This window comes from Accipiter gentilis, chromosome 8 (assembly GCF_929443795.1).
Source record: "Accipiter gentilis chromosome 8, bAccGen1.1, whole genome shotgun sequence".
In the NCBI taxonomy this organism is placed as follows: domain Eukaryota; kingdom Metazoa; phylum Chordata; class Aves; order Accipitriformes; family Accipitridae; genus Astur; species Astur gentilis.
Window position 1 is genome coordinate 20,450,418 of NC_064887.1, and position 520,433 is coordinate 20,970,850.

At 40.9% G+C, this 520,433-nt stretch overlaps 2 protein-coding genes across 7 annotated transcripts; both read left to right on the plus strand.

The window, feature by feature from the left end:
* Positions 1–5,319: 5,319 nt before the first annotated feature.
* RWDD3 (RWD domain containing 3) lies at positions 5,320–377,325 on the plus strand. Of its 2 annotated transcripts, XR_007506891.1 has the most exons (5): positions 5,320–5,630; positions 11,496–11,980; positions 12,697–12,812; positions 12,911–14,551; positions 377,315–377,325. XR_007506891.1 is itself a non-coding variant. In XM_049807330.1 (4 exons), the coding sequence occupies exons 1-4, from the start codon at positions 5,546–5,548 to the stop codon at positions 13,062–13,064; spliced, it is 840 nt and encodes a 279-aa protein (XP_049663287.1). In that variant the 5' UTR covers positions 5,320–5,545; the 3' UTR covers positions 13,065–18,552. The 2 variants fall into 2 exon arrangements, 1 of the variants encoding a protein (XP_049663287.1); XM_049807330.1 differs by lacking the exon at positions 377,315–377,325 and having other exon boundaries at positions 12,911–18,552.
* Positions 377,326–388,659: 11,334 nt separating this feature from the next.
* Positions 388,660–441,921, plus strand: PTBP2 (polypyrimidine tract binding protein 2). Of its 5 annotated transcripts, none has more exons than XM_049807323.1 (14): positions 388,660–388,908; positions 390,564–390,594; positions 404,013–404,088; positions 416,279–416,451; positions 416,873–417,016; positions 420,530–420,694; positions 420,771–420,881; positions 431,058–431,253; positions 438,575–438,729; positions 440,182–440,215; positions 440,654–440,746; positions 441,118–441,334; positions 441,435–441,512; positions 441,661–441,921. In XM_049807323.1, exons 1-14 carry the CDS (start codon positions 388,694–388,696, stop codon positions 441,791–441,793), a joined length of 1,821 nt encoding a protein of 606 aa, XP_049663280.1. In that variant the 5' UTR covers positions 388,660–388,693; the 3' UTR covers positions 441,794–441,921. The 5 variants fall into 5 exon arrangements, with proteins under 5 accessions (XP_049663280.1, XP_049663281.1, XP_049663282.1 ...); XM_049807324.1 differs by having other exon boundaries at positions 441,664–441,921; XM_049807325.1 differs by having other exon boundaries at positions 388,661–388,908; positions 438,590–438,729.
* Positions 441,922–520,433: the final 78,512 nt, after the last annotated feature.

Consider the following 520,433-nt stretch of genomic DNA (forward strand, 5'->3'; position numbering starts at 1 on the left):
AAGCATGATGTTGGCAGTTCACTGTTTCTCGGAAGATGGGTGTCAGAGTGATTAGAATTCTAATGTAAACTTGAAAACCAGTAATTTAAATTGATGTTTTTTACCCTTTGGGAGGATATTTTAACTGTAAAACTATTCTTTAGGTAAGATTAAAGGTGATGTATGTGTATGCATAAACACACCCATTTATATCCTTTCTTTGTAAGTATAGAATGGTACAGAGAGTTCATGAAGCTCAAAAAAGGGAAGTATCATCCTGATCAGGGCCTTTCAGGGAATTCAGCAGGTTCACCATCAGTTTCCCAATCCTAGTCAGGCTGAAACAGAAGAAACAGAACGTTGGAACCCAGCATCTCCAACCAGGTTAACCTTGTGCAGATGCAAAAGGGAAAATGTGGACACTGTCACTAAAGCAGGGCCACTTTTAAAATCAGTTGTGTATGTAGGTATCTAAAGTTCACCTGTGTTCTGCTTTACTGTGTTGAAGCCCTGCTTGACCTATTGTGTTTGACTTTTGCAGTTAAAACAAGTTAGGAGAGCTCTTCTGGTCTGCAGCTGAAGGTGCATTCTTCAAGGATATTGCGGTGCTCAGAATCTGCAGTCTCTGTGACTGATGGAAAAGGACTCTGGCATAACACTCCAGCTGTAGGCAGGTCTTGGGTCATGCATATGTAGTCAGGAGTGGTACTGATCTTTATTACCTGGAGCCGGAGACTATTCTGCATTCAAATACCTGGTTTTGGCCTCTTGCCATTGCATCGCTTCAGGCAGCCAGTAACTACCCTGCAGTTGGGGCGCCTGGCACCATGCTGCCAGTCTAGAGGGGCACAAAACGTGGCTGCTGTGCCTAGAACCCTTCCTACTTAGTAACGTTGGCCCAGCTCTCTGCTGTTCTGCAGTATGTCCTGTTAGTATCTGGCCAACATGAGTAACCTGTAATTAGGGAGTAATTCACAGGCTTGTCCTTTCCAGGATGCCTGGAGTTCCTGGCCATGTTGAGTCATCCTATGACATCTTGCCCTTGTACTAGCAGACAGTTTGGAAAGGGGAGCTGTAGCTCTTCTGTCGCCATTTATTTATTTATTTCCCTCTCCCCTAGAAACAACTTTGCTCCTCCCTTTCGTATTATGCTGGTGGTCCTAGCTTCAATCTCTAAGAATTTTTCAGCTAAGCCCTAGAATTTCTGCCCTACTTTGCTGTAGAAGAAAGAGACTGTATTACTGGTAAGAAGGTATTTGTGTCCATTGTTGATTATTGTTATTTTTTACTGCCAAAGCAAAGTGCTCTGGATTACCATTTTTTAATTATGAGGTGAAAGAGGTATGCTAGTTTAGTGTGAAATGGGACAACAATGCTGTCTAATGTTTGCATAATGTATTTACTATCAGGACTTTAATGTGCTCTGTAAATAATTATTTAAAGTCTAAAATACGATGATGAATGTTGTTCTGCCTCCAAAAGGTGTGAGAGTGGCAAAGGATCTCTCCATTCTCTGAAAATGATCATAAATAGTCTGTCATCTTATGCAGTCCCATTTTGTTCATTCAGCTCTTGTGTCAAAGTGGGGGGGAATAATAGCTAATGTGCCAGAATTCAAAAGATGGAGGCACAGACACTGAGGTTGCTGTAGCTTAGCTGCTAAAAATGAACTGGTAAACTAAGGAGCACTGCTTAATTTTTGGACTCTTAACTACTGTTGTGTTCTTTATAGAGCGTAGAGATGCCCCTTCCAAAAACACCACTCCTTTGCTTTTTAAAGAGATTTGTCCCCAACATTTACTAAATTAAATGACACTTTAATCCTTTGTCTCCCTTTGCTTACACCTGCTGGAAAATCCGTGTAGTAAGGTTCCACAAGCAGATGTACTTCATGTGGAAGCTGAACTTACTTTGAGGAAAGAATATACTACTCATAATGCTAGTTGTGCTTATGTCTTCAGTATCACACCCTTCCCTACCCACAAGTATGTTTACATAGGTTCTTTTTAAAAATACACAGCATTGCTTGTTTTCTACAGATTTTTAGTAGGCAACTTCATGCGTTTTCACTCTCACTATTTATTATTCTATCTCCCTTTCTACAAGGTAAATTGCAGGCAAAGATCTATGTGCAGTGAATCAAGTAAGTATTGATTTTCTCAGCAGTGTTAGTAATAATAGGAACCTACGGTCATACCAGATATGACATTTTGTAAAAAGCATCCTTTTTAGTTTGCATTAGATGGTTAATCACTTTTATGTGCATTTCCTTCAAGAAAAAATGGCTTGCCAAACTCCTAGAGAAAGAATCTTAAATTATTCTATGAATGCGACAGTTGCATCTATTTGGTCTTACTACTTGTACATCAAATTGTATAGAAACTTGTGGGCAGAGTAGTAGTCTTGAGTCCAAACCTAAACATGTGGCCGTGAGCATGTGTGAAATGATGCATTATTTACCAGTGAACCAGTGATTCCAATGGCATCTACTCACAAGACATGTCTGTGTATTTGCAGCATGGGTACATATTTTTATGACTGGAGTCTGAATGAATCCAATTTTCAAAGGATAATGAAAATTTATTGGAAGTATTGGGATTATTATTAGGCCTCATTAAAAAAAAATTAAAGAATAGATGGTTTCCTTTGCTGACATTCAGTTTGGACCATGGCCTCTCTTACAAAATAGAAACCATCACATTTATTTTCAACATATTATGGCAACCCCCCCAACTATTAAAGACTAAATAATGTTTTTTGTTTTCCAATGTTTTGCCAATTTTGTGGTAACTACAGAGTGGTTTAGCTATTTTTCTAACATGCTGCTGCTCTTGCCTCCAGCTTCTGGAGACTGTGACCCCATAAACCTCCTGTCTATAGAGACAGCTAATGCTTTAATTGATCATTAGTAGACTTTCAAAATGAGTTTCCATCTGCCAAAAGATTAAGTGTCTTAGGGAATTGACTTAGAGCAGTTTGATGCATGGAGGATAAATGCAAGTGCCTTTAAAATGCACTGCTAGACCACAAATCCTTGAAAAAGTTGCTTCTAAAATACTTAAAAGGAAAAGTACTATAAAAGATTTTTCCTCTGATTTGTTTTTTCTCAAATTAGAGAAGGCTTTTTTATATATCAATGAGAATTCATTAGCTCATTTTCAAAAATCAAAGAACAAAACCTCATGAAAATGTTGAATTTAACCTTAGAACAAACCATGCAAATTTTGGCAGTTTTAATTTGCAATGTAAATTTTTGGTTAAATGAATTTATTCCAACTTTAAAAAACACTTGCTTTGGGCCAAAAAAAATGATGAAAACTTTTTTACCAGCTGTACTTGAGAATACTGAGAAAACATCTTCATGTTTTATCACAATTTTTCATAATTATGGGGTTGCTTCTCCTGTTTTCTTTAACTTTTGCCTTTTAGCTTATTTGGAGTGATTTTTACAGGTTTTCATGTTTCTTTCTCTCTGCCATTTTGTACAAGCCACTTTTGGGAAAAATTCTACCATTGTGATAACACTTAAAGTTGTTACTACGGAAATAATGGTTTCTTTCTGAGGTATCTGAAAAATCAGTGCTATTTAACGCAGTTAAGAACAGTTCAAGCTGGTAAGAATACCATTCTGGCTGCAATAGGGCTGTCAATGTTGTAGCGGAAAATATAGGAACCGCTGCTGTCCTACAGCAGTGCAGAAAGATGGATGTGATTTGTGTTGCATAGGTTAGCCATTGCACTTAGCTGCGGTTATGGGTTCCTCGTTAGTGTTTGTCTTGTGACCCCAAAATGGGCAACTGCAGTGATTTTTAGACTCTTCCTAGTGGTCCTTTAATGCCTTCTAGAGTACATGCTTTTAGGATGGCTTACAGTTGCGGTAGCTGGGACCGCAGGGTGGCTGGCACGGAAAGGACGGTAAAAAGATGTAGATGGATGTTCCAAATTGTCTCGTCTCCCCCCCCAAATGTCTGTCTACTCTTCCCTTATTGGCCACTCAGGTTAGAGGAAAACAGGTCTAAATGCACAGTTTTATATATAATCACTAGTGGTTGTCGACAAAACACCTAATTGATTTGGGCCATAATTATAGTGAACGGAAAGCAAAGGATACTACTTTTGCAGATGACACTGGGAAGATTAATCTTACATATGTATGAAAGGTTGCATTCTGTTTGCCTTGTCAGGCAAAGTGGAAAATACTGGTATTGTCAGTGGCATATCGATTTATGACAGGATGCTGGAGCTGGTTTAATATAGGCTGACTGTAAAAAGCAAGATTTTTTTTGAACTTTGCCACATGTTGATGGGAAAGCATCCCTTTAGAGAAATGAATATGGCTAATGTTATTCTATCAAACACTGCAATGTTTGAAGAAGTAAAAAAAAAAAAAAAAAAAAAAAAAAAAAGGAAAATAAGATCTTGACTTCCAGTTTAATAATAATGGAATATAAAGGCCAGATTGTAACTGTAGAAGTTCATTTCAAATTTAAATATTTAGCATTTTCGCTAGTCTGTGAATACAAGAAAATTTATTACATTAAGATGGAATTTAGATCTTTGACATGAAGCTGATATTTTCATAGTGTGAAAAATATCAAGCTGACATTATACTGTCTCATTTGATGACTTCCAAATGTCAGAGTGCAGTAACTTATTCATAGGGACCTCAATGTCTTGCGATAGTGTCAATTTAAAAGACATTTACATCGACTTTTTTATTTAAACATATAAAATGGAATATGCAAAGTGGATGAGGAGAAGGGGGAAAGACCAGGGGCAAGAAAGTTCTTAACAATAGAATGAAGCACTTTTAAGGCTAATTTCTAGTGAAGCCTTGTGACAGCTGCATGGACTACTACCTGGCAGTACTTCTGACAGCTCACATCTTCTTCCCCTTCACGTTATTTCCCTCATTCCCAGCTCAGGAATTCTTGTTATTTCAACAGAATTTAGGGGATTAAAACCAGCAGGATATGCTTTCCTGAAAAAGTAAACAACCCATCCCTTGCTTTTAAAAGCGATTTTGTAATAATGGCAGATATTGTTTCCTCTGAGATGATTATACCTGGGAGTTAATGATACCACTGGCTGTCGACGACCTCAGTCAGATGGCTGTTCCCAGGATTACGAAGCCACAAAAAAGCATGCACTTATCTTCTAGTAAAACCTTCTGTATGAGTGTGTGTGGCTGAGCTTCACTTGTTTGTCTGCGCCCCGGGGACGATCAGGTTACTCGTTTCTGTGGGCCAGACTGCCGTGCAAAGTTGTATACCTAGGAAGAGGGAGGGGGGCAGAGCGGGCCGCCATTTTGTTCGGCGCCGAGGGAGAGAGGCTCCCGCCACCGCCTCTGCTGCTGCCCCTTGCCGCTCGCTACCTCGGAAACTGCCGGGCTGCTCGCCACCGCGCCTGCCGGAGCCGAGCGGCAGCGCTGGGCGAGGCCGCCGCAGGGCCGGGAGGACCCCGCCGCCAGCGGAACCCTCCCTGAGGCGCGGGCCGGGGCGGCGGCGGCAGGCGGCGACGGCAGGGGGCGCCGCCGCCGCCCCGTCCCGAGCCCGCAGCCGCAGCCATGTTGGAGCTGGCGCTGGAGGAGCTCTCGGCTCTCGCCGCCATCTACTGCGAGCCGGACGCCTGCGAGGTGCTGGCGGTCTCAGGTGAAGGCGCCCGCGCTCCTCTGCCGAGAGCCGCGGGTCGCTCCGCTCGGCGGGGTCTCGCCGCGCTGCCTGAGCGAGACCCGGCGCGGCGGCGCCGCCTCAGACGGGGGTCTTCCCGCTGCCCCGCACCGGCGGCGCGGTCGTGCCCCGGGCGTGCTACCCCCGGCCCGGCCCGGCCCGGCCCCGAGAGGAGGCGCTCCGGGGCCGCTCACGGTGGGGCTCTGCCGCCAGCGGGGCAGTCACGGACTTAATCGTTTGCTATTATCGGCAGCGCTAAAGATGGGTGCCTTCTCGCCTGTCGCTGGCCTGCCGCATGTCTTTGGTGCTGGCCACAGCAGGGGACAAACCGTAGCGGGTCTTACTCGTTTATAATTAGTGACGTTCTTAATTACAGCTGTTTGCAGTGCGTGCAGAAACTTGCAGTAGGTAAAGGGCAGCAGTGGGAATGGACTGGCTGCGATTTAGGTAAATAAGCAGTTGCGTCTCATATGTGTAACAAGACCAGGTGTTTATCCTGTAATATTTAACAGGGGTGCAGCTGTTGCTATGCATGAGAAGCCTTGGGTCATCTCTGTCTTCTGGGTGTATGGTAATCATCTGGGCCTTGTGATGTGCCGAATGGTCTCCAGCTTCAGCAATATGTGTATTGGCTGTAGGTTTTGCAGGGTACCAAGACTGATCTTTCATGTTTGCTGCGAGTGGGAAGGTGAGAAGATTTGTAGTGCTTGCTCCCATCAGCTGCTGCATGCTGTAGGCTAGGAACACAGTAAGTGTAGACATCTTTTCTCCATGTTTTCTGTACCAGCTATGGTGGCTGCTGATAAGAACATAATTTTAAGAGATGACCTTTATTATTCTGTGCCGTCACAGTGCTGTGAAGACGCTCCTTCAGCAAGGGAGAATAAATCTCAGTAGTTCTGGTGTACAACAGCAGTTACTATAAGGCTTAAAGAAAGTGTCAGGTGGGATATGCAAGTGTTGCATGCCTCTTCAGATCTAGAGCGTAAGTAAATTTTGCTTAGTGCCTACCACAGATGTGACAACTCTCCTATCTATTTGTTGGAAATACATATATGCACACACAAACACACAGAATATGCATATATTCTGTATCACTTAACTGTTCCCTGGTGTCTTGGGAGCTATTGCAGCGTGCTGCCCAGCTCCCCAGTGAAGTGACAGACAGCAAGCAGCTTCCTGCTGTTTGGACTGCAGTAAGGTCCTGGAGAATGCTATTAAAAATGGATCTAGTGGCCTGCCATCAGATTTTGTCTGGCTATGTATTCAGCCCAAAATAACTGGGATTGATGAGGAAACGCTTTTAACTGTGAGGGTGACCGAGCACTGGAACAGGTTGCCCAGAAAGGTGGTGGAGTCTCCGTCCTTGGAGATATTCAGAAGCCGTCTGGACATTGCCCTGGGCAGCCTGCTGTAGGTGACCCTGCTTGAGCAGGGAGGTTGGACAAGATGACCTCCAGAGGTCCCTGCCAACCTCAACTATTCTGTGATTCTGTGAAAATAACTTTGTGCTGCTTTGGTGTGAAATTACACATGGCTGCTCTTGAGTGACTCGATTTAGCTAAAAAGTTACTAAGAAATTAATTGAATAAACCTCAGATTTTTATTTGAAAATAGTTGTTGAAATAGATTTGCACAGAACAGCAAGTGGTTATTTGAAAAGAGGACTTTGTATGTAGACAGCCTCAGAGGGATGAAGACATTGGTGTCTGCGTGGAGCACAATTAACTGTGGTAATCTAAAAGCAGAATTGTTTTGTGTCTAGATCTGCATGACACACCCTTTGCTCCAGTGTAGGCAGGTAATTCTACCATTTTATTTTTTTGATTGGTGTTTAGAGTTGTATTTTTAAAATACTACTTATGAAGCGTTTCAGCTGAGTTTTATTTTCTTAAAGTCAAAAAGTTCAGGAATGTTATTTCAGGCATAGCTTGAAAATACAGGATCCAGGCTTAACAGATGTTTATTTTGAAAAATGTGAATTTATCTGAACATTGCATATGCATGTCTGTTCCTCCAAATCTGTTAGAGAATTATTCGCACATCCTTCTGTGCTTCCCATACAGAAAAATGATTTTGTGTTTATAAGTTACCGGGATGTAAAAGGCTTAAAAAGCTTCCTGGAACATAAAGTGAAGCACCACAAGAGAACAATGGGAACAGGCTGTTACATTTATATTGATGTTGTGTGACCTTGCAGGGCCTTTAGCCAGGCTATGTTCATGATATGTTAGGATCATGCATATCTACTTGATTTCCATCGTTTTCTGCTGGAATTGAAAAGATTATTTACAACAATGATTATTGGTAGTTTTCTTACTTTGGGAAATTACTTCTCTTTTATGTTGGAGCTACAGAATCCCTTAGTTTGTATACAATTAACTTTTGCTGTATTCATTAGCTTACATTTGCTTTATCTCTTCAAACCATATAAATTATCTTTGACAAATGGTGCACAGAAGTAACTTCCAGTAGGACTGTTATGTTATGCATTAAGAGTGATTTGCGCGTAGATCCACAGGATCAAAAAGGAGGCCATTGGGGATTTATGGTTTTGAGGAATGTAAGAAAATGCTTTTGCAGGTATCTTGGTATGCTAAAAACTTTGGCTTTCTGGAATTTAACAATGAAGTGTTCAGAATGTAAAATATGTTTTTATCAAAACCAATGTGTTGATGAATTTAAATGAACTAATTACAGCATATCTTTTTTACCTTACATATCTATTTACAAAGGTTAGTGTTACAGATAGAAATCCATAATTTACTTGTTAATCTGTTCTCTTCTGGTTTGCTCACCAAGCATGCTATAAAAATATATTTATATATTCTAAGCTTGTACATTAGTAGGTGCCATTTTCTGAATTTAAAAATAGACTGCATGTGTTGCATAAAATGCCTTTGGGCAGGAGAGGAGGGGGATATCTGGTTGACGTGGAACATAAGAAAAAATCTGAAGTATGCTAGAGCTAAATATACTGATAAGCATGCAGCTAGGGGGGAAAATGAGTTAAAATGTATTGGGTTTAGTCTCATTAGCACATTAAATGCCAGCAGAATGGTCATACCCAACCTTTTATTTCAGAAATAATCACCATTTTGCTATGAAGACAACTCAGACCTTGTAGTGTGTGCAAACAAAGGAAATATTTCTTTAGAGCATCGTTATGCAGGGCAACGGTGGTTTGCTCTTTGTTCTGCCAGCTGTCTGCAGCGCTGGTGCAGAAAATGGACGCTGGAATGTTTAAATAAACTTTAGACACTGTAGCCCCACAAATGTTTTGAACCAATTCTCCTTTTTAGAAGTAAGTCTGAAGCAGATGTAAATAAGCACAGCTGGGCTTTTCACAATGGCTCAGGGTGAGACACCTTGGGATGCGAGGCTGCGCCGCTTCCTTCGGATTAGTTCATCATCACAGGGATAGGTGTGAGATTGTTGCAGGCTTAAGAATATGATCACTGCAGCAGGAGGCCCTTGCCGAAGGGACAAAGTTGGCCTGTCTGTTTATCCTGCAGTTACTTCTGAGTTGGTGAGATCTGTTATGACAAGCTAGTGAAAAAAAACTTAGGAGGATTATCAGAAAGGTAAGATGTTTTTCTGTTGCTGTAATTAAGCTGGCAACAGAGTAGCATTCTTCAACTCATTTGTAAGCTGTGCATTTTTAAATTTCTTGACAACATAGTTTAAAATAAAGTGATTCACAGGCAGGAATATATTAACTTTAATAGGCTTCAGCCAAACACAGCTTGCTTGCAGCTGGCCGCGTACCTGGTGGGGGCTGCCCTGTGTAAGAGGCAGCTGGAGTGAGATGGGTCGGCAGGCACTGTCTGCATGCGGTGCAATGCTCAGGTGTGTGCGGAGGCCCTCCATGGCAGCCAAGAGAATGCTGGGGGCCCCAGGAGGTGCAGTGCAGGCCTTTTCTTCTTGTGTGTGTGGTTGTGTACCAAGCCTAGTGTAATGGCAGAGGAGCTATTGTTGCTGGTGCCCAGTAAGAAACGTTTGTCAGGGCAGCAGAAGACAGAGATTGGAACAGGGAGGCTTGAGGTCCTCCTGTGTAGCTACTGCCCGTGAGCGAGGGCTGTGTGCTGCCAGATGGACGCTGTGGAGACTGGAGTCTCCTCCAAGGCTGGTGCATTTCTGAGGAATAAAATTGCCTTAAAAATAGTCTTGAACCTTTCATACTGTCTTAGACGACTGGAGACCAACTTACGTTGGCAGGGAACGAAGTTTGATACGTAGTGTCTGTAGGTATGGGCATGGTTGGGTGTAATTTCATTTAATTCACTGGATTTGCATTCACTACTGTCAGCACTGGATTTGACTATGTTTAGGTAGTGATGGTTTGTAGATGATTGGAGACTTCTTTATAGTAATGCTAGCATTTGATTATTGGGTCTGGGAGGTTTGCCTATTCTATTTTGTGACTGTCCTGAGCCAGAGAGTTCTTCGTATGACCCAGGAAGGAGGTTTGGAAACAAGCCCTTGCTTGGCTAAGCTCTCAAAAGTGCTTCTGTCTGTCCAGGTCACTTTTAGGTTCTTTCACTTACTTAGTAGGGTTCAAATATAAAATCATAGAAAGCACTGAGGTTGGTTAGCAGCATCAACAATACTAATCAAAGATAATTCAACTGACTGTCATGTAAAGGAAGATGAGATAAGGTGGGGGGAGAAGGCGGCAAGTCACTTCAAAAGAGCTCCTCTGAAACTCAGCTCTGTTCTAATCTGCCTTTTAAATCTGGCTTCTGCCCTCATAGTATGAATCAACCTGACATTTTAGCAATTTTTTAAAGAAAAGGTGTGAAGTGTTTAGAACACGTCAAAAGGGTGAAGCAGAGACCATCTGAAGAAGATCATCTTTTATCTGATACCCTCTTTCTTCATGGAGCAAAAGTAGGTTAGGTCTTTGTCCTCACTTTTCACTTTATTAAGTTTTGTATTGTTTTTCTGTGAAACATGTTTTAGTCAGAAAGGTTTTACTGCAGGAATTACTGTACATAACTTTCATATTCATATTATGTCGTTTGTCAGGAGGATATGGTCTTCTGCCCTTCCTGCTGCATACTGTATCTATCCTTTTCACTCTGAAAATAATTCAGTTCTAAAGTAGACCAACAACAGGTTTTGAGTAGATATGCAGATATATACAGATACATTTATATAAGTATATGCATGTATATATAAGTATGTAACACCTAGGGGCAGATGTACAACAGAGATGTTTTCATTATGTCAATCCAACTTGTAAATGTAGAGAATTTGGCAGAAAAGAATTAAACGTATTTTCTCTGAAAGTTGTAGGGGACAAAGAATCTGACTTTTTTCTTTCCAAGTCTCTCTTTAATGTGGAACTGCTTTTGAATGGTTGTCTTAAAAAATACTCAGTACAGTACAAGTCTGTTTGCCTCGTGCTGGTTAGAAGTCTTACAGATTTCTCTAGGAGCAAAGTTAGGGCAGTGCTGAGTCCATCCAGAAAAGTCTCTATGTTCAGTTGTACTTGCTGCTGCTGTTGAGCTGTAGAAGCTGACTTACCTGTTTTTAAGAGAGACAATTCTTTTTTACTGGCTTGTCTAGACTCTGAAAGAGCCAAAAGGTGTGAATACTTTTTAGAATGTGTTAATAACTTTCCTTCTAGTATGATATGGAAGTGTTTCATTTCAAGATTCCCTGCAAGTATAGCTTGAGCCATTGGTTGCAACCCCCCCATTCTGCAAAAACCCCACACCCCTTATTTTATATAGAATGGCAGTCATTTGAGTTGAATTGTTAAAGAAAATAACATGACTTAATAATATATATGTATTTCAACTTCAAACAAACTATTAATGTTTATTTTTTGATACTTTCCAGAGACTCATGGAATCACATTTAGAATTCAAATCAGTGTGAAGGAACTGCTGGATACAGATGTACTTTTAAAGCTGTTATTTCATTTACCAGTCAATTATCCATCAACTCTACCAGATATTTCTGTTAACTCAGACCAGCTTACAAGGGCCCAGTGTATGGACGTGAAAGATAAATTACTTGAACAAGCAAAGAAGCATCTTTCTGAACCCATGGTACATGATCTGATTCTTTGGATACAGCAGCATCTTAAATATGTCATTAAGCAGTCAGCAACAGTTTGCAAGGAAAAAACTGCTTTGTCAAAAGGAACAAGTACAGAGGATGGTATCTGGATGCTCTTCTTGCATTTAGATCACATGAGAGCAAAGGCAAAGTACGTCAAAACTGTGGAAAAATGGGCTTCAGATCTAAGGCTGACTGGAAGACTGATGTTCATGGGCAAGATAATACTGATTCTTCTTCAGGGTGACAGGAGCAACATTAAGGTGCAGAAACAATCAATGTTGACTAGTTCTATTGATTTACCACTGAAACCTATGTGTCTGAATATTTTGTGTGTGTTTTTATAAGATTAACAATTTTAGAAGCAGATTGATCATTAGGAGGGTAGGAAGGCCCAACAACTTTATTCTGTATTTAAGAAAAATAAGGTATTCTATGAGAAAGAAACCAGTGATACCTGTAGACCTGTGGCCTGTATTGCTTGGCTTCCCACTGTAATTATACCCTTGCATTCCCTGTGTTTCATGACTGTAATATGCCTAGGTTCAGTCTCCTGTATTTCCCAAATGCCCCAGAAAACAGAAATTTTGTGATGAGAAATTAGTAACAGACATATTTCTAGTTCATTACTGTCTCTTTCCTTGACTTAGGCAACATGGTGCTTCAAGTGCACATCCAGGTTTTGAACTTCTTGTCTGTACTTATGAACTCCCAGTACATTAGGCAGGTTTTTGTGGTGATATTGGAGGAGAATGTTTAGGCTTTTCAAACTCATGTTCTCTAGATCACTTAAGACTGTGCTTAACTTCAAGCTGATGAATAGAAACAGTTGTGCACTTTCTGGGATGGGATGGGCACTTTCAAAGTTAGATTGCTATGTTCTGAAAGAAATGTCTATGTTTCATATGGATTTTTGCATTTTACTAAACTTCAAAGATACTAGGTGACATTTAATATTTTGTTCTTTTTTGTCATTCAGGAATACTTAATTCTTCAGAAAACTTCTAAGGTAGATGTGGACTCAAGCGGAAAGAAATGCAAAGAGAAAATGATTAGTGTACTGTGTGAGACAAAAGTACAGTCACAGCATAAAAGGTATAATTTAGTACTGTTGTGGATAGAAAAGTAACAGAATTGATAATTACATTCTGACAAATCTAGGCATATTCATGAGTTTCCTTTTTACAATGTAGGTTTCAGACATTTGAAGTCAAAGAATATTCAACACTAGATGAGCTACAAAAGGAATTTGAAACTGCAGGACTTACAACTCTTTTCTCTGAGTTTGTGCCTCCTGTCTTAAAATTAAAAGAAAACACTGGACCCTTTGACCAAAGCAGTAGTTGACTGCAGATGCTGATGGAAGATGAAAGGATGGATTTGGCAAACAACATTAAAGCTTTTCTACAAAAAATCCCAGAAGTAGCCATCCTCTTGCAAGAAGGAGAAGGCAATTCATACATTAAGAATTGATAATGTTTTGACATTTATGTATCGATAACTTTTTCCAAGGAATGCAGAGTTAATTGCGATAATTGCATGGCAAGCATGAGAGATTGGGAAGACTTCATGTTAAAATAATAGTCTTCTAGTTAGACTGTTTTGCAATGCCTGTTTTTCAGTGTTTTGGTTTTTACCTCTCATGGTAGTGGTTTTTCATAATGGCCTGCTAGAAAGCATGATTAATTTTGTGTTGAAAGCTTATATGAAGGTATTTCTATAAAAAGCATAGCAAACAGAGTTGAATGTTTGAGTGCAGCATATACTTAATATCCCTTAGGTGTTCATCTTCTAACTTTTTCTTCTCCATTTATTTGACTATAAATGCTAGACTGTTGATTTAAAGAAAAAGCTCATGTCACTTGGGGCCTGAAAAAACTTAGAAGTGTCTTTTTGAATGTTAGTTTTTATTCTAAAATGTATAAAAACACCCAAGTGGAGAATTTAAATTGATTAAAAAGCTAAGGTAAAGCCATTCGTAATACTTTCTTTGATAGTTTACAGATTCCTTTTTGCACTTTATCCGGTTTTACTGTCTGTGCATCTTTAGATATCTTGATTCAATTAAACTGCCAGAGCAGTATATATACAGACTTCAGTCCTCTGTCTCTCAAGACTTCTGTCAAAGTCTTCTGTCATTTGAGAAGCTGGTAAGTTATAACTCCCTATTAAAAATTCCTGACTTTTAGCATTATTTTTTTTTGATTGGTCAGTGGCCTTGGCCAGCCTATAAATTTTATTTTAATCACTAGTCTGTGTTTTACTTCAGTATAATGTTACAAATTATATACATCATTTTTACAAATTCAGTTGTGCAAGTTCTGTTTGCCTAGGGAGAATTGGATACTTATTTCTTACAATTATTAATGTCCTTTGGTTTCTATTTTACCTGATACCGTTCTCTAGCAAGACTAGATAAATTGTCCAGTAGTAAAAATTTTGAATTAATGAGTTTCTCAGTAACTAGCAATGCCATTTCAATTGGTTTTAGCTTGTAGCTAAACATGGGCTTTGCTGCTCTCTAAAACTCACTCCCAGAAGCCAAATGTATTAGGTATTCTTTGTTAACCAAATACATTTGATCAACTCAGTGTAAATTAATTTATCTCCTTTGTACTGGAGGAAGGCTGGTACAATTTGGTTAGTTCCCACAGTGTGGTTTGGCAAATGATTATGTAAGACATTTGGATTTCCAGGTTCATACTCAGACCATGACATCATACCTCTTTCTTTATGTATAATAGAAAAGCAACTAAAGCAAACTATTAAGATTTTTAGGTTTTACTATTTGAGATATCAAATGCATAACCAGTTGTAGACTGAGTGTTTTTTAAGTTTTTAAGGAGTTTGGTAATTTTCGTAATATGGAGTGTCTCAAATACATATGTTGCATGTTATTTTATGCACTGAGGCTTATTTAATAAGACAGTAGCAAAAGCTCTTCTTAATAAGTCTTTCATGTGTAGCACATATAGTACTTCAGGCACAGTAGAAAACAGTGGGTTAAACAGGTTTTACAAATCAGTTTTATATTATTTTGAAATGGCTTCCTGAGAGAAGGGAAAACTACCCTTCTGTCATTTTAAGTATGTGGAGATGAATTTTTACTTTTATAAAGAAGAATAAAACACAAGTACCTTTAAAATATTAAAATAACATGTATTTTAAATTACAGTTTTCAGAATTCAGCTATTCTCAGTTAAAGTACCTATGTTGAAAATTGTGTGTCAGTGGAGTATAAAGTCTTGAAAAGATGCAGAGGCTCTCTCCTTATACTATGCGATAGATCTGACAAGTATCAAAACCAAGAAGAGTCCTATGCATGTACAGTGTAAGAAAACGTAATCAGTATCTCTCTGCATATTTAAATGCTGTAACGTTTTACCAGAAGGATTTTATGTCCTCAGCCACATCTTTACTTTAAAATGCTCCACTTTTCTGGAAAGAGGATTGTAAGGTACTTCAGCACAACCTGTATCACAATCATGGCCATTAAAATCTGTCTGGGGCCTTATTCAACATGCATATAAATCAGTTGTATATGCTTTCTGTGGATTTTGGGAATTGGGTTGAATAGCGTACCTAATCATGTGATCTCAAATTGCATGTGATTGCAAAAATAATTGAGGCATACAGTTGTTGTGGTCATCTTTCTTGCAAGATAGATGCAGGCTCTCCAGTTGTTAAGGAACGGGGGCCTCTTTCCCTGAAGCTTCTCTGCAATGACATCCTTCACCTCCTGAGAGCCGTGAGGAGGCTGGGAACTGAATAGGTGTAGTAGCCGGATTTTCTGCATCTCCCTGTTCTGATTGTTTAAATTCGGGAGAAATAGTGAAACAATATTTTCATTTTCCTTTAACTTCAGTTCCCCCTCTCCACTTTCCTGAATCTATTGCAAACTTCTTTTTTTTTCCCCAGTTCCTGGCTCAGAACCAAAGAGGAGCACACCGAGGAAAGGCAGCTGCATAAGAAAAGCCATTTTGTAGGGTCAGTGGTTGCCAGTTGCACTTGGATATAAATTCATGTATTTTCTTGAATATTATTGCCTGGTGCCTTCTTGATTAACTAGTCGGTCAAAGCTAGCATTCTGCAACAGCCAATTTGGAAAACATAAAAACAGTTAAAGAGCAAATGACAGGTGGGTAAGTTGCAGCTCACTTCTGATTTGTGCTCATCTTGCCAAATGAAGTTGTAAGAAGCTAGGTGATTTCTATATTTCAGGAGTTGTAGAAAGCAGTTTATACAATGGATTTTTATCATAGTTGAATTTTCTACTTTACATTGGACAAATCAACAAGGTCAGTGTAGGAAAGGACTGTAGTTCTTTTGCTTGGTTTGATGTGCTTCAGGAGAATTACAAATCTGATCAGTTTGATATTGTTCAGACAGCAGAGAACATGAAAACTGATGTCAGTCTGATTCTGTCAAAGCAAATGCTTTTGCCTACCCATCAGTCAGTCACTTATTTTGAAAGGTAGGAGGATATCTTGTGTTCAGACAAGTAAACAATATTTTTAAAGGTTGTTCTTTTGGAAGGATGTTGCAGCTGTCTGTTACCTGATGGTTTGTTTGCATTTATTGTAAAAAGAGATGGGCAAGCCTGTGAGCCCCTGGAGCACAAAAGTCATTGAAATCCATACTGCGGTGCATGTTCTGCCCTGTAAGGGAACTGAAGCAGGGAAACAAAGTCAAAACTCCTGAGAATTATTAAAGAATGCATATCAGTGTCTAAAAAGTTAGTGAAGTGTATATAGCTATCAGAATCAGACAATTCAGTTGCAAGGAAAAAGAAGTCCACAAATTAAAAATGGCTTAACAAATAAGAAGCTAGTTTTCTTGTGGATATTGTATTATAAATAGTTTTTTTTGAACAGCGTGGTTAGTAAAGCCTCATTTCCTGTGGGCTTTCTTGTTTCTAAACAATTGCAGATGTGAAGCCTTTCTTGCAGAAGAGACATTCAATGGTGGTGCTCTCCCAGGCAGGTTCCCCAGTGGCCGATACTGATTGTGCTCTCTGCATAAATCACTGAATTATCAGTAGCATTTTTCTTCTCTGCTACCTGTTTTCATCAAAGTTGTAGGAACTTGGTTTCTTTCAGGCTGTTAACCTCTCATTTTAATTGAAATCAGTTGAATTCAAAAGGTCTAGAAGAATTTTGTAGTATAAATATGCATGCTTCCGTATGGACAGCACAGTCCCATAACCGTAGTTTCCTTTGAAGATCAGGCTAAAATGAAAGTTGTTGCCATAGGACTGACTACTTGAAGAACCAAGGTTTTAGGACAAAACTGAGGTTTGATTGGTCTTTCTGAATCCCTTGGCTTATTAAGTGTGAAGAAAACAAAAAATGGGTTAAGAGAGAAAGAAAGATACATAGAAACAGGAACAAACCCCCAAACCCAACATCAGCCCTATTTGCACAGTTGTTTTTGCATGAATACATGGCATCCAGAGCATCCATTCTCATCCTGAAGAGATGTGCTCAATGTGCACAAGGGTTGCTGAACCGCAGTTGAATTAATGTGTCGGGTGGGCATCTGCCAGTCTCTAGAAGAGATGGCACTGGCTGTGTTGGTCAGGTTTGTTGGTGAACGGCATGCGTTCACTTTTTCTGCTTCTTTCATATGATTCATGAGTGTTATATGTCTGCATTTTCTGTGGTATGAGAAGAAGAATGGTCTGGTCATCTGAGGAATGCTTCCTTCTCATTACCCTTTGTGCAGCAAGTGTAAACCGAAGTAAGCAAAAGGGCAACATGAGATCCAGGTAATTTTTCCCATTACATGTAACATCAGGTCTTTCTACATATGTATGCTACTACTACTGCAGAGTGGTGATGTCTGTGGAAACAAGGACAATGGAGTGCTAAGCAATTAAGTTACTCAGTTCTGTAAGAAATCAACCTTTCTACAGTTTTGGTTTTTTAGAATTGTTACTGACCGCCATTGTGACCAAGGTCCTTAGATAAAAAGGTCTTGGCAGAGGAAGGCACAGGAATGAAACTCCCTTCTTTTCTGTATTAATCTTTCAAAGCATTATCTATAGCATTAACATGTACTATTTGTATTTAAGAGTTTTTATTATTGTCTCTTGGAAAGAAACCTGTATGAGCAGCGCATACTATGAAGTAGCCTACCATTCCGGAGAATAGCATGACTTCAGTGGAAGTAATGCAAAGTTTCAGAGGAGGGAAATACTTTTAATGGTGACATCATCAGCATTGGGAATTCACCAGCTTTTATTACTTACTCAATCTCATTAAAATTATAATTCTTGCATCCTGTCCCCCACCATTTGTTATTTGCTGTTACAGGGAGGATGAGACACTATAAGAACTCATAAATGAAAATCCTTGACACAATCAATTAAAAAAAAATGGAAGTATGTTTGATTGTTTTGTGAATAAAGCTAATTTTTGCAGTTTTGTAATTCTGTTTCATTTTCCTATAATAAGACTATTTGTCACTTATTTCTGTGTGAATGATCCACAAAAACACTGACATTAGTATAAATTACACACATAAGTACTGTAATGAGCCTAAAGAAACTTCATAGGGGCAAAATACTTTGTTTACATTGCTTCTTTTAAAAACAGTTTAATAAACCCTACATATGAATGATTTAAAACCTAGTGTCCCTTGATTTGTTCACTTTTATCTGTGAAAATACAAACATAATCGTGTTATAGTTCATTTGAAATAAGATGATGAAATGTTGCACAGACTGTATTTCTGCCAGAGTTTGAGACTGAAATTGCTTATATTATGAAATAGAGCAATTGCTGGAATCAATTTTCATATATCTTATAGGAGGATTAAGCATTATCATCCTGTCTTTTTGTGGATAACACATGCAACACCGGCAGCACTCTGTTCTGGTTTTATATTTTATATGTATACTTAATTTTATGTTATTTTATGCAAGAGTTATGATTGTTTATATGCTTAATTATAGACATAAATGGAACTTGAAATATAAATATGCTAATTGCATTTTGCAGTTATTGTTCTGTGCTATTTTCAGATATTGGCTTTTATATGAATATTAGTTCGTGTTCTCTAACCTCAAAGCATTAACCTGCAGTGAAGAAAACTCTTCAGAGTGACAGAAAAATTTGCCTAAAAGACGCATTAATTTAAGGAATTCTTTGAACTCTAAAAATGAATCCCTTAATATTTTCAGTTAATTATGCATTCAGGTGGTTTAATTTTATGCTAATAAGGTAACAACCATTACACTTTTGATTTTCTTTGTGTTTCTTAATGTAATACAAGTAATCTGTTTGTATCCTGCATTAGAACATAGCTGGTGATAGAATTGGGGCTGATATTTTATTAGCGTTTCCCATTGTAAGTATCTATGATTCATTATATGTATGCGTTGTTATCTATTATAACTTGAATGCAGAGAGTCATTTTAGGATGAAACTTGATACAAAAGATCTCTGCATGAGAACAATAACTCTACTTTGTGCTTCTTTACCTATTGTCACCTTTTACATTCCTGCAAATAAGAAGTGAAGACCGATTTCTATGGGAAGTAGTCAAATGATCACAGTTTTCTTGAGCTGAACTTAACAGGCCAACTCACTGGGTTACACTAGATCTTCATACCTGCTGGTTGGAGGCCTTTTGGCAACACCTAACTGCTCCATTGAAGCAATTAGCTGGATATTTCTTGAAATTTATGTAGAGAATTGAGGGAGCTAATTTCACCTGTGCAGAAAATGAATGGTTGACTACTGCTCGATCTGAGCGTTACATCAGGAGAGCAGCCTGGTACTCCTTTTATGTTAGTGCCACAGGGGCTAATAACCTAAAGTTTACACTTGCGCTAGTCACAGAGAAGGCTGCAAAGCAAAATCAGTGCCGTGGTTTTAAGACTGAAAGTGCTAAAATCAAAGTACCTTTACTGTTCTTGGGATGCACGTAGAAAAAAATCAACGCAAAATGGTTTTGTTGGTCTCTGATCGATCACTAATCTGTGGTAATATACAGAGGCAGGGTACATTTTTATGGGAGTTGATGCTATGAGTACCTTTCAGTGAAGATAATATAAAAAGCGGTTCTTTTTTAAAGTAAAATAACTGAGTTGTGAGAACACTGTCCACGTGAGATGCTAAAGAGAAGCTGAGCTGTATGGATAGAACTGTGCCAGAGGCTGATTTTTATTTGGTAGAACTGGAGGTGTTAGAAAGGAACAGACGGGAATAAAAACACTGGTGATGTGTCTCTCAGAGAAGCCAAAAGAAACTTTTTTTGGATGGATTACTCTCTGGAAAGAAGTTTGGGAATATGAGCAAAGAAATTGCTACTGTATCCAAGCTTCAAGTAGAAATGCCTGAAATAAATACGCAGCTTCATTGTCATTTTCTCTTTTTAGCAGAAACGGCATGTAGAACTGAGAACAAGTAATGGAGGTGTTCACAGGTATAGAGATGACTCACCTCACGCAAGAGCTGTAGGCTGTCTGCAAAGGAATTGGAGCAGTTCTTAGAAATTTTCTGCCAATGACCCAGGGATGACAGAGGCTTTGTTGAGGCAACAACCTCCAAAAGTCTCATAAGGCTGGGAAACCAGGCTGTCGTACCTCTGGGTGGTTGGGAAGATTGATGGAAGAGGTGACCAGCAGTTCCCAGGAGCAGATTATCTGCAAAATATGGGTGTTTTGGAAAGCAAGGACTAAGAGGGTTGACAAATCACTTTCAGAAAAAAATATGTCCGCTTATATGTGGAATTGGAGAACGCAGGTAAGTGTTTAATTTTTATGAGACTTTTTCTGCATTGATACTATAAAGACCTGGTGTGGAGATGTTAGATGGTCTGTGCTCAAATAGTGCATAATGTCTTGGGAGGCTGATATATTTCAGTTCCACATCAATTACAAAGATCATTTTGGATGATAATGGTGGTCAGTGGCATTACAAGATTTAAGTGCTGCAAACCTATTCTGGGTCAAGGATTTGCGATGGGATTAAGAGCCACCGTTTAAGTATGGGTTAGACGAGGCACATTTTGAGATACTGGTACAGCGAAGGAGGACTTCAAAGGTTACCTTTGCATTGACAGGCAGCCAAATGCTGGAAACTCAGCTGGGTGTGAGGGTGTCAGAGTTTCTGGGCTGTATGGTACCTGGAGAGTGCCTGGAGCTTGACAGAGCGCATGTCTTTCCTGTCAGCCATGTACTTTTTTTTTTTTTTTACTTAAAGGCAGCTGCAGTAAGGGAGCTGGAAGCTGCTCGCTATGAATTGTTATTTACTTCCTATAATACTAATTATTAAAAGATGCTACAGGTTTCCTTCAGACTAATTTTGAAGAATCAGGGGAGTGCTTTTTAAAACAAATAAAGGAACAGTGATAAAACCTCAGGAGAAGCTGTTCATTTACATACTGGTGCTGTGAAAGAAAATTATCATAAGGAGGACAATCATAAAGCAGCGAGGGAATGTAGACATGTCCCCAAACCAGTCTGTAGTTGCCATCTCTCTGAGCTCCTGGCAGAAGCTGACGTTGGTGCTCAGCAGAGGAGAACAGGTATCTACGCAGTAGTGCCTGTTGCTGGCACTAAAGAGCTCTTTGTGGGGGGAGACTGGGGACAGCTAAAGGCAAAGGCAGAGCTTGGGAGTACAGGCAGCACGCTGACGATTTTTAAGGTCTCAGCTTTTAAACAACCATGGAAGCTTAGCTACTCAGTGTGTAACAGTCTTTGTAATATCCCCAGGAGCTCTGGTACTGGCTCAGAAATACTTATTTAACTGATCAAATCTATTGGAAAAGGCAATGAAATTGCAACCATGTAATCGGTTCCAAAGGGAGACGGTGATTGTAGAAACAGAAGTTGTTCAGTACTGGGGAGCACTGGTTTTGCAAGCTGGACAGTTGGAATGCTCTCGATAGCTGGGACAACAAAAAGCTAATCACTGGGCTTTTTTGCATAGTTATTAGTAATAGGTATGTAAAAAAGGGAAATAATTGATTCTTACTCATGTAGTTCATGGCTTTTTTTCTAGAAATTCATTGCTAAGTTGAAACAAATGAGTTGTGGATAATTGTTCAGCAGCAAACTAAAAAGTTTTCCTGCCTTTAGGTAGAATGCGAGATTGAAAGTCCTAGAGAAATTGTAGCTGTTAGGTTTCCTATCGATCTGAAGTAGGAATGGGTTACAGCTCACTGAAAATTTCTTAACAGCAAATATTAAAAGCGGAGCAACTAATGTTACAAAAATTCACCTGCTGTGGAATAAACTACCACAGAGAAAGATGGGTGTGTAACTCTTGTTACTCAGTATTTTGCAGGGACTCTTAGGAGTAGCAGCAAGGGGGTCTAAGATTTTTCTGGATAGAAATAAAGATTTTTTTTTCTTCTTTTTTTTTTTTTTTTTTCTTAGCCAGGAGCAAGAGATTCTATTTATGCCATTTTCCAATAGCAGAAGGAAAAGGGATGTACTTCTGGAAGCATACCATCAAGGGGTAACAGAACTTTTACCAAGTCTGTAGGTCTTGTTCTTCTGAGTTTAAAAAACATAAGTTTAAAAAACAAATAAAACCCAAAACACACACACATGGAAATACCAAAGTCTTTCTAAAGGATTCTGTTTCTTTATCCTGAACAGAAGATTTTTTTTGTTGTGTAACAGACTTATTTTTGTGGTGGCCAGTAGCAAGCAAGAGAGGAAGCAGAGGCCTGGGAAAAGATTACTTTCATGGCAAACATAGCTTGTGGCAATCTGACGCGACAGCTCTTAGGTTGTGCACAGACGTATTTGAGAGACTACTGTCTGCACAGTTAAGAAGTGGGGTTTTTTTGTTTTGTTTCCTATTAAAGCCAGAGGGGGTGCTGGAACCCGCCAAACCCTTTGAACAAGAACCAGTACGTGAACAAATAACCTGCAGTAAACCTCAGGTTGTCCCTCCAGGTCAAACATGATGTGAGTTGTTCTAAAATGTAGTAATTTCCTTTTGGATGCAAAGTAAAAAGGGTGGACTTTCCACTGAAGAACAGGAAACTGAAGCTCCGCAGAAACAGGAAGCTTTGGCAGTTCTGGAAAATTATTGCACAGTGTGGTAAAAATCAGAAACGTTCCTTGGTTAGCGGACTGCTCTTTGTTTTGTCCGTTTTGTTTCACAGCCCCTTTTGTACTGAACGAAGGCAGGAGAGCAACGAAAAGGGCTTGTGTAGCGATTGGCTTGTGACGGCAGCGTCCTAAGGTTTTCAGTGATGAAGTGTCATTCCCCTGGAAAACAATAGCTGGCAGTGGTAACGCCACTGCTTCCCACGGTTGTGGTCAGGACAGACTGGGTGTCGCTTCAGTTGCTCCATTTGCCAGTACTGACCTGAAGAGGAGAGCAAAGGTTTGCTTGTTCAAGGAATGGGTTTGTGCTGAAAGCAGTGGTCTTCCTTGCTTTCTCCTGTGGTCTGTGTAGGTGCAGGCACTGTCTGAGGGAGCACCAGGTGGGCGTGATTTCAGTCTGGCTGGCCCCAGAACTGAGAAAGCAACTCTGGCAGCGGGGGCTGGAAGAAGTGGGAAAGCGATGTGCTTTTTGTCCAGGCAAAGGTGGCAGAGGCTGTTCCTGGCAGCAGCTGTCCCTGGCCAGCCTTGTGACAGGCACAGGGGGTTAGGTGGGCATCAGAGCTGGTTTTAGGCTGCATGAGAACTGACACTGACAGTGCCTCTGGGGACACCTGACTGTCACACCACATACATTATATGCCACATTATCCCATTAACTATCAGAGTTGTTGAACAGGTTGTTTTTATATATGGGCAATTCTTGCCCTGACGCTAGGGACCATCTTGCTGTCGTAAGGATGGGAAGACCTTAATTCCAGAGCTCTGTGCTGCAGAACACCATCCTTTTGTGTTTTTACAGTGAACTACCTTTCTATTCGTAAAGGTTAAGAAAATGACGAAATAGTGAAAGTCAACTACAGAGTAAAATACCGACAGTTACGGGATGCAGACTGTGAATCTGTGAGAATCCATCCACTGTCACTTACATAAATGGAACCATAATTGTTTGTTCCTCTTCAGAAATGTAGTTTATGGAGTCTATATAAAGGCAAATTCTTTAGTGCAGTGCAAAGAAAATTCTTTTTCCTATCTGAAACCAATTTAATATTAACTGATGAAACCATTAGAAGATACTGAGACCAATATGAATCCCTTCAGTGGAACACATGATGTGGAGGAGTGGCTTATCTCACAAAAAGCCTGCCTCCATTTTGGAGGTAATGGGTTTTTTATTTTTTCGCTTGCTTAATCATAGAGGAAGAGAAAGGGATAGATCTGCTAGAATACTCTCCTTATCGCCTTTCCAGCCTATGCTCTCGTGGAGAGGAGTAGCTGAGAGTTGAAAGGGGCAAAATCCTGACTATTGTGCTTTCCCTGAGATAAGGAATATTTTAGAGTCCCTTGTCTCGTGCATGAAACCTGGTAAGAGGCAGTTATATTAACATATGGAAGAGTTTTTGGGAAAAACAGATCTTAGCCTCAGGAGTCTGCTTTTGACTCTTGGTTTGTCTGGGTGTTCTATATGTCTTTGAAAATGAATGCTAAAAGGGGGACTATGAGCCACGGGCTGAGATTGCTGCAGTGACCTCAAGAGGTGAAAGCACCAGTGAAAAGGTCTATTTTAAATGTTTAAGGAATTAATAATTGCTAAAAAGTGCAGATTACTAGAAGAACAAGCATCTCATATGCCATGTTACAGACAGATCCAGCACTCATGGGAGGCATTTGTGACAACAGTCTTTCAGTGGGTGACATTTATGTATACGATAGAGAGACAAGACCTCTTTATGTAAAATTTACAATGACCTGTCTAATGTCATCAGGGTTTTTTAGGCTTAAAAAATTCCTTCTCTCATAAAATTAACTCCACGTGTTTGGCAGTCCACTTTTGGGGGTTGCAGAGGACAGCCCCACAGGTGCATGTGACAGTGGATGCACCGGGAGGCTGCGGGGCTGGGGACCCGAGGCGGGACGGGGCAAGATGCTGCTCTCTGTGGGCACGTGGGAGCCGAAAGGGCTGTTTGCAACGGCCGCCGCTGCTGTTGGACTGAGCCTGGCAAAAGAGATGGAGGGGAAAAAGTGTCGTTACCCTTGCTTTTTCTGAAAGCTTATTTGGGAGTTGGGAAGGAGCTTCTATATCGCTTTTTAGTGATACAAGGCCAGGAAAGAATTACAAAGTAGAGAAGAAATAGAGTGGAGATACCGAACGAGGGAGAAGGAAAGAGTCATTAGACTAGAAACCGATGCTAAAACCAGTGTGTGGGAATGGAGCAGAGTGTGCCAGACAGAGCGCAACGTGTGAAAGCAGAAAGCGTGGATGGAGACCACTAGCTGCAGTGAGGCTTTGCATGGGTGCTGCCCCCCCCCCCCCCCCCCCCCTCCTCGGCTGCCCTGCGCCTGGGGGCTGCAGGGCATCACGCCTGCCTCCCACCCGCCCTGCGGGTAGGAGCCCCGCTCACTGACCTGCAGGCCCTGCTTCTTGTGTTTCCACGCAGAGACATCTCCTGCATAGGCAGCTTCCCCTGGTGCGGCTCGGCTCAGCTGGGCTCGGCTCTGCTCTGCACGCGTCCTCACCTCTTCCCCGGCCTCCTCTTGGAACAACGTCGCCTGGTCTGAGCCTGCCGCTTGGTCTCCCAACCTTTGTAAGCCCCAGGTGTAGGCCCTTGGCTGCTTGGAACCCTTGTTGGAGTAGGTGGCTTCTATGTGATGGAGATCAAGAGAAAACAGTATGGTTGGACTTTTATTAAACTGGGAATTTCCACTGGTGGTGAGAATTCTAGTGAGAGATTTGTGGCATTGTTCACCCATAACGCTTTCAGGTTTACAATGTAGGAATTGATAATCACTTTTAGTAGAAAGCCACAAACACCGTGTCTCTTGAAAGCAGCGAGATTCTTCAGTCCCTCAAAACCTCCCAGCAAACTAAACCCAGCAATCACTAGATGTGTCCAATCTGAATTAATTTTAATAAGAGGAACTCTATACGCTAGAGTTTTTGCTGGGTGATAAATGGACAAGGCTTTGGATTCGGCCATCACCTGACATGCTTACCTTCAAAAAGAAGTATTGTGTTTTAGAATATTGTAAGTGGCACCTGTGTGGGGGTTTGAAGGAAAAATCCTGACACACTGTCTCTGTAGGACGCAAGTTTTTGTCCAAACTTTGGCGAACATAGAGAAGAGGATATGTACAGGGAGGCTACATTTTGCCGAGCAACACTGAAAAGACAACTTTGTGTATGGGCTTGAGAAATCCACAGAAGTGAGTAGATGGCTCTGGGGAAGCGGTGGCCCCACAGGATCTCTGACCACACACTTTGGCTGGCTGCCATCCCTCTGGATCCCCTTTATCCTGTTTAATATGGCGGTAGTAGGTACAAGAGAAGCTTTATGGTGAGGATGTGTGCTCCCCCTGCTCTCCCCAAACTTTGCCTTCTCGCTGAGCCTGCTCTGTCCCTGATTTAATCCAGAATAAGCTGCATTTTGCTAAGAAGTGCACTAACCCATTCAGATACGGTCTTGGATCTGGCAGGCTGCAGCACATCAGGGTATTTTGATAAGCATCATGTCTCCTTGGAAACTACTACTTAGCAGTAACTTGACGCTACATTTGGAGTGTTATGATTAATTTAAGCCTTGCTTCTGCAAAGACACATGGTACAGGCCTCCTTCCTCCTACAGAAGTGAGGAGTCTTGTTGAGCTTATCAGAACAGCTCGCATGTTTGAAAGTGTCCCTGTGGGGTTTAGGAGTTCTTCTCTGAATCTCTTCAGGCTCTGCTTTAAGCTCGTTGGTTATAAATCTCACTTGTTATCCTTAGGTATATTTTTAGGACTCTGTTGTCTAATTTGATATTTTAAAAACACTTCTAAAAAGTCTACCTCTACAGTTATGAATAAATATAAAGCTCCTTCTGAGGCCATTAAATAGTATTTTAATTAGGCTGGCAAAATTGCTTTTGGCTTGTCTTTAAAGTCTTTAGTATCTTATTTCTATTAGCAAAATGGTAATCAACGTTAAATTCTAAAATGTAACCAAAGTAGGTCATATTTTTATTAACTGGAGATAGATAATGAATGTGCCCTATATAAAGATTTGGATTAAATCTTCTGAGATGCTGAGGATAGTGTTTTAATTAAGGTAATCCTTATTTGCATCTAACAAACACTATTGCTGCTTAGAAATTTAAGACCTTAGTGATGCATATTAGTGCATTACCTCAACGAATCTAATAGAGATTTAATACTTGTATTTGAAGTAGCAATCTGTCATAAATTAAGAGCATTTGCATAATAAATTTAAACCGTGTTATTCTTTGCAGAGTTTTATATAAATAAGGAACACATTCAAAATTAAAATTTTGTAATTGTTATAGTGCTACAAAGGTGTACTTTGTTGCTGTTAAACTAGTCCATGTTTACACCTCCTTGTAATATAGAGAAGTACAGCTATTGCAGCAGTGTACTAAGCTTCTCCTTAACCCCGAAGTATTTTGGGACACTTGGCGTAGAGAATTGGGACTGTGTATACCATCCCACCGAATGCTAAAGTGGGGTTTACAAATAATGCTCTAAAAACTTGATAGAAGAGTTACTAATCTCCGTTGTAAGATGTTATGAGTCCAATGTTTGAAGTAGAGATTTGGCCCAGGATACTGTCAAAAGGACTGTACTTGATACAGTACATTATAGTCTATCAGTATAGATGTGTACACAAAGGCAGTACTCAGCTGATTTTAATGAGAACTTAGAAGTGTTAAGTAATTTTTATGTATTAAATGACATAACGGGAGGTTTTTAGAAGACTTTATCATTCCTTTGGTTTCTAGGTTGCATTACCTAATTTTTGAGTTCTGCCACTGTACCAATCCATGGGAGTAACAACTGCAAAGTGAAGCAGACAGACAGACAACTTCTCATGCACCGCTTTGCTCTTGATGTGCGCTGTGAAGCCAGGGTTAGCTGGAGCTTGAGTAAGAGTTCTTGTAATACCCTTCACTGAGTTATGAGAAATGCTGATTTTTGAACTCAGCAAAAACTTATCCTGAGAAATACCGTTCAGGGTGCATGGGGATCCTGTCTGCCTCAACACTTGTTCCCTGAAAGCAGCTGACGGGATGCCTGTGGACCAAGTATAAGGAATGGGCAACATCTGCAGAGAGACTCTTCCCTGATCCGTGTCCTTTTGGCTTTTACTTGCACTGGCTTCTGCTGAGGAGACCATATATCAGTTAGAATCGATGATGTACAGGGACTTTCTGGCCACGCTTGCTGGACGTCGTCCACAGAGCCCCACTCCCCACAGGGAGGGAAGGATGTGACAGCAAATCTGCTGTCTTCTTCCATTAAAAGCTCTCTCTATGCTGGCGTTACTCTCATTGTGCCAGATCTTCTTTCCGTTTCACATGGTGGGATGCACAGAACAGAGTCAAAGCAGCTTTGGGTGTGCTTTGTCGAGTTATATGGGTAGGGATTTCCCTACCTCGTTTAATTCTGCTCTTCCCCATGGGGGAAAACCGTACTGATATGCAAGTTTTAATTTTTGTTTGCATAATCTAACCCTGCTGCTCCATTGGGAACCATGCTGCACAATTCTCTTTTCTTGGGCATTTATGGCCATCAGAAACAGTGTCTTTCTTGCTCACAAACAAAAAAGCAAATCAATGGGAAGATCATAAAGATTATCTTTATTAGCTTCCTCTCAGCATAACCCCACAACCACATAAAACAACATTGTCCTAGAAATTAATGTTCTATAAATTAGCATAAATGAATGCTTCCGTTAGGAGTTTCATGTTACATGCAGTCAAGTAACATTAAATACTTTATTTATGTTAAAGTCACTGAATATAAAATATTCTTGCTATCTGTAGATGGCAACTATTACAGTAGTCATAGATGAATCTCTCTTTTGGGATGGACAACTTTGCTGTCCTATCTTAGCTTGATATTCTGTTTTGTGGTTTAGTGAAGAATATGAAGGGAAACCAGGATTATGTAGCACAACAGACCAGGCTTGTTCAGCCTCTTCACTAACCGTTAGTGTTCACTCTTTGTTATAAGTGTTGTCCTTTAAATTGGTAATTGATATATAAATTTTACACTCATTTACACTGTTTGCTTTTGGCATCATTAGGTGGCAAATTACAATCTTTCCTAAGTTTGTTATACTTTGGATGCTGGTTGCAATGATTCTGCCTTTCTTCTCTTTTTATTTTAGCATTCCTTAGATTGATGCTGAAAATTGCATGTTATTTTTTCTTCCTTTGTAAACCCATGTCACAGAAGTAGAAAGACCTCAGCTATTGAGATCAAAGGTTGCTAAATTTTGCTGGATAGCATGGCATGAAGTTCGGCCATGATGAATGGTGCTAGGACTTGAAATAAGAGTAGCAAGTCTAAGAGCATGAGTCACTGTACTAGGTCTTCATGTCTGCAGAAAATTTGTGTGAACTGCTGGCTGAAAGCATTGACAATTTTCCATTAGTAATGAATTACAGTAGTAATTTCATTAATTTCTTCACCTCAGTCAGGATATGTTAGTGTAAGTTGCTTAACCAAGCATCAGAGGAGCCATTGCAGTTAACCTTTAGTCCTTTGCTGTGTAACCAGGACCAGTTAAGAAGTAAATTAGCGTAACATCCCTTTTAAAAAAAATTACTTTAGATAAGCAGCGGACATAATTTTTGCCTGTTTTTAATTTAATAGCAGGTTTATGGTTTTATGCAAAACCATTCACATTACATCTGACCCTCTGGGAGCTGGGTTTTTTCATCTGTGTAATTTGGTGCCTTTTATAATCTGCTGTCTGTTAAATCCAGCACAGGCTTGATTAATGAATTGTGATGAACCAATGCATTAATTTACAGGTTTGGTCTAATACCCTAAAAGGCTACATCAGTGCTTCCAGTTATTAATTCTAATAAACTTGAGAGAAAAAGCAACGTGAGGAGGGGTAAGGGAAGGTAATATGTGGTAAGTCTTGTCTTTATTCAAGCATTTATGTCTGCAGCTGCTTTTCTTACAAGAGAACTGCAAAAGCCCTTGAAAACAAACAACATCAAATCAAGAACAGCTTAATAGTGTTTAAAAATATTGTAAAAGTTCTGAAGCTGTCTGTGTTCCATAGTCAAATCCTTCTTCACTGCTGAAAGTCCTTATTCAATGTAGCTTTTCATGCTGTATTTTTAAATACTGTGTAACATAGTTTTGAAGTCCCTTGCTGTTAAATCTGTGGCAGAAACACAATCTTAAATATGAATTTGTCTGAATAGTCATTCCAGAACCCTGGCAGGTAATAGGTAGGTATGCATATAAGGAGGCATATACATGAGAAAGGTGGGTATTTGACATTGACAAAATTTGCTGTGATGAGCAACTCATTCCTAAGATGCTATTGAGGTTTTTAAGATGATCCTTTTGAAGACTTTAAATAAATCTACAAGCAAAATTGGAAAATTTTATTTTATTTAATTTTTTTTAAAAACCTTCATGTGTCTATTGCATGTAATGACTCAGAAAAGTAGAGTATATTCTGTTAAGTCTCAAAAAAGCTGGTACATTGAGGAAAGGGAATAGTAATTGATTTATTTATTTTTTATTGAGAAAGTAGGGTTTGGGAAGGGGAGAGTAATATGGTGTGAAGATTTTAGGTTGGTGTAAAAAAAGTGTGAAATTTTGTCTTTGATGCTGAGCCTTTAGATCTTGAAAACATCTTAAAACAGCATAGTTCAAAGAAGGGACTGTGTGTCCTCTCTCCTTGGGTATTAGCTCACAATACTAGAGCTCAGACTTCTTCAAATTACAATTCCATCCTTGCCTTGTTCTGATAAATATAATCTAAGAATTATTATTTTAGACATTGATGTATCCATCTTTCTGTCTATTAAAATATAGCATGACGTTTAAAGCCCATTTTAGCAATCATGCCTCAGGCATTTTCTTTCTAGTGGGGCACAGGAATTTTCACTTGTCCTTGAGATAAATGACACTGGTATAGAATTGGCATCTCTAAGTCTTGCTTCAGCATCTATGGCACCAAAGTATTGCTGGAAATGTTGGAATGAGATGGAGAAATTAACACTGTTTAGGCTGAGCAAAATAATTTCCCCCTGCTTCTGTTGCTTCTTTCATTTCCTTACTGCTAGGAAGAGAATAATCTCTGCTACATCTTGGCTATTTTAATAGGATTCAGAACACATGATCACATTAGATACTGTACCTGAGGCAATCTGTGTTTAGACTGGTGATAATTACATGCAAAAGTCATTCAACAATGAGGCAATTAATGCTGATGAACTGTAATAAAGTCAGCTGTCAGCAATAGATATTGCTGGCAAGTTTCCTAATCCTATATTTATAATACTTTGAAATTCCCTTATGTTCTATTCTAGAATGCATTTCTGTTTAATGGTTTTAAAAAAACCCCAAGAAGTTTACTACCAGAAAATATTGCCAGCAACATATTTATACATGACACAAATATGAACAAAGAGGTCAGAAGTCAGCCTACTTATCAGATTTACTCCAGCAATTGGTGTTTACCAAAGAAGATGATAGACAGAACAAGGCAAATCCTCTAACTCTCTCAGCAGAGGAGAGGGAAAGCATAGAAGCAAAGGAATGCAGGCTTACACTTCCCCTCATTGTTGATTAACAAGCATTAAATTATGCTTAATGTCAGTTGTAGGCAGGTCATTGTAATGTGGTGTCAGTGTAAATTAGAAGATCAAGCCAGTTGGTGTCTTGGATTTGCAAAATTCTGGAATCTGAGTACTTTGCTGCAGAGACTTACTTTTGTGAATTTCTTAGTTATCCTAATTGGTTATATGGCCAGATTAATTTTCTCATGGGAAAATTCCATTATAAAACCATTATTCTGTAGAACAGAAAGCAGACAGTGACTCCCAAGCTTTTTTGCCTTTCCACAGGCAACTGTGAAGTTGCAAGGGGTGGGTTGGTGGGAGGAATAAAGTGTCCTCCCCATGAAAATTTATTGAACATTACAAAGGCAGTGGAGAGCTGTGCACCTTTTCCTGTGGATCAGTTGCAGTGACTTGGTGGACTACAGTCCAGGAACCACTCCTCTGACATGAGGTAGATGGAAAATAGGAAAGAAACTAGTACAGGGTAGAGACGTGATAGCTAACAAGAGTACGTATCCCTCTGTGAAATGATGTATAAAGTCTAAATGTGGGAATAGCTTTAAAATGGCATAAATAACATTTATCTCTTTGCTAATCATGTGTCATTATAGAGCTGTTGTGCGTTAGGCTTAGGGCAAGAGCTTGCTCTGGATCTCCTGGAAGAGCTGTGCTGGCAGGAGCACTGAAAACCAGCATTTCAGGGAAGGACCCCTTTTGTCAGAAGATTTCTCCCTTTGTTTAGGAATGCAGTGGGCAACACCAGTGAGGTGTTTTCTTCTTTGTATGTTTTCTTATTAAATATAAAGGCATTCTCTTTCACGCCACAATGGCCGAAAGGAGTATCTGTGTACATCTGTGCATTCTCCTTCCTTTCCCTGTTGGCTGTGGTTAGAGCCCTTGCCTGGGTGCACTGGTGGTCTAAACCAACATGTCTCTTCTTAGACTCTTCTTTTACCTGCCTGTAGCAAAAACAGCGTTGGCCATCCCACAGGGCAGTGAGCAGCTATTTAATACAGGTTCAGTAGCTGAAACTACATGGTATATTCTATTTTAGCTGTTATACTATGTTAATCACTAAAAAACATGCACAGCCGAGGAAAATCTGGTTATGATAGTTGAAAGTGAGTTGTGGTGAGTGTTAAGGTTACGAATGATGGTTCATGTGTACAAGACCCTGGTTTCAGTTAGAAAAACTCCAGTATTCGGGATGAGGTTAAGTTTCTAGGGTGAGGTTAGAGATGAATCACAGATGGATTTTGGCTTTTGGCTTTAACGTCTACTAATCTTTTTCCAGCAGCTGACAGAAAGATCGTATTGAACTAGATAAACTGTACAAAATTCCTGCTGTTTTAACCTGAAATCATATGATAGAAAGGTTGAGAGTTGGAAATGAAAAATGTAATGGAAAATGTTCCTCATGAAGTGTTGAAGGCAACCTGCAGCAGAGCCCCAGCAGGAGACAGGTGAGAGTCAGAAGGGGCTCACCTGGGTCTCTCTGAGCATGGAAAAATTCTGTTTTGGCCTGTCTGCTGTTGGCTGCTTGTGTCCTTCAGGAGTGGAAGGGAGAGGGGAAACTGAAATAAGGACCCTTATGTCAGTGGGGAGATGGGGGCCTTGACACAGGGAGACAGAAAGGCGAAGGCATTGGGGAGTCAGGGGAGAGGCAGTGATGAAGGAAGAAGTTAATGCTGTGAAAGAAAAACGAGTGTGTGTGTGTGTGACCTCTTTCCCTCTCTGCAGTGAAGCAGGTAACAGCAACATGGTGTGGCTTTTACTTGCTAGTTAGATCTGTAAAGTATTTAAACATCTGTTACACTATGTAATAACTCCTTAAATTGCTCAGGCACTTATGGTATAAGGCAATGATGCAAACTGCATAAACAGGCTTGTCTCTAATGTCAAATGTAGGGCATTCTCCACTCTTTGCTGGGAGAAACGGTCTTTTCCAGTGATTGAGTGGCTTATTCTGCCTATTGAGCAGGTTTGTGCACCGGCCTTTCTTCCTATGTTACATCAGTACGAGAGAAAAACTTTTAAAAAGGAGAAGGTGAACAAATGTCCAAATTAGGATGTTATGACCTGGATGGGTGGATGACTAAGTGGATAAAAACCTGGTTGGGTGGTGGGTCTCCCCCTGCATATCACAAGTGGAGTATCAGGAGTCTATCTGGGGACGTGGCCTGCTTGACATCCCTGTCAGTGAGCTGGGGAGGTGGTGGACTGTGCTCTCATCAAGTCTGCAGGTGTCACCAAACTGGGGGAGGGATGCCAATCAACACACTCAGGGGCTGGGCTGCTCGTGAGGGAGACCCAGCCAGGCTGGAGGAGGGGGCTGCCAGGGATCTCATGAAAATTCAGTAGGAACGAATGCAAAGTCCTGCCCCAGGGAAGAAGAACAACCCCAGGGGTTCCCCTGGGATGGACTGGGTGGGGGCAGCTCTGCAGAACAGCACCTGGGGTCTGGTGAACAGCTCACTGAATGTCAGCCAGCAGCGTGCCCCAGCAATAACGAAGGCCGACAGCATCCTGGGCTTTGTTAAGGGGGACAAGGCCAGGAACTTGAGGGAAGTGATTATCCCCTTCTTCTTGGCACTTTTGAGACCATGTCTAGATACTGCATCAAGTTTTGAGCCTCTGGTACAGGCAAGACGTCCTTAAACTGGACTGAGTTCAGCAAAGGGCCACCAAGATGGTTGGGGCTGGATCCCTGTGAGGAGAGGCTGAGGGAAGGGGGCTTGCTCAGCCTGGGGAGGGGACAGCTTTTGAGGGCACCTACCAGCAACCTGCCAGTGCCTGCGAGGAGTTTATGGAGGAGACGGAGCCAGGCCCTTCACGCTGGTGGTGCGTGGTGCGAGGGTGGTAAGCTGAAACAAGAGAGGCTTAGGCTGACACGAGGAGGGACTTTCCCCATGGAAAGTCCAGCAGTGCAGCAGGGGCCCAGGGAGGTTGTGCAGTCTCCATCCTTGGAGGTTTTCAAGACAGAACTGGACAAAGCCCTGAGTCACCTGGTCTGGTCTCATGGCTGACCCTGTCCTGGGCAGAGGCTGGACAGGATGGACTCCTGTGGTCCCTTCCAACCTGAATTGTCTGACAGGCCTATGAAATAAGGGTGAGGGAAAAAAGAAGAGTTGATTGAAATACATTGCTCAGAAATTTAGTGGTGGACATCCTAATGCTGAGGCTCTTAAACATTTAAGTTTCAGATTTTCTGTGGACTCCCTAGACCAGGATCTGTTTGCCCAGTGTAGGCTTTTTAGATTATATTTAACGATTTGTGTTTGTTCTGGTTGGCTAATTCCTGAAAATAACACTGTGGGCTAATTTAGCTGCTTTTGCTCAGGAGAGCCCAGTTCTGCTCACTTCTCCTAGTGCTGGAATGATCCTGGAGAGATTCGTAACTTCAGATGGGGATCTTAGAGGTGAGTCTTTTCTTTATTTTGGGGTTTTATTTTTGTTATTTTTTAAAAAAATTGATTTTGCCCACTTGTTTTTGAAAAATGTTTAGTCTAAGCTGGGGTGCATCTTAAATACTATGCAGCTACACGGAAATATTCAAGAATACTCTGGAAAATGCAGGGCCACCCTTTTTGTATAGGAAGAAGCAAGCAAAGCTGTGAAGCCAGTTGTAAAATTCAGCTGCTGGTGCCACCTGAGCTCCATGAATGAGCAAAAGCAATTCCTTTCCTACGTGCAAGAATGAGTCATGCGTTCTGCTAGAGTTCATGATTTAGGCAGATGTGCTTTGCCTCACATTTTCAGCTGGTACAGCAGCTCCCGCAGTCAGCTCCTGCGGCTCCGCGGCAGCACAGGACCTGCTCGTGCTGTCCTAACCCAGTGATGTGTCTAGCACTTACAAACAGCATCCAGCTCTGTAAGAAGGAAGAAGGATTAGGAGAGGAGATGTTGTGTAGTGGTTCGGTTTGTCCTCATGAGGAGGTTATTGGAAGACACGTAGGTCCAAGGGGTTGCTGTGAGGTGGCTTGAGGTCCTGAGCTGCCCACTGTGCTTGCACAGCCACTTGGCACCAAGAGGCAGCTCCTGTGCTTCGTGTTCGGTGTGTCCAGACCTCTGTGTTTTGGGGACTACAAGGACGTAGGAGAGATCATGTAGAGACCCCACGTGCAGGAGCCTGATGACCCCCTGACTGGGGTTTAGCACAAACCCCTCGAGTCTCTGTACAGGAGCCCAGTGCCTGCGAGGGCTCCATCCCCCGGGGCTCCTGCGGTGCCTTTTGATGTCAGGAAAGTAGCAATTATTAATCATTAGTTAGGGCTGAGTTTATTCACACTGTTTGCTTTCCTCACATTCCTTCCTTCCTTTCTTGTTCAAATAAAGTGACATTTAGTAGAAACTTACAAAGGAGCTTTTTATCCCCCTTTCAGTGGTTTATTTGATTTCACTGATCTCTCTAAATCATAATCAAACTGATTTTTGTAACCAGAAACTGTCTGATCTTACCACTTTCATTTTCCTGCGTCCTGGAAGAACAACGGTTCAGGCTTGCAGAGCTCCGCCGTCTCCGTTAGGACTAAATTTGGGCCCAGGCCGCGGAGCACCTGGAGCTTTCCTGCCGGGTGGGCACGTCCCGGTGCGGGCGTGGGGAGGGCGCCGGCGGCAGCAGCTCCTCCCCTGGGTAGGGGCAGGTAGCCGCTTGCACGGGCCTTTCACCCCACCCCCCGTGAGGCTTGGCACTTCGGGGCTCCTCCTGGGGTCTTCGTTAAACAAGAGGTTCGTTGCCTAAAACGGGGGTCCCCGTTAGACCCCAAGTCTCATAGATGCCCTTTTATGCGGAGCAAGGGGCACGATTGGAAGAAGTTTTTAAGAGGACGTTCGGAAGAGGATTCCCCCTTCGTGTACAGCAGCCTGTCTGTTAAATCGTCTTTCTAAGGATAACGACATTTCGATGAGACGGAGCGAGGTTTCGGGACGTTACCCGCTTACTTTTTTCGCCTGTCCGAGTGCCGGAAGGAGAAAAATCGGGTAAGAGTACAAAGAGAAGCCGGTCGGGGCCGGACTTCGGGAGGGCTACCCCCAGCGACGGGCTGCCCGGAGAGCAGGAGGGTGGTTTGCGGCGTCTACAACAGAGACACGTACTACCCAAACGTGAAAACAAAACCCCAGCCCCCGGAGAGGCCATTACCGCCGGCTGTTCGGCGCCGGGGCAGCCCCTTTGCCGGGGGAAGAGGGCGGTCAGCGCCGCCTTCCCCGCGCTCCGCTAGGGGGTGCTCGTGCACCGCGGCGGCGGCCGGCCCCGGCCCCGCCCCCCGGCCCCGCCCCCCCCCCCCGGCCCCGCCCCCGGCCGGCCGCTCCCGCCACCACCCCCCGCGCCTCCCCCCGCCAGCCAGTGTGATGCGGGTTGTAATTAATTCCCCATGCCGCTCGGGGCAAATCTTTATTTATTTATTTATTTTCCCCTCTCGCCAAGACCTTAATACGGAAAGTTTCGGTCCAAACCCGCTCGCTTACCGGGAAGGCTTGGCTGTGATTCAGCCTTAGCGAAAATCTGACGGTAACGTGCTTGCAGGGGATAACTAACGCGTCTCCCTTTCTTAAGGCGGTACCGGTCAGATTTTTATCTCGGCTACACATTAAAGACAGTGGCGTGGTGCCTGAGTATTCCCCTTCCCAGGCTCTAGGACTGTGGGCTTCCTTCTGCTTATTTCCTGTAAAATACTGACTTGAAAACGTACGGTTTTAACAATGAAACTCTTCTAAAATGCCCTAAAAATGCCTTTAGCAATGCCACCGTGCAAAAGGTTGATCCGTGACAGAGACCAACGTTAGCGGTAGGCTTTGATTCACTGCAGAAGTGTGTAAGATAATATGGCATCGAGTGACGCCATTTTTGTTTTCACAAGGCTAATATCCCACTTGTTACAGTCAACGAGTTAACACCAGAGATATAGTAGATTGGAATAAGCAAAAGGCAAGGCTGTCCAGATTTCAGTGGAATTTATAAAGAAAATCTGGTGTCGAGTAAAACTCCATTTCACGTTTTGTGAAAATGAAGTCACAGTAGTTACAATGTTTTGATAAAATGTTTCACCTAAGTAACTGGTGTCATGGCAGGTTTATTCTGTTTGTTTCTGTTGCTCCTCAAGTCTCTCTCCCTCCCTCCCTCTCTCTCTCTCTCTCTCCCCCCCCCAAACTTTTGCAATAGCTGCAGTGGGAAGAGCACACTCATGGAGTTTTGGGGAAAAGGAGTTTGTCCTGGTTTTATTTTAGTTCTGAATAGGCTTCAGGAGGTTTGTTAGTAACTGTGCTGAAAGCATGTTTGTAGCTGTGTAATAATTGCGTGCTCTGTTGTCAAAAACCTTAACAAACCTTTAACTGAGTCTAATTAAAGCAGCCTTTGATAATGGCAATAATAAAGGATTACTTTAATTTACACTGTAATGAAAGGATTGCGCCATTAAATGTTACAGGAAATAGTGGAACTACTTTTCCAGAGTAGATAGAAATTGCATGCTGTGCTTTTATGATCTCGGTGAAGACCAAGTGATCCTCTTTCATGCCACCAGCAAGAACTTCAGAAATGAGGTAGTTTCTCCCTCTTCTGAGAGATGGACCTGTGTAGTCCAGTTATCCTGTTTGGTGTTTCCAGTGTGTGTTTCTTCTGTAAACCTTGCGCGTATGCCCCAAAAGCCAATCATTTTAACGCAGATCGAGTCTGATAGATTTTGTGGTGTCTGAACACCAAGCTTTGGGCTGGAAACATTATAGGTTTTTGTTTGTTTGTTTGTTTTTTTTTGTTTCCCCTTGGAGTTTCTTTAGCTGTACTTTGTTTCTTGGCGTCTTGTCCATTAAGCCAGGATTGTTCCAGAGGCATGAAATGACAGCTTCTTTTTTGGAGCACAATTCTAGATACCAATAGGATTGCCCTTCTCAAGTAAACAGGTTGCCATCCTGTGAATAATGGCATGGTATGATAGACATGTCAGCAGGACATATGGCTTTACACTGCAGGTTAATCACCAGAGAGCCTCATGTCACTTTGCTTTTCTGCTGCAGGTTCTGGTTTTATTTTCATAGTTTACTGAATTTTGTATTTATTTTCATGGTACCCTGGATGGAGCCTGAGTTTTGTGTTTCTGAGAGGGGAATGCAGAAAAGAAAAGTAAGCAACATATCCCACATTACTTCCTAAGGTAAATTAGAGCCTTGAAGTTAAGTTATATTTAATTTCCTAAACTTCAAGTGTTCCAGTGAATGAACACATGAAGTGGCTGAAATATGACTTATTTACACATTGTAATACTCCTTAATTGAGAAGCTGTTAGAAGGACTAAAACTATATATGTTTAAATTTTGAGAAGCAAGAATAAGATAAGAATCAGCAACCTCAGAGTGGGATATAAAATGCTGCTGCTGCTGCAGCTGGGACTCATGCTGAGTCTGTGTATGGTAAAGAAAACACCATAATAACAACATTTAAAAAAAAAGGATAAGCAACTAAACTGTGGATTCCAGGTGCACTTTTCAGTTCTACCTAACTCTTCGTAACTTTACAACAAAAGATTCAGAAATTGGAGCCAATTACCATAATATGTGGTGGTTTGGTGGGAGCATGTTCTACATCAGACAGTTAAAAGGTTTTATTGCTATTAGGAGCTTGTTAATGCCCTTGATAATGTCTCTAGTTGCTTTGTAATGTCTCTTGTTGAAGTATAGAATTCTTTTATCTTCTTATTACATTATGCAGAAACTTGAATTGAAACGATATTTGCAGGAACATTTAAAGTACTGCATCAATCAGTTTCAAAGAAGAGAAAATGTTCTCAGAATAGCTTATAAAAGGATAACTGTCAGTTTTATTTTGGATGAACAAAGAAACCAATGTAAAAAGCACTTTATTGTAAAAGCACACTGTGCAATTCAATAAATATTCCATATAAATATAAAGGAAAAGAAAGTTCATAATTATCTGATGACTTGAATGTAATTTAAGTAATACTTCCAGAATATAGCAAGCAGTGAAGCACCTTCTTCTTTCCTGTGTATTCCTATCCCCAGATCAAGTCCTCAGTAGGAGATAGCTTAAATCATCTTGTTAATGATTTGAATGGATAAAGTACAGTTATAATTTAACATTTTCTTCCAGGAATGTAAAGCTCCTCACAAACCACCTCACTGCATGAGAAAAATAGCAGCAGCACCTTCCCTCACTGTTCTTGGTGTTTTGGTTTTTTTTTTTTTTTCCTTCCCCAAACATGATGTCTTGTTATTTGTTTTCCCTTTAGCATTTCTTACCTGCTTTAGCACAAGGTTATTTGAGTATTTATACATTTGGATTATAAACCTTCTGTATGACTTGAGTATAAAACACTTGCACGTGGTCGTATTATTCAGGAAAACAGTTGCAAATAGTATGCTCCCTGAACCAGTAGTAGCTTGCTAGACCACACAAAATATGGCATGTTGCAAATCCCGTCTTGTAGGCTGTAAACCAGAAGCAGCTCTCCCCCCTTCTTTATTTTCTAAAAAAAGAAAAAAAAAAAAAAGAAGAAAAAAAAAAAGAGAAAATGCCGAAGACTGCACATAGAGGGTTGTAAACGCTCTGCTCATGCAGCAAACACTTCCCAGAGAAATGTGACTGTGTTTTGCCCTTTGGATCTGTTGTCTTTTCAAAATCCAGTGTTCACCCCTTCGCTTCAACAGAGCAGAATATTTCTAGTTTAATAATTGTATGTTTATTTCTGGAGAGTTTACTAAGGCAAAGAAGTAATTGATTTGAAATTTTTTTATTTTATTTTGGTAACAATTCTATGCACAAAGGATTTCTAACTTATTTTTTGTAATTCTGAAATGTACACCTGCATTATTAAACTATTTATTTTTCACTTCTAAAACTTTGAAAAGAGCATTTGTTTTCATTTAATAATCATATCAAAGTAAATCCACCTTGTTCGTGCCTTGTTCTCAGTCCTCAGCTTCAACCTAGGCGTGTTTTTAAACTTGCAGGTAATTTTTAAACTTACATGCTATTAAAAAAACCCCACCCCTATGGGTTTTAAGGACTTATAATAGTGGCTCCAGTGGCTGCTATAATTGATCAATGAAGTCATAATATTCACAAGGTATTTAAGTTGAAATTGTATTTCCATGGTACATTTTTCTACACAGGACATCCCTCCTTTAACTGCTTCCCTTTATTTCTGTGGCCGTGCAGGAGCGCCGAAGCATGGGGTGCCTAATGGCCTTTGCTCCCCAGCACGCCCCACCTCCTGCCCCATCGCTCCCCTTTTCTCTCTGGGCAGACAGCTGCCTGTCTTGGCACAGGTGTAACTACAGTACCCCCAAAAGGAGTGTATTTAGTAACACTTCAAGCAACTTCTGGAGAGGAACCTTCGTAAGTTACTGAACCCTTGAGAAAGCAATAATTTACAATGAGCGAGTGGGTGGGGTGCATGCATCTGTGTACTCTGCCTGGGAAAATAAAGGTGGTTCCCATGGCAACCACCACATGCTATGTACATAACATGCATTACTGGCGAGGTGGGGGCTTCATGCGAGGCGAGCCCTCCTTGGCCCTTGCCTTGTGGGGTCTGCCCCTTCTTACCGCTGCACGGCCAGGCTGGCGTGCATTTCCATCCCTGCCGCGCTCCTACGCTGCTCTTCCCAACGAGCACAGTCTCTCCCTTAAAGCATGCAAAAACCAGCCCTGTGTTAGAAACCCCAAACACCCAAGGTAAACAAACATCATGGTTTTAAAAAAAAAACCTGCACAGAAATTGCAACCAAGCCCATGAGAATCTTGGGATCTTCCTATCAGGAGGCACTGTTCTTCCAGAGCGTCAGCTCTTTCCTCATTTGGGAAAGTATATTTGCCTCAAATTTATTTGTCTTTTAACCTTAGTTATTAACGAAGCAGACTTTGCTAGCCTGACAGCAGCGCAAGGGGAAAGCGGGGGAAGAGCGGTGCTTTCTCCAGGAGCGTGCATCTGAAACCTGGCTCAAGAAATACATTGAAAGCACGCAGAAAAAGCAGCTTACACTTTATCTAGCATCTGTTCCAAAACGTAGGTTACTATGACTAGTGTGATGTAGACTGCTTTCATTTTGCAGGGGGTACCTGGTAACTAGACCCAATGCCGTTTCAGAGCAGGACTTTGGTTCGGGCTGTTGCTGAACTCTGCTTTCCACCTAAAGGCGTGAGAGGGGTGAAATACAGACTGGCCTTGGGGAGACAGTGGTCAGGGGTTTCTAATCCAGTATGGTTTAAAGAGAAGAGACCTGTGGCACGTAAGGAATTACACAAATGTATGTAAAATTGTTGCTGGTTGAGCTGGAATGCCTCTTGTAACATGTAAGGCTTTAAATAACTCTGAAAAGAAGAAAGGAGGGGGAATCTGGCTTTCCTAGACAGGAGCATTTTCAGATATGAACTGGGAGGAGGAGTAGAAGTTATGAATAGATATGACAAAGGCAACAACAAGATAGACATTTGCATAAAGCACAGAAAGTTGATCTATAGGAGAAAACACATAGGCTTGGGTGCCAGTAGTGTGAACCATAAAGAACCTTAAAACTGAGAGGTGTTTCTTGTTCTACGATATGACAAAAAAAAAAAAAAAAAAAAAAAAAAAAAAAAAGTATGTAGCAGTAGCACCCACAAAACCCAGCCAAGAATGAGAAACATGAGTGGTTGTTCCCCAGCGTGCCAATTTCTAAATCAAAGTGGAGGGGAGCTTGAGGAGGTAAACCACCAGACTGAGGAGCCTTGCCCGGTGTTTATGCTGGCTGCTAATAATACTCCTACAGGTGTGACCCGACTTATGGTACATAACCTCTGGCCCAGGTATCAAGCATTGCATCGCTATGACAGAACAGGGTTCAGTTCAGATTGCAGCAGAAGAGAAGTGATGTCTTAGCAGAAGAATTGAGTGGGAAGTGACAGCTCTTGCTGTAAAAAAAGTGGAGAGTGTCTAAGAGTTAAAATAGATTTTTGTCTGAAATGCCCATGTAGCTTCAATAGCTCCGCGGGAGTTTTAGGATTACAAATGACAGCAAAATTTGTGCCATTCTGCATAACTGTATTCTCTACAAAGAAAGTTTCCTACATCTCCTAGCAAAGATGGTACTTTCATTAGAAGGAAAATAATTTTAAAAAGACATCTCTTTGTGCCAAGGATTAGAAAGGTCTAACAAGGAGTTCTAAAAAAATAATGAAGCATTTACATTGAATCCTTTGGTTTTACAGGTAGAATAATGACACAAAAATAAAAGAAAATTTTAATTGGTGAGGGGAAGGGGAAACATCTTAGTTCCTGACTTGTCACTATGTTCATCCTCTCTTGTAGCTCCCACCATTTTCACTGGCAATATACAGAACTATATTTGTCTTTCCCAGGGTTCAGCTCTGTTAAAAACAATCCCGTTTTATCTCTCTGCTAATGTCAGATTTCAGCCTTCCTTAATATCGGCCTCCAATCGACAAGGATGAACCCAGAATATCTTGGTTTGGCAATGGTTTCAATCCTTTGTAATTTTATTAATTTAAATTTAGTCGCAGGCAGCACACTTAAGAAATGCCATCTCTTTTTGCCCCATTGCAGCCTAGAAGCTCTCTGTGATCACTCAGTTGTCATAGCTGGAGAGCATGAACCCTCTGTGCTCAGCTTACAGTTCCGACTGCCATGTATGGACATTTCTAATTACTTTGGAGGTGCTCCATTTTGTAGTGCATGCATAATTAGTTAGTTATTTACATTTTATTTTAGCATCTTTTCTAGCCGGTGCGCTAATGAAATCCTGGTGTGACATCAGAACCTTCCTGTTGAAGTGGGTTTTCCCTTCAGGGATCAGCCACCCTTTTAAATTAATGAGCCGCTTTACAGAAATGGCTTCATAATTGTATGTGCCGTGTCTGCAAGGAAATTTATAAATGGCTTGACTGTCTTCTTAGGGTCTGATCCAAAATCTGTTGAAATTAAAAGGAAATCCCCCACTAATATTGCATGCTCTGGGTCATCTCCTACGTGGATTTTTTATTCCACAGGTTTACAATAGCTCAGTAAGGGAAAAGGGTCCTTCAGCCTTCACATGCATGAGCAGAAGTACAGGTGGGAAGGAAAGGATGGATATAAGAAAGCTAGTTAGCACTGGAGCCCCCAAAAGTATAAGATGGGCTATAGGTAAGAATTAGTAACATCATATTATTAACAAACTTGTTTTTCATTTGAAGACTGAGAAGTATATAGGAAATACAATTAGTCTCCCACACAAGTGAGCTGCTTTTGAGGCATTGTTTTGCTGAAAATTTTGAATTGTAACTTCTTTTTGTTAGAGAATCTGTGATAACATTAGCAAAACTTTAAGCAACATGTCTCTCTCTGCTCACATCCAGCACATCCTGGATTTTTTAAGTGTAATTGAACAAAAAAAAAAGAAAGAAAAAACCAAAAAAACAGCAAGAGACAGAGAAAAGGTGTTGCTTAGCAACAGCCTCATTCAAATTATCAGAAATTGGTATACTTGCTGGAATTTGGAAGACATCTCAGGGAGCTTGCCAGTTACACGGGCTAAGGAGAGAAAGCAGCCAATGTCCAAAATGGAGCAGGAAACCTCTGCTGGGAAACCTCTGCTGCGATCAGTTTAAGCATGTATGCTTGATTCAACTTGGTTTGAAATACACTTCTGGTTGCCTAGGTTAAGCGCATTTGGGCCTCCTTGTATGCCCTTGATCATCGTTTCAGTAATGGAGGACTTATTCTGTGGCAGGTAAACTTGGATAGTTTCTTTGTGGTGTTTGTAGACATGTATATTTTCCTTCATTTTTAGGTATGCTTATCTTCTTTCTCCTCAGCCTGGTTTACCTGACAAGCAAGCTTGTCCTGAAGACAGCACTTTCCCTTTGGTAGAGTGGGAGGACCTGCCAGGTGATGTGTTTGCAGCACCAATTTCTGCCTTGCGTTTTCTTGCCTGAATTCCCCTTTGAGAGTCCAGCTCAGTGCGGAAAAAGAACAAAACCGCAAATGCATGTACCTGTCTGTCAGGGTGGAGGAGTATCTGGAAACAAGTAGGGGAGAGAAGGGGGGCTTGAGAGTGATGATTCGCAAGTGAAATCCTGCACATGCCATTTTCTTTTTCTCCTAGGAGAGGCAGCCCTTGTGCTGCAGGCCTGGGAGAACAACCTTGTTGCTTGGTAGGCTGTCCACAAGGCACAGTGTGTGTCTCATGGTGTTTTGGCCACGAGCTACAGCCTTAGATGTTGTTTTGTCTCCATGTGATGCTGTCACTGCTTTGTGCACTAGTAGGTTGACCACCTCACTTTTGGGCTGCCGTGTGATCGTTGTTTTGTGACTTGGATTTTTTTTTTTTTAAACCTTTTGAAGTTCCCTCCCTTTCTCTCTGCGGTGTATGAGGAAGGAGAGAGAAGTGACTCAGTAATTCCTCTCCATGTAGTCTTGATTTGCTGTTCAGCAGCCTGGGGAAGGATCTCCAGCCGCCACGTGTCCTTAGGTTGGGCAGGATGAAGACAACCTGTGAGACTGGCACTCCAGATACCTGGACTTCAGGAGAAGAACCCTTGAGGACGTGCATTATCCTGGTGTCATGGGCTAATTAAGATTCTTCTCGTTTCCCCAGTATCACTAGGGGTTTCTTTAATATCAATGTATGTAGTATTTGTAAGACTGGTTGCCCTTCTCTCTGGAACCTGATGGGTGGATTTCTGTGTGCTGCAAGAGCCGGAGCATGTTGCCTCTTTGTGGCAGCATCGCCTTAAGTATATATGCTCTCTAGTACCATACAAGGAAGGAACTGCAGGAGTCTGAATGAAACACCACCTCTATTTTGAAATGGACCATTGCTTCATTCCTGCCAGTCTTGTTGCTTTTTGGGAATGGCTGCCTTTCCCACACAGCTCCAAGTAAAAAGGCACGCAAAGGAAAAATTAGCAAGTTTTCCTTTGCACATCATGAGGGAAGAGCTCCGAGAGAGGAAAAGTCAGCAGGGCTCACAGGCACTAAGAAGGAAACTAGTTAAAATTCTACAGCTCCTTCACTTTGTAGGGGGAGAATCCCACCCCTGTGTGGATTGACTTGCCAATTCATTTGCAGGAACAACTGTAAAATGCAAATATTTATGAATCACTGTATATGTTGTAATCTTATTTCCAAAACAAACATTGCTTTGTACTGTGGCTCCTAAGTGCTGTGAGTTGAGACATTTTCCAGCATCTATCCCATTTCGAGCAATAAGCTGCAGGGAATAAATGCTGCTAGTCAGACCAAGGGGTGATGCAGCGACTCCTGGAGCATTATGTGCTCCTGGCAAGTTGTTGTCTCCACTCAACAAGTGTACAAAATATTCAAATTAGACTTAAAACTGGGGTTTCTTTCTATTTCATTTTTGTTTAGGCAAATGTCATAGCCAAACAGGTGGTAACATTCTTGTTAAATGTGGCTTGTAAGCCCTGGCCGGGGTCTTTGCGCAGGCTGCTCTCTGTCTTGCAGGCAGGAGCCTCCCTGCCAGTGGCCACTGGTATGGCTTTTGTCCTGAGGCTGGGTGTGGGAGACTGTCCTGGTTTCAGCTGGGATGGAGTTAATTTTCTCCCTAGTAGCTGGTATAATGTGTTTTGGATTTAGTATGAGAATAATGTTGATAACCCAGGGATGTTTTCGTTACTGCTGAGCAGTGCTCGCACAGATCAGGGCCTTTTCTGCTTCTCCCCCCGCCCCGTCCCCAGCGAGCAGGCTGGGGGGGCACAAGAAGCTGGGGGTGGACACAGCTGGGACAGCTGATCCCAACTGACCAAAGGGATATTCCGGACCATGTGACGTCATGCTCAGCACATACAGCGGGGGGAAGAAGAAGGAAGTGGGGGGAGGGGGGGGACGTTTGGAGTTATGGCATCCGTCTTCCCAAGTAACCATTACTTAGCGTGATGGAGCCCTGCTTTCCTGGAGGCGGCCGAACACCTGCCTGCCAACGGGAAGTGGTGGATGAATTCCTTGTTTTGTTTTCTTGTGTGCGCAGCTTTTGCTTTACCTATTACACTGTCTTTATCTCAATCCACAAATTTTCTCACTTTTACCCTTCCGATTCTCTCCCCCATCCCACCAGAGGGGAGTGGGCGAGTGGCTGTGTGGGGCTTAGTTGCCGGCTGGGGTTAAACCACGACGGAGATGCCAGGCATCTCTCCTGTCTGCTGAGAGAGCTCGAGGTGGAAATAGCTGAGAGGGGAAGAGAAGATGGGAAGAAGACTGAGGGGACTGTGGAGGTTTAGGATTTCATCTCCTGTGCGGTGAGCCCCCAGGATGGGGAATAGAGCACTTTGCGTGCTCGGTGGTTTTAGGAAGGCATGGGCTTGTAGTCAGGATGGGCTGGATCCCTGCCAAGTGGGTGCTCGTGCCGGTGTGAGGTGGTACCTGGCTCGTTGGTGATGGTGGCAGGGCAAGCCCCTGATGCCACCGCCACTGCCCATCACACCCCTTGCTGGCAAACCATCCCACCGTGTGGCACTGAACAGGGGACTCTCCCCATTACTGGGTGTATTGGAAAACCTTGTGAGGAAAAAATCAGTCGTACTGATTTTGAGAAAAAGCAACTTGTGATCAGATATATTGGCAACCAGCAGGAAATAAAGCTGCTGCCATAAAATTATACAATGAATATCGCTTTGCCAGATGAATTCTAGTGCCTTGTCTTGATTATATTTCTCCCTACAAGAGAAAATATTGAGGCTTTTTAAAAGGGTAGCCTGGCTGCAAGGAGCTGCTTTATTTCTGCAGCAGTCAGTAATATGTTTGTATATAAATACTAATGGTTTGCGTGAAACCTGAGTATTTCAGGAGCTGGGTTAGTTACGAAGATTAAGACCAGCCCTGATAGACATGTACAAAGTCCTTTATCAAAATACAACACAAAAATAAGAGAGAGTAAATCAAAGTGTATGGAGGAAGCAGATTTTTTCATTGTGGAAAATATCTCAAGCATTAATCACTAGCTTCCTTTTGCTGGATAGATGCAAACATGACAAAGGAGGTTATTTCCTTCCAAATCACGGTGCACAGTGTTTTTTAAATAGAAAACTCATCCCTGTGCAGAAGGCCACCACAGTAGATGCTGGCCTCTGAGCTGAAGATTATTATGTGCTTCTTAATTTGTCTCTATTTATAATTAAGGTCATCACATAGAGTTTGAATAAATCAGGGTATAAATGCATTATTAGAATGAAGTTATATAATATGCGTGTGCCTCTAATACTATTATGTTATATGTCTGCTATATACAGCTGCATGACACAGTGTATTTATTAAAAATCTACCATTTGTATATTCCTATAATGGCAGATCTTTTCTCAACTGCTTGTGAGCCTGGGGGTATGCAGCATCCGTTTATCATTGTACTCTGATGAAACACTGATAAAAATGAAAATGCTGCAAAGAAATGTGGACCTACAGTAATATGGGAAGCTACAATTTCAGGGGCTAATACACTTCTGTATCTCATAAATTGACTTATGCCTTTGCTTATTTTCAAAGAGCTCCTCTGTAAAATAGCAAAGAATATGTAGTCTGTACGCATGGTAAGGCAGAGATAACACAAATAGCAAAAAAAAAAAAAAAAAAAAGTAAGTAAATTGAATGCAATATTATGTATTTAAGATGGAAGGAAACAATTTGAAGGAAAAAGCCCTTGGTTGATAATATACCTACTCAGCTTGTACCCAATGCTTTGCAATACTCTTACAAAAATGGTGTTTACTTGATTATAAAATCATGGGAGTGAAAACCAGGAAAGTCTGGTAATGTCTTTGGCAGAAGAGGTTTAGATCTCTTTCCTCTGCGATCCTGAGTGTTCTCACTTTTTGTTCAGATCAAGCGCTTGGAGACAGAGTAGCAGAGACTGAAAACTCCTCACTGTCTTTAAAAGCTCAGAAAATCCTGTGGCGCAGGCTGGGTGAAGGACTTGGAGCTTGGCCATTCCCATTTGAAATGACTCTGTGGATCAAGTGTGACTCAAAGCATGCTGTCCTGTGTCACCTCTTGTTGCAAGAGGCTCTGCACATCTACGTGCAAAGCGCTTTTTGGGTAACTGGCCCTGCCAGCTGCTGTGTGCCCCATCTCACGTTGGCACTCGGGGTGGTGCAGCGTTGGACCGTATGTCGGTCTGCATTGTACCTGGAGGGGCTCTGGTGGCCTCTCTCTCTTCTCAGGCTGGTTTTGGCTGCTCTCATATATTTCGCCAGGAAGTCAGACTGCTTTAGGAATAAATAAAAGTTTGGATTACAAAGTCCAGCCATTGTCAGAAAAGATGATGAGGGGCAATAAATTGTTGAAAGCTGGAGCTTTTCAAACCTTTCTTGGTTTTCGTTTTTGTGGAAAGCAATAAATACTTCCTTCTAGTTTTGGAAAAAGTGGTAAAAATCTGTTAAAAAAATTTTTTTTAATGAAAGATTATGAAATGGACTGCAAAGACATTCTTTATTTTATTGGATTATATTTCTAACAATTTAGCTTTTGGGAAAAAGACTAAACACAATAAGGTTGTTGCTGTTTTGAGCAGTCTTATAGCAAATAAATAAACAGAAGGCAACTATCTTCCCACATTACAATCATCAATGTTTTTCTTGGAGTATAGAAAATGCAATGAGGAGAAGTTTGATTGTGAGTTATTGGAGGGAATAATCCACACGCAAAACAGAGCATGCATGTGCTTTCTGAAACATGATGGCTGTTACTGCTTGCTGAGAATGTGATTTATTGTCAAATACTGTAGCATCCCTTTGCTTTTATCAGGTCTGACAACTTCACAGGTGTGGGTACAAAGACAGACCTAAAAACGGTTGGTTATGTAATACAGAAAATAGACCAATTTCTGTGACACAGTCCAAAATCTTTTTATTCAGCTATCATGTGGTGTCTCTTTTCTTCTTTTTTTTTTTTTTTTTCTTTTTTTCCTTAAGCCAGACTGCTGAATGATGAGAGCTGGGTTTGTGCTTCATCATTTTCTCTCACGGGAGCAGGGAAGCACAATGCGTTTTATTTCATGTTATTAGCTGGGCTATCGCTGGGTTGCTTTGTGATTGCAGGTCTTTTCCTCTTGCCTCATCGTTTTCTGTCATAATGGAAAAAGCACGGTGGTGATGAAGGAAGCAACCAGCCATCAGGATGGGATGTAAAGGCAGTAAATTATGGTAGGGCAGGAGGATCTGTAAAGATCCCTTGCTCCCTTTTGCAGATATCTCTATTATTCTACTGGTCCTTGGAGGTGATATGAGAAGGGAGTAAAATTTTAAATAGAAAGGACTGTCAGTGGTTGCAGCACATTATTGCACATGCATGCATGAGTGAGAATACTCCTCTCTTCATACCAATATTCAGTGCCATATATCATCCTGCCTTGCAAGGTCTTATGTACCTATGCAGGAGTACTGGAGTATGCTGAACCTACTGCAAGGAACGAAGATTTCTGAGAACTGCTGTGGTGGTCCATATGCTGCCAAAGGGATGGCTTGGAGTAAGCTTTGTTTGAAAATGCATATTCCTAGCAAAAAAAAAATCTGGAAAGTCTTAAAATTAGGGGTGTATTAATGAATGAAAGGGGAGATTCACCTCCTCTGTACATATGAGATGTGAGTACATTGTACAGCTGGAACCAGAAGCAGGTAAAGTCCTTCTATCAGTATTTGCCCCCATCACTCCACAGTTGGCAATGTTTTGTAATGGCTACTGGGCTTGTATTCTGCATTCTAAACCAGAAAGGCAAAAATATAGATTGCCCAAACCTTCATAAGGCTTCTGATTTATAAAAACTGCCTGAATATTGCCTGTGTTCAGGATAGCACCTAAGAAAGTGGTTATTTTGAACTTGTCCATGATTGCTTTCCTGAACAGAGATGCTTCCCTGAAGCAGGCCAAGGCAGTGCAGAACTGGTCACAGACAGCTATAAGATGGTTTGTTTTTTGTATTTTTTTTTAGCTTAAAATACTTTGTGCGGCTAAAACTTTTCTGAGTTTCTGGACTAAAACAGCCAATGTGTATCTTTGCAGGACTTAGACTACCCGAGTATATCACTGTTTTAAAAGCTATTTTTTGACAAGACCTTGTGGAATGGGAGTAATAGACTCAAAATTATTGTGCTGTGTAGCTGCAATTAAATCATAGTGCCTGGCCTGTGCTGTTATCTGTCCAGAGGTGGGCATAGTGGGTCAGGGTGGAAGAGAAATCCTAACCAATAGTAGAGAAATGCAAATATTCTGGTCCAGAGGAATGTGTCCATAAACAAATATTTCCTAATGGAGTTCATGAAACAATTGGTTCTGAACTGGTGAAGGGTAAAATTGAGCCTTTATGCTTAGTTTTCCTGGGACTAATTGTCACAGCAGCTAAGAACTGAAATGAAGTATTGGTAACTACACAGCTTGTAAAACCCCTCGCTGGGATAAAACACCTATTGTTTGCATGGGAGTGTAATTATGCTGTATGTACCTAGATGTATTTGCCTGTAGCACCATCAGTAAGAGGTGATGCTCTGTTGACTTTTGGGAAGTTAGCCACTTTCAGGGACAAAATACAGGATGGAAAAGTATATAAAGAGAAAAGGCTCAGCATAGGCTTCGGTGACAACCCATTGACTCAAAGCAAGAGAACAGAAGGTCAATCCCTCTGACAGGGCTTCAAAAAATAGTACTGAAGGACCATGCCAAAGAGTAGTACTGCTGTGCTGTATTTAATGTGACAATTAAAAGATAAGTTGTTTGAAGATTGAGAATCCAAGGAACATCAAATCAAGAAGGAAAGAATTGGTCCAGAACAGCAAAATATGATGAGCCATGCTACAAAAGAAACAAAAGGCATTTTTAAATGAGCACCAAAAGCAAGAACTGCCATTCCAAAAACATATTATTGAAGCTGGTTACTGGCAGCACAGCATACCATTTTCCAGCATTGTGTAAGCTTTTAAAGAGCAATACAGTACTCCGGATCATAGGCTAAAATAATTTTTTATTGTATCCTCTGGTGCTAACTTCTTTTGTGCTTGACTTTTGAAACTGCCTGCAAGTAGCTTCTCAAGTTAATCTTTTGTCCTCTGAATTGCTGAAACGGACACCCCAGCCAACCAAAATATTATTTAATTATTCCCTAGATTTTCCATTAATTCCCTAAAGCACACTAGAAGAAATATTCATATTGTCTCCGTATTTCTTTGTACTCAGTAGACTTTAGTAAAGAACCGGCTGTTGCAACCAACCCCCACACTAATCACTCTGTGGATGGATGGGCAGCCTTTAGGTAGATTTTTAATTTTTGGATTTTATACCTTTCTTGCACTGGCTAGAGCATCTTCTGGGGGAGGTTATGGATTTTCTCCTCATTAAACCAGTCCATAGCCTGCATATCTCTGCGTATCCTAATTGTCATTAATATCTGAGCAGTGACCCTGTTCTAAAATGACATACTGTGTTTCATTTCCCTGCCTTCTTTTAAACAGCAGTGACTCTATTTGCACTTAATGTAGAAACTTGGACTTAATTGTTTAAGAGGTTGGGATTGGGCTGAAGAAGGAAGTAGGATACTCTGGTGTTTTAGGAGTGTTGAAAAGCCAAATCATGATTTGGACCTTAAAGTGGAAGTGCCTTCTTATCTGTAAGTAGACCATGACTCCTACAGAGGATGGAGTGGTATCCATCAGATTTGCAACAGATTTATGGTTAGGTTATCAGAAGGGAAAAGAAGAAATATGTCTGAAAAAATAGTGACTGAGCATGCCTTAAAACATTAATCGCTTATACTTAAGAGAGATATAAGCCCCATTTAAGTATGCTTTTCTTCTGAAAAGCAGCTGTCATCTTCTAACAGCTTTCTAACAGATGACCAGAACATAATAACCATTCAATGTTATTATATACTATGCTCAGCTCCTCAAATTTTATTTTTAATTTTTTTTCTGAATGATGCAAAATCTATCAGTCATCCACCAGTGGGAAATTTTGTCAGTGACTTGGAGGAAGGTTGCTCCCCATGCTAGTGCACCACTAGTGCAATTTTCTTCAAACCAATGCTTTTAGGAAATGCCAAAGATTTCAGTCTTAATTTTGTAGATGCCATTTCAGTCACATTTGTGTTTTTCCAACTGTCATTCAGGAACTCTTTTGTGCTAATTGTTAAGCACTTCATACATGTGGTTATAGATTGAAGGATTTTGTTGATTGAGCTCTCTGTATATTCTTCTCTGTCTATGGTCAAAGGCAAATGCCTTCCCAGATTAAGAAAGGAAGAAGAAAGGAGAGAGGCTGGGCCAGTGAGGAACTGGGGAAATAGGAAATACAATGATCTTGTAACACTACAGCCTTTTTCACTTCCAAATGGAAATTAATTTCCTAGTGCAATGAGTATTGTGGTTTCCTGGTTTGGGTGAGCACCGTCCCTTGCTGTGCGCCTGGACCATGCCCCGGTGCAGGATGTGATGGCTGGTGGGTGGTGGGGGTGGCTCTGCCACATCGGTCCCCGGTGAGGAGCCTGAGGGCAGCCCTGCTCGCCTCCGCTCCAGAGGTCTTCACCTTGGTGCCTGGCATTTTTCCCCGGCGTTTTTTGCTTAAACATTCTCAGCCAGGCAACAAAACTGGGATAGTAAGTGGAGCGTTTGTGATGGATACTGAATGCATGAAATGTTTCCTTGTGGGATGGGAGCCTCTGTGTCTGCAAGAACAGCACTTTGAAGAAGCAAAGAAAACTCTTACTGATATTTCTCTCTTTAATACATTAGAAGTTGTGTCGTAAGTACAACTCAAAAGAAGTTTTTAATGGCCTTAGAAAAGGCAGACTAAGAAAGAAGACTAACAGAGATACCCTCATAGTAGTAAATCTTGTGTTTTTCTGATCGGCACTACCCACGTCCTGTAATGTCTGGCAGATCCAATCTTTTCATTTAGCTGACCAATAGAAATATGTGTCACCATAAGCCATTTAGACTGAAATGAAAAAAATCCACCACCCTTTTGAGTTAAAATCATTCTTCAAAGTACAATTTCAAAATTTTGTATAGCCTAAAGCAAGTCTCATTGCTTGATCAGACTCAGTGAAGAGTGGCTGGGGCAGTTTGCCTGGCCCAGAAATGGAAACTGATGCTGTGAGAGTTCAGAGTGTCTGTCTCCAGCAAAAGGAGGACATAATTCTGAAGGCATAGAGTTTTGCTACCTCCATAAATACTTATGCTTACTCTGAGGGTGTGAATTAAGAAAGCAGGTGTTACCTTTTTTCTTCTTCCCCCTAAAGAATGAGGAGGCTGTTTGAAAAAGCAGAGACTTTAGGTGTGACAGTACAGTTAGGCTAGGAATACTGACGATTGATTTTATAAAAGTTAATTCTTCTTCCTTTCAAGGACTGGAGGTTGTATACAAGGGCATGAGAATATATTGACTGGCTGGGAATGAATGCAGGGTTTAAGGAGTATGAGGTGCTTTGTGACACATGTCATTTCTGGAAAAATGAGCCATCCAGAGAAACAGTTTGTCTGCCCCGATGTGCCAAAGAACTTTATATATTGGCAACAGTGATGGAGTGAGAGTGCAGCAAAAGCTAAGCATTGCAAAGGACTTGAATTTTCATGAGGGACATAAGCAAAAGACAGTCAACACTGTCTGAAACACAGACCCTAGAAACTGTGCTAATGTACTGAGTCTAAGAAGCATGCTGGGGTAGGTACTGTAACGCAGGTGTACCAATAACTAAGTAAAGAATGGTTACAACCCACTCAGTTACATAAACGACCAAAAAGGAAGCTTAGGAAGATACAGAAGGCTGTTGGTTGTTCTCCTTTTTCTTTTTTTTTTTTTTTTTTTCTTTTCTTGTAACTAGTCGTTTATTATCAAAAGAATTTTTCCTCTAGAAAGATTAGAATTTTAGCTGCCTGAGGTCCTATGTCTTACAAGGGGTCTTTTGAAACTAACCTTTTTAGTTCTATTATCTGCAAGTTTGGGAACCATTTCCACCTGATGGTGACTTGGGTTGCCTCCTTCTTAAGGTTGCAAATCTTCCATATCTTCTCAGCACTTTAAACATTGAAGCAGAAAGAGATTTTTGCTAGTCTACCTGCTCTGCAAACAGTTATCTTTGATATGCTTAGACTGCCTTTGATCTCATGTCCTGGAACTGGTCTTTCTTTCCTGTTCAGGAGTAGAACAACATATACTTAAGCTCAACCTCAGACTGAGAGACGGCCAACGGCTCTATCTGTTTGGACAGCTTTCAAAATATCCGCTTATAAGGGTAATTCTGCTGAAATTTCTTCTAACTCACAGACATAAGTCTGTTATTCTTGCCTTTGTTCTGGTAGGGTGGAGGCATGGAGGTGAGTGTGGTTGCAATGGATGTAATTTCTGTGGTTGTTTATTATTTTGTTGAGAGAAAGGTATGCATGCGTTCATTGCAGCAAAGAGAAGAACATAGAGAAAGAGAATACTGCAGGGGTTAAAATAAAGCACCGGAAAAACAAATGCAAAAAAAACCCCCCACCCAACCCCCAAATCCCTAGCATCAGAGAACCTTCAAGTTATGACTCTAGTTTTCAGCACAGTTTTGTAGACCATTTCTTATGTGATGTTTCATTTTAAGCCATCCAGTCTCTCTTAATTTCCACATGGACTGACTGAATGCAGCAGTTACTACGATCAGTGGTTTTCAGGCTTTTAACTGGACTCTCACCCTGTGTGCCCCTGTTAGTGCTTTTTTTTTTTTTGCATCTGACTTCAACAATAGGGAATCTGATATCTGTTCTTTTTTCCTGTTGAGCAAAGGCTTCTGTTTTGAATCATTCTTTAATGTGCAACTGGTTAAAAGAAAATAAAAAATATGGTGGTAGCATCTCCCCTGCTGTGATACATATGGAATAGCACTGGACATCATAACAGGGTGCACGTCTGCTTCTATACTGGTACTGTAGGACTAGTGGGATGTGGCTAATTTGGAAGCCACAACAGATGAAAGCCTGATATTAGAGGTTAAATCTCTAAATGTTTATTCTCCATTCCATACTACAATATAAAAAATGTACTCCACTCAGGAAGCAAAACATGCATGCAAAGTTTGAATCTCAAAGTTAATGTTTTTGGCATTATTTTCCTAATTCAGGAGCCAATAGTCCTTTTATTAAATATGCACAGTGGCTACGCTTTTTTATTTTTTGAAGAACAACACATTACTTTTCTGAATACAGAGGTAATCAAAATTCAGTCAAGTGGGATGACTCTGTGAGTTCTGACATCAAAGGGCAATACATTTGATTGATATCAGTCAGATGGCAATATTGTTTGAAGAAATGTAGTCAGAAGACTGGCAATTTAAAGGCTGTAAAAAGTTAGGGGAGATATGAGTGCAGTGTTCCATACTGATTTCCAGTGTACAAGACTGTGTATTAGAGAATTGGCAGTAACATTGCAATCTTGTCTCTCAGACACATGCATTGTTTGAAAGGATGGAGAGGAAGAAAATCAAGCTCCTACTTTTCAGGCAAGACAGTCAGTGGGGCATTAAAGATACAGTACTAAATAATTCTTCTGTCATTGTGTTCCTTGCTGCATGAGACTGGGGTTTGCATTTTTCTTGAAATATATAGAGCACATAATATTACTGGGCATTAATAAGCAATGAACAACATTTTCTTCTTTGTCGTACGTTTATTTGTAGGATAGTATTGATTCCACCGTCTGCATACAGAGAACAAAATCTCTGTTACGTCTTTCTGACAAATATCAAACATCAGCCGTACACATACAGTTGGTTTTACTGTATTTCCCAGTCTTGCTTTTTGCCTTTGTTTCTTAATATAATTAATGCAACAATGTCCTTTTACTGTAAATGGTTCCTTTGCTGAATATGTCACACAGTCATTACTCCCTGCAGGGTTAAAAACAATGCAGAAAGCTACCTATGGGATTAGAACATTGCCAGCAAAGCAAAGTGAAAAGAAATAATCACAATTACTAAAAACCAATTTCTACTGCTGGCAAACAGCACCAAAATTGCATCAAAATGATTATAAAAATAAATTAGTTGCACAATAAAACATTATGATAAAAAGTTGTCAGAATAGCCATAGAATATCGCAAGACTTCAACGTTAAGGTAAAAAGATTAAAGGCTATCAAATAAAAGCTCAATACTATTTGATATATAAATGCCAAACTAGTCATAAAGACTAACTTGAAGTATACTGGTCTGGGAGGAATAAGCAAAGAAATTATCAAAGAATTTCACATATCAAGGTTGTTTTTAGAATAAAGTAATTATTACTGGTAGTAGAGACATGCCTAGAAATCCTGGCTTTCAATGTGGGCCTCACTATGCCAGGCATTGAGCAAGTGTGAGGTAAAGAGGTGACTTCCAAAACAAAATTTAAAATGTGAAAGATGGATGTAGTTGAGCCAGCATAGGTTCAGCATGGTCTCAGCATGGGTGGTTTCTTTCTTTTTTCTTCTTGAAGGAAGTAAATCAAAGCAGTTTTAAGGAAAGTAGAGATATTTATGGGCAGCTGCCACTTGAGCATGAGGAACAGTTAGAAGGAAGCAGTATATCTTTGGAAATGTAACAAGTGGAAGACAGGGAGTCTTAAAAAATACCCCACTTCCATATTTTTTACTTATCAGCTTGCTTGATCAATATTTTTTTTTTTTGTATCATGAAAGGTGAGATTGGGCTCAGTGTCAAAATGATGCTAATTTACAGAATCACCAGATCACAGAGTGGTTGAGATGGGAAGGGATGTCTGGAGCCCATCCAGTCCAACCCCCTGCTCAGAGCAGGGTCAGCTACAGCAGGTTGCTCCAGTCTGTGACCAGCTGGGTTTTGAAGATCTCCAGGGATGGAGACTCCACAGCCTCTCTGGTCAGCCTGTTTATGTTTAATCATTCGCACTGTAAAAATATATTTTTTTCTTATGTTTAAGTGAAATTCATTCTGTTTCAGCTTGTGCCTGTTGCCACTCATCCTTCTGCTGGGCACTACTAAGAAGAGTCTGGCTCTGTTGTCTAGGCAGTATCTTTGGGCCTGATCCTGTGAGAACTGAAGAGTAAGGGCTAGTCATCTTTATTTTCAGCGAACTCAGTTGATGTTGAAAACTGTGAAAAACTCAGGAGTGTTGTTTTTATTGTCATTTTCTTCCTTGCTGGGGAAAGCTGCAAACCCAAGAGTGGTTTCCGTTCCTCTTTCTGTGTCACTTTATCATCCCCATTTCCTCACTTGAGGTCTGCAGAGGGGGGCTGTTATTTTGAATATCAGCATTTGCCACTGAGGACAGTGTCACTTTAGAAGCTCGGGCCTGGCATGGTTTGAGCCTGGACCAGAGAGGAGGGTCTGGAGTCAGCCAGACACCGCAGCGTTTTTGGAGACGGCTGGAGGGGGCTTGGCAGGTGACGGGTGCTGTGTTTCTTTTGGATGTTGCTGCCACTCGGGGTGAGAGGGACAAGGGGAGCAAGGTCCTTTACAGAGTGGGAGCCAGCCAGGCTCGTGGTCCGGGGCTGGGAGGCCGGCACTGACGCTTGCAGCATCCCCTTGCCGCTGGCTCCCTCCAAACACAAAAGGGATGGGAATAACTCTGTGTAGCTCCCTGCTTCGCAGGCCAGGCACTAATCCACTCCTACTGAGCAATTCAGGTCTTTACACTCTAAGTACATGTCACTTTGTATAAAAGGCTCATTGCACCAAAGCTGTCAGTGGAACAAAAATAACGATCATACACAATGAGTAACTTCTGAGGGTGGTTAGGGGTCACACTGTATTTTGTTGCTGTTGAAGAAAAGATAATCTTTCTTGGAGGTAACTTTACCATTTCTGGCTCTCAAATATTAAGCTGTGCAATCTCGCCACTCATGTAATTTAGGGGTATTTTCTTTGTAAGTGAATGGAAACTTTAGCTTGGATTTTCAATCAGGCAAAATGACTGGCATTGCTGTGAAAAGAGATTTGTTAGGATGTAAAAACCAGAAACTTAAGAGGATGGTAACACTGTATACCTCATTAGTGTTCTGTCTTTCAATTCCAATTAAGTTCTAGTAAACCTGTTAACCTAAAGTTTTTGTTATCTCTTTCTTTTTTGTTTTACCAAAAAAGAAAAAAAAAAAAAAAAGAAAAAGAAAAAAGGAGTTTGGAAACTCCTTTGGATATCTCAGCATAGTTTTGTTGCCAACAAGCTGGGGGATGTAGGCTGACATGCATTCTGTTTCTAATAGCACACACACTGTTTCTTTATTTAGAGCCTCTTTACCAGTATCAATTAAACCCCAGTTAAATTTGACACATCTTAACCTTGCGTTGGATCCAATTCATTGCTACAGCAGAACCCATATGGCACTGAGACAGTTGCAGGCATCAATTCATTGCTTATGTAGAGTTACTGGCTAAATGCCAAGCAGTAATCACTGCTTTTTGTTAATAGACATGTTTGCTTTTGCAGTCGTTTCTATACACAGTGCTCTAGATTAATTAGAACAAAATCTGTCATCCATCTAAGAAACAACCAGAACTCTTGGGGTTTTTTTGCCTCAGATTTAAAGAGAAATGAGTACTGGCAACCAAAGGTGGTGGTGGTGGGAGAGTTACTTTGTCTATTCTAGAATAACCTATTTTGTTTATTGAACACACATGTATCTGCCATTTTACTTAAATAAATAAAAGAGAATGAGGGGAAATTGCTGGTAATCTAAAATACATATACAACTTGAGGAAGTAATCGCAGAAAGACTAATTGTGATTTTTTTTTTTAAAAAAACAAAACACTGAAGTTTGAGGAAGAGCAAAACAATTACTCTTAAAGAAGTCACAATTCTATCTGTTTTCTGCAATTAAATGACACTTTTTACCTGAAGAGACATCCGAATTATGGAAGTGCACATGGATGTGGTCTTGCAGAATCATGAAAGATCTCTGATATTTGGGTTATTGAGCCTTCCTTTTACAGCTGCCTGCTTACAGTTTGAAATAACATCAGCTCTGGTAGGCAGGTATGTAAAAAAAAAATAAAAAATATTGCATTACTGGTGTCGCATTTTAGAGAAATTTTAACTTGTGATTATACAGTTTTGTCCTCCCACCCCCAGCTTGATGCCTGAATAATTAAAACAGATGGGGGAACTAGTGGATATTGAAGTCTTCTGGTTAAATCATTAGCATTTTAAGGTCATGTTACATTATATCCAGATCTGTTGTGGTGGTGGATACATACGTGGTAACCTATGCTAAGCCTGGAATGCGCTCAGGAGTATTTTATGGTGGTGAAATAGGGGAATACTTTTAAGCTGCTGCATTATGCAATAGAAATACCATAATATTTTTCACTACAGTTTCTTATATTGGTGCCTACTATCATCAAAGTAGTTTAAGAAACCCTTTTGGGGCACGTTATTTAATCAGCTTTGTAGTTTTTTATCTCCATAAAAACACTTTTGTGGTGTTTTCTTCAGGTTAACACGCATTTACAAAAAATTATTTTGGTTAACCTGATTTGGAAGCAAGGCTTTCTGGTCTCCAGTTCTTCCATTCATAAATGTGTCACATAGGACCAGATTAAAAATCCACTGGGGCTTTCCATTTGATTCATTAGGATTTGGATGGTGTCCACTGTCCTGATTAAAGACCTCAGACTACTGATTGTCAAACTACTGCTTGCTTGGCTGTTACTTGCTAATGCTTTGCGACCCAATGTTAAAAGGAAGCGACCTAAACATATTCAGTAGTCAACAATTCATGGTAATCTCCAGTTTTCATTTAAAGTAGCAATGCTATTTATAAGCTTTGAGGTATTTCTGTTTACTTAAGTCATTTAATGTGATTTATACCTTAGCAGAGGATCCTGTTAAGAGACACCCTTAACTCTTCCTCAGTATTCCTGATTTATGCTCTGTATATGTTACGTAAGAAAATGTGTGTACATACATATATATGTATATATACTATATAATTTCTCTTTGCATGAAAGGACAGTAAAAATACCTCTATTTTCTGGAAGTTATAATCTCTTTCAAAACTTTTTCCTAATGTTGAGCTAATGTTTTAGTATTCCAGTGCTGTCGGTCCATTGTTCGGAAGTACAGCTTTATCAGCAGAATGTGTGGCAGATGGTTTACATTTGCATTAGCCTTCTGGAAAAGGAATCAGCTCCCACCAACATAAGCTTCGGCTTTTCTTTTCAAAATTTACAACAAATTTGTCAGAATGGCATTTTTAGAGGAAAAAAAATCCCAATCTGACTGTCTCTGCGTTCCCTTTTTGAAGAGGAAAAATGAGTCCTGTTCTAATGCCCTCATCTGCACATATATCTTCCATCCCCTCCCCCAGTGTTTGTTAAAATGATTTAAGTATTTCATTATGCAAAATGACTTTTATAAAAAGACCTTCCTTTTTGCCCCACAGTCATTCTTAATTTCGTTTGTCACTTGTTATAGAGTGGAGTTATGTGAAGCTAGGATATATTATTTGTTCTAGTCTGTATTGGATAATTTATTACATTAAGAAACCAATAATTTTCAAATATAATCAGATGTAAGTTTTTAATAAGATTCATCCTCCCATTCACACTTGCTTAATTTAAGGATATTAAATCTGCTCAGGAATGAGCTGCCTCTCAAAGCCTCATGTGCCTATTAAAGGATTTTATTCCTGATGTGTTAATAGGATTTAATTATATTAGTCCGAGGGTCCAGAGACACACCACAATTGTTAAACTTGATAAACCAGACAAATACATGCTAAAAGAGTGATGGCCAGCTCCTTAAAAAAAAAAAAACAATTACAAGGGGTTAATATTTTAATATTTTTGCTATTTAACTATAGGTTTGCATAATGCTGAAATTTTAAATCTTGAATGTTTATCACACTGTAAATACTTTTTTCTCAAAAAAAAAAAAAAAAAGAAATCAAGGCTAATTCAGAAATTAATAAGGCTTTCTAATGAGTGTTTATCTTTGGTTTTTATTTCTGATTCCCAGAGATTAATTTAGATAAACTTTCAGTTTTTCTCTTCTTATGGCATCCTCTTGTCAGGTACAGAAAAAAGCTGCTGCAAGTCATTCTGGAAATTCAGCATGTTAAACACTGTCTCGCTCTCTTTGTTTCCTGTGGCTAATTAGGTTAATGGCATAGTGACAGAAACAGAAAACAATGGCTTGGGACATTTTGCAGAGACGTGGTTAGGGAGAGGGAGAGAAAAGAAAGGCGCAAACTCCTGTAGTCTGTAAATCTTGTCAAGATCTCCTTCGGCAGCACTGGCATCGATCAGGAGTGCTGGCTCTTGTCAAGCTCACCCGAATGCTAAACGTACAGGAGTCAGCACTTCTGATGGCTGCAGATCTGGAGAGATGGAGGGAATGACAGGGTTTGCAGAGAATCACAGGGAAAGAGAAAAAATTAGCAATACGCCATCCGGTTGGACATTTTGCTTCCAAAATTAGATTGACGCGTGTTATGGCACGTTTCCACTGGTAATCACAGACACTCAACATGTATTTCAAGAAGATTTAGGCCCCAAGTTTTTCTCTCACTTGCGCAGAGCTAGACTTTGGACCTCTCAAAACATGGTGTAGGCTGCGTTTGTTTGGAGAAGCTAAACATGCAAAGTAGGCATTCATTTAAAAAAAAGTAACTTTCTGGCACTTTTCCTTGCCATGATAGCCTTGGAAATGTAAACTGATATAAACTGTTTTTTGGGTTAGAAAGGAAATAGAAGCAGAGTTCTGCTTCGCCCAGCGAGCGGTTGGTGAAGGAAGCCATAAGGCATCCTGTTGGCTTTCCACCGGTCCCCCAGCCTGCCTGAGCTACCAAGGCAAAGCCAAGGGCTGGAGAGCTGATGCTGTGCCCCGAGAGCGGGAAGGAGAGGAACAGGCTTGCTCCGGGGTGGAGAGAGCGAGCGTGGGGTCTACGCATAAGATGACCCCATTCTCAGCAGTCTTGTGCCTCTAAATGAATGAGCTTTTTGAAAATCTTATGACTCTAGGGACTCCAGCTTGTGACTGAAAATACCAAGGACTGGCTGTGGTGGGAAAGCGATGGGCCGAGCACCAGCTGAGGCCAGCCTTGTTAAAGCTCTGGGCTAGGCTGCCTTTGAACCACCTACTTCAGACTTTAGTGCCAGCCGATGTAGGAACCGACCATGAGGTCTGCGTCCAAACCTTCAGTGAGGAACTGAGGGGAGCTGTAACCCGGGGCTGCCAGACCTTGGCTTCCTGCAGACAGTGCAGGCAAATAAGCATCTATAACAGGTAGTCCGAATAACAGGCAAATAATTGTGGTGGTCTTTTAATACCTAAGGCGGGTTCTGCTTTTTTGTATACTTGTAAAGCCTTGGCTAGCCACGTCGTTCCTAATTTATACTGGCTATGAATAGCTTTTTAAGACAACATTGTGTCTTTCATGCTTATAGTTTGAAAAACTCCTGATAAAATTACTCATTCAGGCTTGCTATCTACTGTTTGAGCAGTATTATTGATCACTTTGTATGTCTGCATTGACATATATAAACAGCTGTGTATCTTTATTAAAGACAAAAGGTATCCTGCTCAAAGATGAGAGGATGTAAACATGCAACTTGTCACCATTTATACATATATTCACTTTTTTCTTTGCCTGCAGTACTGTGTGAGAAGGTCTTTCCTAATTTAACTTGGGATTTATAGCTCCGTAGTGCTTTTTTCCAGTTAGGTGCCCATATTTTTTTTCACATGAATCTCCCAGGCATTTAAAGGGGTGTTAGCTGCCTTGTGTTGCCAGTAGAACCAGAAGCCGAAACGGTAGCTGCCAGTGGGGATTAGCCAAGTGTGCTTTTGTTGTATCAGATACCAGGAGCAGGAACACAGCTGCCTGCCAGGTCAGGCGAGGTAATCGCCCCGCTCTGCCTCCCCAGTGCTCCCTGGGTATTGTTGCTCTGTTTATAAGTTATAAAAATTGAAATGACATAGGAATTGCGATCCTGTGAAAAATACTGAGATTTTAAAATTCAACTCTGTTCTTCCCCCAAAGTTTCAAGACTTTGCACTGAAGCAGGAAGAATGGTCACCCGGCAGAGATTGCTGCACCCAGGGGTCACGGGGCTTGTCTGGGACATTGGGGCCATGCCTCGTGGACTCAAAATGCCAGAGAAATGCTCATGTGGAAGAAAGGTCTGAAATCACATATCAGGGCTGTAAGCAATGCCAAGGAATTCAAACATAAAAGTTTAATTGCAAAGAAACACAGGAGAAGTGAGAGTAAGAGGATGTATTTCACACAGACTCCCAAAGGAGAACTGATTTACAGTTCGAAAAATAATAGCAGGGCTGAAAAAAAAAAAATCAATGTTCTTGGGCAGATACAATGCACTCTCAGTAGAGACAAGGATTAGACTATTATATGGGCAGAAATAGATTACCATGCACGCTGAACTATGAAAGTGGGATGAGTTTCATAGCATGACGTGCAAGTTCCCTGGTGAAGGCCTGAAAGGGAGTAGAGAGAAGAAACCTTTGCCCAGGGACATTTGTGATGAGATATTATAGCCCAAGAGCAAAGATATCTGCAGCTTGGAGGAGGCGGGGGGAAAGATACAACCTCCCCATCCCCAAACAAATGTCCCATCCTTGCAAATTGTAGCATGGCTTGGGAAACACCAGCAGCTTGATCTGCGCTGCTGGTGGAGGCTGTTGGCAAACACTGCAGTCTTTAATACAGCTTTGAATTTACACTGCATATCCTTTTAATATTCACTGATGCTCCTCTCTAGTTCCTCATACGTGTGGTTTGGTGGGGAGAAGTATGTATTTGCACTTGAGATGCCATTCTTATTCTCATGACCTGTATCACACGCTTTACCTCTCGTATTAGACTGTCAAGATCATTTTACCTGCCTCTCATCCTTTCAGTGCTTCCTTTTAATTTGCTTGTCAGGCTCCTGCATGTCTTTGGGTCTTTCGAAGTCTCTTCATCCTGACTTCTGAGTAGGACGTTACTGGAGTACAATAGGAAATTCACATTTCAACTACTTTTCTCTACATCTCTCCTTGCCCTTCCCTGCAGCCATTCAGCCTGTCTGGCATGTTTCCTAGATGATGCCCTCCTCTTTCATAATGCAGTCTTCCCCACCCCCCCCCCCCCCCCCCCCCCGGCCCCGAGTAACTTCAGCTGCTGTTTGGATTCTGTTCCATGTTTTTCTTCAAAATGGAAACCATCTGGTGCTCTGTTTGGCATGTTTCCCACGGAATTTGGGAAGGAGCAGGCACAGCGATGGTGCCCCGCATACAGTCCTGCCAGGTGCCTGGTTGGGGCTGAGCAGCGGTTGCCGTTTCTGCCTCCTCCTCACACGATGTTTGCCACTGGCGAGTCTTGGTGTCTGTTGCAGGTGCTCCTGAATTCTCATCCTTACTTCTCCTTTTCCTGCAGGCTTAAATTGGTGCTGAGGAAAAGGTCACATTAATAACAAAAGTATTAATTTCTGTGAGACCAGAATAGTTCGCTTCAGTGCTACCAGGCACTGTTTCGTCTTGCTTGTGTGGTTCATGAACTACATGGTAATTTTCTTTATATTTAATTACCTTCAAATGTCTCCTGTGCTTCAGGGTACAAGCCATCTTCTGACTAATTGGGTTTTTTTCTCCGAACAGGCTATTCCCTATAAGTCTATGAAGGGTTTCTTGTACTTTCCTTTGAAGCATGTGGTAACTGGCCTCTGCCAGCAGTAAATGGATTGCTGGACACTCTGCTCCCAAAGTTCCTCTGTTATTAAATCCACAAATTTACACAAAGCAAAGTTAATAAGTGTAGCTGATTGAGCAGGCTTGGATCAAATCTTTGGCATGCAGATGTAATGGAGTGCTTATTGGGTAAGCTATTGTGCTTAAAAGAAAATAAATATATTTTATCTTAAGACAATTACCCATTCTTTTGTGATAACTGTGCGCTACATATTAACTTCTCCTGATCCAGGCTTTGTCAGACAAGTGTCCCATGTCGTTATGTAGAAACTGTGCAGGCATCAGAATTTCGTCCTCGGTACTGCTTGGTCAGTGATTAAATCAGTGTATGCTGCATGGGAAAAGCACCACAGCAATGCTAAATATTATTATTGATTATGTATATAGCAGTCAATACAAACATATTGTGTTTCGACTGCAAAAATGATCATCTTAATTAGCTAACGATTTTTAGCCCGATTTCTCAACAAAATGAGACATTATGCGATTGCTCTTTCTGTCTGACTGTTCTCCCTCTCCTGCATCCCTGTCACTTCTGGACCTGTTGGGTTCAGTCAGTGTCAGCCTGGTTTGACTGAGGGTGGAGATTTCAAAGGCATCAAGTCCTTATGTGTTCAAATAGGGCATCTGAAAACCCTCCTGACACACTGGTGAGGGCAGTGCTGTGTTAAACCAGATTAGACACTGGAGCTGCCTGCAGGCACTCAACTTGGGAAGAGATGTGTGCAGGGGCGAGGTTTCACTGATGCTGTTACTCACCGAACAATTTAGAGGATTTTATCAAAACTTTCAGCTTTGGCATTAGGAAGAGATGGTGTGTCCTCTGCTCTCTGTTAAGCATCTGAAATGTTGAGATTGTGCAGAGCTGAATCGTGGTTACCACTTGCTCAAAAGCTAAACTTCGTATTTTTTTCTCTGCTTTGTAGATCAGGTTATCCATTTCAATAAATGAACCAAACACTTCTACTAGGCTGGTAGAGTCACTCTTTCAAAAGAAGAAGAGCCATTTAATGCACCAAATGTTTTATAATCTAAATGACAGAAAGCCGCCTCCCTGTGCAGGACTTCTCTTCAGGACAGATCGTGCCGGGCTTCCTCAGCTGGCGGTCGCTTTCTGCCAGCAACTACGTCTCCAAAGCCTTTGTACAGACATACAACCAACTCATTTTCCGAAGTTGGGTCATGTCCAAGCATATGAGATTCTTCAAGCGTGAAATTCCACTTGACCCTATTAAGGCTTTCTCAGCATCAGATATGTACACCGCAGAGTGGATAATGTTCATAACTCATTTCACATTACCCCTGGGTAGTGCCAGTGGAGAAATCCTGTCTCGTCTAATGCAATCAAAGCTGTGAATATGAGGAAATCGAAACATCTGGCCAGGTTTCTGTGCTATGCCCCAGGAGGTGTAACATGAGCGATTCAGGTCAGAAAGAGGGGGGACAAAGGCATCTCTCCAGGGATGTGTGTGCTGCAGAGGACAGATGTCCCAGCAACGTTGCCAGCAGCACCAGGGTGCATTGGCTGGGCAGGTCACCTCATCTAATTTCTTGTACCTGCGCTGAAGTTCAAAGGTGCAACTGCAGTTCATGTAAACTTGTCTAAGCTTAACCCGGGAGTAGGGGATCTGAGCACAAATAACCGTGATGCTGTAGGCAGGTGGAGCTTGTCTGGGCTAGCCGCATGAATATTTGAATCCACTCAAACGGTATGGTGGTACAGAGGGGTAAAGCGCACAGATTGGGGTGGGTACTGGATACTGAGGTAGACCCAAGGGTAGGGGCTCGTTCTCTGCCTCCTGCATTTGCTGGGGGTGTGGGTAGGATCACAGCCACGTGGAGCCTGTGCAGCCAGTGCTGGTACAGGACCCAGCTCCTCTTGCAGCTTAGTGTGTGCACGTGTGGGGACGTCTGTCCAGAAGGTCATCCTCAGTGTAGACAAAAAAAGCCATTGCCTTGGGCAGCTGTTTTCTTTCTGTGGCAAAACAGCTGTGGCCTTGTGCCTCCTTTGCCTGTGCCAAGGGGTGGCTGAGGGTTGCAGCTGTGGGCAGGGGTATCCTGGTGCTTGTCCCCAAGCCCTTTCATCACTCTGTGGTGGGACAGCAGTGAGCCCAGTCTCCAAGGCTGTCCCCCGTCTCCATCTGCAGTCCTCTCCTTCCCTCTTCCCACGGCAGGCACAGCCAGGCTTCAGCTCCACAACGACAGGGCGTGAAATAGGATTTTGTGTGCACACCAGGTGCCTTGAGCCAGCACAGACCTATCCAAGGGGACTCCAGTCTTTCCCATCATGGTCCCCTGGGTCAGGAGAATCCCTCCCCTCGATTGTATGTCCCTTAGAAGCTGCTGAGATTTATAATTTCATTTTCTCCACATTTCACATTTTCTCCATCTTAAGATCAGCTTAAAAGAGAGACAATTTTTCTGGTTATTATTGTTTTGAGGGCAGAGGTGTTATCTCAGGAGGATATCTGGGGAATTTAGTCTTTCAAAGTTTTTGGTACTTTTACAGGCTAAGGGTACAAAATAGCTTTAATGGGAGTTACCTACAAAAAGATCCCAGTATCAAACGGAGAAGACAGTTTGTATGGCTCTGTGACAAATTCAGCTACTAAAGAAATATAATTAATTTAAGCATAAAACTTAGAATTAAGAAGGTACATGTGTGTAAACAAAAGTCAGCTATGAAATCCAAGGCTTTGTTGAATGTTATCTCTGAAGGAAATGAAAGAAGGCCTATGTCTTCCTGCCTCCTTGTCCCTCTTTGCAGGCTACTTGAATTCAGAATTAACCTCTGGTCAGGAGCCTCATATATAGTCATATCTCTTCTACAGTCCTGGACTTAGTCTAGAGGCTACTAGGCTGATGTACTCCTTATGCTCCAGCAGTCTGCTGATGCTGGGAAGAAGACACCATGAAGACATGTTTAAATTCTTTCAGAAACTATTTTCATTATGCTTAAAAAATTGTTATGCTTTTATTTAATGCCTAAACTCTAAGCTTGGTCTTGGCCCCTCAGCTTTGCAGTGCTGGGGGGCACCACAGGTGGGAGAGTCTCCAGGCTGGTTTCTCACTAAAGGAAACAGTTATTTTGTTGGAAGGCTCCAGGACATGCTGCCTGTCCCTGTCAGGGATGCTTTTACAGTGGTGTTTTTGCCTATGCTGGACAATTCTGCTCATGCTCTTGTGGATTTTGTCCTTTATTTTCATAAATATTTTCAGATCTTTGATTAAAATTGCTGTATACAAGATGCAGAGTATTATCCTTCCATGGTTGTTTTTCTTAAAACACAAGGCATTGCTCTCTGCCTGCAGACCCTAAAACCTTAGGCACTGTCGTGTTCTTCCCCATAATTATGTATTTTTGCCAGAGTTTCAACTATTGTGAAAGAAGCAGTTCCTTCTGAAACCATTGAAACTTACTGTATGCCTGGAAAAGGAGGGGAGAGAGGGGAGAGAATGGTGATATCAGACTTCAGTTTTTAAAACCAATAACATTTTTATTGTGTGTCTTCTAAAGTGATGCTCTAGCATCATCATCAGTCTCGGACTGATGAATTGATGACTGGATATTTCTAGACTTACATCTTCTAGCTCAGTGAGTTTTGGCACGGAAGAGACCACAAACTTGGTCTTGCACAAGAGTCATGATGGACAAAGTAGAAAAGAAATAGTTTGTAAAACTCTCCCTCCCCCAAGTTTCGGGGAATAAGACTTTTACCATTACTGTTCAGCAGAAGTCACATTAGCTTAGCTGTATGTGATGGCTCAGCTATATTGCCTTAATTAAAGCAGCTAAATGTTTATTCACAAGTGCCAGTGTGCCTGTGATATGTGTTTGGAAAGAATAAAAACTGTTTTTTTCATAGAGGATGCTTTTTTTGAAGGATGTTTATAGCCCCCTCCTCAGGTATACTTCCTTTCTGAACACATCCAATTTTTTCAGTTATCACTGGCCGTTCGCCATGATGATTGATAACAACGCAAAACCAAATAGTTATTTAACCATTAAAAAAAAAGCTCCTTTCAAAACAAGCCTTGAAGAATGACTCACTTTGTATGAGTAGGGAGTAGGATCTTACCGGGCTGTCTAAACCAAAATTAACCTGCTTCCTGCTGTGTCAGGGAGGACATAATGGATGGCTCTCAGGGCTGGCAGGTTACTCCTGCCTGTCTGCCCAAAGTTACTCCTCTGAATCTGGGCCAAGCTGACATAACTCGAAAGTTACCCTCAGGCAACATTCAGGACCATATTTGATGATTTTTGGGCTCAGTCCTACTCTCTCTGGGCATATGTTCACACAACAGAAATATGCTCCCCTTCCCTGACTTGACACTAACTGCTCAGGCAAGAAGTGAAGGATTCTGACTCTGATTTAAGCACATACTTGAAGCCATCACTCTTAAGCACAAAAATCAGAGGCAGGTAACATATACTTAGCTACACTGTAAGTGCAGAAGTATACTTTAAACATGTGCTGAGGTGCTGTCCTGAGAAAGGATACTCAGGCTGCAACCTGTCATTTCTTACTTAGAGCTCACATGTTGAAAATGATGAGACAATATGTGGGAACATCCACGGCATCCATGACTTTTCCACGGCATAGGGAATGATAAGAAATCCAGGGTCATCAGTAAGGCACTTTCTGGAACTAGTAACGTTCCCTTTTATCCTCATTGTATCTCCTGGGGGATTTCTCTTGTTTCCCCTCCCCTTAAGTTAGGTAGCTGGAGCCTTGGGACCTCCACATGAAGTCTGGAAACTTTTTTTCTGTGTTTTTCTTTAAAGCCTCCAAAATTTACAAACAGAAGACTAACCCTGCAAAGACAACTAGTCAGCCCCATGCTACATGATCACTAGCTCCAGCACAGAGGGGTGAGTACAGGAACCCATGACTGGAGAAATGGGTTTCAAATTTATTTATTTTTTATTAATGTTTTAACTTTGACTTTCACTGTTTGTCTTTAGACTGTCTGTAGTTTTTGACATGTACATTTGGCTGTCCCAAAACGCATGTGACTTCTTGAGTGCTCTTTAAGAGGGATGCGTTTTTGTTAGTGACTATCTCCTTAATCTTCTGCTCTACAGTCTTCTTCAGTGGGGATGTTCTATTTTCTTTCAAGTTGCTAGGAGAAATGCCAGCAGCGTAGGTCCAAAGGGCAAATCCTTGGGGTCCTCCCTACAAGTACATCTGCTTTGTGACAATTTTTCAACTACAATTATTTAGTTCAAATTACTAAGTGTTTACTGTGTTGATCTTGTATCATTTGATCTCCTTTAGCGTTGTAATGAAAAGTCATATAACAAAAAAAAAAGAGAGAGAAATAAACCCCGAGAAAAGACAAGTGATGCACAATGCAATTGCTCACCACCTGCTGACCGATGCCCAAGCAGTGATCTGCCCCTCCCAGCCAGCTCCCCCCAGTTTATATACTGAGCATGACGGTCTATGGTATGAAACATGCCTTTGGCTAGTTCGGGTCAGCTGTCCTGGCTGTGCTCCCTCCCAGCTTCTTGTGTACCTGGCAGAGCATGGGAAACTGAAAAATCCTTGACTTAGGATAAGTACTACTTACGAACAACTAAAACAGTGTGTTACCAACATTGTTCTCACACTAAATCCAAAACACACTGTACCAGTCTCTAAGAAGATAACTAGCTCTATCTCAGCTGAAACCAGGATACCTTCTCACTGAAACATGTATTTTTCTTAAGAAAGGTAACAACTGCTTGAAAAGATCTATTTTTTCCATGAAACCATATTGTTTGACATCACACCACCTTTCATCACTTTTTTTAGCTGCGTCCTGTATGAGCCGCTTCATTATTGTCCCCTGGTTTCATGTTGGGCTGAGAGGTCTATCATTATCTGGGTCATCTCATTTGTCCCTGTTAAATATTGATGCTAAATATTTAATATTAAATATTGATACTAATGGGTGAAATGCAGATTGATGACTGTACCAGATTCCTGGCCCTAAAGCAGGCCAGACAGGTTCGTGGCCCTGGATGGGGGGCTCCTGGCAAAGAGCCAGGCACCTGCGCAGCTGAAGAAGACGTGGGCTTGAAAGAAGGCCTGCCTCCAGTGTATGAAGCCCCTCTGCCATTTTTAACCATTCCAATCGCATGCTCACTTTTTGTTTTGACAGGGTCTGAAAACTATTTAGGAGTCATAACAACAGCATCATTACTCCCAGGTGAGTTCGTGGTTGTCTGCAGCGTTTCATGGTTTCAGGCACTCTTACTGAAATCCGAAGCACAAGGCAGACTCCCTTCTGATCAGCATCCCTGGGTGATAAGTGTAGGGCTATTCATCAACGGCATTAGGAGACATCTCGCAAGTGAAGCAGCTGTAGTTACATCTGTTTGGAAAGTGAAATCAGATCCCATAGGTACTATACATGGATGAAAAATAGACAAGGGGTTTGTTCTAAGGTTTCCTCCTTTTGTATTTCCAAGGGTGTGTGTGTGAAGCATCCAGCATCACCAAACAGGTGCTCTTTACTGCCTTGACCCGTTTCTATTCGTACATTTTTACTCTGATTGCTCTTTCAGGGGCTATCCTACTTGTTAGCCGAATTAAGGTAGACCCAAATTGGAAGGTCTGCTATCGCCAGGTTGACCTATATCAGCAGTTGTATTACTCTAATTTCTTCACATGACCTCTTGCTCTTGCATGACAGCTTTCTAGTACGTGGATGTTTTGTAGTGAAAAGGTGCTGAGAGAGGAAGAAAAAAATTGCCACTCACCCAGAATGTGAATCATGAAAAGCTTTCCCAGAGCTGTCCATTCTTAATTTCCTGTGGTCAGTCTGTTAGCAGCATTGCTGGTGAAAAGCCAATATGATCTGTGTTGCTGTTTCAAAACAAATGCCTCTTTATCCGGTAAGGTTATGTGTTCCTTCAGCTTTCCAGGCAATTCTACCAGGAAAGAAAAAAAAAATCAAATGGCATTCTTCTCCTCTCTTTTTGCTTTCATATTATTTTCCTCACTGTTGGAAACAGAAATGCTAAAAAAAAATGCTTAAGGCTTAAAAAATAATAGTAGTAATAATATTATATAGAGATATCTTGTCTGTAAATCAGTGGTGACAGTTAACCTGGGGTCCAAGCAAAAAAAATGTGCAAATGGCTTTATTGAAAATCAATGTGCATTTGTAAGTGAAGATTGTTTTTTAAATCCTTTGTGTTATTGCTGGTTTTATAGTGATGACACTTGCAGGTAATGCTACAGCTTTGTTTCCCAGAGTTAGTCTTAAAGTGCTAGAGCAGGTAACTGAATTTCCTCCCCATTACCTTTTCCCAGCTGCCCAAACTGGCATTGTGCTCTGGTAACAGGAAGCCACGTGGCAAATGCTTTTGTAGTTTACAATACTTCCTATGGTGCAGACAAGTTAGCAAATACAAGTAGGACATCATTCACTGCGCATAGCTAGCAATCACCTCCCCATGCCCGGTGGAGTATTGCCCTAGAGGAGGACATAACGTAAAGCAGGAGGGTAAGAAGAAACCTGGCATTTGGCTTTCCTGCTCGGGATGCTTGCTCTATATCCATGCACGTAGCACTTCTGGCAGCAAGTTTTCCAGCAGCAGTTTAAGATATTGGTGTCTCTGGTGGTTTGCTCTCTACACCGAAGAAAACCACACTTGTACCTCAGCCTGTCCAGTGAATGTAGCTTATATTGATGTCAAAGGTAGATTTGCATTAAAACCCTGAGTTTGAGGAGGGTCAGCTGAGATTTTGGCATATGAACTTTCCTGTGACTCCCTTGCAGAGCCGGCAGCCTCCCACAGAGGTGTGGCAGCAAGCAGGTGGAGGAGGCAATCCTGTTAAACCAGTACAGCTGTGTGCTGGGGCACCAGTCCCAGCTGAAAGGCCTATTGGCTCCAGGTGTCAGAAGAGCAATTTAGGGATCCCTCAGCTGAGTGGCTCTGCTGAGGTTACAGGGTGTTTGTAGTGCTGTAGTGCTTCAGGCTGGACAGTCTAAGAAAAAGTAGGTTGCTGATTTTTCTTAATTCAGTTTTATATTTGTGTATGTCAGCTTTCTGGCAATTTCTACTTCTGTTTGTGTTGGCTTCTGGCATCCCCTTACCAAAATGTGTCCAGGCCCAGGGTCAGAACAGGAAGAATGTCTGTTACTGTGCTGTGGTCTAAATCTGATGGTCTGACTTCTAATTTTTCATAATGTGCTGCTTCTGCTTTCCATTCCTTGTCCAAAACTACCCCCCCCCCCCCCCCCCCCCCCCCGCTTCTCCATGAGTCTCTCATTAGACTTACCTATTTCATTTTTAGTTTATGCAATCTGGTGGACTTTCAAGGTTGTTTTTCTCAATCAAGATCTCTCCTGTATTGTTATTCCATCCATGTGTACACTATAAACTTTAGGTGGCCTTTCCCTATGCTCATCTATCAGCTACATGTGGATCTCTGGAAATGCTAAATCACTGAGTTGCTATAATCATGTCTGTGTGCTCTGCACAGTTGTTGGTGCTAAGGTGCATTTTTAGAAACTGAGTAATAGAAGTTGAGTAAAAAAATGTTTCATCTAGGGAGTGTGGTAATAGTCTGTCAAGAAAAAGGACTACCCTAACCTTTCTAAAAAATATGAGAAGACCATCTGACTGGAGACTAAAACAGGGAATGCTGCTCTTACTGGATTTTTTTGCCTGATCATCTAAGCCGTTTCACATATATGCCATACACTTACATTCATTATACTTTCACATCTTGGTATGTATGTATTAGTTCATCTGTGGCTTTTTTTCCTTTTAGTCTTTACCATTCTGCATTAAGATTGTACTTAAGTACAAGCTTGTAAAATAAGTCAAAACACCCGTTTCACTACTTTAAGTACAGCACAATGTATTTTCCAGACAGGAGTCCTAGCTAATGTTTTTCAGTTTTTCTTACAAGGTATGTTCATAGGTTATGCATTGTGCATAGAAATGCTATCTTAAGTTATGACCTATTGGCTTGTTAAAACAAGATGGAATTAAAAAGAAAAGCAAAACATTTGTTATGATAAAATCAACTTGTGTTATCCTTGGTCACTTTACCTGAGTAATTTTATAGATAAAGTGGTAGCGCTCTGTGGGCATAGTGAAGGGTTTCTGTAGAATTTCTGAGAATGGTAAAAAACATTACTCTTCACCTAATACGTGAAACATAAAATACATTCTCAAAGCAGGCTATTGTTAATTATGTTCTGTGTTCAATGTGTTGACTGAAAAGCCCCTATCACCTATGCTGCTGTATAAAGAAAGGATTCTGTATGATGGATCCTTTAGCTTCAGAAACCTTTCTATTAGCAAAGGCAATCCCTTTGAAAAGACAAGGGAATGAGAGAGAAAACGAAATGAAAGATACTACTTCAAATGATATGTTTGAATTCTATTCTAGCTGCTTACAAAACACCAGTTTTCCAAAAGGAAAAAAGTTAGAAAAAGCTTTCATGCTCTGCTGTTGGATATACCACAGCTCATTAGCACCTCTTCTCAAAGAGGAATGAATTAAGGACAGCTGACTTGGATACCACAATGATGAACATGATGTAGAAAACCAGGGAAGGAGAAACCTACCAAAACATGGTGAACTTTACCTCAGAAGTCCTTCAGGGCATACACAAAATGAGATGGAAAGCTTCATGTAATATAAGTATTTTTAGTGCAGCAGGAGGAAAAAATGTTATTTCTCACTCAATTAATGTACTGGAATGAACCAGTGCTAAGGGTTCAGCTGATGGTACTGTAGCTACTGCTTCACCAAACTATGAACCTTTTGAAAGCTCCTTTGTGGTAAAGATATTGAGTCCCATCTGATAATCAGCAGGCTTTTGGATATATCTGTTCTACATGATGCAATTACTTGAGCTAGCTGTAAATTGGGTAGATAAAATACCAGAAATTGTTGAGCTGCAAAAACATGGCATATGTGGAGAACTACTTAATCCCATTGGGCAAACAAAATAGCGCTGCTTTTATGCAAGTTAGCTGCTGTCTAGACATACCTGTAGCCTCCTAAACCACTTAGTACTTCTGAAAGTTTTACCACTACACTCATCAGTCATTTTATATGCTTTAGAAAGCCATGCAATGACTGTTTAATTATGCAAAGTGAAGGTATAATTAAATTTCACTGGAACTGTGGGGATTTGAATATGATGAAATAAAATGGGTTTAGTTTTACAGGCTCAGTGTGCCACAGAGGAATTGCAAAGCCTTTTGATTTTCTTTTTCCATATCTGTAATTCTCTCTGGGGGAACGGAGAGTTTGGGCCCAAGGTGGCTTTCCGTCTTTGTGACAGGCAGTGTAGATGTACATGCGTAAAAGTTAGATGTTGCCAAGCACAACTCAAAGATGAGATTTGTTTTTCTCCAGGAAAGCTGCCAGCACTGTTAATACGTACATCTGGAAGTTCTTGAAACCTGGTAATGAGGGCAGTGGTAAAAGCCAAATAAAGAGTTAAAATAAGCAGATCTATAACACAACTTTCAAAAATAGTAGCATGAAACTGGGCGCCTAGGCATGTGGCCTGAGTGAATACTGCCTCTTCACAACCTGAAGAGCTGCAAGCTCAGCTGTTCTGGAAAACCAGGCTGCTTGCTGAAAAATGGATGCAAAAGATTGGCTTTTCCCTGATATTTGGAGCTTTTAATCTTCCTCCTTCAGCCTTCTAACAGCAGAGCTGGCTAAGTACCTTCTGCATACCATTGGGTATGGTCCTCCCTCCATATTTTCTTCCATTCTGTTTCCTGACTTCACCTGTGGGCAGGCTTTTTGGGAAACATGCTTGTTTTGTGTTTATCCTTTCAAAGATCTATCTGAGCACCACTGTGTGATGATGGACCATCCTCTGAGAGAGCTGGCTCCTGAAGTCTTGGTAGTTTTGACCATCTTGTTAGTTAATAGCTGCGGTGTATAAACCATTTACTGACTTACCTAGCTTGAGCCCAGATCAAATGATCGCATATGGATATACTCAGCAGCTTATTCTACGCTTAATAATTATAAATTTTTCTTTAAAAGAACAAGATTCACCAGGGACAGGTGAAATTGAAATATAGTTGCAAAGGAAAAAGATATTTTTTTGAGACAAATTAATTGTTTCCATACATTCTAAAGCTTTTGAGGTAGCTGACTGTGTCTCTTCAGGTTTCTTGTCATCTTTGTAGACTATAAAGTAAGAGGAAATACTGAAACAGAAGTAGTATGAGGTTACAAGCAAACCAAGTACTTTTAAAGGATGTGTTAGACGTGCTTGCCATACTCCTGCATAAAACTGAAATTATAACATGAGAGGGAGGGACAGAAACCAGCAATGTCAAACCAAGCAAACAAAAAAACCCCAGTAAAATGAAACAGTTCCTTTCAGAAAACACAGGTGCTTCTTTATTCTAGACTTTTTTTGTCAACATCCTTGCAGTGGGGAAAGGAGGAAATCCTAATGGGTTCATCTGAATTTAGTATTTGATACTGTAGTCCTACTCCTGTGTCGTGGTTTAACCCCAGCCAGCAGCTAAGCACCATGCAGCTGCTCACTCGCCGCCCTCCCTGCCCCTCCCCCCAAGTGGGATGGGGAAGAAAATTGGGAAAAGCAGTAAAACTCATGAGTTGAGATAAGAATGCTTTAATAGAACAGAGAAGAAGAAACTAATAATGATAACATTAATAAAATGACAACAGTAATAATAAAAGGATTGGAATGTACAAGTGATGCACAGTGCAATTGCTCACCAACTGCTGACTGACCGATGCCCAGTTCGTTCCCGAGCGGCGATCCCTCCCAGCCCCACTTCCCCCAGTTTATATACTGGGCATGGTATGGCATGCTGGGCACGTGGTATGGAATACCCTGTTGGCCAGTTTGGGTCAGCTGTCCTGGCTGTGTCGCCTCCCAACTTCTTGTGCCCCTCCAGCCTTCCTACTGGCTGGGCACGAGAAGCTGAAAAATCCTTGACTTAGTCTAAACACTACTTAGCAACAACTGAAAACATCAGTGTGTTATCAACATTCTTCACATACTGAATTCAAAACATAGCACTGTACCAGCTACTAGGAAGACAATTAACTATCCCAGCTGAAACCAGGACACCTGTCTTAAACTTCTGTATACCCACACACCTTCTTTCATAACTGCCTTAGGTTTTTTTTTTTTTTTGCTCTTTGTGTGAATATCTTGAATATATCTTGAATAACTGCTGAATTGAACATTTTAAACGATTTCTGTCACCTTGCCAGTGCTACCTGGTTCTTTCACCTTTTCAAAAATGTGAAGTTATGAGATAACTTGAGCTAGCATGTATAATAAAACTGGTGATATTTTTCTGCCATATGATTAAACTTTGAACAAAACTCTTTGGGACTTGTGTATGCATGAGCTATAATTCCTGCAGGGATTTTATGGCCAAGCTTGCATATGAATAAATTGATTTGTTTTCAGAAGTGCTGAATGGGTAGATAGCAAGACTTCCCACCCGGCTCTTGCTTGTCCTTTTTGTTTTTTGTTTGTTTTTTTTTTGTTTGTTTGTTTGCTTTTTTTTCCTTTTAAATATTATTTTTCTTTAGAATGCAGAGCACGTCCTTGTTAATGTTTTCATCTCTATGTGGGAAAGTTCACCAAGGGTGACCTTATAAAAGAATCATCTTTCATTTCTATGAAAAGAGCTTGTCTACCAAGGAAATTGCTTGGCTTGAAGAGTTGTGATTGTATTTAAGTAAGTTTATATTTAACTGAGATTCTACGGGAGAATTAAAAAAAAAAAAAAAGAAAATAAATACAAGCTATTAAAACTGTAATAAAAATGGTTTGTCAGCAACTGGTGTTTTTTCATACTGCCAAATATCTGTTTGGTACACTGTTGTCCATCTGTGTAGGTCTGTTGCTCTTGAAGTTTCCTAGTAAAATGAACAGGATGTTTTTCCCCCTGAAATTGGTATTCTGATGAAATCTGCAGACCGGCATAGTTCCAGCAACCATGTTTTGCTTGCAGTGGGTGGGTGGGGGTAGTGTTACAACACATGAAAGGGGAAAGAGGGTTTGTGATAGCACTGCCTACAGGGAGAGATGAGAAAGGAACTCTTTAGTACTGAAGAAGTGTGCCAGAGGTGGAGAGGACCTGAACTTTTTATGTTTTTCATTAGAAGTGTCTTACAGGGAGGAAGCCAAAATCAGCAGTAGGCAGGGTACCTGCTCTTTTCCATCCTCTCTGAAGGAGGAGGAAAAATCAGTGATAAGCTCCAGTAAGTACATAGGCTTTATAGCCTATGAACCAAGATGTTCAATGACATGAAAGCACATCTCTATGAAGTTAGAATGCGTTTCTGGTTTGGTCTGTGGTTACCACTGAAGGCTTTATACTAATACTGTTATTGGGGGCAGCTGCATTATAGCACTACTTACTTATTTATTCACTGTAGTGACAGTTACATTTCATGTAGCAGCTGCTGAAGCCAAGACTATTCAGCAAGGGCAAAATGTGATAATACTTCAATGAGGTTTTCTTCTGCAATATTAAGTTTTAATTTTTTGTACAGGAACAAATATTTTTCTACTGCTATGTTCAACTTTTGTCTGTAGTATTATCAAAGAAGTTCAGTAGCCACTAGCTAGGAAAGTCAAATTCACATTATTGCACTTGCCTTTCTTGTATGTGTGTCTGTTCTAGATACATAACCAGCTTTGTAAAACCTAAATGCATGAAAGTCACCATTACGATAGAAACAGCCCACCCCATGTTCTGAACACTTTCAGCTCTTCTTAATTACTTTTAGTGTAATGAGGGCTTACCCTCTGGTCAGGGGGAAGAGAAAACCCTAGCGTAGTATACAAATGATTTAGGAAACTCTTGACACATTCAGAAAACGATATCTGCTCTGGAAGGCTTATTGATTGCTTCTAAATTTTAGCCAAGCATTTGATGGGGAAAGGGCAAACTCTACCTTGGAGGATACCAGTGAGATGCTCTGGTTAGTGCAAGTGTGACCAGGATGTCTGCAGCTTTAGGGTCTTTATTCTGCTGTTATTCGCCCAAGGTTTTTGGTGTAGTCATTTCTGTTTTGCTGGAAACTAGATCAGGCGTATCTGTGGGTTGTTGGTTTTTTTTGTGGGTGTGTGGTTTTTTTCTTAGGTTGTTTGTTATTCATGGGTTTTTGCTTTGGTTTTGGTGGTAATAACTTGTGCTGCTGTAACTGAAAATCTTGGGCTTGGGTCCTGCTGGCAGCCATGCTCTCATGAGTGGATCCAATATATTTGGTCACCAGTGTAAAAATACGTCTTTGCCTGGGCCGCATTCAGCCTGGCTGGGGGAGTTTGTAATGAAGTGACCACACATGTGCTTGTGAAGCCTTGTGGTGGCTGGCTCCAGACAGACCTGCTCCCTGGTTGTGGCAAAACTAATGGTACCATGGGCCAGTGTGCTTTTAGGAACAGACTCCAGATTAGAGCGTAGACAATTAATTGTGTTCTCCGCATCTGTGTGAGGGGTTTGGCTACTGCCCAGCAATGAATGACATTTACAGGAAAAGGTTGTTTGGCCCACTTCTGTGAACGACATGTCACATCCTTCACTTTAAAGCTGATATTAACCGCTCTATTTGTATTATACACTTATTTTCCTCTCTGTCCTTTCTGAGGACAGTTTCCAAAACTTCTGGTGAGCTACCAGCAGTAGACTCTGTAGACACTGAGCACCTTTTTGAAGATGACAGATGCTGTACGTATAATCAAATCCTGCCCTAAGTTGCTACCAAACACTTTTCAGGCTTGCTCACTGTTGAGCCACAGCACCTCTAAGACAAAATACCTTCATTTCGGGATTTGCTGACCTTCATAAAGGAGGCAGAGTTGATACTTGCATTTTACATGTCAAAGGTCCATGAAAAGCAGTGATGTTTTGTCTTCAGCACATATGACATCCATAGGACACCAGTAAAGTGACCAGAGTAAATACTAATGTGCTGTCTAAAGATGTTGCCCTCTCGTGTCTCATTTTGCATGAGCTATTACGTAGCTGTAGTGATGGGGAAAAAAAGGTGCTGTATTTAACTGTATTTTTAATATACATTAGTAACAGACATGTTTTATGTGTTTAGCTGTAATTAACACTACCATATTTATATTATGTAGCTTTCTGTAAATGTTTATTTTTGTACAACAGACTTATACTCACAGAACTGGTTGGAAATTTTTCAACAAAACAAATGTCAGAAAGTGGCAATTTGTTGAAACCAAAACTTTCTTGGGGAATGTGACATTTTCTATGAAAAACTTTTTTCCAGAAAAGCTTTGACATGCCTTCAGTGTGGTTTCTGGTCTGAGGAAGAAGGAGACTGCTACCCTGGGCTGTGGGAAACTGAAAACACTGATACAGAATGTGTCCTGCGTGGCAGAGCAGGGAGTCTATCCTGGTGAATCTCATCTCTTTGGCTCAGTTCCATCCCAATAGGGAATGTAGAAATCTTAAGTCTCAAGCAGATCCCATGTGAGTCTAATCACAGCAAAATTTTAAGTTTCTGCAAATGGTAAAAACCCCATTTGAACTGTTGCTGGTTTTGTGGGATAGCTGGCACTGACTACGGCAAGCAGAGCTCATGGGCAGTGCTGAGCACTTGCAACTTGTCTCTGACTGCATGGAGAGGTCCTAGCTCCTCCTTCATCTCAGCTGCACTTTGGAAACCAGACCCAGCCTCTGTACAGACCTACTCCCTGCTGGGATGGTACAGGGATAATTCTGTATGAGAGGGCTTCCTCTGGGTGGGGTGTCAGGGTGGAATAAATAATGCTGCCTTTTGCCAGTCTCTTTGAAGATACCTGGGGAAAAGCCCCTTCTCCCCCCGAAACCTCATGCTCATTTAATTCCTTTTGAACTTTGGATAGCAAAGATAAAATGCTGGGCCTGGTTGTCCTTGCTCACACTGGTCACAAAGAGCATAAATTCACAGGAGCTGGTTGAGAAGTTTGCCAAGCCTGTTTCTCTACCTAAAGGGTTATAGCGTGAAGGGTGCTAAAACATCTTTCTTTGCTCCCCAGCTTGTGACCTGTAAAAGGCAGCTGCCTCTGCTGATTGCTGGCAGGTCCCAAAGAAGGGTTGCATTCAGGCGAGGGTGGGACAGACTCACAAAGACGCTCATGAGTAAAAATGCAAGTCTGCATCAAGTAAAACAAGCTCATGCTTGCAGGAAGTTAGTGTTGTTACCATCTCAGATACATGTGTTTTTAATGATAGTGTTCTGAGATTCAGATATAGTTGAATTGACATGAACTGGACAATGAATGTGATATAAGCTGTCTTGCATTTACTGGACAATAAAAGCATACGTGTGGGTAGATACTGTAGAGTAGTAAATGTGCTGTAAATCCACACTTAACCTCTCAGGTGGAACCTGTTTGTGGAGCCATATCTAAGGGTTGTTGGGAGTTAGAATAATATTAGTTGTTCTTTTCATAAATCCACAGCATTTGTAGGGCTCTGAGCTTGCTGTATAGTTTTTTCACAATTGCTATCTATCATTAAAGTTTTCTGTTTCTCGCCTCATACAAACCAGGGTGCATTCTTTTCATACAGTATTGAATTACACATCCATGAGCATCATAGAAAACTTTTTGTCCCCCCAATATTTGGTGGCAATTCTGTGCATTTTCAATCCTTAGGTCTCTTTAAAATATTAACTAATCCCTAGCCCATCATTTATAGGTTACTGTAATCTGCAATTTGCAGAAGTTAAAATTGAGGCAGAGAGGTTAACTTGCTGCAGATGTGTCCTAGTTTCAGCTGGGATAGAGTTAACTGTCTTCCTAGTAGCTCGTACAGTGCTATGTTTTGAGTTCAGTATGTGAAGAATGTTGATAACACTGATGTTTTCAGTTGTTGCTCAGTAGTGTTTAGACTAAGTCAAGGATTTTTCAGCTTCCCATGTCCAGCCAGCAAGAAAGCTGGAGGGGCACAAGAAGTTGGGATGGGACACAGCCAGGGCAGCTGACCCAAACTGGCCAACGGGGTATTCCATACCATGGGACGTCCCATCTAGCACATAAACTGGGTGGAGTGGGGGCAGGGGATCGCGGCTCAGGGACTGGCTGGGTGTCGGTCGGCGGGTGGTGAGCAATTGCACTGTGCATCATTTGTACATTCCCATCCTTTTATTATTACTGTTGTCATTTTATTAGTGTTACCATTATCATTATTAGTTTCTTCTTTTCTGTTCTATTAAACCATTCTTATCTCAACCCACGGGTTTTGCTTCTTTTTCCCGATTTTCTCCCCCATCCCACTGGGTGGGGGGCAAGCGAGTGAGTGGCTGCGTGGTGCTTAGTTGCTGACTGGGGTTAAACCATGACAAGATGTCAGTGATATAGCAGTAAAGCATGAATTAATCATTGCAAGCATTCTTGTAGAACCACTAGTGCAGAATCCTGTTAGGTATCTGAAGCGTGGGGCTTTCTGGCTCCCAAATCTCTAAGTTGCACCACTAATCTTTGTATCTTTCCCTCTGTGTTTTTCCTGTGTCACTGATGATGACTGTTCATCAAGAGTGATGTATGCTAAGCTGTTATTTATGTTCCCATACTGTCAGCATATAAAAACTACTGATGTTGAAAGATGTGGGGACACCTTTTGCTCCCTCTCTCCTTCCTTTCTGCTAGCCTCGTTGCAAATTATCAATTTTGAAAGAAGTCATGAGGAAAGAAGAGAGAATGCATGACTGAAGAAAACTTCAGATGCTAGAAACCTGATAAGCTTCTAATGTCCTTTTGCTTCCTGGCAGGCTGTACAGGACCAGAAACCTGTTTTGAACACACTATTTCTGATTTTGTGAAATGCTGTTGGCTGAGAAAAAGACTGTTGAGGCCAAAATATTGGTTATAAGCTATGCTTAATCTCTATTTTTGTTCTGGCTGGTGGTGTCCAGAAAAGTGACTGTCTCATGTGGATCCTTGGTGTTCTGTGCAGAATTATAGAGAAATGCAACTCCATTCTCGGCACACCAGAACGGCAAGCAGGGATTCTCTCACACGCTTGCCGTCACAGATCAGGCCCTCTCTGTACCAGCAGATTGACGAGCTCTCTAATAATGCTTTCCATGTCAGAACTAAAACATGGTAGGGAAGAACGTGAAGAAACCTTCATAAATCTGTCTGGCTCAAGAAAAATAGATAGTTGACCTTGGGTTCTGACCATTTTCCTTCAGTGAAATTACGCTCGCAAGAAAAATTGAATCAGGTTTTATTTCCCTTTATAACATCTCCATGCCCCTACTGCAACTTCCACAACTTCTAAGAGAAGTGGGATCTTGCCTATGGAGTATTGCAAGTGTTACAAAGGTTCAGGCTGGCACCACACTGAGCGGTTAGAGAGCATTTCTCTCCAACTCTACAAAGAGGAAAGAAATACAAAAATCCAGTTGGAATTGGTGTCATTATTGGGGAGTGGAAGGGTTTAAGGCTTATAGTTAATAACAACAAGCTATGTTCATCTGCCATTTGTGAAAGCAAAGTCCTTGGAAAAGAAAGATGGCTGTTGGAAGAGTTGCCACAATAATGTCTCAAAATACATGTTGAAAATATTTTTATGTCCAGAAAAAGGGTCTGAATCAACTTTCTGCTTTCTTTTATTTGAAATCAATAACGAAAACTGGTTTTGCTTGGCAGGTTCCACGAAAGAAAGAGTACTGCCATCCATTGAAACACCAGAAATATTTTTCTCATATCTCTTTCTCCAGACCCTTTAAATATGTTTGGGTCTGCATTGGGCCTACGCAGCATGAAGCACTATACTTAGCATTTTCAAGGGATCTATGACTTATGTGTAATGTTGGCTGGGCTACAACATCATTCAATCCTGTTTCGGTTGTGTTTCTTGACTGTGAGCTGGTGTTACAGCTGGTGAAGGGAAGTTCAGGTACTCCAAATGCATTGCTCTCTATGGTCCATGTGGTCAGCTTTTTGGGAAGGCAGGGCTGTGAACTGGATCGTGGTGTCAAGCCCATTTTGTGCAAGCTGCTGAAGGTTCACGCAAGATACTTGGGTGTTATTCTCCAGTAACAGATCTTAATGGGTACCCTAGAGCCAGGAGGCTTTTATCCTGTTCTCCCCCTCCCACCAGCTTTCCCTGCCCAGTAAGGATCCTCCGCTTTTGCCTCCCTCCTCTGCTTCTGCAGAGCTGAGCCCTGGTGCCTCGGGAATGGTGGTACGCAGCTTTTGGCAATGCAGCTCTTCCAAAGGTGAGCACCAGACTGACTGGAAAGTGCTGAATTGCATGCACCCAGCAATTCTTGGCAGTTTGCTTTAACATTTCATGACAAAGGATATTAGTGAATTATTTAAAATTATTTTGTGGCTCTTGGCTGTTTTTCTTGTTTTTTTTTTTTTTTTTTTTCTTTCTTTTTTCTTGTATTCCTAGTCAGTTGCTCAGTCTAGCAAGGTGGTTGGCCACAAAACCCTCACATACTGATAACTATAGATGGCAATGGTAGCCTGACTGACTGAGGTGTAAATCATGTAGATAAAAAAAAGTTGCTACCAAGCACATGTGGCTTTCACAGCATGTGCCAAGAACTCCCGGAGATGGAGAAGATGCAAGGGAAAGAAGAGAGGGAACATAATATTATCCTTATCGAACAAGATCGAACACTTCTGTTTATTCCTAGAGATATGTAGGATTACATTTAGGACTCTTATGAGAAGCAACTGCTAAAGTCAATCCCACTTTCACCTAGAAAATGGACAGACTGTCCCTTGGTGATAAAGACCCTCTGACAGGTATCAAAGCAAGTGAAGCTTCCTGTGTCACACTTTGTGGAAAATAAAATTGGACTCATTCTATCAATCTCCTTCTTTAACCCTCTTTGTTTTGTGTGGTGGTGGTTTTTTTTTGTTTGTTTGTTTTTTTTTTTTTTTTTTCTGCTGCACACCCCAGAGGATGTGATTGTTATTGGATATATTTGTTTGCCATGTCAGTTGAGTGAAAAGTTTTACTCTGATGTTGTGGCTTGTTTCAAGCCCCTGGTAGTGCTGCGTTCAGCTGAGGCTTCCTTCTGAGCCTGTGGGTGTGTGCGTGCACACGTGCAGAAACTGCCCGTGGTTGCCAGGCACAGTAAAAGCTCACTGTTATTCCTGTCTCATCTCCATGACAGATTTATTTTCCTCTGCACAGTTATGGTGACTCTTGCTCGTGTTCTGTCCTTCTCGGTGGCACTGACTGCCCCCTCTGAGGCTGGTCTAACGCAGGCAGTGCCCTACTCATTGGGTTACAAAACGGGCCAGGAAAATCTCCTTTGATGCTGGTCAGAGGATGCTGTTGGATTCCTTGGCTTTGTTCCCCTGCTGAATAGTGGCTTGCAATTCTTGACCTCTTCTCCAAGGCCCCACTTAGCTGCTCCAGAGCATGCCAGCCTTGTCTGGGTTGCAGCATCTCCTGCAGCCATCAGTACGTCTCCCAGTGCGTGGGTGCCTTGCACCGTGCTCTGCTGCTCCTCTGCTTGCTGGAGCTCCTTGGGGAACTGTGTGACTTGCAAGGCCTCCAGGAGACTTCCAAGTTCAGTTTCCTGTATTCTAGAGTTATGTATTTATGAGAAAGTAAGTAAACATGCCGTGAAATGCTGCTGTGTTCACGTGTGGTCTTAGTGGCTTGTCTGATGTTTTCCTTCCTCCCTGCCGTTGTGTCCAAAATGTTTCCAGTCTCTCTTCAGACTGTGTCCTGCCTGGCCCCCATCCTGGGGTGGCAGGACACCCATGGGTGTAGCGAATGTGTTGTATTTACTTGGTGAAATTCTCTGGCTGTGGGTCTTGCTGGGGCATTTTTCCCAAGGTTATCCCAGAGTGATGGGGGGAATCCTGGCACTTGCTGGAAAGGGAGATAAAATAAAAGTGAGGCAGTAACAATGGCTGGTTAACTGGGCTGTCTTACAGGCAGTCGCTTGATTTTGTCCCCAGTGAACCAAAATGTAGGCTCAGGACTAGGTCTTTCAAACGCTTATGTACAAGATCTTAAAATGGAGCCAAACGCCCTTCTAAATAGGGCTCCCTGGCTTCCAATTTAAAGAATAGCTGAGCTCTGGGAGTCTGTCACAACACAACCCAGGGCTGGTTACTGCGGTCTGATATCAAAACCTACTGAAGCTTTCCTTTCTTAAAAACCAACCTTTGGGATCTGTCACAGCCGCTTTTGGCCAAACTGAAGACGTGCTGGTGGTCGGGATAGAAGCACAGTCAGCTGCAGAAGGGACTGTGAAGTGACCGGGTACCCAGCTTAAAGCACTAGATAAAAATGAAACTGCTTGAAGAATTTAGAAGGAAAAGAGACTTGACTCTGTGTGTTCACTGATTCTTTGAAATAAACCCAACTCAAATCAGCTTTGCAGTTTCAAACCACTCATTTAGCTCTGTACCTAGTCATTTAATGCTTGCTCGTGCATTAGATGCACAATAGTGTTACAAATGATTCTAGCCCTGTTAGCAAATACACGCATATAGTCCCAAGAAAGCCCCTTCTCTGATAATTTTAGCTTTATTTTGCTCTTTCTGGATCCTACAGTGTCCAATAAGATCTAGATTGTTTAAATCAAGCTACTTGGTATTTGTCTGTCACTTTATTAACACAAGTTCTTCCCCAAAAGTGCTGCCTACACATCCTGAAATAACAAGGGCAGTGCCTGGGCCACCTGGTCCTGCAAACAGTAAATAACAACCCAGGAAATGGAATTGATTCCTGCTCAGTGAAGAGGAGTGAAGGAGTTAAAACTTCTCAAAAATGGACTGTAGATGGAACTGAACTGTGCCGGTGCCGAGCCTCTGAGATCTATTAGTTTTGACAACCTCAGTTATTCTGGTGCTTCTCATCATCTGTAAAGTTAACAAGGGCTGATAAGAGATGATGAGGCACCACATGGGTTTGTATTTCAGAACTCATAAATATCTCACAATAGCATTTTTCTTACAATCAGATACATTAATTTGTCGACTGTAGATGTTGCTGAATATTCACTTGGTGCAGAGATTTAACAAAGGCACTGCAAGGATAAACATTTTTAAATCAGCAGATAGAAGCCATGGGTTGTGCTGTGTGCTCAGCTGTTACATGTTTTCAAATGCATGTTCTAATTTTACTGAAATTGTTGATTTTTCAAGGAAGAAAGCAGGTCAAAAAATATATTATGATTCATAGGCAACCCCCTCCTCCAGCTGTATTTTTATCCCTTTTTGGTGTGACTGCGTAATTTCATACTAGTGAGTCGGATACCCGAGGGTGAATTTAATTTGAAACAAACCTTACTCTTGGCAGAACAATTTTTACGAGGGGATCAAACAATGTAACATGCAATTTTCTCATGCTGCATGTCACCTGGAGATGCCTGCAACTCAAATTGAGTAAAGGTGCTCTCTGAAGCAAAAAAATTCTATGCAATGTAGCGTGGACAAACTCTCCAAAGTAGCAGTTATTCTTTTTCCTGCTATAATAAGATGGAGCACACAAATATCACTTGATTAACAGCTGCAGTATTAATTTCCCTTTTTGCTTGCTTGACTCACAGCAAGAATCATGTCAATGCAGCAGAGAAGCAATTAAATTGATTTTAATCTTTGTCAGAGAAGATAACATGCCTCTTTCTCTTCTCATTTAAATAATTAAAGTTTCAGCAGGTATTATTTCTGGCTTTAAAGAAATTGGTATCTTAATGTAATAGAATCCTTGTAATTATACACTTAATGGGTCTTAATAAGTTAATCATGGTTTTTCATTTAAAATGTTTTTTTTAGTTATTAAACTTTTATTTGCTTTGATGGTTATGCTTTTAAGAGGGTAGAAAAATATTAAAAAAATAAAGTTCTAAAAAAAGCCTCACAGCTTTTTTTTTTCACATGCCTACATGGCCTTTCAAATTCATTTTCATTGCAATAGTCAGATTTCAACACGTGCTTTAAAAATTCTTATCCAGTGAAGCTTTCTGTTATGCTACAGTTAATTATTTTGTTGAAAAAGCTTCATATAACGAGGAAAAACAAATATTCTTTTATCTTTGTTGTAGTGCAAACTCCAATTCAGCTGGAGTACAGCAAATATTTCTTTGTCCTCTTTGATCCAAGCTGTTAGGCAGTATTTGGGGTCTTCCAGGTTATTCCCATTAGGCGGAAAAATGGCTGGTGGAGTCAGGTATGCCTTTGATGTGATGCTCTGTGTTTACCCAGAAAGCACGTAAAGCTTCTCTCCCTGTACCCAGTGAGGAGACGCTATCTTGCCTTGCAGTCCTAAACTTGCCTGTTCAGGCAGCACTTTACCCCAAAATCTTTCTCTTGGTAGTGACTTGATATGGCAAACTATGTTTATTTCTTTTGTTTTGAATTCCACCCCCCCACCCCCCACCCCACCCCCCCTTCGCTTACAGCAGGATTGCCAGCAGTCTTATGTTACTTGTTCTGGTTTTCTGGCTGGGAGAGTCTTAACCCTTCTTGCTGAGAAAAAAACTGAGTTGACAGCAGACCATGTTTCTCTGGAGCATGCATGGATACTCTCCACTTTGTAATGACCCACTGCACGCAGGAGAAGCCCCAGTGAAAATCTCGTTTGCCTTTTAAAGGTGACAGGTGCCCCAATCTGTCTGGGGAGACCCGTGGCTCTTGGGCTGGGTGCCAGGAGTCCCCTGGTCCTTCCAGGGGCTAGAGCCAGCCTGAGGAGCTGCGAGCAGCTTGTACTTCCCCAGGGCAGGTGACTCATTGGTGCGGAGCCAACTTCTGCTTTGGAGTTGCAACCCGCATCTCTTGTGGTTCCTCTTCTAGAGGTGAGGCAAGGGGAAAGGCAAAAATATCAAGGATGAACTACTTCGCAAGGTTTAGTACAAAGGACTCTAGAAATATTTGGGAAAGTGAAGACAGTTCCATCAGGAAATCTTTACGTTTTGAGAATTAAAACAATACAAAAAGAAACAGTGACAAGTCACGTGAAGCTTCATTTAAAAAAATTGTGAACGTCTGCTTGTGCAACTAATATACTTTGTATTCTATAAGCAGAGATTGAAAACTCCTGTCCCTACTGTATGAATTACCAGAAGTTAACAAATCATGAAATTAATGTTTTCCCAGACAGTGGATTTGGTCATGTTCTCTGAGAATTCCCACTTGCTCAGTGACCTCAGTGGAAAATATTTGGTTTGTGATTAGCATCGTTCAACTTTCTGAGTTTTTACTGAAATCAGTTTTACCCTAATTTTTTTAAAGGGAATTTTTTTGTTTTCCAAGTATAAATTATGGTAGTGATGAGCAACACCACACATAAGCAGCAGGGAGCACACCAGCATCTGATTTATGTGCATGCTCAAGAGCAGCATTGTATTTCTCTTATTTATTACTGTATCATTAGTGTTCTTGTTATGTTTTGGGTTTTTTTCTTTGTTAAGAAAAGTACTTCATATTTGCTCTTTACTTTGAATAGATATAAAATCTCTTCTAAAATACCTTGCTAGCACTGCTGTGATTTGGAAGCTGTATTAAAGTGACAGATTTCTTTTTCCTTGGATATCATTACAGGCAATGCTCAACTGAATTTGGGCAGGGGCATAGACTTAACAGACAGTAAAACTACATAAGTGATGCTTGTGGGGCTTGTGTGTATCCCTCCACCCCAAGATACTCAAGTGGTTCAAAAAACCAGCAGGGAAAGCAGAGAAAGGCACTTGTTTGCAGTCTTTCTCAGCCTGGTTCAAGTAAAGTTACTGCAACGTGATTGCTGGACTCTCAAGATTTACATTGCTTTGCTTGGGAAAGGCCTTCATGTATCTTTTGAGCTCTAGATATGGCTGTGTCTGTTCTTAGGTATGCATGGTCCAGTGATACAAATATATTTTCATAAAGCAAACACGTAAGTAAAGTCTGCTGCTCTCTTTCATCTCCAGTTTATGAAAGGAACTGGCAGGTTGGATGCAGGAACTCGTGAAGGAAGAATTCCTCTTTTCTGTGCACAGATAACTTACATGTGCAAGAGCCTATTGCTCCACAGCTCGGGCAACACCTCTGTGTTCTGCATAGGTGCAAAAATGCTCACAATTGAACTTAAAATCTGTTTCATGGTGTCTAATATGACCAATTAACTCGGTCTTGTCTCATTTATATCGTTGTGCCATATGGTGTGTGTACAGGCAGAGATTTAGTCGAGGCAGAAATTTTATGGAAGAGAATTGCAAATGGGGAAGGGAGGGAGAAACAGGGTGGTTAATCAACAGAGATGGGGTTCTTGATGAATACACAGTGTTTACCCTAAATAGTGAAAAGATACGTAACAGATGCTGAATTCTTTAGCACACTTGGCAGCATAACACGTTTGATATCAACAGAACTATGAACAATGTAAGTGATGTAGCATAAAGGAAGGGATACTCTTTAACTAAGAACCAAGTTGGAAAGGATATTGCTTGTTGCCTTGCCTACCAAGTCATTACTGTGAGTGTTACAGGCAGTCTGCAGATAAAAGATAATACTGTCTGAATGGACCGACATTAGCAATTATTGTCTATATTTTGCTCTTTGTTTTTCTTCTTTCAAAATCTCTGCTCAAAATATGATTGCAATTGCTTTCCTGGTATAAGTTTTTGTAGGACAAATCTACTGTGCCATGTATTCCCAATTGCATTTGTAGTTTTTGATCAGAAATATAGAGATATAAACTTTTATCTGAGTGAATTTGGAGACATTGTTTTAAGAACAATCTGTCTTGGTCATCCAGGGCTCTTAAATGTCAGCCAGCGGATATTTACCACTAGTAGTACAGTGCAGGAATTGTTTAACGTGTTTAGGCAGTGCCTCTGAACTCTGTTCTTTTTTTGTGATGAACACAATTGTGAAGGCTTTCAATTTTACTAAAAAACATGTTGCAGGCTGAGATTTCCTTATTTGTATAGTTCTTTCAGTGCCTTCCTACATGCAGGACAAATCCAGAAGCCCCCAAACCAGGAACCTGAATTCTTGCTTTCAGTCAAAATTTCCGTAAGTCTAACATAAAATGATTTCTGTAATGAAAATCACATGGTAGCAGACATCACTGATAGATGGTTTTGTAGTATTTGATGAGGTACAATTAAGAACCAATTTGGTAGAAACCCTTCACCCTCCACATAAGGCAGTCATATAAAATATTATAGTCAGCAAAAATCTGCAGCAAATGCCTTTAATGGCTTTCTTTTATGAAAAAATTTACAAACTCGCATATCATATATAGTAAACCCCCAAATCTGCATCACTGGGTGTATGCGTGTGTGTTAATAATGCCCTCAGTAACCATGTGTGACACACACTGTTATCAGAATGCAAAAGATTTTCAATCTTCTTTGTCAGTTTGCTTATTTGAATATTTTATCTAGAAGTCAGTGATTTAAGTCAGCTGTTTTTTCTCCGGAATAAAGCTGTACTACACCTTACAGCTTATCTGTAGTTGAGCTGAACAGCCTCTGCAGAAAGACAGATTTTTTTAATTTTTTTTTCAAAAGCAAATTCAGATGTCCTGTTAGTAGCATAGGTTAAAACCATTTCTCAATCATAGATGCAATAATTTCAGTCTAATAGCAGTATCTTACCTTGCCTGCATCTACCCCCTCAACCTCTCTTCAACTAGTTTTAAGATATAGTTCGAGAGGTTGATAGGTTTTAGAAAAAGGCTTATATGGTATGACTGCCTGATGACATGAGAGCACACTTGATGATCCAGGCAGTTCTTGCCCATCCTACCTTCCCAGTACACTGAAGTTTGAGGTAAATCACGTCTGGTCAAGCAACGCAGCTCACAGCAAGGTGGCCTTTGCTGAAAGCATGCCTGGGCTGGGCAACAGCTCCACAGGTCTCCATTCCAGTGCACTGTGCGACTCAGGGCATGTGCTTCTTTCCATGTTAAATATTGAAGCATGTCTCGTGGGTTCCTAATGTGCTATGCCAAGTAGCTAAGATGGAGCACTTGGGAGCTTAAAAAAACCCTAAAAAATTAATGGGTTGATATTTCGGGTGTATTTACCTTTTGTGACCTGCAGGATGCTAACAGCTTGTATGAGAGGGAAACTGGAATTCCAGGTCTCCATGAGGCTTGGTTTTCAGTGTCTTAGGCCACTGGCAGTTCCAAACACTTCAGTGGAAAAGGTAGCACTAGTAGTACTAATAGTATGAACGTAGTTTATGGTACACTTAATTTGTGTGTTCCAGACTGAGCATGGCTGCCTTACTTTTGCCCACCTTGTGAAATGGCCTGTTCTCAATACTATGAATAGAAAGTGTTTAAAGCAGCAGTGGGAGGATGTAATGTGGTAATAGTTGTGACAGAGGGCAGACATCTGTTAAAAAAGGCAGAACTGTGGTTGTGGTGCAGAGGCCTTTAGGGCACAGTGGTTACAGTAATGGTAAGTTGTGAGCCTCTGGGGAAGAAGTAGAGAACATGTACTGAGAGTTAGTCTGGCTTTTCTTTGCTTTTATGTATTTGTGTTAAGTTTTACTAAGTCACTCTCTTCTTTGCCTTATTTCAAGATTTTATTTTTTTTGTCCTGCAGTGCTTTGGTTGGGTGCTAGGCAGAATAAAAGTGTGGGCCCTTCTTGGGAAAGGGCATATTAGTTGCATAGGACACTTTTTTGCATGCAGGACTGCATGCAATGGGTCCTTACAATCCAGGAGCTGCACACACAATGTGATCCACCAACTTTTGTCTTGTGTGGCCTGTGGAGAGAGTAATGGTTTATTCCATGGCTATGTGACATTCTTGTTCCTATGAACTTGACCCTCACTTACATGTTTACCTTCTGACATGGGACCTCATCAGCATCTGGCCAGTTCTGGTCCTGCTTTCCATTTGAAATGCTTAGCTGTTCATATTGGCTTCTGTTTCCTTGCCTCATACATACTTGGGATCCAGTAGCCACTTCTCCTCATTTCGGGTCTCCCAAGGACTCCACAGCAGCCACTCTCCGTGGACAGGACTCAGCAATTCTATCACTTTGACTCCCCAGATAGTCCTAGACTCTCCCCAGGCATGCTGCTTGATCTGACAAACACATGCTTGCCTTATAGCTTTGGTTACACCTCTTCGAGGAGAACAGATCAATAAAGGAGAGAAAACCCCTTTATCAAATGAATTTCTCATTCACAAAGCTTAAATGAGAATGGGGAATTTGCTGGTTTGTGGAAATGTGGTCGAGAGTGCGAGCCCTGCTCTGGTTTTACCTTCTTGTGAGTCCTTAGTTTGGTGCATTTCTTCTAGCTTTCCTGTTGTGATGATAGTGGTAAAATGACTTCTCTTTCACAGTGTGTGCATGTAAAACAACTCTTATTTCACTCTGTGCTTCTTCACTTCTGCAGGGCAATTTTCATGTACCATCTCCTGATCTGTTTGTACCGTGACAGCAACAGAGTCCTAACTGCCTGAGAGTTCATCAAGAACTGTCCAGCGGGTGACTCTCTGCTCCTCCACAGCAAAAGGTAAACCATAACTGACAATCGGCAAATAAAAGGAAATTCTGGATTTGCCAGGTACAACCCAAATGCTATTGCAGTAACTTCTGCAGGCTCGTTTTATATGTCACTTTGTCCACTTTAAAATGTGTTGCCTTCTTATATCATTGGGAGCACTGTGTGATAAAAAATGTTCTTGAAGGTTGAAAAGACAGCTGTATAGGTGCACCTGGCTGACCTCTCTCATTCCATTCATTATATTTAATGTCATATTGTGTCATCTTTTATTCATCTCTTCACTAGTTAAATTTTTCCTCCTTTTTAATTGCTCATTATAAAGAGGACTTTCCAAACTTGTAGTACTTTTTGTTGCACCTCTGTGAACCTATTCTATTTTTGCTTTGTGGGTTTTTTCCTTAAATAATTGACCATGAAAGACTATGGTATCAAGATGAGGAAAAATGATATAATAGCTCCAGTCTTATTCTCTCTTATACAACCTAATGTTTATCACTAACGTTAGGAAATGCATCTTCAGAATTCATGATTTCTCCAGGAAAAAGAGAAAAGAAAGCAGGAGTTGGGGCATGCAGATACTAAGGAATAACTTCAACAGAGATAATATTCTTTCTCGCCTTGCTGTCTTTTTAGCTAATTGACATGTTTGCTGTTCCCTGTGGTTTTTGCTGTATGGCTAATACAAGTGAGCCCATTTCTGAGATTTAGCAGGTCACAGGTGAGAAAACATGGGTTAGCCTGAGCTTTCTTCTCAGTCTTGCTGTCTCCTACAGCATGATGTGGGCTGTACCCGACACTCCCTTTATCGCCAAAACTATTCTTGCTCAGTGTTTTGTTAAGGGGAGCTCCCATGCAAGGAGGCAGAGGTCTCACTTCCCACTGACTTCTGCTTGATGGATTCTTGATCAACACACTGAATGAATTATTGAGAAACAATAGTGGTGTGCAAGCAAAGTGCCCAAAATAAAAGCATTTCATCTTTCTATAAATATGACTTCAACATTTCTAGTTTTGGAAGTCTAATTTAAAAATAATTCAGTGCTTTACTGTTTAATTCTCTTGTGTTGTTGATCTGGGAGATTTCAAATCTATAATAAAAATAAGGTAATAAAAGCAGACAATGACTTTGGTTATGTATTGTGTATCGTAAATATTTGTGTCTCTGACTGGTTTCATTTTAGCCGGCTGAGGAAATACAACTTGCTGAAGGCGGTTACCTTTGTTCGAAGCCAACTGAGACAGCGCCAGCACTTAGTAATTACAGCCATACAGTTTCCAGGAGACTCCTTCTTCACCAGACCTGTCGTCTCATGTCCCCATTTGTAACACTGTTCATTATATTCAACCTGCTGCCGTCACTCCAGAGCTTTCAAAAGGTATTCTGTGGGCTATCGTGCTGCAGGACAGGGATAATGAAATAGTTAGACGTGACTTGTATTATAATCGGCTCACCTAACTTTCATTTGGCTTGAAAAGTAGACTTAATAAAAGCAAGAGTGAAAGGCATTTTATGTTTTTAATAAGGAGTCTCATATGGTATAACCTGCTGTTTTTCATTGTGTCTCTCTTCTCATGGTTTCCTTTTGAGGCACCTGACAGAAGAAGAGCAGTGAATGTCTCTTAATCTTAAAGCTTTTTGAAAAACTACAGTGGTAATCAACACTACTGATCGGTGATTTCCAACTGCAGTAAGAGTGACTTTAAGTTTTCACATCTACATCTTAGATTTTAAATGGATAATTATTTGTTTCCTGGTGAAGATAGTCCTTTTCATCAAAACCAAAACCAAAATATCTACACACCCCAGAACAAAACATTTGTTTAATCCCTTATTAGCAAATTTGTTTTCAATATTTAATGATAAGCTTGTAAAAATCCCTCTATGCTTGTAGTGTCTCAAGTTGGACTGCAAAGGAGCTAAAGGAGTTTGTGCTGCTCTGTCCTGTAGCAGGACAGAGCCACGTTCCACATAAAGCTTTAGAAATTCATGGAAGTGTAATGAATGGAGGCAAGATCAAGCAATGAAACCTGAGACCTGGGTGTGACAAGAGCACTGAAAAATAACTTCCTAATGTAAACGAGAACTCCTTATTTATTGTAGTGCTGTAACCTTTTTTTGACTAGACAGTCATTGCTAAAGGTGATCCCTGTAGCGTAGTTCCAGGGAAGCCCCGTTCTTGCTGCTGCAGACCTGGATCAGCATGTGCGCCACAGCACAGGTGAGAGGCGGGAGGCAGGTCTGGGGGCAGGATAAATTGAAGGTGAGGTGGGGAGGCAGCCTCTGTAGGAACTTCTAAATAGAAACCTGATTTCTGAAGTCATGTGCATAACAGTAACAGCCCAGTTATGAGGAAGAAAAACCCTGTTCCCCAAAATGGGCAGCTGTGCTTTCAGTAGAATAGGTTCAATAAATGCAGACGTGACTGATGTGATTGCATGAAATGGTAGCTGGCTGAAAAATATGTGGCTCGCTGTAAAAAGTGGATGTACTGCTGGTCAGTGGTGGAAAGCACTTTGAGGAGTGGGCAGCTAGTTACCTTTCCCTTTGATTAAGGACATCTGTGCTTTGGTGCACACCACCTCCCAGTTCTGTTGCCACTTGTTCCGGATGCAAAACCGGAGAGGCACCACCAAAAATACTACTTTCCAACTCTGACTGTTAAATGATGGTATTCATTTTTCTCCTTGTCACATAGAGAGTCATGTTTCCTGTAAACTTCAGACATATTTCGCACCTTCTTCTAAGGTTTGCCCTAAAGTCTACCTAAAAGCTGAAACTGATGGAGCGCTCTGCTGCTCGTAATATTAGTTGCTTTAAGTAGATGGTAGTGTTACTAACTACTGCCTTGTTTTGACAGTTCTTGATGGATTGGTTCAAGTACTCGTGTCAGTACCTTGTTATGTAACTGTCTCTTCACCTCTGCAAGAAGTATGCAGGTGATGGCTGGATTTCTAGCCTGTTTACCTTTGGGCAAGGTGTATGTATGGAGGACAAGGATCTTTGTGATCATGGAAGAAGATCTTGCCTTCATAGGTTTATAAATACCCAGAGAAGGACTGGAAACATCTGGTAATGGCTTTAGACCAGAGCTAGCCAAAAATATTTAATAAAAAAACTTAAGAAATATTTTAATTTATTGCTTAAGAGAGGACCTGGAACAAAAGCCTTGATCGTGGTCTGTGGAACCACACTGGCCTCTTTTAGTTCCCACCCAACCTCTCCCCCTGAACACCTATGACCTGTCATCCCTTCCCCACTCATAGCTGCCAAGATTTCCTAAACTCCTTTCAGCTGCACTCACACCTGACTACCCGCTGACCTCTCATAATCCTCTGTTGCTCCTTCCTGCCACTCACAACCTGTTCTGCAGCCCCAGCAAAATCAGACTTTCCCTTCCCTGCTGAAAAGCCTTGAGCTGGCTCAGAGTCAGTCCTTAGGAACTCAGTGGAGTCCAGCCATGCCTCAACAGCCCTTTAACCACTGCCACTTGCTTTGACATCTCATTCTCAACTTTGCAATTGTCATGGTTGCAGCAGGTAATGGTCTGTTTTGAATTCGTTTAGCCAAGCGGTGCTTGTGTAGTGTGAAAGGGAATGCTGCCTCACTGCATTAAATGATCCAGCTATTTGGAGAAGTATCTATCTTTCTTTCTAATTACAGAAAATTTTCACAGCCAAAAGTACTGCTGGAACTTTCTATTGGTGATGGTCATATCTCTGTGGTGTTGTGTACCCCTATGTTGGAAAAGGACAGAATCGTGTTAGACTAAATCTTTGGTCTACAGGGAAATGACCTACTGCTTCATACCCTGTGTAGGAGGACTGCTGGACACTGAAGTGGACATACGTCACTCTATTTATGGGTTACTCTGAGGTCTGAGTTACTTATAGGAAAACTAATGTTCCTTGGAAATGTCAGTTGGAACTTTTCATTTTAATAACATGCCTGGTTGAATTCAAAACCGGCATTTTATATTGACACTGTGCATGAACTGACATGTCATTATACACATGCTAATCTAGATTTATAAAATAATAAAATCATTGTGGTTTAAATTCCCACAAAATATTGATGGAAAAAGTGTTATACACTTATGGGAGTAGCTTAGTTGCTAATGTGTTTGCCATTTTTTACTGACCTTATTGTGAATGCAACCTTGCTGCAGGCTCCTGCAAATTGGAGCTCTGCTACAGTATTTCTGTTCAGTTAATACCTGCAGAACCACATACTTACTGGAAGAGCACTCTATTCTTCCTCCCTCGCTTCTGGAATACATTAACCTAATAATCAAAATAACAGTCTAGAATAATACATCTTTATTGATGTATTTCTTGATTCTACTCTGTGGTAAGAGGCATAGTGACTTCATTCAGGCAGTGTATGACATTGACAATTTCTCTCCATTTCAGTGTTCATCTATCTGAAGGAAAAATAGCCTGAATCAAGAGGAAAAAGTTTTCCTTTATTTGCTATGTTAAGGGAACATGGAGGTTGCAAAGGCATGCTTTCAGTAGGGGGAGGAGATTCCAGGATTAATGTGGTCAGTAGCGTGTTTTAGGACTTTCATACTCATGCATTACGATACTGCCTTTTGTTACAATTTGCACACTGTTTCAGTTGTACAGTAATGCTAATAATGTCACTTCAAAATGGTTTTCAGCTGTGAGAGAGATAGGTCTTTCAGGGAATACTAAAAACAGAAATCTGATTTTTGTATTTCCTAAGCTAGAGAGGGTGGAATGATTGGAGGAAGACAACAGGGGTGGTATTCATTTGGAAAAAGGTGGGCTCTTTTTGGTGGTATGACATTACTTATCTCCCAGAGGTAAGAACTTCAAACTGGGAATGAGGTTACTTCATGGCAGATCCTCCACTGTAAAGCAATTAAAAATTTGAAAAGAAATTAAAGAGCTGCATGGAATTATTGTCCAACTTGAAAAAAAGAGCAAAAAAGTGATTGACCTTTACTTGAGGTCAGTTGTTCTTTGTATCTTTATTTGACTATGGTATTTGGTAATTTTAGGTTAAGCATGTCTCTGAGTTTTATAGAGTTGAATTACAATTTTATTGTTGTGGAAACTTTTTTTTTATTAATGTACTGAAACAATCATACTAAAACTGTATCTATGACTGAGTGTCAAAGTCTTGATTATGTGCTTAAATAAAGACCACATTTTCAGAAGGGGCTGCACACTCGGAGATTCCCCCAACTATTGACTTTGTGCTGTTTCTTCTTCCTCTGTTACCTGAACTGTAGCTTGGGTCCCTCCTGGAGGAGGTTTCCTTTGTATTGGGTACACACAGCATGATGCTGGTGAGTTGTGTGTATTTGAGAGAAAAATAATAGAGAGAAATGGCTGTCTGGAAAAATGACTTCTAATTTTGTCCTGAATTTCCAAACTTTATGTAATTTCTGTGCAGGGAATTTCTACTTTTGTGTTTCAATGCAACAAAGTGGGATGACAGCTAGAGAAATTTTTGTAAAGGTAATTTATTAGGCATTTACATGGAAAAAAGGAGCAACAATTTAATAGAAATATGCCTCTGAGTGGGTGAAGTCATTTTGCCCTAAAATGATTGTGTCAGATCAAGGGCTGTGAAGAAATACAGATGAGCCGATCAAAGTTATCTTGGGCAGTATGTATCAGGGTCATTAAAGCCAACCTTCAGATACAGTAAAGAATTCATTTTCTAACATAGTAAGGACAGAAAGTGAAAGAGGAACTGAAAGTATGACATTTGTCTCTGAATTTAAAAAGGACGCAGAAATTGGAGAACAGCACTGAGGTGCTAAGGGAGGCACAGGGAGCTTGTAATGATCTTGTCGCTTGTATTCCACCATCATGTGCAGTTCTTCCCTTCCTGCAGAGATTCCTATGAAATTTCCCATATCTATTCTGTTCTAATAAACCTGCTTGTAATTAGTTGGACCCGAGTTAGTTTCTGAGATTCACTTTGGAAAGAAAAATAGAACTAGCTGTTCTCAAGTAAAATGAACCTGATATTTGCCTGCAGAAGGGGCTGAACTAGGATAAAAGTCCAATAATTTGAGATTTGGGAAAAAATAGAGATTATTAGACTTTAAAGAAACAGGAGCAAATTAACTCATTTCTCTGGGCTGGTCAATATAAGTACTGCAATTCATACAAAAGCTAGTGGTTTACATTTATTGGTGAGAACAGAAAAATATAGTGTTGGGTTAGTAACATGCACTGAGTTCAGAAGTATTAGAATATACACTGAGAGTTGAAAGTCAAAGGCATTTTGATTCAATAAGTCATTTATAAATAGCATTGAAATAAAATAATGATATTTTAGGAATAAATGTTATGCATTTTGAAGAGGTAACTTTTAAAAATAGTTCAATAGTTTTCACGTGATTAATTGCTTTAGACTTGAAACCTAATGGATATTTTTTCCTCCCTCTTTAGAAATGTCAAAGGGAGACATATTATGAACAATAAAGAAATAGCAAGACAGACTGTGTTTCTCTAATTCTTTCCAGAATTATGTATAATTTTACTAATGTTATTGTTCTCCACCCGCCCACCCCCTCTTTTTTATAGAGGTACATGGATTAATGTGCTAAAATGGAAATTTAATTTAGGGCTAAGCAAACTATTTCCATGGAAATAACAACATTGTTGATGTCCTTTGGTTTGGGAAGTGTTCCAGAAAATGCAATCCATCAATTTTTCATCAGTCTAGACACAGGCCAGAAATAATGATGATTTTTGCAAATGAGTGCAGTATTAATAGGAACCTTTGTACTTGGATTTTCATGATTTTGAGCAGCTGCAGTTTATGGGTGTGTGTATGTGTATATCTATATATGCACAACACGTGGATACAAATTTCTTAAAATTCAGATTTTTTTTACCACTTCAGTTTTTCTTAAATACCGTAAATGTTCATCAAGCCTGAAATTTTCTTTGAACAGCTTTTAGTCTGCAAACTGTTCAGCGTCATTTGTAGTCAGCCATTTAGCTAGTTCCACTTAAGTAAAAAGTAAGCAGCACTGACTGTATAAATGTATATGGTCTTGCATGAGACTAATGGCTCTCTTGATTACTCACAAGCAAAATTCTAAATAAATTTAAACATTTGAAGAGTTAAGGATAAAGTAGTATCACACTCAAAGTTAAAATTTGTGGTCTATTTCCATGGTGTTGTGTGCACTCATACTGGGTTTCACCGGTGGATGCATGCTGATGGTGCTGGTAGAGCTGAGAAATTATACCACATCTTGGGTAGAAGCATGTTAGTGTTCAGTATGCTTCTGCCTGGTTCTCTTGGGTACTTCCAAATGGCAAAACCAACATGGGAAATGTAAATGCACCATAATCTGGTGTAATCATTTGTACTTATTTATTGATAAAAATATTCAAAATACTGTTTTGCCATAAGTGCTGGCATTATTTCACATTGTCTACACTAATACATACAAAACTTACGGACCAAAGACCGTTGTTAAACTTTTTTGTTTTTTTTAAACATAAGAAAAGGTAAATGTCAGTGTATATAAAATGCTATTTACAAAGCCTTTATAAATTACAGTCTTTACCGATGAGGCATATTCGCACTGCTGCTCGATTTATTTACCCAGGAGACCAATTTATTTTGCTACCTCAGTGCTAACGGTTTCCATTGACATCCAGGTCTGCTCTGACCAAGCAACTGTGACAAGTTGTTTATTGAACTGTAAACGGGCACTGTCTGATTCTATACAATGGCTTTATCTAATTATGAAACTTCATGCATCATTTTAGTCCAGTGTTGTTGGTTATACAAACAAGATTTTAATGTTATTGAAAAATTAATTTAAGTCTGGATACACTGTATCACAGTGAAAGATATTCTGCACTGCAACTTTATAGACTGGTAGCTCGCACCTGATGTGAACTGACTATAATGTTCTGACTTCAGTTAGTTGGGCATTATGAATACCTGAGGGCAAAAGAGAGAAGCGTCTTATAAGAACATATAAAGGAGATGGAATAACTGAACAAAATCTATTGCTTATGCTTTAAATGAATCTGATGTTATCAAAATGAACTCTTAAAAAACACTGATAGAAGAAATAGACATGTACTTATGGAAAGGAAAATTGGATCCTCAAGAAGTTGTTAACTTTCTGGCTTGGAGAAATAGCAGCGAAAACTGTATAGACCTACTTCAAAAAAACTCTGCCATTCTCCCCATTGCTTTGTCAGAAGATAATTAAGTGCAATCAAAGCTTTTGTCTTCAGTTGTCAGTAAGTCAGCTTCCCTGAGAGCTTTATCCAATAATGACAGAAAGAATTCAGAGGGTTTACTCCCCTTTGTTGGTGTATTTTATTTTTATTTTTGATTTGGCAAAAGGAAACTAACCCCAACTTAATGAACAGTTTTGATACTGCAAGGCATATATAAAGGAAAAAAAGGTGGGGTAGGGGGCGGGCGGGGAAAAGAGGGGACTATATGCATCTGTTAAAGAACTGAAAAAGACTAATGTGTTAATGTTCTAGTAACATACATGAAACATTTGTGAGTGAGGACAAATCCGCTTTCCAGTGAGAACTTGCAGAAACAGTGCTGTTTGTAAACAGAATTCACTTAATTCATTTTTATCAGTGAAAACTTTTTGGATTGCTTTTTGAGGCATTGCTTAATGATCTTGTATAATTGGTTTCACATGTTGAATCCCTATTGGTACTTTCACTATGACTTTCTTATGAAATATGAAACTCTTTAAATTTTAATGGTGAATTAATATTAATTTAATCAAATATTTTAATATTAAATCTATTAATATTTCATCTTCTACATGGCTATGCAGATTTTCAAAAGCCATTCCAGTCACAAACTACTCAGTTATTACAAAGACTATTTAAAAATCTTTTACTCGCATGATTCCTGTGCGGTAGTCAGGCTGCCGGGGTTGTTGGTTATTTTTATTCAGCCTCTAAAGTGAATGCAAATGAGATGTGGGACACAGAGAAGCTAAAGAAAGCTTACCAAGTCTGACGGAGCCTGTAGTTTCTTTGTGCCTGGCTAGAATATGCTTAAAGAGAGCCCTGCGTGATTCTGGAGGTTAAGCTCGGTTCGCAGCAGGGTTTAGACTCGTATCAAGTCTGGCATGCTTAGGCACCGGCGGGCTGTCAGCGACAAGGGGCTGCGAGGAGATGGACTGCCACCGGTCGGGTCTAAATGAGCCAGTTGCAGAGAGCTGATAAAACCAGAGATTTACTGAAGGAGACAGGCCTGCACTAAAACAAGCTCCTCTCTCTGAAACCCTGTCTGTCGCTTTAATCAGTCATCTCCCCCCGTCGGGCACAGTTGGCGGAGAGGCTGGAGTGGTGCAGGAGATGCAGCTGAGAGGTGGCAGGGGGTGGTGGCTGGGCCAGCGTGGGGCGGCCTCCCTGCTGCCCACAGGGCTCTGGTGGCCAGGGGCTGTGCCATGGCGCAGCGCTGGGGGTGTCTTGGAGCCCAGGTGTGGTCCAAGGGGTGACAGGCAGTGCTAAATCAAGACTCTTTTCCAGGTGATCCGTGCCTTTTCCTGTGTTTTTAATACAGCCTCCTGACTGTGCTTTTTCAGTAGCGGGAACAGTCTTCTGGACAAGAAGACATGGGCAGCAGAGGTTACAGACCTGTCCTGCTGTAAAAGATGTAGTCGGGTATCTTACCGGATTCTTCCTCTTCACCAAAAATAAGTTTAAAAAATGCAAAAGTACTGGCTCAAGGTAGTAAACTTACAGTGGAGATGTTGCACGTTGAATGCTATGTGTGCCATTAGCCTAGGACTGGATCCCTGATGGCAGGGTGCAGCTGCCTGTTTGGTGTCATGAGCAACATACCCTCACTGCTTAGAGGGAGGCAGAGGAAATCAGTGTTGCTTTATTTAATTTTAAATAAATTTAATTTAATTTTTACAGAAATGTGTAAGATGCCATGCTCATTTCACCAAGATGTCAAAAGCCAAGGCAGCAGCAGAAATAGAAGTAAAGAAAAAAAATAAAAAGGAAAAAAGACATTGACCCAAGGTCACAAAACATAGCTGCCACTTGGTCACAGACAGAGCACTGATGCTGCTTGGCTTCTTAGATGAACTTCACAGAACACAGGGTCCTCTTTTCCCTAGGAGCTCATGGGAATAAGTTGGTAAGTTCTGCAAAGCTTGCTTTCTGGGTATATTGGCTTTGTGTGGCAAAGTTTTGGTAGGGAGGGTGGGGGTTACAGGGGTGGCTTCTGTGAGAAGCTGCTGGAAGCTTCCCCTGTGTTCGAGAGAGAGCGAGCCCATACCAGCCGGCTCTAAGATGGACCCGCTGCCGGCCAAGGCCGAGCCAATCAGTGATAGTGGTAATGCCTCTGTGATAACATTTTTAAGAAGGAAAAAAAAAGTTAGGACAGACGGAAACGGCAGCTGGAGAGAGGAGTGAGAACATGTAAGAGAAACAGCCCTGCGGACACCAAGGTCAGTGAAGAAGGAGGGGGAGGAGATTCCCCTGCAGCCCGTGGTGAAGACCCTGGTGAGGCAGGCTGTCCCCCTGCAGTCCATGGACGTCCACGGTGAAGCAGATCTCCACCTGCAGCCCGGGGAGGACCCCACACCGGAGCAGGTGGGTTCCCGAAGGAGGCTGTGACCCTGTGGGAACCCCACGCTGGAGCAGGCTCCTGGCAGGACCTGTGGATCTGTGGTGAGGAGCCCACGGAGCAGGTTTTCTGGCAGGACTCGTGACCCCATGGGGGACCCATGCTGGAGAAGTTCATGAAGAACTGCAGCCTGTGGGAAGGACCCACGTTGGAGAAGTTCGTGGAGGACTGTCTCCCGTGGGTGGGACCCCACGCTGGAGCAGGGGAAGAGTGTGATCAGCCCTCCCCCTAAGGAGGATGAAGCAGCAGAAAATAACGTGTGATGACCATAAACCCCATCCCTGTCCCCCTGTGCCGCTGGGGGGGTTTGGTAGAGAATCTGGGAGTGAAGTTGTGCCTGGGAAGAAGGGAGGGGTGGAGGGAAGGTGTTCTGAGACTTGGTTTTATTTCTCATTACCCTACTCTGGTTGATTTGTAATAAATTGAGTTAATTTTCTCCAAGCTGAGTCTGTTTTGCCCGTGACGGTAATTGGTGAATGATCTCTCCTGTCCTTATCTCGACCCACAAGCTCTTCGTTATATTTTCTCTCCTCTGTCCAGCTGAGGAGTGGGAGTAATAGAACGGCTTTGGTGGGCATGTGGCATCCAGACAGGGTCAACCCACCACACTGGGAGCACTGAGGGTGCGTTGATGAGCAGATGCTTCTCCTTCTTGAAAACTGACCCCTGGGATCAAGCAGGCAAAGGAGCAGTTAAATCAGGGAATGGAGGAGGCGGAAAGGCGGAAGTAAATGGTAAATAGAAGTAAATAGTTTACACCACTCCTTAGCAGCATCTATGGCTGCTCCACCGTTGAAAGGGCTGCTGTCTGTGCCCTCTCCTGGCACCTGGATGAGCATGTAAAAACTTTGTTGGCAATGGTGTGTTGTCTCCTGTTCTCCGCCGACGTTGGCACAGCTACAGCTAATGGGCTGTGCAGCCTGGAAGAGGGGAGCTCTTGGGGAAATTCAGATCTAGACTAGAACTGGAAGGAGGAAATGGTCTGAAAACAGAGCCCTGCTAGCATCCTCTCTGCCTCAGTCTTTTTGCATAAGGCACAAAGGTCCTGTTTATCTAAGGGTTGTGACAAGCTTTGGCACTCTTCTGTTCACTGTGAAGCTTGAACAGCTTGTACTGTTCTGGAACAAAATATCATTCAGCTTCAGCACAATAGACTGTGCTTCCCATCTTGTTGGGCAACACATCCTGAGGCCAAGGTATGGCCAGAATGACCCGTATGTTGTTCTTTTTGCTTCGAATTGCTACAATTTCTCGTATGCGTGCAGAGGCTTCAGTGGGTACCAAATACTGCTGCTGGTTTCTCCCATCACCTGAATAATGCTAGGAAGGAGCACTCACCCATTGCTACATCAGGTCTCTGGGATTTTAAGGAGCCTAGAGAGTGACTGTAAAGGCTGAGCTTGTTGGTTCAGATTTCACTAGCAATAAAAGCCATGCTATAAATTCAGCTGAGGGACAGTCCTTGAGTCCTCAGTGACTTGAACAACTGGCAGTCAGATTTGATTTGCAGCAAGTTATCTAAGCAGGTGTAAATGATGAGAGGAAAAGCAGAAACTTAGGGTTGTGTCTGCACAGGAGCTGGGGCTCGTGCTTCTGAAGCATTGTAGAGCAGCAGTAGCTCAGGGCATCATGTTTGCTGGGGAAGGGATGGGTGAGAATTACAGTTGGCTCTAGGGGCTAAGCTCAAGGTTCGCGGTAGGGAATGAACTGTGGGGATGAATAGGGCAGGACTGTGGGTAACTGTCCCCAAGAGCTGAGGCTGCAGCCTTGCTACAGTAAGGTGACCGTTATAATATAATGAAATAAAGTCATATACAGCAGATTTTGCTGAAACAATGGGCATTCCTGAAGAGCTACCAATGTTACAGAATTATCAGAGAGAACTTGAGCAAAGGGAGAGATGGTGGGAATTGATGTTTGGGTGGAAAGAAATCCAGTTTGGGTAGGAGATGTGAAAATGTCCTGACAAAGAAAATGCCATGCAAATATACACACACACACACACACACACATATACATATATATATATTTACACCCGTATTATCTGATATTTGCAAACTCTGCTTGGGATTTCTCATAGGAATGATGTCATTTTAGACCCTGAGCTGAAGGCAGAGCTGAAACATGTTTTACACAGTTAACGTTGGAGTTAAACCTCATTGAAGGTGCTGGGTGTGATGTTGAAGATAACTACCTTGAAGACAAATCTGCTGCTTTGGGGAATCCCCAGGTGAAGCACCAGCCACCCAAAAGGCTGCCCAGCTGTTGAGCTTTGCAGTGTCAGGTTTCATTGAGCTGAATGGAAATGTGGGAAATCAGAGTTACTTTAGATACCCACGTCTGTGATAACCAAAAGAAGGGACACAGGACCAGCAACAGGCAAAGTAGCTCTCATTGAGTGTCTAGCAAGAGGAAGAGAGGGGCTGGTGGTAGAATGTTGGCTTGGAAGAGGCTTGGGATGACAAGCAAAGGAAACAAATGGGCTCTGCCTGATGCCTTCTGTGCTCAGAAAGCAGGGCAACGTCTGTGCTCATGATAAAACAGCTGCAGCAATGAAAGACAGGCCTTAGGTTTTCTCTCAGCAGAAGCAGCATGCAACAGGCCAGTTGCTGGATAGCAGCTCTAGATGAAACACTGGCTACGGGTGGTGTCAAAATGGGTAATGTGTTTATGTTTTCATCCTTACTGAGTTCACCTCTTCCATCTCTATTATTTCTCTTCCCATATGGAGCTGTTGCTGTAAATACATATCTGAATTCTGTAATAACATACTGAAGCAGCAATCAAGCAGTGAATACTGATATAGTAAGGAATATTCAGAGTAAGGGTTTTTTTTGGTCAAGTTTGGAAATTTCAGTTTCTTATTCTCTGTACTTTACATTTAGAAATTAAAATCTACAGGGACATAGAGACATAATGACAAATTGTGAAAATGCATACAAAATAGCTTTGACCCTAGAAGCCCCCAAACTGCAGCAGACAGACGTACTTGCCAGAGCCAGAAGTAGTCTGTTGAATCATACAAGCACTATAAAGTTAACTAAAGCACTAATTAAGTGTGGTTGTCTTAAAAGAAGAATTCATACTTCATCTTGGCAAGTTGCCCATAAGTAAAAAGATAGATCTGTCACAGTCTTGCAGACTGCAGTAATTAAGGTTTAAAATACTTCCTGGTCTAAAACAAGGATAGTTCAGACAGAGCTAACTGTTTAAACAACGTCCCTTATGAACTGACATTGCTCTTCTATTTCCGACTGACACGTTTTAAATTTATTTTTTTTTTGCTATTGGCTTCTGTGCAAAATGTACAGAAAAACGGAAATTACAAAATACTCATCAATACTTTTTTTATAGAAGCTGAGGGGCTAGGAAACAACTCTATGGAGTAACCAGAACATTCTGTGTGTAGGTAGTACAGAAAGTAGAAAATTAAATTTTGTACCTCAGAGTAGTTAAGGAAAAAGGTTATGTGTCTGGAGGTTTTGTTCTTTTCTGTCTGTGAACATGTGATTCTATTGATGTTAATTGGATCCAAACATCTTCAGACTTTAAGGATTTAAAATTTATTTCCAAATCTTGTGTCTCAGTTTGCATCCAAACCTGCAAGTTCTGGAGGAGAGAGATCTCCATCAGTGCTTCAGTCAAATTGCTTTAAGATTTTGATTAGCGAGTAAATACAAAATGAAAGGTCAAGTTGATTGCACATGCCTTTGACTTAAATAGGATAAACACATTGTGTGTGTGTGATCTCCCAGTATAATTTTGGATAATGTGTTGTCTTTTTAGATCTCTCAACTCACACAATCTATTTTCCTTTCAGAAAGGTCAGTCTAGTTTTAAGGATGCAAGGTATTCAGGGCCCAAGATTGTGAACCTTTTTGTAGTGCCCTATTATTCTGTGTTACATTTCTGGTGTAATCTAATACTTGTCTCGGAAAAGTCTGCCCTCTGGCACAGTCGTTCCACTGTCATAAGAGTTTAGTTTTCTGTGATCTCGGTGGTATTTAACAATAAGGTCTGAACTGCATGTTTAGCAGAAGCTGTGGGAACATGGATGTCAAGTCCATTAATCATGGATAAAAAAATAAAAATCTCCAGGCTGGACTGTCAGCCAAGGATTAGCTGTGCCCCACTGCAAAACCTATTCAAACAACCCACCGATTAGGTCAGCTTGTCCTTCTGCCCTAAGATTTTTTTAGCTGAAACTGGCAGTTACAGCTATAATCCTTACAGTACTCAAGACTGTGTATAGATACGTGGTCAGAAGACCACAGGCTACTCCTGTGTAGTGTTTACTTCACCCATGTCAGGCTGACACAACTGCATAAAATCGATAAAAAATGGCATGTTCTGAGGAGCGGATGAATGCATGAGTTGGAAGTGTTTCAGCAACACTTTGATAGCAGCTTATGAGCATGTTTCTGTAACTCAGCAATTAATTTTCAGTCTGACTTTATTTGGAAGGTAAATATTAGCTGTATATGTTAATTAAAAGGTATGTAAGACCAAATTATTAACATGTTTTTAAAAATTGTCTCATATACTGAAAAGATTAATTTTTTGCAGTGATGATGTGACTTGATAAAAACATGTCCAAGGGGCACACAAGGAAATTGAGCACACGCTACAGAAATTTTGACTGGTTTTGATGCTTTGGTTTGGCTAACGAAAACAAGCAGTGTCTCTTTTGGTGGTGCTTGGTGAACTATCTCTGTCTTTTGAGTGATATTGTGCTGGTGATTTGTGGTGGATGAGTTGGGGTGATTTTTATTTTTTATCTGGTTAAAGAGGGCACAAAGGTGTCTCGCAGTCCTCTGTTGTGGAAGAAAGTTTTGTTTTCCTCTACTGCAGCTCTCAATCAATGTGGCTGTTCTGCATGGTTAACAACATAGCTCCAGAATCCTATTACTATGCAAAGTAATTTCAAATTATTTTGCAAATAAATTGCTCAGACTCTGTTGGATTTCCTGACTTTCTGGAGTTATCTTGAATTCTCAGAACCATTTGGCCCCATTCATTTTCATTTGCAGAATTATCTGTAATATGGAAATTAGTGCTAATTATTTCTCTAGCCACTATTGTCATCACTAGCCAAACCTGACACATTAAATCTGTGTCTTATTAGCAATTCCGATATAGAGTCACTTGTTCCGCACGGTGCTGTGATCTGCGTCTCTGGCACCTTCACTGGCCGTCTTACTCCAGGCTGCCCAGAAGGTCAGTGGGAAGGCAGAGCTGGGTGGGATATTCTCACGCCAGTGTTAGATGCAGTAACATGCTCTCGCTGGCTGGCGTCTGCCTGGGCTTCCAGGGGCTTCTCAAGGTGCTTGCCTCAAACCATATGGCATTAATTACTTCACATCCAGGCCTGGCAGTTTGTCCCCTCCACCAGCTGCGTGGGTAGCTGGAGCCAGCTCCAACAAGCTCTGTGGGTATTTAATCTTGCTGGCTTGGACTGGGGTGTCAGATAAGGGATGTGGGAGAAGTGCCCAAGTAGTAGCTCTCTGCACCGCCTTTTGAATGCATGCTGAGAAGGGCTTTCATTCACATTTGGTATAAAGTATTTTTAAGGTGTGCTCTTGATTTTGTAGTTTGACGCATTAAGATTTATATTTAAAATTTAATTATACATTTATTAAAAGGTTGAGGCAGAGCATGAAAACGTAAAATGAGACTCGATATTAAATGTCAAATTAGGGTTTGCTTTAGGGTCTGCAAAATTTGGTGTACCTAGAATATGGCTTTAAAATGTATAGCAGCCTTAATGAGTTCTCAATATACCTGTATTTCTGAAGCTTTTGAGAAAGGAAATAATTTTTCTTTTTTTGTTAGATAACGAATAATAGGCCAAGCAGAGCAAATTCTGAAATTTGATATTTTTTCAAAGAACCATATATATAGCAAAATGATGACAATGGAACTTGTTTATTAAACTAATGTAGTGATTTTATCACTTCATTCTTGGTATCTTAGTACCTGATATTAGCCTGGTATGGTTGCCATGGTAACTGAACACACTGTTCCTTTCATTTGACCTTAAGTTCAAGCCCTGCTGTTGCAGCAGAAATGCCAAGAACACCTCCACTTTTATTAAAAAAAAACCACAAAACTATTGAATACATGCAAAGAGAAAAATGGGCAAAAAGAAAGGACAATCTGACATTATATTGTGAAACCCAAAAGGAGAAGAGTCTGCTTTCAACTGGAGGACCAAGAAATAAACAACTGTTAGTATACATATGTTCATATCATGTTCTGTCCTTAAATTCAGCTGTGTTTGGATTGATTTGCTCCAACACCATTATATTTACTATTCACTGTAGAAGCGCCCACCCTTTAAAAATTTGCTCTTAGTTATTTGCTTTGAAAACCTGTTGGATTTGCTCTCATAAGAGCAGTGTTGACCTGCTCAGTTCCATATACTGACCAACTGCCAAGGCAGAAAATGGCTGAAGAGGTCAGAAAAGATTCAAATTAGGGTCTGGCCAGAGGAGAGCTCCTGCTGGCTGGTATTTGGGGACTTGTGTGTCATTTCTACCTAACTTGGTCAACCCATATGGCTTTAGGGTCAATGACTTTTTGAGGCTCTGATCCACATGATGCAAATGGAGTCCATTTGGTCTTGGATGGAGCCCTGAAAATGGGGAAATTCTTCAATATTGCTGGAGGAGATGCCCTTTCCTGAGGCCAGCTAGTGGGGTGGGCTGGAAGTAGCTCCTGGGGTGATGGGGTGGAATGGGGACAAGTGTGGGGCAGGAGGGAAGCAGAGGCAATCCTAAAGAGAGACCAGGAGACCATTTGAGGTCTTGGTCAATAGCATGAAGGAGACTTTTCCCAGGGATTCGGTGGGGACTGGGCAGAACTTGCTGTGAACTGGGAAGTGATTTGAAGCTTCTGGGCCTCAGAACAAGCCAGGAGGCAGGGACAGAGTGGGAAGACTGGAGGAGGGATGGTTTGTAGACTTCTGACCAGCCTTGCTCAAAAACCTGCATTTTTTCCTTCTGCAGAGCCGTGTGGTTGTAGTTTATTGCCCAGAGCAGCAGTGGGAGCTGGGTTTGTGCTTGCTTTAAAGACACAAGGGCAGTCCCTCTTTCAGGCTCAGGATGATGCGTGCTTGCGTTGCGCTTTGCTCCTGTGTCATGAGTCGCTCTTGTGCTGTACTGTCGTAAAGACATGCTCAGAGCTCCTGAGCTGTTCCTCCCGCTCACTGGTTCCCAGCTGCGGTTTCACACCTTGCAGTGCTACCCTCCCTGCCCTTTGGCGTGCAGGCTGCCTGGGGTGAGCAGTGTGGGGCACCAGCCTAGGCGAGAGCTCCTGGACTCCTCTGTCCAGAGGCCAGAGCAGTGGCAGGTCCCTGCCATGTTCAGGAGGGGAGACTTACAGAGCGCTGTGGCTGATTTCTTTTCCACTTTTAGAGGTGGTTTGTTCTGACTCTAACTTAAGGTTAGTGAGAAAGTTTGTTTCTCAAATCTGGGACAGATTCTTCTTTTCTGAAGGCCAGATTACTAGCGGCACAGCTGGCTGTCATTTCTTAATGTTTCCTACAGTTTACTCTAGTAAGAAAAGGTGTGAAGGAGCAGAAATTTTTAGGATATTAGAAATATGATATTGGAAAGAATGGAAATTACGAGAAAGAGTAAGAGCAAGGATATATGGGCACCAAATAAAGGATAACAAAGGACGGTGCTGCTAGTAACAGGTGTAAAAGGGAACAAGATAAGGGTTTATGAGTACATAGGAAATGAGAAAATGGTTAAAAAAAAAATAAATTTCTATTCTGCTGCCTAATGGGAAAGAGAACAAATAATGCCTGACAAGGAAAATGATGAAATGCTTAATCGTTACTGTGCTTCAATTTTTAGTAAAAGAGATAATAGTTACAGGCTGTTTAATGCAATAAATCAATGGGAAGGAGAGATGAGAAGGTAGGAAAGACTGTCTCAAAGCGTACTCTGAAAATCAGAGTGTGCTCAGATCAGTGGAGTTTGAAAACACATGTTGTGCTGAAGGAAGCAGCAATGTTATTGCAATCTTTGGAGAGATTATGGACACAAAATAAATGTACGATGCTGTGGAAAGAGGAAAACACATGTACTTTTCTGCCTTTGTCTCTGTGTGCTGTGCTGCTTTCAGTTTGTAATTTTTTTGCAACTTCAAGGAAGATGTCCGCTTCTTAAGCTCTCAGTGATCTAAACTGATCTAGGTTTCCAAGAAGTGACTAAGCTATCAGTTTATAACCTCAAACTTTCAATTTAAGAACCATGACAATGTCTTAAAAAAAAAAAAAAAAAAAGCTCAAGACTCAAGCAGACCTAAAAATTAAGATCTTGGTACTGTACACAGCATGGGTGGTTATGCTGCCTGACTGTCCAGAGACTGTGCTTTGCCAAACCACTCAGCAGCTGCTGTTTTTCATTATTTATTGCTGCTGAACCTCAGTAGGGAGCGTTTCTGAATGATGAGTGTCGTTGTCCATGCTGCAGCACTCGCCACGCATCTGCACAAGCTGCGTGGCATAATACTGCCCGTGTCAGTGACTGTTTGACCAAAGCAAGGTGGGTGGCTGGTTGTGTCTTTAGTGTTGAGGAACAGCACTGTGGGAGCTCCTTCCAGCCGTGTAATACTGTCCTGACCTGGGATGTTACCTGTTGACTGAGGACTGTGAAGATTAAAAGAAATATGGGAGAATTTAAGAAGTCTGTAAGCAGTGGTCATTTGGGATTGGTGTAAAACTCTTGTAATATCCAAAAAATTGCATCAGGACTGGATGCTGGGAGTAAGTATGAGTTGAATGCTAAGCTAAGCCTTTGGTCCTTGAGAATGCTAATGCATGGTTGCACTAGGAGCCAAAAAGCCAGAAAGGGCATGCTGGGGGCAGCACAGGCTTGGCTGATCCACTAGGGCTGGCAAGCTGGGAGTCAAGGACGAGCATGGCAGGCACCCCTGGAATGATACCTGTCCTGCAGTGCCCTCATACAGTGCATAGGGCTGGCCCAGGACAGTGATCAGGGTCAGACACACAGCAGTGATTGCCAGGCAAGTCCATGGTGATGAAGCAGCTCTGATGTCCAGAACAGATAAATCCTATGGTAATGGAGAAATGTAATCTAGGTGAGCTTTCAAGGTCCTTGACAGCCCTAAGGTTTAGTGGTTCAATTTTTGTGCGGCTGTAGACTACAACCACAGACCCCTGTGGGTGTGTGGTTGGTTTTCCTTTTTGAGACTTACAGCTATGTTGGAGAATAATCAAAAGCTGAGAGTTACTAGCTTATTGTTGCATTTCCTCAGAACAAAATGATAGGGAGAATTCTGCATTCCTGGAGAATTATCATTGCCTTCAAAATGTAAAGTGTGCATACAAATTAGTTTGCAAATATCATTCTAACATCAGTAATTTTCAGTTGAAGAAAATGTGAACAAAGTATAAATAAGCTAATTGTTAGTGTTCTTCCCAACACAAATGATGCCTTGTGAATTCTGATCTTATCAGAAATAGATTTAAAAAACCGCTAACACATAAGAAGCATAAACACGTGAGTTATTCTGTGCTGTTGTAATAGTAGATCAGCTTAGGCTAATTTGCCATATACTGTGCTCTTTGGTAAACCCAAAACATCCTACTGAAGAACTTAGTGTTCCTTTCTGTTAGTATCATGGCCATGATACAAGCTTGTGTTTTATTTTACAGTAGCAAAAAAAGAGAATACAATCTGAACGCCAGTGTCAAACAAAAAGGCTTTGCCCAAGGTTGGATGTTTTTAATGTTTCTTTTAAAGGTGCTCAACTTATCTCTTTCTCTCTAAAAGTGAGCCACAGATCTCATCCAATGACTTGTACTTGCTTAACCCCTCCCAAACAGGATGCAGTTTCTAGTCCTTGGTGTGTAGCTTTGGGGTTGTGGGATTTTGGGGCTGAAGCCCATGAAGGGCCCTGGGCACGCAGTGTGCAGACAACTGGAAATCCTCTTTGTTTCATCAAATAATGTACAGCAGAAAAACCCCAAATCAAAACAAACTGTCCCCTTCTCCTCCAACACTTTTGTGTTTGTTTTACAGTTCAGGAGTCTGGCACAACCCCACTGCTCTTTCAGAAGTGCCTTAAAGAGTTACTTGTGCCCTTTGCTTGTGTACAGCACAATCCTGACCCTGCAGGTACCCAAACTGCCAGAATTGGAAGTTTCAACTTTTTTGGTCTACCTATCACAGCCTGGATATAATCGTGAAATGTCTGCCCTCAAAATGCTTGACAATCTATTACTTTTAGGATAGTTTAGCAAAGGTTGTAAGTGTCCCATTTATCACTTTCCAAAGTTTAAGTAAATACAGTTTTGTAAAAGGTGTATTGTGGTGTTAGATCTTCCTTTGAAGAAAGGTTTCTGTTGGGAACTCAAGATAATGTTCTCTCTCTCTCTTTTTTAAAAGTCCTGAACTGTAATCTAATGTAATTTTTGGTTGTCAGTTGAGGGAAAAGATAACTTTGAAATAGATAATGAAGATATAGTTGACCCTGAACAAAAAGTTAAGCTGTTTAATAATATCGTTTATATTATTAGATAAGCTTTTAAACTTGGTTAAGCTGAATAATTTAGAATGCATATTTCTTCCTCTTAGTGATTTTTGTCTATTGGAAGGTGGTTTTTCTTTCATTTTTTCCTAATGCTGGATTGCTGCAGCAATTGATGATCTTGATTCTGTCAGACTTAACCGAAGTGTCTTTAGTGTTCGAACAAGAAGAATCCCTTAAGGTAGTTTTAATTGAAACAGCTGTTAAAAAGGGAGAAAAAAATGTCCTTAGAAATGTTATCTAAATGACCATTTCCTTAAGAATAAAAAAATCAAATTAAAATCCTTTATTAGTAAAGATGGCAAATTTAATTTTTATTCTTATTTTGTTTTTTATTTGAATGTTATTAATTTAGAATCTTCTTGCACTAGCAATATTCTGTGTTACTACTTCCCTCGTATTCAAATGCTTACGACCACTATACTTTACGTTTCTTATTTAGATTATTTTTTTGTTTTTATTTAATGTAACATTGTCATATAAACCATAAACTCTCCTGGTGTAACTCAATGAGGAGACCATTTGACCTAGAAGATACTATTGCCTTTAGTGATAGCATACTATATGGCTGCTAGGACTAATGCATCATTAAAAAGCATCTGAAGAATGAAGTAAGAACTGAGAAAGAATATTTCAAAATGCTTCCAAAAATAGTATTTCCAGTGTGATTTCTGTAACTGTTTTTACAGGAAAAACTGCTTTCAATCTAGCTTAGATTTTTTTTTTCTTTTTTTTGTAGTATCAGTATTCTGGGCAAAGAGAATCTCAAGAGTGTCATGTTTAGGATGGCTTCAGCTAAGATTTCTAATGCCCTTGGTCACTCCTCTGTGTGATACAGGCAAAGGTAACAGAGCAGCCTGTGACATTTGATAATAGTACTCCCTTCTAAACAGCCTGCGCAAGGAAATTAGAATATTGTCAAATTTCATTAAGCATAAAAAGGCCATATTTGTCACGATATATTTCATATTATCCATTTATTCTTGTTAAAGGTAATCCATATAATAGCATGTTATGCTTAGGTACGTCTTTAAGTGAACTACATTGAAGATACAGTCCTCTGGATTCAGAGCGACTTGTGTGTTCTTCCAGTTACAACTAGTAGAAGAGCTGAACAAGAATTACATGAAGTATTTAAGCATAACTTGTCTTGTTAAACAAGAACTGGAAATTCAGACTTGTTCATTCTCAACGTGACTCTTTCAAGGTGTGTGTAGGCAGGGCATATCAAGTTCAGTTTTTCATGTCTTTGCTGTGAAATCAGGAAAACTTTATTTCAACCCAGCTTTAACTCTAGTTCCTGTGTTAGTCCGAATGAAAATGAAATGAAATCTTGGTGCTGTGGTACTTGTCCTTGGTACAAATAAATTCTGGAGTGATCAGTGACTGCTTTTTAGAGGGTCTGTGTTTTACAGAGTTCTAATATTTATGGTAAAAGTCAATTATTCATTAAAATGACCGTTTACATCTCAATTAATTTTTCATTTATGCAATGTGAACTAGTGACAGAGCCCAGGCTCTCCAACACCGTATGGATGGGCCACGTGTACTGGCACTGATCATCAGCTGCTCTGTTAGATCCTTGGAGCAGTTTCAGTGTTGTAGGGAAGTGTGAGGTGTGATTACCAAAACCACATTGGTTTTTCCATTTCATTCTCATCTAGTTATCTGATCACTCAGTGGGCTGACAGTATATCAGGTGATGGACTGGAATTAATAATACACCCTGAGGGGGGGGGATACCAGGTTGTACACCTCAGTGTTTGGGTTTTTTATTTTTCAGAGAGAAGGGTATAAACAGAAAAAATTCCCAAGTGAAAAAGCCATGTGTGTTTGACATTACAGATGGGTCTCTGGCATGAGGAGGTTGGCTAGTGCAGTGTGCTGGGATTCAGATGAACTCTGCTCAAATTGTGGCTTTTTCATAGAGATCTTATTTTTTTATTGCTGTGACTGTTTCTGCCAACATGACTGTTACAAGGATAACTATGCATATAGTTGAGTCAAGATTTTTTTGTATTTTTTTTTATTTGACTAAAAGAGAGCTGTACTGTTAAATCCTGGTGGTTTGGGGATGACTTATAGTTTTACTACTTTAGCTAGTGGGGGTACAAATTAGTCTTCTACTTTTCATCTGCTTATTTTTCCAGAACAGCCAGTGTGAGATGTAGAGTATCTCTCTCTGTGATGTCTCCTTCCTGCTGAAATCCTTAATGTTTTTAGGCTTTTTTTTTTTTTTTAAAGATCATAGCTCTGTGCAGTGGTTCATATCCAAGGCTGTGCCCGTGTGGGTAAAGGCTCAGGCTGAGGCAGCGTGGTGCCCCTGCCCATACCCAAGCCTCTGTCCTGCTGCCTTCAAGCTCCCCAGACTCCATTATGGCTCATGCCTTCCCTGGCTTCAGGCTGCATCTTCTGGGGCACCTGGGATTGCTGGGTCAGATCAGCCCCTGGGTGTAAGCTGCTCCTTGTAGTGCCCTTGAATTTTGGCATGGAAGGGAGAGCCTGCAGGGGTGGGCACCTCTGACCATCCCCTGGGGCATGGGTTGGGTGCCTCTCTGTCCAGCTCACAGCCCACACGGGAAGCAGTGCACTTGTGGGAGCCTTTAAAAGGGGAGAAAGTAGGGATTTAATTGGGGAGGGTGATCCCTGCTACAGCTCTTGATTATCAGTGGCCATTGTGCTACTGTCCTAAAAATAATGAGTAATAGGATGGTGCTGTAGTGATGGTACCACATCTGGTGGGTATCATATTGGACAGGAGTTTCTTTCTGAACTCTCTTGTTCATCATTTTGTTGAAATGTGCTTTATTAAAGGAATATATTGCAATTTTCTTTCAGCATTGAAGATTCTCTTAAATTCTAGAGAAGCCACTGTAAGTTGTGCCAGGAACTTTAGTATAGCTGTTAAGTTGGTGGCAGCTGTCAGCCTCACAGTTTGGGAACTTTTTCTGATGGAGTACAAACCTTGAAAGTGTTCTGCATGCACAGCTCAAAATATTAACTCTGCTCCTAGGAAAGTGTAGACAACGATGGTGAAGTTGCCAGCTGTCATTTTATTTCAGTATTTATTTATTTATTTATTATTTATAAAGTTACCCTATTGTCATCACACAAGTGTAGCAGTGGGTGGAATGGTAGCTCGTTTTTAGCTGCTGATTGGTGTCAGGGCTACATCTGGAGTTTTAAAATAGTCTGCCCAGTGTTGATGGAAAGATTTTTACCCATCACAATAATCTGACATGCTTTAAACATGGTTTGTATTTTCTGTCATGTCACATCTGTAAGAACAGATCCTAGGTTATTGTATCACAATTAGGCAGGTTGTGGCCATTAGATTACCTTTTTGAGATCTACCATGGGTGTAATGTGGAATTTTGCTCTTAAGACTAATAAAAATCAATGATTCCATTATTACCAACACCATTTGCATTTTCTATGCCTCAAAAAGTCTCAAGATGAGAATTCTGTAATAAAAATTAGAGGTTAGAGGTTTGGGGAAATGAAGGAAATGCTAAAATAACAATAATGTAATGGCAGAGGAGTTTAAAAGCCTCCTTTCTTAAGGAAATGAGGCTTGTATGACTGCACTGTTAGCATGTCTTAATAACTTCTGAGGTTGCTGGCCGACTTAGCAAAATTTGACAGGTGGAGAGAGATCTCAAAGGTGTTGAGTTTCTAGAAGTTTTGTAAGAATAATGGTCTGGAGAGAAAAGAGAGAGATATATTTGTACCCCAGCTGTGGGAAGAGCTGCAGGGTAAGCCCAGTTATATGATTACAGCTCAGAGAACTGGCAGAAAGGAGCCCTGCTAAAACTACATTTGAACAAGTTTTCCCCCGATTTTGCTCTCTTATTTCATGTCTTTGAGGAATAACTCAAGACAAGGGGCAGCAGGGAAGCAGATTGTGTGCAGCAAAGATGTCCGGTAAGGGGGAGAGGATGCTATAAGCCAATCTCAAATTCAGGAACATGGTGCTGAACATTTTAGCATGAGTTTTGACTGATGCCTCACCTGTTGCATCAGTTTTGGTACAATTTTGAGCTTGTGTGATTCACCCTGCTCATTCCCAGTGGGTCAGATTGGACTGGGTTGTGAAAATGCCTCTGTGATGGAAAGCTTTTTTTTTTTAATAGGAATCATTGCACTATAGTCTGGAGTGCTCTCTGCAGTGTTGCTTGTTGCTGAAGGTGCTGTGGCGCTGGGCTGTGCTGCCCACCTCTGCCACTACTTCTTTCCTGAGCAGTGCTACCTGAAAGTGCCAGATTCTGCCGCAGGGGCTGGCTGGGAAAGTTCAGCTTTCCACTTCTGTATGAAAACCTATCAGGTAGTTTATTACCCTTAATTTTCCTCTCTTGCTTGCTTTTATTAAAATAGGAATCATGAAATGACTACCACAGTGCATTTCATAAGTCTCGGCTCCTTAATAGATCCCCATGTAATTTTGATACACATACTCTTGGGTCTGGCAACTATAAAACAACTGCTATAGCTTTCACTGTGGCAGCTTTTCTGCAGAATCTGTTTCATAAAATGGCCCGTTAAAGGTCTTCAGATATTTCCTTATTGTTGCAGGCTTCCAGGGTACCACCCTGAATGGCTTATTATACTTCTGCTCTTTCTTACGTTCCTTAAAGTGTGTATTTTTTTTTATTAGGTCTTGTTCCTCAAGGACAGACTCACTGTAGTAGGCTTGTTACAATTTTAATAGACTTTCCTGTCACTTAGTCTTGTACATGGGCCATGGAACTTCAGGAATCTGAGACTTAATGTTATTTAAAAAGTGCCTCCTGCTTCTTCTCTAATTAATTGCAATCAGAAAGGCTAGTTGGTGGACACATGGTGTCGCAGCTTCTGTGAAATACTGCCTGATGGCTATAAACATTGCCATATGTTCTCTGTGAAATATTGCCATAATCACTGGTAACAGGAACAGCTGATAGGAGATGAAGGATTGGTTCTCTTCTCCTTTTTTGGCTTTACTTTCAAGTCTGGGAAGCACTTACTGATCACCTTAGTGGTTTTTTTTAGTTGCTGCTACCTATAGTGGGCTTATTTTCTTCTGAAATGTTATTTCAATACTTTTATCTTTCATGTTACAGCGGCCAGCAGTTGCTTTGCATACCATGTCCATTTGCTAAAACCACTACTTAATCAAAGTAGGCAGTTAAAGGGAGTTTTTTTTCTTCAAATTAAACAGATAATTTTGTTATAAAGCGAAATAGTTAAAAAATTAATAAGAACTCTCAAAACCTTGACAGTCAATGAACTACAAGTTTTGGCATAATGAGAATATTTCCATTCTTCACCGTAACATAGGTAGAAGGACAATTTTGGGGCTGAGCTGTTTATCAGCTCTTGCTTGTTAAAAAGTGAAAAGACTTCAAAGGTGTGATCTTAATTAATGTTAGATTTTTTTTTCAGCCTTTCATCATAAAAGGGGTGGTTGTTGCAGTTTGTGGTAATATCCAACAGTGTTAGCACATAACATTATTTCCTCTGCTGATACAACTTCATTACACTACAGCAGTAACCTAGTAAGAAATATCATCTTTTAATAAAACAATGTATTTCAGACTGCTCACCAGCATTTCCAAAAAGCTTTCCTTTGCATGTTTTGCCCCTGATGATAAGTTTTTAACACTTTGGCCTCCATTATAAGGAGACCATTCATTAGAAGCAGCAATCTTCCAATTAATTCAACACATCTAGAAGCCTCAAAAGACTGCTTCCACAATGAGTGTGATTCAATAAGAGAAAGGCAGTACATTAAGCATGTAAAGTGTTTTTGTGTCTCTTGTTAGAAGCATAGGGCTCTCATGGAGGTAAGCAAACAGGATTGATTCTGCTCCTTTTATTTGAATTGGTTTCTTTTAAGCATTGCTTTTCTGTCTCAAATTACTAATTCTAATAGGGTACTTGCTAGCTCTGAGAAAAATTTTGTTTTATTAAAGCAACAAATGGTTTTACATGCCCCTCTATACTTTGGGAGTTGTGGGCTATTGAAGCAAGTTCTGTCTTACATGCACAACTCAGGCTATCAAACTGTACACAGGTGATTGATCTCTTTAATAAAACCCTGTTCTTTAGTAAGGAAAGAGTGATAAAGATAAACAAATGTACTTGTTTGTCCAGTGCTTTGGAGATTACAGTAACATGAGGACATCAAGAATGCCATTTTAATGAATAAGGTAGATGAAATACATCAATTCAGACTTCATTTTAAGCATGTCTGGAAACCAATACGCTTTAAGTTAATTTGATTCATGCTTTTCATTCATTTGTAGCACCACATGCATTTTAACAGAAAATGTTTCATACTTAAGCAAAGATCTGGCAGGTAGGAGATTCTGGCACTTTCTGCATGAAGATTGAGCAAGTGAGGAACAACAACTGCGTATCCCCACTCCTATGACTCGTTGTGGCTCTGGTCCCTGCTGTGTTTTGAAGGACATGTCACAAGCATGCCCAAGGGGGGCTGGCTGTGGAGCCATGTGGTGTGAGGGTTAGCTGGAAAGCTGCTCTGAAAATATAGGGCTATGCAGATCACTACAACCCTAATGCCAAAAATTCTCTGCTGTGCATGTATCAGGTCTGATTGTTCATTCATACTGACATTTTTCAGTAATAACTCTGCTGATGTCAACAGTTACACTGAGTTGTTTGGTTTTTGGTTTTGGTTTTTTTTTTTTTTTTTTTTTTTTTTTTTTTTAAGAGAAATGAGAGAGGGGGAATCAAGCCCTCATTTCTTCTACTAAAAAGCATTCTTTCCATGGCAACCCCTGTTTCCATGGTACATGCTGTATTGCCCTTCAGAGAAGCTTTATGAAGAGACACATATACACACACATGCTGTCATGTGAATGTGGTCACATTTTATAGCACTTTAAAGGAAAACTACAGTAAATTGTCATTTTTTTTTTTTAAGTTGCAGTGTTTTTTTCGTTATACAATGTGATGAAGGATTATTATTGCCACTGCTTGGCAGTGGCATGGGAATGCAATAAAACACAGTTCTTCCTACTGTTGTTTGAAGAATATCCTTCTAACTGCTGTGTTTACCAGTACCTTAAGATCAGTGTTTTCTAAAGTCTCTTTGAGTGTAAGTTGGCATACAAAGTAATCAAACTCCTTTTACAACTTTAAAAATAAATATATAATAATGGTTTTCTACTTAGGTTCAGCATGGGAAATAATAAAGATGTTAGCAAATTCAAAGGCTTAGCTTTCATTCTAAGAAGAAAAAGTGAACCCACAAAAATTGGTAGCTTCTTCTTCATAATGACACCTACTAGAAGCTACTTTTGATTGTTTAAAATTACATAATTTACAAAAGCAAGACACTGTACCTTAATTTTTTACCATAAAGATGCAGCTGCAAAACTATTAAAAGTTATTTCATGAGAATGTTCGTTATAATCACCATTTTAGACTCTTCTATCTACTGTCATTATGAGAAGTAAGGGTCTCTGATATGAAGTACAGTATCAGTCTTTCTCCAGATAGGTTAATGCATCTTGGAAGTATATGTTAAGGTGACATATACAGCAATGTATCAAAACTTCTCAGAGTTTTGGAGAGCTGCTTCATGTGCTGTAGTCATCTGGGACTGCCTGCCGCCTGACAAGTTTCTACAGCTACATTTTTGAATGTTCAGTGTCTGCTTTTCAACTATTCTGTTACAAGCCTTGATCAGAAGATCCACAGAAAGTGGAGTAAACCTAAAAGTATATGTAGTTTCAAAGAAGATAGCTGCCTCATATCAGAAGTTGTTCATTTCAAAGTTAACCCTGATAAAATCCTTGCAATAAAGTCAGAGCAAATCCTCTATGCAAGAAGAAACTTTGTCTGCGCCCTGAGCGTGCAAAGGTGGGATAGTTCTTTTCAGACATCTGCCCTGGTGCTTGTTTCCCTCACTTGGTCACTGAAGTTACCATTAGGGAAGTAATATTTGAGTTGATATGGGAAACAAACAACATTAAAAAGCTTGAAAAGAGTCTTAGGATTCACCGCATGAGCGAAGGAATGCAGCTAACAGTACCTCTGATGGTGTGGTTGGTAAAGTTGAAGTAAGCTCATGAAACATATCAGGAGCTTATTCTGAGGACCTACATGTTACCTTTAAAGTTTAGTATACTAGTTAGCAGACTGAGAGCTTATATACAAATTAGAGGCTTTTATTTTACTTTCAGATGTGATGGCTGTCCTTTCATCAGGAACAGGGTCCTTTAGCAGACGTTCCGTTGACAGTTTTTGGTGAGAATTTTGCTTTACTTATAAATTAATATATATTTTTTTAATATAATAAAAAGTGCCATTTTAATGAACAGTTTATTCCCTTTTACAATATGTCCATAAAACTCTGTGTTGGTGTTTGTGAAAATGCTGGGGAAACAAGGAAGGATTAAGACAAGATTTTTTTTAAATTTTTTTTTAAATCACTGAATATGTCTACAGTTGTACTCTTTGCAGTATGACTCTGCAGTGGCATGGTGCACAAATAAACCATGGAAGTCTGTGATAATGCCCTTAAACATAATGCCGTGTTAAATTTTAGTTTTGGTTTTGCAAAATCTAGGCTGACTGTCATGACTGATCAAAGGAGAGTAGATCATACTAATAGTCCTCACTGCTGGTAATGTTGAAGTCAGATGCATAACAAGCAATGAGTTACACCATCACGAACACAGACACACACAGCCAGGCAGACAAACTGACTCTCAACCACTGCTTCCTGTGTAACCTTTTGACTCTTTTTTTTTTTCTTCACATCTCTCAAAACTATGAAGTCAACAGCACTAAAATGCTACAGGCATAAATACAGCATCTGTGCCAACTCCAGGCACATTCATTTTCACCAGGTAATGTTGAAGTCAGATGCATGACAAGCAATGCTCCTACCCAGCTCCCCAGAAGGAGAAAAATTATTTTGCTTCACTTTTTCATTTTTTTAGTGCTGTACAGCCCTCTCTTGTGAACAAAGTATTTGCCTGCTGCATGCCACCCTGGGATGGATCAACTGGCACCAAAGCAATGTGTTAATGTTGATAACCACAGGGTCACTGCTGAGGCAATTCGGGGCAGGGCACAGGGAAGAGCTGTTGAGCAGCAGCCAGGCTGGGAGACTGCTGAGCCTCGCGTTCCTCAGGATCTTGCTGTAACAGAGTGCAGTATGATTTGGATAGTGGATAGCTTAGTAAAATTGCATGACACCGTTATGGCTGCTCCTCTTCGGAGGGCTGCGCAGGTCAGTAACCCAGGCCTCCTGCCTGAAGCATACAGGCCAGGGTGGCTGGCCTCCCACAAAATGCTTGAATGCCACGATGAAGCCATCGCTTCCTCACTGCTCTCTGGGGACCCCTCTGTGCCCGCAGGGATGTGAAGAACCTGACAAGGTCTCGTCCTGCCTCTGAAACCCGGGATGGCCCTGCGTGGTGGGCCTGCTGCCTGGGGCTGCAGCTGGCTCCTGGCCTGCGCCTGTGTTAGAAGGCCAGGGTGTACTTGCCAGATTTAGACAGACCCTGACATTCGCCACGGGTTGTGAGTGACAGAGCTCAGGATTTCTGGGCAGAAGTATTTAAAATACCTGTAGTACTTGTGGAGAACAATCTTCCCCCCTCCTTCCTTTTCTGGTAAGAGGGGATTTACGGTGGGAGTGTGTATTGGTTTTGTTTGGCAAGGTTTTGGTAGCGGGGGGGGTGTTACAGGGGTGGCTTCTGTGAGAAGCTGCTGGAAGCTTCCCCTGTGTTCGAGAGAGAGCGAGCCCATACTAGCCGGCTCTAAGACGGACCCGCCGCTGGCCAAGGCCGAGCCAATCAGTGATAGTGGTAACGCCTCTGTGATAACATTTTTAAGAAGGAAAAAAAAGTTGGGACGGAGAGAAACTGCCGCCGGAGTGAGGAGTGAGAACATGTAAGAGAAACAAGCCTGCGGACACCAAGGTCAGTGAAGAAGGAGGGGGAGGAGATGCTCCAGGCGCCGGAGCGAAGATTTCCCTGCAGCCTGTGGTGAAGACCCTGGTGAGGCAGGCTGTCCCCCTGCAGCCCAGGGAGGTCCACGGTGGAGCAGATCTCCACCTGTAGCCCGTGGAGGACCCCACGCCGGAGCAGGTGGGTTCCCGAAGGAGGCTGTGACCCCGTGGGAACCCCGCGCTGGAGCAGGCTCCTGGCAGGACCTGCGGATCTGTGGAGAGAGGAGCCCACGGAGCAGGTTTTCTGGCAGGACTTGTGACCCCGTGGGGGACCCGCGCTGGAGCAGTGTGCTCCTGAAGGACTGCACACCGTGGAATGGACCCATGCTGGAGCAGTTCGTGAAGAACTGCAGCCCGTGGGAATGGCCCACGTTGGAGGAGTTCGTGGAGGACTGTCTCCCGTGGGTGGGACCCCACGCTGGAGCAGGGGAAGAGTGTGATCAGCCCTCGTCCTGAGGAGGTGAAGCGGCAGAAAATAACGTGTGATGACCATAAACCCCATCCCTGTCCCCCTGTGCCGCTGGGGGGGCTTGGTGGTGAAATCCGGGAGAGTAGTTGTGCCCGGGAAGAAGGGAGGGGTGGTGGGAAGGTGTTCTGAGATTTCATTTTATTTCTCATTACCTTGCTCTGGTTGATTTGTAATAAATTGAGTTAATTTTGCAAACTGAGTCTGTTTTGCCCGTGACGGTAATAGTGAATGATCTCTCCTGTCCTTATCTCGACCCGCGAGCCTTTTGTTATATTTTCTCTCCCCTATCCAGTTGAGGATGGGGGAGTGATAGAACGGCTTTGGTGGGCACCTGGTGTTTAGCCAGGGTCAACCTATCACAGAGTGGAGAGCACCTGTGCCCTGGGGCCCGTCTCCTGCTCTGGCTGCTGGTGGGCCCGGCCCCAGGAGACAGCTGGGCTGGGCTGGGTGCCCAGGGTGGGCCTTCCTGGCTCTGTGAGACCCCGTGGAGGCCACCTCAGTCCCTGCATCTAGTCTGGGACCACCTCCATCCCCTTGCTTCCCTCTTCACTCGTAGTGATTTTTAAAAATCGCAGAGCTTGGAAGTTAGGCAACAGAAGACCTCTTGCCGGTACCGTAGGTACCTGAGGAACATTATGCTTTTCACTTCAAGGTAAGCTTTCACCAAGTAGACACAGAACTCCTCAAGACCGTAACTAAATCCTTGTTTAGTGTAACTAAGGTGATAAACACTATTCAAGTAGCTTGTTATAAGAGCAGTACCTGCGTGCAGGTGTGTGTCTTTTTCAGCTGAGCAGGTGTGAGGACTGGCCAGGGTCTCTGCCCTGCTCCACCCTGGGCCCACTGGTGGCAAACCTGCCCTGCTGTGGCTGCCTGCCATGGCAGTGGGGGATTGCGTATGGGAAAGCGGCCTCTCTTGCTTCAGCAGCAGCATGGTTCGCAGTAGCAGCGCATTCAATTCCGTGTGGTAATAGTGCCCTAATAACAACCGAAAATATGTTTTATGGTGGATGTTGCTAACTAAATGCTTATCCCATATATAGGAATTAAAATAATTGGAAATTCTTATAGCCTGGATCCAGTTGAAACTGCTGGAGGATACCTTGATATTGAAGGTTAAAATCAATAGAGTATGTTTTGGTTATTTTTCAGATGTCTGTTGTATGTTTAATATAGTATATTTGTGTTGTGGCCTCTCATTCCTGTAAATCTGAGGTCTCTCCTTCTTGAGTGAATGAGGAGATAAGCAATTGAATTTGAAAGATACTTTATGCAACAGAAAAGCAATTTGGTTTTTGGTTATCAAAGGGCAAGAAGCAAACTAGTAATTGAATGCTCAATATTTATAACCCTTATGTTGCCAGACTGCCCTGTGCCTCCGAGGACCTCTGGTTTTGGCCATGCTTCCAGGGCCCTGTGCTTGACTGGGTAGCCGTTCCCCAGCTGAGCAAGCCGCTGTGGTGTTGGGGTGGCTCTTGGCATCAGTTATTGCTGTTATTTATATAGCATCATAAACCTGTGTTGAAAGTCATTGGTAGCTGGTGAAAATGAATGTGCCTGGAGTTGGCACAGATGCTGTATTTATGCCTGTAGCATTTTAGTGCTGTTGACTTCATAGTCTTGAGATGTGAAAAAAAAAAAAAAAAAGAGTCAAAAGGTTACACAGGAAGCAGTGGTTGAGAGTCAGTTTGTCTGCCTGGCTGTGTGTGTCTGTGTTCATGATGGTGTAACTCAGCCATGGTCTTCAGTAGCATCTTTCTTCCAAGAAGGCTGCGATTAACAGTTATTAACTGATTATATATAAAATGTAATTATAGGTGTTTTGTACCTTAAGCATAGCTTTTTATTAAAAAAACCCAAAACCCACAACAAACAACTTGATGTTAAGAATCCTGGAATTGAGGAAATAATAAAAGTAGTAGCTGGATATGCAGATGTTCATAGTGAGTATAACAGGGACTGCAATAACAGGAAAGGCTTTTTAAGAGAGACTAATCTGAGAAAGAAAATAACATAATTGTTAGCAGTATAGCTTCACCCTGGCAGTGGTCAGGAGCAAAGGAAGGTATGTCTTGCTCAGGAACCTAAGAATTTTCTCTTTGTCCTTTGCATGTGGACTGGAGCTGTGGGTGTTTTGAAGGCACTGTCTCATGAGGGTGGCAGAAGCCTGGCAGCTGGCAGGGGCCAAAACTGTGCCCTGGTTGTGTTCATTGTGACAGTGAAGGGACACTGCTGTCTTCAAGTTTTAAACTTTTTTTTATTTTTTAAACAAAAGCAAAAATTAGAGAAAACATGTTTTGTCACTTTATTTTGATCCTGCAATAGCACTTCCCAAAGTCTATATTATTCTTATCAGTAGTTATTTCTTGACTGCAAAATTACAAAAATTGAAAGCAAAATAAGAAATGAAACTATTTCTAAGAAGCAGAATGACACTAGATTTGTGGACTTTTTAAAACAGGATTAAAAAAAAGAATTCTCTCATGAACTGTGTATTTTCAATAAAAGACAGTTTTTCACATCAGATTCCCTTTTAATTAAAGGATAGCTTTCAAAGTGGTAGCAACAAGTGCTACTCATTGCTCTTTTATCCACTGTCAGTAAGAATGATGTGTAAGTGAAAAATTTTTAACGCAAGTCAGAACTGCTCAGCCACACTATGGTATTAATCTCTTGAAATCAGTTGCCTCCATGACACTTCAGATTTGCTTGAAGATAAAGAAGTTGTTTGAAAAAATATTTTTATTTCTGTAGTGGTGATCAGTGTTCAGTTAGAGCTGACAAATATGGAAATCACACTTTTCTGTACAGCCAGTTTACATAGTAGTCTAAGCTCAAGTTCATCTTAGCCTGGGCTGTTGAATTAGTGGAGTTTTATCTCTGTAAGGAGTGTTTAATTTTATTTCAGTCTTTTATTCTAAGAGAAATAATAGGTTGTTTTATATTTCCTTCTCAAAATTCTTCATAGGCTTTAGCAAAATACTGAGAGAAAAATAAAAATTAAACTCCTAGAAATAAATCTCAGTGCACAAGAGCAAATTTGAAATTGAGATCCGCAGAGTCAATGGAAGCTGTGTGCATTGCACTTCAAGTAAATTGCTCATAAGAGATTTCTGTGACAGGTTCAGTTTGATGGTTCTGTGTATTTCATTATGTTATTACTGCTTCTTTCTGATGATCTTATTTTTCTAATGGATACTAGAAAAATGTAAGTACAATAATATGTACTAAATGTACTGGCTGTTATAAAAATAACCAATTTCTAGATCTAGTTATGAATATTATTTTACAGGTGTTGTTAATATGTGAAGGTACAGGAACCGGAGTTGTGCCAGAGGGCTCTTAGGATGTGTCTGCAGTGAACTATACAGCTGTAAGGTGGGAACGGTAGTGCTGGAGCAGGTGTTACAGAGATGTAGGCTCCTGTTTGCTAAACAACGTTTACTGGTATCGCCTCAGCTTACAGCTCTGAACTAGTTAATGGGGCAGATTCCCTCAGTGCTCTACAGCAAAGGTTTTGGGTATTTTTCAAAGAAAATGAATGCACTTTGCTTATCCTTTGTCAATGGTAGTTACAAATAGAACTACAATTTCATGTAATAGCTATAAACCATTACTCTAATGGTTTGACAAATACCTGTGAGGATAGACTGCAATATTTCATCTGAGAAAGGACTGAATATTAAATAAATGTAACCTCCCATTGGGTCCTGCTTTAACCTCCTACTGGTTTTGGAAGGCGAATTTAAGAGCTGAAAGCATTTTAGATTAAATGTTAGGGGAGAGGTTCAGTAAGACCTAGACAGCAGATTAGCACTTTGTGCTCGTAATAACAATCCTTTCCCTCTTCCCATTATCACTTCAAACACATCATTGCAAAGTGCAGAATTTAACTTGAGTCAGGTGTACAGTTGGCTTGTAGTGATCATCTAATAGTTATCGTAATGGACAATTAATGGTATTTTTTTCTCTTATTTATTTTTTTTCTGTACTTCTAATGACATATAGGACTGACAATAGGGATTTCCCTATTAACTCGGTAAGATGAGCTTTTGAATCTAGTCCCTGAGCCCAGTACCTCAGAGAGGAGGTTCTCAAGTCATGACCTATTTTGCTTTAAAAGTTACAAATAACAACGTTGTATAAAATGTTTAACTTAAGACCATTAATGCAAGGAGAGCAGGAGACGACTACTCAATCCAAAGGAAATGTGCCCTATAATTCTTCTTTTTATGGAAAAATACTTGTGGCATTAGTTGATCTCAGTTGAGGAAATGAGATAAAGCCAGCGTGGAATATTTTTGTTCTACTGTGATAAGAAAAGAATGAATTGCTGACTGTAGTAAGAGTAATTTTTTAAAGAATTGTAGTGATATAGTATGGAAATACTTGCATACATATGGAGAGAGAATTTAGAATAATTCCAGATCATTTTAGTAACAGTAATAGCAAAACAGCTATCGGATTATCAAGGCCTTTAATTATAAGGGGGAAATGAGAAAAATATTAGAAGCTGCATGTAATGTCTGTTTTCATTCTATATGTTTATTTTTTTTACAAGAGAAAGCTATTTTGAAAGGATTTGATTATTCAGGCTGTTATTATTACAGCAGACAGCAAATCAAAAGGCAGTTTGTCTTTCTAGAAAAATGATGGTTATCAATTATGTCATATGGAACAATTTAAAAAAATATTTTAAAGTTGTTCAGGAGCCTTTTTGCAATCAGAGTTCAGTAAGTATTGAAATGAACTGATAAGCCAAACTGATAAGCAAATCTCTTCTGCTGAAACAAAATTGCTACTGTCAAAGTACCTGTTCATTTGCTAAAACCTCTGTTTTTAGTTGCTCTCTCGATTCATTGCAACACCTGGCTTGCACCCAGGTGACAACTCGTAGGAGTTAGTTGATTTCTAAAATGCTTTGATAGAAACAAACGGACCTAGTTAGCAGCTAAGAAACAAATTACACCCTGCCTCTGGGTGAGGGATGTATAGCTATAGAGCAGCACGAAGAGTTTCTCCCTGTTGAACTATCCTGGATCAATCAGGTAGCCAGCTTGTTCTGCAGATGGATCAGCAGTCAGAACAGCATGGTTCTGGTCCCTAGGTGTTTTGGTGGGTTTTTGTCCTTGAGTTGAGCCAGAAGCCAATCTTTGGTAAGAAGAGAAAGCAATAATGAGTCATTCACAGATGTCTCAAACACAATTAGAAGCTAAATGTCTTCATACTGTAGCAATAATAACATAGGAATAAGAGGTGAAGGCCATCAACGCAGTCAAATGCAAAAAAACCTCCCACCTTTTTTTTTTTTTTCTTTTTTTTTTTTTTTCCTTAAGTGCAACCATGATGGTCTAAATGCTTTCTTGCAGCCATAATATTCTGGTCTCAGCAAGGAGTGCATAATTTGACAGATGGATGTTGCTGAGGAGAAGGAGTGCAGAATGCAGGCAGGGTTGTGCTGATTCGGTGCTGAATATTAGTTAAATTGGAATAGTGTAATCACGACTGGTTTCACATAGCCTGACCTTGCCCATTCAGTGTTTTTTCTTTGTTCTTCTGGGCCACTTCATTTCAGTCCCCCATTTTCCCCAGTAAGTGATATAGCCCCAGAGAGCTTCTCTCTGTGTGCGTCTTCCAATTGTGAACAAGGCAGCAGGCCTCTAGCAAGGCTGCAGATGAAGCCTCTGCCATGGCAGCAGCCCCTGCTCTGCTGAGGAGGATGCAAGTACTGGGGAAGAAAGCAGCTGTTAGAAAAGAGTGACCAGGTCTCTCAGATGTGACTGTTGTCAGCTGACACTGCAGTGTCTTCTTCCAATGAGGTGCTCCTGTAGCAGGGGCATCATCAGGGGCAGGAAAATCAGGGGCTGAAGTGGGAGCATGGCTGATTTTCAGAGGTACACTGAACAAGTCTGTAAGGGTCAAAGAAGAGCGCAGTGTAAGAAGGAAGGGTGTCCTCTCAGAGCACCTTCGCTGCCAGTTAACAAGCAGTATGAAGAGATGGAGGAAAGGAAAAACTTACAAGTGCTGCCCTACCAGCTTTAAGGCCTAAAATGTAAGATGAGGGAATTGGACTATTTGGTGTGAAGTGATAACCTTGAAAAAACAGGCCTGTTGGAAGGAGGATAATCAACGCTGCCAGGCTATATCAGCTTTATAGGAAAGATGAGAGGGACATAGTTAGGGGAGTGGTGCCATACATGAAGCATTTTATGAAGTGCAACAGCATAAAAATATTATGGTAGAAGAGCAGGCCTGTGGAACCCCTGTGGGCAGAAATCCTGTGCTCTAATAAAAACATAGTGCTAAGATTGTGTTACCAGCCCCCTGCTCAGACCCATAATAGTGCTCAGGAAATGTGAAATAAGAGTAGAGAAGCTGCAAATTCAGGACAGGCAGCAACAGTAGGAGGTTTCAACAGGGGCCCTGTAGAGACTGGATCGGTGCCTCATCAGGATGGGAGACGGAGATGATGTGTCCAGACGTGCGAAGTGGCTGCTTCCCAGAGCACCTGGTGCATCCAGAAAGATGCTATTCTGGATGTGGTCTGGAGTGGTGCACTGGAACTTCTTGATAACTAGTGACCATCATAAGATTAGGTTGAACTCTGTAGCTGAAGAGAGCAGAATAAATACATGCAGCATGTGGTCATTTCATTTCAAGTGTAGGGTCTGCAACACAATGAGGCAATTGGGCAACAAACCCTTAAAGAATTAGTCCAAAAAGGCTATGAGCAGCCTGCAGGCTATTAAAATTACAATTATTCCAATAAAGTTGTTAGAAGCCCCCAAATATGTTCCACAATAAAAAAAGAAAACAAAGTCATCCTCAGGAGCCTACCTCTCTTGATAGAAATGTCAGGGGAAGGTACGGTAGCAAAATGGCTAGCTGCTAGAAAAGGGAAAGCCTGCTCAAATGAGAAGAGGAAAGTCCTTAATACCTGGCAGGTCAAGCACAAACAGGAAATTAAAAATCTCATAAAGAATTAGAAAAGTGTCTTCCAAGGGATGCTCAAGCTGTTGGCAAAAAATTCCTAAGTATATCAAACCCAGGAAATCAGTGGGACCACTTGACAACAGCAGTGTAACTGAGGGCACTTGGAGAAAAGGCTGGGGCAGAGATGCTTAGTGAATTCTTTGTGTTGGTCTTTACTGCTGAAGATGCTGGGGAGATCTTTCACATAAGTTATTGTTGTGTGTGTGGCGTGGTGGTGGTGTAATGTGGTTTTTTGGGGTTTTTTTTTGTTTGTTTTTTTGTAGCAGGTGGGTCAGAGGAGCTAAATCAGTTTTAAGTTACTATCTAGGACCTGTGCTGCTGCTGCCTCACCAGTGCATTGCCAGGGGCTGCAATTTAAGGAACTGGTGGGTTGTCAGTGTGAGTCCTGTCCATAAAAAAGGCTCTAGAGGGGAACCCGGGAGCTACAGACCAGCGTGTCTGACCTCCATCCCTGGTGAGATGGTAGCATCCCTTTTAAAGAATAACAATATTCAATGCGTGGCTAAACTTAAGTGCAAGGTCCTGCACCTGCGTCAGGGCAACCCCCGGTATCAATACAAGCTTGGGGGATGAAGGGATTGAGAGCATCCCTGCAGAGCAGGACTTTGGGTTACTGATGGACGAAAAACTGGACATGAGGCAGCAATATGCGCTTGCAGCCCTGAAAGCCAACCATATCCTGGGCTGCATAAAAAGAAGCATGGCCAGCAGGTTGAGGGAGGTGTTTCTGCCTCTCTACTCTGCACTGGTGAGACCCCACCTGGAGTACTGCATCGAGCACTGGAGTCCTCAGCAGAGGAAAGACAGGGACCTGTTGGAGTGCCTCCAGAGGAGGGTCACAAAAATGATCAGAAGGATGGAACACCCCTCCTGTGAAGAAAGGCTGAGAGAGTTGGGATTGTTTAGCCTGCAGAAGAGAAGGCTCTGGGAGACCTTATTGTAGCCTTTTGATGTTTAAAGGGGGCTTATGAGAAAGATGGGGACAGACTTTTTAGTAGGGCCTGTAGCGGCAGGACAAGGGTTAATGGTTTAAACTAAAAGAGGGTAGATTCAAATTAGTCATAAGGAAGAAATTTTTTTACGATGAGAGTGGTGAAAAACTGGAACAGGTTGCCCAGAGAGGTGCCCCATCCCTGGAAACATTCAAGGTCAGGTTGGATGGGGTTGTGAGCAACCTGATCTGGTTGAAGATAACCCCGTTCATTGCAGGGGGGTTGGACTAGATGACCTTTAAAGGTCCCTTCTGACCCAAACTATTCTATGATTCTATGATCTGTTGGGGAAAATCTAGTGCCACTGTGGAGAAGGGAAGTCCAACCACAGTGCTCTGCTGTGAGGGTATTGTGGATGTGTGGATACAGGAGATAAAGTGCACATAGCTTACTGCATTGTCAAAAAGCCAGTGAGAGGCTTCCACTTCAAAGGTTATTAAAGAAATAAAGTTAGCACAGGAGAAGTGGACAGTAGAAAAGCTGGATATAGAACTGTTTACACCAAATTTTGCAGTGCTAAAACAAGGAGGCTCTTGTTGAAAGTAGGAGTCAATAACTTAAAAGGAGGAGAAAATAAGTATTGCATTGTAAAGCAGCGAACTTCTGGAACTTGCTGTTGCAGAAAGTTATAGAAGCAGGCATTTTTGAAGACAGTTTGTGTGGTTTCTTGGACAACATGTCCATAAATAGATACGAAAGGACTAGGCAGGAATGTGTCTGCTGCCACCACTAACCCAGCAACTGTGGCTGCTGGGGGAGCATTTGGGACTCCTGTGCTCCCCCGACTAACACTCCACTTGGATACTGAGTGCTGGGCTAGCTGCACCTCTGCTCTGACCCATTAGAGCATTTTAGATGTTTATTTATCAAGGTACCATTGGTTATCAAACTAAGAAGTCAGCTGAGCTGAGTGCATGTTTCTGCGCTGTGCAGGGCGCAGAATTTAGGCTAACTTTGACCTTCTCCAGCGTAACTTAGCCTGCTCAGGCTGAGTAAAGCTGAATTATCCAGCTTTTGCTGTAGGCTGAGAATGAACTCTGTCACTCACCAGGGCTCACCTGACACACAGTCACTTGGTGACTTTGATCATATGTTTAAATTCCAGTGTTTTGTCAGCACTGTTTCTGAGGAAGGTCTTTCTGTTGCAGTGCAGCGTATTTTCATGCTCATTGAGCTGTTTGACTGGGTTGCCAGTAGTGCTGAGAGGCAAGTAAGGAATAGCTTTTTCCTGGTGTTTGTAGCAATGTTAGCCAGAAGTTCATTTCTCAAAAGCAATACTATTGAAATCTTTATGCAAGGAAGAGATTTGTTGTAGATTCCTCTTACTTGGCCTTTGCTGCCTTCTGAGCATCACCTGAATCCAGAACAGAATTGGTCTTACGTATGACTTGCAAATATCTGTCCTTTGTCTATGACCTTTCTGTTTGTGAAGTACAGTTCCTTCACACAACTACTTGAGCCTTGGCTATAACTTTATTCAGCTGCTTTCACTCAGCACAGTTGAGGACTATTCTTTTGCTCAAATTCCACCATTTCCTGTTAACTTGCTTTCTTGCAGCAACATAAGTTTCTTCTCTGAGCTTTCTTTCCTCTGCACCACAGAAGCACTCTGTGAAGTGCTCCCAGGATGTTGCAGCCCTTGCCCTTGAGCAGCAGAAACTGTCTGTATGAAGGAGGTCCACAGGGGATTTTAACTGGAAACACCACAATGCCATTATCATAATTTCTTTTGAGGCTTTTGAAGTTCAGAATGAGGACAGAGTATCTGGTCCCTCAGTTGAAGGAACTATGTCTGTTGAAACATAAAGTGGGAATGGGAATATCAAAGTAGGTCTCTAGTTTGTCTTTTTGTCCTCTGTGTGTGTGTTAATCAACTAACAAATGGAGAAACAAAATATGAATTTGTACTACTGTACCTGCAAACTTAAGAGAGAAGTACATTTCCTGCAGGTTTCTTCCTAGAATGATTTCTCGAGCACCAGGGTGTCTTAAAAAAAAATTATTAAAAAAAAAATATTGTAGCTAATTTTATGTTCTTTTCAGAAATCAAACTGTTGCAAATGAAAGTAGCTATTTGTGTTCTTTCATTGGGACTGTGGTGCACAGGGTGCATAAACTTAGTTGCAGAAACATTGCTACACAAATACCATTAAATATTGACCACAAATATATAAGTTTATCGCTAGAAAGACTGCTTTTCATTCACCACTTCTGTTGAAGTTATTTTCTGCCTTTTTCTCCCTTAGACAGCGATGTGATTTGTTTATAATGTTATGTGTGGGTCCCTAAACCACATGACTGAGCAAATAGTTAAAGCAAAATTTACATTTACTAGTTATAAGTTCAAAATAGAGAAAGCTGTTTCTTTTACTAATGTAAGTATCTGTAAAGCTCCTAGACAAATCACCAATAGTAAGTCTATACTCTTCCCTGGCTATTAGAATAGGTCTTTTCTCTGGCAAAATAAATATAAGTAGTTTGTTTTTTTTTTTCCCAGACCCTGACTCTCACTGATTCACCTGACTTTTAAATGTGAGGATATCCGTGGAACTGGTTTCTTTATGACTGTGGCTGTATAACTCTTTCTCTTGCATGAGGTCTTCCTACCATGAGGTACAAGTCAAAATCTTGGCTCTACTAAAGTGAAATTCAAGTCTGATTTAAAAAAACCCCAACAATAAAAAACAAACAAAAACCAAACACAGTGTCCTCTGGAATGTTTCAAACAAAGTTACATTTCCTTAAAAATATATTAATTGTCTTTCTCTCAAGATTTTGTGCAAAAAGGCACACTATATGGAAAATTAGGATAGATGGATTCTGAATGCTTATAAGACCTTTATATTACCTCTGGCATTCCAGCGAACTTATGTGAAACATAACTAAAATTGCACTTTGATTGTGGTTGGTAAGAGGCCAAAAGCACATGTAATCCAGGACTGCTGAGGGCAGGCAGTGCTGGCGCGATGTCTATAATGGTTGCATTGCCATTAGATCTGTCTGGTACCTTTGAGGCTCTTTGCAAGACACTTTGTAAAAGAGAAAGTAGATAGAGAGTATTGAGAGTTAGTATGGCCATTTTCCTGGGTGTCCAATAGCCTTATAGTCATCAAAATAAGTAATATGTTTTGAAATAAAATAATGAATACCTACAGGTTCCAAAATTACTCTGTGTTAATGGTTATCTTCATCAATTAAACTTACTGGTCTGAAAAGCGTTATTGATTATTTTGATGTTTTGTCTCGGCACAAAAAAAAGGAAAGGAAAAAACCCATTTGTCTAATTTTCTTTGGTGACGATTTTCATGACCATCTATAGTGTGAAGAATGCTAAAAGAAAGTTTTACCAGTCTTTGTTTCTCCACGAACTTATTTGCTCATGTAGTATTGCATAAATGGGCCTGGTTCCTCTGTGCAGGAAAGCCTTATGAGATCATTTTAGGGAAATTTAATTATTCCTTGAGCTAGAAACTCTCTGATGCTGCTCAGCTGAGGGAAGCATGCATGCATCTTGTGTACCATTACAATCACTTTTTAATTGCTGTGTTTATTAAATTAGAGGTCTGTGTGACCTGAAGATAAAATAATGTATTATATGTACTTAGTACCTGTATGGGTTATTTCAACTTCATTATTTACTTGCCCGACTTTATCTTTCTTTTAGAATATTGGGTAGTTCTGATCCTTTTTCCCCACTTCTCTTGTTCTTTCCTTTTTCCCATTTTGTTAGGTGATCCAGTCACAAAGTGGATTTGGGTAGAGATAAGGGGAGGATGTGGGTTGGCTGCTTCTTGTGCTTAGTTAGCTGTGTCACTGACTTTGGAGATAGGCAAAAGCACCAATCTTGATGACTGAAATTTATCCAGTTCATGACTTCTGGTCCACAGACCACTGCCAAGATTGTTTGTTGTCTTGTGCGCAGGACCGTAGAGTTACTTGTAGGATAATTGTGACTAAAGCTGCAGGAGGTATTTGTAGGCCAGACCTAGATGTCCAGATGTTTGTGCGGAGACATGTTTGGTAAATGGTGGATCTGTTACTTCACCTGTGGTAGCTTAGTGATTCATCATGTGCCTTTTTCTTACCTTTTACTTTATACCATGTCACCATCTTGAGCTCTTGGTTCCTTCCTGTGCAGGAGAATGCTGTAGGTTGCATTGTGATGTTAAACACAACATTTTTCTGAGCACTGTTAACATTGGTTGGGATTTCTCACATAACCCTCTGTAAATCTGAATTAATGAATTCTTTCATAAATTTTAGTTACCTGATTCTTTGCTTTCACAATTTTTCCCCGTTTCCTACTTTTATTGCCATATACTTGGCAAGGATGGGGGCGGGGGGGAGGTGACTGTTTCATCTAGTTCATCATTTAGAAACTCATTCTGAGAAATAAAAAAGATACGCAGTTGATTTCTTGGGTTAACTGTATGGTAACTGTATGGCACTGACAACTATATGTCCCTTTCAGGAAATGATTAATATGCTTAAAATCATGTGGTTTAGACTTCTAGGTTTTTCTAACTCCTATCTATCTTTGGGGAATATATAAGAGAAAGTTAGGAATATGGATTAATTTGGCTGCCTCTTTATTAGTGCATTTGAGAAGGACTTGACAAAGTTTTCTCCTGTATCTGTTTATGGAATGCGTTCTTTGGGGTAGGGGCTCTGCCAAATGATGACCTACACTGAACATGTGCTCCTGTTATGCCATCCCTATTAGAACTGAATTCTCAGGTATTTCCCCACCATCAATTCCCCTGTACTTACCCATCTGGTATATAAAAATCTCTTCCACTCCCTGACAGTAGACCCAAGTAGAGCAACCCAAACCCCAGCTCTGCTGTGCTGTGATTGCAGGGAGGCAGCTGCTGACCTAGGTAAGAGCATGCTCAAGTTCTCCCCACCAGGAGAGAGGTGCAAGAACTTACAAGAAACACCGTGACTTACACATCCGCTCTGTAATTTCTGCCATTTCTCCTTCCCAAATGCAAGGCTGCCCTTCAAGAAGCCATTTATCGCTTCCTTTTGAACAACAATCCTGTGCCATTGTAGTTGTGAATAGTGCCTGGCCCCTGCTCAGTCTTTGAGAAGAGCTACTTTAAAAATGATACCTGCTTGTTGCGTTCATCTTTCACTACAGCAGTGACCCTACTTATACCTCCATCTTCTTACAGTTTATTTTCAAAATCTTTGATCTTCTTTGGTGCATTTGTTGGAGGAATGTCAGTCTGCAGACTCACATCATATAAGATGTATCAATTGACAGATGAAGATATGGAGCAAGACTAGTGCTAGCTTGTTCTTTTAACTCAGGGTTAATTGATTATCCTGAAGAGTCTACAGCTTGGAAGGGCTTAGCTGAGTGGCAGGGACTGTAGCCAGTGTTTGCCCTTATGCCTTCTGCCCTTGCTCCCTATACCTTCATATAATCCAACAGGAGGTTTGCTCTTCATAGAAATGGACAAACAGATGAAGCTTTAAATATTGGAAGCAACATTCAAGTAAACTGTTGTTAATATACAGTCCATTGAGAAAGGGAATAGAAAGGGCGAAAGGTTATGAAATAACATCTGTGTATGTCTTTTCTCCTGCTGGTCTCTTGCTTGTTGGCCCTTTAGTCTTTTGTTCAGTCTTAACTTGGTAATGAGCTGAGGAGATAAGAGTTCACTTGGCTGTAGCTGGCAAAAGTTGGTGTGTCTTATATAAATTGTGTATACATAGAACTGAAATGACAGCATACTTCTCTGTTAAGGAATACCATTATATGGTATGAGAGACTGTATCTGTATATGTTTTATGCTAATGACATGATTAAAATCTCTGTCAAAGTTGTATATTGAAGTCTACTTTAAAAATATTTACAATTATCAAAGGAAGAAGTAAAATTCACTTTTGGTAAGATAGTGAGATACTTTTTGCATTAAAATATGCAATGAACATGGTTAACTTCCTGTGCTATTAGAAGTAAAGAAATTAGAATGTTAAGATTTACACATACTTGCTGTTGTTGCACAGAATTAAATCAGATTAAGGAGTGGAGGGGTTTGTACTACTTTGATTATTATTGGGTTTTTTCTAAGTCTTTTCAGGACACAGCACGTGCTAGTTACAAATCTGTGAGCCCAGAACTGAAGGCAGAGCATGACCACCTCCATTGTGGATGATTAGTGTAAATGGCTTACAGCCACTTCACATGCTCAGTAAGAACAAAACCCCAAATATTTCAACATTCATAAATGGCTTTTTGGTAGTCATCCAATTTTAATGAGATGGGACAAAACTCTTCTCACTACCAAATAATAATTGCCTGGCCTATAGTTGAATGAAATGGATATTAAGGGGCCATAAAAAAAAAAAAAAAAGAGTTTACAGGAAGAATCTTGCTACATAGAATAAGCAAATTATTAATGGAATTAAGTAGCTTTTTCTTCTCTTTAGGTTAGTTAATAGTCCCATGTCTATGAGAATCCAAACCTTTTACGTTATAGTTTATTTCATTTCTTCTGTTAACCCTCTGAGCTTTGCCATACAGATGCAGGGTGCAGAGCTATAATGACTACTGGTTTTGCTATTTGTTAGGCACTGACAGTATATTTAGATGGTACACTCTTTCTCTTCTCAGTGCTACATGGACAGTCTTTGCTTACTTTCCAGGAATTGCTTTCTATCAGTAGCTAAGTGCCTTTTGTGTCTGGTTATTCACTTTTATATGGATATATTTTGTCAGAAAGAAAGAAAACTGTGAACAAATTACTTATATTTAATCTTTGTAGATGTGGTTCCTTTCTCCCATCCTTTGAATATTGCCCTAAAACCATCTGATACACTTAAATCCACACTTATGTGATTGTTTTAGAATTAGTATTTGCTGTTAAGGCTAGCTCTGAGGGAGATAGTAGTCTTCCTGTAGATGATCTTGTTGAAACTCTTCACATTGCACCATGGATTATTTGGAGTATAGGCACTAAGTTTCATACCAATGATTTTAGCAGCTCCTATTGCACTACTGATTCTAGCAATTCAATGAAACTGCATAATACAGGTTTTTTCCTAACTGTTTCTACCCATTATAATATCCACATTCCTAAACAAACCTTCATGATGGAGCAGATACTCTTTAAGACCCTCTTCCTATTCAAAAGTCTGAATCAAAACCAGCTTGTCATATTGACTAGGAGATAAATTTGATGTTGCCTGGTCCATCTCCCTATACAGACACATTCTGACACAGTGTATTTGAGTGCTAATAATGACATTAGAAGATGTTGGAAAGAGATCTAATTCAGCATGCAGAAGTGACTTTGCTGTCATCTCCTATTTTCTGCACAATTGACAGCAGATACTTGGGGCTGAATTTTTCTTTCAGGTCAGATTTCCAAGGCATGAGGCTGTCTGTTAGAAACAGATAAGACCAAAACCAATACCAAAGTACTTGTTGGAAGTGTCAGCAGTGCTGAGAATTTAAAAAGGGCGTTTCAGTTTTCTGTTTACGACATGACACAACAATATATTTCACTAGCAATGAAATCCAACCAACAACCCCATGTCAGTTTTTGAAATTTCTTACCAGGAAAATTTTGTAAGAGTAGTCTTATCTGGGAAGAATAAAAATTTTTTTCAACTAACGTATGCATTTTGTTACACTGTCTAGCCAATATAGTCTAAAATTCTTTAAAGAAATCAAAGTAGGTATAAACACCCTCATGATTCAAAATGGGAAGTTACATTTCAAATTTTCATTGACAGATAAATAAAATTTATATCTGTACCTCATTTTTAGTGTGCAAGACACTCAAAAAGAGTAGGAAAAATGTTATCTGAGCTAAAAACAAAACCACCCCTCCCCCTTCAAATGATGCTGTAGATATTCCATACACAGTCAGTTCTCAAACAGCCCATTTCATATCCCGTCTTTTCCTTTCAGAAAAAAACCAGCTAGGCTACTTCTAGCTTTCTGTTGGTGTAAGTTACTATCAAAATTAGCACTGCAAAACTTTGCTCAAAGGGCATCTACGAAGAACTTCTAAACAACCTGCTTCTATGCAGCCACCCCAACAGCTGTGGTAAAGCACAGTGCTGTCATGATCTGAGGCTTCCTTATCTGCAGGTTATGAATGCTGAGCAGTATCAGGACTCTGCCAACCTGTCAGCTCCATTCCTGATTCACAGTCTTTTCTGTTTGCTGATGTCTTTTGCCTTCCCTTTTCAAAGTAGGTTAAACTTCCCAAAGTCATAGCATTAGCCTGGCAGCAGTGGGTTTTCTAATGAATGTTGTTCTTTATTCTTGTATGCAGAGGAAAAGTGATGTAGACTGAATGGTTTTGAAATTTGTTTTTCCAATGGCATAGAAGTGTATGTTTCAAAAAGCCCAAAATACTGTTGTCATCAAAAAAAAAATCTGTCTGGCCTTGTATCAGGTCTCTGTCTGGGAATGGATGATACCTAAGAAACAGAAAATAATTGTTCAGGAGTATAGGAGTACTTCTCTGGTAAATGTTATAAGAACCCCGCCCAAAGATTTGTAGCTCAGGACTTCCTCAGTCAGAAGGACATCTTTACATTTAACAATAAATTTTCTCCAGACACTTCCTAGCCTAGACAAATCTTTATCACCTAATTCCAAGGGCAGTGGTTTCCATCAGTTTAATTATTCAATGGATGAAGTGACACCTCTCTTGATATTACCAGTTTCTCTTTTTGACCCTCATTCTTGTGTTGGAAGAGAAGGTGAGCAGTGATTTCTCACTCGCTGTCTCTGTCACCTGTCACTGTATACACATCTATCACAACCTCTCTTGTCTTCACCCAGGCTGAGGCATCGTGATCTATCTCATTATCTTGCAGACAGAATTTGTTTCATATCTTTTGTCTTTCCTCTTACCCCTTCTAGCTGAAGCACATGGCAAACTGGAACTGCATAAAAGTATTTAAGTAGCATCAATATTATATTTTTATACACATGTACTATGATATTCTCTTTTCTATTCTCTGTTTCTTTCCTAAAAATTTCTAACATGGCTTTTTGACTGCTACAGGAATTCTGGAATAGTCCTGGAATATTGACAGTGTTATTCAGTATAACCCCAAAGTCTCTATTCTGATTGGTGATGGTCAGCTCAGACCCCATCATTATATATGGAAAGTTCTTTCCCTCCTCCCACCCCTCCTGCCCCATGAGTATCATTTCACATTTTTCTTACTTTGAATTTAACCTGGCTTTGTATCTAGCACCCAGTCACTTTGCATCATAAGTTTCTTTTGCAGTGTTTTGTTGTTTCTAAGTTATTTGGGGTTGTAAGGAAAAGAACACTTCCAGCAAATGCATTCACATCCCTAGTCACTTTCTTTCCAGACAGTTTATGCAAATTTTGTGTTTCACAAGCTTGAGCACACATCCCTGTAAAACCCCACTGGAGATCAATCTGTAAATTGTTGCACTTCGTCCTTGAAAACAAAAGGAGCATCATCTGTCTGTTCACCTCTGCCACGTGCCTTCTAAAAAGCTGGCTTGTAAATCAAGTTGTTTGCAACATTAGCAGAATTTGGAAAAAGCATGTGTTTAAATTGCACTGGGATGTCAGGTGTAAATTATGCCCTGCAGTGTGAGGACAGGACCCTGCAAGAAGACAGTTGGAGGATAAGTTCTCACACTGAAAGACACTGTAGGTACAGGATTCATACTCTGGCAATATGGCAAGAAGTGTCTCAGCTGAAGGATGTGGTTTAATTGGTATAAGAGATTAATTTCACAACTTGATCTTGTGACTACAATCTGAAGAATGACCAGCTGTGCATTGGGCCAGATGCTGTTGGCATTAGTTCAGCTTCTGTTACTTTAGGAATTCACTGTGTGAAACTAGATCTTTGTTCTCTGGAAAAGACATCCTAATTTGAATTTCCTTATCCTAATTAATTGCCCTAATTAATTTTAATAGTTTAATATCAATCCCACTTCTTTATTAAAAACTGTAGTGGAAATATTTCAAAACGAATTTTGAAAGATTTGGAGTGAAGAGTGTTTTTTTTGTTGTTGGTTTTTTTTGTGGTTTTTTTTTTTTTTTTTTTTTTTTTTTTTAAATCAAAGCCGTAAGGAGTGGGAATGTACAAGAACTATGGTCTGATGTAGCAAAGTTTTGTTTCTCCTCTGTTCTTTCCCTGCCAGGGTGGGCTTTGAAAAATGCTGAAATTATTTTGAGATTTTAATAAACAATTCAGGAAATTGGAAGTTTTCATTTTGACGGTTTCAAGATGAAGTGTTTTAACTTTAATATCAAAAATAATTTTTCAGCTTGAAACATCTTTTAAAAAGAGGCAAAAAGCAATCGCTTGTGGGGATGACTGGTCTTGATCATGGGTGATGTCCTGTTGGATTATCAATGTGGGGAAGGTAGCTTGGCTACTGCTGAAAATACATTTGCTCTAAACAAATATAGAAAGCTTCTGGTTTTGGGTTGTAATGAAATATTTTTCATAATCATCTAATAGAAGTAAGAAGGTGACAGGAAAAACATTATACAGAGTTCAACAGTATCCAGATCAACTGTTCTGCAAGTTGCTGACCACATAAGGAGAGGAGTGCCCCAAAACAGGAGGGATGGGAGGACTTACCTCTCACTCTGTGCTTGTCAACAGATCTCAGACAGCCCCAGATTAGAGCAAATCCGCCTGCTGATGGTTTTCAAATATAAGACCTGAAGCTGACTTATTCATAATATGCATATCTTTATCCATCTTTAAGTAAAGGTGTTTTGAGGTCTGTAATAAATTGTGAACAAGTGACACCATGGGTTGTGGTGGATGTAGAACCAGATACTCAAGAGCAATATAGCATGTGGACATCTATTCAAATAGAAAATTTACCCACATGAAATAAATATTTACTCTGTAGCTGTAAAATTTATTATGGGAACAGTGAAGTGTTTTTTTACTAGACCAGTATTTTGAGCTAGTAAACAATTACCATCTACTCAAATGGCACCGATAGATCAAAGATCAAAATAGCTAATTCCATGCTGGGATATCATTTTACAACCCTATAAATTTCAAATATATTCTTTGGGCAGAAAGCATAAGCATGTTGAATATTTTTTCATTTGATGGTAAAGAATAGAAATAGTTAAGAAATAGTTTTCTCATAAACATGGAGTATGTGACCAGGCTACTCCCTGAATAGTTAAAATGAAGTGCACAGGGTATGGCAAAGATGAGGTAATAAATTGTGGGAATGTATTCTTTTAGTATATTTTTGTACCTAATAAAACTTCATTTCTTTTGCAAGCATGTATTTACAGTTTTTTTGCTACTGTTACCTTGCTTGTAAAAAATTTTGCACCATACTGTGCAAAGCAAGTAACACAATAGCCAATGATCAGACTTGCAGTAAAAATAAAATAGTAATAACTTTTCATACAACTGTGGTGAGCTGGGTCTACCTCTGTCTGTGTTCAGGCTGGTCTCAATCCACGTCCAAGGTTCCAGGCAGAGCAGCCAGTTCCAAAACCTGATTATTCAGCATGCTGAGGAACAAACTCCTAATTGCTCAGGCTGGTTGAAAGTGGCTTGTCCTGTGTCTGGGACCTGACTTGCCTTTAACTTGCCTGCCTACCCTGTTCCTTGCCTGTGCCTGCAAATCAGCATCACGGCTGTGCCGCTGCTGCTCAGGAGGTGACATGGGCTCTTTGGTCCTTCCTGGGTTGCCTCTTACCAGCTAAACAGCTGAGCTTAACAGCAATGGATGTTGCCAGTGCTCCACAGCAAAGATTCATCTGCCATGGTACTTAAGGTTAGTCTTCTGCCTATGTGACTGTCACCAGAGCAGTTGCCTTAGTGAGGGGAGGGAAAATGCTCTCAGTGTCTCTCAGTTTAATGAAGTGCTGGGATTCAGCTGCTTCCTGTTTCTTTCTGTATGAATATTCCCATCTGTTTGCAGCAGAAAAAATGAAGCCACATTCTTTTCCTTCCTATTTAAGCCCTTAGAGCAGTCATTGTCTTTTTGGGAGGTGCCTTCTATAGTACTTAAATTTTAAGTTAGTCGAGGAACCAGAGCTGGTGTTGAACTGTTGCCCATATTGGCGGTGGTGTGTTCATGAGTTTGGCGGATCATTTTCCTGTTAGGAAGCAGAGACAGTGACAGAAGATGCAAGCTCCTGCCTTCTGTGTATACGGAGCAGCTATGTGCAGCACATGTGTATGTACGTTCATTGCCCTGAATTCAGCCTCCTTGTGGGTCGCAGGTGAGTGGGGCAGCCCTGTTTCCTTGGTCTCCTGTTGCCTATCCTTACCAGTACTGATTGTGATCTTGCAACTGAGCAGCTTCAGGGCATGTTGAGTTAGTACATTGGTCTAATGGAAAGCTGATCAAAGCTTAGATGCATGTTCTGTGGGATGAACAAACAGATCTGACTCGTGATTCAGCTATGGGATCTTGTGGCTTGTACTCAAGAGGATAGATGAGAGCACAAGTTGAAGGGAGCAAGCCCCAGTGAGGTCAATTTATGCATGAAAATACCTTGTGATTATAAAATGTCTTACAACATCTTACTTTGCTTTTAGTTGTGGGGTTGTTTTGGGTTTTTTGGTTTTTTTTCTATCCCTGAGTGGACCTGCATTTCTGTGAATAGTCAAAAACGATGTTTAACTAGTAATGCAGAAATGAATTTTACAGTTGAATATATCTGCTTGCAAATGCTTCTCCTCTGCTTTCTCTGTGGTTAAACTAGAAAAGTTTCATAATGTATGTGAAGCATGAATCTAGATGAGTTAAACAGATTTTATTTTATTTCTGATTATATTCACTGTGTGATCAGTCCTGTGTTTAAGGTGCTTGTTGCAATATGTTAGCTTTCCTCAAGGAATCTGTAACGCTCATCTCCTCCCAAGCGAGATGTTGGAGGACATACTTTTCCTACTCAAATGTGTTTGGTTTAATCCCAGTGGTCCTTAAAGTTCCCCTGATCCTCATGTGTCAGGTTGCTGTTAGGTTGCAGTGTCTGGGGAGAAGGCGGCTGCAAGAAGAAACAGAGGAGTTGAACTGGCTTTGTGGGATAGTGATCCTCAAACTGAGGGACATGCCTGCTCCCTGACAAGTCCTGAGATAAGTCTGTTCCAGCATCAAGCTAGCTGGGCAAAATTGTGCATGCATGGCCCCAGGCACACCCTCAACCCTCTTCACTGCCTTAGGGTGGGACCTGCCTCTCCAGGTGCCGAACATCCTGTGCCCCTCCAGCACCTGACACAGGGTAGGAGCCAGCGGGGTTAGCTGCTGCCCTTCACCTTGGGGACTGAAGTTACTGTCCACTTTCTACAGGAGTGGGAGGCTGTGGATGCATCCTCTCTTCTCTCTCTTCCCTCTCTTTCCTTCCTGCACACTCCTTGCTCCCATGTGGGAAATGCTGGGGAGGGCCGAGGGTTTTGGGCACTGCTTTTGTGTTGGAAGACATGTTGACAAGCTGTGACAAAGCTGTGTTGTTCAGAGTTTCCTGTGTAACCTTTGAGAGTTACCATGGGGAGTTACTGCTGGTCTTTGTACTTTGATGCCTAGATGCCTGTTATATGGATGTCCTAAACTTTCTGTCTATAATAAGGCTATCAATTCTTTTGATATTTTGTTGTTTGTTTTTTTTTTTTTTACGAGACTATTATGACTTGGACTGCTTTTCTCATGACTCATGAGAATGGCAAGTGGTAACCCACTAATATTGCTGCCCACAAGGGTTTGTAATTTTAGAAGTAATCACTTCGTGCCTGATGTAAATTTTGTAATGAGAAATACTAGATTTATGACTGCAGGATTTCTCACAGACTGTTTTATTGCTTAGAGGAATTGCTTTCTCTGTTGGGAAAATCCATCATTAGACGTCTGCCTTGAATGTTTTGTGGACCGTTTATGCTTGGAGAATGCTAATGCAATCATTGAAACAATAACGATGATTTGAGATAGTATAATTGTTCCCCTTTCCTTCACTCCAGACACAGAATGAGCTGCCAGTCAACTTAGGCGTATGTTCATAAGGGGACTGTGCAGCCAGAACGTGAGCAATTGCAATGTCTGGTCATTGGGTTCTTGCCCCACTTTGTAGGTTTATTGAACTTTTCTGAAATAGGTAACTGATTTCCTTATATAGTAGCTGAGAAGAGTTGTTTGAAAGAGTGCAAGATATACCACCTCTGTCATGGTGATGATAGCAATTGATTTTGAGGCAAGCCTTTACTGCTGCATTTTTGTGTGGAACCTGTCTAGGTAAAAATACTGCCTGCCTCTGGGACTGACACCCTCAGCCAAGATGTTGGGGGAAGAAACTCTGTTTGTAGTTCCTAATGAAGCTCAGGCCTCAAAGATGTGAATTTCTCAGACCTGCTGGGGTTGAGGTGTTTCTAGGCATGCCTGCTGGATGTGGAAGTTTTGGGGCCTACCTAGATTTGTGATTAAAATCTTAATATCTCCAGTGTTAGCTGACATGGGTTTTGAGGACTACGGTTCTGGTTTGAAGTATAAAATTATGGGTACCTAATACCTAAAGCTATTGTGGATCTGTGGCTGGGGTTTACTGTGGGCATGTGTTCTCCAGTGATTTTTGAAGCAGCTCCTACCAGTGTGGCTCTGCTCTGTGGTGCGGGGCAGTGGGCACTGCCCAGGGACCCTGTGGGTCCTCAGGCTGGTTCTGAGCAAGTGGTGCATGAACATGGCAGAAGGGTACTTGGTTTATTCAGCTCTTTCCATTACTCCTATGTAATGATGAACTAGTAGGCTAGCCTTGGACCACTAGACAATAGCTGCATGAATTTTACTGTTATTGCAGCTAAAGAAGAAGTTGCTGTTATGTACAGTTTTATTTTCTGTTTATTTGCTCTTTCGCTGAGAGCAGAGTGTGTGTATGCTTTTATATTTAAGTGAAGATAACTGCTAAGCTTTCTATTTTAATTTAGTGTAATTTTGCCAGCTCTATGCCAACAGCATATCTCAGCAGAGAAACTGCTTCAATCGGCAAGGCCTTTCCTTCATGGGTCTGTGTCTATAAAAAGAAACATAATGAGAGAAAGATCTTAGAAACATCATTGTTTGAAACACCACCATGGAACCTCTAGTGCCTGAATTTCTCAAAGATATTTTTCCTACATGTACTCCAGCGGTGCTGCAGGCATCTGCTTCATGGAACACTAACAGCAGGGCAGAGAGGGAGGTGGGAGCCCTTCCCTGTCCGAGTCACTCACCTAGGCCTTTTGCACCCTGCTATATCTTGTTTTGGCCCAATGCCCGCTTTTAAGGACTCGACTGAAGCCCTTGTGTCACTTCACTGCTTCCATGAAGCTGCATTGTTGTGTGGATTAGCATTTCTTTTCATTTCCTACTTTCTGTGTGCAATAGGTGTACTCTCGGTGGAAACACATGCTACTGGAGAATCACCTGTGATGTATTGGAGTTTTAAATCTTTGTCTGATTTGGCATATTTTTGCTTTTTAATGTAATTCATTTCTGCACTGCTGATCTTATTCTTTATTGAAACAGCATATTTGTGCATGATTCAAGTTCGTTTCTGGAAACCAGTTTCAATAACTTTCATTTATTTAAACTATTAAAATAGTTTAAAATACAGAGAAGAGCACCACTCTCGCTTTCCATTCAAATTGCTGCTCTAACCATTGAAATAGGCTTGAAATAAAGTATCTTGGGTTCTGCTTGACCTGATTCAATGTAACTGTTAAAAAGTAGAATTACTGTAAAGAAAGTCAGAAGCATTCCATATTTGGCTCAGGCTATTGAAATAGGAACGGTATGAGTTTGCCACAGCTATTAATATGTTATTAATCCAGGATATATTATATATTGCTTTTAAGTCTTATCTGAAGAACTGGATATCCTTTTGTAAAGTGTTCTTTTGCTTTTTCTATACGCTGATATTTTGTAGATGAGCCATTGCTCAATATGTAAGGTCTAAATGGCTCTTCTTATTTGATCAAGTACCATGTTATTGAATGAGTTACAAAGAGACTATATCCTCTGCACATTAAGTTTGAGTCTGGTGCTTATTCCAAAATCCAGACTTTTCAGATGCTAAATATGTGCTATATCTTGCAAGCTAAAAATGGTAGACTCTTGACAGTTTTGGGCTGTTGAGGCTGAATGACTCGTATGTCCACCCCTCTCTTGTCCATATGGTTTCTGTGTTAGGCCCTAGTTCTCTGTGGTGTTAAATATCCCTGTAGATCCAGATGGCTAGAAAGCAGTAATGCCATTATATTATTTATTTTCTGAATCAGGGCTCTTGTTATTTTGACGTTGGCTATAAAATGTCATTGTAGAAATAATAGTTCTTAACATGGTGATAGTTTATTTTGTGTCTTTGATTTGTTGCAGAAGCTTTCATCACTTATTTTTAAGTTGTTAATATGTGTGCTATAACCTCAGGTTTCTTAAGATTACTTCTAGCTTTCTTTTTTTGTAGGTGGGTTTTCAGATGCGCAAAAGGCAGTTCCTAAATAATCTACAGGAACAATCGTTTCTGTGATATCTCCTTGCTTCCATATAAGCATTTAATTCAAGGGTTTTTTTTTAGTTCATTTCTCCTCTTCTGATGATAATCTTGTAAGACAATTGCACCAAAACTAAAGAATTGAACCCTCTTCTCTGCTTTTAGGAATGTTCTCTCTCTTTCTGTCTTCTAGAAATTTATTTTTTTTTTAAGTTTTATTCTGTGCCTGAGTTATAAATTTGTGTTAACAGCATGTTGCTGAGAACTTTATTTCCATGGTCTAGTCACACTGAGATAATTAAACCCAAAAATGTCCACTTCTGCTTTTCTGCATTCAGTTTAGAGTCAAGCTGGCAGCGAAGGCACAGTCTAGTCCTTCGCCCTGTCCAGCGTTCAGCTTCCCATTCATCAAGATTAATAATAATCAAAGAGCTCACTTACAGAGGGAGGAAGGTATTGTCATTAAAATGTTGGATTGTGTCTTAAGAGGTCTAGTTTTTCTCCTTACTGTCACTGCATCTAATTGACTTTGGATTAATCAAATTATTTCTAGGCTACATCTGGTGCATGATGATGTAACAGAGCCCTCACCTGTTTAAACAGATAAGCCCTCTGAAATAGGGAACATTAAAAAAAAAGTTAGTGGGGTGCCAAGAAAAATGATCTTATTTTGGCAGGAATGCAGCTACCTTTTAAAAAAAAAAAAAAGCTAACAAACATGGATACTGGAACTATTCATAAAAAGAGGTCAGGACAAGCAAACATACTATTTTCATTTTTTCAAAAATGTTTAAAATATAAAAAGTGAGAAGTATGTAAATTAGATTGTTCCCCAAAGAGGTTATTAAATACAAGTGTCACTTGTTTTTATTTGGTTAAGTTATTCATAAAATTGGCTGCATATCTATCTATGTGAACTTTACTGAAAAAGCATGAGAACTCTGTAAACTATTCCCTAGGTTGCTGCTTTTCCATAAATTTTGTGGCTTCTGCATATGCGGGGGAAAATATTAATTTGAGCCACATCTCACTTCATATACCAATTCCAGAATGAAGAAGAAAAACTTGTAGCTGAATAGAAAAAATAGTTCTATCATAATGCAGGAAAATTCAGTAGAACCACCACTAGAAAGAATATAAATGTATAAATGATGCATAAAGGCTGTAGGCAAATTAAAAAAATAAATAAATGGAAATAGTTACTATGTACCTTTCAGGTTTTGGTTATGGCCTTTTCTGTGAATTGGTAATTATGTTGCAGTGATTGGTAATATTGCAAGTTTTTTACTAGTACATTTTTAATTGTATCTGAACTATAAGGAAATGAATACAGAGATGTTAGAGCTGGAGAACAGAAACTTGAAACTGTTGTAGAATGAAATAAGGCTTGGATTCAGCTTACAAGCTAAACTGCTTTTGAAAAAGTAGTATGGTGGTCAGTCAAAACATGTTAATGATTAGCATGTAATAGAGAGAAATACATTACAACATTAAATCTACATGTGCTGTTTTATTTGGAAACTGGTGGAAAATTTTTTAAAAAACAACAGCCCACTAACAAATGAATGTTTGGTCACACTTTTGCTTTCTGTCTCCAAACAAAGTCGGGATTTCAGCCACATCCTCATGGTTGTGTGAGGGTTGCAGAGCAGTTGTGGGGAATGGAGATTAGGTCTCTTGGTCTAAGTAGGTTGTTCTTTCTTCTTTTGAAATGGTGTGTAACTGAAAAGGAGTTGTATATACCTGTTAGTTAAGATGCTTTCAGTAATCTTCATGATTAAAATATAAACCTATTTTGCTATCAACCATCTTGCCCTTCGCTAGTGCTCACTTGGAGAAGTTGGATTCTCTTTTGTTTGTTAATTCCTGTGGCTGCTCAGCAAGAGAGCAGCGTAATGTGGAGATGGCGGGGGTGGGGGTGGGGCACGGGGGGGGTGGGGCGGGGGGGAAGTGGGACACGAATTTGCAAGTTTGGCCTGAAGACGTTATGTTTCTCGATACATGAGTCCTAATGTTTCTTGTCCCTTTTCCAACTTGCTTGTCTTTGTGGCTGCTGCCATGCTCTCCGCAACCTTAAGAAGGAGGTTGGACAGCAGAGATCTTTAGCATCACAGGCACATTTCTCAAAGGCACTGTCTCTGTTTAAGGCTAAATTGTGCATATTTATCCTTATCTGAAAAGGATCATTAGATTATGCCCCATGCTCATATGAAATTGATAGTAACATGTGCAATGAGCCTGTCCTCTCTTTTATGACATTACAGGCTCAAGTATTTTACACATAAATAGGGCAAGATATGAACCAGAGTGCATACTTCTTTGAGCTGGGAGACATGCACCATAAATCAAGATAGGTGTGCATAATTACAAGATATCAGAACAAGTCCCAAGGCTATTTTTAGCACTGTAAAATGTTAGATAGACCTGCTTTCCTACAGAAATTATCCTCATTTCTCTACTCCTAGGTAGCAGTTTTGTTGGCCAGATTACTTGACATGATAGCAGTGTGATAAACAGCAACTGCAAGAGTATACTGTGTTTAATTGCACAATCAGAGTTTAAAACGTCTTCTGATTAAATTGTACAAAGCCTCTGAACTAACTGTCTGAAAACGTCTTCAGGGTTGAGCCCTTTCTCAGCTAACGTTTGGATGTGAAAATCAAAGGTTTGGCTTTTCTACTGGTGTGCAGTATTTTGGGAAGGTAACTTGACCTGGATGAATCATAGAATCATTTACATTGGAAAAGATCTTTAAGATCATCAAGTCCAACCAGTAACCTAGCACTGCCAAGTCCCCCACTAAACCATGTCCCTAAGTGCCACATCTATATGTCTTTTAAATACCTCCAGGGATGGTGACTGAACCACTTCCCTGGGTAGCCTGTTCCAGTGCCTGACAACCCTTTTGGTGAAGAAATTTTTCCTGATATCCAATCTAAACCTTCTCTGGTGCAACTTAAGGCCATTTCCTCTTGTCCTATCACTTGTTACTTGGGAGAAGAGACTGACACCCACCTCACTTACAACCTCCTTTCAAGTAGTTGTAGAGAGCAATAAGGTCTCCCTTTTAGCTTCCTTTACCCTCCTTCAGCCCCAATTCCCTCAGCCGCTCCCCATTAAGACTTGTGCTCTAGACCCTCCACCAACCTCGTTGCCCCTCTTTGGACACACAATGACTGGCTTTGGAAATGGAAAGAATAATAACATCATTGCTGTGCTTGAGTATCTATATTTTTAGAAGTGTTTGGCTATTAGAAATTTAATTTGTATATGTGAAGTGTTTGAAAGGATTTGACAGGAGAGAGGAAGGATTTGTTTTAAGTTTAAAGGATAATTTTTGTCTTTTTGTTAATGTAGGTGTGAATATGAATTTGATCATAATAATACCTCATGTGATTTTGAGGTAATTTTTTTCTTTTTCTCTGTTCCCGGGATGGCCTTTGCATCCATGCATTTTGGGGACACATCAGGCTTCTCCATGCACCTTGTACTTGTGTCAATACTGAGCATTGGCTGTACCTTCTTGGCTGCCACAGCTCAGGATCAGCTTGATAAAAAACCCTCAAAGAATACCTAGTGCTCAGGTTCACTGGGTGACAGGGACTGTTTGACACAGGCAGTGCCTTCGGCACAGTTCTCATTTTGATGCCTGTAAAACAGCAAAAAAAGCCAAACAAACAAAACAGAGGAGTGAGCTGAATAGCAACGTCCCATCTGTTTGTATTGTCCACCTGGGCAGCCACTGTCTGAGGTGGCAGGAAGAAGGAGGGTGGAAAACAAAACACCACTAAAATGAAAAAGGGTGAGAAGTACCTCAATGGTAAGAAAAGCTGTGCTTTTTTTTTTTTTTTTTTTCTTCTTTTTTTCATGTAACAGAAGCTTCTGTGCAGCCTGAGAGTGTATTCCCCATTGCAGCAGAGTTCAGGCTTAGGAGTATAGTTAGAGCTTTTATGTGATTATTGTTCCTGAGAGCAGATTTTAAACCTGCAGTTTAGTCAGCATTGACGCTTACATCAAAACAGAAGGCAGTATGTTTATATTTTTTTCCTGCATTACCTAGCACTAAATTTCTAACCCTACCCCCAATGTAATAAATCTGGGTTCAATTCTCCCTGGCTTGTTTAACTGTTATTTTTAACAGTCCTGTGCCACCCCCCTGTGCTATTTGCACAAAGCCAAGACAGGATTCTTACAAGACCTTAAAAGTTGTTATCCCATGTAATTTTGTAAGAGACTAACAAGATTCCTTGAGCTCTCCTGTGTGTGTTGTTCCTGTCTCAGTGTAAAAAGAAGCACCTTGGAGAGCAGGATGCCTTCAAATTGGTGAGGCAGGTGCAGTGGTAAGAGGGGATGGGAGAACAGAGGCACTGAGCTGTTTTCTCTTTCCTTGGGGATGATAGGAGAGGGGCATGTAAGATAATAGGTATGAGAGATCTTATTTCATCCCCTTCATGAAGAGTGTCTATACGAAAAAAGGCTGGCTTGCTCTTGCAATGGAACTCTCCACTGCTACTGCAACATCTGTAATCTTCTCAATGAGTTTCTGAATATGAATTACTTGTCATCCTTTTTTCTGATGGTGAAAACATAAATGTCTTTTAACGTGTTTCTAAAGTTCAAAAGGAAAGACCTCTGTGCTCATTTAATTATCTGAAAGCCTCTTATTCTGATATACTTCTACCTTTTGTGGAGCAACTAGCTGTCATTTAGCTTGATTTAGCCAATTTACTTATATCAATTAATTGGATAGTGAGCCACAGGCAAGCTTTTGGTATCTTAAAACTATTATCCTCATTTCATCATTTACTGCAAGAGAAACTAGAATATAAAATTTCCTCAAATGTTCTAAAACATATGTCTATTTTAACAAACTGAAATTACCACAACTTTATTTGTCCTCCCTGTTCTATGTTACCCTCAAATCAATTTTTACATTGTTCTTCACTTATTTGAACCATGTTAAGGACATTCTCATGTCTTAAAATTGTGAGACCACTCATGATGCCTGAACATTTGCACCTATTGTTTAGTTTGTGTAGCTTCCACCAGTAGTTCTGTGTGTGTTTATTTGGTACATATTTTAAAGGTTAATCATTAAGCTAGTTTGCTATTCCTTGATCTAACAGATGAGAAAAGTCAAATTCATGATATTCAGTTGACTGCTAGAGATGGCTGGGTAACTTCTTTTTGTGGCTTTGTAAACCATTTGTAACACGGCTTAAAATATTTTGAGAGAAAAGGTGCTACACCAACTAATGGGAACATTAAGCAGTATGTGTTCCTAAAACAGACCTTATCCACCACTTAAAAATAAATGCAAAAAAAAAAAAAAAATTCTTTGCAAAGTATTAAACATTTAACAGCCTTAAAAATATATTTTTAATAACTGAGTGGCTCATTCCCCTAACAAAATAGGCTTTTGTATTAATTTTTGGAAGATGTTAATTTTTATGCAATGGTAATATTCCTCTTCAGATTTTCACATATGCTGGTAATAACATCAAAATACCTTTAAAATTCAGCTTATGAAGCATTCAGGGAACTTTTTTATTAAATCTCGTACTTGTAGGTTTATTATTGATTGAATTACTGTTTGACTTGTATCTGCCTTTTAGTTTTATCCTCCCACGTAGGTATATCAGTCAGTTCAGTCATACTAAGCCCTACTGAAGAGGATACAGCTTTCAGCAGCAGTCCAGGGTTTCTGGACTTTTCACAGTGTGGATGGGCTCCCAGGGTTCCTGGAATACAAGTCCTTTGTGTCTTGGAGATATCTCATCTGTGAGCAGATGATGTCAGAATATATGTGTCATATTATATACTGTGATTAATTTTTAGGAGCCTGAAACATCATGCTTGCTGTGCAGAAGTGCATTTATGACTTTTGAGTCTGTCCACACAAACAGGTCTGTTTTTAATGTACAATTCCAGTGTATGCCTGGAGTAATTAAACACATATATCTAAAGAAGGTAGGTTTTCTTTTTTTCAGTCATACACCTTCTATCAGGAAAAGTATAGCAGTGAGAAATTTTATATTAGTCCTAAGTTAGACCTTGAAAATTAAGGGTGAGTGTTTTAAAGTTTTAATATGCATTTCCCAACAATCAGTATTTTCTTTTTGAAAGGATTAATGAAACTCTTTAAAGCTGCATTTTGTGATGGCCTGAAGCATATTACTGAGGGCTCATTATCTTGTCAAAGCTTGTAAAATACGGACCCTGCAGGAGTGACGTTGTTACTCAGTGAGTTAATATAGAGTTAGTCTTTTTGCCTGGTGCTAGGAGGAAAAATGCTACAGTAGATACAGACAGAGGTGAAAAAGTGGGACTCTGTGAGACTCTACTCACCATACTGGTTCTAAATTTGCTTTGGACAAATTGGATTTGTTGCTCTTCAGTTTTCCTTCTGAAAACTCTCCTGTGACTTTATTGTCACCTGAAGTATTTATTGACTGAGAAGTGCTTGAATTTCAGTGATGGATATGGTGATCCTGATAAACACTTTGAGGCCTTTGTGATGCAATATGCTGTGTAAGTGTTTGTGTCATTTTATGATGGAGTGGGCAGAAGCTTATTTAAATAAAAAGTAGAATAAAAATCCCATAGTTTCAGCAGCCATTAGTTTCATTAAAGCCAGTACAAAGATAAGAGTTAAATGATTTGTGGATATATACAAATGCCTCAAAGTAGAAAAGTAACACAGAATCCAATGCTATTATTGCTGGGAGAAGTGCCAGCATTCTCATTACTTTTAATGACTTCCAAACTGGGCCCTTAGTGACTGATGAGGTAAGCAATTTCGGATGGGAAATGTGATATCCTCAGTGCTGGAAGGTGCTGAATGCCCTCAGTTGTTAGGGGCCATGGCTGTACTCAGGATACTGTGAGAGGCAGCAGACAAATTGTAGGTCATAGGCTACCATGGCCACTTCTTTAGAAGGGGTAAGAGAAAAAGGGAGTTTTTGCTAGGTTTTTTAATAAAATAAAACAATGTAGATGATAAAAATTGTATGTGATGACAGCTCCTGGACAAACATTCATCACAGCAGAAAGGTAGGTAGTAAAGAATACATCTGCAGCTCTTTGGATTTTATCCCAACATTAAAAAAAACCCCAAAATAAAGTCACTCCCCCCCTTCAATAACTGTTCCTGTTTATTAAAAAAGATAAGCATCTTATGAAGATCTGGAAGTCATTAATAATGAAGTGACAAGTGTGAGAGGTGCCTACCTTGGAAGCAGGTGGCCTGTGGTTCCCATATGCCTGACGTCCCCCTTGCTGCACTGCTGAATGTGCTGGGGGGCTGTGTCCCTCAGAAATCTCACCAGCACTCATCTTGTCTGCTGATGGGGAGGAAGTGCTCAGGTGTCTCCTACTGTGTAGGAGGGAGTTTGCAGAACCAGCTTCTCCGAGAGGGCTTGGGGAAGAATCCCAATTTGAAATACCCCCGACTGCCCGTGGGGCTGCTTGGCCTTCTCGGCATTAAGCAATACGCGAGTCAGGAGTATTGAACAGTAAATCAGGGGGATAGCAAATACTGGAAGTGTTTCAATGGTGGAAAAAGGATTTCTGCAGGACCCGGGCTCCTGGTTTTCACTCTTCCTGGCACATATTTTTCTGTATTTTGAACAGCAGGCCAGGCAGCCCCCTGGTCACACCTGACCCAGGCAGAGAGCCCTACTCGCCCGCCAGCTAGTGTGGGGACAGGGCTTCCCCTACCCTCCCTCCTGGCTGGGCATGTCTGTGTAGAAATGATTCCTATTGTGCCCAGTACGTTAAATATTAAAATATTTTCATCTTTTTAATGTTGCTGATCAGGACTCCAGGCAATGAAAAATATTGCTTGGTGCAGTGCAGGAAAGTTGCATAGTGCCACTCATGTGATGATGAAATGTCTGCTTTGGAAGTTAAAATTACAGGAAAAATGACCCAGCGATAGCAGACAAACCCACAAATTTGGCAGATTTAAAGCAAACACAAAGCAATATATTTTTATGGGTTTTTTTTATGCAAGAGATTAAATGGTGGAACTTGCTGCCCTGTGATACTTGGGAAGCTAAAAATATAAACAGATTGCAAAGATATTAGATAAATTCATGTAAAATTGGTTGACTGACGGCTATTAAAAATGACGGTTGACACGCAGCCCCCATCTTAGGAAACCCATAAATCACTGGTTGCTCAAATTTGGGGAAATAAACCAGAGGAAAGTTTGTGCTCTGTGCCTCTCTTCTTGTCCTTGGACTTCCATTACTGACCACCACAGAGACAGTGCACAGTGTTTGTGTTGCCCTGGAGTCAATGTTGTATGTCTGCTTCTATGTGCAAAGATTATCTGCAGAGTCAAACATAGAGGTGAGAAGTTATTATCTCTCACTTATATTTCAGCTGGGAACCTTGCAGTTATTGCTAATGTTAATCCAAGCCAGGTGTGCGATAGTGGTCCTGCTCATCTTCAGGCACCTCAGATGTGGTCCCCCTCCAGACAGGGCAAATAACATTGCTCTGCAGTCTTAAAAGTAGCCTCTGCAGCTAAGACATCTGCACAGAGAGTTATGGCTAGTAGAAATTTAGGTGAGCACTCTACTGTATAAATTTTCACTACCCTCAGGTATAAGTTACTTTAGACACATAGTAATATCCATACTGAAAATGCTCCCTTGAAGTAAATAATTAAATGAGGATTACAATTATGAGCCACAAAGTGACAGAGGTGACAGGCTTACCTTAAGTAGGACAATTAAATTGTAAATTAAAATCAAACTTCTCTTCTCCATGAAATTAGAATATTACGTAAGGTAATTACCTAAGAGTAATAGGTTAGGTTTGTATACTGCATCAATAAATCCTTTCAGAGATCTCTAGAAAACAGATTTTCTACCCTGTTGTTTTGCTTGTTTTTTAAAATATTTCCTAATCCAAATGGAAACAAAAGCCCAAAGTACATTTTCAGTGTTCTTTGGCAAAATCAGTATTTTATGGGAGAAGTTTTGTTTAAGTAATATTTTCCCCTGGCAAATTCTTTTATTTTTTCTTTTAGTGTACTAGAGATATTGAACCCTGCAGGACTGTTTGCTGCTGGAGAGATGCTTGTATGCCTGAGCAGGGCTTGGTTACGGACCTGTTCAATGTTAGAAAGTGCCATCTTTACAGCTTCTCACTTGCTGTGAGAGCAACAAACAATTCTTGTAATTGGCACCTTTGCACATGCTCAAAGATTATTTAATACCAAATTACTTAATTCATTATTTTATATATTTTACATTGGAATTTTTAAAATTCTTGTGAGAGTTAAAAGACAAGATTTGTTTTACTCTGTTTTGAAATAACAAATTTATTCTCCAGATAAGAAGTGACCCTAGATCTTGGCAGTCCCTAAATCAAGGAGTTATGAGCTATGCAAAATGTTCTCTAAATGGTGCAAACATAATTTTTTTCCTCTGTAGTTTTAAGTTTTTTTAAGCAGGACAATGTTGTAGAAAATACTAGTAGTAAAAAAATTTTGGAAAAAAACCCTGGTGTTCTAGTTCAAATTAAAAAGACCCTTTCTGAACAAAATATGCTGATTTTTAGAAAAAAAAAAAGGTTTATTTTCCAAGAAAACTGTGTTTGAAAAACACTGTAAACTAATGCTTCAGCTAGAAATGAGAAAAATAGGATTGTTGTGTCAAAACAGTGAATAGAATGAAGTATAAATTAGCTTTAGATGAAGTGGATTTTTTAAAAATAAATTTCAGGAGTTCTGTAGGCAGACTTAGGAGCTTTGAGCACCTCTAGTGGTAACTTCAGGGGCCCTTCTGGAGTTACAGAAGTTTTTGGCTTTGTCCAAGGGTGTAAGGCAATATGCGTTATGGGGTGCAGTTAGGGCCACTGTTGTATGTTAATGGCAAGACTTAGCAAATCCTTACTTGGATTAATAGTCCTTCCTTATATAAGCAGTCTGATTTAGTTCATGAATTATTTCTGTGAGAATGTTCTGAACATGTAAAGGATCTATGCACTTAAGTCCTCAAGAGGTAACTGGCACGTAACCTCACTATTTGTGGTCATCGCAAAGTCTGGCCAAGCTGGGCAGTGCCTTCTTGGGAAGGATCCGTTGCTGTGGCTTGCTGATATCTCAACAGCTTTGCTGATGTTGTTTATCACAAATGTAGAGCTGCTTAGATTTTTTTTTTTTATGATATGCTACACTTGCATGGTGTGGGGTTTTTTATTTAAAGTTTTATTAAAGTAAATAATCAGAAATTCTGAAATTATTAAAAAATAAATTAGATTCTGATTAAAGTAACTCTATATCCTTTGATAATCTGACAATTTGAATCATGCCAGCCTGCTAAATCAGAGCATCAAAACATCACAAAATGTTTTTCATGTTTTACTAGGTCCTTTTATGCTGTAATTTTTAATCTCTGCTTCTAATTTTACATTTTACCCTATTTATTAAGAAGGCAAACAAGAAACTAATTTTGACAGCTTTGTTACTCTCAATTCAGAGAAAAAGGAACAGATTTTTTCATGTTTGAATGTACGATCTTAAAGCCTGGAATAATTTAAATCTCTTTTTAGATACTGTACTCCGTTTAGTAAAATATTTAGTGCTATTATGATAGTGTAAACCATTAAACTACAATTAGACTAACACAGCACACAGACTAACAGTTCTGTTGGAACACAACAGTGATGCATGATTGCCCCGTTAGGATTGGAAGTCTTGAAGCACTGAGGTTATTAAAAAAAATTAATCACTGTTACAGTCTTTGTTTTGTTAGATTGTAATAAAAAGATCTTATTTATGGATATAGCTACTACTGTGTCAATGTCCTAAAGAAGTATTTAAAAAAAAAAATCCTAGTAAGGACTTTTTGGGTTATGATTATGAGGTCCTTTGCCTTACTGCAGCTGCACCTGGAAATCCAGAACTTCATCTGTACTTTCCCAAAAGCATTATTTAGGCAGGTTGTACTGAGGCATGTTTCAGGACTTAAATGGGGCTGTTTTTACAGGTATTTATGAGAGCAGTGTTTTAAAGGTTGCAAAAAATTTTAAGTCATATTGCTGTCTAAATATGCTTTTTCAAAAATACCCAAATGTACAGCCAATATATTCACATAATTTCAAAGACAAGTATAGATGAAAGGTAGGATGAAATATTTTCTTTTTTACTACCTTGTTTAGCTTTTAAAGCATTTGATAAGAGAGTTTATATACACACTCAGGTTTTCACAGCAACAGGCGAATAAGAAGCATTTTGAAAATAAAAAGGAGACTCTAAAATTTTAAAAAATGGGATCAGGCACTTAGCTGCATTAACACTGGTAATAACATCTAACTAGTAAAAAAGAAAACTGATTTTATTTCAAATTGCTGGCATTCCTTTACATTTGTGCATGTGGGTGTCAGTAGTGTATCTGCCTGTGCTTAATATAATCAGAGCAGAGACTGCAAAATCACTGAACTAGTCACCACTGAGCTAATTTCTGGGGACTAAAAACTGCAGGTATTTGAAGATAATTCTCTCTCCAACAATCCATATACTGAAAAATAAAGCAGAAAAAAATCAGTCTCAGCTGACAAATTCATCTGAGAAACTCCTTTAAAAGTTTAGAAAGAATTAATTTCTAAAGGTGGAAAGAAAGTCTGGGTTTTCAGCTGAAAATTATTTGTGTGTACTTTAAAAGTAGAACGAGAATGAATTCTGCCTATGGTGACACGAGTGATCCTGGGTTTACCTTGGTTTTTCAGGGATTAATACACAGCTAGCTGGGTGACCAGCTGGTGCAAGGGCTAAGCCATCCTCTGTGCACCCGCACTGCAGGAACGCACCTATTGCAGAAGGGTTTGGAAAGAGCTAAGAGAAGCAGAGATCAGAGGGAATGTGAAAAGTGAAAAAGACAGGAAGATTGAAAGAGTAAAGAACAAGTAGGAAAAAGGGACTGCATATGATACAGGCAGAAACAGTGATGTTCCTTACCCTAAGTGATGCCTTGTCATGAGCAGTGGATGAAGAAAAGTTTTAGACTTTTGACAATTATCAGGTATAGTTAGACAGTGCTGTCCATGGTAGGTGGTTGCTCATTTCTCTTAGTTTGGTTGACTTGTCTTTCACATTCAAAAGTAGTTTATGTCAGTGAAAATAAGCTTTAAACTTAGACTGATTAAATGTTGTTTAACTTGCATTCTCTGAAATATGTGTAAAACATATAGGACATCAACTGTCTGCATCTGCAATTAAACCCACACTTTAGTTTATGATAAAATTATATTTTTGATTAATACTGAATAGGGATTTAAAAATGTGTGGGCATAATTGTTAAAACACTGTATTAGTGAGAAAGGGGTGCATTTTAATGCAGAATTACCAAATATGACTCAAGGATAGGAGGTATCGCTTTAGAGAAATGATACAATTTAAATAAGACACTTGAAAATAACACGTTAAGATGCCTTTAATGTTATGAATTGTTTGAATTGTGTCTGTTAGCTCGATAGGAGTATGTTAGAAGTTAGTTTGTATGAGGTAAGGGACAAAAGTGACCTGGACCCTATTTAAGGGTGCTCTGGCATGGAGGGTTCTTTGAAGTAATGCAGAAATGAGCATGAGCCTCTGGCATTCAGGGTCACATCCCAGTCCCTGGATTGGACCAGCAGCTGGCCGCATCCACCAAGCACCTGTGGGCTTGGGACTCTGCTGACTGCCATAGAAGTCAGCCCTATGGCTGTTAATCTGCTCCAGTAACACCAGTTTCTTAATGTCTGCAGAGTGCAGGATTCTTGATTCTGGTTCTGCAGATCATGTGAGGCTGGGGGGGGGGGGGGTGTGGAAATAATTGGAAATATGGGAATGGCAGTATTGAAGGAACCTACTTCAGAGAGCTGGAAAAGCTTCAATCTCTTCCTCCATAAATTCTATTTAAAGAATCCCAGGCAGAGTACCTCAGTGTACACAACACACAGACTTGTGTTGTGCTCTGTGCATTTTAGAGACAAGTTGGATGTTACCTTCCCCTTTATTTGGGATGCTTTCTAACAAGACTTACCTGCCCTTGTGCAATTGTCTCTTAACTAGATAATCTGGAAGAACTGCTGTACAAAATGAAAGAACAAAAATGCTGTATAAAATTCTTTAAGTTGTGTATTAGCAAATGAATATAAAAGAGTCTGGTCTGGCATTTAGGGCAAATCTGGTTCCTTCCTTGTACCATATAGAAACACTGATAACAACTTTAAGTGAAGCTTGGAGTGAGTATGCACTTTGGCAAGTGACTCTAGCTGTCTGTGCCTTGCTTTTGGCTGCATCCTCTGGCTGTTGTCCACAGTGGCTGTTGCTGGGTTTTGAAGCTCTTTTCTCAACTGGCTTGTTACGTTTTGCTGTTTAAAATGAGCTCTGGCTTTGAATGCTGTAGCTCTCTGAAGCTTGATCTTTTGTGGCAGTCTTGCAGGGGTTTTTTTTGCCAGTTTTTTTCTAGAGGAATGAGGTGGATACGGCCACACTGGTGTCTCCAGGGCACTCGCAAACTGTTGAATGCATTGCTGCACTTCAACCACATTTAATGACGTGGGACAGAGCTTCAAAGATACCAAGTTTCTTGCAGTACAGCTACATAAATACAGCATAACTGCTCACCTTTAACTGAATGTTAGAGAGATGTTACACATGCCTGATGGGGAAATCTTTGTTGAGACAACAGAAAAACTCAGAGGAGACAAAGCCATAGGCAGCCCAGCTGTTAGTGGTGCTGCTGAGGAGCTGCTGGCTACCCCCATGCCACCGGTGCTTGTCCTTGGCTGAGCTGCAGGTCAGGCTGGTGCCTCTCACCTGCCTCTGCCCTGCTGCTGCAGACTCTTGCAGCACCCACACTGTGGCCCGGTGTCTCGGGCAGAAGTTAGTGCCCATCCTGTGCATCCTTCCCAAACGCAGCTGGGGAGATGGCACTTGCTGCTCTGGGGCGTGCACTGACCTGGCCTTAGGGCCACAGCAGGGTCTAGAAACTTGTCATTTATCTGATGCACCTCTGTGCTCCTGTCCATACGTGTGGTATCCTTCTCAGGCTGTGCACCACACATCTATCTCCTGTGTCCCTGGGGTACCCCCAAGTGCTTTGCTGGTGCCTTGTACTAGCAGAGCTAATCTTAACACTGTCTTTCTTGATTCCAGATTAACGCAGTTGGTTAGGATTTTTAAGTACTTTGACTTGTTTTTTCTCAAATACCAGCTGTCAGAAGCACACATAGGTCTCATGAAACAGGTGCAGTTTTTGAACTGATTTAAATGAAGAAGGGAGAGACATTTGGTAAATATTAATTGGCAGGCTCTCTGAGTAAGGAGAGCAGACAAAATGGAAAAAATGAGTTTGGGAGTGGCTCACAAATGGGATTTATTTTTTTTATTTTTATTTATTAATTTATTTATTTATTTTTAAGAAAAAGGAAAGGGGCTGCAGATATAATTTGATTCTGTTTCTGTGGAGCCCTTCATGAGGTTATATCCCTTTGACTCATTAAGTGGATGGGAGCATTCATTAACTAATTGTGTGGCACCTCATAGTTGTTATCTTTTTCATCAGTGATGTTCTTGGTTTTGATTCCTTCTATGTCTTCTAATATTTGAAAGAAGTAGTAAAAATGCTAACACAGGAAATAAACATGGAGATTTTTTATCTCCAAGTAACATATGTTACAGAAAGCTTACCTGAGAAGTATTGAGCATGAAGTGAATACAGGAGTCCCAGCCCATTTTAAATGCTACCTTGGTTTTATGACAACTACATTACAGTCTCCCAATCTGTGGACGTAACTTACAAGAAATATTTGTGGACGGAAGTAAAGTAAGGAAAATGTCCTATTATTCCCTGATGATGCTGAAGTCTAAAAAAATATTATTGCCTGTATGAACAAACAGAGAAAATGTTTACACTAGCTGGTACATTATTACACATTATCCCATGCAATTTTTGTTTGTTACTGATTGCAATAGGAACTTTGACATTGGAAAGAAGAACTCTTTGTGTCCAGACAGCAAGAAGGATATGGATTGCATCAGCCTCTTTCCTCCTTGTGACTTTTCGTCATTTGTGGACTAAATCCTCTGGTATTTGTGTGCTCAGAGTTTCACATGGAGCACTTCAACAGAATGCACCTGCTTTGGGGAGTGGAAGGAATGGTGCACTTTTAGCAAGTGTCCTTGAGGCAGAGAACAACAGGAAGGCACATTGCTGTGCATCCTCCTTTATTTATGCATATGGAGTGCAAGGTAACCCACGCTGGGGTCTGCTGTGGGAGAAGGTGCAGCAGCATCATGGAGCTCTGAAGTTCAATAAAAACAATGAAGGACATGCAGCTTCTCTGTACCTGCTCTGCTTAATGTCGACTCTGGTTTTTACAGTGCATGGATGCTCAGTCATCCTGGGATTTAGTGAAGAACATGGAAAACAAGTGTATTTGCTGTACCGACTTCCTGCTGATAGTCTGGAAATGGAGCAAGTTGGAGGGAAATGTAGCTTTTTTGGATCATTAAAAATCCATTTTCATTAAAAGCCAAGTACTGCAGTGACATACGTATTTATACATTCATCCCCTGTCTATCTATGCCTTACAGATAGAGTGAAAAGAAAGCCTTTTCATAACAGTTTTAAAGCCTAAATGAAAGAAAAGTGTTCTATTTACCTTGAATTACTTACATGGCGTACTTGTTTGTTTTTTTTCACACTGTATTGGATGGCAATTACTCTGCATTCTTTCTTTACCAGCAGTTCCTTTTGTCCTATATATCTATCATTTGTTTTTATCTATATCTTCCACCTATCTATCTATTTCCTCTTTGTGCTTAGAGTTGGTTGCAAATTATATTTGCGATGCAGGGAGCTTTCAATCTGACTGTCTTGATATTATTTTATGCAACCGTGACTACTGTAAAAATTGGCTTTACTGCCTCTTTTGTGTTATTGATTCAAGCCCATTTCAGAATTAACTTGTTTGGAATGATCTGGCAATGTTGTGTGCCCCAGGTTCTCTCAGGAAAAATTCATATCTCATAACTAAATGCAATAAAATGTTCAAGTATATCTAAACACAGTTATATTTTGAATTTAGATGAAAACCTTATGGATTCAATCAAATATACAAGGCATGTGTGAGTTTTAGTTCTAGGCTCACAAGTACTGTATTGCAGAAAAAAAAGTATTTGGATACCAACTTTTTCCTAGAGGTCTGTCCCTTATGTATGCTTTATGAAATGCCTAATCTCATCATTCATGTTTCCATCCTGAATTGGATGGACATAATTTTGACATTTTGACTGTAGCACTGTATCTGTAATTTGAGATTATTGCCTTAATTCATTTAGGGATTTGGTCTTTCAAATCTTAGTGTTACATTTGTCCTCATAGTTAGATAGAAATATTTGTGTACTGACAGTCACTGCGAAGTGATCTACAAAAATAAATCTTCCCTCATTAATGGCTTGATGGGTTGATTTTGAACTTTCTGTTACAAGCAGAGAAAATTAAATGCTAGTATAAAGAAGGAAATTTATAATATGAATTAACTGTAACATTAAGATGCTCAGGTGTTAGAAATTGTTCACTGACATTAGATGCCAGTCCCAAATATCTTTGCCTGACCCAGGTGCACCCTGAAAAGCTCATGTATGATTAGAATTTTTCTCAGGTACTTAAAAGTGTGAGGTACACTTTGAATGACCCAATAATTTTAGCCTTTCTATTTTACAGCCATCCAGACTCCTCTGCCTAAGTGCCCACCATGAAGACAGCATCTCCTGAGATGCAGGTTTCAGGTGTGGCAGCATGCCTTGGGCTGGTGACAGACGACAGGGAGCCTACTGGGACCTGTGCAGCCCTGACCCACCTCCCTCCTGCTGCTCACTGCCCAAGGCCCCAGGGGTGGCCTGGGCTACACTTCACTCTAGGAACAGATCGGGGGTTTTTGGCTCGTGGAAAAAAGCTGTATGCCAGCTAGCCTTTAAAATGTTTTGGCAGTCATGGATCTGGAATACAAATTCTTCCTTTTTGTTTCCCTTTATAGCTTTTTTCCTGACTGGTCTCTCTTAGTTCTTTACTAATCTTTTTATTGTCTTTCAGAGTACAGAGCCTTTCTTGAGTGTGAATATTAAATGTGTGGAGAGAAAAAAGCTACCCAGCGTGAGTACAAAACAGATATATGTATATCCTGAGATGAGTGCATTATGGATAAAGTACTATTATCATTCTTCCCACATTCACGTTTCTGTCTACTTATGAGATATATACGTGTTCCTTGTTAGCAATGATGTTATAATGCAAAAGCTAAAGTTTTCATATCGGAGGAAACATATATTGTTAAATGAGCTGAGAACATTCTCCCAAGGGTTAGCATTTCTCTTGTATGTGTGAAATCCTACTGAAATAAATGGCCCTATTATTTTAATTGGATCTTTTGGTATTAGAACATCTTTCTTTGTACTGCAGTAAAGAACCTTCTTTTTCTTCTTTCCCTGAAAATGTGAAATGAACAAACACAGGCGATGCATTAAAACATTTATGACTTCAGTGGTAGAAGACTATACCAATATACATAGATGCACATACGCATATATAAATTAGATTCATATTTTATGATGTATCCCTCCATTCTTTCTGAAAATATACAAATAGGGTTTCTACTTCTAAAATAGATATGATTAAAACTTTGCCTTATCCTTTTGACTGATACCTTTTTTACAACACTAATAATGACCAAGGCACTTAAAAAAACAAGAAAAAAGCTACTGTTCTTTAATCAGAACATAGTAGAAATTTTTCAAAAAGGATTGTATCCGTTTAATAAGTGACTTAATATATGGGCTCTAATACTCCTAACAGTTGTGACTAGACTTCAGTTCTTCAAATACTTGGACTATGTGCTTAATTTGCTCCTATGTGTGAGGGATTATACAATATAATAGATTAAACTTCTATAGACCATTCTAATCTGTTTTGTAGAAGATCACAGACATGAGGAACTCTGTTTATCACTTTGTGATCAAAAGCACAATACAGCAGAAAATTTTCTGTGAACATAGGCTTGAAAACTAATTTGTTGGTATGTTTGTTTCCTCTCTTTTCTGCAGCTGTTCAATTACAAACTGTTACTGCTGGTCAGAAAACCAAGTATCTATTCTCTAGGGTAGGTACATTGTACTCCAATGTTTGAAGATTTGGTTTCTTTTATAATTGGAATAAAATATTGATTTTTTTTTTTAAAAGGAATTCTCTAACTCCTCCAACTGAGTACTAGCTGAACATGCTCATGTATGTATGCACTGCCTGTTTAATACATGGATACAGTAATGATATAAACCTGAAAACAAAATTAATTGCAATTACAGAGCTTTGAGGGGAAAAATGCTTGTAGACCAACTAGTTAACAAAACCTGGATAATGGCCCTTTTAGAAGTCACCAAATATTGCTGTTCAGCCCTCCATTGAGGGAGGATCCTGTGGCCATGCATGGGACTAAGAACACTCAGCTGAGCTTTGGCAGCTCTAATGTGAGATGGGGGTCTTTACAGGCACCAGCTTCTCCCATGCACAGCTTGCGGAGCGATGCTGGCTTCAGTTATTATCATCACATGCACATGTAACTGAATATCTACTGGTCATCTGTTTATTACCTAGGAGAAGAAAATACAGCTGCAGTGACAAGCACTGAATTGTTTCGTTTGGAGTATTTCTCCCCTCGGTGGAAATGATGGATTTTGTTTTTCATCTCTTCATACAGAATGACCTGCTTTTTGACCAAATTAAGGAGATACCTTGCTACTTACAAACCAAGTAGGTCAGAATTGCTGTAGTGCAAATTGTAGTAGCTTTCTGGGAATTAGTGCTGGTTTCCCAATTTGCTTCACCAACAACCTGTTTGAGTGCGTGCAGACCTCCTGTTGGGTGCTGCTTTCACTGGGTGCCAAGGTCTGCCCAGCTTGAGCCCACCACTGCGGGGCTGTGCTGCCAAAGCATGGGGTGCCTCACGGTGCCTGAGCCTTGGCACAGAGTGTCAGAGCAAAGAGCATCTTGCAGCTGTTTCCATAACAACACACTTGTTAGAAAATAAATATTTGTTCCACTTTCACAATTGTCATTTTGCTAAGATTTAATTGATATTAATGTTTTTCCCCTCTTTGCATTTGAGACCATTTTAGAAATAACCCAGAAGTGTTTATGGGGCAATGCAGCATCTGAGACCATTGCAGCTGTCTGTGCCCTACCATGGATTCAGGCTGGTGAGGAGCAGAAGGTGGTAAAAAGCTCTCTGGTTTTGGTTAAAAGGTGGATCAGATCCTAATCTGCTCTGTAGAGCAGTCTGGGGAACAGTTGTGTTGGTGGGTCTGGGAGCAGCAAGGGGTATGACTGGTGGGAGAGCAGGGCAGGAAGGGGCTGTGGGATGGGGACACCTTCAGGTGGCCTTTCACTGACATCCTCTGCCACCAAATCCAGCTCTCGGGCATCCTCCAAACTCTTACTGCCACCCCAAATAGTGTAGTGACCCATGTCAATCCTCACAAATTGAATCCCAGTGGGAAAGGCACTGTGGTAGTCCTGTAACGGTGAGTGTATGCTTGGTTATATTTTTATAGCTTTGGGTGATTTTGGAATGGATAATAATGGATAAATGTGTAAAGGATGGTTATATATTTCTTGTAGTACCTGCTCACTTCAGTATTTAAAGACTGTGAATTCTGATTTTTAAGAAATCAGTTGCTTCAAATTCCTGGAATTCAACCAGTGAGTGATACAGTCATTCAGATATATAAATATTTTTGGAATATTTGTAATTAGTTTTTTAATAGGGAAAGTTTTCTTGTGGGAAGAAATTTTTGGCTACTTTCTACTGGTTTTCCATCTGAGGTGTAAGCCTGTGTGGATAGAAGCTTGTAGAAAGCAGGCCAGAAGTTCAGCCATGACAGCATTAGCTAGCAACTGTGGTAACTACTCTCATGCAGCATATTACTAGCTCAGCCATATTTTCTTATCTTGATCTACTCTGCTAGAAGGACACGCTGATATCACCCAAAGCCCAAATGTGTTTTCCTGCTCTGTTTGGATTCTTTTATATTGTGCCCACTGGTATGGCATCTGTGTGCCATAAACACCACGACTAGCATCTGTCATTTGTCATGATAAGTGAAACAAATGTTTGTCACCAATACAAATAAGGGACCAAACACAACACAGTTACCAACACAAGACCTTTTGACAGAGCTGAGTGCTGTTGCAGTTGTTATTGCATACCATTCAAAGCAGGGATTACTGAAGTGTTTTTGAGTCCTTGTTTAACTGTGGTTCACCTTTCAGCGTTATGAAAAGTCTTTTATCTATCAGCTGTTAATCCAGAGTGACACAGTACAAGAGCAGCTCTAGAGCAAAACTTCAGCCCTAGGAAACCAGGTATAGTTGAGCTGACCCTTGCTGCTAAACAGGCAGTAGTATTACACCACTGGTTTAAGGGAAGAAAAATGTGTAAACTGGAGAAAGAATTAGTGAAGGTAGAAAAATAGGCCCATTTTAAAGAGGTGGGGCTTTATAGTCTGTGTGTTTACATTGAATAGGTCATTTATGTAAAGATCAAAGGAAAAGATTCTGTCTCTTTTTTGTTCTGTCTGTCTTTTTCATTCTTTCCATTTTTCATCCTGGAAGTAAGTTTAATGCCAGGGAGTGGGTGTTCTTATTTCATTGAAACACTGTAGATCTTGCAAAAGACAGAGGAATTTGGCTGGAGGAGAACAGATCTTTGTCTTTGGTAGTCTTGTTGTTTATACTATACAAATACTTTCTGAAGATGGCCTGAGACATTCTTGTAATTTGATATACACAATAAGCTAAGTGAATACTGACTGACCGAAGAAGGTGAATGAAAATGGCACAGATCAATTTGATAATGATTAATTTGCTTAATGTCAGTCTTATGCTTTTACATTTGTTCATAGAGAATTTTTCAATTACCTTAGGGTTCCTGCAAGAACTAAGATTACAGAAGATGTATTCGAATTGATGAACTGCCTAACATGCATGGGGACCATCTTTTGCTCTTGTTTCTGCATATCATATGTTTAAGTATAGGTTGAGCCTGTAACAAACTCAAAAGCTGTGCTTGATCTGGGGGGTCTTTTAGTATACCATTAGAATAAACCTGAAGAATGCTATATGATTAGAGTGGTAAATCAATATCTTGATATAATATATTGAGATGACATAACGTTAATTGTGCTAGAACCTAAACATGGCTTCTTTAGCATCCAATGGTGCTATCAACTGAAAAAATGAGTTCTTTATTTAATAATTAGCCTGCTATATTTGTATTGCTAGTCTAACCGCTAGAGAGAAAATAGGCCATATACCTAAGCTAGTAGATGTTCTTGAATATTGACTTCAATATTGATGTAGTCGGAGGTTGGGATTTTTTGTGTTTTTTTTTTATATTTGTGTTTTAATTTAACAAATTAGGAAGAAAAGAATGTTGGCATCCTTTCAGGACTTATTGTGAACATGAAGCATGGAGTCAAATAAGAGTATCAATAAAGGGTGATGAGTGCCTGATGGGCAACAGAATAGTGATGGGAGCTGAAGGGCAGTACAATTTACTTTGCAAAATGAAGTGGACATAAGGGAAATAATGAATTCTAGCAGTAAGGTGTTTGAGATTTGAGACCACATTTAAAATCTGTCCTGCAAATATGCTCCTTCCAAAAAGTCTTTGAAAAATTACTGATGTTATATTCTTAGACCAGTTGCAGATATCATACTTTTTGTGCTTTACATATATCCATGCTGGATTTTTCCTTGGGGCAGAATCTGTGTCTTTATCTGCCTTTTGATCAAGTATGTTGAAAGCTCAAATTATGCATAGTGTAGGGGATGGATAAGGTCAGAACAGGAGGAGAGAGCTATTATAGTAGGGTGCATATTGAATCAAGCCACACCATGCATGGAGATAGAAAATAAGCCCTAAAACATAGGAGTATAATCTTGAGGAAGGGCCTCTCTGGTTTATCGCATCCAGCACCTGGGCCACACAGCATCTCGGGCTGAGAGCATCGGGTAAGCCTCTACCCCACTCCTCCATGAGCTCCAAAATGTGCACCTGCAGTGCACCTGGGCCCTGCCACCCTGCCGCATGTATTGCTGGTGGTGCAGAAGTACCTTAAAATCCTCACAGCAAATCTGGAGAACTTCAGCTGGCTAAAGACCACCTGGTTGAAGAAGGACTGGAGGAGCACCCAGGGGAACCACAGGAGCCACAGGTATTGTAATACTGGGAGTCTGAATGGGGGCCAGTCATTGAGCTGCACTGGGGTCTCTCAAGGTCACTCACGTAGCTGTGTTTAACTTCTCCTGGGGAGCATGGGGACTTGCTGCCCATCTGCTGGTATGGCCAAGTGTACCTTGCAGGATGCAAGTACACCCTGGAGGATGCACCCTGGCCAGTCCTGCAGAAGCTGCTCGTGAGAGTAGAGCTTGCGGGAGGTGGTTGTGTTGGGTGTCATCTGCTGGCTGGGCTCTCCTGGCTCTGGCCAGGCACAAATTCATTGTTTTCTGCCAGTTTAGGGACCAGGAGCTCAGAGGACAGACAAAGGCACAGGGTGGTTAGGTATGCACCCCAGCAGAGCAGGTAATGGGCAGCAGGACAGCTGAGACCTGCCTTACCAAAAACTGAAATGCAAGGAGGGATCTCAGCCCTGTGGATATGTACAATCTACATCTCAAGCAGCGATTGAGTTCTGCTGTTGTCAAAGTGGATTAAATATTGGGCCAGACAGATTGATGAACTCTCAGTACATGTTTTAAAGTGAAATTGTTGAAACTTTTTGGTAAAGCACACAAGGCTGGCTTGCCTTGGCTCTTCAACAGTGATGCACAGCTGAATTGTCTTGTTAGGGAATATCTAGTCTGAATGTTTTTCTTTCAAAGGCTCTTTATTTGGCTTCTGATTTTTAGTTCTGTCTACTTGTTTAATGAATTTTGTTATTCTTTTCATCTAATATCTGGATCGGTGACATTGGCATGGAAAAGAAGTGGAGACAGAAAATAAGATCACTTAAACATGTATAAATGACCTAGAGAGGCAATTTGGGAGAGTTATATTCCTGAAATATTACATAAATATCCTATATCACATAGTGAGGGCTTTGCTCTTGGCTGAAAAGGGAACAGGATGGATTCCTGATGTCGTGGCTTAAGCCCAGCCGGCAACAAAGCACCATGAGGCCGCTTGCTTGCTCCCTGCCTCTGCCAGGTGAGACATAGAGGAGAAAATGTAAAGAAAAGCTCGTGGGTCGAGACAAGGAGGGATCGCTCACCAATTACGGTCACAGGCAAAAGCAGACTCAACTTGGGGAAAAAACAAAATCAGTTTAATTTACTACCAGTCAAATCAAAACAGGATAATGGGAAGTAAAACCAAATCTTAAAAACACCTTCCCCCATCCCTCCCTTTTTCCCAGGCACAGCTTCACTCCCGGATTCTCTACCTACCCCCCTGCCAGCGGCGCAGGGGGACAGGGAATGGGGATTGCGGTCAGTTCATCACACGTTGTCTCTGCCGCTCCTTCCCCCTCAGCGGCAGGACTCCTCACACTCTTCCCCTGCTCCAGTGTGGGGTCCCTCCCATGGGAGACAGTCCTCCATGAACTTCTCGAGAGTGGGTCCTTCCCACGGGCTGCAGTTCTTCACAAACTGCTCCAGCATGGGTCCTTTCTGTGGGCTGCAGTCCTTCAGGCACAGACTGCTCCAGTGTGGGCTTCCCCATAGAGTCACAGCCATCTTCGAGGGCATCCACCTGCTCCGGTGTGGGGTCCTCCCTGGGCTGCAGGCAGGCCTTGGCTCTCCTGCTGCCCTCCATGTGCTGGGGGGGACAGCCTGCCACCTTCACCACGGGCTGCGGGGGCATCCCCTCCTCCCCCACTCCTCCTTCCTCACTGACCTTGTTGTCTCTGTAGGTGTTTCTCTTGCATCCCACGCCCCTCTCCACCGCAGGTTTCCCCTTCTTAAGTACGTTATCCCAGAGGCTGATTGGGTCAGCCTTGGCCAGCGGCAGGTCTGACTTGGAGCCAGAGAAGCTTCTAGCAGCTTCTCACAGAAGCCATCCCTGTAGCCCCTCCCTCACTACCAAACCCCCGCCACACAACCCCAAAACACCTGAGCACAGGGTTTTGACTAAGCTGAGCTGTTCATGGTTCTTGATAAACTGCTGAGGAAAAGGTGGGACGTCTGCTCCCCCAGGCCTTCTCCGTACCCAGAGCTGACCTGGCAGAAGCTTTGTATGTTTTCACTAAAATTCCTGGATGAAAAAAATTCTGCACATGACACACGTGCAGCTGAGAGGGCTGTGGAGAAATGTGAGGGAGGCAATTCTGCAGGAGAGCACTGCTTTTTCAGGAAACCTGTCTCTGCTCCGCCTGGGATGTTGTGGGCTGCCAAAGCATAATGGCAGTGCAGGGGAGGTGGTTTCACTTTCTGTGGAAATAGATGAATAAATATTGTACTTTTTTTTTTTTTTTTTTTTTTTTTTAAGCAGTATGTTGGCTATGTGAATATGTGTTAGATCTATATAGCCCATTCAGTTTCCCTTACTGCAAGTACACTTTGGAAAACTAATAGAGAGTAAATAAAGCAGCAGCTCCCAGAAAAAGATTAGAAGAAAAAAAGAGATCCTTTAATGCAAAACATTAATGCTAATTGTATTTGAAAAATGCATTAGATGTATTTACATATTTATGTAATGTGAAAAACAAAGAGGGTTTTTTGTGAATCCTTCTTTTGGGTCTATACTTTCTTTTGGTTTGTTTTCCTCTTAACTTTCAAAATAATAAGTAACTACTTTCAAATGGGGGCTCTAAACGGTGCTAGATTTGGGCTTGTCCAAGCTTATTCGAGAACATGAAATTTCTGTTTACTTTTGCTGATTTGAATTTCTGAATGCAGGATTCTCAGTCTTCTACTTGAAATCTCCTCTTAAAATCAAGCCCTCTGTAAAATAATTTCATTTTTATGCTCAGCATTTGTGCTTAGAAGCATGTCCCAACCTACCACAGACATAGTTAAGATAATAATTTAAATTTAATGAGCCAGACTTTCTCCCCCAAAGCAGAAGGATACTACTATCAGGTTTATATTTTGTGATATGGACATGACTTGTTTTTAACTTGAAAGTGCCTGCTTACAAAGATCCCGTATCTTATTCACTAGTAATTTTGTTCCATTGTGCAGCATCATTTTCTTCTTTCTTCCTTCTTTCCAACCCCTTTTCTCCTTCTTCCTCTTCTTTCTTTGTTCTACACCCTTTTTATATTTTGTATAGATTTCCCTCCCCTCTGACATTTTTACCATTTTAAAACGTAAAATAAGGCCTCTCTTCTCCTTCTGCAGCTGTGACCCCATCTCCTGCTGTACCAAATTGACACTTCTGCGAGCAGTGGCTCTAGTCAGTCACTCGAAGGCTGCTGCTTTCACAAGTGTTGATTTAGTGCAGCAGGGGATGATATGCCAGCTGTAAAACTCAGACAAAAATAATAATAATAAAAAACGCCTATGAAAAGTCTTATAATAAGAGGGAAAAATAGAGGGTTGGGGAGAAAAGGTAGGAAGGAGAGGAAGGTAGGAAGGGCCCAGGCAGCGGGAGGAAGAGCAGCAGAGGTCCCTGTGGGCTGCTGGGGTACCTGGCTGCCCAAGGGGCAGCGGGATGGATAGGAGGGCAGCCCATGAGCAAATGCTTCTCCTCCTGCCCACTCTCACTGCTTACACGAAACTCCTGTGACTGACAGGGCAGAGTGGCACTGCCTCAGTGAGCTAAGGTTTTGTTTCTACCAAACTGGAGAGTTATTTTGGGATAAAATCATGGTGGCAGGGCATGGAGATTTAAAATATGACTAAGGGAGTGAGGGGAACCTGTGCTCTAGACTTACTTAATGTTTGCAAACGCAACTTTTGGACAACAATATATTTGATATTTTCATTCTTAAGTTATATATTTTATGGTCCATGGGTGTTCAGGCTGAATTTCTTTCAAATATACTAATAGGGTATTGTTATTTAAAGCACATAAATGGAGAGTTCCTTCTAAACCAGCCCTGATTTGCCCTCAGTAATGTTCCTAGAGGAAATATTTTACAACTTATTGATGTTGAAGTATTTAATAAGAAGTTGTATTTCTTCTGTAGAACTAATAGGATTCCTTAAAGCTTCTGATGGGCTAACATTTTCTAATGCAGTCTCCAAGTAATGTCTGTTCATCCCTATTGATTTATTTTTGCTGAGTTCCTCAGCTATTTTCATAAGGGAAGCAAAGCCCTAGCTTTCCATTCACTCATGGATTGTGTGGCATGTGCCAGTAATGTCCGCTCAGAAACCATGTCCAGTGTGGCCATGGTGATATGGTGATGTAGCACATCTGCTCTGCACAAGGTCTGTGCCCTCCGCTGGTGCTGCTGGGCAGCATCAGGCTGCACACTGCTGGCTCCACTGCAGCGGGAATCTCCCCTCCTGTGCAGGACAGCAGCTGCAGCAAACAGCGTAGGCTTGTCCTGCCTTCTTTACTGCCTTGCTGCTGCACAAAAGGCAAACTGTACTGAGAGGGCTCAAGCTGCTGTATTAAGACTGGCTCTTACCATACCTTTTATATCTGTTGCTGTTGGAGCAGCCCTTCAGCAGTCACAAAAAAAAAAAAAATATTCCTTTTTGGTTCAAAATGGAATGGTCCTGAAGTTTTGTTTTGGCAAGAAAAAGTTGAAAAAAAATTATTGTAAGTTGTATTTACTGAGTACTTTTTTTGTTTTGTTTTCATTCTCAGCCACTGACGCAGCAAAACAATTATTTCCGTGGCCCTGATATTTAACTATCCATCAGTGATCTGGAGTAGTGAATGAAATACACTATCTGCTAAATATTAATACTGGTAGTGAAATAAATGTTTGATAAGACAGGATGATTTCAAGATGGACATGTAGAACATAATTCAGAGTATACTTCCCAAAGTAAGTTCAGCATCTTTTTTTATTGTGTACAAGTCAATATGACAGACTATAATATTCATTAACACTGTCAGGTGGGTTATACTAAATAGGAATTAGTGCAGGAAGATGCGTGGTTTTGACCAGTGGTCAAGATAGTAGCTCTGCACTAACGTAGCCTGTCCTTGTCAGTGGAGGCTTGAAAGGTGCTAATACATGTGTAACAAACATTATCGTTTGTTTAAATTTCATTATGCGTGATATCTCCAGGTTTGTGTTTGAGACTGGAAATTTTCACAGACTCTTGGGAAGCCCTGTTCTTATAAGTTTATTTCAGACCATAAGTTTGTGTTGTCTTTAAATTAATGGGAAATAAGGACATACTTAAAATTAAGCATGTACTTGAAAACTGATGGATGGAGGTCATATTTGGCAGGTCTGGGGAAAAATTTCCATTGTCTGAAAAGCATCTGCTTTTCAGCATTAAAAAAAGATGCTTTGTAATAGGCTTTCACAATGATCACCTTTATAATCTTGTTGTTCCTCATATTAATTGAAGAAGCTCCTTTCTGATAACCTTTGGCTGCTCAGGATGTGTTCCCAAAGCATCAAAGGCTGAAGAAACTTAGAAAGAGAAAAGACATAATAGATCATTTGGTCCATTTTTCTGCCAATGTAGGATTATTTGATAGAGTATATTTTTTAGAGTTATGTCAACTCTAGTTTTTAAAATCCCAAGTGAAAGCTTCCATATGTCTCCTTGGGAGACTATTTCACAGGCTAATACATCTCACTGTCAGGAAGATTTTCCCAATACTCTATTGAGCTTAAGATTTTTCTTTCCATTATTTCTAGTTATATCCTTTTCCCTTGATGGCTTTACACACTTCAAATATTTATAGATTATTATATTTTTCCCTTAAGAAGTTGTTCTTGAAACTTTCTTCAGTTTATCAATATCTTTTTGGTTTTGAAAAATCCACCTAAGATGATCTAGGCTAAGAACTACAGTTGCTATCAAACCATACTACAGTCAGATGATCACTACAGCATTTTTCTTCAGGTCCTCTTTCTCAGGGTCCAACAAACATAGGAGATTCTAGCTAAGAGAAATCTGATAAGTAGAATATTTTCATCAGTGATTTGAGAAAGGTCCTTTTCTTACTGCTTCTTGATGCACAGCTTTTCTGACCATTGTGAATGAGGACCCGCGGCTGCTACTTGGTTCTTAATCTCCCATGTCTTGGTGCACTGCTCCACAGAAAGCCTGCATCCTTCTTAGTCCTTGTATTTCTGCAGCTCACACAAAATCCACTTTGTTCTTGTTAAGTGCAACTGCTGTGGTCAAGGCTCAGCATATTTCCAGGGAAAGAGAAGGCAAGAGAAAGAGGGCGATGCTCTACTCTAGTCCGAGGTCTTCTTTGGATGTCCTGAGTTGAGTTTTAGCTCCTTATTTAGGAGAAACTAAAATATGTCCAAGGGGCAAATGAAGAGAGCTTTAACAAGTTCTCAGGTGGACTTACTAGTGTGGACCAGTCCCACGTTTGCAGAGTTCAGGGTTGTGAAAGGGGGGGCCAGCCCATGCCAGCTCCAAGCGTAGGCAAGCCGGTGCATTACTGGCACTGAGAGAGGCTCTGCTTCTCTGTGCGTCCTTCCTGTGCCACAGAAGGGAAGCAATAGCAGTCTCCTGCTGTGTGCTGATGGATACTGGTGCTACATAGATCACCTACTGCAGGCAGCTGTGAAAATTTACTTTCTTTTTAATGCAACTTAGATTGTTATTATTAGTGATGAGTGTTAGGTCTGGCTTGCAGAAAAGGGAAAGAAACTGAAATGGCTTACATGGTATTCAGCTGTCATTTCTAGCTTGGTTTTCTAAGGAAATGCTCTCTGTCTGTCAAACTTCTCTAATTACTTTTGAACACAATGGACATTTTCACAGCTGAGTCCAGTAGTGGTAGAAGTCCTAAAGATACCAGCATCCCACAATGGCCCTGCGTGGTGGCTTTGAAATCAGCTGGGGCACTTTTGGGGGTTCTGGCTGCTGACAAGGATGGTGTGCACCTGAGGGCATCATGGCTGGGTAGCACTGGAGCAGCCCAGAATGGTTTTGGAGAGACAGTGTGGGGAAGGAGGAGGAGGGCATGGTGGGGAGTTTGGGCACTTGTGGGTGAGTGACAAGGCAGAAAGTAGTGTTTTTCTGCTCAGAGAACTTGAGCCTTTCCCAAGGATTTTTCAGACTGTTAGACACCCAGTACTTGTCTAATTGTTCTCCCAGAATCAATAGTTAAACTTACATTGATTTCTGCTGTCACACAATGCTTAGGATTCCAGCTGTATTGCTGAACTTGAGATCTCCACGTTTCACAGAGGCTTACCTGCCACAGCTGTCTACCGCCTTCTGAAGTTTTGAGCACAGAGTTTCCCCAAGAAGTGTGCAGGGTGGAAATGCCACTCTGCATGCCTTCGTAGCCTTTGTAGGTGGTACTACCTACCAGGCTGCTTTTTCTCCATCTGTTTCACAGGTAAAGCCTGGCCCTGGCATGCTTATTCCCAGGTTTGTGTCTCTCAGAATGGCAGCTTTCTGCTATCCTCTTCCTTTTGAATATTCCAAAGCATTTTCCCTAGACCTTTTAGCTGACATTTGCCTAAGAGAATTTTTATTTTATTCCTTTTTGTGTGTCTAATTTCTAGACACTGCTATGTGTACCTTCCCCTTTACTTATGCTTGCAATATTTCCTCATTCACATCTTCAGCAGCTCTTTACAATGAGATTTACTGCATAATACAGACAATTTAGTGCCTTTATTTCTATATTTAATCTTAAGGTTATTACTTTCAACTGTATTTCTAAAACATGTATAAAGAACAATGTTTACTAGCAAGTTTCCCTTAGCTTCTTTTCATTGAGAAATGGAATAAAAAGAGTAATGATATTGCACTTCTGCTGACTACTCTGCTTGACTGATTCACAGTGTATTTGCTCTTCACATGTTGTAAGAGTTAAAAAAAAAAAGTGTCAAACTTTTTTGGCACCCAGCTACAGTAGATCCTGTTAGAAGAAACATATGGCCTCACACTAACAGTGTTAAAGCACTGCTAAAGTATTGCCTGCATGACATTGACAAATTTCCTCCAGGCTTTTTGTTTTCTGTGCTATTAAGCATTCAAAGTCCAGTATTTCATTACCACTGATGATACGGAAAGCCTTATTGACATTCTATCCATCTGTTCATAACATGCATTATTAAATGTGAAGCAACTAGTAGGTAGGAGTGCACTTGCCAGCTGTACAATGAATTCTCAGCAGTTTGGTGCCCTCTATAAATTTTCTAGTATTCTGCCAGTTTCTCAACATAATTTGCAACAGGGTTTTTTTTTTTTTTGGTGCTGCACATTGAACAGAGAAAAGTTGCTTCAAAAGAATTCTCTGTTATCCTTAATGTGCAATCTTTAGATATAGTTTCAAAAAGCCCAGGAGTCTTTTAATATACAAGGACTGTCTCTGATATCAGGTCTTGCTAACCACAGTTTCATTTTGTGGTTTGGTTTTGGTTTTTTTTGTTTTGTTTTGTTTTGTTTTTTTTCCCAGGAGCAAATCTGCTGCATTACCTATGAACAGGACAATAGGGCCCCAGTGAGTCACCCTATTCATATATTTTTGGAACCCAGAGGAATTGGTTTGACTATTTACAGATTATAACAGTTGGTAGTTGAATGTTTTATTTTCATTCCCAGTTGGTACAATATGTTCACAGCTGATGCTAATGGCTTGCCCATTTGATATCACATATGGTCCACTATTTGGGCCTCCTAAAGCTTTCTTTTGTGGTCAGGCTGCTTTAAAACTCTCATATATTTCAGTTTGTTCTGTCTGCTGGGAAGGTGACTATGAAACTCTGAAACTTAGCAGCTGTAGAGAAAATAAACAATTCTGTTGATAAAGATTCAAAGAATTTGGGTCAAAATGTCCAAGAAAGAATATTTTAATATCAAATGGAATACAAAAAAATGCCTTAGTAGATCACCTGAAATTTTAAAAGAAATGTGCTTTTGTCTTTCTTTGTCTTTGAAGCTGTGATTGAGTTACCGATCAGTGTTTCAGCACCACTGAGTGTCATCAGGACTGCTTTCAGTGGGTGTTGAGTTGCACTGGAAAACAATTTATGAAGAATTTGTATAGCTCAAATAATTATTTATATTTTTATTTGGATATTACTTTTCTCGTAATGTTTTGTGAAAGGAGAAGACCTGAAAAAGCACAGTAATTTTTCCTTTAGTTTTTAGAATAAAAGCATAGAAAAAGTGAACTAAACCAATATGAGAACAAAAATTAAAATTACAAGTCTGTCTGAAGTTCTTATCCTATGATACACAAGTGTTGATACTGACTCTAAAACCTAACTGATAAAGCCACAATCTCATAAAAAAGATTATTTCCAAAACTATTGCATTACCCTCTGAGAGCTGAAACTCTCATTTATTCATAGGAGCAGATAATAATAGCTCTAATTCCCTGAGAAGTGGACATTGTATGATAATTGAGCAGGCTAGTACATTAATTGTCCTCCACTTCACCTCTAGATGTTTAACTCCTTATCTAGTCAACCAGCAAACAATAATACTCGCTTATTTGTGCCTTACTGCTCAAATAATTTTTCTAACTGGGTAATTTATTTGAAATAAAGCAGAATAAGCGTATTCATGTGGAAGGGGCCTTGAAATCATGTTAGATTAACATATTAAATGACATTTGTTGGTAGGATAAGGGGTTTATGGCTGTATTTTTCAGCCATACAACTTTAGCTGAATAACATTGATGTGATTTTGCAGGCAGGAGTATTTCTGTAACTAATGGGACAGATTTAGCAGTTCCTACCACATGGCTACTGCTTTCTTATGGCCTCTTTGTTCTCTCTCACTGATGCTTGTTAGGAGAACAGGTAAGTGTGTGTTGGAAATGGTGTGTGTGCCTGCTACATCTGTCTCCTGTTGCTGGACAGAATGAGGCAACTGGTGATAGGAGAGAGGCTCTGGCTTGTTTAGTTTAAGACGAAAATGTGCAGGATGCTGGTTTAGAGTCAGCCCCTGGAAGGAGATTGAAATGGAGCTGAAGTAGGAGGCTTTTTCAAGTGAATAAAGTCAGTATTCATCCTGGAGCACTACAAAGGAAACTAATGTTTTCTCTTCAGGCGAAAAAACCACCCTAAAACCAAAACAACAAGACCCAATGTTTTTGCAAGTGAAACTAGTAGATAAGAAGTAAAATTCTGCCCTCTACTATAAGCAGTCTCAGGGTCTCAGAAAATGACAGTAACACTTTAGCATGCTAAGAAGTTCACCTAACTTGAAACATCTTAAAAAAAGACTGAGGAGATCAAATTGTTAATTAATAATCTCAGCAAAGGACTGGGTGCCTGATGATGTGGTACAAAGCATTTGTTAGGCAAGACTTGGTTGAAATTTGGATAACTGACAGTGCCTAAGAGAGCTTAAGAAGTTAGCAACGTTACCTCTTGCAACTTATTAGATAGAAATGGAAGATTTTGCAGGAAAATTTTGGACTCATTGGACACAAATTAAATTATATTCAGGAAAGCATGTATTTCTCATAAATAGCAGAACTAAGTTTTAAGAACTAGAAACAATACTGTTGAAACATTGTTTTCTTGGTCTTACATAAATAAATCACAAGCCCACAAGCCTCCAGGAGCAATAACTTGTGCTTTGGCTTGTGGGTGTCTAGCAAAACCTGGGTATTGCAATGCAAAAGTGCTCTTAACTTGGGTATCTTATGAACATGAGCATGTTCCCAGGGGTCCATACGCATCGTATTTGGGGTGGCTAAGCCTGGTTTGAGGGCACTGTGGTAGTCTTGGCATGGTGCTGCAGCTGCACCAGCAGCACTTGTACACAGCTAGCTATGGAAGAGCAGCGGGGTAGTGTGGTGGCAGCCCTACTGCTCGTTGTGGAGGTAGTGTATCATGTGCCCTCTCTGACACCATACCACTATGTCTGGAGGCAGTCACAGTATGTCCCCTGGGCGCTGATCAGCCTCTCCTTCCTTCTGCTGCATTGCCTCTGGCCTCACTGCAGCCTTGGGGCAATTGCTGCAAAGTGCAGGTTGCTCATGCAAAGGGGGTTTTGCAATGTATTGTCTGTGCCAAGGGGATCCTGTTAGAAAGAAGAGTGACACTGACTATAGTGTTTGACTAATGAGACACTAATCTAGTGGTGAGTGCTTAATAACATTCACTCTTAAGATTTTGAAGCAGCTGAGGACCTGTGATGTTAAAGTTGACACCAAAGCTGTGTGGGTTGACAGACCTATAATGGAAGAGCATAACTGAGAAGAAACCTCTTGCCTCTGTATATTAATGCCGTAGGCTTGGATTATAAACCTGAACCCATATTTTATGAGAGAGAAAACGGGGACATCAATTGGGTGTTGTCTTACAGTGCATTTATAAATTATGCTTTTTGCTTCCATACAAGTTTGTTTTACCCAATTAAAAATCAAGTCACTCTGCTCCAGGCAGGCTCCTCTGTATAAGTCATCAGAGTTATCCTCACAGTTAAATGACTGGTATTTTGGATCACTCCTCAAGCATTACATATAATTTTAAAATCCCCATTGTTAATCTTACTTTATGAGAAGGAAAGTTTTGCTGATCTATTTTTATTTATGTCTGTCTACTACAGGCTTTGTAGTACCATTTAACCAATTTTAGGAACATATGCGAGGACAAGGTCATTTCTGATTGGTACTTGGAGAATTATGTGTTTCCTGGTGGATTTTTTTTTCTCATTTGTTAATAATAATGATTATTATTTTACCACCTAAAACGTGAGTCCTCCAGCAGAAGCTTCTTCCCTTTCTCTCTGGGACAATGCAGCAGGGCTGAGTGGCAGCGTTAGTCATTGCCCTGCCATCAGGAGCTCCTTCCAAGCACAGCAGCTGCCAAAACACCTGAGCTCCAACACTGACGCTTCTGCAGGCAGCTTGTGCTTCTTGTGCCTCCTCAGTGGGGTAGCTGTTACCCACTCCAGAACAACGCTGAAGCTGTAGGTCACACCCCTCAAACAGCCATCAAAATACTGACCTCACTCTCTGCCCAACAAATTCTTTCCTTCCCAAAGCAACAAAGATCTTTGCAGCTCTCCACTAAATATACTTTCTCCTTCTTGTTTCACCAGAGGAAGGACCTGAGTCTGGGGCTTGCTGAGGAGGAGAAGACCAGGTAGAAACAGTTTGCTCAGCTGCCATCAGCACACTGTGGAAGGTGAGGGGTGGGATGAACTTGATGAAGGCAGCCTCATCTTGGGAAACGGTCGATTAGAAAAATAGCATCAAATTGTAGTTTATCAGCTCTAGATAAATTTTGGGGAGTCCTCTCTCCTGAATGGGATTAAATTAGGTGTAGTGTTAATGCAGAGTCTTCTGCAACAATGTAAATGAGTTGTTAGCATGGCACTTCATTGCAATAATAATTCAAAGCTACTAGCAGGCTTGATGGGTCTGCAATAAATGTTTTATTATTTAGGAAAAATACACTCTACAAGTTGCAATGTGCCATGCTCATTCATGCTGTAAATCAACAAAGATCAGCAGACTGAATAGGAAAATGAAAAGCTTATTTAGGAACTGACACAAGCTTTCAGATGAGCAGGGATGGCTGAAGTTAACTGCATTCATTTTTCTTTGCTTGTCACAGTTGCCACTTGAATTTCACTGCTAAAGATTGTGGGTAGTTTTTCTTTATGAAATTATATCTACGGAAACAGTATTTGCATTTATATAGGCTTAGTTATAATAAAGTTAAACCTAACACACCCCCTTGCCTCCGCAAACAAACAAACCGACCAGCCAACCAGAAATCTCAATGTTAAAATAATATTTATCCCTCAGTTTTCATATATCTGCATATGATTCAGCTAAATGGTTCCCACTGGCTGCTTTAAAGGCCTGAAGCTGGTGACCAGGTGAAATGCAGGAGTGCAGAGCTATGGCCACCCCTCCAACTTCAGCTGTCCTGTAAGGCTACCTCTGTCCTCACATGGGTAAAACCAGAGTTTTCTTTAAAAATGTGCTTGATGAATGGTGAGTGAAGACGCAGATTGGGTGGAAGGGATGGGAGACTGGGAAATAACGTGGTCCTCATGGCGTGGTGGTGAAGTGCCTGAAATTGGGTTCACCACCATCCTTTCTTGTCTCCCCCAACACCTGAAGACCCTTGCTTGAAGTTTGCAGAATGGAAAATGCAGGTGCTGAATGCTGAGCATTGGCTTGTCCTGAAAACTGTACGTGTTCGAACATGGTGTAAAACCCTTTGCAAACTCTGTACATTGATGACCTTAGAGACATGGGACTACTTTGGCTGATCCTATCAGGGGAAGGAGGAGCCAGGACAAGAAGACAAGTGAGTCAAGATAATGCATCCCATGCCTATGTAGGCTTGAAAAGGACAAGGTTTTCTAAGCCACCTTCTAAAATGAATTTTTTTTTTTTTCAACCCCCAGAAAGGAGAGAAGACAACATGAAAATATTTTTTAAAGCATTTGCCTGATGATGCCACTCCCCTGGTCATGGGTCTCCAAAGGAAGAGCTGCTTTGTGCGTGGCAATTTAGCTGGACCTGCCTGATGAGGATGGCAGCAGGGACTGGGCGTAGGAGGATGATGTGCCTGGACCAGACTGGGACAGAGCAGAGCCTGCTCTGACAAGTGTGCACAAGCCTCTGACCACAACACCATCCTAAGAAAGCTGCTGATGGATGGAGGAAATGGCAGGAGAAAAGCCAGCAGGTCTCTGTTCAGGTTTGTGCCCACTGGTATGTGTGTGTATTTCAATGTGTATTTGTATGAATGTGAACACTCATGTGTGTACATATACAAACACAGAGTAATTTTTGGTTCTCTGTAGTCTGTCTGCCAATGAATGGTTGTTTTCACAGTACTCTTGGTTGTGGAGTTACTTAGCCGGCTACAAGATTCACTGACTGTCTCAAGTATCCATTTTCATTAGGTCAGTTTGCATCACTTAAATATACCATGTTTTTGTTGCAGTGTGCTGTGTGCCTGTAGGAGCGGAGCTTGATCTTGTGGCCAGCAAACCCGCCTCTGTGCTGGGAAGGCTGCTGAGACTAGGGCTTGCAAATGATGAAAATACAACAGTTTTGCTGCAGGGGGTTGCTCCACTGACTTGGTCTTGAACCTGGCATTGGGCTGTTCAGATGGCATCTCTGGTGTAAGCATCCTGCAGCTAGAAGCAATCTCCTTGAGGCAGGTTGTCTATGCTCCAGTGAGTGATCCTGCATTGGATATGTTCCTCCAGCCCCCGGGGAGTACTGGCAAGGTCCTGCTGATGATGCTGGCTGCTGCTGGGATCCCATGAACTCCTGTGGCTGGGCAAAGCTGAGGCCTGGGCATCATGTCCTGCTGAGGAGGCTTCAGGAGCATTACCCTGAATTTTCTCACTTTCTTGAGTTTTAAAACCTGTACTTTAACTTTTCAACCACAGAAATATTTTAAGGATATATGTGATGTGTGAGAATCCCTTGGGAGTGTTGTATTACCTGCCCCAAACTATTTAACTTATTTTGTCACCAGGAAAGTGAAATGACTACCCATTTGGAAATGTAATAATAAGCACTTTTTTTATGAGAATAGTATCTGCAAAAAAATTAATTTGGAGAGCTGTCTTAGACTTACTTCAAATAGAATTATCTGAAGCTTTTGTCATCATGATCATTTAAAAAAAGGCAAGCATAAGTCAAAGACTCTAAAATGTCACTGAGGTAGTCCATAGTGTAGGTTTTGAGTTTGTTTCACAGAAAAAAAGTTTTGCTTCTTAAGCCAGCACTTATATGGCTAAGGAAAGTCCAGTTCAGGTGACTGAATTGTAAGTGTCATAAAATAGAGAAGGCAAAGGACATTTAATTATAGCTGTGCTGCCAGGCACCAATATAACAAAAAAAAAATGTTCACCTACAACAGAAAGTACTGCCTAATACATTTGGTGTAATAAAGATACAATATATGGTCTAAACACACACTTCTAAATAGTTAAAAAGCTGTATCATCTGATTTTCATGAAGTTGTTTTCCAGTTATCAACACAGTTTAAGAAAAAGTAATATCTTTTTTTAATATTGAGACCTTCAACTTTGTTCACAGGTTGAAGAAAAAGCATCATGCATTATGACAAAAATGTTGCCGAAGAAAATGGATTCATGACCCAGAAGAACGTATAATTGATGCGTGTAGTTGTCTGGATGGTAGAATAACAATAGCAACCATTAGAGATGAGAGCTGGAACTAGTCAGGCAGTGAGGCAGGATGTATTTTATAGGTCATCTGGGCTCCATTCAGATCTACAGGTTGCTATTCCTTCTCCATACTTGAAAGCATTTAATGGATTATTACAAAAGGAAAAGGATGGTATGCAATAATGGTTTAAATTGAAGCTCTGTATATATATCACCACTGTGTGACTTCTAAATGAATGTTTCATTTTTAAAATTCTCCCATGACATACTTGAAAGTTTGCCAGAGCATCAAGGAATTAAAACAATGAATTGACCAGCAGCAAGAGTAAAGGACACTGAATAGCACAGTAGATACAGTTTTTCATGGCATGGACAATAACAAATAAGAAAAATTCACCAAGGAAGACTTTTCCAAAGCAAGGCACATGAACTGTTTTTGTTCTGTGCTGTTTCATAATATTAAATTAAGAAAAAAAGAGGATTTTGGAAACAGACTTAACTGTCAAACAATCAAAGCCAAAAGCGCATAATACTGAAGTCAAATTCAGAATCCCTGCTTGCCTGCAAAATGCTTCTTTCATATAAAAATTGATACAAGTTAAAGGGTAGAGAATCTTTTCTGCTTTGTTTCACATGAACATAAAAGTTTTATTCCTGCTTTTAATGGGTAGTACTTTACAAATGTAATGGAACATAATTTTACCAGGTTTCCCTAAGGGAAAGTCATGGCATGATTACATAGGCAGTCCCATCTCATTTAGTATAATGCTTACAATATACATGCAAATATAGTTAGGCAACTCAAGTTAGAGTTAGATTGAATGGCATTCAGATAATCATAGAGCAGTGCAGATGCTGAAGAAAATTTTGCAGGAGAAATATGCATTGCATGACTGCTCCCTTGCAGCCACACATGCCCTCAAGTAATGTTTCTCTGGGATGCAGAAGATTCAAGCTGCGCCAGACAGAAGCACCTGGCACGTGTACATTTGGCGGTTGAGGCTGAACATCTTAGCTTGGCCCCATTGATAGCACATCCCAGCAAGCAGTGAGAGAGATGGATCAAAGGGCATGGGAACCCCTGTGGCTTGCAGTGTCCCCAGCAGCCTGGAGAAGGAGCCAGCCATCCCCCTTACAGGCAGAGCTCTTGCACTGTCCCTCGGGATACCCGGCTACGGGGTGGTGGGACATAGAGGGTCTCTGTGGGCATGGAAGGATATTCAAGCCAGGTCAGATAGAAGCACAGGGTAACAGAGCTGGGATTTTCAGGCCGACAGAGTTTGCTTTCCAAACTCCTTGCACAGGGAATTTTGCAGCTAGGGCTTAAATAAATCTTTAAGTTATAAATAATAAAGTAATGATTTAACACAGTGCAGTGGAAACTGCAATTCCAGCACACTCGGTGTAAAAAGCAAGTAAAAACTTGTGTTATAAGCTAGTATGAAAGGTCTTATATTTGTGAGAGTTGTAGGGGTGCTCTTTCTGGGGTGGCTTGTGCATTGATGAGGGAGAGACCTGTAAAAACAACGATCTGAATTTCCTGTTTTTTTGTAGGGGGTGATTAAGCAATTTTAAAACATTCTACTAGCACGTGTGAGGGTAGCATATTCCCTAGTTCATGAACAATACATAGTCTTTTGCTTCCAGTTTAATTGTTTTTGCTGAATTCACGCCAGACTCTCTTCTCAGACCTGGCTCCTCTTTAACCTGATATAGATCACTGTACCATCATGGAGATCAGAGAAACTATCCCAAGTTTTCATTTGTTAAGTGGTGTAAAACTCTAGTCTACATGAACCTAGCCTTGACACTGGTTGTTCGGCGATGCATGAAGGAGGCAATCGTAACCCACTTGGAGTCAAAGCAACAGCAGCTTCTAGAGCTCTCCTGCAGGACCACTGGCAGCAGAGCTGCTGCCTCTGCACTGGGCGCTCAGAGCTGCTGCCGTAGCTGACATCTGGATTGCAGGTGTGAGGCCAGCAGTGGGCCTGGCAGCTACTGCCCTGTTTGGGTAGGCAGATCCTTTCTTGTTCTTTTTGGGAAGGTCGAGGAATAACAAAGAAATAATAAAAAATGAAGTACAGAAGGGCAACATCTGTCTACGTTAGAGTTCTCTTAAATTTTCCCACTGTCAATGTTAGTAGCTCAGATCTGTAGGGAATAGCAATAGATAGGTTAGCGCAAAATCTGTATTACAGATATATACCTATATCTGCTGTGGAGAAAACTGGATGAAGACAATATTGTAAAAACGAGTTGCTTTTTTTTTTGTATCGTAGTTAGTGCTCTCTGTTCCCTGACACATTTTAAGTCAAACTGCTTTTTAGCGCTTAAAAGGAATATTTGTTTAATATGCTTTTGCTTTATTTTCTTTGCATTTCTATTTGCCACATCTCAATTACCTGCTAATACTCAGGAACGTGAATTATATCAATTTCTTTTTAGTCAAGTGTAAAATTTAGTATTCGGATAAACTAACACCTGAGTCAGTTTCAGATGAGAAAGTGTTTGCTCTTTCTTGTTCATTAGTTAGTATTTCATCTGTGAGCCTGGGATGGGTAAATTTCAGAGTGCATCTTATTTAACCTCTAAAAAAGTATCCTCTCTTCAGTGACAAGAGGTACCCCCGGGCTCTGCCTGTCCAGCTCGGGTTTCTAGAGGAAAAAGTTGCCAGATGCTTTCCATCACAACCTTGTCCCACAAGACTGCCTTGTTTGTTTGTCTTTTCATGTCTAAGGAGATGTTTTCAGATAGGATGTAACACTGAATTCAAGTTTTGTTTCTTTGTTTGTTTGCTTTTCAACATTAGCAATAGTTTAGTATGAGCAGTGAAGTCGGTGATCCTGTCAGGTGTCCCAGTCTCTGCAGCTGTTGCTGCCATTTTCCTCTGCAGTACAAAGGGATGGCTCTAGTTCTGATATTTGCAAAACAGCTTTAGCTGTTTTTTACAGGACATCTGTAAACCAAGTAAACTGGTAATGTGATTTAATATCAGCCAGAAATACAGTAGGGGGGATTTTTGTTTAACCAAGGCTTGTTCCAATTGTAGGAAAAACTCAGACAAAGGAAACATGAACTGAGTGCACCAAACCTAGAGTGCTTTAAGCTCCTCTGTGGATGATCTAATTCAAAAGGAAAATGGCCTTAGTTCATGGTAGCTTAATCCTCTTTTACAGTAAAGTCAGACCACTTTACCTCTCAGTGAGTATATCCACGCAGGAATTTAATGCATTTTAACTTACACGCATTATCATCATGGGTTTAGTTGATTTATCTTAACTTTCCTGAATGATCTTTTGTAGAAAAACCCATAGACATAGATAAATGGTACAAGCTTTTTTCAAAGCATAGTCATGTAGTCATGTCCTTAATCTGATACAGGTTTTATGTAACCGTGGTAAGCGATAAGTGAGAACTGCTTTGTAAGTTGTTCATATACATCCTGATCCCACAGAGTAATAAAGTTAATTCTTTATTTGTGACTGCACAGCCCAGAAATACTTGGAAAGCATCAGCATAAGTGCTTGGCATCTGCTTGCATGCTGGGCACTGCAACGCCAGTGACTCGTCACACACAGTTCCAAATTCTGGAATTTTGGGGCCAAGGCTCAACAAAAATAATTCCTGTGATAACTCTTAGTTCAGCCTGTCCTCTGTGCTTTTTTGCAGGCCAAAGGTAAAATGATACTAATCTCTTTGGAGGAACTTTGCCTAACATGGTTATAATATTAGCAGAATGCTGGAAACGTCTCTCAACTTCTCTGGAAAGCTTCGATCTATACATGATGGGAAGAAAGGGAGGAGTAAACACTGACTAGACCTTTTTCCAGCCTGACTTTGGAACAGTATTCTTTGAGGGAATGATGTTTTTAATGCCAAACAAATGGTAAAGACCAACAGGACAAGATAGTGCTGGAGGCATGCAATGCTGCACAATGTCAGCAGAAACCAAGATTATGAAAGTCTACTTGTGAACAAATTGGAGCACCACCGACCACCAGGGCTGTCCCAAGGCAGAGTCCTTGCTGCTGCTTGGCTGATTCAACTGGCCACCTAGGCAAATGGAATGGAAGATGTCATCAGCATGATGCTTGCCTCCTGGATGGTAGGTACCAGCTGTCTCAGGCTGCCATTGATAGCTCTGTGAAGCTGCTGTGATCAGGAAGCCCCACAGCCACTTCTTGGCCTTCCGTAACAGGTGTTAGTGTTCAGCAAAAAAAAGCAGAGTTATGCTTAGATGATGTTAGGCTGGTGAGTCTCCATCGGCTGTTAGTGCAGGATGCTCCAGAAAGGCTGAGTACAGTGGACTTTTCCTCTCTGTGGCTAAAGCAATCCCTTACTAGAAAGCTAGGAAGGAGGAGGCCGATATTCAGAAACAGTGGTTGCATGAGAAATGCTGAAGTGACTGCTGTTTTCCTGGTTGCTGTTCCCAGCAGAGGGGAAGCATGGGCTGTGTAGGTAGCATTGAAAGATTTACACTGCTATGTAACCACTACTGCTGCAGCACGTTGCCTTTTATCTAAGCTCCTCTTGTTGTCACATGACAGGAGCTGCAGCAAGCGCTAGGAGCAGAGTTTCCCAGTACACCACAAGAAGAGTAAGGAATTCTTTGCAGATTGTTTAAAACTTTCTTTCTTGTTTCTGTAGCCTTGTTTGAGCAGTTTACTTCATAGTAACTTTGGCCTGAAGCTGAGGGCACTAATAAAGCTGTTATATAAAAGCATTATTGGTATTTGTGGCATTAAGCTTGTATTTGAGGAGTTAAAGTTTGCCCTGTCTTATGTTGTTTTTTATTTTAGCAGTGTTTGTGTACCATGCCTTTTTGAGTTAATGCATAACAACTCAAGTTGGCTAAAAGTGTATGGCATTAATGAAACTGTGAGCCACATAAAAGACTAAATTGCTTTTTCTCTTTCTGTAATTGCCACTACAATAAAAGCTGCCTTTACTGTAAAATTTTTCAGGGTTAACCCCTGCAGAGCTCCCAGCTTGATGAGGGAGAAGTGTGATTAGAGGTGTGTAGAAGGGGGAGAACAGCTGACAAATAGTAATTAGGGGTGCTCAAAGGCTGTAGGCAGCAGAAGGCAAAAGCTGCAACCGTGTCTTCCAGTTCCCAGATGAATTCGCAGTGTAATGAGTGAGGGTCAGCAGTGGTCCCTCAGCAGAGCTTCTCTGGCAACCCGGCCCTGCTTGCATCCTTTTCAGCAACCATGCTGAACATGGCAGAGAGTGACGGGAAGGGGATGGAGTGGATAGTTGTGGCCGCAAGTCAGAAGAAAAAGGGAATGGAGGTTTTTGTATTCTCTATTGTCTCTGTTTTGAACAATAGCATAAATATTTTGGAGTGAGAGGGCAGGTGGGACAGTCCCCTTACATGTGTGACGTGTGTGTGGGCAGGGGTTTCAGCCAGCAGAGCAAGGGAAGGATTTGGTAGATGTGCAGTATTTCCTACGGGATAGGCATGCCTCCACCCCAGTAACTATGCCATCCTTATATTAATCCTAAATATAAACAAATCTCCTTTTACAGAAGCATTCATCAATGTGTGCTTAAGTATTAGATGATTTACTGCATACCAAACATTGGTAACGTAATACATTGCTGAAAGTTAAAAAGAGCATCCACCAAAGGTATACAGGCATTGAATTGGTTTTCCAAATCTACTTTTGATTTTAAAATGGAATAAAATGATTCATCATTATAATCTGAGGGACTGTCTTTGTTAGAGAGATTGAGCATACTCTTTGCAGTATTCACATGGTCAAACAATGCAAATGTGGTGATGCACACTGGTGATGAATGCTTGCCCTGCTTTCAGGATCCTATATGATTTGCTCTGTTTTGTTGTTTTGTTGTTTTCTTCCTATTAGAACAGAAAGTAATTTTGAGAACGTGGACAATAGAAGATTTAAAAAAAAGTCTTCAATACAATTTCATCTGGAAAAAAGTTTAGAGTATGTAACCTGCCGTGTTAGAAAAGGTTGCTAATTATCTGAATTTCACTGTGGTTTAATTAGCAGCATCTACAGTAGAATGTGGGAGGTAGTGCTTATCACTTGCCAAGGAAAACGTTGTCTTTCAGAGGAGGGTAAGTGATGTCAACCAAAACATAGCCTGATTTTAGATCTTCAGTAACACTGCCTTTAAAGTCTTTTGATGGGCAGAGGTGATTGGGCCTTAAACAATTAAGAAAGTGGAGAACAGAGGTACTAGTGCCCTAACTATCTCCAGCCCAGAGCCTAGGCAGGTCTGTGAGCCACCAGCATCCTTGGTGCTTGCTGTGAAAGGAGATGGCTCTCACTGTAAGAGGCTCTCGGGGTGCAGCTGGATAGGGCACATTGCACCCAACAACTCCTTACAATTAGAGGAGAAATTAAAACAAGTGGGAGTGTCAGTTCAGGTGTATCAGACTAACAACTAACACTTTGCTATCTGTGAACCAGATGCATGTTAGCAGATGCAAAATGTTTCTCATAGAGAGTGCTCTGTCTTGCTGTTATGCTTTCTTTGTTGTCCTTGTTAGCTGCTTTAATAAATGCAGTCTGTAATTCTCTTTGAAAGTATCTTATAGCTAAGGGAGCTGGGCACAGGTAGTGGTCATTCGTTATGGACAGCTCTGCCCATAGCAGCTGGAAGCATGGAAATGCTAGAATCATCTTAATGAGGTGATGGGTCTGAGCTGGAAGTCACTGGGGTCAGCAGGAAGGTGACATTTAATGTTCACCACATCAAACAAAACAAGGTTGAATCCTTACCTTAGGTTAGACTTGGTAAAGTTTCTGTAATCTAACACAATTTTCTTGGCTATTCTATGTGTTTCCAAACATTTTTACTCTTCCTCCAGAGGCCGAGGTGCAGAAAGCTGGTAGCCAGGGTAGGCACAGTTTGCTGAGATATGTAGTAGTTAGTATTTTAGCAATTATTTCACATTCACAAAGGTGTTCTGGGCTCTTTCTGTTTAGAAATGGCAAGAAGTGTACTTAATGTATTTCTGCTTTGGAATGGAGGAGAGTAAAATGGGACATTCATCTTCCATAAAGAGTGTCATGGTTTAACCCCAGCCAGCAACTAAGCACCACGCAGCCGCTCACTCATCCCCCCGCCCCCCATCCAGTGGGATGAGGGAGAAAATCGGGAAAAAAGAAGTAAAACTCTTGGGTTGAGATAAGAACGGTTTAATAGAACAGAAAAGAAGAAACTAATAATGATAACACTAATAAAATGACAACAGTAGTAATAAAAGGATTGGAATGTACAAATGATGCGCAGGGCAGTTTCTCACCACCCGCCGACCAACACCCAGCTAGTCCCCGAGCGGCGATTCCCTGCCCCCCCATTCCCAGTTCCTATACTAGATGGGACATCCCATGGTATGGAATACACCGTTGGCCAGTTTGGGTCAGGTGCCCTGGTTGTGTCCTGTGCCAACTTCTTGTGCCCTGGCTGGGCATGAGAAGCTGAAATATCCTTGACTATAGTCTAAACAATACTGAGCAACAACTGAAAACATCAGTGTTATCAACATTCTTTGCATACTGAACTCAAAACATAGCACTGTACCAGCTACTAGGAAGTTAACTCTATCCCAGCTGAAACCAGGACAAAGAGGATTACAGACTAAAAGATATTTTGGACGTCTTTGTGGTGGTGTCCACAATGATTTTGAATGGATTAGGTGAAGCAGAAAAGATAAAAAAGCTGATCTGCAGATCATAAGTAAATTATTTTGCACTCATTCAATCCATGAATGCTAAGCCAAAAAAAAAAAGGCTTTCTATTCATTATTTTGATTTTTGTGATAAGCACAAAACTTTTATTTATGTAGTGATACTGCATAGTCTTTTTGTAGTCCAGTTTATTTTTCCATAGTGTAGGCATCCTGCACATAGGTACCAGTATTATGGTAGGCTTTATCCAGGGCACCAGATGGGTCTGTGGAAATGGTGTGAGTGAGACTCAATGAGCCCTATACACCAAAATTAATTCCTTCAGGCAATCAAGGAGATACAGAAACACCATTATCACAGGATGAACATTTTTTCAGAAAAACTGTCTGTTATGACATTCTGATCTGCAAAGCAGATTTACAAAACAAACTGAAGAGAAAACCTGCAAATGAAAATTTCTTGTTCTAGGAGATACTAAAGAGTAGGAACCCAACAGAGAGGGGTTGGTTTATGACATTTTGTAATTTTCATTCCCCTCCTGCTAACTTTTTACTCTTGTCCAACTATCTTTGTTTCTCTCATTGTTGTCCCATGGGAGTGAGTGACCCCTGTATGGCTCCCCATACTGGGGCCACTTGCTGCTCCAGAGGTGCTAGTTGTCCTATCCTCTCATATAATCTAATTGATAATATAATAACTTCAGCCCAGAGCATATCTTTACCACATGCTTTTACTGCAGTTTGCAGTCTTATTCAGACTTAAAGAATGGCTTATTTGCCTGTGTATTTTTTCCCCTCAACTCTAGTAGCTAGTCTCAAAAAATTCATTACTTCTCCCCGTAAACCTTGGCTCTCTAGCCTCCATATGTGTTCCTTGGGGGCAGCAAGCAAGCAAGCAACCTTGTCAAGCCTGGAGTTTCCTTGTAGGAGCAAACTCTAGCCATTGGATTATAGATATAATAATTTAACTGCTTCTCTGACCCCATTCCACCCAATTTGAATATGCATTGGACTTGAGAATGGAAGCAGAAGGATTCCCAAGATTTTCCAGTCTGACGCTGGTTCGAATGACCCTGTCCTGCCTGCACATCCAGAAGTCCCAGCAGGGAATAACTTGAGAGCTTTGACCATGTTTTAGTGGGAGGCTACAAGGGGCATCGGAGTCCTGTTCGGAGGCAGGAACCCCAATGCCAGTTGGGGCAGGAGTCTCACTGTGGCAGTGCCAGCGATGCCCCAGGGAGGCCAGAGTCATATGAGGGGACGGAGACAGTTCATGCAGTGCTGGTGCCTAGTGCTTACCCCAGTGTCTCACCTGCAGGCAGTCAGTGGCAGAGAGGATTAGAGCAGGGCCATGCCCATTACTGTCCCCAGGGTCGCCATTTATGAGTAGTGTGGCTTTGCATTTGCATTTATTGCGGGGCATGGGGCACCTGCCATATCTGTGTTTGTGGGCATGATTCGCTCATGGGAAGTTTGCTGTGGTATCATTTGCACAGCTCTTAGCCTATGGGTGGAAATACTTGTGGCGGTTTTCCCCTTACATAAATTGCATTGACTATTTCTAACTAGTCAGCCTTGGCAGGTGAAAAATCCCTGAGCAGTTTCTTAAACCAGACAATAAAATACAATGCAGGAAAACAAATCAGTGGGTCGGACCCCATGCTAGTGCAACCTTTTGGGTCATTCAAAGCAGTCAGACCTTATCATACTGAAACTGGTGGTTTGGAAAGTGCTTAATCCATCCGTATTTTTTGAAAGTGGCTTCATGAACTGGTTGCCTTTAATTTCTGACAAGAGATATTGATGTAAGAGATTGGTAAAGTTTATGATTCATGGAGATACTTGCTTCACTCACTTGTAATTCCTAGTGCAAGTGAGTAGTCAGCCTGCGCTCAGCTGAGAAAGAAACAGCAGTGTACAAAGTAAGTAGAGCAGATTAATTAAATTGGCCGTTCTTGTTAACTCTTTCTGGTAATATAAAGGCTAGTAACACTGCATAAGATTAAAAGGTGACAAGTAAAAGGATACAATGCATCATTATCTCTCATTGCCCCCATGAGTTGTTATGGGACAGTCTAGACTCATACTTGGTTAATTCAAAATGTAATTAGACATTTATATAAGTAAGTGTTCATTATGTTAAGAAGCATTAAAACATGGTTATAAACACTATTCCTCAAGTCACACGAGGTAGTTTGGACTGTTACTCTTTGGTGGATGGTTTTCTTTGTGGGTTTTCTAACAATATCTTTGGAGTATTTGGTGCTGCCAGATGCAAGAGGGCCAGCAGAGAGCCCCCAGCAGTGCAGCACAGTCCCCACCTTCCTGTGCAAGGGGCAATCCTGACACCTAGCTCTGCTGCTGCTGTTTAACATCTCCCCACATTTATGTCTGTTATGTAAAATTCAGGAGTATGTTCCTAGTTCCCCAAGTTTGCAGATTCGCACTTCTCACGGAAATGCTTCTTGTCACCTGAAGCTGATGAGAAAAGCTGATTTAGGGCACTGGGGAAACCTTGTCCTCACTCCCAGCTGCAGTGAGGATGCTCTGCATTCAGCTGGCGCTGTGTGCCTTTGCTCATGCTGGCCCTGTTGAACTGTGGGGTGAAAGACAGGTGTGGAGAGGCTGAATTTCACACCTACTGATCGCAAGGAAAGAGAAAAAAACGTAAAGGAAGGTGTCATTGGTACAAGATGATCCCCTGGTTCAGAGCTGGGCAGTTTTGCTGTCTCAGCTCCTTGCTGTGGGGGGTACTGTGTATCAGTACTGAAACTTGACACTTTCCAGCCTCCCTCCTGCCGGGGTCTGCACAGCAGCTCCCTACCTGGCTTTCTGCACTGCTGGGACCAGGAGGCTTGAGCAGGTTCAGTGCCAGGTCTGGCTGCAGCTGGCAGGGGGGCACAACCAGGCCCCTGCCCCAGTCCGGCTGAACTTGGGAGCAGGGCCTTGCATCAGGTGTGCTCCAGTTTTACTGGGCTGCTGGAGTTTCTGCTTCTGCTCTGAGATGCACTTTTCTCCCCGAGCCCTGACACTGCCTGCGCAGGGGCTGTCACAAGCACCTCGTTCAATCATCACTGTACAGATGGCTTTGCCCCCTTGTAGAGTGTGCTATGAAGTAGTGCAGGATGTAATTAAAAGCTCAGGAATCAGCTTTTTTTAAAGCTAAGTGTTCTGCCGTTTCCCAGGTAGTGGCTAACGTAGCGCAGGCAGTGCCACATACAGGCATGCACTTCTGGGGCGTAATTTTCATCTGCTCGGGGTCTGGCCTTGCAAATTTTAAATACAGGAAACCTCTCAGATGAAGAAAGACCTTGTCATGACAGAGTCCTCAGAAGGGTGGGTGTGTTTGTGGAGAGCAGAGGCAAGCCTTGCTGCACGATCAGGCTGGGTGTAAAAGTCGGTGGCTGGCAGGCGGCGGTCACTGGTAGGGACTGCCACAGAGCTGGGAAGGAGATCAGGTATGGAGCAGAAATAGCAGCCGGGATCAATACATCACGTGGCTTAACCAGCAGCGTGGGCCAAGACAAGCCAATATTTAAGCCATGATGGACAAACAGCAGGGCCCGTGACAAAGGGAGGAGTAGGAAAGCATGGAGATGTGGAGGCGGTGAGGGGGAGACAGCAGCAGAGAGCAGCATGGAGCTGCGCTGGTGCGGCCGGCAAGTGCCTGACATAGGGCCAGGCCTGCGAGGAAAGCGTCGGTCGTGGGCAGTAGCTGTGCGGTTTTTCTGTGCAGGGAGCATTCTGCTATGGATACGGGCACATTTCATCACTGGGCAGTATGTTAGTGAGGATCCTCGTTTTGACTTGGAGCGTGCAGGGCAGCATTTCAGTTCTGTGAGGTGTGCGTTAATCGCTGCACTCAAACTTGCCATTCCCACAATACAGTACAAGGGCAGTGTGTGTGCCGCAAGGTTTGCGATGGAGCTGCCTCCTGCCTTGCCTCATGTCTCTTTGATGTCTGCTTTCGTTTGGATGCATCATGCTGCTGATCTACTTTGTTGGGTTTTAACCTAACCGAAGGAAAGCCTTCAAGCGCTGCTTAAAAAGAATAAAATTATAGTTGTACTTCAGGGAGCAAAAGTGATCTCTTTTGGCATTATGCTGTTAGCGCAAATGCATGTGTGTGGTTTATCCTAATTAAAAAAATACGGCAGACATAAGCCAGAGAGATGTCTGTAAATGACACAATCTGGTCCTGTCTTTGTTTATCACTATCATAATGCATTGCTGGCCTCCTAAAATTATTAGCCTTTGTTACTTGCTGTCAGCCACAGGCTCTTGCTTGTGGAACTAAAAGGTGTGCAATAGTAAAGCAGAATGTGAGTATTTCAATGTGGGATCACTGTTTCACTTAGTTATGCTCGATCCTTCTTTATTGCTTTTTTTTGGATTTATTTTCTGTCTGATTGTTTAGCCGGAAGGACATGCTTTTTCTAGCCTGTAGTTGAAATGCAGAATTCTGGAGTAGCGTGCAGAATTTTCCCTTTCTTGGAGTGAATTAAAGGGTTATCTGCTACATAAGGCCATCCCTATCAAATTAACACTGGTCATTTCCCCATGTGTATCAAGTAAGTTTTCAGATCAAACCAGACCTCTGAAGGGATATACACTGGTGCATTAAAGAAAGATGCTGCGATATTCTGTATCAAAAAGGTTAAACTCATCGGATTCTATGTAAACACTCATTTTACCCCAGCTAACCTGTAAAGATTTCATTTTGCTTCATTTATCTTCTCCCTTACCCTATGCTAAACCATCCCCAGCTTCGATGAAAGAATCATGTCTCCATTCATTTCCTATCTTGCTGAATTGCCTTCACATTTCCTATCATCTGCACATAATCCTATTCTCTCCATTATTGTCTTAATACCAAGTACAGCACAAGATAATGGATAGGCACTGTAATAACAGTGTGGCCTGTAGGAGCCCCTCGAGGGAAATATCTTTGACGCTGGTAGAATATTAATGCATCCCAGGTCCCTGATCTTCCTCTTTCACTTCATCTCCTGTTTTCTAAACTACATAATGACTTTCATATACATGACAAAAGCATTAGAACAGAAAAAGACTCATTGATGAGCAGCAGGGCTGTGTGATATTAGGAAGCACTACTCTCAGTTCTTTGTACAATTTTTGACCACCATCAGAGACAGTGTATGCAGGTAATTTCTGATTTGAATAGATACAGGCATAAAGAAGCGTTATTGTACTCTGTTAATCCGAATGCCCATCACAGGCACTGCATGAAAATAAATTAAAATGTAATTCTTCAATAATGTAACTGTCTACAGGATGATTTTCAGCAGATTAAAAACAAACAACTTGATATCACTTAGAAAGGCTAGTGGATTGTTTTTGAGAAGCTTAATCATCAGCAGATTATGAATGGAACAGTAAATCAAAGCAGAGTATGTTAAACAACGTAGATTGTGTTGTAGCGGCAATTTACTGTACATAATTTTTTAATAAAAGGGGAAAAATGATTTTTGTGAGTGAAAACATTGAATCCTGTGAGAATTTAGCTGCTATTATTGAAAAGGGAATGTTAAAGATGCTATTTTTGTCATGTAGGAGCAATAACCTTTCATCCCTCTTACAAGAAACTGAAGTTTGGTCCCTTTAGGACTGCCTTTAAGCATAACTCCTTTTCTCATTTTTCTTTCCTTGTGTGACAAACTCTATCTTTTGCTATCATATTTTGGAAATGTATTCCTAATTCATCACCCCCCCCCCCCCCCCCCCAACCCAGGGTGTACACCCTGGTGAAGGGGAGAACGCCCCAAACTTCCCTTTTGTGCCAGAAGGAGCTCACAAAATTCAAGCTTTGGGTCTTTGCTTTTAAACCCGGAGATCTGCTGAGAGACACCCCTCTCTGCTTGTCTTCAAGCTCTGGTTTTAGCTGTTCCTGGTGCTGGGTTTCAGGTGAAACCGCAGGTTGAGTACTCCAAAGCAGCCCTGCCTCTCCATGTCTGCTGCCAGCTGCTGTAGGAACAGAGCAGCTACTGACCATCAATCATTACAGATAATATCTGAGGAGAAAGGGAGAAATTATTTCAAATCAAGGGAACTAAGTTAGGAGCAGGAGGTGAACAGCAGTCTGGTGCTGGCAGCGTGCTTGAGAGGAGAGAGACTAAAGTCTGGGAAAATCAAGGGTGAGAGCTAATATATAAAAGTCCCGATAGAATGTGCTTTTGAGATTAAAAAAAATTTTAAAAGTACTTGAAAATTAATTACATATTAAATCAAAGATTAAGAAAATCCTTACAAAATGCACAGGTATGCTGTGCTTTAAGAGCACGACTGTTTTCCCTTGTTTCCTGCTAAGTAAATGCTAAGAAGCAACTTCCAACTTCAGTGCTCAATCCTGACCCAGACTTGTGAGGAGCTCCGGGGAGTCCAAGGAAATGTCAGGGCAAGTGACTGAAGCCATACTAAAAGAAATCTGTCCCGAGAGGAAAAGAGGAGACAGTCTGTCTATTCCTGGGCCTACTTTTGTTTTATTTATGCTCTAATTTTATTTTCAGATAATTTATTTGATTGATTTCACTGCTTTTAATGTTATTTCTTCTGTTTTGAACTTATGTGGTACCATGAAATATTCTAATATTGAATTATGCTGCTTCTGCATTTTAAACTGTGCTCAGCAGGGTGGAAAAAAAATACATGTGAATCTAAGAGACATTGCACTGTACATCAGAAAGCTGAAGTTGTCCCTTTGAAACCTGGTAAAAACTATGTTAGCAAGTTCTGTTGCTATCATAAATGCAATGCCTTTTCTTTCACATGTGTTTACTTGCCAAGAGAAAAAATGACATCCTGTGTGACACTGGTAGTGTGGGATCCCAGTTTATGAGACTGTAAACAAGAAGAGGTGAGAAAGAACTTAGTTCGTTACTTTGAGAATTCACTTAAAAATTGTTACAGCCTAAATTTAGGTCTGGAATCAAAATATTAAGTTGTTTTTTTCACTTCCTCTTCAAAAATGAGTCTGGCTTATGGCTTTTGTTATTCTTCCATAGCTGTCCTAAAATGAGGAGAGCAATTAATTTAAAATCATATTCTAAAAACCAGACCTTGCAAAGTCTTCTGCAGCCTAGTCACCAGCATTCAGGGAGCTGCAGCCCTGGGGCAACTGCTCTCAGCAGGCTCTGGGAAAGGTCCCTGTGAGCCTGACAAACCAAAGTCCAGTTTACATGCAGAGACTTTACTGCTTTGCTTGTACTTACTGCCTTTACTGTGTCTGTCACACTGCTATGATTTTTGGTGTAATGTAGTAAGGGAGGAATTATTACTAACGTGATGACAAGAGGAAAATCAAAGACCCCTAGCAAAGGCTTAAGACCCAGTGTTGTTGGTTTTGCATGGGCTCAGAGCAGAAGGCAAGCAGCTTTGCTTCCACCCCCACCCTCCCCCCCCGCCCTTTTTTTTTTTTTTCCCTTCCCAGTACTGGAAGCCCAAGGACATCACAGTCCCAATCCTCAAAGGAGCTGTATCTTGTACCTTGGATCAACCTTATCAAATGAAGAAAGACTTTGAAGATGGTCAGACTACCTTATAAGAAAGATAAAAACGAATGTATTTGTTTTCAGGCTTGGTTGTACATCAAGCCAAGCCAAGCCAGGCAGGACAGGAGTATGCAGCTGCCTGGGATTCATCCAGGGCACAAGAGCCGTTTCAGACCACCTGAGTGGGTCCTGCCAGAGACTTGGAGCTGGGTGGTCATGCCTTGGGAGACTGTTGAATTGTGTTTAAAGGAAAATACACGCTATCTTCCAAGGGGTTGAATGAACAGGTTTCAATTAAAATCCCTATTTTCAAATGTATTTCCTACCATGTGTATTAATTAGGTCCCTGCGGTTTGTTCCACTGTCGGGTTGTAAGGCTGAAGGTGGTGGGTTTTTAACTGCTCACAGTTACTGTCTTCTGCTTGTGGGGCCTTTTGTCAGAGGAAAGCGTGCCATATGTGCCTTTCAGACACCAACCCCCCCCCCCCCCGCCATTCAGTTGGCTCCTGTTTGTTGTTTCTGACTTACTAAATGCTGCTAATTATTGCTATTTTTTCCCCCCTCTTACTTATAATCACCTTCAGGTTTTTGACTAGGGAAAAACTACTGTCTTTGCAGGGGTGAAGTACAACTTTGATGTCTTTGGTACACTGTGCTCTTCCTGTAACCTTTGGCATACAGCAAAATTATCTTCTAAATTGACTTCTAACAATTAAGGTCAATTTTATCATTCAAATACAGTTTTATGAAACAAGATGAACTCCGCTTATGACCCTTATGTCATTTTTTTGTTAAAAAAAAATCCGAATTATATAGTTGAACTTTGAAGGTTAATTTAAATATTATACCTTGTTTTACAGCTTATCCCTCTTCTTTTTAAAAATATATTGCCAGCAAGAAATCTAAATAAACCATTATAAGCCATTTTCTCTATTCTATATAGCTGTATTTCAACTCTTAAGAAAAAAGTGCCCTCCATTACAGTATCTTTGATACTATCATTTTTCATATTTTAAGGGATACTGTGTACTGCGTGAGGTACATTTGAAAGGATTTTATTTGTGATAGCAGTTCATGTTGTTTCTAATCTTAATCCAGGCATCACTAATTTCATGTTTGCAAGTAAACATGATAATGAATGAGAATACTCCTAGAATTGTAATTGGGGTTGCTCTTTTGTATTCTGAGTTTCAAATCTGTGTGTAATTGTCAGTGCCCTATAGAAATGTTAATTATCTTGAATAATCCTGTTTGCCTTGATCAGGCTGGAGCAGGCCTAATCAGCAAGAAGGTATCACCCAAGAAAGTTAGAAAGGAATATGGCATTAAAACAATGCAAAGAAACACAAAGGTACAGTTGCAGCTAGGTTGGGGAATGCTATGGGTCTGGAGAAAAAAGAAGCACAGGCTGAAAAAGTGGAGTGGGTTTTGTTAGGCAGAAATGGAGGAGACCGCTTAAAAGAGTATAATTTGAAGCAGCTGCATATAATTTGGAGAGCTGGGGCCACAGAATAATGTCGCCTCTCTGCCCTGGGACGTGAAGGGGTAAACGTTTATTCCTCTGCATGCACACAGGCATTTTGTGATGGTGCAGAAAGGAAGAAACATAACTGACTGTGCTTTTGGCATGATTGCTCCTTGAGTGCTGTGTATACTTCTCGGTACTGTGATAACTAGTAGAAAGCAGTGGGCAGAGGAGGAGGGCGCAGCAAGCAGGGGTGAGGAGCTGCACTTGCTCTGATGGTGCTGTTCAGAAAACTGCATTTGCTACCGGGTGCATTGCTGTTTACGCAGTTTCCTTTGGCTTATTCCTTCCTGTTGTAAGTAGAGAGAGAAGTTGCTGCAGTATCTCCCATGGCATTTGTTAATAGCAACCAGACTACTTTTAGACATGGTGACTGCAAGTAAGAGTAGGGTGACTGCAGTGCAGGTGAGTCAGTATATTCGGACAGTCTATCTGGAACATGTTGGTGCACCAGGCTCTGTTATGTGTGGGACACGCGAGCATATGCTTGGTGAGTGGGATATGCGATCAAGCATGGTGTAGGCTCCTACTCAAAATGGCAATTCTCAGTCGAACTGCAAATTAGAAGTCAATGCACAAAACCTAGACTTGTCATAGCAGTAAAAAAGAGCAGTCTGGATAATCACACTCATCTGTTCGCAGATGGGGAGGGGGACTGGGTGACCTGATATCTCAACTATGGAGTCTTCTGAGCTGCCTTGAAATGGAGGGGGCAGTCAGTGAATTTGGGGAATAATAAACTCTGAATATTATAATCCTCTGAAATCGTAGGGAACAGGATGCTTGTTTGAAGTTTGAATCAACATTTGTAAAACTTCGAATCAGTACATTCATGGTGACATGGACAGCAAACCCCATACTGCACTGAGAAAAGAAAAATTACTGCTCTAGAGCACAAAAATGGCTCTGGTTTATAATTACTTTTTTTGCGTTAATGTAATTTTTTGTTAGTTGCTGCATAATAGAAAGCTTTGCTTGCGTCATATTCAAATTCGGCCTGCAAAGGCATGGATTTTTGTAGGAAGATCTTATGTAATTAAATTTAGAAAATTGCTGAATAATTTCTAATGTTTAATAATTAATCTATGGTTTATCAGGCATGCTTGCCAACTAGTATTTTCCCTCTTTGTAACCCAGGATCAACAAATAACACAGTTTTGGTTCTTTGGGATTTCTATGTTATTCTTCATATGAAGTTTACCATTACCATATCCTGGATGGTACAGATTACATATTAGTTTTCAACCACTTTACTGTGGGGTCTCCTACTTTATCATCCACTTTACTTGCTGGAGACAGCGTCTTGGACAGAAAACTGGAAGCAGAGACATTTCTAGTGAATTCAAGCAAACCGAAACTCTGCTGTGTAGCAGCGCTGGGCCCATTTCAAGGACTTCAGCAGGTACCTGCTGTTATCAGGGGCTCTACTTCAGTGAGCTCATTTCTGCTATTGCTCTATCAGCATCCTGTTTCCTCGAAAATGCGGGGTGACTGAAAGCTCTCCCCTCAGACACTGATGCAGGAACATTAATTACTGTGGTGCCTTCTAATTTCAAAACTGGAAGACTATAGTTTTCTCCTTAATGGTCTTCCAGATTCTACTATGTGGAGATTAAAGTGAATTAAAAAACTCTGCAAGAAATCTTTTACGGACACCAATTTTGCACTCGTATTAAGCCTGTTCTCAAATCACTCCCCTGACTCCCTCCTGATAAAGTCTCACATTTTTTTCAAAATGTGACTGATCTCATTAAAAGGTGTTAACACCTCTTTAATCCCGTCATCAAATTAATCCCGTTGATACTGTTAGTATCTTTGGAATGAAATATAGAGAAAAATAAAACTGTAAATTGGCCTTTTCAGATTTTCAGTGCAGCTAAACTGACATGCTGAATTTTACCAGCCCTCATGCTGTCAAGAGATGCCCTAAAAAAGGTCTTAGCCCTGATTATCTGTTGGAACAATGGCTGTGTGTCTAATTTTAGACAGCTGCAAGCGGGGTGACTCTCTGTGAAGAAGCAGGACATTTTGTGCTGCATTCCCTGCTCAGGAATGTGAACTCTTCTCTGCCTGCTTAAAGCCCTGCTGTTTACAAGCCTGAGATCTTCTTGTAAACACATGCTTCCACACTGTGCCCTTGAACGGCTTCAGCATTTAGCACTGTCCTCTTCACAAACACCAGCACTATATCCTTGCCTCTCTCAGCACTCAGTGCCCTGCTGTTCGCACCTCATAAAGTTAATTCCATATTTTTATGTAAAAGCTGTGGTGTCTGACTGTAGCTTGTGTACTGCTGCCCTCTCCCAAGAATGCTTCATGTTGTCACATACAGTTTTCCTGGATAATGTTTTCTTTTCTCAGAAATTCAGAATATAAATATTCACTTAGAGCACATCTCCTAAATCAGTGATGTACTGCCGATGGGAGTTAAGCTTTCATAAAAATACCATTGTCAGGCAAGGTTTTGTACAGCATCTATGAATTAGACAGGGAAAACTTTGAAACTGTGGATAATTTTTTATCTATGTATCCCTGATGATTGAATTGCACACCTGTAACTAAGAATACTTCTTGTAACACTGCTTTTAAGTGGGAAAGTTACTGAATATAGCAAAAGAACTCACCCCAAAACCTTAACTTAAGAAGTTGAATGTAGATTTGGAAGACGGGATATGTAAAATGCCTAATTAACAATAAAGAAAACACCTGTGTTGAGGTTTCAAAACACAAATGAACATTGTGTGTGGAGATAAAGCATTCCCAAAGGCAAATGCTGCAAGAGAATTATTCTCAGCATTTTCTATTCGTTTTCATTACCTTTATTTTAAAATCGTCTCTTCTAAAATATATACATTTCAGGCAGTATCTGCAGCATGCTGCTATGTATAGTGCCACAACATACCAGGGCAGGCTCTGCTCTGCTCTACTCTCTTCCAGGTGACATTCTTCGCACCGTTTTAATTGCGCTGTCCACCTAATGGAAGTGATGACAGAGTAGATGTTGTTCGTGTCTCTTAGCTACCTATTCATTGTCTTCTGTTGTGGTTCTTTAACTTCTAGAGCGTATTCTGGGCATTGCTGATATGCAACCATCTGGTAGCTCTTGAATTTATGGAATCTGCCAGGGGGACATGTGCTGACATTCAAAAAGAGAGTAAAAGACTGTTAGCCAAAATATTCCCCCCTTTTTTTAATAGATAATATTTGGCTTGTACTTGGCACACCAGAAAGTTCTTCTTTAGAAGTAAAAATCAAATTAAAAAGATGTTATAAAATCTTCTGTAATTCATCAAGCTGTGCTCTAGCTGCTGGTTGACCTGTTTTTATATGGATATTCCTACCACCAAACAGAAACAGTAACCTTTGCATGCAGTAAAACCTCTGTACTACAAATTGGTGGTGCAAACACTTGAGTTGTGCATAAAATAAGCTACACCTATTATCTACTTACCTTTCTGTAAGAAGGTTTTAAACACATCCCATTAAGGTTTCCATCAAAGGGAGCCCTGCAGTGGGTGCTTATAGCTCCTATGTAGGACAAGGCATCTCCCCACATGCAGCTGCCTCAGCAGGTCTGTTCTCCTTTCCAGCTGTCAGCAACCCCCAGTCAACCACAAAAGGTTTGCCTTTAGTATTTGATCAGCAGACAATGAACATATTGGAAGGGTTTTCTTTTACCATGCATAAGGCACTAAAGGAAACTGTTTTGTCTAATTTCATATATGTATTTACTTTATTAATTTTCTACTTCTCTTTAGTGGTGCAGCAAGCAAAACCTACATTTCCATGTAGAAGGCCTCTAAAGTCAAACCCTCCACCACTGACATCAAAATGAATTTGTCTGAGGTTTGTAATGGAAGCACAAGAAGAGCCTTCCCCTTAGTTATCTCTTCTGCTGGTATCTCTTATGGATACTAGAAAACAGTTGTGAAATCTTCCGTTTAGCGCTGAATTATTTTACAGGTTTGTGACTGGGTTACTTGAGTTTTCATGAAATTCCTAGAAAGCAGGTTCTGAACTTTTTAAGATTAAATTAGCTTAATTAAGACTAAGAGAAAATGTATAGCAAACTGTCATGCATTAGATAGGTGTACTGTTTACAAATGTCTTGTTGTAACCTACATGCATGCCTACACTGTGAAAGCTACTGTGATTTTAATGATACTGAGGTTTTAAGTATCAACCTAAAATCATTGGACAAAATCATAGGAGCTTGTTTTTAATTCTTTCCATAATGGTTCTTGCCAACAGAACACAACACTTCAGCTAAAATGAAATGTAGTCTAAAGGCTGTTCAGGAGGTAGCAGGACAATGCCATGTGTGGAGCCATTTCCCTTTCAGAAAGCTTTAACAAGGATACGGCACCTCTGGGTAAGCAATAGTTTGTGTATGATGTGACCATGTTATATTGTGGCCAGGTACTGAAAGAAATCGCTGCTTTCTGCTAAAAATAGTAATCGAACAAATCCATGCTGGGCCCTTGGTCGAGGTGGATTTTCCTACCTGGGCTTGCAGCAGAGCGTGATGCGCTGAAGCTGAACTTACAGCATTGGTGGTGGGAAGGCAGTGGTGTGGGGTTCGAATGACCTGATGAATCTGGGCAGAGAGGGAAGGGTTCTCTTTGGTAACCGGACTCTGTGTGCCAGTCCAGCGAGCTGGGAAGAACACATCAGAGGGTACATGGATTGTAGGAGAGTAACACAGGTTTTACAGCTTCTGCAGTGTCTCCTACTGACCTCCAGTAACTTATGGACTGGAGTATATTGCTGCAAGCTTGTCAGTACAGTATTAAGATGAAGAAAGAGTAAATAATTTATCTGAAGAGTATAACAAGGTCATGTTAAATGCTTTGGCAGACCGGTGCTGGGTAGGATGGCATCGTGGTGGGTGGGCAGAGGCAGCTGCCCTGGCGCTGTGCGGGGCTGTGCAGCCCTGAGGGGCCACCTGCCCTGTGGGGCATAGGGCCATTACCCCATGGGCAGCCACGAGATTGAGTTTCTCCGTTGCTTTTACACTGTTCTCTGGTGCAGTTTGATTTGCAAGTCTGATTGTGGAAAAAATATTTCTTTTAAATAGCCACTTTATTCTCCATTTGCCTTATATTTTGGTTTAAAACAGGCAGAAACCTTAGTAAAGTATATTGAATACAGTGCCTTCTGCTGAGACAGCACATGTGTAACTGAAACCGTGAGGGTCTTCCTGTTCCATAAGATTACAAACACAAACTTCTTGCTGGTATACCACTCCTGTAAAGAATAGCATGTCTGAATTAAAAAGGAGCACTTTAGGAATGCTGGACTGACACATCTGACCCCACGCAGAATTACAGACTTGCTGTAAGTACTGGCTGGGAATTTTTGACAGATTTAATTCAGCTGGAAGTAAGCATACCCTTGAATAATGACAGAGGCTGATGTCCTCAGCACTTAGTATTATCATTGTAAAACCACTTCTATCTATATCTCTATAGGCAAACAAATATTTGAATTATCCATCAAATGTATTTTTAGTGTAGGCAAGATGTTACAGGTTTTTCCCCAGCTCATACGTAAAATGTTAATTTTCAAACTTTTTTTTGCTGTGTTTTTTTTATGGAGAGCCAGTGGTCAGCAAGAAGAATGAAAGACTCCATGGTGACTTCTTTTATAACAACTTTTTGCAATGTTCTTTGTGATATCTTGGTGCAATTAATAATAAATTAACAACACAAGTTAGTGGCGATCACAGTGAGAACCTAGGGGAAAACAATGAAAGGCTCCCATTTTAATTTAAACAATGCAAACCCACATTTGTATCGTTAGCATCTCTGGTAGAATATTGTAGGTATGATGTGATAACTGCTAAAAGAAGCACAGTTAATCCACACACAAGTATTAGCTCCTGCCAACACAGGACATTTAAAACATGCATGAAAAAGGACAAAAGTATTTTATAGTGTGATAGTCAAAAAGACACCTTATGGTGCGTGTCAATGTTATTGTAGCTATTTGGGGTGCTAAAGGTGATAAAATACTATGCATTAATGTGTAGGATAGTGATTTTTTTACAAAGTCAATTTTTTTTATACCAGTCTTCACCTTTTAAATGGCAAGGGGAAAGGCTGTCTGTTTTACTTGTGAGCATAGACATGCCAAAATCTCAAAGTATGCGTGTTGATGGAGCTGTGCAAATGAGGATATATTGGCCAGAGTAAGTGGAGGAAACTCCAGATTCCTAATAGACTCAGGATTTTTTTGCTTTTACTTCCCCTTCAGGTAACTTGTTGGCAAATCCTACATAGCACCAAAGGCAAAAAAGATACTTTTTTTAATTCCTGGGAGAAGCAAGATAAGATTTCTGTGACATCTGTGGCACGGGCACCCAGTGGCTAAGAAGCTGCACCCTTGAGGTGCTGCACTCGCTGACTGCAGGGAAACAAGGCAGAGGTCATCCAAAAGGAAATACCCTTTTCCGGGACTTGATGCAATCCAATGCTGAGGCTGTCAGTGAAGTACATTGGGGTTGCAATGGGATATACAATTCAGGATATTACTGATACAGAGTTGCACCCAGTGTGCAAACCATTGGGTGCTGAGGTAACTTGTCTGCTGAAGATGCTTCTGTCAAGCCAGGATGTTGTTCAAGGCATAGAAAATATCATTTAAAATGTGCTAAAGGTAGATGGCATGCAAGTGAATTGTAATGAGTTGAGGTGAATATGAGATAAACTACTCTTAGCCTTTGACAATACTCTGTACCACTTCAATTCTTGGAGAAAATGATAAGCTTCTGATAATAAGAAAACCAGAAGAAAACACAAGCCTATCTTCATCTGCTTCCATCTCTTTAGCTCACAGAAGTGAATGCTGTACAGGAGCTGGAGCAGAGGGTAAAGGAGGATTGAGGTGGGAAGAATTGTGGTTATACTGAGAATAGGGGATATGATCAAGTAAAATAATCAAGATTAAAGAAAGAATACTTTATATAAGCTTAAGGGGAAGAACTTGGTATGTTGCAAAACAAAAGAAGAATAAATAATTGTTAACCTATAGCTCCTCCTGGAATTATATACATATAATATAAATACAAAATAAATAAAATGTATTAGTCTTTTCAGTGAGGCTGCAGCAAGACTATTGCCAAGGGATGAGCTGCCAGAATAATAATGAAGAGTGTTGCTATAAATTCTCCTAAAACAAAGAGGATTTTTTTGTTTTTAAGAGGAATTTTACTAGTGTGATACTACTAAGGAAGTTTTGAGCAGAACTGTTGTTTTAAAACAATCATTGCAGGTTAACATAAGCATGTTGAAGGAAGAATAGGCAATTGTGGTGTAGTGGTTAGATGTGAACTACTGCTAATATTCAAGATGAATGCTAGCAGGAATACCAGGGTAAGTAGAGGAGCATTAACAGTTTCATCTCACTGGTTTCCAGCTTTTGGAAGGAATGTGCAAGGGCAGGAGGAGAAAGCAGTACTACAGAAAAAAAACCCCAAAAATAACTTCATGAAAATGATACCAAGAGATGTGTAGAACCCAGAAAGACCTAAAGGGCCTATTCCTAATCAGTAACACCTTCAAGATACAAATAGTGCAAAAGACAAAGGGATTATTCACCATATGAGACGGAGACAAGAATGAGGGCCTGAGGCAAATGCAAAAAAAAGTTTAGGATAAATATTAAGCAGAGTTCTCAATAGTATGGTTTGCTCCTGAAACTGTGGCTGTGCTCTGTACTGTGCAATGTTTTGATAAAATGCAAAATTCACTCTTGAATGCATTTGGAAAAAAGATCGTGTCACAGCAATACACTGAGGTTCTCCATCATCCTGTGCTTGAACTCTGCTCGGAGATTACATATGCAGGATAACATTTCTCCTTAAAGGACAGGGAGGAAAGCTTATCCCTTTCCAGTGAAGAGCAGGATCATTTTTGGGAGATGCAGTTGCCTATGGCATATTAAATACACAGCTCAAGTTTGGAATAACATATTTTTTATGCAAAGTTTGGGGAACAAACCTGCTGTGGTGATGGGCTTTGTGGAGGGTGTGGTGCACCTGGTGGAGGTTATGAGACTTCTGCTGAAATGCATTGGAAAGGTACAGTGCTGTGTTAGGCAAAAAGGTTAAGCATAACCTGGAATTTGCAGGCTTAAATGATAGGCAAAATGAGTAGAAAGGGAATTCTTCTTTTGCTTCTAACCTGTTAGTTTCAGTGTCTTCAGAGAAATCCTTTCCTGGGCTAAGATCATCCAAGCTGTTTCATTCATACAAGAATTTAGTGGTTGTACACGTGGTGTGCAGAGTGGAAGAGACTTCTAAGAATAAAAAAAAATCAGTTTTTTAGCTAATATCAGCAGACGCTGATCTACATCATGTGACTTTCTGTAACCTGATGTAGCAGTCTGTGTTTAGGGTCACGGAACAAGGATCTGTCCTGGAGGAATTGCTCTTTTTTCCACAATGAAGACAGTGGACAAGTTAGGAAAAATATTGCTCACTATTGGTAGGGTATTTTCTAGTTCCTCTCTTATATATCACCTATTGGGGATGGAAGTCGCCATACGGCACTTCTGTGGTGGTATGTGGAGGGAAGCAGGCAGGAGTGAGGGGGGAGTGGTCCCTGTCCAGTATGGCTTTTATCCTGTAGAGTGTCAGCCTCTGCAGTGGTTTTACAGGAGCTCTGCTTTATGTCACAGTGTAGGGAGTTGCCAGGAGAGGGGGACAAATGGGGGAAAACGAGGTTTGGTTTATAAGGCAGGCTTACCCCTTGAGTGAGGAGCATTGGTGGTGTATCAGTGACTGTACCAGTCTTTTAGGTACACAAGATTTGGCTGTAGGGCTGTACATCTTCAATCGCGTGTTAAAGATTAAGGTGTATCAGTGACTGTACCAGTCTTTTAGGTACACAAGATTTGGCTGTAGGGCTGTACATCTTCAATCGCGTGTTAAAGATTAAGGAAAGGCTCCGATAGCCTGAACTGCCAGTCTCCCTGCATGTATTCCTGTGAGCACTGGCTTGTGCCACAGGTTCGGGTGATGTTTCTTGTTCAACACAACCATTGGCTTCTTGGAGCATCCGTCTTTTGCTCACACCATGATTAAATCATACAGGGAGAACATGTGTTTCTCAAATCTCCCTGCAGCCCTTTGGATATGACTGTGTTTTAAGTTTGACAAGGGGAGGCGAGGGTGCACATGAAAGTGTGCGGTTCTGGGTTTGTTCTTTTTGGTGCTTTCATATTGCAAAGATCAATAATTTACCTCCTGTCAGGTGAAACCAGAAGATTAGTTGCATTAATTTTTGAATGCTTGCATAGTGTGTGTAAATGGATCTTACCTTGCTGAAGTCCTATTTGCAGCCCTGCCATGCTTTGGTGGCAGGGGAGCTACACTGAGCTGTGCTGGCTGAATGTATGGCTTATAAAGCACTATATGGGAATAAAAATTGCTGTTACAACAGGAGGCAGGGAAGAAGGGGAAAGAATCATCAACAAACTGGTGGGTTGATGGGGCTGTGCACTGTTTTGGTTTAGGATGCTTATTACACTGGATTTTTCACTCAAGGTAATGTTTTGTTGTTGTTTGTTTTCTTCTCAGATACACCCTCTGCTCTTGGTTTAGCTCATCACCTATATGTACAGCACAGAGCTTTAGAGTGATTCCCAGTGTTCTTCAAAAGGCCAGTCAGCCCCTACCCAGCTTTGCATGATTGCCAGTGCTTCCTATAAACGACAGGGCTACAGAAATGCTGTGCTAATGATCTGGTGGGATACCTTTTTGGCTGAACCTGAAGCAAGTTTTGCTGCTCGTCCTGAGCACCTTGGTGCAGCAGCACTGTGGTGGCTGAGGTACTGTGTGGCTCTGACCCCGTTGGCACCTGGCAGGTCCTGGCCCCCCTCCTGCTCCTGCCACAGTGCCCAACATGGGGACATGGTCTCAGGGGCCTGCAACTCCTCCCAGCTGGCTGCCTGGCTCTCTGCATTATGGGTTTGGGCTCTGAGGGCACTGAGGAGCAGTCGCTGTGGGAGGGGAGTGATGCCTGCCCAGCAACATCCTTGGGCAGTGCGGAGGTTCCTCAGATAGGCATTTTGCTCCACTACCTCTTTGCAAGTACTGTGCCTGGTAGATATTATAGTGCTACCTAAAATGTTGCTTACTTACATTATTCTGAAAAAATGCTGGTAATAATCACCTACCAGCAGGCAGCGGTTCCCTCTGTGTTCAGATGCATCAATTGCCTGCTGCAGCACTGCTCTCCTCGACGGCTCAGGGTCTGCCTTAGGCCCATGGCGGTGCTCTCTGTGCTACTGTGAATAAAGGTAATTCTCTGATCACATCTCTCATTTGTGCATTGATTTTGAACTAATGATGTGTTTGTGTGTGCATACCTAGGGAAAAAACCCACGTATTATGTACTAGAATTCCTCCTCCGTTTTGGACTGTGTAGCTCAGGGCTGTCGTGGAGGTGCTGCATGTAGCACTGCTGCTGTGCCTGGATTTTTATGAAGTCCTTGGAAAGATTTAATTAAAACTGTTTTCTAGATTTCCTTTTCTGTAGAAACAGCCTTGCATAGGCTCTACCCATGGGGTATTGTTTATCCAATTTAAGGTATTTAAATGCAGAATATTATTCTGGTGTATTTATTCTGTGGAAACCTAGACACAATTTTTTTCCCAAGCAGTTTGCCATTATGTGGAACAGAGGCAGTCCACATTCTGCAACTGCTATGAGAGATGAGATTGAAGCGAGTTTTTGTTTTGAAGTGAGTTTGACTCTCTCCTGTGTTTTGTCAAAAGCCTGCAGGTAACTTGGCCTCACTGTGTCTGAACATCATAAGTATTTCTTGTAGTTCTATTAAAACACTTCCATACATATCACTGTCATATATCTTATTCTGTATTTAACCAACTACATTCTTTTCCTTGATTTTTTCTCTCCAGTTCTGGTCACTGTACTTCTATTCAGTTTGTCCATACAAGCTATTTACTCAACTTTGCTTGCTTGCTTGCAGGATTTGCTTATAAATTGAATATTGTGATGTTCCCAGGTGCAACATGAGGGCACATCTCTTGCACTGCCATTGCACCGGCAGTCAGATTCCCCAGGTTCCTCAGTGTGCAAATCAGAGTTGACAATTCAACCAGACCGTGAAGTTACCTGTGCTGGCGCTGTAATGAAAACACCCACTGCTCTCCTGTGCTGGAAATCCCCTTGTCAGACTCGGTTACCCACAGCTCTTTTCCCCATACGTCATCACGGTTTTGCAGCCTCCTCTGCTTCAGGGAACCTCTCACCACAAACACAGTTGGCTTTTCTTACTGCAAATTGAGCCTCAGCAAATTTCTGCATGATCAATTCTGTTCACCCACAGGATATGACCAGCCCTTTTCCTCTGACCCCGATCAATGTCTTCTCCTTTTGACTTGCTCCTACTTTCTGCCCTACACTTTATTTATGCAGTCATATTCCCAGGTCATTCCATGCCCTATTCTAAGAGATCAGGTTTGCACCTCTGCTGCACAGGATGTCTCCAAAGTCAGAGGCATTTTCTTGAATGAAATTCAGTCCTTATGCCTTTGTAGGCCCTTTCCCATGCCAGAAGCTCACCCAGCTCAGGCACTCTTGGCTTGATCCAGCCTATTCCTGTCTCCCTCAGACTCTTTCCGCTCTTGCCAAGCCCCAGCCCTTGGAGGGCTCTGTCATTCCTGAATCTCCTTCCAGCCTCCTCAGGCAGGTGTGCAGGTCCCACGGAGGACTCGGGTGTGGGGCCATGCTGGCTGCAACACAGTTCCTTACCCGGCTCTGCCCTCCTCACGGGGAAGCAACCAGAGCAACTGCTGGTATGTATCCAATTTTGAACTTGTGTGATTTTGAGTTGCATTGTATGAAACCATACAATATCTCCTAATGCTTACAGTATAATTTCCCCCCGTTAGTTTTCATTTTCTAGTATGGTGCTAGTTCTGTATTGTAATTCATTTTATGTACACTTCATCATATTTGTCAGTAAATCTCCAGCAGACACAAAGCAGTGGGGTGTATTTGCAGCACTACAGCTACCAGGGCTTGGCAAAATAGCAGTGCAAAAATCATTTGCATTAGAGCTAATAAAGACAGCTGGAACAGACCCCAAAATATGTTCAATAAACCAATAAGAGTGACTGCTGATTATACTCCTACTTTAGTGAAAGTAACTGGTTTTCATTCAATGTTTAGAGTACCCTAAGTGTGTAGCGTAGTATTTTACCCACAGTTTAAATCTAATATAATGGTCAATGCCTGCCTTTAAATGCTGACAGTTTGCTAACAATTTCCGGTCTCATGCCTCATGCATTTTATTTCCTCCATATAAGGGTAGGGTGAATGTCTCACCATGTAGTTTGCTGTAACTCCTGATAAATGCTGATACTTCTATTGTAATCATTATAGCTATCACTTTGGGGAATAAAGGTGTGTTGGGTCTGCCCCCCAATTCCTGTATTCAAGGTGTTCCAGAAATATTCTGGAGGAGTAGAGAGATCATACTTAGGAGAACAATTACAGGAATTAACCAATTAATAGAATTATTTGAAAATCTAGATGCTAACATACTGCAGTAGATTCCCTCTCCATTTCCCCCTAGCAAGTTCAGCTTATCTATCCCATGGAAATGATCTATCTAAAACAGAAGTGTCAGACCTTGAGACAATAATATCCTACCAAATCTGCATGTCTTCAAAATATGTGCTTATTCTGAAGCATGCACATATTTGCTTTCATAAAAGAACATGCCTGGTTTTTTCCTTGTTTGATGCATGCCAGCGATTTTTATGAAGAGGATAACTGATAGATGTTCTTAACAATAATAACAAATAACATCTCTTTCCCACAATGCTTGACAAGGCAAGGATTCTCTACAGGATTATTACAGGAAAAAATAACAAGCAGAATTTGCCTGTACCCTGTGCCATAAGTGAAACAACAGATCAGTCCATACTAAGTTCATTTAGCCATATTTTACATCTTCTAGAACTGGAATTGTGTAGCCTACAAAACAATTTATATTTTATCTGTACCATCTAATTAATTAAATGGCCCCAGAGTACCAGACTCACAAATCTCGTTAATAGCTGAATACTGAAATAAAGGCTGTTCACCCCTACTAGAATAATATTTGCATATCTCCACCTGCGATGGGTAATAAGTACCTGCCACAAATCAGAATTATGAATTTTGTACGCCTAACAAAACCGCAGGGGAAATTATACCTCAGACATTCCATAATAATTGCAGCTAAGCTGTTTAGTGCCATCCACTTATTCTGCCTGAAGTGTTTAAAGCAGCAACAGTTGTAAATGAATTCAGGCACGCATTCAAGAGAAAATGTTTTAAAAAGTTTTTCTATCTTGCCATATGTAATTATCTTTATAGAAATGTTCAGCTACAAGTTATAACATGCTCACATTTAAAATTGCAAATTAAAAAGTAAGTTCCTCCAATTAAAGTACATTTTATAAGACCTTTTTTTTTAAGTTTACTATGATGATACAGGAAACAGCTTGGGCCATGTTTATTCCATTGGTCTCCCAGAATCAGTAATCCAGTCTATAAACAACCGCAGCAAGGGGTCTGCTTTTACAGTGCTTCTTTCCCCAGTAGCATGTGATTCCTGGGGGAAAGTTAACTGTTAAGGCTTGGACAGAAATAAACTGCAATGTAGATAGTCTTTCATAGGCCAGGGAATTGGGACATTAAAGTAGGCAGCACGAGTTGCCTCCGGTTTGTTTATTTTCATGAAGGGAATGGAAACTGCATATGGAGCAGAGCTGGGAAGGAAGAGCAGTGAGATGCTGGTGGTCCCAGCTTCTGAATGGGAGTATAAAGGAATGATAACACCCGAGTTTACGCTTTATATAGTGATTTGACTTCCAGAGAACCCCAAAGCTCTTTATAAGCATGGGTCCTCCTCAGTCACCCACATTAGGACAACTTGAAGAAGCAGACCGTCCTTTCCTTTGGGAATATGGGGTGCTCCATGAATAGGGTACGAACACATCCACCGTGTGTGTATCTGCGGCTTGTGGCACTATGTAACAGTTCCCAGTTTATCAACAGAAGCTCAGAGACTGTGGCACAGGCAGTGCTTTTGAAGCCATAGCAGTGCAGGGCGCGCATTCCATCTCTGTCTCCAGATGAAGATATGGAGACACGGGACAGCACCTGTTCCTATGAAATCCCTGGTCCCAGCCTGCCTCTCTGCAGGAGCTGGTGGGGACAGGTCTTTGTTACTACAAACATGAGGCATTAGGTAGGACTGGTGACAGTCCTGCTGTCTCTCGTGATGTGAATGCATGAATTGTTATGTTACAGATTTTAGAGACGGCAAAGACCAACAAAAATAACTCCTCCTTCACCCTGGTTCTCACTGAGCACTTTGTGTTTTATGAAGAGCTAGGTTTCCCCTCTCCACAGCAGAGGAGAACAGAGCCGAAACTGCAGTCTGAATGGTATTTGTGATCACTGAAATCAGCTCATCTTTTTAAAGCTAGTCTTCTGATTTTGGGGACCTTTCTCTTGGTAATGCATAGCATCGGCAAGCCTGGGAATAAACATTTAGGCTGGGTGTGACAGTACACTGGAGGGTAGGGAGACACAGAGAAACCCCATTTCCGTCAGATGAGAAGGGCAGAGCCAGCCCAGAAGAGGGCATGGAGTGGTGGTGGGAAGATCAAGGTGTCCCTGAGGAAACTGTGTCCTGGAGAGGGGCTGGCAGTTTGGGTAAGCATTCATATGCACATATTTGTACAGACAACCAAACATTTCAGGGCTAGGTTTAAGCTATTATAACACCAGCCGCTGTAGCCTTATAACACAAGAATATAACCTGGCTATAACACTTACTGCCCCTCCAGAAGAGGAGCAGGAGAAGCTAGGAGAGGATCACTCCTGGAGAGGTGGTAGTACCCTCTGCTGAGCCCTGCCAGTGTGAGCAGCCCCCAGGGAAGGAGACCCCGCGGCACTGCAGCTCCTGTGCCTATAAACATCTGCATCTGTATGCTGTGAGGGTAGCAGTCATTTTTGCTGGTGTTCTAGTAAAGGATTAAAAAATAATTAGGATTTATATATGTTCAAAAGGAAGGGGCACAGTGCAGTGAGTCACAAGGAGGTGATTAAGTCAGGTTGTCTGGCTCTGCCTAGACTGACAGCAGTGAGTCTGAGGGTTTAGGAAAATATCTGATAGCCTATTACCATGATGAAGTGTAGCTTAAAACTACATTTTATATTTTAGAGGACTAACAGACAAGGTCCCTATGGATTTTTTTTTTTTTCATATTATATAAAATGGTTTTAGAAGCTGAACCATAATCTCTCACTAACTTACACATTAGCCCAGGGCAATAAAGATGTTTTTATTGGAGGCAGATTTCATGAAAAGTTGTTCAGTTTTATCTCTGAATATTGTACTATGCTGAAGGCATTTAAGTATCCTGTTGGGACACTCTGTCCTGGAAAGCAGTTACTCTCAAAAGTACAGTGAGGTCATTGGAAAAGCACTCCTTTCTGCCAGAGAGCTGCAGGATCCTGCCTTTTCCCCTCTGCTCATCTCCCACTTTTTTGCCTTAGATACAAACAGAGGCCAAGCCACACTTTCAGACTGCAATCCGTGCTTGCCCTCTGATGGATCCGGATCCAGATCCGGCACTGGCAGCTGAACATGGCTGAAAGGGAGGTCCTGGTCTTCCTGCCTGCTTCCTTGAGTCTTGCCAAGTCCTTCTTCCTCTGTCAGCGGTGCAAGATCCTGCCTCTCTCCAGCAAGGTTGCAGGTCTGCTCTTCAATTCACACTTCTTACCTGGGCCATTCCCCAAAACAGCAGGCTGGTTCCCTGCCATAAGTTTCCACTTTTCCTGTCTTGGCTGGAAGCAGTTAAAATGCTTGCCCCAGCTCCCATCATCTTATCTTGTTTTTTCACAACATCCTTTTCTCTAATCTTGACAAAGGCAGCACTAGTTACCGCTACCCATCCAGAGCATCATGGCACCCACCCCTACCCTAATAGCTCATGCTGGCCAGGCTGCCTCTCTGTATGCATCCCTCCCTACTAATTCCCTTGATTTCACAGATAGCATAACTTGCTTGTCATCAGGCCTCTTCCACCCATCACTTGGTATCAGCCTGCGACTGTCTCTTGGCACTTGCTGTCATTACAGGATAGTTACATTTTCTATCAAGCCCTTCGTGCCTTCTCCTTCTATTCCTATGCTTTCTCTCCCTTCAGTTGGCAGCGGTGCCTCATAAATATCCATAAGCCTGGCTTCTAGCTGTTATTCAGCACTGCGTGTTTGTCTCTGTGGCTTCTACATTTGGAGGACTATTGGCAGTTCAGGGGTCCTCTCTGCATCTTGGGCAGTCTCTGCTCCCCCACAGAGAGTCCACCTCTCTTCTGGATTTTGCTGTCCCATTCAGTTCTTGTAGAAGCTCAAATACATAAAAAAGGTGGGAGAGTATCCGCTCTAAAGCCAAGAGTCTAGACTAGACTGCTAGTGGCTAATAGCATCAGAAAATGCTCATTGTACTGCTATGTAAATGCAGCAGTGTATGGCCTTAGCAGCAGTGTTACTCGGGTGTAGTCCCCTCCAGCTGTATTTGTATCAGCTTGCCTCTGTCTAGAAGGCAGATGAGGAGTTGGCGTTAGTAGTTTCTTTCCATAAACTATTATGCAGAGGATAATCTCTGATTGATGAGGTCATGCCCTGCTACCTTACAAAGAAACACATGTGCCTCTCCTAGATTTAAACCTAAGGCCATACTTGGCAATCAGTCAGCAGTTCCTCATTGATTATGACTGGCAGGGATTTTTATTATGCTTATTTTCCATTTTATTTCCTTCGTTTATCTAAATCTACCAAATATTTCTGTTTAATCTTTCAATCTATAAAAAGTACAGATTTCATCTTATACGATGCTTTAGTATGTATGATAAAAAGACAGTTTTCCCTTTACCTTGCACTTTCCATTCATATTGTAATTTCTTGTTCAAGCTTAAGCAGTCCACATTTCATTAAAAGAACCCGCACTATTCATATTTCTTTCATCCCTATAAGATGGTAAAAGCAATGTTGCTTTGATGAAATTTGGCAGGTAAGAGGATCTAGTTGAATCATCTCAAACCCCTGGAGTTTTGGGCCTCCAGCTATTATGGTAGAGCAGCTATGAGTATTCAAAAATTGGTCCTTTGTTTGCACTGAATTTCCAAGCCATCTGTAGCACACAAAAGCCACAGCTCTCTTTATAGTTCAGAATGAATATTTAAAAGTTCAGTTTTAGATTTTATTTGTAGCACTTCAGATCTCTCTATCCCATCTGTCTTGTGTCTCAGAGCAGTTGCATTAAACTGTACTTGGCAAAGTCAGAACTTGGTCTTAGAATTGAAGGTAAATCCTGGTTCCTTTTCATTTGGTACTGGAGAGTAGGCACACGCGTGATCAGGATACGCACAGAGGACTGATAACATATGGTTTTATTTATTCACATGCTGTAAATTATTATTAGAATATTAACAAGCAGCTGCAAATATCAGGTCATCGAGCCTGAACCTTGCTGTATGCTCTTGTAGTGTGGCAGAAGAAAGCAGACATCTGCACGAGTGCTGCTGGCTCTGGATGGCTGTAACGTGACAGAGGAGTGTGGCACCCTGGAGTGGCTGTCAGCACCCATCCCAACCTGGGCTTCCCCAAGTTGGGAAGCCATCCTTGGACCCATGTGCTGAGCCTCCGCTTTCACAGCGTGGCTGGGAAGTGACAGGTGCCGTCAGGGAAAGGGAAGGTGTGAGGACATGTTGTGCTGAGAGGGGACTCGTGCCGGCTGCTGTGGAGGAGGCCATAGGGAAAGGGGGTAGAACTGCTCACTTCAGACAGCGTTGGTGTATGCATTCACATTCATATATACATGCCTGCCTATTTCATGGAAAATGTAGCAAGAAACAACAGAACTTCTTTAAATTATAGGAAAATAACTCTTTGTGGTAGTCACCCCATTAGAGTATCATCATCTGCTTGAATCAGATTCAGTATTTTGTACCTAAATCTTAGCTGCATATGTCAACAATGTGCAATGTTTTTTTCTCTTCTGTGTTCTCTTCAGATACCTGAAGTCACCTATTCTGAGTCAGTGGTATGAAAAGAGAAGCACCATATCTTTCATAAAAAGTGAGAACCACCTACCTCTCGTTAAGACATTCTTCAGTTCTGGTATATCATTCATCCTTCATTTTCATTCTATGCCCTGTCCTGAGTTGCAGTGGGGTGTTTGTTAGACTCTTGAGGTGTAAATGAATCACTTCCCTCAATGGAGCTGTTTTCTTTAATAATTTTTTTATATATAGAAATATATAAATACATAGGTTTATATATATATGTGTGTGTATATATATGTGTGTCTTGCCATTCCTTTTTGGAAAAAAATGAGCAAAATAGGTACGCTAATACGTTCCACTACGAAAAACTTCTCTACCTCAACAAGATCTTAAATATAACAAACATGTTCCAATTCATCACGTAGAATCTGTCCTAATGGCTGTGTTGTCTTCATATGAAATGAATGAAGTCTATGATATCTCGAACTGAGGTCCTGGGATTAACTGAAAAACTGGAGCTTATAAAACCAGCAGTTTATTTTCTTAAGAGTAAATTATATATCGTCATCTCAGTAGTTAAACTTGGAAGGGTAAGAATTATCCAGGTTATTGTACTGTTACGGTTTAATATAATGAAAAATAGTTATTTTAAAATACAGGCAATTCTGCAGTAGTTAATAGTAATTTAAAGTAGATTCTTATAGTTATTTAAATAAATCTTTAAAGGCAGCTGTGTACAAGTCTAGTAGGTGTGTGTTTTCATCGTTTCTCACTCAGGTCTTCCACGAGGCCAGATTCTTGCTTTTCCAGAGATGAGGATTTTATATAATATTTTAACTAACTTTTGCACTAATCTTTGCAGGTTTATGTCACTTTAAAGAACAAATGGAGTAATGAAAAAAGTGATATGTTTTAACTAAATTGAATAAACTGTGGGGAATTAACTGTTGCTTCTGGTAAGCTGTCTCTGACACAGAGCTGTGAACCTTACTGGGAGTCATAGCAGAGCACTTCAAGGCTGCATTCCCATGAAGAGAAGGGCTGTTTTTACAGTGGTGGGTTGTCTCTTTTCCTAATGAAAAGCCGCCTAACTTTCTGGCTTTGCATTTCCTTACATGTTCCTGTATGAGGTTTTTTTCTCTCTTAGGCTTTAAAATAATGATCTTCTCTTTACCACAGGCCTCTGTCACCTACTGCTAGTGCTCCCCGGAGATTCAATGGTCACAAAAGTGAACGGTGTTTTTGGGTGCATATGGCATCTGACACTTGAGTCCATGCACTGCCCATGCAACCATTCCCACCACTTCAAACGAGCAGCCTAAAATAAGTAAGTATGACAATTTGACTCCAAATGTTGTTCTGATTATTTATTATTTGGGGAACTTTAATCTGTTATTGCTTAATGAGAGACCGAAAAACATAGATAAGTAAAATCGTATAATGTGCCTAAAGCACTTCTTGCTGAGACCAGCTCAGCTCACCCGGCTGCAGCAGTGTCAGGTAGATGAGAAGAGCAGATGCCACACACTTACGTACTGTTTGGGGCTGGGAAAGGGACTGTGCTAGAGGTGAGGAAGGAAACATTTGCTAAAGGCATTTATTGATGGTAAATTGTTTCTTGTCTAAAGGTGTCTATTCTACAAAAGCTCCACCTCACTGTACTTTTGTATGGAAATGGGGAGTAAGCTTTGATCTTCATATTGCAAAATCTAAGCTAGAAAGACTTTAGAGGAAAGGTGAAAAAAGAATAGTTCAACTGTTAGTTCCCTTCCTTTGGGAAATGAGTGGGTTGAAAGAAAGAATTTATGGAGGATGGGAATGAAAGCTCTTCCAGCTGATGGCCTGAGTAAATTTGTTAAAGACAAAATTTGTGGAGTGTAGTTTTCTAATACATGGCTAGCCACGTTTAACTAAACATCAGGTTTTTGCAAAATTCTTCAAGTCCCGGAAACAGTCAAATGAAAGAAAAATATTGCTAGTTTCCCGGTAATAAAATCTCTAAGTGGAAAACATGATGGAGCCTCAGACCAAGTCTAATGAAGGAAACACGCTCAAACCCAAAGACAACAACAAAAAAGTCTTTCTCTGGGGAGCTCTATACCCTTTAGGCTCCAGCTGTCCTACCTTGCCCTGTTGGAAAGGCCTGAGCTCCCTGGTGAGCAGCCAGTGCTCTGGCAGCATCTGGCAGCCTTTGGTCTGACTAATAATACTTAGAAGTCTCTAGGGCTGCCTGTAGTCTCAGGAAATATATATATTTTTTCATTTATTCTTTTATAAAACCTTTGTTCCTTCTACAGAGATGCATGGCTGGTCCGCTGTAAATCTTTGTTCTAGACGTTATTTTAATACTTTTGCTTTGTGTGTATAAAAAACTGCGTATTTCTTATACTTTGCCCATCTTTATCTTCAGCAGAGAAGCTCCTTCTACAGCAGTCAGCAGGTGGGATGGCTGTTTCTGCCTGGCTGCAGCCTGCCCGTTTGCGCAGCAGTCCGTGTCTGTTCACCTTCTACTGCTCCATAGAGCATTTAAATATCAAGATGGGTTTGGCTGCAGTACAGGATTTCCAAAACCAGGAACCTGGAGTTAGGTACCAAAGTGCATACAAAAATACTGAATGCATTGAAGTTTTGACTGGTCTCAAAAAAGCTTCCTCACAGTCTGAATTTCACTGGATGGTTATTTTTCAGGCATCTCAAGCATTGATTTAGGAACCTAGTTTTTTAAATCCAGTCTTTTGGATCTGGCCCTGCAGTCCTATACGTACACAGTGGGACTCCAAGCTGTAGTGTCCTTAAGCAGAAAGATGTTGGAATAGGGCTCTTCTCATCCACGTGTGTGTATGCTCCCCTCTTCTGCCATACATGCCAGCAACATGCAGACAAATAGCAGTGTTTTGCATCGCATTCATGCTGGCTGATGGCATAATCCAGCTGCTTCAGCGTAAATCAAAAAAGATTTTGAAAATGTGCAGGTACCAAGTGCTGACAGAAAAAGCGTTTAAAAATACAGCGACTGTAAGATCCTAAGAGAAGATCCAACCTGAATTTTTCAGTTAATCCCACCCGTTTTGTCCTCTCCTCCAAAAAGTAAGACCTGTGGCTGGGGGTTGGACAAGATGTGGCTGCTGCATGTCTGGGGTAAGAAAGCAAGGATGTTTCTCTGAGGGCTTTCTGAAATCATTACCTGGCGTAATTATTCTTTTAACATGTAGTAGTGTAACCTAGGGACCAGTTTCTTTAGGATAGCTAATTCTGAAATATTCTGCATATTTTTAATTGTCAAATAAGTTGCATTTAATATCAAGCAGTATGACCAGTTAGGGCAAGAGGATGAAGGTGGCTATCTGTTAAATCCCAAACCCAATGAGGTAGCTGTTTTCCTGCCCAGTCTTCAGCACCATGGTGGTTCAAGGAGGAGGGCTATGGAGAGTGAGGCAGAACATATTTTGGCCATTTCAGCAGCCTGGGCTTTCTCCTGCAAAGGAGGGGACTTCCCTGCCGCCAGCTTGAGTAACCTGCTCCTGTGGAAGAGGATGTGCAGGAGTGCTGGTCCAGCTGGGCCATGGTTACACAGTAGAGTTGAGCTCAAATGCTGGTTTTCAGTGTTTTGTCAGGCTGGCACACACTCACCCCAAGTCTGTAATTGCACTTCCAAGCCTGGTGTGGTCTGTGCCAAGAGCTGGAAGTGAAAAAGCTAAAATAGAGAGAGCAAGGGGAAGGATGAATCCCCTCACTCCAGATTATTGGTGTATTTATTTTTTTAACCATTTGTGAATGGGCAGGGCAGGTCAGAAACACCCTTCTGTGCAGAGCTGCGCACAGCTTGAGCAACAGCCCGAGTCCCACCTCGGCTTGGTGCTGCCAGCCTGCCTGTTATCCTTGTCCTGTGTTAGAAAGTTTTAAAGGTCATCTCAAAATGAAGAGAACAAGAAGTATAGTGACAAAGAGGTACGTTTGACGTCACAGCATTAAGGTGCAAAGTAACTAGAGGATTTTTTTAATTTTTATTTTTTACTAAATTTTCCCTTTTATAGCATGACCACCGTTTGGTGCCCCGTAGCTGCAGTTCGAATGAATATTCACGTAAATTTTGAAAAAGAATAAATGATAGACAATGGGGGATTTGTTGGTTGTGATTATGATTAACGCTGAAAACAAGAACATGCACCTCAAACCACATGTGTGATTTTCATAGGCCAGTTTATGAAATTGCAGAGAAGGAGGATATTCAAATAGTTACTCATTTTTGTTAACCCAAAGAGATTTTAGACCACATATTCGCTGAAATTCCAGAATTCCGTCAAGCTGCATGTATGCACTTTTTAGTCCTTAAACTAGTAAGATGTCATTAAAACATTAATTGACACAGCCACCGTCTACTTTAGCTAGACCTTCAACATTACTGATTCAGGTCTTCCTGCATTTGCATGCAGCACCTCAGCTATGTAGCTTTAATGCTGTTCTCTGTTTTGTTCTGCTGTCAGGTATTCAGCTCTAGTGTCTTCTTCACTGAAGAATTTCTATATTACAGCTCTGAATACAATCTGTTTTGTATGCTCATGAACTAGCTCTAGGACTTGAAAAAAACCTATTTTATATTCTACACTGGTTAATTTTTCATTTCTCTGGCACCTTGGTGAAAAGTAGTCAACACAGTTAACAATATACATTGTGCAACAATAAATATTTTATTGGATATATAATCTGCACAATTTACAAGTTTGATTTTTCTCTGGGAGTCTGAATAAATCTATAATTTTGAATATTCGGTGAAAACACATTTTTTATAGTATATTACTCTATAATCACTATGAAATGTATGATCGGCTTTTTAATGGGAGCTATAGACATTACCTTCATTTTTTTCCCTAACATTGCTAAACTCTAATAAAGCTATTTTATGGGGAGGGTAGTCTGGAGCAAGAAATATGGAGGTTTCATCCTGGGAACAGTATATAATTCATGTGCTAGTAAATTATAGTGTATTCCTTGCACAAGATAACTTTAAGGAGGTTTTTAAAAATGTGTGTGTCTAAATACTTGTACATCAAATTCATATATAAACTAGATATATATTTCTTTAGTTTTGTTGTGTTTTCTGGTTTATTCCATTGGAATGAATAGATTTCTTTATTTATGTCTAGCTTGTGGTTCCTATCCTTGTCTTAAGCCCATTGTAATAAAGGAAAAAATTCTGTTCTTTTCTACTCCAGCATTTCCACTCTACACCTACAGTTTTATGTTTCTGTTCATGGTTTCATATACAGGAATGTAGGGCTGGAGATCATTTGCTTTCTTTATATATTAATAGATTAGGCTTTTACTGTTGCCCATACCTAGGAACTGTACTTGATCCAGGAGACAAAAAGATAAATTACTCCATATGCAGGACTATTGAACTCCTATCACTATATTGTGATATATTCATTCTCCTTTAATATATTTATCCTCACTCTGTGCCTGTGAGATAGGGAGGCTAAGTCATACTTATCTCAAAGATGGGGGGATTAAGCCACAAAAACCCCCTAAGCAACTTGACTAAGGCTGCACAGGATGTTTGTAGCAGAATAGTGAATGATCATAGCTTTGAGTAGTGATGTTAAGTATGGGATCACTCACCCTCTGTTCCAAGGCTTCAGCTCTTGCCTCCGAAGCTATGCTTTCACTTTGCTTAAATAAGACTCCATTTAAAATAAACCAACAGTTGTAAATGCAAGTATTGTAGCCTGCAAGCCAACCAAGGGATTTTAAATACTACATTACTGGGTATGCAATTCCCCATCATTTTCCCCTGGTACTTTTGATTTTTTGGAACTATTGACCAAGTCTCTTGATGGACCACAGCAACATTAGTGCCTATTTGAATATAAACAAGATTATGAAAAGAAGATGTTGCAGCTGATGATTGTGGATGCGTTACAAGCACGTAGAGAGAAAAATATTTTCATGTCATCCAAAGGATGAGCAAAAAAAAAAGGAGAAAATGAACAATGCATATCAGAGAAAAGTTACCCAGCATAGCTGGCTGCATTTAGGTTGGTGAATACATTCCAGAGAGGGGAAATGGAAGCTCAGGTGCTCAAACAGTTTGAAATTAGACTGGTGAATGTGTTCAGAAAACAATTTGTGAGTAAAGCAGGTCTGTTCTGATTCTAATGTTTGTTTCTGTGAAAGAAACTCATATTTGGTAATGCATTTGTTCCAAGACTGGTAACCTAAATGTTGCTGCATGTTTGCAAAATTGTGCTGTAGGTGCACGGATTAGCTCAAGGTTTAGAATTCCCTCAGGTAACAGGAACTATCAGTTGTTTCTCCCAGATGAAGATGAATGTGTTTACTGTTGACAAAATAGTCTTCCTTATTCTTGTAATGGAGAACTCTAATACTGCTTCTTTTAAATGTCATCCGCCTTCCCAATATCTTTCTTTTCCACCTTATCTGCTCTCAAAAACTCAAGATGAAGTAACCTTACTGAACACAAACAGTTCTTGAAGTTTCATTAACCTCCTCTTGCCTCTTTGTGTGTGCTTAGTGACTAGAAGATCTTTACAACCACTTTAAAAGTGATTATTGTTCTGACAGTATCCTCTGTGAGGGTTGCTGTCCTGCCATTGAACTGAATGGGCTGTGCACAGGACATTATCCTGTGTTTTAGCTAGGAACAGTAAACCACAGATAAAGGAATTCAATCATCTCGCTATGCTAAGTAGTACAATTTCTTTGATTTTAGACCTATGGATCATTGTGTAAAACTCCTTCTGCGATTTCTTCTTCCTTTGCTATCACTTTTTTCATCTCCCATCATCCTTTCCTGGTTCTTCCTTTCCCTTGTTTAAAGATATGGCTGTCACTGAGCTGCCCCTCGCTTATCATCAGCAAACCCACCTTTCAGAAAGATCTACCTTTTTTCCATGTCTGAAGTCAGTAAGAGTTAGCCTTGTCATCCTTTATGAGAGCCCCATCATTGACTATAACCCCATGGTTGACTGCTGTGTTATGCAGAACAAGGCAGGCTGCAAGGATGTCAGATGCAGTATTGAGTCTGTGCTTTGACAATTGGAAAAGACACTGAGAATGAGATTTCACAATCCCAGAAGACCTTCGAGTGATCAATGAATTCTGAGTAAGTGAACTAGTAAGTGAACTTCTGCTGGTATAAGGGCAAAATCAAATTAGATCCATCAGCTGTTTCTGTCCTGGATAGCCACTGTCGCCTTGAAATTATACAATAAAAAAGTAACTAAATCTGATGTATAAGACAGGGGATCAATGATGTGTTAGAATAAATGCAATGTAGCAGTAAATCAACCACCTAAAATACAAACCATATTCTAAAAATCTTGCCAATAAAGAGACATTTTCTATTTACAAAATTCATGAAAATTAGGACTCAGCAGACTAGGGAATAAATCTTGTTCAAAGTTCGGTTAGTAAACTAGTAATGTTACAAGTCTGAGCTTTGATACACTAATACGATACAGGCTCATCACATTACAAGGCGGCATTCTGATGTGAAAATGCTTGTCTCATTATTAATAATTGACAGAGCACATGATGTTATTCACTACAGGAGCCTATTAACTGAGCATTGGTAGCAGGATACAGTTGCAACGAATAGCCTGTCTTTAAACATAAAGAAAAAGACATTGACTAACCTGTGTAGTTTCCTTTCAGATCTTGGGACAGCATCCACCTGCCACAATGGGAGTAGATTTCTGTGCTCAGTCTGGAGAACACCTTCTCAAAGTCTGTACCAGACTTTGGGGCTTCTCCACTGTCCCAGATTTTGCATTTAAGGGGGGAATTACTGCAGTTAGGACTGAAGCGGAGCCACTGAATATAACTAGCATGTATTAACTTGTGTTAAGGTATTGCAGAGAACGCTCACCAAGGACCAAAGCTGCATGTGTTGATGTTCACTGAGGTAGCACTTTCTTCCCCCTCCGCCTGACGTGCTGATGATGGGGGTCATGAAAGAGGCAGCTGAGTAGGGTGTGGTGATAACTATGGTTTGAGAGAGTTGAAGTCATAATCCATCACTCAGATCTGAATTATCAGCTTCACCCATGTCTTAAGTTATTACGTAGAGAGGTAAGAACGAGAATTCCCCCCCCCCCCCCCCCCAAGAGAAAGAAAAGATATTCACAACTTATAGGTCTAAGGTCCTTAATTGGTTCACAATCAATCTGCAATTGTTCTTGGTTCTTCAGGGACAAGAAAGCCTAAAATATCCTGGTTTATCATTAAAATTATCAGATTTATAGAACAAGTATTTTGTAATCAGTATAGCCTGTTCTCCCAAGTGGCAGACAATATTGATGACATGTCTGCAAAAGGGGGGTTTGATGGTACCAAACTGCTGAATAGTAGCAAGGGTACCGATATCAGTGAAACGGAGCATTCTGTGCTAGGAGGGAACTTGGGAAGGAAGGGTTGTGATCTTTTCAGTTCAGCAGGGAGGGAGGGTGGAGTGGGGTGGTGGTGGTGGTGGTGGCAATGTTGTTTTCCTCATTCAGGTTAATCTTATTTATAAACTATTAACTTTATATCAGTTAACTGGCAAGATGAAACTTTTTCCTAATAATAAAGTGGCAAGAGACTTGTAGACATACTGAGTTACAGCATCTATGGCACCTCATTATGATGTAGCAAATGGTCCCTAGACACTAGAGCATATTCAGACCAAACCTATTATTCTTCACTTCTGTTCTTAATTAGCAACTAAAAGATAAATAATTTTGCTGTCATTGCAGCATAATAACAATCAGGGCAAGGAAATGCCCAGTGAGCCTTGCCCTAAATCCTGTAGCCCTAAATGTTCAAACAAACACTCCCTCCCCTCCTTACTTTGATTTATTAACTTGAGATGAATGATTTGACTGTCAAAATCTGTCAGTGCCATGCAATGAAAATAAAATTGGTGGCAGTGCCCCATGTGTGAAGCCACTCATGGTATCTAGCCTTAGACATTAGCACTGAAGCTCCAATCCTAGCCTGCTCCCCACCCCCATTCATTAGCTTTCTAAATCCTCCTGTCTTTGTGGAATCACTGCAGCAAGTTAAAAATGATATATGTAATGAAAAACCCTGTCTGCCTAGTGCAGAGAGGGCGGAGAAAAAAACTGTGCTTAGCAGTCGCTGCTGTGCTGATTCCAGCAACGATTAGCACAGACTTTGTTAGGGAAGCTCACCAAAAGCAGAATATTAAGGCACAAAAGGGAAACTCATTGTTTCTAAAGATTTGTGTCTGCCTGGCTGGTTTTGTTTCCTCTTTGAGTGCTATGACCAAATGCACTTAGAGAATTCAGTGGGAAAGAAATGCAGACATCCTTGAGGCTTTGTTATAGTTTGGGGCTATTTTCAATATTGTGCTATAAATACGTCATTATCTTTTCAGTATGGGTACCTGAAGAGCAAGAAACCATACAGATTCTGTTTCAAGTGCAGGCAGAGGCAAAGGGAATGGCACTGTGTCATCTTGTGATACGGTTCAACTCAGTAAATGATGGGTATGGGAAAATAGCAACAGATAAATATTTCTGAGGTTTTGTGAACTATGTACATACAACAATATACTGGTTATTTAAAAAATGTTTCATACTCTTCTGCATGACACACAAAAGATTTGATTTTTCAGAAGCACTGGATTTCACAGCACTAATCTAAGTCAATGACAGTGTGGGCGTTTGGCATCTCTGATGCCAAGCTATAATTGTACTTGATAAGCCAGGGTAAGGAACCTAGATGTTTAAAAATCTTGTGCATAATAGAGAACTCAAGCACATCCTGCCTCGTAATGTGAAACAAAATCTCTCTCATAACTATACAACAGTGGCTATTTTCCTGGTGGGAATGTAAATTTATTATAGTCCAGATGTAGCATAAGGTAAGAGGCCAACAATGCAGCTTTAGGGCTTGAAGCTCTATGGCCATCACTTTGGTTCCCATGGACCTACATACAGGATGTTTTGGGTTGGACACAGAAGGTTTGAGATATTTACATTCACACATACACCACCATTGTTCTTCCTTCAGGTGTCTGCACAAAATTTTGTCTGTTTCTGAAGCTCTTTTGTGTCACTGGACTGTAGAGTATGTCTTGGAGCCTGATCTATTCTTGACTGCTGGACTTTATAGTCAGATTGTGTTGTTAAAGATGCTTTTTAATTGACTTGGTATTTGTCCCACATACAGCATATAATCAAACTGTTGTTTGTATCCTGGTATACCTTGAGGTGCCCATGGAGATAAAAGCTTGTTTAACGCCCAACATGCTGGAAACTTGTATTGTGAAGAAGTCCTTGCCCTGAAGTGTTTTATATTTTCATCTAATGCAATGTGAAAAACAGAAGGAAGGAAAATGGAAAGCATGGGGAAGTGAAATGAGTTGCCCAAGTTCTGGCAGCTGGTTTCCAGCTTGTAATCCAGTCCCTGAGCAATGAATCACACTGCTTACCAAAGGCCAATTTGTGAAGGAATGAACTCCTCCTGGGAAGCAACAGGCTCATACATGCCTATTGACTTCCCTGCCAGATCTTCCCTGTCTTGGCTCTGTGCTGCACTTTACCACTCGGCACAATGTCCAAAAATGTTCACAGCATAGCTCAGAGGTAGCAGCAGACTTGGAAAAGAGCCAGAGATGACCGTTCTCTCTCTCTCTCTCTCTCTCTCTCTCGTGTGTGTGTGTGTGTGTGTGTGTGTTCTGGATGCATGCATACAAACTCCTTGGGATGGCAGAATATTAGAAACAGCTACAACTACATTTGATTAATGTCTTTCTCAAAATCTACTTTGAAAAACAGCCTCAGGTATTAAAATGATAGACACGTAGTGCTAATCAAAATGACGCATATTTTTACGATGCAAGAACTCTGGGCTAACTGTGCTGAGTCTAGAAGTGCTTGTTTTTTCTCATACTCCTGGATATGCTTTTACTTCTGCAGTCTTAGCATCGGACATCCTGAACACATTGGGCTCTCGTTAGGGTTTATGGTCAGATATTACTGAAGAACAGATGGCTTCTCCTTTCGGATTGAGCAAATATGGAGATATTTTTACTTTTAAGTTCTATGTGGTTTAAAGCTACTGTGATGCTTAATAGAGATTCCTTTAAAAAGATTCATTCCTGTCAAAGTAATAAGTGTAAGGATCCACTATCTGTGCTGTTTGCCTTCTTTCCCAATATGATTTCTTCATTGCATATATTAGATACTGAAATTTTTTTTTGAGTGAAAACATCAAAAATGTGTTTATGCCAAATGCTCTCAAGTTCTGAATCCTATGTTCTGTGGACCGTAGGATGTGCTGCTCTGCCATCTTTTACCTTTCTCCCCCTGACAATTTTATTTAAAAATAGCCAGAGAGAAACAGATGACAGCCTAACAAAAAGTCCACACTGTGTACCATGTCCCCTGCTCCAGCCCTGAGCCTGTTGTTCTAGCAACTCCTTTGCTTTCCCCTTTGATTCGCACAAATCTACCTTCAGATTTTTTCAAACATTGCAGTGCATTAAACACTACAGCAGATGGTGCTTTTTGACGATGCCTTTCTACACGAAGCAACATTTTGCAGTGTATGCTGCATTATCAAAAAATCAAACATGTAATTATGCAAATATGTATGCCTTTATAATAATCAAGTTTTATTGTAAATGGTTGATGCACATCAATTTGATCCTGTAGTGCTGCTTTAAGTGCAGTTTAAGTGGCTTTTCAGTGTACCCAGAGGCAACACAAATGCATCTCTGGAATATTAATAAAATCCTGAATCTTTGAGACACCAACTGGTACAGCATTGCTTATACTGATTGAAATTAAATGCTAATCCTTTCCTTTATTTAAAAAAAAAAATCCCCTTTGTTATTTAAAACACTGATATTAGTAGGATATGAAGGGCCATTTTATTTTAAATTGTATTGTAATGTAGTTGTTAAAATAATGCCTAATCATACTATATTCAGATTCCACAATGTAAATTTGATGAGACGAGAATCCAATCATTTTACAGCCATGAATACAGAGATGTATGTTAATATGTCCAGTTTTTCTAATTCTGTAAATTTATTAAGGAATTATCTGTTTTCAGGTTTCAATCCTGAATGCTAGAGCTTCCAAGTAACCGACTCCTAAATGCTCGCTAGAGATGGTTTTGCTTGTGAAATTCAATAAGATAAATACGCATGGAAAAAAAAATCAGCGAGGATTTTGACATCTATAATGAAGTGTAAACTTTATTACTGATCTGATCCTGGCTTTTATACATTGGTTAACTTCATTGGTCTAATGACAGCCATCTCTCTGAATGTACACATACACATTCTGCTGCAGTTCGAGTTAGCAGATGGGCTGTGGATACAGATAAACCAAGACTGTAAATTATGTTTTGCCTGTTTGTTCTTCCTGTTCTGAAAGGCAGGGCACAAAAGGAGGAGATTGCATTGCTCATGGAGAAAAGGCAGTAGCTATACCATGTCCCCCTTACCAGTTCCAATAGGCTGGATATTTATTTTGTAGGGTCACTATAAACAGAGGCTCTGGTAACCTGAACCCAGATTGAGAAGGTGAAGAAATGTGTGCGCTTCTGTCCTTGTGCTGCCTGGGCTTTCCCAAAAACTAATTTCCTGTAAACTTCATGAAGCTTCATATGTTGGGCTTTCACTTTGTAAAATTTTTGCCTTCTTTTTGGATCCCTGTTTTCAATTTACCTTCTTCACCATCTTTCTGCCTTGCTATTTTTGTTTCACGCTGCTATTTCTTGTCTCTCTGCCCTTTGTCCTCTGCCTCCTTGCACCGCTATTTTTTAGCTTCCTCTCTGTGTTGTGTGTTACCCCCTCCACTTTTCCTCCTCACAGATTTTGCCTCCTCTGTCAGCCTTCTGCTCCTCAGATTTTTTTTCCAAATGTTTCTCTCAGTTTCCCCATTTGGCTTCTGAGTACTTCCACACACGTGTATTTCCTCGCTCCAGTTCTGCTTTCCACATTCCCCTTCCAGGTTTTGCTCTGTCTGATTCTGTGTTTATCTTTTTTATTTTCTCCCTGCTTTTCTCAATTCAGATTAGTTTAAAATATTGCAGAAAAAGCTGCTCTTATGAAATTTCATCCAGATTGCTCTTGGAGCAGCTGCTGTCCTGGCATTTCCAATACTGAGTCAAACCTGAGCTTAGGGGATAGGAGGTCCTTAAAGGATCAAAACTCAGCTTCAGAATACTACCCAAGATATTGGCAAGCAGAATATGAATATAAAACCACAGCCGATAGTATCTGAAACCTCTTCCCACAGTTTTGACATGATCTAGTATTTTAAGGGTGGTGTTTGGTGGTTGTGGGTTTTTTTATTATTATTATTATTTTTATTTTTATTTTTTTTTACACCCTGAAGAAAGGGATTTCTCTCTCCTTATTTAGCTTTCTTGTGACACGGACGCAGGGAAGAGACATCATGCATCTTGACAAGGCACTAGGGCCCCTAAAATTTTCAGAACAATTTTGCTTATTTTCTTAACATATAAAACTACGTAAGTACTAATTTTTGAAAAGCTATCGCAAGAAAATTCTGGGTCAATAAACTGCCTTCTCTTACTCAGACAGCACGTTACTTACAGTAATCAGAGATGCTGAAAAACAACGGAGAGATTTTTCTGAACTGAAAAAAAGCTCTCCAGGAACTTCAAATTAAGAGAAGCATTTTCATGACAATTATAAAAATGAAATATATAAAGAAACAAATTTATAAAAGTAAACCACTATTGCTTTCGGGTGTTGCAACTTTAATTCTCATGTATGCAAACCTGAAAGTAAAACTGATTAGCAACAAAAATGAAACGTGCTGACTTGCCATTTTTATGTGTGAATGCTGTGAACTTGCTTTATTTTTTACACTGTATTTTGCCTCATTATCTTAAATGACATTTATGGTAAAGTTACTTGTTTTTTAAAAAGTATGCCTTCTAACCAATAATACCCCTTTAAATATAAATCCTGTATATCTCTAGCACTGAACCAAAGAAGCTGCCTGAGTTAACTTGTTTGATTATTCACAGAAGAAGCCATCCGGATTTTTGAAGCTCAGTGAGCAAATGGTTTTTATCAGTTCCATAAATCTGTTTGTATATGAAAAATCTATAAGTACTATTACATTTTGATTACATTTAATATTCAGAAACCAAACAATACCCCGCTCTGCTTCTGATTTTTATTTCACTGGCACAGCATTTCAAGCTTAATTTAAACACAATAATAACAAAACCTACATGCAAAGCCTTGATTTCATTTGCAAAGCCAGCTAGATAGCCACACACTTTGGGAGATTTTTTCTTAAAGGTTCTATGTCAGGGAATGCTTCAGACATGCTTTGGCTGAGTCTTATGTGGGGCAAAGCCTTAATTAGAAGATCATAGTATTTTAATGTGATTTTGCACTATTTAAAAAAACAAAATAGAGATCAAACTATAATTTTGTAATTGGCAGTTTAAAATATGTCACTGAAGATCTGTAGAGTTGTAAGAAAATTTTTTAAAAAATCTGAAAAAATATTCTTAATGGGTAAGGTTTGAGAGAGATATATATATTTACAAAATATTAAATGATAGGTAATATTCTGTCTTTAAAGAAAAGATTGAAACTCATGGTCAATTAATACAGTATTTCATAAGATGTTTGAATTTCCAGGCTGCACTGGTCACATACCAGTGAATAAACCATGAAGAAAATAAAGCTCAGTCATTGCCTGGTGTTCTGTTCTATATATGCAAACATCTGATTACTGATATGGCTAGCAATTTGATAGAAATTCTCATGCAAGCAAAGATGCTTGGTTCAGGCACAAGTGATTTTACTTCTAGCTTATATCCAGTGGTGTACAGGCTGTCCATATCTCTTGGTTTACTTTCAAGTGTGTTTCCAGACTTTATCCTCTATTCTACCTACTCTGGTGGTCTATATTAGACTGCCATCACATCTCAGTTACAAATCTTGAAAAGAGTGTGAGCAAGGTTTTAATAGGGTTAGAGATTGCAGAGCCAAAAGCCTTAAACCCCTTAAAAGCCACCATCCCCTGTTTGGCTTCATGCAAAATCAGCTCTTAACTTTACACTGATGGTATCTGGTAGTTCACCAGTGAATACTCCTCAATAGTTCAGTTGCTGAATTCCTCACAAGATCTTCAAACGAACATCCATTTTCATGATAATTTCTTCTGGTGGGCTGAAATTCTTTAGCTCTGACCATTTATGAATATGTTTACTTTTTTGGGGATAACTCATCTGAATGCAAAGCCTAAGCTGTGTCAGTGCAGGTGTTTTTATGTGAAGGTGGCAGGCTTAATGACTGCACTGAAAAGAAATCTACTGTTTTAATACTTTCTAGAGAAAAAAAAGGTAAAGACAGACACTGTTTATGTTTTATTTTTTTAATGAATCCTACTGACTCCCACCCTTTACCATTTCCCTCTTTATATTTCTCCAAAGAGAAATTTAAGTGTTAAATTTAACAGAGATTGAAATTAAGAGAAATTGAATTTTTTTCCATGGAGAAATTTAAGTGCAGGAATACATTGTTTTGTACTGATTACTTTTATTCTGATTTTTTATACATGATTTACAGGTGCAGTGTAAAAAGGATTTTGTCATTATAATGTTCTCTGTGAAAACATGAATAAAACCATTTTTTCCTCAAGCAGCTTTCTGGTAAATTCATCTACCAGCAGAAGCCCCGGTGCCATCCTCCGCTGTGTGTTTGTCCACCTGGCAGCACGACGTAAAGGTCTGGAGCCCTGCTCTAAGTCCCAGATGTGAAAGCTGTCCTTGCAAGGCAGACCCAGGCTCAGCGCACTCCTTTCTAACCTTGGAGGCTCCAGCTTGGCTCAGCCCCTGCAGTATGGGCAGAAGGACGACTTCTCCTGGGCTTCAGAAGTCGGTCAGCACCCTTCAGGTGGTACAACAAGGGCTTTGGCACTCTGAATTGGTAAAAAGGCACAAAATAAAGCTTTTGTGAACGTTTTAACTATGCCACTGGGTTTTTCTCCCCCTGATTTTATCATTTGGTTTATCCCTCCTTTCCTCCTGGGGAGGTAATAGAGGACTGTATCTTATGATTTATGGGAGCAGTTGCAACCACTCCAAACACCTCAACTAATGAGTAAACCAAATTTGTAGGAACTAGTTAAATAGTCCTGAAACAACTTCTGCTCCGGCTGTGTTCAGGAATAAGCGTGCTTTGTTAGTAGGATATTAATCCTGCAATTTCCTTGTAAGAGCGAACTTCTGAGATCTGTGAATTCCTGCTGAGAGACATGGAACTTACCATGATATTCTGCCCGCATGGAGAATACCATAGCATCTGGTCTTGTTTTCTTTAATTGTGATTAGAGCAATGTTTCTTGAGAATTGTTCAATGAAATAGTTTTTCAAAAGAAAATCATTGAAACCAAACTTCCTCCCACATGTATCCCAGAAGAGCCAGCTGCCCAGTGGTTGGTGTAATGGCTAACAGTGTAATCCAGACACAGTTACTCCAATCACAGATGGATGGCTCTGCCGTAGGATTCCTAGCTACTGAGGGATAGGCCTGTCTTGCTTTTGGTGTAAAGCTTCAGAAAGCTGACTTTTCTTCTCAATATATCTCTGAAAGTATTGAAATATCTTATGGAACAGAATTCCTGTTTTCAGACTAGTCCTGTGTTTGAAGTCTGGATTTTCTTCTGACCCTGAAACTCTGATGAAATTTCTAAATGTGTTGGTTGCTATGTGCTTAAAAAATGTAGGCTGAATTTCAGGGACATTTCCACTGCCACTTTGTTCAAGAAGGATTTATGCTTCTGGGAAGTAGTCCTACAACAATTCTTTGGCAGACTCTCACTTTGCATATTCAGGTTTTAACTTTGAATTTGGCAGGAGACCTGTTTTGTCCTGTTTCCAAATGAAATGAGACCTGTGTGGCTGAGCTGCTTTTCTTTGCTCCTCTTTTCCAGTGCCTTCCCTGAAATAATTGCTGAGCCAGTTGACCAATTTCAATCAAGTTTCATGGAAAGAGAGAGCTGTAAGAGACATGAAGTTTAGGAAGAAAACAGGTGCTTGAGTATGTCTGAGGGACCCAAATTAGTGCTTTCAGTAGGGAAAAGTGATCCAAAAGCCAGGAGCCAACTCACCAGTCAGCCCCTAGGCTTTGCACCAGCCTCAGCAGAGGCTGTTACCTGCCTCAGTGGAGAGGTCAGGGAGGGATCCTTTGGGAACTGACACCTCAAGGACACAGGAGGCACGGGGGACAATACCACAGCAAAGTGTTTGTCAGGGGATTTACAGTGAGATATTGCTCAGGAGCAACTTGTTAGCTTGTGCTTGGGTCTTTGCAGTGTGACGGCAGCCAAGTAATAGACTTTACAAAAGGACCAAAGAACATACCTACCTTGGGGTGGCTAAGTTAGCCAGAACTGACAATCAAATGTTAAATAATTAAATTGTTTTAGCTATTAATTGTAAGTGAATGTTGTTTTTAATTGCATTTTAATAATGCCATGCCCTTTATAACCAAAATTAATGTTTTCTGTCTCTCTGTTTTTGAAGTACATGTCAGTTTAATTAAACTATTAATGGTAGATAGATTTTTAAGTACTTTATATTCTTCATTAAATTGTATCTGTTCAACAAGCATAAACAGGAAAATAGACTCAGTTAGAAGCAGATTCACGTTCTGCCTGATAAATCATTCATCATCAGATAAGATGATGAGGCATGCTTGTTTTTCTGTAGGCTCACAATGATAAACAAATCCACTTTTATATTATAATATTTATTGAGTTCATAGAGAAATAAACAAGACTGTTCACTTTTAATATTAACAACAGGCCTGAAAGCTGCTGTTTGCATTTATGACTGGTCAGTGAATGGAAAGCAGTATCTTGATGGTCTGAGGGTCAATGTTAGTTCATTTTGTCTGAGGTGCTTGTTAGCAGAATATTTCTCTGGTCTAAGATACAGTGCTTTCAGGGCGATTCAACTGCAGTAATGATGAATATTTCTACTGTTCCTGCAGTGTTACCTAATCGTGTGTGGAAAGAATTAAAATATCTTTTGATTTGGCAGAAATGATATATTTATAAAGCAAATGGTGAGTAAGTCTCAGTCCTTGTAGGAGCCATTGCAGGAAGGCTGATGAAAACAATTCTTTTTAAGATTGTACAAGACAGAATTATAGCAAGGTCATTTTGTCTCTGGTGGTAAAGTCTGCAAATCCTAATGGGCTGTTAATGGGCTAACAGGCAGATATTAGGAAACACTGCAGCAACTGCTCGTGATACATTCCTGTGCATATTATACAGGCAGACAAAGATGTAACTGGTTATAATAGAGACAACAACGTCCTTCCTTTGTGCGGCAGATCAATCAATAGCCAGGCATGTGATCTTGTTCACTATTATGTTAGTAATGAAACCTTCTTGTGATGTGACAACTGTGGAATAACATTTGGTCACAAAGCTGGTGTTAACAAGCACAACTGGCACTCTGGTAATTAGACTGATTTCTGGTCTACTTTCACAGATTGTCGATAAATGCAGTAAACAACAGGCTGCTTTCTTTCAGAACGAGTTATATGAAGTCGTCATCCATTTGGCGGTATGTACTGTACTCCCCTTCATTTTTTTTATCAGACTGACAAGGTGGCCTTGTGCATATATTTCTTTATAAAATCATGTTTCACAATAGAAACTTTGTGTGCATTGTTCAATCACCTAAATAACCTCAGCCTTTTTTCTCTTGGGAAGAATGCTAATTTCTCAGTTATGTGTAGGCACTTAGATGGAGATGTTTTTCCTCATATTTCCAATGTTGTCCTCTCTGATAACGCTGTGTCTGCTGTGGACAGCCATTAATATTGTTTAAGGATAAACTGAAATCTTAAAAGCCATAGATTATCCTTGTTTTTAAAGGCCAAGAATATAGATCGCATACAATTGTAGTATAATTTGTTACATTAAAAAAAAAAAACTAAATTCAGCCATGGGTGTGCTGCTAGCTTTTCCATCACCAGTTTAGGACTGTTATGTCAAATCTCATTGTCTGTGTTTTGCTCTTCCTATAGTCCCACAACAGTGGAAAGCTGAACTGTAGTTTGGTCTTTTCACCCGCATGGCAAAGTAAGAGGGAGCAAGAACTCCTTCCCTAGGTCCTGTACCTCCTCCAAGCCCATAGCCTGGCTCCGCACATAGCAAAATGTGTGAGGTCTGTAGTTCTGCCTCCTCCCCTTCCAAAGCAGATAAATTGAGTCAACTGGGATATGTCTGGGGGAGCTGCTCAATTTATTTTGCATTGACTACATGGCAAAGCTTAAGCTGGAGGCAGTGTAATGTGGACGCTATAAACCAGCACGAGTTTCTACGCTTGCTGTCCTTTCACAAGGACATTCAGAAACTGGAAACAGTGGGTAGGGGATGGTGAGTGGTGGCAGTGTCATGGCGTGTCTGGGCACTGGTGCTACCTGGCACTTTGCTCAGATCTGCTGAAGTTCAGCTCCATGCTGATCTCAAGGATCCTTACTTATACAGTTTGACTGAGAAGGGTTTCTTTCTCATGCGGAGCCATGTTTTGACCACTTGCTGTATGTAACTAAGTACACTTTATAAGATCAAGAGAGCAGTGAGCATCTCTTCATGGCTGCCGTCGATGGTTGCCAGATTGGAATTCCCTGTGCAAATCAGTGAAAAGCAGTAGGGAGGAGTGTTTTACAGTAGGTACCTAATTTTATGCAGGATTAAGGCAGGAAGATGCCTCATTAGCAGTCAGTGAACATAAAAACTAAATCCATGCTCATAAACCAGGGAGAGGGTTTGGACAAGTTCACTCAGCCATAGGTATCAAGAAGTTAGAGGTTATAAATAGCAGTGAATGCAGAATACTAATCTGAATGGTTGGAAACGAAGATCAGAGGTGTCTGTCACTGTTCCTTTCAGAGCACTCTCTGTTCTGGCAAACTGCTGAGAAAGACCAATGAGGCTCCATATAATGCCTGTCGGTTTGTACTGCTGAAAAGCCTACAGGCTCCTAGGGAAGGAGGACTATGAAAAGTAAGATAGGAATTTGTGGGGTTTTGTCTGATAGGGCAGAACAATGCATAAGAAGGGATTAGCAAGAGGTCTGTGGGTGTACCAAAATGCCATGTGCTCAGGGAAGAGGCAGGGTAAGGATCTCTTCTCTGACGTGTGGCTGGCTGAAGATGGTGGTACGATTTCGAGTGAGACCTTACGTCACACAATCCCAGCTTGGTTGGGAAGTGACTGCAGGAGGGCTTAGGTCCAACATCCTGCTGAAAGTAGGGTCAGTGGTGAGGCCAGACCAGGTTGCTCAGAGTTTCGTCCGGTCTACTCTTGTGAAACTCCAAGGATGGAGATGACACAGACTCCCCGGGACCCTGCTCTACTGCTGGTCCCCTGCCAAGAAATCACACTTAAAGTATAAATGTGTCTTTTCACCAGTTTCTTCAGTTCCAGTGTGATTCTGTTTGGAGCCAGTGCTTCTCAGAGCTACACATAGTTTTCTATGGCTAAACCTATTGATAAAACACTCAAATCTGCTGCCAATGCAGCACTGAGACTGCATTCACCTGTCAATGGGAGCCCATAAACAATGAATCTTTTTTGCTGCACAAAGTCTGAAAATAAAGTCTTAGCTGCTAGAAGAGACTGGGTTGAAGCACCACTAGCTGGAGAAGATAATAAGGATGATCACGTTACTTAAAAAAGAGGTGGTTGGTCAGAGCATGTGTTAAAGCATCACGTTTGGAGAAACAACCTATGCACTTGGAAGGTAGCTGAAGAAACGAGACAAGGAGATGTTTTGCCATTTGTATGATTTAAGCTCTGCTGTTTTGAGGAGGTTTTACCACAAAAATGACTGTCAAAGAATGGCAGTGTAGAGTGTTTCCAGCTTCATGGCTGGAAGATCTTAGCCATAGCTACATGTATTTAGACCTTCCCAGAGCACTGTCTGTAGAAAAGTTTTTTGTCAGGAAGGAGCACAGTGTTCTTCCTTCTTAAGGGTATATTTCACTTCTAAATCAATTTCTTTGGTAAGATTGAATAAATTCTAGTTCGCTAGCTTTGATTTTTAAAGAAATGGAAGGAACAGAGCACAGCTAGTGACAGAGAAGTTGCCTTGGCATTTTGTGTTTATTTGCCATCAGTTACTTCCATATTAAATTGTTCCATTTACAAGCTAGTATAATTTTTTTTTTTTCTAAGTGTCTGCTGCTCCGTCTAGTTGTGGAAAATGAAGCTCAATTGTTTATGACCTGCACTGTACTTCATCACTAACCTTCAGCAAGTGTACAAGTTCTGGAATGAGAATAAAGCTTCACTAGTGGTGGCACAGCATGAGGCAAAGTATAATGCATACTACTGTGGCACACCTGTGCTGGCTTTCCCTTGCTTATTGTGATAAAAAGTTTGCTTTGTTAGCAGGCAAAATAGGTATAGCTTAAAGGGCCAGTTTCCTCTGATTGTTGTATCTGGTTCCCATTAACATTAATGAGTAAAATGGACATGTGTTGACAAGAAAGCAGACACTTGAGGAAGCAGATAAGTGCAGGAACAAGATGACATTTTTATAGTCACTTTTCTGACTATTAACAACTCTTGAACAGCCATATAATTGAACTTTTAGACTCTCAAAATATAAAGATTGCATAATGTGTTTGTATTGCTTAATAACTGGCAAAAATCTAGGGAGGAAGGCCAGGTCTGATCTTGACCTTTGAGAGAATAAGGTGCCAACTTCTCCCCAGCCTGTGCTTAGGCCTGTCCTCAGTAAAACCCCTCTTGACACCCTTCCCACACTCTTAATGATCATCTTCCAGTTTTCATCTTCCCTGTGGAAATGATTACTTAAAAATTCATTAAGAAGGAAGCTTTGTCACCGTCTAGAGACCTCAGATTTTTTGCACATTTTCAGTCTGGTTTTGAAGGTAGTAGATGCATGAAAGAAGATGGGGGGAGAAGGATGTCAATCACTGGTTTTCTTCTGGCAATGGACAGAGGTGGTGTGACTCTTTGGGATCTCCAGCAGCCTTTCATGTTGCAGGCCATACAGTCTGGACCTACTGTCGGGGAAGGTGGACTGTGATGGCTGGAGGGAAGGGATCAGCTCTCACTGAAATGACAAGGGTGGCAAGCATTTCCCCAGTGTTCAGTTTAGGTAAAGACACTTAATTCTCTAGGTGTCTTCCTTCACACGTACGATATATCTGTCTTTCCAATTTCTCACCAAGAGTTAGATCCTGAACTTCTAACTTGACTGGATAAGGCAACTAGCCAGAAGAAATAAGGGATCAGCTGAGGAGGTTTCTAAACTAGGTTTACTGGGGAGCCTCAGGCTCCTTCTGGCTTTTCAGGCTGCAGCAGTAGCCAAGAACATTTATTCCCATTTCCACTTGGCAAAGAAGATTTTTTTCCTCCCCTCCCCCCCCCCCCCCCCCATTTTCTTTCAGATATGGGCTTCATTGCAGTTACTTCTTTTCTATCTTTCCCAAATTAAATTACTTTTTGGATACCTTTAACTAATGCTCTGAGTGTCCATTTAAAACAGCTAGACACAGATATGATGTATAACAGCTTTTTGGTTCAGTGGCGAAACTGAACCCAACCCAGTTGAATCAGACAGTGTATTTTTATTCTACATCCAAAGCAAAAAGTTTAAATATTTGATGATTTTTTCCCCTTTTTTAGTAAGTATTTTTTTCAGTCATAACACATTTTCATTTCATAGTGGTAAAGTTATTTTTAGAAAATAAAACACTTTGGAATCTCACTTTTAAAATGCTAAAAAATGTTTCAACATTTGAAAAAAAAAAATCCTTTCTACTTTTTCAGCTAAACCTATGTCCTGTGCTGAGCCCATTAACAGGAATTGTCTCCATTCTCCCATAACTCAGTTTGTCAGTAAAGGCAGCCCTGCACAGTGAGGGGGGCACATAGCCCTGCCTGGCGATGGTGGTCAGTGCCAGACACTGCCGTAAGTGCTGTCAGTGGTCTGCTCTGTCCTACACATGTTACTGCTGTGCTCCACAGACTCGCTAAATTGATTTCAATCATTTTCTAGGCTCACCTCAATGTTCTGCATTTGTATCTATGAAGAGCCTGTGATTACAGTCTAGGCAGGGCATGATTAAAGAAGAGGTACTTATGCCCCCAGCTCCTCCAGTGATTTTATTAGACTCTAACTTCTTTATTGAAAAACTTATCTGTAAAGAAAACCTTAGTTAGGCATACCTAATGCCAGTGGTGTCTGCATAAATATGTAGCCAGCCTGAATCAGAGTACCAGAGAGGGCTGATGGCCCCGAGAGCATTCGTGGCGTGTCGAACCTAAGGCTGTGCTGGCAGGAGGACTGCAACCTGAGCAGGCAGGGATGACCACCGCCACCACTGCCCTTCAGGGAGGAATGCCACCACACTGCGGTGCCTAGCGTGGGGCCACATGCTGCTGCTCTCTGAAGCCATGTGATGTGGCCCTCCTCCACAGCCCATGTGTGACTCTTGCCTAGGGACGTTGCAGCCTACCTTCCTGCTTCCCAGCTGAGTTTCACTAACTTCTGGGTAATTTCAAAGCCTGGTTACTTTTTCAGTGTTTCTGCTGGGGAGATGGCTTCCTGACACATTTGAGATCGTTTGTCATTTGGAAACGTTGAGCCAATTTAGTTAATGTTTTAATTTTTGTTGGATTTATAATTGTTGTCATGTGTCAAGAGGTCAGTTTAGACAGCCGGGTAAACTGGAAAAGCTAGCTACAAATCCGATCAAGTGAATATCCTTTTGTTTCAATGGCTTTTCCTCTCCTTGTTTCAAGCCCAGAAGGAGGCCTTAAAGTTGATGAGAAGATAAATTCAATTATACTTAAAGCCGACTTTGGCTCTTAGCTCTCATACTACCTTTCCCCATTTTTGCCATCTATCCTATTCCAATCGTTTAAATTTGCCCCAATAGTAGTTTGCCTATTAGCTTTGCTAATGAATTTACTAGTGCAAAATACCACTTGCAGGGCTGTCCTAAACATAATGAATGTAATTATTTAGCACAAAACCAGGGCAGCATCTTTTTCTCTCTTGACAAGAATAATTCTTTATTCTCTCATTAGCTATGTGCCTTGGTCTCAGTAAAGTAGTTATTGACCTGCTCATTTAAGGAGCTTCACTCTAAATGCTTCTTCCCTTATTTAACTCAGACAAGTTCCTATAATTTCCCCTCACCATGCAGTGCTAGCCGGTAAAATGTAACCATTGTTCATTTGTTGTGAAGAGAGCTGGAAGACAGAAAGCTATTCTTAGATGGATGCTCAGCCTCCTGAGCCCTGCTTGCTTGTCCCTAGTTATAATGGATACAAAACTGTATGGGGCTTAGTAGACATCATGTAAACTCTATAGGAAATCTGAGCCAATGAATCATGGAGACAGACCCCTACTGAGCATTGTGTATCTGAATAGACTGCAAATAGATAGAAAAGCAGCTTAAGCAAGTGGCTTTCATATGACAAGAATGCATAAATTAGAAATGAATCGAGAGTATCTGATGTTTTAAGGCAGTTGGATTTTTACTTTCTGTACCGTTTCCCTGTTGTAAGAAACCACTAATTACTCAGACTATGCTGAAGACTGATGCAGGGTTTTTGCATGTGCATAGTTCTTGTTGCTCTTCAAGCGTTCTCTGCAGGATTGTGCTGGCTCAGCCTGGCGGTGCCGTCCCACCCTGTCTCCCCAGCAGCTGTACAGCTACCCTGTCCTGTCTGGCAGTATCTGCTGGGGCATCCTTGGAGACTCCCGCCTGGAGCATGACACAGAAACCCGGGGAAAGCAGGACTCCAACGGTGTCAGGGCTTTACAGGTTCACCTCCCAGCCAGGGCACACAGGTCCCCAGCCCCAGCCAGGAGCACAGCACCAGTTGAACTGGGATTATCCCACGGTGGAAGCAGCAGCCTCACATCTCACCCTTGCAGTACTCAGCGCTGGGCAGCAGTCGGTTGCCTCCTGCTCTCCTTGGGCCACTCAGTATGCAGGACTCCATCTCATTCCCACCCTGACCATCAGTGAGCAGAAGGGACCACAGCATTTCCAGGCAGCCTTCTCCTGGAGTCAGCCATTGCCTGACCAAAGGGGACATCCCAGGGGCGCTGAGGAGCAGAATCTGCTCAGTCTGGATCCAAGCTGTCCTGAGTCAAAAGGTGAGCTGTGGGTGGAGAGGCTCAGCTGCAGGATGATGGCCATGTAATGGAGACAAGGATGAGGAGAGGATAAAATCCCAAGACCTAGCCTTTTCCCAGCCTCATGGTAACAGCCTCATCCCAGAACGGATTTTTTGCTCAGGGATTCAGCAGGCTCCTCTGAGAGGGATACTTCCTCGCTGCATCCATGGTCTGCAGGTGGAGAACGGGCAGCACTGACAAACCACATCTGCTGCTGATCACACACTACCACCCTCTGCTCAGTGACAGCAAGCCAACCACCCAAGGAGCAGCTACCGTCTCCCCAGCTTTCTCTGCAGCAGCATCGCAGATCAAAGGCCAGGAGCAGTAAGTTTTTGTCCTTCCCCTGCCTTTCCAGCTGAGGCCCAGTGAATCGTCTGTGCCGCACCTCTGGAGTACTCTGTCTCCCTCTGCAGCCCTGTGTGACCCCTGTGGTGTGCAACTGGCCGGGGGCGCAGAGGGCCTTCTGCCAGCAGCAGCTCCAATGTCGCACAGGGGAGTGGAGGATGTTGATGGAGTTGGCAGAGACAGGGCAGCCTGAGGAAGGGCTGGCAGTTCTGGTGCAAGCTCAGCTGCCGACTGTGAAAGGGGTTGCCCTTTGAGGCAGTACCATGTTGGCTGTAACTGCCCTCACACCTCCTGCACACAGTGAGCTGGCTGCACAGGCAGGGTAATGGGACTCTCAGGTCTTGGAGAGTGTGGTTAGGTGCTCGCATCTGCAGGAGAAGGGCTGAAGCTGGCACCCACTGTGGCTTCAGCAGCAGCAGCAATCATCTCTGTTCTGGGGCAGCTGATGTGGTGGTGGGTCTGGGAACGAAGTGCTACTGGGTTCAAGGGCTGGCAAATGTGGCTCCATGTAGTGGCTGACCGTAGTTTTGTTGCTTGCTTTTTGATTGTTTTCTGGCTTTTTCCAGTGCCTTTTTTTTGTTAACTTTGCCATTTTCTAAGATGAAATATCCTGTGTATAATTGTTCACAGATTGTGATAATAGACTGCGGGCAGATGGCCCATAGTCTGTGGTCCAGCAATCGTATGAGAGACAGATAGCAGCCCTCAGTCATGTTTATAAATACTGGTGGTGCAGAGCTGCTGTTTCTTGTGGCCCAGTATGGGCTACATCACCTCCTGCTGTTATGATCTAGGTTTTTCACCGAGTCATTTGTGCCAGAAGTCCACAAGAGGTCCCTGGCTATATATAATCTGTATGGCCTCTGATGGGCCTCCAGATGGGCCTTGGGAGCAGCAACACCTTGCCTTTGGGGAGGCAAAGGGGGTCTGTGTCTTTTCAGGTGGAAAGAAGTGACATCTGAGTGACTTGCCTAATAACGAAGGGGAGGGGAACAGCCAGGGCAGCTGAGACACCCTGTTTGGGGACCTGAAGCCCTGCAGTGAGTGCAGGCTGGGAAAAGAAGGGGCTGTGCCTGTGGGCAACCTTTCAGGCTCAGTGTCCCACAGACACCTCGCCTCGTCCAGCACCTCTGCTGATGGTATTGCAAAAGCCTGTGCCATGCCTACCATTGCCCCATCTGAAACGCAGTTCAGCTTCATGGGAAGTGCTCATTAGGTCCTGCCGTTTCCAGTCCCTGTGGTCTGGGGAGCTGCTCCGGGGCAGCAGTCAGGAGCATGAACCACCCTGTGTACGCCTGGCTGTGCTGTGTCTGTATTGTGCTAACTGTGATAAATCCATGGAAATCTGGCTTGCACAGTGTAATATAAAAAAAAACCATCAGATTTTGGTTTAGAAGTGAATATGAGTTCCAAACTTACCCACTGCAGAAAGTCAGTGCAAAGTATTCATATTTAAGAAGGGAAAAAAAGGCACTGTGTTTTAGCTTCCTGGTTTTCTCAAAATTGTTCTTAAAAATCTGATTTTTTTAATAGAAAAGCTTTTAGGGTAAGTATTTGATATGAGGCAGCTTACTTTCAAGGTGTTTTTCCATTTCTTCTAGGTAGATTCAGAAAATTAAATGCTTTATTTTAAGCTAGCATTTGTCTGTTTGAATGTAATTGTGCTGCAAAAACTTAACAATAAACACTTTCACCTTAGGGAAAGCTGGTTAACATTTTCATTGCATTTTTATGTTTGAAAAATAATGCTTTAATATATCTTTTTCTTGGCTGTAATTCCTACTCTCCTTATAAGAGTAACTTGGCTTGACAGTGCATGAATTCTAAGATACAAATGAGACAAATTAGGAAGAACAGTGGAGAAGTGGCAGTGGAGAACGGGCAGCAGGACAAGGTTGTATGACTAAAAAGTATTGTTCAGAACAGTCTTCAGCCTGAGATTTAGAAGGATGTGTACCTTAATTCTGTTCAAAACTGTTTAATTAAAGGTTTAATTAAAGGGGCTTATTGGTGTGTGTGACTCCAGGACCAGGTCTCAGTTCCCTAGTCATGACTCATGGAGCTGCCCACCATTGTGAGGGTCTGCAAAAGATGGGAGATCTGCAAATGTAAAAATGGTGTGCCAGGCACTGAACTGGTCCCTGATGCTCTGCAGTATCTGAAAAAAGTTTTCTTCAGGTCTTGATGAGGACATTGCAGAGAGTTCTCACTAATTCTTGACTTCTGTACCTCAAAAGGCAGAATTAGCTGTGGATAGCAGCATTTTCCTAATGGCCCCAAGTTTCACTTGTAATGGCAACAGCTGCTACAAAGGTAGTACACATGTAATACAAACCCTTCCCAGTCCTCAGTAGAGTGAGTGTTGATCTGCGACATCATGTTTTTCCAGTTGGTCGGTCCATTTCTAGCTCTGATAGCTCTCTTTGCAAACCTCATCAATTATTTCATGTGAAACATGAGTAAGGAAAAGACAACAGGGTGATTACAGTCACTTAATTCTACTTACAGATCTTTCTATTTCTTAATAGTCACTGTTTTTCTATGAAAAATGGCTTGGCACTGAAACATTAGAGTGTAAATTGCAAGAGAAAGATTAATATGTCTCCTAGCTTGGCAAGTTTTGCCATTATATCATTAGTACTGAGACTTTAAGTTTAGCTTGTTTTTAGAGGTTTGATATAACTCAGAGAAATTTGAGGCTAGTTTGATTTGATGCGCACAATCATATTGGCTCTTTTCTTCTACTATTAGACTGGTCTTTAATGTAGGTTTAGTTAGATTTATTTATTGGTGTTTTAAAAGAATCGACTGTGTATCAAGTGATTGTTTATAATATACTTAAAGCACTCCCACAATTAAGTAATTGCTAAAATGAGGAGCAGGGCAAAACATGATGCGTGTGTGTTAGGAAACAGCACTGAATTACAAGTTCTGCCTGTGCAAGACAGAAATGTGACAAAGCTAAGAGGAAAATATATTCCCTGAGATTTATATTTGAAAATGTGAACATAAAGGATGAAGGGTCTAGTATGATTTTTACTTTTAGAGAGAATGTCCTTTTGAGGGTTAAGGTGCAAGCTGTTTCTTCATCTCTAGCAGTGGGCTTTGCCTCCCACCCACTAAGAGAAGAAAGTGCCCTTTGACACTGAAGACCTTTGGTGAAGTTACCTTTTTGAGTTGCTCTTCAGGAAGCCTCTTCTTGTTCCAGCCTGTGAGACTCTCAGGTAGTCTCATCAGAGCTGTTATTTCCAGCCTCATTGTCCACTTGTGGTATGGTACCTGAGCTGGGACCCTCCTGTACAGTGGAGAGCACAGAGACATGTGTGACCCATCACAGACATTGTACTATTTAGCAGAGAGTGGAAAAGAAGACAAAAAGCCCTGTGATCACAAAGGCTTGTGCTATGTGATAACCTTGAATCTGTGATTTATATTTCTTCTCTGCAGATACATATTTGTACCTAAACCCACCTTTTTCAAGCTCCTCTCATGAGACTGATCATTTCTTGGCATCCCAAGAGAAGGGGGTCACTGGTGTTTGGAGGAGGGGCTGAAGTAGCAGCATTATACAAAACATAAACACGTCAAGAGTCAGTAAATGAAAGCGATGTACTTTGCTCCAATACTCATCAAACAGAAAGAAGAATCTGTCTCAGCATGCTGTAGGATGATCATTAATTTTTAATAGTGTTAATGTTTATTAGTGACAGATGATTGACTTTAAGTGCCTTATGAATAATAAATAAATTATGTGGATTTTGGGCATCTGCCTTAGATTTGTATGCAAAGCCAGTGGGACTAACCTTCACAGTTTCAGAGGAGTGTAGCTTCGATTCCTCAACATATGCCATAACACAGGCTTTAAGACTTCTCAGGTTTTAGCTCTGATAAACCTGGAAGGCCCTTCTGGCCCCTTTCTTAGGGCACATCGATTGCTTGGGGGCCTTAGGGTGAGAGGGGAGCTCACTGCAGCTCTTTTGGCTAAGGCAGGACTGCTGGAAGGTGCATTATTCACTCTGAGGCTCTGCTGGATTTCATAACACTTAAACACCTGTGTCCATCAAACAGAACACACAGGATCGCAGCTAGAGCTGCTCTTGACTTTGTAATTTCATTGACTGACAGTTTAATATCTATTTATTTTCACATCTGACTCCAGTAGAGACAGGCTGGCATCCTGAATGTCAGGATATTATGCTGACAACTGTGTTTTTTCATTACTATAGAAGAAAAAAAAAAAAAAGGATTCTTCATAAGTAAAGAGGTTCTTTTCAAGCACTGCAATTGTAATAAAGACCAAATTACACTTCATATAAATTTGGTAGTAACCAGGTATAGGTTATGTGTACATATTTATATAGGAACAAGGGCATACAGTTTTGAACTTTCTAGTAATCTGTCTCTTCTATACTATGAAATGCCATGTAATTATATTGTTTAAATAGCTGGAACAACTGCCTTTACCATGGACTCTCATAAGCAGCCTGTATTTGCTTAAATTAAGTGTTTAAAATTGGCCTCTTATTTTGATCCAATTTTGTTTGCTTTCTAAACAGAAACAAGTGGCTTATCCCATCTAAATTCTGCAATATTGAAACTACTTAAGAGAACCTTTCAAGAAGAGAAAAGAGAAATATGTGTCGGCGAGGCTATGCTGGTATTTAGAGAAAAGAGGGTAAAACTGCTTCCATATTGGGCACCGGCCAAATGGCTGATAACTCCGTAATAATGTTCTCCAGATGTTAGGCAGTTAAACCAGACCAAAATGGCTGTTGCTAACTTACTGTCATTCAGCGCTTACTATATAAACAGAAAATTTGTATTTAATTCCACTTTAGTTCAATGGATTGTGATTAAAATTGTAATTACCCTGATTCAGAGAACTTTTTAGACCAGAGTCTTTTGGGTTTTCTCAGAGTGTAGCACTATACGTGAGCCCTGATTACATGGAGCATCTGACTGGGAACTGCTCTGTAATCACATGCCCTAGCATTCCCTGAACTACTGGGTGTTATGGCAGCGAAAAAGAGACACAACTGCACTCTCTAAAACATTTCAAGACACTGAAATTGAATTCCATCTTATGCAGGAAAAAAAAAAAATTGCTCTCAAAATTCACAGCTTTTAATGGGTCATCAGGTGACATGAAATCACCCGAACTTGTTTGATTTCTCATCAGCCATGTTAATTACTGTCATTAATGCAAGGCCTTGCTTATAATTTTTGAAGCATTTTTGTTATGACTAACAAATAAGTGCCTTATCTCAGTTTCAGGGTGTAGTCAGAGCATCACAGTGTTGCACGCATGTGGCCAGGGGACGTGGCACTCTGCTGCCAGGACACGGGGCATCCTGCTCCCCGTTTGGGCATGCAGACGCTACCGCAGCAGTGCCCCTTTACTGTACTACGTCTGGCCCCCCTCACCCAGCCCTGGCTTGATCTGTGCACCCATCCTCAACCTGGTTGGCTGCTCCTGAGCTCTCGGTTAGAGGGCTGTGGGCTGAGCTGTTTTTACAGGTGGAAATCTAGGCTCTTCCTCTCCCTGGGAGGCACTTCGGTGCCTGTGGTGGGTTTCTGCATTGCACTTTCAGGAATAATTGCACAGCCTGCACCCTAGGAGAGCCTTGGGTATCACTCATCCCTTTGGGAATCCACCCAAGAGTGACGGCACTCCTCGCCTTTCCCCAGTAGGCACCTAGGATTAGCCACCTTGCTGCTGTTAGCCACCTAAGTATCTTCAAAAAACAGTCCTGTGGCGGATGTTGGGGGTTTTGCTATTGCCATACTATACAAATACAGATGCAAGCAGACCCCTCTTGGTGGTCAAAGGTAAAGAGAAACACAGTGTTTGCGCTTGTTTGAGTACATAACCAGCAGGGCAAGATTTTGCGTGCTAAATGCAAAAACAGATGTCTGTGTGGTGAATCAAAGGGGCAATATTTTAAGCCCTGGTAAGAGCTTGGTGCTCTCCTTGCATTTACAGCAGTGTCAGGAGTATAGCAAGGACAAATGGGAATCTTGCTTGCTCATAATGTTCCTATTTATATACACATAAAATAGAACAGGGTTTTAAAAGCTAATGCAGTTTTCTATTATAACGATACCCTTAATAACAACATGGTTTCACAGCAGAGATATAAACAAATATAATAGAAAATGAGATAATGCCGTAAAACAGCTGCATTATTTTTGGAATTTGAAGGACACTTGCCAGAAAGCATTTACCAACTTATGCAATCCACATCAAATGAAATACAAACTTACCTTCTGCTGTTGCCTGGATATAACATATTTACTGTACATTTCTCTTATCACTGTGGGTTTCTAACATAATTAGTTGTTTCTGTTGTCAAGTGTATAATATCTGACCTAGAATTTACCAGAACTCGCTAAACAAATGTTGAAATCAGAAAAGAGAAAATACTTTTTTTTAATTCACTGGAAGATGCAAAACTGATAAATAGTGTGTGTTTCCACAGCAGAGCTATACACCAGCTAGATATGTTATGATTATCTCAAGCATTTTATTGAAATCTTCTGTTTATATTTTGCATATGCTTTGTTGCTAGCTCAATTGAAATGAACTGCAATATCCAATTAAAGATTAGGTTTGCCTGCTTTAGATTACTAACGTTAAAAATTTTGTGGATGAAATAAGAGCTGACCTGAACAAAACCACATCCTATAAGTGCATTGTAACTAGCATTTGTTTTTAGACAATATTACAGATTTTATTTATGAAATTAGCCTTCGTCCTCTTATTACTTAATTCGTCCCTTCTATCTTTGCTTCTTTAGGTTTTGCTGAAATCACAGAATACTAACATTCTCACAAGAAGTTGGTTTTCTTTGTAGCTTCCAATTCAGTTCTTTGCTGATTGTGTGTATGTTTCTTTTAATCATTTAAGTGTTTTGTCCTGTAAATGACCATTCTTTTCTCTTTCATTATGAAAGACTATAACCAGGAGTGCTGAAGCGGATTGCTGGACAGCGTTTATTATTGTGCGTTACTCTACCATGTCTTTGCTTATCCACGTACCTGGCATGTTGGCAATCTGTGCTGGTTTTCCCTCTTGTCCTGGTTTCAGCTGGGATAGAGTTAATTGTCTTCCTAGTAGCTGGCAGGGTGCTACGTTTTGAGTTCAGTATGCGAAGAATGTTGATAACGCTGATGTTTTCAGTTGTTGCTCAGTAGTGTTTAGTCTAAAGTCAAGGCTTTTTCAGCTTCTCACTCCCAGCCAGCGAGAAAGCTGGAGGGGCACAAGAAGTTGGGATGGGACACAGCCAGGGCACCTGACCCAAACTGGCCAACGGGGTATTCCATACCATGGGACGTCCCATCTAGCATATAAACTGGGTGGAGTGGGGGCAGGGGATCGCGGCTCAGGGACTGGCTGGGTGTCGGTCGGCGGGTGGTGAGCAATTGCCCTGCGCATCATTTGTACATTCCAATCCTTTCATTACTACTGTTGTCATTTTATTAGTGTTATCATCATTAGTAGTTTCTTCTTTTCTGTTCTATTAAACCATTCTTATGTCAACCCACGAGTTTTACTTCTTGTCCCGATTTTCTCCCCCATCCCACTGGGTGGGAGAGGGGAGTGAGTGAGCGGCTGCGTGGTGCTTAGTTGCTGGCTGGGGTTAAACCACGACACCTCCTCTTGGAGCTGAAGGATGCCCAGGGAAAGAGACCCTTCTCCCATCTGATGCTGAGGTAGCTGGGCTACAATGTGCCTTAGCCAGGGGCAGGCAGGCCCCTGCGGTGGAAAGTGATGCTGCAGAGTAAGAAAACGTAGAATTTAAAAAATGAAGGATGGCTTGTGCCTTTGCTGTTGCTGGGTGAACCCTCCTGCTTTCTGCCCAGTTTAAGGGCATCAGAACTTGAACCTCTCTCTTCCCTCTCATGGAGGGCAGAAATGAGAGGGAATGAGAAATGTTTGTTTCTTGTTTTCTCAAACATGGTTTGTGATGCCCAACACATCTGGAGGTGGGCCTGGAGTATTTGGCAGTGGAAGGAAGACCTGGAGGCTGGAACTGTCTCAGCAGTGTAGGAAAATCAGGACCGTGGGTCTGCAAAGGGCTGGAGAGGAGGACCAGCAATGTGGCCGTGGAGGGAAGGAGTGCCAGGCTGCTGCATCCGCTGGGTTGCCCGGGGCGGGAAGTGGGGCGTCAGGGCGTGATGCCACACACCCAGCCCTTGGGGCAGCAGCCGGGGCTCCAGCACACTAATGCATGTTGCTGCCCACCTCGATCCACTGCCCTGAGCAATGGCCTGCTTGTGCGTGGCCGCGTCTAAAATGGGCTCTGGGAGATGACTGCAATTGAGGCAGAATCAATCCATCTACCTTTACTTGAGTCCCGCTGCCTTTCCCCCACTAACACAATGGATTATTTTTTTTCTGGTGCTCCCAGTTGTCTTCATTTCACAGATTATCAAGGCAATATACCACAGATTCTCTCCGTATTATAAAAAATGCAGTTAGGTATGTAAAATGTCAGTCTGAATGCTTCCTTTGCCTAAGCAATGTAGGTTTAAATCTTGAGCAGGGCATGTGATTTCCACTTGCCTTGAGTGTAATAAGAAAGTAATTACTCAGCTGTTGAGAAAGGCCCTAATATCATTACAGATAACCTGAATGTCCAGGCAATATCTGCCTATTATTTGAAATGGTTTCAAAATACATTTAAAAAAAAATATAAAAAATCTCATATTCAAATTACATGGAAATAATTTGAGTTATCATAAAAAAGTGTTATGAGATAATTCTAAATGTCAGTTTAGCATATTTTAGCCTATTGGATCTTTAAACAGAGTTGAATAACATCTTTCATGAAGTGAATGTCTTTTTGGTAAACTGAAAGGGACAATAATATTTAAAGGTCAGTTAACATGGAGAGTTGGTTCTAGTTATTATTATTAAAGATCCAGCTGTATTACCTTTACACAACATTACCCCACAAATCCTTATTAAAACTGCAAAAGCAAACCACGTCTTTCCCTCTCTTCCTCCCTCCCTCCTTCCTGCCACAATCCTGAGATCTTTGAGTCCGCCTTCTGTTTTTCATGTGTAACAATTTCTCTAGTGAATAGCACTGGATGATCCTCACCCTGCTTCTGCCACACTGCACCCAAAAGAGTCATACATTATAGTTGCCGTCAATGCCGCCAACTAGAACAAACCTCTCATTTCTACATTACATTTCAGCCTCCCACGTACGACATGAGCTACCCTGCAAACACTTGTTTAATAGTTTTGAGCTGCTTAGGAAACAGTAGCCGACTTCAATTTTTTATTTAAAGAAGAAATTACAGTAGTGTGTTGTACAACTGCTACCGCATTCAATTGAAAACAGGCAAGCTGTCTGTCTGCCCATCTAACTGCCCACCCATCCGTGACCAATAGTCTGTGCAATGCAATGATTCATTTATGCACAAGCACCCCCGACCCCCTGAAAACTCTCCTGGAAGGACTCTCTAGTAGGGTGCGTGCGTCCCCAGGGGGCCGGAGGGGCTTCGCGGAGGTGTGCTGCAGGCTGGCAGCCCGCAGCTCTGCCTGTTTCAAGAGCAGCTAGCCACAACCTACTTTTGAAGCCTGCAGGAGCCAGTACGAGCTGTAAAGGGAGGTCTGGTGCATGGGATGGAAGAGTCACCTCTGCGTTCGTGGCTGTGTCCGGACGATGCTCTGTGCTGTGCTCACAGTCACCAAGCCAGCCTTGAACAAAGAGGTGATTAGTTGTTTTTGCTGAGGATCCCTGATGGGAATTTGCTGCCAGGGTTTGGCACTGTGGAGGAGGGTGTTGGCATGAGTGGAGCGGGCAGCTGGGGAGTGAGTGGGGCTGCAGGCTGGGGGCTGTGGTGGGAGGGGAACAGGGACCACATGCTCTGTGCACCCCTGCTGGGATCCAGGTGCTCTTTGCTATTACCTTAGGAATGGAGGTGGAAAAGCAGTGACCAAAATAAGGAGATGGGGTGATGCTTTGCTTTGGGCAATTCAGATGTAACCGCCCTGTTTTAGCTTATAGAGAGGGTTCAGGTAAGCAGATGTGAGCTGTGCTGTGTCTGATGGGTGCCAGTGCCAGGGGCAGCCTGCGGGCCCTTTTCTCCAGTAGTGGAGATGTAGCCTGTGCGCCCAAGAATGATGAAGGAAAATTTCCTGGTGTTCAGTGCAGTGAGTGCTTCTCTGTGCTGAACAAGCCTACTAAATGCAATGTGCGGTTGGTAAAATGGCTTCCATGGAAAGACTGCAGAAGATGACTGGCAGATTGCAGAAGATGACTGGCAGATTTTTTATCCTAAGAAACCTCAAAAAAAGTCATAGTTTCTATTTTCATGAAAGCAGAAATGTAATGTTAGGAAAATGGAATGGTTTTCAACAAGCTGTGGCTTTGATGTGACGTACTAGTGCTAGTACCCAATCTCGTGTTACTGCTAAGATGGACATGAGGGTTTGGTGGGTAGTGTTCTCATGAGCATAGATTCCAGGGAGAGGTATTGGTCAAAGCAGAACAACACTTTGCCTGTAAACTGTGTGTGTCTAGAATCAGGCCAGATCCTTGGATGCAAGTTAATTACCCAAATGACATGATGGTGTCAGTCAGGAAAATCACCCACTTGGAGAAGGACCCTGCAAACCTAGCGTGGCTGCTTCCATGCAGCATTGTATGGCAGCTGGTCATGGCTTTGGGAGAGGGAGGAGGAGTGGGAGCTTCCAGGCATCATCGCCTCTGCTTCAGCGGTTGCTTTGGTTCCCTGAGAGCTGCCTTCACATTTTAGAGTAGTCTGAAGGATTTGGTCTCTTGTACATGTTAGCTTTTGAGTATAAGATGAGCACAGACAGACCTCAGAGCCACAAACAAGGATCTGGGCCACACAAGGAGCTCAGTGCCAGGGTATCTCATAAATGCATCGTGCCGTCTCTCCAGTCAGCCTGCTCTCTCCGCACTTCTCAACAGTCAGTTCTAGTGGCCCAAGCACATGCTGCCGTTAAGGCAGTCAGATTAACAACAGATCTGCAGGTACCAGCAGCGCAGGCAGCTGGAAGGCGTGGAGGGCAGCTGTGTTGGAAAGTTGCTTGCCCTCGGTTGTTTTTGCAACCTGTTAAAGGCTGAGGTTGAAAAGATCCAGAACTAGCACGAATGGGACATTGCAGAAACCTCCCTTTTCCATTGAGATGGGAAGCTTGAGTGCCGAGCCCAGTGGTGGTACTCTAGTAAACAGTAAAAACACACAGAAGTGTCCAGCCTTCCGTTTTTCAGTGCTGCAGGCTTCTTCACAAGCTCTATATCTACGGTTACACCCTGTCAGAAAGTGTGCCTTCCTGTTTGTGTTTTTCAGGGCTGTTTCCAAAGCACCCTAACTTCCTTCCCTCCTTCATTTCATTTGTGGATGAAAATCCACACAGGCAATTAGGATTTTTATTTCCCTGCTTCTGCTGTTCTTGGCTCCCTCGAAGTGAAAGGTTTTAAAAGCACCACTTTCCCAGCTCACTGTTTCTCTCCCTTCTTGCGCTGGCTTGCTGATGACCTCGCTGGACTAAATATAGGCTCACCTCCTCCAGGCGCAGGAGAGCGGGACCGCACTGCAGCTGTGGAGGTGACGGGAGCGTTGCCTTTCCTTTTAGAAGCTCTGTTGGCTTCCATGACGGACGCCCCATCTTCCGCAATGCTGCTGCAGCCTGCCGCTTGGGCAGCGTGGGGTTGCTGCTCCCTGACAGCCGCAGGGCTGCACAGGGGCCACTTCCCTTCAGTCTTCAGCAGCGCCCTTGCCCAGCCTTATTGCCCTTACTGAGGGTCTGCAGAAGGTGTCAGTTTGGAGCTGGCCGTAACGGATGGATAGGGCAGGGAAGGGCTGAGGGCTGGGACACCTCCACCTGCCGGGGTGGGGGGAGGCTGGCTGCTGCACAGCTCCTTCGGGAGGAGGTTTGTGGTGGGGAAGGAGGTGGGGACAGCATCTCTGAGGCCACGGAGGGCTCCTCTCACTGTGGAACCACAGAACGCTGAAAGGTGCTCCATCCGTCCTTTACCCCTCCGATAAATATTCTGCCCTGTGCCCTCTAGATGCGAGTAGGAAAATATGATTAAAGAGTTGAAATGCTTTTATTTGTGAAATATTAACTTTCTGTAATATATATTCAAAAGCAGATACTCATTTAAAGGTTATATTTAATACAGCTCTGCTCCAGTTTTTCTTTTTTATTATTTTCTTACACATCTTTCCACTTTCTAAGGCAATGCTCCAGTGACTACTGCAATATAATAGCTGCTTTCTCTCTCAGTACACAATTTGACAGCATTTATTCTTTCCTTCAGTGAACATAATTACTTCACATATGGAACCTGTGATAGCCTACAGGCATCTGAGAGAAACCAGAATCATACAATCTGTCCCCTTTGTGAGCTTAATTTACATTCACAAGTGTCATTTTAATAGTGCTGGCAACATGTAGGATAAAAATTACAGGTCAGCTGCAGCATGTCACAGGGAACTGTGCTTAAGTCAATAACATGGTATTATTACATTCTGGATAATTTTACAAGGTAGATCTCACAGGAGGAATTTGACCCCTATTTCTTTGGTTTTCTGCCTTTTGGTTTCCTCCATAAGGTAATTCATTTAGAAATGGATGTTGCAAAGCTGCAAACGCATTGACAAAAAGGTTAGGCTGTCGCAAGCATTTCCAAATCTGAAAGCAACACCTTTCCTTTGCCATAACTTGTAACAGCATTTGCAATTACCATGCATCTGGCATATTTAAGAATTTCCACTGTTAATTCTTGAATTTTTTTTTTCCTCATCTATGTAATCAAAATACTGAAGGGCATAGCCTTCTGCCTTCAAATTTCATAGAGTGGACTGAAGTTTCAGCTTCCTGCAACTGATTTGTTTTTAGCCAGTTACAGTAGTCTCAGGCTAGGCATTTTACAGACATTTTGTACAAGAAAAATAGTGAGCATCAGAGAGACGTGTGCAGAGCTATATATAATACCTAATTTAATTTATATATTTATAACACCTAGGAAGAATAGCTAATTTCTTATCCTGGCATGTGAAATATAAATAGAGGTGCAATAAATAGTCTAATAAAACAACAGCTGACCATTTTTAGTAAAAATTTGGGTTTGGGTACAGTGCTGAATCCAAATATAAAATCAATCTCAGTTACCATTACTGATTATTTTCTGTTTTTACAAACGCCATAATTTACTGCAGTTTAAGTTTTCAAAGTTTGTTTAAGGTAATATCCAAGGGCTTGTATAGTTTGTCCATAGTACTCTGATATTCAAAAAGTCCATATATGCACAGACAAGGCAAATACACCCTGAGGTGCCTCCCCCTGCGCATGCATACCCACACAGAGCCATTCTCTGAATCATGTGTTCATTCACTCCCCCTGAAATTTGCATCCCTCTCTTGCTGTAAGCACTTTTACTTGTTTGAGCAGCACAAGGGGGAAAAATACCTTTAATCTAATGATTCATTTTCGTATCACTGATAGTGTTGGAGTTTGAGTGGTTGTTTTGATTAAAAAAAACCAGACAAAACAAAAAAGAGTCTTGTTCCTCTGAGGAGGCTAGACAGAACATACTTGAATCTTTATAAAAAGTGTGACAAACTAACAGCAAGGAATTGGAATGACCTACCTATATTTTCTTGGTAAGCCTTCTGCTAGAGTACTCTGTCCAGTGAAACAATGGTGAAAAATTCAAGTAGGTTCAAAATAATTGACGGAATGATCTGAGATATGGGAAACGTGTTCTTTACAATGAGAGCCAGGTCAGTTTATTAACTTGCCAAATTCTTGGATACATAAGTACCTAGGTATAGTGAAGATGCCTGCTACCTGAAGACTTGTAACATGGCCAAGGATGTGACAAAAATACATATAAAAAGACCAAATAATTAAGATTAAGACAGGAAAATTAAAACTTTAGTAAGTTGCACATTTTTGAGAGTGGAGGTAATTAGACACTGGAAAGGATTGCTGTTGAGACTGGTGGATTACCTATCAAAACTCCATGGCTTTCCAAAGGACATGTCCTACTCCAACAGTCTGATGCTGGAGGTCGGCCAGTTCTGTTTCATTGTCCTTGTTTAAGTCCATCCAGGCCTTAAATCCTCTGAAACCGCACAGCCAACCTCTGAAGCCTTTGGCCAGCCTTTACTTGGGAAAATGTCTATTTGGAACAGTGGGAAATTCTTCCATGTAGGCAAAGTGTCTGTTAGTCATGTTCTTCAGAGTCTGGCATAGGGAAGTGTTTGCATTTCAGGTACTCTTTACCTTAGCAGGAGGTTCTGGTTTTGTTGTCAGCTCTCAGTTGCTGCAAGGGTGTAGGCTGGGAAACAAGAGCTACAAAGGGCAGGCTGGAGATACTCATTCCACCTCTGGAGTTGTGGAGTTGTGTCGTCATCGTCCCCCCCCCCCCCCCCATCTTAGCATAAAAACTTCTGTCACTGATGTACACAACAGCATATATGCAAATATTAATATTTTATGTGCCTGATGACCTATTGGCTAAACTGAAATATCTGAAACATAACAATTTTCATTCTTTGTGATGATCTTGTATGATCTACAGTTCAGTTGCAGACGTAGTATCATTTGCTCCTCAGGAGATCTGCTGGAGTGTCTTATCTGCCTCTCATCAGCTTCTGTCTTGCCCCTCAGCTGACATTAAGTGTATTACTTGCTTGATTAATGGTTGCCATATCTGTTTTTCCTATTTTGGAGAGGAAAAAAAAGGAAAAGAAGAAAAAAAGGTTTACAGGAGAGACTGCAGACAGGAGCAAGCCAAGTAAGAGGCCCTGCCTGTGAGTGGGTATTTATTACTTCTGCTTTTTAAAAGGTAAGGGACATGGTCAAGTTTTTGGCGTAACATCCTCTTCTCACAGGTAGCATACAATTATACTGATAAGTTTTGTGAGAAGATGCTGAACACGCAGTAGATATAATTATGTTCTTGGGCCTGGGACTTGAGCCTTTCAGCACTCTCTTTTTGTCAGCTTTCGATGTCAGGCTTTCTAGAAGTCCTTTCACTGTCAATGCCTGTTAAGTGGATGTTTATTTGTGGAAAAACTTTATCTTAAGAGCTATTAAGAGTGTTTAATCAACCTAGTTTTGAAAAAAGGTTTTGTGTTTCATCAGCACTGATTTTAAAAAAAAGTAAAGTCTTACTAGCTGGTTTCAGAGAAGTCACCAGGCAGCTGGGAGGTTGTGGTGGTTTGTAGTCACACCTGATGGCTTGTGGACATAATCAGTTGCTTTTGCTCTAGCGAAGTAAAATAAGGAATTACTATGGTGAGATTGCCCAAAACAGAGTTTTTCCCATGTTGGGGAGAAGTTGTGTGCTCGGCTGGGATCATGGTGCTTGGGCCGTGCTTGCCTGGTGGCACCTGGGGCTACCTCCATGTGCTGTAGGCAGCACACCATGCCCCCAGCTCAGCCCCTCTCCTCTGGTGTGTAGTGTTATGACAGATGCAAGAGCATGGATTAGTACAGGCAGTCTTTCATATTGTATCTTCTGAGTGATGGATAAAGAAAAGAAAATCTACAGATCATGTGTGTGCTGTTTTAATTTATCACTTAGAGGATGAATCTGAACAGAGTCTGTGGTTAATATAAATTTTAAAAAGATGATGAAATGTTTTTTCTCCTAACCTGACATACAATCTTATTTCCCTTAGTCCTCCTCCTCCTCCAAAAAACCTCCCACCAAGCTCTTGTCTCTGATTTGTTTATAAATACAATATCAAACACCTCCTCTCTGCCTCTGATGTACGTTCGAGTCTGCGTGCCACTGTGCTGATTCATCTAGAGGATGCCCTGCATGTGAGTGGTTTGGCACAGTATGGTACAGGAGAGGAATCTGATAGCGTGAAAGGCAGAAGCAATGGCATAATTATGAAGGATTTTTTTCCCCTCATAGTGCTTCTTGTTATTTATTCTTCTCTCCATGTTCCCCTCAGTTATTTCTCTTCCCAAAAGGAAAATAACCTGGCAAGAAAACAATGTTTCCACTCCCATCGTTTTTTTAGGCAAGGAACACCAGGCATGTTTTTTTTTAACGTGCTATCTGATGGATGATTATTCACCAATTTTTTTTGTTGAAGCAAGTGGGCTTGTTAACTGTGGTGACATTTTTAGTGATGCTATGATATCCCTGTGTCATTATTGCTTGATCTATCAGTGTGTAAAGGATTATTTCGTTGAAAAACTTACTATGGATCTTGTGTTTAAGGCTGACTTTATACGTGTATGAGCATGTGTGTGGGAATTTGTATGAAAATAAGGGACAGAACTGTTAAGATGCTGCTTCTATTTTGGGCTTTTGACTCTGCATTATGAAATAGAAACTGTAGCCTTGAATTTCCGTGCTTGAAAATGGCATACTTAAGAAGAGAAATTTTGTAACTGAAAGCAGCTCAGCCACAGTCAGCCTACAGTTTGCACCTATTTACTCCCTCTCTCCTCCAAACTCCTCTCATCCCTATACTTCTACAGGACTGTTACTTGCAACCCTCCGCCTCCCCAGCTACTCTCCCACTGCAGACAAGCGTCACACTCGCCCTCCCCGACTTGTTCCCCTCTACCTGCAAAGCACCCCAGCCAGCAGCCTGCTAACAAGGCACCCGGTGCCTGGGCGTGCACATTTTGATCTGTCTTCTGTGCATGGCTGTCATGGGTCTTTGAAGGGTTAAAGTCAGCATGCCGCTGTGGTTCGAGAAGCGGGATGGTAGTGATGTTGGGGAGTCTGTAGGGTCACCCTGGCTCCCAGAGGACAAGCGGGGATCCTGTTCCCTTGGAGAGAGAACACTTGGTGAGAAATGCCCTGGGGAATAACATTGCTGAAGGATTAGGTGTGAGGAACTCTGGAGCACTGACATGCTCCAACTGATCTTGTGCAGCAATGTGAGGGGTAGCTGCAGGCACAGCTCTGTGCAACTTGGATGGCCAGGAGACTGAAGTGGTAGGTATGATAATGTGAATGCTGGGTAGCTACGTGGAGATGCAGCAACTACAGACAGTTTGCAAAAAAAAAAAAAAAACAAAAAGAAAAAATTGAAAAGAAGTGACCTTGAACCTTTTTAAACTCAGTGGAAGTGAATGTGCTTATATTTCCTGGGAAAGATGTTATTGGAAATTCCGTGTAAGTGTAAATGCATGAAAGCCAAAGGAGGTAAAGTTTTCTCTTAATTAGGATGATTAAAAAGAAAAAGCAGCCTAGAAATTGAATGCCAGCCACAGAAAGAGCACCACAGGTCCTTTGCTATAGCAGGAGCAGATTTACTAATGGGGTGATGTGTCCTGTCCCTTCTGTCTTCTCCAGCACCCAGGTTGCCCTGCCTGGGTGAAACATCTCCACTTCAGGCTGTGGGACCCAGCTTGGGCCGTACAGCCCTTCATACACAGCATTTCTGGTCCAGCCAGTGTGATTTCTTGCCCCCCCCCAGTTTTAATTTGACAAAGGCGTGTGGTGCTAGCAGTCTTACAGTGGCTCTTGCAGTGCACCCATCATCTCCAGCTCCCTCAGAACTCTCTGGGAAATTCAGGTGCTTTCCAGCTCTCTGAATCAGGTCCACAGGGGCTTGTTCATTGTATTAAAAGCAGACCACAAGGTTCAGGTTACACAGATAGAAGGGACAAAGCTCCTTACTGAGGGTAGGTCCTCAAAATCAGATGGACTGTCAAAAAATTGTTTTGTCCTGAGGAAAGAGGTGGGGGAAGGGGAAGGCAGAGCACATTTTAGGGCCACTCAGGAGCCCTTTATGTGGGTTGTGGCCATTTAGTCTTCAATAAAACATGAATGCTTGCCATAGCAACCACAGCAGCCACCTCCGAGATAGCCATCACTTTAATAAAGATGGACGTTCGCTGAAGAAATTCTAAGAAACACATGTAGACCTTTTATGGTGCCGTTCAAGAAAACAATCTCACTTGAAGAAGCAGTTGTGTTTTCTCAGGAAGGGTGTAAGAGTTAATGCAATACCCTGCCAGGTTTCACTGCCTCTGCTGCATGCTCGCTCCTGGAAATTGCTGTTATTTGGGTGGTGCAAGCCAGGGGACGGCAGCGGTGGGGTGGGCATCTGGCACAGCCCTGCTGCCTACACTGCTGGAAGAGCTTGCTGCCTCCAGCCAGGACAGCATATTTTGCCTCCTTTCCCATTAAAGCTTGTCCCAAACTCCCTGGATGCACATCAGGTCACTGTTTTCCTGAAATCTTTCATCTGGCAGGTGTTTTCCTGAAATGCCCTCTTTCACTTTAATCCCTGCTCAATCTTACAGAAAGATGCAAACAATTGCATAATGTCTCTTTGCCTCAGGAAGTCTTGGGGATGTTCAACAAAATCTTGTGGCTTTTTATTCACATACCCCGAGAGCACATTGGGGTCCCTCACAGTAAGCAGGTTTGGATATGGAATGCTCCTAGATCAACCTCCTGGAAAGAGGATGCTCTGGCTTGTAAAATTTGAAACAAAATGTTTATTGAGGAAGTATTAGATCAGTCACAGATTAATTACAATTGTCAAGTATTATTCATGTGTAATAAGAGTGAATTCTTCACTCAAAATTCATAGCAAAATAACATTATTTTTCAAATAGAAGTAATTTAAATTGAAGTAAGACCTTCTAATACCACCATCTGTACAAGTAAATTACTTTCAGAGTAATTAAATATGCATATCTGGGCTGCGTACTGTACTGATGAACCAAGTTTTATGGATGCAATATGCTTATAAATCCCTTAGGTATTAAAGATGAAGAATCCGTGGCATTTTGCATTCATATAACCATGAATAAGAAGAAAAAAAATAAAATTCTGTTGCATAATTTTGGGGAATATATTTTTATTAACTTTTCCTGGTTAATTAATATTTTTGCCAAATAGCAAATATGATCACCATATTTATTAGTCTGACATTTCATGGGGACTTAAAGCTCTGTAAGAAATTTCAGCATTGTATGTGTCTGAATTTATGATTGTTACACAGTACTCATCTGCAGGTTCCCAGGAAGCAGAGCAGTGCAGTGAAACTGCAATCATTATGTTGACTGAATTCGTTACCACTGGACTTGCCCTGCCATGAAATAGCACTGCTCAGCCAATTGGGATTCATGGTCACAGCCCTTCATGGGAGCATCAGGGTTTATAGTCCATAACAAATACAAATACAGAAAGGAACAATAACAGTATGATACATCTGACCTATTATCCCACCTTGTGAGACTTTATCATGAGTACCTGAATAGTGACTGACTGTATGTTTTCTGTTGTGCGGACGAACGGGATGGTCGTAGGACGTAGGAAAGAGAAGCCATGCCTCAAAACACAGTGCTGTTGGTGTGGTCTTCAGTGACTAAAAGCCATCTTTATGCTTACAACACATCGTTCGTGATTTATGTAAAACACCGGTGTGTAGGGGAGCTTAGGAGGCTTGCTGGGAGCATCTGAACACTACAGAAACATTTGGTTAAAGAAATACCTGAAGTCAATTCTGCAGAGCACTTCAGAAGCAGCCTGAAATCCCAGCAGGTCACCCCTTTCAAAGCAGTAAATATGACCATCTACATGCCACCAAAATGCAAGAGCGAACTCAAGCATAAAGACACAGAGTTGGCACAACCTCTGTTTGCAAGTCATCCACTCTCTGTTGCACAATGTGAAGGAATCTTAGATATTTTATGTCAATGTAACATTTCTTATGAAACACATAGAGATTCCCTGTCATCAAGAGATTTAGTCTACTTGCAACACTTTCACAGTTACCTGCTCAGATTAATTGCAGGAGCCTGGCAATGGATGTGGGACGATAGATCAATTCTTTCTGTACCCCAAACGTAAAATAAGAAATGGTGACCTGAAAAGCAGATAAAGAGGAAGCAATGAGAGCTTGATTTCTCTAAGCCCCGTGCTAACACGTGTGAACCAGCAGATTGTGTCACTGCTTTGGGACCTGTTTATGTGAATTTTAGATCATACTTTGTGATAGATGGAGGTGGATGTTTATGTAGCCAAGAGGAAAACTAGTAGAAATGTGTCCCAGCTGACAATCCAGAAGGTATTGAACTTTGAACGACATAATTTCTGACCTCATATAAGGTAGTAGTTTGGTGAAAGATTCACTTGCATCCAGTCTAATTGTGCACATGTATTATGCTGGAGGTAGCCACCTTCTGCATGTGCTTTCTTAATCTTTGGATCTCTCTTCTTTGGGTGTCTTATCACTTTTGTCTCTGTGCTGTCCCTGAAACCCAGTTCACACCCAGCCTGCAGACCCCAGCATCTCCACATGCTCTACTTCTAGCAGTTCATTTTCTGGAGCTACCACTGGAAGACTAAATACTTTTCTTTAGCAGATTTTCTGGCAGGGTTCAGGTTTGAAAGAAAACAAAAGCAGGGATTTGAGTGTGGATGCGCTGGGTGAATCCTTGAGAAATGGGATTTGGCAGGTAGGTGTGTAGGATTGCTCCTAGGAGGGCTGTATATAAAAGACTTATATAGTACTCCCGAGCAGACCTGATTTTCAGGTCAAGGTTTGATCCGTAATAGACAGTGTATACAATAATACTGCTTTCAGGCAGCAAAGTACAGGTTGGAATTTAAGAAAGCCCTATAGCAAAAGTCCTAGGAGAGGAAAATATGCAAAAGAAACTCTACATATTCAAAAAGGGAAAATTGAAATGTGGATCTCTATTCAGCTTCTGAATGTTTCCATGTTTGTGACTAATTTGCCATGTTTAAAGTCCAGGTTTATGCTAAAACATTCTCAGATCAGCATTATTAGTGTAATGTAACACAAGTCCCAATAATTTGGAAATGGATCTTCCTGGGTGTTTGAAAATGCCATGCTAGGACAAGAACGTTAAAATCCTCTTGTCTTCCTGTGTCACAGTGTCTTGTGTTCAGGATGTCTCCAGTTCTCACAGAGGCTGGAGCATTATTTTCCATACCCTTTTCCTCCCATTTAGCTTCTAGGTACTTAGACAAAATTGAGTAAAGAAGCCTTTACCTGAGAACCTTTTTACTGGTTGCCGTGCTTTTAAAGCTTTAAAAGCTTTTGCTGAAAAGGTACCTATTTTCTTATCACTTTTTTTTTTTTTCTTTTTCCCTCTTCAGAAAAAGGGCATCATTTGAAGTTCTTTTTTGGCAGCTGTATTTCACTGTGATACATTATGTCAGGGCACATCAGTCACATGAAGATTTTATGGAAAAAACTATACCTTTTTTAAATGCCTCTCTCTGCAGCCCCCTTCAAAACACAGTGTTTTTTCAAGAAACTCTTCAACTATCAACAGCATTATGATACTTGAAACATTGTGGGTGTAATGGCTTCATCTTACTCAATTATATAAATGCTACTTAAAGAAAGAATATAGAATTTAATGTGGTGGATTTAGTAATTCTAAAAAAAAATTGACCATTTTCACCTTTTACTGATGTTTATTTTTCAGTGTTGGGCAAGAGCTTCTTTTCTTTGTAACCAAGTTAAGCCTGTGCTGTTCCTTATTTTACCATAAAATGAGATACATTCTCGAAATCAGATGAAAATGAGGTACCTTGATGAAAGTGGGCTTCAGGTGTTGCACACTAAGCATTGTACGTTTCTATTTGCTCTGATCCTCCAGCACACATAAGATTTCACCTCTTCACCTTTGAACAAGATTGCACTAACTTTGATCTTTTCAATTTTGTTCAACTCCAGGGAAGGAGCAGCTACTTGAAACATGTTATCATTTAGATGTTCAGAGGTTCTTTTTTTTAAAAAAAAGGGGGAGGGAATTGAAAGCATGAACTAAAAGCTGTAGATTTTTAACTTAAGCATCAGATTTTGTAGCTAGTGTGTTATGCTTTAACATCAAAAGCTGCCTCTGTATGTAGAACAAAACAAAATGTAGATTTTAAAAGCAGGCAGAATTATTAAACACAAATTTTGTTTTCCGTAAACATTTTTTCCACAGTAAAACTATCCTTTCCCAGGTCAATGCATAAGCTTTGTGTTCTTGCTACTTTGCTTATGGCCTAAGCCTGTTATTTCAGCCTCTGTACTTCTGTGATATTAATTCATGATACTGACAGTTAATCTATTTTTATAACTGTTATTATCTGAGTAAAATAACAAACTAGGTTCTTCATTTTCTCTTCATGTGTGAGAATATGTAACAGTGGGAGGAAAGTTGAAAGTATGATATTTTCAAGACCTTACATGGTTTAGCAATACTCTTATAATGATTATCACCATGTGCCAAATATGTTTTTTTCTTGGTATTATTTTGGGGGTAATTTTTTGCTATTACAAGCCAGATTTTCACCCAAATACTTAAGAATTTTAAATCATAGACTCCTATTTCAAACTGCTCTTCACCTTCTGAAGAACAACATGGCTATAAGGTCCTAGGAATTTTCATCAAAATTCTCATGTTAACAATTGCTGAAAGTTTAAATTTTTGTCCTTTGGTTCCTTTTTCTTCTTGCCTAGTTTACTCGGACTTGCATTGTTTCATCCCTGTTGTCTCTGCTGAGGCTGAATTTGTTCAGGGATGCTCATGGTAAGTAGCTCTTTGTGTCCATCCTCTTGCTTTATTTTGAGGTTTGCTTTGCACAACAGTGCAAACGGGGACAGGTTCCCCCTTCTAGGACATGCTGCTTGTTGAATTCACTTCCATCAACAAGCTGTTGGAAGCAAGTTAATGCCACATTAATTTACTCCAACATATGATTCTTCCTGCCTATTCTAAGGGTTGCGTAGACAACAGATCATCTCCTAAATGGTATCTCATAAAAGATCTGAAGTCCCCTCCCCCAGAAAAGTGTTGGTATGCTATACGTGGTTAAAATTATTGAGAGAGCTAATCTGTACAGAGATTCTTGAGGTTGTTACTTACAGGGACCAAGTAATATACTACTATTCATGAGCTACTTATCCCCTCTCCTTTTTCTTCCTAGTTTTTTAGGTGTCAGGCAATCCTGGAATGAGGGACCTCAAGCCGCGTTTTATCCTCTAATTTCCCTGAAAAGATTTATTTACATGTTGAAGTTACTGGATGTGTGTTCTGGCAAAGGTATTTGCCTACACACTCCTTCTTAGGAACCCTTGATCTCTTGAGGACCAAAGCTTCATTGAGGCTTTGGCTTGCTAATTTTCATAACTTCTTTGGGCCTGATTTTTCTAGGCTAATCAAATAAGTTATTTTGAAAAGTACTTGATTTTCTAGTCTCAGCATCACATACACCTTTTGCAGGTGAGCTCCACTTCTAAGCAACTTCTACAGTGGCCAGTGTCTCATGGTCACCAATTGACTGGCACCTACTCAGACATCACTTTGGGAGGGTTGTGATGAAGTCACCTGGGCTCTTTGGTAATACAGGACATTGGCAGCTGTAGCAGAAAACTTCAGGTTCTCTAACAAATGACAAGAAAAGGGGGTGGTGCCAGTGTAACATCAAAGTAAGGGGAAATGGCATAAACCGGAAGTACTCCTGAAAGACCAATTACTCCCTGTCAATTTTGGGGAGAAAAATAAGACACACTGTAAAAGCTGACCTTCTTTGTGTTGCCTAAGTACCCAGTACTGCAGTATGTGGCCAAAAATTTTCTGCAAGTGAGACACAGGCTATCGCTTGCAGACTTCAGGGCCAAGAAAATTCTCTTGTATCTCAGCGTCTGCTGGCTGTAGTTCTGGGCTCTGTCAGTGAGTATAGGAGCAAGCTGTCTGTAGTCTCCTTCTCTGGGAAGTTTGCTGCTGGGAAGCACTCCCAGGAAACACTGGCATTCCCAAGGCAGTCAAGCAATGAGCACTGGTACTAAACTCATAGTTTTGCGGGGTTTTGAGATAGATGTCTCCATCCAGGTTTGATGATATCATTCTACTCAGCTTAAACGTTATTCAACTTTCTTTCCATTTTCCTAATTTTTCCAGGAAACAGTGCAAAAACAAATTTTCAGTCTGCAAGAGAAAGATTCCTTACTGCAGCACAACACGGATTTTTTTAAGTAATACATTATACTTTTAATTTTCCTGAGTATATACAAACCAGTGTAGTACAGTATATAGGACAGTACCTATCTTAAAGGCACTATTATCTAGATACATTTTTTTTAGAGTAGTCGGTAGTTAAAAGCTGTCCTTATTGCACTGAGGAAGTAAAATCCACACTTGTTAGGCTCTTATTTCATCCTTTTTCCTATAGTCTCACCTTTTTGGCCCTGCTAACTTTCATGTCCATAATGAACTCCATTTAGCTTCCCTGCAGTAGGACCTTGTCTTTGTTAATCACTGACCCAGCGGCATGAAGCTGCATAGGAGAGCAGGGGGTGTTTTTTGTTTTGGTTTTTTTTTTTTTTTTTTTTTTTTCTGGATTTTCTGTACTTCCTTCAGCAGTTGTAACTTCTAAGAAACTTCAGAACAAACAAGTATAAAAGATCAGGAAGATGGTCTGAAAAAAATAATGTTTAAAAGATGTCTCATTGTACTCAGTTCTCTACTAGCTGCCAACTACAGACTGATGGCTGAAATCTTAGAAGGAGTTAATGAGATTAGGTCTTTGGTGACTGATTGCTTGATGGTGTCTTCTCATTCAGTGGTGTTAGTCTTTTTTTTCTTTTTTCTTTTTTTTTTTTCAGTAACCATATATAAACTTCTCATGGAGATCAGCTGGGACCTCTTGGCAGAAATGTCATTTAAAACAACTGAAAATGACTTCACCTTGGCCCAAGTCACAGCATAACAGCCACATCCTCCTCCTCCTCCAGCCCTGCTGTGAGTCAAAGGCATTTTCTGGGCCATTACTTTCCTTGAGCTTCTTCCTGTTGCCCTTTCTTTGCTTGACTCAGCATGCGCATCCCTTGCTCTTTGTAAATACCCCTGCATGCTCACCTTAGCAGTGTTCCCTTTTCTCAACAGCTGGAGGTACTGGTCCCTTCTCGGGCATTGAGACTCACATGTTTTAGTTCATAGATGCCTATAGTACTTTTCCATAGTCTTGGTTGTGGGGATTTTTCCCACTTTATAAAAAAAAAAGGTTGATATGTCAGATACATAGTACTCAGCTACTGGTGTTTTTCTCAGGGCTAATTTCTTTCTGCCTGCGCTTGCAGAGTGAGGGCAAATCAGGTGAAAAAGTAGAGTAGTAACATTTCATACTTGCTTTGCTGGGGCAGAAATAACTGCCAGATTTGTGAAGCGGGGGAGAATCAGCCCACCATGACCACCGTGCACAAATATGATGCAGTTGGAAGACTCCAGCTTGGGTGGTATGTCTCCCTACTAATTGGGAAAGCTGAAATGCTAATAGACCTTGTGATCTGCTTCAGGTCAGGTAAAGGTCATCAGACTACTGGAAAATGTTAGTCCTTTCCATGGAAACTTTGTGAGTTTCCCTAGGATCCTGCAGGGACAACCTGTGTGTTTGGTTACATGGAGAATCTCTGCTGGGAAACCGAGAGCTGGTGGAGTGGTGGGAGAGAGGTGTGAGGATGGCAGTGGTGTCAGAGGGGTGGTAAGGTGCTGGGATACCTTCTAGGGCAGAGTCATCACCCTTTGCTTTTTCTTTTTCATATTAAACACCGTGGAAATACACCTGTGAAACAAACCCTCTTACTCTTCGCTACCGATCATCTCCCCAATCTTCAGTCTCCTCCTAAAAGCCTGCATCGGCCTTTCCCAGCATTGAGCACTAGGTTAGATTTGAGCACAACCTGAAAATAACAGGGTGTAAGATGGGGAGGATGCAATACTGAGCGCTGTGCAATTTCTAGCTGATGTGGTGAACACAGTTCATGCGTTCAGCAAGACAGTCTAGTGCGCGTGTAACTTAAAAGCATGTCCTGCTAAAATATAGGGGGCTATTTGTGTGTATAAATACATGTGCATGCTAAAGTGCTCTGCTGGGTGGAGGCCAGGATGTTCAGCAGTGTGTGGGCTGAGCCCTTCCAGATGTCTCCAAAGATAAAATGAAAAGAAAGTGACAGTCAGCCCTGGATACATGGAACACAGTCCAGCTTTTAAAAGGCTACTTTTGATAATCAGATATTTTGTGTACTGTGGCAAGATGTGAATTATGAAGCCACTAACAATAATATAGTTCAGTCAGGGTAGCCTTGAAATTAGACCCCTAGCAGAGAGGTTGCACTGTATAATGATAGTACTGTACCATTTGTTTCAACACATGGAGCACTTCAGAATGGGATTATTTTTGTTAAACACCAGATGTTCTAGTGACCCGAGTGCTGACTTTAAAAGAAGACACAATAGAATAGTGTGTCAAGGTCAACAGCACAAATTAATCTGTATTATCGTGCTGTCATATTATACCGTATGCCCCATATGAGCAAGATCTACGGCTAGCGCTTTTCTTACATGCAACTCCGTGGGGTGTTTCAGTATAGAGATTTTTAGCTTTCCAAATCCTTATATCCCCCTGAAGGAAATCTGATTCTTGCTTTGATAGTTTAAATTGTAAACATAACATTCTTACAGAGGGGGAGGGATGTGGGAGAATGTGACTGTAATCTCGCAGAACTGGAGAGACGCACAGCAACACAGTGAGAAGTATGTTTGTTAATTGTAAATTCTGCACTTAAGGACTTTAAAGAAAATAATCTGGGTAGCTTGGTTGTCTGCATTTTTCTCTTGACTGAAAAAATTTATAGGGCACAAATGAATAATCATTTACAAACATTTGAAGTAATAGTTTACCTGAAATAGATGCTTTTGTCAACGTGAGTCCCCTGTATACCTCCTCTTCCCTACCCTGTGAGTTCTAAGCTATTGCTGCAAGATGGCAGGATGTCAATGCCCCCAAAATTGAACCTGTGATTTGTTTTTCTTTGATTTATGGGCTTGTAGTCAATAAACTTTATAAAGGAAAGTATCAGACTGAGCAATCAATCAAAGATAAGCAGATTCTTGTCCTTTAAAAGCATTTCACCCCAGTAAGCAAAGGCCTCATTCATCTTTTACAACCACTCTTGCAGCTTTCAGCTGAGAAAGGACTCGCTGCTGACTACATCCTCTTCTGCTGAAAAGTCCCCTATTCTTGCATCTGAGCTGAGATTTTTAAAATTCATTGCAGCAGTATGCTTCCCTTCCATATTATTTGCTATCTCTAAAAGGCCAGATTGTTTGCATGTTGTTACTAAAGGTAAATCTCCTTGCTGTGTAGAGAGGGAGGCTTCTGTTTTAAACCATCAGAGGCATGGACTGTTGTTCTGCAGAAAGAATATTCATTTTCTTTGTTATTTTACAAAACAAAACATAAAAAAGGGTTCCCATTTGTTCTTTTAGTAGTATCTGAATTTCCCTTTGAGTAAGGCAAATGTTATCCTGCATGTTTTGCTTCTCTGAAGCACAGATGGTGTGCATATGCAGATTGGTGATTTTCTAATCAATACAGTGACACTTGGGAATATATGTAAGTATTGTAATAATGCATTAGTCAGGAGTGATGTTGTAACACACTGAGATCATACACATAAATCTAAGACACCATGTCTAGACACCCCAGGGAAGATGGCATGCCATGGGTTAGAGCAAGCATTAAGGACGTGCAATATTTCAAATATGATGGGAAAATAATGCAATTTGCAGACTTTAATAAAACCATTGGGGAATTAATTTCACTAAGGGTACACTCTCCCAAAACATCCACGTTCCTACATTTGCTTCATGGATAATCAGAACTGGAGACACTTTACCTGCTATCTCAGGCATAAACAGAGGAAGATATCTATGAATTGTGCTGTATCTTCAATGTGCTGAATATGAAAATAATCCCTTTATAGGTAGTGCTTTAGTACTATGAAACTGCATTATGCAAACAATGCACAGACAGCATAAACCTTGGAGATTCAGAATCTGAAGAGCTTATAAATTAATCTCATAAGTGTTGATTTGAGCATGCTCAGGGAGTGCACTCAGCTGTAAAACTTGACCAACCTAACCTTCCCAGTTTTAATTATTAGCTTTTTGATGATCAAATATTAAAGGAAGATGTGCAATTTATGACTCTTTCACATGTACCAGTTTACTTTCTCTGAAAAGATTTTTTAATTTTTTTTCAAGAATCTTTGCTGCTTTTGGTTATCATCTTGTCTCTGTATAGCTCTTGGCATATAATTTTAATCAGCCAATCTCCTTTTAATTTTTTGCCAGCTGATAACTACTCACAAGCAAGTAACTTGCAGTACCATGCCAGGAATGTTGTGATAAAAATGTCAATTTAAACTTGGCCAAGGATGACAATCATAACTATTTCCAAGTGAGAAACTTGAATGGAATACATAACACAATAGTACTTTTTGTGTTCTGCTGGTGAAATACATGCTGGAACTCAAAAGGTTCCTGTAACGATAACCCTTGCAGTCAAAACCCAACTTAAAAAGCTTGCTGCATTGGTAGCTCCATCAGCCCCGTCATCTCTTGTCATCTGAAAGGCTGACAGTAGAAAATCCTTAATACATCTGAACATTGTCAATTAAAATATAATCAAGTCAAATTCTAGCTGTAATGAAACCTATTAATTCTGCAGCTATAGAAGTTCGTGAGTGAGGGAGCTCAGGTTTTGCAAATAGTGACAATGGTTTATATCCTGCCTAACTGAACTCTGTTACAGAAAATAAGAGGTACATATGTTAGCATGGAGTAAGAGTGAACATTTCAGTATTTTTCCTTCCCCTCGTCACTCTGTTCCTATCTGCTCTATAAAGCCACTGATCCAGAGTCCTGTGTTTGGTCAAAAATCTAATCTGAAGATACTTTGAAACCAAAACCTGAAATGTGATGAGTGATATTTTAAAATGCACAGGAGATTCTTGGGAAAGGTGGGTTGCAGGAGCTGGGACCGTGGCACAGTAGCACTGCTATGAAACCTCTCCACACGTAGACCTGTAGATAGCCCACCTCCTCCTTCAGAAGTCTGTAAAACACCACTTATGCTTAAGCCCTTCCCATTTCAAAGTTAGGTTTCATCTTCTGGGACCTTTAGGAAATCTGAATGGGCCTCAGAGCTTGTGCAGGGGTAGAAATATCTGTGCAAAATAATAATAAGGAACAGCTTTCATGAATCTCCATGGAGACTTCCTCCCTCTGAGCATCTTCCGAGGCCTTTGCCACAGTCAGGGCAGAATGTCTCTGTTATTAGACTGATCTTCCTATTGTCCTCTGCCTCTTCCATCTAGCTGGTGCTACCCAACTATTGTGATTATTCTTTATTTTATATTCATTTGCACAGTCCTCATTATAACTGTGGAGTGTCAGTAGCACATTAATGATCATCCTTTAACCTTATTTTTGCCCTCAAGAAATGTTTTATAGTCTCTTCCTCTTTCCTTCACTTTCCCTTACTCTGGCACTTGATCTTTGTTGAATTTCTGCTGTGTTTCTACTGGCACTTCATCCATGTTGATTACTGCCATCCTTCATATTACGGTATCCAAAGTCCACCCACTTTAATCAGTATCACATAAAAATGCACTGACATTTTAATTTGAAGATGGTTTTGCTAATATCAGTTCTTGCGAAGGAAATGCATCACAGTCAGTTTCAATAAATGTAATCCTCACCGTCTGCTAGAATAGAAACCATATCCTGGATTCTTCTTTTCTGTGGAGGCTACTGTAGTTTAATTTTAGCATTTTGTCCCTATTAGATGGATCTTTGCTGTATCTCTTGGTATGCATGGAGAGCTTCCATGAAGCAGCACTGGGTCATACACATTCTCTTTTACAACTCCTGGCTGCACCCCACCACATCTGCCCTTCATCAGCACACTTGCACTTCTCCTCCTCATGGAGATCTGCAGGGGAGCGGATGGGGTGAGGAAGCTGGCCTTACCTTCTCTTCCAGTTATGTAGCCATGTGTGTTTGGGGTCAAAGCATTGTGTAGATCCAGTTCTCCTGCTGTGAGTGTGTAAACCCTGGCGCTGCCCTTAGACGGGTCTCAGCAGAGGGTCGGCTGTGGTTGGGGCTGGGGTGTGATGGAGGCGGGAGGCTCTCCGTGCCTCCCTGCAGCAGCCCCTCTGCCCAGAGAGCACACAGCCTTCACCGGGCTGTCAGGGACGATCATTAAAGCTGGTCATAAAGAATAACTTGTCATCCTGCAGGAATATCAGATGCTAGACAGAGCACTTTAACCTTGCTTGACCTTTCACTGTGCTCTTCGACTAATTAGATGAATGGGAGTTTTATTGGTGTTTCTTGATCTAGATCTTTTACATGACAGTTCTGTGTCTCTGAGCAGCCTAATGCCTTACATTTTGTAAATCAATATAGCTTTATCTGTTTTTAAAAAGCTAGAAATGTTTTTTTAGGCCTACTATCACATCCTATAAATAATATTGATTTTGTTTAGCCTGAAAAACTATTTAATTCTGAATTGGCTCACCTTGTTAGTCAAATACAGTTCTTGGGTAAGTCCTGGCATGATTCTTATGCATCACACTACTTTTATCCCCTGTGGCATATGCAAACCTGATGTCAACAAGTTGAGAATGGGATCTCCTGTGCATAAACCACATCTAAATTTTCACTTTATGGAAGCTTTTCAGACTCTGGGATTTAACTGACAAACACAAGAAAGCAGTTATAGCAGATTGCATAGCCTTGTGTTACTTCACATGATGCAGATGTTATGGGACAGCGATGGGAACGTTCAACATTAAGCAAGCCTTCAATAGCGTTATATGAATTGCCTTGGCTAGGCTAAAAAGAAAAAGTTAAAAATTTATTTTTTGTTTACATCTTGAATAGACAATTTTCCTGGTCATTATTTTCCTTCTATCCTTCCATCCTTCCGTTGCTGGAAGTACAAATACTCTGTTTGCCATTTGTGGCGTTCTGAAATGAAGATTTTAAGACAAGATAACAAAACAATAATATTCAAGGTTAGGGTCATTGCTCCATCTGTTGTCTGCTGTGTTTGACACAACTAATATTATCTTGCATGCACAACTGGAAAGGACCAGTACAGTGATGTTCCTTGCAGATACTTCAGACACTTCTGAAGGCACTTTTGAATGTAACTTCTGCAACCTGTTGACATTTCTTTACCATGTGTTCCAGACGTCTGTACCAGTATTTTCTCCATTTCCATTCTGAACACATGCATGATGTAAGTAATCTAATTCTCAAAACCAAGTCCAATGAGACAGTATTTTAAAATACATTTCTCGTTAGTGAACTCTATGATAAGATTCTTATACAAGCCTCTGGATTGTATGGTAAATAAATACCCATTTAACCTGTTTACATATGAAACATAAAATCCTGATTTGATTATCCTCTCATAGAAAATGGTTGGCACTTTAGGTACCAAATAGATTATCTGAAGATTGACTCTCTGTAAGTACAGAATCAATTCATACACAAATTCAGGTGTGATAGTGAATTTCAAGGCTTGTTTTTTATGTTAGCCTTATACAAATGCAACTGAGAAAGTGATTGTTATGTTTCTCTGTTGAACTTCTGGGATGTTAGTTTCCATATTATTACTTGCATTTTGCTTTTTAAATTTTACTGTTATTTGCCTTTCTCAGTTAGTGAAGAAAAAATATTAGATTGCCCAATACATTTTATGTGGGAAGAAAAACCAGGAATTACGAGAAGGTCAGTCTGTGAATTTTTAAGGAAACATCACAGAGAAGCTAAACAACTTTAATTCCTAGTTCCAGAAATTAATGTATAATACTGTTTTCCTAAAATACAGAATAATTTCATGGCGGTAAAAATGACTGTGTGAAAAGCACATCAGCCTATTTTGTATAGAAACTAAACAGAAAGCATTCATTTCTTCTTGTCAAGAGGATGCCCATAAGAATTTGTGATAGGCATCTAAATGCGGAGGTAAGTAATAAGCAGGTATTGACTTCTATTGAGATCAGTATCGAGATTTGCTGACCCAAAGAGGTTACAATTGACTGAAGAGTGGGGCAGTAAATCTTGTTATTGAACAAAAAGCAAAAGTCAATATATGTATTATTATAAACATTTTTCTTTTGGAAGACATAATAAGGGTGGAGTGGTTTAAGACTTTAGATTTATATGGCCATGATAGCATACAGCTTCTATTATTTAGTCAAAGGATAGAGAATGCCTCGGGTTTTTTTTATTTTGTTTTCTTTTAAATTTATTTATTTTTAATACAGCTTCACCAATCATGCCAAAGCAGTAAAGCCTGCATCAACTTTCACATCATAAACCCTTATTCTCATTGTTTTATAACTCAGCTGTAAAGATTATTTTCAGATTGAAATTTGGCTGCAAGTTTTTTGCCTAACAATCATTTTTTTTCCGCAGAAAGGTGAAAGGAATAAAGAAGATCTATTGAACTATTTATTGAATTTTAGAGGAGCACAAAAAAAAAAGGTGTTGTGATTTTTATGTAATTCAAGATTTAGATTGTATTCTTTATTGAATATTATTTTCTGCATAAAGCCAGGATTTACTTGATCATAAAGGTGGAGACTGCAAATGTTCTTTCAGTGCTTTCAAGCACCTGCTAATATGAATCCACGCCTTGTATTGTAAACAAGTATTTTTATGATTCTTATATTTTAGTCCACTCCATTACGCTCTGGTCAGTGCATTATATTTTACATTATTGCTTGGCAAAATAAAGAGGAGACAGAGCACAAGAAAACAGAAATCCATCCAGCTGAAAATATTAAGCTTATTAATTAAAATCACATCCAACCCATAGTGAGAGTGACTGTGAAGAAATAATTGTTGAATTACTGTTTTATAACATTTATATCTGCTAGTCTCTTGGCTGACAGTAGAAAAGATCCTTCAGTACCTCCAAAATTCTCTAACAAAAATAATTTGTTGTTTTCCATTGCAGAAACCATCTGCCTCCTGCCTTCCTTCACAAGGCCCTCTTACATTTCTTTAGGATTCAGGAGCTTGTACTAGTTTAGGAGACTCACTGAATCTCTTTAGCAGCACAGGCTATGGTAAATGCATCAAACGTATTCTCTGCTCTTTGCAGTGGCCTGCTGTGAAATTTAAAAACAAACCCCGGCTTGCAGTCCTTATCTTGGGGATACTTTGTGGCCTGGTCCCAGTGCAGATGAAGGCTATCCAAGGCTCGCAGTGGAGATGCTGCCTGCAGCATGTTGCCTGTGCGGTGCCAGGCGCGGCGCTCTTTGTGGCAGGAGCGAAGCTTCCTTCCGCAGAAGGCAGAGAGGAATAATCACCCTACCCAAAACCTGGGTCCAAGCTCTGCTCTGCTCCCTGGTGAGGTGATCTGTGGTGGTGGCACTTTGATTCAGTTGCCTCCTGTGCTTCTACATTGGTGGCATTGCTTGCAACGACATTCAAAGCTGTGAATTACTCCACTGTGGCTTATGGCCAAGACCTTTTCCCTGCCATGCTTCTCCTTATCTCTCCTGCAGCACTGGGGAATGGCATAGGACTAATCTGGAGTTTCTTCTTCTTTATCCTGGTGGGTGAGGGACTTTGCCCTCCTTGGAGAAGTTCTTTTCCTGACTCTGAATAACCTCAAAACCAGTATCATCATGGAAATTATCTACTCTTCTGTCAGGCCTCAGCATCTTGAAAGAGATCTTGGGAACTGTATCTCCCACAAGAGCAGTATTTCCAAATTCACTGCAAAAACGGCTTGTTCTGAATTGAATACTATTTTCTCTCTCTAATTATGCATGTTCTGTTCTGGAAACGTATAGGAGGGAAGGGCAATTTTCTCATCCCCAGTTTTGCCCCACAGGAAACATGCATGAACATAAACACTTTTTCTCTGATAAAAATGATGTGGCCTGGAGGCCTCAGCTACCCACAAGGCTGACCAGTGTTTAAGGTCCTTTGACTTTTGTCCTTGAAATAGGAAAGAGTGAAAACACCAAAAAAACATTTCACAATCATGAAAAATGTCATAGCTGCTTTTTTCTTTGTAATGTAGAGTGATCATTGATACTTACAGCATATCAACAGTGCATCTGGCTGGGGATGCTGATGTTGGCAAACACTGCAGTGGCCTTCCTTGCAAACATAAATGAGAAGCTCAGCTTGTACTCTTACCCAATACGGACAAACAGACTAGGACACATTTCCTTATTTCACAGTAAATATATAAATTACTCTATTTGAGTTTGGCCAGAGAAGGTTGCTATGAAGAAGTTTGGCTTAGAGTATCTTGGGCTCCAACCGTAGTCAACCAAATTTTAATGGAATGTCCCACTGTGTCTAATTCTTCCAATTCCCTTCAAGATAATGTACTTCAGGATTGTCTGCAAAAATAGGTGGAGGAATAATTTCTTTTCAAAAAAAGTCTGTCTCTGGGAGCATGCTAGGTTTTCAGAAACCACAGCATCCAGTTGTGTTTTGCTCACCTTATTGCAGTTTCTGTCTGTTGACTCTGATGAGTTTAAAACGGTTGCCATTTCCAAGTTACTATAAAGGCTGTTGATGAAAATCTTCTATAGCTACAAAGTGCCCACAAATTTATTCAAACCTACTGAAACTGCATTCATTTCTGCTTATAAGACAGTTTCCAGCCTTCCTCTATGGATATGCATGCTGTTTAATGGCACACGAATTAGCATGTCTACTTGTTGGTACTGATGTATGTGGTAATGGTGGCAGTTGCTGATACAGGTCATTAGATGGAAATAAAGGATCTCAACTAAGTTAATGGTGAAAAACATCTGAATTTAGCAGGAGCAGGTCTGAAGATATCAAGTGAACCTTTAATGTATTGAGTTTCAGCATTGTCAGGTTCTGGATTGTGGCTTCTTGGTGGTGGGAGACTTTTTAAATTCTATTTTTATGTATTTTTGTTTTAGAAAATCACCCGCTTTTTGGTGTATGAGCTGTCTAAATAACTTCATGTCTGCTGATCTCCATTTAAAATGTGCTTATAGCAAGTGAACTGTAAGCTGGATTTGTGAGTAGAAGAGAAAATCTACTTATGATGACATCCTTTTTCTGAAGCTCAGACAGGCCAACTCTGCTCCTTCTGAATGAGATATACCTTTTTGAATAATATAGAATTTAAGCACAGTCTTAACAGGTAATACAAAAATACTTATTGAACTGCTAAACACTGGGCTGAATGTCCCATCTGAAAATGACAGCTTCTTTTCTAGTTTGAAAGTAGTGTTTTTGTACTCATTTTCCCATGAGTACACTACCTACTGTTGTCATAACGAACCCTTTTTTATTTACAGTACAAGGTAATATGGTATCAGAGTAGTGCCATGCAGATACATGATGTGGCTTTTAGAAGAAAAATGCCAGGATGGTTTATATGGGTTTTATTAGTGTTCACAAAGACAGCCAGATCATGATTGTTTTGATTACAATTTGCTCTTCCTGATTTTCCACTCTTCAAAAATTATTGTGCTTAAGCTAGAGATGTGCTGCTCTCACCATTGTTTGCCAGAGTGGGATTAATAGTAGAATAATGTCAAGCCAGACAAACTTAAACTGGTAAAGTAACTTACTTTTTTTAAAAAGAGATGGGCATAGTGGGTTGTGTGGGTGAAAATCTTTCCAGCATCACAAGCCTTGTAAGCCCAAAGGATGTTTTTATTATAGTCAGTGGGGGATGTTCGAAAAATGAGAAGTTGAAGAGCAAAAATGTGATTCTAGCTGATTCTTGATCTTGCTGGGGGCGGCTGTGCTTTGATTTCTTTCAGGAAAGCACAGTGCACACCTGTGGTATTATATAAAACATTACATAATTATGAGAATAACACCCTGAATTTTCTCCCTCTAGCTCTGGCCCAGCCCTCCTCTAATGAAGCAGCAAGACTGTGGTGACTTTCATTCAGACCTGCCTTTGTGGCTTGGCTTGCAAGTGTGTGAATCTGTACTTGTTGCCCTCAGCATATATTTTCTGGCATTGCTCTTGGTTATTTCGGAGAGAAAGACTAATACTGTTCCATTAAAACAAGTTCACTAGTCAGGCCAGATTGTTGTCTTTTCTTTCCTCCCACACTTGCAGCCTTTTTGTATTTAATAGCACAGTTCAGGGCTTTCCTCTCTCTGCTTCTTGTCACTCAGAGGTATTTAAAAGAGGATTTAAAACGGCTATTTTTTGTGCTTAATCCTTGATCCCTTCTGCCCCCCGCCCAAGCTTGCTTATTCACTGGAAATAGCAACCTAAGTTCATATTTTACAGCTCTAGTTTATAGTAATTTTGTCTTATGCCTTTGGAGTATAAATGATTGTTCAATTCAGACATTCAAAATTAAAGTGAAGTTGCCAGTGGAAACGGGTGACTCATTATACAATGAGTGAGGACAAATAAAAAGGTGCCTGCATATAATCATCAGAAGATATTGACTTTTGTTGAGGTCAGGATCACAATTTATTAACCCAAGAGGTAAATATTGACTGAAACTTTGGGCAGCTTTTTTTCCCCCCTTTCCTTATAGCCCAGAGAAGACTGTAGAGGATTTACTAAATAAGTCCATCTGCCTGCACTGTGAGATGGAGACTTTTGCATTTTGCCTGCAGTTTTATGCTCATCTTTTGTTCTGTCTCTCCCAAAGGCAAGACGATTTATAGCGTATTTTAGAGGAAAATTTAAAATCATGTTAATTGCTATTTCTTTGTCATTGATTCTGCTCTTGACAAGCCAGAAACCTTCTCCTGAAACAGTTTTTGCTTTTGAGGGCTTCTTCAGACGATCCCCGCCCAGCCTGGCTGTCTGCATTTTGTCTCCTGCCTTGGCCATCTCCCTCCCTGACATCTCAGAGCCCTTTTCTTTTGTGTCTAAAACCACCAGGGTATTGCAGTAGCCCTCAGAAAGATGCCCTTGGGAGTGGTGAGTCCTTGTGCTGCTGACATCCTGTTCACTCTCCAGAAAGGGCTTTTCAATTGAATTATTTGCCAGCAGCAGAGAGCCTTGTTTGGCTAAGATGAGCACCCCGAAACTGCTATTCTGTTATCCCACTTGGAAAGCCAGGCTTTGCCAGGTTTCCTCACCTCTGACTGCTCCATCCTTCCATCCAAGAGGCTGCAAGTTAGTCACTGTCCTCAGATGCTGGTAAACATGCAGTTGACACAGGGTGACAAGTTCCTTAGTACAGCTTCCCTGTACTCTTCTAAGACAGTTTGTACTAAAAGATATATTTTGGTTTCCTGAGGCATTTATGACCCTTTTCCGAGCAGGGCACTTGCCTGCTTTAAATGCAGCCACATTTTTTGTTTGTGTTTACCTGTTGGTTTTGCTGTTACTAGTAATTGATGAGATGACGGTAACGTGGTTGGTGTTTTGCTGGAGGGACCAGTCCCTGCCCCAGGACCTGCAGAGCCACAGGGCTCCGGCAGAGCTGGCTGGGGACCAGGGGGTGCCAGCTCCCATGGCCACCTCGCAGCCACTGCATCCCTGCCACCACACCCATGCAAAGCTTTGTAGCCCATGACCCTGCTGTCTTCCAGGCCAAACAGGCTGATTTCTAGATGTGCATCTTCTCTGTCCTCCCTTTCCTCCCCCTCCTCTTTCCCCAGTCTTGTATTTTCTCAGATAATCTGCTGTTTCTTTCTCAGTCTCCTTGCTGCCCACTGGCTTGTTTCTTTGCTCCCGCACCTTCCTCAGAGGAAGGGTTTTTTGTTGTTCAGGCTTTGATTTCTATGAGGCCATGCCAGACAGGATTGGGTTACCGTACATTTTTAAACGTTACAAAATAACTCCGGTGAGTTTTTAGCAGGTGAGTGCTGCTTAGTGAGAATTGGAAATGTGCTTGGAAAGCAATTTCTGAACCTGCTGAAAAAATCCACCTGTGAATAAGGAACTGCAAAGTATTAGTATCAAATTGTTATATACGAGAGCAAAGTCTTAAATCAAACATTTTTATCTTTGGATTTCTAAGAAAGCTTTCGGTGGAGGTGTGGATACCTGCATAACAACCATAAGACTACTGAAGATAAGCTTTTCCTCATTACCTCTGCAGAGCCTTCAGAATGAATCCACAGATCCCTGAGCATCTGTGGACCCCAAACTGGAAACCACAGCCACCAAGCAGTTTAATGCTCTGGGAGGTCTAGGGGGATCTTTCCTGCTGAAGCCCACATTATGGCTTTGCTGAGCTGAGGAACCTGTCCCAAATGATGACATAGGCTGATTTAAACATTGTTTTAATCACTCTGTAGGGCTAGAGACTGAAGTGCAGCTGTTGCATCTGCAGACTCCAAGTCTGTGCTGCACAATTCTAAGTGACTGACTTGTGTCTGGTGTAATGCAGCCTGTGTGACCTGATCCAGAGACACCCATTACCTCTACAGATGAGGCCCATAAAACACTTTTGGTTTCAGACCAAAGTAAAAGGGCCAGAGGAAATGAGTTTAAAAGCCTGAGCGCATCTCCCAATGGACATAACAGTCCACATCACAAAATTTATATACATAATCTGAAATAATTGGCAACTTTAGGAAGCAAAGCAAAAAGCAAAGTGAAGCTACTTTAGCCGATTATTTATGACCACCTTTTGTCTCAGATGCTTCTGTAAGGAAAATCTTGCCCGTTCGGTAGTTCACATCATTAATGCCAAAGCTAAAATACTCTGTTCTCTGCTCTAAATGAGAATCACACATTCACTGTCTATTTAACAAGCACATTTGCTGTATTTTTAAATTTTAATTATTTGTTTCCTTTTATTTCTCAATGCTCAGGTGAAGACTCTTTCCCTCCCCGGACTCTGCTACCTCTCAGTTGCCCTCTAAGTATTTCATATGAAAGGTCATGGTCTCACAATACTGACTCCTTGCAGAGTTCAACCAGCTCTCTTTTGTAGGATAAAGCCATTCCCCATCTCTGCAGCAAGGGAGGTCCCCTGGCAGCAAAACAAATGTGGTTAGTTATGTGTGGCATGAACCTCAGCTGCATTGGGAGCTGAGCTCCGAATAACATGTAATGGTAATGTATCTAGAATTACAAGGTTAACCCATCAGCCCCTCTCAAGAAATTTAACTATGAAATGTTTTATTTTGCCTAGGGGAAGTCTATTTGGGTCTATCAGCTAGTTTCTAGCAAGGTCCGGCACTTCCCCCTCCCCTGTTCCTTAGTAGGATGAATGGCATACAAAGAGGTCAAAGAGACTACCAGTGTCATGCCATAAATCAGTGGTTCAGCTTAGATGAGAGCCCAAAAGGCTCCTGCTCATCTGGTGTAAACTGACTCATTCTGCTGCAGTCAACAGAGATCTGACAGCAGCAGATTTGCCCCAAGAGCTTCTGAATTCCCACTTTAGATTTGTCTAACTGGTATTTCGGATACTACTTTCTCTGCTGTCAATGGGGGACATTTTATTAATATCTTCCTAATAAATGTTTTTCAGTTACAGCATCATAGGATATCCATGCTTCCCCCCTTGCCTGCAAATAATGTATTATGGATATGTGGTTATAAAAATACCAGTAGCCAATTTAGTTTAATTTAAATTTAGATTTTGCCCTAAACAAATACTGATGTCCCCTGTATATTTTTACTGCCAGATCATGATTTACTAACTCCATTTTGGGGGTTAAAGAGAGCATGACCTTGCCCCATATTAATATTTAAAGATTACCTTGCACATGAAATCAGATGCTGACACAAGTCTCGAAGGACTAAGAGGTTTTTAATCTTTTGAAGAAGCAGTGCCACACTGAAATATGTATTACTACATTCAAAACCGAGCGTGTAACAAATGTCCCACTAGCAGGCATCAGAGACTGCAGATTTCATTCTGCGCAATCTAGTCCACAAATATCAACTTTCTTCTAGAAGGGAAATTGCAATACCACAAAGGCTGATGCTTGACATCATAGCAAAGGCCAGCAGCAGCATCTCAGACATTGCAGTAAAAAGAATTTGCCATCCTGTCCTAAATGCAGGAGCCATTTAGTGCCCTTTTCAAAGCAATACATAGATTCTACTCTTTCAAAAGGTGAAAGTTTACTTACATTTCTGTACAAATGCAATTTAGAACAGTTTAGGAACCACCTGATTTTTGTTTTTACAACTGCACAAGCCTAAAATATGAGAATCTCCTGATTTTCTTTTAAGACAGGTAGTTAAAAAGAAAGCCAGAGCTGTTTTAATAGAAAACGGAAACAGCTGATGTTTAACATAAATTACTGATTTTAAGATTATTTTTTTAGAGCACAGTTATTTTCTTAAATATATATATATATATATATCTCAAGCTTAGCCTATCAGCATTTTAAAGTAATTTCTTTCCATTACACCTAAACTTCAAACAAAAATATGAGCTGGCAAGCTGTGGAAGAGACTATTAATTAATTAATTAATTTGTCATCACATTTTGGATGTACTCAGTTCGTACAAAATTGCCATAGATGAAGTCTCTGAATACAATAGTTCCTGGTTTTTGCTAGCATCATGGAGGTTTTACAGGATTTGAAAGTGGTGACAGAATGGCTCTTCCCAGTCTCCTTTGGGGTAGGGGACAGAGATGGCAGCCTGCCACTCCTGGTCTCTTGTGTCATACTTCTGACAGGTAATTGTAGAGGATCCCCAGCTGACTGGTGCCTCTGGGAGCTTGCTATAGTGCTACCAGAAAGCACTGGTGTCGTCTGGAGGTAGCCAAGACGTTAGATTGCTGTGGAAGAGTTTGGATATTAGAGGATTCCAGCCGTGAGGAATTTGGAGCCTGTGAAGGTGATTTCCAAATCACCAGCTGAGAGTCGCCACTATATTTGCCCGTAAGTTTATATCCAATTGCAGTAGTCATTAAAAGGAGAAAGTGCTAGACCTGTTGTTTGGGAGTTATGGAGACAGTGCTGGAGGGTTTGGTGCAAAGAGAGTAAGAGCATCCCTTCTTGGAGATGCAGCTCTGCTTGCCATGGGGTGCTGAAGGCTCCCAGCTGAGCATCCTCTTGGTGTCGGCCATGCTGTCGAAGGTAGTATCGTCATAACCTAACCTTCATGTGGCCATTTCACAAGCAGGGTACAGCTTCTTTGTTCCCTTTACAACTATTAAGGCCTTTTAATCTTCCTTTTCCCTTAGCATGTCCTCCCCAGACCCCACTTTCTCCTGTCTGTCTCGTCCCCCAGCAAGATAATGAGGAATGGGAGCAGATGCCAGAGAAACACATGCACCTTCTAATTGAGTGAGGACATAAAAGGGGATAGTAAAAACTGCACAGAGACTTTTGCTTTCAGTGCCTTCCAAACAGTCGATCTTAGTTCAACACATTTGCCAGTCAGCTAATCTATTTCCCTCTGAATCTGGTTATCTTCTCAGAGTTTTTGTGGAGACAACATTTATTAGAAGTTTTTTGGTTACCGTAAACACAGTTTGATCTATTTTATCCTAAATGAGAGTTTTTCTCAGTGTGACTTAGACCATCATACTGCTAAGTCTCAAAAAAAAGATTTTCAGTGAGTCACAAGTGCAGCAGGATGGCATGATGCCCTTCAGAGAAACAACAACTCCAGATGCATGAAAAAATTAGAGAGAATTTAAAAATCTGAAGTTCTTTGCAAAATCTGCAACACTTTTATTATCAACATTGCTGATAGTACAAATGGGACTGAACAAACTGATAAGTGTTCTGGTCCAATGAATTCACTTACTGTTTATGATCCCTCCAGTCATATTTTTAACTGTTTTGGCATTCCCATTAAATCTCCCTAAATATTCTTCTTGCTGGTTCAGTGCTCTCGACCAGGAAGCTTGTGAGTTTGTAAGGATTTGTACTTGATCATGAATGATTCATGAAATGAGCTTAGAAAACTAAGTTTAACATCTTATTCGATGCTGAGGAAAAAAAGAGCATCTTCTCCCATACTTGTAACAACTTGGCTAAAAAGGAAGAGTCTCAATGTCTCATTTTAAATACTGAAATTCAGAGCATCTGTTGCCTTTCCAGCTAAACCTCATATCCGCTAAGAAGCAAGAGGAAGCATTTTAATTTACTACCGTATTCAGACTGAAACCAAGAGGTTTGTTTTTAATTTTGCTAATACATTTTACAATATACCTAGCAGCACACCATAGCCAGGCTATCGGGGTGCAGCTGACAGCTGGTAATTGCCTATGTTGCCATTTCTCACTCACATTTACTCGTGTGTTATATTTTTCCCTAAAAGCTATGTCTGAAATCAGTTGGTCTTGTTTTTAATTGTTTATGGCTGATTCTATATCTTTCTTAGGACAACAGAAAGTGTATAACCCAGCGTGTTAGGGACTGGTGCCTCTTCTTCCTTCTCCTCTCCCTTGACCTCTTTGTGCACAGCAGACAGAAATGCCCCGTTCTTTACTATCTCATTTCTGATGTATACGTATGGCATTCGTAGCCTGGGAACTTACAGCACTATTTTCCTGCTGTGCATATTCCATGCAGATGATGTTTGAGTCTTGGTTTTCACACCAGAGAAATGGGGATAATTTTGTCACTTTGATGTACTGATAAAAGTGCTTTGTGAGAGCTAAATATTTCTTTGTGGAACATGCCATAGCGTGTTTGGAAGTTCTGTGTAGCAAGGGGTAGGAGGAAGACAGAGACATGGATCTGATGCAAGAAAATCAGGACAAAACAGAGAAGGAGGTCCATGATTATTCCCTTGCTGTTCTTTGTCTCCTATACTAGCTCTGCAAAAGGATGAGGATTTTTCCTCTTCCTTTGCTGAATGAAAAGGCGACAAGACAGCGCATATCTAGGGACACCTGCTGAGAGAATAAAACACAATAAACATGAGCATGCTATGGTGAAAGATATATTTTGCTTGTACAATAGACATTTTGATCCAGAGTTATAAGAAGTTTAAACATAACCTGTAAATTAAAATCAATTCAAATGCTTTTGTTATTCAACCTCAGGGTTTTTTGGTTGTGCTTTGGGTTTTTTTTAAGCTGGAAAATTTTTGATCTTGTCGTTAAGAGAATTATGAAAAAAAAAGAAATAGAAGTACTTCTAAACAAGGTCTTCTAAGCTGTCCCCTAGGACTATGATTTTAAACTGGTCTTGCATTAATTGCCATTTCTCTAGCTGTTTGTTCGGCCATTGCCATGCTGAGTTAAGGTCTTGATGCTTTTATCTAGCCCTCCCCTATTCCCTGTTTGTTCTTCAGCGAGGATGAGAGGAACCCTTACAGTATGCAAATATATAATGCTTTCTATGCTTTTCTTTAGAGACATAAAAGGATTTTTTTAAAAAGGCAAGTTGAATATATGGCAATAAAGACGTAAATCTTCAGAAGCAGGCAAGCTACACTCCCTCTGCACTTCACAAATGAAGCATGGTTTTTGCAAAGAAAGAGTTTGTTAGGAGAACCACAGAAAGCAGGATTTCCATAATGATTTGCAAGAAAAAATTCTGTAACACATGGCACCGTATTTCCTTCAGAACTGCAATCCCCTTGGGACCAAATTCTTTACTACTTAATCACTGCAGTAATTAGAGATGATGTTGGCAAGTGTTCATTGAGCGTTGTGTCATTTTACATCTTAAAACATTTTGGCGTTACTTTCCATTTCCTTTATTCAGTGTGTTCTGGTCCATCCCCTGGATGATTAGATACAGCTGGCCTTTTCTTTGGGACCAGGTCAGTTTTGCAATTAAGAGCTGTGTTGGTCTGCACTGATAAAAACAGGGACTAAATCATTCTGTTTATACATAAATTTTCCACCAAACATTTTTTATAATGACTTGTGCACAAGCGACATGATGTGAAACAAATCTTTGAGTGAAACAGAGGATTCCAGCCACAAAAAAGGCCTTGTCCTGCAGTGAGCCTCCAAATGTGGAGAACTGCAGTATCAAAGTATGAACAAACATCAGTATGGATGAAGCAGGGCTCTGTAGATGGAGAATAATATTGCAGCATCAAACCTGTGTGTGAGAGACGGCCCCGGTTATCAGAAGTGCCCTGGGGATGGATCGCAGGCGGTGAGTGGGGGCTCAGCTCTGCTGTGCCCAGGGACCCACAAGCAGTATCCTCATAACGATGCTCCTACCCCTCCCTCTCCACTGCTCAGCATAGACCTGCCGAAGTGATGTCAGATGAGGAGAAAGGGAAAAATGCAAGGGCTGTTCAACCCCCAAACCTGTCATTTGAAGCATCTGTGGGTAAAGTCGGGGGGGAATTGTTTTTGTGGTTTTAATAGCTATGAAAATAGTGTAGCCTGCCTTCTCTGCATTTCAGGTCTGTGCCTGTAGCTGCTACTTCAGTATAGTAGGAAGGAACCTTCTTGCAAGAGATTATAACAGCTGAAAACTACATGAGTACCATTTGGTTTCCCCAAATCCAAATATCATTAACTATGTTAGCTGACTTACCAAGGCAGCATTCCACAATGGAAGATCCCTGCACTACTCTTGTAGGCTTAGGCTGTCCTTTTACACTCTAGATCTTCATCTTCAATTTTCAAAATGTGTGTGTGTATGTTACTTTTTTAAATAGACTTTGATGAGATATTGGAGCCTTTCAAAGGTTAGATGTGGAGAGCGCAGCAATGGTGTGGCTGTGATGGACGCTTCTCCCTGACCCCATGTGTTTGAGCATCCTTCCATCTGGGAAGACACTGTGCTGTCCCTCACAATTTGCTTTGGTCTTGGCCAAAAAGTGGTTCTGATTTTCACTTGCAGTCTCATTTCTTACAGGTTGAAACAGAAAATCCATAGAATTTAAAGTTCAACTTAAATGACAATTTGTGTGACTAATGACCTTTTGTACGACAAGGTGGTAGATTATAATGTCTTTTGATATGCTTTCAGAGGAGAAAAACACACAGTAAAAATTATATGACAAATATAAAAAGGGAAAGAAAACAAACTTAGTGACATAAGCAAGCACTAACAGCCATTATGATTTTAATTTATCTCTCCACAGCCCACAAATCTTTGCTTTGACTCACACATACCATACATCTAGCAGAGAGAAATAATATTTTTTTACCACTCAATTATAATTGATATACTACTATATCATTTTAAAATGTGTGAAAGCCAAAAAGTACACAAAAAAATAACAAAAAAGGGTAGGCAAGGAACAGCATATAAAATGTGATAGAACTTTCTAAGCTAGTTTTATATACATCCCCTTCCCCCTTATATGCATCTGTATGGAAAATCCAACTGTTCTACCAAGGGCATGAGAGCCATCGTATACATACAGTTAGACATGTGTAGATGTAATTGTGGCATAGTACACATACTCCGCATGACACTGAAAGTCTTAAATCTTAATAGCAGTCAGATGTGTTTGAGAATTTCTATACAAGTGTATATCTGAGGTTGCTGACTGTACCATGTGTGGCCAAGCCCTGCCAAAATTACACAGACTGACACTGCAGGTGGGTAAGATGCAATGATAGCACTGTGGTGGTACCCATCAGCGTGTGTCAAGGCACAGGAAAGGAAAAATGTTTTAACAAATGTATTGGAGAACTGTAAAACACAAATTCCTTTTTACATAGTTAAACTATGAAAGTTTGAGGACCTGAAATCTGAGACAGGCTATAACACTAATTCTAGAATTAACCTAGCACCATATGTTCTAGAGGCAGACAAGAGGTTCTTAATGAAAATTGGTAATGCGTAATAGCTCAAAACTGATTAAAGAAAATCACCGCTCCTTTTAATTGTGCTTACAAGCCTTTTCTGCAAAACTGGTTATTTTTCAGAGGTAAGTGATAGTACCTATTCTTTCTGCAATTAATCCGTATGTTCAGTTTGCATGGTGTTTTTAGAAGTCCACTAAGGTCCAGAATTAACAGGATACTGCTATCTTCAGAAGAAAACCAGTTCTGTGAAAGTTTCTGAGACAAAATCTGGCCTAAGGCTGATCTCTCTGCTGCTATCATAAAGACACCTATTAGTGTATTAGTGGCCTGGTATACTAGAGGACAAGTTCTGGAGTTATTTGAAACCAGAATTCAGGTTGCACCTGGCCGGTTGCTTCCTTTCTCTAACACTAGCTCTTATAATTCCAGAGCCATGGCTAATCAGCAAATGTTTGTGACAAAACCATTATTTATGAATTTGTTTGCTACCCTAAAATAAGTTCAATTTTTCTTTTTTCTTTCATTTCAGAGTCTGTCACGTATATAAATCTTCCAATAGACAATGCTAGTTTTGTGCTGAAAGTTGTATCTCTCAGTCTTTATTATGTTTATAACATATTCTATACTGATACCCAAAAGGAGTGTATTTTAAAGGATTTTTATGTAGCCAATTCAAAATTCAGGTGCCTCGAGCCAAATTTCTTTGTAATGGGCCTAATTATTGTTTCCTAGATTCCCATCCTGCATACACCAATGTCCAATTATATATGTCTAAATCAAAAAAATATAGGTATAGTACGCATCTTTAAATTTTAAGCATTACTTCCTTTTCTATTTTTCCAGTGCAAATGCTCCTAAGTGACCATGGGGCAGTAGGTATTATGAGATGTACCTTAAACAGGGCACTGAACACAGACTGAGTGACTGCAAGGCAAGATACCTTGATAACATGAATGGGAACGCAAGAGCACTAGGAGTTTCCAAATCTAGTGGCAATGGTATAATACAGACAAGTTTCTGTATCTTACTTTGCCTTGGTTTCCATTCCTTTTAATGCTTTTACATCCATTTGTTGGGTTAATAACAACGGATGTGCCTATCCCTGCTGTTCACTTTCTCCAAGATGACCAGCTCTCCTTTTGTTTAAAAAAAAAGACTTTGAAAAGTGTTAAGCATGGATGCTTACGGCTTGGCTCTGCCTTACATCCCGTGTAGCTGGCTAAACTGTACATTAGACAGGCTTTTGCTCAAACACCAGTTGCAATGCCATGGGCACAGCCCTTGTCCGAGGCTTGCTCCTGTGCGATGCCAGTGGGACCCGGGATCCAGTCGAATTCTGCCACAGTGCGGACAGCCTCCTGGTGCCTGGGGACAGCCTGGCACTTCCCTCCAGGGAGAAGAGCAGAATACCACCTTCTTCAGTGGTCTGCCATGCTGTGTGCTACTTTTTTTTTTCGGTAACAATAAGAACATCCTCGTAACATTTGAAGGTTGAGTTAAAAATCAGCCTGGAAAGACAAATGGCAGAAATACAGCATGGGGATTCATTTACTTCTGACCTTACTAAGCTTTCTGCTTTTAAGCTCAGGATGCAGTTTGTGACTAGCTGTGGGAAAACAAACCAAGCCTAAATGCATCCTTTTCTCATTGAAATAGGTGACCTATTTTCTCTCTTGAGGCTCAGAGACACCCTGCTCCAGCCCCCGCCTTAGAAGAATTTGGATTCTGCAACAAAAGGAAAGACAATTATAAACTAGCCTCTGCTTTTGGTCACTTTAAATCCACATGGTATTTTGCACACTATTCTTTGTGCTGTCAGACATACAGGAATTCTACCGTGTTGCAAAAAACCTATATGCTGTAAAAATGAGCTTTACTTTTTAAGTCATGTCACAGTAAATTGCCTTTGAGCATGTTATAAAAATTGCCGTCCTTCCTGCGGGAAAAGAGAAGTGCTGGAGAGGTAAGTTTCCTATACTATTTTTTTAATTTCTGTCTGTTGTTTCAGAAGAAAGAAAATCTGCAAAACTTTAAATGATGGTTATCTATAATCCGGTAAATTCAGAAATGTTCTCTGTATTTTAAATGTATTTTACATGACTTTCCAGATGTGTTTCATATAAACATGGATTAAGGTAAATGTAGTAGGTTGAGCTAAAATTACCAACCAAAATCCCAGTGCTTCGGATTACTCAGTTTCTGGGTAACAGTTTAAGTGATATATGCTTGTAAGAATTATATCCAGAAATTAAGGATGCATATGCCTTCAAGCCAGGAGACCAAGCTGTTGTGGTTTAACCCCAGCCAGCAACTAAGCACCACACAGCTGCTCCCTAACACACCCGCCCCGACCCCCCAAGTGGGATGGGGGACAAAATCGGGAAAAGAAGTAAAACTCATGGGCTGAGATAAGAATGGTTTAGTAGAACAGAACAGAAAAGAAACTAGTAATGATAATGATAACACTAATAAAATGACAACAGTAATAATGAAAGGATTGGAAGGTACAAATGATGCGCAGGGCAATTGCTCACCACCCGCCGATTGACACACAGTCAGTCCCCAAGTGGCCACTGCCCCCACCCCCACTCCCCCCAGTTTATATACTAGGCGTGACATCACATGGTATGGAATAGCCCTTTGGACAGTTTGGGTGCCCTGGCTTTGTCCTGTGCCAACTTCTTGTGCCCCTCCAGCTTTCTCGCTGTCTGGGCATGAGAAGCTGAAAAATCCTTGACTATAGTCTAAACACTACTGAGCAACAACTGAAAACATCAGTGTGTTATCAACATTCTTCGCATACTGAACTCAAAACATAGCACTGTACCAGCTACTAGGAAGACAGTTAATTCTATCCCAGCTGAAACAAGGACACAAGTGCAGCACAGGTGAAAATCAGTAATAATTGTGCAGTGGGTTATGTATATGTATGAGTTATTTATACTCCCATACGTACCATCACAAGAAGGACCCCTCTGGTTGGGAGCCTTAGTAGAGAGGTCAAGGGCTCTAGGCAGAGGTAGACTGAGTTACCTTCTCAGGCTTTGATGGACTTTGCCAGATCTGACTCTGTTACTGTAGTTTCCATTTTGTTCTCTAGATAAGAATTAGAAGCATTTTAGTGTGCAGTTCACAGAGGCCTTGATCAGTCAGTTGACATAGGGTCCCTGCCTGTGGTGAGGTTTAAGGGAATGAGAAGTAACTATGCAGAGGCCTGTTGTGTGTAGGTAAAAATCAGCCTTTCTTTTTTACTTTTTCCTTGTTTGCTTGCTTTTAGCCATATCCCTGTTCGCAGAAGCTTGGTGTGATACATTTGAGTCACCAGCTAGGTAAAGGATACCTTCAGCCTAGTTTTATAAGAAGTACTGCCTAATTATTGCATATACCAGAACCTCAGCTGTTGCACACCTGTTAGTGGGCTTGTTGCGCTCAACCCCTTTTGGCTATGGACATTTTTATTCAGTGTCCTATTCACATCTCTCTTCTTTCACTACTGTTGCCTTTCCTTTCTTGGGCTTCCTGCACTTGCAAGTCCACTCTAAAATTTCAGGGCATTGAGGACAGTATCTTTACTGAAGCACTAAGAAGTTATAAAAGCAGTGGCTGCAGTTAAACACAAATAGTACTACCTCTTTCACAGAAACAATAATTGCCTACAGATATCCTCTTCCTCCCTAAAATCACTGTTCCTTCTAGCACAAGAAGGGCTATGAGAAGGGCAGGGACAAGCCTTTACTGCCCACCACTCTCCCTATTTTACTGTCAGTGGCAATTTCAGGTCACTTTATTCCCATGCCGGTGTCATTCCCCCTTCTTTCTTCATGTCTGGGCAGTGGCCAGGACTTTGGAGTTAATGCAAGTATTGTCGTGCAGTAGCAGTATTCTCTGTCACTCTTCCTTTTACCTTAATAAATAGATACTATCTGCAAGAGAAGAAAGGCAGTATGTGTTTTCTTTTAATTTATTTTGCAGGTACTGTTAAAAGGTAGGGAACTCATTATGTTCCAGGCAGACAGGAAGTTTTATTTACAATTTCTTACCTCAATGCAGCTGTGGCAAATTATATCAGCCCTTCAATTCGTGCATTATCATTACTTCCTTACTTTCATACCCTTTCCAGAATTACAGTACTACTGACCTGATGAACCCATTTTCTTTTAAAATCACTCCTATTTTATGTTTAGAGATTGCTTGGGAAAACTCAACGGCAGCAGCTAAAAGAGCAGGCAAGTTGGTCATGTATAATCAAAAGGTCAGGTTCTATTTTCAGGTGCTCGTTTGGGGCCACTGCCGAAGAAAGCAGGTAGCCATCTGTACCCATACAGGTATCAAATTTGTTCTCGCACACACAACATAAGGCAAAGCCAGGGAAAACAGCCATTGACTCCCCTGATGCCGCCTGTTTGATCATGGTTGCTGGAGAGGGCCTGAGAAGGTACTCATCCTAGGACACAACCGATTCGCCTCGCAGCTGCCCAGAAGCAGCAATTAATTTTTTGTGCTGTCGCTTTGAAGGAAGGGGACTCATCCTTTCACAAACACTGACAGCTAGACTGATAGATGGAGCTGAAATGGACAGATGACAGTATGATAGGATCAATGACTCTTTGAGGTTTACTTACTTTTTCTGCAGAGATCAAAACTTCCAGTATGAACTGCCAGCACACAGCTGCTTGCATTTTACCCTTCTGTTCAACTATCCCTGTCAACTACATCAGCATGGAGTGGTAGCCAACATCCTGCTACGACTTTAACCCCAACCCTCAATTCTGTGTTTGTAGGCTACAACTATTGCCCCGAGCTACAGCATCACAGGATCACCTCCCTTTTCTTGAGGCTCCTTTGCCTGCTTGTCTCTCTACCTGGAAAACAAGCTTTACCCCTGCAAATACTCAATCTCCAGTTCTCCAGCTAAGCAAGGCAGCATAGCAGGACCAAAAGCTTTGTCTTTGTCTTTGTCTTTGTCTTTGTCTTTGTCTTTGTCTTTGTCTTTGTCTTTGTCTTTTTGTTCTGGAGTTTTCAATAGCTTTCGCTTTCCAGCCTGGGCCCCTCTCTGGCTTCCTGCATCTCCATCTTCATCCATTTTGTGTTCCTGTTCCATCTCAAGTCTCTTCCCTTATTTCTACTTCTCCACAGTTTCTTGGCCTTCCCTTCTGCAGCACAGCACAACAGCATCCCAAAGACTACGCTATTTACATGCTCAGCTGCCTTGTGCACAGGGACAAAGAATGGTCACTGCTGGCACAACACTACAGGTTGGTTTAGCACTTACCCCTGTTACCTAGGGTGGCACTAAAAGCTATCTCATACCTATCTTTTCCCCCAGAAAAATGACTAAAAGCTTGATTAGTCAATCTTAATTATCTACACTAACTAAGCATGCTGCCAATAAGGAAATAGGCTGCTATTATACAGCAACTAATATGCTAAATTATTAGAGACTATACTGAAGAAATGTACTCTTTTATTGAGTAAACTCTGAATTGCTGCTGCTCAATTTGCTGTGAGTTGTGAATTTGCTCTGAGTTATTTTTACCATTTGAGAATTGCTGGGCTTTATACTATGTTTTGCACAAGAACTCAGCTGCCCTCTCACTGTTGTGTTTGTAGTTCCCTTCCAAGGAAGCTGCCTGCTGTTCTCAGGTTTCTCTTTCTCTCTCCCTCTTAGTATCTCCTTTAGCTACAAGAAATGCAAATAACAGATTTAAATTCTGTATTTTGCAGGGAAACTTCCTGCTGGGACTTGACTCAGGCCAACTGATGTCTTCTTCCTGCCTGGAGAAAACCTTTGTCTGCCAGGCTGATGGCAGGTACTTAAAAGAAAACCTGCTTGGTCTATCCCTATTAGCCAGCAGTGCTGAAGGAGAAAATTGCCCTTTCCATGTGTTCACGCCTTGTACAGGATCAGGACTGTTTATTTGGATCGCTTTCTTCTTTGGTATCATCCAATGGGACAGGCTGAGTCACCACTTGATTCTCATTTCTCTTCTACATGAAGGTTTCATTTCCCTTACATTGCCATAAATCCCAAGCAATGGTCCTGTTTTTTTCTTGACACCAGCCCCCAGGTTTACATCGCGCCTCCTGGATAGACAGTCAGAAGACTGTTTCCATGGGCTCTGAATTTCTCCTCTGCTCGGGATGATGGTGGAAGGCATCAGCAAGAGCTGCCATTCAGCATCACCTGGGAGATCCTATGTTACTTATTAATAAGTACTAATACTTCTCACAAGTATTAATGCTGCCCTTCTCACAACAGGGCAAGCCTTTGGTGCAGATAAGGATGTATTAAGTGACTGGTAGACATGCAATTGTCCCCAAAAAGGTGTCAGTTCAGTGTTACTGTAGATGAGAGACAAGTGTTCTATTTATGTCCTTAAGCTAGAATAATTTTTATTAGGGTTGCTGATGGTCCTTCTTTGCTGAATGGGACCTCAGCATAATGCTAAAGGGAATATTCTGTTTCCCAACCCTTTGTCTTTTCTTCACCCATGGTAACTGCCAGCACATTTGTGAGTTTTTATTTGAATGAAATTTCTCTCTAGCTGTGGGCAGAATATAGAAAAAATCAATAGCTATTAAGATACGTGATACTGCAGGATATGGGATCCTACTGGTAGAAAAAGCAAAGACCATTTATTTATTCACATTCCTGAGTGCCAGCACTCATTATCTGACCTCACTGCCCACGTCTTGCTCTTCCCCCCCAGGTTTTCAGTGGTTTTTTTGTTGCCAAAAGCTGAGCAGAGGACATTTTGGCCATTGCACGCTGCTGCATTCCGTGCTAGTTGCTTGTGAAAGTGCCTTCAGGTGCTTTCCCAGGGCTTGCATTTTTTTGTTCAAGAACAAGTTAAGAAAAAAGAGTTACTGGAGGTTTTAAAACCCATTTTCTTTTTATCTAGTGTTCTGTTAAAGCTTTCCTCCTAAGCAGCTTACAATAATATAAACAACCTGCAGAAAAAACTCCCTGTCAATCTGCTGCTATAAATTCCTACAGGTCCAGGGGCTTCAGGAGCTGGATATTGCACCTACAGGCCTTGGAGTCAGAGATAACTATCAGATAATTCACTCCTCTAAAAAATACTCCCTGATGTTCAGAGTGAGTGGAGAGCAGGAAGGGGGGAGAGAAGATGGCAGGAGGTGTGCTGAGACCGGAGGCAGTTGCAGGGTGCCCGGCATATGGGATGAGGATAAAGACCCGTGGGATTCACAAGTCCCTCAGCTGAGCGAGCGCTCGCCTCTCCCCGGCGCCTGTGGCTGTGTGCTTTACCAAGCTCCTCGGCCGCGCATCTCTTTCCTTGGTACAAAACACACATTTCCTTCCTTTGGCTTGTGAGGGTGCAGACCGCCATCCCAGCCCCTGGGGCTGCTTTAGCAGAGAGAGCAGCCATGTCGGCAGCGCGCTGTGCCGCTCCAGCTTTCAGAGGTGCTCGGGAATAATGAGCAAAATCTAATTAAGAAAAGTGAAATACGGTAGGTTAAGTCAGCTGCATTGGACTGTGAAATGGAGCCATTATAAAACGAAACAAAACACCGTACCAAGGCATCTCAAGAGCTCCTCAGCCTTACAGTGACGCTTCCAGACTTCCCTGGCATCAGAGAGGGGACGCACGGGCAAGAGCTGTGAATGTGTTGGACTGTGACTGACCGTGGCAGGGCTCTGCTGCTCAGCACAGCTCCTGCTCGATATGGGGGGCAGGAGAGGCGAAGAATGGCGCGGGCGTTGCGGCAGCACACTGGCCTGAGCATGGTGGGAGGGGAGGAATGGGAAAGGGGGCGATGAGGACACGTTAGTGCAATAGAAAGAGGAGGGAAGGGAAAGAAAAGCTGGACAGTGAGAGGGTGAGTGCGAAGGGCAGGTGTGGAGCCAGGCTGAGCCTTTCTCCCCTGAAGACGAAAAGCTCTGCAGCTATTGGAGCACGTGTTTATCATCCGAAAAGCTGAACTTGGCCTGGCCGGCTGGTAATGGCTGTAAGAAAGCTGCTCTGCTCAGGCGGCAGAGGGTGGCACACGGAGCAGGGGCACAGTGCCACCGCTTTGCTCTGGGAGTGATTCAGTGGCTGCACATGTGTGCAAGTTTGCCTCTTCAATGACACATTTGTTTTGTTAAAAAAACCCAAACCAACAAAACCAAAAAACCACCACCAAGAAACAACACCGCCCCCCAAACTTTTTTTAAGATTGCAGCCTTCTGAGTTCAACAAGTAGAACTTTAAAACAAGGAAATTGTATTTGTTCTTCATGATGCTACTATTTATGAAATGGTAGAATTAATTCTACTATTTGAATTGAAATTTTTAAAAAACTGGAAAAACATTGATTTAATCTTGCTGGAAAAGCACCTTTTGAAACAGGCAAGAATGGTTGCAAACCCCTTAAAATATTTTTAATGGTAACTGTTTGCAGTTCCCTCTCTAAAAGTTGGAGAAAGGGCGTCTTGAATGTATGACACTAAGTTCAGCACAAGTGAAGCTGCTTTCAAATATGCTAGAAATTATATCCACAGTAATAGGATTAGTACAAAAAGAACATGTCATCTTTGTATCTAAAATCCCAAGGCTAATTTGTCTTGGTTCCACCCTTCCAAAAACTTTTGTAACAAATTACTTTTGTCAGAAACACTTAATGATGTTTCACTGTTAAAATGCTCACAAGAAATACCTAACACCTGCTGAGAAAATAATCTGTAAAGGTTATCACAGTAAGGCTTGGATGTAAAATGTCAAAGGACAACTTCATCTTTTTCCCCTTCACCCTCCCACCCCAGCTATGGGCAGGAAAACTGGGGGAGCTTTTGCAAAGCCCTCAAACAGGCAGGAATCTGCTTTCTTCCAGCCTCTCTCCATTCTCAAGAAAGCCTTTGGATGCATTTTATTTAAGCTAACAGGTGATCCGAAGGTAGAAAACTGAAGGCAGAGAAAATTAATAATTCACTAAAACTTTGCTGGAGAACAGTCTGACAGAAGAGTTCAACGTCTGCCATCGTCGCCTGAAGGACAACTTAACCGCGAGGCCAAGAGGCACCTACTGCTGAGAGCTATGCGATGCCCGTGCAGAGGGGAGCACCGGCCAGGGACCCTGCTGCCGTGGGGGCACAGGCACACAGAAGAATTACCTCCGGCTTCAGGATAACTGCGCGTTGGCTACAGTCCCCTTTACTTCAGGTTTCAGCACCCTGCCGTGCCCCTCCTCCGGCAGAAATGTGTCTAAATAGTTCACCTTGCAACCCCACAAACCCCCATGTATTTAATGCACCAACTTTAGTCTTAGTGGTATCTAGTAGGCTTTCTGATCCTGCCCCCCCCACTTATTTATTTACTTTGTCTAATGTAGCCAGTGAACAGCCGCAAGTGTCTGATACCAGAGGTTGGGTCACATTCAGTGGGTAAGTGTTACAGTTAATGCTCTCTGCTCTTCCTCTTGAGTATGCTGTGCTATGAACTCATGTAATGGGATAAAATACTTTTTTTGTATCTATCCTGATCAGGCCAAGGTAGTTTTGCCCAACACAATCTCTCTCTGTCAGTACCATTTTTCCTATCTTCATGTTTCTGTGACAAGATTTTTTTTCCTGTGCAATATCTTGATAATGAGGTTTATTGGCTTTACCTGACAGAGGCATTTTGCACCTGTAGTAAAGAATTTTGGAGAAGGAAAGTCTTTACAAAACCCCAAAGCTGTGAAAGCTGTCCAGGTAATGTTTGACGTGTGCCACGTGTATGCATGTTCTCATTCATTGTGGTTTTAGATAACTGTTCATGATTGGTAACAAAACCATAGAAATACCTTGGGAGTAAAAAGGGACTGTTTCTGTTTCTTAAGCTTTGATAACATGTTGACATCCTTAGTGAAAGGGTCAACATCCTTTGCTGTCTTTTCCAGTGACATGTTTTGGAATATTTCTCTTTTTACTCATATGCCCTCTGCATTTTCAAGCGAATACAGTTGTAGCTGCTCTCTTATGGACAGCTTTTTTCTGTTTTGTGCTGTGTCATACAGGTACAGGTTTCTGACAGCTGCAAAACATGCCTCAGATAATTCACTGAATGCTGGTGGTGTGACGAGCAAAACCCCTGAAAATCCCCACTGTTTTTGAAACTGCATAACGGGAAACCCCTGATGTTGGGTTCATAAAAGATGGCTTTGCAGGACTACAAGAAAATCCTCAGTGTGGTTTTGGAGGTCTTAAAAAAAATAATCTCTGCCTTTGTTTTTGTAACAAAGAAAGTTTGCGTCTCTTTCCAAGTTTATAACCTTGACATCATAAATGCATACAAAACTTCATCACTGGGATGATATCTTGTCACAGTTTTTTCTTAAGCTGTCATTTTCCCCTGCAGATATCCTTGTCCCTTATGCCAGTCTTCCCCACTTCTTTTTAGCAATATGTGAAAACATTGGCTCCAGCTGGTGATTATAAGGGGAAATGTTGTCTGTTGGGCACAAAAGGACCTGACGGCTGCCAGCAGCTCCCTCGTCAGTGGGCAGTGCTGCTGCTGACCCACAGGGAGAGGCCATGTGCCAGCGTCCTCCCTGGTTCTGCCTTGGGGCACAGTGGCACTGAGGTCTGCTGCCTTCTCCGAAACACGAGCTCTTCCTAGCCTCAGTGAGTCACTTCTCTATTCAGTTTTCCCCATGTGTAAACCAGGGATGAGATAAATCTGTTCATGCTGTGTGGTGTTCAGCAGCCAACTAAGTGGGCTATGTACAAAACCTACTGAAAAAGGCAGCTTATTATGCTGGACCCTCTTTTTCAGTGTTGAGAAGGGAAAGTAAGGCGTAAACACAGCCTTTCCTCTAAGCTGGGATCACAGTGAGCACTGTTATGGTGGTTTCTGACTTGACACATCGTTTCCCTTTTCTGGATTAATCTCAAAAATAGAAAAAGGTTTCTAATAAGGCTGGTTATGTCATCAGATATCTTTGTGATTACAGGAGCATGAGCTGTTGCATGCATGCCTGTACACCCAAAATGACTCTACTGCAAAGTAAGTTTCTCATTTTATTCTCACATAATAAACCTTTTACAGCCATTCCCATATTGTTAATATTCATCAGGTAAGGACACTGACTAGATGGAGAGTCAATAACAGAATCTGCAGAAGGATTATGCATGTGGTCACATGAAGCAGAAGGACTGTCTCTTGGAGAGCTGTGTATGTCCCATAGATGTCTCCTGAATTTGTGCATCAAGGCCATCCCTGAAAGGTGGGGATGTTAACGGTGGTTCTCATGCACCAAATGAACTTGAGTATGAACTCTCTGTCACTCACCCACAGCTTTCAGGTGGTCATTACCTTTCCTGTGCTTGATCCACATGTGTTTGGACCTTTTGACTTGGAGGGGAAGGGGTTGCATGTGGACACTGTGCTTGCAGCACACTCCGACACTGCAAACAATTCCTCTCTGAACATTTTCTGCAAGAGTAACTGAGATAAGCTTTAAAAGCAAACTGAGACAAAAAAACAACCCTCAAACCAAACTTCAAAATGCTAGCTGGAGCTATTTCCAGCCTTGGTCAGCAATGCTTAAGTGAGCTGCTCTGACAGCAGTCTAGGTGGAAAAATTTCATACACATACACAAAAGAAAGCATATACACAGCAAGCCTCTGAAGCAGCAGTGCTAGAAGACAATTTTTAAAGGTCAGAATTATTATAGGACATTAATTAGCAATCAGGTAATACTCAAATTGCCTTAGGAAATTTAGACACTGTGTAAGGCCACACACTGCAGAGGGTGCAGCCACCTGAAATGAATTTGGACACTTATGCCTTGCTCAGAACAGAGCTGGAAGAACATAATGAGAAAACAATATGACTTCCCTAAAGTAATTAGGAGGTGGTAGCAAGAGTAAATAACCTTTTGCAGAACAAAGTATTAGTGAACTGAATGAGAGCAAATAAACCGGGAGGCAGGTTTTCTGCAAGTGCAGGAAAGAGAAGGTAGATAATCCTGTCTTTGAACAGTGGTACTTGAGATGTTAGCAAAAAAGCAAAAGTGTCTTTGCAAAGAGGGGAAATTACAAAACAGATTGAATATACTCAACAGTTCCTGATCCCAAACATACCAAAACCGTCAAAAGTCTTTCCACTGGCACCAGTGAGGTCTTCATTTGGCCCCTAGAGAGCTCAGGTAGGTTACATGGATTTCAGGAACAGTAGATGACATGTTTCCAGGAGAAGTGAATAAAAACCAGTTATGAAACATTATATTTATTTTTTTCTTGCTCTTAAATTCAAAGTAGATCAAGGCTGGACATGTACGTCTTGCAATTCAAAAGTTGTTCTACCACTTTTTTTGATAACGTGATATTGACTACAGAAATATTTAGTTACTGATTTGGGGGAGTTATCTACTTCTCTGGTAATTTTATGCATATTTTAACGAGATAATAACTATTGGACCAGAGTGATAATCAAGTTCTAAGTTCTCTTCCTTTTTATGGGAGGCTGAACTGCAGAATCGAAACTGAATTTTGAAGATGTTTATATTTAGGAAGTTGGCTTCATTCATTGTAGATAGAGTATTTCTGAAACTTGGAACAGCATTTGGCTTCCATTTCTAGCCTTTCAGCTTGCAAAAGTGCACAATGTAGGGTAGGTGTATGGATGTCTGTACTCAACCTATATATAAATATATAGGCTTTATAGGCTTTGTATATAATACATACATATGTAAAGATGTATATATGTATTTTCTTAGTAGTATTTGCCAAGAAATATTTTTAGTACTGCAACATCATCTTGAGCTACCTGTTACAGGTAGATGTGAAAACTATAGCTAATTTGTCTTCTTAACTGTGAGAAGAAAATTCTGGTTAACGTTTTACTGTGAATACTGTGATGAGGAGTATAAAAACAGTTGAAAGGTGGATACATGTTCTAAAACACGGAACAGGGACTTCGAAGCTAACTGTGTCTAATATTTTTCTGTTACAAATTTCCACTGAATTGGCTCAACAGCCTGAGATAAAAACAGCTGAAGATTTCTAATTTTATTTTTTTTTCTTTTTGATGGGGACATGTAGATTGAGGTAAGAACTCTCCAAAGATTATCTGCTGAGTGCCAGCTTTTAATGAATCCCATTTGTTTTCTTGATTAAGTCTGCTATTACCCCTGTTTAGTCTTGCCACGAGCCCATTAGCTGGAATTTTCATATCATGGTTTAGAAGAGAAATTAGCATAGAAGAGCAGCACTCATCATCAGTCAATTTTCAGTGTATTTAATATAGTTTACAATTTATGAATTCAGGAACCTGCAGCGTCACACATTTATATATAAAAAAGCCAAACAACTGTTCTTTGTGGTGAAATTCATAGACCAATAAGGGTTGCAGTCAAATATCAGTTTGCGGTGATAACGTTATGTATCGCTGATGTACTTACACCTGCAAGGTATCTTTGGTGAACTTCATCTGACAGGTTATGTCACGTCTATGATTTGTGACACAGAGCTTCTTTAGGAAGAAGTGACTCTCAAAAAGTTTGACCTCTTATTTTCGGAAGACAAGCATCCAGGAAGCTTATCAAGCCTTGTGGTCACAGAGTACTCAAGAGGTTTGGAAGTGCTTAAAAGCCATGTGATGGGTACAGCGTAAAAGGCACACAGGTGTAGCAGTTTTTTCAAATTCTTTACTTTCTTGAAAATGCTGTGAGAATAGCCCTTTAGGAGATTTAAATATCTCCATCCCTTTTCAGATTCTCTAAGTGAAAAGAGTGGAGTAGGGCGAAATGTACTTTTTAAATGACATTTTGCAAATTTCAAGAGATGCCATTTCAGCCTCTCCTGAAAGTGAAGACTTGGACAGTGGAATTTGCAGAGCTGCCACAGAAGTACTTCATCAGTGAAAAGAGCCAGAGAGGACCACGGCTGAATCATGGGGTCATGCCCTGGCATTATTCTGTAATGGGAAACATGACTGCCAGGTACTTGGAAGCAAACACTGCAAATATTTGGACATTATGCCATTACTTAATATTGCCCATTCAATGCCCTCTCTCTTTTTTCTTGTTTTCTTTGTGCCACTTTAAATGACTAGGCTGGCCTGCTGGCATTTCCCTTTTTCCTTCTGCTTTTCATCTTTTCTACCTCCTTTTCTGTAAGTCCTGAAGCAGAGCAGGATCTTGATGACTCTATTCTCTTCATTTAGAGCTCCCACATAATTTTTTATTTGATGAACAGTGTGAGAAACATCCTGTAATCAAAGCGAAAACAACTCCAATCATATCGCTATTCCACAGGAGCTCCCAAAGATGTCTGGAAGAATTTGCTGCATTTCTGGGCCCAGAGGCTGTTACAGAGACTACCAATTGGTAATCACAGCTTTTTTTAAAAACTATCTGAATTACTGAAGGAAAATCTCTTCCCATATCCTTACAGGGTTGGATCGAAACACAAGGACCCATTTCATAACTAACTAAGTCTAAAAATTCAGCTCCCTGCCTAATTTCTTGGCTGGATGGAAAATAAACATCTTTATGAAACTGGTAAATGACCATGACTACCTCTCCAAAGAATTCTCTCCTAAGAATAATTCAGATGGTGTAAGAGAAATGTACCTCTCACAAAAAGCAGCTTTTCCAAAACCCGGTAGTTTCCCTGCAACAGTATTGTCTCTAGCTACAAGACTCTTTTCCTTCAGTAAATGTATTATAACCCTTTCAGTCTGTTCTTTACATACTCAACACCATGATTCTCTAACAAGGTTAGGGGTGAGTTACAATTTAAATCTACTTTCAAATACAGATGAAAAACCTATTATAAATGCAACCTTGAACTTTAATTGTATAAAGACAGCTACTTTCTTATCATTCACATAAGTGATAGAGTTTCTTGCTTGTAAGTCTGCCTGGACTTTCTGGCTGTGTGGGCTACTATGTATTCTGCCTCTAGACTTTGAAAAAAGAAATGCATAAGTTTATACATCATAATATTACAACATCTATTGAAATTTCTAATGATGAAGGTTGTTAACATATTTGAGTTGAAGTCAGTCTGGTTAATTATATGTTATTCTTTCTGCTATTTTACTAGGCTACACAAGAGGTTGCTGAAATCCAGCATTTGTTTTCAGATATACATTCATGCTTTTTAAGGAAATGATTGTAAAGAGCCAGAGAACACTTTGAAATTATGTTGGTCAAAGATTTTCCAGCATTGGCACAAACTAAGGAAATAAGGGGAAGCTCAAAGGATCCATGAAAGGTAAACAAAGAGTCTCTCTTTAAGGCTGGTTTGTAGTAGGTAATGGAACAATCTGGAAGTATTTTTGTGTTCTCATAGTTTCAAACCTTTCTGGTACTTCTGATAAAAAAAAATCACCACAGAAAACCCACCCAAACCAAAACCAACCCACCTGCCCCCAAGTCAGTGAATCCAGCTTGAACACCTATGGTCTGAAAGCTCTCTTCATAGGAATGATACCTCTCCCATGGCTGTAGGCGTGGTCTTGATGGGAAGGATCAGTTTTGGGGGCTGAAAGTTTGTGCTTAATACCTGAGAAGTTTCCATTAAACTTTACAGTCAGAGTAGCTGCAGCAAAGGTGTTAACGTCCTTAGGGAGGTGGAAATAAGACCCCTGCTAATTCAATGCAAACAGTTTACAAACAGATCTCAAACACTGGTAGCAACAATGGATCTGCTCAGCACTGGAGTAGCTGTGTAAAAGACCAAGTCAGATTTTCTTTGTTGTTTTGGTTTGGTTTTACCAGCACTGAGCCACGTTATCTCAGGACTGTTAAGCATAGATATAAAAATTTTGTCTTGAAAATACTTGATCAAATAATTCACCTATTGTTTAGATAAGAATATATTTATCAAGCTCATTCATTTTTATTAAATGAAGGATAATGTTGTATGAGTAAGTCTGCCCCTCACTAGTTCTTTTTCTCCCAGAGAGCTACAAGTTAGAAAGGAGACCCCTATAGTCCTTCTAGCACTGCCTGGAATATCACTCAAGCCTCCGAGACACAAAGCAATGCTGTGAGGCACTGATCCCTCTGTGGGAGCACGTTTGCTCTCTGTTAGTTGAAATTTTTAAATAAATTTGTAGGCTTTACAGTTTGATATTAACTGTGGGTTTTGACCACGCTATCTTAATTCAAACTTACTAGAACACATAGAATAGCACTTGGAAAAAGAAAGTCAGATTCAGAGCTACACTGAAAGTTTGTGGTCCCTAGGCAGAGATTTGAGATCTCTGTATTTCCGCTTCATTCAGAAAATGAGACACGGATTTTAAAAATGAGTCACATTTTGGAAGATTATTATCTAATTTGATAATTCAGCTAATGAAATGCAGCTAAGTGAATATAGCACTTGGTATTAATTAGCAGTAAGATGTATGTCCTCTTTACAATACTTATCAACAACACTGGTGAGATGTCAGCAGGAGCACTGTGGTGTTAGCACTGGGAATATTGTGTAATGTTGCATGCACCAAGCCCAAATAATATTGACTTATGCTAACTCCTAAATCTGCTTAGCCCCTTCCTCTTACCCAAAGCCTTCCCATCTGGAAAAGAGATTCATTTCTAGGAGGAATGTAATGAGACAGTCCTCATGGTATGGCTTTTGACTGATTAAAGAGTCATATGCCAAGTCCCTTTATAGTGCCACAGAAGGAAGACAAATTAATAAGTAAATTAAAATTAGTATACGACATTGAATAATAAACAGTGTAGCTTTTCAGCTATACTAGCAAACTACTAGAAACTTCTAAAAATGCGAAGAAACATTTTACTTCCATAAATGTTTTTTCTTTTGAGCTGTATTGAGCAATTATGCCTCTTCAGAGGTGGTTAATTTTGTGAGCAGAATATTAATAATTTATAAGTGTGTTAAAGGTATTGATCATACAAGGGTAGAAGCATTATGCTTGAGTTCCTTCTATAATCCATTAAAAAGGAAGTAAATTGCTTCAGTTTCATATTAAAATACAAGGCTAGGAGACTGTAGTTTAAAACACATGTAAAGTTGTTTTCCTGTTTAAACTGCAGTCATCCATCGTTGATCTGGTGGTAACACACAAGGATTTGCTGGGACTCAGCTGCAGGCATTCAAACCAGAGACTCTTCCTCCTTCTCCCAGTGTCACCCCCAGTGCCCCCCCTCCTGCCCTGCCTGTGAGGCTGGTCTGTGTGCCTGCTCTCCCCTCCCAGCATGGCTCTGCTGCAATCCTCTGGGAACCTTCAGGGGCCAATTTCTGCAGCTGTGGCAGTAGGTCTTGATTTCTTCTGTTTGTGACCCCGTTTCTGGGCTTGGGACCCTAGTCCTGGAGGTGAACAGGTGCTATGTAAATTCTCCTGGGGAAATGGTGGGGATGTCTGCTGTGGGACCAGAGCTATAGCTTGTCTCTTTGCTTTTTTTCCAGTCCTGACCATTTTCTCATGTTTGAGCACAAAGTCCATAAACATTGTATTTATGCAAGGTGAGTACTTGCAGCAAAGTCCATAAGGCTTGTATAGATCCAGGAATCTACCTGCGTATGACTTTTTGCTGCATCAGGGACTTGGTGTTTTCTTGACTTTGAATTGTTCCCCCATTTTATCATGGTTGCATGAATAAAGCTTTAATCCTCAGGCTTGGGACTGTAGGATGTTTGTGACAGGAAGGGACGTTGGTGTTGAAACCAATCAGTGCAATCCCTGTTCTTCTATTCCTGTTCTAAGGCAGAAGGAAGAATGATATAAACTAGAGGAAATAAATAGTTGGTGAATAATTTTATTAATCAGATTCCTTCTGGACCACCAATCTCATTATTTGTTTATCAGCCAGGCTTCTACTAAATCTATTCACAATTAAAAAAAAAATTACCAAGTGAACAGTATTGAACTGATCCTTAATTAGGGCAGCTGAGATGTCTTGTATAATTAACTGGGCTTTGTTCATAATTATTTCCTGATAGTTGGAATTGTTTTCCACAAATAATGGAGCAATAGTAATAGTAACACTAAGAAATCTTTGATTTTTCAGAGTAAAATAATGGCCAGGCTTACAGTGCTTAAGTTGTATAAGACCTATTTGTTCCCTCTGACAGCTAAAACTAATCAAATCAATTTGGCTGGACCACACAGGAAAGTTTTGCAAAATAAGTTCTTCTAGTGTAGAAATAAGTATGCATCCAAATCTTTAAAATGCGGCTTTTCTAATTTTTAACTCTGCTTGGAGTTAGAGTAGGGAGCACACGTTGGTTGGTAGCTCTAGGACCCTGCCCCAATTTCTTTATTTTAGTAAGACCTCACTGATGTAAGTGATTCTTTGAGAGAAGCTGGGAGAGATGTGGACAGTAATGCTGGAAACAAGGTAACTGGTTTTTATTTGCAGGTTATCATTACACCTTTATTCCTCCCTTTTGATGCTGGCTTAGGGCACAGCTTCAGAAGGCTGGAGGAAAGCTGCAGGAGTGCTGTACGTGGTATTTCTTACCCTGGAGTACACCCAGCCCTCCCTGGGGAAGGTGCAGCAGACTCCAATGTATGGGCCCCTTGGAAAGAGGTGTTTGCTAGACCATTGCCTCTGATTTCAAGAGAACTAGTATCTGCTCTAATCTAGGAAAATAGTAGTCATGTTACAACCCAATGTTGTTTGGGATTCATTATGAAGCTGCATGGAAGAGCATGTGGGTCAAAAAGGTTCACTGCTAATTAATACCTTTACTCCTAACAAAGCATCTCCTTGCTCCTGGGGTTAGGCAGAGTGTGAGAAGAAAAACAAGCAGGGAGCTGGCTGCAAGCTCTTTCAGGACTGAAGCAGGAATGAGTATGTGTAAAGTTTAGGGAGCCAAGCACCAGCAACAGGTGTAATTCACCACCACCTGACAGCAGTCAAGTACCCGACTCTCAACAGCACCAAGGCAGTGGGGCTGAACTTGCATGATCACATTCAGACTTTGTTTCTAAAACTCCAAAGTTCAGAAAACCAACAGGGTTGGGGTTTCTTTTGGTATAATTTTCTGTGAGGTTTGTTTAATGTGAATAGTCACCCCCAGAGAGACCTTGGACCACGCTATGTTGCGTTCAGACTAGAAAGCACAGAATAAAAGTTATGAGAATTATTTATCTGCCTCTGCTCTCTGTCTGGCAAAAACTCCTCTAATCTGCTCATTTGCAAGGAATCTGGTGAATTTGACTCATTGTTTTCAGATCATGCTGTTGCCAACAGTAGAAGCCAAAGCCCATAAGCAGTAGAAACATTTCAAGGTGTTGGGATGATGTGAGCAATGCAACTCCTTACTTCTGGAGAGTAAAAAGCACTAGGGTGCCCTGACAGTCATTCCCGTTTTCGTTCTGTTCATGAATGAACTGACCCATTACCACCTGTGCATTTTGTGCTATTAACTAATGTCTAATTATTTTTTTCACCATTGAATTCCTTGCAGCTCTCCTTTAAAGTTTAGTCAGTAAGAAGATTAAAACATAAATGCCATTAAATATGCTTTAAATATCAGACCTATTGAAATATTTCCAGGTTCTGTATCCTCTTAAAAATAATCCTCATTCAAAACAGAGAGGAAATGTCATCTGCATGAGTGTCTTCTGAGTTTAAGATTGGATTATACAGGGAATTATGTAGAGTAGCTTTGGAAATCTGATAATTAAAAAAACTTTGGACTCTTTTATTTATGACATTTTAAGCCCCTGTAACATTTGGGGAAGTTTTCAGTGTTGTACATGTGCTGTTAACCTCACGTGTAAAATTTTCTTGCGTAACTTCATGTGAATTAAAGGTCATAGAGCCTGAGTTCAGATTCAGTCAAGCTGGATTTGCTGGGATTTGAAGCCGATTCCTGAGTCTGCATGAGGTTAAAGTGGGAGTACGGGCAGATCAGAATGTTGCACTCAGCCACCTCATGTGGGACATTCTCCTGCTCCATAGGCAAGTCAGGGAAAGCATAGCTAGAGGTTACTGTTAGCTGTTATGACTGTCCTCCCGTGTCATCCTGTATGGGGATCCCACAACATCCCCAAATAGAAAACCTCAACATTTCAGTGCCCATTTATTAACAAGCACAGTGAGTCCTGGGAGTCCCTCTGAAAAGGGCCAAATAAAGTCCCTTTAGAGCCATTCCAGTTTGCACATTTAAGTGTAGCAGGAAAATGCTTGTAGGTGATCAGGACGGGGCTTCGGGGCTGCCCCAAGCCCTGCAGCTCATGTCCAGCATGGGATGCCAAAGCATCCGTAGGATACTTTCCACAGGTCTGCCACCAGAGCAGGGAAACGAAGGGGCCCTCACATCAGTCTGACGTGCCAGGGAACAGGGCTCATTTCCAGGAAGAGCAGACAGGATTTCTCTCCAAGGCTGACAGATGTTCTGCTTTGTGGGGCAGAGACTAAAACCTTCACATTGTTTGGCCTGGCTTTTTGCATCGATGCATGCACAGCACAGGCTTTGGCGAAATGTCACAACACTGGGAGGACAGTACTGTGAACGACCCTGGAGCTTGCGTGTGGGCTTGCCGTCTAGCTCTTCCCAGCATGTACCAGACCCCAGACCAGAAAAGCCATGATATCTCTGACTCTGCGGTCACCTCCACAGTTGGTGTTCATCAGGGCTGCTAGTGCATGACTCCCTGTGCCTTTCTCAGCAGCAGCAGCTGAACTGGAAGACCTGTCCGCTTACGTAGAAGTGTTCCTGATAAATATTGACCAGGGAATTTATCATAAATATGCAACGAATCTATGAGCTAGTGGGAAACGTTAAAGCAAACATGTTTAGGACAGAGGCTTTCAAAATGGGCCAGGAAAATTCTTATTCCAGCAAGAGGTGACAGGCGCCTATTCTTTCTTCAGCTGGCTAAGCAACAGCGGGAGTGTTTCCTACTAAACAGCCTCATTAGCATAAGAATAACTACAGGGTAAATTTTCAAGCTCATTCCAAGTGAATTCGGGGGGGGGGGGGGGGGGGGGGGGGGATATTCTTTTAATACGCGCAACTCATGCAAACAATGATATGAAACTAATTCATTTCATCATATTATCACCATATCATATTAACTTAAAAGAAATAATAATACAACATGGAAATGTTTGCATATTAGAGAGAACTCTCATTGTACCCTATTAGCACCATATCGTATTAGTATTGCATTAGGCTATTATGCTCCAGTGCTAAAATGATGAAATCCCACTGTGAAAACTGATATTGAATTCTTGTAATGTTTCAGAACCATTTTTAGCACTGCATATAAATAATTCATGGGAGCAGATCTAATGAATTGATGAAAAACCCCCATCCCTTGACATTGTGAGAGTATTTATGAATGTAAAGTCATGAACAGGATTATTTTTTTTTTTTAAATAGAGATGGGCTGGGACTGAAATATCTGGCTTATAACCAGACCCAGCTTGCCCATGTCATGCAGACCATAGGGTTGGGTGGCCACATTTCTCTGTTAACATGGCAAAGGCAGTGTCTAAGAAGTGGCCTGTGCCAGGGTCAGGGGTGCAGAGCTCACCTTTCCAAATATGCTGACTCTGGGAGCCCTCCACAATGTCCTGAGGCACCTGAGCGGGGAGAGCCTGCCAGGCACAGGGTCACTGCACTAGTGCCACTCTGGTCCATCTGCATCGGCTTTCTGAGTTGTTCAGATCTGAGACTAATGGCAAGTTGTTATATGTATCTAGCTCAAAGGCTTTTACAGAAATAGCCTTTCACTCACTTAGCATTTAGGTACTACGGTGTGATTGTAATGGTAGTTATTAACGTACACGGTGCTGAACTTTGTTTTATACGGATGTATTACTGGCAAACCGGATCCCAGTGACTGTTTAGGAAAGCAGAGGGCTGTATGATGAACTAGTGACAATTAAATCAGCCTTTAAGGGCCCCATGAGCAACAGCTGAAGAAGACAGCATTGCCCATCCCTGTGCCCGGGAAAAGAGGGAGAAGCTGTGCTGGCGCAGGGAACTGGGTGACCTGTGTGCTGTTGTCTGAGTTACAGTCACTGATTTACACCCTGAGTTACCATCATCTTGTTCCTTTCTTGCTGCTTTCTGATATCTCTTGGCTTATGCTTCAGCTCTCTCCTGTCTCTCCTCTGGCAGCCTGCTTTCACGTCCAATCCCACCCAGCACAGAGGACCCTCAACTCAAACCACGCTGCTGCACAACCTAAAGGAGAAACAGTAATGCAGGACCCCTTCACAAACCCATTAGCTCCCTTTTCATCAAGGTGTAAATTCAGAGTAGGAGATGCATGGAGAGCAAAGCTGGATTACTGTTTCCTTTGCTTTCCAAAAGGACATGAGGATGCTGGCATGCTGCGTAACCTGCTGCCAGGCTCAGAGAAAGAAGCCCTTCTGAGCCCACGGATGCCATGTCTTGAAAGTTTATTGCGCTCTTCAGGCTTGTCCTTTCTTCAGTAGTCTGGGATGCATCTGCTGTGCTTGCAGCGGGAAACATAAATCAGGCAGGGGGAATGACTCTCTGTTTTCAGTGCAAGAGGCAGCAATGTGGGGGAAGTTTCTTTAAAGGTCAGCAGGAGTCATGCACTCTCAATGCTTTCCCCTAGTTTGGAGATTTCAAGGAAGAAAATTCAACAGCGAGCTATGGGATGGTTTTGGTTTTGCAGGATACGAGGTCAGTGCGTTATGACCTTGTTCTGAGCAGAGAAGGAGCTGATGCGGTGTGAGATCCCGGGGACAGCATTATGCAGAGCAAGCGTAGGTGAAGAAATATGAAATGTAGAGTATCCTGTGACTCTTTACAGGCATGCTGTACACACAGTTATTTTCTTTAAGACTGGGTTGAGAAATTAATCTTTTAAAGAGAAGTTTGATAGCAGGGTAGTGGGGGAGTGTTTGTTTTCTCTCTGCTCATTTTTCCCCCCCACGCACAGTTTTGCTTTTCCATCCTTTCCTCCAGAAAATACTGCTGTAATCATTGCAGAGATGCTGCAAGTGCTCTGCTTAGCTCCCATTTTTTGTGTCTAAAACTTGAAAAATTAGCAGTGCTTGGAGTTTATCCCAGCCAGTTCAACTACTTCTAGTTTTCACTGGTGATATTAAATTACACATATGTTGCTAGTGAAAATAATTTCAGTATATAAATAATTTCGGTATATAAAGTGTATAAATAACATGTTAGAGAGCATTATTTTTTTTTGGTGGTGTACTTTTCAGCTAAGTTGAACACCAGACTTCACATTTATTTGTAAAGTAGGTAGAGAAGACTTGTCCTCTGTGAGCTGCAGAGTTGCAGAGATGGTTGAGTGTTATCTAATTCATAATAAAAGTAATGGATTTTTTTTTCCATGTTGGTGTATGAACCACAATAGTAGCATATGCCATCTCTACACTAGCAAATAAAAACATGTGCTTATCTCACCAGAATATTTATATACATATATTTTGATAGGAAATGGGCCCTAAGTTAACTAACCAGTTAGTAAACTATTTTTGCGCTGTGCTGCCAAAATATTCTTTTAAATAGACTCCAGCAGCTTGTTGTGGTTTGCTGAATTTGTTTATGTGGGTCAGTATGGCCTAATTTTTCCCGTGGAAGCTCTTCTCCAATTATAACCGTGAATCATTTTAGGTGAATGTGACAATTCATGAATTGTTCCATAGCTATAAATATCGAACATTTATAAAATACACCTTAACCTCCAAACATTTACTGCTATAATTACCACCGAATACCGCGGTAAGCTGGGAGCAACTGTTGCTAGTGAAGAATGACGTATTTTATCAGAAAGGTGAGTGAGAACACGGCTGAGATGCTCACCGTGCCCAGAGAGGACTTTGGCAGGGATAAGATGAAAAAAATGGAAAGCTGTGCTCCTGCACACACAGGAGCGGAGACGGGGTTGTGCTTGGTGCTGGGAGGTCCTGGGCTCGGGGCGCACACTGAGCCCCAGGGACACAGCCCAGAGCGGGGGTTGCGGTTGCTGCCACCGGGGCTTGCTTTGAGCACTGCGGAGGGCACGTCCCCTGGCTGTCCTCCCACCTGTCCTTGCTGGTGGCACCTGCTAGGATGCAGAGGGGTGGTCTCCCATGCTGGAGAAATGCGATGTCCTTTGCCTGCAAGGCAGACTGCCTAGTGCGAGCTGTTTGCCAGTCAATAGGTATGGCGTACCCTAACTTTAAGAAATGCCTTTTACATTATTACCTAAAACTTACCATATGCTTTATTAAAATTCTGCAGGTTCAGTGAGATATCTAATAGGAAATATTATCACAGATTGGACTGTTTCAGTGCTGGAATTATTTTTTACATTCATGAACAGCTCTTCCAATGGCGTATTGGATCTCCCACAGAGATCGGTATTCAGACAGCTTACTGTTTTCTGGGCACAAGCGTTTATGTCTATTTGCCACTCAAACAATCTTTAATCATGATTTTGGAGCTTAGATTTTGGTTCTGCTCCCCATGAATGAATACCACTAGTGTGATTCTGCTTTTGCACTTCCTTGAATTTGGCTGCTATGGGGATGGGAATGGCTGCAGTGTGAGTTAGCAGCTTCAAAACGTGTTTCATTATTTCAGCACCTCCACAGCTCTATGCTTTCTATCATCCACCACACCTGAGGACTGCAAACCTCCTCCCTGCTGCTGCTCGTGTTGGTCCCACTGCAGGAGGGGAATACACATTTGTGTGGCACATTGCAGTAGGGTACCAGGAATAGCCTTGTGGGGCTGCGAAAGAGCCATCAGGGCTAGATTTCGAGATTTCCCTTCTTCTCGTGTAGCCTGAATCTCTGTACACAGCACTGAGGTGCAGACATACTCCAGCGATAACCGGGTTGTATTGCTCTAGGAAAAATTCTTCTTGTGTGCGCTGTATTCCTTCATCTTGCTGGGAATCACTGGGAGACTGGGGCAGGGGCCAATGTCGCGGACTGTTCCCCTGGATATCCGTCCAACCCTTTTTCTTCCTTACCTCAGATATATCTCTCCCACACTTCTCCTATAGCCTTTGTTTCCCTGCTCGTTCATGTTTCTGATGCCAAAAATCTAAAGCCGGACCCCCAGTAGTATTGACCTCCTTGTGCCTGTCTCTGTTTCTAAATAGCAGGGGGGAGAATTTCTATCAGAATCAGAAAGTACATGGGTTGAAGACATCCATAGCCCTGTGTGAGCTGGATTGCAAACAGCTCAGCTCCTTAAAAATTCGGTTGCTTTTACTGTGGTGAATACAGCAAACTCTTCTTGTTTTCCAGAGCATCTCTCAAACATGCGTGCACTCAGCCATGCAGACAGGCCACAGCCTGAGCTCTCAAGCTGGGACTGTGAGCTGAGGTCCCCAGGAGCTGGAGGAGCCTGGATCCAGTGTGGCATTGGTGCCTCTGTCCATCTGTCCAAGGTGCAGCAGGAGGGAGGCGGTGCAGCAACGAGGAGGGGAGCTGACCTCTCTTCTCAGCTCCCGACAGGACCGCGGTGGTGAGCCCCGCCACTGTGTGCAGACGAAAGCAGCACAGTAAAAGAACTACAGCTGTGCTCTGAGGAGTAAAAACAAGGTGAGTCTGCAGAAGCTGCCTTTGGCTTTTTGGAAACAAAAGCCACAATGTTAAGAGGCTCCAGGAATCTGAGCAGTTCCTCAGAGCATTAGGTTTAGACAGGGAATAGTCATCAGCATCATCTATTTTTTGTGCTAAGTATTATGAGTGTTCATCTGATGAAATGCTAAATGAGCTATGCCATGACACTGCTGGAAAAATTTCACTACGTGGAAGAAGTGCTGGGTGCTCATTTACCACACACAAAAATGCAAAATTTGTCAGAACAGTGACTCTCTTCAGCAGCTCTAATATTTGAAAGGAACATCAAGATTGGTGCCGTGATAGGGGGACAAACATAAGTTTGTGAACTGGTGGTGAATGGAAAGGGAAGGAAAAGGGTATGAGAAGATAGAAGACAACACCAGGATGGCAATGAATTGGGTAGAAGAGATGCTTTACAAGTCATGAAATAGGAAGATAGGAGAGCAGGTCAAGGTCTGCAGGCTGTCTGGGAAGCTGTTGTGGTTTAACCCCAGCCAGCAACTAAGCCCATACAGCCGCTCGCCACCTGCCTCAGGTGGGATGGGGGAGAGAATGGGAAGGGTAAAAGAGAGAAAAGATGTGGGCTGAGATAAAGACAGTTTAATAGGTAAAGCAAAAGCTGCACACACAAGCGAAGCAAAACAAGGAATTCATCCACCACTTCCCGTTGGCAGGCAGGTGTTCGGCCGCCTCCAGGAAAGCAGGGCTCCATCACGCTAAGTAATGGTTACTTGGGAAGACAACTCCAAACGTCCCCTCGCTTCCTCCTTATTCCCCCAGCTGTATGTGCTGAGCATGACAGCATATGGTCTGGAATATCCCTTTGGTCAGCTGGTGTCAGCTGTCCTGGCTGTGTCTTCCCCCAGCTTCTTGTGCCCCCCCAGCCTGCTCGCTGGTTGGGTGGGGTGAGAAGCAGAAAAGGCCCTGACTCTGTGTGAGCCCTGCTCAGCAGTAACGAAAACATCTCGGCATTATCAGCGCCGTTTTCAGCACAAACCCAAAACACAGCCCCATACCAGGTACTATGAAGAAAATTAACTCTATCCCAGCCAAAACCAGCACAGAAGCCCTCTTTGAGGGGGGAAGCAGGAATGCCATTCATCTCTTGGGTGTACTGTGGGTCCCTGTTCCTTCGGGGGAACAACAGTCATGGACGTGATTGTGAGGGGACAAAATCATGGACGTGAAGTGGGTCATTAATCAGCTGTTGAGGTAGTTCTGGAAACAAAGTTGATGAGCTGCAAGGTTAGACTTCTAGAGGGATGGCAAGATTGTGCTGGTGCCCAGATCATAGAGGGACTAAAGCAAGGAGGGAGCTGCATCCAAATATCAGTGTGCTTATAGGTGCACTTAGTAATACTGCTGGAGCTACATTCAGTCATGCCTGGACTGAATTTCCTGGCACTGTGGAAGGTGTCCGATACACGGAAAGAAAGCAACGGCTTGGGAAAGCAGACTAAAAATTATCGTTGGGAGCATAGCCCAAATCATGGCCTGGCCCTGCTTTTGGTGAACTCCCAGGGAGAGCTTATGCTTACTTGGGAGCAGGTTTAACCCCAGCTCCCAGGACAGGACTTGCCTGCCAATGTACAGGGACAGCCCAAGCTATAGCAGGATCCTGGCGAGCAGAAGATGCTCTGCACCTTCTCCAGCACAAGGCTCTGGCAAGTAATATAGCAAAGCCCAATGGTAGCACGCCTATGGATTTCATATGGAATTCATGCAGCTTTAACAGGCTTCTGCACAGAGAAAACATCCTGCATTTGGCAGGATAATAGCTGAATTGCTCAAGGTCCAATTACAATCAAATCTTGCTAATCTGTGCCCATAACTGGAGACTCAGTGAGAATGACAAAACTTTAGCAAGTTATGGAGTAAGTGGTACACACATTTTAAGAAGTGTGGCTAATGCATTACAGAATTCATTATCACCTCACAAACTTCTTCACACTCTGGAAAAGGATGAATGCTCTTAATTCATTTATTTTGACAAGGTTTGTTTCTTAAACATCTTTTGTTATAGCTGATAAGTTTGTACTGTCAAAAAAAAGAAGTAATGAATTGTAATTAAGGAGACATTATAATAGCCCCTTCTTAGCAAGTCTGTGCCATTTTTTGCGGGTACAGACCATGGCAGGTGTGGGTAGAAGCAAATGTGTGGCACTTCATTCTGCTCCCAAATCCACTGACATAGCCAGTGCCTGGCAAGTCCTTTCTGCAAAACAGCAATACCAGTGACTCCATTTGTCTTCCTGTTGGGGAACTGTTGCTTTTTTTAAAAACAAACAAACAAATGATTTCTCATTTGGCATAATATCTTTAGGAAAAAAACCCTCAAGTTAAAAGGGAATCTTTTCTATCATGAGGAGGGTATCTCTGGCACTCTGAGAACATGCTGCATGGAAGAAGTTTGACTGAATGTTTGTTACTGTTCTTAAAATCTTATGGGTTTGTTCACTGCTAACATATTGCATCTCATTGAATAAGAAACACAGTTTGGTGGAAAACAGATCAGATTTGCAGGTCAGAGGCTTTGCAAAAATAGGATTTGAACCTAAGTGCAGCAACCTTGAGGCAAGGCTGCCCTTCCTTGAATGCCAGATGTGCAATGAGAGTAATTACCATCACCCGAGCTGGCGCTCTGATTCGGACAGCGAGCAAGGCAAAGGTCAATTCATGGCATGAATCTTCATGCTGATACCTGGGCCGCCCCAGGCTGCAGACAGGCAGTTTTCTTTCTTGCCAGTAGCGCAGTGGTTGCAGATACCTGTATCTGCCTGTGTACCACTTGTAAATCTATAATTAATTACCATAGGTTAAACAGACTGAGGAAATAACTGGAGTCTTTTTGAGGAAATGTAATTGTCAATATAGCAAGACCCCTGAATTACAGATTCAGCAATGATTGCTATTACAGAGATGGTGTTAGACGAGTATCATTTTGTCAATTAACCTTTTACAATTCATAGTTTATTATAGCCTAGAACAATCCATTTTTAAAGACTTTTCTTTTTTTTTTTTTTTAAACACGGCTCTTGCTGCTTTAAACACTTACTACCTGCTCTTTAGCCTTTGAACATAGACTGTTATACTTGCTTAGCATAATGTATAACCCTAGGTCACAAAGCTAAAGCAAACCCTTTTAATTTATGGAGGATTTCATTTTAGCTGAATATTTTGAAGAATTTCCTAACTTTCTGATGGCACATCAGGCTGACCAAGGATACAAATGTATCTGTGTTCCCAGGTCCAACCACTTTACCCTATCATAATTTAAGCTTTAATTTCATGACCTACAGTGGCCTGGGTACTTAGCAAAAGAAAAAAGCATTCTTAGTCAAGACTGTGTAATAGAGAATTCTTCTGCTACAGCAGATAAGATGACAATGACAAAGTAATTACCATAAAAATTATTATTTTCTAAAAATACTCTGCTTTATACAAAAATCTCTACTGTAGGAAAGGAAACAGACAGTAGTTTTGATGAAAAACACTTGGAAAAATGGCGATAGGGTTTCTTTGCTATACAAATACAGTTATTTTTCTGCTAGAAATAGTGTTGCTGTAGCTGCAATGGTAGAACAGTAGGAGAGAGGCAAAGTTTGCAGGAGAGGTAATACTTTTTATTAGAACAATAGATATAGTTGAAAAAAAACAGAAACACTTTCTGCGGCTTTGTGTGTCTGAAAGTTTTCCCTTTTTTTTCCCCCCAACTATACCAGCTGGTCTAATAAGGGGTATTCTCTCTGCCTGCTAAGCTTGCTATTTTTGTATATAGCCATTTCTGTATATTTGATTTTTCCACTAAGAGGACAAAGAATTCTACAATTCTTAAAACTGGTATAATTTGGTAAAAATTAACTCTGCAATACTAAAAAAATTTAAAATGCTTCCTTAAAATGCTGAGAACATGGGATTGGCTTTGTGTTTTAGAGAGAATAATTGCAACTCATGAAGGAACTACACACATACAATAAAATGTGGTCAACTCTTCCTTTCCGTAGCTTTGAAGCAGCAGTAATCTAACAAAGCACCTTGCTCTTGCTGTGCTGACAATGAGTCCAGTGTACAAAAAAGAAATTAAACAAAAAAAGACATTTTAATTTCAAGGTTCACTGGAAAAATCATGAAAAAAAAAAGTCAATGTTTACCAAAGAGAAAGACGAACTCTGAAGGGAAATTAAAAAAATGTATTTACAAGATTCAAAGAGAATTTTATAAATAACAGGACAATAAAAAAGGAAATAAAATATTTGGCCCTCTTAACTCTAAATATGCAGGTAATATTCCCAATAAATCTACCACATGAAATGACCTTAAGGAATCATCCAATTATATTTTTACCAAGAAATTATTAGGAAAAGCAAAAAAAGCCTCAAATCAAAAAACCCATCTGTGATAGTATTAATGACTGAGGCTGGATCAGGCATTGCCCTTCGCCTCCTGCCTCTCATTGCTCCCTGCTCCCAGTGACGCCGAGGCTGTGGCCTCTCCTGCTCTCTCCCCTACAAGCTCTCCGCCTGCTCCTCCATCACTGGTGCGCCAGCAGCTCGTGGACGAGTGTTTGGGGTGGTTACCTCTCCACTGCACAGCCGCATCACCCCAGAGCTCGGAGGAGGCTACGAAACCTCCCCAAGTTGCCCGCAGGACATGCAGAGCTCCTGCGCAGCTCCGTGCCCCGGGAGTGGTGGCCCTGGACCCACGCAGCGTCTCTGCACACGTACATGGTTATGACATCAGGACGTGCTCGAGTCCCTCAGCTCAGAGCTCCCCGGTACTCGTGCTGCACCGTTGGCCACGTCTGAGCTAGACAGTGCCTCGAGCACGGCTGTGTGGGCTGCAGCCACCCCCACCGCAGCAAGGACGAGGTCCTCCGCAGCACGCAGCCCCATCCATGCTCGCCCACCTTCCCCTCAAGGTGGCCAACTCTGCTGGAGGCCTGGCATGGTGCCCACGCACAACGAGCCGCGGCAGAGCGTGGCACCGCCTGATGGGTAACCATCCAGGGCTGGCTTTGCCGTTATGCCACTCTGGCTGCGACTGCACAGCTACTGTACGTGTAGCCTGTAGAGAGAGCTACAGATTCAGCTATGCATCAGGCGCAGCCCCACCGTCACTCTCCTTCGACCTAACAACAACTGGTAGAACTGAACGGCTTTCGGATTTGAAGTTTCATCTAAATTAACACCCTTGTTCCCTTCTGTGTGTTCCAGGAGCCTGGGTGTGAGTGGTGGGAGGGCGGTGGGAGATGAAGGCAAGCAGAGGGAGGATAGCAGCGGCTGCGGCCGTGCATCCCCTTGCTTCTGTGGAGGGCAGCGTGCGAGGCTGGCCACAGAGCACTGGTGTCCTCTGTGCTGTCCTGCACCCCAACGACGCCTGTGAACACAGCCCAAGCCTGCACACTATGCGGGACTGGCTAATTAACTGCAAATGGTTTTTAATTAGCTCCCCCAGACACATGGTCTTCTCGAGTGGGTAACACAGGGATGAGCAGGATCAGCGCGGTGAGAAGTGCTGGGGTAGTGCCTTCCCTACCGGCACCTGCCTCCCGAGGCTGCTCTCCTCTGGGATTAAATTGATTTTCACAAGCTCTAGCATTCTGGATCAGACCCGATCTCTCTACCAGGTCTGTAATGCCTTTCTCCCTATTAGTTTTCTGATATTCAGCTATCGGAGCTTTCTGTAAGGATGTTTAGGTTTCATATGTACTTTGTCTGACATCTAAAACACTTTATAAACTTTATCCATTTAATTCTCCTATACTGTGCCATGTGCTGTAGTAGCATTACCTTCACTTTACCGATAAGGAGATTTACATTCACGCAAAGCCAGGCTGGAATTGGGGTAAGGACCGGGCTCAGAGCTCCAGATGTGATGATAACGGGCTGCCTGCTTACAGCAGTAGCTTGTACAGCTCTATCTCTCCCCAGCATGACACTGCAGGTCAGGCCATGGATTTCCTTCTTAGAGGCACCTTTTTGTTTCAGATTGGGCTAAACCTAGCTGAATGTGTGAGGTTGTACAGGCCCTAACTAAAGGCTACCCTTTATTTCAGATAGTAGAGCAGGAGGTAAGCTTCTTTAGGAAACCAAAGCGGCTCCAAACTGAAAAGGAGGCACGTATCCTCACCTGCAACAACTGTATGTGTAAAATCATTCAGAAATGTGAACTAGGGGGTTTGCTAGGTGCCTGTGCACAGTGATGCGTGAGAGAGAGAGAAAAGAAGAGGAAGCACAACGGCTCGGGGAGGGAACAGTGCAAAGTGCTGCCCCCTAAATGTTCCCATGACTACGGCCCTGAGGAAAGTGGCAGGGACAGAGTTTTTGGGCTAACTGCTGACCTGTGGTAAAGGAGTGTAAGAAAGACCCCATCTCTGGTGTTTAGGTAGGTAAATGGGACTGCATCCTGAACCAAAAAAACCCAAAACACTTCATTTGATCTTCCTAACTAAAATAACCCAAACTTCGGGAGTTGTTGTTGTGTTCCCCCCCCCCCCCCCCTCCCCCCCCGGCTAATTGCACGTGTCAGAAGGGATCACAATATTTAATTTGCAGCCATTAAGTTGGACTGCCTGATCATCATCAAAAACATTTACAAACTGTGGGTTGACCTAAGCACATAACTATGCTGCGCTAGCCTCAGCCCTCCAGAGCATGCACTGATGCTCTTGGGTTTGGAAATTATGTTGGTGCTGCTTGGCTGGTTTGCATCTTACTCCAGAAAGGTTTTAAAGAACTCAGCTCCTGAGATAGACAGAAATTTAATGATTTAAGTGAAGCAGTGTCTTGTCAGCTACGGAGTTGTTTCAGGGTCTGTAAATCTGATCAAATGCACTGAATACGGTTAAGGCTGGATTCACAACTCTGGGAGGAGAAAACAGCACTTACTGGACAAGAGGATTTTATACCCAATAATTAGGCTAAATGAAGCTGTTACACAGAATGGTGGCAAAGAGCCATGTTTTTCTGGCATGCTGTAACATCACATAATACATGAATGTGGTGTATGCAGTAGGTGCTGCTTTCTCTTTCCAAAATTTTTATTACAGCCCCAACCACTGACACTTCATTCTCTGCCAATTCCTCTGCTTCCTTCTCTCGTGCTGGCAAAAATATAGTGGGACACCTAAAGCTGTAGGCCTTGGCAGGATCATGTGAATATGCTGAACACATACATGCTGATTAATTCATTGCCTTAGCAACTGAAAAGTCTCAGATTATTCTTCCTTGTTTATTGGCCCTTTCAGAGCTAATGCGAACAGTAAAGATTATCCACAGGCAAAATACAGCATCCATTAACTGCTTGCACCTGCAAGGGCCAAAAAACTCCTTTGATCCCAAAAGATTACCTGTTCCACAGAAGTCAGATACATGTTCTTTAAAACGCCAACCCGATAGCCGCACATACATGTACAGACCATACATGCTACCCAACTAAATTTTCCATGGTGCCACCAGTGGCGATGTAAAACCTTTTCCCTTTGCTTTGTGGGTGTACAGATTATTTCTCAATGCGCAAGGGAGGAGGGAATCTCGCTTTTGGAAAAAGGTCTGCAGACGGAGCCCTTGATGGTGCAATGTCACCTTGGTTTCTTCTCAGAAAACTCATAGATCTGTAGAGAAAGTGATGTCCAGGGTGTTACGGTAAGCAGGACATTTGGGTGCTGATCTGTGCGTATTAAACATTAACAGCAGCCTCACAAATCCCATACCATTTGTAATGTGGCAGTTGCAGCTTGGTAACACGTGGCCCCATGCAGCACTGGCCCAGTGGCTGGCCAGTGCATGGCGTCCCTCCAGCCTTGGCTGCGGCACTGCCGAGAGAAGGCGGTGCGGAACAGCACCGTGCTTGCGTGGAAGTGGCTAATGAGGGAAATACAGATGGACTCGCTGGGTATTGGGCAAACAGCGCAAAAGGAGCTGGCTCATTAGATGGGGATGTCTCAGTTCAAGAGAAAACATTATGTTCATGTTTCATTTTTTTTATTAGCTTTCATAGCGCTCAGTAAAAAACCCCTGTTGACTCCGTCCTTACTACCCAATGAATATGTTGCTTCAAATTCCAAGGATGACAATATCTCCAGTTCTGCAGTCATGGACCATAGCAGCTATAGACCACTTCATATTCTTTTAGAAATTCTCCCTGGTTTTGATGCTAGAGCAACCCACTGCCTCCCATTTGGGTGGTTTTGTTACTGAGGGCATCAAAGAGAAGTAACCAGACTGCCTGCTTCTCCTGGCTGTCCTCCCCGTACGTCCAAAGGTTGTCACAAGTGCATCTCCACATGCATGAGTCCTAACAAAAGTCCTGTCCATTTCTTCTGGAAGACTTTCCAGAAGGTCTCCTTTCCTCTGATGAGCTGTGGTTGTGGGCTTCTGGTGCAGCTGCCCCCCTGTCCCCAAACACATTGCATAGTGCCTTAAGACTCTGAAAATGCACAGGAGAAAAAGCACTCCCCACTTTTTGCCCTGGAATCTTTTGATGCCTGTGACAGGTCCTGCAGCCTTTTGGGGGGAGACTGCACCAGCAAAGGGTCCCGTCTCTCCCAGAAAGGATGGGAAGGTCCCAGTGCTTATGCCGCTTTCTCTACGGGACCTACAACAATTTCACCACCTCTGAAGTACCTGCTTCTCTATTTTTCTATTTCTATGCAAACACAAGCAACCCATTGTTAAACTGAGCTTAGAAACATCTAAGTGCTGTCAGGAGGAATCTACATTTGCTTCAAGGAAACTAGGTGACTCATCCCTGTGTTCCTTCTACAGCTGCACGGAGTGAAGTCAAATCCCCCCATGGCTGGGATGAAGCCAACTCGCAGCCATCCTTCTATGAATAAGCCCAACACAAATGCCTACAGATGTTTCACAGACTGAACTCAGAAATGTGCTCATTGACACAGGGCCACCATATATTAAAGGTGTTGAAGTACAGGTTGTGTAAGCCTGAGGGAATGTACAGAATTAATGAAAGAAATGCTGCATAGTCTGGGATTCATAGACCACAACATGAAATAATATCTGGATTTCTTCACACATATTTTTCTTCATGTCTGTGAAAACCATGATTCTGTATATCCTAATAAATAACTAACAGTCCCCTGACCCTGGCGAGGCAATTCCCTACTAGGAGATTTTCTTTAAATTTGCAACTGTTGGCTATTAGAAATGGTTTGAGGGTATTGATTTTGAAAGCAGCATTTTTTCCTACATACTACTTCCATTGCCCTTCTTGAAAGATGCACCATTTGATGTGAGTTTTTGCAAAAAAAAAAAAAAAAAAGAATATTTGGGTTCTGGGCTGTGGCTTTTTCTGAAAAGATTGTAATACATACTGATGCTCAGAGCCCACTGTGGTTGTATTAATTGATATCCAGAGGTGAGCTAGTGTTCTACCATAAACAAGTCCTCTTCCTGCAAGAAGCATGGAATAATAAGAGAGGCTGTTGGCAGAGTGCCAGGTAAAATGTTGCCATGGGCTCAAGGGCTCTCCCTTTCCCTAGAGCTCTTTTTGGAAACAAGGAAATGACTATCAAATAAAAACATATTTACTTGACGCAAACAGCAGTGAAAAGACCGATGTTTGCAAATGCCTCCTGTTTCCAGACACAGTACAAACAACAAATTACTACCTCTGATAGACTGGTTTCCACCAAATACATTTTAACCTTTTTTCAATGGTTAGTTTATGGGAAGGGGGAAAAGCCAATGCTTTAGAAGCTCTCCTCAGCCAGAAAAAGGTGAAGAATTAACGCTATTTCAAGTCCACGCTCTTTAGGCAGAACTCTGATATCAGTAGTTAGTTAATCTTTTGGTCTCCGCCTGTTGGTGGGAGATCACATTCGTTTTGTCTTTTGCCTGGTTTGCTTGAACAGCACAGAAAACCTAGCTCAAATGCTTATTTTGGTCAAGCAGCACTTCAGAAAATTACTGATGCTGCATTTGAAAGCCCTGCTTACTTTACAGGAACGGGGTGGGGAATACTTAAAACTCAGTGATATGAAACTAACTAGATATATTTGAAATATTGATTACATATATCTTCTGAAATAGGGTAATGGGATACTCCTGGATGCTATATGCATGTTTATACATCTCTGAAATGTTTGATTAATGTGCACCTAATCTTTCTTTCTACTAATAGACCATCATATTTCTTACTAAGAAATGAATTATTCGACCACTGGTACAAGTGGCTGAGAGAAGACCATTTATAATGCTGCATCTTCAGCTAGTGTTTCTTCAGCAAGTAATCCTTGACCTGGAAAGCTGTTTCACTGAAAATGACTAATTTTGCCAATTTTATTTTTTGCTTTGAATATGTTTTTATGGTGGCAGTCTAATCTATCCTAAAAGACTTACTTTATACTTTACAATATTGGTAAAACATAAATAGAAAAATAGACAAAAGGAAAACCTTCATGAAGCAAAACTTCAACTCCATTTGCAGAGATGTTATCCCAGAGCTTTGAATTTGGAAGTGCAAAATGAAGTATTGGCAAGCAGAAAGAAAACAAACAAACAAATGAACAAACAAAAACCACCAAAAAAAACCCCAGTATTGACTAACCCTTTTCTTTGTTCATAAAATATATTGTCATTCTACACTGGCTTTGATTTTGCTTTCCATTTTTCTTTTAAGATTACCTCACATTTGACTATTTTCATCATTTTCTATATCACTTGTTTTGAGGAACACTACTTTTCATATCTCTCAAAATTGCTTAGTTAAGAGATTCAACAAGTCACGGGTAGTGATAACAACAGTTTTCTCTGCCAGCCTCATCTGTATCAACCCCAATCTTGCCATTTATATGCTATAACCAGCACTTCTCCATGAAATAATTTTCAAAATTACAGTGCTAAACTTTAGGGAACAGGGGTATTCACCATGCATGTTTGCACACTTGGTCGCAAGCTCAGCTGAGAACACTGAACATTACGCTGGCAAACCATGACAACCTATAGTTTTGGGACTGGGTCAATTTTGTAGAAAAGCTGCTGAGGGTTAGTTTGATCCTTGGCAACTTCTGTAAGAGTAATTGAGCATTTGCATAAGTATTTTCAAGAGGTCAATAAAGATCAATAGACAATGTAATCCTGTATCACTAATGTAAAAGTCTGAGCACACTGAGTTTGTATCGTGGCCCTGAAGACAAGTCCTAGTGTCCAAATTCTCCTTCCAACCAGCAACTAAGAAGTGGTAGTTTGGAATTTCCATCCATGTTAATGAATTGCACAGACTTCAGCCTGCCCCGCATCTGACATTCAGAGCCTTTTAGAGAGTATCTAGTTGTCACTCAAAAGCAGGAGCATTTTAAAATGTAGGCCTTTTCTTGAAAATAGAAAACACCCACTGAAACCGCCTATCAGTAAAATCCAGCCTTGCATTTTAGCATGACTTCAGCTTTGGTCTAAGCCTTTTCTGCACTAGTCTTTTCCAGGAATGACATTCACAAGAAGTAGCAGTAGGTTATGTGGCATGTGTTGGCTTTGACATGGAGCTTTTTCGATCCATTTTATGGAGTAAAGTTCTTCCTATTGTGTCAACACTGACTTTTGTAAAGCAGAGAAGGGGGACTTTAAATGAGGGTCTCCTCCTACCCCTGCCTCCAGCTCTCTTCAGACCTTGGACCTCCCAAGGGCTTTTGGGAGGGGGAAGGAAAAGAAAGTTTACCATGACTGGAGAAAGCAATTGGTGTGATCAGTCTCTCAATAAGATATCTACTAGGAGCCCTGTTAAAAGGAAAATGGAGTTGGGGGCAGGCAGGGTGGGAGAGAATGTTTTCAGAAACCAGCTATGTAGGAAGAGCAAAGGATTATGCAGAGCTGGAGCAGGTGAGCTAATGGCCTCCTGCCCCGCTCCATTCTTTCTCCTCTTCTTCTTTCTTCTTCTTTCTTCTTCTTCCTCCTCCTCCTTCCCTGCTATTATCTGGGCAGGTGAGAGGGCATCTCTGGTCATGAAAAAGGTCAAGGCAAGAGTTAGGGTTAGTCTTTTAAAGACATGATTTCATAATTCAACAAGCTATTTCTAAGCTGAGAGAGTTGGGAAGGAGCAGCTGTACATGCCCAGGGAGTAAGTACCTGTCTCAGGGGCTAATATTGGTACTTTTTAGCTGTGGAAGTACTGCAGTTAGCTATGTGTGCTTACCAAATGAAAGGCAAAACAGTCTTCTAATTGGATTTAAAAATGTATGGGTGTAGTTTGTTTTTATTCTCAAAAGCTTCTGTTGAAACAGAAAAATATCTTTTTTGATAAGTGAGAAGTGTCCACTTTCTTACCCTTTAAAAAACATTGCCATCTAAGCCTGTCTGAGAATGTGGGGTAAATCTCTGCTCTGTATTTTGAGCTATCTTGCTCATTCTTGGGAGGAATGCATAAGGAGCTAGAGGAGCTCTGAGTACTTCCAGTGAAGCTGATTCTGCACTGGTAACCTATGGTCCTGCTGGTGTTTGCAAAGGAATGAGAGATAAGCTTTGCTTGTGGACGATGACATAAGAAAAGGTTTCTAGAGGTTTTTGGCCTTCTCTATTTTGAAAGAGGCCTATATTTTTTTACAATGAAAAAAAAAAAAAAAGCAGTTCTCCTCTTGTTATTTAAGAGGGATACTTCATAGTGAGCTCCTAAGCTTTTTTATCAAGCTCAGTACTAAAAGAAAGGAAAAAGAAGCATTGAGCATAGCACGTGAATAGCACAGGAAGCTTTGAAAAAATTGGCTATTACAGGAAATCTTATCATAAAGTACATCTCTGTTAAAAACAAAAAGAAGCAAAAATGATCTCTTTTCCTCTTTTGCTATGTTACTGCTAAGCTCTGGTTTGTCTGGGAGAGGCAACTTCTCAGGTGCAGCTCCTGCTCTCTGAGGTGATGTTAAAGCCTACTGGCAGTGGGACCGTGGGGTGTTGGGCAGGTCCCCTCCAAGCACTTCTTGGCCTTAGCTGGGTACTTGGGTCCTGATGCTCAAAGAGAATAAATGCCATGGAGCAGGAAGCCTTGTCCTGAAAGCCCCAGCTCCTCCAGTCTTGTTAGATCTGTTCCTCTCCCCCCTGGGCTGGTGCCCAGCCCTGAGCAAGACCCTCCTGCCTCTGCAGCGACCGGCCTCCTTGCCAGGGTGCGAGGTGTTGTCAGCATGTGCTTCAGGATGGCACAATGAGCTGCTAATTAATGGGAGGTGAAGGCAGCTGCTGAGGAAGTGCCTGATTAATCTATATCAGAGCAAAAGAGGACGTATGAAGCCTCTGTAAATTGAACACAACTTTAGGAAAGCATGCTACTCTTCAGGCTTGTTTGTGAGACAACAGCTCTTGACATCCAGCAAAGTTGAAGGAAAACCTGGAAAAACAATGAGAAGCTTTTGAGTGAACAGTTCAGACACAAGAGGCAGAGAAATGTACATACTTTCAGTTTTCCTCCTTGCTTAATTGCTTGCAACTTTTCTTTTTCCAGGCTGTGATTCATCTGTTCATATTCTCTTGAGAGAAAGCCCCGGTACCACAGCTGGGCTTTGGCTCTGAGCAGGAGCAAGTGCTGGTGCTGCTGATCTGTGCTTACATACCCAAGGGCTGCGGGGGACAGTAGTCCCAGCCGGTGACCCTGGTCCAGGGAAATGTGATGGCGTGGGGGCAGCAGGCAAACCTGCAAGATGGAGCACAACACCTGCCACTAGTGCAGAGTAATAGGCACCTTCCCACAGAGATGAGCTTTATTTCCCTGGAAATAACAGATTGCCACCATTTTTCACTTCTATAGATTCTTTTTCTCTTGCGCCCATATTGATCTGTTCCACTTGGTTTGGTTTTAGAAATAACTTTTTTATGCATGCAGCTTATCACCCTCAGATCCCTGCTTGTCACTCTTCAGCAGCCAAGGAAGGGTGGGCCAGGGCAGCGGCCCAGCATGTGAGGTGGGCACCTACCCTCCTGGTAGTTACACAGGCACTCAGACTGATGCTGTTGGAAACACTCCACAGAGAGCAAACAAATAAAGCTTGTGAAGGCACAGTTATGCTGAGAATAATGAATATCAGCTATTCCAGAGGGAAAACTTAGCTGGGTACTTAGGTGTCTGACAGCTAAATGATCTTAATTTTCTTTAATTAACTTCTGATACCTTCCCTTCCTCTCCAGTGTGGCTACCAGCAGAAAGGAGATGAGGGGACCCTGTGAGATACCCTACAAAAAGCTATGTGTAAAGCCTTCACATGTCACAAATCAAGTTTTTTGTCCCCTGCCCCCTCAGGTAGAAGTTGTTTCAAATGACAGTGAAACATTAGAAGTAGGGAAAGATAGAGGTTTGGGTTTGGTTTTTTTTCCCCCTTCCTTACTGGTTTCTGAAAAGTGTGGTTTATAAGCTGTCAATCATTTCCAATGATCTCAGTCCGGTGTTTATTCAAAAACCATGTTCGGTGTAGCTGGAAGTGTTGTTACTAACTGATGAGCAAGTCTGAATGCTGAGAATGAGAAATGATTGACATTCTTTAAGGTAAAGAGGGAGACTCTTCATCCAGCAGAAGCTGCCACTGCAACAGATGCTGTTATAGCTTCTGACACTGATCGTGATGAGTGGTGTGTAACGTCAGTAAAAGATGAGAGGCTACAACAACAAAGTGAAAAGGAAGCCTCTGAACACGAATCCCATGGCACCCAGGTAGCAGTTAATAGCCATGACTTTCCTGGCTAGAAATATGACTTTAAAAGGTCAGGCATATATTGGTTAACTTATCACCTATCCAGTAAATAAGCACAAGAGCTTGCTAATTAGTGATCTATTGTTATTTGACTCTGGGTTAACTATTTTTTAAAATTTTGGTTCCTTTTTCCCATGGCTTTTGGCAAATACGTTGCCTGGTTCCCTTTTTTATTTCAGCTTTTCCTTTCGGTTAAATACAGTAGATGTTTACAGAGAATAATTCATAGCAGAGCTACACATGGTCCTGAATACTGTGATGTACTCAGGGGTGATACTGCATTTTGGGCATCTTGCTAGGAATATCAAACATCAAGTTTCCACGTGCAGTTATAAACTTTCTCCCTAAGCAGGAGCATTTTTAGGTTTAATACTCGCTCCCTCACTTTGCTACAGAAAATCCCTTGCCAGGTGTATTGAAGCAGCGTGAGTCTGGTGCAAGGCTCCCAGGGAGAAGTCTGGGAGCTGTGCAGAGTTAGGCCACGACTCCCAGCCTCAAGGAAATCTCTCCTGAGCAAGCGGCCTTGAGTTACCATGGATGAGGGCCCTTTTGGGGAACAGTGTTTCACTGAACTCCAAAATTGCTGATCAAGTTCATTTTAGATGACAAAAAACCCCAAACAAACAGCACCAAAAGGTGTATGAACCTTTTTTTTCCTTTTCTCTCTTTCTGGTGAGATGTTCAGCTTTAAGCCATGATCTTACTCTTGTCCTCCCAGCTTTCATCTTGCAAGTGTAATTAGTGTCTTTAAATTGTTCTGTAAGTTGTATAAATATTTCCACTGCTGCAATGTGTAAATCAGTCTCTTGCATACATAAGTAGTAAAATTTGATTGCTTATATTCATGTAGCCTCTTGACATGTGCGCATGTGATAAGAGTGAAGTGAGTGGAGATCCAGGGGTGAAAAGTGAAACGCAACCCCTTGTCAGCCTACAAAACTGCAGCTGCGTGCCTATCCCCAACATGGGGATGTGATCCTGGCTGCTGTGCTGAGGATGTGTTGCTCTGTTTGTTGCCTCTGGTGAGCTGGGGATAACCCACCCGCCACCCCCATGGGTCCCACCGGTCACCAGTGGGAACCAGGCAGCACAGCCTACGAGGCCCCACCCTGCCCACCTCACTGGGCAGAGCCCACTGCCTTCACTGGGGCTTGACTGGTGGCCAAGCACCTGGAGGTGCTGCTCTGGAGTGAACTCCAGCATTCACCCCGGCTCCCAGTGAGGAAATGCCACAAGGTAGAGCAGCGCCACCTCCGCTCCTTTCTAATCCTTCTTTTCACATTCCTTTGTGCTTCAACTTCTTTAACTGCTGAACTTACTGTTGTATGGTGGGGTAGCTATAATTCAGTTTTCTTTAAATGCAAGAATTCTCAGTGTTGTCCATTTGGGGATAGTGTGTTCAACAATGCAATATTTCTTCAAAAAAGTACTTTCTCTCACATGGAGAATTTCACATGTGTTTCTCCAGAAGCTACAGCAAATCTAGTCTCAGGGTACATGTTTTCATGTGTTCAGAATTTAAAAAAAACCACACTAACGTACTTCTTCCTTATTTTTCTCTTTCCCTGCTTGGCTTCCTTCGGGTCTCTGTGGCATATATGCCCACACCCAGGGCATGCCGGGGATCCAGATACATTGTGAAGGGCTGGATTACTGATTCCCACTCTCTTCTTTTGTTATACTGCCCCATGGAAATAGCTATGGAGCTAGATGCTAGGGTCTGGGTATGTTTTAAGTGGTAACTTCTGTGTTAGTCATGCTTAATATCTGTAATCATTCTACAGTTTTCCTCTTGCAATAGTGTAGAGGGTTTGTTGCAGTGAGATGATTCAGAGACCATGTGTAGGCACAGATGCCCTGAATGGCCACAAGCAAGCCAAGCAACGAAATTTATTTTCTCCCCCCCCCCCATTTTGGGGTGTTTGCCTTATGAGGTAGGTAATCTTAGCATTCTGCACCCCAAGGACCATGCTGTGATTTGTAAAGCATCTTCACCTGGATGGTAGGAATTGCTGCAAGGAGACTGTCACAAAGTTACCAGTCTGCTAGTGGATGTGTTGGCCAGCCCCATGTTTTGCATGCCATTAACTTTGAATTCTGAAAGCTGCCTGCTGCATCGTGCCTGGAGGTTACAGTTATTTTAGCCCATAAATTCCAGATTCCTTCCAGCCTTCTGCACTAAGGCTGACATTGTACCTTCTCCTCCCCTGCAGGAGGCAGTGGTAGTATCTTTGTTATTTGTTTGTGAAACACAGACAAAGACAAATCTAACTTTTTGGAAGGCCTCTTGCAGAAGCCTGGTAAGACATCATTGGTCTCCTGCTAGATGTGACCACCTCCAGGTGCTGTATCTTTCTGGAGTTTCTGTTGCTTTCTGCACACCAAACAAGGCTTCCCTTTTCCTCCAGCCTTCCCCTTAGGAATCATCCCTAGTTCAAAGATCCCTCTGTAGGACCATGGGCCTTCAAAGGAGACCCTTCCTTTGTACAGCAGCTTTGACAGAAATGAACCTCAGAGGTCTAACTGCCAGATAAAAGTAGAGTGCATTAACCCCCACAATTGCTCTAATGAAGTCAGGGTGAAGTTGTGAAGTCTGGGTCACAACTAATGGATGAGCCATTAACACCTCTCAGGCATAACAGCACTTAAAAATATCAAACAGAAAATGCATTTAGTGACTTTCAGGTGTAGAACTGGTCACGGTGTTTTGAGAGCAAGCGGTCATGAAAAGATTGCAATTTCACTGCCTTTCCCCCACTCTGCTTCCTGCTTTCCACATATTTACATTCAATTCTATGGTCAATTCTACTCTGGAAGATTTTTGCCATCATGAAGCTGCCAGGTAACTTTTTTGTTTAAGTGCTTAACGCTTCAAGAACTTGGGTTGATCCAGAAACTTTATTTCAAAACTCTAGCTCTGATCAGCAGTTCTGTACTGGCAGGTATTTTTTGCTGGCATATTCACTGAATTTATATCAGAAAGGTCTGAGGTCCTAATCTATCAGGAAGGATTTCCTAGATTACCTACCTAGGATGAGGTATTTTTTTCCTCCAACGCCAAGGGACTGGATTAAGACCAGTTGCTTTCCACAGTGAAGCTGAGTGCAGTGAGTGGACAGGGAGGGGGAGCTTGTCCCAGCAGAGAGTCAGATTTGTAGCCGAGATGATGCTGTTGAACAATGGAGGATGTTTCAGAGGATAGCAGGCTCTTTTGGGCAGGGGTTTGCCTTCTTGGACTGGGATGCAAGCTCCAAAGTGCTTTTGTGCAGGTGAGCACCTAGGGGAAAAAAAGGCTCTCCAAAATTTCTTCTCGCAGGATCTATTACAGAAGGCCTAGCCATGCTGCTTGCCTTGCCCTGGGCCTTTGGCACTGACTGCAGCCCGGATTGTGTTCTCCATAAAACAAAGCTGTTGCGTGCTCCCCCCCCCCCCCCAGTAAAAAGTTGCTTGAGCTGCAGCTGGCCTGTGTGCAAACCTCCGGTGTTCCCATGGCTGAGCCTCTGCAGTGCTTGCACAACCCACGTGTGGGGAGAGGCTTGACCACGCATGCTTGGGGTCTCCCATGGTCTCCTGAGCTGCTGCTGCTTAGGGTGCTGCTGCTGCATTGGTCCTCCCTGTGATCCTGTGCTCGGCCCTCCCGGCCACTGTTCTCTTGCTAGCCTCTGCGATGCTTTTGTCCCAGGCACTCCAGAAATACATTTTTATTGCACTTGCGAAACACTTCCAAGCTGTGGTTGAGTGCATGTCTTGCATCTATGGCCTTGTTGCAGCTCTGAATTAACTGTACCTGCCTGGGAGAGGAGGTGGTTCATTGAGGAAAGCTGGAGGGGCAGAAAGCCGGCATGGGAGAAGGCTGGGAAACTGCAAGCATCCATGCAGCTGCATCAGACCCTGCCCCTTGAGCATGCACTCAGTTTGGACAATTGTACAAGGCTGTAAATTAGAAATTCCTTTTTAACTCTGCTGTGCTATGACAAACTGTGTTGCAGGCATGTTTAAGCTTTCACCTGCATGTGAAGAAACTCTGTTCTCCAGCTGTGACCAGCCTGTTGCAGATAGTCTTATGCAAAGCCCCTGTGAAACCCGGCTTTGCTGCGCTAGCGTCTCCTGGTGCCACAGATGGAAGAAATGTTTGCACAAAATGCTCTCTGCTGCTCCCTCAGCACACTGGAGCATACAGGTGGGATTATGGAGTCGTAAAGGAAAGATGTATGTTTTAATTTCCTGTGAGCAGTTTGTTAGTCTATAAAATTGAAATACTGAATTGTTATTTAAGCCTTCTTTGTATCATTGTTTTCATACTGAGCAAACACTGCATACTAAATTTACAAGGTGGGACAAGAACAGAGTCACTAGCATTCCTGTTAAAACCCTGCACAGTGAGAAGGTATAGCTTGTGTCTAATTCTCCACTTCTGTGTCAGATTCGTACCACCATCTACATTCAGAAGAAGGAGCTGCTACCGTAAAGCTGCAAAGCCTTTAGGCTCTCTGATGAATCCTTAGGGTATAATTTAAGGAAACAGGGTCATGTGTTGGACACCGTCTTGCACGATGGTGTCATTATCTCTTATGTATTAGCAGACTACTAATGCTGACATCTAATTAGCACCAAGAAACTGATTAACTCTCAATAGGGTCAAGAGAAAGAAGAAAAATAGATCTCAGGCAAGCAATTAGGTAATTTATTTAATAAATTAAAATACTCGTGATTATAAGCTCACTCTGGCAATTTTTTTCTGTACTGCACAGCTGATGGCAGAAACAATGATAAAATTCAAATAGTAAATGTAACACCATGTTAACGGCAGCATAATCAAAACATAGAACACAAAAAAACCCCACTTGAGCTTTCTCTAATAGACAATTTATCATCCAAAATGGATGCATTTATTAAGGGAAAAGTTGTATTCAAATACCAGTAAAATAAATGGAGTCTGTTCAGATTTCTTATTCTTGTGATAGGGTTGTTCCACACTGTGGAAGCCAAGTACATAAAAGATGCTTCAATACACACTTGTTACATGGCAGACATTTATGTTTATTGTGTACCTCTTGCAAATTAATCTGAATGCTCAGAAATGGCAAATAAATATTGACCTGGCAACAGTCACCATCTTTTTGTATGTCACCCTTGCCATTTTCTTTTTCTTTTTTTTTTTTTTTTAATAAGGCAAAAAATTTTTTTCTTTCTGTGACAATGAAATGAATAATGCTCCTACCTATGCTACTGGGCAGTGCATTTGACCTGCAGAACCTGATGTTTACTGCCCTCACTTTAATGCCCCAAAAGGGTTTGGCTTTTCACACAGTAGTACTCCAGAGCTTTCTAATAGACAAGTTGCCCAGACTCCCTTCTTGCATGCTCAGTTTAAAGCATTTCTTAATTGGGTTCATTTAAATGCTAATTTTATTGAATGCAGACTCCTCTAAATCACTGAGGTGAGTTCTCGCCAGACTCCTTCAGTAATAATAATATTTCAAAAGGTTTGAAGTTCAGATTAGTTTTGGACAAGCACTGGAAGGTCTGTTTGCATGACCAGCATTGACTGCAAACCATGAGGCTTCTCACACCTTACTTTCCTCTGGCTTCCTGTGCAAGCTGTCCTCTTCCCTGCTGCAGGTTCAGCTCCTTTGTCTACTACTTTGAACCCCCTTCCTGGCATTTAAAGACCACCTTTTATTTAAAATTAAAAAAATCTCCCCCTGATGTGTATATATACTACAAGGAAAACCCCAGATCCCTGTTAACTAGAACTATGTAGCCCTTCACAGCCATTTTTTACAGTTCACAAGCAAAACTTTTTGGCATGAGACCTGCATTTTAGTGCACAGCTGACGGCACTGTGTAGTTACCCGGTATATGTCACAAATGCTCCACAGCAGGCTGTGCTGGAGACTTACAAAAGTGTGGTTTTCTGTTCAAATTAGAAGGTAAGGCCTGTGATGCCTGCAGTAAGAGGGTCTGCTGGGGGGAGCAACTGATAGCACGCACTCCCCCCTTGCTTTTCCTTCCTGGGCTCTAGCCATGTGAAGTGTGGGTTCTGCTCTTGCTCGAAACCAGAGAGCTCCCCCAGCTTTTTTTCAAAGGTACCTTTAGAAGATGAAAAGTATCTTCAGACGTTTTCCAAGGCTCAGGATTAGTTTGGAGCTGGCAGTGACAGGCTTGGAAGGAGCTTCTGGTTTCTTCCCAACTTGCTCCAGTTGCAGTGAGGACAGTGGCTGGGGAGGGACCCGGTGGGGTCCTGCTTGTTCCCCCCCACGAGCAGCCCTCTTCCTGCCCCTGAACGCGCTCACCCTGGCTGCCAGTGTCACCACATCCACATCCGCACCAGGGGTGGTCCTGGCTGTCAGTCAAAGGGTCTCAGGGGCAGCGAAATGCCTGGGGCGAGTGAGGTTGAGTCACTGCTGCGCTCCCAGTAGTGCTGGTCCTCCAAGAAATGGTCTGGTCAGTCCCTGGAAGCAGCAGCACTCTCTGACTGCCTCCGGCAGGCCCAGAGTTAATTCAGGGCTAACATAACTATCACTCAATCTAACAACCAATGCAACAAAGGTTGTTTAAAAGAATAGGAAAATAACCTCTCAAAATGTTTTTCTTCTTTTGGTATTTTCCTCTTGTTATTAAATCTATCGAGGATGAGGTAGAGTATGTAGTATGGAGCAGTGAGAAAGTCATCATTGGTACCTAGTCTTAAACAGTTGATTTTTATATTTTTTTTAGTGTCTTGAAAAAGTTGTCATAAACACCAACAAATGCAAAGCAGCTTTCAAGATGACTTTTTGTTATAGGCATATTCCTGAACTATTCATCTGTGTTAAATGCATTTTGCCTTGAATCATATGTCATGTTGCCAGAAAAGAGTTGTTTCCATGCCAACTCATTTGCAACATGGGGGAAAAAAAATCAAAGCTACAAACATCTGCAAGATGTCAGTACTGATATAAGCCGCTTGCAATGAAAAACACAGAACTGCAGGAGGGTTTGCCAAATAGGCACTATATATAGGGTAGAATGTCATAAACTAATCGCCCAACAGTGTATTTCCATTCCTTTTTTGGTTGTATTCTTGATCTAATCTCTTCGCCAGAAAAGGCTTGCAGCAAAAGGAGCATCAGTGTCATCCACGTGCATTTCTCTTGTAAACCAGGAATTACTTGGATTTTTATTTTTTATTTTTTTGACTGAAGCCTCCACAAAAGCCACTTAATTTAAAACACATAAGAACTTGTACAATAAACTTTCCATACTATTTCCTTTCAATCCTCTCAGCTGTGGGGTCTTCTTTTATAAAGATCCTATTCATCAGCAAGATTAATGAGACCTGGTGTCTGAAACTGTGGATTCCATTTCACAGCTACTATTTCCTCCGCATTCTTCCCCCCACCCCTTCTTTATTTTTTTGAGAAAAGTAGATTGTTCATTTATTACCTAAGTATTATGAAATGTTGGAGGCTGAGGCTCTGAAGCCTGAGCAGTTCAAATATCAAGGTATATTTAATTTTGAGATGATCCAAGCATTGCTGTATTGGAGAGACATTGGAGATGGCAGTATTCTCCCTGCCCCCCACCTTTTTTTTTTTTTTTTTTTTTTGCTTGGAGGTATTAAAACAGTTCTAATTTTCACAACTTTAATACAATGATGCAAATCTATTCTTTTTGTATCTGGAGAGTATAGCAGATGCTTAAGTCGCCTGTTGCATGTGTTACCATGTCCATTGTCATCTTACCTCTCAATACCATGTCATGGCATTTGCCATTGTGTTGTGTTGCAATAGCTGTGGCTTGATTTGCAGGGCTGCGTGTGTTGGGAGGTGCCTGGATGCAGCCCACACCAGCAGACGGACCTCCACAAAGAAGCTCCCCGGCGAACACACTGAGTTGGGGTGCCCCATAGCTACCTGAGCCAGGTCCCCACAGCGCTCCTGTGCCTGCCCTGCCTGCCAGTCTTGAGCATGAACAAATGAGGAGATAGTTTCCTGAGTGGAAAGGCTGCCAGCCAGCACCCTCCAGGTGTGGTGGGGTGGGTTGCAGGGTGGCTCGTCGCTTCCAAACCGCCATTTGCGAGGCCCATCCCTGTGGCACAGTGCTGGTGATCATGCGACGCAAGCCTTCCAGTTATGTGTAATTGCTAAATTTCACAAAGGAATATTCATGCTTTCTGAGTATTGCTTACCCCATGAAAGCAATTACCGGAGTTGTCACGGCGGCGGTGAATGGAAAGGAGTTAATTTCATGGGAGTCGTCTTTGCATAAGAGAGATTTGAAATATCAAATTGAAACATTTATGGCAAAACCTTTTGTAAATGGATGGTCCTGACTAGCTGTGCTTGCTGGTAAGGTAGAGGGGGTTGGGAAATAATTGATCTACTGTATTTCAGATATTTCCATAATTTCATTTCCACTATTTTTAGAATTATAAAAATGATCTGTATGAAAATTTTGTACTTCATAAAGATCTCAATCCAAATTCATATAAGTTTGCTTTATTAAAATGCTTCTACTGAGGCTTTTTAATAGAAGGTTATCACAAGCAAACAGAATTGAGAGCAAATGTAGGAATTGATTTCTACAGCACATTATTTATTTCACTGAGTTTTGAAAGTTAAACCACAAGTAAGACCACTTAAGGATGATATGAAGAATTACCCAGGGGTTTTTTGTTTGTTGGTTTTTTGTTTTTTTTTTTAATGAAAATGAAATGCCATGAGCTTTGCTATTACTGAGCAGAAGTTCAAGTTATAGCACCAAGGCCATATAGCACACACCTCATAATGTTGTTTTTCTGTGCAATTTGAGTGTGCATGTATGTGTTTACAGGTATATACACATATACATATCTTGCATATATATTAAAGTACATATTACTATATGTAATAGGTTGGGTAAACAATGTGAAATTGGCTTCTGTCTGAAATACACTGTAGTAAATCTTGGAGACAACTCTAATTGAAAGAGATTAGAGGGTATTTACTTTCTGCTTCTTGAAATGTATGTGCTTTGTACAGTGACAATAGCATCCTTATAACTTAGCAGTTTCTTTTTTTCCTGTGTGTCTACTACCTCAGCAGAGCAGGGAAACATCTTTAGAAGAGGAAAATATGACTGTAAAATTATTTTTAAGAGTTCATTTGAAGTCAGTCAGGCACAACACCTAGAAATGCTTTAAACTGGATTTTTTTAAAAATCAGATTTCGGGTTGACAGTGTCCTGCTGTCCTGGTTTCAGCTGGGATAGAGTTAACTGTCTTCCTAGTAGCTGGTACAGTGCTGTGTTTTGAGTTCAGTATGTGAAGAATGTTGATAACGCTGATGTTTTCAGTTGTTGCTCAGTAGTGTTAGACTATAGTCAAGGATTTTTCAGCTTCTCATGCCCAGCCAGGGCACAAGAAGTTGGCACAGGACACAACCAGGGCACCTGACCCAAACTGGCCAACGGTGTATTCCATACCATGGGACGTCCCATCTAGTATAGGAACTGGGCAGTGGGGGTGGGGGAGGAATCGACTGGCTGGGTGTCGGTCGGCAGGTGGTGAGCTATTGCCCTGCGCATCATTTGTACATTCCAATCCTTTTATTATTACTGTTGTCATTTTATTAGTGTTATCATTATCATTATTAGTTTCTTCTTTTCTCTTCTATTAAACCGTTCTTATCTCAACCCAGGGGTTTTACTTTTTTTTTCCCGATTTCCTCCCCCATCCCACTGGATGGGGGGGAGTGAGTGAGCGGCTGCGTGGTTCTTAGTTGCTGGCTGGGGTTAAACCACGACACCTATACTGTTATGCTTAGAATTATAACCTGGAATTCTGTTGTGCTTTGCCTATTGCCACTCTCAAAAAAAGTGCAGCATCTCTCCCTTCACACAAATGTTAATGCAACAAAAGTAGCTCAGTTTGAATACTCTGAGACTTGAAGAAGATTCAGTATGTTTTAAACAGGGTTTCAGCGTCAAGAAATTACATGACGAGATAATCTTTATAAAGAAGGGCTGAGCACAGTTTGTTGATTCAAAAGGAGGATCGACTCAGTGGGTATGTGGGGAGAGCCCATGAACCCCTACCTTGCTCATTACTCCCCAGGTGGGAGGAAACCAGCCCTTCATCTTCTCACCTTTCCACCCCCACTAATGATGGTGTGGGCGAGAAGAGGTCATGGTGTGACAAGAACAGTGCTCCTTTCTGTGGTGGGGCTCAAAGTACTCCTTGCAGGATAATTGACGCAGTTCTGTAATTACGGACACTTAGCATGAGGTTGGGTGTGCTCTTGACCAAAGGGGTTGATCGTGCCATGCTTCTTACTCAAAATAAATATTCAATACTCCTTAGGTACACTTCTGAGAGAAAACAGCCAGCTGTAGGAACCCAAAGACATAAGTTTCCAGATTGGTAACCTGTCTGGGCACAAAATGTAGAAATGTGTGCAGGGAAAAGCATATTGGTAAAAATGCATGGTCCTGAGACACCCCAGCCTATGCTATAGCTTATGACACTTGCTACCATTCCTGCAGCATCCTCTGCTCTCGTTCCAGGTTTGACTACAAATGAGGTTGACCCAAAACATAAGTTACAGCATTAGGGCACAGTCATGCCCTAACAGACTATTCAGGTAGCTAGGATTTCTTAAGGAGCAACTCTTTCTCTTTATTTTTCAGAGAGATGAAGAATGGCAGACTAAGTAAATCTGCTGTTGACTGCCTTCAGCCTTTTGCTTCATCTGAACTCCTGTGGCTTCCCCTCTCTGAATGTCAGGCAGCGCTGTTGCCCAGGTCCCGCTCTATCTCCATGCTGAGCCTTTACCCTCCATCTGATTCATCACAGTGATTTTTCAACTGAATTTGAGATGTGAGCTGCTGGCTCTACTGTTGTGTCACGGCTGTCGCTAATTTGGCGTGACTTGCATTGTGGTAGGTTATTCAGTCTCTGTTTTTTCCTTTTAAGTGTTTTGAACCTATGTCTGTCTTCTAGGTAGGATGTTGTCCTCACTGAACAGAAGCACTATACTGATTTTGCTGTGTTGTGATCACAGGGTTAGTTTTAAAATAACATTTGTGTCTAATACCTGTGTTTCCTAAGGCAGTGGTCACTTAATGATATCAAGGATTGCTACTAGGCTCTTTTGCTGGAATTACCTTCCTCACTCTTGGCTCCAGTAGGGAGAATCTAAATGGGCTCTCTGTACTTAAAAAAAAAAAAAAAAAAAAAAAAATCCAAGATAGTTTGATTTTTATCGAGGAATATGTTTTGTTTCTATAAATCAATTGCTGTTCTAAAGATCTTTAATGCATCAGTAAGAGATGTTAATGTGATTTTGATGTTTTCTGTGTGAAGGGAGCATGATGGCAAGCTTGGCAGGTGACCTATGTTGGTGCTCTTTTCTGTGAAGTCTGTGGGCCAGTGATACCGGTTTGATTTTCAGGATGGGTCAAATACACAGCTATCCAATCCTGTTCTTTGGTGTAGCCCATAAGTATTTCTTTTCTTAACACATTACCATGGTTAAATTAATGTTGGTTTCTGTGATCTTTTATGGGTCTTCCTTTTTAATAAGAAAGTTTCATTATGCTTTCATTTGATAATTTCATATATTTGATCTATTTTGGAAATCACCTTTGAACTTGGAGCCTTTGAGCATGTTTTTCTAACTTGGATGAGCTTTCAGATACAGACTTCAAGAACATACTTTTTAGAGGATTTCAAGCCAATCATTCAAATGAGATCTTTACAAAATTGCTAATTCATCACTTGTTTGCAACTGGAATGGCTTTTACACCAGACCAAGCATTTAAATGTAATGGAGCCCAGAGTGAGCATCCTGTAACTGTCCTCTTCAGTCTCCCAATTGACTGCACACTATAGTCTTTGTGAGCTTATATATCTGTACGTCTTTTTTTCCTATTGTTTTGAGTGAAGGAGTTGCATGTTTTCTCTAAATGAAGAGGAGCATGTTCCTCGAGTTTTCATATTGTGCTTTTTACTCTCTTTGCTAAATATACCAGCCGCTATTATCAGTACTGAATCTGAACTTCTTTGCCATTAAAGGGTCCAGGATGTCAAGTATTACCCCAGGATGTCATTAATCCTACTGCCATTATTTTTGGCTAGAATTCTTTCTGAGTAATTCTTTAAAAAAAAAGAAAAAATTAAAAAAAAGGCATTCCTGTCTCCAAAAATGACATTCAGATCTTGGCCCTTGCTTCTTTATTCCTAGTAAATTCTGTTTCTTTAAGTCTTGATTTGATCCTGGTGAGCTTCATTGGAAGAAGATTCTTGCTGTAGACTTCAGTGAGTTCCACAGGGCTCTTGCTTAGGAAGCCATCAAGACCTCTCTCATCTTTATGTTCTAGTACTGATGTTAGTGTTTTAAAAAAAAAAAAAAAAAAAAAAAAAAAAGAAGAAAACCAAACCAGTAAATCATGTTGCCATTAGCAATATACTTTTTCAAGGTGACTGCAGTGAGGTTTCTGTACCTGTAATTTTTCAATTACACTTTATTTTAAAAATAAAATATTCAAGGAACATGTTCCTCTTGCAGCTCTTTCTCACCATCCTGGTAGTTTTGAAGGAGCTTACCTATTATTTTGTTCTTTTTTCATCATCTTCTGCTATAAGAGCCTTGCACCTATACTTTGGATCAGCTTTTTTCAAGTGCTCAGCCACACTTAAGCTAGATTATGTTTGTGAGTAGGTACGCTTATGTAGCTTTAAAGAGAAAGCAAGATTTGAAGCATTTCTTGTCTGAAGAAAGATTTGTATGCCTGAACTGCTTTTCTCCCTATATTCCCATGTGTAGTGTAAGATATTACTTCAGCTCACAAAACTTGTTTTGCTTGCACCTTTAGAACATTATAGTCATAATGATTATCATTGCTACAGATACATTTAGGCACTTAAAATTTATTTCAGTTCTAGTAGTGCCCACAATGGGTACTAAGTCTCTCCAAACACTTAAATGCAGTCTTGAGGAGTTTATAATCATCTGTTCCCAGGAATCAGCATCTGATGCTTGTTTAAATGTCTTACTTTCCACTGAGGGAAATATCTGTGTTGGAGAACCACGTGAGCTCTAAGGGTACCTGTGTTCCCTCCATCTCTAGTAGATAAGAAGTCTCTCTTGCATATCTGCTCAGATGGGTTTGCTTTACAAGAAAAGATGGCTTGATCAAATGTAGTCTCTTTAGGTTGTAGTCAGGTTCAGATACTACCTGGTTAAACAACAGAGTCCAACACTGACAGTTCAAACATTATTTTTTGCACAGATTGCCCCTCCAAGATGATTCTGAGACACTAAGCCTCCAAATACTCTGAATGGAATGCGCATTTGCTTCTGCCTTGAAGAAATCAGACTCTCGCTTCCTGATGGAACTCTTCATCATGACGTAAATAGCATTGCTCTGCTGTTCCACCAGGTTATTTACTGTGTGTAGGGAGGTCCTTACATCAACAATAAACATTATGCCACTTTCTGCTTGCAAATAGAAACATATTTGCTTTGATTTCCCTGAGTAAATGCTTTGTTCTGTATTATTTTGGCAATTTCAACCTTCCTACCGTGTGTTAGCTGTTTAAATTTTCAGATTGGAACACAGGTATTGTAGACGAGGGCCAGAATTAATTTTGTGCTAAAAGAGCTGTTCTAAACAGAAATACTGCTGATGCACTTTGCCTTTTCACCTTACAGGGGGAGATTATCTATGCATCACCTTGGCTTTACTGTAGTCTGCGCAAATATCACTCTTGCAACAACTTGAGGCTATGTATGCTGCATTTAATACTACAAATAAGCAGTTGGAGCACACTTTACTGACGTGAAATGCTTTGATCAAATGTGTGCTAGATATTGTGACTGAGCAGCATAGAAACACACAAAACATTAGTTGATATTGCTAGTGAAAAACAAAACCAAACAAAGCCAACGTTACGTAGTACAGTCTACTCTGGAGATAGCATTCCTATTAAGAGTGTGGCTATTAAGTTTAAAAAGACCAAATACATATACTTCTTTTTAAAGTTTAATCTGGTCCTTGAGAACCTTATATGAGGCCATTAACACTACGAAGAAATCTACTGTCAAGAAATTGCAGTAAGGGACTAAATTGAAAGCAGAATGGGAGAGTCTTATTGCTACGCTGTGCCAATTATATTGCCACTTTTGTTTCTTCACTGCAAGACTGATAGGGATCTACAAATGCTTAGATCCCAAGGGATTCGAGCATGCCTGGTGAAAATTGGAAATCAATAGGAGTCTATAATCGCAAGCAAACCACATCATTTTCATTGGGGTGAATGATGGCAGCCATCCACAGAGATGCCATGGACGTGGGTCCATCAGGCATATTTGTTGGAGCCTTGTGCTCAACATGAGAAGTAAAAGGACCTGGTTTCTTGGCAAATTAAGCATATTACTTGCCTCTTAATTAGCAAGGGAGCAGGAAAATACTCACTGAACTTTCCATTCAGATGAATATTTTGTAGCTTAAGAGGAAAGAGGAGGATTCATTTTCTGGATGCGGATTTGAAATGTATTGGCAGTCCTGCTGAGGAGGCAAACATTGTTTAGTTTCCAGTCCTGTCAGTAGACTGCAAATTCATCTCAGGTCTGGCTTGAAGCAGGCTTCATCTCCAAAGCTGAGAGGTAATTTAGTTTCCAGGGTTATCCTGTCCTGGCTTTTGCTTAAGCAAAGGCTACCAATTCAATGTGACAATGAGAATTACTATCCACTAGGGGCCTAACTATGCCCACCAAATGCTTGATTTCCTTTCTGAAGCACTTTTCTTCCCCAGTAGTTCAAATTGCATGCTTTTTTTCCCTTGATTTTTTTTTTTTTTTTTTTTTTTTTTTTTTGCACCCACTACTTGATGTATTCAATTCCAGAGTGTCCTTGAGCTCTCCAGGTCTCAGGCTGAAGCCACAAGATACAGTTCACTTGTTCTAGAGAAATATGCAGCAATTATGAATATTATGACTGTATTTGTCTATAGGGCAGGCAGGCAAGATATAAAAGTCAGTCTATTGATGATGAACATAAAAGAGATGTCAGTTTTCAGAGATGGGGAAATTATGTCTATTGAAGGCTCAAAACCAATTTTTTCAATGTATGTAATAGCTGAAATGATCCTGCTCACTGTGTTGAAGAAGTGATTGTGAAAGGTCTCAACAGGAGACGGCTCAGTAAAGGTCTGATTCAAAGCTCAATGAAGTCAGTGGGCAGCCCTTCAAGCTACACGTACTCCTAGACCATGTGCTCCTTGTACATCTCTCTGCTTTCTTTAGTGTTTGAGAAAGCTGGCGAATGAGCACTACTGAGATGCACCAAAGCATACACCTGTTTAAATGTAGATGTTCTTTGTGGTCATTGGCAAATAAAATCCAGCGCTGTAGATTTTTAATGGGAATTTGGCATAACTAGAGCACCCTGTATTTCTCCACAGACTCTAAAAACTAGAATTCCGAGGTTGTTCTTGAGCTTTTCTTTCTCCCACAAGGCACTAACAAATGAGCTATTGGATTAGTTACAGCTTTCATTAAAATGTAATTAAAAGATGTCATACTTTTATAGTCGGACTCAGCTGTAGCCAAACATATGGGCATAGTAAAACATTTCACAGAGCTGAAAGACTTTGTGGTCCTGCTGAGAAAATGATAGCCTTACAGCTTCTCACTTAATTTTTCTAAAGTTAATAATAACAATTGTTAAAGTTTCCCTTGTTCTAAGAAAGTAGCTTTTAATATTCCTGGATGAAATGCTCAGTGGTGAAGGTAGTTACTCTGCTGTGGATACGGAGAGACTCCAGAGCAGCTCAGGGTCCTCAATCCTGCTCGATATTTCCAAAAGACACCTTGCTGCTCTGAGCACATGCATGAAACATTGCATGCATTCAGGGGAGGGGACCTGAACCTCTGCCACTCCAGTCTGGAGAGGACGTCGTGGCTGCCAGGTCTGTTGCTCTGTGCTTCATTCTCCGCTGCTGAGGTGTGCTGTTGGCAAATTACTTGGGGATGGGAACAGGCTGGGATGCTGCATATTTAGGTCGCTTCCCTGGAATGGGAAAGTATGTCTGGGGCTTTATACCAGTAATTTGACGTTAGCTGTGCAAAGTCAAGTAGCTGCCAGAGGAGGAATTCCATGCTAATAACTCAGTCCCTGTGCGGTCAGGCCACAGGAGCTTTAGTTCAATTCATTGCTCAAGAGCAGGGATCTGAGCAGGGGCTCCCCCATGCCACAGCAGTGCCCAAAAGGCTGTAGGTTTACACAGTTTTCAGTGCTAGCTTTGTGCCTTGGCCGCAAATGCTTAAATACCAGCACCTGGATATTTCTGTGCAGGTGAGTCTTGCTCTGGGCTGCTCGTTAGCTGCAGCTCAGTGTGGCTGCGTGGTCCAGCCCTGCCTGGCAGCAGACACACAGGTACCTGTCGAGGTGGGCAGCAGCTCGGTGACTGTTTTGAGGACATTAGTGAGCCCCAAACAGTGGGGCCCATGCAGGTATGACAAAGCAGATAAGAGCTGCTACCCATCCAGCCCGCTCCTCTCTGCAGAGCTGGCTTTAGTCATAAACAAATGGTGGAAAGCTGCTAGAAGAAACCAAGCATCTGCGAGACACGGGCCTTAGCGGTGATGAGAAACTTGCCTCCCCCTGCCTGGGCAGCCAGAGATGGGGAGCTGGGCTGCTGCTTCCCCAGGTCGGTGCTGGGGAGGGGGTGATGCCAGCAGCCAGGGCGGTGATGTCGGCAGTGGGGGGTGCCTCCAGCTGCCCCCACCTTGGGGTGCAGGGGCACCCAGCATGGCTCCCCGCAGCACTTCTGCTCTGCCCTCTCCTCCGCATCACCCTGAAGGCCAGCCGGGGAGGACGATACCTGGGAGGGATGCCTTGGGGATACAGTCTTTGTTCCCTTCATGTTTTTTGGAAGACGATAATGTTTCAGCTCCTCTGAAGATCTTATCTGTATGCAATGTCCACTGTACCCCTTTCTGAGATCCAGCTAGGGTATTTTGAATTATAAATGCAGAGACAGTTCATTTTCTGAAAGTAATTGGGGGGGATGTTTGTTTATTCTAAAAGCTTCACAAATTTTAACATGGATGCAAAAATTTAATTTAAATATGCATTACTTATTGTTATTCACTTTTTCCACTTGCTTGTAAAACTTGTTCAGAAATGAGAAATTGCATCACGTAGCCATAGCAGGCGGGGGGGGGGGGGGGGGGGGGGGGAGATATAATAAACAACCTTACTGCAATCTACTTGCATGGATTACCTGCAATCCATTTGCATGGATTACCTGAACATTTATAAGTAACTAATCTGTTTGGAGGAACCAGAATCAGCCTGCATACATGAAAAATGCAGAAGTTGCAAAATATAATTTGAGATAGAATTAACAACTCTCCAGTACCATCGCATATTGCTAGTCCCAGGAAAAAAGACTTTGTCATCTTGTATATAATACTGGGATATTGAAAGCACTTGTTCAGTGTGGACAATGCAGTTGGTAGGTGTGCAGCACAAGCCCTACTGTTATTGGTGTTAATATTAATTAACAGGTATTAATAGCTGGGTCACAAAGCAAAGACAACAAGGTAAAGGGGGCTTCTCAGTGCCAGCAGCTCCAGCACACATGCATGTACCTACACAGCTGGGACCTTGCGGTGCCCATGCCAAAGTCCCAGGCATCAGGTCCTTGGCTCAGCCAGGAGCAAGCAGCCCTGCTTTCCCTACCTGCGCGCAGCTGGATCGTGCGAGAGTGAGACTGTGGCTGCTTGGGGCCAAGATAAAGGTTTCGGTGGGAGAGTAAGATCAGTAGCGTTGCCAGGATTTGAAATAGCAGGAGAAAGAAGTACATTTCTGCACTCTTGTGACTGGTACATGGAGAATGTTTCCGCTTCACGTGAGCTGCTTTCCTGGAGAAAGCTATCAAAGTATTACTTTAAACAAACTGTCTTATTCGAAGGACTGTACCTATTTCATCATGAGTGTGTGGTTTCCAAAGGGCCTGACCATGAGCCTGAGCCCTGCAATCGCTGTGAACTGGGGAAGGCTAGAACGGAAAAATGGCTAAAATATACAGAAGTTAGAAATTAAACAAGTTGCAGTAAAGTTAGTTTTATTTGGGGTACGAAATCTAAATAAATGATACAGTGTGGGACTGACTGTTCAGATATCGTGGACATCTGTCTGGAGATTATTCCCTAACAAAAGAGTCTTAGAAATCATTCATATAGTTTGTATTCATGTCAGGTTTTGGTCACAGACAAATTCACACATTCAGCAATGTAGTTAATCTCCTAGATACCCACCACAGAAGAATAGGGATTAATACATTTATCTTGTAAAACAATGCACTCCTCCTCTGAATTACAACCAGAAATTAGACTGTAGTTATCAAATATGCTCAACGAGGTTATGAATCAAGTCACCGCATTGTTAAAATTCCCGTCTCTTATCACCTCCCATTTTGAAGGCTGCAGCTATCAGAGCGTCAGCTGCCAACTGGATTTGCTGGAGGCAGGGAAGTGCCTTCTCCAGCAGAGAATTTCTGCGTGAGGGCAGAGAGAGGGCTTTGCCTTGCAAATGTCATCCAGAAGTCCAGAAAAGATATCAGGAGACGCCCCTGGACTTGGTGATCCATAAAACCTTCATGAAAGTCAATGACTCTTCCGGCAGGGATTGAAGCCATCGTTTACATGGCATGCCAACGGTGATAAATCTGTCCCACAGACATGCGCAAGACTAGTGGGTGTCAAGCTGCATGCCTGCTGAAGTCTCTGTTAAGCTCAGAAAAACTTATACTAATCTCAACCTAAAAAAATACGCAACCCAAAATAGAAATCAAAAAGCCACTGCTAGCTATAAGGGAAGAAAATCTTTTTAGCTTGTAGTTTTGGAGAGGGGAGAGAGGAAGGGCTCTTTCATTTCCTATTCCTTCTAAATGTATGTGGCACATATATTTATAGGTTAATGGTACCTTTGAGGAAATACAACTCTTGCAGTGATTAACAGAATATTTATTTTCTACAAGCAGTGTTATAAAATCCACATAGTTCCTGCCTCCTAAATGATAATTAATCTGCTGGTGTGCATTGCCCATCTCAAGACTTCCGCAGTGCAACGCTGGCATTTCTCATTAAAATGAATCCTGGAGGCACTTTGTTATTGTTTAGACTGTGAAAACCACTGGCGGGTTTGGTTTTTGTTTTTTTTCCTCTGTATGTTTTGTAACTGCTAAACGCAGGAGGAATTTAGCACGTTCTTTAAAGGACTGCACATTAATAATACATTCTCAACCACAAAAAGAAAGTCAAATTGCTGAATGGTAGTTGTATAAGACAACAGCATTCAGGAAAAGGCACTTTCCCTTTAATCTTTGCTACAAAGAGATGCCCTCATGGTCGAGACAGTATCATCTAGAAGTCGACCAATTCTTGCTTGATGTGCTGCTCTTGTGCCTTTCAACAGTGCTTTAGGGGGTTATTTCAACAGCATTGTAGATGACAAGGCTTGGATTAGTGAAACTTTTCAATTCCATCTTTGTTTTTTAAAAGGCTGCCAGCTGTATGAGAGCACTTGTATGGCTTTTTTGTGCATCTCTGTCTCTTGCCATAGGTAATTACTTATTAATATAAACCCTGCAAGAAAGATTGACTGTGTCAAGAGGAGAGCAAGGAAATAATAATCTAATAAAATTCTATCCTGATGCCCTTGTCTGATCCCATTGAGAGTCAGTAGTTCTGTTTTTTACCACATTGCATCAGCTAATTCCCAAATTCAAAAGCAATTTTGTTCAGTAGTGCTAAGACTATACCAAAACATGCCCACTATTAGGATCCTCTTTCTGTTAATTGATCAGAGTTTATAACATTAGCGTTGCGCTGCATAGAAGCCTGTGGCAATGCTGCTGTATTTACACAATGCAGAGGATTAGGGTTAGTAGAGCTGTTGGTAGTTGTCTGAAATCAGCTGTCACATGAATAAAATGAACAGGGGAATACATGTTAGGAAAGGGGGTTTACTTTGGGTTTAGGTTTTGTTTTCACTCCTAACCCCACCAGCACTGTGTGCTTTTCTCACAAGTTTCTTTGTTTTCAATGTTTTCTGCTTTGTGCTTGGTCAGATGCTGCTGCCACTCCTGTATGCTGGCACTCCAGGCCATGCATATAGATGTATAAGCAAGACCCTTTGCAACACCTGCTAGTAAACCTTGGGATTCAAAGGAGGAGGGTGGAAAGCTCATCACTCCATTTGGCAGTTTGGTTACGTCTCTGGTTACCTGCACTCCCTGTGAGCTATGATCTTCTGTCTAGGTTCTGATATAACTGTTTATGGACCTTGCTGTCCATGAACTTGTTTGAACACTTCTTGCATCTGCTGACATGGTCCTTCTCCAGGCTCCTGTGGCAGCAGCTTCCAGAAGTTTGCTGCTCACTGCGTAAAGAAGTGCTTTCTTTCACCTCTTGTAAATGAATCTTCTTCATGTTCCACCAGGTGCCTCCTCATTCTCACACTGCAGTGATAAATTCTGAATAAAACCAGGATGCTGCTTTGCACTTGTTCCACCCACGAGCAGTTGAAAGGCTTTATTAAAAACCAAATTTAAATCTTACAGCTCTGTGGAGAGTGAAGGTACAGCGAGGTTTGCACAGACTGTTGAAAGACGGGGACGTTTTGAGCTGTCAGGAAGTTTTGCAAAAGCTCTTAAATTACATATAAATTTTCAGTTTCAAATGAGACTGAATATAGCTTCTTTTGGTCATTTAGGGAGGGTTGCTCAAATCGCACGAAGCATCAGCTTCCTAATTTTACTTTGTCTTAAAATAACCGGCGAGTCAGTTGTCCCCTCAGTCATGCTGTATAGTTTCATCAGGTAAAGTTTCCCTTTTATGTGAAAAACTTTGGGTTACTTACAAAGCAAAACTTCATTAATTCCTTCTTAGGTTTTTGATCCCCACCCCCCCCCCCCCCCCCCCCCGCCAATGGCAAAACGCCCAGTACAAATCAAATCCTTCAATTCAGTTTCCAAAAAAGAAGAAACTATCCTGTATGCCTGAAATATTAATTAAAAAGAAGCAAAAAAAGAAAGATTTGGACAGATCCCAAACCAGCTACTCAAATATAAATGTCTGCAACTGTCATATGAACTTCTCAGTAAATGAGACTATAATCCTTCCTTCCTAAAGTGGAAATACTACTTGATTAGCCCAATTAAGAGCGGATTTCTGACGGAATATTACTTTAGGGTATAGTTTCCTCAAGGATGAAAAGGTGCCAATTTAGAAAAAACTATATGTTACTCATGTTATTAAAAAATAGAAACAAGGAACGACACAGTAAATTAACCACTGGAATTACACATTGGCTTGAATTTCCCTTCAAAGCATTATTAAAGATGCAGAGCAGTTAGGCTATTTTTACACAGAGTAAATTGGTAAATCAATATCCTTCATTAAGCTTTTAATTTGCACAAGTAGAGCATGATCACTGAAGTATTTTGGTTTGTCTGGTGGTTGGTTGGTGTTTTACCACTCCATTTTGAGACCTTCTCTTAGCATGTTCTGATTAGAGAGCAGACGGGGCAGGTGACCCTTTCCACCTGGCATATCCTTCCCCAGCAGGCTCTGGCATTCAGAGACTCCTTTTCCTCCTTGAATGACGGAATATTTCAACGTGGCACAGAAGAGCTCAAAGCTAGAGCCCTTCTCCCACCGCAGTAAAGAAATACACAACTTCTAATATTACGTTATCAGGCCAAGGGGAAATGGTTCACTCGAACAAGACCCCTCATTTGACCCTGGTAACCTCTAGTTTTTACATATTAATTTGGTTTTGCTGCCATAGTGGTCTCTTTGTTGATGAGAGTTGTTTTAAGGGGTCTGCCTGTGTTAATTTTGGTGAATGTGCATGGAAGCATCTCTGAGCTGTCTGCTTCCCCAGTTACCTGCATACGAAAGACTGGGACCATTACTGATCCGAGCTGCCCGTGTTTCGGTTTGTTTATTTTAGATACTCTACTTTCCTCCCCCATTACCAAGTTAGCCTGCGGTCTCCTTGCAAGCACTCTTCAATTCTGTGCATGGCAGGGAAGCCGTGCCTGCTTGAAACGCAGCGCACCAGCCCCTGGCAGTGCCACGGGGCTGCCAGGGCTCCCTTTGGGGCAAAGCAGGAGGATGCTGCCAGGCAGTGCCAGCAGCCCAGGGAAGTGCCAGGCGGCCGCGGGGCAAGCGCCGGCGGGAGGCACCCCGCTCTCACCCCGGGCACGGCAACGCGGCCGTTGGCACCTGCAACGCAACGCAGGGAGCTGATTCCAAAACCTTTCTTGTTTTGTGCAATGTAGTGTAAATATTTTACAGGGTTGCTTAAAGTTCCCCGTGTTTGTTTAACATCGTCAAGGCAAGGAACATTAATTTTCTGGGAAGATTTCTGCTCTGCACGATGCACAGAATTTCATATTGAAAGATTGTCTATCCGCACAGCCACACTTATTTTCCAGTTGCCCAAATTAAGACAATCTATAAAGAAATGTTCATTTATTAGCAACTGGTGTTTGACAGTTTATTTCATGTAAGCCTCCAGCTTTCCTTGGCAAGCTTATTTGCATAATGTGTTATTATGTCTAAATGGAAAACTAAATGCCTCCATGTGGTCTTTAAATGACAAGTGCTTGTCAGCTTCATGCAATATTCAGAAGTAATAGATCCAAATCACAACAGCACTCACTATGATGTACAAGGAGAAAAAGAAACAAAGCCCAAAACACTTGTTGCGCATCCTTCCCTGACAAATTTACACTTTGGTACAGAATTGTCAATTAGAGTTTTCATGTGTTAAACAGTTGAGTTCAACTGTGAAGGAATTTACTGTAGCTTTATTCTGCACTGCTTTTGAGTAATTACAATTCACATTGCTTTTTTTTTTTTTCTCCTGTTTTTTTTTCCCCCCTCTCAAACAATGCAGCTCAGGGAATAATCTTCAGAGGACCTTGGCAAGATATACCCAAGAATTTCTGCCTTAATTACTTCTGAAAACATGAATGCTCCCTGACAATGGTTGTAATAGATTTGGAAGATCTGTTATGAAGCTCACATTTGAAATAGTCCTTGGGTCTGAAATTTGAGGAGTTACATATTGAATTAATGCTTTCTTAAAATAGAAAACTGGTGTGTTTGTGTGTGGTTCCAGGTTATTAGAGGCTTCAGGAATGAAAGATCTCTGAGTCAATGCTCACATAAACATCCTCTTTACGCACTTTCCTTGCATGTGTACAGTGCACTGCCCAGTCCGTTGCAGCCCCCTTACACCCTGAGCACACCTGAAACATTGAAGCTGCTTTCACAAAAGAAGGAAAAGTCTAAATTCTGCATTTTACACCAGGGTGGAGCATGGCGTGCTGGTACAATGAAGGGCTGGGGTTCAGCCTAGGATAAAACCCTGATAACTATTAATGGTACAACATGAGACAGTCAAGGGCAGCTCTGTGCTTTATCAGTGCTGCATCTCCTTTTTTGATAAATGCTATTATTTTAATCTCCTGTAAAAGGTTAGAAAAGCACACAGTATTTTACATATCAGATTATTTTTTAACTTTTAAAATAAATGGCTATCTTGTTTGCTATTCACTGAGCTGCATAGAATATTTTTGGTTGGGTTTGACATTAACAAATGCTTCTCAAGATAGCATTAGGTGATTGAAATGGTTTGGAACAGGAGGTTTTGTTGCACAAGTTCTGGGGGTTTTTGGTTGGTTGGTTGGGTTTTTTTTTCCTTTTTATACAACAAAAGTCCAGAATGAAGACAGGGAGGAAATGGAAAAATATTAGAAGGAATTTGCTGCCTCTGGGATAAATCTGGTAGGGGAAAATAAATAAATAAATAAAGAAAGAAAGAAAGAAAGAAAGAAAAAAGGCCAGATACTGCACACAATTTTAGCACTAGTGTAAGACCCAGGAAAGATGTATTAGTGTTGGACTGTTGAGTTTATTGCTTCTAACTGGTTGCTCAGTGTTGCAGGGCAAGGAGATAAGGAGATGTTGCAAAAAAGGACAGAAAGAGAAGAGAGGAGATATAAGCTGAAAGAAGGAAAACATCACGTGAGGGGCAGGGCAAGTAGCAAGGACTTGTGTCACAACTCCCAGACTGACTTTGGGGTCAGCCCGCTTTCAGGTACCATCAGTCATCACTGTCTGGTCATTCTGCTTCTTAGAAGCTGAACAATAAAGGCTCAAAGAAAAGACTGATGATGAGGTTTTTTAGGTTTCAGGAAACAATGGAGGTAGTAGACAGGCAAGCAGAAAGTAACGTCTGTGCTTCCCACATGCTATCCCTTCTAGCCATCACTCTAGGCACTGCAGCCAAACAAGTTGTCTGGGGGTTTTTTATGCCTCTTCTCTCTGCACATGCTAGGTTACCCTTGTGTGCTGCATTCAAGAAAAAGGGACCAAGTTCTGGTTCCATAAGCCAAGAGAGGCTGGAAACGCTCTGAGTTCATGCCCGGCGTGGGATGCTTGGTAGCGGTGAGCAGCTGGGGGCTGGTGGGGCTCCTGAGCGAGCGCTTGTTAGGGGAGCAACAGGAGCTGCAGTTAATGAGTAGGTGGGAGCTCCTGGCTCGGCAGCATGTCTGCTGTGAAAGAAGGCGGTGTGGGGATAATTCCCTTTGGGAGGTCAGGGACAGGCGTAAAGTAAGGGAACAGTTCATCAGTTTTATTAAAAAATGTTTCAGTCCCAGGCCACAGCTCCCCCCAGTAATTTCACCAGCAGCTCTGACTGATGCAATCAGTGTAATTAAAGTGATTGTATCACTCGTAGCAGGCCTGGTGTCAGCAGGGCAAGAGGCGTTTCCAGCACTGGTGACCTGTGCCTCGTGGTGCCTTTGACCGCCTGAGCTGAACTGGCAGCCGATGGAAGGCTGATGCAATGCCTTATGCTGGGTTTCAGTCACGGAGCTGGTTAAATAGGCAGTGTTTTGTGCTCCGGTGACCTGTCTTGATGAGGATGCTCTGTCATTTGCTTTTTCTCAAGTTAAAACCTTCACTCACCGGCAGAAGGAAAAGCGAAAACGTCGGTCGCAAACAGCCGGGAAGGTTAAGTCGGTTTTGACCCATCCTCCACCCAGTGCTCTCGCTAAACCCAGTGGCACCTCCCCATGACAGGCCCTGGAGGAATTGGCTCTGGGGAGGGTCTCCCCGTGGGCTGTGACAAAGTGGGGCTCCCCTCGCTGCAGCAGGGCTGGGTGACCCCAAATGTGTCTTGTGTCGCGGACAGGCAAAGCAGGCAGATGATCAGGCACTGTGGCCAATGGGAACCATTGGAGAAATGCTCAAGTATTCTGAATAGCACACACATTAACTAGGAAAAGCCAAAGACTGGCTCACAATTAAGTCAAAAAAAGTAGCCATAAAGCTCTTCATAATGAATAATTTCATTAGGTGGGTGACCATGCAAATAACACTATTTGCTATAAAAATTAGAGGTGGATTGCATAGACTTTGACAGCAGGTGAGTTGCATGCTCCGTCTTCAGCTGCTCTTTCAGATCTTTGGCTCAAAATACTGTGCAGCATTATGTTCTTCTGCAGCTTATATCCCTGGATACTTTCAACAGTTCTTTTAAAAAGTAACTGTGCTGGTTTTGGCTGGGATAGAGTTAATTTTCTTCATAGTAGCTGGTATGGGGCTGTGTTTTAGGTATGGGGATTTGTGCTGAGAACCGTGTTGATAACCCAGGGATGTTTTCGTTACTGCTGAGCAGTGCTCGCACAGATCAGGGCCTTTTCTGCTTCTCCCCCCGCCCCGTCCCCAGCGAGCAGGCTGGGGGGGCACAAGAAGCTGGGGGTGGACACAGCTGGGACAGCTGATCCCAACTGACCAAAGGGATATTCCGGACCATGTGACGTCATGCTCAGCACATACAGCGGGGGGAAGAAGAAGGAAGTGGGGGGAGGGGGGGGACGTTTGGAGTTATGGCATCCGTCTTCCCAAGTAACCATTACTTAGCGTGATGGAGCCCTGCTTTCCTGGAGGCGGCCGAACACCTGCCTGCCAACGGGAAGTGGTGGATGAATTCCTTGTTTTGTTTTCTTGTGTGCGCAGCTTTTGCTTTACCTATTACACTGTCTTTATCTCAATCCACAAATTTTCTCACTTTTACCCTTCCGATTCTCTCCCCCATCCCACCGATGGGGAGTGGGTGAGCAACTGTGTGGGGCTTAGTTGCCAGCTGGGGTTAAACCATGACAGTAAAAGAAGAGTTATCATCTCATCTCAGTGTGAGTGATATCTGTAGGTGCATGAAAATGAGGATAAATTGCCTGATGTTAGACAACAACAAAATACAAAGCTTTCTACTGCATTGGTATGTACCTTTCCCTTGCCAAAAAAATAGGTAAAATTATCTGAAGGAAATAGCAATCAGACTGGATCTCAGAGTACAGTGTCCAACAGGGTGAACTTTTCAAAGTATCACTACTGATTTTACAGCTATTAAAACCCAAGGCATTTCTTAAAAAATCCTCACCTTTTTTATGGTACCCTTATTTGAGATTAATTACATATGTAAAATTCTCAATGAAGAATGCAGCATTCAAGGAACCCATGTTGAGTTTCAATAGTTAGTCCAGTGATATTAAAATGAAACAGGACCAACTTTGTAGGGGGCAATTATAACACATTACGGTGTGAATTGCACACTGTGATTAAACTCATAGGAGGTACTCAGCAGCAGCATTTGCTTTGAAAGGGGCCCTGATTACCATTTGTACTGTGCATTTTGGTAATCAGAAATCATTATGGAAAATATTACATCAACTAAACAAATACCCCCTTAGCAGCATGAAATATACAGATTATTTTTTTTAAAGTAGCCTTATGCATGTAAATAAATAATTTTTTTTCTGCATGGGACTAGCACTTGATCAGCACATCAAATCAGTATGCTGTCAGGCTACAGCAGGACCACGCGCTGCAGATTGAATGGTTTAAAGTTAAAACACTTCTCAGGGCTGGGTTTGTCTTTCATGTCTTAACTTCAGACTGGTTGCAATTACATTATAAACCATCATTTACTTGTGATTTATGAAAATAGTCTTGTGAAAGAATTAAACTAGCAAGAGGGGTTAACATTTACTTTGGAAGTCTTGAGTTATTTCTATTAAATGGCTTTCCCTAGGATTTAAGATAGGGCAGTCTTAAGGTTCTTACTGCCTATAAAATACTAACGGGCCAGTGTTGCAAAGGTACTATATTTTGCCGGGATATTTTGACACCTAATATTTTAAGGGATTTGGAGAGAGCTCTTGTATCATGGCATTAACCAGTTTTATTAGGGCATTTTTGCAACTGGTTTCTGAGGGCATTTTGAACGTGCACGTGCACATGCAGAAGCACATGGCTTTTGCATTACCACGTGCCTCTCCCGGCCTGGGGCTGTGCCTCCCCAAATGCGGTGGGTTTCATTGCAAAGCAGCAGAGAAGGGCCAGGCTGACAACAGATCCCACCTGCGATTACTTTGTCGCAAGCTAACAGAAACCAAATAGCTTCTCACTCAGGGATTTCTTTCTTTCTTCTTTTCTTTGATAGGATGTAATCTAGAGAAAGTGTAATGTTAATCGTATAACGTTTCTGGCAGTCAGGGACTATGTGATTGCTTTAAAGATGGAAACTCATCTTCACTGTATCTTTATCATCTTCCTTCCTTTTTATCCTGCCATACCATTTTGATTGCTTAACATAAGGTCTAATGTCAAGTAATAATAAAGCAATTACAAGAAATACAATTCATTCTAAAGTGCATTAAGGAAGAACTAAATTAAGGAACATAATTAACAACAACAGAAAAAAGATACATTCAGGACAAAATGTTTTAACCCCTATATTTCTTCCAGCATTAACTACCTTGGCATTAACTCAAAACTGGTAGGGGAAAAAAATACAGATTATATGCACAGACGCAGTAGGACTTTTAGTGATTTATGTAGGGAAATTCACAGATCTGTCATGTATGATCCTTTCTATCTAGTAATAGACTCAGTTCAAACTGTCATGCTAATTTTTTCTTCCTGTCCATCTGGTCCAATTATTAGAAAATTGTACTAAAGAAGGCTCCAATAACAAACATGAAACAGCTCAATACTTCAAGTTGCCAGTCTTTTTCTCATATTTGTTCTTTTTAATTAGAGAGCATACCAAGTTCCAACTGCAGGATCCCGGCATTTATTAAGTGATAGAGAAGCAGCACTATTTTATTGACTAATTCCCCGGGCTTTTATTATGTTTCCTAGCAAAATGTGATTTATAGGAAAGTTAATAAAGGTATCCTCACCTACTGCACCTGGAGACAGGACATCTACAAGAGGAAGACATTTATACTAATAAGTGAAATCACAAATCTGGGAGATGAAATTGGATTTTATTTCTGGAAGTGCAGCAGACAACGGACACAAGTTGGGCATTTAACATCTCCATTCTTAACTGGCTTTGCCTATAAAATGAAAGTAATAGTTCTCTGGATGTTCAGAAACATTATGCTTACTGATTACTTAACAATTTTTAAAGTTTTAACTCTGAAAAGCATCATTAAAATATTGTTTCCTCTCTATTACTTCCCATTTCCTCCCCACAAATGCTTGAGACGGGTATTTCAAGTAACTACTTGAAAACTGTGTGCTGTTCCCAAATTCTTGTCACATTTTGACTGAGTCTTTCCCTTTTTAAGGCATTTCCTTCACTGTTTGTGTATCAGCCAAGTGTTGTGCCATGGGGGCATTCTGTGGGCTCTGCTGATGCCTGAAGGGTAGTACCAGGACAGAGGCACGCGGGAAGCCAGTCCTCGCTACATACATCACTTCCAAACGCAGCTATAACAAAAATCATAGTACAACAGAATTGGACAAAGGCAATTTAAAATAAATGCATTGATTCTGATTCTTAATAAGGTTAGGCATGCAATTGTGGGATGACTAATTTGTGTGCCTAATTACCATGATTGTATGTGCAAATCAAGTAATTATAGAAGTAAATAACCATAATCAGTTATTTTCATGGGTAATTATTCAATTTTATGCACAATGGCAATAATTGGGTGTGCAAATTAAGCATGCAATTGTGCATGCATATTCAACACACACTTGTGTGTCTAATCTTTTCATAAGTCATCCTTTTTTTTTTTCAAGGATTTTTCTCATTTCCTCTCCATTACTCTGGTGTAGTGTTACTGGGACATTATTGCTAGGGGTAAGGATTTGGAAGCTCTTCTATTCCGAACCTTCTTGACTTTTTAGCGGTTAATAATTCTCCACTGCAAATGGACTGCTTTCCTGAAAGATGGCTGTTTCATTCTTGTTCTTAGCACAGGTGCACTTTTTTCCTAATTGGGCAGGGAATTTCTAAAGAAGAGACTGAAACAGATACATTCCGTCTTTTCTTAAAATTTCAAATATGTCATTTTGTAACCTATTAAGAACACTTCAAATGCTGCTTCCCCCCCCCCCCCCCCACTCATATACAAAATTACCTTGGGTTTTTAGACATAAACAATAGCTTCTTTGCGATCAAGAGGGACTTCATGCTGCATTGCATCAGAGGAGAAGCCCCTAAGCTGTCATTAAAGGCAAGAAACACACCGTACCTGCTTGCTTACCACACAGGTCTGATTTACAAAAGCACTTTGGCACTGACCTAATTTAGTTCCCACTTAAGACATGTAGAAAGAAATCCCATTGACCTCAATACAAGCGAAGTTTATCACTGCCGAGTGCTTCTAAAAATGTCACCCCATTTTTCTGTCTTAAGACCTGAATTTGTAGGCATATCATTATCTTTAAGCATATATTCTCAAATTCTTCTAGCTTCAGCAGCCTGAGAGAGATTGTTGAGTGTGATACGCTAATCCCCAGATACCAGGCTGGTTATTTCAGTGTCGCTCCAGTGAAGGTCTGTCCCAAGCAAAGTTGCTGGGCTGTCACCAAGTCATGCCTGTGGTCAGCATACAGCACACGCAGCTCAGTCCAGACTAACAGGGGCTATTTAAGTTGGCACTATTCCCAGTGCCAAAGGAGCTGTTATTTGTCGATATCTTTCCTCCCCATCTCTGCCCACGGCAGCGAGGCAGAGGAAGCATCCTGACTTCAGCCTGCCTCAGGAAGAGTGTCTCACTGCTCTGTTTAACCAAGGGATTTAATTCCTGTTGTTTGTCTTTTGTGTCCCTTTTTGTTCCTGACAGATTTCCCCAGCCTCACTGATGCTAATCTCATTGTCCAGGAACCAGCAAAGGGTAATTAGCGGCTGCAATAATGATCTATCTGTCACAAGATGGTGGCCTTTCATCACACACCATCTCAGATGTTTTCTAACTAAGCACAGGAATCGGTGTCCAAAAGGAGCCCAACCATTTTGTGGCATTCGGCGCCAACTGCAGAGGCTCGGCACAGTGCGTGGGAGCAATTCCCACTGCTGGTACTGGGGTATCCGGCCAGCACAGCCTCCCAGTCCCAGCCCGACTTGTCAGCAAACCAGAAAGGATTTCCTAGTGGGTAGAACCTGACCTTCTTTGTGGCTGAAAAGGTGACAACAACAATCAAAAAAATACCCCTCAACCTGTTTTGGTATTTCAAAGGAAAACTTGTTTAATTTTATTTTTTACCTACGAAGTGACTTTTCTCAGCATGGCATGGTTTCCTATAGAGAAAGGCTAGAAAGGTCAAAAGCAGAAGACACCTTGTTTTCATTGAAATGAAATGTTTTGTTCATGTGCAAAGCATTTCTCCCAGCTGTTTCATTTCATAGGGAATTTTTAAATTTCAGGTTTTGAAGCATTCCGAAACAAAAGAAGAAAGACTGAAAAGCAGAACTTTGTATAAAACAAAACTGGTTTGCTGAGTGTTTTCCTGGCAGCAGTGTCACAGCTGGGCTTCCCAGCTCTGGATGAAACCGACTGCCTCATGTGGAGGTGTCACACCTTGTGCTCCTGTCTCTGAGGCTGAACCATCTCAACTCTACATGGTGTTACACTCTACCATGCCAATTTTTCTAGTCAACCATGAGCACTTTCTAAGCTCTTTCTCTCTACAAAAGAGGTACAGAGGTGTCCAGATGTTTCTTGGTGTGTCATCTTTAACTGCCAGACTAACCTGGCCTCCTACTTGATGAGCCCATCAGAAGGTTGCATGCTCAGTTCTGCATTTCGCATCATTGAGAAGCTATGTAATCTATTCTTTAAAAATATAAAGAACAAGAAGCTTTCTTTCCATAAAAAGTTCAGTTACACCTTTAGGGAGGGGCTGCTGGTTTTAAATTGTATATATATCCTACCCATAATATTACCACCTTCAAATATAATGCACACACAAAATCATATTGAATTATAATCTCTAGGAGAAGATAGTTTTCAAAATATCTATAAATGAGGATAATTGTGCTGGTTTCTTACATAGTAATATGGCCACTGAAGTCAAAGTGGAGAGATAAATCACTAATTATAAACAATAAACACTGCATGTTGTCATTTTACAATTCTGCTGACTTCACAGAGCTGCAGCTGCCTTATGGAAAGTCTTGCTAAATGCTTCTTTGTGTCAGAACAATTCTGCTTATATAGCCTATATTTTCCATATTTCCTTACCCTTATTCTGAATTACTGGCAGCATTTGCATTAAAAAAGTATCTTTGTTTCTTAAGAGTTCATCTGCTTTGCTGCTTATCATGCACATGCTGAGAAAATGAGATCAGCAGCAACAAGAAACGCCTGTTTCCCCAGGTTAGGAAGCCTTCTGCCTGAATGAACAGGAGCAACCTGGAGACCATACCTAACCTGGTGCCCTGCCTTCTGCTTTTTCAGATGGATTCAGTCAAAAATACTGCTCCAGCCTGACAGTATGTGACCTTGGGGAATTCTGGAGAATTCAGGACAAATTGAAATGCCAAGTAATTTATTTGGAGTTAAAATATTAATCTGGCCATTCATAGAAATCTTCCCTTTGAAGAGGTATTGATCTCCAATAATGGCAGAATAAACAGTCGAACAAGAATCCTAGAAAGCCAGTTTCAAAAGTAGTTCTTCCTTAGGAATGGGGAGATAACGGTAAGTTTATGCTCTTTCAGGACTCTTTTCTGAATCACCTCTGCCTGGGGGGGCCGGGCTATGGTTGTCACACAGCAATTTGGGGATGCTACTGGATATAATTGTACTGTACAGAAATGTGTTACATTGCTGCTGTTTCTGTTGTGGGAACACTTCCAGGGTTCAGAGAGAGACAGTTCAACGCAGTCCTAGACTAGCAATTAATGCAATCAAAAGCAACACTGTAAACAGAGAGCGTTCGGCCTTTTAACTGACACGAGGGTGACTCTCGCAGAAGTCCTGGCAAGGCAGGGGGGCCGGCTGGTGCTCCCTGCACTGGCAGCCCTGGGCAAACCTCCACCGGTAGCAGTCGTGCAGGAGGAGGCAGGTCCCACAGCGATGTAACCAGCCCTGAATCATGCCTTGGGGCAGAGGAGTCCGGCCTCCTCTTCGTAGTGGAGGAGCAGAGGGGCCAGTTCAGTCCTGACATAGATGCAGCTCCAACCCATCCTGCGGGGAGCTGGATCGGTTGGTCTTGGACACATGTGGTCCAGTGAAGCTGCGCAGCCTGGCAGCTGAAGCCAACTGTAGGGCAAGGGCTGAAACCTCAAGGTAGACACTCTTTTTACAGCTCTTCTGTTGAAATTTATTCTATTCGTGCCTGATGCGGCATCTTCAGAGAGCTACGTATAACTGGTACATATAGCCTACATACCCTGCCCTGGTAACAGGTGCTGATGCCACAGGAAAGCAAGGAGCAGTCTGCGAGCTCGCTGCCACCGCTCTGCCTGCTGGTCCCCTGTACCACAGGTGGCTTGGCAGGATAGGAACAGCGAGGAACGTGAGGAGCAGCCACCTCTAAGGAGAGGCTCAAAATAATATGATTGCATTAGTCATTTCTATGTTAAGGAACAAATGCCCGAGCAGGAGATGATTTTGTTGTGAGCAGAACAGGAACGGCAGGTGATTTCTCCTGGTGAGGTCGGGACCTTTTGTTTCTCTGTAGCTTAATCAAAAGGAAACAAAAGTACTTGCTGGAGAAGCAAGGATGTTGCCCCACACGTTTGGAAACAGAAATACAAAATAGAGCACTCACTAGGAAACAAAACCAATGCTAATTTAGTAAAAACATTTTTAAATGCCTTCCTATGAGAGGCAGCTAAAACCACTGACAGTCATCTGTCTTGAAAATTACTACTAATCAAATCATGCCCTTTTTTTCCCCAGTAAAATGCTTCGTGTCCTGCTGTTCTTCACACTTGTCTTATTACTCTTGATTACACCTGTTTGAGACTTATGCTTTGACTTAAATAGAACAATGCTGTTGTCTCAGTGAAGCCATTACTTGTTTCTTATGGCCACTTAATGCCATCCTGTGGTGCAAGATCATTCTTTTGTTTGTACGTTGCTCAGCTCAGCTTCTGTGGTACTGAAATTTGAATAATAGATGACGACTTGGGCATCTTGCTTCATATACAGCCTTGTCTTATCCTCCCAGCAATGACAGCAGTATTTATGAAGTGGAAGTATGACTTGGTTGATAATGATGTCTTGAACAGCAGAGAGGAGGGTGACCGCTGAGAGAACCATGCTAAGACCAGTGGTTAAACTTATCTACAGTGGGTTTCTACTTCACGTGGATTTGAAGAGTTAGCTTCTGTCAGCAGCTAATTGTGCTACCTACTTCTTTTTTTTATGTAAATGACTTCTCCATTTGCAGTGGCTGTATTTCACATTAGGTGTCTACTGCACTTTTGCACATGCAGAATGACAGAGGGCTCTGGGGCAGGTGTCTGTAGGTCGCCAGGAGGTGCCACAAAGCAGAGCAGTGAGAACAAGTACAACAATAAGAACAATGGAAGTAATGAGTTAACCTAGAAAATTGGAAAACCATGAACTTGTCGTTTGCCTGTGCTTATGGTACAGTCTCTGAAACCACTTAAGACGTGTGAAATGTGAAGTTATGTAAAAGAAAAGCTGTAATCTTTGGCTCACCCCAGAAATCTTAATTTCAAGACAGTCAAATTAGCTTCCATGTATATTCTTTATTTCACTTGTATTGGGGAGAACTTTAAAAATATGGAAATGGGAATTTTTAAGTTATTTAAAACCAGAGGTGCATTTTTTGCCACTAGCATGCTGTCTGGTAATGCACATGGAGAAGCAGGCGGAGAAACTTCTAGCCTTCAGACTGCAGAGTTGCTAGGACAGGTACCACAACTGTGTGGGTGTGCTGCCCGCTGGCAGTGCAGGAGAGGACGCAGCTGCAGAACCTCTGCCTCCTGCTTTACCAGGCTCCTCTTTGCTTCGTCTGGGTGCCTTGGAGAAGAGCCCAGTTCCTTAGTATTGAAAGCTAGAGCATCTTCCTCATGTTCTTTACCTATAAAATAAATTCAGAGTACTGCTTGCAGAGTAGCACCATAATGGTAAGGCAATGAGGACACTCTCTGTGACCATTTGCTTGAGGGCAGGATTTGCCTCTGTGTTTCTCTTGGTATCATTTACCTATAAAACACAGGAAGTAATCTTTTTCTATGTCATAGGGATATAGGCAGCTCAATTAAAGTTTATGAAGCATGATCTGATATCCTTGGAGCCAGAGCATTATGGATATGCAAAGCAAGACTTTAAGTTACTTGTTACTGTTTATGATACTTTGCATCTTATTTTTTCAAGCAGAACAGTAGCTTGATCAGGAAATAGGTCTGATTTCATGGGAAGGAACATGATTTTGAGGATGAGGGAAATGTGGTAATTATTAATTATATATTGTAGCTTCTCTAGCACATCATTTCATCTACATACCTGGAATATGCTACATGGACTGGATGGTAGGACTTTATGCTAGGATTTCTCCATTTCAAAAAAATGTAATGTTCATGTACCTCTGTCTGTTGAAATATGCTTCAAAGTATTTTGTGATGAACATTTGATTTCTCTGTTGACAGTGATCTGCTTGTGGTCACATAAAATACCTCCTAGCTTAGATCTGACAATGAACACTGAGGATTTTTTTACAAATTCTTTAGAAAAGATGATTTACTTTGTTTTAAGAGCAGCTGGGAAGACTCATTTGATTGGATTACAGAAAGTGAGAGCAGTAAATAAAACCTGATCCCAATATTTAATATACCAGTGTCATGCAAGAAGAAAACATTAACTGTCTTGTCACGATGCGGTAACTAAGTCCACTGGTTGGCTGTCTAACTGGTAGAATTAAAGGAGGAGCAAACAGAACCCATCTGCCCACCCTTTGCTTTTCAGAAAACCCAGAAATGGAAGCTTTGAATTTTGACAGGCGAAATGTTTTCTGATTATTTGCCAGCTCTTTCTCATCTCACTGATTTGAGTGGTCCTGCCAAGTTTCATGAAAACAGTATCTTTAAACTGTCTCCAGACACTCTGCCAGATCATTGTAGCTCCATTATTTCAACAGAGCTGTGTAATTTTGCATCATCAGAGCACTGTTCCTCTTTATTTATGCTCACCATTAAACCAGGAAATCCTTATCTAACGTATCTGGTTGCGTAGCACTCATGACATTATTAGGAGCAGGTGAAGCATCTCCAGCCTACTCTCGTATCCTAAATTGAATCTGAGTTTTCTGGTTCGTACTTTGTACAGATTGTAATGCTAATGGTCTTTTTCTAACTTGATTTGAGCCTCTATCACAGCCCTGAATCCATTGTGGAGCCCCTGTAGCAATGAATAAGGTAAATTTTGTACATGGACTAAAAATAACAGGGTGATACACTATGAGCTGTCACAGATTCTTTCTGCATTTATATGAACCACAATACATTAGCAGTGAATAACAACCTGTTATGGAACTCTTAGAAGTGATATAAACCCAGTTTTTTTGGCACATCACAGTAAGAACCGGGATCATGACAGCCTATTTGATAGCACAGCAGATATGGTGGAAAAGTTCAGCATTCTGCCTCAGAACCTGCTGTCATTTTCCTCAGATAACCTAACATCTGCAGTTCCAAAAAAACCCAGCATTTCAATCTGCTTTTGGCTTACGTAAGTCCTGGAAATGAGTGAATATTTGGTATTATGCTTAAATATCAGGCATTTACAAAAATGTAGGAGTGTGGTCATAATTACATTATAACTACTTTTTTCTACAAGCTTTTCTTGAACTCTGTATCAACAGTCTCCATACAAAAGAAATGCTAAAGGCACTTTGGTTGTAGGCTCAGTGCTGCCACTTCAGCTTTCTGGCTTTTGAGCTAAGATTCAATCACAAAGCACCAGCTGAACTTTGCAGCTATGTACTTAAAAGATGATCAGGCACCTTTAAATCAGTTCAGCCCATGGGCCCAGAGGAGAGAAAAGTCAGCTCAGGAGTGCACACAGATGCGCTGAGGCTTTTTCATCCACATGTGGGCAAACTTTCATGCTGAAGCTGTATTAAATTGCTAAAGGCAAACAAAGCTACTTTGTTAGGTAGTCTTAAAGTTTATTTTTACCTGATGATGACATTTGCATTGGGAGTGAGGTACAGCAGTAGAAAGCCCACAAGGGCAGCATCAATGGAACAGATATTGAAAAGAACAAAAAAGCCCTGCTTTTTTTAAGTCCTCCAAACTTGTAAATGTGAGACCTGTTGCTGAGATAAATGAAAGCATTGTGAGCAAATGCACTGGAGGATGATGAAATAACATAGGTGTATGAAATACAATACTGACTTTCCAAAGTTTGTTTAAAACCAGTGCAGCCTGCCCAGCCTGGTCTGGCTTTGCCCAGTTTGCCTAGGGAAAGGGTGCCTATCACGCTGCCCCGAATGGCTCCGCAGGTCTTGCTGTCTGGTGTGGTATTTTCATAATCAACGGTGTATTAATAATGATATATCTCACTGCTTGCCCTACCCTGGGGCCTGCAGTCCTGGCTCCCCACTCCCTCCCATCCTTTCCCACCCCATCCTGCTGCCATGGGAGATGGAGCAGGTTCCCCTTCCCTCTCTGCAGCCCAGATGGCCTGTTCACAACCAAATGTAAAACACCAAGGTGGATCCCACCATGCAGGGGATATCTGTGGGCTACAGGGAGTCTGTGCTGGCTCCACTGCCCTGGCTGGGGCACTTCGGGAGAGAGGTGCGAGAAAAACCAGGGAGCAGCAATGGACGATTAGCTGCATCTGCAGGGCTGCTGTCAAAGTATCTGAAAAGCTTGTTTTAAAAAGCAATCTGACTGCATGTAGGAGTAATTTCAGTGGCCTGCACTTCTTAGCTCTTATTTTGTATACTGCGGTTTGTGTCAGTAAGCAGAACTTAATAATACTTCACCTGTATGAACCTTGGTGATTGCATGCAGCTTCAGCAGAATAACAAAATTAATTCTCTGATGACTTCACAGTAGTTTTAGGGGATAATAAGCTGATCTTTTGCATTTATTTTGTACCTAGAAAACACTACTAATTCATTAAGACAGGACAGACAGGGATTTCCAGATTAACATTTTAAGTGTTATTGCAAACAACACATTTTGTTATTTATAAAGTTTTAAAATACTTCCTACTTGAACCTATTAGTGCACAAAATTTAAAACACAAGTATAAAAATATGTCATATAAGATTCAAATATTTTAGGCTTCTAAAATTTGCATGCTATGGATAGCAACTACAAATAATGTCAGTGAAGAATACAGATGATATAAACCATTATTGGTTTCTATTCTGATGATAAATCATCCATTAATCACTGTTAGTCTATTGCCTCATTTGAAAATCAGTTATGTAGATGAAACATGCTCACTTTTAGGTCATTCTTTTAATGAATAATTTCACTGGTATATCACCACACAATGTCACAATGGTAATCAATAAAAATAATAAAATGCCAGCTTATTTAGTAGCTAAACATAACAAATATCATTCTAAGTAGATCAAAACTTCATTTCAACCAGAGCTACAGTAGAGCCTTGTCCTAAGATTCAATATTGTTTCTCATTTTCAGTATTAAAGAATTGTTATAGCTTGAGAGAGAAATTTCTATGGATGTGAGTTACATCACTTGTTATAATCAACTGCACATGCTCATCATTGCCTGCTCTGGGATATTTTGGTCCTCAGAGGGGGATTATGGCCAATGCTTGTACTATTACCTCAATTGCTTGAATTCTCTGGTGCACTCTTTCTATTTAGACAAAGGTCTAAGCACACAAAAACATAGTCCATTTGTAACTCAGATGAAGAAACTAGTCAGGAGGTTTGCTGACAGCAAATTTCATTTAGCTAGTTTTACTATAAGCAACCTACTCTACATGTGCATTTTGCATTCAAATTGTTCTTTATTAAGATCCTTCCCTAATAATAAGAAAACGCGTTTATAAAGCCTGTAAGTGGTTTCTATAATAAGATTTTTAATGAGTTGGAATATTAAATTAAGTTTTGTAGAAATGCTTGAGGTGTTGTTATAACTAACTTAGAAACTGTACACCATTATCTTTATCATAAAGAGTAATTTTAGCTTCTCTTCATGCAACAATATACAGCTCCGAAGTAACAACTATCAGCTACTTTGCACTGCAAATTGTGTTTTATTGACTATTTAGCAATAGTCTAACTAGTCTTTGGTTGTGATACCTGACCCCTGCTGCAAAAGTCATCCAGCTGTTCAGTCAACCCGGCATGGTCTTATTCCTGGCTGGTCCTGGACTACATTTTCAGGCCCCGTGTTCCTTGCTGCATGACACAAATGAGAGCGGCCCAGCGGCACCGCAGCCTGGTCTGCTGGAGCCTGGCTGAGATCAGTTCTCAGTCCAGTGCGAGCCTGGAGATTCACATTCTCTCTCCTTTGCCTGTAGCTGAGATTCCGTAAAAGTAAGAAACTGTGGAAACGTCCCCATGTTTGCTGTCTGAATGGCCAGTGCGCAGCAGATGAAGCGTATCTTAACCTTACACAGCTTGCGTGTAAATCAAAATGATTGATGTGATTACATAGCAAGCAGCAAGTCAGAGTTTTACAGAAGTATTTTTGCATTCTGTAGTTAATACTGAAGTGTCTGACATTAGATGTATAACTTAGATTGCCCTTTCATTACCATCCCCTGGTAGTATAGAAAACTTATGCTCCTAACTTTTAAAAAGCAGGGAAAACCCTACCTCAGGGTCTTACAGAACAACTAATCTTGCTTGTGAGTTGCTGCCCTCTTTGCTCATGTCAAGAATGTCATGTGTTACTGCCTGATGATTGCATGCCTGGTCATGTAACTAGGACTCCATGTATGTCCTATCACATGACCAAATGTGCCTTTCCCATAATGGGGAATATTTCTCCTTACCTGGTGGATGAGGGAATGGGTGTGCTCCACTCTTTGGATAAGAGGCCAACAGTAGATGAGGGGTGAAACAATCTGCATTGCACTGAATTTGGATGCCAGAAGTTGTCTAAAATGGATGATGTGAGTACCTTTCTTCGAGGACTTCTAACTCATTTGTAAACCTATGGACACTTTGTGTTTGTTACTCACGTTTTGCTTCACTTCATATACTTTTCATTTGCCTTCTCACTTCAAATTCTTCTGTCTGAGGTTTCTCATCCCTCAAAGTGACAGGCCACTGAAAAATCTTCCAGTGAGTTCAAATTACAACACATGTTTTGTCTTGATTTTGATTTTGACTCCAAGAAGCTTGAGATGGTATGAGAAGAGCTCCATTTCTCCAAATCCCAGTGCTGTAACAGTGGGCCAGTTACAATAGTTTACCCTGTCTCAACCCCTGTGGCTACCAAACAATGGTAATGATACATACCTCTGTCAAGTGCTAGGAGAACAGCAGCATTATAAATAAAAACAAGGTATTACAATGATCTATTACATAGATTTAGCACCCAGCATTAGTTGAAGTTTCTAACCCCAGGGAAGCAAGGAGCTGTTGGCTATGCAGGCTTGGAAGTGTAACGCAATGTGTCACTCTGGCAAGATCTACATCCTAACCAGAGAAACCAATAGTTAGAAAAGATGTTTCATGTCATAGGGATGGCAATGGCATTCTCACTCCAAAGAAGAAAATAAAACATTTTTTATTGATAACATTTGGTTACGGTATATAGTTATTACTGCTCGCTTTTAATTAAAAGGTATTAAATGCTGCCAGTGAACTGCCAGTGCTGAGGAATACAGGGCTGCTGGTGAATATTCAGCAAGCCTAACTGCAGCTATTGAGGCACCTACCATTGCAGGAAATGGGCTGCAACATTAGATTTTAATATATAGGGCAATGCTCTTACACTGTGGTGTGTCTCAGCTGTACTGCTTCTCTTCATGAGATTGATGGGGATTCTGCTGTGCTTGCCACACTCCAGTGCAGAGCACTGGAAGGCATTCAGCAAGTTGAGAAAGGTCAAAACGAGACTACATCAGCTTCTGAACCTAAAAACTCTGAACTTTTTGCTACTTATTAGGACGAACGAAGAAAAGCTGTGTTTTGATGTGTGACATCCCAAAGAATTGCTCGAGGCAGATGGAAAAGTTACTGCTACTTAAAGGAAGGAGCAGTCGTCTACAAGCTAGATCTCTCAAAGCAAGTATCACAGCACAGCTCCAGCAAGCTGCCTTTTCAAACAAAAACTATGTCCTCAGTGAACTGGCTGGAGGTTTGGTAATGAAGTGCTCATCTCAACAGCCATTAAAATTTTGCCATCCTTTAATTTGGTTAAAGGGAAAAAAGCTCACTGTTTATTTTCATGTATTATGGAAGCTGGAATAAACAATGTTTAAAGAAATATGCCATGGCCTGACATATGCTACCAGTAAATCACACTTTCTACATTTTAAAAGCTTTAATATGCATTGCTCCAGCTTGTTGAGAGATATGAGAATCTCTCTTGGCAGAACATCAAAATAAACCCAAAATAAAGACTCGTCAACATGTAAAACCTTGGCTGTAGAGCAGGGGCAGCAGCAGTAGGGAAGGCAGCGTCTCCCAGACCTGGGCTGGGTCAGGCACAACCTGCAGGGAGGTTCTCCACTGTTTGGGGAGTATTCAGATACTAATTAAGTAGCTTGTTTACTCCTAGCCAGGGAACTTGTCTTCTCCTCAGAGCTTTGGACTGAGTGTCACCATAGCTGTGCTCCAGTCTCACCTGTGTTACTGCTTGCTGGATGAGTCACGTCAGCTCTCCAAGCCTGACTGGTTCTTTCCCGTGCCAAGGGCTTTGGGAAGATCCCTCCTGGACTGTGAGCCTGGGCTGCCCCCAGTACTGTCGCTGCAGCTTCAGCTGCTGTCTCTAATGCAAAGATGGGTAATATACACTCTTGACCTATGCTTATTTGTAAATATTTTAATTTTTTTGCAGGTCACTGACTGCCCTTTTTGACTTAGAAAAAATATTTTTCTTGTCTTTCTTCCTTACATAAAAATGGTATTCTAGACCCTTGCTTATAATACACTGGCTAAGTTATCAGCACTGATGTGTTTAAAAGTACATAGAAAAAAAGGCAAAATAAATGTTTATATATTTGCTTATGTTCTCATCCATGCACACTCATAACTCTGATACAGTATTTATACAAGCTATTTTCTTCTTTTTATATCACATTAAATGAAGGGTGCTCAGAGGAAAAGAAGGACCTGTGCTGGTCTGGGAGGAAGGTGGTGCACAACAAGCCAGGGATCAACCCTTTTAATGTCATGCTACTATTGATGATATACTTAAGTACTGCTTCTTTCTTTATAAGGATGTAGGCTGGGGCAAGGCAGTAATGTGAAAGACTGCCACAGAGTGTGACTCAGGGGATAAGTATGTAACTAAAAGCTTGCCGCATTGCCACTATGGTCAGCATTACACCTGCCAGGAATTTCTTCTGGCAGGTCTACCAGGTTGTGAGAGAAAAATAACACAGAAAGTTTCTGTTCCCTAACTTCCCCTCTTATCTGATCAGACATCCCACTGCATAAATGTAACAGTTTCACAGAGGGGCTTCTGTAGTCACTTTCCTTCTTGGTCTCCTCAGAAGTTCCGTTTTCTAGTTTTTGTTAAAATTTTCATGAAGGGTGAATTAAAACAGTGTATAATGTTTTTCAGTTACAAATCATGTTAGAATTTCTGCTAGTCCAATTACATTTAAATTAAGTAAAAACCTGGACATAAGAGCAGCTTTCTCTGTCTTCAAACTATGTTGTGACATTTATTAAAGGTCCTATGTATCCAGAATTAAGAACAACTTAAATTCTGCAGCCAGATCTGTGGAGCTGGTGCTTCTCTGCTGGAAATTCTACACCATTTTCAGCTTCATTAAAATCTGCATGCTTTTATTAATAAGCTATGACAATTGCAAATGTAGAGAATAAAGCAGAACATAGTCCTTTTCCAGCACTCTTCTCTTTCCTTTCTGCATGTTCTGCTGCCTGCATGGCTCATGCAGGTCATCCAGAAGTACTTCTTGCATCACCATCTCCTAAACTGTGCAGCTCACCTTTCAGTACCTAGGGAAATGGAGAGTAGGCACTGCAAAAGCATTCCAGTAACCTGGATTTATGGATCATTACAGCTAAGGAGATGGAATGGTGTGATTTTAGCCACTAAGCTTGAAATCTTACTCTTAACTGAAGCCACGTTAAAGTGAAGCGTTTCTTTACAAAATCTAAAATAGACCAAGTTACAATGGCAAATATAGGAAGAGAAGTACATTTATCTGAAAATCAAATTTAATAGCTTGTCCTTATCTTCTCTTCTCTATATGCAGCTGATAGGCCGTGGGTGGCTAATGAATCCATGCTGTAAGGAAATGCCCTCCCTCAGTCCCCAGGCTGCAGGACAGCAGAGAGCCACCAGCTGAGACACCCACCAGCTGGCTTCCTTTTCTTCCCTCTTCTCTGTCTGGTGGATTGCTCAGCAGGTCATTCAAAATCAAATCTTCTCTCCCCTCTGCTTTGCCTCATGTATTATTGATTCTTAGCTAATTTAGGAGGCAATTTCCAAGTTCTCTTTCTGGATGATTAAGGGCCCCTACTTTTTCGGAGATGCTTATTTCCCTTTGGTAGACTTGGTGTCAAAATCCCCTGTACTTAATGAGACTACTTAAAAATCATTGACCACTGAGAAGTGATATGCTTTCTTGGTAAGATAATGTCCAAATCTGCACTGAATCTATAAATGTGTCATACTTTATACAAGCCTGTAACAGAGATTAATGCTTGTGGCTTATTATTGGCTCTTGATAGACACTATGCATGATAGTAATCAACGATTTTAGGATGGTAATAGGTTTGGGGTGTTTGATTTTATGTCCTACCTTTTAGAGACACTCTGATAGTCACTAAAACAGTTAAAAATCTTGTTACTTGTGTCACTAGGCTGATGTTTCAGCTTCTGTTTAGTAAGGCAGCTCACACACCTCAGACAGTTAATATGTCAGGTTGTCTGTACCTGCAGGAGTGAAATGGTTTAAAAATTATCTTTCTGACCATAACAGCTGGGATCATTATATTCTTCACTGAAAGCTGAGCATATAGAGTGTAATACCATCACAGAGGAAGGAGTCTGTAGCCGATCAGAATCTATGCATTCTTGAATACTTGGGAATTCAAAATACAATTTTTGTAAGTCCCATAAAATTTGCATTTTAATTTGTTTCTTTATGGAGTATTTTATTGTTGCAGATATGAAATTCAAAGATATGTCCTGTTACTAAAGAATCCCACTGTGAGTACTACACTTTTGAGGGTACCATTGTGGTTACAATGAGAGATTAAGGACTCAGCCCTAAACCTCTTTTTCTTCCTCTGCTGTCGTGCTGCTGCTTTGTGACTTGAAATGAATCAGTTCGTCCAACAATAAAAAACATTTAAAAATAATTATTATTGTATGTCTTACAGAAGACTTGTGAGACAACTTAAACTGGTACGGGATTTGTGATCTCTGGATGAAAGGTGCTTATGACATCTAAGTGCAATGTGTTATTAAATCTTCATATCTTGTTGCAAACCTCTCTAGAATAGTGCTCCAGTCAAGCCTTCACTGTACGTGTCTGAGCACCTTAACTTTAGCTAATACTCAGACTACTTTGTTTCAAGAAGAATAAGCCTTAACACATGAACGCTATTAACTTGTTAATTCTGGGGAACCCCAGCCTGCTTTGTTTTACTTGTGCCCTTATGAAAAAAATCAAGCAAAACCAACTGAAAGGGAAGAAGGCAGAAGAGTGTGAAAACTAGTTCTGAAGTTATTGTTGGCTTTGTATTTTCGTTACTGTCAGCCTGCACTATTAATGCATTGTCCAGCTGAGTATGGTTTTAACAGGGCATGGCATTGGGCGTCACATCTAATTCCAAAAGTGACAGGCTGAGGAAGCAAGTACCTTGAGCAGATGTACCTTGGATACTGTAATGATAGACTGGTGTTTTATTCTACTGTTTACCAGTAAAAAAACATGTGGTATCTGAATAAGAATATGTTGTATACTAAAACTTTTCCTTTTCAACTGATCATGTATGTCTGCTGTTTCTGTATGATTAAGAACATACCTTTAGCACTGTTAGACAATCAAAAGCCAGAGTTTTTAAGGTTTAGGTCTGGTGGTCCTTAAGCTTTAAGTCAGGGATGATCTCAGCAACATTTTGAAATATAAATACAACTAAGAATGAAAATCAGTGTCTGAACTAAAATAATAATACAGAGCTGGAAAAGGAGGCTAGAGATATGTAAACAGAGTCTCTGCAGCTTTTAGGACCATGTTTGTGCAGAACATATTTTGTTTAGCAATGCATGTCTTTAATTGGAGGGAGCTGCAGTGCCTCAGGTTGGGTTGGTGCTGGGTGGTATTTTTGTGCCTCTGAATAACCCGTTCATCCTGACGAGCACTTTTATGTGTCAGTGGCCTTGATCCTTTCTCACTCACGCCAGTAAGCTCCTGTGCCTCGAGGCCAAAGGTTAACTCTGCTGGCCCCTATGCAGAAAGCAGGAGGCATATGACACTCCTGACACTCCAATCCATTTGAAAACCTGCACCAGGACCACAGCAATACAGTATTTTGATTACTTATCACAGGATGATGATTTCTACTTTACACACTCTGTGCTTATAATGGTTGTAAAGTATCAGTTTTGCCCTTTTAAAATCATATTTTACATCTGCTAAGTCACCACATCAGACAGCAAGCACAATATTGGACTGATATCTGAACTAAAAAATAAGTAAACAACTATAGACATGTAAATATGACATAAGATGATTGCTGTGGTCCAAGTCTTGAAGAGTCAACATATCACCAGACTGCATCTCATACTGCTGACAGTATTTGTTAAAAGTTGCTGCAGTTCACTGGGGGAGTTGAGATGATAGCTGCTGTTTATTCTCAAAATGCAGATATCTTTGCTGGGTTCAGATATTGCAAAAGGTTAATGAGATATTATGTCACAAGTGGCCAGAAATTCTCTGAAGTTTGCAAGCAGACAGTTAGTAATGCAGTGTGACAAGCTGCTTTTGTTCTCCAGCTACATCAGCACTCCTAAAGGACAGCAGACTACATAGAAGATTACTCTCAAAACTATAAAGTACATTAGTTTTGGGGATGGCAAACTGAAATTAAAAAAAAAAAAAAATCCATTCTGGAAACATAATGAATTTAAGATCGGGATTATTTCTCACTACCATTTCTAATCTGTTGCTCTTCTATTCAGCACACATCTTCAGATTTCCAGAGTGAGTTGATGTGCCTTTTACCACACAGTTTCTGAAACTGTTTATGCTACATAAGAAAGGAAACTGTAACTGCGTTGTATGGTCTATAGAGCAAATTACAATTTTCAAATGGAAAATACCATTTAGTGTAGAGAGGAATATTTGCGACCTCAGAAACATTGGATTTTTCTGTTATTTCCAAATTACAAAGACAAGAAGAGTTAGGTTTGACACGGAAAATTACTGAGGTGCCCCTGATCTGTTGTCCCTACTTCTCCATAAGTGAGATTTTCGTTTGCTGTAGCAGGTCAGCTTTAAATTACAGCTAACATAGCACGAAATTCCTGTGGAGCATGAAGAATAGAAAAAAACCCACCCCAAAACATTAGCTTATGAATTGCTTTCTGGTGCCTTTTTAGCCTTGTATCCTATGGCACAGCAGAATTCACTAGTTCTACTTGTGATAGTGAAGTCTTAAGATTACTCAGGCATTCATGCTCATAACACCAAAGCCTCATGCTCACCAGACCAGCTGTGCCATACCAGAGCTGCAGGGGTACCCACCCCTCCGAAATTCTTGTCTGGAGGGTGGGAGCAAATTTACCAGCCCAAGCTTGAGCAAGAGCCTGGGAAGGGGCTTTAATATTTTCTCATGGATTGATGTAAAGCACTGCGGACAATGCTGGGAGAGTTTTAGGTGCAGAAAAGCTCAACAGTGGCTGCAGTTAAGGACCCAGACTACGGCAGCTCTGGGGCTGTCTGGGGGCTGCACGTTGGCTCCAGGAGGTGGGAGAACACTGCCAGCACGTGCAGCTTGGGCTGCTCTCCACTTCAGTGCCCACAAAGGCAGAACGCTGCGTCGACGCTGGCTTTGTGGGTGGCAGAGAGAGCCTGCAGCCTAGTTCAGGAGTTCTGGTGTTTTGAGAGGCAGTCCTACAGAAAAGTTTTTATGCGCAGCTACTTTGGGCAGATTGTCTTCAAAATGGTCTCACAAGGTATTTGTAGCTTTTACTTAGATTCTCTAAGCGTTGCCAGCTGCATTGACTGTATTTATTCAGTGACTGAAAAGACTGTAATAGCAACTGAACACTGTAATTGGTCCTCTCAATCTGGATTTTCTTCCTGATATTAGCAAAAATACTATTCATGTCTACCTTCTAGTGTACCAGCAACTTCTACTTTTTGTGGTTGTCTATGTTTTTCTAAAACTCAAAACCAGATCCTGGTTATAAGCTATTATTAAAGAACTCTGTTGTATAGGGTACACTATTTGGTCAAATTTGCCTCCTATGTATACACATTGGATCTCCCACTACTGCACACTATAGAAATCCCAGTTTGTGAAATCTGCAGGAAGAATTTCATCTACAATATTTAATACAGAAAGATGTTTAAGTAATCCGAGTTAAACTGCTGCTAGACAAACAGACAAGTCGGAAGAGTATGTACAGTAAAGCAATCAAAAACCAGAATGCCACAATGCGCCACCTTAGCTGCATTTTCCTAAGGGTGTTTAGGATACCCAAATCCTGAAGTGAGGATGTGTGAGGACAGCATGAGAAGATAATAAGGAAGAGTGGGGGAGACACCATTTGGTTTGATATCCACTGTATATTTGAGTGTAGGAACTGTGTGAAGGTAGTTGGCATCATTGTAGGTTCGCACAGCCAGGAGCAGAAGCTGATTAGAATGCTGCTTCCATGAGCCTCATAAGTAAGAGAGAAGGTGGACAAATATGTATTTTACCTTCTGATTTCTGAATTTCTCTGTGTCTCTCCAGGCTGCTTTAAACTCCAATGTCTTGCGCTCCAAATCATTTTGGCTTGCCCTTGGCTTTGGGTCAGCTGCAGTTCACTCACACTCCAATAGCTAGTCTAGTGTCACAGCAGCCAGCCTCTTTAAATGGTACTATAGATCCTTCTCCTTGCATTGCTCAAAAACAGGCCTCACCAGCAGTCATCTTAAAGGCCATGACGTTTCAGCATGGCACAACAAGCAAACTGTCTTTTCACTGTTTCCTTTCTAACCTATATATAGTGTATTTAATTTGCTTTGTTGTCACATCCATGCATTATATTACTTCTCTGTAAAGCTTTTAACCAGAAATGACTCCATGGACTGTGCTAGTTGGAAAAAAATTGAAAATGGATTCCCATCCTGGAAAAACAGTCCATATTCCAAAACCCATACTATTCTGAACTGGAAAATATACTGCACAGCTGGCATTTTCTGTGAAAAGTCTTACTTTTACAAAAAAAGTATTAGTCCATGGGAATATAATTCACAGAAATATTTCCAACAAGCTCCACTCCATGCACTTTCTTACTTAAATCTTTTAAAATGAAGAAGCTGTTTTCAAGTCAGCAGTGTGTATAAAACTGCCTGTCCAGTGATGAAAGAGTATACTGCCACCAATACTTTTTATTGTTAAAAATACTGTAATAATGTAGTTTAATAACTTTGTGATTATGAAAAAATGTTTTAAAAAATCTTTATCCCTTTTTGTAAGGGAGTAGGGGTTGATAACCTCTATGCACAATGGACAATGGTGCAGTCATTTCTCCCTTTAAGAATATCCTATACTCTGCCAAGGAAATACTGCCTTCAATTCTAGCAATGGTTTATTGCTTTCAAAGTTTTCATATCAGTTAAGAGATTTCATTTTCAAAGATTCTCACTCTGGAGGAATGCCCCTTTGAGGATTTCCTCAGAGAAAGAGGTGCCTGCTTTGAAGATTTTCATTTTTTTAAAAAAACAGTCACATTTCTGGGGTGTCCTGTTTGAAGACCTTTTTCTGTAACACTTGAAAGGTTTTCATGCTGAATATCATTCACCACCATGGACAGCATCCATTTGAAAATATTTTTCCTCCATGGTATTCTTTTTGATAATTTATACAGTCTTGTAGGAGTCCATGAAATAATCCCTATTAAAAATGCCCAGGAACATAATGCTGTTCCTACATAAGGTGCAAAAGGGTTTGGAAGAACCACTGTAGGATGGGATGTTATGAGAGCACAGTTTTGGAAAAATTGTACAAAAATAATTCTATTTTCTAACATCAAAGAGTAAAGTGGAAAGGTGAGCTCGTCTGTCACTTACATGACCTTTTAAAAATTACTGTAAGACACTTTTTACTCCTTTTAAATTATGTGAGTTCAGAGTTCAAATTCTGGTATTCCTGAAATCAATAGCAGAAGTCCCATTTCAGTCCAGCTGTGCAAAGAACATTCTTTGAAATTGCTGTGAGTTTTCTTTTTTTTTCTGAGAATATATTGCTTTAATTTACTATGTTATTGGAGATTTGGAGTTTTTCCCTTGCTGGTGTTGAGGTTTTTTAAAAAATGTATGTTTTCTCCATTTCTTCTTTGTCACCTTTTTAGTAATCATAATTGTCATGTCTGTAAAACTAGGCAACCTCAGACCTTGTAGAAGACTGGGGTCACTGTGTATGTTACATAAAGTCTTCTGTCTGATGTTGTTCTGTGAGTTAGACAGAGGGTGAGTCAAAATGTATCTAAGCGGCCCCTTAAGCTTACATGTAAGCCTAGTTTCGGGATATTTACTCAGGCTGTAGCTTAAACCTCTGAGCTCACTCCCATCTGCAGGGTGCAGAGCAGGAAGGGCTCTCAGACTGCAAATAACCAGCTGGAGGCAGGAGGGTTGGGGTCTTGGGACTCTCCTCTGATAAAAAAGACTGTGAGACTGTCTAGATAGCTTCAGTGAAAAGTCAAACCAGATGAGTTTAGATCACCTGCAGCAGTGATTTGCTTGATTTTGCACTGGAACTAAAGAAAAGTCCCCACCCCCCAACAAAGCAGGCATATCGGATGAAGAGGTTAATCATTGCTATGTCTCATCCACCAGTCACCACCTACCTGCTGAGACATTATGCCAGACTGGGCACAAATTTGCACAAAGCAACAGCTTTCCAGGGAGTCACTGGGCTAAACGCTTGAGCTCAGTTACATTAGCCATACCCTTATATAAGAGTACCATTAGCCAAAATTTAGGCATCTTCACTTCAGCTCAAAAATAAAAATAATTTTGAAGTCCCGAAATTTATACTTTGTCAGATCCTTAAACAGAGAACCTTTGTTACTGCAATACTGCTTGGCAAAAGCTATTGTAATAATAAGGGAGTCTCTAAGTAGTAAAGCTAGTCTCTCCTGATTGTGGGTCTTTTATGAAACCCACACATAAAAATAAACATTAAATAATGATTTTAAAAGTATTGTGCTTAGAGATTTTTTAATGGCTTGTATGACTGTCTGGTAGGTGGGACAGCTATGCTGCCTGCAATGTAAAGATCTAGGCTTGTAAAAGCACGCATCATTAAGGGAGCAGTCCTCATCAGTACTGATCAGCCAGTCAGGTGAAAACTAGGTTCTCACAACCAATTAAATTACCTTACTAACATGCTTGGAGAGCAATCATAGCTTTAGTGTTGGAATATTTCACCTGTGTCTTGGAGAGTGCTAGGCCAGCACTTAGACACCTGTTTGTGACAACAGAAGGATCTATAAATTTTTTTAGGTCAAGAAGCAGAGAACTTCCTACCCTTTGTCTTATAACCTCAACAGACATCTTTGCATTCAGAAAAAAAAAAGGATTAATTTCACTTCTTTTCCATGACAGAAGAGAGTACCCTCTTCCCAGATCTGAAGCCCTGGCTGTACACGACCCACAACATGATCTTCACTCCACTACCAATCAGCTGAGACAAAACCCAAGAAAACCCTATAGTATGAAAGATGTTTACAGTCACCACTGGCATACAATGTTTGCAATAAAAAGTAAAACTTACCTTCAGCCCTGAAGAAAGTAAATGTATGTGTATTTAATCACAGTGGTAGAAAAAGGTGAACTGACTCTGGGAAATAAATTTCCAGGTGGATATAGTACAAGCAAGAGAGGGAAAGTGGGCAGGCAAATAATAATCTAGTTGTCAAGAATGGACCTTTGGACCCATACGAATGTTTACTGAAGTACAGTATGAGCTGTGTCACATGTTTTTGTGTTTGAGATGGTAGAGAGCAGTAACGCTCCCAGCCCACCCAAGATAAGCTGTCTTTCTAGCAAGGATGCTGGAAATAAAATGCTGGAGAGCAGCCTGTGGGATTCAGACCAGCAAGACAAGTTCTGACCTGAACTTGAAAAAGAGACATTTATTTAAGGCACTGGGCTTGCAAGAGCTACTCGATGGCTTCAAAACTTATTTCAATAAAACAAAGTAAATCAACACAGACGGCTGGGAAGAAATGTTGACTATTGTTCACAGGAGCACAAAATGATGAATAGCTACTAATAAATGTTGGGACTTTGCTCAAAGGCATCTGGGGAATTTATGAAGTTGATAAGAACTGGCTTAAGATAGAATAATGTGGTTTAATATAACAAAGACTGGTAAACCGAATGATCAACCTTTCCCATGATAACCAGAGGATCTGTTGTACTAAGCAATGCCATTCAATGACACAGGAAACTAAAGAGACAGGGCTATTTGGTTTGGTGATAAGGACAAATGAAGAGTTGTTACTGTGTAAGTGCATCTAATAGCAAAAAGTATCGTATTCTTTGAAGTAGTCACTAAGTTTGAGTTTTAGCATAGTCTGATCAAAACAACATGATATCATTTCAAAAAAAGAATTTGTTGAAATTCGCTGCCTAAAGCTCTCGAGAGAAACCACAACATAAACTGATAGAGGATTAACAAGTATGTTATTTGATCTATTAATATCTTATAAATTATTAGTTATTAATACTGGATTATTACAAGATTTTAAATGAAGGGCAAGAAAAAATGGTCTATTTTTTACAGCAGAGGGAGGTCACTTGTAGTGTACCACAGGGACCTGCACTGTTCAGCATATTCTTAAATGATCTGGAAAAAAGAGTGATTATCAAGGCGACCAAGTTTGCTGATGATGCTGAATTATTCATGGCAACAAAAACAAAAGCTGACCATGAAGAATTGTGGAAAGCTCTCATGATACTGTGTGACTGAATGATAAAATGGCAAGTTTGTAGGGTTCAGTTATATGGAAGTTAGTTATTGGACCTGAAAATAGCTCATGGTCACAAGATTGTTCCAGGCGCCTTTAGAAGGCCTTGAACAGAATAAATAAGAAGATAGAAGAAGAAAGATCCCAATTAGGAAAACACAGGTGCACATTCCACGATAAAGGGAACTTGGCACAAACAACCTCAATTCAGGGGCTTATCTTGACCAATTGGACCAAGACAAGTCTTGTATGCTCTAATTAACACAACCAATTATGTCTTATGTTTGTGCGCGTGGACGGTACCGATGTAACCAATCACCGCTTATGCTTGTGCGTGTGGACACCAAGTGCTTGCATGTAGTAGCCAATCAAAGTCTCTCAACAACTTAGAGAATTGTATAAAAATGATTAGCTAAGCTCAATAAACTGGCGACTTTAATCATCACATTGGTGTTCCGTCGTCCGGGCCCCGCACGGATTAATCCCTAAACCCTACACAAGTTAAATTCTGTACTGAAAAATGGAAGTAATATGCAAAGGAGAAAATAAGCCAAACTATACATGCAAAATCCCGGAATCTAAATGAATGACTTCCACACAGCAAAAAGTGCTTGAGTTGTGGGGGGTTCTGTGAAAACATCAGCTCATGGCTTAGCAGCATTCAAACATGCAAATGATATTGGTACTATCAGGAAAAAAAAAGAATATAAAACCAGAAATGAACAAGAAAGCATTTATTAAGCACTTATATAGCCATTGGATTTGTAACTTGAATAATAAGGACCATTATGATCTTCTAGAATAGGATTAGGAAAGGTGTACAAAAAAGCAAAACAAATTACTGAAAATATGGAATGACTTCTAATAGAGGAGACATTAAATTTACTAGGACTCTTCAAATATAACTAAAGATGATATGATGAAGGTATATGTATTCACAAACTGCATGAACAGGGAAAATCACCCATCTATTTTTTGTAAGAAAAGAACTGATGGACATTGAAGGAAATTATCAGGCAGTAGGCTTGAAACAAAATAAAATATTTTCCACACAATGATTTCTTAAATCGCCTAACTTGTTGCCCTAAAATGCTGCAGATGCCAAAAAGTGCTCAGGCAAATTCTTGGACAAGATACTCTCTGAGCATGTGGATGCTATTTTTTTCCCCCCAGCAACTCCAGGGACTCAATCTGGGATAACGTACTGCAGAAAATATCTTTCTGTGCTTCCTAATTCCTGAAATCTTTCACTAAGCATACACCACTCATACTGCTGCTGAACTACACAGACTGTTATTTATCAGCTGTTCTGGAAATAAAAGGAAACAACCAATGAAAGTGAAACATCTAAATATATCAATGAGTGAAAGAAATTATTTTGGAAAACAAAATATAATTGCAGCAATAAGGTTACTAGGATTTAAAAAGTACAGAACTTTTGAACACCTAATAAAAGTATCTACACTTAAATTTTGGTTGGAATAAAATGGATAGAGGATATAAGCTCTCATGTTTCATAATATAACAATTGAATGTGGAGGGGTTTGCTAGAGGTGTTTTACTGAATGGTCACCTATTACTGGACATTTTAGCTGCCTTCTGAAATAAGTGATTCAGGACTTCAGCAGAAAGTTGCCAAGTCCTAAGGACAACAGGGTGCTTTTGGCCAGTTTTTTTTCTGACCTTCTAAAACATGAGAAAGACAAAGCAAAGACATACTCTAGCCACAGAGAGAACAGATCAAGTCATTGTTTATACTATCACAATGTCCAAAACATGGTAGACATTCTACAAGGCATCCAAAAGCAACTAAAAGTAATCTAATAGTATAAAAAGGCAAAGCTACCTGAAGAGGAAAGTGTAATACCATGCTGAACAAACAAATGAGCAAGAGGATGCTACGGCATTTTATTAGTAACATGCTGATGGTTGGTATCTTTTTTTTTTCCCTTCTAAAATTAAATGCTCTAGGTAAAATCCTGATTGATTAATTATCACTTTTATTGCTGGTTTCAGGGGGACCAGAGTTTTGCTCTATAAAGTCACATCCCTTATTTCACCAAGATTTGCAAACTCAGTTCTAGTGTCTTTTCTGCTATAAACACTCAATACGTTCTCCTCAGTCTTCTTTATATGGAAGACCATCTAACTCAAGAGGATAAACCGAAAGAGTATTAGCTTACTTAATCAGATGGATTCTGGTAGGTGTCATGGAAGAAGGAGAAAACAGGGATATTACAAAAGAGAAACACAGGTTCAAAGGTGGCATTACTATAAGGGCAAACCAGGTAAGCAAGACAGGCAGTGAGGTAGATACATCAGATGGAAAGACAGATTTTCTACTAATTGCTAAGATGTAGAACGATTAGTACTTCTACCCATACAAAACTGGACAAGATGTGTTTAGATTTATAAGGGGGAAAAAAAGACAAAAAAATCCCCAATACAGTACAAGAGAAACCAACTGTAACCCCAACTTCCAATGGTGCAAAGCCTACTAAACATGCTAGAATCTACAGGAATGATATATATATGGAGTAAATATATAAAAATGCACTGGATTTATAGAGATGGTTATAAGTAATTCTAAATCTCTGAAGTCCTTGATGTTACTGTCAAGCATAGTACTTCTTTAACACATGCAATCCGTAAAGAATACTATAACCAGATACTTTTAAAAAAACCCAACCATAACAATGTTGAAAGCAAAAAAGTAAAGAATAGCATTTGGCATGATGAACTTTATATACAATCTAAGTAAATGAAATGTTTAAGAGGGATTTTATAAGAATGAGAATAACAAATCATTTAGTCTAGTGGTCAGCAATGGGTGCTGAAGGCAGTTGCTGAAAGAGAAGGTAGTTGCAGATATCCAAACGATATTGACATCTAGGAGAAGCAATATTAGTTATTGTCCACCTAGTAAATTGATTGCTGCACAGAATCAGAGTGACTTTTCCAGAACAGAACAACAAAAAGTCACAGGGTAGAATGAGAATTTGCAGGTACTCCTAATCATTAAGTTAGTTACTGGGCTGCTCATGGAGTCAGTTAGAGGAGAGGCAGGCAGACAGGGGTAGTAAAGCCTAGTGAAAAATTTTCTGATTATGGAGATATGCGCAGCCTTTTCATTCTTAAATTCTTTATCAGGCTCTGTTGCAATATTTTCAGTGACAAACTCCAAGGGTCTTACAGTAACCTAAAAAAATTAAAGTTCAATCAAGTAATGGGCTACCTCCTCAAAACTTATTTTTAGAACCAGTATTGCCAGATCAAACCACAGAAAATACAGAAGATGTTTTGAATATTTTTTTTAATACCCTTCTGGGTTTGGGATCTTCTAGGAACATTTGGATCACATTTTCAAATTTTCCTTCATAGGTATAAAATCCTTAGTTTGACTTTTTGTTAAACGCAATCCAGGATTGTCCCAGGAACAGCTCTTTCTAGAAACTTGGTATCAAACATTGTAGGATTTGTGGTGAAATACTGAGACACGGCATAAAAATACTGGGGGGGAAAAAGCCTGCTTCCTAATGGCCATGTAGAGCAAAGTTTGTACCCTGATACGGTAGTTTACAGAGAACCATGGCTACACCAGTTTCTGTGAAGAAACAGCCCAACTCACTGCAATAGTTAATTTTTTTTATGTTCATCTTAATTATTTTTTGAAATAGTATTAGTGGTCAGCTATATAGCCAACAGGTTGTTTCCTTAAAAATGACTGTGTAGCCGAAGGCACTGAGTGATGAGGACAGGGCTCCCTGTCAGGGTTGGGTCCTCTGAGGGGACGGGGTGCACGGGGGTGCCCGGGCCTGGCGCGGGCTCTCTGAACGTTTTTCATGACGAGAAGGGACAGGCTCCCTGCGCCGGTAAGTTCTGGCACCGAGCACGGAAAGTCTCTCCGCGCAACAAGCTGCGGCCCCGGGCGGGGCGGCAGACACCGCCCGAGGACTGAGGAGCGCCCGGAGCGGGCCTGCCCCCACCGCCCCCGGCGGCCTCGGGCGCTCTCCCCGGGCGGGACCGTGAGCCGCGCTCCTCCGCGGCGACCTCTCTCCCTCGCGCACGCACAAACGCTCCCGGAGCGGTGCGTTGGGGCGGGAGAAGCGGGAACCCCCCGCCTCGCCGCGCGGCGGGTCTCGGGCGCGAGGTGATGAGGAACCCGCTGCCGCGCCCTCCTTCCCGCTTCCCGCCCCAGATGGGGCAGACTGGCGGCGCCTCGCGACTCTGCTCGGCCCGGGCAGCTGATGGCAGAAACTTCAGCGGCGCCGACGGCGCATGCCCGCGCGGCTGGCGCATGCTCTGTAGCGGCGAGGGACGAGGAGCGGAATCCGGCACTCGACAACGTTCGGCGGTTTTCGTGCAGGCCGGGCAGCCATTTTCTCACAGCCTCCTCGTACGTGTCGCCTGCGCGGCTGTTTGTCCCGCTTGTCCGCGCTTTGTCCTGCTCGGCGATGGACGGGTGAGTAGTGAGCGGGCCGGTGTGGGCGAAGGCACTGCCGCGGTTGTGCCGCCGGTCGGCGGTGGGACCGGTCCCAGCGCCGGGGGCTCTCTCCCCGCCGCGGCTGGCTGTCGGCGGGCGGGCGTCTCCGCGGGTGTGGGGAGCGGCCGCTGCCCCGGCGGTGGTGGGGACGGGCCGTCTTCCCGCCGCCGTGCAGCTGAGGCCCAGTACGGGGGGTGGGTGGGTGGGAAGGAGCTCAGCCTCTCCGTAGCGTGGGCCCTTCGGTAGGGTCTTCCGTTTAAATTGCTGGGGGCTTTGGGCAGCCCCCTCCTTAGTATAGTACCCGAGACGCTGGATCTGACTGTAAAGAGGGAGCGCTGTCTACTCACCTCCGTCCGCTCCAGAACCTCTTGTTCTTTCCTTCTCCCCCACCTTTGCCTTCTCCCCCCACCCCACCCCCCCCGCGCCCCGACTGTGGGGTGAGGAGGAGCGCTCTGTAGGGTTCGGGTTTGTTTTGGAGCTGGCTGGGGGGGAGGAGCAAATACCAGCAGGAGCCAGATGTCGAGCTCTTTTGTTTTCAGGAGCTGCCTAATAAGCCCTCTGTCTTCCCCCCCGGGCCAGGTAGAAAGATGCTTTTGTGCGTGCTGGAGTCTGGCTGTAGAAGCCAAAGAAGGGAAGGTTTTGAAGGAGTCGGCCATATGGGACAGCGAGGGCCCTCGGTCCTGGCCGGGAGCTGGGGTGGGCAGTCAGTATACCCAAGGCCTTCTTTCTGTTGGACCTGGAAAGGGAGGCTGGTGGCTGTAGCCTTTGTCAGTGTAAATACAACATCTTCCAGCTTCCAAATTTCCTCTTAAGTTGTTTACTCTGCTTCGAACAGAGAAGCAATCTCTTTGGTATGCTTTAAGCATATAAACTTTCAACTGTGAGAGTTTTAAAGGCTTTTTATGGTTAGTTGTGATTATAATGTTGGGAGTTACAAATCCTGTCTGAGAAGTCATTGATGAGTATTATATTGTGGCATGCTTTCACGTATTCATGTTTTGCTTTCACTTTTTTTTGGTGGGGACTTAGATTTCTTTTGGGGTTGTGTTACATGCTGTGAGTTGTGATGTCACAACCTCTCAGAAGAAGATTTACCTTAACATATCTGTTGCAGAGTTTCGTATGGGTGTACCTGATTAAATTTCATACAGGTGTACCTGCCAATGCATTCTTTTTTTTAAAGCTAATTTCAAAAAATGTGTTCGTTGCTTTCTGTTGTAAGAAGATCTATAGGGTAGGCTATGTTGCTCAACTAGCTGTCTAGTTAATACGAGTGTGTGAGAAAAGTTATGTAGTTACTTTTAAATTCTTTTATTTCCACCCTATGATCTCAGGTAGTCCAGAAACCTGAGTTTCCTAAATAAATTTCCTGACAGTGCTGCTTTGATGTAATGTTTACTTGAAACTTTGGGCTCTTTTGGAGAAGCCTATAAGCTGGGGAAGTCAGTGGCTCTTCTGAGTTTCTTTTGTACTTCCTCCAACTCCTGCTGTGTTCTTTGAATATACTTTCTTGATTGGGGAAGTTGTTGGCTGTTTTGATTCCTCATTATCTTGGCATTGCAATACATAGAACAGTTGGTTTTATGAGGATAAATTGGTTGACTTGTGTTCTTTTTTTTTTTCTTTTTTTACAGCATTGTCACTGATGTTGCAGTTGGTGTGAAGGTAGGATGTATACTCAGCAAATAAGGGGGCAAATTGTTGATACAAAATGAACTACTTTGAGCATCAGTAATTGCAAGTTGTAAGATTTTAACTAGTCATTGTCAGCTGGTATTTAGTCAGCTGTATATGCTTTATTAACCAAAAATCCCTAGAGGTAAATTGGAGGCTCTACACAAAAGACTTTTCTAGGCACTGAACTGCAGACAGTGGTTCTAGATTAATGTAGTGGTGTCAGCTTCTTATTTTAAAGCTTAATTTTGCAGATTTTTTCAAAACAACACTTTCTCATCGTTGCATGGTGAATGTAAAAGACATGTTGTCGTCTTCTTCTTCTTCCCCCTCCCCCCACCTTTTTTTTTTTTCAAACTAGTTACCACTGAAGTTAAAAAAGAAGTGACTGTCTGTAATAGGACACAAAAATATGGGAGGTAGACTTTGTTATGTAGACAGAGAAGTGGGCGTTTGCTTTGCTTTACTTTTTATTTTTCAAGTTCAGTTGTGAATTTATCATATTTGTTATACCAAGGAAAGAGCTTCCAAATGGTTGTTAATTTGCTGTTTGTTTCACTTTTGTATTCAAATCTGTTGCAGGAATTAGATCGATACTTCATAGAAGCAGACCAAGAAATAAGGAGAATGTAAAGATATATGGGACAAGGGAACTTTAGGTTATGTTAATGGATGCATGCAAGCAGTTCTGTTTCAGTGGTAGAAATGTAGACTCCACATTGGTCTAGGGACTTTGTAGCTATACTATATAGCTGCCTTTTCATCTGAAGCTGATCTATGTTAACTGCTTGGTAAGCCAGGTTTTGTCTAGTAAGACTCTTTGGCTCAGATTCAGTGTTGGTCCTGGATTTGGACTAGTTCTTATACAATACAGCTAGCCTGTAGATACAGCAGCTGTTTTGTCAGATGTACCTCTGTTAAGCAAGCTTGCTTCTAGGAGGAGCTGTAAGAAGTGAGTTATGTAGATTCTGGACCCATCTGGCTTCACATGTTCGCGCAGTATCGGAGCAAGCTTCAAGTCACTCTCTGAATCAAGAAGAAAGTGTAATTATTAAAGTACTTCTGTCAGAGCTAATCCCAATCAGAAATATGAACTTTAGGAATGTATTTAATAGTTTCAGAAATACCCAAGGAAGTTCAAGTCTTTCAGAAGTAAACTACCTCATGTGAACAGCTTTGGGGCAAAACAATTTCTAAATTGCCCTCAATCCTGTCTAATGGAGAAGCAGTTTCAGGTAGACTTGTGTATTGCCTGAACCTTAAATTCTGCCATTCACACTTTGGGAGAAGTAAATGGATTCAGTATCCCTTTCATTCTTAACTATGAGTGACTTAGAATCTTAGGGGAATTCGAACGTTCATGAAATACGTTGTAAGTGTGTAGTGTGATTTTTGGAACCATATTTTCAGGTACAAGCCAGACAATGAAGAAAAGACACTTCAGATGACATAACTGCTTATTTCTGTTGATTTGTAGAAGTTATATTATTAATATAATAAAGAAGGTAAGACAGGTGTATCAGAGGTAGTGATTAAAATCAGTACAAGGAGAGGCACAGATGTGTCAAAAAAAGGTGTGGTCTTTGCCTTGTAAGAATAGCCTTGTTCTCTGGATTTTAAAAGGAAACAATCAATTTGTGCATGGAAGTAGTGGGAATCCATAAAAAGGATGATGGTTTTCTGAAGAAAGGTGTTAGATATGAGAGCAGTAAACTGGAATGTGTTCTGGAGCTTTTGTATCTCAAGATACTAATAAGAATGGAAAATGGAATTTCTTGCGAATTGATATATGCAGTTTGGGTAGCAGTCTAATGCTAGCTTCAGTTATGTTTTGTGGTAGGCCATGTGAAACATTTGTCCTTTATGCTCTCTGGTGACTCTTCATTGCTCTTGATGAACTGATGTTTTAAAGTTGAGAAATGCTTTACCTATAGGTGGTATATAAACAACTGGGAACATTCATCTGGCCTTTCCTTGGCCATTTTCTTTTCTTTGGGGTGCTTTGGGAATGGGAGGAGCAAGTTTTGAGTCCAAGGAGTTGCATCAGCAGTTTTAATGCTCTTTTGACACTGCTTTTATTGTGACTGGATAGCTGTTGAAAGTGGGCAGGGATTTACCTGTGTGAAATTGACTTATCCGGAATATTTGTTTGACCTGATGCTTTCTTGAGATTTTGTGCCTACTGTATGTATATATGCTGATCAGTTACACAGTATGTTTGTGATGTACTCAATTATACTTGGAGAAAGGGATTGTGACATATGACCCTTCTGTTTGGAAAATTTGCTTTGCTTTATCATCATCAGTCATGTCGATACAAATTTCAAAATTACATTAACTATTGTCTGCCTGGTTTCTCTCTTAAACAGAAAAGTGAATGTTAGTTATATTTTTAAACCCAGTCGTAAAAGAGTAATAGCAGAATTTAACTACTGTAGTCTGGGAATTGTCTTTGAATTAAAAAAGGGCTTTTGAGCTTTAGGGACTGCATGTGGACAAGGCAAGTATGAAGTAAAATGAATACTTGCTTATAATGTTTTATTAACAGTTTTATAGTCTCAGAGTTACCTGCTAATGAGGCTGCTAAATTTGAAGCTATTATTTTTGTGCTGTATGCTTTGATTTAAAACTTTTTTGTTCATCAAATTGTTGAATGTTCAATCTTGATTTTATTTACGTGTTGAGCCACCAGAAATTAACACCAAAAGCTGAGGAAAAAAGAAAACTCAAAATGGAGGTGGAAAAAATGACATATACTATTTGAAAACTTGGTTTACATAGAGTAAATGTGGGGATTAGCACAACTCAAAATATGGAGTGGGAGCACGCTTCCCAGTTAAATCTGTCAGAGGAGCAGAGTGCTTTAATTTCTCAAAGCGTTAGAACATGTCAAAACCCAATCATCCTGTGAGTACATATGAAATAATTCATATTTGATTTGGTCTGTAATGTGTTGGTTTTTGCTTACCTGGAACTCATGGAGGCAAGGAAATGTCACTCTGCACACAGTTCACCCCTTATGTTAACGGTTTACAAAATAATACAAGAAGAATGAGCTTTAGCTCTGTGTCTGATGTTACTTTGTGAACTCCTGTTGTATATAAGCAGTTTGTGTAGAGTATTTTCGAATAGAACAGAGCTAAGGATTCCAGTAATGATAATATATTACATAGTTCATAGATTTTTTTATTTTCAGTTTCTTGAAGAAATGCTATACATTTTAAATTTTTGGATTTCTTCATGCATAGTTTTAAAAATTGCCATAGTATATAAAATCTTTGCTTTTATGTTTTAAAAAGATGCACCTTTGTTGTTCTGTTTTTATTGCATTAGGTCCTTAGTCACTAAATATGAAATAGCCTGCTAGTTAGCTTCTAGTCTCAAACTTCTCATTGCTCATTGGCTATGTAGGTTTGACTATTAGAATCTAATAACTGTAGTTTGAATTGCTGTCTTGTGTTCTCTTTACAGTTATGATGCTTTAATCTGGATAAGTAAAATGATTTGGCACTTGGAGTGATAAAGCGTTTTTCAATTGTTGAAGTGAATGTATGAAGTATATAATGTATCTTTTCACTGGAGTAGTTAAAAGAATCCTTAGAGGGGTATAAAATGTGATGTAAAGAATATACACTACACAGGTGCATGGAGTAACTTAGGTGAACTTTTGGTGCATATTGAAGATTATAGTTCTCTTTTACTGTATTTCAGTGTGTGCCACTTCAGTCTAATGTATCATCTTTCTCCTGGATGGCACATGTAGCTGTGCAGTAAATGGGGCCTGAACAATTGACTGACTCATTTTGTATACATGCATTGCACATCTTGGGAATGGCTGAGCTGTACTTCTATCTGATGGGAGAAAAGCAGCAGTCATTCCTTCGTGGGTGCGTTATTTGGTACATAGCACTTGGGAATTTGTGACGTTGTTGACAGTGCTTTGGGCTACACTGGCCAAAAACTGAGCTTCAGCTGCCAAGTGTGGACAGCCCCAGTTATACCTAGGAGGGAGAACTTATGTATTCCTATAAACATAGTTTTGTAATGTTTAAAGATGTGGGAATGGCCTTTTTCCCCAAAAGTCAGGGCATCAGCCTTTGCAGTATGCTTAAGAAAAGAGGGAATTCTTAGTGTGTATTTAGTTGGTTATGTTAGGATTGGGTAGAAGATGCTAAGAAGCACTGTCCTAGTACTTTCTAATAGTTTTCCAAACAGTAATGTGTCACAAAGTCCCCCTTTTTCCTAGTTGCTGAAATTTAACATGGGGGAATATAGTAGTATGGGGGAAGGGCAGTAGCTAAAAGCAAAAGGGATACAAGCTGATGGAGAAAAGGAAGAGAGCACAAAGTAGCAGTGTCTGGAGAAAAGGAAGAGAGCACAAAATAGCAGTGTCTGTAAGTACTCTGAAGCGTTGTCCACTTTTTTTTTTTGCCTCAAGTTCTGAGGGTTAATCTCTTCTCTTACAAAACTACAGAACACTGACCCTTTTTTGCTAATAATAACTGAGAGTTTCCTTGTGGTGGAAACACATATTGTGGATATATTGTGACTTTATTTGAGCTGTACACTGTATAATGAAAATATGTGTGGAAAAAAGTCAGAAATCCTAGCAAGTTGTCAGAAGAGAAGTTTATGCTAAACTTAAGAAATGAGAAAATGTATTTACATAGCTTTTTCCTTTTGTTTTTTTTTCTTTTTTCTTTTTCTGAAATCTGTTTTGCCTTCACTGTCATCATTCTAGATACTTAAATAAAAGGGAGTGGTAGGATATAAAAAAGTTTGAATCATTCATACAGAGAAATGGCATGTGATGGTCTGTTTTATTGTATTTAAAATATTAGAATGATAGTTTTGAGCTATCTTTGCATGTCTAATATAATTACTAGTAGATGGCTTGTAGATTAGACAAAGACTGCTAAGGGCAGCAATATGAGAAAAATTACCTGATTGTGAATTAGAAGAACTATTTTAATTTTATGTTAGATAGGAGAATGTTTTATATCAACTTTTGTGTTCAATAATACTTAGTTGTAGCAACAGTAGACAGCAAAAAATATGCAGAACATTCTGACAATGAAGTAAGAATGAAGTGTGACTATCTTCAGAAGTTTAGAACCAGCATCTGGATTTCTCTCTTCAGTGGTGGTATGTTGTGGTTTAACCCCAGCCAGCAATTAAGCACCATGCAGCTGCTCACTTACTCCCCTCACCCAGTGGGATGGGAGCGAGAATCAGAAGGAAAAAGATAAAACTTGTGGGTTGAGATAAGAACAGTTTAATAGAACAGAAAGGCAGAAACTAATGATAATAATAAAATGACAATAATAATTAAAGGATTGGAATATACAAAACAAGCGATGCACAATGCAATTGCTCACTGACCGATGTCCAGTAGTTCCCAAGCGGCGATCCCCCCCCCAGGCCAACTCCCCCCAGTTTATATACTGGGCATGATGTCACATGGTATGGAATACCCCTTTGGCCAGTTTGGGTCAGTTGTCCTGGCTGTGTCCCTGCCCAGCTTGTGCCCCTCCAGCCTTCTTGCTGGCTGGGCATGAGAAGCTGAAAAATCCTTGACTTAGTCTAAACACTACTTAGCAACAACTGAAAACATCAGTGTGTTATCAACATTCTTCTCATACTGAATCCAGGACATAACACTATACCAGCTACTAGAAAGAAAATTAACTCTATCCCAGCTGAAACCAGGACATGGTATGGGGAACATATCCTTGGTGACAAAAAATAACTTCTTATAATGAAAGATACCTGCTCTCTTTTTAACAGTAACCTCGGTAAATTGACCCTGTTTGAAGTGACACTCATATTTATTCCCAGAACAGCCTACTTCAATTCTTTTTCCTTTGTAACTTTGGGGTTTTTTCCTTAATGCTCATTCTTCCACTGTAATATTTCTGGAAAAACAAGGAGAGCTGAAAATGCAGAGAAAGGAAAAATGTTGAAAATTGGTTTGTACTCTGTAGCAAGTATGCATCAATGTAAGGAAGGCTTAGTATTCCTATTTGATACGTTTTGATGTCTGTCACTAATTGGAAATCACGTATTTTTCATTTGTAACAGAACACCTATATTTGCATCTTAATTGAGGGGGTTGTAGGAAGAGCAATGAGATCACTTGCACCATCTGAAAAATATGAGCTGATACCAGCATGAATATACCTTTCCTGTTTCTTAAAGCTTTGGGCCATGTTTTCACAAGCAGATCAAGCTGCATTCCAGTTTTCTCAGTCACTGTAATACTTGTGCAACAAATGTTTGGGTAGCCACTTCACAAACCTCTCTTGGGAACTTAACCAGGTTAAAGCTAAGTTGACACAACAGTGCATTACATCTTTTTGGTCAGATTTGTACCAAAGCATGTGGTTACGTAAATGCTTGTAGCAATATAGACTTGGAGAGGACAGAATAGGAAGAAGTTGTTACGGCCAGGGAGATGGCAGGACTGTTGCTTTTGGTGGTTCAAATGAGGTTGTTGTTTCACAAGCTGTTAATGGAACTGTGATGTTTGATTTAGGGCATTGGGTGGGGATTTTTATAGCTGCAAGTACATACAGCCATTTTTAGCTTTTCATAAAAATCAGTTTTTCTATGAATGAATAACATGAGTATTGAGTTATAGACATAATAGCACTAGCATTTTTAATTTATTATTGCAAAATAACAGAGAATCAAGCAGAAAATACCTTCCTTATGGATCTTATTTTGAGATGTAGAAACTGCTGCTGAAGGACCAAATATGTACATCTAGGTGCCATGATTCTCTAACCAGAAAGCTAAGAACACATCCAGGTGGTACCTCTAGCAAGTTGTTCTCACCTATTCTAACTTACTACCAGTTATGTACAGCTGCTTCAGAGTAACACTTTCCTGGTAAAAGTGGAATAGAAAGTCTGAAATGCTGGAATAAATTGTTTGTGTACTTCCTCCTGGATGTTTGAAGCATCAACTGGTATTGGACTAGAATCTTGCCTGCAGTCGCTCATTACAATTGGAAGTTTGAAGGTTTCCAAATGAGGCTGGGTGGCATGGTTTAAGTGGAGACTTGATTCTTTACTCTTCAGCTTTCTGGTTTAATAGTAGTCCATATTGATCTTGAGATGCTTTGAGAAACTTGGCTCTTTTCCACATTGTATTTTGAGAACCTGGAGGCTTTTAAGAGGAATTGAGACTTGTCTCCTTTCAGTCTGAAAGACTTTTCAGATTCTGTTGATTGCTTGCTCTCAATTTCTACAAACTTTGCGTGTTTTTCATGAATTGGGTACATGGCATATACCATGCATATAGTTGCAAGAAAAAAGAATAAAAGCTTAATTTTCTCCTACATCCTTCCTTACTGAAAAAATATGAGTGTAAAAATGGTGAAGTTAGTTGTTAGGATATATAAACAATACATGGTTGGCTGAGGACAGCATGAAAAAGAATTGAAGTCGGGGGGGGGGGGGAAGAGAATGCAGAGAATAAATATGGAAAGGTGGTCATATTGTACCAGTTAACTTCATACTGAATTAAAAGCAAGTGATGCTATAAGTGAGTTACTAAGCACCCATGGAGTTCATGGCCTTATCTGATAAGATTTCATGCTAGTATAGTTAAATAGTGTAGTCTTAAAAAATAAAAATCAAGTAGACATACTCCTTTTATGTAGGGTTCTGGTGAAGTGATAACATGGTTATAGTTTAAATTGTATGCTTTGTAAAATACCTATGAACCTACATGGAATTTCTTCTGGATTGTATGTTTGGACCTGGCTTGTCCTGTTCTGAATGAGTCTTCTGTGATCCAGTATGTATGAGAGGTGTAACAGTCTATTAATTAGGTAATTTAGATTATGTGTTTAGATTATGTGTCTGACAGTAGTGCGTATAGTCAGAGCATAAGGCAGAAAAAGTATTTCTTCACTAGAGTATGTGAGAGTGTATTTATGCAGTGTTTCATTAAAAATGTATCCTGTTAAAAATGAAGCATTCATTAAATTCTGATCCATTGGATGTAAATTGAATAAAATTTATAAATGCTGTGGTTGGGGGTTTAAAGTGTGTTGTCCTGTTGTTTCCAACACCCACTCCCCAAAGCTAATTCACATACTGAATATTGAAGCAGTGTGTTTACAAGTGTGTATCTGTTAGAGGGGAATGTTTAATGTCTGGGTTGGAATTATCATATGCTTTTATTCCTCTCCGTTAGGTTTCTGGCTTTTTCTTTTAAATTGTTCCCAGATGTTGTTAGAAATGAAGTGTTTTACAATGCTGTTAGATTTCTTTAAATCACGAGATCCGTCTCCTGGCTTGTCATACCCCTTGGGAAATTCATGCCTGTAGGCTGAGAATGACTGTGGTAAATGCACAGTGCAGCTGAAGTTCTTTTTTCTTTCATCTGGGGGAGGAAGCAGGGAGAAAGGGAAGTGGTGGGGGGCAAAAGCATCCTGTTCTTGAAAAAGGCTTGTAATATCAGCAAATTTGAATACCACAAATGAGAGGATTTGTCAGAAAATGTATTTTTCAATATCTTTGAGTGTATTCTTTATCTTTTCTAGTGGGAGTTTAAGAATTTATTTTAGATGATGCTGTTGACTTTTAACAAAATGCAGTTTTGTCATTTGTTTACTGTTTCTCGTAGTATTGGTTTAGTGTTCTTGTAGTACAGTAGTAGTGCATCTACACATGCTTCTCATAAGCCTTCTGTGGTACACTCAATTTGTTATGTTAGGTTCAGCCATAACTTCTGATCAGAGCCTTCATAGCCCTGAACTATTGGGAAAAGAGCTGATAATGTTTCTCTGTCAGTGGTAACTCTCAAGCCAAAGTTGTTACTGTTTGTGGTTTTTTTTACTTTGGATGTAATAAAATCTGGGGAATGTTTGAAATTTTTAAAGCCCTATCTGGAATGTAAGGAAAATAGTTGGCAAAGACTTCTAAATAGTATATTTTTGATAAGCCTGGAAGGATAGTATGACTGTAATGACTTCCTGAAATTACATAGCTACTTAATATAACCTGTGATAGCAGGAAGCTTTATAGTAGTCTGTTATGGGGGGAAAAATCTGAAATCCTCCTACGTAAATCCAGCTTGTGTAGTGAGGGATTCTGAGTTAGCTATGACTGTTAAAACAAGGAGCTAGGAGATTAATTTGATGAGCTAGGGGCTTTTTCTTTTTCTTTGTATAACTGATTTTGTAAATTGTAGAAGAGACAGTATATACAATAACTGTGTTCACTTACAGAAATTAACTGAAATAGCGAAGTGATATCTTCAGTTAACAGCATATAAAATAATTTTTGTATGTACAATTTTTAAGTTTCTCTGAAATACATGTTAAAAGTCTCAGTTGGTATATTTTTCATCTTTTTCTGAAAGTGATCCCATATGCCAGTTTTATGTAGTTCCATTGGTTGAAGCCATAAATTAACATGCTGTTTTCACACTGCAGATGGAAATGCTCTCGTGGGGGCAAGGGTGATAACGTGGGCTTCATTGAAAGGACAGTATTGACTCTGCAACAAATACAAGGTTCACTCAGTGCAAGAAGTTAGGTTGGTGATTCCCTTGTTTTGTGTAATAGCATTTTGGCACATGCTGCTTTTGTGAAGAAATGTTTTGGATATCTCTGATCAGAATAGTTACTGGTTTAGCATTTATGGAAGATTAATGTAGATTAATGTTCTTGACATTGGTAGGAATAGAAATATGGCATTGAAAACTTGTGCTGTTGAGGACTAGGTGTTAGAAGATGACCTATTAATAGTATAATAGTAGTTTGCACTTTTTATTTTGTCCTTTATAATCTCCTTCCCTCATGGTAAAATGGATATTCAATTAGTCTCTTACCATGTTGCTATTATAGGAACTTTCATTTGCAGTCTATGGTGAAATTAAATCATTGTGGTGGTTTTTGTTCATTTGTTATTTTAATTTATATTTGGACATTCCTGTCACCTATGTGCTTGTGATCTTCAGTCTTGTTATAAAATCTCAAACTTGATTTGATTCTTAGGAACACAGCAATTTGCATGGATGGGGAAAAGAGTTAAGTGAACATTGCTCTTGGATCTTCCATTCTTCATTGAATCTGATTCACTGTGTTCTTCAGAGATCTGAGTTTAGTTTCCTTATCTCTGAAACACTCAATAGAATTTACCTAAAGTAGTTTAAAGGTTTCTTTGCATTGCATAATTTGACTAGCAGAACTGGCATGCTTGAGAGTAAGACAAGCGAACATTCAAGATGCTTGGGAAATTGGTTATAATTCTGAAATTTGTGTGTGAGAGAGTGGAGTGATGAAAGCTTTGCCCTTGGAGCAAGATGCAAGGCCTTTTTGTCTTGGCACCCTCTAAAAGAAGATGCACATAAAACCAGAACCAAGCACCCCAAAACACAAATTGAATAAAGTCTTATCTCTGCTGAATAAATATAAGTATTTATGTCTGTGCTGTAATTCAGGAGGTGCTTCTGTCACATAGTAGTGCCAGTCTAAGAGTATGCATTGACTTACTTGAAATGCTTTATACTGAATTACTTTACTAGACAGCTGTTGTCCTAAGATAACCCTTTTGAAGTAAATGACAATTACCAGGCAGTTACTGCTTTTGATTTTTTTAATTTAACTGCTCTGTGTCCAAGTGTCTTTTGCAGCATAGCTGGTTTTAAAGTTACATACTGAATGGAGTGCAGAGGTGTCTAGGCTGCTTAAAAACCAATAAGGAAAAATAGCCATGTATATCTAATAAGGTCATTGGTCGCACAGTACAAGATACCTTTGTCTTTTTAGTAAAACCTTGGCAAGTATATATGGGAGTGAGTTAGCAGAGGTTTGCTATACATTTGTGATTTCATGGTGAGCATTCCACATACAAACCTGTACATCTGTGACTCAGACTTGTGAACACTGATTTATGAGAACAAAACAAATGTAGAATTTGATACATGCCAATATAAGGAATTCACGTTCACTTGTTCTGAAGCAAAACTGTTAAAACTCTTTCAAGTGGAATGACAAAATCTGGTGATCGCCTCTGAATGTATTCATGAAATGCAAAATGGTATGTTTCAAAATGAAGAGAAAACTCTTTTAACTGTTCACAAAACACAAATACAGTAACTGAATATCCACTCTATTGAGTAATTTGTGCTCCCTTTGGATTTTTCTGCTGTGGATTAAGAAATTAACATCTTTTCAAAAGCTTGATTTACTAGGAACCAGAAGTTTATATAATAACTCTTGTGTTCTGCTAGTCAGCAGTTGCTGATGGAAGTAACTTTTTGAAGCTGAAGACAGCTCAAATTTGAGATATTTCAGAGTTGTAAAGTTCCTCCAGGTTTTGGGAAGACCATTCATTTGGTACTGGGGATGCTTCGGGTGTTTACATAGTAAATGCTGTACTGTTCCAAATTAATGCCTGGCATAAAAAGGAAAAAAAATGCTGCTGAATTATCTTAATATGCCTGACTATGAACTGATTCAGTGTCTGCTGCTACTTCTGCATATTCAGTTGAGCTGCCCAGTCTACAGACCAGGGCTTCCAAGCAAGGCTAGGTGGATAGCTGCAAGCAGAAATAACTGTAGTTATCAACCGAGTGAGCTAATACTGCTAGTAATCTTGAACTTTGCAATATTCTACCCATGTAAATATTATGTTAGAAAAATAGAACATTGAAGAGAAAGAATGCTTTATGTTTCAACTTATATTGAGTGCCTGGGTTAGTGTATTGTATTTACAGTACAAAGCAATGTAGTTTGAATAATGGAAGAGTTTCCATAACTTCTCTAACTTGTTTCTCAGTTTTGTCCAGCTAAGTTTTTCCTTAGTTATATCTGATTAGAGATCTGTCATTACATTGAGAAGGACAAGACATGGTCCTTCTCATGGTCCTACCTAATCTTGGTATTAGGCGTTACTCAATTTTAAAGGAAATCTGTTGTTGATTTGGTAGTCACAGCTTTGTTGATTGCTATGTAGCCTTAAAAGCTCAGAGTATTCAATAAAGTGTATCAAGATTCTTCAGAGCTCATGTTGAAAACTAAGTAAACTTGAATGGCTCTATGCGTACATACACAGTATATACTATTTTTAAGAGCTTGTGGATTTCAGGTGTGGATTAAACAAACTTTAAGATACTGTTCTGATTATGAGCACACATATAATACACTATGGTAAAATGGTAAAGGTTTGATTTTATGCATCTTGCAACTGTGCTGCCTAGAAAGGTGATATCCTTGGGTTAATTTAGTATGCAGTATTGAGGTGCCCTGTAAAACATATTCACTAACTATTCTTGAGATTCTATTGTAGTATCCACAACAGAATGAAAAACATTTATTTTTGTAAAGATGGGTAGTAACTGTTTTCTTTCCTCATTTCTGTTTTAGCAGTGACCTGGATTAGTGTTAAGGGTGCTGGGGAAATACTTTTGAAGGAAATACTTTTGAAGTGGGGAAAGAACCAATAAGAAATTAAAGATAATCTGCAAAGGATGTCAGGTTTATTCCCCTTTAAAATTTTTTTTAATGAAGGATCACCTAAATATTTTGGGGGCTTTTTGAGAGAGGAAGTCTTGAGGGATTGAGAAGGGGTTGGGGGGGTAAAAGAAAAAAGGGAAAAACAAAAAAGGCATGAAAAGAAGCAAAAGCCTCTTCAGCTATGTCAAATGCCTATCTCACAAGTAATTTGATAGAAAATACTGTGTTGTACATTTTCAATATAAACCCTCCTCTGATTTTTGCAGCCCATTTTCGAGTCATTTTTGAAAAGACTGTTTAATTGGTATTTACCATGTTTTAAGAATTACAATGAAGATGCAGTTCCCTGCTGTAAATTGTGTTTTGCAGGACAAATGAATGCCCCCAAAATGAAAATTGACCATTTTCTATGAAGGAAGATGAGTCTTTTTTAAAAAAATTTTTTTTAATAGGGGTGTTAGAGTTGAGCTAAACTCCATATTTCTATTTGTATAGATTTCCCTTATAGTTTCAGCTAGATATAGTGATTTAATATATGTATATTAAAATATTAAAACAGTAAGTTAATTTAGATGTTATTGAAATAGACTAAATATATTTAATTGTCCAGCATTTCAAATTAAAATATTATGATAAAATTACTGTTCAGCAGTTCTCATTGTGTCTGGAGGTGGCTTTGTTTCAGTGGTGGGTGAAACAACTGTGCTTAAGCTGCTCTCATTTCAAAGATTGCCATGTAAATATACTGCTTTACTTAGATTTCAAGTTATTGCACTTATCTGAAAAGAGGAAGTCTGCCAAATCTGAATAGGTTTGGTTATGCTTGCTTACATTCTTCTAAAGGTTTTCCCTGTCAAACTGACAATTTTTAATATCATCTTTAAAAATCACAAAATAGAGGAAAAAAACTCTCTTACTGTCTCTTTCTTTTTAGAGAGGATCTGACGAACTTCTTTCAGGCAGTGTACTCAATAGCCCGAACTCTAACATGAGCAGCATGGTAGTTACTGGTAAGTGATGCCCTTTCAAAGGAGAAATCTATCATTTATACTTGGACTAATTTCCTGTTTACAAGGGGAGAACACTGAAACAAGAATCCGTTGTACTATAGAGAGATAAACTGTTGGCATGCATTAGACTGTAGTGACCTGGTATATACTCACAAATCTTGGGTATCTGAGAATAATAATCCCATTAAACAAGAGGCAACTTTCAGATGTCTGTGCACTAAATTGTTGGTGGGTGATGGGATGAAAAATTACACTTGCCTTGTACAGCTGCCTTCAAAGTAAGGATTCACAACTGCCAAGCAAAGGTAAACAGCGTAACAACTCCTGCATGACATCGGCTTTTTTACACATAGACATCTGTGAGTCTGGGCATTACAGGGAAAAACCCTGGGCAAGTGTCATAATATAATATGGATTCAGGAAAACAGAGTTTTGCTCTGTTCTAGTTTAGACTGCTAAAGCAGGAAACTTAACTTTGCTGCTTCAGTCTGAGATTGCAGTGGTAGAATCTCAGAATGTCAGTGCAAAGTGAGTATGTTGTTCATGAGTCAAATTTTGGGTGGTGCTAGATGGAAAGGCTTCTCACGAATTGGCACATACTGAAATGCCTTCTATTGCAGTTAATGCTGCTGTATGTTGAACGTGCATTGAGTTCCCTTGGAGAGTCCCCCCTTCCCCCCCCTTCCCCCCCCTTCCCCCCCCTTCCCCCCCCTTCCCCCCCCCTTCCCCCCCCTTCCCCCCCCTTCCCCCCCCTTCCCCCCCCTTCCCCCCCCTTCCCCCCCCTTCCCCCCCCTTCCCCCCCCTTCCCCCCCCTTCCCCCCCCTTCCCCCCCCTTCCCCCCCCTGCTCATAGACTTGCAGAATGAGCTAATCCACCATTAAACTGTACTGCCAAAAAGTGTAGTTTTTCCTTGGAGCAATTTAACTGATAAGTCATGTGGCTGCACAGTTGCTAGATTCAGTGCATCGTGGGGTAGAGGAGAATGGCAGCAGAAGAGAGGAGAACCACTTCCATTGGCAGTTCTGTAACCAAGGGTGAAGAGATGATACTTCTTTGGAATAGATCAAAAATTTGGTGCAGTGCATTCATAGCCAGTTTAGAACTCCGGAACATCTGTTTATCTCCCCTGCTTTTCTTTCTTCCTTCTGGTTCAGAAAGAGGTCCCTGTTCTTATTTTCATTTTCTTGATGTCCTCTGCAGTGCTGGATATTAGTGCTTCAGCAATTTGCTTCACTTAAATGAGAAACTACAGTGAAAAGGAGCTTGGGTTGTGTCTGTGAGGGTTTGAATTTGGGCGGGGGGGGGGGGAGGGAGAGCACTGTTAACAGGACAAAGTCCTGAACGTTACCAAATTTTCCATGTATTTTGAGAGAAACTTTTAGTTCAGGAAAACTAAATGTAAGTTAATTTATCAAAGGAAAACAAAATTAAAAGCTAAAGGGAAAACAAAATTTAATATATGAATTATTAAAATTTTGAGTTTTCAGCAGAAAAAATACAGAAGCTTGTCTAAGAAGGCTCAAATTTTAAATAGAAATTCTTTTCTCCTCAAAAAGTTCTTAAAATGGAAGAGAGTGCTTTGATTCCATTATATGGACTTGGGAGTTTGATGTATTTTAACAAACACAGATTCTCCTCCCCACCTTGGTTTTGTTTCCCCCCTTCTTAAGCTGATTTAGGGTTCGGGTTTTGTGTTGGTTTGTGGGATTTTTTTCTTGTTACCAAAGAAAAAAACATTTGTAAGAGAGTTTTCAAGTGAATTTATTATTTACATTTTATACAAGTAAGACCTCTTGATATGTCTCTAGGCATACAGAACCATAAATTACTTCTCAGAAACGATCTCATTAACAAGCAACAGTGCTCTGAGTAGTGGCCTGGTTTCTGTAGTATCAATTGCCTGTTATAAAAGTTTTCATATTAGTGTGCAATATATAAAGGAGGTTGGTGGAAAAGTAGTCCCAAACAAACAAAAAACCCCAGTCTGAATGCAGTATTATAATTCAAGTCATTCTCTATAGAGGTCAGTGGAAAGGGGGACATTTTGGCTTGGTTTTTTTTTTGTTTGTTTTTGAGCAGTTTCTTGGGATTGCCTTCAAATTTCTCTTCTGCCTGCCTGTCTGCCTTTGTAAAATAGCATTTAAAAAAACCCTGTAGAGTGGGCTAAATCCACAGTTCAGTGTTATTTCTGAATATATCCTCCCATATCTCTCTTTATTGTGAGTCTGGAAGTACTTTTTCCAGACTTGCACAGTTTACAAGTTCAGATTGTAGACTCAGAAGTAATTAGATCTGAAATGGAAACCCATGTGTTAATTTTTCTGTACCCATCTCCTGAAGCCAAATGAGTTCAAGTATTCTTTATGTCCAAATTAATGTCCTCCTTTTGCTTCAGTTCTGTTGTTACTTTTCTCTTTAGAAGAATTTAAAACTTTTGTGAACAGAGTTTGGTTTTTTTGATGTAGCCAAGGCATGGTAGTGATGAATCTTCTTTGGATTTTGTAGGGCTTAAGAGAATCTGTAATCATTGATTACATTCTTTGTAAAGGAGACATGTTGTGGAACTCTGCCTAAATTGTAATTCTTAAAACTAATGCTTGTTCTTGCCTTTTCATTCTTAGAGTTTGGAAGTGTCATGATTTTATGAGACCTCGTCATTGTTTTCTGGAGTACGTAGAAATCTAATCTGGTTTTTACCTTGATATTTTCAACATCTGATCACATATTTTTCCAAACAGATACCTAAATGAACAGAAGAAAGACACAGTTTGTTTTGTAATCCTCTGAGCCTTATTGGTAAAAGCATACACAATCAAAAAACCAGTTGTCAGTACCAGTGCTCTAGCAGGCCTAAACTTAGAGCAAAAATTTGTGAATCACAGCCTCATTTCTTTCTGAATCTCTGCTATAGAAATATTAACCTAAACAAAATTGCTTAAGTTGTCAAAAAAATGGCCTTATCACGGAAGTGGGTGGTTTTGGTAGAACTGGGGGCTGTGTCTTCAGGGGTGAAAGGAGATGAGGTTTTTAAAAATGATCATCCTACCCTTTTATCGTGGTAACAGTTCCATTAGGCTTTTTTGGTATTCAGCTGCTGTTCAGTTACAATACTGTAGTACTTTATTGCTTTTATGAATACTCTTGCTCTAATTCTTTTTCTTAGTCTGAGAAAGGCATGAAAGATGCATGCTTTCTCTGCCCTATAGGGAGTCTTACATATGAATCCCTCCCTGTTTTTTTGTGAAAGAAAATGTTTGCAAAATTGTTGGACAAACATTTGGTTTGCTTTCTTATTGATTGTTTGAACCACTGGTAATTTGATAAACAATATGGAATTAAGGAAAATGCTAGCATGTTGGACTGTTGTCCAGAGGACATTGCTCAAAATACAAGGGCTGGTCCTTGAGCATTTTCTAAACAGCTTTGTCATCAGTATCAATCTTCAAGGGTGTACAGATGAAAGGAAATTGACAGTATGTTACATTAATATTCACTACAAGTCAAGTTACTGTCTTAAGTACTTTGTGTGTCTTTTGTAAAAGAACAGCCTTAAAAGAAATTTAGACTTGGATAATTGAGGATGACTTCTTTGTGAGTTCTTTTACCACTTAATTCTGAACGCTTATATCTCCTCTTTTGGACATAATTTGATTACTGTCCTTATTGTTGTGGAATATCATTTCAGTCAAGCACTTATATTTAAATATACAAATTTTTTTTCCTGAATTAGTTTATAAGCCATATGGCAGAAAATCATTCTGTAAACATTGAGGGAAGAATCCCATCTACTAGGTCAGAATTTGTTGCAAGGGAGGACAGCTTGTAAGATTCCAGGTCACCAAATATCTAAACTTTTCTAATAAGTTCTCTTTTTTACTTTCGATGTTTCATTTTCTGAGCTTTTTAGCACCAGCTGACATTGATATGTTGAAGTTGTATTGTCAGAACCACAGGCCTTCTACTACTGCTTGAACCACTACCAGTGTTTTCCTTCAGCTTTTCTGAAAATATTGTCTGTTCTCATTTGCTATTGTAATCTTGCTTGGTTCCGATCTCTTTGGAGAGCAGAACCTTGTCATAAACATCTGTGAATTCATTTTTTTTGTCTTGGTGCACAGCAGACTGACTAGAAAGGCAGTTTAGGCAAACTATGGTTTGGTAACAGGATTCTGAGAAACCAGAGCTGAAGCCAGGATATTTAAAAAATATTTTTGTCTCTGGGTGTTTTTCAAGACATTAGTTATGCACATTGTACATAAACAACTATTACCACCTTTCAGTGCTGTGTGTTCAGTAAATACATAACTGCAGTTGCTTATTCTGCAGCTTTTAAGTCTAAGAAAGTCCCTTTTCTTTAAGAACTAGAGAAGGCATTTCCTCTGTGATGGGTTACTTCTATGCTGAACTTCTTGTGAGGCTTTTTTCTTTTCAGTGGAGGACTGCTTAATGGAAGTTTTAGGAACAGTTTTATATATATATATGAAGATGCTCATGCCATGAACTGAAATCCACACCAAAAAAACCTAAAATTTTAAAGGGATGTACATAAAAAGTGAAAGATGTTGATGAAAGTTTTATGAAACTTGGCTTGTCAAAGACAAGGGATGAAGCAGAAAGATTGGCAGGTTTTTAACTATGTCTGCCACCAATTTCATTGTTCACATTTGTGTGTTGAAGTTGAATCAGTGAAAACATCTCAAAAATCGTTTTGTAGCTGAGCTCACCAAACTCCTGGAGCTTTAAACGGTACTATTAATCTTGATCTTATTTTTACTATATTAGCAGGGAATGTTAACAGTGGCTTTGATAGGTAATTCATTGTATTATCAGAATATTTAGCACTGAGGCATACAAGCTAATAATATTTCAAGTGCTGTATTTAACTTGGGGATTAAACATAGATGTGCTGGTTTTGATGGCACATTAAGTAAAATTGGTTATTAGTCTAAACTAAAAGCATTGGTTATGATGTCTAAACATAGGTAATCTACTTCTGAAGTTTGCAAATTGATTACAATTAATAATAATTGGAAAGATCTGAAGAAGTACAGTACGTGTGATTGGAAAGTATAATAATTTAATAATAGACTATAATTTACATTTTTCTGCAGATATACTTGGGCATGTGCATGAACTAAATTTTAATACTCTGAATGTCTGAACAATATATCTTTTTGCAAATTAAGAAACTTTAAAAAAACCCCGAACACACAAAAAACCCAAACCCCTCAACCTCAGGATGGGAGAAATAAAATGTGGCTATTATTATTAATTTAGTTCATTTCTGTCTGCATCGCTATGCCATGGTAATTCATTTTTATTCCACTTCAGTTGCATTTCACTCTAGCTGTAGTATTTTTACATATTTTAAAGGCCAAGGGGAAGTGCATTAGACTGTGCAACATTGAACAGCCACTATACCATATTGTAAGTGTGCTATGGTAGTTGCTTAGAAAACTTACTCAGTGCTGCTCAGTGAATTTGGAAACAGAGGGGCAGCCTATGGGCAGGTTTGCCAGTTAGAAGCTGTGTAGTTAATTTTTTAATTGCTTGACCATGTTTACTTACTTATAAGTTCAAATTCCTGAGAGGTGGTATTCTTTGTATGATAAGATAGTTTTATTACTGATTAGTCAAGATTTTCCTTTGCACGTGGCCCATGTCCATGGTAAAAATCCACCTATTACTACTGGTTAATGCTTTAGTTCAAGTGGTAAAACTTTCACATGTAGTAGTGGCCTAGCAAGGCAAGGATAATGGGCTATATAAAGTATGTTGAAGTACAAAGTCTTGCAGAACATACTCTGCCCCCCCTCCCCCGCCAAGCCCCAAAACAACAGCAAAACCCTTTAATTTTAAGGTTAACAAATGCAGACTTCAGAGTACTTCACATTCTTCATGTTTTCCTCTTATTTTTGAATGTAGGATCTCCTTTTTTGCTCTTTCAAACATTTTAAATTCCAGATTTTATCTTTAGCTTGAACTTTTGATGTCTGTACTAAAACACAAAGGTCCTGTTTTTCTTGTTTTGGGAACCTATTGATACTTGTGGAGAAATTTGTCACTGGATCAGACCAAAAGTCCCCTCTTCCTACATTTTATCTGTGACATCAGGCTGGGTATAAATATTTAAGAAAAGAACCTCAGAAACAAAACCACAATGTTCTCTGTTATACTTTCCCAATTTGTGGTTGTCTGCGGTTTCCTTAGCTGGTTGTTTTATGCAAATGATTGTGTTTAGTAGCCACTGCAATATTTAATCTTTCTCTCTGGTCATAATCCACAACTGTAAACTAGGTATCTTCATAATTCCATTACCTTTCTCTTGGTCAGATATTTCCTGTGTGGATATGTGTTCGATGTTCTACTTCTTGATAACGTTAAATTTCATATATTTAGCTAATGTGACAGAAGAAGTACTTTCTACGTTAGCAACAACAATGAATAATACTGTTAGTAAGCTTCTTGACTTCAATGTATAAACTGGTTGTATTGGAGGATGAAATAAGTGTTTCAGGAAAGCCTAAGTATTTACTTTTTTTTTTTGTAATTGGTTGGTGGTATGTACTGACAGTTGTGAAACAGATATTGACTCCTGCAGAAAGGATATTTATTTATCAATTATTTTGCTATGCTGATATGCAGGGATTTATCATCAGCATCTTGTGATGAATTTTCAAAACTTTTTTCCCCCCTTCTTTCCAGGAAATAATAGGTGAAAGCAACTTTTTATTGTATGCAAAATCTTTGCCCATAGCCACATAGTTACATTTCTATATCAGGAGATTGTGTGAATATGAAAGAAGGTTATTGTAAAGGAAAATTACACATCTCATTTAAAGACTTCATATATTTTCAAGGTCAATTACGTATTTTTGGCCTCAGAACACTTTAGGTCATATTTATGTATTTCTCAAAAAATTAAGAAAAAAAAACTGCGCAGAGAAAAATGAAGTCTCATTAAGATATGTTTTCAAAAATAGTTATCAGCAGGAAGTTAGTTATTCACTGTTTGTTAGGAGTTATGCTGAACTTTAAGATCAGTTTTTCTGCAAAAACTACTTGGGAGCATTGCATCTTCATAGCTTTAACAATTGTATGCTTACAGTATTCCTTGTGTACATTGTACTTCATTCTGTTGCTTATATATGTGTATAGGTTTCTATTTCTGTGTTTAATAAAATAGAAGTTTCTGACTAAAAATGCCAGGGACCCAAGTTGTTTAGATAATGGCCATTTATAGGCTTTGTCAACTGTTGAGCATTCAATTTCAACAACTTCATTTGTGCTAAACTGAAGGAAATTTGTGCAACAGGGATGTGGCTTACGTATCAACTATGTGTTTAGGGTGTAGTATCCTATTTAGGAGAATAATGCTTTGAATGCCATTTGTAGAGATGAGATTTTGTTTAGAAGTAGACAGCTGATGTCATACGGAAACTGGATTTTTCTTCTCCTTGGTGGAGAGCCAAAGAAGGCTTAGATCAGTGCAATGGCTGTTACAGGATGGGGGTTTTTTGGTAGTCTTGAGTTGAATATAAATGAACTAATACTAACACTGTTTTAATCATGCTATTCTCATGGTGATTTCCCTCCCCCCTCCCCCCCCCAATGTAGATATTGTATCATTATGCTCTTCAGTGCATGTTTATTTTTATTAGTTATAGCAGCAAGAGGTTTGAATTGGATCAGGCTTTTCAAGTCTGGTGAAAGCCAAACTACTTGATGAAATACCTACTTGGCAATAAGCTTCCATTTAATAACAGTTCCTCAGCAGTATTTAGTTGACTTGTGAGGTGTCCCCCTCCAACATACCCTTTCCCCCTTCCAGTTTTCTGCAGTTTTGTCTTTCTCCTGCTGTATAGGGAGGGATCTTTTGGGTTACTTGTTTATCTCTTATCTCCACAGACTCCGTTTCTACTGCAAGACAATGTTATTCTTTTAGTACCTTGCTCTTGACTAAACCTTTTAACCTTTATGGACACTGATTATGCTGGTACAATTTGTTAGAGAATGAAGCTGTTGTTCTAACAGTAGTTGAATTCACCTTTTCAGTGTCTCTGAACAAGTTGTGTTCCCATGTTTTAAATGTTGTGGTTTTCTATTCCCAAGTGCAATTTAATGGTGTCTCTCCAGCTGAGAAGTACCCTTTAAAATGGCAAATAAGAGACTAAAGTTAGGGAGAAAAGTTTCATACAGTGCCAAAAACTCTAAATAACTGTTCTGAAAGCTAAATTTCACTTGTTCACAAATGTTTTGAAAAATTCACTTGTGTATGTGCATGCATATTTAGTATATGACACATACACACACTTTATTACTGCCATTATTGAAATAGTAAGTGTTAGGCTACGCTGGCTGGATAATTAAAGGTAGAAACAGTACATGTTCTCTTGGCTTTCAAGAAAAGCAGTAATAACCAATGTTGTGTTAAGTTCTTCTGTTTTCTGAAAATCCAGTCTTAAATGTTTTGGGGTAAATTTTACTTTAAGAAGGTGGGCTTCGTTCAGCTTTCACTGTGCAAGGCATGCTTCTGCCAATAAGTAATAAACAACTTTTGTCATGGTTGCTTGCCCTACCACTGAAAACTTTGTTTGGGCATTACATAGCATTGAGAATCCTTGTTGCCAGTCCCCCCATCCTGTCTGCCCCTCCTCCCTCCCCCCTCCCCCATTTTTCTGATTGCCATACATTATTTAGTGTGTAATTCTGTATCTTTTTGTGTATATTGTTTTAATATATATACTTTTTCACTTAAACATTTTAGCATAGGCACTTCTCTTTTTTACAGTAAGAAAAAAGTTTAAAGAATGGTAGATGCTTAGTTTAAGATTGTTTAAAAAATAAAATTGTGTGAGAGACTTGTATACGTGAGTTAAGGTAAAGCTGTTAACTGCTCTAGGAAAAGATATATATAAAAATAGTACAACAAAATATTTCTCATAAAATTGTTCTTTAAACTTACTGCAGCAAAAGTTGAAAAACTGTCAAATGTAGATATTACATAGCAATGCTAATAGATGGAAAAACAATTTATTCAGGTAATACAATAATTATTAAAGGAACATTTATTTGCAATTACATATTTGTGAGTGATTGTATACTGGCCAGTGATACTTTTACTAGTAACATAGGGATTACCTAAGCCCTAATCCAAATAGAAGCTTTAGTTTAAGAAAATTCTTGGACATTGTGCTGTGGAAAAATTAATAGGTCAAAATTGTATGTTGAAAACCACACAAAAGTCAAAACAGCTCTGTAAGATCTGAGTATCCATGGTATATACTTTTCTGGTGATGTAATAAAAACAGAAGTTTCTTTTCAGTTTCAGAAAATCTTTTAGTTTAAAAACTTTTTTTGCCTTCTCATTTCTCATTTTAAGGTTTCATATTTGATTTTTGAAATTTGTAATGAATTCAAATTATTTAGAAAGCTTAAGTATGAAAGGCATTGGAAATCTGGTTTCAGGATCACTATAATACTTTCATTCTTTGCAAGTTTGTTTGAAATGTGCTATTTGTAATACATTTTTGAAGCCTGTCATACTTTACAATGTTTTCTTCTAGTGTTTTGTAGAGATTTGGATTGAGAACTAGGGAAGACTATTGTGTAATGAGCTTCAGGTGAAAAATAGAAGTACTTTTTCATAAACTTTGGCTGTCTGTCACTTTGAGGATAAAGTAGTATATTGTGCAACTTTGAACAGGTGAAATCTGGTTAGCTGGAAGCCCAGTCTCGCCACGTTTTCCAAAACGATACACGTTAGAGCCCTGTGTAGATGTAAGGATGGACTTCAGTTACTAGTTCAGTGTGTTATTTTTGAAGTTTTAGTCATCTGTGTTCCACCAAAATTTGTCCTCCTGTGCAGCAGACCAAAATAAAATACATCGTATTGCATAGATTCAACTACTTCTAGCATTGTCAGTTGGAGATGCTGCTAGCTGAATTTTGACTATTTCTGATGTCATTATGTTTTTGTTGTTTTTTCTGCTGTACTAAGTTGGAAAAGACTTACAAAGTGTTCTGCAGTGCAAGAACTCTTTAAAAAGCTCAGTCCTTCAGTCTTGGATTTTTTTATTATTTGGGGGGCAGGGAGAGTTAAGGGATGACCTGCCTCTAAGGCATACTTTTTTTTTAGCTAAGAGAATATCTTGAATTTTAGGTTTAGCTAAATCGAAAGATGGATAGCTGAAGTGGAAGGTAGAAACATTCAAATTAGAATGAAGAGGTTTAGCTGTTAGAAAAAGATATATGTGAGTGATGGAAACAGTTCCTGATGTATAGATGTATCCTTTTTCCATCACTTCCTTTAATGGAAATATGGAGAATGACCTTATTCTTGATAAAGTAAAAAAGTGGATCCTTTCTAATAGCATTGAAAAGGTAGTTAAATGTCATACCTGGTTTGGCTTTTCAAGTCCAAATCTGGAGTGTGGATGTTCTTGACATGTAAAAAACCCAGTCCATTTCATTCTGTGTTTTTAATCTTGAGTAAGTTGGCTTGGTTTAGGCAAACTGAGTTAAAAACTTGAATTCTGGATTATGAATTAGGCATACCCTTAGCAAAACTTTCTGTGCTCAAGTCTGTCATAAATGAATGCAATATTTTTATGCAGGGAATCAGATTAGGTGTAAATGGTTTTCCTGGCACAAATTCAGAATTCTATTCTGTGGTTACAGCTGAGTGATAATTGAGGACTTATTTATTCTCTTCCCTGCGGAAATCACAGCCATCAACTTTATTATGAAGACAAGACTTTTGGAGGACTAAACATACATAAATGCTTCCTATTGATTCCCCCCTCCCCCCCATTTATTGTTTCTACTTTTTTAGTGAGTAAACAAAAGTAGTCCTGTTCATAATTTTTTTTTTTAAATCCTCTTTGGTATAAGCCTTCAACCGATGGATTTGAACTCTAATAATTTTTCTGCTAGTCACAATTTGTGTGTTTTTTTGGAAATACAGGTAGCTGTTGAACTGTTCTTCTAATGTGAAATCGGAAGTTGAATAGCTCACACACTGACTTGCATGTTTTATAGCCAGAAGTAGAACAAAGGAAGTCTTAACACTTGCTTCTCTTGTATCTAAATGCATTCTGATTCCCAGCATTGATTCATTAATATCTATATAACTTATGACAGTGTTGTTCTTTAGCTCTTGACTCTGATGTTTACTCTACTGACATATTTGTAGGCAGCAGTTGTATTACCTTTTAACCAAAGTAAGTAATTTTTTTTCTGGCCTTCATTCCAAAGCAAGACTTCTTCCATCCAGCTGGCTAGCTCTTTTATTGCATATTCTCACGAAAAAGGAACTCAAGCTGTAATTTTGCTGGAATTCTGTACAAGAATTCTGGACAGTATTCTGAATAGTATCTTTCTGGTGCTTTGTAAAATGATGTTAGTGCTTCCCTGCTTCTGCTAGGAAAATCCTGTCTGGTTCTTTTTTTTGTTTTGTTTTGTTCCCCTATCCATATTGGCTGCATCATGGTTATTAGTTGGTTTTTCATTTTCTATTGGTGAGCTTGTAGTTCATAATGGACATTTTTGTACTTGGTCCTTAAATTCTGAGGCTGTGGATTTCATCAGACTTCTGTGATGTCAGTCCTCTGGGTCATCCCCTTTCTCCAGTGTGATCCTTCTCAGCATTAATAATGCTTCCTTTCTTGCTTTGATATTTTTCTACTTTTTGTGTCTGGTTCCTTAGTGCAAACAATCCTTAAAACTTTCCTTTAGGAGCTCTTTAGTAACTATTCACCACCATTTTTCTCCCTTCAAAAAAATTCTGGGCAACCTTTAATTGTTTTTTTAATGTACTTTAGAGTTCTTATGCAAGCCTGTCTGAGTCATAATTAATATTCTTACATGGTATTATATGAGATGCTTCACTGAAAGTGAGATGAAGAGGATTTGCTGTGGTTTTTGTCTTGTTTAGAAAATGAGTTATCACAGAGGGCTATTGAGTTAGTGTAAGAGACCGGGTCAGTTAGTCTTTAACAGTCCCAACTTTCATGAAACTATGTAAGATTTGTCTCTTCAGAAGTTGTTCTGAAGCCTCAAATTTTATTTAGATCAAACTAAGAGATGGCTTACTTAAAAATTATCTCATATTTATAATTAAAACCATTTTTTAATAAGGCACTAATAATATCAGTAAACTTTTCAAATAGAGTCTGAATATGTCTTTCAGCCAATGGTAATGACAACAAGAAATTCAAAGGTGACGATAAAATGGATGGGGTTCCTTCTCGTGTTCTTCATATCAGGAAATTGCCTGGGGAAGTGACAGAAACAGAAGTTATTGCTTTAGGTTTACCTTTCGGTAAGGTAACCAACATCCTCATGCTGAAAGGGAAAAATCAGGTAATTTGTTGCTTTCCTTTTTTTAGTATGCTTACTGTCTAATTTCAAAATATGCTGTTAAAATGCTGTTGAAATAAGTCATGTAACAGTAAGTATTTAAAAAAAGAGCCTTTGTTCCTTAAATTTTTTAAATGAACTTATACTGTCTTTTAGTAAATTGGGGAGGGGGACACAGAGGATGGTTGGAAGCTATGTAAAGCAAAAAGTTAGCTCTAAGATAAATATTTAGTCCTGCATCTTCACAGATGAATTTTTGAAGATGAATTAGCTTAGCAAATAAAGTTGGTATGTAGAGAATGACATCTTCTGAAGACTGGTATTTGTTAAAATGTGTTATCAAACCCTTTAAGTGCTTTTTATATGCTACTAATATCAAGATTATCTGCTTTGTAAATACTGAAAATTAACTGTTTAATTACAGGCATTTTTAGAACTTGCTACAGAAGAAGCAGCTATCACTATGGTTAACTACTACTCTGCTGTGACGCCTCATCTTCGTAACCAACCTATCTATATTCAGTATTCCAATCATAAAGAACTAAAGACTGATAACACACTTAACCAGGTATGTTTACTGTTATGTAGTATTACAGATGCAGACAGTAGAAAATGAGGCATGGCATGTATTCTTGGCTCATGTGGCATATGTTTAAATAATTTGGTTTTGTCCACATTCTAATACTACTGTAGTCTCACCTATGATCATTCCATTTTGTGACATTAAAGGGATTTGCTTTCTGTGTGATCTTTCCATTACAATGAATTTTCTTAATGTTCCTTAATGTAAAAAGGAAAAGATTCTGTAGTGTCTTTTAACTTTAATTTTTTTTCATAAGATAAGTTTTCATCTTAGTTTAGAGACTGTAGGATAAAAAAATTAACTTTCTAATTCTAACACCTGAGATTCTAATGCTGGTTTGAAATTTCCCTAGGGATAATGACTGATGCCAATGATGCATTTCAGTGCTTTGAATGATCACTGGTAGCACTGGTAACCTCAGTTTATGTGATCTGCTGTTCCTGGAGAAGAATACCTTAATGATCACTGTAGAGATGAATATACTTAATAACAAAAAAATGTTTTGCTCTTGCCTCTGCAGAACCTATTTCAAAATAAATATAGATGATGTATCTGTTTTCAGTAGAACAGGAAAATTAGCAAAAGTAACGTGACCATTTTGTACAAATTATAGGGGGAGAAAAAGGCATCAATTTACCACAAGTCAGATGATTATTTTAAGGTTAACTTCTTATATTTTCTTTTTGGTGTTAAAAAACACAGCGTAAGTACCAAGTTACAGTTCCTGTTGCTTGTGTCCTGTCTAAGGTAAGGTACATAACTAGTAAAATTATAGCCATTACCTTTAAAAACAGTTTCATGGTAATCTGTTGAAAGACATCTTGGTTCAGATCAAGTATACTGTTGATTTTCCTATCGATCTTTCTAAACATTCCAGTTCCTTAGAATCTTTTGGAAGTTTGTCTGCTAAAGGTACTTTTTAAATATTGAGGGTTGGTTCCCCCCCAAAAAAGTCAGTTATAAAAAAAAGAAAAATACCTTCATTTACTTTTGAAAAAATAGAGTAGAGATTTAATTCTGTCAGCACATACAGTGGATGGACATACTCCCTTAAGCTTTCTCTTACATTGTCTTTCTCTTAACGTTCTCCGGCTTCTGTGGTGGTACTGTTTTTGTATTTCATGTGTTCACCTTTTCAGCATATGAAATGTACTGACTTTTCAGCAGCTTTTATGCCACCATACGCATTAATACACAATTTTAACATATTCCCAGTCTTTCAGGTCTCTATTTTCTTTTATTTAGAACTAAATAATATAAATAGGTACTTGGCAGTAAGCACTCAAACTAGTATCTTATGAGGCATTCTGTAAAACACAAGACAGTTGGATTTTTTTTTTTTCTGTAAGGAAAAATAAAGGTCGTGCAGATATTGCTTGTAGACTGCCTTTTTTTATTCTTTTATGCTCAAAACTTCTGTATTTGAAAGCTTTCTCATCCAGCCAAATTCCTTTTGAATTTGTCTTTCTCTGGATGTTCGAGCAGGAAGATATGAAGAAGTCAGGATGTTAGTACATGTAACTGGAAAGATAGGATAAAAAAGTTGGAAAGATAGGATAAAATAGTTGGAGAAAGTTGCAAATATCTTGGTTGTAAAGAGGTAGAAAAAAATGTGTTTAACCAAGGGGTACTTTAAACAGCCAGGCCTTTAGAAATAATGACAGTAGAGCAAGTTCCATTAAGCTATGCTATTCTGAATTTCTCAGAAGTAGTAGCTTCCAAGATTATTTTTAGTTATGTACTCAGAATGAGTTGACTCTGAATAAATAGATTCAAAAGGGACCATTTAAATTTTCATCTCAGCTTTATAATTCTATGAAAATCCATTTCCTGTGAGACATCAGAACACTGAGAAGAGCATTTAAACTCAGATTTAAAACAAACATCGCATACCTTGTTTCATACAGTATCTAGACTCAGAAGGATTGAGAATAGAATGACCTCTGTAACTGTAATTCTCTTTAATCATCAGCCTGTCATAAATGCATGATTTTAGTCTTTCTGAACAGACATGGCAACATTTAGAAATAAATGTATGTTATACTTTCTGAATGTTGCAGCTGATCTTTTAAAATTAATTTCCATTTTGCAAAAATAAGAAAAAAGCTTTACATACTACTCAAATGTCTTCAAAAATGGCTATTTATATATGATACTAAATGTTATTTTGAACTTGTTTGACAAAATACTCGCTGCTATAATAATTTTGCAGATTATATCCTTATTTGCCAATGTGTTCCTTCAAGTATTCACATTCACTTTTGTGGAATGAAATATGATCTATAAGCATAGAGAGATAGTGCTAACAAGGGTCATATGTTAAAATTGACTTCACAAGTTTTGGTTCTTTGGTTATACAGTCTAAACTTTTCCAGTCACTTTAAGGAGTGAGTTTTAATTGATATATGCTTCTTCTGTGCTTACAGAAAGAGTAGGAAGTAGTTCTTTGCAACTCAGCCAAATATCTGGCCAGCTTGGAAGTTGTGTATTTCATACATTAGGGAAAAAAAGAACCTGTTGGTATCAAAAGATGTTTTTACAGTTACAGTAATGAATGTTAAACATAGAGGTAAATTTTGTTTTCCCAACTAGTGTTCACGAGGTGTCCCCCCTGTTGTCCTCCCCCCCCCCCCCCCCCCCCCGACTTTTCTTACTCATTGATTCATTTCAGTATGAGGAATATCATGTAAGTTGTGAGATATGAAATTGTGTAGTAGCTCTAATACCTTTAAAATATGCAGTATGCGTTAACATGGTGGTTACTATTTTTACCTTGCATGCTTACTTGTCTCTGTTTCGTATTGGTTTGCTTCCTAAGGCTACTGTAATGAAAGTATTAAATGGAAACCCTTTTTTCTGCACTTTTTCTTTCTCAGAAAAAGACATCTAATCTTTCTGATACTGGCAGTTTTGGCAGTGGAAGTAGTTACATAGATGTGTGTTCTCGTGATGTCATCATGTGGTTACCTTTGAATTTCTAAAACCCTGCTTGTGTTTAAAGACCAGAAAATCCCCATACAAGGAGAGGATTTTGTTTTTCTTTTCATGAAAGAGGGTGGATAACAGACACCAATTTGTTTACTTCTCTGTGGATACTACTTTATGACACTTGTCAGTCTTGTGTATTATTTCATTGTGTTAAAACTGAGAAGTGTGGAAGTGTTAGTTTAGCCTTATCTCTTCCTATTGGAGCCTTCTACATAATTAAAGTGGCAGTGAAATGTTAACTGTAATACAATCTCTTAAAAAATAGGATAAATACTTCTGGTTTCTGTATAGTCTTGGGTTTTTTTATTGTTTCTTCTCACAGAGTGGGACTGCATTGCACTTACATTGTGTTATGTCAGTAGCTCTGAGTTTTAAATAAGTGGACTATTTTATATTTCTGAAGTTAACTATATGAGTATTGCTAATTAATTTCCAGCTACCATCTTGAAATATTAAAAAATTTGTCTTCTGTCTTTTTTTTTTTCTTTTTCTTTTTTTTTTTTTTTTAAGCGGGCCCAAGCTGTTCTTCAGGCAGTGACGGCTGTGCAGGCCACAAATGCTCCCATTAGCGGGACCACTGTTAGTGAGAGTGCAGTGACTCCAGCTCAGAGTCCAGTACTTAGAATAATTATTGACAATATGTACTATCCGGTAACCTTGGATGTTCTTCATCAGGTAAGCCAATTTTCATTTTAACTTGAGCTATGATTGGGAGGAACTTCTGTGTAAAACTTTACAATGTTTTTGGCAGATATTCTCTAAATTTGGTGCTGTATTGAAGATAATCACATTCACAAAGAATAACCAGTTTCAAGCTTTACTGCAGTATGGCGATCCAGTAAACGCACAGCAAGCAAAGCTAGTAAGTATAGTTCTCTTGTAAGGCTGGAGACCTTCCTGTACTCTAAACATTTGTAAAATGTTAATATAACAGAGTACTGATCATAATAATGTGTCATACTCCTCTACCACTTGTGTGAATTTCTTTGAGATCAGAAAATAACTGGGAGTTAATATATAATGTTCTATTGTGTGATATCGGTGTTTAAAGGTACTATGTTTAAGGATATTATGTCTAAGCAATTGTATACATCTATAATTTTGAACAAATATTTTAATAACACTGCACAGAGATGAAATAATATGCAAGACTGCAATCGTGAAAATGTCAACCAGAAGTAAAGATGTAGGATGTAATGTTGCTGCATAATTAATTGACTGTAAGCAGCAGATTTAGTAAGCCCATTGGATGACTGTTGGCAGATACTTTCTAAGCATCAAAACAAAGATGTGATCTGTGGATTGGATATAGGTCTGCAAAAGTATTTAATTATAGTATCCTAAAAAAAATATCTAGACTTCATTATAACTATGAATGCCCAGAAGAGAGACTGGAGTCTTACTCATGGGACCAGACTATGAAGAAGCTTTGCAGCAGTGACAGATCAGAGCAGGATCTTACTTTTTGTTTTATTGGAAACTCTCCTATCCTGGGTAGGAGAGGCAAAAACAGGTAACTGGTTTTATTCATTATAGCAGGAGAGAGCCTATGGATTAATTATGACAAAGATGAACAGTATGTCATCTAGACCAGATGTTTTGAATTAATTGAATGGGATATATTCACATCTGTGGCAATAGGAAAGTTGAACCAAAGGTGAGGGCTAGTTTGTTTTTTTGTTGTTTGTTTTTTTTTAATTTTTTTTTCTTCTTTCTTTCTTCAAGAGATAAATGGAATGCATTTATATTTTTCAAACCTTCACATGCAGTCTGGGTTTGCGGAAGGCTGATTAAAATTGATGTGCTGGTTAAGTGTTGCTTGGCAGCATAGAAAGTGCTTGTTGCCCATAGATGACAGAATAGCTGAGAACTTCAGGAAAAAGTGAAAAAGCTCGCACCTCAGACTAGGTTGGCAATGCGTATCTCTTAGTAGAGGAAAGAAAAAATAGGCTGTTTTCTGTTGTAAAGAATGATGACTATATTGAAATAAAGACCTTCATTAAATGGTGGAGGATGGTCATTTTTATCCTCATCACCAAATGGAATGCTGGGTATTGATTAAAAAACTGTGAGGTGGTCGAGACAGGGAATCACAAAAAATAAGAGACATTTTTTCAGAAAGGAGAGTGTAAATTTTCATGCCACTGAGAAAAATAAAGTTAGCCAGAGACAAGAAGATTTGTAAATTGATTTATGATGATCTATTTTAAGATAATCTAGTCCTGAAAAGCAGTCTGGAAATAGTTGTAGATTTGGAGTATGATTTAAATTAGGAATATCCTTTTCAGAGGTGAATAGTATTATGTACTAGATCATGTGTCAGAGTAGAGGGAAATGCAAATATTTCATTGTAATATGTAAAAAATTGCTTGGATGCGATACACCTTTCAGGTTTTAAGTAGGTTTAAAATAGTAACACAGAAACTAGATCTTTAAACTACAATTGCTGCAGCAATCGACTGTACTCATTTAGATTCATATTTGAAATATTTGATAAACAGATGCTAATGTGTTTGTTCCAGAATGTTGTAATGTAGTCTTGATTTGTGTTTGGGGAGTTATTTTTCAATAATAGATGTTAATGCTGCTTTTAAAGTGCATTTTTGAAGCAAAATATGACATCGTGATAAATCTTTTGACTTCACTTTTTTGAGTTATATGTTATCAGAAGATTTAATGGAAAGAAATCTGTGAAATCAACTGTATTTGAAATTTATCAGTGTTAATTCTAGGAATATATTATAAAGAAGTGACAAAATAACAAAAGGATGAGGTATGTAAAAGTATGAAAGGAACATAAGAATCTCTTGATGTTGTTGACTTCTACAGACTGATACTAGCTTGTGGGATACTGTATTGGTCATAATTATTTTTTTTAAAAAAGCATGTATTTGTTTCTCCAGTTTTGCATGTTTTGATTAGGGTGGCTGTTCGGTAGTGGTACCTCATGTGTGAATGACTAAACTTCATTAAATAACAGTGACTGCTGCATGTACAGTCATTGTCAGAGTGATCTTGGAGCCTTAGTGACAAATTGGAATATTCTTAGGTTTATAGTTTCATATTTTAACCAATCTGTGCATAAACAGACAAAGTGCTAAGAGTAATACCAACTGCAAGTATTGAAGAGTGCTATATTTGAAGGAAGGTTTGATTTCCCCACTACCCTCCCAAGCTAAATAGAGTAAAGTAAGTACAGCTCTGATGGTTGAGCTACAGTGGTAAAACATGAAGTGCCACCAAAACAAAAAAACCTAAAGGAGAGAAAGTCAGATGATAGGAAGAAACTCTCCAGTTTAAATACAGCTGGAAATACAGTAGAAGCAAGAGGATGTGGTGGCTACACTTGAAGTTGCATGGAGTTCAAAATTAAAAGCATGTTAAAAGAGTAAAGTTTTCAATTTGTTTTCTGTCAGTTGTTACTATAGAAGATAATGGGGAAATTTAATTTTCCACTGGCACTCTTCACAGGAGATCAGAATGTGGCCTTAATAGAAATTGAAGACTTATTAAGGAAGTTAAAGAGCAATTTGAAAAACTCAAGTGATGTAAGTACCAAGGAGAGATGCTATTCATTTGAAGGTTCTGAGAAAATAGTGACACTGACAAGAATGTACAATACGAAGCCTCTAGCCCTATGGGACCACTTTTGCTGTTTGAATGAGCAAGTAGTGAAAAATTGCATTCCTGCTCCACTTGCTTTGTGAGAAACTCATTTCCTGTAAAAGTAGATTATGGCTACACTGATTCATGTTTCATCACCATCATCAGATTGGATCATTATAGTTCGTTATACTTGCACGTAAAGGTGAAGACGACAAACTTCGGGTTCTGTGCAATGCAGCAGTCTAGCCATGGGTTGGAGAAAGTACTGAGACTGTGCAGCAGTAGAGCACATTGAACTACTGTGCTGCTCCTAATGAAGCAGAAGGTGATGTCCTGGAGATGTCTGTATGCATAAGGACATATTCTAAGCATCAAAAATAGCTCATTTTCATAGTAAATGATCAGTACCCTCAGCATAAGCAGCAAACTTAAATATTTGAATGCCAGTAATCTGGTATACCATAGAAAAATTAGAGTGCCAGTGTTTCTGTCTGAACAGCTGGCTAGTCCAGAGTGTTGGTCTTAGTGTAAATGCACCAAAAGTACTCTTGCCAAATCTTGGATGTTGACAGTTATTAATGCCTCATCTATGGAGGATTAATGGAGACTCATACGTAGCACGTGACAGTCATCTTGACCCAACATGGGTTAAAAATATCACAAGTCTAACTGAGAGTTTCTGTTATAGTTGGCCAGCTGGTCTTCACTTGGCCCGTAGGTAAATCAGAGGACCTCTACAGAGATTCTGTTGAGGTTTGACTCTACATTCAAGATGTCTTGTTTCCAGTTGTTGAGAGTGACAGCTTCAGGGTGGCTCTGCCCTGCTAGCAGTCTGCAAAAGACCTCTGCTAGGTTACAATGCCTTAAAGTCTGTAATAGGAACTTCAGGTAGTCATTGCCAGAATGGAAAGCAAGGACATCTCCAGATAAGATATTTAGCTTCAGGGCAGTTATCCATGATTATTGCATTAAGGATTTTCAGGCATCTTGAATCCTAAAGAGCACAATTTGTGCTCAGAAGTGATAAGCAGTGTTCAGGTAAACAGAAGAGTGCTGGATTGTATCCATTGTATCAGGAAGTGCAGCAACAGTGTTTGTCTCCTGGATATTCCAATTTTGTAGAAAAGAATAAGATATGCAACTGGTCCTTCAGTCAAGGAATTGCACATAAAAAAAAAGAAAAAAAATCTTATTTTTGGAGAATGTTTTACATAAACATTTTAGCCACAGAAACTTCTCGTATCCAAGACACTTGTCTCAAAAGAAATTAATTTTATTCAAATGCATATCTATAGGATGCACTTGGGACACATCTCTCCTAAGAGATATTTACCATGTGACCTTCAGTTACTTTGAGGTACTTATTCGAGCTGGAGTATGTTTTGTAAGGATTACTACTTTTTTTTTTTAATGCCTTAAACTGTTATGCCCTTCTGAAGATCTTGTTTCTGGTTTCTCCTGCTTTGTGTGCTTTGGGAAGAGAGACAGTAGGAAGTAAATTTCTCTTGTGTTTTTTCTCCTCATGAGTTTGGAGAGAAGGCAGCAGTTTTGTGTTGCCCCTCTTTGCCACTTTTTTCTCTCCACTCTTAATTTGATTTTTCTTTATCAGACCTTGGTAAATGCTTTCAAGCTATCCTCATCCTGCAAGAGATCCATTTCCTGTCTTGGATCATCATAGGTGTCTACGTGCTTGACAAAGAGAGGGGCAGATACCCTCTTTGTTGTGGCTTGAAGCCATGTGTCTCCAGAAATATCTGCTAGCTAAATATCTGGGCTCTTATTTCTGAACTGGGAAATAAGAATATGAGAATGTCAACTGTATGTGAATTAGCTAAATAGTATTTTAAGTAGCATATATCTTCCTGATAGAGGGCTACCTTGACTATCTCCTGAGAGGGGTTTCATTGCACAGATTCATGGTCTATACAGGCCTTAGAAGCTCATCAAAAGCATAGTTCCTGTGAATATAGCACTTTTCAAGGGAGTCTTCTTTTACAAGGATTTTCAGGCATCTTGAACCCTGAAAGTAAAAAAAGAGCAGTGAATTCTATCCATTACATGAGAAAGTCCTTCATTCAGGTGAGGAAAGCCTTAGAGAAGAAATGATTCTAGGAATGTTCTTCCTCTGCTTCAGAGCCTACCCATAGATCGGACTCTTCAGGGTGTTAAAACATTTTGTAACTTTGTAGAGTACTTTTGCCATCTGAGATCACCTTTGCTGCTCTTACCGCTTCTCTCAACCTCCACAATCACATCGGGAAATGAGAGATCCTAGTGTCATGAGTCCATGTTGACTAGATAGAAATTCTTACTGTCCTTTTGCAGAAAAGCTTGAGTGTGGTTGATTACATCAGCAGCAGGAGAAAATACTGTTTATTAAGCTTTTCTTTCTTTTTGTGGTGGGTTGACCCTGGCTGGATGCCAGGTGCCCACCAAAGCCACCTCTTCAACTGGACAGGGGAGAGAAAATAAAACAAAAGGCTTATGGGTCAAGGTAAGGACAGAGAGAGATCACTCAACCAATTATTGTCATCGGCAAAACAGACTCGACTTAGGGAAAATTAACTTACTTATTGCCAATCAAACCAGAGTAGGGTAATGAGAAATGAAAGGAAATCTTAAAACACCTTCCCCCATCCCTCCCTTTTTCCCAGGCACAGCTTCACTCCCAGATTACCTACCCCCCTGCCAGCGGTGCAGGGGGAGAGGGAATGGGGGTTGCAGTCAGTTCATCAGTTGTCTCTGCCGCTCCCTCCTCCTTGGGGGCAGGACTCCTCACACTCTTCCCCTGCTCCAGCATGGGGTCCTTCTCACAGGAGACAGTTCTCCATGAACTTCTCCAACGTGAGTCCTTTCCACAGGCTGCAGTTCTTCATGAACTGCTCCCAGCGTGGGTCCCTTCTGTGGGGTGCAGTCCCTCAGGAGCACACTGCTCCAGTGTGGGTCCCCCCCGCAAGGGGTCACAAGTCCTGCCAGAAAACCTGCTCCAGCGTGGGCTCCTCTCTGCACGGGTGAACAGATCCTGCCAGGAGCCCGCTCCAGTGCGGGCTGGGCTTCCGATGGGATCACAGCCTCCTTCAGGCACATCTACCTGCTCCAGCCTGGGGTCCTCCGTGGTCTGCAGGGGGACAGCCTGCCTCACCATGGTCTTCACCACGGGCTGCAGGGGAATCTCTGCTCCGGCGCCTGAAGCACCTCCTCCCCCTTCTTCTTCACTGACCTTGGGGTCTGCAGGGTTGTTTTTCACATGTTCTCACTCCTCTCTCCAGCTGCAGCTTCTGTGCTGCAGCAACTTTTTTTTCCCCTTCTTAAATCTGTTATCACAGAGGCGCTACCACTGTTGCTGATGGGCTTGGCCTCGGCCAGCAGCAGGTCTGTCTTGCAGCTGGCTGGCAGTTGCTCTGTCGGACATAGAGGAAGCTTCTAGAAGCTTCTCACAGAAGCCACCCCTGTAGCCCGCTGGCTACCAAAACCTTGCCATGCAGACCTAATACGCCTTTTTTTTTTTTTTTCAATTGGAACAATCTCTAGTCTCATCTCTTAATCTGTGGGATCTTGTCTCAGTCAGCAGTTTTCATCTCTTCATCCTCCTGGCTGCTATGACCGAAAGAGAGGGTGGTTTGACATTATTTTTAAGAAATGAGAGAGTATTGTGTTTTGTGGTGCAGACCTCCATTTCATCGATATTCCCTGTATTTTTACTGTCTGTGACAGACAGCCATAGCTCTCTGTTCTGGATCCTTACGAGTTCCTGGGCTATTTCTCCTATTTCCTGTGTTGTTAGGCCTTGTTTGCTTATTCTTGCCTTCACTGAAAGGTGCTTTCATGAGAAATGAGCAGATTTTGGATTCTTTGTGAATGTTTCCCCAGTTGTTAAGACCCTTTCTAAATATCTGGAATTTTTCTACTGTACTAGTTGTCTAGGAATACTAGACAACCAACACAATACTAGACAACCATTCTTTCCAACCAACTCCACTAATTTGGAACTTTAACTAGTATTGGGGATTGTGATTTTCTTTATTTCTGGTTTGCTCCCTTTCTTAGCTGCCATAGCTGATGCAGAACCAAGCAGCTTATTTTGTTATTAGGAGTAATCTTTTTGTTTCTTCTGTGTGGTGTTTTGGTTCATTGTTGTTGTTTTCTTTTTTTCTTCTTTTTTTTTTGTGGTGGTGGTAGTTTTCTCCCCTCCCAAAAACAGTCTAAGTGGCCATAGAGAAACTTGTAGGGATGATGGTGTGTTTGCTCTGTGGAGTCGAGGTAACGCACAGGAGTATACTGTGGAGTGGAGATTGTTGTGTCAGCATAGGCACATGCCTCTCTCCTTGGGTTATGTGTCAGTCTGAATTGAGAAAGGGATTTTTGCTTGTTCTTTTACCACTGTTTTCTGTTGGTCTTGTTTCTTACTAGCCATCTTGTTTGTATGCTTCTAAATACTACAATGTGTTTTTTCAAGAATCTGTCTGCTGACAAGCTCTTGGCAGGAGGTGAGCCACTCATGAGAATAATTTTCCCCCTTGAGAAAGTCTAAGAGAAGGGTACTTTTTAGTAACAAGAGGGAGGGAAGGCAGGGGCCTGGAAACAATTCAGTATCATGACACTTGATATCACATGATGATGTAAGTTTTGATACTTCGGTTGTTGAAGCTTAATAATGGGTTTGCTGGTCCATGCAAGGTAAAGAACAATACTCACATTTTGTAGAGCTTGGTACTTGATCTCCTTGGTTTGGCATGTGTGTGGTGTTGTACTGAGTCACATGTGAATGTGTGCAGAGATAAATGCTCAAAGAAAGCAAAGTTTCTTAGCAGTAACTAGAGTTCTTTGAGATGATGTCCGTATGTACATTCATTAACAGTATGTCTACTGTCTTCTCGGGTTTTTTCAGGATGTCTGTTTGAGAGGAACAGGTTTTGAGTGTTTGTTGCACCTTTTTTTATTGCCATATAAGGAGGAGTTCAGGATACGCGTTCAGTTGTAACTTTACATGTGAACAGTTAATCTTGAAAAAACTCTAGTTGCTGGTAATCTTTTGTGCATTGGTGTTGGAGGTGTCTGCTGTTGGTAGAGGTGGGTGGGGTGATTTGGTTTTGTTCAGTTGCAAGAAGCCTTTCCCAGAGAGTGACTACAGTGCTTATTAAGAGTGCGTCTCCTTCCTTTCTGGTTCAGGATGTTCTTTCAGAGTGTCTGTGTCTCAGCTACAAGGGATTTCTCTTGTGCAGTATTCTTTTGTATATGCTTTTGGTCACTTTGAATTTGTCAGAAAGAGGAATTTTTGCTGTTTCAGTGTAAGTTTTAGTTACTTATGCAGCTCCCTTTAAACATCGACTACTCTGGAAACTATGGATGTGGGTATATTTTGGTTTGCTGCTTTTTTAAGACTAAAAGATTTACATCAACTTCACAGCCTTCTGCCAGCCATAAATCAGTGTGTCTACAGACTCCATACAGAGGTATAATATGAATCTTGATTGTGTTTTAAAGACTTAGAGCTCTGTGTCATGGTCCTGTGACTTGGACAAAGCTAGAGGATACTGCCTTTTGGTCTCATTCGTACGTAGTTTTCTTCATTATGTGAATGGGTATTTCCTTGATGGCAATGGCATTGTCTTTGATGAGAAGTAAGCTCTGGCTGCATAAACTGGACCTACCTTTAATCCATATTTTAGTCGATTTTAGAAGGTAAGAAATCTTGTAGAAGTGATGACGGATTCTTGGTATATACTTTTTTTAGATATAAGTGTTCCAAGTGAGATTTTTTTTCCCAACATTAGGAGTCTTGGATTCTGCTTTGCCACTGTATGTAAAAGAGCTAGCAAACTCTGTATTCTGTAATGGTGACACCCGCCACCACCCCAACAATACAGAATTAATTGTCAGCTTGTATTCTATGAATCAGGACAGTAGAATTTATTTTTCCAGTATTGTATAAAGGATTATTTAAGCTGAGTTTCAAGCACAGGATTTTTTCTTTGATTGCTAAGTATTTGTTGAGACGATGTCTAGACTGTCAAGTTTCTATACTTTTTTTTTTGGTATTATTTTATTTTCCTGTTACTTGGAAGTTCTAGCAATACTGACTGACTTATTCTTGTACATTGATTCATAATGGTGGTAATTTCAAGAGCCCTGGAGATGTGAGCTGTGGTAATACATTTTGTGGGAAGGGACAGCCTTGCTGGCCCAGACCTAGCAGAAGGGTGTCTGCAGTATGTTGAGTTTCCAGGTGCATGACTGTGTGAAAATAGCTATGTTGCTTCCATACCCAGCAGGCACACTAGGTTTGTGCAGTGCTTGGTCAAAATAACAAGTCCTACCAGAACTTTAAGGTGTTGGGAAGTACACTGCAGCTGTAACCACGCTAGCTGTGCAAGAGCTAGCTCAGGTTCAGAAGTGGTACATTTCAGTCCAGCATTAATCAAGAGAAACAAAAGATTTTTGTATTTGGAGGTGTGATTTGTGTTTTTCACCATGAATATATGAGGTAGTTTCATATTTAATATAATGACTTGATTGAATGGATTAATTTTTAGGATGAGCTGTATCTTTACTTCCTAGCATTTCTCAAGAATATAAACCAACTTAGTTACAAAAATGTAAATTTTTTAAATCTCTCATATTTAGCTGTTAGTGCTCCAACTGAAAGAAAGGCGTGCCCAAAATGTAAATGGAATAAAATCCAGGTCTATCAATTTGCCTGGTATATAATGAAGATGGACAAAACACATAATTAGGTCTTTTTAGAGAGTGTTTTTATAGAGTTTTAAGTAGTGTCATGGTAAGAGTTCATGTGAATTTCACTGTTAATAGGCATCCTTTCAGAAGTACCAATTAATTGTGAAAATAGGATTTTTTTAAAAAAAGTGTTAGTAACATTAGGTTAGCGGATAAAGTTGCTTTTCTTTCAATTTTGGCACTAATTACCTTGAAGGGGAGAAGGAAAACATGCAGGAACAATGTAAATATTCTGCTTTAACAGATAGCTGTCTAACATGTTATTTAAGTCTAGATTTCTGCCCCGCCCTCAGGTCAGCTTTCTTGTACTTGTGAGTACTTGTGTGATTTATTTTTTTTTTTTAATTTTTTTCTTTCTTTGAGAAATTTATTTGGCATTATGTCTGAATTGAAGCTGTACTGTGAAATACAGGTTAGTTATCAATATTCAACAGCCTAACTTTTAAGTTTGACTGCATAAAAATGTATCTTGCCACTTTGGTGCATATCTAGGTAAGAGAAGTAAACATCAAGGTTCCTGGAATCATTTTAAAAGAGGTTAATGCATTTTAATCTTAATTGGTTTTAAGCTAGATGGTAAGATGGATAAATATCTATATGCTGACCTTATTTAAAAAAACAACAAGAACCAAACAAAAATAATTGTGTAACCAACCTGTATTGTATATTTTTTAAATAAATTGACTCCCTTTTCCAGGCCTTAGATGGTCAAAATATTTATAATGCTTGCTGTACCCTACGGATTGATTTTTCCAAATTGGTGAATTTGAATGTCAAGTACAACAACGATAAAAGCAGGGACTACACTCGTCCTGATCTTCCATCTGGTGATGGACAGCCAGCGCTGGACCCAGCCATTGCCGCGGCATTTGCAAAGGAGACGTCTCTTCTAGGTATGATTCTGTTGTTGTTCTTTTGTATTGCAAAGTCACTTGACGAAAATGTTTATTAATCCTTCTAACAGTTAAAGATCTTAAATTATGATAGTGTCCAAAAGCCCATTCAGGGTTCAGTCTATATTGTGATCTGAATTGTAGTAACACAATTATATTGTCTTTAGAAGTCCTGCATAAATGAGTGAGAGAATGCATGACAGAATGAAAAATGCACCAAGTATAAGGAAAAGTCAAGTTAGTCCTACTTTTATTCCCAAATGTGTCCTCCTGTCTTTCATGTGTTCCTGTCAGCTGCTACTACCCACCTTGCTCACACTCCTACCCAAATATGTAACAGACTTAATGTGATTTGCATGTTTCATTCATCCTAATGCTTATTTGTAATATCAGATTATGAAAATAACATTTTGTTGGTTTCCATCAATGAGGAAAGATTATGCTCTCTGCTTAAAAAAAAAAAGAAATAAAGGTTCTAGTCTGGGATTTCTGTAGATAAAAGGAAAAAAAAAATCTGTTGTTGCCTTCTAGTGCTATGGTACATGAGTTCTAATATCCTGTCAGTTTTTGAGTTCATCAGAAGAAGTAGGTGAAATGCTCTGAGAAAGAATACAGATAAATATATCCTCTGACTATTAGCAAAATAATTAATGCATGCTTTGGGAGAAATTTGTAGTTTTTTTTTTTTAATTTATCACAATTCATTGTGTAAGTTTCACTCCTTCTATTAAGTTGCTGTTCTTTGACAACACATTTCACTCTTCAAAATTTAATAGTACTCAGACATAATCTCATGACTTTTATAAAACCTGATGTATTATGCTGTGATCATTGTTCTTCCCACTTAATGTATTTTCTCACTTTTTTTCTTTCATCATTTCCCATTTTTCTTCTAAAGAAAACTTAAGAAAAACGTAGATTTCATGCCTTGTTTTTTGTACAAGATGGGCCAACTTGGAGTAAGTCAGAGTTAATCTAGTAAAGAGGGGCCTCTGCTTTCTGTGTTTTTCAGAATTTAGAAGGCCCTTAGTGAATGATGTGAGCCCAGGAAAAGGGTGAATATTGTAGTTAAGGCTACTGATATCTACTTCATATCTAGTTGTAAGTTCCACACATGCCCACCTCCCACAAATTTTGGAGTGCTTGACTGTACAACCTCGAGTATGACTTGCAAAATGGTGTATCACTTGTAGCTACTGCAGACGTTTTGGAAAGTAAAAAATACCGTAAGAATCTAAAGTCTCTGAAGAACCTGTGGCTAAAGTTTATTTTCTTTTTTTTCCTCTTTTAACTTCCCATCATTTAAAAAAATGAAACCTCTCATTTCATGGATTGATAGGGAAGGTGGATGAGTGTTTGTGAAGAAGTTTGACACTGTAGAGATGAGTACTGTAGAAATGCCCTTGAGGCAGTTGGTAATTCTTTTGTCAGCACGTAATAACTAGAACATAGACATGGGGATGCACTATGAGTAGTAAGGAGGCAAAAACAAAGCAGCTGCTTATTAATTAAAGACCTATCATATTAGTTGTTGTAATTCAGGAGAGAGAGAGTTGAAGATTCATGATTTGTAAAATGGTGCCAAATGCAGGATTACTTACGGAACTCTAATTCTGACATTTTCCTGAATCTTGAGAAGTTGCTTTCCGGTCTCAGGCTTACTAATGCATTTCTTTGTATATAATGCTTATAGTATGCATCAAATTAGCAGGTTTAATTTGCCTGGCATAGTGGAGTTACACTCTGAGGATGCTTGGATCATTGCATCACTTTCAATATGTTTAATAATTGGGGTTACTATACTTGTTATACACTTCCAAGTGACTTTAGCTTTAGTGGACTTTATGTTCTAGTATTTTAGGCCTGAAAGTCACTTCGATGCTTTTGTAATTTTTGTCTACAAAACTACGTAAGTTTTCTAACCTTTTGACTTTAATCAGGCTCATTCTTTTGTGTATGTTAAATTTTTTTGCTAGTAAAATTATGAAGATGACAGTCATATTAGCTAATTAAATATTTTAATTCTTACTCTCTGGATGGACCTCTTTAAATGCAGTGTTTTTCCAAGCAGCAGGAAAATAAAAGGTACATGACATGAGTAACTTTCATTGCAGCTGTAGAACATTTTCAGAGCATCAGTGAAGTCAGTCATGTTTATTTTGATGAGTAGTGGAGATTATGTATCATGGTTGTTTTTTTCCTCTGTAAAAGCATTCATTGTTTTGAAAGAAATTTAAGGGAGCTGGGTTCATCTTCTAACTCCTCATGGCCAGTTGGGTGAGCTTGGTATATTGTAACTCTGCATCATCTGTCAAATGAGGATGATGATACAGTGACTTTTTTGTTGTTGTTTGGGTTTGGGGGTTTTTGCTAGTTGCCTTTTCTGTTTGTTTTTACAGAATTTGAGCTCTACAGCTGAACAAGTTTCTAAAAAGGCTCCATAGTACTGTTGGTACCTTAGCCATTTGGATAGTTGTCAAAATGGGAATGGTGCTTGTTTGAATATGGAAGAACAGGGTTCTCATTCTGAGCTGCTTACTGTGCAAAAACGCACAAAATATGTGACATAAATAAGAAAGGACAAAGGATAGAAAAACCTCAAAAGCCTAAATGGACGCTTGTGCATGCAATTTATAGCTGCATTTTAATTCAGATACTCAAAAGGAGAAGGGTGAGAACACTTAAAAGTTCTGAGAGTTATAAGGTGGAGGCTGGCAACCTATGATGTGTGAAATATTACAGAATAATAGGAGCAACCTTCCTCCTGTTTCTTTCTTTTATCTTAATATTTTATTTCCTTTTATTTGCTTTAGAATTCTTATTTCTGTAATGTTGATAAAGATGTCTTCAGAGTATACTCAGAGTGTCTGACATACGCTATTCACAAATGGTTCCCAAAGGGCTTGATCCTCCATGAAAGAGTCAAGCTCCATTTTGAGCTTAATGTGATGCTCTTCAAGTTCTTTTGTGTGCTCAAAAAGAATACCATAAGTTGAACCTGTGGCATTCTTGTTAAAATTCTTGCTGTAGCTGTTTTCTTATATGTATATAATGAGATCACCAACAGAAAACATGGTAAGGACTCAGTTCTGACTTTAGCTTCTGTTATGCTATTATATGCTGAATAGTTGTACAACTTGGGTGCCTTTTTGTTGTTGGCTTTTTAACAGTATACTGTAATTGACGTGTCAGAAGTGAGGTTTAGGTCTAACATAATTTTGTGAGTTGAGTTTTAGTGACAAGATGTGAGTCTTGTTAGTCTTGGTGTTTAAGTCTGTCTTAATACCAAACCATTACATATCTCAGTTTCCTTCTGGATGGAATTAACCCTTCTCTTCAGTAAATGTAACTTTATGGTGTAGTGTAGTAACACTTCCAGCTTCATAACCTGTTATGCAGAGATTTTAAAAGAACCTGCTATGTCTCCCAAACCATTCAGGCTAAGTATAAGAAGCATGCCAGTAAAAAGTACAAAAAGATGGTGGTTACTTGACATAAAGTTACAAAAAAGGTTCGTAACAGGACTAGGGACTAAATCCAGTTCTCAGTCACAGTTAAGCGTACCTGCATTAAGATGACTACTCTTACTGCCTATGGTTTTCACACATAAGTTCATTATATATTTTTAGTATAGCTTTAATTTGCCTTTTACTAAAATGGCGTTACTAATTTGAATTTCAGAAGTCATGCAAAAAGATAGACTGAGGGGGAATAAATAATGTGACATCCTGTGTTTAAACTTCATTGGGGAAAAAGACCTCAAAAGGCTAGGAAAAAGGTGTATAATAATTGTATGTTTTCATTAATGTCCAGAAAAAGCAAAAACCTATTACTTGTAATTGTTGGAAGCTAAAATAAAACTAGTGACAAAGCTTTCTGATGCCAGTTGATCATGTTGTCAAAGTTGCTAACATTTCTAAGTAGTTTCAGATGAGTCCTCAAATCTTAAACAGTGTGTTGCATAACTAATAAACATAATACAAGTTGTTCTCATTTATTAAAAATTTTTTACTTGCTTAAATCAGAATGGCAAATCAGAGTGCAGTGGAGGCCTATAGAACAAGAATTGTGTTTTCTCTGGTTTTGTAATTTGTCTGACCTTTCCAAGAAACAAGGTCTATGTGTGCTTTGTAATCAGTTAGAAACGTATCAATCAAATAGATGATCCTAGCCTGCATGCATCATTACTCATTCGTCTACTACATCCTCAGCTGTGATGAAATAAGGTGTCAGAAATCTTTGAGACTGTAAATTGGACATCTTTTCAATGAGTCTTGTTATCTTTTGAAAGAAGTAGAAAATCACTAATGGACAGAATGGTCTAGTTTCAAATGAAATATCAGAAGCAGATGGTTTGGGTTTTTTTCTTTGCTTTTTTTTTTTCACATCCTATATGAAGAGAGATACACATTCTCTCCCCCACCCCCCCCCAAAAAAAAAAAAAAAAAAAAGTTACAGGAGATCTTATAGGAAAAAAACTTTGAATAAACAGCAACTGTATTATACTGAACCACAACAAACAAAAGATTTTAAATAAGAACTACTTAGAGTTGCAAATACGAATATGTAATAATACTTTAACTCCAATTTAGACATTTGTTTAATGCTATAGCTGGAAATATGTTGTAGTTAGGTCTCCCACAGCTTTATCCCTTGCAGTCATTGCTGGCTTGCTTTATTAGCACTTTCCACTAATGCGTCATCTTATGGTGGTTCTTAAATTAATCTATTTCAAAGGATAATAACTGAAAATATTTTCATATGAATGCTGTTGAATTAATCTTTGTTTTTAACTTCTTTAGTGGGACCAAAGAATGTCCTATAGAGAGTCTGATGCTATGAAGAATTTTGCCTTTTAAAGTATGAATTACTCAGCTATGCTCTGCCCAACTATGGAAAGAACAATAAAACTTCACTAGTCATTTTTAGGTTCTTTTGTTTAAAAATGCTGGACCAGCTTAAAGCTTCTAAGGTTAGGGAGAGGTGCTTAGACACACTTGAAGATTTGAAAAGCTCTGGTATCTTGGCATTTTCTAATACCTAAATGATTGCTATTGACCTCGTATAAAATAAGTTGTTTCCCTTCAGGTGGGCATCTGTCACACCTTACTGTCATTCTTCACATTTCTGTCTCTATGACCTCTGCCGTACATGAATGTAAATAAACATGACATTCAGCATATGAAATACAAAGCACTCAAAAGTAAATTTCCAAAACAATTTTTTAGAACAGAACTGGATTTTTTTACATTTGTTTGAGAAACTTAATTTGATATTCACAGGTTTCCCTGTGTAGTACAGTCTGATTTGGGGAATAAACTTCTTCCATAGGGGTACTTTCTGTAACTGCATCCTTTATTAATTTTTTTTTGGAAGTAAAGCTATATTCTTCAGCTTTAACCAAAGAGCAAAACATGTGTCATATTTATGTTACATTATTATCTTGCTATTAATATATGTTAGTATATATAGTATTACACTTTCACACAAAATGTATTTTGAGAAACGAAATTGCTGTTTGGCCTCGGAGTGGTCCATCTAATTTCATATCCTTCCTCTGACAGCTAGTGTTACTTCTGCATTCTCTGATGGAAGACCTAGCACAGCCCTCATAACGGATGATCATACAGTAGCATACCTGGGGGGAGTGCTTTCCTAACCCCCAGGTAGCTAGTGCTTGACTTATGTGATGAAGCTTATTATATGTCACTTTATTGCCTATTTAATGTAACTGGCTGTTGTTTCCATAGACCATCTAATACAGTCTCAAATCTATTAAGTGTTTTTGCAGGATGGAGGGAAGAAAGACAAGATAGGGTTTTTCTTTTTTTTTTTATGTATTATAGTCAATCCCACAAATATCACATATAATGCAATAAAAGATCATATTTGTTACCTTTTGATTCACGTAGGTTTTCCCTTTATCTTGTGACATGAGAGATGACTGGAATTGTCGTTACTCAGAACTTTCTATTCCTCTGGTTTGACCCCTGAATACGAACATTTTTAATCTTTTAAACTTTATCAGAAAGCATTCTATGTCTTTAATTTCCTTTCTTAGAACACTTACTGGTTTTTCTTCTGTATGTGCTTTGACACAAAATGACCAGAATATATTTGCAATATCGCAAAGTAGTGATGGATGTCCTGTTCCCTTTGAGGGGTCATTTGTCCAGCCCCCCCCAATCTCTCTCTCTCCCTCTCCCCCCCCCCCCTTCTGTGCTGCCCCCCTCCCCCATATATGTTTTTTACAAATTTGTATGATGAAACATAAATAGTTGGAATGAAGATAGAAATCTTCTCTAGGCAATTAGAAAAAAAAAAATTGTAACCATGCTTACTCCCCACCTTCTGTCTTCCTGTGTTTTTCCTTTTGATACTAGATCTGGGATTATTCTTTTTTAAAATTAATGGTTGAATGTATTTACTATTATCTGCTTAGTACTTGGGCATTCACTGAAACTGAAGAATTTATTTTTTTATGACTTCCTATAAAATACAACTTAATGTGGGAAGGGAAGTAGTCTTAGGTGCCTGGTGAAAATTTATATATAGACTGTCTACCTAGCATACTGGAATATTAGTTAAAAGTTGTATTAGCTTAGCATGATCATATAAGGATTAGAAGTTTTGCCAAAATACTGAAATCTGAGAACCCAGTTGCAGTAAAAGAAAATAAAATACTGAAGTTATATTTCTTTATTGTTTTTTTACACATTTTGCTATGTTGGTGTCCTTTTACTGAACTCTGTGAAATGTACAAATAAAATTTTGATGAAATATGATAAAGCTGTTCCTCTATAAACTATGTATAGTGCATATGTATCATGAGAACCTTTCACAGATCCTGGGAGTAGCACACTTGCCTAGTACCCCAGTGACTTGACCAGGCAAAACCAGCAGGGCTTTACAGGATGTGAGTTTCCTTGGAAGAAGTTTAAAAAAAAAAGCGTAGCTGAAGGTTTAGCTAATGGTAACATGCGTCTTCAGGGAATTGGATTACAAAAGCCACAGAGCATAATCAGTGGTGCTACCTTCAGTCTTGAATTTACAACGTTGCCGCCTCACCTAGTTCATGCTAAGGCTCTGAGAGATTTTTTTTTTTTTACACCTCATCACTTCTTTGAAGACTTGATCTGAATAAAAAATAATTCTCTTCCTTCTGTTAATTTAACAACCCATTTCACAACCCTTTGGATGACTTTAACAGTGGAATGGTCTGCTTTGTAGAGCATTGTATGCAACTCTTGTGCTGATAAAGGTACTTTTTTTTTTAATGACTTGTGTGTGTTTCGTAAAATATGCTTTATTTTAAAATTAGGGCTTCCTGTTGCAGCTGTTCCAGGAGCTCTGAGTCCTTTGGCTATTCCAAATGCTGCTGCTGCAGCTGCAGCTGCTGCTGCTGGCCGTGTGGGAATGCCTGGAGTTTCAGCTGGTGGCAATACAGTCCTCCTGGTTAGCAATTTAAATGAAGAGGTCAGTGAAACAATTGTAATTGGGGTGGTTTTTTTCCTCTTTAGTCACACTTCATTTGTCAGTATTTTATAATTTCTTTGCATTTGGCCTCTTACATTTGGATTTTAAGCTCAACGTATTTTTGCTGTATTTTAATAATCCCCCAAAGTTAATTTTAAAGCCATTATTGTTAAATGCTTTTGTTTTCCCAGGTAGCTAACAACTTAAAATGTCCTTTGATAGTCAGCTACCTATTTTTTGTAAGAAAAATGTGGTAACTACTGCATGTTTGACATTTGAATTGAAAACTTTATTTTTACAAAATAGCAACTATGCTTTCTTTTGCAATTATAATCACGTAAACTAGAATTTCTGTTTTGTTTCTTCTAATTGTTTGCTGTTTCATTTCATGCTTGTATCTCACATTTTAAGGTCTTAATTTATGTGAACTACTCTAACACATTTTTCTTTGAAGGTTCTCCCAAAGATCTTGATGAGGCACTCTTCCAGTCTCTCTTAGTAATTTTTTTCTTTGCAGTTACTCATTTGTCTTTAAAAAATAATAATAAAAAAGGTGGCAAAAGCATTTTCACCTTAACTGTATCTTTCTTGCTAACTCTGAAATCTAAAAGGGTCTATTTAGTTTTACATTTTTACTGTCCTTTACATTTATTTTGATGGCTGTGAAAGCTGGTATGAAATGTGGGAAGTTTGTATCAGTCTAGCTGTTCCATTTTTAACTGGCCTCTGTCACTGTAAATCATTAAGCTTTTTTTGTCATCTGGTACTATTTTGTCATCCACGGTCTTGCATGTTAAAATGTTTTAGATCAGAGTGCCATTTTGAAAGATTTTTTTGCCTGCATTTCATAACCAGCCATGCTTACGCAGTTAAAGGTCAAAGTTTAAAATTTCTATTGCATGCTTTTTTAATTTATTTTCATGTTGAGATGAAATGCTGTAGTTTACTCTTGATATGAATGTACTTTACCCATATTTGTCTTGGGTGACTACATTTTACTCAGTTTTTCTTGTACAGTACATAAACCAACCATTTTCTGACCAAATTCCTGCATTTCCTATGTACTGACCTATATTTTATTTTTTTTTGTTCCCCACTTCCTTATTTTTTTTTCTTCTGCATTGCTGTATTCCCTTCCCCATTTCATCCTTTTCCCTTTGTGTTCAACTTCCCTTTCCTTGTCTTTACCCAAATTCCCATGCCCTTCCCTGTCTTACCCTTCTCCTCGTCTTTGTGTTCCCTGTCTTCATTCCCTATGTTCATGCTTCTGTGCTTGAACAAAATGTTCCTCGGACCAACTTGCCCCAATTAACCGCCTTGAAACCATGATCCATGACCACCTCACCATTCTGCGGGAACCACCCTTCGTTATGGATGATCTGTTCATCTCCGCTCTTCCTCGACTCTTCTCTCTTCTTGTCTTACGCTGCTTGCTCTTCTCTCCTTCTAAAGATGGTTACGCCCCAAAGTCTGTTTACCCTCTTCGGTATGTTATTGTTAGCACTATACTTTTATTATTGATTTGATTTTGGTTTTTTTTGGTTGTTTTTTTTTTTTGTTTCACCTTAATTCTTATTTGTAGCTAGCACTTCAGCTTAAAGTTGAATAGTAAATCTTTTGCTATTTTTCTTTTGCTGTTTAAAACTCTCCATAGACACAGATTTTCTTTTAATGCATGTTAATATATTTTGCATGGTCTTTAATTTAATATTCATTCACATAGCTTTGAGGGTTTATCAGAAATTATTCTTTTCAAAATTCACTATTCAAAATCTTTATCTCCTTTATTCATTTGTGAGAATGTTGAGTTTGAGTGAGTGATCTTGTTGCCGTCTGAATGTTCCATTGATATGTCAAAATATATTACTTAGGTGACTGGCTTTAAAATGAACTTTTTCTTTTGGGTTACTTTGACTTTGAAAAGGTGTTTATGGCGATGTGCAGCGTGTGAAGATTTTATACAATAAGAAAGACAGTGCTCTTATACAGATGGCTGATGGAAACCAGTCACAGCTGGGTAAGATTACTTTTCTGTTTGTATTCCCATTAGTCTAAGTACTTGAAATTATGCTGTGTAAAATCAGGTGAACTAAGCATGTTTACATTTGTCAGTTTGTCTTGTATCCTGATTACCCTCAAGATCCAAAATCTTACTGCATGCACTTGTATTCCGGAAGGTCTGCACAGTATCCTAAATGAATTCAACAGCTGAATCACATGTGATGGTCTTTAAATACTCATGCAGATTCTGCAGACCTAGTTCTTGATTCCAGTCTTTTAGCACGTTGACCCTTTGATTTGCTTGGGTGTTTTTCTTGTTCACTTGTGTGATGTATCAAAGCTATTGAAAATTAACACTGAATTGAGTAAACTTCCTGTCTTTTTCAGCCATGAGCCATCTTAATGGGCAAAAAATGTATGGAAAGATTATTCGGGTTACCCTTTCTAAACATCAGACAGTACAACTACCTCGAGAGGGACTTGACGACCAAGGGCTGACTAAGGATTTTGGCAACTCACCTCTGCATCGCTTCAAGAAACCTGGTTCAAAAAACTTTCAAAATATATTCCCTCCTTCTGCAACACTTCATCTATCCAATATTCCGTAAGTGTTGGCTGTCAGTAAGCCAGTAATATTAACGTGAGTCACAACACTGAATTGACTAATAATTTCTTGCTTATGCTTATTTTCTTTCTGTCTGTAGACCATCAGTAGCAGAAGAGGATCTACGCACATTGTTTGCTAACACCGGAGGCACTGTGAAAGCATTTAAATTTTTTCAGTAAGTATCTTTTCTGTACATAGCTCTAACAAAAGACTGCCTAAGTGCACTTTTGCAGCATGGCTTAAGGAAAAGTGCATAGAGGATTAAAAACATTAGGAGCAACCCCTGTAGTGTTCGAGTTCCTAATGCCATTATTTTGTTTCAGAAGAGATCACAAGATGGCACTTCTTCAGATGTCAACAGTAGAAGAAGCTATTCAGGCTTTGATTGATCTTCACAATTACAATCTGGGAGAAAATCATCATCTGAGAGTTTCTTTCTCCAAGTCAACTATTTAAAAAGGCAGATTGAAAATGAGGGTGTATTGCATTGTTTGGTGTTGTCACCTATTGACTGTTCAGGAAAGTGGGGACCAGAGTTTGTCTTCTGTTGTCTTTTTTTTTTTTTTTTTTTTTTTTTCCATGCTGTTATCATTCCTTGGTTGTTTTAAAAAATAAAAAAAATAAAAAAAATAAAAAAAATAAAAAAAATAAAAAAGCAGTGATACTAACTGCAGTTGTTCAACTGTTGTTTGGATAAACCATCATTTTGTTTAAAAGACTTAAAGTTAATACCACAGATTTTCAACTTAGTTGACGTACGTGCCTTAAAAAGGAAAACTAGTACTGCTGGAATTGCATAACTAGTAAAAAGCAAATTTGGTTGTCTGGGGCACATTGTTACATGATAATTTAAATATGTTTAGGCAGGGGTGTGTAAAAAGGTTAAGCTTTTGTTTCTCCTGCTTGATAGATTTCTTTATCTTCTGGCTTTTCACTTTTCTTTTTAATTGGATAAGATGCATTATGCTGAAAGAGTAAAATGACATTATTTGATTTCTGTTACTTTTTGCTTTGTGCTCTTGTTTTTTCAAAAGGCCTTTCGTATTTCATGCTTCTGGTCTAGATTCAGTTATGAATGTAGGCATTAGTTAAAATTAACAAGGTACAGAATATTAATTTCTTAAAGGACAAAAAGTGACTTCTGTGACTTTGAGCCCTACGTGAAAAGCATTGTGGAATCTTAACCTTTTTGTACACACTCTTGTGGGATGTATCATATAAATGTCAGCACTAAGTAATGTCTTGTTTGTGGCTGAATATTTTTCGTAGATGTTTGGAGTTGACATGACTTATGTGCATTTCAATATATATTGCCATCTTTAGTTTGTAATTAAGATATGGAATATGGTTGTGGATTTCTGAGCATGTACAGACTGGTCAAGCTAGTTCAGGAAATGGTGCATGTATTTTTCAATGATGAGGAAAGTTTGCTGCAAATGCTTGCAGGAAATCTTGTGGCAGTTTTCTAAAACTGACAACCAGGTGGGACCAAAGTTTATGTGCCTTTAGTCTTAATTTACCTTGCATTGTAATATTCAGTTTTAATAAATCTCTTCAAAATATTTTGTATTTAGAAATTGATCTGACTTTACTATAAACATGGCTCAGAATCTACAGATCCAGTTAATTTGAAAGCAGTTCTCTCAGTCTGAACTGTTACCTTGATTCTGTTTAAATGACCAATACTTTTTGAAATTGATATACTTAGTTTCAGGATTCATAGATTCTGTTATCTATGTAGAAAAAAAAAAAGGTCATGTATATTTTCTATTAGTTGAGTTTTTACATCTTTAGAATTGTAAAATTCAGTATAGTTTGAAAGTGGCACAATTAAAAATTAATTTTCTAACAAAGTTGGGAGGTTTGACGGTTGTTTAATTTCATTTTGTGTGTACTCTGCTTACCTCTGTAGCATGCTCAATAAACACTTCTGTAGCTCTGTATTCACCTTTTCTGTCTTTCTCTGCTGCTTTCTATCTCTCCTTTTCTTTGTTTTTCACTTCTACTGTGCTTCTGAATTCATGTTTATTCTCTGCCAGGGTGGGAAAAGCATAATATTAAAAAATACAATTTATGGCTTTTTACCATAAATCTGATGCTGTGAAAAATACCAGCTCTTTATTTTCAGAAAGATAGTGACCCCTTTGCAGGCATATGTGCATATTAAACATTTCCCACCCTGTTATAACTTACTGCTTTAAAGACATAACTTTTATTGTAGTTCGTTAGCTCTCTCTTTCTATCTTTTTAGTTTTTTAAGCAGATTTATGCACTAATAGATCTCTCAGGTTTGCCATGCTCTCTTGCTGCAGTTTCATCTCTCATTTTTTTTGTGTCTGCTAAAGATTTTCTACTAATTGTACAGTATACTCATGGGTTGAAGTAACAAAGTCTTTAACATTAGATTAGCGGACCGTACATATTCCAGACCAGGATGTTTTACCTTTTCAGAGACATGGGTTCAAATGAATGTAGAAACAGTTTGGGCACTTTAATAGTGTTTCTTCATATTACTTTGAACTGATTGTTCTGAGGGTTTTTTCACCTCAATTAGAAATAGGATTAAAACTTTTACACAGTACCCTTTTAAGAGTAACTGTATGATCCTGAAGCATTACATTGGTAAAAGCTGTCAGTGTTCAATTCAGAGCATTTTTCTGTCACTTCTCCAGTACAACTACTGTAGATTTATTGATGTCAGATTACTTTGTGACCTGATGTCTGTTCTTTGGGTCAGGTTTCAAATCAATAAATAGCTATCAGCTTTTTAAAGGTCATGATATAACATAGGGGGCTTTCATTAGTCTTCACTATATTAAATAAAATGCATTAGGTTCTTGTTTTATCAGAAATACACCCAAGATATGACTTAAGTTATACTCCAGGTATCACAGTGATCACCCAGTCTGAAATGCTAGTAGAATCAGATTCATCCATACATGAAATCTGTGAATCAACATTTTTTTACCGCTTGGGCACCCAAACACATTGATGTGACTATCTCCCAATTGACTTGAACAGTAGTTAAGGGTCTGACGGAGCTGATCTTATAAATTTTTCATCTATATAGTATGATGTCGCATATTTTCCAAAGTAAAAATGTATCAGGTTTCCTTTTGCATATTAGAATGTGCTTGCTCATTTCAAATAGAAATGCAAATTGAAATTTACCATTCCATGGGTTCAGCCTGTGCCAAACTATTTCTACTCTAAAACATCTGTATCAAATAGCATACAGTGATTGCCATATGTATAATTTTGAAATAACTTTAAACATCTGCAGTGCTTGAGTGTTTACAAATACAGGGGTTTTGTAAAACTGTAACTTACTCATCTCTTGCCAGGCTTATTTCCTTAAGAAGAAGTTTCTATACTTCTTTTCTTGTTTTGAAAAGTTCTGTGGCAAAAACCTCAAGGGAAAGAATATATATTGAATCTGATTTGTTATAAATTCAGTAACTTTTATTATGAGGTTATATTTGTATCAGCCAAAATTAAAAGTAATGATAGTCATAATTGTCATGGAAACGTTTTTTATTAAGTCAGTGAAGAAAATCACTGTTCAGTTATTGATACTTAGTCTTTAAAGTGGTATCTCTTCAGAAAATACAGGTTTCATGTCCTAACTGCTAGAACTTTCAAAAACTTGTTTTTCTTGAGATGGTACTGCATTTTGTATAGTAATTTGTACATTTTTGTTGTTACAAAATGTAAATAAGTTTCTGTTGTATTTTTAGCTCTTTAGAATGTGAAAATTCAAAGCATTATTTTTATTAAAATTTTACTAAAAATAAGGTTTATGAATAACTTCTTACACTCCATGAAATGTGAGTTTTCAGATGACATTAGTAGAACTTTACCATAGGCATGTTGATACTCCAAACTCAGTTTCAGGTTTTAAAATAATTATAGTATTTTGACAGAAGGTGGTTGGTGATTTTTTTTTTTTCTTTAATGGAGCAATGAAATTGGTTGGAGAAGTCCAGAAATGATTCTTTGATCACGTAATGCCCACTGGCAAATACAATATGTAAATGAAGTAAAACAACACCTGATAGCATTCTGACTAAAAATTGTGGCAAAATTTTAGAGGTAAGTGAATGCACTTGGAAGTATTTTGGTATATTGTGGTTTAATATGTTATTACAAGGCACCTTTGCCATGCAGGAAAAATAGCTCATATGACTATTTTTAGATTGCCATTTTTAATGTTTTACATCAATTTTCAGTTCTATAAACCATCATACAAAAAAGTCCCTTTTGATTCATTGTAAGTTTTCTTATGTTTGTTTTAGTATGTTACAGCATGAAAGCACCAGTCGGACATTTATCTGCAGTATTTAAGGCACTGCAATTGCATAACCTAGTTTACTCCAGATAATTTCTCTAACTTGATGCTTAGATAAGTAGTTCTGTAGCAAAACTAAAAAGATAAGAATTATGTCTTTCTCTGCAAACAGGTATATAAATCCACTGGTCCATCTCAAGAAATGGTTTTCCCCATATTAAATGTTTTACAGTGAGCAAGGCTTCTTAAAAAGATTTGATTGTGTTAGGTAGGGATGAGGCAGAAGTCTGTATCTGTTAGACCTTAGTCCATTCCAGAGACTGGGACAACCTCAAGTTCAGTGTTTTGCTGAGGTGAACAAATCTTTTAAATAATTTGGCAAAATGTTGCATATCCTGTAATCCTGATCTGTAGAAAGAGCTATATAAATTGTGAATGTGGTCAAGACTGTATTTGAAGATAGGGTTTTGGTCATGCAACATCTGCAATATTTTTTACCTTCCTGCTCTCTTGGGGAGCAGCTGTGGCCTGCTAGCGCAGTTTTCATCCACACAGAGGATAAGGACAGAGACTGATTTTTCTGAAACAGTGAGATTTGGCATGCTATTTTCTACTTAATAGGCCTTGGTAAAGTTAATCCATGGACTGCAGTAATCTAACTGTATAGAATGATAGTCTAGTATATATTATTCTGTTAGTCCACAGTTAGCTTGCTAGAACCAGTGACGAGGTTCCTACCTTGCTGAGGAATTATATGCCACTATAATGAAGCTTTAGAGAGTTTCTTTAACTTGTGGTTGGTTGGTTTTTTTCTCTTTTTTTTCTCTTTTAATGTAATATTTTATTTAGAATTACCTAATCTGAGTTTCTAGAGCTTTGAAAATACCTGCAGTGCATCTACACGTGCGCGTGTGTATTTGGTCTCTTCAGGATGTTAACAAAAGGAGATCGGTGAGTTCCTACTTCACCTTAAAAAAAAAAAAAAAAAAAAAAAAGTCAGTTTTACTGCATGATAAACCTTGGCTGTAATTTTCTGAGTTTACTGAACTTGCCCCTGATCAACAAACTGAATTTGGAAGAGGATTATGTTGCTTTGGTTTTCCCCCTTCAAAGTCTACAGCATGTAATGTTTAAAATCTGTGTTCTTTCTTGATTAGTTGTGCACACAGGCAGCAAAGGAAAAGCAAAGAACTTTTCATCCTTGGGAAAATGCGAATTAAATGCAGATTGGCTTAAATATCTCAAAAAAAAAAAAAGGAAGCTCAAAATAGCACTCCTATTATTGAGGAGTTCTGCATGTTTTATGAGTTTTAGCCCAGTTTCATAAGGAAATGAGACATGCATAATTACACTGTCTCCATGTGAATGTCCTGTTCCCTGGATAACCTCTGTCTCCTCCCTGTCACTCCTGCACCCGTTGGCTGATTTCCTGTCAGAGGGGATGGAGGTCTCGCATACTAAAGTGTTACTATTTCTGTGCTCATGATTAGTTGGCTTGCTAGGTCAAAGTCCTTTTGGTGCTATGGGAGAGGGAAGAAAAAAAATCTGCTGCCTTCTCTTTTGTTTTGGCAGGAATTATCAAATGGGCATGCATAGTTCTCTCTTAACAGGCGGCAGCTTATGAGGTAGCAAATGTGATGGGGCCTGGGGATACTGGGTGGTGTATGTGAGAAATTCGAGGGAAGGAGTGTTTTGCAGCAGGAGCAGTATTGGACAGAGGAGCCTCAAGGGAGTTTCTCAGTAGGTTTCTTTGTTTTCATGCATAAATAGCCCTTAAAAATTGTTGATAAGGGGAGAGTTACTGGTTGAATTATTTTGGGGGGGTATTTTACAAATAAGTCTGGTCAAAATCAGTACAGTTTGTGAGGTAAATGTGATATATTTTCATTTCCACTCAACAGGTGCAGAGGTGTCAGAGTTTAGCAATTGCATGCAGACTGCTGTGGAAGCTGGTTTTCCCAGGATGAGTACTGATCACCCCTGGAAGCCAGCGAGACTGAAAGCCTGAAGCCTCTAGCCCTAGGATAGGCTACATGTCAGGGTAGTTTAGGATGATTGACACTGATGGCTTGCCAAAGAGCTAGATAAAGTGAGCTAGAGGGATCTAGTAAAGATTTGTTAGAGGAGTCATCAGAAGTGACACGTGTTGGAACTGGCATCTTTTGATGAAAAAATATCTACAGTAAAGTTTCTGACCATCTGTATTCCATGGAAGAGTGCTCCAGTATCCTTTGGGCTGACCCCATTAGTTCCCTAATGCCCTGGGCTTACTTCTTGCAGCATCAGCATCCGTTGAAGATTTCAGTTCTGCGGCCAAAATTGTGCTGGACTAGTCTGTTCTTTTCTGAAGCGAGAGAGGTTTCTTGGCAGCTGCACCTGACAAGAACCAGTGATTTGCTGCATGTGGTGGGACACCCCCCTTGCTGCTGCTTTAAAGCATTGACAATCCTCAGCTAGTAAATAGCCACAGTGCTGTGCCAACAAAATACTCTCTTCAGTATGCTCTGCTTTGTTGTCTGAACACTAACCTTCAGGTATTGACTTCAAGGTAATTTGGGTACATTTTTTGTGAACAAGGGTTGTGGCTCAAAGTGTGTGTGGGGTTTTTTGTTTGGGTTTTTTTTTCCCCTTCTCTTTTTAGAGAGATATTTTCCTGTTGATGTTTATAGAAAATAACCCAGAGGTCACCTTAATTTCACAGTTCTCAAGCAAATTCTGGTAAACCTTAACCAGTTTGGTCAGAGGTGTGTCCAGCCTCTTCTTTAAACTCTGAAGACAGAACTTGCACAACCTCTATAGTCACTCTGTGTCACTGCTTTGCTATGCTTGCTGTTAGACCTTAGGGGAAAAAAAAAATTCTTGACCTAAATCTCTTGCTGTGATTTGTCCAGTTTGGTTTTTAGAAAGTGGTTATTTTCAGATTCCTCTGTTACATGTAGCTAAATCTCATCATCTTTGGAGTGTTGTTACTAGACTATATGGTTAATTGTAGATGACCTTTTTCTCACAGGTGGCTCTTCACTCACGATAGTCCTTAAAAATGAAGGCGTTTGTGGTGCCATCTTGTTACACAGAGTTGGGTGTACTTTGAATGAGTTGCTCTTCTGATTACAAAAGGAGAATGAGAATGGTAACACCAAGCGCTTCTGCATTGCTGTGGATGAACTCTAAATAGCTTTTTTCCTTCAGGCGATATATCTTGTTTGAGTAGGTCTGCAGCACATCTTAGTCCATGAAGGGATATGTTCTCAGCTGTGGCAATGGAAGAATTACTAGATCGCCACCCATTATCACTAGCAAGTGACTGGAATTACTTGGTAAAATTGAAGTCTATAGAATACAAATATTCTTACTAACAGATCAATATTGACATTTATTTGCAGTTTTCTTAGGGATACCTGGAAGTGGTAATACTTCCCCTTTCAAAGAAAACGTGTTAAAGTATCGGAACTTTTTTTCACAGGAATGTAGACTGTTGGTTGGTATAGGCTATGTTCTATAAGCTTTACATAGGTCTTCTGAATAGGTTGTCCCAAGGAAGGGGATTCCACATTTCATTTCTGATTCCAGCTTTTGCAAGTTTTGAGCCAGTTGAAAACCTGTGGTTTTGCTGAGGTGAAAGAATACACCCCTTAACGTCCTTCCTTTTTAAGTCCACAGCAGCTTCCTCATTTTCTAAAGAAGGGAGGTCTGTAAATCAGAGCTTTTTTCAAGGCAATTTGGAACAACATACACGACATATTCCTCCATAGCTAAAGAAAGGTACAGAGTTTCCTCCTGTTGGGAGTAGCTATACAACTGCGTCATACACATAGAACTGCTTGGTAAGCTTCCTGACAGATTTATGGGAAAGTAAATATATTGTGCTTGGGGTGTGTGCACAGTATTATAAAGCCTAAACTTTCCTCAGTGAGACATTACACTTGAAGCAAAACCTGATTACCTACTATAGCTACTAGGTTTCTAGGGATCCAAAACTTGCAGATTCAGTGGCTTCTAGTACTCTTCTCCAGCATTTTTGAGATCCTTATGTGACCATAGTAAGTTGCATCCATGATTGCATAACTTTTAGGGTATATGCTGTAGAGTGAAGTTAGGGCTGTATACACTTCGGGTTCTTGGATTAAGATACTGAGTAGCCCTAGAAAAATCTGGGAGGCTTCCAGTCTGTTTTGAGGCAGTTCCCTCATTAGAAATCATTGGATCTTGTTAGTCAAATTAATTTCAGCTTCACTTCATATTTAGTACCTGCTAGAATCCTGAGTAACCAAAATCCTTGTTATACTAAGACAGAGGCTCTTCAAATGCTTCACATGTTTTGAAGTGTTTTAGGAACTTAATGTTATGCTCTGAATCATTCTTTTATAATAAAAAAAAAAAATCCCCCACTTTTTAATTTTTTTCACTACATCTGTCAGTAAATGTTACCTACGCTTATAGTACTAGAACTCAATAAAAGTCAATGTAGAACTCGGTGAACTTGCAGTGGGATTAGTGCTTGGAACAATAGGCATTAATTTTCTGTGCTGGAAAAGCTGAATCTAGACTTCTGCCATTTAGGAGATTGTATCCAAGCAACTGCTACTGAATGCCGAGATGTTATCTTTTGCAGATTTCTGCTCTGCCCTACCAAAACCACATTTATAGGGAGAAGAAAAAGTTCATCCGGATGTAGTGACTGAGTATGCAAGGGAAAAGGAACTGAGAGAAAATGAGGTAAATATTGAATTGCTATACAAGAACTTCAGCTCTCTAGAGATCAGACAGTAGCTGAGAGCTTCCTCTGCACATATCGGGCAAAAGGGGACTACCTGCTAGAGCCGTACACTTTCTCAGCCAGTTTCAGCCTATGTCCGTGCACCGCTTTTTATAAGAATTGTTTTTCTTGCTTTTTCAATTTCAAATTAATTTGCAGTTTTTTAAAATGCAGTGTTTTAAGTTTTTTACATTTGACAAGCAGCGTGTGAAGGTGAGCTGTGTATCATTGTAAGGCCAGGTGTGATTCACTTAAAAATGGAAGTAATCTAAAACACTTTGAATTTAGCTGAGACTTGGCAGACTGTAGATTTTATTAAAATCTTTTATGGGTTAATAATTGTCAAAAATACAGCTCTGATCTTTGGGCTGCCATGATCTATAGTACAAAATCTCAACGTATTTCTGTAAATCTGTTGAGTATTTGTACCTCAAGTTGCGTTTCTCTGTCAGGTAACAGCATGCCTCTTTATTACCATTCTATTGTTCAGAGACGGTAACAACTCCTTCCGCTGATAAAGAGCTGATGTTTTAAACTGCTTGATTTATACGAATTATCAGCTTTGTTACTGACTTCTTATTCTTCTCCTGTATCTGGCAATTTTAGAAGCATCAAAATGTCTTACACTTGTTAACGTTTAATCTTCTTCTTTTGCAGTCATTTCAAGCAGTAAGAAAGATGTAACAGCTACAAGATTCAAGTATCTTGGATGTCAGCTTTGTTCCAAATTTAATTTTTGCTGCTTGCACTTAGAAGATAATCCCCAGCATTGCCTCACTGCTAGATTAATTTCTTTGTACTGGACACATAATAATCAAACTTATTTTATTATCATTGAAAATAAGTTGTTGCCAAAATCTCCAAGAAATGTGTAATATTCCTCATAATTCCAGTACATAAGTAGTTTAACATTAGTGAGGAAGACTTGCAGTTTTACATCCACATTCTGAGTATTTAGAAGCTGGTGTTAGGTTATCAGTAACTAAAACATTTGTGTCTCCTCCTGCATGTATGCAGTATGATCTCTAGGAAGACTAATCTGGTGAAGCAGTAATTGTCTTCTCCATTAGTTATCCACATGAAGCTGACAAAGACTGCTATCACCTGAAACTTCTTAACATTATTTTCATAAATGCTGATTCAGTGATGCTGAAAAATGGCTAGTTTGTGCATCTTGTACTAGTGAAACTGCAGGGTTTATAGGAACTGGAAGGGATGAGTAATATACTTAATGCTTGTAAAATTGTAATTTTTAATTACTGGATTTTTAAAGTCTCTAACACATACAACTGCCTGATTCCTTGAACAATACTCAATTTTATATGAAAGATTTAGCTACACACAATAAACATACCACTTTCAATATGCTGATACTAACAACGTAACCTATTTCTGTCTCCTGTCCCTTCGTTAATGGGGCTGTCAAGGACGGGAAGGTCTTCCAAACCCTCCTCTTGCACTGCAAGAAGTAGCCAGGAATCATTCAGGAGGTGCTTTTGCTTTACAGTTGGGCTGCTCTTATGGGATGCTGCTGTTGAAGGGATTAGTCCTGCTCTTCCTGTTCTTGGATAAGGGATCTTCTGCCAGCTCTGATGCCTGCCTTGTTCTTGCCCTTCACCTGGATGATTCAACTTTATAAATTGACAGCCTTCCTGCCAAAACTTCTCCCTTCTCTTCTCCCTCTCCCCCTCTTGGTATTAGTTTGTGCCCTTCAGTGGACTTGAACCTGGTCACTGAATGGTTGGAGAAAAGCCAAAGTAGATGGAGCGTACTCCTGGGAGGAGGAAGACAATACTGCCTGCTTTGACAGAAGTCAAATATCAGCTAAAATGTAATAAAATCTCAGCTTTAGAAGACTTTATGCTGATATAATTGTTCCAGACCTAAAGGCTGAACTGGTGTGTATTTTAGGTATAGGTGTAAATACTGAGTATACACTGTGGTGTTTGTTGACCTAAGTGCCCATATGAACCTCTTTAGTTTCTAGACACTAATAATTACTAAAATATTGTATATTATACAGAGATATAATATAAATTAACATCATAAACCCATCAATTTACCACAGCATCTTATGAAATGGTTTGCCACATGCTGCCAAAATAGTGGATTACATCAGCTTCACGGACTATGCTGTTTTGTAAAGTTATTTAAATTCTTAATGTGTTTTTTTTTCAGTGAGGTTAGGAAAAAATATTTGTAATTATGGATTAATGACAGTCTTCTCTGGGCTGCTGATTGTTCTGCATGTGGGTGGCTTGGGGGGGGATGGGGGGGGGTGTAATCTCCCTCCCCTTCAGCCTGTCTTACTATGCTGTTGTGTTTCTGCCATTGCTGCTCTAGGTCCAAGCCGGATTCTCCAGGCACAACTTGAATTTTAAAGTCTCTGGTTGTCATCTCAGTGGGATTTTCCTGTTCTTCTGTTTCCAGAAATACGTTTTTTGAAACAATGTTCCTTGTTAATCATGACAAGAATTATGTTTGCTTTTACCCAATCGAGTAGGGCTGATATTTAAACCTTAAGTTTCTTGAAGCAAAGGCTCTCTTTTACTTTGAGGTGTCAGTCATGTTGTGAAGGCCATAATAATTCTCAAAGAAACATTTCTGATTTTTGCCCCTCACTGTAGTGTAGGAGGAGAAAGGCAAAAAAAACGGTGCTTCATGAGCCAGGCTTTTACTGTTTTATGGTGACAAATAATGGTAATATTTACTACTTACGAGCCATGCACATAAATCTACATATTTATGTAGTAATGAATAAAGCAAAATATTGTGGCATTTCTAGTTAGAACATAATTGCCATGTATATTAACACAGATCTGGATGTCAAAGAAAGTGAGCCAAAAATAAAGCTGTTTTACCAAATTGATTCACTACTATGAGAGTATTTTAAGAAGCTGTAATGAGGGAAGTTCTCAAGGAATAGACTAAAATATTTCTGTTTATAGCTAATGAGAAAGTAAAGGTGATAATCAGTGTCATACTTAGAGCTGATTACAAAGTTAACTGTAGACTGGTTCCTGTACTAAATTTCTGAAGTGTATTAACAGCTCTGTTCTTTAGAGTCAAAGCGGACTGAACATTAAATGAAAAGAAAGAAAAAATTCTGCTAGACTCAGTTCACATCTTGTCTGAAATTCTGTGCTGCTTTCCCCCTTACTTTCTCATCTCCCGTTTTCCCATCTAGCTCAGGCTGGATACACCAAACCTTAAATAAAATGAATGCTTTTCTTGTCTCTAATACACCACCTGCCTGTCATTTGCCTTCCCACCCCCTGCCCCAACTTTAGAGCATTTACACTGTTCACACTCAGCTTGTTTTTGAAAGCCACTCTCCTGATCTGTTCTCCATCCAGCGCTGCTTCCCTGTACCTTATTCCCCTCGTTCTGCTGCCTCCTTGTCCCTTGTGCACCATCTTTCCCCTGTGAATGATCCCCACACTCTTGCTGCAGGCTCCCTGTGCTCACTGGTGAAGGCAAAATAGTCCCGTGGCAACCCTGGCTCCCAAATTCTGTTGTTGCCCATCTGCAGATGTAAGCGCACTGGGAGCTCTTGGGTAAAGCTCCAGAAACTGCTTGTCTTCCCCAGCCAGAACTGACCTGGGGAGGGCTGAGTAGATCTAAACCTGAACCCAGAGCGCGCTACCTTCTGATGTGCCGTCTTCACCCTTCGTGTCCTGTGGATGGAGTACTGGCCCCAGTAGACCCTATCTACAAGTACATCAGAAACTGTGCGATGGGAGACTTGAGCAAGACCTGTTGTCTGTGAGGAACGTCGCAAGATTTAGCAGGGAGGAGTCCAGGTAATGGGGACAGTCTTAATGCTGAAATGGGGACTGGGAATGTTTGGGGTTATGCTTTATATGGATGTATATACAGGATGAAAAGAGACTTTAAATTTTGTTGGATAATGTTACAATGGTGGTAGTAACTCTTCAAAAAACACACTCCAAAGCTTTCCATTTTATTGATGTGCAAAGCCAAATGAGTTTTTTGGGGGTTCTGCCTCTCCCCCCACCTGACTGGGCCTGTTTCTCAGGCAAGGTACCAATTGGATATGACAGAATTGCTGGTTAGTTCAGGGGTTTTAGATCACAAAAATCTACTCATATACTAAAGGAAGGGCTAGCAATGAGAAAGAATCAATTGACGGGAGAGAGGGTGATGGCTGGTGTCAAACAGGGAGGATGTGTGCTGCTCCCATGGTTTTCTGAAAATGGTTTCTTTCAGCATGTTCACTAACGATCTTGAAGGTGAGGTTAATTTGATATTGATCAGATTAACAAATGTAAAAAAGCAATTAATTAAAAATAGTGAGGAGGACAGTAGTTTGTTGTTGAATGAAAGTGAGGGGAGCTTCAACATAAGGAAAACCAAGATGCTACAGAACTGCTAATGCTCCTGATGTTACAGGCTAAGTTGTGACTCCTCATTACTTGCTAGAGAGAACTTCAGATTCCCCCTGGAGGGGTTCTTTGTGCTTCAGCACTTGATGCTGTTTGCCCTGAACTAACTGCTGAAGCTTAGCAGGAAATAAGGTCTTGCCTCCCAGGATTTCTAGTTGGATTGCAGGTACCCAGACTTCCTTTACAGGCTTGTATTTAATTGGGGAAGGGGAACTCTGGAGCTCTCGTGTATCCCACTTGCCACACATGCTTGAGATTCACCTACCTACCAGAAAAGTATTAAAGAGATAGATTGTAGCAAAATGAGGATGACAAAACTGGAAACGTGGAACTCCAGAGGCCACACTGACATGTAACTGGCATCGAGGCTTGCCTGTGATTTTCCCTGAGAGACCTCTGGGTCCTGGAAACCATGGGCTTAGCTCCACAGCAGTTCTTCTTGAGTGCTGTCTTCTAGTCATGGCCTCTTTTGAAACTTTGTTTAGTCCCAGAAGCCAAAAGGATACTTTACACCTGTGTTTTAGGTGAATATACAGATCTCAGTCCTAACATGGCCCAGGAAAGCAGGGAAGATTTTTGAGCTCACCATATCCATGTTATGTTAAAGTACTATAATATTGTGTAATGTTCTAAGTTATTGAAAGAGGCAGAAGGGGGTAAGGATTTAGCAGGTCTGTTTCTGAGCTGTGGCTGCAAACTTGGGGGTCAGACACGTGAGTATCCTTATATTTAATATTAGTGTTAGTCTTTCTCTCTTCTCTCTGGCCTTCCTGGCAAATATTCTGCTTTCTTGCTGAAGATCTGCACGGGGAGGGCAGGATGTGGCACACCTACAGATTCTCATTTCCTTGACTCGTGCAAATCCTGATTCATTCCTAATGAACACATCTCTCCAGAGATGCTGACAAGTTACGAGAGTTGAACCTAGCAGCGTGTGCTCCCAGTGTCCTCCCAGTCTATGACCCTCTTCTAAGATAAACCCTGTAGTCTGTTCTTTAAAGCATACTCTGTTCTGGGGGGTGCTGGGGTTTATGGGATCTTTCACAATCCTAACAGGAGGAAGCTCCAGTTTGCCTTGGGCATTAACAGCTGAGTGAAGTCTTTAGGCAAATGCTTTTTCCTGCTGTTGCTACTTTTTGTGTCCTTCACATATAAGCAAGAAAACATGAGAAAATCAGCAAGTGAACCAAGACCACCAGATTTCATGCAGTGTGTAGAGAGAGAAAATAAAGTACTGTTAACTGCCTGCCTCACTGTCTCCCTCATAGTCCATCCTCATCCCATGACTCCACTGAAAGGCCTTTCACGTTTCCTTATTAGAAATAACATTAGCAGAGAGAAACAAAACCCACGCTCCACTCCATACATTGCAGTTGCGTCATCCTTTCCCAGGTGCCTGTTTTGTTTTTAAGAAAAATGATAATAGAAACACTAGTGAGGGAAGACAAGCACAAGCAATTCCCACTCTTCCCTTTGAAGCGAGCAGTTTAAAAATGGGCTTATTTTGTTAGAATTCAGAGTAAGTGCTTTTCAATAGACGAGATATACTCTTGCTCAGTTCCAATGGACTCCACCAAATCAACCTCCCACTCAATTCAATTAATACCCTCCCCCTGTGTGTGAAGAGCGAGGTTTGGATATAAAAACACTGAATGTAAGATTAAAATGTCTACAGAGATGATCAGAAGGGAGTCTATTTTAATAACCCTCTCAGATTGCTTGAGATGTGGAAGTAGGAGGTTTAATCTCTCAGTGCAGTGCCTTTACAATTACAATCAGAATTGAGCAGAGTATTGGTCAATAGGAAATGTGCTCCTCAGGGTAGGGAGAGTACTGTAACAAGAATTAAGTCTCAGGATGTTAGTGAAGGAAACCATCTGAAAAGAATAATCAGCTGCAGTGGTATGGATCTCAGGTTCACAGAAAGAATTGTTCAAAACTAAACAAAAACCCGTAGCAAGAAGCAGCAGAAAATTCAGAGGCTTAGATCATCATTGTGTGATGAGCAGGAAAGAAACACCAGTTCCAAGTGCATAATGCTTTCCTTTGGTGAATTTCTGCTTTGAGATATTTACAGCCGGTGCCAAGGTAAAAGGAAGAAGTTATTCACTCTGTCTTTTCTTATGGCCAAGATTGGTTCCTATAAATCAGCACAGGGTGCATGAAAGTTGTTATTAACTTTAGGCAGGTCATGTGTTGTGGAAACATATAAGGTGCTAATTGAAAATACCATTCTGCAGACCTTTTTCCTTCTTAATCTTCCAGGCTGAAAGTTTGTTGAGCGTTTCCTCTTTTGTCACATAATGCATGTCTAGTGCCTTTTAAATTAACTTTGGGCTGCTCATGGCTGAGTTATTACATAAGAAGCCAAGCTTAAGAACCGTTATTATAAAGCTTTTGATTGTTTGCCCTTTTTTCCTGTTCACATCTATTATGTGCATTGTTTGGAATAAGAGATTGAATGTGATTAGCATGAGTTCACTTCTCCTGCTTAATACAGTTGTGCTTTGCAATGAGAATCTTATAGTAACTTTATAAGGTGCTATAATTCTCTGCTCTACAGATGTCACTGGCTTAAGATGCACTCTCACAAATTCAACTGAATTATCATTTCTGAAGTCATCAGAGAAACTGGAAAATTCAGCAGTGGAAGAGGAGTATTTGCAGTTTTATATCTTTTATTTAAATGTGTAAGATTAAAACAGAGACCAAACATTAAATAAGGAATATAACCTCTATGTACTCTTAACCTTACAATGAGGAGCCTAGGCTCTGCAGGTACAATCTTGTGGAGTCCTTGAACTTCCTGAATATCTGATTAAGGGTATATGTATACAAGGTGTGAAAAAGAGGGGAAAATTGTGGGTGCCCATCTTTTTATTTGCAAGCTCCTGCTAATATGTGAATTCCACTTCTTGTATCTTTTGCTACCCTCTCAGCAAGGTCTATATTCAAAGAAAAGATGTAAATATGATATAGTTCTGAGTTTTGACAAAAGATGCTTGGATTTATTCTTCCTACTCGAAAGAGAGGAAATTATATTAGCAAAAGTCATTTGACAAAACAAAATTTACTTGAATTACAGCGCATATTCATGAAAATATGTTGGCATTACTGCAGGTTTTGACCATCTATAGTATTTAGCACTTCAGACTTCCACATCAATGTATAAATATTAACAATTCAGGATGCTCTTTGTGCCAAGGCAATTTTCTGTGGGGGTAAGCTATTGACTTAACACCTTTCTAAAGCTGAAGGCTTTTTAATATCAGTCATTAATCACAATTGTTAGTCCTTCATGATTTAAATTGTGCAGTACAGATGCCCATTTCTTATGCAGAAGCAGCAAATGTAGAGTGTGGAGTTTAGTCAGTGTTTCCTTAAGTCAAACAAACCTTAGTCACACAGTAAGATACTTGAAATTGCCACTTCAATTAAAAAAGAGAATCATGTTTCAAAGAGCTGATGGTTATGGTGTCTTTATTTTTATATATATTGTCTATATTTATATATATCTCACTACTTCTGAACAATGAAATCACTCATCGGGTGCAAGGGAGCAGGATCAGGCCTCATCTTTGAAAGCTGTCTCTGCTGAGGAACAGTCTTGCAAGGCCAACAGTAGCTAGGTAACCCTGTCAGTCATACCACGTCAGGAAATGATGTCAAAAATACCAGACTGGGGCACAGAAGCCAGCAAAACTGGCACTAATGGGGGGAAAACTCATTAGAGGCAGGTTGTTTATTTTATGGGAGAGTGGGACAGAGAAAACAGGGTCACGTAACAGGAAGAGGTATGGTAAGGTATGCAAAACTCCTACATCTTACTGCAGGCTAGAGGAATCACCTCCAAGTATAAGATCTGCAAGATGTAGCCAAAAACTTGTGAAGATGAACACAGCATGAATGTCCTGGAGTGAAAGTAATCTAATTATTTGAGAGTTCAGATGCAGATGATACTAGTTTTGCTTAAAAATAGCACTGATCCTCTGGAATTCTTGAACAAGCTGTTAAGGAATTACCATGTTATAGGGAATATATTTTTATTCTTAAATTTGCTTTCAGTGCAAAGGTGTATGGTGCTGCTATGTCTCAAGCAATAAATAAGCAGATGCCAGCAACGTAGCCTGACTGTTCAACATTGCTTGAGCTGCCTCTGCTCCCCCAGAGCCTGAAGCTGCAGCAAGTATCACAGTGCATACCAGAGCCAAAGCACTGGTTTGAAATACCAGTGAGAGACTCTGTGGAGTGGCAGGGGGGAAAAGTGCCATAGGTCTCACCCACGTGTCCACCCGAGCTTATCTGCCCTCTTGGTAATGAAGGTTTCCCTTCTTCAGACAAGAGAGCAGACCCGGCCAGCACTCCCGAGAGGCAGAAAGGGCCTGAGCTATACTTTCAGTCACTCTGATGATCCCGGGAGGATTATTTGGATGATTGCAGGATCATTTGGTGGCTCTCTTTCCTAAGGCACCTTTGAACCCAGACTGCCTTAATCTAGCCATGAATAGAAGTTAATTTAGAGCTATTCAGAAGCTAATTTAGAGAGATTTACTGAGCTTTCTCCAAAGGAGCAGTCTTCTAGGATTCCATTTTTAAATTGTGATTTTTCTTTTTACTGTGATTTCCAGGCTTTGCTTCAGGAAAAAATGTCTTGGTTACTATTGTAGCACATTGGATGGTGGTTACCTGATATCTTTCAAGCAGTGCTCGATTCTTCTGGAAACACCCATGCTACCATTACACAGCACAGGGGCAACCTAGGTGTGGCACGTCTGTGTGACTCTTGACCCCACTAGTATAGACAAAGATACCAACAGTAGGTTGCAGTGGGACTTCTAGCTTCCAACAAACACCTAATCTTCTGTATTTTTCCCCAGGAATCTCTCAGTTACCATTCTCATTACATACATCCTACCTACTGTTTGTCATCTTGCCACCAAGCAAGCTCCTGAGACCCAGTGATGCTGTTAAGAAGGACCCCTGGCCACCTTCCACCCAGGCCTGCAACTTTCTGATGAACGTAGGGGTTATGAACAGCATGTTCCTAGGAAGATAACAGGAGATGGCTTACCTAGAGAGGGAACCAGATACTGTTTAAAAAACCTCAGTATTTCCAAGAACAAACCTAAGAGTAACTGGCACTGGGTTTTCTGGAACGCTTTTGAGGCATCTTAATTGCCAGCTGTCTGAGGACTTTGGATGAACCTCATTCAAAACTTCAGGCTTTTGTGTTTTGAGGCCATCAGATGCACCAGATGCTGAAGAACGAGCAGCAAACACATTTGAGGCCATGCAAGCACCACAGGATGGGCACCCGCTCTGTAAGTTGTCCCTCTGGCCTGTGATTTCTTTTGTGAGCGTAGGATCTTTGGGCAAATTACTGTATCTCTGCTGAGTTCAGAACAAGGACTATATTGCATGAATTGTGGGGCAGTGTAGAATGAGGGAGAGCTGAGTGTCCCCTGCGTTGCTACCTGGCTGCAAGGCAGGAAAGGCTAGAAAAATACCCTCTGGGGCATTGAGAGGACTACTGCTCTGGGGGATTAATGTATTTTCTTGCTGGTGCATCAGTGCTTTCTGACTGAAATGACTCTAAAATAATAATTCCTGATGCTAATACAGGGTGAGAACAGAAAGGATTCAGTGGTGAACCTGGAGTGAGCAAGCGTCAGGACTTCCACCCTGCAGTCTGAAGTGCAGCATCAAGATACCCAGGTGAGTGCTCACCAGGCTACTTCAGTTGCAAGAGCAGCATGCAGCTTAGCCCAGGACAACTACCTTGTGCAGAGCTCTCGTCCACTGCAACTGAATTGTATCTACCACCTGACCCTACCTGTTCAAATATGGCACAACCTGTTGGTGCTATGATTTGTGCTGATCTTTAAACTAAGATACTTTAATTCGTATTTAGTACGAGGAAGAAGCAGGACCTTCGTTGTTAATATAGCACACCTCGCTATGCCCATGTAACCCAGTCTAAAGTCTGACCCTAAATCCCAAGCGAACAGGACGTGTGCTGCCGAGGCCAGCAGAAGAGGAGCACTTGCAGGCTTGTCTCAGCTCTTGCAGGAGAGTAGGAGGAAGCAAGCCCAAGAGAGCACAGCAATGGTCTCAGATACATCAGGCTGGTGGGTCTCTGGTTTGGGGCACACTGCAAAGGCTGTGGGGTGGCACATGTCTACTTGAGTTTGAGTAGAGGCTTGAACGCTGAGTTTCTGACTGTAAAAAGGGTTTAATTGCACTTGATAGGGGAGCATGCACAAATACAAGATTTAGGCCTGTAGAAAAGCTGGTACAAACCTGTAGTGCAGGCAGGGTATAAGTGTGGCTCTAGACTGGGAATTGCATTGGAAGGAAGAAAACTAGACGGTTAATTCCCTGTGGTATATTTAACTCCTTCCTCACTTGCAGCAGTGTCCAGTGGGTGTCACGTTCTATGTCTGCATCTGAATTTGGCAGCATTTCACAGTGGGTGGTTCAGTTGTAAGTACTGTGAGGCTGAGGTTATCCTGACCCAATGCACTTGGGCATGCTTTCTTGCTTGAGTTCAGTATTTTCCTGGGGCGTGGGTCAGGTGGGATCTTGATTCTTGTTTTCAGAGAGAACTTTTTCTAAAAGAGTGTGATTGGTAGAGAGGTTAACTTGAGCTGAGATATTGTCTTTCTCTGTTACTCCTTCCAATCAGATAACTAAATTGATTAAAAAGCTGTTTTAAAAAAACTAGATTACTTAGTCTTTTGTAGTTCCTTTCACAAGAAAAATATGCTAAATAAAAAGGAGCCTAAGGTTTCCAGTAGAGAGATGGGCCTGTAATCTTTGTGTCTATGTGTGGGAAGTACTTGAAAATTGCCTCCTACAGAGATATTAGATATTGTTGGTAGAGGGAAGTTTCTTAAAAATTATGCTTTGTGTAAACTTTGAATTGCAGAAAACATTTACTTCCCTGTAAACTTCGTTATTTAGGTACTATCTGAAACAAATGTTAGGCTGACACCTCACAAATTTTTCGCTGCTAATTCTTCTGTTACTTTACAGATGTTCTAAAAGTTTTCACACCAGCTTCTCCAGAAAACATCTAAAGATGAGGGCAGGTTTCATTCTGTAGCATCATTGTTTTGGCAGGTATGCAGAAAGTTGAGTGGGCTGATCATGTGCTTCCCATTTGTCAGCTCATCACTGTTAACAGGTGCTTGAAGGAAAATTGCAGTTATCTCACACAGCACTGGATGCTGAAAGTTCATATGTCAAGAAAAGATGGACTTAGAAAGAACAGAAAGTGTTTCATAACAGACTTTTTTATCTACAAAAGACATCCCCGTGCTGCCCTGTTGAGGGTAGTTATCTTTTGTGCAGGTGTGATCTTGGCTTAATTTGGACTTGCTGATGCTCGTTGAAAAGGACATTACGCTCAGTCTGGACCTGCCTACCCTGAGACACTGAAATGCAGAGCAGGATTTATTTCCAGCAGTGTTGAAGTCCATCTAAAGGCTGATAGTACTACAGTGCACATGTTTTCCTGATTTCCTGGAACCATAGCTCATTCCTGAGTGCCAGCTATTGACTCGTCTCTCTCAACCACTGTGTATATTGCTGTTTCTTATCCACAGAATTGTGCTGCAAGGTACAGCAGTTCTATAGGAGCAGCTCCATATATCCACCATGGATACAGGTTCCTCCAAATGCAGGTTGGATTCTACAGCTCTACTGATTTTAATGACTAAAACCAAACTTTCCTGGCTTTCCTTGTCTGAAAACCATTCTAACAACCCAGTCAAATTGCCCACATCAGTGCTTTCCTGGGCTGCAGTTTATCCCAGATGATAAATAAAGAAATCTGTACTTAACCTGGATTAGAGGCATCCTGGAGTGTTTCAAACAGGCCGGTACTTACAGGTTTTGGTACAGTGTGTTACACCATAACGGTAGCATGACTGACTTGATAAAATGGCCAGTTGCCAGTTGTAGTGCACCACTCAAATAAAACTCATCTTCCTATTGATTTTTAACAGCAGCTAGGCAGGCTCTTTTGTGTGATTCATCTCACCTAAATTTAGCTGCCTAAATATTAGACATCTCATCTGAACCAGTCATCTAGCATAGTCTCAAAATTTGTCATGAGAGATAAGCAACTCAACAGGAAAGTCTGACCTGTGTCAAGATAGGTTTCTAGCGGAGATAGGGGGTTAAGCCATCTCTGGAGGTAACTGTTTTTCTCCACTGATTCTGACTTAATTTAGTGACTTTCAACAGCAAGGTGACGGAAACTCTAGCCTTTGCCCTGTTTTCCAAAAGTATCTTTTCAAATTCAGTTATCAGTATCTTTCCTTTTAATCATGATGAAATGTCTTTGTGTTTGAAGCACCAGACTGGATTTTCTGCCATTATTTTTTGATTGTTTCCTCTTATTTTCTTACTGTTTCTTCTGATTGTGAATTAGAATAATTTCCAAGGTTAGGTGAAAAAGAGGAGAGATGTTCTATATTCTTTATTTAAACACATTTTTCCAGTAATCAATAGCATAACTAGATCTATGGGTTTCAATGTTTTCTCCTTAAAAACTTAGATCAAACAGTACTGTGAAGTCATACATCTTCCCTGTCAGACATTTAATTTATTGTGCTGTTCATTTATAGCTTGAGACTAGAGAACTATTGGTTGACAAAAGAGGATGGATGGCTTTTTTATTGAGTCCTTACGCAGCTGGCAGAAGATAGCAAATGGGGGAAGGAAATGTGCAACACTCATTTCCAAATTTCTAATAAATCGTGGATGGATCACATGGGGCTTATGCTAACTTAAATTACTATTGCATTGCATTTCCAAAGGATTGGAGGTTGACAATCATTTGTCTCATTCACTGTAGTTAAACTAAGCATCAGAAAGCAGCTTAAGAACAAACTTTTAGATTGGTACACAACAGCTAATGTTATGGCTATACACAAACAGCATGATCCATTTCTAACTCAGTTGTGACTGCTGCTTCATCCCTCTGAAGCTAAAGCAATATTAGCATTAGAACAGTTCTTGTTTGGTATTATTCATCCCATTATACTCCAGAGTTCCTCTTCAAGTTAGTAGTTTATGGTAGTGCGAAAGTGATTTCAGCAGCTTGCTTCTCCGACGGCTGTTTGTTGAGTTTATGCCCAGAACGGTCATGCTGTGGGCAGCACTTTGGAGCCCAGATGCTGCTGCTGCTGCCTCAAAAGTTCTTCATTACAAGGCAGTGTGCATCTCTCAGCCTTCACTCCTGTGATCTCTTCCTCTAATGATTTTGAAGTACATAAAAATTTTACCACTGTAGAAAAATACAGATGTTTATTGATTTGAAATAATAATTTCCTGTTTTGAATAGTTTTCTGGGTTTTGTAGTATCAGGTTGTAGGTTTCATCTTCAGCTTTGGGGACCTTTGTGACTCTGCTCCTCTGCTTTTGCCTCACCATTATCCATCCCCATCTTTATCTGTATCCATAATGATGTTGCTTTTGTTTAGTAATTTTACCCATCTGTAAAACTCATGTTCCTGCTGTGCACCCCATAAGCATGGACACTACACCTGATTGAATTTGTTTGCAAGGTCATTTGCACTATCAGTGTTCAATACCTACTCTTACCATGATTCCTGGGGGGTGGGGGTGGGCGGGAATGGACACTTATCACAATTATTACTGGATTAGGAAAAGGCCATTCTTAGCTGGAGGGGGAAAAGAAAAGGTAATAATTTGTCTATTTTACCCAATTTCTGCTCCTTTTGTTGTTAAAGAGATGAAAACGTAATTTGAAAAAAGGAAAAAATCCAGGACAATTCTTTATTTTTTTCTCAGTGGGAATGCTTTGTCACTGTGATACTTTTTCCCCTTAAGGGTAGTTCTGCCATAACATGTAAAATAATTTTTTTAATGATCTTTCGACCACAGATTATCAGTGGGTATAAGCCATGCAATCTGAACTTGGAACCACTTTGTCATCTAGTAGCAGCAGAAGTCTTGTATCCTCTCTCTCTATCACTAGAGGGGGATGAATGCTATTTACCCATAGCAATTAAAGAGATTGCGATTGGTTTCAGGTTAGACATCCTGATGGATTGGTTAGAATAAAGATCTGTATTCTACAGTTCTCTAACACTCCTGAGTTCCTTGTGCCTCACATTTTCTTCAATTTATCTTTTATTTAGGTGTGTTAGTTAAAGCTAATATTACAGTTACACACACGCAAACAACGTGTAAACAACTGAAGAACTATTAGCAAAGAGGGTTGCAGAAGCCATTATGCTAATAGAAGTGTTTCTACTAAGCAGAAGGTGAATGAATGCATTATATAATAATTCTCTTCAGAATTTTAAACAGTGTATATGTGAAGGAAATGCAAGGAAAGTGATATTTGAGCTTTTTTAAATGAAGTGAAATTTCTTCTTGGCCACATCTTAATAGACAGAAACAGGCCAAGACACATTTCTTTTATCTGCACCAAATGAATGACATTTCAATCAATAAACCCAATAGTGAAGAGTAAGCGGTTATAAGTAAATAGCTACAAATGTCAAATATAGTAAGTGTTTAGAAATACATTGACAAAACTGGAATTTGTACATTTGTTTATTTTTTAGGCAAAATATACTTGCATAGTAATCAACACTGACCATGAAAATAACATGCAGAATTAAATAATGTGCAATCGATTTTTGAAGTGAAGAATGCTTTTATATCACAACTTCATTATCCAGCAATCAGCCTCATAAAATCTTACAAAAGGGCTCTTAAATGGGATAGCACAAGTCAAAATAATTATCTTTATTCCTATTACATTCAGAAAAGTTCCTGTGTAGAATAGGTAGAAGAAAGGAAAAGGAATGGGTGGATGAGATATGCTGTAACAGAACCCCCTCAGACTTGCATTTTACCTGCACATCACCCTACCTTGCAGGAAGAGCACTGGCCAGACTTTGCTATTTGAAAGCTTTTAAACACCTTATTTTAAAAACCGTATACACAAAGGGAGAGGGCTATGCAACTTCTAAAAATTAACACTTAAAAATATCTGCCCACATACATCCCTATGTGGAACACTTGTGTCACCTTGTCTTAAGAAGCTACTTCATGCAAACTGTGTTAGTGTTTTCCATCACAGATTTTCTGTCTTCCAAGCTTCATGAAACCTTATGTATAAATACATTTGTGGATACAAATCTCCAGTCTTTCATCCAGAGGTAGCCTTTGAGTTTGGGGAGATGGTCTCAGAAAATATTTTCACCCTTACTCTCTAGAGTCAGAAAATTTTTCCGTATCTTTCTCAAAACAGCTTATGAATCTCTTCTCATCCCCTCGTAATTCTGACCCAAACTAACAGCTTTTCAGTTTCCAGTGAAATGAAGTTTGAGGTGTGGGGTCAAACTAACCTATTCTGGGACTGCACTTGTCTACCATACTTACTGTAGGATTAGCTGAATTTGTCTGTGAGGACTTTGGTAGCGTAGCCTAAGGGGAAGCCCAGCAGCACTGGGGCAGACCAGAGCGGCATGTCAGCAGTAGTAAATTCCCATTCCTGCACGTCAACAGGTCTTGTACTCCTCTGTGACAGGCCAAATAGTTTGACTGTAAAATATGACCTATCTTGAGCAGGTGCAGAAACCAAGTTATACCCTTTAGTAGTTTTCACCAGACCTATCTGGCTCACCTGCAGAGCTGTCAACAGCACTTATCACAGAGTGTTAATGAGCATTCTTGGTAACCGATATACTCTTCCAAATTAGTCCTATAGTTAAGAAGTCTCCAAAGGGGCATGATGGTCTGCACCAACTCCTTCTGAGGACGATGTTTGTGCACCCTGACTCTAAGTCATTGATAGGCATCATGCAAGCTTAAGCTTTAAAGCAGTGAGTGATCGTAACACTTTTAGGTACCCTGGACCTACCACCACATTCTCAGAGGCTTGTACTAATCTGCATTTTAAGAGACTTAGTGCATTCAATGTCTTCGCAAGGGAATCTTAAAAAAAAACCACAAACAAAAAAAACCCAACCAAACCAAAAAAAACCCCTACCCCCCAGTTTCTTCATACAAGCATGTTTGCAATTTTTTCCCCATTCTTTTTAAAGAACGGTGTTCAGATAAAAAAATATATGGTTGAGAAAAGATCCATTAGAATTAAACTGCAATCATTGTAAACTACTGTCAAACTTCAAGTATTTCTACTTTTCTTTTCCTATTCCTTTTATTTTCTCAATAAATAATGGACTTGTTCAGTAAGTGAAATAGACTGCTTCAGTAGCCCATCATGTATTTTATGTTTGCTAAACTTTTGCTTGTGCTTTTTATATCAAGCCACTTAAAAAAAAAATTCTGTCAGACTGTTTTTCATTTAAACTTATTGTAAATTACTTGAAAGGTTTTGTTTGTCCCAAGTGCATCTTAGGTTCAGTGCAATAGATACCACTCAGTCCTTGATGGCCTAGGGAGATAAAACATAGGATGTCTAGATACTCAACACTAGTTTCTGAAATTCCTGGCATATCCTTCTCCACACTGCCTCCCTGTTCCCCCCATAACCTTGTACACAGGTTTACATGTATTCTCATAATTTTTTCACAAGGTAATATAAAACCACTTCACCACTCTTTTAAATGTCAAAGATGTACACCAGGGAAAACACAGGAGAAGGTTTTGTTTAAAATAGCCTCAGCATCATTGAGGCAACTGATGTTTTATTATGTTGCCTGGTGAACTCATCCTAGAGCAAATCATGCAGGAAGATGAATGTTTTGAAGGCCTTTGAGATCAATGATTATTCTTCCAATGTATCCTAACTGCAGAAACATGCCTAAAAAATAAATGTTTGATGATTTACACAGAGAAAACTTATAAAGTGTTCATTATCTTTTAAAAAGTTGCATTGCTTGTCTTATGTGTGAGGCAAAAAAACTACCTTTGTGTTTCCACCTATCTAAATATTTCATAGACTCTCCTCCTATACCCTTAGTGGTTTGATTTCCAATCTCTAGTTGGCACTTAGAGCCAAATTTTCACGATGTTCAAGAACGTACACATTGCTTATGTGCCATAGCTACCTCCATGTGTAGGTACTGAAGCAAGTCTGTGTCCATACACCAGATACTGTGCTCACCATTTAAATTTTAGCACATCATTGTAATGGAGTCTCAAGCACAGCAATCAAAATAATGCCCCTTTGAGACATTTTTATAGCTGAGCCTTAAATCACACAAAACAATGTATCTTTTTCATTATTAATATCTTACTTTCCTACCAAATATCCACTCTGATCTTTTTCCATAAGTCAACATATTTGTCCCTCCCTAAGCAATACATAATAGTAAGAAAATACCTTTCTGAAGGTAAAATTAATACTAGAGTTTGTTACATGTGTTTTAAGCTTGCTTTAAATTTTAAAGCTTGGTTGAATACATGTAGAATATTCACTTCTTGTTTGTGTTCTTAAAGTTTAAAAGGGTGAGATGGGTTATACTTTTTTTCAGTTGCTGTGTTTTTGGTGCATCTTCACATAGGGATGTGTTTGCCTCTTGGGAAGTTGGCAGTGTAAGTGGCTGACAAACTAGCTAATAAATCTGAGGTTAATAGGGCTGTAGACAGCAAAGCACATAGGCGTAGGAAGGATCACCAGCCGCAGAATGCTGCACATCTAGAAGCTGTCAATACAGAGTATGAAAAATGCAAAGGACAAAGCAAAAGTAGGAGAAGTTCCAGCTCATTTTTCTGCTTGCTGAAGCAGTCTCTCACATCAGGATATCCTGGTCCTCTAGGGAAGACATGTATTTAAGGCTTGATCTTGCTTCTACTCATGCCAGAAGAAAGTCTCCTTTTAAACCCAAAGTGGACAGGATCAGGTCACTAATGACTGTTGCCCCAAAAATAAAACCAGAAAAAGCAACAATGCTTCAGTTTATATCAAAATGGCACGTCTGTATAAGAAGTAGCACGCTCTACTTCTTGTGTAAAAGCTAGTTTGAATTAATTTAGCGGTATTTAGAGATGGGTATTAGAGCTTTAAAGCTGATTATTCTAGTTCTCTTAATTAGTAGACCAAATGTCTGATACAGCTGCTGTGCACTCATGGTATTGAGGACAATTTTCATCTGCGGGGGGGGGGGGATCTTTTGAAGACATTTTCTGTGCAGTACATTAAATCCCTTGAAGTAGCTTGTGGCCAGAAATTTGAGTAAGTCAGCATGGTGCTCTTGAATTCAACAGAGCCACACTGATGGCTGTCACCTTTGATTGTCATTGAATACTGCAATGAAATTCTATTCATGCATGAATACAAGTATGAAATAGGAAGGGGTGAAAAGATGTTACCGCTCCGCCAAAACTGTTCAAAGAAATAACAGCTGCTAAAGAGTTGCATCTTCGACATGCTTTCCATTTGTCTAAAGCCACCATAAAAATAGCTGACTGGAGACTTAAAGGTGCGCACATCACTGTACTGCTAGGGAAATCCTCCCTGCACTAGGAAGACTGCCAGCCTGCTCTGCTGGTTTCCTTGAAGGTGTGATGCCCTGAAGGCTCCATTCTCCCATCTTCCTTCCGTGTGAGATTTGTCAAATGCCTTTTGATCATGGAAAGACTTTGGCAAGAGATCATGGTTTTCAAAGGGAGCCAGGATGTCCTATGCCAGCTGGTCCAGAGTAATTGCTTGCCCAGAGGCTCTTCCCAGGTGCTGTGGACACCATCCCATCTTGTGGCCTCGCACTTGTTGCAGAGCACCAGCAGTTTCTGCAGGCGGCTGCTTACAGCCGGGGAACAGTAAGTCCAGGGAGCAGCTCCTCTTTGAAGGAGGAGTTGGCTGGGAGCTGCACCCCGGTGACTCACGCCGAGCGGCTGCCTGCCATGGCCGTGCTGCCACGAAGCACGTCTTTGGTGCGTTTGTGTTGTGCAATTGAATTAGTGCCCTGAGTTGGGAAATTCTTTTTATTTATTTTTTTAAGTTTGAAGCTAACACACTGGTTTGGGCAGGGATGAGAAGTAGCCTGCTTAAAGGGGGAAGGGAGAAGACAAAGATTTTCAGCCCATAGGGCCACACATTCATATATGAAAGTCTTGGTCATTTGGAAGGGTGATCTGAAGGGAGGCACTCATGGGAGGTGTCATGTAAGCACATTGTTTAGTATTTCATGAGTAACCCTCCTGGCTAAAAACTGAATTAAGTGTGTGGTTAAGTGCTGGACTGGGGTCTGACAGCAAATCTTGACTTGTAACGTTACCTGAAACAACACTCCTAACTGAAACTGAGGTTCCCTGATGGACATTGTGCCATCTTCTAAAAGAGGTTTTCACTATAAATATACACTGCTCAAAACAAGACAGAGCCAGGGTGTTAGCATATTCCTTAGGCAACTCAGTGGGCAAAGTGAGATTGCAGTAACAGAGGTGATCGTGCTTCTTTATACTCTAAAGATTCAAATTCTGTGACAGGATTAAGATTTGCCCATGTCATTAATCTGATTTGTACTGGCACCTGAGATTTCCTTTCTTATACCTAGACTCTTCACTAAGTCTTCACATAACAAGAAATAATTGTGCCCATCATTGTCGATTCAGCTGACACAAGACCTGCACTTGATTTAGTGGGATATGAAACTGAATACTGTGACCTCACTGGTATTCTGTTGTGTTTGGGGTTGTTTTTTACCTAAGCATTAAGTGCTTTGACAACACAGATGCTGGATATGCAAATAGTGCAACTTCTGATATTTCTCAATTTTAGTATAAGAAATATATACTCTAAGGGGAAGGTGCTGATTGCCAGGCCCTGGAGTGTTTAACAGCAAAGAGAAGCTACTATAGTTGTCTTTTTTTTTATCCTTAAACTCCTTCTGGAAGTGTCAAATATGGACCACTGCCAGAGGAGGGATGCTGTATTAATAAACCTTTGGTCTGATACTGCATACTTTCTTAGGCTTTTGAAAACAAAAAAAAAATTTACATTTACATTAAACCTTTAAATTTACAAAGACTTTTTATTTTCAGTATTATATTGACAATTGAAAGGTATTTTTAATTTATTTTAAAATTATGGTTTCTTATTTCATGCTTATCTTCCAAAATGAAGTTACAATTCTTGTGCATGTGACCCCCAAATCAGTTGCCAGAGAAATAAATGTCATGCCACAGATTCAATCCAGGACTTCAGTGTAGGATCAAGTGCAGGGAACAAAGGAGAAGATAAGTGGCTTTCTAAAATAGAAACAACTATTAGAAAAACCCATTTGTTTTTGTCAGCTCTATTTGAACAGATAGTTCCCGTGTCAAAATCTCCACTTAATTGGAGTATATGTATTTAAGTTTTGCAATGACTTTGTGCTCTTGGGGCTTATCCAGGTTCCACTGAAATCAGCTGAAAGATTCCTTTCCTAGTTTCAGTGGACTTCATTTCTGAGCTCCTCTAAAAATCTTCACATTTGGAGATACTAAACTGAACAGTGGGTATCAAAAGTAGAAGGGCTTGATATGTAACTCACTTTCAAAGGATCCAGATCCAGAGTGTGCTGGATTCTATTCTGTTGATTTCTTTAACCACCATTAAACAGAAGTTGAGTGAATTTCTTCCTAGAGCACTTAGAGCAAGATTTTAAATCATAGGACGGTTGAACGCTGAGGCATCAGAATTCTTAGTTGCCCAAATATCTGAAAATCTGGCCTCCCTCAGAATTTCCTACATAAATTTAGCACACATTTAACCATTGTACTTGCAAGTGAGAAAAACATATTCTGCCATAAGACTTGTCTGGACTGCAAATTAAAAATGTTTAAGGAATATCATTCTGTAATTTTCACATTTACTTTCGGTCAGCTGTGGTTCCATAAATTAGCTGTTTGCCTCTCACTTAGTTTTTGCTGTCTGTATGTTGGATACGTAGTTCAAGCTGGTTGCCTACACTCCCCGTTGCCTATGGGGAGAAGCAGGCAGCTCCAGCCAGGGCAAGGGGTTAAGTCTGATGCACTGAATTGTGTGCTTGGAGGTGCCATTGCCTATGGCAGGAGTTTTAGAAGCCAGCTGAGATCAACTTATAGATGGGTAAAGTCAGGTGAAATATATACTATCCTTAGCAAACAAGAAATGTGATTGGAAGCCTTCTCTCTGACCTACAGGAAAAGATGTACTAATAAGCAGCAGTCAATCCATCAGCCAGCAAATGGTTGTATTTTCACTGAAAGTGGGTTTGATGCTTAAAGGGGAGATGGGTAATTAAGACTTCATCTTCCGAAATATTAAATATTGATTTGTAGACATTTAGCAGCAGGCATAAAGCTCTCCTGAGAACTGGCAGCAACTGTCTAAAAGATTATAAAAGATTTTACTTCTCCATGTAGAATTTAACATTTGGGTTTTTATTTAAAATTTATGAAATGAGAGTAAAATAAATCAGGAGGTAACTTCTAGCCCTCCGAGGGCATGTTAGTTCTGCTCCACGTGGCCATTCAGAGTCAAAAGGGATATATGATTATTTTTTAAGGTTTGTATTGGCTTTTGGTTTATTGAAGTGTCAGGAGGTTTATAAGCTCTTCAACTCCAATTTTGATTGTTTTATCCAACTACTGTCACTTCTTATCAGTATTAAAGGCAGAAATCAAAGCACAGGACCCATGGGAAGTAGTGTTTCAAATGTACACCACCACTGTTTTTTGTCACTGTTCTGAACTATGCACCTCTGCTCCTGACAGCAAACCCACAATGAGATAAGGAGGTGAGTTTCATACTTCATTAATTCATTTGTGAATTAAACAAAGGTTTTTTTAACTAGCGTGTATTTCTTTCCACCTGCCTAGTCCTTTCTTTATGACTTGCAAAAATTGCTAAAGTACAGCAGACATCACACAGGGTAGCTTTGCTCTAGGCAGCCTGTTTGTCTCCCCCAGGCTTTTGCTAATTGCACATTGGGAATCTGCATGATTATGTTTGTTCAAACAGGTGAAAAAAACCAATTCCGGCTTAGCTGCATCTTACTGATGTTTCTCCCCAAGAGAAAGCAACTCAGATTTATTAACTGGATTTGAAAACTTAGCCCCAAGTGTAGTACTTGTTGGTGTGAGTAAAGTTAACCAGATGCTTAGCTACCTGAGAGGGGTTTGGCACGGGCTGCCTGCAGGACACTGCTGCCATACTGAGGATGCAGGTGTGAAGTGGTTTGAAAATCCCTGCCTTTGCAGAAAAAAAATACCTCATACTAAAGGGAAAGGAAGAGTTAATTCTTGCTAGGCAATGTCTGGGAGGCTATTATGAGGTTTTACTGGTGGGATCTTTCCCTATCACAGCTCAGCTACAAAAATGACAATATCTTCACTAAAATTGCAGTATTTTTAACTATGTGCTCATGACTCCATGATCCAATCTGTGGAATAATAGTCAGTCTTGTAAATCCAGAGCTTTATTCATGGTAAAACATTTGTGCAGCAACTTTTCTTTCTTTTTTTCTGTTTGTTGGGGTGGTTTTTTTTTTTGGCGGGGGGGGGGGGGGGGTTGTTGGGGTTTTTTTTGAGATGTCTATGCATTAGAAACCAACATGAATTTTCACAGTCCATTTTATTTGGGTTAACAAGTGAATTGAATTTAAGAGATTACATTTTCTATGCTTTATTTGCAATAGTTTCCATTTGATCAAATCCATTTCAGAATGTTCACTATTTTATGCAGACTCACTTCAAATAAGTGTAAGCAAAATATGTTCATTTTACCTCTGGATCAGCTTATTAGGTTTTAAAAGTGCATTTCCACTATACCATCAACAACAGCAAAGGAAAAAAGGGAGGGGCAGTGACAGAAAATCTATTTGACAGAGTAAATAGTTTCTTTGCACGTATGTATATATAGGTGTGTGGGTTTATATGGGTAAAGTAATGGTGATGGCACTGATGGAGCAGACACATTTTAGCATTATAATGACAAATCATAAAAGATGACACACTTTAAGAAAAGATGATGTTTATTGGAGACTTGATTATTTCCTACCTTCACCAAATGGAAAATTGACTGAGACAAGAGAGAGGCAATACAATTAGAAGTCAATAATTAAATCTTACTTTAAACACTGCAATTGCAAAAAAGCAGATATTTCATAACAAAGATGTTGCAGTGGCATAAGCCAGGATAAAAGACAGTAGGGTGAAGCAGGCAGATCTGTACATTTGCACATTTCTAAGTAAGCATATATACAAGATATTTTTGAGTCCTTTTGGTTTTTATTAAATTCTTTACCTTCGTTGACCATTTCAGCTGGGCTATAGACCCAGAAGGGACATACATTTTATGTTATTTTCATTTTGACATTTTTATTGTTAAATGTTGTGCACTGGGTTACATTTTTTTTGTGCTCAACTTTAGTTACTTGAATCCTGAAGTCCTTTTATTCATCCTGTCATCTGTCATTGATGTAACTGACTTTTGTGACAGCGTTGACAGGATTTATCTAAGAGTTTGCTGGATGGCACATTTTATAAAATCAAATATAAATAAAAGGGTCCATCATCTGGGGGATATGGGATTGGAAGTCAATGGCTGATGATGCTTAGTTTCACAAAGAGCTATTCAAGAACTCACACAATCCCCCCTTACAGATTTATCTCTCTTTATATATGACCATGTTCATATTCCCTTCAGGTTGGGGAGCAAATGTTGTTTTTCTTTTTTTCTTTCCTAAGACCTGCCAGATAATCAAATATGTACCTGCATTTCTTTCTGACATTTCAGAAATACTAAATATTGTATTCTGGTGATAATGCTTTCCGAAGAAGGAAGGAGATGGCCCATTTAATAATGTATACTTCATTTACAGTTTGGAGTGTTAGCCAACTACTTGTGATGATACTTCTTCCAGTCATAATACTGATATATGCAGAGTTCTAACTACATTTTTAAATAGAAAAACAACTGAATGATACATTCAAAATAATTCATGGAGAGGAAATAGATGTATTTCAGCATGGGAGAATATTTATGCATTATTTAACAGCAATAATGTTTGAATTCATACATTATGCAAATGCCATTATAATCAGGAAAATGAAAGAACTTGGACTGCTGCAACATCTTTAAATCTACCATTAGGTACTTATTTGTGCATATCATTTAATACTGCACAATGTTACAGTATGTCACTTGAAGAGAGAAGTTATCGGAGACTAACAGGTTATAAAAAAGTAAAGCTGATGAATCCTGATTGCTACCTTGATGCTAATGTCTATAAATTTATCAGCAAACAAGAGTAAAGGCTTTAATGGTAATTTACATAAACTCCTCTTCCAGAGATAAGTTACTGGGGTTTTACACACAGTTCGCGTTTTGCGTTGTGATCCTTATCCATACCCACCCCCACACAACAGATTGGCACACAGTGTGGGCTGACGCCAAATTGTATTTTCTCAATGTATCAGCAGCTATGTTCCAAACCTATCAAAACCAGCAAGCCTGACCATATAAAACCAAAGCTGCTTCTGTCTCCTCTTATCTTCAAGACAAAATATTTAAAAAAAAAAAAAAAAAAAAAAGCCTGTAATTTGGTGAAGAGCATTAATAGACCTTCCCTCTTACTAGTTGGGTGTGCTTCTCTCTCTGCTTAACTAAATTCATAAACCAACATATATGTATGCGTGCACTTCATTGCAGTTTTGCTGCACCATGCTTCCTTTATAACGTCTGTGGTTTTGCAGGCAGTATGTGTGTGCATACGCGTAGCCCATGGGAACAGGAGCAAAAAATCGCCGCTTGCAGACCGCAGGCTGGCTTTGCACAGGCCACCTTCAGCCCGGCAGCCAGGCCGGCACAGCCATGTTCCAAGGCGCAGCTCTGGAGCTACTTAGATGCAGGGGGTCCGAGCAGGGGACTCAGCGCTGTGCCGAGGGGGCTTTGGCAGAGCTGGCCTCCAGCCATCAGCCTGTGAGAGGACCAGGTTTCTGCCCCGGTGTTGGGGGCTTCCTGGCCTCTCCTTGCCCCTCCTGCTTTTGCGTCCTTAGTCTTTCTCTTTTTCCGCAATGGTTTCGTTTCCTCCCTGTTTTAAATAGCTCCTCCATTTCTTTCTTCTACTCCATTCAGGCAGGCTTCTACCACCAGTGTGGTCCGTCCAGCCTTTCCTCTTTAGTACTTGAGGCATTAATGAATTTTTCCTCCAAACAATATATGAAGTCATCTGTAGCATGAAGTACTCCCATCTTACGAAACTGAAACGCAGCTAGTCAGACCTATGTCCTCGAAATTGTCTGGGTTTGAGCCTAAGAAGTTGAGGGTTCAGCTCACTCTTTGGAGCAGCAATCTCATGTTAGACCCAGAAGAAGTCCTTTTCCACTGGCATCGGTCTTCACTGCACCAGCTATGCAGGCACTCACCCTGCCCTTGCCATCCCAGTGGGGAGAGCCAAGAGGGGTGTGAGAGGAGAAGCCACCTGTGAAGACTGTGCTTCCAGTTCTGCCGTTTGCCTCTCAGAGGTGAAACCCAAGCAGTTTACTTGCTGCCCACCTGCACAACCACTCTGGAGCTGTGTTTGTATGGACTTGCTCTGGCTAGTCTCTGAAATCTCAGGGTCTCTTATGTCAGCACATATGAAAAGTAAAAATGCACAGGACACAGGAAGAACAGAGTAGACAGGTCCTCCTTATCTATCTCATGGAGAATGCTGGTGCTTTGGGGTCTGGTGATGACGATTAAAAAAAAAAAACCTGCAATTTTTTCTGGGCTATTCTTCTTTGCCCTTACGGGAATGAGAACTTGAGAAGTAGCAGTGCTAATTTTCTCGTGCTTTTCAGTCTCCCACGTTTGACAAATCCTGGAGGGATTGGGCTATGGGTGATTTTGCCAAATTGGAAATAAACATTGCATCTGATATTTTTCCTACCAAACATTAGGCATGCTTAAGGTATTGTCAGGAAAGATGAAAGACAATGGAGCTTCCTAGTCAATGATGGGCTATGCCAGGTCCTTTCTTGCCTGGCTGATTTTTTAGGTCAGCATTTAGGAAAACAAAGCCATCAGTAGCCACAGGGGTGCATAGTGATGAAAGAAGAGCTAGACTTTCCCCTTGTAGTCCATAAGCAAACAAAACTTCTTCCAAATTATTCATATTGCAAACCTTTTCATTTTTAGTAACTAATATTTCTGTTAATGGTAAAAATGAGAGCAAACAGAAATGAAGAAAAACTGTACTGAGAGAGCAACCCATTTTCTTAACTCATTAAATAAAGCTGGCCCAAGGAGTGACTTACAGAAATGGACAGCAGAGGGAAATTTACACTCTGATTTCCATGTGTATTTGTTTTATGGCAAGCAAAAAAGAATTTGCATGCAGATGCCATCAACCCAGCATGTCTCATAAACACTCTATTCCCATAATAGCTCAGGAATTCAGAATAGATCTTCTTGCAAGGGGGTGGCATTTGGACACATTTTGGGTAGTCACCAATTTGAATCCAGTTCACAGGCTGGAATTTTTACTGTGTTAGAGTCTTCCAGAAATGATTACTTTTGATGGCAGAGTGGATGCAGTACTGTTTGCTCCTCCATCATAAAGATTGTGCCAGGGCTTCTGCTACAAAATGTCTAATGCTAACAAGAAAACACAATTCAACCAATATATTGTGCTCCTGGCTAAGAACTGGCATGCAAGAATTCATCCTGGAAATTTTTATTTGCAGCGAATAATACTAATTTCTCAGAGTACAAAATAATGCATGAACTCCCTTTTGTTGAATATTAACTAATTTTTATGGTGTTGTGGCAGTCAGTTGTTGTAAAGCTGGCTGGGAAAAGAGAGAAGGACAGTAGGATGCAGTAGGCACCAAGGGTGCAGTAACAACATGTGCCCACTCCATTGCCAGCTGGAGATTACTAGCTGATGACAAAGAGGAGACAGGGCTATAGAAACTGGAATCAATATGTTGTGCAATGGTAAATCAATTAAGGAGTTATTCACTTTGGAGTGGTTATAGTAATGTCTTTAATGCAGACCTCCCTGTTTTACCTGACTTTGACAGTGACAGCTGTGCACTGGCTATACAAGAAGCTGGTTATCACTGCAATCGTTTTATGGCGCTGTTGGACTAGTTGTTGTGTTGTTTGTGCATAAGGTGAACTGAGGTTTAAGTTAGCCTCAGGTGCATTTCCACGTCCCCAGTGCCTGAACACAGTACGAAAGCCCAGCCTTAGCTAAGACAACATGTTCACGTCACTTCAACGGTTTCTCCTGGCTGCTGTGCTCCTTTTGGTCAAGCAGATGGTACAGCATTTTGTAGAAGCTTTGTCCAGCATGTCTGTGTTTTCCCTCTGATTACAGCTCCTGAGATGAAATTTCAGAAAGTGCCAAATCCAGCCAGGCCTCTGTACGATTAACAAAGATGCCATCCCCACCACAGAGAAGTGCAAGAACCGTGGCAATCACTCAGCAGAGGTGCTTGGAGACACCGAGAGAGTCAATGGTATGGTTAACCCTGAAGCTGTCACGCTGTAGAAATCATCTCTTCTGCCTAATGCAACCCTGTTGTTTTGGCAGCATGGGCAAACTCTAGCCGCAGGAAGCGCCTGCTTGGCTAAGAGAATACGGCCTCCTTCTGCAAAGTTATGAGAAATTAAGATCAGAGCGTTAGATTTCTATAGACTTAGAAGAGGGTCTTCTAAATGATGACCATAAATTCTATGCATCCAAAAAATGACAAAGTAACTTCTTTGGGATTTTGTTTACTGGTTCAGTAGAAGCCCCTGCATATGGAAAAGCATCTCTGAGTTATCTCCTTTTCTCAGCCCTTCCTTCTTTGGAGTAGGACTATTGCTGCTCCTACTCCTAGTGGTTTCTGATTGCACTGAGGACATGGTCCAAAATCTGCTGAAGCCAACAGAAAAACTCCTTGAGAGCCCAAACTCCAAATTTCTGTGGTTTTCCCCATTCAAGATCTTCCAGTGTCTGTCCCCAGTGTGCCAGGATAGGTCCGGAATACTTGCTTTTCGAAACAGAAAAATTAACTCCAACATGAAACTTGGCACTGACTTCAAAAGGATTACCCCAGTCAGCTATGTTCTGGCAATCCTTGCTTACAGCACAGTTTTCACATATGTTAAATGTTATGCTGATAGTTTGCATATTCTTATACTAAATAAATATGTACATTTATGTACACTGTGATGTAACGGCAATTTAGGTCTCATATGACCATCTGACATTGTTTCTCCTAGGAATGGATGTATCTCCACAGAATCATGAGAAAAATGCTACTTCAACCTAATAGAATATTTTAATTTCAGATAGTCAAAATGATATATCTTTAACGCAAGATTGTCTGCAGTTTGTGGTATGGCTTTCGTAAGTTTGCTAATTCCTTTGGGTTTTAATTAGAAACAGTTCAGCTACGTTTCCCTAAACCACGCAAATGCTGCGGCTCCCACAAACGGTATTATTAAGATGGCTTCTTAATTGATTTTTCTTTGGGAGCTGTTTGTTTCTCTTCCAGTTTGTTGTGGCAAACACTGGTATTTGTCACTTCTTCCAGTAACTGAAGCTTTCTACTTTAATAAATGCACATATTAGATGCTATTCTCTTTCTCTGCCTGATAGGTGTATAGTGTCAGGCAGAAGAAGGTCACAATGATGTTAAATTTGCTGCTAAGCAAAGGATCAGAGTGTAAATGAAATCTTGAAAGCTGGGAAATGAGAATGTGCAAGTGTAAATAATGTATTAATTATTGACAGCTAAGGGACCGAAGAGTCCTATTTAGTAATGACATCTTCATTGTCACACTGTCTGACACTATCTGAGGTATTTTTATTTTAATAACAGGTTTTCCCCCCAAGATAGTAAGTATTTCAATTTACCAGTGTAACTTTATTGATATTTTTCATTTTCCTTGGCTTTCCTTTATCTTACTGCAGTCTAGGAGTTTCATTCAGGAGGGGGCAGGGGAGAAGCAAATCCTGTTATTTTATTGTGGCAAGTGATATTATTATGGTGCAAAATAGATTTTCTTATAATAAAAGAGCACAATACTGAGGTGCAAAAGGAGATTCCACCTCATCAGTTATTTATGGACGTTAAGATATAGTTTAGGAAAAGACATATGATAGCTAAGGGCTCACTTTTGCCAACAGGCCTTCCCAGCAATGACTAGTGCTTAACATGTGCCAGAAGCAGAATTGATTTCATCACAGCTTTCCTGAGTGAAACACTAGTTAGGTTAAGGAAGGGTGTTTCTGAGGTAAAAGGCTTTTAATATTCTGTACTTTCCAAGCATTGCACAAAGTCTAGGAGTAGTAGTAAATTCTTTAATATTTAAATGATTTTTATTACAAATTAGTGCAGATAAAATTCCCATGATCCAAAAAAAGGTCTTGGTGTAACAGCTGTTTGCATAAGGCTGCTAGATGTAAATAGCTAGGAGCTTTCAAATACCAAGATTTAAAACGAAAAAAACCCACCCCAAAACAAACATCTCCCCCACCCTCCCCTAATCCTTTGCCAAATGAGCTAAGAACTTTTCTCCTCCTGACATTTTAACCTGCGGAGGAGATCTGGTCTCTTGTTTCCTGAGCCCTCCAGCCTGCTCCTCACCGAGACTCGTGTGACCCCCAGGCAAGGGGCTGCCCTGCCCTTCTGCAACCCTCTGCCACCTCCAGTCCCCCCGCTGGTCCCCGACTCCTGCTTTAATCCCGCCGTTGGCTCTTCCCAAGCCAGTAGATTTTGTCCCTTCTGTAGGTGGAACACGCATCAGCCTGGGGAGGCTTGCAAGGCTCTGGCAGGCTCGGGGGGAAAAGCAGTGGCCATTCGTTCCCTGGCTGGTAACCCACTGTGCAATGTCCCTGGAGGACAGAAGGTTCTACTGAGAGCTGGGGGTTGAAGAAGAAGAGGCAACTCCTTCAGATGCTCTCCAGCCTGGTGATAATTGTCTTTTCTTTGTCCTTAGTGAGGAGAGCTGGGTGGCAGCTTTCAGTCAAATCCTCTTTCCCCTGAAAAATGCAGGTGCTGGTCTGTGGAATTGCTTAGCAAATTTCTGTCAGCTTTAGCGAACTGATAGAGTTGATAAATTCTGGTGTGTGGGGAGCTGGAAAAAGTGAAAATATTTCATTTCACTGTTTTCAAAACATTGTTTTGATTGATTGCATCGGAAAGACCTTCCACCTGAAGAAGTTTGATTTCTTTGCTTTACAAATACTAATGTTTTTACATAAGTGACAATTAATGAAACACTTCACCTGAAATGAATTTCCTGCTCTTCAGCTGAACAAAGCCTTGCTGTGTTTTCGGCCAGCAGCGCGCTGTCGATTCTCTGAGGAGCATGTGCCCGGGCCATGGCCAGCCGGGTGGGTGCATGCCTCGGTGCTGCTGCCTGCGCTCCGCGGGGAAAAGAGCGAATCCGTGTTAAGGGGATGTTCCCAACCGCAGCACCCGCTTCCAAGGTGTTATTTGCAGGTGCTAATACCACGAGGGGAAAATGCAACTCGCTTTTCAAGTCTGGTGTTGTTTACAAAACATGTGTCTCAGTCATTAAGAAATGCTATATGTGATGCTGAATATAGAGCCTTCTTCCTCTGCCCAAGAATAGAACTTTATCAAAATGAAATTTCCTGCTCATTTGAGCCAGTCTCCATAGCAACAGTACTGTACACCTGTGATGTACAGGCATAAGCTGTTACAACCTCTGAACTCGGCAGAATGAGCTGTGCCCCATCCTCCTGTCAGAGGGAGAAGTACATTTCCGATTTATCCATGGCACGTATTTCTATATGCTACGTATGTGTGGTCTGTATCTACAATCATTTTATTCAGAATTCCCCTACTTGCGTTTGGTAAATAAATACAAATATGCTACTTATGTGAAGTTACACACTCGCAGAAATTCAATATATTCTTGTCCTGAGGGAAGACTTTCTAATGCAAACGTTACACAAAAATAAAAGCTCGTGCTTACATTTGCTTCTGTAAGAATTTCCTAATTCAAAAAAAACATAAAATGCCTCACTCTTGTGAATCTGTCAACCTGTTAATAGTACATCATTAAAAAAAGAAAAGAGCAACTGCGTGCTGAATTATTTAGATATTGTTTTAATAGTAAACTGGAAATAATTATGTACCTTTGGCTATCCAATATCGCAAATAGGCTATTGCTGCTCACTCCATAACTTTTAGTGAAATTGAACTCACCAATAAGAAACAAATGGTTACATTTTAAAGAAACCTGAAATTATTTCCCCAGGTCATTCATAAGGTAGATCATTACAGAGAAACATTTTCTTATGCGAAGAAAAAATAGCTTACTAATGCAGTGGAAATTATAATTTAAGCTTCCTACATTTATTAGCTTATTTAAGAAGATACATACTTCAAAGAAGGATTTTATTTGAAATGCATGCAGTATAAAAATCTACATAATGATGGGTATTGCTCTCAGATATACTATATATGACTAAAGATATAGAAGAACTGTCTGTTTTCCGCTTCTGACATTTGCGCGTTCTTCTCTTTGCTTTCAGATCTGCCCACTCTTCAGATCTGCCCCCTCTTCCCCTCTTAACTCAGGATTTCCCATTACTGAATGCAGAGCAAGCTACAAGCAAAAGGAGTGAAATATGATAGACGATACACACATCTTTTCAAAGTTGATTGCAGCAGGTGGCCTGAATTTTTAATACCGTTCCTTGATAAAGCGAGCTTGACTTTTTTTTCTAGTTTTATTATAATCCTCATTTCTATGCCAGCAAAAATGGAGCTTCTGCTCTCAGAGCAAAATTTCTCGTCCTTGTTCAGCAAATGGCTGGACAACGTTGTTCTTCACAGGGGACAGAGACGCTGGGACCTGGCGACTCGCCCTTGTGCAGGCTGCAGTCAGCACGGCAGTTTGATAGCAGCTGGCAACTGGGTGGAAAGGGAAGGGAACTGATCTCTTAACCACAGTTTAAGTACAGGAGACAACTATCCCCATTTTGGTGGTGGGTTTTTTTTTCGTAACCACTGTATATTTATTTTTTTTTTCCTCGAGTGTGGTTGTTTTCAGATTTTCTACTAGGAAATGTCTGTCTTTTATAAGCTGCTAATACTCTGCTTTAGGCAGAACACGGTGCTTGGAGCTTACGTAGGCTGATTTCAGGGAAACTAGCAGCATTATTGATTTTCATTGGGCTTATTAGGATCAGCGTAACATGCACTTTTGCTATACTAGATTGTATTTGGCTTTCATCATGAAATCTCATTACACTAAAAAGAAATGGAAACAAGTTACGCAAGTAAAAGATTTTGCGGAGTACTCTAATGAAATTACTCTGCATCTGTGAAAACACACTTTGGATGTAGGGCGTTGCTGGACAGACTCTATTCTCATTTGCTTTTGAAAATAAAGAATAAATTCTCCAGTCTTAGTGGAGTTATTTCAGATTTATGGTAGCATAACTGAAGGCATAGCTTGGTCCTTGAAGTAGTCATGCTGTCTGAATCCTGATGTTGAATCAGTGATTTACTAGGAAAGAGAAGTCCCAGTTGTTTGTCTGCTTGCAGCTGGGATGGAATATATTACAACGTTATAAAGGTGTGAAATGCATGTGGCTACGGGCACGCTCCTTCTAGACCCCAGCCAGGATGAGGAATGAACAACAAGCTTGTTTTCACCCTTTTTGCTCTTGTGGGACATCGGCTAGTTGCGATTTGCCTATTGCCAATGGCGGAGGAAGCATGAGCTGGCAGCACAGCCTATCTCCTCAGCGCAGCATCAAAGGCATAAAATCCTCCCTCCTGAAGCTCAGAGGAGATCCAGTTGCCACCCCAGCTTCCCTCTTCCTTCACCCTTCCAATTCACCGTCAATGCTCATACGCCCAAGCCTGACTCTCTCCAGTGTTGCTGTAGCTGCGGACAGTGCTGTGAGTTTCTCCTATTCTGCTGGCGGAGTGGAGGTAAAGTTGCTTCTGCGATTCCCAGGCCATGAGTGCCCGGACTCTTTGGGGAGAGCACAACTCCTCTGCTGCGGGTCTCCCGATGCCACTGAAATAACGTGCCCAGGGCTGTGCGGGGCTGAGGATGGCAGCAATGCTCTCTTGCCTGCAGTAGGGTGGCAGCATGTCTCCGTGGGGGCAGGCTTCATCTCGTGGCTTCTCAAGCAAGTTCACAGGGTTGAGGAAGGGGGTTTTTTTGTTTGTTGTCTCATTTTTTTAGCACTTGAAATCAGCAGTAAGGAAAACATTTCCCCAAGATCTATACTTACTCTGTAAGAATGGATCAAGACTCTTGAGCTGTCAGGGAAAAAATACCCTCCTTTGACATGTTTTGATGGTGCCTCTTGGAATTGCACGTATTTCCAAACAGTCAGGATGCTTTTATTTTCGTAGATGTTCTACATTCGGTTAAAGCAACCTTCTTTTGAGAAAGAGAAAATTCATTTTGAAGAAATCTGAGAAGTGACTCTCAGGCTTCCTTTCCTAATACATTAATGTATTCCAGATCATAGAGAACGAGCTATGTTAGGTACCAAAATTAGCAGAAAGCACCCACTTAAAAACCAACCCACAGAATAGATGCTAAGAAGCACAAATTCAAGACACAAAGCTGTAGCTGTGAAGTTACTTGGGAAGTACAAATTTTGCATTATTGACAGACTATGATTTAGTGACATCGTTGCATAGTCAGCTCTTAGGCAGTCTTGAGTCATTCCCTGTTGATTCAATGACACTGTGTTCTTCTGCTTGGAATCGTGTACCGTTTTGCCATTTTTTTATGGAGAAACTTTGCTATTATAAGTAGACCGAACATATCCTAGACTTGAAAGCTTTTTTCCAGATTTTTTCAAACCAAAACAGCAAAATCCTAAAGGGGGAGATCTCCTGAATATACATGTGACTGTCTTACTTATTTGTGAAAAGGCATCTCAAACTGCTGAACATGCAGCTTTATTGAAAAGAGCTCTCCTGTGTTGCTGACAATTAGTACACTTCTCACTTGCAAAATGATGCTTTCTGCTAATGCTACAGTATAGTAATCAAAAGCACCTAATCCAGCTGATTAAAAATTCCCTGTTGGACTTTGCTGACCAAATGAATACAATTAGTAAGACATTTCAAGTAGAGAATTTCCTGCAAATACTGATATTCATAGGCTTTAAATTAAAGTTATGAGAACTACACATCAAATGAAGAGAGAGGTCTTGTTCCCTGGTGCATCTCAGTGAGACCCACTGCTGATGTGCAGCAGGAGAGGTTTTATTCCATAAGTGCAGGTAAGCTTTTCACTCAGATCTCAGCTTTAGAATAAAATTGAGTGATTTCTTTTTGACCTCCTAGCAAAAAAGCTCCCTTAAAAGTTAGCTTATGTAGGCAATGGTAACAGGTGCTATGGGTTGTCGTTGGGATTTTGTTTGTTTAATATTAATCTAAAATAATGTAAATGGCATCTTAATAGCCTTATTTTATGTCTCTTATTTTGATTTTAAAAATCGGTGCATTCCCCTTAGTGCAGTTAATAGGGTCACTCTGTGAGCCTGTGCTGGTTACCATGCCTTCAGTCATGTGGAATCCAAACAGCCATTATAATTTGTTTCTAAACAGATCAAGAGCTATTTACCATCTCAATGTTTTGTGCACAGCTGGATGTCTGGCAAACATCCAATATCCATTAACATTTAAAAATTAGTCCCATAATGCATCTTTTCCGTGGCTTGAGGAGTATACACACTGACACATGTTGGGAACCAATTATATTTGCACCACCATTAGTCTGGCTGCATTCAACTTCCCAGTAAATGAGGGCTAATTTAGTTTCCAGAATGGTGTATCTTAAATTCATGCAATGACCTTAGAGAAAGCAGAGGATCTGAAGATTTAAAGAGGAAGGAAATGTTCAGAAAGAATAACGCTTCCTTTTTTTCTGCCTAAAACATAAGAGTACATTATTATATGACTGTTCCCAGCATCCATGCCTGGCCCTGAAAACCAGATTCCTCTAATTCAATACTTCTAAAATTCATGAGCAGAATTTAGTTGGGAAGAAATCAGACTAATACAGTAAACTAGCACACCCTCCTTGCTCAGATCAAACCTGCTAATGCACCTTTTTATAATAGCAATTTAAGACCTGCCTGTAGCAGGTCTAACTCTTTAGGTTCCCAACTGGTTTTAAGTATTCTATTTTCCTACCAGCAGGAAAATAAGAAATACAGATTTCACAAAAAGTGCTGTCTACACTGCTTGTGAAATATATTCTAACAATGCCATGCAAGTGAAATGACCTTCACAATTGGCAGTTTGGCAAAGAGGTTTAATGAAAACGGAGATACACAAAAATATTTTCTGAGAAGTATGCCAAACCTCTGCTGCCATGAGAAATTCCTTCAATAATATCAGAGGTGAAATGGTGTTTCTAGCTTGGTGGATGAGTAAGTGAGAAGAGGGTTTTTTAACACCTTTCCTTGCAGCATGTCAGCTCAGCTCCCAGTAATCAGGTTCTAGACTGATTGGCTTCTGCTGCTGCTGATGGCTGCTGCAACACACTGTACAAAGCTTATCTTGGCTCACTTAGTCTATGTCATGCTGGTTAATAAAGCTAAATTGGTCCTACAAACAGAACACTATTCTGCAGCCTTTTAAAATTCAGAGACAATTTAAAAATACCATTTTTCCTTAACGTTCATCTGAACCAGTTAGAAACTCAGGAAGGCAGGAATTTTCTAAATAGGCATAAAATAATACAGTGGAGTAAGCCTCCAGGTGAAGCCTCCTTCCTCCTACAGCGGTGAACATCTGAAGTAACTCTGTCCTCTTGGCACAGTTTGAATCGGGTAGCTGTAGGATTCTGCCTGGGGTGAGGCTGCAGGTTTATAAGCAAGTTTATGAAAGTTTAATATATATGAATATTTACATATGTTTAAAATGCGGTATTTAATATATATAAACGTGTTCTCCTGTTACATCCATATAGCTCAGAGTTGGCCCTTGTCAAGTATTTATTGCATCAGCACTCTTTTTCCTTTTACTTTTTGTGCAAGAAAGTAGCTTTTCAGTGAAATGGCTTATTCCTTGAAGATGCTCTTTTGAAAAAAAGTTCATTGTACAATCAGTATTTACAGATGCTGTTTATACTTGTGGTGGGTTGACCCTGGCTAGACGCCAGGTGCCCACCAAAGCTCTCTATCACTCCCTCTCCTCAGCTGGACAGGGGAAAGAAAATATAACAAAAGGCTCGTGGGTCAAGGTAAGGACAGGGAGAGATCACTCAACCAATTACTGTCACAAGCAAAACAGACTCGACTTGGGGAAAAATTAATTTCATTTATTGCCAGTCAAACCAGAGTAGGGTAATGAGAAATGAAACCAAATCTTAAAACACCTTCCCCCCATCCCTCCCTTTTTCCCAGGCACAGCTTCACTCCCGGATTCTCTACCTAGCCCCCTACCAGCGGCACAGGGGGAGAGGGAATGGGGGTTGTGGTCAGTTCACGTTGTCTCTGCCGCTCCTTCCTCCTTGGGGGCAGGACTCCTCACACTCTTCCCCTGCTCCAGCATGGGGTCCCTCCCACAGGAGACAGTTCTCCATGAACTTCTCCAGTGTGAGTCCTTCCCATGGACTGCAGTTCTTCATGAACTGCTCCAGCGTGGGTGCCCCACGGGGTCACAAGTCCTGCCAGAAAACCTACTCCAACATGGGCTCCTCTCTCCAGAGATCCGCAGGTCCTGCCAGCAGCCTGCTCCAGTGCGGGCTTCCCACGGGGTCACAGCCTCTTTTGGGGGCATCCACCTGCTCCAGCCTGGGGTCCTCCCTGGGCTGCAGGGGGAGAGCCTGCCTCACTGTGGTCTTCCCCACGGGCTGCAGGGGAATCTCTGCTCCAGCACCTGGAGCACCTCCTCCCCCTCCTTCTTCACTGACCTTGGTGTCCACAGGGCTGTTTTTCTTACATGTTCTCACTCCTCTCTCCAATGGCAGGTTTTTTCCCCCTTCTTAAATACGTTACCCCAGAGGCATTACCACCCTCGCTGATGGGCTCAGCCTTGGCCAGCGGTGGGTCCATCTTGGAGCTGGCTGGCACTGGCTCTGTCGGACACAGGGGAAGCTTCTGGCACCTTCTCACAGAAGCCACCCCTGTAGCCCCCCCGCTACCAAAACCTTGCTACGCAAACCCAATACAATACTGTATTTCTCTCAAAATACATGGCATTTTATTTTATTGCTTTCAGTGAAACCCATGCTTGTAGTCCCTAAGAATAATACATTTTCATGCATCATTGGCAATACAAGGCTTCATTTAGACTATTGATTAACATTCTTATTGTATTAGGACTTGTTAGTGTTTCATACCTTCTTATTGTTTGGTGATTTCAAGAATTGACCTTTGCAGATTTACAGTATGTAACCAATTAGCCAGTAATAGATTAAATTAATAAAGAAGATTGCTATCAAATTTGGGGGCTTCACAAATCTATCATGTTATGGTACTGTCCATTTCTTTATTTATATTCTGCACAGCTGCTGTTACGAGCTGAAGTCCATGTGCGGTAAACCCTGCTGAAGACTCTTGAGTTACATGCAGGAAGAAGATGCTGCACGGCATGTTTACGATTTGCTGGGTAAGTGGGTAGGGATGAGAACTGGCAGGAAGGTTGCAATGTTTTCTTTTTCTGTCTTGACAGTCTCTTTTGTTTTTCAGCTGTGGATTTAACAAAACAAAACTAGAGCTAATTTTGATCTTTAATTAAAGTCAATAGCTTATGTTCATGCTGGTGTATTTGGTACAAAGAAGAATAAAAGAAAATACAGAGAGAAACTTGAAAGAGAAATGCATTTCTTCATCTTAATTATTTAGTTTCCAACTAAGAAACAGCTCTGCAGAGGTCGATTATCCTTCAGGGATATCTTAGAAGAAGTGAGCAATTAGTTTGATTTTCTGTTGAATATGTAGCTTGTGACTCAGTATGTGATCTATTAAAAAGATGATCATTCCTTTTAAACTATGTCCTGACATACATGGAGCCTGTTGCTGAAGGTAAAAGTCAGTGGAGTAATCCAGTCCATCACCATGAGACACAGCTTTTCTGTCTTGCTACACAACAGTCTAATGGTAATTTTTGGTCTTCTAAGGAGTGTAAGAGTAAGAGAAGGGTGTAAGAGAAGGGTGATGCTCTCCTGTTAAAAGGTAACCTGGGATACTGCTTAACACTCTCCACAGCTTTAAGCATACTTTCCCTTAGCAGCAGAGTCTAAAAGAGGGGCAAGATTCCTCTGGTGGAAAAAAATCTGTCCTTGCACTTGTTTCTGTAGGAAAGCAGTGACCATTCTGCCCCCAGCAGCCTGGAGTTGCATACAAGGTTGTTAACGGAGATCAGCAGCTTGGGAAACGACTCAAGCAACTCAACATGTGAAAGACTGCGTAGAGAGAGGCAAGAGAGGGTATGGCCCACCCTGCTAGCTGTTGGCTTTCCACAGGGAGCTCTGGCCCTTGCAGGATCATTGCCAGAGTCACCGTGCCAATACGCAGCCCTGCAGTCCTGGCAGAGACTACACTGGGCACACTGGTAAGAAGCAAAGCAGGAACTGGAAGGGAGATTCAAATAAGAGTTGTCTGATAAGCACATTTTCTAAATACCACCACTGGTGCAAACTTGTTCCTGAATACACGGTCTCACTGCCCCACTTCCAGATTGCTGCTGCACTGCAAATACCCAGACCACAAACCTGGGGTTTTGTATGTCTGCTGGCACTTCTGTTGCACAGCTGGGTGGAACATATAAATTCACAAAATGTCCAAATTTCACACAGGAAAAGCAGAATGCACAGTTTTACAGTTTGTGTGCTAGGGGGTTTTGGTTGGGGTTTTTATGTTGGTGTGGTTTGGTTTTGTTTTGTTTGTGGGAGTTTTGTATTGTTGTGACTTTCAAATTTTACCACACTGGAGTGTTTCAGCTTAAAAATGAGCTTTGAGTAAGTAACTTGCATGAGGATGAAGTTTGCAAAAGTACTGCCAAATTTCCTGCACACCTCAGTCCCACTTTGAGCACCTCCGTCTGTCAAACCGAGCTCCTCCAAATACACGCTGATCTCAGTCCTTGATGGGCCTAAATTAGTAAGCACCTGTATTTCTGACATTGAAGCTCCCATGGTATCTGAAATCTTGCTTCTGGTCATCTTTAGAAGCGCCTCAGTCCTGTCAGGACTGAGCAATGTGGTACCTAACTTGTATCTTCATCTGCAACATGAACCCATCGCTTTAATATTCCATGGCAGCAAAGCCTGGGTCTCATCCCTTCAAGGCCAGACTGCTCTGAATCCTTTCTGCATCCTCCCAGCATACTAATGTAAGTGAGGAGCAAACCTGAACTGTGTCTCTTTCCCAGAATTGCAGCAGGATGTTGAATAATGCCCCCCCTTGCCTTTTTGAAACTTCATTTCAAGACCTTACTAAAAGAGATGAGATCTTCCCGAGCCCTGTGCACGAGTGCAACGGTTGCTGGCGTGGGCACAGGTGGGTCCCCGGGGGCACAGCTCCTCTGCTCCTGGTGTGGTTTGCACCAGCCCACACACATGGTGCACAGCAGCTTGGCCTCCTTTGCCCCTGGTCTCATAGGAACGCCCTCTTTTAAGTCCCCTTTCACCACTGCTTCGGTGAAGTTTGCCCTGCTGTGGACTGCCCAGCTTAGGGAACAGTGGGATCCAGCTATTTGTGAAACTGGACATAAACAGGTCTTTTTCCATTAATTATAGTTAAAGTTACAGCTCGTCTATGCAAGAATAAATATAAGAAATGCTTTTCCACCTCTTCCTATATTTCTTCATACTAATTATGCATCATGAGAACTCCTGGTGCAAAATAACCTGTCCTCCTCAAAGATATATATAACATGGGATAATCAAGGTGACACCTACTCACTACTTACATGCAGGCCAGCAAAAACATCTTGTGTGGTTTCCAGGCCTAGCTGCGGTCCAAATTAGGTATTTTCTTGTGGCCGGGCACCCAGGCTAATAAAGTCTGCAGACCTAAGCTAGCTTTTCATACAGACAGTTTGTGGCTTCCTGCATTGTGTTTCTATTTGTATTGAAAATTACACTGGATCTGGCATCGCTGGAGCTTTGCCAGGGCTAATAGGCCCACGCAGCCCCACACTGACTCCTGAAGAGCTCCTTAGCTCCTTCCTGCATTGCTGTTCCAGGTGCCGAGGAGCACTCGTGACCAGGGCATGTGCAGGCAGCCCAACCCAGGATCCCGAGCTTTTATTACTGTTTTATTTGTACTTATGTTTATTTTATTATTTTAGACTCCTTGTGGTTCTGCTGGCTTCAGGAAGGTGCTGTGCTCCACGAAATCCGCCAGTGCGGCGTAACGCCAGTGTGACAGTCGTGCCGTAGGTTTAACCAGCTCGGCAGTGACTTGGAGAAAGGCTGCGTACTGCCCAGAAACTCCTTCCATCCAGCCATCCTGGCAGCGGGCAAAGCTGAATATATTGCCCATGTCATTCCTCCACCAAGGGGTTCTCTGGTGTACCTCATGTTGGGAACACAAGGCATCTATTGGGCAGCATCTTAGTCACCGGGGAAGATGATCCCTGCATAAAGCACAGGGAAGAGTTGGGGAACAACACTGCATCTTTTGCAAACGCCAGGTTCAGAGACTCTACACTGGTTACTCTTGCAGAGGGAGAGGCAGTCGAGAGCCGTGCAGGCAGGCTCCTGGGGCAGGTCTGGTAAGGGCTTGCCACAGGTGGTTAGCAGCCCAGGGAGCAAAGCTTTGCGTTGGCACAGGGGTAGCAAGCGGAGGGGCCAATGCTGTCAAACACAGCCCTGAGAGGAAAGACAAGAGGTTGACCTCCGGCAGCATCATCAGCCCCTTACGTGAGCACGGTTCCCTTCCTGAGCACCATCGCCTCCCTGCACTGAAGGGTCCTGCTCTGGGATTTGCTTCTGGATTTTGCCTCGCAAAAGCCACTGAGGGGCAAAAGGCATATACCCTGCATGTCATTTCCATCTCCTTTTAAAAAATGAATTAAGTGCCCACAAAAGGTAGGGGGTTTTCTGGTTCTCCTCGAACAAACCCTTCTGTTTACTCAGGACATATAAACAGGACAGCAGTGGCTGGTGCCATTGTTGATGTGACTTTGGTATTACTTTTTGGCTTTGATTTTTTGAAGGAAGCCAGCAGTCAGAGTGGAGTTGGGAGATGTTCTCTGCACTGGAATGAAGCACACCTTGCAAATCGATGAATACCTCCTGAAAGGGTTGTGCAATTACTGTTTGCAAAGTGACTTTTTTTTTTTTTCCCCAGCAAGGCTACTTCCACTGTGAGAGAACTGCTTCGGTCCACCCTCCCCCAGCTGAAATTCAAGACACACCAGAAAATGGACTAAATTGCCCTGAGCGTGATGTTACTCATTTTGGCTCAGCTCCATTAATGGCTTAAACCATGGTTCGTTAAGCAGTGGCTACTGTGGAAGTTACGGTAACATTTTGCAAAAGGCTGCCCGGCAGACAGCAGCACGGCGTGGTGCACGCGGAGCTGCCGTCCGAGCGCACCCCGGGGTTGCATGAGAGCCGGCATCCCACAACACCCATGCTGTCCGGTGCTTGTTTGTTCAGCCTCTTGCTTTGAAACTAAAATTAGTGAGTGGGAAAGGCTCAGCCTCTTTTTTAATATTGTTTTTTCCAGTTGTTGCCTTTGTTCTTGAGTAGTGGTGTCTGTGATAAAGCAGCACCCAGTTTAGCTTCTGTACCTTGTCAGGGAGGGAAGGGTGTTCATAAGCATAAAGGACAGACAGCCTGCTGAGCCCCCCAGGTGAACCCCACCTCGCTCTGCCTTTGCAAGCCCCCTCACGCAGCTGCATGGTTAGATCCTGTCTCGTGTGGTGCTACAAATTGTGCTTTTATGTTTCACCTTCCTCAGGCCAGGAATTGAAGGAAAGGCTCTTGCAGAGCAGGGGGGGGTGTTTGTGCGGGCTCTGCGTGTGTGCACGCGTGTGCTGCCGCCTTCGTGTGCCTGGTTAAAGGGAGGCAGCTGGTGCTGCGGGACGGAAGCAGGAAGGGCTCTTTCAAGCATCTGTACCAGCAGCCAAGGGCAGCGTGGGTACTCAGCTCCTGCCTGGTCGGTCAGGCTCGATGGTGCTGAGGTCCTACAGCTCCTTGCTTTTCTCTTACTCGCTCTGGGCTAAATGAGCTCCAAACTCAATAGGAGTTTTAGAGATGGTCTTCTCAGGATCAGAAAAGTTGTCATTCTTCATATCTTAATCTCAGGCAAAACCAGTTTGCAGTTTTTCTAGTGAAAACTGAAACTTCCTGAAATCAGGAGAAAGCTGGGAGGCAACTGAATGCATAAGGTGACTGTGAAAGGCAATGATGGTGAAAAAACCCTTGCCGAGCAGAGGCGGGATCTGCCGTGGCAGTGGCGTGCTGTCGGGGCAGGCGTAGCCAGCCGGGGGTGATGGGACACATGGTGGCAGGGCGAGGGCTTCTCTGCAGACAAGTGCTCCAAAGTGCCAAGGTCAAGGCAGCGAGTGATGGGTCTTCACTAAAGCTGTGAAGTACACAAAGTGCATTGCTCTTGAAAGTCTCACTTTTAGATCTTAAACAAGGAATTAAATTAGTATGTAAGCCATTTCTGTGCGTTTGTACTGAAATGTTACAGTGGCAACATTCTGACCCACAGAAGCAGAAGTACTCATTTTTCTTAAACGCTTTTGTAGAGAAATAAAACTATAGTTTATTTCCTGTTGTTTGTCTGAGAGGCTGTACAAGAGAGTTAAAATTGAAGGACAGGAAGAATTCAGAGGAATAGGACCTCTGTTCAGAATGATTCAAGCTTAAAGATAGGATGCTGCTGCATTTTCACTTCAAGCATCACTTCATTGGTATTTCTGACACTTTGGAATAGCAGAGTAAAAACAAATACAGGGATCTTTTTAATCCATTGAAACATATCTTTTTGGTGTTTTACCAGAGTGCTGAAAGACATTTCAAGGAAGTATGTGTGTGTATATATACGCAAACACATATATAAATATTAATCTTTATTAGAGACAAAATTTTGGAGAAAACAATATGACAAGCACAACTACTGTAAATGGTACAAATCCATTAAAGAGTGTGAGTACCAGGAGGCAGCTTTTGTGTTGAATGAAAGTTCACACAACCTAAGGTTGCCTCCAAATACAGAACTAACCTGAGAGTTTGGATTTAACACTGACTGGACCTGTCATATTTCCCCTTAACAAGGCTCTGCTCTGAGAAAAAGGGAGGAAAAGAAAATGGCTTGTGTGATAAGCTGTACAATGCAGTAATTGCATTGAGCTGAGACACTGGTGGCCTTTAGGAGCGGCAGAAGAGACTTGTAAGCAGGTTGGCATATGCAAATTGTTTTCTCTATAGAATTTCCTGAGTGCAATTTTTACCTTTCTTCAAAATAGGACAGGCAGAAAAATCAGTTTGTGGATTCTAGAAGTGTTACATGTTTTACTTCTCAACCTGGTAGGACACAGGTGGTTACACCTTTGCCCAGAAGATGACCCTTCCAGGCCTAGAAAATTTATCATGAAACTTTGGGAGGCATCTTCAGCATTGCTCAGTGGACATAAGGAGGTTTGGAGGCTCTGAGTTTTGGAGTGAAATACCTACAGGAAGAGTTAGGTGAGAGCTACACAGGTTTAATCCTGGTAAGTCCAGAGCAGTCGGGTGAATGTAGACCTCAGTGCAATATTTGAAGCAGAAATATTCTCTATGGGTGTTTTCCAGCTCTTTTCAAGAGTTTATGGAGAATATCTCCAGGTGTAATAGAAGGCCATACCATTGTGCAAATCCAAATTTAAATGATGTGATGATTAATTTCTCTGATGTGGCTTAAGACACCACATTATCCTTTATTTCAGTTTGATTGGATTTCAGGAATAAATTTCCTGTGTCAAAATAGGATAAATTTAGTTTATAAACATAAGCATTTGGGATAGACTGCTCTAATCGAGCCAAGACAGTGCAACTCTTTCCTAGGTTAACTGCAGTGCAGAGCAGATAAAAGTCAGTAAAAATGTGGAAGATCAGTGTCCTGTTCTGTTCATTTTACCCTGTAGATGAAATAACCTTTCTTAAAGGTTTGAATTTGGCATTCACTTTTCTACTCGCAATGTACTTCTAAGGCTGTATCCTGACTCTTGGTCCTGCCTTTTATAGCTCAGCATCCAAAAGGCTACAAGCTGGCCAATGCAGGGTAACTTTAACACCATTTGGGAAATAAAAAAAGTGATCACATTTTGGATTAGCAAAATAGTAGTTTACTAGTCATCTACTAGGAAAGTAGTTCTTAGTAATAAAATTAGTGTTATACTTGTTTAGTATGTCTATGATATTGTGAAAAGAAATTTGGGATTGGTCAAATTGCACCTATGCAGAGAATAAATCACAAGCAGATTGCCAGGGACTACAATACTGTGACGGGTTGACCCTGGCTGAACACCAGGTGCCCACCAAAGCCGTTCTATCACTCCCCCATCCTCAGCTGGATAGGGGAGAGAAAATATAACAAAAGGCTCGCGGGTCGAGATAAGGACAGGAGAGATCATTCACTATTACCGTCACGGGCAAAACAGACTCAGTTTGCAAAATTAACTCAATTTATTACAAATCAACCAGAGCAAGGTAATGAGAAATAAAATGAAATCTCAGAACACCTTCCCACCACCCCTCCCTTCTTCCCGGGCACAACTACTCTCCCGGATTTCACCACCAAGCCCCCCCAGCGGCACAGGGGGACAGGGATGGGGTTTATGGTCATCACACGTTATTTTCTGCCGCTTCACCTCCTCAGGACGAGGGCTGATCACACTCTTCCCCTGCTCCAGCGTGGGGTCCCACCCACGGGAGACAGTCCTCCACGAACTCCTCCAACGTGGGCCATTCCCACGGGCTGCAGTTCTTCACGAACTGCTCCAGCATGGGTCCATTCCACGGTGTGCAGTCCTTCAGGAGCACACTGCTCCAGCGCGGGTCCCCCACGGGGTCACAAGTCCTGCCAGAAAACCTGCTCCGTGGGCTCCTCTCTCCACAGATCCGCAGGTCCTGCCAGGAGCCTGCTCCAGCGCGGGGTTCCCACGGGGTCACAGCCTCCTTCGGGAACCCACCTGCTCCGGCGTGGGGTCCTCCACGGGCTACAGGTGGAGATCTGCTCCACCGTGGACCTCCCTGGGCTGCAGGGGGACAGCCTGCCTCACCAGGGTCTTCACCACAGGCTGCAGGGAAATCTTCGCTCCGGCGCCTGGAGCATCTCCTCCCCCTCCTTCTTCACTGACCTTGGTGTCCGCAGGCTTGTTTCTCTTACATGCTCTCACTCCTCACTCCGGCGGCAGTTTCTCTCCGTCCCAACTTTTTTTTCCTTCTTAAAAATGTTATCACAGAGGCGTTACCACTATCACTGATTGGCTCGGCCTTGGCCAGCGGCGGGTCCGTCTTAGAGCCGGCTGGTATGGGCTCGCTCTCTCTCGAACACAGGGGAAGCTTCCAGCAGCTTCTTACAGAAGCCACCCCTGTAACCGCCCCCCACCCCCCCCCCACCCCGCTACCAAAACCTTGCCAAACAAAACCAATACAAATACTTGCAGTTCATAGTAAGAAACAGTAAGAAAGACCTCACCAACTTTTCCTCAAGTCTGTGGCAAAATGAATTGTCAGCTCTGTCAGAAGGCCCCCTGAGCTTCTACCAGCACTGGCTATTACCTTTGCTGTTTCTTACCGGTAGCTTTATAGATTGCAGAGGTTGCACCAGGATTTTTTGTCCCTCCGTGCACTAAGTACTTTAAACACATTGCAGGAAAAAGTCTCAAAGCACTGACAGTGTCATTCTTTATTTTTTTCTTTCATGAACTAAATAAAATATTTTCCACTGGATAAAAATGATTGACATTTCTCAAGTTGCCACCAGCAAAATTCTTGAATCCCCAAATACTTTAAAATAATTAAGTTATCCTCACACAATTTCTTTAGGGATCATAGTGGTACTGCTACTGAAGGTTGGTTTCCTAAGGAAACTCAATCTTATACATTCATGCTACAGATCTGTTAACTCACTGGTTTTCCTCTCTTTGAACTTTTCAACTATACCAACCAGTTTTGAATAAATCTAACAGTATAAATACCCCAAAGATATCAAACTACCGCAGGCTCTGTGGCAATCTGCAGTGCCATCGCTTAGGGACAGCAGGTTTTACAGTTACCCTGTGGCATCAGGGAATGCAGAAGGGGAACAGGCGATGCAGGTGCTCCAGTACCAGGACAGGCTCCGGCTGGAGCACAAGCTGCATCGGGTGCCACAGCACCCCAGGATAACACGTGAACTCAATGCACTGCTCCTGCCACTCCCAGAATGGCTTGTTCATGCATGAAAACCTATTTTCCAAAGAGCCCTTAGTGACTTCCAGAAGAATAGACCATGTCCATGTGGCAACCACTTGATGCTGGTGTCTCCTCATTAAGCATTTGTCTGGATACATGTGAGCTTCCTCCAGTAAGGAGTCCAGACACACTTGTTCTTCTGTGATGTGTTGTCATGTGGCTCATGATGTATTTGTAAAGACCCATGGTACTGAAGTCTTACACACTACTTCAATAGTGTTTTCAAATTCTTTGGGGGAAGAAAGAATGCATTATAATAATGTCATCAACTGGAAATTTCTAGAAAGGACAGCTAGTTCAGATTAGGCCTTTTATAAGCTCCAAATTTTATAACTATTTCAGTTCAGTCATGATTTTTTTTTTTGTTTTAAATAGGTGCAGTGACGCCATGCCCAATGCATGTAGTTAAATAAGAATAGTGTTCTGTTATGGCTTAGTTTATTATTGAGAAATAGCCATATTGGACCCAAACAAGGTATCCCAATAGAACTGTTGTAACACCAGCTATATTTGTGTGTGTCTGCCTTGCCCAGATGTGGCAAACTCTTTTTGTATATGAAATTTATGTTATACAAAGTGTTTGTGTGGAAAGAAAATGTGGATGCAAATCTCCGCATTATATTACACTAGTATAATATTACTCCTGTACTTAATCAAACATTATTTAAAAAAAAAAATTGCCAATTGAAAAATCCCAAGAATCTCTACTTTTTTTTAAAGAGTAATCACACAGCTTGTACCTTCTTTGAGAGAACACCTGGGATAGATCTCCCTTAGTTTCCATTGTGATCCCCAGCCCTGATAACACTGTGAATAGGAGGGATGGCACTCTGCCCCCCCCTTGCACACTTCATGTTGCTCCTGCCCCTTTGCTTTTTCAGAAGCATGTCTTTTCTACATAGGTAGGGACGACGTGCCATCTGTTGGGGAGATTAGCATCCCCAAGCCAGAGCCCTGCAATGCTCCTAGACAATATAGGAAATGTATTACCAGAATGTAGCGACTTGTATTTGCATTTCACACATTTAGCTTTGCTTCACACATTCCTCTCTCTCAGACATGATAAAGGGAGGGAACGCTCTATTTCTTGTCAGTGTGGATGGATGGCACCCCTAGAAGAGTATGCATTTGAAGCAATATGTTCTGCATCACTGACGTAAGCTAAGATGCTGTTAAGGATGGGTGGGTTTGTTTTCCTATTCAGTGCTAGCGAGCGGGACACTCAGGGACTTGGTGTCCTTGAATTTAAAGAAGATTGAAACATTGCATTGTTCAGAATGAAAGGAACAAGGATGGGAGCAGAATGATGCTGCGGCAGATGGTAAACACTTGATTGCAAGAGCTGAATGGGCTTGGCCTACATTTTGAATCTCACCACCATCTCTTTTATTTCACCCATTTGTATTCCCTGACTCTGCTATCAGTTCCAGGTTTGCTCCTGTAGTTTCTCCCACATTTTCCTTCAGGTCTGCAATGCTGATTGTGCATCTTGGCAGAAGAACAGTCCATGCCCAAGCATTTATGAATGAGGGATGGCAAGGTAGTGATGTATACAAGATCATTTCTCCCTGTCTGTTTTGTCCTTTTAAGATTGAAAGTTGTCTTCATGGGATTCACTTGGTAGTCTCTAAACCCATCGTTTTATACCACATGGCAGGGCTCTAATGGTCAGGGTGCAGAAATGTTTCTGAATTTCTAAAAGGAAAATTTTATCAGTAGCAAGCCCTGTCCTCACCCCTGCCCTACCCACCAAGCAAGTCCATCACTCCCTCCTCATTTCCCATTCCAGCTGGGGAAGACATCAAGGTGGTGAATGCTAACCACTGAGCTCATGTGCATCTTGCCAGGGACACTTCTTCGCTTATTGTTTGTTACCGCTTTAGTTGGAATAGCTAATATATAGGGAGTAAATCAGGGGGGCAACACTGAAGAGAAAGCCATAGTAGTTCCCAGTATAATTCTTTTAAATATCCAGATTTCTTCAAATCTGTCAGTGGAGACAAAGGCACGTGTAAAATCATAGTTAAAGCTAAGATGGGAGAAGAAAAATGCTGGTGTTTTCTAACTGATATTTGACAGCAATAACCAATTTTAATTCAACGGACATCTAAGTTCCTTGCTGGACCTGAAGGAATGAAAAGGAGACAAATTCAATGCAATGCATTTGTAATGGAGAAAATAACTTTTATTGACATATTCACAGTGCTTGTTAAATATTTTGCTCCTGCAAAAAAGTCTCTAGAACTTCAAATGATAGCTGGATTTACAGATGCTTGGAGGGACGTTTGAATCTTGTCTCCTGTCTCCACTGGATGGATGATTAGAACAGCAGCAAACAATCATAGAATTATAGAATGGTTTGGGTTGGAAGGGACCTTAAAGATCATCTAGTTGCAACGCCCCCTGCCATGGGCAGGGATACCTTCCACTGGACCAGGTTGCTCAAGTTCCCATCCAACCTGGCCTTGAACACTTCCAGGGATGGGGCGTCCACAACCTCTCTGGGCAACCTGTTCCAGTGCCTCACCACCCTCACAGTGAAGAACTTCTTCCTTACATCTAATCTAAATCTACCCTCTTTAAGTTTAAAGCCATTACCCCTTCTCCTGTCACTACATGCCCTTGTAAAAAGTCCCTCTCCATCTTTCTTGTAGGCCTTCTTTAGGTACTGGGAGGCTGCTATAAGGTCTCCCTGGAGCCTTCTCTTCTCCAGGCTGAACAGCCCCAACTGTATCAACCTCTCTTCATAGGAGACGTGCTCCAACCCCCTGATCATCTTTGTGGCCCTCCTCTAGACTCACTCCAACAGGTCCATGTCCTCCGTATGCTGGGGGCCCCAGAGCTGAATGCAGTACTCCAGGTGGTGTCTCACAAGAGTGGAGAAGAGAGGGAGAATCACCTCCCTCAACCTGCTGGTCACGCTTCTTTTGATGCAGCCCAGGGTATGGTTGGCTTTCTGGGCTGTGAGCACATATTGACGGGTCATGGTGAACTTCTCATCAACCAACACCCCCAAGTCCTTCTCCACAGGGCTGCTCTCAATCCACTCATCACCCAGCCTGTGCTTGGGATTGCTCTGACCCATGTGCAGGACCTTGCACTTGGCCTTGTTGAACTTCATGAGGTTCACACGGGCTCACCTCTCAAGCCTGTCAGGGTCCTTCTGGATGGCATCCCTTCCCTCCAGCGTCTTGATCGCACCACACAGCTTGGTGTCATCAGCAAACTTGCTGAGGATGCACTCAATCCCACTGTCCATGTCCATAGACAAAGATGTTGAACAGCACCAGTCCCAATACTGATCCCTGAGGAATCATGACTTACTCATCCTTTTGTTCTTTATATACAAACCAAAATATTTTTTGTCAATTTATTCAATAGCTTACAGTTGATCCCCAAGGTCTCTGGTAGATACATCCTTGAGTAAGATCATCCTTTAGAATGGCATCTTAAAAATACATATGTTAGTGCATGATGCATACAAATACATAAAACACAGACTATAAAGAATGATGTCTCCACTCTTTGAAAACAATAGCATTTGACAAAGAAGCCTTAAATTTCAATCAACAAGTTCTGTAGGATGGGTTTACAGCTAAACTTCCATCACTAATTCCTACAAATATTTCCCTGGTAATCACTGCCACAATCACGTTTGCCATTTGGATATGTTATATGCAAGATTTTGGAAAAAAATTAAAAATAGCTATGTATAGAAACTAATATATCAACTGCTTACTGATTTTAATTTCATATGTAGTTCAGGCACTGAAGGCACCACAGTGTTTGCATTTGCCAAAGCTGGAGAAACTTCAAGATACGGTTATACCCCTGTTGGTGCATTAAAGGAGGAGTGACTTCAGGCAATGGATGGGTGGGATTTGGTCCGAGAATTTGATCTCCGGCCATGCTTGCACTCTGGACATACCTTGCTTATGGCTATTTGGAGAGATGTTCAAGTCTTCATCAAAGAGTACAAGGATGAGCAGGCCTGAGACATGGACCTGTGTATGTGAGTACTACTTTCTTCCCTGTAACATGCCCAGCCCAGCCTAATATGTGATGTTTCCTATTGTGCTCTTTAATGCTCAACTGTAACTTTGATCAGGGAGAGGGGAGGGCTTGAGAAAGACAATTTGAGACCCAGGTAATACATGTGAAGTTCTTGCTAATCGAACAACTAGAGACACAGAGAAGAGCTGCCACCCTTGGAACTAACCCTGGACAAAACACTTAGCCAAACATGGGGAGAGGTCTAGTGAGGCTGCATTGGTGTATAGCACTGTGCAAGTGACCACTGCTCCAGCTCTGGGCATTAGCCCCACTGCACAAAGTGCTCGGTTGCACTTCTTGGTGCTCTGGATGATGTACGTCCTTCCAACTCCTGATGCTGCAGTGCGTAATATCCTACATGACGTTAAATTCAGCAGCAATCTCCAGTGCAGACTGCTTGTGAGACCTATGCAGTGCTCACAGACCAGCAGCAGAGCAGATCAGGGTTAGGGAGAGACAGGGTTGAAGCACTTCTTCCATAGGTGATGTTAGAAATACTAGATCTATAGCTTAAGATCAGACATTGTCCCATGTCTGGGGGGGGAAAGGGCTTTCCCTCCTCCCATTGCTCTGCAAGGCAGACTTCTAAAGGCCTCAGCTTTGTTTCACTCTACATGTTCATTACTGCTTTTTAATGACTGAATTCTCACTCAACCATGAAATAATTTAGGGATAACTGCAATAGGAAGGAGACTTGCTAAATTCATAATTAAGGTATTTTCAAATATTATGGATGGAAATGAACTTACTGTTCCACTGTGCTGTCTGTGGAAACAGTGCAGAAGACGGCAGGTTGTCTTGTGGAACACTTATGAAATACTTGCTGGTATCAGCAGAGGACATACAGACAAATCCGTGGTGATGCAGCAGTGAGGGTGTTGGTATTTGTGTAGCTTGGGAACATTTATTTCCACAGTTCAAAGAGAAATCAGCCAACCGTTCTTTCCACTCCCCACCTGCAACAACCAAACAGGGTGCTGTTCTGGCAGAGGGGCGATGTCCCACCGAAAGCTGCTGGGGAAGGGGTTGAAGCCATCCCTGCGGTGGGCGCTGCCAGCAGTGGGCAGAGGTCTTGGCACAGCACCTCCGTGGCGGCGAAGAAGACAGGTGACACAGGAGTTTCACTCTAAAATTGCTGTTATTTGGGGAGATGTCTGAAAAGCACAATTTCCCTGCAGGCCCATCAGGGAGGGACTTTGCAGGCTGTAGAGCCCGCCACATTCGGCAGCATCACCCCGCCGGCGGAGCCCTCGCCTCGGTGGCAGCTGGAGCTGAAGTCATGGTGCTGGCGATGACAGCCCCTGAACTGATGGGTTTTTTTTCTCTTTCCTGTTTAATTGGGGTTTCCCTTAATTGTGTCCACAGGTGTCTTTTTAAGAAGAAACCAGTGGCAAGTGTGTTAGAAGGTGCCTGGAGGATCTTAGCGACAATATCAAATGTCCTCCTGTTCCTCTGCAACCCAGATGTTGAGGGCAGCTCAGCTCTTCTATCACCTCTGCCAGGGAAACTGGGAGTGGGGCTGGTCAGGACATGGGCAAGAAAAAGGTCTTGGCAAGAAATAAAGTTGTTTGGTGAAATAAAATCATTTCACAGAAATGACAGGCTTTTTTTACATTTACATTGGATGAAGAAATGAAAAACCTAATTCAAAGTGTTTTGTTTAGGGTATTTTTTTTTCAGAAAAGGAAATGAAAATTTAACTTCTGCATGTTTATTTAAAAATAACTTGTCAATTTAATATTGACTACTATCATCTTAGGAATGGGAAATAATTTAAACATTCATTTTCAGCTTTTAATTTAGAAGTAATTATAAGCTCAACCTGCTGAAAATAAATAGAGACACTGATCTAGAAAAACAATGATTTTCAATAAGTTAGTTCTAAGAGGCAGCCATCTTCACTGATTTAACAAGTGACATAAAAGAACAGGAAAATGTCAGCAGGTCCAGTAGATGATGCAGTGAACTGAATATCCCACAGCTGACCTGGTAATTGAAAAGATAAGATTCAAAATGAAAAATCTGAAACTGTGATTAAAATAATTTTTGTAATTTTTTTTGCAGATTTCCTGCATTTTAGGAGAAAAACTTTTTTTTTTTTTTTTTTTTTTTAATTGAAACAAACACAAACTTCCACCGGTAAACATGTCCCGCAATTCTGTATTGCAACAGGCTGGCAATATGACAGGGTGGTTGAGCCGAGATTAACCCAAAATGAGCACGAGCATATGAAAGCACAGGAGACAGAAGACAAGGCAGAGTAGCAGACCTGCTTCTGAGGTGGATGGAAAGATGAAGCTTGCCCCATAGGCGCAGACTGCTTGGGAGAGGCTGAGCAGTCATGGCACTGATTGCACCCACATCTACCCTGTGGGGGCTGTATTGGGCACCTGCCTCTGGCAGGATCTGCAGCACCCTGTGTTTGTGCGTGTGGTCCATGGAGACCCCGGCAGGGAGTCAGAACTCTCACTAGCGAGGACCGACACCAGCAGTGTGAGATGGTCCCCTCTCACGTCCCCTGCTGCACCAACCAATGAAAGCGGAGTGGAAAAGGCAAACAGGAGGTGTGTTTTAGGAGGTGTATTTTTAAGATGTCAGCAGGGGAATGTTTTGCATCACATGAGGCTATGCTGAACCTAGCAGGGTTAAACTTAATCACAAAAGACATCCACACTGGTAGCGAAGATGTTGACTACCTATCACTGAGATGTGATGTCAGGATGTGAACATGAGGAATGGAGATAATGTGCTGTGTGACTACAGGCACCAGACTGGTGCTACACCGCTGCTGTGTTCTCACAGGGAAAGCTTCTGTCAGCATTGTCCTTGAAGGATGTGATGCCAGTTGTGGAGTTAGGAACAGGAATTCACCTCCCCCACACAGTCTTTATGTTTGTGTCTCTAACGGGCTGGCTTGTAGGGAGAGCGAGAGTTAACAATTAACATTGTTTTATGGCCAGTGCATGTGGTAAACAAGATTATCTATAATGAGATTAGCCTTGGACAGGCTAAACCACTGATGTGTTCATCTTGGTCTGAGGCAATCCTGAAGCAATTGTAGCACTGGAGAGGGTCTGAAGTGAAGTGGTGCTGGGTGTCCCGGCGTGCCGGGGCCCTGCCAGGCAGCGGTGGCCTCTCCTTCTTGGGTAGAAGGAGAGTCGCTGCAGGTAACAGGCAGCTGGGAACAATGCACTTTGCTGTAGGCATATGATGCAAGAGCCCGGGAAGGGGTGTGAGGACCCCCTCCTGCAATGCAAGGGAGGGGGTCAGGCACTGACCAGCATGCTTGGACCCCAGCTGCTATCACCTGCAACCCATCTAGCTGGGTAGTAGCGGCTGCGGGTACATGCGATAGATGTTAGGGGTAGATGTTATGGGAGGGGTGAGGTAGGGAATTGATGCTGCCTTAAATTAACATAACTGGAACTAGACACCTGAGAGCATGTCCCTGTGCTGTCCTCAAACAAGCAGATTTTTTATCTGGGATGGATTAAGTTATTGATGAGCGTAAGTAAACATGCACAAGTGGAAAGAAAAAAGAGCAACCTAGTAGCAGAGTTAAGACCTTGGTTTCAGAGAAACAGCCCTGTGTTTCCACATAATTTTCTTAAGCACCTTGCACACAGCTTCTCTAGGAGGGCCTCCCATAGAAAACAGCACCAAAAGGCTTAAGCCCCAACAGGAACCTGGGAGAGAGGGCCTGCGCTTCCGTTGGGGAGACCTGGGGTATTCCCACCAGGGGCAGCGTACCACTGGGGAGAGCTGGACGAGAGGTGGACAAACACTATGCAGACCCAGCCTCAGACAAGCTTGTATTTGCCGATATAATTTAAATCACTGTTTCTGACCTCTCCTATGCTTAGACCAGCCATTAGATCTCTGTGGTCTTACAGTAGTGTAAATTAAATTAAAATCTGTCCATGTAGTGCCGTTGCAATGAGGAACTGATCTGGTGGTGGTTTCAGGGCAGCTCAGTGTTATCCATCCAGTCTGTCCCAGTAGTCCCCACTTGGAATGTGTCTCCCTTAGCCCAAAGTCCCTGCTACAGTAATGTCAAACACAAGGTGAATGGAGAATTAGTGACATTTTAGCAAACATCATTTATATTCCTGCCACTGCCACTTGCTGGTTTTGGACCCTTTATTTCCTTGGCCAAATCTTACTGTCATCCATCAACTTTTTGATATTCAAAATCTAAATCTATTTTGTAATTTTTTTCAATCAAATATTAAATGGTTACTGTACTTTCAGTAATTAGCCTTTTACACATGTAAATTCTGTTTTTAACAGAAGAAAATATGACCTACAAGTCTTTGAAGCCAACCTACTCCTTTCTTTTCCTGTTGCTTTTCACTAAACACTATGCCTGTAGTGCCAGACTAAAACTACACTGCTTAAACTTGATAAAGTACTGCAACAACAACAAAATGGAAAATAAGACAGAGAAAAGGAACGGAAAGCAAAAAACCTCACAGTACTCCAGAAAGGCTTTTCTTTTCCATCTCATATTATGCAGCGTGTAGAAGTAGCCAATTTGAAAAACTGACTCAGAGCAAACTGCTAGCGAGAGAGCAGGCATAAAAGCAGATACAAAACTGCTCACAGACTCAGATTAAGTGAGCTTCTTGCCAGCCCTCCCCCACCTCCCCAGCTTATTACAGATTGGAGAATCAAGCAAGCTGTGTCCCGCAGCGTGTGTGCACCACTCACATGGCAGGCGCCTTAGTGAGGGACACAAATTCATCTCAGAGATTTTCAGGGCTGGCGAGGCCTTGCCAGGGTCACCCCCTGACTCCCAGCATTGCCTGGGGCGCAGGGCCCTGCTCAGCTGTACCCACACTCTGCCTGGGGATGGCCGGGTGTCGTTTGCTTGAATGGTGCCAAAAATATAGAGGAGCTAGGTAGAACAGTTCTGCGTATTAAATTGTCTCAGTGCAAATTGAGAGTGAGCGTATGAAGAGGAAGATTGGTATTTGCTATATTTCTCTTTCTCAGAAACCCTATTAGTGATCTCCCACTTCACCACTTCACTTGTTGGTTAGTCCCCATTCTCCAAATGCCACTATGTCACAGAGGGAACATCAGCCCAGAAATAATTAGTATGGCAATTTGGCACTCACTCTGCAAATTACATCTAGCAGTTGCGTGCAAAATTGTCTGTAGAAATCATCTGGCTCTTACCAAGAGTTAGCTTAATAATGGAGCTTGTTTTGTTACTGCCGCTATTATGCTGAAGTCTGTGATTAAGATTTGTTTTCCCCTCTTGCTGATGGAAACATCTTCTAGCAAAAGCGAGAGAACTGAAGCCTTTTCTGCTACCCTGTGCTTTGTTGCAGTGAGGAGTCCTGACTTAATGTCTGTTTAAAATATATCTGTTTGTTGATATTGACTCTCTGGGGAGACCCACCCAAATGCTGTATTTCATGCACATAATAGGCTACTGGAGCTCTTCCTCTTATCACTAATTAATTACTAATTGCTGCAGTGTCCTGGTTTCAGTTGGAATAGAGTTAATTTTCTTCCTAGTAGCTGGTACACTGCTATGTTTTTGAGCTAGGTTTGAGAAGCATGTTGATAACACTGATGGTTTCAGTTGTTGCTAAGTAGCATTTAGACTAAGTCAAGGATGTCTCAGCTTCTGATGCCCAGCCAGCGAGAAGGCTGGGGGGGCACAAGAAGCTGGGAGGGGACACAGTCAGGGCAGCTGACGCAAACTGGCCAAAGGCATATTCCATACCATGCGATGTCACATGTAGCATATAAATGGGGGGTGAGCGGGGGGATTGCCGCTCCAGGACTAACTGGGCATCAGTGGTGAGCAATTGCATTGTGCATTATTTGCATATTCCAATCCTTTTATTATTACTATTGTTATTTTATTAGTGTTACCATTAACATTATTGGTTTCTTCTTTTCTGTTCTATTAAATTGTTCTTATCTCAACCCACTAGTTTTACTTCCCCCCCCCCCCCCCCCCCCCCCCCGATTCCCTCTCCCATCCCACTGGGTGTGTGGGGAGGGAGTGAATGAGCAGCTGCACGGTGCTTAGTTGCTGGCTAGGGTTAAACCACGACATGCAGAGACAACAGTAAGATCCTGTCCTTCTTAGGTGACTGCTGAGCCCAAGGTGAGCTATGATTCTTCCTGGTACAGAGGAGGAAAGGCAGCAGGAAAGACTAAAAGACAACAGTCCCCCCCTTCCCTGAGGTGGAACCAGCTCTTCATTGCAGTGAGATACATTGCCCTCAACTTGAATTTGACTCATCTCCATCCTTAATGGATGTTGTCAGGACACTTATGAGAGACATGCAGACTATATTTTTTCTTTCTGCCAACAAACACCATCCTGGACCTGAGAAAGCTTCTTCAGCAAAAGTGGGGTTTGCCCCAGCAGGTACAGTCTCCTGAAAACATCCCAGTCCAGCATGTCAGCATCATCCCAGCAGCAGTATTTTGCCCAGCTTTCAACCACCTTACTGAGTGACCTAGCAATCAGCTTTTCCCATGGCAGCAGAAAGTTCTGCAGCAGACCTTGTAGGTGGGATTTTAAGAGAGGGAATAATAGATAGCCACCAGACTACTGTCAAAGGAAAATACAAACTCCTTATAATATGGATACTACAGGATTTCTGAAGCTGCTTTCAAAATGGGTCCAAAGAATATATCCAGCTGTGCAGGGCCTCTTGGAAAAAGAAAACAGGCAGATAGTGTACTAGCTGGAGAACAGTAAACAACAAAGAATGTGGTGGTTTGTGTGTGTGTGCATGCACGCACATGTGCGTGCACTTGTGCTTCTTGGGCTTTACACACACACGGGAGTCATTAGAGGACAGCAGGTACTGCACATCAGCTGATTCTCCGCAACTGTACACATGCACATCATTAGCAAATGCCAGGCAATGCAGGTTAGTTTGGGCATCTTTCCTTGACTTTTCTTGCAGCTCAACTGGTGGGAAGTAGGCTTAGTACCTGTGACTACGCCCTCGGGGACACAGAGGATATGCTTTTTTGAACATGTGAAAGAATGAAGAGCTTTAAACGCACACTGTAAATATGTCTTCACATGGCAGGTTCTTCAGATATGTGCTGTTTGGCCACTGCTTAGATTTCATGTGTTGCTTTCTTCCCGTGGATGAAAAGAAATTAAGCCTGCTGTCATGCCAGCCATGTGGCCAAGGAGCTGGGTGGGGAGGGACAGAGGAAGGTGTGATTTTCACTGTCCTTTTATTCCTTGGTGCCAGTGCTCACTTGAACTGCAGTGCAATTAACTGAACACCTGATGCTTAAGCATCAGGGCACCTTATGGCATTTGTAATGGTACTAAGTTATGAGCACTCATGGAATGGGGTGTTGCTCTAATTGTCATACTTTTCTTCTGGCAGTCTTTAACTCCTATTAGATTAGTCACTCCTATCATGGTTATGACTGCCAAGTTAAGCCATCTGTAAACACTAAAACTTGCAAGCTCTTACCAAATTCATAGCAGTCATGTTTGGGAAGTAAGTTCTGCAACTTTTCAGCTGCCTGCCAGGAGAAATGCTCAAATGGTTGGTGTGTGCCCTGGTCCCTTCCTCCAGGAACATGTTCTCCCTGCACAACCGCAGCCGGCGTCTTCTCCACCCGGCCGCTGCGGTTCTTGGCGTTAGCACTCTCAGCGGCCTTGGCACGCCACTTTACACTTGTGCCTGAGCCTTTCCGTAAACATGTTTTAGCAAATACTATAAAGAAGTTGTTCGACAACACAGTCATTTGAACCCAAAAGGCTAAAGCAGAAGTGAGAGAGTAGCTTCACCACTCTGTTACTGCCGGCTTGTTATGTTTACTCTACATATGCTGTTACTGCATCGAAGTGGTATTTTTCAGTTAACAAGTGAAATGAAGAAGGAAACCTACTCTGTCAGTTTCTTCTTCTCTTGTCACATGTGCAGCAAACTCTGGATTACTACAGCCCAGTCTAGTAAGCAGCAAGCGCAGAAAATATTGAAGGCCTCAGCTGAGCTACCAAGCAGCCAGGGCAGGCAGAGGCGTGCAAAGCCCCTTGCCCTGGGTGGCTGGGCCAGAGGAGGTAGCAGATAAGGGGCTCTTACCCTGCCACAAGCGGCTGGTGCGGGCTCTGACTGCAGACTGTTAATAAGCTACCCTGAATGGCAGTCCAGTATTCATGGCTCTAAAATGAGTCACAAATAGGACTTAAAGACCTCCCAGTAGTGAGGCAGCCCCCCCTTGCAACATGTGTATATAACAGTTTGAGCACAAAGGAGGGGCTTGTGCCTTAAAAGCAGGCTGTATTCTGTGATAGAAACCAAAGGCTGGGCTCACTGCGTGCTGTTCATCCTTACTCCTTGCAGCAACCATTGAAGATGTGACACGGGCTGCTCAGAGCAGTGTCACCATGCAAATCCCCTCTCTGTAGCTGCCCGCAACCTTGGGCCATGTCCTAGGTGCAGTGCAGCAATGATCAAGCTCCCCTGCTAATCTCCAGTGTCAGCCAGCCTTGATCTAGACAGAGTCCCTGCCACTCAGCTTGGCCCGTTGGTAAGCACTACATACAACTAATTATGCAAACAAAAGGTACAGTGTAATAACTGGCGGGTTGCCGCATCATACCAGCAGTGTTAAATGCCTCCAGGCTGCTCTTTAGGAGGGACGATGGGTGGGGGCAGAACTGCCAAGGAGAGGAGGGAGAAAACCAGCCTCAGTGATGGGCTGTTGGAGTTGTCTCCCTGATTTCTGCCATTTTTAAAGGATCAGCTGGCTGACGTCGTAGGCATCCCTGTGGGAAAGCCGGGTCAGAGAAAGCTGGGATATATGGTAAAGACTTTAAGTGGCGGGGCTTTTGCTCGCCATCATCACCACGAAGTGGCTGGGTGAGCAGCTCAGCACGTGCTGAGATGGGCTCGGGGGCTTGGCTCGAAAGAAGCAGAGTTTGGGCCAGTGGTGATGGCTGCCTGCTGAGGGTTAGCAGGACAGAGAGAGTCATTGAGATAACCTGCCCTGAGACAGCTGAGGGCTTTGAAAATGCATGAGGTGACCCTAATTTTGATTGGGGTGTGCAGTAATGAGCAAGTGGTGTGATGAATGTGTAAAGCTGACAGAAGGCACTGGTGTCTGTAAAGAAATAGGATGTGCAAGGTCAGGAAAGGTGTGCGGGATGAAGCGATGTTTCAGAGGCAGCAAGCATGCCAGGCTGACTCATGAGCTGAACTGTGCAATAATCACAGGTAATTATTGCACACCAGCCAGGAGAAGGATTTGCATACATACCATGCTGGACTGCAGGGCCCATTTGGGCTCTGGCGTGCTCTACTCACAGCTCGGAGCAGACAGGCAGAGATGAGGAGCCATTTGCAAACAGAGCCAATATTCTGGTTGTTTCCCCATCCAGCTTCCAGCCGTGACATTGAGCCACATCCTGCAAGAGTGACGAGATGGGGAGCTACTGTCTTCAGAGCAATGAAGGTCAGAGAAGTGCCTGTATTCACCCTCTCAAAATATGGCTGTGCTACAGAAATGTGCTTCTGCATCAATAGCGAGGAATTCACTTATAAGCCAATATATTTTTCACTGAAATGAAAACAATGGAAAGCCTGAAAAGTAATGAAATCCTGTAGGACAGGAGCTCTCAGGCAATGCAGGCTGTAGCTTACCGGCCAAGGGGTGAGGTAATGCACCTCCCTGGTTCTCCTGCAGTGGAGAAATCCTGAGGGATTCCCATCATCCTGGGGGACAGGTTTTGAGGCTGTGTCCTTGCAGTAGGAAAATGACCTTAGTACCTCGCCTCTGGTGCAGGCAAGGCCCTTGGGTGATTTGGGTTTAATGTCACCTTACCCTCCCTCGATCCTGTCCAAATACGCAGCTGGGTTGGTGCTGATGGCAGTGATGGTGTGTGTTGGTGTGTAAAGACATGGCACCGATGAATTATATCCCAAAGTGGCTATCTGAATGCAGAGAAGAGCACAGATTTTCTGTGTGCTTATAAATAGACCAGGCCTTGAAAGAGGAGCAGCTCTGCAAGTCTTGTGGTTGAAGGGTGGGTAAATAATCCCATGCATTGGGTAGGGAATCCTAGGACCTCCCGCCCGCCACTCTTTGTACCTACCCCCCATAACGTAGCTGCAGAAAACCCAGGAGTACAGATGGCTCTTGCTAGGGATCTTAGACGTGCATCCATCAGTACCTCTAACAAACACCATTTCTCTTCCCCAGCTAGGCTTTAAGCTATGTCTGCTATACACAAAAGTGTTTGGAGATAGACAGCCTTTTATCATTGTCTCGCACGACTTGCTTAGAAACAGAAACTTAACTGCGAGCAATAATTAGCATCTGTCTAGACTTACATGTGAAATGTGCAATATATAAAGCATATACACACACACACTGTATTGCAGATATGTACATATAAGGCACTGTTTGTATGCCTGAGCTTTCATGCAGCAAAATACCGTTTCGGCTTAGGTAATATGAAGTCATACTCCTTCAGCTGTAATGTAGACATTTCCAATCTATTTTTAGCTCTGTCTGGCTAATTCAGCAGCGCTTGGCTAATAGTAATACTTTTCCTTCTCTTCTCGTGATGCTAATTTTATTCTGGTAGCCGGTCTCTCTGGCAATAGCTCTGTCTCCTGTTTCATCTGTACTGGTGGCTGTGGGGAAGTTGAACTACGCCGTCACTAATGTCACGGCACCTAAGCGTGCGTGCTGCTGTTTGTGTAGGAGAAAAGGAAATGCTACCGAGTCACAGGTGCTGCGGGGAGAAAACCGATGCTAGATGATTTACTGTTAAGACCCCAAATCCATCCTACGGGTGACTGGGGTGAAGCCAGGCATCCAAGCAAAACAAAAATCTCTCCCCCTCTGGGTTTAGTGACTCGACAGCGGGTACGCTGTCGTAACCTGGGGGTCACACCTGGGATTCGTTACCGAAGGGCAGCCGCAGACTGCACCAGAGGACGGTACTCTAACATTTGCGTGAGGCCGGAGCTAAAATGCCGGTAGCGATACAACCCTTCGGATGGCGGTGCACCGCCGCGAAGCCCGAGGCCGTCCGGAAAAGCGATAACCAGCTCAGAGGCTGCCCGCCTTGCCGGCCGTGCCGGGGACCGGCTGGGACAGGCCGGCCGCGCCGCTGCCGCGGGCTCCAGGGCTTGGCCGCCGAGCCTCCCGAGCCGCCCGCCGGCAGCCTCCGCCGGCGGGCGGCTGCCGGCCGGGCCCGGGGAAACGCTGCCCTCTGGCGCGGGAACGGGGCGCGGCCGCCGCCGCCGCCGCCGCCGCCGCCGCCGCCGCCGCCGCCGCCGCCCCGGGGCTGGCCGCGCGCCGCAGCCCGGCCCGCGGACCGGCTCCCGCCAGGCCAGTCCCGCGCGCCGCGCAGCTGCTCCCCCCTCCCAGCGCCGCCGTTACCGCTCCTGAGGCGGCGAGCTGGCCGCCTCGCGTCTTTTCGAGAGGCCGGCGGCGAGGGCAGGTCCCTGCCGCACGAGGCGGTCCCGGGGGCTGTCCCGTGCCGGGGCCCGGCGGCGTCTGAGCCGCGCTCTGCGGGGCTGGCCCCGGCCCGCCGGCCGCGCCGCGCCGCGCCGCGCCGCGCTGCCCTGCAGCCGTTAGCAGCTGCGGCGGCCGTTGGAAGCAACGGATCATAGGCAACAGCCCGCGTTTGGGGGGGTTGTGCCCACCGTTTACAGACCATCTTTAATCGCCCTCCCGTACGCGTTTGGGTGTTCGGCTTTGGAGTCGCCGCTGTTAGCCTGAACTGTACAAGCTCTGCACTAAACGGTGAAATAACGCCCCGTTTGGTGCAGACACAGCTCATTCTTCGAGTGTTCATCAACCTGAGAATAGTCCTCAGGAGAGCGGGAAGCAAGTTTTTAACCTCCGCTTTACAGAACATGAAGGGAGGTTAACTGAGAGTAAGGACCCGCTTTCCTGAGGTTCACAACTGAGGCTGATGCTAATGAGGTCGCGCGGCAGCTCTGGAAGGCGAGTGGCGTTTCCTCAGCCGCACGGGTACGGGCTTACCTGGGGCGGCAGGGGCCCAGGAAGTCTCTGCGCCATGGGAATGGGGAAATGAGGGCGAGGCAGGGCCTCTGCTTTGTTTGGAACACCGTTACTTTGAAGGCAGTTATTTTTCCTCGTGGTTGGACAAGAAGAGTTCCAATGAGTTGCAGCCAAGGGTGTCCCCCCTCCAAAATCACTCCGTCGTCTTTGTTCAATGTCCGAAGTACCCAACTGCCATTTTTCAAGCGTGCCAAGTTCTAGTAAAGGATAGAAAGAGTTGTTAAGTTTGCAAAAAACTATAGTAATGTATATTAATTATTGTACCAGTATTAACCTCTGCGTGGGGCGAAAAGGTGTTTAGATGCAATGTTTCTGGAAGCCACAAGCCCTCTGTTAATCATTACAGAACGTAGTCTTCTGGCTAAACCTACACCAGATGACAAGTTTCCCCAAACTAAACCGCTGATTCAAAAGCTTAGCATTAGCATAACATTTACTAGTCCAAACTCCTCGCCTACAACATCATGATATGTAATGTTAAAATTAACTTGGTCCTGGCAGGTCCCAGGCAGCTGGGAGGATGCTTTCCATGCACAAAGAGAAACAAAGGCGGGAGGAGAATATGGCACCAGCACTGTCTGCAATGCGCAGAGCCTTTGTGCTTTGGCTTTTGTGTCCAGGGCCAGTTGCAGTCTTTCACCTTGCCAGCTACATAACTTTTTCCTTCTGGGTCTTCAGGCATTTCTTACACAATGAATTGCCTAGGAGGAAGCACTTAAAATTTAATTCAGGTAGGGAAGGCGGCACACACGAATGATATAGACTCTACCAGCCCTTGTAGATTATATGATTTATACATTCACTCAAACAGCAGTGAATGAACAGTCTTATAGCAGGCAGTATGCTATTGTGCTGTTACTTCTATGCCTTGTCTATACCTTCAAAGTTAATTAACTCATTTCTCAAAATCATTTACACATCTGCTCTGTTCCCAGTAAAACTTCAGTTTCACATTACTAACTTCAGAGTTATATTAGGAAAAAGGGGAAAAAAACCCAACCCACATCAGATATGCTACTTCATTTGTAATGACTTCAGATGTGGAACTGCTAATAATGATTAATTTCACGGGCTGAAATTTGGCCTGTGACTTTGCACAGGTAGCTGCTTTGGAATGACAGTCAGATAAATATTAGCCAAAAGCCTGTGTTGTACTCACTGTCACATCGCTGGTGCAAAGCAAGACTAAAACCAGCAGATCTGGTCCTGGGGTATTGCTGGCACCCAGCTGGGCACTGTGGCCCCTCTGTCACTGGCAGGCAGCAAGTTAGAGCTGAGGGGTTCTCCAATTCCTGACTGCGCCCTACCTGCCACCGTAGCCTCTGCGGCTACCTGGCACCAGTATACTACAAAGAGCTTTTCCAGCTGACCATGGGGCCCGTTTCGGTTACTGCTGGCCAAAACCCGAGACTGCCTAGTGGAGCACTGGGTGTTCTGCAGGTCTCAGCCAAGCCCCTCTGCATCCCAGTCCTCTGTAGAGCTGGTGCCACACTGTTGCGGGGAGGGAGCAAGTACAAGGGCAGCACCAGGAATGGCAGTGCTTGCGAAGAGCAATGCAAACAGGGCTGACACCACCCCTGCCTGTGACAAGCACAGGGAGTAGTCCCACTTCCTTCTGCTGATAGGCAGACATATTATTTTAATTAAGCTATTATTTCAATAACTATTACGACATGTGGACACAGCTTGGGAAACATTAAAACCAAGGTAAACAAAGAGTGTAGCACTCCATCTGCTTTTAACACCACAGTTCAGCAACATGACTGTTTGGGCAGCATACATAGCTGAGTACTGTTAGTATTTACAGTAGAACACATCATGCCAAGTTTAGCCTGCAAGCTGATCACAGGCATGAGGTTTCATTATTTTAAGTGATTTATTCTTTTCTGATGCGAAGAACACCACTTCTCTGCACCAAATGCTGCCTGTGAAGTCTGCTTTTCCATTTAAGGGATGCTAAGCAGAAGCTAGCCAATGAAATGAAGGTAAATTTAATTACAAAAAATATAATGTTCTTCAAAAACAACAGCTCACTCTCTCTCCAGCAAGGAAAAATACAAATAAAACCTCTTGGCAATGCTGAGGAAATATCAGGGGCTGAGGTGAAAGGGACACAGCTTGACGAGTATGCTGAAAGCTGAATGTGGATTACCTGTAAGTGCAAAAATGAATAAATGTGTTTTATTCCATTATATTAATGAAATGGTTAATTCGGTTGCTATAGCAACAAGGAACAGCCATGCTAAAAAGCTAAAGGGCTATACATAATGCCAGATACAAGGTCTCTCTAATTCTAAAGCTGATTTTCTTAGCCACAATAGAAGAAGTTATGTGTGTTTTCAATATCATAAGCTTTTGCATCAAATCCTGAAGCTAATCCCATAAATAGGCTAGTAGCATAAAATAGCATATATATTTGCACCTCATAAAACTTATCAAAGGGGTTTACCTATGCACGATCATAAGAAAAGAGCCATGGAGTGCAGCATGGGGCTCTTTTTAAAAAGGCTGCGCTGCATGTGATGGTGAACCAGCAAATGTGTTACAATGGGAAGTTCCTACAGTTATGAAGCAGGTGACTGCACGGGAAATCACTGCAGTGCGAGCCCAGACACCAAAACATAATTGTGCTTACCACCCTGCTAGCTATTTCACCTTATGGAAAATCAACTTTATATTATTTTCACTTGCATTTTGCGTGATTTTGTTTAAAAATAATAATTCTTAAAGACTTCAGTAAGGAATCCTGCAAGTGCTTGCTTTTGTTTTAACACTAAAGTCACGGAAAGGGAGACCCATGGTCTTGCCAGCAGCACAGACTATTATTATTAAAGTCTATGCCAAAGCAAAGGAAAGAGGAGCGCCCATTCTGCCCTTCCGAGGGGCCTGAGGCAGCCCCTGCACAATCAGCACTCCCTGGGAAAGGAGCTGCCAGGGAGGGTCACTGGCGCTGCCCAGCCCCAATGCTTTCATCAGGCTGGAGCCCTATGCCACAGCACAGAATTGCTGCCATTCACTTTGGCTCCCTTTTGTTACAGTGAGATTTGTCAAACTCCACATCACTCACTCTGCCTCAAAGAAATAAAAGAGACTATAGCACACCCACAGGTGAAACAGAAGGCACTGACTTCCCCCACTGAACTCAGACTTACAAAATTCAGCATCGTGCACCTGCACAAGAAAAGTGAGTGACTTCTATCTGCAGGCCATCTGATTTGCACGATAATGGGAGTTCAATTCCTGAGAAACATTATTTCTCAACAACTGAATATGAAGATTTCAGTGATGAGGCCTAAACTTGTCTCCAATAAGCAGAAGTAAAAGCTGTGACAATAAGTAGTCTCCAGACTAAACAGGTGAGAAAAATGTCCTTTAGGATGATGATTAGCTCTAGTTGGTGGTGTGTGACACTCATCAACGATTACCAGTGTGAGTTGCCCACTTGGAGGCATTTGATACTGGCTGCCTCTTACTTGGCTGAAATGCAACAAAAGAGCTCTCACCATGGAAGGCAGTAATACTGAGGAGCAACTTTAACTGTATCATGATGCTGAAGAAGTAAAATGTTTGGTCTTAAAAAGGACAAGGCAGATCAATGGTTGCCACTGTTTTAGTAAACTTTTATGAAAAATCATTTATTAAGATTCTCCTGAATGTTACATAGTACCTCAAAAATGGGTGAGCAACAGCTTGAAACTATTTGCTGCCCTTGTCTTAAGGACCCTAGTTACCAAACATGTGGAAAGGTCCATGCGATGCAGACAGACGAGTACTGTCTAACCTCCTCATCTGAAGGCTAGAAGGCAATGCCATAGCCGGGCCCTGCCGTGGAAGCTCCGCCATGTAAGGTGCAGCTCTCTGCGGAGCACGGGAAACCTTCCCTGTACTCATTGTAATACTGAGTGTATGCAAGAGGGCTGGTATTTCTGCAGCAGCACAAGAAACCCACTAAGTTCAGAGGTGTGTTAGCGTTGGCAAAGCATAGATAAACTGAACAGCTACAGTTTTCAGCTGCTGAGCTGAGCAGGAAGGACTTCCTTCTGTTCCAGTGCTCAGTCCAAATTAATTAACATATATTGCCCACCCCTGGTGTCTGAAAACATCCAGGTAGGTATATCAAGGTAAAGCTTAACAACTTGCAGGTCTGTTACAGAAGATGAACACTTGCATTTCCTTGTGGTAACTTTAGTTTGCTTAAACTAGAAGAGGAGTGTATGTGTGTGTGTGCGTGTGTGCGCGTGCACACGTGTTTACTGTTAAGATTTGAAATTGTTTAGGGCTTTATTTGTGCAGATGTGATACGTGTCAACTTGCCGAGCTAACCTCTGGCTTCACTGCTTGGTAGCAATAAAAAGCTCTGCTCCCACGTCACAAAAAAACCATGATGGGCAGATTCAGACCTCCAAAAAAAAGGAGGGATAAAAGCGGGGTCTCTGCTCCTGGGCAAGGCCAGCATGGACGTTTGCACAAGACCCAGCAGACCAACCTGAAGAGGAGTTATTGAAAACTGATCTCCTGGAGAAATAACTGGATAGCTTACAGTTTGTCAGAAAAGACAGGAAATGGCAACAGTGAAGATGAAGCAACCCAGATGGCCCATAAGCATACTAATTATATGAAAGACCCAGAAGCAACTCTGAAGTTACCAATCCAGCTGCTGAGAGAGTCTGCCAGGTTGCCAGATGTTGCCAATGAAAACCTATCTTCCACAGTTCATCAAAGAAGTGGAGCAGCCTGGTGAAGTAAAACCTTTGCCAATAAAATAAATATTTTATCTGAAAAAATATTTTCTACTAGGAAACATGTTGAAAAATATAAAATTTTAAAACCATGCCCAACCCCATCTTACAGTAGATAAATAATGAAACATACATACAGAATACGTTGGCAGGATCTTCTTATTGATAGGAAATATCTTTGCTTAACATTGTATTTCTAAGGCTGCAGTCTTGGATTGTGTTAAACAAAGTGGTTTTATGAGGCATGGGGTTGATGGGGCACAGTTGGGTTTTGGGTAGTTTGCCTTGAATCTAGCAATCACTTGTGCCACCTTGAGATAAAAGGCTTAAAGACAACAAAGCTGGAGGAGCCAAAGGTGACAGTAATACATGCTGGAAGGCAGGGAGACTGCAGAAATGACAGCGAGCCACCCTGCAGCTGCCGAGTCACCTCTCCCAGAGGCCACATGGTGGAAAGCTGTGTCCTCCAAGACACAACAAAGAGGGGCAGCAAGTCTAGACAGGTAACTTGCATTTTGCTCCTGACAAATTTTATGAACTGAGCAAATGGGCATCTGCAAAGAAGGCTTCCTCTAGCAATTGGTAAAACATCAGAGCAAGGAGTAGTATACATGTATATTGGCTTCAACACCGGCGATACAGGCTACCCATCAGATTCATGCACAAAGGCTAGTCTTAATTTTGCCAAGAGATCAGATTAATGTTTCATTTAAAAATCAGGAAATTATGCATTTTAAAAATCCTGTGTAATTTTTCAAATGTGGCTATTAACGTTGCCAATCCAGTGCCTTGGAAATATTATGTCTGTTCATCCTAGAGGCCAAAAACCAAACTGCCTGTATAGTCTGTTAGCAAGGCAAAACATCTCTTTTTCCAATGAACATGTATGGGTGCATTGGGATTCACACAAGCAGATTTGGCAGCTTTTTCAAGTATTTCTTGGACTGCAGAGCATACACTGAACATGGGGAGCTTTTTCTGTTCAGGAATATGATGTGAATAAGAATGTGCTACTGGAGGATGAGCTATGGCAGTTCCATCATAATTTAATTTGTCAAATACAGTTTACAATATTTTATAATAGTGATCAATAGGACAACATTCTAAAAACTGTGAGGGCTAGGGTTGCAGGATCTCACCCAGCATGTCTTTAATAATACATAATTCCTTAAATGTGTGACTAAATCACTGAAATGTATGAGCTTAATTTGGAACCTTTTCCACTTTGAAAATTCATGTCCCTTATTTAATAACTGGCTACAGCATTTGCAGAATAGACCAGATTTTTCTGATTTGTTTCCTTGGCTCTTGAATGTGCTGAATGGGATGGATTCTCCAAGATGGATGTGAAAAACCTATAAAATCCAGGAATATGTCCTCTGTGGCTCTCTCCCTTGCCTGTTTACACCTTGCCTTACCCCAATGACTTAAAAGACAATCCTGCAGGAGACCTAAATGTGGCCATTTCTCTGAGTTCCTGCAACACACAGATTTATTGCTGGCTGTCAGAGCTAGAAAGTATTCACATTCATTTGGGAACGCATTTCCTGAAACTGTTAACAGACTTGACAGAAGAAGAGTGGGGGAGAGGGCGGGTAGTGAGAAAGAAACCTGCATAATATAACCCGTTATTCCTTCTTCGGTAAACAAATTATAGTCTTGATTATAATCTTGATTCACAAAGAATGCCTTTACTCCTCCAGAGATTACTTTATACCTACTTGGGAATACTGGATGTCCTGCGACTACTGATTATCCTAGGGAAAGCTCTAATTTTGCTGCTACGTTTTTGATGTACGTGTGCTTAGCTACTTAAATTAGATCTCCTGGCATTGTCCTGTATTTAAAAGAAGCCACACTACCAGATGTGATGCCTTCAGGATAGTAAGGTAATCAGGTCTGATGATGCAGCAACAAAAGACCTGGAGAAGCTGGCCAGTTCAGTGGCAGGTGAAACACCGCCTCTCACCCTCAGGGTCCATGGTAGGTAGGATACAAAATAAGAAGTACGTGGTTAACAGCCTGGCAGAAGGTAGCTACTTTTCCTTGCATTTGCTAACTGAGAACATAAAATGTTACCTTCAGATGATCTGATTTTGATGTTTTTTTCTGCCCCACTTAAGGGCATGCTGCCTGTCAGCCAGCTCCTCCGAAGAGGTACAAGTGGTACATGGTACAAACTTTGCCCCTAACATTCACAAACCAGCTCATTCTTCCTGTGAGTCCTCTATAGCTCACATAAGAGAAGAAAATATCAGAAGACCAAGAGCTTTAAAAAAGTTTCAGGCAAATATTTTCTAAGCAGTACGACTACCTGTTCCTGTTTTCATCTGAGAGTGAAAAATCCGCAATGATGAAGAGAAAAATTAAAGTACAAAGAGAAGGCTATTAGTGGAGACACTGGGCTTGAGCCTGCCAAGGGATCTCATCAAGCAAGCCCAAAGTGTCAGCAAAACAGTGTTGGCGGAGCAAGGATACTAAATG

Excerpts from the sequence above, each read along its gene's own strand:
- RWDD3 (XM_049807330.1), top strand. The coding sequence starts at position 5,546 with ATGTTGGAGCTGGCGCTGGAGGAGCTCTCGGCTCTCGCCGCCATCTAC. Across the intron at positions 5,631-11,495 it reads CGAGGTGCTGGCGGTCTCAG|AGACTCATGGAATCACATTT; the intron begins GTGAAGGCGCCC and ends GATACTTTCCAG. Across the intron at positions 11,981-12,696 it reads GTGACAGGAGCAACATTAAG|GAATACTTAATTCTTCAGAA; the intron begins GTGCAGAAACAA and ends TTTGTCATTCAG.
- PTBP2 (XM_049807323.1), top strand. The coding sequence starts at position 388,694 with ATGGCAGAAACTTCAGCGGCGCCGACGGCGCATGCCCGCGCGGCTGGC. Across the intron at positions 420,882-431,057 it reads ACGCACAGCAAGCAAAGCTA|GCCTTAGATGGTCAAAATAT; the intron begins GTAAGTATAGTT and ends TCCCTTTTCCAG. Across the intron at positions 431,254-438,574 it reads AAAGGAGACGTCTCTTCTAG|GGCTTCCTGTTGCAGCTGTT; the intron begins GTATGATTCTGT and ends TTTTAAAATTAG.